The sequence below is a fragment of the Periplaneta americana genome, chromosome 10, assembly GCF_040183065.1.
Source record: "Periplaneta americana isolate PAMFEO1 chromosome 10, P.americana_PAMFEO1_priV1, whole genome shotgun sequence".
In the NCBI taxonomy this organism is placed as follows: domain Eukaryota; kingdom Metazoa; phylum Arthropoda; class Insecta; order Blattodea; family Blattidae; genus Periplaneta; species Periplaneta americana.
The window spans coordinates 8,413,454-8,924,624 of NC_091126.1; the positions used below are offsets into that span (position 1 = coordinate 8,413,454).

The 511,171-nt window shown below is 36.2% G+C and overlaps 7 protein-coding genes, 1 long non-coding RNA gene and 1 other non-coding gene across 30 annotated transcripts in view; 5 read left to right on the forward strand and 4 right to left on the reverse strand.

Moving 5' to 3' along the window:
* Positions 1 to 57,694, forward strand: part of por (Protein-serine O-palmitoleoyltransferase por) — a 58,953-nt gene extending 1,259 nt beyond the window's left edge. For 2 of the 3 annotated variants that reach the window (XM_069836803.1, XM_069836804.1), the window contains exons 2-7: positions 8,921 to 9,170; positions 11,113 to 11,314; positions 17,956 to 18,181; positions 20,497 to 20,603; positions 28,167 to 28,384; positions 35,083 to 37,668. In XM_069836803.1, coding sequence (XP_069692904.1) covers positions 8,939 to 9,170; positions 11,113 to 11,314; positions 17,956 to 18,181; positions 20,497 to 20,603; positions 28,167 to 28,384; positions 35,083 to 35,516 — 1,419 coding nt within the window. In that variant the 5' untranslated portion in view covers positions 8,921 to 8,938 and the 3' untranslated portion in view covers positions 35,517 to 37,668. Of the gene's footprint in view, positions 1 to 8,920; positions 9,171 to 11,112; positions 11,315 to 17,955; positions 18,182 to 20,496; positions 20,604 to 28,166; positions 28,385 to 35,082; positions 37,669 to 38,002 lie in introns of those variants that run through there. The other variant, XM_069836805.1, reaches the window with a different exon arrangement.
* On the reverse strand, positions 49,471 to 49,547 carry TRNAC-GCA (transfer RNA cysteine (anticodon GCA)). Its single transcript has one exon. It is a non-coding gene; the product is annotated as a tRNA-Cys (tRNA).
* Positions 57,695 to 69,617: 11,923 nt separating the features above from the next.
* Positions 69,618 to 74,791, reverse strand: LOC138707416 (RNA-binding protein squid-like). The gene has a single exon (XM_069836806.1). It carries the CDS (start codon positions 74,691 to 74,693, stop codon positions 73,854 to 73,856), a length of 840 nt encoding a protein of 279 aa, XP_069692907.1. The 5' UTR covers positions 74,694 to 74,791; the 3' UTR covers positions 69,618 to 73,853.
* An 899-nt stretch (positions 74,792 to 75,690) lies between these two features.
* Positions 75,691 to 255,645, forward strand: LOC138707417 (SRSF protein kinase 3-like). Of its 4 annotated transcripts, XM_069836809.1 has the most exons (13): positions 75,691 to 75,860; positions 75,949 to 76,054; positions 217,590 to 217,696; positions 218,143 to 218,251; positions 220,233 to 220,320; positions 225,034 to 225,228; positions 230,425 to 230,587; positions 232,204 to 232,710; positions 235,245 to 235,493; positions 242,919 to 243,043; positions 246,705 to 246,812; positions 248,464 to 248,626; positions 250,124 to 255,645. In XM_069836809.1, the coding sequence occupies exons 1-13, from the start codon at positions 75,824 to 75,826 to the stop codon at positions 250,306 to 250,308; spliced, it is 2,142 nt and encodes a 713-aa protein (XP_069692910.1). In that variant the 5' UTR covers positions 75,691 to 75,823; the 3' UTR covers positions 250,309 to 255,645. The 4 variants fall into 4 exon arrangements, with proteins under 4 accessions (XP_069692910.1, XP_069692911.1, XP_069692909.1 ...); XM_069836810.1 differs by lacking the exons at positions 75,691 to 75,860; positions 75,949 to 76,054 and adding an exon at positions 113,867 to 114,177; XM_069836808.1 differs by lacking the exons at positions 75,691 to 75,860; positions 75,949 to 76,054 and adding an exon at positions 167,902 to 168,088.
* Positions 80,856 to 102,662, forward strand: LOC138707418 (uncharacterized). The gene is made up of 2 exons (XR_011334228.1): positions 80,856 to 81,438; positions 101,756 to 102,662. It is a non-coding gene; the product is annotated as an uncharacterized lncRNA (long non-coding RNA).
* A 21,485-nt stretch (positions 255,646 to 277,130) lies between the features above and the next one.
* Positions 277,131 to 308,086, forward strand: LOC138707421 (protein phosphatase inhibitor 2-like). 4 transcript variants are annotated; one of them, XM_069836816.1, is made up of 6 exons: positions 277,131 to 277,282; positions 277,535 to 277,699; positions 285,545 to 285,639; positions 286,031 to 286,278; positions 291,826 to 291,897; positions 307,837 to 308,086. In XM_069836816.1, the coding sequence occupies exons 1-5, from the start codon at positions 277,197 to 277,199 to the stop codon at positions 291,847 to 291,849; spliced, it is 618 nt and encodes a 205-aa protein (XP_069692917.1). In that variant the 5' UTR covers positions 277,131 to 277,196; the 3' UTR covers positions 291,850 to 291,897; positions 307,837 to 308,086. The 4 variants fall into 4 exon arrangements, with proteins under 4 accessions (XP_069692917.1, XP_069692914.1, XP_069692916.1 ...); XM_069836813.1 differs by lacking the exon at positions 307,837 to 308,086 and adding an exon at positions 302,392 to 305,331; XM_069836815.1 differs by lacking the exon at positions 307,837 to 308,086 and adding an exon at positions 304,261 to 305,331.
* Positions 308,087 to 315,179: 7,093 nt separating this feature from the next.
* On the reverse strand, positions 315,180 to 344,639 carry LOC138707419 (uncharacterized). Of its 4 annotated transcripts, XR_011334230.1 has the most exons (4): positions 344,517 to 344,639; positions 338,660 to 338,917; positions 332,436 to 332,505; positions 332,301 to 332,345 (listed from the first exon to the last, which is right to left on the reverse strand). XR_011334230.1 is itself a non-coding variant. In XM_069836812.1 (3 exons), the coding sequence occupies exons 2-3, from the start codon at positions 338,663 to 338,665 to the stop codon at positions 324,593 to 324,595; spliced, it is 5,901 nt and encodes a 1,966-aa protein (XP_069692913.1). In that variant the 5' UTR covers positions 338,666 to 338,917; positions 344,517 to 344,639; the 3' UTR covers positions 315,180 to 324,592. The 4 variants fall into 4 exon arrangements, 2 of the variants coding, with proteins under 2 accessions (XP_069692913.1, XP_069692912.1); XM_069836812.1 differs by lacking the exons at positions 332,301 to 332,345; positions 332,436 to 332,505 and adding an exon at positions 315,180 to 330,487; XR_011334229.1 differs by lacking the exon at positions 332,436 to 332,505.
* Positions 344,640 to 359,062: 14,423 nt separating this feature from the next.
* Positions 359,063 to 397,085, forward strand: LOC138707424 (ninjurin-A-like). 8 transcript variants are annotated; one of them, XM_069836822.1, is made up of 5 exons: positions 365,910 to 366,205; positions 366,294 to 366,322; positions 379,504 to 379,823; positions 388,809 to 388,994; positions 391,184 to 397,085. In XM_069836822.1, exons 1-5 carry the CDS (start codon positions 366,201 to 366,203, stop codon positions 391,412 to 391,414), a joined length of 771 nt encoding a protein of 256 aa, XP_069692923.1. In that variant the 5' UTR covers positions 365,910 to 366,200; the 3' UTR covers positions 391,415 to 397,085. The 8 variants fall into 8 exon arrangements, 7 of the variants coding, with proteins under 7 accessions (XP_069692929.1, XP_069692923.1, XP_069692926.1 ...); XM_069836825.1 differs by having other exon boundaries at positions 365,916 to 366,180; XR_011334232.1 differs by lacking the exons at positions 365,910 to 366,205; positions 366,294 to 366,322 and adding an exon at positions 375,081 to 375,369 and having other exon boundaries at positions 391,184 to 392,490; positions 394,312 to 397,085.
* A 7,946-nt stretch (positions 397,086 to 405,031) lies between these two features.
* On the reverse strand, positions 405,032 to 445,189 carry LOC138707422 (uncharacterized). Of its 4 annotated transcripts, XM_069836820.1 has the most exons (7): positions 445,067 to 445,189; positions 432,375 to 432,540; positions 424,048 to 424,141; positions 412,771 to 413,046; positions 411,000 to 411,263; positions 409,132 to 409,460; positions 405,032 to 406,129 (listed from the first exon to the last, which is right to left on the reverse strand). In XM_069836820.1, the coding sequence occupies exons 4-7, from the start codon at positions 413,039 to 413,041 to the stop codon at positions 405,848 to 405,850; spliced, it is 1,146 nt and encodes a 381-aa protein (XP_069692921.1). In that variant the 5' UTR covers positions 413,042 to 413,046; positions 424,048 to 424,141; positions 432,375 to 432,540; positions 445,067 to 445,189; the 3' UTR covers positions 405,032 to 405,847. The 4 variants fall into 4 exon arrangements, with proteins under 4 accessions (XP_069692921.1, XP_069692920.1, XP_069692919.1 ...); XM_069836819.1 differs by lacking the exon at positions 424,048 to 424,141; XM_069836818.1 differs by lacking the exons at positions 424,048 to 424,141; positions 432,375 to 432,540; positions 445,067 to 445,189 and adding an exon at positions 419,874 to 420,024.
* Positions 445,190 to 511,171: the final 65,982 nt, after the last annotated feature.

Sequence of the window (511,171 nt, forward strand, 5' to 3'; positions counted from 1 at the left end):
ATGTCAATACATGTGTATACTGCTTGAAGTTCAGAATCCGACAGATAGTACTGGGCGCCTAGTACTGTGGAATATAAATTGTGTATTACAGAAGTAGCGTGAATTAAAAGTTGTTGTGCTTCGTTCTTTATAATTGTGTTTAGGACGGAAGGTAGTCTGAAAGATGACTTTCTAAAACGTGGAGGTTCAGAATAAGATTAACGTTTTCTGCTTTTCTATTAGCTCGTGACACTGAAACTTGCATATTTTTTTTTTAGTCCTACGTTGTGGGGATGCGTAATAGGTTAGTTTGTCTTTTGTATGCCTTGCATATATATGAATCTGTGACAGGTTAGGTTATAAAAGGATTTTGATATGCCCTGCATATACTAAGCAGAGTGAAATATGTATTTCGCGTTCATTTTAAAATGTTCTGCCATTTTATTTACTTACTTTACTTTTGAGGGTTTCTCCACTATTTAGCGGTTACCCTGTATTCCCATTCACCAATCTTCCCGGTCAAGCCATTCATCTCCTTCCAGGGACCTGTCACTCGTCAATCTATGGATATGTCCTCTCCAGGTTGTTCTTGGCCTACCCCGCTTCCTTCTACCATGAGGTGACCATTCCAAAAGAGTTTTAGGCCACCTACTTTCCTCCATTCTTCTGACATGTCCATACCATTGAAGAGTTCGTCTCTCAATTCTGTCCATCACTGTCTCCTCCATATCCATCATCCGTCTCACTTCTTCATTTCTCCTTCTTTCTAATCTGGGAACTCTGGCACTACGTCTTATTCCGTCCATTTCCACTGCCAAAATCTTAGATTTTTTACTTTCTACCAATGTCCACCCCTCTGCGCCATATGTCATTATACTTTCCACAACCGCCGTCAAAATCCTCTTCTTGGTGTCATTCAATATTGTCCTGCTCCACAGTACTCCATTCAGCATCCTTATGGGTTTTCTTGCTTGCACCAATCTACTATCTATTTTGGAGTTAAAACTCCCTAAATCATCAATATATGACCCCAAATATTTAAATTTTTGAACAGCTCTAATAGTTCCTTGGTGTAAGGAGATGTCTCTTCCGTTTCCACTTACTACAAGATATTCAGTTTTTTTCATATTTACTTGCAATCCACCTGCTTCAAATGAATCCAGGAGTTTTCTCATCATATATTTCACATCCTCACGAGATTGAGCCATTATCACTTGATCATCTGCAAATATTAATGAATGTATTGTGCCACCTTGAACTGGTATTCCCATTCCTCCACAAGACTGATTCCATTGTTCTAATATTTGTTGTATATATATTTTAAAAAGAGTAGGAGACATGCTACAACTTTGCCTCAGTCCTTTATTCGTTCTGAATGGTATAGACAATCTCTTCTCCACTTTAATAGATGCCTGACACTGCTGGTACATCCGTCGGATGAGAGAAATAATTGTTAAATCAATACCAATACTCTCCATTGCATCCCAAAGTTTGATAGTAGGCACTGAGTCATAGGCCTTTTCTAAATCAACAAATATTAAATGAATTTCTTGGCCCTTAGCATATGATTTTTCAGTTATCTGTCTCAGACTAAAAATGTGATCCATACATGATTTTCCTGTAGTGAAGCCTGCTTGATCCTCCGACATTTTCCCTTCTATAATGTGTTCAAGCCTGTTTGTAATAATACTACTAAAAACTCTACTAATAGACGACATAACACTAATTCCTCTGTAATTTCCAGGATCTTTACGGTTTCCTTTCTTATATATAGGTGTTATATATGACATACACCAATCCTTTGGTATCTCATCACCTTCCAAAATCTGATTAAACAATTTACAAATGAGTCTTTTCAGTAACGGGGGTCTATATTTCCACAATTCTGTCATTACTTCACAGGGACCACTGGCTTTACCATTCTTTGCTTTTTTTAATGCTTGATTCACTTCTTCCTGTAAAATAGGTTCCATATATGACGATGTATTATTAGTAAACCTAGAGACTTGCTGTTCCATTCTTCTCTCAATTAATAGATTTTCAAAATGTTTCTCCCATTGCTCCATACTGACAAGATTTAGGGCTGGTGATGGATTATTAGTTGTCCTCATCCTCCTTATAGCTCTCCATGCCTCTGCAGATATTCTGTATCCTAATGAATGATCAATTTCAGCACACACCTTTTCCCATGATTCTTCTTTACACTTTATTATAACCTTCTTTACTTGTTTCTTACACTCTCTATAGTTTTTTAAATCTTCTTCTCTCTTCGAGTTTAACCACTGATGATACAGTCTCTTTTTTTCCTTAATAATTTCCAGTGCTTCTATAGTCATCCATTCTGTCCTTCGTCCATTCTTTTCCTCCCTTCCCAAAACTTCCTCAGCTACTCCTTTAACACATTGTTTTAAAAAAGAATATAGATTTTCAGCATTCCAGTCCTCTTCTACTGCTTTTAGCCTATCGTTTATCCTTTCATGATTTAAATATCTTACACTGTCCTCCTGTAATAAATGTACCATATATCTGGTATCATTTACGGTATTCATTTCTTTATTTGTCTGAATTTCATTTGTAGTTTTAGCTTTTCTTGGAAACGCAATTTTAGAGACAACAATATGATGATCCGACCCACATTCTAACTTCCTTTGTACTCTAACATCTTGTACTTTAATTAACCGTTGCTGTCTAACTATAACATAGTCTATAATAGACTTCAAATTCCGGGAAGGGTTTATCCAGGTATATTTATGAATATCTTTATGCTTAAATTTTGTATTCATAATAACACATTCTTGTTCCTTACAGAATTCAATCAACCTTTTACCATTATCATTTTCTGTGTCCTCTCCCCAGTTTCCAACAATGTCATCATTAATTTTCCTGCCGACACGTCCATTAAAGTCTCCCATTAACAAGAGCTCATGTCCATCCAGGCATTCATCAACTACCTCCCTCAAATCATCATAAAAAGCTCTTTTCTCATCACCTGAAGCATCATTGTTAGGAGCATATACACCTATTACATCCACAATAGATTCATAAATGCGTATAGTTATGTGAATTATCCTGTCACTTATCTCTTTCCAATCAATTATTCCTGATTTCCATTTTTTCTTTATGAGGACAGCCACCCCAGATTTAGCCCTCTCCCATTTTGGTACACCACTCCAAAAATGGATGTAGTTCCCAATCAATTCTTGCCCTTTTTCTTTTTTCTTTGTCTCATTTAGGATTACAATATCCATTTCTAAAGAGTCTATCTCTTTAACTACTTCTACTAATTTTCCACTTATTCCTTGTACATTCCAAGTTCCACATGCCAAAGTCCGTTTACGTAGCCATAGTCTGTGCCTGTTAATCTGTCCGGGTATCATTCTCTTGGGAAACGTAATCATATATTTTAAGGTGAAGGGTGATTGGCCTCTTGCACCCGATTCTGGAATTAAAGCGTCCAGAACCGCCTCCCTGTTGTTCTGGGGATTAGTTAGGGTATTTCCCCCCTAATAAAAAACTGTTATGGTTATACCGCCAATACTCGGTCCCTGATGAGACTTAGTCACTGCAATGCAGGTCCACCCTCCGCGACGAGAACGCTCTCATCAGGAATTATCTAGGTGTGTAGAGTTACAGACTAGCCCCCTCTACACCCTAGACCATTTTATTTCACGCGTTAAATAATCACTTTCAGGTTACCTACACCGATCATTTCTTTCCAATTTTTAGCTATTATTTTCTAATATGTTTTGAAGTCAACTGACTTTCTATACGAATTCTTCACATTCCAAACTACATTCCCTATAAAAATTAGACAATTTTTCCATATTTTTTTTTGTCAAAAAACCTTAAGTGTCGCGTGCTATAGAAAACCCACAATTTATGGAAGAAAATTTCGCGGTTTCTCCCTACATTAATATCCCTTTGATTCATTGTTAGTAGGACAATCATTACTGTGAGCGACTGACTCTTCAATGCTAATGTTATTGACTCTTATCATAAAACGTTATGTACCTGATGTTATGAATTCATTAATAAGTAATTGACCAGATCAATATTTTGCAGTGCTCATTGACATTGGTAATTCACCAGAAATTATACACCAAAAACTTTCTTTTGCTTCATTGGCTTCTGTGAGATGTTTATAATATGATAGGCGTATATTTATTTTATAATGAAAGAGTAATGGAACAGAGAAAAATTCTCTCCGGCACCGGGATTTGAACCCGGGTTTTCAGCTCTACGTGCTGATGCTTTGTCCACGAAGCCACACCGGATACTCAACCCGATGTCGGACAGAATCTTCTCAGTTTAAGTTCCAACTCTTGGGTTCCCTCTAGTGACCACCCTCTGCACTACGTCATAGATGTCTATGAACGTAGGACTGAAGTCCACACATGTGCTGAGGTGCACTCGTTATGAGTGACTAGTTGGCCGGGATCCGACGGAATAAGTGCCGTCTTAAATCCTGGTGCCGGAGAGAATTTTTCTCTGTTCCATTACTCTTTCATCGTATGATGACGCAGAATATCTGCATGGAAATATCATATCTACTTCGGTATGTTAAAATAATATATATGTATATTTATTTGTCAGCCAACTTTGCCATTCATAGTTATGGCAGACCTTTACATTTCTGCTTTTCGATCCAGCATCACTTTAATATATATACCACTCCTCTGTATTCACATTCCTTTGCCAAGTATTTCCTGATTACTTCCTATTCTTCTGTTTTAGCCAAATTGCTATCCGACATTCCCTATGTGACCTCTTCCACTCTCTCTCTTACCTAGACTGTCTCCCTTCCATTTCGTGCTTCCCTATTAGATATTGTATACTGGTATTCCTTTCCTTTATTATTTGCATTATTTTTTATTCATTATTCTCACATCTGCCTACTCTTATTCCTTCTTTCCCAGCTATTTTCTCCTAAATTATTTATCTTTCCATTTTCTCTATTTAACAACACTTACATCACATATTATCTCTATACTCTTCTCAATTTCTTTACGTACTTATCTCTTTCATTTCACTCTTACTCGCATATTTCCTCTTCTATTTGCCTCGTCGCTTATACTTATATCTATAATACTCCTACAGATATAGTACCCCTGATACTACTCACAACACACAACATTGATCCACATTAATTATTCACTTCACTTAATTTCACTGCTCATTACGCTCTCTTCCACTTGTCATTAGTTCTGATGTTCGTTCACTTTAATTCATTGCTTCCATGTCTGTCTTACTGAACTCCTTACACTTTCTACTGACACTTGACACTTTCTTTTGTGTTCTTATTCTCTCATTTTTGCCACCCCTGACTTTTTTACACTCACTTTTTAGCACCTTTCTTCCTCACTAATTCCACTGCCCTTTCTGAATCATCCATTTTGCCACTTTCTTCTATCATCTTCTCAAAAGCACTATCTATTCTGTCCTGACACTCACTAATATCTGGTAATTGCTTCCTTCCTTTGTTCGTTCCTCCAATGTCTTTGCCGGTGGTGATTAATTATTTTCATATTTGTATTTATTTATTTTTAGAAATTAATTTTTATTGTATTTTATTATAAATAAATGAATTAAATACTATTATAGTCACAATCATGCCATGGTATGAAAGAAAAATTTCACAACCTCGAGCGGGAATCGAACCTGCGACTTCCTGTTCTCCGGTCAGGCGCTCTACCACTGAGCTATCGAGTTCGTCTCACGCCAAAGGCTCGGAATTACCCTTTCATACTGGCGACTCTGTTATAGAGAGTACTGTCCATAATGTCACATCAACAGACGTATATACGTCATCCAAACATCGTAAGATGAAGATTACATTTGTAAAGTTTCTTTCCACCCATAAGCAGTGCTGACTAAGATCGGACGCTATGGACAGTACTCTATAACAGAGTCGCCAGTATGAAAGGATAATTCCGAGCCTTTGGCGTGAGACAAACTCGATAGCTCAGTGGTAGAGCGCCTGACCGGAGAACAGGAAGTCACAGGTTCGATTCCCGCTCGAGGTTGTGAAATTTTTCTTTCATACCATGGCATTATTGTGACTATAATAGTATTTAATTCATTAATATATCACATCAACGGACGTATATACGTCATCCAATCATCGTAAGATGAAGATTACATTTATAAATAAATGCTTTTGAGTTGCTCATTGTTCTATATAATATTTAATTTTCAGTAACAAACTGAAATGAGTTTCAATTTTTGTTATAGTATTGTGACATTTCATTGCTTGTAAATGTGTTTTCCACCATGTCAAAATTATGTACCATTAAGGAGTTTGTCTTGAAATGGAACAGAGACAAATTTAAATTTACAGTAGCTAAGTGAGGGATATTTTTAAGGAGACTCAAGTACATAGCATAGTCGAGATAATTTTTCAGTTAAGAATTATTCAAGTGAGTATTGTTGAACCTCTCCATAAAGTGAAACGATACTCTGTTGCAGCCAAAGCTAGAGTCTGCAGTTACTTTGTTCAGTTCAAGTACATATGTCATAAATATGTTGTCAACCCTGAGCTAACATTGTAAAATGAGAATATCGTACATAATAAAATAAAAATCATTTGAGTGTGAAGAGTGTTTTTCTATTCAATAAGTATGAAAAGAGAACAGCTGGGAATCTAGCATAGAAATAATTATTTTCACGTTATAACTTAGGCAGAACATTGCAAAACCAACTGGACGTATAACTAAACTACTAAAGAATCGAACCCAGGTTTGCAGACAGCAGAATATTTTTGTAACCAAAACAGACTGCTGACAACTTCATAAAATGAGTACTGTAATATTTTGAATGCTTACATAATGTACTGCTATCTGCCCAGTGGGTCATTAGTGACCCATCAAAATGTATGCTGCTTTTGTGCCAAATTTATGAGTTTGTAATATTGAACAATTATGCAAAACTATCACTTATTCTTTCGTGATGATATTAACGCTAACACAATACAGTCAGTAAATAAAATTGAAAATAAAACTTTCATTTCTTCCTTACAATGCTACGCTTCATATTGCACAAAAGTACAGTAATCATTCAATCGACAATTTAGATCAAGACTGGACAACATATCATTCTAAAGAGAATTTGTGCCCAATATCTGGATGTTGAACTTGAGAATGTAATTGTTACCAATTTCAACAATGCATTCATTTATTAATTTGAAGTAATTTAAAAAAATCCTTTGAGTGGGTCGTTAACAATTCCATGAACTGATACGGGTTAAAGACGTAGATTTAAAAAAGAAGCCATGTTTATGGTAGCTTAATTTAAAACACGTGTTATTTCATTGCTTGATAACGTAAATTAAATCGTATTAAGATGTAGGAAAAATAACAGATAATTCACCTACTAAACTCAGTCCTGAAAAACAAAACTCTTTTTGTATGTTGAAACTTATTTACTTATGGCTTTTAAGAAACCCAGAGGTTCATTGCCGCCCTCACATAAGCCTGCCACAGGGTTCATTTTTAACTTATTATAACGGAAAGTTTTTGATTTTTAAACCACTATTAATCTTTGTTACAATATAAATGATTTGTCCTTTATTAGTGCATATCTAAAATGAAACTAAAAATATATAACCTTTTTGGAAATGTTCTCTTGTGAACTCAGCTCAGGCCTTCCGTAAGGTTCCCATTTTATTTTATTTCAAAACCAGGACATTAGAAAAATACCTTACTAAAAACATGGGACATTTTGTAAAAAAGTGGGAGACACAAAAAAGGAAAAAAATCTCATTAATTAATTAAAGTTTAATTATTAAAGTATTAAACTGAAGTACCTACTACTGAACTACGTACTTTTATTTTATTTTCATCACAGCATAGTAGGTCCTAATTTTTACGCACTTCTTTTTTCACTTACAGATGTTATGTTGAATGTATTACCATATTGGTATTTGTACAAAGAATCGATAATACAGTGATGCTCAGAGATAATCGCGATCGAACGCTGTAGTCTGTTTCTATTATTTGCTAGGATACTCACAAGTACTAGTCCTTTTTAATATTGAGAAAAAGCGGGACATTTTCCCATCTCGAAAAATGTTTTTGGGACGGAATTTTTTGTAAAAAAAAAAAGGGGGGACTGTTCCGGGTAAAATGGGATCCCTAGGCACTTCCCACGCATGTGCAAATCTGCTTTCCTGAGACTTAAACATTTCCAATTGGCGATTATTTTGGGGGGAGGGGAGAGGGGACCACTGTACAGAATCTGATTGCATTTCTATAATTAAGTCAATACCCAAGTTGTTTGTACAAAATTATGTGTTGACATGCAAACAGAAACATAGTGGTCATTTAATATACATCAGTCCTCTCCATGGAAGTAGATATTTAGAAATTTAAAAAAATTGTATATATTGTAAAATGCTCACAGTTATTACTCGTATGTATTGCTTGGTAGCAACATGAACTGTGGTTGCGTTTGGATGCACCTACACATAGTGCTAACAGTGCACTGCACAAGCAGAGTATTTTGCACTTGTGGGTCAGTGCATGCATGACACATTTATGTAAATATTTACCTAAGTTTGTGTGTGTGTTTCCTCTCACCTCCTTAATACCCCATATGTGCTAGGTATTTTTACCAGAGAGAGAAAATTAACATAAGTGACAGTAACTCTGTTCTAAACCGAAATTTGAATTTTGCGTCCATGTCATGACTAAACGTGATTTTTGACATAGTAATCTGACACTTGAAAATAAAGTACATTAATGCATGCATTGAAAAAGAAAAAGTGATAGACACAATCATATTGAAAGTGCACGTTGTGCTAATTGGAAAAAAAGTGAAGCAATAATTGGCAACAGACTCACAAGAAAGACTTATTCTAAGGTAATACATAGGTGTTCTTTTTTCGCGTTTATCTAAATAAAGATAATTTCATACAGCTCTTCATTAAAGAGAACTTTTCTTGTAGGTATAATAATGCAGCAACATGAATGACTTCGACTATGATTTGTTTGACGATATGGAGGAGATGTCTCCCATGTATGATGATGCATACGTGCCGGGTGCAAATTTGTGGTACGAGGAAGAAGACATAGATGAGGGTGTGAAGGTCGGTGAGCTGTTGGAACTCTGCATTGAGCCTACAGTTCGAGATGGCTTCAGTCATGTTGGAAAGCTGTTGCTGTGGTGTTTCTTATTCAGAGCTTCGACACAAATAGGTAATGTTTATACTGAACACGTTATATTTAATTCTTGGAAAAGTAAATTATGTTATGATATCTGGATCTGTGATGTAAAAGGGCAGTAATTTTTACATGTTTGTACAAATTTCGTCAAAGAAATTTGAAATATCAGCAGGGAGTTTAATTAGGATAATGAACTATATAAACTACTTCATGACGTGATTTTCTACAGGGAATTCTTTGCGATTTGCCATACCTTCAGGACTACTCTCTGCTAAGGAATGAGTCATCTGCCACAAAATTGTCTCCTGCTGTCACAAGTATTGCGAAACCTTGCATTCTTCACGTAAAATTTTAAGAATTTCTTTCTTGATATTCTTTTACGTTCGTGTAGGGGATGACGATTATTTCCTTAACACTTTCCAGATATATGGAAACTGCACAGATTCAAATCTGAATACTGTGCCATAAACCATGGCTCACAATGTAACCACCCAAGATTTGACAAACTTCAGTCTTTGCATGATGGCAGAGTGTAAATTGGCAATACCTTGCATAAGCTAAGCATAATTAAAGCAAAGAACCGACTTCTGACAGTTTTGTAATTCTTATTTTTGAACTCCCTTCTACCTGCTACCTTTCCCCGTGAATGGAATTCTGTACATCAGAAGATTAGGGGCTGCCAGACAATAACCACTTTCAAGAAAAGGCTAAACGATTTCTTACGGGCGCAGTCAAATTGAAGTTATAATTGTGATCGAGTTTAATAATTTAATTTAGGTATGACTATTATTATTATTATTATTATTATTATTATTATTTTATTGGTGTTGTGAAGATGAAAAGAATTGTCATTGTATTATATTAATTATGTATTATATTGTCTTGTATTGTAGTATTGTATTGCTTTGAATTATATTGTATTAATTATGTTATATTCAAAGCATTGTAGTAATTTTCTATCGTACTGGTTGAGTGGAAGAGAAAGCCGAATGGCCTTAACTCTGCCAGTTAAAATAAACCATTATTATTATTATTATTATTATTATTATTATTATTATTATTATTTTATTGGTTTTGTGAAGATGAAAAGAATTGTTATTGTATTATATTAATTATGTATTATATTGTCTTGTATTGTAGTATTGTATTGCTTTGAATTATATTGTATTAATTATGTTATATTCAAAGCATTGTAGTAATTTTCTATCGTATTGGTTGAGTGGAAGAGAAAGCCGAATGGCCTTAACTCTGCCAGTTAAAATAAACCATTATTATTATTATTATTATTATTATTAATATTATTATTATTATTATTATTACTTGGAACAGCCAGTAGAAATTAAATTCGTTACTCGTCTTTCCAGTGCCACAAGTCAAGTGATTACTGCATTGCGATAGAGTTGTCATAATTTAAACATTCCATGCTTAACCATATTGTCTGCCTATTCTCTGTCTCTCTGGCAGAATTATGCTAGCTTCAATGTCCTGCTCTCTTCCTATACCTCCTCCATGCTTACGAATAAAAGTTCCTCATTCAAGGCAATGTACTTAATATTCTCAAACTTACAAAACTACATACTGATTGTATGTCTTTCTACCATTATAACGCCTGCTGATGACCAAGGTCATGTTACAGATGATAAAATTGTAATTCCAGCACAGAGAGAGTCATTACAAAGGGACATTTTTCTCAAGTAGAGTGGCAACTGCTGCTTCAGTTTCCTTGTCACGTCACATTTTACCATTTATCATATTATTGTTACATTATTTCTAAATAGCTTGCGTATTTGAAAAGAAACCTTAAATAAAGTATCATTACTCATTCGACCTGCAAGATTATTTTGAAGCATCATATAATGTGTAATCATTATCCATTAGCTTTCCAATATCCAATTTACCATATGTAATAATGATGTATTTGTCTTTCTGACTAACCTTCAAGTATTTCTAAATTTGACGGTGTTATATGTTACAGTTACCATCCCAGCATTGGTGTGCCACATCGTCTCGTCTGGTACAGGCTTGCTGATATTGCATCACTTCTTTCGGTCCACCATGTACTACATAGTAGGTTTTGCAGTTGGGGCATACTTATGTCTGTTCCTAGTTTCTCGCCTCTTGAAAAAACACAGGGGCCCAATCATGGGAATGGCTTCGGTTGCTTTCCTCATTGTGTGGTGAGTAGTGTTATAATGAAGAAGCAGCCCTACTGTACCACACAGGCATCAGAAACACAACAGATACATGTGAGCTAATGTTGCAGAAATGTCAGTGTTCATGACAGTAAGATTTGCATAAAATATTAAGGTATGACGTGACTCTTAATGATGACCCTTAGAAATTTCACTGGCATATTTTTCAACATTTTACCACACAGAATATTCATAAAAACTAAGTTAACTACAGTGAAATAGATCAATTCTGTTAACAATGTATCCTGTAACAAAAGACAGTGGCGAATCCTCGTCCTTACACTCCAAATACCATCTCACTATCACCAATCCCATCGACAATAAATAACCTAGTAGTTGATACAGCATTGTTAAATAACCAACTAAAAAGTCATTGTTGGTATAGTGATTCTTTTAAACTACTCTAATTTTTGTTGCAACTATTATTCATTATACTTACTTATGGCTTTTAAAGAACCTGAAGGTTTATTTCCACCCTCACATAAGCACGCCATTGGTCCCTATCCTGAGCAAGATTAATCCAATGTCAGCAATCACATCCCACCTCCCTCAAATCCATTTTAATATCCTCCCATCGATGTCTTGGCCTCCCCAAAGGTTTTTCTCCCTTCTGGCCTCCCAACTAGCACTCTATATGCATTTCTGGATTCGCCCATGTATGCTACATGCCCTGCCCATCTCAAAGTCTGGATTTAATGTTCCTAATTATGTCAGGTGAAGAGTGCAATGCGTGTAGTTCTGCATTGTGTAACTTTCTCCATCCTCCTGTAACTTCATCCCTTTTAGCCCCAAATATTTTCCTAAGCACCTTAGTCTCAAAGACCCTAAACCTCTGTTTCTCTCTCAAAGTGAGAGTCCAAGTTTCACAACCATAAAGAACAACTGGTAATATAACTGTTTTATAAATTTCAACTTTCAGCTTCTTTTTTTAGAGCAGGCTGGATGATAAAAGCTTCTCAACTGAATAATAACAGGCATTTCCCACATTTATTGCGCGTTTAAGCTATTATTCATTTTTTTTTTGTAAATTGCTGAATTTAAGTTACTGCAGGGTCTGTAGTAAAATATCTTATATAACTTAGAGTAAGAAAACGCTTTAATTTTATTTAATGCTTAAAAAGTTGTGCATTATATTAATAATACTAATTCCTGTTAATTTTATAGCAAGTTAAGATTATGTTGTGAGAAGTACATGCCCCAGATGATAAATGTTTAATTTAAAAAAAAGAATCATGTTAACTACTTGTAGACCAATCACTGTTTAAATTTAGTAATGTATCGTAAAATCGATACTCCAGGAAATATGGGATGAAGTTTGAGCTACCTGGGCTTTTTAAGCAGCAGCATTGCACTAAAATATTTATTTCTCGAAAACTGTTTGTCAAACATGGAACAAAAAACACCATCTTAAACCTAAAGAATTAGAATACAAAATTACACTAATTTTAAAAATGACAAAATTAACCAATTTTGGCCATTGAAAGTGTCGAGTCATACCTTAAACTGTTACAGTAAGTTACATCATTTTATAACGAAGGTTCAAATGTCATGATCTTAGTCCATTGTCAGTTCCTACTACAGGTTTGAAATGCACTTATCCATAAGAGGCAGAATACACAGAGTGGCAGTAATATAACTTGGCAGATTTAATAGCTTATTCCTTTGATATAGTACAATAAAAAGTTCTAATACCACATTAATCCCCAATGAATAATTTCTCAGAAAAAAATTATTTTCCCCTAAATGTTAACACTGTTTTACTTGGTAAGTACCATACATACGATTCTGATACTCTTGTCATTAGAAAAATTGATAAGGAATAATTTATCCCTTTGCAGGTTTTCAATAAAATTGATGGTTTTCATGCAAATTAAATAAAAATTTAACATATCATTATTTCCTGCCATTAGGAAGTCTGACAACCCTGCTGCAGTGGCTAAGGGACAGAATGCTGCTATTCAGACCTGAGTCCGTGTGTGTATTTGTAGGTGAGCTGGTGATGCTTTTTACCATTACTAACCCCTGCCTACTTCCAGGGTCATGTCACATAAGATTGACAGACAGAGAGAGAGAGGGAGAGAGAATGTGTGTGTGTGTGTGTGTCCTTGCAAAGGGAGTAAAAAACGCATACCTAATAGGTTTTGTATTTATTTTAATGTATTTTATTGGCCTTTCAATCTGCACAGTTATATCACTTACACCCTGTATAGTACTAGAAAATCAGAAACGAAAACTCGTAGGTTCATGATTGCATGTTATCAATAGTAATGAGGTGGGTGTGCTAGTCACTATTTTATTAAATATGTCATAATGAAAGTGAAGTACTAAATACCTCAAAATATTTTATTTCCTCTGCCCATACAGGGCTTTATTTCTAAATCTTGATTGCTATGCAATGTTTTATTATGTAGTATTGTCTACTGCTCATCAGCATTCCCACAGTTCAGCTCCACTTGACAGTTCATGCATGAACCTGTTTTCTGATGGTCTCACGCAGAGTACAATCATTCAAGAAGATGGTTAAACAGTTGATTATAGAGCAACGTATTTTTCTGTGCAATTCTTATTTTAAATACAAATCAGCTTATTTTGTGTGTGCGTGTGTCATGGGTCATGGTCACACCTAAATGATTGTTTGAACACTCAGAACAGTCGTCATATTTTGATGTTTTGAAAATCCACGTATTCATGAAATCCCTATTATGATAGGAAAGATGGAACTTGGTGTGCTGTTAGCATGAGATGAATAATTGGTTCGATTCTTTATGATCAGACAGTAAATGAAGAGAGGTATCAAATTAAAATTTGAACCATGTTTGGAATGTGTGTTCCTGATACAGTGCCTGTTTAGCCGAGGGAGGACATTTACAGCATCGTCTATAAGTTAAGATTTTATACAAGTTCTAGGAAGTGCAGTTCATTCATTCATTCATTCATTTATTTTATTCCATAGATCTTACATGAGCAATGAAGCTTTAAGATGTGGAACATGTCAACATTTTACAATATTACAATTACAATTTTTACAAATTTTTATAGTTTTACAATTTAGTAATTTTCTACAATTTTTACAATTTTGTACAATTTTTTTACATTTTTTTACATTTTGGCGAGATGTAGTGAGATGAGGTGAGGTCCGAGGATTCGCCAAAATATTACCCGGCATTTGCTTTTTCGGTGGGGGAAACCTCGGAAAAACCCAACCAGGTAATCAAATCAAAGGGGGTAATCAAATCAAAGGGGTTGATGTCAAGGACTCGCCATAGACCATCCGGCTTCAGTCCCACGGCTGGGGAAAACCTCCGAAGAAACCAAAGTCCAAAGGGGGGTCCAACCCAAGCCCGAACGCAGCTCCGGATCAGCAGCCCAGCGAGTCTGTCGACTGACCAACATCGATGGCTCTACTAAAAGTATACAATACATAGCCAATCAGATTATTAAATTTACAAACGCAAACGATCATTCATAAGTTGAGCTATATTATAATACAAAACAATTTAATTAAATTTAAGGCATAAACAATTCAACCAGTTGTGATATACAGAAATTGATAATACATATCATGCAAACTACTTCAAATTACAAACACAAACAATTTATCAGTAGAGCTATATAGATTACTATTCAATTTAAAGCATATACAATTCATCGGCCAAATCTATACAAATATATACAATACAAAGTAGCATACTTTCATTAAGCTATACAAATTTGTGCAATTAATATCAAGTAGATTAATTCAATTTATAATCATAAACAATTCATCAGTTGAGCTATACATATTACCATTCAATTTACAGTAGGTCATCAGTAGAGCTACACTGACTAGTAATCATTTAAGAACATATACAATTCATCAGCCAAACTATACAAACATATACAATCAAATTAGTTCAATTTACAAACTTATTTTCGTTAAGCTATACAATTCATACGAAGTAGATTAATTCAATTTATAAGCTTAAACAATTCATCAGTTGACCTATACAGTATACTATTCAATTTACAGTACATACAATTCATCAGTTATGCTAAACAAAAAATATAATACATAGTAAACAGATTAAGTCAATATAAAAACATATTTTAGTTGAGCTATATAAAATTGTACATGTCATTTAAGTAGAATAATTCAATTCACAAGCATAAACAATTCATCAATTGTGTAGAAGGTATGAGTATGTAGAAATTTGGTTAATTCTTTTCTGAACCTTTTCTCGTTGTTCTTCAAATCTTTAAGATAATTAGGCAGTGCATTGAAGACTGTTATACATGAATAGCGAACTCCTTTTTTAAAACAGCTTAGACTAACAGAGGGTAGATGAAGATCTGATTTATGTCTTGTATTAAAATGATGAATGTCTTGATTAGTACTGAATTTATCTTGGTTCTTAATATACAGCATCATTAGGGAAAGAATGTATTCACAAGGTAAAGTCAAGATTTCTAAGTTTCGGAAAATATTTTTACATGAGGTCCTTTTATGCACACCGACCATTATTCTTATAGCTTTCTTTTGTAAAACAAAAACGTGTTTAGCTTCAGACGAGTTACCCCAGAGTATTAATCCATATTTCATTACAGAGTGAAAATATGCAAAGTATGACATTTTAAGTAAGTTTATATCACCAATAGTAGATAAGGATCTTAATGCATAACAGGCAGAGCTCAATTTACGAGTAATACATTCTATATGCGTTTTCCAGTTCAAGTGATTATCCAATTCTAAACCAAGAAACTTTGTGCTTATAGATTCTTTGAGATGAGTTCCATTTAATCGAATACTGTAGGAAACCTGAGCACTATTGTGTGTACTAAATTTGACTGCACTGGTTTTATCAACATTAAGTGCTAGTTTATTTGCATGGAACCATTCATTCATTAGATTCAGCACTGTATTAGAAGTGTTTATAAAATGATCGTATTGTTTGCTTGAAATAATTACACATGCAGTTGAAGCATGGGTGCTGCTAGCTGTGGAACTCTTAGTAGCTGAGATGAGTGGACAGGATTTATAAATTAAGCCCTGTAGAAGCCCTTATGAAGTCCTGATGTTTGTATAAAAATATTCACATTTATTTGTTCATCTTTAAGCAATAAAATCGCTTTTAAAAACAAGTTGGAAAGTTTATTAAAAACTGGGGACAGATTTTTGCTGGGAACGAAAGTATGAATTCTGCTTTAGGCTACACCTTTATGCCATATGATTCTTTTTTTTTTATATTTTTCTGACAGCATAACTGAAATTGTCAATTTTTTCAAATATATGCTATGAGTTATTTCAATTTACACAGAATATCTTGAGTCCATTGAAATAAGTACTTCTCGAACTGACTTGTAGGTGTTCCATCATAATATAAAATAGCTGTTCCATCATAATATAAAACAGCTGTTAACCATGAATCCCATTTGGTCAAAACAAGTTCAGGGGATAATGCAAATTTATGTGCCACAGTTATGAATAACTAAATTCTAATTCAGATTTCACGAATATTTCCTTTACCATGAATATTAAGGTAGGCTATCAACTGTAGAAAACAGTTTCTGAAATGCAATGGAAAGCATGAAGAAGGTATGATAATTGAAAATTGTCCAGTGTATGACAAAGTGAAGTTCAAATACAGTACAGCCAATTGTTTTCAGTCTCTTAATAAGCTGACTTGTCTTAATATCAGTTGACAAAAATAGTTAATTTTTATTTAATGTTGAAATATGGTGAGATTCGCTACTTACCATAACCTTTGTATGTGTGACTTGCTAACAACACCATTACCGGTACGTCATATGTTCATTCTTTTAAGCCTGTTTCTGTACAATGCCAGTATTTCACACTTTATTTCTTACGTTTTATGTGCAAATTTATGCATCATATTATGTCGTCAGTCATTCCAAGTGTCGTTATTTTCTTTGAATTCACTATTTTACTGACAACACTTTTTGTAATAGTTCTGGCCAAAGAAAATAATTTTACAATAATTTTTGTTTTCTTTTAGTGTCACTTCTATATCAAAATTGTTAAATGACCAATATATAAAATAAAACAAATTTTTATACAATGACATTATCCTTTATTAAACAAATTAGCATTTGTTGGCCACCTCATAATTATGTATAACTATTCTCAAGAAGACTTCCTAGTATCAAGAGTGAAATATATTGGTTAAACAAATTTAAATGACTTTATAATATTGTCACTAAACCGGCTCCCCTCTCTCTTACTCTTTCTTTTTCATTCCCCCTCTTCCTTTTTCCCCAAGTTAAAACGTTGCCTTAAAAAATTTAGTAAGAAGTTGTTGTTGAGTCTAAGTACCTTTTTGATCTGAAAGATCTTTTTTTGAGAATATCGTATCCAATTCAGCACAACTGAAGTTCAGTTGTCTATTATGCATGAAAAAACTGTAAAAAGTCAGTATTTTAGTTTAACTGTCGAGTAATTCTATAAAATATAAGCAAAACCTCTTAAGCAATATTACATTCTATTTCGACTATAAATCTGGCTACAAGATATGAAGTTTTTGAAGTCCAGGTAAGTGGCAGCTGTAGAGGGTTATTGAGCTACAACTGGTTTGTAGTCGAGCCTAGTTCACGTGTTCACATAGTGACGGTCTATCTTTTTCCTTTTTCAGTGAATTATGTTTTGTTAACAAAACAGAATGGCACAAAATTCGTGGTGCTCAAATGCTGGTGGCAATGAAAGTGATCTCAGTAGCTTTTGATACTGACTTCGGGGCCCTCCAGTGTCTACCTTCACCTGCTGAATTCACAGGTTATGTTTTGTGTGTGGGTACCTGTGTGTTTGGCCCTTGGGTTCCGTACAGGGACTACATATCCATCTTTAATAAACCCCTTTGGGTAGGTACAGTAGTGGTTTATAGTAGTAGTGTTTTTTTTTTTTTGTCTCAGTATTAATATTCTGAAAGTTTGTCAGTTACAAAGTACCATCATTTCCCATAACAATGGTCCTGGAACACAACTATGATCCACGGTACAACCATTCAAATTTTGTACTCCATAATGTAGTACCTCGTTTATCTATATTTTTGCTGTACCTACTGTAGTTTGAAGTCAAGTGACTGCAGCTACAGTAGCGTGCAAATTAATCCAAACAACGTAATTACTTATGCAAAAACACTCAAACGGGATAAAAAAAGGATCTAAGACATACCTCAGTAATCTATGTGGCCTCCCTTGTTCCTAATAACAGCTCTGAGACGATTTGGCATGGATTCCACTAATTTCCCACAAATATTCTTCATTTCTTCAATGCGAAACCATACACCAATGAGGGTAGAAATCATCTTCTCCTTTGTAGAACAATCCATTTTTTGCAAATTGACCACAAGTTCTCAATGGGGTTGATGTCGGGTGAGTTGCCTGGCCAGGGGAGTACCTGAATATTCTTCTTGTTGAAGAAGTCTGTAGTTTTTCGAGACGTATGGCATGGTTCCAGGTCTTGTTGGAACACACCTCTGCCATCCAGAAATGATTTTTGCAGTTGGAGTACGATTCTGGTTTCCAATAAGTGAGTATATTTGTCAGAATTCATCATTCCCTTGATAGGTATTAATGCTCCAGGCCCTTCATGTGTAAAACAACCCCAAAACATTACTTTAGGTGGGTATTTGGGTGCTAGTTGGAGATGAGCTGCTGTTACTTTTTCGGATCCTTTCCATATGTAAGAAACACGGTGGCCGTGGACCTCAAAATGAGGCTCATCAGAAAGAAGTACATTCTTCCAGTCATTCACTGTCCAGTGTTGATGTAATTTTGCCCACATTAAGCGTTTTTTGCACATAACAGGGGTTAGCAGTTGCTTCTTAATAGGCTTACGAGCCCTTTGTCCAGTTTCCAAAAGCCTATGCCGCACTGTCGTGACGTGAATATTCGCCCCAGTGGTAGCCATTAACTCGCGGGTTAAGTCGACAGCAGTTAGTATAGGATTTAATTTACTTTTCCTGGCAATTAAACGATCATCTGCAGGTGAAGTCTTCCTTTTCCGGCCACAGTTTCCTTTTTTTCTGGGGTGTGATGGATCCAGTCTCCCTGTATCGTTTTATGATCGAATTAACAGTAGCCAAACCGATGTGACATTCTGCAGCAATTTGCCTCTGTGTCATAGAAGAATGCTCTGCTAATGTTATAATTTTAGACCATTTTCGTGGAGTTGTATCCATTTGTGAAGACGACAGAATGTACACAGGATTGCATTATTAAGTCTTCAACACAACTGAAATGCTTATAAGTACAAAACGACAGGCAAAATGTCACATATTATAAAAAAAATAATGACAGACCTTCAACAATAGAATTACGCGTACTACAGATGTCAATTAAAGCGGTATGAGCAGCTGTGAGGCCAACAATGACAGAAAATGTAAAAATATGTCTTGTTCGGATTAATTTGCATGCTACTGTATCTATGAACGGTCTATGTTACTTCTACAATGTTCTTTGAATGGTTGTATCATGGACTATAGTTGTGTTCCAGGACCTTAGTTATGGGAAATGACGGTATATTTAAAGAATACAATAAGTTTTACAATTAATATTTTAAGTAAATAGTAGCAATTCCTTTCTTATTTAAAATTTGTTAAGGATGATACACGAAATAGGTATTTATTTTCTAAGCAACTAAAATAATTTCCGTAATTATTCTTATTAAGAGTGGCTTGGTGTAAAGCACGATAAATTGAACCTAATAAAAGTTTAATTTGTTGTCCAGATAATTACATTTTTGTATTTAGGAGGATGGGGGGATGCTACAGACTTAGAGAAATTTTTTATATATTTAAATGTATCATAACATACTTACCCATTTTATGAAATTGGTCTGTTTATATGTCTCCAAATAAGAAGAATTGAGACCTTCCTGCTCTCTGTATAGAGTTTCATGTCTGAGTTGGACTCATACTATAGTGATAGGATAAGAGTTAACTGTGATTCTTAGTAGAGTTTAAGAGTGGCACGGATGAGAAAGGCTTAATGTTGTTTGATATAATTATGATCTTTGACATGCCATAAATCTATGACATGGGATCCCAAGCTTTGTCTTTCTTATGAAGGAAGCCATACTACGGATTTTCATCAGTCTCTGAGCCAGATTTGAACCTATGCAAGCATGGTAATTACTGAAACTGTGAAATGCAGATAAATTAACTTTGTTGCAGAATACAAGATGGCTCTGGAGAATCTTCACAAGTGTTCTTCTGGCTTTTTTGTTTCTAACTGTATCAACATGTTGGATTCACTGGCTAATACCAGATGGAGCTTGGAGGTAATATTACTGCAATGGTGTGAATTTTTTATTCCACTGATTGATGTTGAAGTTGATTTCGAGATTTTCTTCAAATGATTTTCTAATATTTTTTACTTAACTTTTAACTGTTTGATGTAGTAGATTTATTGTTTTCGACGAGAATTTTTGAAAATGCATTAAAATCTCTGTCAGCCGAAATAAAGGGGGCTGGCCCCATTTCGGATAAGCGAAATTTTCGGATGTACCCAGGAAGATTTATGGTCCAGTTTTTGAAAATGGTGTATGGTGAATCTGAACTAATTTGGAGATTCAAAATATATACTCAGATATAGATATCATCACTGACATTAAACTCAAAAGATTATAATGCCTGGACCATGTGGTCAGGATGTAGGAAGTTAGAACATCAAAAACTACTTTGACGCTAAAATAATTGGATCAAGGAAAAAGACTGGAAGACCTAAACTGCGCTAGTTTGATGATGCCCAAAATGATATAAAGGAAATTGGGGTTAAAAGCTGGGGATTGAAAGCACAGGATCGGTTTGATTGCAAGGCTGTCATTAGGAAAGTCAAGGTTATGCTGAAAGGACCATATAGTACATAGAAGAAGAAGAAAATTTTCGAATAGTAAATGTACACACTTTTTAGAGTTAAAAGGTTAGAAACTGTCTTATAACTTGTGTAGGCCTGCATGGAAGCATCACATGTATTAAAAAAAACAGTTGGTACAATATGTACACTAGAAAGTGAAGTATTGCCAAATCTAAATGTTGATTTTTCACTATTTCTTTTAGTAAAAGTACGAAATTTTCTTTTGGGTTTTTTTTCCTCATCTTATTCTGGCAGCAATGTCATGCCTGCTTATTGCAAAGGGTTGATTAAGCTGGCTCGCATAAACAATAGGACGTGTTGCCCTCACATGCATTTCTCTGACAACAAAAGTCGACAACAAACACCATTTAAAGTCTACAGAAAACCCACAACAACAACAACACACATACACAACACATCCAATCACCCAACACAACACAAACAAGCTGCATTCCGAACAATGGTACACAGACTACTCAACATACCAATGAACCAACAGGATTACAAAGAAGAGCTAAACACAATCAAATACATAGCACAAGAAAACGGATACAACCCCAACATAATACGAAAGACAAAACATAAGAATACAACACAAACACAAGAACACAAAAAATACACCACACCAACATATGAAAACAAAAAAACACACAAGATTGCAACCTCATTCAAGAAATTAAATTACATCATCTCATACAGAACAAATAATACTCTACAAAAACATTTCAACACACAAACAAACAAATACAACCACACAGGCATATACAAATTTAAATGTAACACCTGCAACAACTTCTACATAGGACAGACAGGCAGATCATTTCAAACACGTTACAAAGAACACATCACAGCCATAACAAAATTACAAAAAACATCCACATATGCAGAACACGTTACAAATGCTAACCACACCTACAAAGACATCAACACAGACATGGAAATTCTACACATCAAACCAAAAAGCCAGAAACTAAACACACTAGAACAATACGAAATATACAGACACACAAAAACACATTCAAATGAAATTCTCAACACACAACTCAATTTCAGAACACACTCTTTGACTCCACATTACACTACACAAACACACCCCCACAGGAAACAAAACAAAAGGCACCAAGGCCAGCAACAACCAGTTCTGAAGAAGGCCCATGCAAAGCCAAAACATGTTAACCAGGTACGATAGAATTTAACACGAGAAAGACATATAATACACATTCCGAAATTCAGTTAGATTACTTGCACATTTCAGTTAAACTGGTTCTCAGTTAACATAAGTTTGTTTACAATCCAATAGTAGTTAAATGCGTGTGTCATTTTTAAAAAATGTAAGATGTGCAATTGCCACATTCAGAATTGTTTATGAGCATAATAATTGAATTGGTCTAACTGTGGCTCTGTGAACTGATGTCCTCTCACTAGGATTCATCCTGTGAGGTTTGTGGTGCTTGAAATTTTGTTTAGTATTGGTACCGATACTTTGGTTTGCATTGTCAATCTCCATAATTGTTTTCATAACTACTTGCTTCACACATTTTAAACAATTCGAACATGTGAGAAGCATCATTAAATAAAGCAATTAGTAAGATTTGTATGTTTAATAGGACAGGAAGGTATACATGATTTTAACAAGAAGGAGATTCATTTTATTGGAAACAGAAGTATGTTGTAATGTGGATATGATAAAGCAGCAAAGACTGTAGCTAACAACATGTTCTTTGGGTTTGTGAAAAGTGATTTGCACTGAGGAATGCAATTATTTGCTTTTAATTAATTATAGCATTTGCTATAAATTCATGCTGGAATTTTTCTATACATCTTTTTCAATCCCTTTTCTGTTTACATAAGAATAAATTGTTACAGTATTCACAGATTTGATGTACACTTTGCAGCAAAAAGAATGGTCCGCCAACAATTTATAAGTTCAAGATACATAATACTGCACGTGCTCATCTCATCAAGGCTGCTGTTCACCAGATAACACATTATTAAACCAGTTTGAAATATGTTATAGAATGGAATGGGGGAGGGGTGTGATTTTAGGCATATCAGAGCCTCTGAAGAGAGAAATAATAAAACAATTTATTAATAAATAAAAAATCAATCTAAGCGAATATGAACAGGAAAACCTTATTATGCCGATCTGGTACTATTAGTTTATTAGTTTCAAGAGTGTAGATCATTACAGCACGGTCTACAATGAGTGAATAGTACTAGTTCAAGGTTCAAGTCTCCAACAATTTTATTTTATTTTTTTTTAGTTACAAATTTCCCCATCATATGTATCGCAAAATTAGATTATGTGGTGATGTCTCTTACATTATATGCCTTAACTCTAGTAAATAAGAAACCCTTTCTCTCAAGCAGTACTCCAGTGTGTAAATAAAATGGTCTGTCTCAACGTTACTCTTGAATATGACAGAAACGCAATAATTCCGTCAACAGATCATTGCAGCTAGAATGATTGGAGTCCTGTTTCATAATCATGTGGACTCCATGCTTTGCAGAATGAGGGCAATTGATGCAGATGGTTTGTGGACGAGATATTTATATTTATTTATATTTAATGTACTTTCAGTTTTTGTAGGACGTGGAACAAATATTATTTTTGTTTGTGGAGACCAGATCTTCCTATTAATAGCCCACAATAAAACAGGCATAACGAAATTTATTAACAAATATTAATAAACCTTTAAAATAAATCAATTAAAAATAAAAAAAATAAAAAAATAATTGTACTGTACCAGGAGATGAAATCCTAACCTTTGACATGGAAAACAGACATCTTTCCCCTACACACCTCATAAGGTGGGCTACATTGTAGATGGACGACTTTCAATAAATAAACATCACAGCAATGCCTTGAAGTGCCATTCGTTTACATGTGTGAACTGCGCGATGGAACTTTGCATTTCTAACACCCAAGAGTCGGCTATTTTTTTTTTTGCCGCAAAATGTAATAGAAAGTACTCTTTGCAAAATTTGTCAAACTCAAACTCTTAGATACATACTGTGACACTGATTAATGCAGAATCCCTTCAGAAAAACCGAATGTATCAGATTAACTCTACTTAAGAAACTGTCTACTGAATCACAACAAACCCAAAATAGACCAGTAGCAGAACTATTCAGGAGACATCTTGAAAACATGTCCGTTTTTGGATGTAGAAACCCGTAGCATGATACACTAAAGAATTAATCATCAGCCTGCATATAGTTGACCCTACTGGATATGTTACAATCTCTCCCCATTGGTTTTTTGGTCTTCCGAAATTTCTCTGTCCTCTTCATATAGATGATACAACCTGTTAGGCACTAGGATGGGGTCCATTCTCTCAACATGCTTCTACCATTGCTGCCTGTACTTGTCTATGTATTGAACAATGGACTTAATTTTTTAGTTCTTTCAGAATGTAATTTCTTATATGTTCATTACTTGAACTAGTTCTTATAAACAAAATACCTAGCGATCTTTTTTTTTAATTTTGAAGACCTTGTTCTTCCAAATTTGGTAAAGTAGCATTTTGGAAGGTCTGTAATATTCACTGTTTTATTTATAAAAGATTTCTTCAACAAGCAGAAAGGACGTGAAATGTAATGTAGTTCTTTGCCATTGGAAGGTACTATTTCAGGCTTGAAGATGAGTTACTTGACAGAGCAGTGAACCACACCATACAGCAATGTTAACATTTGGCACATTGCGATCCTTATATTGTACCTTATTTTTCACTTGTTTCTTTACAGTCCTACAAATAGTCCCCCCCCCCCACATACTTCTTATGCTTCGTTTGCTGTCTTCCATACTTAATGTTTTTTAAATATGCTAAGGAAATAATTTATGGTCTCTTTGTGCCTCTATTTTTATAAAATTGTACAATTTATCAATATTTGTTGGCTCGAAACTAAGGTTGCAGTATGCTGCAGATTACTGGGTCTGTCCCTGATTTTATAATGTAAGCAGAGCGGGTAGAAGAGAAAGTGATGCAACTTCCTCTAGTTCAGTGGTTTGTCGCCGAGTGGCGCTAGATCTGTTGTCAGACCACAGTTTCAGGATCACTATTCGAGTGAATTCAGAAGGTTTTAAAAAATAACCCATTAGATAAGAATGTATTGTAGAGTACTTTGTCGCAATATTTTACTTATTTAAAAAATGTAATATCACTACATTAACAAATTGTAAGCTATATAATACACCCCTGAACAGTAAATATAATAACTAACCGAAAATTGGAACATTGTGCCAGCTTCAACCAGAAGTACACAAAAAAGAAGTACAGCTTCGCAAAAATGAACATTTTTATGGCATTATAAAGTACGCATTGCTATGAAATTATGTTTTTTATGCACGAGAAAGAATGTAATATAATAAAGGAGACACTTTATTTTCACCAATAGTTTTTATCTACTATTTACCCGTTAGTTGCAGTTTTATCTGGTTTATACGTAATTCAGGGGTACAAGAAATATGACTGCAATCCAGACTTACAAATTAAGCTTCGATATTATATCTATGATAATGCAAGTTTTGGTGTTTTGGAATATCTAGGTTATTTTGTGTTTTGTATAATTAAAACAATTTAGTAGCACTGTATTAAGTTGTTGTCTGCTACTTATTGGAGAATATTAAATAACAACTTTTCCATGAGACCAATTTACTTTCTCATATGCTTGATCAGAAATCTCTTATGATGTGGTAACGTAATAAACAAATGTAATAAAATTGTAAATGAGATTAACCTGTAGCCCACATACAAAGCAGCATTATGCTGTATTTTTGTTACTGAAATAACTTTTTCGTTAATTACGGCAGAAGTTCTGTTATTAAAAATAAAATAATGAATAATTAAAATGTACATTCAATGAAGTAGAAGCTAGGTGCTTGGGTTCAATTAGGGGTTCACAATTAGCACCTGAATACTGCACATTTTTTAACCGACACAGAGATTGAAAAATGTTCAGATGTAGAAAGTCTATGATGTTCATCACAAGATAATCATTTTATAATCCCGAAATGTTGCTCTAGAGGATCCTGGTTAAATTTTTTCTATCAGAAAAAATCTGCTATCCCACAAGAATGAATATATTTCGTGAGTGCTCTGAATTGTTACTCTAAATAATTCAAGAGTTCTTTCTTAGGCAAACATGTTCTTTGTGTTGCCAATTACGTGTAATATATTTTCTAAAATAGTGTAATGCTAGAATCCTTTGTACAGGGCAGAGGAGGGAGTCTTTGAGTTCATTGTGTCTGCAAGGCCATTCATTCACCTTGTGAATTCTTTTGTATTTTTACTTCCCTCAAACCCATCACAGTTTATGGCTCTAAAAAAATGTATCGATTTTGAAAAACTCTCACTAAACAGCTGAAATGCTGGTCTGGTGTTCATTCACTGGAAGACATTACGAGCTATCAGCGTAGCTCTGTCAGCTAAGGCGCTTGCCTGCCAATCTGGAGTTGCGTTCGGGCACGGGTTCAATTCTCGCTTGGGCTGATTACCTGGTTGGGTTTTTTTTTTTCGAGGTTTTCCCCAACTGTAAGGCAAATGTCAGGTAATCTATGTCGAATTCTCGGCCTCATCTCGCTATCACCAATCCCATCGACGCTAAATAACCTCGTAATTACTATAGCGTCGTTAAATAACCAAGTAAAAAAAAAAAGAGAGATTACGGTTAAAGTAACTAGACAATTTTGGACATCCAGGTGTGGAGTAATGGCACATCCATGCACACAAGCGCAAGATCAGCTAAGGTGTTCTGATTTTCGGGTATCACGTCCAATTCTTTTTTTACTTGGTTTTTTAATGATGCTGTATCAACTACTGGGTTATTTAGCATCGATGGAATTGGTCATAGCCAGATGGTATTTGGTAAGTGTGCATTGTTATGAGGGAGGATTGGGTAGAGATTTTCTCTTCTTTTAATTTTTTAAGGTATCAAGGCAAGTTCGGGAAAATATGTGGTATGGCATCCAGTTTTGGTCACTAGTTCTTCTGTGGAAGTCCTACCTCTTTACCATCAGTAATAAATTTATCGGCTCTTACTATCAAAACTGCAGAAAATGGATGTTACAGATATAAGAACAAGCATACAGTTTTCTGTCTCCGTGGAATTGCTCTACATCACTTCTGAAAAATAGCCTAGTCTTTGTGTGGAAAAAAGAAATGTCTTACTTACTTACAGATTATATAACCGGATTTACACCAAGAACAAAACAGTTAGGCATATTACTACTTGCTCACACAAATGGTACAATAAAAATCACCTGAACATCACAAGAAATATCTGTTTAATTCTATACCAGAGTAAGTTCTGTCTGTTCTGTCAACAGTATTAAGAGGAAAACTGCAGTCTAAAAATGATCGCCACACCAATGTTTTGCTCAGTTACCGTGGTGACACTAGAGGGCTTAAAAGTCCCATTAGACCCTTGCCAAGTTACCACACTTTCTATTCTAAACACACTGATATAAGAACAAAATCCGGGCCAAAAAGGTGGAAGGCTGCAATTTTGAATTTTGAATCTGAAAAATTGCAATAATTTGTGTTATAGTGTCGAAATGACACTCAAGTTGATGAAAAATAATACATCTTGGGTACTGAATTGAGAATTTTTGATCGAATGATCAAATTGAAATGTTTTCTATTAGAGAACAAAAAAGGAAATTTCTAAAAATACGCATCACACAAAATTTGGGTAAATTCTTATCATACCTGTGTTTCAAAAGAAAAAAGTCGATCTTTCTCGAGTTCGCCCCTAATATCCACAGCTGCTCATATGAGAAAGTAAAAAAAAAAAAAAAAAAACTCAATTTCGAAGTAAATCGCGGTTTTCTGCTTTTTGTTCCAGCATTTCAAAGTAATCTGACATTACGGTATTTTTATAGATAAAATATTCTCTTAGTAACATGTGTTTTTGTTTCTTGTAAATTAATTTGAAAGAATTTGCATACTGTTCTAACTGTTAAAACTTTGACATATTGATTCTGCAGGTGGTGGATAGCATATCGGGATGCTCTCTCATTTCGGTCAAGCCACTACTTCGTGTCCTTCTTGTCAGAAGCCTCAGCACTCATGTCTGGATTTGGTCACCATGAAGATGAGCCTTGGAGTCTGTCTGTTGCAAGACCACAGTTTATAGAGATACCACGATCTCTTGTCCAAGTTGTTGTCTATTGGAATGTACCAATGCACAATTGGCTAAAAAATTGTGAGTGTATAGAGAAGACTCAAATCTATTTCTGTATCTTAGTAATACATATTCCCAAATAAATTAGTTTATTCCCAAAATATAAAGATCATGCATTTTTCTCTACTTTGATACCAGAAATAGAAAACTGTCCCTTAGGCTAGAGTGAAGCCACCCAGAGTTGATCAGCATTGCCAGATTTTGCATGTAAAGCACATGGTTGTCTCTGTAACAAGAATTGAAATTAACTTCAACAGTTCTTGAAAGTTAAGATCCATCTTCAAGGGGTTATGGACACCTTCCACCATTAGAAATGCATATGTCTTATAAATTGTATTCCTCCATATCCCTTAGCCACATTTACATGAAATTTTGTGTTTGTTTGAAAATTCCTCTTCAATCTAAAAAGAGAAAAAAATGTTACCTACATAAAAAGTTTTTGAAATTGTGGATTTTCTAAATTTTTATTTTGCAGTTTGTATCAAACTATCCCCTAAAAAATTACTCCTGAGGTCTTTGATATATATTTTTCTTTATTTTTCTATATACACTTTTAACACATATATCACTGATTACATTTCCAACTTATTTACTGTGTTAATATTTAGGATTTACCTTGGCTGACTAGTTTCGAAGTCTTGTTCTTCATTGTCCAGAGCCTAGTGGAGATCCCGCGCTATCTTCTGGTGGGGTGTGTTCATGATTGTATCGAAAAGGATGTGTGTTTTGAAATTGAGTTGAGTGTTCAGGATGTGATGTGGGTGTGTTTTTGTATGTTTATAAATTTCATATTGTTCTAGGGGGTGTCAAGTTTCTTGCTTTTTGGCTGGATGTGTAGGATTTTCATGTCATTGTCTATGTTGCTGTAGCTGTGATTGGAGTCTGTGATGTGTTCTGCATAGGTTGAATTGTTGTGTAGTTTGGTTATGGCTGTGCTGTACATTAGAAACAGAAAACAACAACATCCATAAATTTCTTAGCCATCACAATAACAGAAACAGACAACAAACACATGTTCAAAATATAGGCCTACAGGAAACCTACCACCATGGTAAAAAAAAACACACACACACACACACACAAGTGACAGTGAAAGTAGCAAATCCCATATTACAAGCTATAAACAACAAAAGTGACACCAAATAAGAGTGATCTAGGGAGGAAAACTTAAAACAATTTGTAAATTTGGAATAGGCTTCATGCATATACTAGGGCTGGATAAAAAGTAATGGCAACAGTTCGATATTTCTGACATGGCTTTATTCACAGGGGTACAACATTTACATACCTTCTATATAGTCGCCCCACTTATTTATTACCTTTTGCTAAATGTTTGGAAGGCGTCGTACACCATCAGCACGTCCATCTTTGTTGATGTTCCATATTGACCGCCCTATAGCACGGATAAGTTCATCTCTGGTCCCTCGCAGTAGTTCTTTCACTTTGACGAAGAGACCGTAATCGCATGGACTCATATCAGGTGAGTACGGTGGATGTTCCAGAATCTTCCATTGCCAGCAGCGCAAAAGGTCCTTGAATGAAGAATTATGGGATTCTGTACCACCAAGTGTCGTCGTTTTCTCCTGAGGGCTGGAAGAAGGTGGTGGTGCAGGAACCTGCGGTAGTAGTCTCCGCGTTTGCCGTCTGCCTTGGAGGTACAGCATGGTGCAGTATTACCCCATCAATGTCATATGCCACAATGAACATCACCTTCACAGCACTTTGTGTAGGGCGCACTTTCTTTGGACGAGGAGAACCAGGATGCTTCCTTTAATTTGATTGACGTTTCAAGTTAGGTTGGTTCGTATGAGCGAGCCCAGGTTTCGTCCATAGAGACGATCGTCTATGAAAGTCGTCATCTTTCCTTTGGTACCAGTCCAACAAGGCCTGTGTGACTGCATAGCGGTGCCATTGTTAAACCTTGGAAATTTCATGGAGTATCCAACGCACTGCAATTTTGCGGTAACCAGAATGTCTTGCAGAATGTGGAGCACATTTTGTGACATACTCTAGCTTCCGTTGCTAACTCACGTGCAGTCCAACGGCGATCAGCATCCAACAGGGAAGCAAGGAGTTGAACTGTGTTGTCCTCCACGCGGGATCGTCATGTACGGAGGTTGTCCTGAACGGCATCCCTGCCTTCCCGGAACGCTTTAACCCATCGTGCCACTATGCGATATGGCAACGCTGCAATGGCACAAGCTTCACGCAGTCCCTGAAAACATTCTTGTGCACTACGACCTCGTGTCACTTCAATTTTGGTCCAGGAACGTTGCTCTAGTTTTGTAAACATGGTCTTAGGGCGCTCGCACTATCCCTATGAAAGTCAACATTCTACACACTGCAGTAGATTGACAGAGTACTGTCGCTGTTGGCTGCACTAACTCATCTAACAGTCCTTGTTCATGTCTCCATAGCTGGCAGCTCTCGAACGCACCATCGTCACGTGACAGCAGTGTTGCCATAACTTTTTATCCAACCTATGTAGTATTACATTCGTAATGGGGCATGCAGTTATACAGCAACTCATAAAAAAAACACACACACAGACACACAAAAAAGCAGCATTCCGATCCATGATACACAGACTCGTCAACATTCATATGAATCAACAAGACTATAACAAAGAAATACATTATACACTACTATCAAATACATAGCACAGGAAAATGAATACAAACACAACATAATAGACATCATAAGAAAGACTACACTCAAACAAGAAAAGTCATACAAACACAGGAAAGAAACAAATACATCACACTAAGATACAAGAACAGATACAAGATTGCATTATCATTCAAGAAACAAAAGTACAACATTACATACAGAACACACTACAGAAACATCTTAAAACACACAGACAAGACACACAAATACAACTTAACAGGAGTTTACAAACTATCATGCAACATTTGCAACGACTTCTACATTGGGCAGCCTGGAAGATCATTTCAAACACGTTTCAAAGAACATAGCACAGTGATGATAAACATTTCTCATACTGACATTCTTATAAAATATATAAATACGAAATTGTTACAGTACTTCAAAAATAAAGGCTGGTTGACTGCAGTTTTTAACTTCCTGATTACTGAGACATTTGTTGTTTTATTTTTAAAGATCAATATGATTCTACTCTTCAAGAAAATGTCACTGACATGAGGAAAAATGCTGAAAAAATTCTGCAGCTTACAGTTAGAGCACAAATGCAGGTATATTATACTATACTTTAGTCTGTGCACATTAGAGTTATGACTTGTTTGTAACCCCATGTTCCTGTATCATAAATCGAACTTTTGCTCATAAGTAATGAAAAAGGTATTAATTTGGTTGAGGTTCTGAAAAAGATCACCCCCCATCACCCCCCCCAAACCGAAAATTCTGTGTTAAAGTATATACTTGTAGGGTAAAAAAATCAAAATATTTAAAAAGCGTTATTTTTTAATTCTAATGATGTAATTGTATAGTATGTATTCAGTTTTTGAAGTACTGTTTATTGATAGCACAGTTTATTGGTATAGCATAGTATAAGGAATTAAAAAAAAAACATACATAATTACAAACTCACATATGAATTCCGCAAGTACGAATAGTTACAAAACAAAAAAAATCATTGTGGAGTATTTAGCATAATATACAGCTATTATGTTTCGTTAGATAAAATACAATCTAAGCTGAAGTTTCTACTTTTTACAGACGTCATAAAGATCTTGAAGGCACTTCATTGCCCGTTCTGCACACTGATTTGTTCTGGAATTTCCAGTCTCGATGGTTCTTGATTTCAAAACTTTTTCACAGACTTCAATGCCTTTTCATGAACCTGCAAGCTGCTACATAGCTCCTGATAATCAGCTGCATTGTACATTTGATCAGCAAACTAATGGTCCGCCCATCTGTAAGGGATGATGTATTTTGTAGAAAGCATATGTCACAAATACATAAAGATAAGTATTGAATAGAAAAAAATGTCAGTAGACAATTGAAAAGTATGTATTTATAATCCATTTATACGAAAATACATTTATTTAAACAGAGTTATCTTGCCTAAAAATAATTGAAAATTCTTCTGGATCAAAAGTAATTTGTAAGTCCAAGTATGTAATAATAAAACAAAAATATTCTGGACTCTGAGAAAAAAATCAGTATTTCGTTGCACACCCCCGAGCTTTGATCACAGCAGCACATCTGTTTGGCATTGAATCCACAAGATTTTGCAGTCGCTCAAGTGGAAGTTGTGACCATTCTTCCAATAAGGCAGCAAAGAACTGACCCTTATTTGAGTAACTTCTACGACGAACACGTCGATCCAGTTCATCCCAGATATGTTCAACAGGATTACGATCCAGACTCTGGCTTGGCCAATCCAAAAGTTCGACTATTTTATGTGCAAAGAATTTTTTAAATGGCCGGAAGTGTGTTTTGGATCATTTCCTGTTGAAAAATCCAATTACATGGCATATTCTTTCTCCCATGTGAAACCATATTCTTTTCTAAAATGACACTATACATGAAACGATCCATATTCACTTCTATTTGGACTAGAGGACCAACTCCACTTCTAGAAAAAACATCTCCATACCATGATGCTATTACCACCATGCTTAATTGTCTGTACCCGTTATTTTTTTTTTGTCTCTTTGGTTTTTTGGTCGACGTACATACTGCACACCATCAGAAGAAAATAATTTAAATTTACTCTCTTCACTCCATAACACCTTATACCAGTCTGTAGTGTTCCATGTTTGATACATTTTTGCAAACTCTAACCTGGTCTCCCCATTTTTTGGATTTATGAGTGGTTTTCGTGAGGTCGTCTACCATTTTAATCACCAGCTACTAGGCGATGTTTCGCAGTAGAGACATGTAGGTTCAGTCCATGGTGCTGCTCTAGATCATCCCTAATTTGTCGAGCTGATTTTCGTGGATCAGCAAACAAAATCATTCTGTCCTAGCTCACTGTTGTTTTTCGAGGACGACCAGACCTTGGCTTATTGTCTACTGACCCTTCTTGTTTTTGCCGTCAACTCCACACACTTATGAGTTGTGATATACCAAAATCTTTAGCAACGCTAGACTGCAATTTTCCCTTCTTCAAAGCATTTAAAACAGCTTGTCTCACATCCACAGAGTATTCCTTTTGTTTTGGCATGCTTGCAATGGTCTGTACATACAAACAAGCACTGTCTAAATACCTAAACGCCAATATTTAATGTGTACCATGCCACCAAATCAAATCACAAAATATTTATGACCTAATGGAATATACATTTATATTGTTATTCTATGAACTTGCCTGCTTCCTAAATACGTAACCACAGCAACGTGATGCTACTCACAGAATGACACAGCTGTGTGCTTTGCATGCAAACAGTACTGGCAACAAAAAACCTTAACTACAAAATACTTTTGAGTGCTACTGTACAAATTTCGAATAGTGAGTCTCTTCTCTCTGGTATAAGAATGAATGCCAAAAGAGCTAGTATTGTTCGGAAATTCCATGTTGCATTACTTAAATTAGTCATTTTCTGTAACTTCACTTGCGTAAGTCTTCCAGTTTCTTAAAAAAAAAAAACAGAAAACTCGAGTTAAATGAAATAGAAATTTCATATCATCACAACATCCTGCTTTTTCAGTAATCTTTTCTTTACCGTTTTTTATATTCATCTTGAGCTGTTCGTAGTTTGTTAAAAGTTCCGGGATAAATGAATATTCGATACTGGGCGATTTGTTGTTTCCTCCAAATTCATCATCCATTATTATGTGAACCACTTGATCAAGAACATGATGTTGACAACCTATGAATTGTGGTTCTTCCAGTTTCTTTTCAGTAAACAGTCTTTGTAAGTGAATGGCAATCCCCTTCTTTCTTCCTGTGTTCACATTTGTAGTGCCCGTAACAGTCATCTTCATATTCTTTCATAAATTGTATTTATCGAGAACAGCTGTTATTCCTTTGACAATAGTATCTGCTTTTCTGTTTGGTAAATCTATTACATTTAACTTACCTAACTTCTTCTTGTTCGTTCTTCAAAACTAGAACTTGATATTCTTGGCCTTCAATACGTTTACCATCAAAATACAATGCCCATCGATTTGTGATACAGGAAATTAATTATTTTGCAAAAAGTCATAACCCTAGTACACATGCATCTTACATCATAATCATGTATGAAGTATAGTATAGTATACTATCCTCTCAGGACTCAGGAGGTTAAGCTGTTCCCTTCTTCAACTGTAACTTGAATAAGAGTTTACCAGTATACACAAACAAAAAAAGGGGGGAAAAAAAAAGAGAGATTAAAGAAGGATTTTTCAGAAATGCTTGCTTTGGCATGCAAAAATAATATGTAGTGAGCAAATAACCAAACAAGTCCTATATACACAACTAATGGTAGAAGATCAAGGTCATTGAAGTTGATAGCGAGTCAGAATGGCCTAATACTTTCCGATGGTGGTAGATTAGGATATTATAGAAATGCCAACAAAAGAGAAAGTGAATATTGGTTGTTTGTGACCTGCACATGCTTTAAAACAGTGTACTAATGTATAAAATCAGATCATTTCTGGCTGGAACCAAAGCAAGCAAATACCACATTCTTCACGAAATCCTATAGAATCAGTATTTTAACCTTCTGAAAATGAAAGTCATTAATTAATTGATGGTTTTATGTTTCAATTGTAAAACTCCTTACGTATGTGTGTGTGTGTGTGTACAGATGTTTTTCGAACGACAAAGCCACTAGGCAGCTTTGCAGCCATCCTGTCCACATATGCCGTGAGCTCCCTGCTCCACGGACTGAACTTCCAGCTCGCTGCTGTGCTACTCTCTCTTGGAGCTTATACATATGTGGAGTATGTGTTGCGTCAGAAACTTGCGACTGTGTTTGGTGCCTGCATTCAGGTACGTCCTTGTCGAAGAGATTGTTCCCATCGCAATAAGGAGAAGAGGTTCACTGTGGTGCTTGGGAACATGGGCCTCGGTCTTGTCGCTATGTTTCACCTCTCTTACCTAGGAGTGATGTTCGACATGTCATCTAAACTCCAGGAGGAGGGCTACAATTATGCCCACACATTGGCCAAATGGTCAGTTCTTAGTTACGCTAGTCACTGGGTAGCTTTAGGCACATACATATTTTATCTACTTGTGTGAAGTTATTTGATTTAAAAAGTCGACTTCAAGATCTTTTTATCCCAGGAATCAAATGAACATTAGTTTCTTCGCCCATCAAGAGAATAGGGTTGTCTCTCTTATTCGAGACATTTAGTATTTAATTTGTCAGTAATCTAGAACAACTATTAATGAATTCTAAAGTAAGATATGAAGTATTCTATTCAACTATCATTGTAACAACTGCCGAACCATGAAATATAGCTATAATGTTTCAAGTTATTTTATATAAATATATTTATTGTACTTACGGTGAAGCAGGACTATAAAATGGGTCCCTTCTGAAAATATCATTGAAATGTTTGTAGTATCACTTGTTCCAAAGCTCAATCAAAATTTCATACAAAATATTATACTTACTTTAATCCATGCTACGTGTTATGCTCATTTGTGCCTATTTTTAGGATGTAACTTTCATTTATATTAAAAAAAAGGCTAATGTCATGAATAATGACAATCTAGACTGTGCCAAAAGAAAATCTTAGCTTGAAATGTGGCACAAAGTAAAAAGTAACCATGACTTTGTGGGCATATTCCATTGTCTGAAGTTTAAATTTGAAATGAAATTTCAGAAATCAGTTATCTTTCTGTGCTCAAGTGGAAAAAGAAATATAAAGGTAAACCTGTTCTGACGTGGATTTCAGGATAAGTATATCCCCTTCTTTTCCCATCCTACCAAATTTTTTAACAATGGCTAGTGCCCACGAAGTTAAAGGTTATTGATTTGAAAAATGTCCGAGGCTACATTACATATTGTTTCTGTGTTGCAGAGCTACGGCCATTTCATCTTCTAGTTTTGTGTAAGCCTTGTTTCATTCACAGCAGTTTAAAAGTAAAGCACATGGTTATTATTATTATTATTATTATTATTATTATTATTATTATTATTAATAATAATGCAATTATGAGAATTAATTTACAGTAACTGTAGATGTGAATAGATTTCGAATCTCTTGAGAAGTTATGGTGCCAGAATAGTATTAGAAGCAAATGTGATGCAGCTGTTGTGCATCATTATTGAAATTGGTACAGGGTACAGCCTTGTCATAAACTGAATTTTTAGTAGTGTATCAGAAAGATTTCTATTTGTTCCTTGAACATATAACTAAGAATCTAGAAGTTCTGTTCTTGCAGGCATTTTCTTTCCAATTCATCCCAATTTGGTTTCATGATGTGAGCCAGCATGTGCCAAGAATGTTAATACGTGGATAAACCTTACACTGTATGATGTTGCAGTGTTCTTCAACCAGTCTGACGTGCTTATTGTTTATATATTTTGCAAGGTGCTTACTAGGAGAGAGAATTAATTTAAATTTGAGTAGTATATTCCCTCTCTTTAGAAAAGTTAAGTATATACTTTCATTCCAAATGAACCCATACCAGTATTACATCTAGATATATACAAATCTCTTGAAACATACATCATATTTACTAACATTTTCTACTAAAAGTTAGATTAGTGCACACGTTGTAAGCTGAATGGCTTTCCATGCTGGAGATTGGATTCAAATCTCAGGAAGTTCACGTACAATTTGTGGTGGACAAAAATTATTGTGGCAGATCTTTTTTGGAGTACCGTCAACCGGGGTGAAATTGGACTAGCTTATTATTATTTTTTTTTAAGCTTTTCATGGGGTGCTGATGTTTTTGGTTTTGGAATATGGCATATCGCAGGGGGAAATTTTCAGGAGTATAGTGCACATAAAACTTTTTTTTTTGTAAATATGTAATTAAAAAATAATTATTGTCTGGTGTCACTCCATATGGTGGGGTGAATTGGGAAACTCATTAAGTATAAACTTCCGGCCAAAACTGTTGCATAGTGAAGTGAAGTTGGACAGTAAAAATTACTAAAAAAGAAAACATAACTTTCATTCAATTATTTCAACATAAAGGTCAATTAATATTTTCATGAAATCTTCAATATACACTGCTCAAAACAATTAGAGGAACACTGTTTCTTAAAGAGGTGTATAACGGAAAGTCATTTATTTAGAGTGATGAAATATAATGTGTCATGTAAACAACCTTTATTTGTAAGTAAGATAAATTTTTCATACTTTGTACATGAAACTTTAATGCTTTATGCAGCAGTATGTCACAGTACCTTAAAATAAAATGAAATCTCCTTGTAGTCTTTCCTTTTCAAGTTGAGACATTTCAATATCTTGTTTGGTCACCATATGTCTACATAACTGGTGCACATCTGCGAGATACACTTCTGCGTAGTCTGCAGATGTCTACTTGCGGTATATTCTGCTACTCGTCTACAAGAGTGACTGCAAGCTGTTCCAAAGTTCGAGGGCTATTTGACGCTCTGCAGTTCTTCTTTCTAGCTGATCCCATAAATGTTCAATGGGATTAAGGTCAGGGCTCATAGCAGGCCAGTACATTGTTTGAATATGCAGCCGCCTTAACACATCCATGGTGACCTTTGCATTATGTACATTTGCGTTGTCTTGTTGCAGAATGAACCCTGGCTCCATACCGAATGCTGTAGGCATTACATGATCCATTAGAATGTCAATGTACCTGGGAGTATTAAGACTGCCTCTGACGACAAGATCAGTTGTATTGTCCATAGTGATGCCACCCCATATCATGACTGACCCAAAGCCAAATCTATATCTTTCTTGTACAGCAGTATCTGGAAGATGCTCACCACACGCAAAAGTGTCCATCACAGTGAGTTAGCCGAAACAGAGATTCGTCTGTGAACAGTACCTTGCGCCAGTGACGAAGTTGGCAATGGCAATATGTATGTATTACCACTGCAATTGCGTATACACCCGGTGGCAGTGATATATAATATGCAATAACATTACAGTAAAAATTACAGCAATAAAATAACATAGGTAAAATAAACGTAAAATTAATTCTAACTGTAAATGAATAAATAAATGCAATAAACCTAGACTGTGCTATAAATAACGCCTACTATAAGCAAAAATAAACCAAACTTACAAGTAAACATATTTCTTTTAAACCCAACTATTGTAAACGTAAGTTATTACAAGTCACTTCAATGAATTACATATCAGCTTAATTAATTACATGTCACAACTCAGATAATTACACTACACCTACAATTAAATTTCAGCCTACTCTTCTTAACCTTTCCTTAAATGTATTGATTTTGAGAGGACCACCCTGAAAGATTGCCACAGGTAAGCTGTTCCAGTCTACTATTGTGTGGTTTACAGAGGAAAATTTTGCCACGCCTGTTCTTTGTTTTCTGCATTTAAACTTCATTATATGATCAGTCCTGTCTAATTATGATGGTGCCACTAATCTAGCATTGATGTCGATCCATGCTTTGTGTCCCATTTGTGCCTTAAACAGTGCACTCAGTCTGGCTTTTCATCACCTTAATTCGAGTAATTCCCATCCTAAGCATTTTATTACTTCTTTTCCATGTCCCTTCCCCATTTTGACATATTTTGCTGGCCTACATTGAACTTTTTCTATTGAATCAATTTGGGTTTGTTAGTAAGGATCCCAACCTAGTGCTCCATATTCCATTATTGGGCAAACAAGGGTTGTGTACGTTAATTCTTTTGACTTTCGGTTAGCTTTCTTAACAATACACATAGAGAAATGTAGTGCTTTCCGAGCTTTCCTTATAATATTAGTAACTTGTTCCTCCCAACCCAGTTTGTTACTTAAATACATACCTAGGTATTTACATTGTTTACTTTTGGCACCAGGTACCACTCAATTGGTATTTGAGACAAATTTATTTATGCGTTCTGCAGAAGGATATTGACTTACTCTCACTCACATTGATTTTCATTTTATTTTCTGTCCTCCAGGTTTGAATAAAATTAAGATTGTTTTACAAGGCGGCAATATCGGATTCATCACTAATTTTTCTACATATTGTGTATATATATATATATATATATATATAAAATTGGCTTGGAATGACAAGGTTCTAACCACCAAAATTAAAAAAACTGCTTTATGTGTAAATTGGCCTTAGATTTGAGTGATCTATATGTAACAATGTAGCTGCCATTTGTTGAATAGTGTGCAAAATAGAAGAATGTCAAGGTTGTATCTGTCATAGAAAGAATCCAGTAGTTGGAAAAAGGAGCATCTTCTGCGGACATCTGGAAAAAGAACTAAGGAAGAAACTAGTGAAGTGCTTGTGTGGAGTGTAGCATTGTGTGTGGCAGAAACATGACATTACGACAAAGTCAAGAGAAGCAACTAGAAGCATTTGAAATGTGGATATGAAGAAGAATGGAACTTGTGAAGTGGACATACAGAATAAGAAATGAAACTGTATTGGAAACAGTGGGTGAAGAAAGAATGATGCTGAAGCTGTTCAGGAAGAGGAAAAGGAATTGGTTGGGTCACTGGTTGAGAAGAAACTGCCTACAGAAGGATGCACTGGAAGGGATGGTAAACGGAAGAAAAGTTCGTGGCAGAAGAAGATACAGATGATAGATGACATATATGGGTCATATGAGACAAAGAGGAAGGCAGAAAATAGGAAAGATTGGAGAAAGCTGGGTTTGCAGTGAAAGACCTGACCTTGGGCAGAACCCTGAATGAATGAATTAAATTGTATTATTTATCATTAGCAAAAAAATTCACTTTTCATTTTCATAGTTTTCTGTCCAAGGGTAGGTCTTTCACTACAAACCAAGCATTTTCCATTTTCCTATTTTTCGCCTTCCTTTTTGGTCTCCACACACAATACATAAATCTTTAATATTACGTATCATCTGTTACCTTCTTCTGTTCCGAACTTTTCTCCTGTTCGCCATTCCTCCCAGTGCATACTTCAATTTAAAAACTCACCATTAACTCGAAAACCTTGAGCAATGGAAACATTTTGAAAACAAATTCGAAATCACCGTGGTTATTTCTATGAGAATCCACAGTTTTAACAGACAAAAGTTTAGTCTCTCTGCATACGAAAGTCCTTTGTTTAACTCCCCGAAACTCGAAAACCAGTAAGGATTTTGAGTAGCAACCACTTTTAAAAGTAATTTACATTCTTTCTAAATATTTCTCTTGCTTTGACCCCCATCTAAAGTGAAAAATATATAAGTTTTTCGCTTATGAACTTATGCTTATTTTGAACTGATCACTTCCAAGTCAGTTCTTTCTTTTTTCACTTCCCTAAAAAGATACTTGTTTCTATTTTTTTTCTATGCTTTTCTTAGGCATTTATATATGAATCGTAAAAATTACAGTGTGATTGATTGACTACCATAAGATCTACGACGTGATAATGCTCTCTGCTTGCTGAAGTCTTTACAGAACCCTAGATAGAATAATGACCTTCCATTGCGACAACCAACCAATCAGAGCGCAAGTTTCAGGCAGCTGTATCTTGAAAATCAAACCAGTTTGATTCCTGCTGAATGGCGAGATGTGTGGCGAGGTGAATAGTTTCAGCATATTTTTACTCATTATGTTTCATTTGTTTGTTTCTTAATTGCAACGCAGCAAGATGTGTGGCGAGGTGAACTACTCCAGCATGTTTTTACGCTAAGGCTGAGGTGCTTGCCTTTCGGGCTCTTAAAAAAAAAAAACTAAAGTATATTATACTGTACTGTACTTGACTAAATACTAGTGCAGCGGTCGGAAAATGTAGTACATTTAGTACAAGTCAAACGCGACTTCTCAACCCCCACCCTTTAGTTCACCTGCACTGGCAGGTTTAGCATACGAGGTGAATGAGCTCGGTAGGTTTGCTGCGACGACTGTAGAACAGCTGAAGGTGTAAGATGCCAATCACTGTATAGTGGAATTATTTTTTTAATTAGTTATTTTTACGATGCTTTATCAGCTGCTATTGTTATCTAACGTCTAAATAAGCTGAAGCAAAATGAGTTGAGGGTCTAGTGCCGAAAGTTAACCCAGCATTTGCTCTTGATGGGTTGAGGGAAAACCCCATAAAAACCTCAACCAGGTAACTTGGCCCAACCAGTTGCACTTGGGCCAGCTTGTTTCACTGTCAGGGATGCTAATCACGGTGGACCAAATTATTGTATAGTATGGAATGTGTCAGTGCATCCTCAGTCTATGAACATTGGTTATTTTTCTTGTATTAAAAAAATAACTTATCATTACATACGATTTCAATGTTGAAATCAAACTAACACAACAATATTCTTTGCAGTGACCACTAGCCACCTTCTGTTGCATGGCCACTCTTTCCTGTAGTGAGAGCCATCTGCTTGTAACTTGTAATTCACTTTCACGATTAAAAGTGACAGTATATGTACCTGTTATTTAAAATAAACTAGAAACGATTGAACATCATCGCCCTCTTCCTCTATGCATGCCTCACTCTTCAGAATATAGATACAATTTCTCTTTTGAATGACATGTTGTCCAGTCTTGGTCTAAATTGTCGATTGATTGTTGCTGTACCTTTGTTCACTACGAAGTGTAGCAGTCTAATGAGGAAATGAAAGTTTTATTTACTGACTATATATGTGTTAATATGATCACAAAAGAGTAATGGATAGTTATACATAATTGTCAAATATTACAAATTATTAGACTTAGCACAAAAGCTGCATACATTTTGATAACCCACTGGGCGGATAACATAACAGTATATTATATAAGCATTCAAAATATTACACTACTAATTTTATGAAGCTATCAGCAGTCTGTGTGGTTATAAAAATATTCTACTGTGCAAACCTGGGTTCGATTCTTTGGTAGTTTAGGTATATGACCAGTTGGTCATATACCTGTCTCAGTTATAACGTGAAAATAATTATTTCTATGCTAGATTTCCAGCTGTTCTCATCTCATATCTGTTGAATAGAAACACACTCAAATGATTTTTCTTTTATGTATGGTATCCCTTATTTTACAATGTTAGATCAGGTTTGAGCTGAACAAAGTAACTGCTTTGGCTGCAACAGAGTATCATTTCACTTTATGGAGAGGTTCAACACCATACTCTTTGGTAATAAATGTAACACCAGACTAGAAATCCCCAACCTGATGTAGTATGCAGATATAAGCTTTCATAGGCGGAATAGATCAACTAGACTCCAATATCGCTGTTTACAGGATATCAGTATGAGGCAAGAAATAGCATAACCTATGCATTGATATGCAATTCTTATCTCTTAGCAATATCGTACAATCCTAGCATCACTCCCTTTAATTAAAAAAAATAATAGGCCTATTGCCATTGCACTGCTCGTAAAGTGTGCAATGCCCCCAGTTCGACCAGAACCATCAACTAAGTCACTGGTAGATTTCTCATCCTCTGTTCGTCGACACCAAACAGGTCACAGGATTGGGTCAAGTAAGAAAAAGTTGTAAAGTGTCCAAAAGTAAGACTGGAAAGCCAGCAGGAAATGTCAAGTTCCTCTTTATGACAAATGTTTTGCTACTTTGCAAAATAGTTTTATGCTTATGACTGATATGATTGCTAGTTTTCATAGATAAATACAATTAGTTAATTAGTTAATTCCCGATAAATTAAAATTAATCCTTGTACAAACACTCGTGATGCCACACTTTGACTACTGCAATGTTATATTAAGTAACCTCAATGCAAATTTGAGCAGCAGCTACAACGTGTTAATAATGCGTGTGTCCGTTATATTTGCAATATTCGTAAGTATGATCATGTTTCCCTGTCTTTCCAAACTCTGTCTTGGCTAAGGCTAAGCGATTGATGAGCCCTGCATTCTCTTATTCCCTTATTTCAAATTCTGTGCACCACTACCCCAATCTATTTGGCTTCTCGTTTTCAAAATTTATCCGCATATCATCAGCTAAGTACAAGATCTCATCATAACAATTTACTCATTATACCGTACCACAAGACATCTTTATATTCTTCATCTTATACAGTTTCAGTTGCTAGAAATTGGAACTCGCTTCCGAGTGATGTAAGGGGTTGTTGGACAATAACTTCATTTAGGTCAAAATTACATAAATTCTTACTTAACAGATTAATTGCTGATTAATATTTGTTACTTATAATGAAACTAACATCTGTCCATTCTTATTATCATCATTAATTTCTCTAAATAGATTTACAAAACCTCTAATGGCAATTACATTAATATTCTCATTATAAAAATATATTTTAGATTTATATATATATATTTTTTTTTTCTCCCTGTAACATAGTTCTAGTAAGCTTATATTAAATTAATTTTCATCATTTTACTAGCTATCCCAAATATTAAATTAATTATAATTGATTGAATTAAATTAGCTCATAAATTAAGTTACTACTTTACCTTATAGGTTTATCTAAATTTAAATAAATATGTAGTCTACTAGTCGTTAAAATTGAAGAATATTGCTGGAGAACCTTTTAAGTGTAGTTTGTAATTTAAATATGTATTGTATTGATTAAGGCTGGTTGAGTGGAAGAGAAGGCCTTATGGCCTTAACTCTGCCAGTGAAAATAAAACATTATTATTATTATTATTATTATTATTATTATTATTATTATTATTATTATTATTATTATTATTGCTTAAGTGAACAATAACTATTTTGTGTTTGTTAAATAAATCATGCCCCATTTGAACAATTGCAACTCCAAAAATCGGTTTCATTTGTAATTATTCCCCACTTCAGTAGAGAATATTTTTAGCACTAGAGATATCACATCTGCCCAGTCGGTCGAATGACCACCTCAAAAGGTTACTTGTGCTTGAAATATAATTAAAATTCTCGTTTTTCATCACTTCTTAGGTCCTTATGATAAAGATATGTGAAATTTATAAAGAAACTTGAAGGAAAAAGTTCCGGACAGATATGGGTATAAACAATATACTTGGTCTGTTAACAAAATTATAAACAGCTTCGAAAGTCGGAGATGATATACATTTTTGCTATTAAATGGATAAAAGTACATATCTAAAACCAGAACCCATTTTCAGCTGTTCAGATTTCCATTTGAAGTAAGGGTCACCAATATTCTCAGTGTACAAAGTTACCATTTATAAGGAAATCATACATTACTGTGTAATGGGTAGGCTATACGAACCTGATTATTTCATAAAATAATTCTTAAAATCAACAGTCGTCATTAAGTCATAGGAACACTCTGTGATGTCACGAATATTTGTTGATGAAAAATTCTAATGACATTAAATTTAAAATTTGTGCCTGAACAAGTGGAATAGTACATTTTAATGTATCTACCATTAGCCGGTTACAACACTGCAGTGCAGGTTGACATTCAGACTTTTTGTCATGGAATTTATGGTGCACCAATGTTGAAGTCAGTGCTCTTATGTCATCTGCCACTATTTCATAACTTATTCATTTGTCATATTTATTATCATTAATGCAAAACAGATCCATTTCCACTTGGAAACCCAACTTCAAAGTGATCTTCATTTCGTTAAAGTATATGTTCACATAAGAAAATTTACAGTAATTTACCTTAAACTCATCTTGTTAAAAATGTTAAGTGATCTTCGCATCTTCATTGTAATAAGCATTCTTTAAAATAGGCCTATAGGCATATTGACCATTCATTGTACTTCTTTAACAAAACTGACATATCTAGCAGAAAGACCAATAAATTTTCAGCACTGTCTTCACTTCTAAAAAGCTACAGATATGTTAGCAGAGTTTGAAATTAAGTGGTCCAATTTATTTTTATAAATTTTCATGTCGATTATGTAACCATTTCTCTTCTAGAGTGGTCCATTACACATATAGGGTTGAAAAACACTGTTACATTTGGAAGCTCAGATTATAATTAATATGTTTTGTAATTTTGTATACTTTTTTACTACTTCGTGTTGAAATACAAAAATAAATTATCAAGCTACTGTAATTAATCTTCTTCTACTGATTTCAGCATCACATTTTCACTGTGCTTGATTATCCCAGAGACTGCAAAATGTTAAAAGTCTGTGTGTGCATACATATGTTACAATGGTGTGGTGTGATAGGTTTGGTGATCAAAAGTATTGGGAACATTTAATTCATATTTTTAAGTTTCTGGAATAGGAGTTTAAGTCTGACATTAAGAAACGTATTTCAAATTCTACAACATCGTTCAAATTACAATAACAGTAACTAGGTTTTTAACTTTTCTTAAATTTAATTTTGGTAGTATTATCTAATCCTCTCTCCCCATTTCAGAAATGTTTCAGTAAAATGTTGTGCAGTAATGATGAATACATGTGTGTTTTTCCTTCCCATGCGTATTATCAACAGTAATCTCACTAGAATTCCTCATGGGGGAAGAAATTTTCTCATGAAATTTCGGCCAGTGTATGGGACTGGTGCCCACCCAGCATCGTGATGCACTTGGGGAGCTACGATAGGTAACAAAATCCGGTTGCGAATACCAGCTATAACGGCTGGGGGGATCATCGTGCTAACCACACGATACCTCCATTCTTGTTGGATGATCGTCCACCTCTGCTTCGGCATGTGGGCGTGAGGCCAGCAGCCGGCTGGTCGGTCTAGGCCCTTCACAGGCTGTAGCGCCAAGGATTATTAATCTCACTAGAGGTTTTTATTTATCTAGAGAATTTACGTGGTGCATGCATGTCAACTTTTTATATTAATTACACTTGATAGTACTTATCATTCTTCATCAACTCTCCTTCAAGAGTAACAAATTTATTACTAACAACAAAACTTTCATATAAACATGGCTCTAAAAATAATTAGTTTCAGATTTAGTAAGGAGTTTGTCCTTACATTAACTCCTGAAGAGCAGTAAACTGAAATTGCTTTCATGTTGCAAATTTTTCTTTTTAACAGACCATGAGATTTGTTTTCCTTTGCTTGATTGTGATCTTATTGGTCCATATTTCTTATACATGACAGGAACCAGATATCAGCAGTTTCTCAGAACTGAATTGTACCATTTAATGGATGATGTACCTCTGGACATTATCTGCCAAATGCGGTACTTGCATGATAATGCTCCAGCTCTTTTCAATCTCAGAGTTCATTGTCATTTAAATGGCCTGTCCAGTCGCCAGATTTAAATCCAATGGATTTTTGTCTCTGGAAATATTTGAAGTCCATAGTTTATGCAACAACTCCTGTAGCTAATGTTGATATTCTAAGACAGTGTATCCTAAATGGGTTTGAACAAATACGAAACACTCCAGACGTTTTCAACAGAGTACAACAAAGCATGAAATGCAGGCTCAGGGGATTCATCTTTGCAGGAGGAGACCACTTTGAGCTCTTTTTGTTATATTTTGTAGTGAGTTGTTTTCTTTTATAATAAGTTGCTTAAGGTATGGTCACACGTCGCTACTTTTGCAGTGCTGCAGTACAAAAACTGCGCAACTCTCGTACTGCGACGTGTGAACAATGGTGCAACCCGAAAAGTAGCGACTGCCGAACCTGCTGCCCGCTACTTTTTCATGCTGCACGCAACTTAGAAGTAGCGACGTGTGAACAGGGTTCTCAGGGTTGCAGCCGCAGCATTTTTGATATCGGTTTTGTTGAAGCTTTTCCTGCGGTTGCGACCAGTGTTGCCACCCAAATGTGCCAATGGTACTTTTATTGTTTGGATATATTTTAATGTTAGATGTGATGAAAATAAATTATTTGTAACAGTTATTAAATGCACACCACAGTCTGAGCATATTTGCTGACGATATAATTCATTTTTTTTAATTTTCCGTAGCATAGTTTCAAACAGGAGGGTTGCCAACATTGATTACGTGAATATGCTGTTGGTTATCATTTAAGTATATAGGCGTTTTTAAAAGCTTTATAGTAAAAATAATGCCAATTTCTGAATACTAGCAGCACGCTACTTTTGGCTTATGTGTGAACACGACACGCAACTTTTGCAGCTGCAGTACAAAAGTTGCGCAGAAAAAGTAGCGACGTGTGACCGTACATTTAGTCTCACTTCTGCTATGAGTTTGTTTGTTACCAAGAAAGTAGTGTAACTCTGAAACTAATCATTCTCAGGATCATGTAATATGAAAATTTGTTGTTCGGAAAACATCCCCAAAATATTTTACACCAATTTGCATACATTGTGTGTGGGTGTGTGTGTTTGTGTTTTTTTTTTTTTCTGTTTAAAAGCATGATTAGCATTATTCATTCAACTAGAGCTGTTTTAACATTTAAGGAAATAGATATTGAAATTTGTACCAATGAAACTTGCAATTATTTTCGATTCTGTTGCATACAACAAAGAAGTCAGACTGAACTGTTCCTTGGTGAAGTTGAGTCAACCTGCCAGATTCAAACATTTATCAAAAGACAGAGACATATCCACTTTTGAAAAAAAAAATTGAAATTATTTTAAATTAAACTTAATGTAGCAGAAATACTACCTATAGTCATCATCGTTTATATAGTCATTTATGAATGATTTTGTAATTTCAGTGACGTATTTATTATTTTTATGTTGTTTTAATGGTAACAATTGTCATACACTTTCACAAGTCCATGAATACTGCATTGTAGTTATGTTAATATATTAGTAGGTACTATTTTCATACTGGAATTTTCTTTAATGACAAATAATCTTCGTTGTTCTTGACACTATTAGAAATGAAGTATTTCATCTGAGTTTCTTTTCCTTTTAGCCAATATTTTTTGCGGGATTTTACCAACCACACCATGGTCTCTAAGAATGCTGTAGTCATTGTGCCATAGCCTAAACACATCTCCCCTGTTTATGCCTTACAGAATGTTACTTAATTTTATATTACATTGTGAAAATGGCCGTCACTCTTCACACTTCAATATAAGCAGGAAGAAGGGAAAGATCACATCTGTGTCCACCATTTTCTGTGTATAAGTAATTCAGATTTCCTCAAGAAATGTAGTTTGTGTGGACAATATAAGTGACTTGTTCAAATCTTATCTAAATGACAAAATATTTAATTGAAGTTATACAGAATTCGAGGTACAGTACTAAGATCCTGACCTTTTCTTTTTACATAATATATAAAATGGTTCGTTTTATGTTATATTCATAAGTCGAAATACTAGTCTTGAGTTTTGATTTAACAATAAGATTTTGATCTTAGATTAATTGCAGATATCTTAATCACTTTCTTTATACTAAAGTGTTATAACGAAGTGTCAAATTCTTCATTTCTAAAAACAAACTGCAAATATTCGCAATATTTTGAATCAGTTTTAATGTTTTTTCTAGAAATATAATAATACTTGATCTATACTGCAAGTTAATTTCTATTATATATATACGCATTTACATCTACTCGTAAAGTCATTTTGTAATGCATTCAAGCCTGAGTTACACAGTTTTCAAAATTGTCAAATGGGAAAGAAGTCAGAATTAATTTGTAAACTTAAGGTTATAAACACACGTTGATTGAATTAATGTAAGGTATATGGTAAATGGAAAAGCTCATCTTTAATATGTAGCCTATGTACATGCGGGAGAAGCTTATACTGAAAGTGAAAATCATTCCCGACCTGCATTTCAACCCTTGCTCCCTTCTTCAAGAATTAGAGCAAACTATCTTTTTGTACTTCATCTGGCTTTATATATAGGTATACAATTTCTCTATGGCCAAAGTGAAGTAGAAATAAAAAATTAAATAAAAAGACTGAATAATGTAAAACTCAGTTTTCACTCATGAACTTCGACCTTTACATTAGCACTATATCCCTTGTTGCTTATTTCATCACATGCAAGATCATTCTGAGTTAATTAGGGTTGCCTAAAACAGGATTTAATAATTTTATTCCATAATTAGAAATTATGTAGGTCTACAACAGTTTCTAGGACATATTCAGCCCCAGCATCCTGTTGTAGTATGAATTATTGTAGAGTGTGGCTTCCCCGTAGACTTGCACCAAATGACTCCGTCACTATATTGCATAGTTAGGGTAATGTGATTGGGTATGCCAGTATTACTTACTTCATTGAGTGTACAGACAGTACTCACAGTATATGTGCTAAAGAACAGAGCTAAGTATTATTACCATTAAGTACGAGAAAAATTCGTACCGGCACCGGGAATCGAACCCAGGACCTCTCAGCTGTGCACGCTGAGTGCTCTTAACCAACTGAGCCATGCCGGGACACGATCCACGATCGTACTTAATGGTAATAAAACAAACTGACTAGTTCATACTAGTCATGTAATATGCAATGAGGTGGGCGAGACCTCATTCATATTTGATACATAGAGCTAAGTATTTTGAATCTGACTGTCCAAGAACCGAAGTCCTATGACAAGTATTTGTTATTATAGTCTTGGATCGAAGTAGGTACCATGATTAAGAATAGTGCTTGTGAAACACATATATATTAAAGGACCACAACATTAATTCCCTGCAGAAGCAAACACTTCTTTAAGGGTGAATATCTGGTCCACTGTACCTATTAGCAAATGAATACAGGATTTTCCCCCAGGGATAATAATTACAACTGGAGCGTGATTTTAATCAGTAATGTTCTCCTGCTTCCTGCATCAGCATGCCCACATGAGTTCATGGCGTGTATACAGAGAATTTTCAAGTAATCCTTTCTTAGCTCTCAATAGACTTGCATACAAGTTCCTGACATTTTCAAAATCTTGAAGTTGTATAAAATCTTAAATTTATAAATCAGTAGATTAAAACTATAACTATTAACTAAAAATAACGATTACAATTAAATTGACAGTAGCCTATATAAAATGACTAGTACTGGTACTGGTAATGATTTTAACAGCTGCATTTAGAGTGACATTATAAGAATGATTAATAATGGTGCTTTTAGTGATCTGTACATAGATTAACTGAGAACAATAATGATTTACAACGAATTACACATAAACTGATGATATATGGGATGACTGAAAATGGTAGGCCTAACAATTACCATGAACTGCACATAGATTGATAGTGTACAAAATGACAGAATAACTATTTACAATGAACTTGATATTATACAAGGATATGAGGATTATTACACGCCGGTATTTTGTTTGTTGGATCCTCTGATAACATGTGGTAAGGAGTATAGATTCTGGTGATGGAATTCTTCGTACTCAGGACGATGACACAATTTGCAGAAACACCATCCAATATCCAGGAAAACCATCCTTGAATTTAATCCCCATTTAAATATTCCTATAATGAATAATAATTTTCCCTGTGAAATTTTAATAACTACCACTACTCTTTTAATTTTCCTATTGTAGGTATTTCCTTAATGTGCTGGGGTAATCTGTTGTATAATTTGAAGCCAGTGTATTTAAAGCTTTTTTCATAGAGTGAAGTTTTATGTGTGAGAGAGGACAGGTCGTTTTTTGTTCCTTGTGTTGTGTGAATGTATGCTAGAGTTTTTCTGGAAGCTGGCCAGGTTTGTTTCCATGTAGATAAGATTTGCTAAGATATAAACACAAGGAAGAGTTGAAATATGTAATTCTATTTAAGAAATAAATTCACAAAAAATTGCATAAACAAGTAACAAAGAATGCTGCGGTCCCCATCACCGAAACTGGCACAGAAATCGTTATATATGTCTTTCCACGCTTGTTCTTTCTTCGCGTTCGTATTAGTAGACGTACATTTATTTTCTACAATTGCAATTCGTTTTTGGATAAACGTAAATAATAAACTTTTTTCTTCTGACGTCCAGTTGCCCCCATGCTTCCTTTTACTACATTCAATTTCCATTTTTCTTTTTCCTACCTCAACCACAACACAATTTGTATATTCCTTCAGAATTCGTAGTTTAATGGTGATTGCAGTAAACATTCGACAATCGTGTAAGTCCGCGGCCAGTCTGCGCATGCGCAGAAGCATTTTCAGCATTGTGTAGCATTGTCCAAAGGTAATACGCCGACCAACGTAGCCGTTGAATAATCAGCGTCTGTGAATTCTGTACAAGTAACCAGTCGATAGCCGGGGCTAGTTTAGCATGCTCATAGCGCGGGCTAGCGAAATGTCTATGAATAGGGCCCGTAATGATTAAGAACCAGATAGCAGCCCTGTTGTAGAGTGAATACTTTTGTGCAATATCTGTACAAGTTTGTAGGGGTATAATATTGTATACTTTTAACTATATATCTTGTAATACCCATTTGATACATCTGTGCCAACAAATAACAGCATTCGGTAGCCATAGAAACATACTGCTTGCATCCTCCTCAGAGAAAATTGCACTGTTATCAAATGACTTGATACAGATTGAAAGACATTAGCGTCGCAGTCATTTCCCTGTTCACTCGTTTACGTGTTTGCACATGGCTTTTGAATTGAATTTAATGGAGGGAGGCACTATGGCCCAGCACTGCGACCTCGTTCAGATCTATTGTGTTAGCCCTCTGGTGACGCATTCTCAAACCCACACCGGCCGACCACACTAAGGTTCTCTGGTCCAGGTTTCGAGCAGGCAACTCTACTCGTCCCTAGGCCAAACCCTTCCATGCGTCACCGGCTGACATTCAGGGAACGCTACAGGATTATGAAATGGAGAAATGGTGATGGAATGATGTAAATGCCTAATTTGGGGAAAAACAGAAACCCGGGAAAAACCCCAACTGCGACCTTGTCCGCCACAAGTGTCACTATGGATTTTTTCAATGAAAAATCCCAGACCTGACTGGGAATCGAACCCGGGCAATCTGACCATTCAGCCACTGCAGAGGTCTTGCACATGGTTACTCTCGGATATGTACACAAACTAGTTACAGAATACAATTTCATATCATTTCTTAAATGATTTTATTTTAATCTCTTGAGGTTCTTGAAAAAATTGTAATCAACCATTTCGACCTATATTCGTTTCAGCGTGAAATAAAAATTGTGTTATCATAACTTAGAATTTGAAAGACAAAAAAGAGAATATGTTTTCTGTGAAAATTAGTCATATCATGGGGAAATGTAAACTCGTCCAAAGGAAATCTGTAATTTAGGTCCATTATGTAAACTCATCCACATTCCAAAATAATGCCCTAATGACTGATGTAATTCAATTTATGATAATGACCAATGGAGTGAATGTTATAATAATGCATTACACAGGGTGTAAATGATATAAACTGCCAAAATTTTATAGGCAGTACATATCGGTCTACTGAACAAAATATCTAGTGGAATTTAACTATATCTTATAACTTTATTTTTAATTTATAAAATATTTGTTTTTAAGATTGATAGTAACTTCATTATTTATTTACATTTCGACTGAAGGTAAATGTTACTGCCAATGACCTTGCACCCAACACTCAGCACATACCAATTCACAACAGAATAATAAATGACTGCTTCAGCGTGCATACAGGGAAAATTGCCTAAATAATGACTGTCTATTCACTTTTCCAAAAATGTTAGACCCACAAAACGCATTTTTTTTTCTAGGAAGACCATGACGGTTAGAAAAACATTTGACTTTTTTCTTCTGTTATCTATGCTCTGCCAACATTATTTTTTGGCAGTTTGTATTATTTACACCCTGTTTAATGCTGTCAGAAATAGGCCTGTCATAAGAATAGAAAGGTTAAGATGGGCCGGACAAGTGATGAGAATGAATGAATGGCTGAATGGCATAGAAGAGGATTTGAGTAAGTTAGGATCTCACAATTAAAGAACAGTAGCACAAGACTGATCAGTATGGCATAAAATCTTTGTAAAGGTGAAGGTCCTATAGAGGACTGTAGCACTAGGATAGAAGAAGAACCTATGTAAACTCATCCGGATACAAGAGCAAACACTTTCCTTCTCATTTTATCCAGACCTAGGACCGTAACACACTACAGCGAGAAATACGTAATGCATTTGTCGAGCTATGGAAAATACTTTCCTTTAGCATGGAGTAACACTCGAAATAAGACATAGCTGACATTGGTCGGCTAGCGATTTTTTTGAAAACATAGCTACCACATCACCTGTATTTCCTCTCCCACAGATAACCTAACCTAATTGTAGCCTATAAAATTTATATTACATGCATGAAATTGAACAATTAATAGAAAGTCACATGTTCAAATTTATGTAACTTTAATTCTATCAGCGCATATCAGACTCAAAGGCCTTGAATAATAATATTATATACAAGGTCTTTGATCAAACTGCCTTCCTTGTGGCATAATAAAATTCGTGTTTTATCTATACAGAGATGGCTCTACTGTGTAGCACCATATTTCTCGCTGTAGTGTGAAGACATAAGCATTGCTAAGCTGTCTCCGCACATATTACATAGTTCATACTTCTCGGTGTAGTGAGTTACAGGCCTTAGGACTGGCTTGGTTAAAAATGTTTGTTCATGTAGGCCTTTGTTTTAATTTTACAGATCTTAGGCCGTTAACATTAAAATGATGAGAAGTAATTTCAATAAAATGTAACATGTATATATTTTCACCTTTACAATCATGAATGCCTTTTCATGTATAAAATTGCTTCTTCATGGTTGCCTGTTTTATTTGTTTTGGTTTTGTGATACTTTGAAGTTGGATTATATTTGTGTCTGGTAATCTTTTAAAATCCTGACAGAATCTTAAATATTAGAATGAGTAGCATTAAAATTCGTGTTGAAATTTGAATGAAAAGATTCACATGCATTAGTTGTGTGACAAGTGCTACCTGAGTTGGCCCAAGTGTAAGGAAGGAATGTAGCACCTTATGGCATTCTTTATCACTTCTACCCAGTCACTTGGCACATAAACCTCAAGGTTGTGCTTTTTATATCACAACAAAGCTTGACCACATTCATTAAAGCTGTGCTCAGGAAGAGAAAACTTTTGATCAATAATTCCCAGTGTTTGGGAATTTTTTGCGTTCGTATTTTGGTCCTCAGAGCTGTCACTGAACGAAGTCAAATGTAAAATTTCAACTTGGCTTGGTGTAAGCAGATTTCAGTTTCCGATTTACATTATAATAAACAGTGAACATTTTCTCCCTTCTGTGTTGATATCAGTCTTATTGCAATTTAATATACAATTATACGAATGATCCTTAAATACTCCTTTGGGAACAGCCTTTCCTTTATTGGTCACATATTCTTAATCTGTTTCCAGCTTTCTTAGTTTCTCCCTTTCTTTTTTATCCTCTGATAGCATCTGCAGTACTGTTGGCCTCCTAGTAGCATGGTAGCAGAAGTTCATAACAAATGCCAGTCGCTGCCACCTATTTGATGGCCATTACTCTCCATTTAGTGTATTAAAGAGTAAAAAAATAAATATCCATTGTTTACAGTAAACATTCGAGCGAAATGATAACCAGCACAAAAGCTCACATAATTTAGAATATTTTTCAAAACTGGAGATTTTCATGTGAAATGTTTGCCATTTCTATTATTTTGATCAGTTTTGTAGCTGATATGCTGAACTTTCCAACACACATAAGCTAAACAGCTCAGTGACGTTCGAGCACAAACATAATTTAGCATCAGTTCCTCCTGTCTCTTCTTAAATTCGGACATGCTGCTCTGTTTTTGGATTGGCTTGGGGTTAACATATTAATTTTGCATGTATTCGCCTATCAAGAGTAATTTATTTATTGAGACAACTTAGAAACTTATTGACTGAAGACTGTCTCAGAAATGTATATTTTACATTTTTAATAGTATCTTATGCTACAGAATTCACATCTGGGGTAATGGTGCCGATGTCAATTATGTTCTTGTCTTACAAAAGAAGGTTATTCGTATCTTCAATGGCTCTGATTATTGAAATATTAGTTGAGAATGAATAAAAATTTAAATGTATATGTGCGGATGTGCACCATTATGGCACAAGAACAAATTATATGTTCAAAAGCGATATGACTCCAGAACTTACTGTCAATATGTTCAATGAAGTTCCAGTTGAGGTCCAAACTATAGATATATCTTTATTTAGAAATGTTTATATAATTGGTTTAATAACCCTTTTTATAATTGAAGAGAATTTTTTATGCTAATGTTGTATCTTTTTAATTTTGTCAAATTTTTTCCTCTAATCAAACCATTTTGGACTTATTATATGTATATTGTATATTTGACGAAGTCTGTAGCAGTTATTACTCTGTTTATGACTTAATAAATTGAATTGAATATGAAACAGACAGATCGCACGAAATTTCGCACTAATCTATATATTACTGTTTTATCTGGAACTGTACAATCAAGAAATTTACTACGAAATTTTCTGCGATACTTTGTCCAAAACTATCACGTAATAAACCTCTCGTAAATAAAAATGTGTTGTTCTAGACCAGCCGTTTTCAACTGGTGTGCTGCAAGAGCATGAAAGTAGTAAGGGTTGTCGTAGGACAAATTGGAAAAATAAAAGTGAAAAGAGTAGTGAAAAAGTGAGTCCACAGGAGTCAACTTTCAGCAAACATGGCACAAGGTCAGTAAACACAGTGTAGGTGTGCAAGCGGCAGAGAAGAGAATGACTGACATGCAGTGAAGTTTGATTATTATTATCGTACCAACCTTAAAAAATATCGTATTTTGTTTGTCTTTAAAAAAATATCCTATATTAAATATCTGTAATAATATTGTATGTTTTCATATTTCCTAAATAAAAAATTAAGAAAATATGCATAATATCATAATTATCACACTGATACTGCTTTGTAATAATTATGTCATTAAATTTTGCATTTCTATCATAAACTTCAAATAAAGATACAAAAAAATATATCAGTTTTATTTGTGAATGTGTTATTTTGTTTCAGTGCTTCTCAACCTTTTTTGCCCCATGTGCCCTTTCACCATTTATCACACTGTCATTCCTCCCCATGTTCACTAAAAAATAATGCATATAAAATTTAAAATATTTTATTTTATATATTAATGCACATACATTAATCTAATTTATTTGCATTTTATAATCCTCATTCCCTCCTAAAGCCCTCAAAATTTCTTCTAGGTTGGGAACCACTGGTTTAGGTTATACGAGTGCGCTGCGGGATTTTAAATTACACCTTTAGTGCACCACATGTTCAAAAAGGTTGAAAAACGCTGTTCTAGATTACACTGCATTTTCGCAACATTAGAGCCTTTATATTTTGTGTGTACATTTGCTTCAATACAGCTTTATACACGTTCAAAGAAGATACTTATGACAATAGTTCTTTAAGTATAACTTCCAGTAAATCCAAGTAAAATTTTTGCTGTGGCAGGTTTTCTTGGAGTACTCTCAGCTTCCTAGCCATCATTTTACCATTTACCTCACGATAAAATACCTAGCATTGTACATATCCTTTAGTTAGTGCATAGGGACTTCATATCTGACCAGGCAGGTTAAAAAAGAAAGCTGTACTCCACTACAGAAACTTAAGATTGTAATATAACTCATAGTTACATTTTTGGCATTAGCACTTCATATTTCAAAATTTCAGTAGTTATCACCTCAGTATCGGGTTCTGTCAAGTGACAAAGAAGGATGGTATGTGATCTTTTAAAAACAACAACCTATGCATTTAATTATTTAGTTATATACTGATGTACAGAATACTATATGTATACTTGCACTAAGAAAGAAAATGTTACATCGTTTTATCAACACACATCAATACCTCTACTAGGTTGATGGTTAGATTTTTATAGTACTCTACTGCTCAAAAGTCCTTTTAAATACCTTAGTGTAAGGTACACACACGCTCTGCATTAACTCACATACATTCATTTATGTGTATTTAGTTTCTTAAAGTAATTGTGAAGATGGTGATAACATAGTTATTGAAGTACTGATTAAAGTCATTTAAGAGTATTAATTAAAACTAATTGTAACTTTGGCAATAATTTAATGCTATCCACATTGTCAATTTTTCCATTGTCTAGGATAGCCAGGATTTTGAAAAAGTGTAAATTTTAACTTGTTTGTTGGCAGAGGTTGTCAGCATTTAAGATGTTGGCAGTGTAGATTTAGAGACTGAAAACTGTTTTGTATAAATTGATCAAGTGATCATGAACTGAAGACAATGTAATACATATAATGGTGGCTGTAAATTTCTCTTATTGTTATCTTGTATTTTGTTCAAAGAAAATGCTTTATGAGTCATCTCATTGAAAGTTATTTTATTATTATTTGTAAAATATTTGCGATATTCTTTAAGGATGTTGAACATTATCATGCTTCTTCCATGATCTTCATAAATTTCTGCAGTTATTAATGTTTGAAATGTCTTTAGAACAAGATAAAAGTAATTCCCAGAAAGGCTGTGTATTCATAAGGATTCCCAGTAGGTTAGAATACAGATATATTGTAATTAATAATTGCAGTAACAATAAACACCAAGAATAGTAGTTGCTTGAATTTTGTCATTGTATTATCAACCTAACTCAATTCCACTTCTTGTCACCCCATATGTGTAACCTTGTAGACTTCGCAGTTCTCCGAGGCTGTTGCCAGTGAAAGTGTAAGATTTTAATTGAATGTGTGGCATGTGCCGCAATTTATTAGAAAGGCATAATAGCCTATATTATACTTTATTTCCTATTTGTTATGTACACTAATATATTACAAATTTTTTTCATGCTAAGTATTATAGTATTGTTGCTTATGTACAATTGTCAAAAAAAAAAAAAAAAAAAGAAAGAAAAAAAAGTGGCCGCACTCGTGAACAGTGAATATTTTGTAAGTCCACTTTGGGTCACGGCAATGTTACACGATGCATGTGCTTGTAGAAGCAGTTCCGGAACTATGGAATTATTCCATATCTGTCTCATAGACCAGCGGTAGAGTGCTTGGTTGATGATTTGAAGGTTGTTAGTTTGGGCCTCGTTCAAGATTTCATTTTATTTTTGAATCCTTCAGCAATATAAATAATATTCAAATTATAATTTATATTCTGTTAGCGTTCTTTAGCAATATAAATAATATTCAAGTTATCATTGGTATTCTGTTATCACTCTTTAATGATATAAATAATATTCACGTTATTTATATGTTGTTATTGTTTTTTCGTGATATAAATACTCCGTACTTTATATAAGTAATTATTATAATATAAATAACCATTTTCCTTTGTAAATGGGTTATTTTATTTAAATAATAATTAATTATATATTATATAATATCTTATATTAATTAAACAATCCGATATTTATCATTTATATTCTGTTTTCGTTCTTTAGTGATCCTGTATAAATAATATTGAAGTTATTTATATCCTGTTATCTTTCTTTAGCGATATAAATAATAATTCAAATTACCATTTATATTTGGTTATCGTTCTTTATCGATATAAATAATGAATATTCAAGTTATAATTCTTTGTATTCTGTTATCATTCTTTAGCGATATAAATGATATTAAAGTTATCATTTATATTCTGTTATCGTTCTTTACCAATATAAATAATATTCAAATTATAATTTATGTTCTGTTATCGTTCTTTAGCGATATAAATAATATTCAATTTATTATTTGTATTGTGTTATCGTTCTTTAGCAATATAAATAATATTCAAATTATCATTTGTATTATGTTATCGTTCTTTAACGATATAAATAATATTCACGTTATTTATATTCTGTTATTGTTCTTTTGTAATATAACTTAAATAATATTCATGTTATCATTTATATTCTGTTGTCGTTCTTTACCAATATAAATAATATTCAAGTTATCATTTATATTCTGTTTTCGTTCTTTCGCGATATAAATACTCTATATTTTATATAAGTAATTATTATAATATAAATAACCATTTTTCTTTGTAAAATAGGTTATTTTATTTAAATAATTATATATTATATAAAGTATTATATTAATTAAACAAACCAATATTTATCATTTATATTCTGTTATCGATCTTTAGTGATCCTGTGTAAATAATATTAAAGTTCTTTATAGAATAACTCTTCTCGGGTTCTCAGCCAGGTGAGTTGGAGATTTGCTTCCAAGCTTTCGACGGCTAGCTCTGCCATCTCTTTCAGGGAATGAAGTGATGTGGGACCATGTCTAGCCGGTATATATGCAATAGTAGGGCTTCCCGCTGCGGGCCAATGAGGAGCTAGTTCCTAGTCCCGTCCGCCAGGTGCATTCTGGTTGGTGGAAGTGGTAGCCAATCAGGAGCTAGTTGCTGGTCCAGACTGTCTGCCGTGTGCTGGTGGTCTAAGCGTATTGATGGCATGTTTCCATGCTGTATTGAGCTGTAGACCCCCGTCTCTGTTGATATTTAAAATTCAGCTAGATGGCAATAATTGAAGTCTTGTTTATTCATTTTTGTTTCATTTGGTCTCATGTTGCTGTGAGCTGAGAGAAGCATATTGCAGTGTATGTGACTGTTAATCCAGATACATCCTTAATTTTGTTAATTGTAAATAGTAGTGAACTTATCAAGCAAGTTATTAAATTCCATGGATTAGACTTACCATCGATTCTGTGAAATTTAATTTCCGACATTTTACATGCAAACGTATGTTTGACTATTTATGGTAACCCTAGCCTAGTTGCCTCATAAGTGATGCCTTCTTGGTATCACTTGTGAGGTTCAGGCCTGTCTTCATACAGTTGACTAAACAACAACATGTTCTTCTAGCATTAATAATTTACACAATGCAACCCACAAGATTTGTGCAGGTCGCTGTCTGGTCCACATAGCTATTTAGCAATTTGTTATGAAAAGATTCTATAGCCCATAAAGCAAGCAAGATAAAATTATTTCTTCAAATTGAAGGTGAATCAATATTACTGTGAAAATTGCAGCTTATTTGTGTTGAAGTCGAACCACACAGCAAATCTTGTTCTCAATATGTGCTTAAGCTGTGCTGTCTTACACAGATCTCTATATGTTGACATGTCTCTCCCACAATAATTGTCAGCTCTACCTTTTGTGCTCCTCTTACAAAACAGGAACAGTGTTCAGAAAATTCACTCTTAACCCATATATGCCCACAGGGTCGTTAACGACCCACGTAAGTATTTTAGTTCTGTTATTGTTTTATTACATAGGGCAAGCAGTAACCAATATGATTACATGAGATGGAGTCATGAATTGTATTCAGTAGAGGCGTAATAGTGTAAGAAATTTGGCATGGGTCGTTTTCGACCCTATGGGCATATAGGGAACCTTTCGTACATTTTGCTAAATTTTCTAATAATATTATTATTGATAATTATTGTGAGCAGATTTTCTTTACTTTCATATTCCCTATGAAAATTTACGATTTATAAATACGTGAAGTAATTTTTTAGGAAAACTAGTATCCCGCTAACACAGCTAACAAGCAAACATTCTGATGAGGGCAAATAAAAAAGTTAATTTTTTTTCTTCCACCATGTTAATAATGTCAAAAGAAGTGCTTATACAAATTTTGGCCACTCGACCACAATTACGAGGCCGTCCAGAAAGTGATTTTCCCTGAGGCCGTTTACAGAAAAAAGCACAATTGCATGGAAAGATTTATTGAAACAGATACAGCAATTGTTGCGCTATTTGTCAATATATCCCCAACTGGAATTGAGACATCTGTCACACCATGGGGTCAATTTCTCTATCTTTGTGTCGTAGAAGTCAGCCGCTTGGGATCGAAACCAGCGTTTGATAGCCATTTGCAAGTCTCTGTCGATCCCATGATATGACAAATATCTCAATTCCGGTGAGAGTATGTTGAAAAATAGCTCTACAATTTCTTTGTCTGTTCCAATAAATTTTTCCAATGAAATCGTGTTTTTTTTTGTTAACTTCCCCTGGCGAACTTATTTTTTACGGCCCTTGTAATTTCGGTTGAGTGGCCAAAATTTGTATAAGTACTTCTTTTGAGATTATTAACATGGTGAAAGAAATTAATTAACTTTTTTATATGCATCCATGAGAATGTTTTCTTGTAAGGTGTTTGTTTTCCCTTATTTTAGAGATAATTACGACAAATCTCACAAAAAGATTCTTACCACTTTCGAAATACTGGAAGAATTTGTGACAGTATTTTCTCAAGAAAATATTTCAAATATTGAGTGGTTCTACAACCTCCTGAAGATGACGGTAATGAAACTGGTGACAATTTGGTTGACGAAGATTGTAACAGTCTCTGTGCCATCGCCAACTTGAGGCTCCAGCTGAACTTTTTGTCAATAAGGCGTCTGTAGATTGCAATGAATTTGTTCATAACAAAGCTTGTGAAAGTGAAAACGTGGTAGAAATACAACTATCTTCCTGGGCCTCCTCTGTAGAAGCATCAGGGATAATTGGAGGGACTGGTGGATTGATGTAGCATTGTATGATAAGTGTTTCATACAGTTTCATGCGTAGTTTTTTTGTGATGCACATCCATTTCCATTCACTTCATTTGTAAATTCATGAAGGCAGCACTTATTTGGTTAGTGGTTACCGGTAATATTTTGTTTGGTTTAGGATGCTACAGTTGTGCAAAACTTTTTTTTTCATTGGCAGTAGTAGTTTTGTAAATTTATTGTTTTATAGGCCTATTTCTTTCTTTTCTTTTTTTTTTTTTTTGTAAAAACTGAATCCTTACAGTAATAAAAACATCTATTATATCAAACATGTAAAAAGTTGGCTAAATTATGTCCAACAACCTTAGTAAATACGCCCTATTACATAGCACCCACCTGGAATTTCTGAGTAACAGAGATAGTTTATATGCATAGTAGTTTTGTACATATGTCCCTTTGTATTTGTATACACAAAATATAAGTGTAATAATGAATTTTTGAGTTATATTAAGCAAAGGAGTCATTTTGTTATTAATTATGTCCAACAGATTTAGTAAATAATCGTTATGACGACTTTACTGTAATATGCATGAAAAGGTTGTTCATGTGCCCACAGGGTCGTTTTCGACCCACGGCTAAATGGGCACTAATAATTATGTAAGCGGAGATTTTGCATTGTCATTCTCTTACTATGACTAAAAGAAGCAACATTTGTGAAAATGAAGACTTTTTTCAAAAATAAAAGTTACGGGCATATATGGGTTAAAGAGTAATGTACCACATTGGGAACAAAATATATGCTAAAAATTTAGTAAAATAGTGCCATTTAACTCAAGATCAGTTAAGTCTAATAAATTTTTAAGAATAATAATTGTTACCCTAACTCAACATGTAATCCGTCCTCTAATAGATTTTAAAGAGCTATAAAATCCTTATACTGGTTTCCTCCATGTTATTTATCTTCAATTTCTCGCCGACATTACATTTTTATGCTGAATACCCTCTGCAGTTGGAAGCATCATTAAATAAAATAATACTGTCACCACACCATTCATTCCAATCTTTTGGAGTCCGACTTGTAACCTTTCAAATAAAAAATCTGCAGACACATTATTCTCGTTAAATGTTTTACTTTGGCCTAAACAAATTCAGCATATTCAGCTTGCACACATAAGGAGAAAACATCTAACGAAGGGAGTGATTCTTTGAGTGCATCACAGCTGAAACTCCTGCAATGTACTTCTCTTGCACTCCACCATTCTCTTCAACTTATAGCCCATCCCACATTCTCGCCAATACTCACGAGTCACTCATCACTGTTATAAAACTTCTACACATCTCGCCACTCACCTGCTTTGACTTGGGCACAGAGTGGAACACTTCTGTTTCAAGGTGTAGAGAGGTGAGGCAGTCACTCTCATGCTAGGGCTGCCTCGGGTTGACTCGAGTGTGGAGAGAGTTTTACATTGATGATCTTCTCTTAATTCCAAGCAGGAGCTTCAAGGTCCTCTTTGAGAGTTGCTAAACTCTAAATTGCACCATTTTGTAACTTCACTTTTGTGTCATTTTAAAAAGAAAATGAATAATTCAATTATTTGCACTGCATCTAGTGTTTATCCTATGTTCCCCATTAATGGCTTGGCATTTAGAGGGCTGGACTAAGGTTGCCACGTGTCCCGATATGGCGGGACATTCCTGATTTTTAGGAAAATGTTCTGTGTCCCACTCATACCTGTTGCGGGACACAGAATGTCGTGCTTTTTAAGATAGTACTCATTCCTATGCAAAATTGAAATTTGCGCATGATATGAAACAAATGCACTACGCACCATGTTCAAACTCGAGGGGTTAAGAAAATACTCTCCAGTTACTTTAAGTTGGTATTTTTATATATGTTAACCTAAATGCTACTTTTTTTTTTTTTCATATTAAATTGTCACAGTAAATGGGACATTATTGTAAATTATAACAAATATAATGATAAATATGCTTTAAAATGTTGAAAAAGTAGGCCTAATTATTTAATTATTCTCTATTTGCATAGGCTACATTTGTATTAATACATTATTATTAAATCTCTTATATATCAACTGCAGTAGAAGTCCCTCTTTGATATTTTTAAAATATGGCAACCATAAACTGGATCCGTGATGGGTAGGCATAGTTCGGTCCATTGCGAGCCTTATATATGCAATGAGTGTCCAAGTCTTACAGGTGACATTCGTGAATTCGACACTGACAGGTGGGCCATCCTGTCTTAGCCTCTGATAGAGCCAGATTCCATTCGCAGATTTGTAGCCTGATAAGCCCCAAGCACTACTGAATCAGCATCGTGAAACCAATGCTGACAGGTGGGAAATCCTCTCAGTTCCTGATAGAATCAGGCCCCATCTTCATACAAGTAGCCCGAAGCCCAATAAGTCCCAGGGGCTTGGTGATCTCTCTATATGTGCATTGGAAACCCGTACTACTCCCAACACTCCACCCCAGCCTATTTTTACTCTTGCAGATGATAGGTGAAATGAGGGGATGGGTGGAGTGTGTTGGTGGAATGATACAGGGCAATGGGAGTACCCAGAGGAAACTCTGCAACATTTGCTTTGTCCACCACAAATTCCATCATGACCTAGCTGGGGATCGAACCCGTGCCATCTAGATGAAAGACCAGTGCACTAACAATTAAGCCACAGACGCAGCTCGCCAGTAACATGCAGATGTTAGATAATGATTCAGGTACTATACCCCACAAAAGACAAAAAATAAATAACAGAAATACTGTACTCTAAATTGTTCTTCAGCAGTTCATTTGTTAATGTGTTAAGTACTTTCTCCAATCTATAACTAAGAGTTGCACAGGTGTGCATTTCGGTTTTTTAAATACCTATCAGCTACAAATGTGACTTCGAAAGCTGAAACTAATTCGTATTAACTTTAATTTTATAAGAAATTTTTGCTTATAATGAAATGTACATACTTTAAGTTTAATTATTTTTTTAGTTATTTGCCCTCAAATTTTCGGTAGTAACAATTGAAATAATACGAACAGTTGCCAGTTCATACTTTTAAATTTAAATTTATCCAAATCTCGAAATATAATAAGCATTTAATGATCGAGAATATTGGTATTAGAAGATACATAAACAACATTCAGCTGACCAAGCGTAAACTATCAGCTTTTTCCTGTTCCCCTGTAAAACTGACACTTGATTATGCTCTGAAATAATTTATATAATCAAAGAGTAGCTTCACAGTTGCATTTGTGTGGAATATTTAAATGGTTATACCTGTTTCTCCATATATTAAATAGAATTAATCTGAATGTAATTTGAAACTTACCTTACTATGAAGCATAGCTAGTAGCTTTCACTGCCTTGTGATATCAGTATGCATAACAATGATAAGAACTGTTACTTTGGTTATATTTTTTTGTGTGCGCTGAGGCTGTTATGACAATCATATGTGTTGTTGAAAGTTTAACTTCATACAAGGGATAATAACTGTATATAATGTGATAGAGCTCAAATTCTGTGAAATTCTTTGGCCAAAGTCATTGTAGTGTAAGCTAAATCTTCATTTCAAAATGCTGCCACATGTTTTCTTCTAGCAACTGCAAATTTTTAAGATATCGCTGCAACTCCTCTGAACACCCCTAATAATGAAGTGTTTTCCCGTTATTGTGCTGAGGACACAGAAATCACTCTATTAAGAAGCTAGGATAGGGAATTCTCGACTAATAAGGAAGACATAGAGAAAGAGAGTAAAAATAAGTATTCAATCAAAGACATTACTGTAAGATGGACAATACAGTTTATCAAAACATAATCAGAATGAATCACATTTACTGAACAAATTTTTTAACTGGATGGTCATGTTTTTGAAACAGGACCAACAGTCTCCTATTTTTTGTGGTGCATGTTTTAGGATATATTTCACCAACACAGAAAATATCATTGTTAACATACAAATATTTTCAGATTGCTGCAGGATATTGAGCACCCACGTGTACTATTGTGATTTAAGGAAGCATGAAAAGGAAAGTTTACATTAATTCACTGTTGAGTTTCTGTACCATAGACGCAAGTTGCATATCAATAAATCTAAGTGGAATTTATGACAGGCAAAGATGTTACCTGGACATGATTTCTTAAGTTATTCTCATTTGACCTGTCACCACTTATTCATAATTTTATAATTATTTTTAATGCTGGTGCAGGGAACAGTGGAAACTGCTTCACTGCACACATTCACGTAAGATAAAATCCACAAACCTCTAATGAAATTGTTCAATAAAGAAAGTAACCATGTCCAGTAATGTTACTGTGAGTGCTGTCTACATAGCAGGTTTCCTTTTTTTCTATGCAGTGGTTTCAAGCAAAACATATTTACAATTTGTTGTGAAGTATCTACTGCCTCACAAAGACCTGGAAATATCAAGGAGGATTGAGGAGATTTAAATCTGTTGATCCGAAGCGGGAAAGGCAAAAGAGTCATAGAAAAAAAGGGGTGGTCTTCAAATATGCTAAATGCACAGTACCAGCTATGGAAGTTTATCATAGATATTCTTAAAATTCTCTCCGATAGTTCATGCATATTTTGTTATCAAGTTGTTAAAGGCATCAGAAATACATTTGATGCAAATCAGGTAGTAATAAAATTTACATCGTGGAAGCTTCAAATCAATATGTGCCTCCTTATTTTCTTTGAGAGACAAGAAATATGCTGCAAAAAAACTGATTTCGAAATTTTGGTGGAAATGCACATTTTCAGCATCCATAATAAAGAAGTTCTGTCAATACCATTTATTATTAGCAAATATATTTTAGAAAAAAAAAACAATTTAATAAAAAATGTACAGCGTAAGGTTAAAGTACTACTCTTGTGGGCCTGTTTGGTGGAGTTTAAGCATGTTGCCATCATTAATAAAATCCAATTTCCGACACAATCGAGGAGAGATGCAGATCTGACCTGATAATTAAGCCAATTTCCTTCTAAATATTGTATTATTTCTTCTCCTTCGGAAATATTGTCACATAGAGTGGTTTGCTTAACATTTAGAAGACTAAAACATGAACTACAGTACATTAAATGTTCACCATACACATGGCCTTTCCCATCTCAGCTAACCAGCCAGGGATGGTTGAGAATTGGGCATGAGAGCATCATGGTCAGCTGCACTGTTTGTTCCTTCGAAAAGCACGTTCCAAATACCATTTTACTTCCCATTTTCAAAGCAAGTAAGGCCATTTAAAGAAATCTTACAATTAGGCCCCCCAATGAAGTGGAATTGAATTATCATTTAAAAACTGGACCAATACTTTTATGGACAATAAATTCACACTGGCACTTTAAAACAATTCTGAACTAGTTTTTCGAGAACTAAAAAAAAGAAGACTGTATTGTTGCTTACAGAAGGACTCAGCAACTTCCACATAACTCTCGAGTCCAAAGCCATAACAAGCGTGGTGTCTGATGGCCGTGATTACTGATAATGTGTGGACCTGTTGATCTGATCTAATGCCATGTGGCGTAGTTTGAAACACTACAGGTGTAAAACCCCATAGAGTGGAGGAATTAAAAAAACCAATATCCAGTGCCAGATTGAAACCATACCAGTGACTGAGCTTCAGTGAGTAAAAAATAATATTTTCAACAGATACCTCTGTTTGACATATCAAGGCAATATTTTCAACACCTTCTATAAAGATGAACACTATTAATTTAGCAGTATCAACATAACTCGCGTGTTACTGGTTGGCCAAGACTCCAAAAGCCATATGCATGGCAAACAGCTAAACTAGCTATAAGCTGAGAAATATTAGAAGATCACTTCTCTTTCTTTCTTGTGCAGACAGAGAAAATCTGTGCATATCTAAAATGTCTTGTTTTAACACAATTTGGTATTTGTGTAAGAATGAGATGCATAAAGTGTTTCAGAAGTTAACTTCAAAAAATTTTGTTCGACTGTTAGTTAAATGTAAACAAACTTTCGCAGATAAAAAATAGTAATGCTTCAAATTTGTCCTGTTTAGCATAAAAAAAAACATTTCGTTGAGTATGGCCTAATAAAAATGTTGAGACTGTAAGAACCCTATAAAAACCAAGAAAACAGTGTTTTCAGTAGTCAGAATCCACTGTTTAGGAACTTAAACATTTTCATTTCATTATTGTTGTTTGTTCATTTTTTATGTATAAATATCTTTGACCACATATGCAAATTACTTATTTCCACTTTTGAAGATATTCTGAAAATTTTACATGCGAATAACAAATGTAGACAAAACTGCAAGACTGAGGGGGGAAAAAGGCTCAAATGTTCTCGGACTTTTAGTTCACTTTCTCCTCAAATGAAAAGTATTGAAATAATTATCACCAAAAAAGTCATTACTGTACTATTAATGTTTGAAGAAAAAGTGTATTGTAAATTATGTCTTCAACTAGTCCAAATTATACGACACTGAGTAAAACAATGGTGTCACTCCAGAGTGCTGGATGTTTGTATTCTGAAGAAAATCTTAATGCATTTACTGAAAATAATTAGAAAATTCTTATAACGAGGCAAATTAAATGTGGTATATTTAAGCTACCTTTTTATTCATAATTATTTCTACAAAAAAGAATATTAATACACTACAATGGAACATTATATGTAAAGAATACTATATCAATTGATTCAGAATTCTGAAACGTCCTGCAGAGATAACTCACTATTGGCAAGGTATTACAGTGATGGAGACGTCTTCTACAAACATATTGGTAGTGCACGATATTAGTAGTAAAGTATTTTATACAATACAATTAGTATCCACAGATGAATGAATATGTCCGAAGTGTTAAAATCTTCAAACTGTATCCCTATTTCTTTCTAGTTAAATATGCACTGAAGGCCTGGTAGTCTTAAAATCTTACACGTGTTTTGCTGCCTGTGCTAATTACCTCTTCTGCTTTGTTGTATACTTAAAAACGACCTCCGAAATGTTGCTTAATATCAAGCTAAACACAGCTGAATACATCTCAGTTTATGCAGGGTAATTTCACTTCTTTTAGACCTCATTTTGTGTAATCTACATTTTCTTTTAATTCACTTCATCTCACGAACTATTACTCCAATTTTATTCTAATTCCTTCAGATTCAAGCTTTCTTAGTATAACTGAGAATAAATGTGCAATCAGGCATGCCAGAAAAGATCTGTGACATCAGTAACGTATCTGTGTTTCCTCAACCACTTGACATATTTTAAAATTTCCGATTTTCTGTTCATATGTGCATATTTTCTTCACATTAAAATTTGTATAAATTATTAATGCACCAATGGACTGTTAAAAACATTCTAAATGAAAATCATTAAAATTATATGCATCAACTTTAAAATTTTTTAAGTTTATAATATTTAATTTGATGAAAACTGGCAAAACATGACTGTGATTAAGAGTGTAATCACTTAAAAATTCTACTCATCTTGACTCCTTTTCAGATTGCTCTTATATTATTTCGCCTCCAATATTGTGCAGAATGTCCGTCTCTGATTGATATAAATTGAATCCTGCCCACCTCTATGTAAGATTTCAAAATCCGCCATGTCAGATGCTGAGAATGAAACTTTCAGATTTACTGTTACAATATCATCTTATGATCGTGTGAGTGTATATAATGCAGCCAATGCAACATACTGCAGTTAACGTATTATATTTGACAAGAAAATTGAACTTCCTCATAAATGTGTGCAATTAGATTCAACAGAATTTGAATTTTTGATTCTACTTGTGAAATGACAGTTTGATATAAAAAAGAGTTTTGAAATGCAAGAGGCACTGCTAAAATCTGCTGTTTCCATAATTAAAATATTCTTCAATTGTGCGTGTAATAACGCAATAAAGCTTATCTGCAGCACACTAGATGATAGCCATTTCCCCCTCCTGCCAGTGTATTGTGAATATCAACAATTGTGAGACTTCATAAAATATTCTGTGTTGAAACAGAATGTGCAAATACTGAAATGTGACAAAAGGAAAACATGAGAAGTATTCAATAGACAAGTTCGTGTTAAAAGTTATGTACTACATGGCCAAGAATATATTTAATTGCACAAACTGAAGATTATAAGTTAAAAAATACACTTCAAAATATTTTTAAAATACTGTTCATTCAATATTATTGCAAAAGTCTTCTTATCCAACCAATAATAATCATTTTAAATGCTTAACGAATGTGAGTAAAAAAACATACCCACAACACAATTCTAACGCAAGCACATCCTCAAACATTGGAACGTGTACACTGTTGCTATATTTTCTAAGTCTGTCACCCATTATTCCAAACAAAACATTAAATAATGGAAAATGGCGGGATTGGCACTTCATTGTTCGTATTTTATCGATTTTATGTAACATGAATTACCTATTCAGATGTTTTTGCAAAGTCTTCATCTATCTCTAAACAAATCTTCCTCCATAATCACTGAAAACACTTCGTCAATTCATTCAGCAACAGTGCAGCACATATTGAGAGGCCTTCTACAATCTTCTCTACTCCAGACCTTTCAGTTCCTTTAATACCATGATACACACCAACTCGTACAATGAGTCTATCACACAATGCCAGAACAGAATATTCTACAAGATGAATAATAGAAAAAATACACATAACTGACTCTTAAATGTTTGTCTGAAATAATAAAGTGTAAAATAACAGTGAAGACAGCAATTTTACAATCACAAAGAAACAGCACTCCAAAACTCAAAGAAAAATCTAAATAATTTTGATTATTAAAACCTACTTACTTCTCTCATTGAACTCATTTGTGTATCTCTGAAACTCGGCACTTAAGAACGGACTGAATCCAATACATTTTAAAGTAATATTTGTTATTAACACTACTCCTATATCCATGAAATTACACAATATTCCATTCAAATTTGTTTCGACAAAAATTCTACATGTAAATAATGTAACCTTCAAACCCTAACATCTGAGAGATGAGCGTTCCGACATAATATATGTACCCAGGTCTTACACATGAAAAGGAAAATGTTGATCTTCTCGATTAAAATTACTATAAATGCAAAATGGGAAGAAAATTTGTACTTCGTTTCTATTTCACATAAGAATACTAATTATGAATTGCCAGAAAGGGCTTAAAATATTCCGACACCACTAACTTGACCAAAGAAATATTATTCTTAAACAGTAACTTAGTAGTTTGGATGAGATGGAAGAATACCAACTGACAATGAAGCAAATGCATTCCTACACAGATCTCAACTAGATGTGAATACAACAAGGAGCTAGATGTTTTCAGTATTCTGTACCACACAGAACTGATTTCCATTATCTTGTAAGCTTCACTTAAAACAAAAAATGTAAAACTCTCTAGCAAAAACTGTCAGTTTTTTAAATCAAATAATATACAAAAAAAAAATCACAAAAGTGCTCTGAAAATCACTTTGTTTGTTGCCACCATTACCTGAGTTTATCATTCAACTGTCCAGTTAGTGGTGAAAGGAGAATATTTTTTTTTACTTCTCTTTTAGATTCACTACAAAACAAATGCGTGTTATAATCATGAGTGTGATAGTTTTGGAAGGAACACCAGAGGAAAAACTTGTATTGCATTGGGATTGTCCAAGAATCTCACTGCATAAAATTGAAATAACTGTTAACTTCTTGATAGACTTCACGATCGTTCAAATGATGCACTGGCCTCAAGTACATGTGGTTAGGCACTGACAGAAAATTTGTACAACACATTATAAAGAACATGTTTTTGGTTGTATTTTGCTACATAATGTATACAAAGGAAGAAAACTGGATGTGAGACTTCCAAATACACTTGAAATTATTGTGGTCTATATTGCTTTCACTCTCTTCTGCCTATCTCTTTACCAGAGGTCAAAACCAGTGTATGCTGTCCTTGCAGCTAAACAATTGTGAAGATACTCTTCATTAAAAATGCTAATATTTCCATTCTGTCATGTGGTTTGTGTAGTGTTCATATTATATGCCCGAACATATAGACATTCCACATACTAATTATTACAGGAGAAAAAGGATGTATAATGAAGTATGATATTACATGAGTGGTCGAGGTGCACTTTGAGGGTCTTGTACTTCAGGTTCACTTACTGTAAAATGTTTATATCTATACATACATGAGAGGCCTATACAAAAAGGTATTTAAACAGCCAAGAACCTATATCATAACAACTTTTGAAAAGTTAAATTAATTTTGTAGGCATCAACAGCGCTCTCCCAAAGTACAATTAACGTGGTATTTTTACCATATACAAAGAAAATGATTTTATATATAAGAATTACATGTTTTATTTCAGTGTTATTTGTCATATCTTAACAGCAGTAGAGCACTGCCAAAATTCTCACCTTTATTTTAAACAAGCGGCTGTTAACTCATACAACATAGATTGGTCCACAACAAAATTTGGATTAGATAAATCAACTTGTCGGTCTTCTGTAGAGTTGTAACTGCATTGTTATAACATCGGTATTTTGTTCACATGATTAACAAAAGCTTTTCCAATTTTTTTTCCTTCTCATTCTCATAACCACTCCTGCTGATAGCATAGACTGGAAGAAACACTTTAAAGTCGTTAACCTATATAAGCTGCTCCTTAATAAGAGACAAATTACTGCAGCTTCCATAATACCAAAGACAGTAACTACATACTTTGTAACAACTGCTAACTCTATGGAAATTAAATACCTGTCTGTAGCTGATGGAAAACCAGTCAATATTGGAAGAAGAAAAAAAAATAAAAAAAAAGGAAAAAGAAAAACAGTAATAGGCCGACCCATGACTCAACTTGTTGGTTGCAAATAATCACAAATTAACAGGAGAAAACAGTTTGCAACACTCAAACCTTATGACACATTCTTGTACAAATAAAGTTCTGCCTGTTATTTCACCGTGCATACTTCACATCGTATGTGGTGAGCTGTTTCATTTCATCAATGTTTTTGTTCATAAATCTTCAAAACTCTAGTCCCAGAACCTTCATCAGTAAATTCACTTGAATTACTTCGGTTAGACAAACTTTCATCAATTTACTAGTCAGAAACAAAACCTGCCATAATTCCAGTCACTGCCATCATTTTCTTAAAAAAAATAATAATACAAAATCCAATTAGGTGCGGCGAGTCACTAATCTGCCTTGAAGTTCTCTTTCCAGTACTGCAACTACATAGGTATTGTATTCTATGAAAAGTATTCAAATATTTATGAAAATTATTTCTCCCCCTCAACACAATTACAGGTTTATAAATGATTACTTGTCCAGTTATCCATGATTTTATGTATAAATCATATCCATTCACTATCAAAACAATAATTAGACATTAGTCTCTTCTGCACATTTAAACTACACATCTATTGGGGTCCATCCCCATTCCTCTCGCTTCCAAGATTAAATATATAATAGTCTAATTAGTCTTTGAATCTAAGGTCAATATATTTCAATGGGGGATGAAAATATACACTAGAAAAAAGTTTAACACTGAATGTCACAAAATCCATTACACTCATATGAAACACACAGACATACAAATATGTTAATAGCAATCGAAGCCGTTACTTGCGATGCATATCGCAACAGTTGCAAAATCCTCCAACTGAGGAACATTCTGCACTTTCAACAAATTTTCTGACAGTGTTTAAGTTACAGTAAATTTGAAAATGCATGAACACCTTGCATGTAGCGTTCACACTTTCGTAAGTTTCATGTGTACTCCTCTACCTGGTTGAAAATCAGGTAAGAAAGATATACCTGGAAAACTGACATTGTTATGGAATTTGTACCTTGCAAGTTATACACTTGTAAGAAAGTTATTCAATCGCACACAATGTAGTAATCACTACGGGCAAATGAATGTGACTCAACGTGTAGGCTGGCAGACAGACGGACAAAGCAAATTCAGTTAGCACTTTTGAAGTAAATTAATAAATCATTCGTACCAAACTTTCATTGCTTGAAAAATGTCATTGAAATAATTTTTTTTTTACTTGGTGATACGAGATTTCAATTTCTCACTCAAATTACACAAATTTCTTTCAATCAGTTGTTCAAGAATTTCCACACAACACTGCACTTGAGTCCACATAAAACATTGGTGATTGCTATATACCGGAATTAAAAACACTCAGTGAGAGGGTTATTGGTATTGTTACATTCAATACATTAACATTACTTAAAAAATGAAAACAGATGAAAGCTGATAATGTGCAACATAAAAAACATATATAGAGCAAAAACTGACATATGCCAAAGATCCCAATGTTCCTCTTCAGTATGGCTGGTGTCTCTGGAACTGACGGCTGCCTGCCCTTAGTTTGGTCCCGTATCCTTGACTGCCGCCAGAGTTGGTGTAGCCATAGCCAGAATAGTCATTGTACGGACCTCCATAGTCGTAGTTGTTGTAACCTGAGCTACCATACCCTGCACCATAATCATGGCCGTAACCGCCATATGCATATCCTGCTCCCCAACCTCGTGCATCACCCCTAAATGCACCTCGACCTCCTCCAATACCCATTGTTTCAGGGTTAATCTTGACCTTTTTCACATCAACCTCTTTGCCATTGATGTATTGTTTAGGGTTCTTCAAGAGCTGGTAAACAACATTTTTGGAATCAAAGGTAATAAAACAGAATCCCTTTCTTTGGTTTTTTACTTTGTCAAATGGAGCTTGCACTTCTACTATTGTTCCATACTGTGAAAAGTAACTGCGTATATCTCCATCTGAGATGTCTGGGGTCAAGCCACCCACAAATATTTTCCCATGCTGCGTCTTCTTAGATACCCGCTTGGGATCTACCTTCCTTTTGTTGATATAATGATCTCCCGATGTCAACAACTTATCAATAGTCTTCGGATTTGAAAATACAATGAAAGCAAAACCCCTTGACTGACCTGTGTATGGGTCAACTTTCACAGTGACGCTCTCAATCTCTCCGAATTTACCAAAATGCTCCTTGAGTTCTCTGTCTGTAGTTTGCCGACTGAGACCGCCAACAAATAACTTTCTGTCATCATCTCGTCCAGGTATTCCAGCAGTTCCACGGTTATCGTGGCCGTTTCCTGCAGCGATTCTTGGATCTTCGTGATAATCTTGATAATAATCCATACTTAATCTGCTTATTAAAATACAGGAATTGTCAACAAACTTTCAAGCTTTACCTTCGAGAAGAAGCCAAGACCATTTGAAAACAAATGCGATGCGTAATCACGGAATTCAATCAGGGGTGCCAACCTAAAATACCCGCGAAAACTGTTTGGCGTGGTTCAGAGAGACTCATACACTTCTTTGAATCTTTGCTTTAAGATATTTTCAAATTGCTGTTCCATTTCACTACGAATTTGTGTCCAGCTATGGACCTGATTCAGTGCTAGATTTGGAAAATATCAAATATTTAATTAATGATCACTTCTAATTATCAGAAAAATTTATTTTACTAACATTATTTATTCTCCCGATCTTGTATTTTATTAAAATTATTTATTTTCTGTTTATATAGTTTACGACCAAAGTTTAAAAATGGTACCTCTGCTGAATAATAAAAAGGAAGAAGAATCCTATTCAGTCTGGGGAGGGAGTCATGTGCCCTTCCCTAAACAAAAAAATATATATATTGCGGATGTTTTGCCGAGCATACAAGAAGCAGGAATTGCGGGTCCGGAACAGTGAGCTGTCTACACCTGTGGAGTAACGGTTAGCGCGTCTCGCCGCGAAACCAGGTGGCTCGGGTTCGATTCCCGGTCGGGGCAAGTTACCTCGTTGAGGTTTTTTTGGGGGTTTTTCCTCAACCCAATATGAGCAAATGCTGGGTAACTTTCGGTGCTGGACCCCGGACTCACTTCACCGGCATTATCACCTTCATCTCATTCAGACGCTAAATAACCTAAGATGTTGATAAAGCGTCGTAAGATAACCTACTTAAAAAAAAAACAGTGAGCTCTAAATGCCGAAATTGCAAATCTGCACCGCGGTTATTTAGTAGTCTTATGACAAAGGCAGTGAGCTGGACAAAGGTCATCTTCAACTATTCAAGGGACTGTGCTCGTCTGTCAGAGAGATCGTGCGCGGATTCATATCTTGTTCGAAATGTTGTGCTGTTATTCATGCTCTGTAGTTGAATGTTGCTAACTTCACGCGATGTACATAATATATGCCAGACAATATGAAGGTTGTGAAGGAGTGATGGTGTAGTGGCGAAGGTATATGTGTCTAAAATATTTAGGAATACTTTAGCAAATATGAACTCTGTTAAAAAAAATGACGTGAATCGGCGAGGTATGTAGCATTAAAAGGTTACGATTTTTCTATCACTTCCAGTCACATTATAGGAAACTTACATTTCTTACTTCATTTAATTTTACAGTTCTAGCAATTCAAGCAAAGAAGAAACGTCACCGAAATGCAAAAGGAAAGGGCAATAAAAACAGGGAAGCAGATGAATCTACGAGATCTCAGTCAAACAGAATGAGGTGAGTGGCAGGTTTTGTAATAATTGCTACTGATTTCTAATTCTTAATTGGATTGAATTTGTCTCACAAGTCCGCTTCTGTAAGTGTGTGATTGAAATGATTCTGATGTTATTGTATAGTTACTTTATTTTTGGCACACTAAATACGTATTTAACATTACAAGACTGCAATGTAGACCTACTCGATTTTGTGGAGAAATCTTTCCAGTGTTACATTACCCTAAAATTTTCATTGAGGTTATGTTAGTTGTGATGTTACTTTATACATTAACAGGTGTAGTAACATAATGTCACAGTTACATAATTTTATGAAAGTGGAGTAATGCAGTAGAGCTTTATTTAATGAATCATAATTGCTTACATTATTATACTTTAATAGAATTTGATTGCGGTACATTAAAGTGAAGTTTTACAATGTATAGCGAAGCCTTGTGGAATTTATATCGTTGACTTTTATAAGGGTGAAATATAATGTGTTTAATAAATAATAATTTCTTTTAGTACGAAATTTAACTCTGGTAATATTTGAGGACGTCCAAAAGTTAATTGTTACATGAATTATTGATAGAAGATACATATCCAGATAATTGTCTTTCCTAAAAGAGTTGTTTCGAATTAATTCAAGATGTGAATAATAATAATAATAATAATAATAATAATAATAATAATAATACTAATAATAATAATAATAATAATAATAATAATAATAATAATAATAATAATGGGTTGAAGTTACCTTTAAAAGCATTGCAGGGATTGTTTGTTACAGAAATTCTTCACGATTAGTTCTTAATTTATTACGGCATGTTTTTCCCCGTTTATGCACAATTCCTTTATTGTTATTACCTTGCTGCACATTAGTGTGCTGTTTACTGTGCTAGGACCCACTGTTGTGTGCTAAATTTTCATTTGTTTTTGTGACTTCTGTACTGTATACAAGAAACACAATTGAAGTCAACTTTTGGCACAGAGATGTAATCCATATCTTAATACTATCTAAAAATAACGTAGATAATTATTTACTTCTCTGCAAAAGTAAACGTTGGTCATGGCGGACATCATCGAGAATCAGTGACGGGTTAGGTTTGGTTTGTTTAGGTTTTTGGTTCGCCTTGCATACTATACGTTTTTTGGTAGGCATACCAAAAACCTGAACAAACCAAACCTAACCTGTCACTTATCCTCGATGTTATATGACATACTGACCGACGTTCAATCTGGCACAGAAGTAAATAAATTATCGTAACATATTTTACATAATCTTTTTAGTTTTGATGTTGTGATTTTTTGTTTGGTGTTATCACGTTGTTATTTGCACGAACTGAAGTATAGTTACTGTTTCTATGTTCCGTGTTGAAATATGTATCAGGTAATTATATGACGTAATGACATATTTGTTTTTCATAGACTTTTCAGACAAACGTAACAATTGTAGATTATATACTGTAGGTAATATTTCTTGGGAATGCATTTTCTCAAAAACAGATTATGTTGTGCCTCATAATGAAAAAAGAGAATTAAATGTTAAGAACAGGAACGCCTCTTCAGAGCACTTTGTAAAATCATTCAAATATCCAAGAAAATGAAAGGGAATAACTCTAATGAGCCATGGTAATACGAGGCATGTCCATAAAATAACTTTCCCACTCGTCCCACAGATAGCAAACCATATGTTGCCAAAGCGACTGTGTGTACGTGATAGAGTAATGTCCTGGCATGGCGCATACACTAGTGGAACTTCCCGAGTGCTCTCAGTAGCTTCGTTGATTTGGTTGAAGATGGACGTTCCTATTCCAGCTCCTGCCGTGTGTGAAGTGCTGTCAGTAATAAAGTTTTTGAATGCACAGGGCATAGCACCGATTGCAATTGATCGTCAGCTGTGCCAGGTCTATGAGCCTAACGTCATGAGCAAGCAGATGGTGCGTTGCTCCACAAGGTTGTCTGTGATGATGGTTGGCCTCCCACTGCGCTCGTCATGCACATTTTGGCGTCCTGCTGAAAATTGTCTACAGCAGCAACGCACCATCTAATTGCCCACGGACCTGGCACAGCTGATGATCAATTTCAATCGGCGCTATGCCCTGTGCATTCAAAAACTTTATCACTGACCGCACTTCACACACGGTAGGAGCTGGAATAGGAATGTCCATCTTCAACCAATGCAACAAAGCTACTGAGAGCACTCGGGATGTTCTGCTAGCGCATGCACCATGCCAGGACATTACTCTATCATGTACATGCAGTCGCTTCACTCAACATATGGTTTGCTAGCTGTGGGACGAGTGGGAAAGTTACTTTATTGAGGTGCCTTATGTATACTTAAACCATTTTACCACAGATTTGGTGCACGGAAAATACTAATTTTCACACCATATGTGTAGTATTTTTGATCCAGGGAAAATATATCACAAATGGATAACATTAGTATTTTATCGGGAAGCTCCCTGGATCTATTTCCTTTAATTTCCTGTATAGATTATCAGAGTGATTTTACTAACTGTTATGAAATTACGTTCCTGTGCTTATAATTTATGTGGTGTGCACGATATGTCAGGTATTCTATTTTTTGCTGGATGTTTAAGCCGGCATTGAAAAGAATGAACACAGGATAGTCTAATACATGTGTAACTATGCGATTATTCAATTCAATTACCTACATTAGATATACATCCGTAAGAAGGAAATAGAAGTTAAGATATAATTGTCAAGGTCATTTTGATATAACACTCCATTAATGCCAGTGGGAACTTCGGTAATTATAAGTACTGGTTTTGTTTTTTTTAATTAATGTTTTAAAACTTTTTGATTATTATTCCTAATTGAAAACACCTAAAAAAAAAGTGAACGGAAAGCAATTGTAGTTTTGTATGACTTGAGGCTTGTAGTTTTGATTTTATAATTTGATGTATTTACGGATATCAGCCAATTGGAAGTGGTGGACAGGTGTCATAACATCATTGTTGGTGAAAAACTGCTGCTATAGGTGAAAATAAGATTTTGATATCATTGGAATCAGCATAATGAGCCCTCTTGCTGTTCAAGAACTCTCTTGTGTAGAAGCAAAATTAAACTTTATTATTTAAGAAAATAACCTAAATAGTATGTGACAGTTCTCTCTGGTGCCATAAGAAATCTCTTTTTATGTTCAAAGTTAGCACATTGGAGGTTTTATGTCATTAAATTCGTATACACATATACGAAAGAAGTCACATGTAAGAGGTTTGTGTGACATTGTTTCATGGACAGTAGCACATAAAATATTTTCCGTGTTACTAATTTAATTAAAAGATTTAAAGATATTGATGCCTAACCAACATCTTTGGTAATTTCTATTGTTAATGTACCTGAGAAATAGAATCATGCATATTTGCAAGTACAGTCAGGTATTCTAGCAATGAAAATCCAACTTAACAGTGATTTTAAAATGCAATAAATGTTTTCCTATTCACAGGATACATTAAGAATTTTATTAGTTCGTCTATAAGCTCAATTCTAGTAACACCTTTATGTTTTCTCGTGTCAAAAGACACTACAGAATACTTCAAAAAAAATTTCTAGAAGAAGGTAAGTTAATACTGCCGAATATTATTATTATTATTATTATTATTATTATTATTATTATTCTGAGGCATGACAGCCAATGAAGGATCATGACCGACCAGCCAGCTGCTGGCCTTATGTCCACATGCCAAAGCAAAGGTGGACAATCATCCAACCAGAATGAAGGTATCGTGTGGTTAGCACGATGATCCCTCCAGCCATTATAGCTGGCTTTCGTAACCGGATTTTGCTACCTATCGTAGCTTCCCAAGTGCATCACATGCTGGGTGGGCACCGGTCCCATAAACTGGCCGAAATTTCATGAGAAAATTTCTTCCCCGATGAGGACTCGAACCAGCGCGCATTCTGTAATGCGAGTCCTAGGCAGGATGCCTTAGACCACAACATCACGGCACAGGACTATTATTATTATTTAGAAAAACTTCAGAAATATCTAATGAAACTGCAATAATTAATGTTGCCACTACAGCTCTAGAGAAACTAGAAATCACTTGTCCACTCATATGTATGTAATACAAAAAAGAAACTATTTTCATATCTTCTTAACATTATAATTAACTTCACTGTACTAATGTCAGAATTCAACATCAACTTCCTTTCTCAAACCAATGTTAGTAACATATATGTCGTCCACTACTGTGGAGTAATTGTTAGCATATCTGATTGTGAAACAAGTGGGCCCAGTTTTAAATCCTTGTTTGGGACATATTACCTGGTTGAGATTTTTTCCAGGGTTTTCCCTCAACCCAATGCTGGGTAACTTTCAGTACTGGACTCTAAACTCATTTTGCTGGCTTTATCACCTTCATTTCACTCAGATGCTAGATAACCATCACAGTTGGTGAAGCCTCGAACCAATTAAAACAAAAAATGGACAAAAAAATATTTGTCTCCTGAAAAAGAAATGTAACATTTTCCACGATTTTATACATGCGTACATGTGTAGTTTTTAAAATCGCGCATTGTTCTGAAACCTAAGTGTAAAAGAATACTTGTAGATAATGACTACTACATTGCAAGAGATTGTTTGCTTATTTTGCATTTTTATAGGAATAGAGAACATTCTCAACATTCCGCCCATTAACCAGAATGACATACAAGATCATGTAATTGAGCCAATTCAGTCACAGGATGGAGTACAGAGCGAAATATGAAGTAATGCAAAACTGTGAACACTTTGAAGAAAATTCCGTTTGTTATTACAGAACTTCATGTGTCCCAGACTTCAGTCTCTGGTAATGTATGTGTGTTCATACAAACTCGAGAAGAATCAGAGTGCAATGAGTTCTTAGAGAATAACAAAAACTTTGAAGTGAACTCTGATTTTAAATTAGACACCATTTGAGAATTTAATGAGATTCAAGAGTTCAGTTTCTGATAATGATTCTGGTCAGCAGCAATCCAATAATAAAAAAAAATGAATCATAAAGAGAAAGAGAAGGCAAAGCTGAAAAGAGTAAAAGAAAACCTTATTTATTTTTGAAGAAAGGGTCCTAAATCATAACAAAGGAATTAAGAAACATTAGAGGTGCAACCATAAGGAAATTGTTATCCATAGAATGCGACCTTTACTTACCTTCGTTCCTACACATAAACTGAATACATTGTGCCAGTGTCAAACAAATTTTGTGAAGCTACTATAGAAGTGTTCTTTCTGCAGTGAGTTCTTGACAACCTTGTCATCTCTTTCATTGGACGTGTTGTTCATATTCACGAAGGTCTTCTTTAAGGTACGGGAAAAGATTGAAATCACAGGGTTCAAAGTTTGAGCTGTATGGTGGGTGTGGCAGTGTAGCAAGATTGGTCTCCATTACTTCCATGATGGTATGCATTGTGTGTGTCATAGCATTGTCATGTTGCAGGAAATCATTGCTTTTTTAAAGCTCATAGTGTTAAATTAAACATTCTGAGTTGATTGTTGTCCCATGTTCCAGTAAATAACATAGATAACATCATCCGCATTTCAAAAATCTAAGTTATCCAACCAGAATCTGTGATTTTAATTTCTTTTTATGAGGCATCTCTTTGTGTTCATATTCCATGGATCGAGATTTCGATTTTGGTTCATTTTGTCTCCTGTCACTATGTAAAAAAGCTTCACCTTGAAAATGCAGTGTTCGTAATATTCTTAATTAAAATAGAGGGGATAATATTATAGGAGGATGTTGAAGAGAAACCTCTGCAATCTGTTCAGAACACTTACTTTTAATGCTTACAAATATATATTACAGTAAAATGTGCATAACTTCCAGAATTACAATTGACTGCATATTTTTCTAAGTTTCCTTCTGCAAATTTGTGTCTATTGCCTATGAAAATATTTCGTAACTGAGAGAATTGCCTGTCCACCTCACAGGATGTGAGTAGGCAATATTTGAAACATGCTAGCTACATTGGGCTTAATGCTGCTGGAGGTGAGGTACATTTGTCTTGTAGGACTCCTGCAATTGAATCATCTCCCTCCTAGCCAAGATTCCTATGCAACTTGGCCTCGACTGCCATGCTCACTTCTCCAGGAACCACTCTAACCTCCATTTGATGTACCAACCTCACTGCCTCGACAAATGAAATATCTCAAGCCTCCAGCCTCTCAGTTTTTGTCAGCTTGCCATAGTTATATCACAGTTTAGTATATACAGTTGCGAAGCTTGGGATGAATTTTTGCATTTCTCGCGGTAGTTGCTAGCCGCTTGGAGCGCTGTGAGTACTAGGAACAATAGACTGTGTCACTGGCATTGTGATCTAATACAGGCTGTAAGGCAGACCATGTAACTCGCTTAACCTGATCACGAAGGGCGGCGTTTCAACCATATAAATTAATTGGAATGAATAAAGAGTAACATATATTTCTCTAAAATCTAGTGTAATTGCATTAATAAAATTTAAAACAATGATTATGAGACACTTCAGACATAAATCACTTGCGAGTTAAGATGAAATATTATTTTTGGTGTGAAAATTACGTTGTTTGTATGTGTAATACTTGCCCTTATTTCGATTAAGTATTGCGAAATTCTTGTACATTCATTTATGCACGATTCAGTAATTTTCAGTTGCAACACACGGATATTTAGATATGTTGAAATTATAGGTTATGTTTACTGTACCAGTTGCCCCTTTCTGTCTAATTTTAGTGGTCTCCAATGCCATGCCATTCATATGGAAATATTATAGGTTATGTTTACTGTATCTTATATTCCTAAATTCACAATTATACATTATAATTAAGCACAATGTCATGTATGGTACTCCGCACATTCAATTTGTCTGTTTTTAATACTACAATTGAGTATTTAATTATTGTATTTATCTACTACCTAAGAGACGAAATAACAATCGTACGTACACTAATTTCATAGGAGTGGTATGATACATTTTCTGTCTTTATTAAGGAAGGTAGATGTACTATATTAAATCACAATATAAATTCTTTTATATAAAACCTCAAATAGCTTCCATTCTAAACTTAAAATGTTGATGCGAAAAGATTATGTTAACATGTAAAATTCTCTTCACATTAAAATAACACAGTTTTGTAATTACAGTAACATGCAAATTAATCCGAACAATGTAATTACTTATGCAAAAACACTCAAATGGGATAAAAAAAGGATCTAAGACATACCTCAGTAATCTATGTGGCCTCCCTTGTTCCTGATAACAGCTCTGAGACGATTTGGCATGGATTCCACTAATTTCCCACAAATATTCTTCATTTCTTCATCGCGAAACCATACACCAATGAGGGCAGAAATCATCTTCTCCTTTGTAGAACAATCCATTTTTTGCATTCTTCTTTTGCAAATTGACCACAAGTTGTCAATGGGGTTGATGTCGGATGAGTTGCCTGGCCAGGGGAGTACCTGAATATTCTTCTTGTTGAAGAATTCTGTAGTTTTTCGAGACGTATGGCATGGTGCCAGGTCTTGTTGGAACACACCTCTGCCATCCGGAAATGATTTTTGCAGCTGGGGTACGATTCTGGTTTCCAATAAGTGAATATATTTGTCAGAATTCATCATTCCCTTGGTAGGTATTAATGCTCCAGTCCCTTCATGTGTAAAACAACCCCAAAACATTACTTTAGGGGGGAATTTGGGTGCTTGTTGGAGATGAGCTGCTGTTACTTTTTCGGATCCTTTCCGTACATAAGAAACACGGTGGCCGTGGACCTCGAAATGAGACTCATCAGAAAAAAGTACATTCTTCCAGTCATTCACTGTCCAGTGTTGATGTAATTTTGCCCACATTAAGCGTTTTTTGCACATAACAGGGGTTAGCAGTTGCTTCTTAATAGGCTCACGAGCCCTTCGTCCAGCTTCCAAAAGCCTACGCTGCACTGTTGTGACGTGAATATTCGCCCCAGTGCACAGTGGGCCAGAATTCAAATCTAGCAGGAAAATATTAAATTTTTTAATGTTTTAAATAACGTTTTCTCGCTATATAATCTCGAAGTACTAAAACTGATCTTCATAAATCTGTATGCCATCAATTTATACCAAGCAAAATGCCAACAGGGCTGGCTGCTAAAAGTCGGTAAGTTTAAAAACTCGAGCGCCGAGCGCCAGACTGTTTACGGCAATAGTGATGTGAGGGTGATCTGTGGGTTGTTGATGTGGAGAAAAGTGTCTTTCTGTGATGGAAGTTTTAACAGAAGGTTCCTACTTCCTATTTCCATTATTCATACTTTAATTGTATACGTGAAATATTGCCAGGGATGGGTTAAACATAGCTTTAAAATATTGCAGAATTATGTCTTTACTTCATTTTAAATTAGAGATATAAAAAATGCTGCACCAGGTGTCACCTTAAAATCTACATCAGATTATAAAGCAATCCCTACAGTTTATTACAAAAGTTAAGATTTGCTTGTGTTTGCTTGCCTTTTTCTTATATTTGCGTTTTTATTTCAGGGGTAGATCCCCATAACCAGTCCACTGTGACTCGGATGGACTTAGACGAGGTGTTGACTACTAAAAAAAGGGTCTACTCAAACTCTCACTGATTTCGTAGTGACAAAATTAGAAATACAACATTGTTCCAAGGATATTATACGGTGTGTCGAAAAAGTTGTGCGCACATTTAGAAGTAATCTAGAAAAACGCTTGAAACAGTGCTCCAGGAAAAAGGACAGGTTTTTGCGTAAAGATTCGGAATGGTTAGTGAAATCAATGGACCACAGACATCCTCCTCCCTTCCCTCTACTTTTCCCACATGCCTGGCCGATTACTCCAGACTCTTTCTTCTCTCCATTAATAAATTATTGTCAATATTTTAGTAAAACCTGAAACTTTTAAAAGGGGAATTAAATACACTGTAAATTTACAGGGCTAACGGCTTCAAAGCTGGGTACCTGGTTCAAATAAAGTGCACTGGTACAAAATTTAACATGGAGGCATGAAATAATTACTCTGCTTGCCATTAAAATTTCACTTTAATTTATGTGTCCCCAATTTAAAAAAGGACATCAAATTTCCCCAAAGAGTTTTATAATAAATAAAAACTCGCCAAATGTCCAAGGATTTAATTCCATCCATTTCAGGAGTAGGTAGACCTCAAAAATTGTTTGAAAAAAGTGGCATGAAAACAAGAATTAAACATGTAGGTTACGGTCTCTGAAAGATCAGCGTTCTTAAAGTGAATTAGTTCTAGCTACTCAATTGTCTTCGCGGGGTTCAGGGAAAAGAGATTCAACATACGTTCTACAACAAATCACCACAAATTACTCCAACTTTACCAAGACCATGTACACCAGAGAGAGCATTACAATTTTTAATATATAACGTCACCAAACGTAAATACAATGTGCAGTGTTACCTATAGGTTTGTCCAAGAAGCCCAAGAAGCTAGACGTTAGAGCATTTGTGAAGATTATTCAAGAAAATTTTCACGAATTCAAACAATGTAGGATATCTTAAATCATCTTCTTGTAACGCCTGATCCTAACATATCAAGTATTTATCCGTTTTAAGAAAATAAGAAGAATTCCTTTCCCGCTGAAGTGCGACAAATGTTGAAGGAACTCCATACTTACAGTACAAGTGAAGACGTGCGTGTGACAAGAGGGAAGGATGATGAAGCGGACGAAGAGCAGCTGCAGCTGGAAGAGGAGGAGGAGGGGGAGGAGGAAGAGAAAGAGGAAGGAAGATAAGGAGTACGATGATGCAGACGATGACTCCTCCTATTAGAGAATATTGGAAACTATAAGTTCACGAAAAGAACAAGTGATATAATTAAGTACCCAGTAGGCTCCATGAAAATAGTTATTCAAACTCGGACTCATAGCTCATTACTACGGATAACAATTCCATACCGGCTTATTATTATTCCATAAGCTCTTAGAAATAATTATTTAGTAAAACAGAATCATTTAAAATTATATTCCATACTTATTTAATTTTTTCCCGCTAGATTTGAATTCTGGCCCACTGTGCAGTGGTAGCCATTAACTCGCGGGTTAAGTCGACAGCAGTTAGTCTAGGATTTAATTGACTTTTCCTGACAATTAAACAATCATCTTCAGGTGAAGTCTTCCTTTTCCAGCCACAGTTTCCTTTTTTCTGGGGTGTGATGGATCCAGTCTCCCTGTATCGTTTTATGATCGAATTAACAGTAGCCAAACCGATGTGACATTCTGCAGCAATTTGCCTCTGTGTCATAGAAGAATGCTCTGCTAATGTTATAATTTTAGACCGTTTTCGTGGAGTTGTATCCATTTGTGAAGACGACAGAATGTACACAGGATTGCAGTATTAAGTCTTCAACACAACTGAAATGCTGAAACTGAAAGTACAAAACGACAGGCAAAATGTCACATATTATAAAAAAAATAATAACAACAGACCTTCAACAATGGAATTACACGCACTACAGATGTCAGTTAAAGCGGTATGAGCAGCTGTGAGGCCAACAATGACAGAACATGTAAAAATATGTCGTGTTCGGATTAATTTGCACGCTACTGTATTTCTGCAACATAGGCTATTATGCAACAAGAAGTAAAGGGAACTTATGGACACATTACATGAATAAAACTTAGCTATGATACGCAATAAAGTTATAATATAATAATTCACTGAGCTCCATACACTGAAATAGAAAACCAAACATATATTACAGTTTGGTCTAGATCGAAAAGGCATTGACTGTGCCGTATTTCACATTGTTGTGAAAAGTTGTGTAAACTGTGAAATGTTCGTTATCAGTTGTAATAACTGTAAATGGCTAAAATACAATAATATGGGACAAGGAGACGTTTGTAGCACTATAAATTCTAAGAAAAAGAGGTCAGAGTTATCCTTCTTCCGAAAGATCCAGGAAGGTGAGTTTATAAAATATAATATATACTTATATGAAAATAAACCTTATGTGTTTCATATTTCAATAGTGGAAGGAAGGTGCTAATTTTTCAAAAGAACACGTTATCAAAAGTACAATACATTTTATCGTCTGCTAGGGAAAGAGTCTGTGATGAGGCGATAGTAGCGATCCTGGTGGCTATCAACTATCTATGGATACATATTTCAACTGTCTATGTTTGCATATTTAGTAAGTATTGAGCTTCGCAACTGTATATACTAAACTGTGGTGATATCTTATAAATGCAAGAATGGTGGGAACTCCATGATGCATTAGAACATCTTTGGCAGCTGAGACTCAAAGTGTGTCTTCCTCGAAGCTCTGAATTGCCTGTAAAAGTAACAATAAATATCCTTTAAATCATAAAAAGTGGGAAAACAATAGCTAACAAGATTTGTTAAGCATATTTATGAACAATTTGAAAATAACGTAGTGGGAAGAATCTTGTTGAAGGAAGTTGAAACTTTCTGGATTCCTAATTTGCATCCAATACATGTGAAGTAAAAGTTTTCGAAACTATTTACATTTCTAATTGCAGAGATGTTCTCAGCATAGAGTAACATAGCACTTAACCATGTGCCCTATTGTTTTAATACTTGTTGTGGCAGAATTGGCATTGTAGGTAGTATTTAGTTGAATGTAGCTATTCTTGATGGTACTTTTAAAAACAACTTTATTACGTGGGATATGCTTGCATTTACCTCTGCAAACTTGATCCCAATTTCTTCTGCAAGTTTATGCAGGGCATGTATACAGCTTTTCAGATCAAATAGCTCATGTTGTATGTAACAAAAAAGTGCAATACCATATTGGTGAAAAGTTCATAGTTTTCTCAGAAAAATATGTTTTTTCTCAAATATTTAACACACTCTTATTCAGTAACTATTCCAAATAGTATTGTGATTTTTGTCCATATCAATACAAAATCTAATAAAGAATAATTTATTCCTTTGGCGTATTTGCGTAGCTTGGATGGTTATCATGTAAATTTAATTTAAAACCTACCAATTTCAAGCCACTGAACATTGCGAAACAGATTGCAACACAGCAGTCATATAGAGTAGGTCAGTAGTACGAGATGGTTATGGCAATCGTTGCAGCTGTCTCTATAAAAAGTAATCTACTATGAACTACAGCTTTGGGATACTTACATTTATGTTACAATGTTATTACGTTAAATGTTAAATTTAAGATACTATACGTAATATCCAGAACTATGTGTACAATATGTTCATATTGAAATAGATTCATAGAAGCGGTTTACTCCAAAACTGTAATATTAAACATGCTTATTGTAAAATATGTAATTAGCTAATTACATAATGCATTATTCCTCCGCCCCTCATGTAATGAATAATGCATTCTAAACTATTGATATTTTTAATATTTTTAAGTATGGAAAACAGGTTTATAAACATTCGATTTTTAAAATCACTGAAATTACATTATCTCACACTTCAAATATTGCACAAGAAAATATCTACTTCGATCGTAAGTATTGTACAGCATGTAATTGTACATGAAAAAAAGACTTCCGATATTTACAAATTACCAATGTTTTACTTCTTGGTTCCACTAGAAAACTATATTATAGTACTGCAATAATGATTCACTTAAAAAAGAAAGTAAACTCAATCAACAGTAACACAAAAACAAAAAGAAAATTATATCTTCTGAAACAGACTACAGCCATTTCTTTTAGTACCGGTATGTTTACTATGACAAGAGACCAGCAACTTAACTTCGAGCAGTCCAACTCTCAGCTGAGCTGTCAGTCATCTGGCCACTGTAGAAAAGCCAAACCACAGCTATGGCAATTGCATCTATGGTTTACTTTGATATGCGTGACCTAGGGAGACAGATCTTAGTTCGTTGACCTCTTACGAGAAGAAAGATCATTGTGTTAGTGGCGATGTTGCCAGACTGCTGCAACTTCCAACTCAATTTTCTAATTACCTTGCATTTAATTACAAAACGTAATATGGGTTTTCTATTCATTTCAGTGTACCCTATCGTCTCTTTCAAGCTTCAAGGTTATTTCACTTCCACCCAGTGGCGATTCCTCGGGGGAGGGAAGGGAGGAATGTCCTCCTCACATTTTCTTCTTTTGAAAGTAAATACCAAATGAATTATAACTTATGCCTTAAAATTCGAGGAAGATTCGATAATTTTTAAGTTCACAGCTATAAGAAAACATCGGTTGATCGAGTTTTAAACGACGCGCAATCATGTGCTGCTAGAAAACTGTGAGAAGGATGCGAGATTGTTTGTGTGGAGGAAAGAAGCGGCCAGAGAAAGAAGCAGAGTTTTAAAGCAAGTAAATGAACTGATAGGGAGGAGATCCTCCTCTGAATTAGCGCATGGGCGGGAAATAGAAACCGACTGGTCTTGCAGCAAGCTCGCTATCGCTGCCATCTAATGATGCTGCATTCAACCAGACTATAACACATCTAGGAGGAGACACAATAGAAACAGTTTTAACGCAAAGCTATGAAAGACACCATATAAACTTTCTTAAAATTATAAATCAAAATATATTATCCATTGCACTTTATATAAGCTACTATTCATGGTTTGAAACTTTCGAGGATATCTGAAAGTTGAAGTTGGATTTATATAAAACAAAGAGGAAGTAGTTCTACGTTAGTATCGCAGATCTTTTTGGCCCCTGAAATTCACTTCCATTCATTGTCTACTAGACAGGACAACAGCCAAGTTGCCAGTTTTTACAAATATATTGAAATTGAAAGTACTGCAAACTACATTATTTTTAACATAAAAAAATTAATTGGCCACCGGCAGCTTTGAACAATAATGGTAGTATGACTTCACAAGAACTGACATTCTTCAAAAGCATGTGATACTGAACTTGTAAAATGTACATGTGGCAACACAGACCACGTGGGTGGGTGCAGTGTTCTCGCTTTCCTAACAGATTATTTCCCATTCCCATTTCTGTAAAACGGTTCCAGTTACGTGCTAGTAGCTGGTCTCTTCCAACACGTGTGATGCTGTAGTGTGCGTGAAAAATGCTGCGAAGTTGTGAATTTCTTTGTAATTGTTCAACAATGAATGGAAGTGAAAACATATTATATTTTGGACAATTTAGGAAACTCAGTTTACAAAAACTGCTATACAAAAGGGAAGGCCAACCCTAACACTACCTGCTCTTAGATACCATATATGCATGTAGGCTAATTTTTAGCATGTTTCTCTCAAGAGGTATCATTTTGAGCTGTTAACTTCTTTCCTCCTCTTAAGGAATATGCAGGAGCCGCCACTGCTTCCACCCTGCATTTGAATACACTCTCTTTGTATTCCCTGCTTTCAAATGTACAATGCACTGTATGTCAGCAGCATCAAAATATTTCCATGATACTTCTAAAAATAGAAAGTAAAAAAAGTTCTTAATCCTTATATAGTGAAAGTCACCCTTATAAGCAAAGTTGGGAAAGGTCATATTTGGGGCAAGAATCCTGTGGTGAACTACATTGAAGGGTTAAACCAGAATGTGTTGGTTAAATATTACATAGATTAAATTATTGCCTGCTTACCTCACCACTTGAGCAGTAGTAGAGTGGTTTGTACATGTGAAGTTGAAGTTGAAGTTGAAGTTGTGAAGTTGAAAAGCAGAAAGCTTTGAAACAAATCTCAGAATAGGATCCTCTGGCAGAAAGTACTGAAACAAATCTGAAAATAGGCTCTCTCTCTCTCTCTCTCTCTCTCTCTCTCTCACAGCAGAAGAACAAGATCAGATGCTCATTTAATAAGGCAATTTGGTATACCGTATTCACTTCGCTATTGTGCTTCCAGAAAATTACTTCAGGCCACTGAGAGATATTTTCCATGCTGTAGTAACTTGAAAGGGACTGAATGAAATTCTAATACAACATTATGCTGTAAAAAACCGACTCTATGATTAGTCTAAAAAATCGCGGTTTATTATGTATCATGTAACTATTCTCCAAGTTTCACATTGGAACCATACATTCAAGATCATAACTTCAAAATTGCTTACACTTTGTGTTAAATTGCATACTATTTAGTGCTCTCAATCAGTCAAGCTTCTAATATGCTTTCAATATGCTTGCTCTTGTATTATGATGCTTCATTGTAAATGAGTGGTCATTAAAGACAAAACTCTTTTTTCAGTAAATGTAAAATGCTGTATTCTTCATTTAGTTGCCATTTTTTATTTAATTTCAAGTTTTTTGTTACTGCTATTTTATATTTAAGAAGTACACAAGGTATATTGCTTCGTAATCAAGAGATCTGTAACCATGCAAGAAGTGTGTGTAGCTAACAGCATGTTTCAGCATACTGCATTTGTTCCAGTAAAATTGTCAGATTAATTATTTCAAATTAATTTTGTCTTTATCTGTAGTATGTAAGCAGACGTCTCTCCATGTTCCTAGATTTTTCTAAAATTTTCTTCAGTGGTACATTTTAGAGGCATTTCAAATGTCATGTAAGTAAAGTTTTGCATGTAATTTTCCTGACATGATTAAGTTGTATGACACCTTGAAAAAGAATTATACTCATTGTTGTGTTGACAATAACAGTAACGACGTATTGGTCATTTTGTGTATACATTGCATGGGATGTCTGTTCCATTGTAAGAGTGATTTCTTGAAATATTTCACACATAATTATAGCAGTGGTGATGTGAAATGAACACTGAGCCTTTTTGTGTGAGTTATGTACATTACTAAACATGTATAATATTGAAAATTACTGGCAAGAACACTGTTCTACAGTTTTAAATAATGAAAATTTTCCAGAAATTATTTCATTTTATCAGAGGTTGAAGTAGGTGTCCCAGAACAATAAAAGAGTTTTTTTTTATTAATATCAGACCCATGTGTGCTTTCAAAATTTGAGCAGGATAGTTGTAAGCAGTGACAGGTGTTATAGTTAATTGTGGTAGGAGCTTCTGTTACTACAGTAAAACTTCTTTTGTAAGTTTCACATTATACTTTTCCATGTTATTTAATTTAGTTTATACGTTTTTTTACACTTATACGATCGTATTTTTAACCCCAGGTAATAATAAACGACATTTATACATTCTAAATACATTTTTCTAGAAAAAAGTTCTGCCGTGAAAATGCAAGCATGCATAAATACAGTACATTCTCATTGTTAAGATGCGGCCCACTTTGAAATTCGTGAACATTCAAAGCTGCCCATGCTTGCTGCCAACAATCTTGTATCCTTTTATAATCATAACATACGATGATGTAACTGAACGAATTTTGGAACAGTTATCAAAATTTGAGGGCATGGTTTATTTCTTAGGAAGAAGCAGTCCTAATTAACTAACTTTTTTATAAAATAGTCACATGTTATTAAATTAAATTCATACAGTAAGAATAAGGTAAATCATTTTTATAAAATTTTCTACATTGGAGTTTGAAAAGTAATACAGCAGCTAGCTTTGGTTCTAAGGAGCTAATATTTCCTACAAATCTTACATTATTCAAGAATATATTTTATAAATTTGAGTACTGTATTATAAAGTCAAAAGTGACTTAACGGTGAAGTTATAAATTTCTCTTGTGAAAATTTTACAAAATTGACGTAACTCATTCTCCCCATATAGTCTTCAAATGCTATTTCAGATGTTATTAAATGCCACTAAAGTTGTAAGTTTTCCTCATGTGTTTTTTCTTGAGATCCCTATAAAAAAATATAAATTAAGTTCTGCTGTACTTCTAATATTGCCATCTTAGCCTCAACTCCACCAACATGTTCCTCATTCTTGAATAAAGAAACATTTTGTAACTTTATTCACGAAACTTGTCAATTAATGCATTATATTTCATATGAAAGGCTATTATGTAACTGACAAGCAGAAGTTTAATATATATTATATACCATGATTCCTCCTCCTTGACAGAAAAACTATGAAGAAAGAATAATGCTGGCCTTTTGTGTGGCATGTCTCTAATAAAATTGATGTATAAATTCGTTTTTGATCTAGCTAATTGTTCTGAGACATACTACTTGAGAATACATTTTAATTCACTTCCCTCTGATGCACGCACATTCACACATACACACACTCTCACACAGTACAGATATGTACAGGGATTCCAATCTTGAATACTTCCATGTTCTTGAAACTTCATATGGAAAAGTCATGAAGTTTCTGGTACTCAGGCAGTTATACTGAATCTGTAATTATTGCAAATTTCTCGTTTTCTGGGTGATCAACAGTATATTACAGTTAAGTAGGCCTTAAAACAAGAAGTGCAATGTGGAACAGTGTATTGTAATATGTCGTTAGTAAACATTTTTACTGAGTATAGATTGAATTGATAGTGTCAATGTAAATTTGTGAGAAAATTGTGTAATATAAATGCCCCAAGCTAGTCAATTATAAAGATATTTTGTTGTAAATTCGGTATTTGACAAAAAAGCAAACAGGAGGAGTAAGCCTACAGTTTTAACAGAAGAGAAAGTGAACGATATTGGAACAACATTAGAAAAAGTCCAAGAAAGTATCTGAATCGTCTGACAGCACATACAGCAAGGAAATTGCAGAAATTTTAGTCACGTGAAAGAATAGCTGTGATAGGAACATCAGAATTCAGTTTTGTAATTGGTTTCTGCAGTCTGTACATGACGAGATTTTGAATCCAGAACTAATATGTCTCTTACTGACAAAGCATGACTACATTTACTGGAATATGTAAATTCCCAGAACGATCTTTATTGGAGTTTAGATGCACCTCATCAGTTAAATGAGCATCTATTATGTGATATTAAGGTTAGGATGTGGTGTGCATTGACTGCGAAATGGCTAATTGGTTTCTTTTGTAATGAAATATTTTTCTCTACTAGATTAATTTAATATTTAAGCCATTCTTATAATAACTAACATATGTAGAAAACGGTTTCTTCATGTAGGACAATGCAACGGCTCATTCAGCCAGGGCTTGAATCTCGAGAGGTATTTGTTGATCAGTGGATACTTTTGATTTCTATTCTTGGGGAATGGTGAAAGACAAAGCATTTATCAACAATCCTCACATGGATGATGAGTTGAAGGAAGACATTCTTAATGTTCTTCAAAACATTAGGTAAGATGAACTGGGACTAGTGTTCAACAAGTTACACAAGAAGAACTGGGCTTTTTTTTTTCTTCTAAAGAGGGCCTGAAGGCGAGCACGTCAGCCTGAGGCTTATTGTCCAACCCCTTATATTGTGGGATGATTGTTGGAGTCTTCAGAATTGCATTCCTGTGAGTATGTGATTCACTGCTTGGTGCCATTTTATCGATTCAGCTAGAGCATCCAGTTTTAATGGAGTCTGCGTGAACAGGAATGACACACTGACTTCCTGTTGATGTTCTGTCACATCCTCAGATCGATGGCATCTCTTCGCAATTCATGTACTATATCCTGCTGCATCCTCTATTGACCTGAAGATCACGACTCTGTAGATATCGTGACTCACCAAGGCACCATCTGTCTGAGAAAGCTACACTCCCAGGACTGCCGTAGTCCAATGTGAAAGCACCTATGTCTCCCTGGGACCTGTGCAGCTCCCCCAGACAGATGACATCTGTAGCTGAATCATGGTACCACGTCTGCCTGATCTCCTTGTCAACCTGGAACTATTGAGTCCGAGGTCCAATGTCGAAAGTTACCCAGCACTTCTGCTTCAAGTGGTTGAGGGAGGAAACCTCGGAACTCAACTAGGTACAATAGTATGCAAATTAATCCAAACAAATCATACTGAGCATATTAAACTATAAGTACAGGATAAAATGGATGCTCAGTGTGCCTCAGTAATTTATGCGACCTCCCTTGTTTGCAGTTAATCATTGCTACGATTTGACATGGATTGGACTAAATTTCCACAAACCTTCTTAATTTCTTCATCGTGAAACCAAACTTGAATGAGGGAACAAATAATTTTTTTCTGTTTTAGAACAATATAGATTTGCAATTCTTCTTTTGCAGATTGACCACATGTTCTCAATCGGGTTGATAGCGGGTGTGTTGCCAGGCCAGGAGAGTACCTGGATATTATTCTGGTTGAAGAACTTGGTAGTCTTTCGAGATGTATGACATGTTGCCAGGTCATTTTGAAACACACCATTGCCATTCGGAAATTATTTCTGCAGCTGCGATAAGACTCTAGTTTCCAATATGCTAGTATACTTGTCACTATTCATCATTCCCTTGATAGGAAATAATGATGAATACTTTTGGGGGAGGTTTTCGGTGCTTGCTGGAGATGAGCTGATGACACCTTTTCAGATCCTTTATAGACTTAAGGAACACAGTGGTCATGAACCTCGAACTTGCGGGTTAAGTCGATAGCTTATAGTCTAGGATTTATTTAAATTTTCCTAACAATTAAACTGTCATCTTGCAGTGAAGTCTTCCTTTACTGGCCACATTTTCCTTTTTTTTCTGGGGCGTAATGGATCCAGTCTATCAGTATAATTTCAGGATCGAATTAACTGTAGTTAAACCGACACCACATTTTACAGCAATTTGCTTTTGTGTTGTGGACGTATGGTCTGCTAATGTTACAATTTTAGAGTGTTTTCGTGGAGTTTTATCAATTTCAGAAGTTGACAGCATGAACACAGCAATGCAGTAGTAAGTCTTCAATACAACTAAAATGCCTTTGAGGACGAAAATATGAGGAAATACTTAACACCTTGCAAAAAATAGAAACTCCAGACCTTCAACAATGAAAGTCTGCTATATTACAGAACTAAATTAAGAGAAATGTGCAGTAGATAGATCGAAAATCAAAGAAAACACTGAAAATTGTCATGTTCGGATTAATTTGCAGCTACTGTAACTTGTCCCAACTGGGATTTGAACTAGAGCACGCTCGTTTCGTGGTCAGCCATGCTAACCATTACTCCACAGCAGTGGACCCGAACTGGGCCTTATGTTCCATTTATTAAAGCTTGTCTGCTACCAGATGAATATCATTTCGAACACTTGTTGTAATTTGAGGTAAGATTAAGGGAGACTGTTGTACCTTTAAACACTTTTCACATTTTATTTTTTTTTTTAATTTTGGGAAATGAAATTATCTAAATGAAAAAATGCTTGAAATAATTTTTGAAGATTCCTTTACAACTTCCTGTATGTATTTTCCTGTTTTACAGATCTATTAAGGATGGAAAAAATAAAATGAAGGGAATTGTAATGTGTTCAAAGGTACAACACGATCATGTACCTTGGAACATACCCTCTTGTAAGTTGGAACACATGGAATGTAGGTGGGAATATAGCTGTAAAAACTGACAATTATATTTAAAATGTATTTTCAATCATAAACCAGAGCAGGCTTCTCTGATTTAGATTTTATTTCCTGGAGAAACAATAACTGCTTCAACAGCTTTCTTCAAGACATCCGAATCAATTGGGGACCTCTTTAATTCCAGACTTACTTCGTGACATGATCTTAAAATAAAACAAAAACAAAAACCGATAGTATTGTGTAATTTGGAACATGTTCCATGGTACAAGATGTTTTGTGTTCAAAGGTACAAGAGTGTGCACGTTTAAACAAATATGGCTCCGAAAACTAGAGAGTCAAATACATCATGGAAATTAAAATATGTTATTACTCACCAGATGATAGGGAACACACCGTACTTGAACGATAGTAACAAATGCAATCTGGTTTTGTGTTAGGAAACATATATCAATGAACGAAATGTTTACTTTCGGTACTAAAAAAACTTATTTTGTCCACGGAACTCACAATTTGCAATAAATCAAACTGAAACTACGACCAGAGCTACTTAGCGGCTTTCTCTACACAATACTTCAGTTTGAGTCCTCTAGGTAGCAGCAAAAATTAAAAAACAAAAAATGTTCAAAGGTGCACTATGCTAAAGGTACAACAGTCTCCCCTAAACAATTTGATAGCATTTAATTACACTTTTAATCCTGTAGTTTAAGTATAAGATTGAAAAGGATTCTTTGTATGCTTATTTCATGGGGAAAATGCATCCCAAGGTAGTGGTAGACAACAGGCTGGGGAATGGCCAGTACATACTTGGTGCATCTGAGATTGGAAATCCTGACACGCATGCGCACGCACACACACACACACACACACACACACACACACACACACACACACAGAGTGAATACTAAATGTCATCTTCGAAGACCAGGGCATGATGGATTATATTGTAGTGGTGCTATAAATACAAACATACAAAAATGTTCTGCCAAATGTCAGGTCTTTCACTGCAAACCCAGCATTCTTCAATCTTTCCTATTTTCCTCTTAGTTGCCGCATAAGTAATGATATTCGATATAAAAATTGTCATGGTATTATGATTAGTTATGAGGTAGACGTGATTATACCCTCAAGTCAAATGGGGTAATACTTTGATTCACAGTATATTGTAATTGGAGTTAAATTTAAAAAAGGTGCCATTGATTTGATATGTGTGACATGTACTTGTTCCTGAAACAGACTGAAATTCTTGGCTTCAGTAGATACATCACAAGAACTATAAAGAAAATGACTACTTACATTCATTTCTTAGTCCCATGCTGACTGCTACATTCCTTAAGATTTCGAAGTGGTTGCAATTAGTGGCTGTATGAAAATAGAAGATTCGACATGCCCTTCTTCACACACAGTGTCATTTCAGTAATTTTAATTTCCATTTAATATCATTCTGTAATGTACTACAGTACATTGAGCAAATTACTTACAATGAGTTATCCTGGGAGATGTTCAAAATTACCATCTTCCATCTTCAGACAGCCTAGCACCATGTACAGTGCTTTGCATTGTCTGGAGAAACTGATCATAGGTGATGTTTGTGGCGACCACATGTAGTCTAGCAGTGAGCACCTCTGCACTTTCTGGTTTCGCTCTATAAACCATTTCCTTCAAATGGCACAACGGGTCATCTATGCTGAAATTAGCAGGTCAGTTCTTGTGAAGCTATAGTGCTGAAATGTAGTGATGCCCCATAATATTCGTAACACATGCCTCATCTAATGATAAGAGGGACAATAATACTGGGAGCTCGTGACAGAGAAACAGGGTATAATTACATCTGTCAAGGCATTCCGGGAGAAGAAATGGCACCAGGCGTCTACTGTCATTGATCCTGGCCAACACATTGATCTGCCAATGTACCTGGTGACCTCGTTCATGCATGACATGCAGCTTTTGGTTTGTGTACATATGGCTGTTGTGCCCATTTCTGTTCACCAACCAGGAGAAAACTCACTGCAAGAATGTGCTGAGCATTACATCATCTACTGGAGTGAAAGATTAGCAGGAGAATAATAACAATTCAGAAACATGCCATCTCACTTCGAAGGTCTACTAGATTTATCTAAATATTAAGCAATCATTTATTACTAAATGGGCAGAAAGTTTATTATGTTCATGCTGTGTCATATTATGATGTTCTTGGGCCCTGTGTCAATTTGAATAATAAGTTTCCTGCATGCTTCAGACCAGTGAGACTTCCTCCTGCTTGGTGTTGAGTAAATACTCGCTCACAGATGAAAATTGACTCGTCAGGCCAAAGTATCCATTCCAGGAAGTCCAGAACTCTCAAGTTCACCAAGCAGCCACATAATACACTGTGCAGTGTGGGTGATCAGTAGGCAGAAGGTAGTGGAACCTAACGTAATGGCAGGTGTGCAAGTCATCGTGATAGAGGACATTAAATACGATGCTTTGGTAACCTACAAGCACCAGGCAATCTTTGAGGGCTAATGGTGGAATGTTCAGTAAGCATGGCTTCTTTCTAATTTTTGATTTCGAAAAGTTGGTGGGTATCCCTATTCTAAAATGGCAGGTAACAAACATTCCCATCTCGTACGTACATTTGTCGATCTAGTTGTTCAAAGGTGTATGAGTGGTGATGCTGTGGATAATATTCCATGTACTACCTAGCAGCAACAATGGAATGATTTTATTCTCTCTCAACACCAAGTGCATATCGCAGTATTTTCTGCTGTAAGTCACAGTTGGACTGTCTTGAAATACTGTATAGTAGTGGCAAAAAAACCGGACCGACCCTTGTAGCTGATTTCAGAGCCTTGTTCACTCCAGAGCACGATAGACTGGTAACTAAGACTTTCGTGGTTCGAATCCTGCCTGAGAAGGAAACTTTTTTTGTTCCTTATTCAAATTTATTCCCAATACTTTTCAATTGCAGTGATATTTTACTACTTAATTAACTTATTATTCCCAGAACATGAATTTTACCAGCAATCGAAAAGTATTGGGAATAAATTTGAATAAGGAGCAAAAAAAGTTTCCTTCCCAGGCAGGATTCGAACCACGAAAGTCTTAGTTACCAGTGTATCGTGGTTTGAAGTGAACAAGGCTCTGAAATCAGCCACAAGGGTCAGTCCGGTTTTTTTATGCCACTACTGTACAGTAAGTTCTCTGTGCAGTGTCACAGCTGAAACTGATGTTAGAATACGTATATATTTCAAATATTGTGAAGTAATGTAAATATGTGATGTTTACTTTACGTACATCAAGTAGGCACCAGTTGAATCAAAGCATGCTGTGTGGCTTACACATTGTTCAGCATTGAACTGTAATTCTAGAAAACCACGGTGCTTAGAGTGACAAAAGAGCAATTTAGAAGTGTAAATGTTTGATGAAGACATGTGGGAGTTGAAATCTGAGCTTAAGCCCACAGAAATAATACTTGTCCAATTTGATATTTGGGAAAAATTGGAAAATGGAGTACTGGTTCCTATCCTATTTATGCTTGCTTTGATGTAGTCTATTACTTTCTGGTCTTCAAAGACGACATCTAGTATTCACCCTATGTGCGTAGGAACGCATGCACACACACAGACACATTTTTTTTTTTTTACTCTACATAAAAAGAAAGATTGTAAGTTCCAAGTCTCTCGTATACTTACCACATTCAGTGTTATATAATTCAGAATCAAAATAAAATATAAAATTTAAGTTGAATTAATACAATGTGAATGGAAGTCAGAAAGTATCAGCTTTGCAATACACTTAGTATGATAGGACGAATTCATTTTGTAGTTCCTGTTTAGAACATACAGATTATTCCTTCACATATTTACCCACAATGCAGCAGATGCATGCCATAACAATTGCAATGTGGGAAATTGGCACATATATAACTTAGAATATTTTCTTCAATTATTTTTATAAGGTGTCTTCCACGTTTTAAAAAGAAAAGACATTTGAAATGCTTGTTACATTCTACACACTTTTGACAATATAAAGGTTCTCATCATTATTAGAACATATTAGCAAAAAATACCGAAATGTCATTAGCTTCAAATTCCTTTATTATTCTTTAAATACAAAATATCGTCAAAATTTGATGCATGATTTTCTGTTCTAGCAGTAAATACGAGGGCTATTCATAAAGTAACTTCCGTTTATTTTTTACAAACCTGTGAGTGACATTACAGAATTGGGTTACAATACGTTTGAAAGTATACACTCTAGTTTATTTTTCCACATAGTTTCCAGTCACATTGAGACTTGTCGTAGCATTTGACGAGCTTTGAAATTCCGCAATCATAGAATTCGGCCGCCTGCGACTGAAACCAACCTATGATGCTGGTTTTCAACTCTTCGTCATCGTCAAAGCGCTTTGAACCAAGCCACGTCTTCATGTGCATGAAGAGATGGTAATCGCTAGGTGCCAAATCTGGGCTATAGGCAGGGTGATCCAATAGTTCCCAGTTGAACTCTTGCAGTTTGGTTGCAGTACGACGAGCTGTATGCAGCCGGGGATTGTCATGCAGGAAAATCACCCCAGAGCTCAACATGCCACGACGTTTGTTTTGAATGGCCTTTTCAAGTTTGTTAGTGTGTTACAGTAACACTCAGTGTTAATTGTGGCATTCCTCTCCAAGAACTCCACTAGCAAAATTTCTTTTCTGTCCCAGAAGACAGTTGCCATGAGTTTCCTCGTCAAAAGTGTTTGACGACACTTTGTGGTTTTTTTTCGGGGAGTGAGTATAGCCCCACTGCTTTGATTGAAGCTTTGTTTCTGCATTCACATACCGCACACAAGTCTCATCTCCTGTCACAATCTGATCGAGAAAAGCATCAACTTCTCTTTCGTAATGCTCAAGAAAGGACAGTGCTGCTCCCATCCGCTGAGCCTTTTGTTCCTCAGAAAGGAGTTTATGCACCCATCTGGCAGAAAGTTTCCGGTAGCCCAAATCTTCGTTAATCTCTTTGTACAGAAGAGTATGACTAATCTGTGGAAAATCCTCACTAAGCTCCAACATGGTGAACCTGCGTTTTGCTCTAATCCTTTCGTTAACCAAACAAATCAGATCTGCATTCACGATACTCAGTCGACCACTTCTCTCTTCATCATGGACATTGGTTCACCCATTTTTGAACATATGGCACCATTGTCTTACACCACCTTCACTCATTACGTCTGGCCCATAAACTTCACAAAGATGGCGATGGATTTCACTAGCTTTACAGTTTTTGGCCACAAGAAATCTTATTACAGAACATACCTCACACCTGGTGGGACTTGCGATTGCAGCACAGATTTTGACAGCACGTGGCTCAGAGAAGAGCAAAGACATGACCTTGACTCTACTGCTGCTCGACGCATACTGCTTCAAGGTACACTTCACTGCAAGAGCGGCGCCACTGTCTCTGTTGTTACGCACGCTATATGAAAATGGAAGTTACTTTATGAATAGCCCTCGTAAGAAGGTACTGATCCTATAATGCTAAATAAACAACATATTCTTATTTTGACCACTAGTATTCTTTGCAGGTTTTCCAAGAGATATGTCTTCTCACCAGAGATTCCAGGCTACTTATTCTTCTCTGTGGAACACTGTGCACATTTCTTCTAAATTCTTGATCTTCAGTGGTTGAACTTGCCACTCTCTTTTTCAGTCTGATTTCCCATTTCCTTTTCAAAGTGTCATACTCAGTTTGCTGAACAGTGATCAGTTAGATCTGTATATGTAATTATTAATTAGATTAAATAGCGTTTTTATATATATCCGCTTTCTTTATTGTTAGTTTCTTTAATGAGAGGAAAATATTTTTAATCTGGGATCTGTAATATTACTGTTGGAAGTAAATTGCAGTGTATGTCAGTGGACACCTATGAAAATGTGTTTTATTCTATCATATGCTGCAATATGCATGATTGTTATTCATTGCCTTCAACAAGAAAAATAATTCTTCTACTATAATTGACATTGTCATCATGTGTGCATACATATATGTATTATATTTTACTACTGCACCAGTTATGCCTGGTGCCAAAATTCTAGAGTAATTTGTAATGTGTATTTATACTGGTATCACGAAAATTACGATTTTGAACATTAAGCAGAAATTCTCTGTTTAATTTAATGTAATGTTACACAACTCACTTCTGAGGATTACAATAAGTACCTGAAACTTTGCAGATATGTCGTATGTTACATAGCTTGTGATTTTGTGCTGTGTTAAATTGTGTTCATTGTCACAATAATTTAATGTAATTTAATTAGTAAGACGAGTTTTTTTGAAAAGTAATTTCCATGTGAATACAGCTTAAGTTTGAAATTACATAAGAGTTTTTTTTATGATTGAACAGTCACTTGGATACAGAAAGAATAATGTTTGAGTATTAAGATTTGTAACATGTTTTCAGAAAAATTAAATTGTCTTTAGATAACACGACATGGATTGTATAAGTTCATGCATATAAAGAGAACCTCCATGGTTACCAGTGAGATAGAAACATTGCTCATAAAAATAAAGAATTAATCATAAATACATAAGGATATGGTATACTGAAATTACAATAATCTCTCTCAAGCCACTACATTGTCTTTTCCACGTGAGTTGGAGATAGTGCTGAATTCAGATATTTTTCCCTAGGGAATTTATGTTATATACTGGGTTAGGGGGAGGTAGAATAGACAGAAATAGAAACAATAATTCAGATGCAAATCTAGTCTTTCAGGTAAAGCTGCCTGTAAAGCAGATTTGAATAATTTTAAGGGAAAAATTGTTCCGGGGCCGGGTATCGGTACGTTCAACCTGAGGTTCCGGGATCGATACCCGGCCCCGGAACAATTTTTCCCTTGAAATTATTCAGTAATTCATATCTTACCTAACAACAATAAATGCTGTCTGTGTAAAAGGGAACGTAGAAAAACAGATAAAGCTTTCATTCATTTACATTTTTTTAAATACTACTAAATGTTAATATAGGCATTAGGGGAGAGTCAGGTAGTATCGGACATCGGGTAATATCGGACATTGGGTAATATCGGACAGTGGGTTTCTTTCATCTACTACCATATGGTAGTACCTGAATGACATGGTTACATTTCTCTATGCGACATCACAGAAACGTAACCATGTCAATCAGGTACTAGCATCGTGTGGTAGATGAAAGAAACTCACTGTCCGATATTACCCGCTGTCCGATACTACCCGACTCTCCCCTAACTTAAAAATTGTAATATTGTTATGTAAAACATGGTGAATATGAACTATTTTTCTGTGTAAAATTGTCCCATAAAGCTGGTGTTAAATATCCTTTTTACACAAAACACCTAAATTTAGTTGGCTTGCAAGCAGTAATTATTCACCAATTAAATTAGAAGAATGCATCTTCCAGTAGTTTTCTAAACTTTTCAAATGGCACTGATATGAATACCTCTCCCGTTTTTTTTTAAGAGGTTCAATGTCAATTTTAAATGCATTTCACACAGTTCACAACATGCACTACCCCAAGTATGATCGAAATACAATCAAACATATTTAGTTCCCAACGTTTTTAAATTTGATTTTGCGTCCAACCGTTCTGTTCATTGACTCACAACTAACAACACTAGATGGAGGTAACACAGATGTAATAACCAGTTCACAGATTTCACTTTCACTTAAAGCCAATTGAGAATTTTCTTCATTACATAGAAAGGATGCACTTTCCATTGACTCATGTCTTCAATTCATGTTATGATTTTAAGAAAATTAAGCAGTCTCATGTTATATATGCTATAACTATTTTAGTAAAGTAGATTATTATATTTTCTTAACAAAATTGACACTGAAAACTACGCAAATAAAAGTACTGTACACCTGACTTCTTAACTAAAGAATGAAAATTCAGATAGTTCAAATTTCAACCAGTCAAGGTCTGCTGGCAGACCACCACCTTCAAGGAAACAACTGCCTGATAATCTACATAACAGAATTTGAAATTGAAATATAATCACAAAAGCAGTGAGAATTCTAGTAATGAACCGAAACCATGATCTATTTCATGCAGAAGCATCGAAAATATCCCAGGACAAAATTTGGAGAAATCTTAAAGAAACCTGGCAAGTGAACAAAACCAAATCTAGAAAAGAAGCAACAACAACCTTCTGACTGAACACATCTATATTGCATGAAAATTTATAACTCTGAACACTGCACCATCTGCAAGGACCAAAGCACTAAAATGAATGGATGAAGAACCTCTCAAAATTGTACTGGAATGCCAGAAGACTCATGGATTGAATCCTTACGTCTCGCCATTAGATAACAACTGAAATGTAAAATTGTATAAATTATGTTTCTTATAAAAGGAAGCCTGAAATCTCTGTTCGGGGGGAGGGGGATCCTGGAATCAGGGGAGAAAAGTCCCTCCCATGCCAGCGTCAGAATTCATCACTGGTTGAAAATGTTGCAGACCGTATGCAATGTTTATGAATATTAATGAAGTACACGAGAATTACTTACGAGTTAAAATGACACAGTATAATTTCTTGGTTTGGCACTGTTTGGTAAAAATAGAATGATAGGTTTGTGTAACAATGATGTCTGTTTGCTCCAGACTGGGGTGAAGGAAGTGAATAACCTTCGGTAGAGATGAAACTACATTCGTAACTTAAAAAGGAGAAATATCAGAGTGATCTCCTTTTACCATTCAAACGACATAATTTTTGCCTGATGTTCACTTTTTCCTGTTACCAAATTTTCAGCAAAATCAGTCATAGCATAAACGAGAGTTTCTGTGCTAATTTTCTGAATTAATTAATGAATAAATGTAATATATTTATTCTTATCACAATAACCATCACTAATTAATTACTATTTTATACTAATAGAAACAATAGTTAATGTATGTGTGCTATACAGTAGTTTTTTAAATTTTTAACACTCAGATGTACAACCATTCCATTGTTAGCGTGTGACATTGCACTCTTTTTTTTTTTAAGTGAAATTTAATCTAATATAAAATGTTTATTTTAGCACACCAGTTATTGGAATGTTTTCTTCTCAAGAAGAACAAACATCAACACCTAAAATAAATGAAAATCATGATAACAAATTAAGTATTCAACTTCAAACCTTGGTTACTGGTGTGAAATTTTCCTGGCATAGATTTGTGACAAACATTCCAATGAATAACTCTGTGAATTATGTTGAGAGTAGAAAAAAATAATGGGCGAATCCAGAAATGCATAAAGAGTGTTAGTTGAGAGGCCAGGGGGAAAAAGACCTTTGGGGAGGCAGAGACGTAGATGGGAGGATAATATTAAAATTAATTTGAGGGAGGTGGACTATGATGGTAGGGACTGGATTAATCTTGCTCAGGATAGAGACCGAGCAACAGGTGAAAAATTGTCACTTGATCATAGCTCTGATGAGCACTTTGAATTTCGTCCTGGAATGTGACTTCATAATTTTCTGCAAACTCCACCTGAATAGCAAGTTGATTTTCAACCTTTTTCTCTTCTTCAAAAAATTTTGATTGGACCTTGCTAACGAAGTAATGAACCTTAAGGTACGGTCACACGTCGCTACTTTTGCAGCGCTGCAGTACAAAAAACTGCGCAACTCTCGTACTGCGACGTGTGAACAACGGTGCAACCCGAAAAGTAGCGGCTGCCGAACCTGCTGCCCGCTACTTTTCCATGCTGGGCGCAGCTTAGAAGTAGCGACGTGTAAACAGGGTTCTCAGGGTTGCAGCCGCAGCGCTTTTGATATCAGTTTTGTTGAAACTTTTGCTGCGGTTGCGACCAGTGTTGCCACCAAATGTGCCAATGGTACTTTTATTGTTTGGATATATTTTAATGTTAGATGTGATGAAAATAAATTACTTGTAACAGTTATTAAATGCACAACACAGTCTGAGCATATTTGCTGACGATATAATTATTTTTTTTAATTTTCCGTAGCGTAGTTTCAAACAGGAGGGTTGCCAACATTGATTACATGAATATGCTGTTGGTTATCATTTAAGTATATAGGCGTTTTTAAAAGCTTTATAGTAAAAATAATGCCAATTTCTGAATACTAGTTAGGACAGAAAAGAAAATAATAGATAAGTAAGCTTTCGCATGAGTGTCTTAATAATGCGAACATAACCACAAAATGTACATTGAGAAGTCAACACGAAGATAGAAACCTGCAGCATGACTGCGGCTGCAAAAGTAGCGTCTTGTGTGTGAACAGACTCGCAACATTCAGTTGCAACTTTTGCAGCACTCGTGTTGCGCAGCACGAAAAGTAGCGTGCAGCGCGCTACTTTTGGCTTACGTGTGAACACGACACGCAACTTTTGCAGCTGCAGTACAAAAGTTGCGCAGCAAAAGTAGCGACGTGTGACCGTACCTTTAAAAGTTTGTCATTCAACTCACTGATAACACATTGTATGTCTATTCTCACATTATAGCTAGGAACTCATGAAAGAAGTCCTCTTCTCGGAGCTGTTGCATAACCGTAATTTGTCATGGTTTTAACTTAAGTGACTGTATAGGACCATAAGGCATACCCTTTTCTGCATAAGATGACAAAGCAATTTTTAAGTAAATTTTTCTGGTAATATGAAATGTCTTGCATCTTTTCATGTGTGTGTTGTACACACTTGTTTTTTGCTTCTTTCCTAACACATCCTATATCCGAAACTTTTTCCCTGGGTTATTGTTTGTTTTGTAAATTGGAATATTAATACCAGGTATTTTTTTCTCAAATTATTTTTGAAATTATAGGCCAAACTGATAGCACATGTGAGTATGACATGAACACTCTTTGAACAATGAAATATCTTTAGTGATTAAGCATGAATACAGCGAGGTGGACTGTGCTCTACCATGGATTCGAATTCGCTCTGACCAATTGCCTAGTTGGATTTTTTCAAAGTCTTCCCCAACTGGAAGGGAATATCAGAAAATCCCATGGCGAATTCTTAGACTCATCTCACCAATTATCATTGTGTTCTCTCTCTGTGGCTCTGAACTACAACTCTGGTCTTCAATCCCAGACTAGCTCGTGATGAGATTCGTGGTGGATAAAGCAGCTGTTGTATACTCCAAGACAAAAAATGGGAAGACTCTTGAAGTCAGATTTCGTCTAAGTCCTACTTGGCCGTGGGCCCAGTTCACAGTAAACTGAAGTCTACTCTTTGATATGTAGTTAGCCTGAATTGCGATGTAAGGTATGAACTCAGTGATATTGCTGCATGTTGCGTTGCGTACGAAGTGTTGATCACTAACGTGTGAAGAGTACGCAGATTGGAATCATCCTTGACGAGATTTTTATAACATTTTATTATTTAATTAAATAATGACTTTTAATTAACATTCTGTTTTCATCCTCATTGATTCATAGTATCAATTTATTTTCTAATACAAAATATAAATATATAATACTAGTGGCTTGTGCAGCAAATGCTGCAAACTAAGTTCATTAGACGTTCAAATAAACATTTTTCATATTTATTTTCAATGAAGAATACCAGACATTCGGAAATTTATTTGCTTCCATAACAATGAAAGATACTCTCTCTCGAGCCAATACTGAAGAGAACCACGCATATAAATATCTACACCACACCGCCATTAAATATATGAAAAAGACCCAACCCCACTTGATTAATAATTATAAAAATATTTTATTTTTAATAATATTATTATCTTACGTAAGTTTTATAGCTTTCAGTAACATATACTATATATACTATATAGCTGCCACTCTGTAAAATATAGAAATCAAAATCTAATTTAAGTTGTTCTCTACATCTACTTATATAACCCCAAAACGTTTCACTTTCATATCATCAATATAGCATTAATATGTATAATTAATGAAAAAGTCACATCATGGCATTAACTACAATAATATTTCATTTCTAATGGTAATAATATCATCAAACCACCTCAAGTTTTGTAGTTTTTAATATCCAATACACAGCTGTACCCAGAAAATTACACACCACAGAATCGAACCTGTAAATTATTTTTAGTAAGTTAAGTTTTTAATAACCAATTTAATTTGAGCTCTAAATATGTCAGCATTCTTGCAGATCATGGCCTTCGTGTAATATTGTTTACTGTAGTATGTGTTTTGTTTTATACTGAAATGCAACACGGCCGACTTGATGCTCGCTTCGCTTCTCCTTTACAAAAAGTGAAGGGTATATCAAGTCGGCCGTGAATGCTATTAGCTAGTTCTCAAAACTGACGACAGATGGATTTTGGAAAATAGGAAAATTATGTTTAAAAATTGACATTTCACTGAAAACTACTAGTTTTCCGAAAAACTTTGAGTTCCAAGCTTCGAAATGAGGGGTCATTTATTAAAATCCGTCCTGCCGTTTTCCCGTCATTTCCATTACCAGTTCAAATTATATATATAGATATTGCATTTCGGTCAGTTTTAGTTAATTGCAATATTGTTGGTAATCATGTATGTAGATGGTTGCTTGCGCATATCAGGAGAGGTACATTTTGTCTATCATCATAATAAGTTCTACCATAGCTGATCGCACACACAAGGACGTAAGCACAGGGAAATCACTCCTTACTCTTGTTAGTACTGCAGTTTACTCTATCTCCCAGACTGCAAGGAGGATCGGCATCCCTGTATCTACAGCAATTATCCAGGGAAGAAGTTAAACACTGTCGTCCAGATTCTGGAAGAAGATGCGTGTCCACTCCTGAGGAGAATGTAGTTCTGGTTGCAGAAGAAGTCAGGAATCCTCCAGTTTGCTTCTGCCATTAGAATTAATTCTCATTTCCTTGGATCTTCTCCAACAGCTCCGTGGTGTTTAAAAGATGCGGGACTCTTTGCGAAAAAGAATATCTAAGAGACGATCTTAAGCTATTTCGTCTCACGTTTGCAAAGGGAAATGCCATTCACAACTGGGATAGTCATATTCTCAGATGAGGTGACATTTTCTTCCACATGCTGGGAAGAAGTGATCGTCTACCATCTACGAGGAGCCCGATATGACAAAAGATACACTGTTAAGCAATTTCGTCGAGGCCGTGTATCTTTCTCTTGTTGGGGCTGGATGTCTCTTGATGGCCTGGGTGTTTTATGGATGCTCGACGAAACACTGAACAGGGAACAATACAAGGTTATCCTTGAACACGTCATAATTCCCTCTGAGGATGTATTATTCAGACGGAGTCATTGATTTTGTACAGGATAATCATCCTGTCCATACATCCAATGCGGTTTCATATTGGTTTGCCAAGAGGCAGAACATCACTGTGTTGGAATGGTCTCCCTCACCTGATTTCAATCCCATTGAAAATGTATGGAGAAAGGTGAAAAAAGAAGTGTAGTCGAATTGGCCTGCATATCAATGGAGGACAAAGGACGCCTTGTGGGCTCAAGTTCAAGAAGCCTGCGATAGGCCTACAGTATTAACACGTCATCGGTACTGTAGAAATTTGATTTCGTCAATGCCTCAAAGGTTGAGGCAAGTACTTCGCGCTGAAGGGCCACATACTCTATATTAGAAGTATTATTTTTAATACGAGAGTATTTATTTTCTTCGGGATTTGTTCCTTCATTATTTATTCTCATTGATCTTAGATGAAAGAAAAAAAAAAGTTTATTTTTCGTTTTTGTGTGTGCACATCAATGCCACAACTCATAAACGATTTAAATGCAAAAAACAGACTATAACTGAATTGCTAAACGTTTTATGTTAAACAAAAAATGAAAATAAGATTGAGGCAGGGTTTGATCCTGTGATCTTACAAGTAGTGCTCTAGCATTTTAAAGTGCTGATCCACAGTGAGATAGTAGGTCGAATATTTCTTTATGTGTGTTACGCATACTCTTGATGCATGACACCCACTGCAAAGTATAAAAGGAAAACATAAAAGGTTCTATCACGAATGCAGCTTTATACGAGTGCACCCGAGGTCTGCTGACCGCCACTTAGTTTCTCGAGTCTTCCCATTTTTTTGTCTTAGGGCAGTGGTCGTCAGCACTCGCCGAAATGTGCAAAGGGTAAAGGCTGGTTCACAATAAACCGGAAACGAAAACGACAACAAAAACGAGAACGGAAATAATGTTAAAATGAATGTATTTAAATGTGAGCATCCACACATTTAAATGCATTTATTTTAACAATATTTTCGTTCTCGTTGTCGTTTTTGTTCCCGGTTTATTGTGAACCAGCCTTAAGCGGTGCCATCCCGTGTGCGCTGTCGTGCAGCAGGAAGAGGTAGAGAGTATACCCGCTAGCAGCTACGAGTGCACCATGGTGCACTGTGTTCTTCGCGGGTAAGAGATGCTAGCCCCAGGGTGCTCTGTGCTGACGACCCCTGTCTTAGGGTGTACAGCGTTTTTTCTTGGGGTACTCCCATTTCCCTCGTTCATTCCACCTTCACTCATTTGCCCTATCATCAGCTATGTTTAAAAATATGTTGGAGTGTATTATTTAAACAAAATTTCAGATATAGTTGATAATATTTGTAGTGAGAATGAAAATTAATGTAATTTGGACTTAAACTGTGAAGATAATGTTCATTTTTAACGAGATGATTATAGACGATATTAGAAAATATTTTAGTCTGTTAATAATGTAAGGTAAGTCTGAGAATTTAAGAATATAAAAATCTAAAAACCTAACAAAATATTTTCTAATGATTTAAAAACCCAGATTATCTCATTCAGCCAACAGTATGTTGCATTATAGAATATTTGTTAACCAAGTAAGTAATAAACTTATAAACTTGGGAGTGTTCAGATAGGACAGTATTAGCTGTAAGGCGTATAATTCCGAATTTTTATTCGTTTATGGTCATCCTTGTAATGAAGATATTGTAACACATTTTTTGCATAGCTCGGTATGTTTTTTTTAATTACTCTATGCATGGAGGTATTTAGGCCTAGACAGACTAGGCAGCTGCCTAGGGTGGCAGATTTGAGGGGGCGGCTTTTAAGCTATTACTGTTAATTGTTTTATATTTTTTATGCTCGACCATGCCGAAATGTAGTAATTATACACCTGGTAGCAGTCCTTTAATGCATGTCATTAAAGTACACCTACTCATTAAAGTACAGGTGTTCAGCCAATGACAAGTCAGCTTTGTACCATTATAAAACCTCAGCCAATGACAAGTCAGCTTTGTACCGTTATAAAACCGCAAGTATCGATTATTCTCGGATATGCAATCGAAAGAGAATTAGCGAAAAGTCACGGAGGCTGGAAATCCAATACTGTCGCAGAAGTTTATGTTCTGTTACTATAATAATTAGCGTTAATTGTAAATAATATTCAAATAAATTCAATTTGTCATCTCGTTTTTCAATGTCCAATTTAATTTCAATGTTATATCAAAGTGAATATTTAGTTTACTCTGTAGGTTCTTATAGGCTATCAAGGTCAATGTGGACATCTGTTCCTCGGAAAAAAATCAATACTTTCGCGTCTGCGCACATCTCACAATTTACGAGGTATTGCTCAAGGTCAGTTAGATACAAATAAAATGAATAATTTCAAGTTAGAAATATGGTCGAGCATAAAAAGTCGTATGAAACTCGCCTATAATGGTAATTAAGAAGCTCGTATGAAAATTATGAAACGAGCGCAAGCGATCGTTTCATAAACATACTTGCGTCTTAATTACTACCATTATAGGCTCGTTGCATAATGTACTATTTTAAATTTTATTCATAACTCTTTAAAAGAGTACATGAATTTAAACGCACAATGAAAATGATAGGAATAACATTGGCAACAAACAGTTCAAATTTAATCAACGTTCTGCCAACAGAAAAAGGTCAGTTTTTCAATAATAGTGTCACAGTGCGATCATAGAACATTTTTTCAATGTTATGCCCTCTCACCGTGAGAGTCTCACGTGATAACATTAAAAGAACTTACTGGTATTATATTACGATACGTTAGGAAGGCAAATCTCGTTGCTCGCAGTCATAAGCTTTGTGATGCGAGACGCCGCTAACTCTGTCATAAGAGTAGCTAGTATCAATATTCAATTGATTTCTCCACCAGATTAATTGTTTACAGTGTTTTGATTAGTGTCCGAAAGGTCTGTCGTTTGGTAAGCTAATTACAGTTTAATTTCGGAATAAATACATAAACTTTCCCAAAAATTATTTCCGGCGCTGTGGTGTAACGAACTGGACGTGTGTATCTTGTAAGTGTGGTAATATTTGGACGTATAGTGTCCTCCATGACATTTCTCTCACACCGCAAGCCCAGCGGCATTTTGTTTTACGTCTCTCACAGTTACCGCGAAATCAGCCGCCTTTTCTACTGTAGTAACTTTAGTTCATAAATCCTGTGTAAACTTATCTGACCGGGAAACGAGCGGCCCCGGGTTCAGATCCTGGTTAGGACAAGTACGTGGTTGAGCTTTCTCTCAACCCATGAAGAGCAAATGCTGGGTAACTTTCGGTGTTGGACCATGGACTCATTTCGCTAACATTATCACCTTCATCTCACTCAGATGCTAGATAACCATAGAACTTTACTAACCAATTAAAAAAAACTGTTTTGCGTGGAAAATGTTTATAATCGTCTTAAAATGAATGCAAGTGCATCTTACTCGTGTCACTTTTAAAGTGTCATTCTTCTCCTGCAAAACATTTCTGACATCTTCCAAATGTGTTCTGAAATAAACTAACATGACTAATCTTGTCTTGCGAAATGTTCGAAGTTACTTATAGGATTTTTCTTTTGTTTCTTGCATAATTTAAAAATACAGAAACTCGCTGCAATATGATATACACTATTATTAGACAATTAGAAGTATTACAATAGCTTCCGCTACACTAAGCACGAGTGAGTAATCCCTTCAGTGTTCTCGAACAGTTAGAAGAAACAGAACAGCTTCCACTACATGACGCACTAACGAATAATTCCTTCAGTGTTCTCAAATAATTAACAGGACAGTAGTCATTACGCACGGATGAGTAACCCCTTCAGTAGCTCACAAGATTTAACGTGAACTGGACGCATGCAGTGCTCGACAAACTCCCTTGAACTTCGTGGCGTACGATGGCGTACGACAGACTCACTGAGGGAGACAACGATTGTGTACGTTCCGTGCCATGATATTATACGCAGAACTTTGTATTTTACTTATGGCAAGGTATTTTAGTGAGGACGGTTTAAATAAGCATGGGTCATAGAATGTTTATTCTGTTGCGTCCCTGTCTCGGAGTAAAGCACCGGCATGGTATGCTTGGTGTACAGTTAAGTAGGCGGTAGTGCTACTAATGATTAATATTGGCTCTACGAGAACATGTCCAAACAGTTTTATATATTACGAAGTCCACTTTGACTCGCCGGGGTTCGAAACCTAACCTCCCTTGTGAAAATCTAACGCTTCGACCGTTCGACTAATGGCCAGCGAAAAAAAGTTGAAGAAATGAAAATTAATTAAGACAAAAAATGTGCTTGTCTAATAAAGGTCCCCCTCTAATAACTTAGTGGTGTGATAGAGTGAAGTTTGAATGCATTACGTTAAGTATGTAAATAGAATTGATAGTTTTATATGTTTGCGCCGCGCCTGGCCTCGCCGTCTCGCTGCGCATGCGTCTCGCGCCTGCCTGTCCGCTTTTTTAGGGGTCGGTCGGATCAGATGACGGCAGCATGGGATGGGGGTTGGAGCAGTGCAGGGCTGGATGCCGCAGGGACGCCATGGTCACTCGGACAGACTCGAGTCGCGGCCCAGCAGCCCCGGGGTCCTCGGGGCTCGCCCCTTGCTGGAGTGCGGAGCGAATGTGAGGCCACGCCCCCTCGCCTCTGGTCCAGTCTTCGGCAGCAAGCTCCTCCACCCTGGCGCCGGCACCGGCACCGACACCCGCCGCCGCCGCCGCAGCCGCGGCCGCCTTCTCGCACTCGCAGTCTCTTTCGCTGTCCCTGTCCCCACCCACCTACCGGCGTCGTGGGATGCCGGCCTACAGGGGCGCCTATCTCAGTTTGTAAGTAGTGGACCCCCGATTTCGTCTTCGGTGCAATTAAAATCAATACAGAGTGCAACATCCTGCTGATCTCAGGATGTTCGTTACACCAGTTCGTCCGAGATATTTCGTTCTGAATATTCTGGATCGTTTACCTTTTACCGTATTGTGAAATGTTTTTCCTTCGTCATTTCTCAGTTATGTACCAGTTTCGTCTTCGGAGACGACTGGTGTTGCGCATTTAAAAAAAATCAGTTATTCACTAGATCAAAGTGACCTGCTCAGGCTCGCATAACCCAGCTAAAAAGCAAGTGAAAATAAATTCCTCGATATCAAAATTAGGTGACATCTATTTTTAGATTCCGTTATACCATAATCATGTTTCTTGCTATTTCACAGTGACGTAGAGTAGAATGCATATGGAATGGAAATTTTGCTTTATTTCGTTACAAGAACAAAAAGTCACAATTCACAAGTAAAAGGAACCCTCGGTGTGTGAACTATTTAATGACACCTGCAACTAATTATCAACGACTCTTACTGCAGAGGTCTGAGACGTTGCAGGTTGTCTTCTACTTTTGTCACTGCTGCCTCCTCATATCAAAAATCATTTAACACCAAATCCTATGATCTTCACACATTCCTGATGTCGTTTTTTTAAAAAATACTTTCGTTGTAAACGGTTACAATTTTTCATATTTCGTGTATTGCGACATTGTTGTGTAATACAGACAGTGTTTGCATCTCAGCTAGTGTCCAGAAGGTTGATGGAATTCTATCAAGTGGTTCGTATTTCAAGGATGGTTAAGTTTGATTTACAGTAATGGAAGACTGTCATTTTTTCGCTCAATCTATTGTGAAATAGCAAGTTAATATGTATGTATGTTTCTTTAATTAGAATTGTACAACTTAAACAAATGACGTCGCATGACTGTCATGTTAATTCACTGTTAGATACTCGGAGAGTTGGTTAGTGGGTGTTTTTCTATAAGTAAAGAGTTGGAATTGTTCGCTTGGAGATTTAAGGCTGGTTCACAATAAACCAAGAACGGAAACGAGAACGAGAACGAAAATAATGTTAAAATAAGTGAATTTTAATGTGAACGTTCACACTTAACTATTGTGAATGCTCACATTTGAATACATATATTTTAACAGTATTTCCGTTCTCGTTCTCGTTGTTTCCGTTCCCGGTTTATTGTGGACCAGCCTTTAGAGTGTCACATTTTAAATACTCATAATTATCAATTATATATTTTTCAAAAATTCCCTTGCAATATGTGATTATTAATTGCTTACAATTTTTTTTCATAGTACTCATTCAGAATTAGTTTGTTAATCAAAATGTATACATACATATCTGAACTACAACTTAACTCTCAAAAACCAAAAGTAAAATAGTCTGTTGTAATACCATTCAAACCGCCCTCACAAAACTATGTGTACTTAGTAAATTGTCCCTTAGACTTTATTAGTTTCCCCCAAATACCGAGGAAGTAAGATTTATTATGTTCGTAAATGCTGGTCTTCAATAATGTTTACTCTGAGTGTTGAAATTATGGTCTCATAACTTTCAGAATTATCAAATTATGCAGACGTTTACACTTTTCCTTGTTGATATTGCAATACTAGGTGTTCATTTCAAAGTGTGTCATGACGTCACTGTTGTGAGTCAGCGATTTGAAGCGAGTTTCAGCTTTTATGTCAGAGAAGTTGCCTATTAATCAAGGCGTTCAATCTGAACTTGAGAACGTGTACTGTATAACTTGAACGTCGTAGCAACAGATGGCGCTCTGTACGGTCTGTGTGCTACTATAACCTCTTTCGAACTGTGTTTTGCGCGGGCAAGTCGTACGCAGGGTATTTGTTATCATCGGTTGCGTACGGCAACATTCCACAATACAAATCAAATGCTCCGTGTCCATGTTGACCGTCGAAGTTAATGTCAACAAATACGTAAGTAATCGTCTTAACCCTCTCCACATATCCCGACAGTAAGGAAAAAAACTCACCTCAGTACGTGTTTCCAAACAGTTCACATTCCTGCCACCACAGGTGTTACCGTACGTATCGGTAAGTACTCTTCAGAATGAACGCCGTACTTGCTAGGCAACTTCTCTGGCACATAAGTAATACGCCTCTGTGGAAGCGTAGGAAGATTGAATTCTCTAGGCTCAACAACTAGCCACATGACGGCATACAGCGAGCCATGACACACTTTGAACTGAACACGCAGTAGATCGTATGTCAAAATTTAGAAGTTTTCAGGAGATCGGAAAAACTGTATTTTTTTCGTGCACCTTTGAAACCTCATACAATGGCTAATTTCGTCTATGGGAGTTTTATTTCAACTATTGGCCCAATACATACCACTTCTTACAGTAGGTTATTTTACGACGCTTTATCGACATCTTAGGTTATTTAGCGTCTAAATGGGATGAAGGTGATAATGCCGATGAAATGAGCCCGGGATCCAGCACCGATAGTTACCCAGCATTTCTTCATATTCGGTTCAGGGAAAACCCTGGAAAAAACCTCAACCAGGTAACTTGCCCCAACCGGGAATCGAACCCGGGCCATCTGGTTTCGCGGCCAGACGCGCTAGCCGCTACTCCACAGGTGTGGACGTGCTCTTGTCTTGCGACATTTAAATACACTAATACTTCAAGCGAATGGGAGAATTTGTTACATTTCTTATTTCACGACATTCCTCCCTAAATTTTCATTTTGTGCTTACAGATCTGTTAAAAATGACACTTTTTTGCAACTTATACCCAGAGAAGCATAAATAAAAGTATTACAAGAAATTTCGCGGATGTCGCTGTTATCAACAGGAAAAAAAATAGGGTCGGCCTCGGTAGTGTACTTGGTATGGCGCTAGCCTTCTATGCTCGAGGTTGCGGGTTCGATCCCGGCCCAGATCGATAGCATTTAGGGGAGAGTCGGGTAGTATCGGACAGTGCGTTTCTTTCATCTACCACCATATGGTAGTACCTGAATGACATGGTTACGTTTCACTAACCACGTCAATCAGGTACTATCATCGTGTGGTAGATGAAAGAAACTCACTGTCCGATATTACCCGATGTCCGATGCTACCCGACTCTCCCCTAAGGGTGTTTAAATGCGACAGGTTCATGTCAGTAGATTTACTGGCATGTGAAAGAATTCCTACGGGTCAAGATTCCGGCACACCGGCGACGCTGATATAACCTCTGCAGTTGCGAGTGTCATTAAATAAACCATAATTTAATTTTTAAGAAAAAAGTAGGGACCCTACCCATACTTAATGCTCATCACACACGAATATAATTTTGTATGCAAATGTTTGATTTTATTAATTTAATTTCGTAAGTACCACCATGTGTCCACCAGCTGCAATTGGTTAGTGAAGTAATATTGTTTATTTAATGATGGATAGATATTCTTTTAGAAGCTATAATCAAGACAGTAGAATTTAATTTGGTTCCAGATATCTTATTTCAACAATTTGGATCCCAGAGGCGCAGATACAAATTCCGAAGAGTTAAAGTGAAATTTGTGACGATAAAATATTGCTGATTTAAAAATTTTATTTTCTAATCCCATTCCCTCTGTAGTCATTTGTTCAATTCCCAATCACATTCTCAGACTTCGATTTACAAACAGATTAAGGAAGTAACATAGTAGTGGCATTGCTACAAATTTAAATAAATACCTTTCAAAATTGACGCATTTCACCGTAATATTATCAGGTGTACTTGATTAAATAAAAAGTGCTTGGCTTAGAAAAAAGAAAACGCTAGTTTGGAAGTATTTAGGTGATCAAAAAACAAGCTGGCCTTCTATGCCCAAGGTTGCGGGTTCGATCCCGGGCCAGGTCGATTGCATTTAAGTGTGCTTAAATGCGACAGGCTTATGTCAGTAGATTTACTGGCATGTAAAAGAACTCCTGCGGGACAAAATTCCGGCACATCCGGCGACGCTGATATAACGTCTGCAGTTGCGAGCGTCGTTAAATAAAACATAACAATAACAATCCAAAAACAATTGAGATAGGATTTTGTTCCATCTTTCATTTCCTCCATATAACTTTAACGGAGAAAGTGGAAGTGTAGCCTATTCGGAATATTAGATTATATCTTCTTTTCTGCCTGAGATGTTAAGGAATTGGGAAGGAGTTTGTCGACTACAGTTGTGGGAAGTACTACAGTTCTATTAAACAAAACCCTTCGCACAACATATTACTAAGTCCGGTAACATAATTTTCATCGTAAGAGGGAAATTATTTGTAGACGTTTTTCACAACCGTGCTTTAAATTTTTCGATATTGCAAAAGAACATATCCTTTATATGGTCGTTCTATTTTATAATGATTAACATGTAATATTTTCGTTCCTGTTTCAGAGTTAAAATGATTTTCACATCATCATCATCTCTCTCTCTCTCTCTCTCACACACACACACACACACACACACACACACACACACACACACACTCAATCTCGTGCCGTATACGAAGATTCAGGAATTGTTTCCCTTGGTTACTTGTTCCCAATCATTCCCTGAAACAATTTCCAGGGAGATATTTGTCTTTGCAAAAGATGCTACATCGGTGGTAAGGGAGATAGTGGATTTCGGAGAAATAATGGAATGATGGTAGGGATAGGGCAATACTCCAAGAAATTTCTGCCTCAACTTAGCCCCTCAAAAAAAGCTCCATCGGAAACCGCCGGAATCTGAAATCATTGTTCCGCTTGGAAAATTGACCGTCTAGCCGTTGGTCGTCTTTAAATCCTTCTGAACTACAGCGGCTGTTGCGTGATATGACAGTAATGAAGCTGTGAAAGAATGCGAATGCTAGGGAAAAATCGACGTACTCTGAAGAAACCTACCACATGCGTTGCTCACTACACTCCCACAGGACCGGACCAAACTTCGCTCGTCATCTGAAGTGTATTGTGATTGCGATGTTATTGATTCGTTCTGGGGCTTAAATTGAAGCAGTGTGTGCATTGCGGGAGGTTTGTGCTTGGGGTGCAATGACACTGTCTCGGTCTGGAACTTTGGAATTCGACTGTGCGAACTCCAGTCCCGCAGTATCGCTGCGATCCGAGAGAGGCCTATCGTTTATTCGAGATGTACCTGCCACCCTTTAAAATTTGTTTTGTGAATTTTATTTGTTCATATCCTTAAGCCCTATTTTGATGCATTTTATGATTGTCTGAAGATTTCTCTTCGATCTAAAGAAAATATTTGCCTCCAAATAGTTTCGGGATTGTGAATTTTAAAAATTTTCATTTTGCGATTTGTACCTAGCTACTATTAAAAATCACTCCCAAGATTTTAAATATATTTTAGTAATTATATATATATATTTTTTTTTTTTGCATTAAAGTGTATAGCGTTCGTGTTAACATGCCCTAGCTCAATGGTTAGAATATCTACACTGCAAGAGGAAGAAAAATACAGACAAGTTTTTTTTTTTTTAATTTTTACGGACGAGGGCCCCCGATGGTTTGTCCGCAGCCAGGGGTTTAATGTGCTACCACTCCTGCTATGTGAATGATATTTGTCGCCGAACGGTCGCTCTCTTGGACGTATACAGCACGTTGCACCGTGAACTTAACCCGGTCTATTGGACGTGAAGAAATTATGGCGAAATGAGTCCGCGGCCCAACGCCGAAAGTTACCCAGCAATTCTGCTTCAGTTGGTTGAGGGAAAACATTCGAAAAAACCCCAACCAATAACTTGTTCCAACCAGGCTTTGAACCCGGCCCGCTCGTTTTACGGTCAGACATGCTAACCGTTAACTCCACAGCGTTGAGCAATTGGAGACAAACAATTTATGGCTCTTTTTTGCTCTTTTGTAAAGAAAGAACATCTTCTGAATGTGGATATACTGCCACAGATTAGAAAACCATATTAAATTTAACAATGCTCTGTAAATAAAATAAGTGCTATCGAAATCAACATTTACTGTCACAAAGTTTACTTAAAATAATCAGAAGGATACTCGTAACTCGAAGGAACGTCTGGGACAGAGTGGCAAGCGAGCCACCCTTGACCAGTATTTTGTACTTGGCTTATTGTAAGTATTCCTGAATTCTACCAGTAAAGTTAACGGATTTCGATCTTGTAGTCAGATTAGCTATCGGAAAAATAGATCTTCATGCGGGAGAGTCTTCCACTAATGATTAGCTAACAGTTCGATTTCAAATTCGTACATTGTCTGTGAGAGATGAATTGGAGGAAACTGTGTTTAATCGTTTTTCTATTGCTGTGTTGTGTCATTGGGCCAGATGCACCCTACTTAGCTATCGGAGCATTAATTTTTGCCACCGGAATTATGCTCTAGGCACATTATGCCTGTTGCTCAGATCTTCTTAAGAGTTCTTCGGTTCCCTTATTTCGTATCACGATAGTATACGAAGAGCTTCTGTAATAAGAGACCGGTGTTAAATTAAGACACCAATCCACATCAACCTTTGATTGAGGTTCTGGCTGATATGTACACTTAACGGCAAAACAATGGGCCGCCGACAATTTCTAAGTTCCAGATCCATAACATTGCGCATGCTCGTCTCGTCAAAGCCGTAGTTCACCAGGTAACACAAACGATTTAAATTTGCTGTATTTTGTTTCAGAGCAAGATCGAATGGAGGGTTGATTTTAGATACATCAGGGCCTCTGAAGAGTGAAATGATAATAAAATTGATAAATACAAAATCAACCCAAGCGAATATGAACAGGAAAACCACGTATTGTGCCGAAAAGATATTAACAGTCTCAAAAGCGTAAGTCGTTACGGCTTTGATCTATTGAACGAGTTAATAGTAATAGCTCAAGGTTCGAATCTCCCACAATCTTCTTTCTTTAATTACAAATTTGCCATCATATATGTCTCGCAAAGCTATGTGGCGACATCTCTTAGAATATGCCCAAACTCAAATAATAAACCTCTCTCTCTTTCAAGCAATACTCCTGTGTTTTAATAAAACGTTCTGTCTCGTCATTACGCTTGAAGATGGCAGAGACAACAACTCCGCCAACAAGTCATTGCCCTGGCTTCGCGTAGGTTATTTTGCGTCGATGGCGGCCAGAGAGATTGGAGTGCCATTGTTAACTGCTAAGCGGGGGGGGGGGGGGGCTAAATTGTTTATCGAGAATGGTGAAGTTGTGAATCGTCCCATTCCTGGTCGGCCGCGCATCTCTACAAGGGAAGAGGACGCCATGTTATTGAGAGAAGTTAGAACCACCCATTTAGAACTGCCTTTCAACTCGAGATGGCGTCCAACTTTCCAGGTTCCCCACACAGCGTGAGGAGAGGTTTTAAAGAGCGTGGCATACGATGTCGTCGAGCTGTGAGGAGAGAATATTAGACGATGGAGCATGCCGTGGACCGTCTCCATAGGCCTTTTTTGTTAATATATTAACAAATTGTTTGTTTTTGTTTATTTAATTATTTATTTATGTTTGATATGCGTCCGGTTTTTTAGGATGTGAAACAAGTATTTTTGTTTATGCAGGCTAGGTCTCGCCTATTAATAGCCCACAGGTGATGGGCAGTAATATTTTTACAAGATAGGCATAACGAAGTTTATGAAGTTTTATTACCATTTCACATTTAAACTAATAAATGAATTAAAAACTAAAATAAAAGAAAGTAATAATACTTTACCGGGAGGCGGACTCACAACCTTTGGTACGGTTGTCAGACATCTTACCACTGGGCCATACACAGCTCCTAAGGTTGACTACATTGTAGACGGATGACTTTCAAGGAAGAGACACCACACCAATGCCGTGAAGTGCAGTACGTTTATACGAGTGAACTGCGTGATAGAACTTAGCATTTCTGTCGACCAAGAGTTGGCCCATTCTTCTTGCCGTTAAGTGTACATCTATTATGAAGCAATATATCTCACTTGAGGATAAGTGTCAGAGGAAGAACAATTGTTTGTTTGGAATGGAGGGTGAAAAGAACTGGCCTACTCCATTATCTCCTGGCTCAGTTACCTCATGAATGGTGCCTTAGTGCTGTCACTTGCGAGGTTCAAACTTGTCTTCGGACAGTTCACTAAACAACAAAACTCCACATCGTCGACAGAACCCAGAAGTACTCCCTTCCTACACGTGACCCGGAGCCGCTGACCTGCTTCGGAATCTCAAGCCTCTTTCCTTTAGATTGCGGTTCCTGCCCATCGGATCGATGGCGTGCGACACGTATTCCATTGTTGCCAGAGAGAGCACGTACTCCCGAGTTATATTACACTATACTTTTGTTTTAGTCATCTAGTGTACTTACACCGTCTTACAACTCATTACCAATTTATTTGCAAACTTTTCGTCGGTTTTATTTTCTCGTACGAAATTTTTGCGGAAGTAAACGTTTTCATCGATACAGAAAAAAAAGACTGGTTGAAGATATGCCCTCTATCCTTCCGTTTGTCTGCTAAACTGTTTGTCGGATTTTGTTTACACCAGTAGGCCTAGCTACGAGTTAATATATACGGAAGTGATACACACGAAGTAGAATAAACAATTTTAGTAAACTATTAATGAGTTTTAATTAAAATAAAAAGACACGCTGCTTATATTGTGGTTTGTACTATTACTTAGAATTAACTGAAAAATTAAACATGAGTTCGTATCAACCGTATAAGAAGAATTATGTTATTAGAGTAAAATTATTTTACAGTAAAATTCTCCTTGGAAATTTAGCGAAGACGTATACACACTTAGGACAGTGTGTTATTGCGATCCCTGCTCTAAAAGTTTAATTACTGAAGTAAGATATATTTTCCACATCTTTATCAGTTAAAATTTCGATTACAATACACGAGTAGGTAGCAGTATTATCCAAATTTGTGCAGAATTAATGATACGCAGTTATAAAGTATGTCTTCCGTCTACAGTGTATAATCTTCTCATTTTGTTTCGGTGTACAGTTGTCAAAAGAAAAAGTGCTGCTCTCTAGAAGCAAAGTTCCCTTCGGGTATCTTCGCTACAACTCGGAGACAGGCGATGTTACATGTTGGATCACGTTGCCTGATATCTACAGTTATATCTAAAGTATTCTGTGCGTTACTTGATGGCGTAATGGTAGCGTTCCGGCCTGGTATTCCTGAGGTCCCACGTTCGAATACAACATAGTGCTTTTTATGTTCTTTTTTGTTTTGCTTTTAAGAGAGAGAGATAAATATATATAATTGCTCCTTTCTCTTTTATGATTATTGTAGTAATTAACATCAGGTTTATGAATGTATTATGCCATGACTTTATTTATTATGCGTAGAGTCCGGATGTTAGGCAAAATGCCTTTTTTAAACTGAGTGTATGTATGAAAGATCTATTGGAGATAAACACGTTTCCACACATTTTGGGACGATAGGCCCAAATTTTATTTTGCCTTTTTGCCTAGTTTAGCTCCCGTTGCCTATTTTAAGGTTAAATGCATTTTTACGTCGTAATTGTACATTTTCTATATTTTTAATGCATTTAAAATAAACCGCAAATAAATTATATCAAAAAACAAAAAAGAACGGTTGTACAAATTAAAAATATATATTCATCTCACACAAATATTGGCTGAGAATTTTATTCTCCAGCAATACATACGTTTCCAAGAAGTCGTAAATTTTCCCCCCTACCGATTCCATCTTTTATGTCACTTAACAAAGATCTTTGAACAGCATAACCCTCAGTGCTCAGGTCACTTCGGGGTTTACCAGCGAAAGAAAGGGGCTGAGGGAAATATTAAAAGCAAGTCTCCAGGTCCCGTGACTGATGTCGCTTGTACACACAAATGATGCGTAATTTGAAGTTTCTAGTCCCTCCTCACACCCCTCTTTTTGATACAATACACAGTCTGTATTTCCCGATCTCTGAAAGAAAGTAGAGACAGCCCTTCTGAAATAAGCTGTTTTAAGTTTGCTCCAATCACTTCAGTAGAAGTAGAAAGATCTTTTTCCACCATGAAAAACGTTCTCTCTGACAGGCGGCTCACTATGGCAGTTGGCAACTTAAAAAAGCATCTTGTTGTGACATGTATCCAAGGAAAGTGAGTACCGTATGGGATAGTTTATTAAGTATTTGTCTATTTTTTGTGCTTCCATGAATAATAAATGCCTATATCACTGCCTATTTTTACTATGTTTAGTGCCTATATGCCTGCTTATTTTAACGAAAACAAATGCCTAAACATCCGGGCTCTAATTACGACATTATGGCTGCAAATGGAAAGAAAAAGAGATTTTATTTTCAACAAAAACATATTTCGTGGCATAAACAAAACAAACTTACTGGCGTCTGCCTTAGAACATTCAAACAATTAAGCGTTCAAAAAACAAAACAAAACAAAAAGCCACGATTCAATATCCAGTCTATCTTCTCCACATCTCGATCACATCTTGCAGTCGAGTGGACATGGACTCGACTAGAGTCTTTTCAAATAGCGACTGTTCTCAGCCACGACATTCCAAGCATCCTCCACATACATAAGTGTTCTGCCCATGGGCAGGTCTTTCATTGCAAACCCAGCTTTCTCCAATCCTTCCCATTTTCTGCCTTCCTCTTAGTCTCCGCACATGATCCACATATCTTAATGTCGTCTATTATTTGATATATTCTTCTGTCCCGAACTCTTCTCCCGTTCACCATTCCTTCCAGTGCATCCTTCAGTAGGCAGTTTCTTCTGAACCAGTGACACAACCAATTCCTTTTTCTCCTAATCAATTTTAGCATCATTCTTTCTTCATTCACTTTTTTCAACACAACTTCATTTCTTATTCTGTCTGTCCAATTCACATCCTCCATTCTTCTCCACATTCACATTTCAAATTCTTCTATTCGTTTCTCTTCATTTCGTCGTAATGTCCATGTTTCTTACCTACACAGTGTCACACTCCACACAAAGCACTTCACTAGTCTCTTCCTTAGTTCTTTTTCCAGAGGTCCTCAAAAGATGCTCCTGTCAAAAGCTTCCTTTGCTCATGTTTGCAGTTTTTCTTGGGAAGGATAAATGCGGTAACTTCCCGTTGCTTACCACACACTACTGTCTCTTTCGCATCTTAATAGATCCCAGGGGGCCCAAGCGTGGAGGTGAAGAGAGTGGATTTGACTAATTAGGTCCTCCGGACTTCACCGAAATTCGCCGCAAGGGTTAAATATTAGTTCTATCACGACTTTTGACCCAATGAAATACCGGGAAATCCCAATTAGTCTTTGTCCCCGCATCCTGGACGAGCTTCTACAAATCATCAGAAAATCTTTGAGGGGGTTTGGGCCAATTTTTTCTATACTTGTGCCTCGTAGTTCAGTCGGAAGAACGTCGGAATTTAGATGTCAACTTCTCAGGTTCAATTCCTCGTCACTCCTTTTTATTTTGTGTTTTAAGATAGTATGATGTAATAATATAAAAATTAAAAAATTAACACCAGTATTATGCAACTATTGTTCCAAATCTAATATTAAATTTATGTTATTTGTGTCACTAAAACCGATAACAGAATATAAATGATAACTTGAATATTATTTATATCGCTAAAGAACGATAACAGAATATAAATAACTTGAATATTATTTATACAGGATCACTAAAGTACCATGACAGAATACAAATGATAAATATAGGTTTGTTTAATAAACATATGATAGTATACAATATGTAATTAATTATTTGAATAAAATAGCATATTTTACAAAGAAAAATGGTTATTTATATTCTAATAATTACTTATATAAAATACAGAGTATTTATATCGCGAAAGAGCAATAACAGAATATAAATAACTTGAATATTATTTATAACGCTAAAGGACGAAAACAGAATATAAATGATAACTTGAATATTATTTATATCACAAAAGAACGATAGCAGAATAAAAATAACGTGAATATTATCTATATCGTTAAAGAACGATAACAATACAAATTATAATTTGAATATTATTTATGTAGCTAAAGAACGATAACAAAATACAAATGATAACTTGAATATTATTTATATCGTTAAAGAACGATAACAGAATATAAATTATAATTTGAATATTATTTATATCGCTAAAGAACGATAACAGAATATAAATGATGACTTGATTATTATTTATATCGCTAAAAACGATAGAAGAACATAAACAATTATGACTTGAATATTATTTATATCGATAAAGAACGATAACAGAATATGAATGGTAACTTGAATATTATATATTACGCTAGAAAACGATAACAGAATATAAATTATAATTTGAATATTATTTATGTCGCTAAAGAACGATTAGAAAATAAAGTGAAATCTTGAACAAGGCCCTAACTCACAACCTTCGAATCATTAAGCGAGCACTCTACCGCTGATCTACGAGACTCAGATATGGAATAATTCCATAGTTCCGGAACTGCTTCCACAAGGACATACGTTGTGTAACATCGCTGTGACCCAAAATGGACTTAGAAAATATTCGCTGTTCACGAGTGCGGACACTTTTTTTTTGACAACTGTACCTATATTATTTCTTTAATGTGTGCCTTCTGTTTTGTTATTAGAGATAATGAAGTACAAATAATGTCACTTGCAACCTGATAAAAGAACTCAAAATTTGCGGAAAACACGTAAAACGTATAATGGGGAAGTTTGTATGAACTTCGTCAACTTACATATATACTATACTTCGTTCCATAATGTCTGACAGAAGAAGTAAACAGGATGAGAGAAGTATAATTGCTATTCAACCAATGGTAGAGGTCTCATTCCACGCTTGACTTGAAGTTGGACGGTCTGAAGCCTTCTACAAGCGTGGAATGAGACCTCTGCCATTGGTTGAATAGCAATTATACTTCTCTTCTCCTTTGCCAGCAATGTTTACTTTTCCTGTCAGACATAATGGGGCGAAGTATGGTGGCTTGTTCAGAAAATGCTGCAAACTAAGTTCATTATAAGTTCAAATACAAATTGTTAAGATTTATTTTCGACATTCTGAAAGTTATTTGCTTTCACAATATTGAAACACACTCCACGGAAGATATAACATTTAAAGCAACGTAATAACGCAACATATGTTTAAAAAGACTTACCTCTTAATGATTTTTTATGCCAAATAGTTATCCTTGAGCACATCCACCTTCAGTTCTTTGAGTTTCAATGCGAAAACGCAAGTAACAATATCAGGTCGATCAGCTAGTTTTTCATCTGAGAGTAAAGCAGTAGCTATTTCAGGTCATTGCGGATTGCAGATGAGAGTTAAGAAAATATCAGGTTTGTCAGGCTTTCGAAAATATATGTAGGACCTTGGTATAGCTGCTACATGTTTCGTGAACTGCTATGAAATGTAGAGGGCAGAAAAACTATTTTTCCTGCAAAGATTATCTTGGTGAAGTGATCGGGAGCCTGCAAAATCTTATAGGCCTCTTGTTTGATCAGTAAGTAATTCCTTAGGAATTGTAATTTTTGCGCTTTCACCCGACAATGTTGATCTAGCAAATACTGGTCTGCTAAATATTGTTGGATTAACTTGTGTGACTAATGAATGTGTGAGAAATGGCTATGAAGAGCAATTCCAAATGAAACAAACTGAAGTAAAGTCATTCTTTTGAGCTTCTTTTGCTCTCATGGGGCACTTTGTTGCAATTGTGTCGTAAGGGAAGAGGAGGGGATATATCATCAGTTCACAGTGAGGACTTAATTTGGTCCTCCTTGTCTGTCATGCACAACATAACATGTATTTTGATGGCTTACCATCTTCGGAGACAAAAACACCCTCAATGTCCTCTGCAGTAACTTTATTGTATCGTCGTTAATCTACCCCAATATCATCAATGAAACATAACTCTACAGATCGCACGTTTTCTTCATTTCTATATTTATTATAGGAAATAGCTTAAAGATTATTAGCAACAATATATAATAATGTTTGGAGTGTATTGTGTACCTGTGAATGCCGGCCGTCGTTTTAGCCATGTAAAACGTTAGCGTTGAATGAATGACATATAATTGCTCATAAGGTCATAGTGAATTGTTAGTGGCGGAAGATCAGAGATGTAGGTTATTTGTGTATTACTCCATGAATTTTCTGCAGTAATATGCTGTTCACTTAAAATTATTAGTGTTAATATTATTATAATGATTTTGTTAAAATTTACTATCTTCACAAAGTATTGAAAAGTGAATTAATTATAAACATAATAATATTCATGAATTGAAGTGTTGGTCTGAAGAAGATGGGGCAAAGATGCAATCTTTGACTCACCAGAGTTGATTGACACGGTGCCATGACGTGCTGTTGACTAACAGACGATTTGATTAGTTCTGTTACTGTTATGTCAAGTGTTCAAATTATATATAATTGTTATAGTATTTTATTAGAAATAATGTGACTTACCACATTATAAATTTACGGCCTAGGTGTTATGGAATTGTGGCAGAGTTGATGGCCTAATATCGGGAAATGGGAGAACCCTAAGAAAACCTCCAACGGAGACGTTGTCCACTAGAGATGTCAGTATGGATTCGTGAGAGTTGAATTTCAGTAAATCATTTGGTGCAATTTTGGCGCAAGAACTTCAAATGAATGTCACTTTAGGATAAACATTTATTTTATTTCCATATATTCGGTATTAATTTAGTTATACATACTGTAGGTATTGGAGGGGATATATCATCACTAAAAGAAATGCTCAAAACCTCGATTATGTAGCTGCAGTGCAATGCTTTCCTTAACTTTGTATGGGAAAGTTAAAATTTGTTTACATAGGCCCACTTGACACGGTTGTTGAGGGAATGCTGCGTATTTGATACACGTATATGTTTCTTCAGGAATACAGTAACCTTATTTCTCTGGTGTGTCCATAAAAAGAGCTATTTGTTTTATTTGGGTTTATAGCTTTATTGTTTCATCATTGGAGCGTTCTTAACACTTGGCCTACTTTGAATTTCGTGAGGAAGAACTTGAAGTTGAAGCATATTGAATTTTATGAACTGTATCATTATTGGGATTGGTAATAACTACATTTTATTTCCGGGATTGTAAACATTGTTTAAGGATAAAAAAAATAATATTGCTTATCACCAAATTGGTTCGACTCTTGTGCATTGGATATTGTAGCTCTTAAGATTGTAACCCTAACCCCGTGTAACAATATCAGGCATGGGAAGTCCTACGTTAAAATGTGCATATTCATCGGCATCATTATCAATGTCACCAACAATATTACCATCTTCGTCGTAGTGTTAAGAATTATGTGCAATAAGATCATAAAATATGCATGTAAATTTGCTCTAAAGATATCAAAATTATACACTTATATATGCATTAAAATGAAATGCCTATCAGACAAAATTGTAAACCCTGGCTTTACAATTGGGAAATGTTAAAATTATAGGGTTTCAAGAACAAAATAATTAGTGTAATTTCTTACTAGGCGCCCATTCAATTAAAATCACTTTGCAGGAGAAAGTCTCGTATTCTTTTACTGGTTTGTAAAACTGTGGGAAACAATTATTTTCCTCCAAATTTATCCATCTAACATAATTATTTCATCAGTAAAATCTTATTTGTGCTTTGAGAAACATCTCCACACCACACAAATTGAGAGTGCTGAACTTGTTAGTCTGGTAAGACACTGGAATGAGGCTATGTCTACACAGGCGACAAATTGTTGAACTACATTTTTGTCGGTACGGTGTGTTCAATAGGTTTGAATGGACGTGTGTACACAGACAACGACGCAACAAAACTGTGTGTGAGCTGTTGCACGACCTCTTAGTTATTTCTCTACAGTTTCTTTTTTTGTTTCATAAATTATTTTCTTTGTGAGAGGGTAAGTGGAATTTTAGCAGCGCCTAGGGGCGGCACTGCTCACAAATCCCTTAGCATAATGCGATATTTTATTCAACAACTCTTAATAAATAATGATTATATAACTCAGTTCCAGAAAAAAAAGAATACACTTAATGTTTGTATTATGATGTTCAATATTGAATATAAAAGTTAACACAGCAAGTTAGTAAAATGTAGTGTGCTGACACATAACCCTGGAATATAATGTATTACTGTTTTTATTGTTATCTTTATTCTATGTAGTACAAAAATGATAATTCCGAAACAGTTTATACACATTTCTTTCCATAGTATCCTTACTTCTGTAAGTATTCGTCATATTGTTCTACGGCCTGGTTCTTTCTTTGTCCCAACGGTGCTATATTCAGTGTCTCAGCTTTCCACTTGCTTACTTCACTTCTGAGGTCCTATTTATTATATATCCACCTTACAGTAGGTTTGTGTGTAAACGTTAATTTCCTACAAGAAGTAAGTTCTGTTTTGGTGTTTCTCAGCAAGAGTTGTGTGCAATGAACCTCTCACTCGACGACAGAGCAATATCCATCATTGCAGAGAAATAAATTATAGATACATGTACACTTAACGCCAAAGGAAAACGGGCCGACTCTTGGTCGATAAAAACGCTAAGTTCTATCGCGCGGTTTACTAGTGTAAACGCACTGCACCTCAAGGCATTGCTGTGGTCTCTCTGAACTACAGAAACATCACCTACATCAGCGACTTTTATTTTAACTCTTCCTATACCTGCATCAGAAACAGTAACGTGCAGGTGTTCCAGGAATATGGTCAAGTATCCTCTAAGGCAGGGGTCATCAACACACTTCACCCTCGGGGTAGCGTCTCTTACCCGCGGATAAGAGACTGCACTATGGTGCATCCGTGACTGCTGGCGGGTATGCTCTCTTCCTCTTTGCCTGCTGCACGACGGTTCATCTTACGTTGCTCTGAATACCCTTTACCGATATCAGCGAGTGCTGACGACCACTGCTCTAAGGCTATTGTGGTCAACGCTCTATATTCGTCAAACTCGCTATAAAGTGAAATATACTCTTACTAATAAGCTACACCAGCACTACCACCACGGGCTCGACAACCCAGCGCTTCGTTAAAATTTGACCCACTCTGCCAGCCTGTCTCCTCTCCCCATCAATTAGAGTTTTCTGATCTATGCCATCTCTTGTTCTCCCTACTCTTCGTTTACCCTTTGGCTTGGCCTGGAACAAACGCTCTTTTAGTTGTTCACATCACATTATAGCCTTGACGAGTGTTTAACTGTTCAACTTCAAAGTACGCATTTATACTGAACCGACTTTCCATGCGTAATCGCAGACCGCCAGAATTGGCACATTTCTATCTCCTGAAGTAATAGTTAGCCTACAGTGACGCAAAAAAGACTTACACTTTATATCTTATAATATATGAATCTATTCTATATCAACTCGATAGAATGAACGTTGTTTCTCCAATGAGAATTCCAAATTATTGTAGCATATTCCACTTGCTTCTAACCAGGTGTAGCCCTAACCTAAAAACAGGTGGTTGCTTGAATAATTTCGAATTACAAATCCAAGCGATTTGTAAGCAGAATTAGTAATCGTTAAAATGTAGGGTCTGAAAGTTAAATTAATCTCAAATTCGATTACTTAAATTAATAAGCTATTAATTTAAACAAACCATAAACTATCCACAATTTCTACTTGCAAGTTGCTACAAGTTAGTATTCACACGCGAAAGTGGTGGAGTCAAGTTGATCACGTGACGGGAAAGTGGACACTAAAGTTGACGAGTCGGCAACTCAAATTCTGCTTGACCGCCATGTCACAACTTTACTGTCTCCACCATATCACACGGGGAAAGTCGAAGAAAAGTCGATTTGCTTCAAGCACTTGACTCCGGTAAACTATCCCCGGTGAATTGGCCTTTACCTCGTCTCTGTACAATCTCTTCCGAATTCTGCCACACTTAAACTATGCGGAAAGCATTGCTATCATACTACATTATGTGAGAACTTGGTCACTTGAACACATTTTGTTTTATGAGGGCTTGGGGATCACAAACATAATTTTACATATTCATGAGTCACACATTAGGGATACTGATCCACGATTAAATTTGTACAAAAATTACAAAACTGCTCCGCAATTTTCGGAAAACAAAGTGGCAAAGATTCCCTCAGATGAGATCTTTTTTTGACGCAACGGTTATTATTATTATTATTATTATTATTATTATTATTATTATTATTGTTGTTGTTGTTGTTTATAGGATTTTACAAAGCCTCAAAGTCTTGTGAAGTTCATGTCTCTGTCACATCTTCATTCGCAGCCTTTCAGCTGTAGTTATTTGCATTTGGCCGTACCGTTTTAGTAGCTGTGTCTTAATTATAATAGTATTATTCTCACGAAACAGGGTTGGCGTTCCTTTCCGGATTTGTGGTGGGCGAAACCCTTATGTCGTGCCGTGCCGTGCCGTGGCTTTTCTTCGAACATCTCAACAATTCTTTATTTCGTGCTCGTCGAATATTACAGTACGTTCATTTTAGACTGGTAATTAGCAGCAATATTGTGATGGTATTGATGACTGTTGTGACGTCGATGTATTTGCACTGTTGTGACGAATGGGATGGGGAAGAACGTCACTTAACGTGTGAGTTGAGCGTTTATCCTTCCGTGAGTGTCCTTTGATGTCGCTCGCGCCTTTGCGAGGTGCTGAGCACACCCCTCCACTGAAATGCACTATCGAGCGACGGGGTTTACAAAATGCAATTGCTCTGTTAAAGGAGACACACGAAGGTTTTCTTCAATTGGAGATGCAACATCCCATGCTGTGAATCAATACGGCGTCTATTTATGAACCAAAACGTTGCTCGTTGAAGCAGATGCGGAAAATCGAGACAGACGAAAGATGTATCGCATTCCACCTTGTCTGTTTTCCATTTCATTTGTTTCGTCCGTCTTCTGTCTAACCTGCGTCTCTTTCATCTCAAAATATGGCGTCGTTAAGTGCTGTAATACGCACTGTGAAACCCGGAGATTTGCGGTCGATATTGCCCACCGTACTACATAATTGCGTTGCACTTGGTATAATTCAAGCTCAGCAGCATTACGCATAATGAATTTGAGTAGGAAACATGCTCTTAATTGGGATCTGTATGCTTATAAATATTATCTGACCCCCAATCATTTGGCCAGGCTATTCATTCTTTATTTGATTGAATTTCGCCATAATTCATCCGCCCTCCTTTGCTTAATTAATACGAGGGTCGTTCAAAAAGTAATACTCCACATTTTTTCTCTGAAAATATTTAATGAAAATTGTTGCAGTTTGATGAAAATGTAAATTAATGTTTCTTCGCATATTTTCTACAAATTCTCCATCACGTTGTACGGCCTTACGCCCGGGTGGAACGAGTCCATATTTTCCTTGCCGCTACAGCTCTTGTGCTGTGTGCCACTCTCTCACTGCATCAATAACGCTGTTGTCACTTTAAAATGAGTTCCATGCAAAACATCTTTAAGAGACCCAAAGAGGTGGAACTCTGACGGTAACAGATCTGGACTGTAGGATAATTGGGCAGCACGGTCCAAGCCATTTTGATATGTTTCCGAGTTCGTAGATTTTGTGAGGGTGTGCATTGTCATGCTGGAGCAAGATTTCTGCTGGATTCTTGCCAGAACAAAGTCGCCGGAAATGTTTCTTAAGCTTGTTCGGGTTGTCGATTTTTATTTTATTTATTTTATTGGGTTATTTTACGACGCTGTATCAACATCTAGGTTATTTAGCGTCTGAATGATATGAAGGTGATAATGCCGGTGAAATGAGTCCGGGGTCCAGCACCGAAAGTTACCCAGCATTTGCTCGTATTGGGTTGAGGAAAAACCCCGGAAAAAAACCATGTGATGTACGATGTACTGATTGTCGATGTACGCGTCTGAGTTAATGGTTACTCCTCTTTGCATCACATCCACAAGAATGCCCCTTCACAATTCCAAAATACAGTAAGTATGGCTTATCTTGCAGAGGGGGTTGTCTTGAATTTCTTCTTTCTGGACCATTGAGGATAAATGCCGCTCCATTGACTGCCTTTTTGTCTCCAGCTAAAATGATACATACTAGTTTTGTCACTTATAACGATCATGCACAAAAAGGCCTTTTCTTCGGCTTCAAACAGTTCAGGAGAAATGACTTTCCTATGCAGCTTGTGGTTACAATGAGGCGTCGTGGAACGCAGTTTGAGCAGGCTTTTGAACTTTCGAGAGCTTCAATAATTTAACAAACATTTCTCATGATTACCGACAACTGTAGGGTCATTTTTGTCGTGTTGAGATGTGCCGAGCCGAACAATAACATCCGCGCATACATTATGTATATTATTTCCCTATTTGTCTCTTCTTCCTTTCACTCTGTATATTTTTCCCCATCTCCCTCTTCTCCCGTTCCCTCTGTATGTTCTTTCCCTATCTGTCTGTTCTTCCTTTCACTGTGTATATTCTTTTCCTATCTGTATGTTCTTCCGCTCACTCTGCATATTATTTTCCTATCTGTATGTTCTTCCGTTCACTCTGCATATTCTTTCCCTATCTGTAAGAGGTGTGATCATTAAATTCTGAGACCTGTCCCATAAATGGAAATAGAATTACCTGATTTAAATTTGGCTGCCATCCCATTCAAAGTAGTCCCCTTGGGCAGCTATACACTGATCCCAACATGTCTGCCATTTTTGGAATGCCTCCTGGAAGTCGCGTTCTTGAAGCCTATCAGGCACCTTCTCCGATTCGCGTTGGATCTCCTTCACTGTGCCAAAACGGCGTCCCTTTAGCTTCAATTTCATCTTCGGAAACAGAAAGTCGCAGGGGGCCAAATCTGGTGAATACGGGTGTGAGGAACGACTACCATCTTGTTAGGAGTGCAAAACTGGTATGTTGCGAGAGCTCTCTGAGCTGGCGCATTGTCGTCATGCAGCATCCATTTGTTTTCTGTCCAGAGTTGTCGTTCATGTTCAGAATGGACGTGAGGATCATCATGCACAATTTGTAGAAATTTTTCGACATTTTCGGCAGTGTTTCACGTGTTGACCTGGACTCTCGTCTTCCTATAGCGATGTTCTGCCATTTCTGAAACGCGAATGCCACTCGAAAAACTCGCCCGACTCACTCTTCATTCCTATAGGCTTGCTTCAACATTCCATGGGTTTCGATTTCCCAAAGAATTTGATGTTGGCTCTCTGCTCCAGTTTCGAGTCCATCGTGATTTCACAAATGCGTGGATGCTAAGAAAACCTTGTGTAACACAGGTCTCCATGAAGTTAACGCTTTGAAACTTTGTGTTGCGTCTTTTCAAGGTCGTCTAGTGTTACTGCTGCGCGCGCGTGTCAATCGTGTGATCCCTTCGCCCACAGTAGACACAGTCTCGGAATTTAATGATCACAACTCGTGTGTTCTTGCTTTCGTTCTATATATTCTTTTCCTATGTTTCTTCATACTTTCACCCTGTTTTTTTTTCCATCTGTCCTTTCGGCCTTTCCCTCTGTATAGTCTTTCGATATTTACCTCTTCTTCTTTTCTCTCTATATGTTATTTCCCTACCTATCTCTTCTTTCTTCCTGTATTTTTTCCATAAATGTCTTTTCTTCCTTTCCGTCTGTATACTCTTTCCTGTCTCTTATTCTTTCCCCTATGTTCCTTCTCTATCTTCCTTTCTATCTGTGTGTTCTTTCTTTCCCTATGCATATTCTCCCCGTATGTCTCTTCTTCCCTTCACTTTATATATTCCTTCCCTATCTGTCTATTCTTCCTTTCTCTCTGTACATTATTTCCTTATGTTTCTTTTTCCTTCCCTTCTGTATACTCTTTCGCTGTATGTCTCTTCCTTTCTCTCTGTATATTCTTTCCTTATCTGTCTCTTGTTCTTTTCCCTCGTATTTTTGTTCTCCTCTGTATATTCGTTTATTCTGTCTTCTTTCCCCACTCGTATTTTCTTCCTTTCTATCTGTATATGCTTTGCATCTAAGTATCTTCTTCTTTCCTTCTGTACGTTCTTTTCTCGTCTGTCTGTTATTCTTTGTTTCTGTCTCTTTCTTTCCTTTTTGTCTTCTTCACTGTTCATTTATTTATTTATTCAAAACATTATTTTAATGTTTAGCGTAAAACATAATTTAATTGTAGTGTATTGGTTTTCATGACGTAGATATTAGAAAATCTCACCATCTGTAAAGCTTTCAGAGCTAATTTAGGTTATGGGGAGAAAATTACCAGAAAATTAACAGTTGTGCTCAACTGAGCTTTGGGAGATACATATTACACAGCGTTTATTTTGACATAGTTCCATCAGAACCTGTACCATAAATGCGAAAGCAGTCGCCTAAACAATACAAGTTTTCAGTGTTATTTTAAAAATGATAAAATCTGCCTCAATAGAATGTTAGTTGGGAGGCCGGAGGGAAAAAAGATCTTTGGGGAGGCCGAGTTGTAGATGAGAGGACAATATTAAAATGGATTTGAGGAAGGTGGAATATGTTAGAAGCTGGATTAATCTTGCACAGGATAGGGGTCGATGGCGGGCTTATGTGAGGGCGTCAATGAACCTGCGGTTTCCTTAAAAGCCATAAGTAAGTAAATATCTGCCTCAAGCCAGGGACAGCAGATAAATTTTTATCTGAAGCGCAGAAATTTATTTTCTACTGTATCTTGTCGGATTTATTGCTCAGAAACAGTAGGGTAATGGTTTAATGACGCTTAATTAACTGCACGATTATTTAACGTCGACGGAATGGAGATTTATGAGATGATATTTGGTCCTCTTTGAAGTGCGTATTTCGAAAAAAAAAATCTAAATTGGTTTCTTACATCACTACAGTAGATACTTTGGCTATTATTGCATAATGAGAAAATAAAAAGTTGCTTTTAACTTAAAAGATTACCGTTATAAATGAAGCGGAACTTGACGAGAATCCTTGAGGATGATTTACGAAAGGATATGGCTCTTGCTTGTCGGGGCAGAATAATTTTGAAGGACATAATATAAACACTGGACCAGGAAATTAGTGCAGGATAGTTACCGGCTTCCTCTAGGGTGGATTATGACCAATAAAATTGTGTGAGATAATGAGTCGCCTAACAATCGTGGCACTTCGTCCACTGAGTCAGTCTGGTTCGAAAATTGAAAAGAAATTCTTAGATGAAGGAAAGTAGTGTTATTGGAGACGCTGTTTCGGAGCGATCGAAGATTTGCTCGGCGCTTGCCCTAATCCAACAATAGGGGACGTGATGTCCGAAACTGGTGTGGACGTCCCCGCCGCCGCCGCCAGCCCGGACATGCGCAGTGCCTGCGACGTCGTCAGACTCTGGCAATAACTCAGTGTGAGGGAGAGTTTGCCGGCCGGCCGCGGCGTGACCGACTGCGTCTACAGCGGGTATGATACTGACAGATGGCAACGACTCACGCTTTTCCTTCCTTCATTCGCACTTACATACCGTGTTGAATTGCTTGTTCTGTTTGTAAAACCTTCCCTCCTGTGTTACTTTAGCAATGTCGGGACTAGCACTCCATTCTGTGTGGGAGAGGTTTGGTACACATACTCGTATCCCACGGCACTGCACCCCTATGCTTGCCTCATTGTCATGTATCACCGTGGTCATAATTATGTAGATTTGTTTTTTTATGTTTGATTTTTCGGATTTCTGTAGAAATTATGTAAGAAACTTGGTGAAAAATGTTTTATAGCTCCATTTGGATTTGTATCAACGAATGTAGTGACGAGTCTCCTCTTACGAGAAATGGGTTCTATTTGGAAATGATTGGTATTGTATAGAATTGTTAGCGTTTCTGTAGAAGTGATGTGGTCAATTTAATGAGAGTTTTGTTTGATATAGTTTGAGTTTATACGAGAATTATTAAAATAACTAAGTGACTAGCTTAGAAATGATTAACGATAAGTCTTTTTGCTGTTCAAACGATTAATAGAACTTTGCAAAAAGTTTCTCTTATATAGTTGATTCCCATAAAATGATTCCAAACTAAGTGATCAGTCGTATATGATTCGAAACTGTTGCGGTGTTTGGGTTGTAGCTTGTTTGAACTATGTGCGGAAATAACTCTCAAAATTTAGGAGCAGCAGTAAGTAGTTCAGAAGTGTCGATGCATTAAAGTACACGGTTTAAGGGTTCAATACAACATTATAGCCTGTCTTGTTTTACCTCCTCTGTAATTGCAAATTTGTTAATTATTTTGACACATTTAGTCTACATCTGCTCATATTTGTTATGCTAAACAAAAACCTACTTAATGGATATGTTATACATCGTATTCTACCAAATACCTATCTCCATAATAAATGCCGAGCTCTATCACTAATCTGTATACTGTACATCCTTCGAACAATGCGAATACGTGATTACGAAGACCAAATGGGGATAAATGTGTCCTTTCCGAAACATTAAAAATGTGTTCAATCATTTTATCCGTAATATGTGTATGCGGCCGTTTTTAAAATGTCAACTATTTCAAATTCATATGGAAAACCAGATAACGTATTCAAAATTACGGAGAATTCTGTACAAAATAGCATATTATTGAACAAGACACGCATGATTATACATTATAGTTCAAATTTGTCAATTCTTTATTTAATTAAACTCATTTCGACAATAAAGCTTAGAAGATATATTTTATTCATTGTCCACGTGAACATGTCTTATCCGTTGTCCACCTGAACATGTCTTAGTCATTGCCCACGTGAACACGTTTTAGTAATCCACGTTAACATGCCTTAGCCATTGTCTACGAATGTACGTGAAGATGTCTCAGTCATTGTCTACGTGAACATGTCTTAGTAATCCATGTAAACATGTTGTAGCCATTGTCTACGACTGTACGTGAAGATATCTCAGTCATTGTCTACGTGAACATGTCTTAGTAATCCATGTAAACAAGTTGTAGCCATTGTCTACGAATGTACGTGAAGATGTCTCAGTCATTGTCTACGTGGACATGTCTTAGTAATCCATGTAAACATGTTGTAGCCATTGTCTACGACTGTACGTGAAGATGTCTCAGTCATTGTCTACGTGAACATATCTTAGTAATCCATGTAAACAAGTTGTAGCCATTGTCTACGAATGTACGTGAAGATGTCTCAGTCATTGTCTACGTGAACATGTCTTAGTAATCCATGTAAACATGTTGTAGCCATTGTCTACGACTGTACGTGAAGATGTCTTAGTTATTGTATACGTGAACATGTCTTAATGTACAATTAACGCATTCCTCAGAGTTTGAAATGTATACAATATGCATGGTTTAAATTACTTTGCTAGTATCACATTTAAAAATAATAGGAGCTAGTGAGCGTCTGTTTCTTGCCAGTTTGCACACGTAGAATAATTGTCACTGAAGCAAAAAGCTCTCTTGTGTGACACGCTGTCTCCCTCCCTTCACGAATACGAACACTGACGTGATGCCGCATATAAAATGTCTGTGTTACGAAATACACAGTTGCTTTGAAGGAGTAAAAAATCAATGGGAACTTGTGCTAGAGCTAGAGAGATTTAAATCGGACGTTTGCTATTGCTGATACTACACAGGGTTCAGCGTAGTTGACGGGAAGGCAAGTAATTTTTACCCACATGCGTAGAAGTGAACGATATAATGTCCCCTTTAAATAGACAACAGACCGTAGGTCTACATTGCATTGTACTCGTTGCTTACAAGGACATTTTAGTGCTTTTATGGCAAAGAGGCTTTGAACATTACTAAAAATGTATACAGTGGCGTTATTTCCAAGAATAATAATTGTACCTCATTATAAAACTTTCATGAGGATCAAGGAATTGGGTTTGATATCGAAGAGTCTTGCTGTTGTAGACGCCATTAGGAAAATGTCAGGAATGTTTGAGCGTGTCCACCAGTCTGTATTACAGTATGCTGATGGACTTCAACGTGAAGATTCAGGGTGTTTGCATGATTTTGTTACAGACTTTTAGGGCTAGTAAACAAGGTCAGAAGGAAGAATTTCTCGTGATGTTATAAGGAACCCATATCTGAAGTATAATTTAAACCAGTTGTATTGTATCATTTTTGCTAGCGTACCCTCAAAATACATTCTTTTACTTTCGTACTCTCAAAATGCATTGCAATTGAATCATTTATTTTGAAAAGGGGTTAAGTCACTAAATGACCAAATTGAGTTATATAGTTTAATGTAATGTACATCCCCAAATACAGCTTTTTGTATGAAAATAATTCAAGTCTTGCCACTCCCTATAGGAATTTTTGGTTAAAAATTTGTACTGACGCTTACCTCACAATGGTGATGAAGACCGTAAAAGCATTCATTTGTGTAACTCTCCGTTTGGTTGGTACTGGTCAATACACTGCTTTAAACATGTAGCCTACATAAGGATTCTCTACAAAATGCATGAAACAGCGTGGGGCAGAGCAATAAGCACAATACACAGAAACAACACCTGAACAATCTTCTGAACCACACTCCAGTGGTGAAAAATCAAATGCCACCTGAATTACATTTTTGAAGTCCGAGACTTGTTCACGATTCACGTAACCGGCTGACTGCCAGGAATACTGAAGCATAGGGCGGTATACTGGAGCAGATAACTGGTTATGAATAACAGAGTGCATTTTCATTATAAACACTCGATTTCCTAAGTTAAGTTCTGGATTCTCAGCAAGAGTCCTTGTGTAATCTGTTATCCTCCGAGCATATATTTTGTATTGTCTAAGGAAATAGATATTCAGAGGCTGGATATATTTAGTTTTTTTAGGTGGAATGATCATGCATTCCATGTCCTAGCCTTGGAATGATTCATTTATTAAGGTTGCGTCCTTGTGTGCATTGAATGACTCGCACAACAATGTACACGTTTGATTAGCTGCAATATTTTCAGACAGAACGTTGGAGAAAAATGTTCTTAAATGGGCTTTAGACATTTTACCGCTGGCACTAGCTTCTAGGCTAGGCTAGACTAGGCTTACGGGTAAGGTGTCCCATCCCCTTAACTTGTGCAGTGCTCTCCCCAACGTTCTCCTCAACTTGTACAGTGCTCTAACAGACAAACCACACATTACACAAACGAATGCTTTTGGGAGCTTTACAAAGATGTAAAGATGGGCCTGTATAAAAATTGTGGATACGAAATTCCTGTTCGAGCCGAAACCCTTCCCTTGTTAGTACAGTTACATGTTTATTTTGAAATAGGTTTAAGTTATTGAATTGTGTCCTTTTCAAAATAGAAACAAATTAGAATTACAGCTATGCCTCCAGAAATATGTGAACAAGTTGCTCAGCATATACTGTAGAATCGTTTGAGGTTAAGGTAGCACATATTCAAATGTGCCAATAAAGTACCATAAATGTAAAAATCATGCATACACTTTTCAATTGTCATATTGGTTCTATCATAACTGTTTTAAAGCAAGCTATTCCTAGAGATGTGGTAGGTCACAGGTAAGTGCGACGAGTTGAAAACAAAACTGAACAGTGACTCCCTAAATGGAAATGTGAAGAAAGCAACAGCTGCTAAACTGATGGTGCACAATCGAAGATACAAGAAGTTTTATAGTAATCTTAGTGAGATTAAGAAGAAATGCCAGAATGAAGAAAATGTAATGCGAATTTCAATAGACTTTATGCCAAACGTCTCATTACCTCGTATACCAGTACAGGAGGTGTTCTATTATAGGCAACTATGGGGTTTTGTTTTTAAAATTAATGATCTGAAAGCTCGAAATGCAAATCTTCACTTGTACAATGAAGGTATTGAGCGAAAGGGCCCGAATGAAGTGTGTTCTTTGATAAATGAATATATAAAAACCCATATTCCAGAAAATGTCAGGGAACTTAATATATTTCGAGATGGGTGTGCTGGCCAAATCCGCAATCACACACTTGTGCGTTTTTGTTGGCATTGACTTCGTTGAAGAGATTTGACAAAACACGTCATTACCTTCCAATAAGAGGTCACTCTTTCCTACAAAGTGATCGAGATTTCGGTGTGATAAAGAAAAAAATTACGTCGTCAGGATAGAATTTAGTCCTGAACAATGTAATAAACATGTTGCTGATGCCAGTTCACTCTTCAAATTTACTTCAACTTTACACACTTCTAACATTTCCATAGACAAGGTTGTGGCCTAGGCTCTATAAAAAAACATACCCTCCTACAGATTAATATGGAAAAGGAGTTCCTAAATAGATGAAGCTGTCATTTAAAATCTCCAACTATTATGTACATTTTTGAGTATGACAGCTCAGCACCAGGTGAGACTTCATTGATGGATTTACAGTGAATACGTTCAGACTCACCTCCTTAGCAGGAAGAGTACACATTGTCCAGTGAGAGATTCTACAGTGATGAACACCCAGTGGTCGTCAATGTAGAGAAGATTGACGACATTAGGAAGCTCCTATAGTATGTTCCTGATGAACACATGGCATTCTATGGCGACATTATTCAGTGGAAAACTGTTGCAACGTCGTAACACTCTGATGCAAATGAAGCATATTAATCTTTTTAAACAGAAAGTTTGTTAGTATTTTTGTCGGAAATTCATTGCAGTTGATAGACTTTATTTTGTCATGTCAATGTATTATTTTTGAAATGATTATGGTAAAACAAGTACTGTTTATTTTGAAAAGGTATCTCAATCAGATTTGTAAAATTACAAATTTATACTGTTTAAAATGTCAGTTATTAAAATTTGTATTAAAAATGTATTTATCAACGTGACGACAATGTTTTTCACTAAATTTTATAGTCTGTACTTCTTAATTGTTAGTCCTAAACAGTTTTTTCTGCTTCCTGAAAACTTTTCGTTTAATGACTTAACCCCCTTTCAAAATAAATGATTCAATTGAAGACCACAGGAGAATAACGTGATAAGTCCAAAATTGTCTATTTTCTGTTTTAGATGTCGTGTAATAGCTCAGTTATAGTAGATTTGTGTAGTTTAACTGTGGAAATAACAATCTTATAGGTCCAAAGAAATTTTAAGAATGATAAGCCAAAGACAATAGGACGTAATGGATCTTGAAACTTTCAACTTGCTCTCCTATAAAAACAGTAAATTGTCCTGTGTAGTCTTCAGTCATATTAGAAGTAACAAAAGGCTATGATTTATGATGTATGCAAAATAAATTATCATTATTATTATTATTATTATTATTATTATTATTATACATAGAGTACCTAGTCGTGCAACAATAATAGTCATGAATTATGTAAAATGTTACTGAAGCAAGGAAAAACAAGAGTTGATATAGTAAAATGAAATACGTAAATTGCAATAATTAACAAGTATAGAGGTACGCTTACCACAGATTGAATACCACTGATTTAGACGCTAGAAATCTATATAGGGTAAAGGTTGGTAATATTGTGATATGAGTAATATTGTGATAGTTCTTTTTGAGAATTTATTATAATTTTACTGAGCGAGAGGAAGATCGGTTTTTTTTTTTGCGTCAACGTATTAAGGGAATGTTCGTGGACAAGTTGCTGCACAAAACCGGTCCTTCTCTCGCTCAGCAAAATTGTAATAAATGATCAGCAAGAACTATTACAATAATACTCATATCACAATAGTACCAACCTTTGCCCTATGACTCGCGTCACCCTCCAAACTGGGCTATTCATTTAAAATGTGTGAATGTGCATAAAGCTACAGAAAGTGCCTCTGACACTAAAAAGAATCTCATGTTGAATTGTAATAAAGAAAGACAAACTTCCAGTATGAAAGTTTGATTACACAGTGATTTTTACTGCAATTCATTCTAACCTTTTTCCTTTACTCAACTTACAAAAAATATTTTCTTTATGAAACGGTGACAGAATTATTCAAGAAACGTGAAGTCTTAGACACAAAAATGACCGAGGTTCTGTAACGTGAATTTGTTAAAGTCCAGCTTCAGACAGCGTCTGGTTAACATGCGGAAAAGTCTGTGTCGTATTTATAACCATTATTACAGAGGATTTTTATGTTGCACGTAATTTAGTCCTTTTATATATGTATCTTTGTTATAGATTATTATAACACTTGCTCTATAAACAGACTGAAAACAAAAGTAAACTAGAGCGAAATGTAAATCTCGTAAGCTTTCGTTTACTGCGCAGACACGTTACCATGTATTCGAGGCAATATCATGTGAAACATTGACAACAAATTTTTGGATCTGTCCCGCTGCAAGGAATTTGTTCACCTGTAAATCTAAGCTCTCACGAAATCAAACAAAGTCTTTCAAAGAGGACTTAGTATAGCAGCCGGTAATTTTTTTTGTCTGAAATGATATCGTTACAATGTGACAGCAACGTCACACCATTGATTTTCGGGTCCTTTGAAAGATCTCGGTTGTAGCTCGAGGAACTTGAATCTAAAAATCGTAATGGCCAAAGAACAGGACCTCCACTTCCAGTTCGTATAGCCGGAAAACGGTCATTCAGGTGACGTAATGGATACCATTGTCTATAAATCTTCTCAGCGTCTCCAGTTGCCCCACACACAAAGTGCATGTCAACAAATTCTGATAAAGAGTTCTATGCCTTGTTATCAACAGATTCAAAGTTAACTGGCAAAGTCGAGTGCAAAAATACTTTGTAAAATAAAAGTGGCACATTAAATCTCATTCTGCTAGTCAAAAGCGCCTGAACGGTAAGCAACCCAATCAACAGATGTACCAAAAGGGTGTCCTATTGCAGGATAACGTGGATAAGTTTATTATCGGTAAGAACAGATGGAATCGACAGTGTCGATTTAAATTTGTAAGACAATTGATGTAAATATCCCAAAACGAGTCATTTATAAATAGATTCTGTTATAAATTTAGTGTTTGACAAGAAAGCAAACAGGAGTATTATTTTAACAGAGGAGAAATTGGACGAAAATGAATCAACAGAAAGGAGTCCAGCATCACAGTGTGCAGTTTCGCGTGAATCATCACATACAGCTAGGCCCGTTAGTCGCGTTACCTCTGTAATAATTTAATATTTTAATCAATCAATTGCAATTTTGCTGTCGTAGAAGCATTCAGGAATATAACAGAAGATTTTCTTCGCAAAACCTCTCGTCGTATTCAGTTATGTCATGATAACGACGGTGCACACACAGATCTTCTCGTATGTGTATGTAGCCTATATTTTTGGGTCGTTAGTTGTGAAACAAATTAAGTAGGGGGTAACGTGACTTATTGCCCACTCGGTAGGTACAGCAACAGAAGATCTGAAAATGTAATCATATAACATTTCAGTGGTTCAAACAATGAATAATCCTGATTGTCATACTAGAATTCAGATTTTTTTTTTCTTGGTTTCTGCAATATTTACGTGATGGTATTGTGGAGTTAGAACTGATAATTTTACTGACGAAGTGTGGCTACATTTATTTGGATATGCAAATTCTCAAAACAATAGTTATTGGAATTCGGATATTTGTTGTAATTTATGGTGAAGTTGATGTTGATAGCTTTAGTTACACTCTCAGTTCCGTAATTTAACGATAAGGCTGAAGAGCAATCGCGCTACGGCTGGAGAAGGCCTAGCAATATGCCGGGTACGGCCAGTACGTATTTGGGCGCCTGGGGTTGGAACCTATACTTCACGTGAATTAGTAGTCGGTCTAATTCTTAACAACGATTTCAAGTCACTATGGGTACTATGCATAGACATTTCGCTAGCCCGCGCTACGAGCGTGCTAAACTAGCCCCGACTATCGACTGATTACTTGTACAGGATTCATATCATATCATGTCGCTAACGCTGGTTTATGAATACGAAAAACGTTGGTTCCCTGATCATCCGCCGGAAGCCCACGCTGAGAATGTCTATGAATATGGCCCTACAAGATCATGCAGTCAGGCGACTATAAATAATTCCTCCATAGGTAATCAGCGTCGAAGTTCGATACGTCGACGAAAGGCGTAAATCTAGGGAACGAGCCTTCCAGCTTTAATTCCTTTCCGAAGATCTCATGCTAAGGATTACATCACTCGACCTGCTTTGATGCAATCCATGGTAAGCACTAGACTGTTTACTTACTTACAAATGGCTTTTAAGTAACCCGCAGGTTCATTGCCGCCCTCAGATAAGCCCGCCATCGGTCCTTATCCTGTGCAAGATCAATCCAGTCTCTATCATATCCTATCTCCCTCAAATCTATTTTAATATTATCCTCCCATCTACGTCTCGGCCTCCCCAAAGGTCTTTTTCCCTCCAGTCTCCCAACTAACACTCTATATTCATTTCTGGATTCGCTCATACGTGCTACATACCCTACCCATCTCAAACGTCTGGATTTAATGTTCCTAATTTGTCAGGTGAAGAAAACAATGCGTGCAGTTCTGCGTTGTGTAACTTTCTCCATTCTCCTGTAACTTCATCCCTCTTAGCCCCAAATATTTTCCTAAGAACATTATTCTCAAACACCCCTAATTTCTGTTCCTCTCTAAATGTGAGAGTCCAAGTTTCACAAACATACAGAACAACCGATAATATAACTGTTTTCTAAATTCTAACTTTCAGATTTTTTGACAGCAGACTAGACTGTTTACATGAAATATTATTCCTATCCTTTTAAATACTTTTCATCTATATGTACCTCCAGTGTTGAGTGGTCTTTATTTCATCAAGAGTAGAATTAGGGAATTCCGCACCGTAGCCGCATGTGCACCCAACATTGTGAGTGGCATGGCTTCTGCGATCACCCGATTTATTCACAAGTCGTAGGAAGATCTGGGCAATGGCGGAATGAGAGAGTGATTGTGCAAGTTCCTACAGCACACTATGAGAAGTAACAGTAAGGAAATCAATGATAGGGATCGCTGACCCCACGTGATGGCATGGCGTGAAATATCTCGAAAACGGATTGTCTAATCAAAACTGTATGTACTCTCTCCCATATACAAACACTAAAATTTCTTAATGGCATTCATTTAGGCCTACACTCTGTACAATGTACGATATCATCTGTAAAATCTGAGAATTGCTTCAAAACCTTAAGTGATGGGAAAGAAGCTAGCGGGTATGAACGCGTTAGAGTTTGTTTCTCGTTTCTTTATTTACGTTCTTTCTTTCTCATTCTTTTCACATTTCTTTCTATATTTGCTCAATCTCCAAGTCCTCGTTAGTCCCGTCCCTTTCTTTGTTTCCTTAGTACTTTATTTGTACCTTTTTAGTTCTGCATCCCTTTCTTCTTTTGTTTCATTTATTTCTCACGTACTTTTATATTTGCTCCCATCAGCTATAACATTTGGCAGTCTTTGTGTGTTTAGTTTTCTCCTAGTGCCGAGTAACTGCAATGTGCTGTAATTTTAATTCTCTCTATATAGTGTTTATTCTCCCTTATTTTGTTAATTTCCTAGTCATAACTCATTGTGCAAAAATTCGATATAATGTGTACGTCCGCTAATGGGAAACATACTTAGCAGGCTCAAAAGGAATTATTTTTAATACGTTGTGGCCGAGTGCATCAATCTCTATTAGAACATGTAAATAATACTGGGTGTTCAGTTCAAAGTGTGTCATGACGTCACTGTTGTGAGGCAGCAATTTGAAGCGATTTTCAGCTTTTATGTCAGAGAAGTTGCCTATTAATCAAGGCGTTCAATCTGAACTTGAGAACGTGTACGGTATAACTTGAACGTCGTAGCAACAGATGGCGGTCTGCACTGTCTGTGTGCTACCATAACCTCTTTCGAACTTCGTACGCAGGGTATTTATTATCATCGGTTGCGTACGGCAACATTCCACAATACAAATCAAATGCTCCGTGTCCATGTTGACCGTCGAAGTTAATGTCAACAAATACGTAAGAAATCGTCTTAACCCTCTCCCCATATCCTGACAGTAAGAAAAAAACCCACCTCAGTACATGTTTCCAAACAGTTCACATTCCTGCCACTACCGGCGATACCGTACATATCAGTAAGTACTCTTCAGAATGAACGCCGTACTTGCTATACAACTTCTCTGACACATAGGTAATACACCTCCGCGGAAGTGTAGGAAGATTGAATTCTCTAGGCTCATCGACTAGCCATATGACGGCATACAGCGAGCCATGACACACTTTGAACTGAACACCCAGTAGCTCTTAGTTAACCACGCAGTATGTTGTACGAGTGTCGTTCCGAAAATAAAGCCACCGGTTTTTTGTGTTAGGCTGTAACGTTTGAACCGGATGTTAATGGCGTTGTAGTAAAGGTTGAATCTTCACGCTAATGTCCTGTTAGTTTGATTGTCGTGCAGCAGATAGTGGCAGCAGGGCAATCTACTAAAATGGCATCTGACGTAGAGGTGCTTAAGAAACAGATGTTACTGAATTTCTCACTGTCGAACAAATTGCACCAATTGACATTCATCGGCGTTTGCTGAAGGCGTATGGAGACCATACAGTGTTAAGGCCGTGACTAGTGCGTTTCATCAGTGGCGAAAATGAGTCTTTTGGGAGAGGCAGGTTATGGTTCCTTTGGATGCCCTGGAGCCTGGAGAAACTATCAATTCTGCCTAAACTGAAAGCCTGAATTTACAGAGTAAGGCCAGAGAAGAAAACTTTTGCTTGGAACGCGATAAGGCCAGGCCCCACACCAGTTTCGCGAACACTGAGCACGTTGCAAAATTTGGCTGGACTGTCCTATCAGATTCACCGTATAGTCCGAACTTAGCGCCTTCAGACTTCCAACTCTTTCAGCCAAAGAAAGATGGACTGCGTGGGCAGCAACATTTTCCAGACAAAGATGTTATCATCGCAGCTGTATATAATTATGGTTTATTTAACGACGCTCGCAACTGCAGAGGTTATATCAGCGTCGCCGGTGTGCCGGAATTTTGTCCCGCAGGAATTTTTTTACATGCCAGTAAATCTACTGACATGAGCCTGTTGCATTTAAACACATAAGTGCCATCGACCTGGGCCGGGATCGAACCCGCAACCTAGAGCACAGATGGCCAGCATTTTATCAAGTATACTGTATTTTATTTCATGGAGTGCAGTTTCATAGAAAGGACTTTGCCGACACACTTTCTACTGCCCCCTACTAATTGGTTGTCATAAATAAATGTCTTCCTTACTGTGACAGAAATCTAGTCTTCTCCTGTCAGTAACCAATCACAACCCTCGTTCAGAAGAATTGACAGGCTCTCGTCAAATCCACGTGGAAGCAGAGTTGCCGCATCTTTTCCGAATTCCAAGAATCCCGTCAGTCTCACTGTCTCATTTCGAGGCTCACCAGGATTGTGGCAACTGTGCAATGTTGGGACGAGGGGACAGGATGGAATTGTCGGAGATGATTATGTAGGAAGTCATAAATCTGTAAGTGGGTGTTCAAAGGAACCACCGAACTGCACTCCTTGAAATAAAATAGAGTATACGCTACCGATACCGACTCGCAGCTGTCTCAGATTTTTACGAGCACGGCATGAGGATCTTGTTCACCGCTGGTAAAATGCATAACGAATGGTGGTGACTGTGAAAAAATAACTGTACGTAGCTGAAGCCTTGCTCTAATTAACTGTGTTATTAGGCTCTGTATATCTGTTGTAGTTTCCATGAAAATATATAGGTAGCATTACTTTCGGAATGACCCTCGTATTTTTGTCACCAAGCGCGATTACGGGTTAAATGACGCTATTAAACAACAAGCACCTGATTTTTTTTCTTAAATAAACTTCTGAAAATGTTATTGCTTACTATACGCAATGATTATTCTTAAATTTCTTTATACTGTGGTCAAGTTTCATTTCTTACTCGGCCGAGGTCAGTGGAGTCCTGCAGCCCGGAGCGCCAGTACGATTATTTAGTACTTACAGTCGCCGATAATGTGCGCCTGGGTCAGGGGAGTCCATTAAGTTACGCCAAGGGATGTTCAGGTTAGTCTGTCGCCTGCAGTCGGAGCGATCGGATGTCATGCATGCGGTATAGCGTTGTGTTTCGAGTACAGTTAAGCTGTACTTCATTCTTTTACCGACCTCTACTCCTGAACTCTCCCCACTACTCCTATTACTTCCCCTCTTTCGCGTCGCTGAGCTGTCAGGAATAATGATCGGTCTGTACTGCTCCTGCATTCGTATAGCGTCATCGCGATTGTTCACACTACGCTCTCGGTCGAGTAATTTATTATTAAAATACAAAGGTTTAAGATATTCTAATTTACAAGCGCTCTAGGCAGACCTTAAATAACTGAAAAAAGATGGGATTACGCAACCAATTAGTCACAATTAGCATTCTGTTTACGGTAGTGTAGGCTGGACAATTAAGGCTGGTCCACAATAAACAGGGAACGGAAACGAGAACGGAAATATTGTTAAAGTAAATGTATTTAAATGTGAGCATTCACAACTAACGAGAAGCTTACCGGAGTCCGGGAACGGAAACGTAAAAATTAATTGTGAATGCTCACATTTAAATACATTTATTTTAATATTTCCGTTCTCGTTATCGTTTTCGTTTCCGTTCCAGGTTTATTGTGAACCAGCCTTTACACGTGACAGCACGTAAACTTACTGGACCGTTGTATATCACGTTAAGCTGCAGTTACTGCAGATCAACCTAACACTTATATTTAGTGCTTACACCCAAAAACGGCGTTAGGACGTTGGAGTTCGCACATACTTTATGTAGCATCCAAGATATGTGCAATGTTCATAAGTTGTTAGCACGTTTTTCAGCGAGTCTGCTTATTCGTGAAAATTTCGGAAACTTCAGAACAAAAACTCGAGATTGGGGGGGGGGGGTTAAGTTACGTAATATGCACAAATGTGTTGTTTATAATATAGTTTAGATGAAACGGAAACAATTAAAATTGTACTGGAAATTGACTCTCTTCATATTCCTAAGAGTCCACACCTGTGGAGTAACAGTCAGCGCGTCTGGCCGCGAAACCAGGTGGCCCGGGTTCGAATCGCAGTCGGGGCAAGTTACCTGGTTGAGGTTTATTCCGGGGTTTTCCCTCAACTCAATACGAGCAAATGCTGGGTAACTTTCGGTGCTGGACTCATTTCACCGGCATTATCACCTTCATTTCATTCAGACGCTAAATAACCTAGATGTTGATACAGCGTCGTAAAATAACCCAATAAAATAAAAATAAAAATATTCCTAAGACAAAAAATAAAATTACTCGAGTGAAGAAGGAAATATTTAACTCTTTTCAAGTTTAAACACTGAGATAGTCTAAAATAAACAACTACACAATACTGTAGGTGAGAAGTGCATTAGAAACTGTATGGGACTACAGAACGCAATGGCATCATGTTATATTGCATCGGGGGAAGAGCTTGAACATGTTTTACACGCAGAAGGCGAAGCGGCTCGTGATATAGTAAAGATCAGCTTGGAGAGGACAAGTAATCTGCCTCTCGTTGATCTGATCACGGCTGGCCTCCTCCCGTGTTACGTGGTCGTTTTCTCGACCAGGATGACGGCGTTACTCGGGTAGATCAGGCATGTTCTCGAGTCCGATGCTTAAGTGTAAGCCAGTGGGGCTTCCTTACGTCATGTCTGCAGATTAGTTTACATTTCTTCAGCGTCTGCTCGTGCACTAGAAATGCGTATCCTCTTATCAAAAGAATGCTGATAGTTGGTGCTCAGCACTAACATTGTTATTTAACTGAAATTAGAGACCCTATATTACCAATGTTAAATCATCTGTAATTACCTTTGTCAGAAAGTATTTTAGATATCTCTATAAAAATTTTACTGTTGAATCTTTATTATCTTAAAATTGCTGAGCTCTTGTTTAGAATGTGTACTTACAAATGGCTTTTAGAGAACCCGGAGGTTCATTGCCGCCCTCACATTAGCTCGCCATCGGTCCCTATCCCGAACACGATTAATCCAGCCCCTACCATCATATCCCACGTCCCTCAAATCCATTTTAATATTATCCTCCCATCTACGTCTCCGTATCCCCAAAGGTCTTTTCCCTCCGACCTTCCAACTAACACTCTATATGCATTTCTGGGTTCGCCCATACGTGCTACATGCCCTGCCCATCTCAAAAGTCTGGATTTGATGTACCTAATTATTTCAGGCTTAGAAAGTGTACTTTTTAGAAGTAATAAGTTGTGATTTTCTTTGTAACTGACTACTTTTAAGAATAATGAAATAACATTAATATTCATGTTTAAAAGTTTTTCTCCAAATGACCTGAAACTACAGCTCAGCTGTATAGCCCAGTCACATTATTTTGTGGGATATGCTTTTGGATATAGATCTAATGTTACAGAAAAGAGCACATCCACCTTCGTGACATGCGTCGAAGTCTGAAACCTTAGATTTTAGATTATATAGGGCAAACACACTGTCCCACAGCTGCCTCAAATAAAACATATCGTGTACAGGAATAACTTGGAACGGCAAGTTACCCTCCCTTTCACTACGTTCGGAAATTTAATTAATTTTCACATAAAACGTTTTGGACTTCAAGCAGTGAACCATTATTTCTGATACTGCAGCTCGAATCACGAACAATATTTATTGTATAACAGCATTTTTCGTAATTTTCTTTCCTTCAGGAGCACTCGCTGAACTTGAAGAATCACAATCTGTTAACTTTCTGTATCGAAATCTCACTTTTACATGCGACAACAATAATTTTTTTTTAAATAACCTTAGGTAACAGGACACAGCAATACATCTCGCCGGTATACGAACTACAAGCCAGTTAGTGAAGAAAGGACACGAGTCAAAGACTCACGACTAGAGACTTGCGCATTATGAAGAAAATTTTACCAAAATGTGGCATTTATATCTGAAATATTTCAATTCTAAAATATCTTCGTTCCAAATCTATTTGTAGCAGCCTAATGACCTTAACTCCGCTCTAAAGGAATATGTAAATAAATAAATCACTATTTACAACTTTATAAATTAACAGATTTTTCTAAGTTCAATATGCTACCAAATATAATACAATAAATCTGCATGCTTCAACTGTTTGTCACTACCATAAAATCCGTGCCTGAATGCAAGAAATAAATAACTCAATGCTTACACTGCAGAGAAAAAATATATAGTTCTTATATTGGCACTGGCTAGGCTCAACATTGGCTACAGTAAAGCACAAGTAGCTTTTCTATATTTTCTAGCAGAAGATTACACATAGTGTCAGTTAATATTGTTTTGTATAATGAAGAGCTCACGAAGTTGCAAGAACAACAGATATTAAGTAGACAGGAAAATAAAATTGAAGGGTACACTGGAAAAACGAACAATGTCACAATTCTTTTAAGGGTGATGTCGTTATCTAATTCACTGTATTACAACAAACTTTAGTGTTATTTTTACCAAAAGTGGTAAAGGAGAATTAAAACCACGGATACACTCATCATTTTTTTTCTTCATTTCAAGTAGAAACACCAATAAATTTTGCAGTAATATATTGAAATAGATCATTATCTCAACCTTAATGGAAATGTGACATTGTTCGTTTTTCCTGTGTACCCTTCAATTGTTTGGAACCCGTCCAAAACATTAATTTTCACGTGTAAAGGTAGACATGGTTATAATGAGAAGACTTAACTGGATTGAAAAGAATGAGCAAAGGTGGAATAGGAACCACTTACTTTGTTTTTTCCTCTGAATTCATTGATGCTACGAGTTCAGTAACTCTAAAGGCGAATTTGGAGATTTGACTTGCACTTGGTTATCCCGGAATGTTGGCGGAGTGGGAGGCTTGGTTTTTTCAAGTATTTTCTAGAAAAATCTCAGCTTTTTCCCTTATGTCTGAAAAGTCTGGTTCAGTGTTAATTATACAAATATTAATGAACGGGAAAAAATCATGAAACATAAAAAAAAATAAATACTTAAAAGGTCAAAATACAACAATGTTCATAAGTGAAGATTAAAAATAATGGAGATAATTATTACAGTTGTCTGAACACTATTCTCAGACAACTGTAATAATTATCTCCATTATTTTTAATAAAAAAATGATATGAAAAATTTTATGAAATGTGAAAATTGACCCAAAATACTATGAATTATGAAACTTCTTCAATGACAAAAAATTCATGTTCCCATACCACTAGCAAGAATGGTCTAGAAACTCTAGAATATGAAATAAATTTTGCCTCTCTACACACATCTGCATGGATCCGATTATACTTCTGTTTGATAGCGTACTCAGATTTTCTTACACAGACCGATTGAGCTATCCTCTTCATCACCATTTTCAACGTATAACTCATTTTCGTACAAAATTTGACTCATACATGCCCTTTTCTGAATAGTCAGTTCAATTATGGCGCACAGTTAGCCGAACGACTAGATCTCCGGCTTTCCACGCTGGTAACCTGGGTTCGTGTTAGGTTTTTGCTAAGATTAGTATCTGGATAATACCTGAAAGGAATGGCCCGCGGACCTAATTCCTTCACTCTAAATTCATCCCCAATTATTATTATTATTATTATTATTATTATTATTATTATTATTATTAATTTTCCAAATTATTGGAATGCTTGCTGGTCTCTTCTTCGGGCTAACAACCGTCACCTATCTCACATTCTACAACTTCTCATGCAAATTACACATTATTAGCCTCTTAGAAGATGTCTAGTGAACTGTCACTGTTGGTATTCTGTGAAAAGCAATAGCCTGTAAGTTTCGAAAAAAGTAATTAATTAGTATATAAATCATATTAATCAGGTCACACAAAAGCTGAATAATACAGTGCAAACGGCCTCGGCAGCTGGATACTGTTTACAAAGAGCATTGTCAAAAGTATCAGCGTGGAAGCTTGAGATAATTATTTGTCGACCATATTTAAAATCTTACTGGCGCACTCTCCTTGGGTCAGTTGGATTGGATGTAACCCACTCGTTCGCATTCTCTGTAATTTCTTCCTCTGGGGTTACTTGAAAGCAAAAGTATTCCAACTGGAATTAAAAGTTCCTCGTTGATAAGCTACGATATGTATATCAAAGATCACCAACGATTTACTAGGAAATTGCATAAAATCCCAAAGGCTAAATGAGACGAGTGAAGTTTAGGGTAAGATTGCAAGAGTTTCTGCCAAATGTTACGGGACGTAATTGAAAACATTTTCATTACAACATAGAAGATTTTGGTAGGTAAACAAAATGCAAGTCCATTAATTTAGAAAGCGCCGAGTCCCTGTCCCGTAATGTTTATTGTCACTCTATTTAGAAATATGTAAAAATTCTGAACGCCGCTGAACTACCGGTACTCATGTCACATTTGGCTTCACATTCGCAGACGCCAAATAGCGTCAGCACGGAGATAAAATGCGCCGTCGCGTCGCGTCGCCGAGACGAGTGTAACGTGTCGTCCACGTGTATCGATTAGGAACTCATCCAGTCCTGCGTATCTATAATTCACAACTACTTTGCTATTCGATTTTTTTGACTTGCATTAGGAAAATATCGATAACATATTGGAAGATGCAGTTCTAAGGAGTTCCTTCTCTGACGTCTTTAACTCGCCTCAGGCATGTTGCTTGAGCGACAGTTATGCCCATCGATATATATTTTCCATTCCTTTCGATCTTATTTCATTACATGCTGTTTTTCATTTCGTTTCATTTTTCCTCACCCGTTTAATTGCACTCGTTGCATTCTATTTATTTTTAACGCGTTTATTGCATTTCATCCTGTTTTCTTCCTTCATTTTCTTTCGTATTTCATTTCATTTCATTACATTGTTAATTCCACCTCATTCCATTCCACATCTCTCAATTCTAACTGGTTACATCCGATTTTGTTCCATTTCATGCAATTCACTTATAATCCACCCCTTTGCCTTCCTTGTCACTCAGGCCTATATTCCACTCCATCCTGTTGTATTCTATGTAATTCAGATCTGTTCCATTCCGTCCGATTGTTTTCCGTGTAATTAAGTTCTGGTCCATTCAGTGCCATTCAGTTCTCTTCCATTCCCTCTCATTTTATCCCACTCATCTAATGGTATTCCATGCAATTCAGTTCTATTTCATCCTATCTGATCGTTTTCCGTGTAATTAAGTTCTGGGCCATTCAGTGCCATTCAGTTCTCTTCCATTCCATTCCATCTCATCTTATCCCACTCATCTAATGGTATTCCATGCAATTCAGTTCTATTTCATCCTATCTGATCGTTTTCCGTGTAATTAAGTTCTGGGCCATTCAGTGCCATTCAGTTCTCTTCCATTCCATTCCATCTCATCTTATCCCACTCATCTAATGGTATTCCATGCAATTCAGTTCTATTTCATCCTATCTGATCGTTTTCCGTGTAATTAAGTTCTGGGCCATTCAGTGCCATTCAGTTCTCTTCCATTCCATTCCATCTCATCTTATCCCACTCATCTAATGGTATTTCATGCAATTCAGTTCTATTTCATCCTATCTGATCGTTTTCCATGTAATTAAGTTCTGACTCATCCCATCCGTTTCTATTCCATTCCATCGTATTGTGTTTCATATCTTTCAGTTGTGTTCTGTTCCATCCATTTGCATTCCAGGCTATTCATTTCTGTTCCATCCCATTCCATCTGATTTTTTCATGTCACTCAATTCTGTTCCATCCCATCCTACCTGATTCCATTCAATTATATTCATTCTATTCCATATCATTTAGTTCTGTTTCATTCAACCAACCAATTTTATTCCATATCACTCAGTTTCTTTCATTCTGTCCCAATTGATTCCAGTTATTACATTCATCCTATTCTAAGTCGTTCAGTTCTATTACATCCCATATCAACCCATTCATCCGATTTCACTTCATTCAATTGTATTCCAGATACCGTTGAATTATATTCCATTCTGTTCCGTGCTATTTAGTTCTTTTCAGTCTCATCAGATTGCATTTAGTTCTGTTTCATTCCAACCTTCCTAATCCTTTCTATTGCATTTAATTCTATTCTACTGTCTCCTCTTCCATCTTTTTTAATCTGTTCTTTTTCGCTGGCTGCTTGTCGTTCAGTTCTTTTTCAATGTCCACGTTTCATATAATTCTTTTCCACTGTTTCCTGCTTAATTAAATTATTCTCCACTGCTTCCTGTTTAATTAAATTCTTCTCCATTCTCTCTTGTTTAAATTCTTCTCCACTACCTTCTGTTAAATTCTTCTCCATTAGTTCCTATTTAGTTAAATTATTCTCCACTTCTTCCTGTTTAATTAAATTCTTCTCCACTCTCTCTTGTTAAATTAAATTGTTCTCTACTACCTTCTGTTAAATTCTTCTCCATTACCTCCTATTTAGTTAAATTATTCTCCACTGCCTCCTGTTTAATTAAATTCTTCTCCACTGCCTCCTGTTTAAATTAAATTTTTTCCATTGTCTACTGTTTCATGCAGCTCTTTTCCACTGTGGTCTCCAGCTTAATTTTATTCTATTCCGCTGTCGTCTTCTGTTTAATGATATTATTTTCTACTGTTGTCTCTTATATAATTTTATTCTTCTCCACTGCCTCGAGTTTGATTTAACGCATTTCCTTCCATTGTTTTCTAATGTTTAATTTCATTCTTTTCCATTCTCGTCTTCCGTTTAATGTTATTCTTTTCTACTCTCTTCTTCTGTTCAGTTATATTCTTTTTCACTATCCTGTTTAATGTTATTATTTTCTACGCTCTTCTTCTGTTCAATTATATTCTTTTCTACTGTCGACTCCTGTTCAGTTATATTCTTTTTCACTATCCTGTTTAATGTTATTCTTTTCTACTCTCTTCTTCTGTTCAATTATACTCTTTTCCTCTGTAGACTCCTGTTCAATTATATTCTTTTCCATTCTTCTCTTTAATGTTATTCTTTTTTACTCCCTTCCCGTGTTTTGTTACATTCTTTTGCACTGTCATGTCCTGTTCAGTGATATTCTTTTGAACTGTCGCTTGTTTAGTGTTATTATTTTATACTCTGGTCTCTTTTTTTAATTTTATTCCTCTTCACTTTTGTCTCTTGTTTAATTTTTTTCCTTTTCACTGCTTCCTGTTTCATCTAATTCTTTTTCACTGTGGTTTCTTGTTTAATTAATTTTATTCTTTTGCACTGAATTCTGTTTAATTCAGCTCTTCTCCATTGCCTGCCGTTCCATTATATTTCTTCTTGGTCAGTTCTCTTTTCGTATTCTACTGTGTTCCGTCTCGTATTCTCTTGTTTGTTCCATTAATAACGATCTTTTTACTGACGTTTTTCGAAAGTACACAAAATTCCACTTTGAGTGGGAATACCGGTATAATTTGGGCATTAGGAATATGGGAGTTGAGGTCGAGAGGAATGTGCGGAGATGATCGAGGGCAGGGGAGCCCATGAATCTCGGAGGTAGTCAGCTTTCTCTCGGGGTTTTACTGCTACGAGCAAGTGTGGGGCGGGAGAGGTTCATTCTCATTGTATCCATGGCAACTCGTTCAGACGAGACGGTTGGAGTTCAATCCTCAGCAGGTGTAAGTCCCCTTCAGTAGAAAATCTTGGGCTCACCCAGTAGACAGTATGAAATAATTGATTTTAGCTTACGTACGTAAAAGTAAAATTGTGATCGTTTTATCATTCTGTATGAAATATATCTGTTCCTTCTCATCTTTCCCTTTATGGATAATTATCTATTGGATTAAACTTTATATCGTGCGAATCTTTCTTATCTTTGGGACTCTCATGAGTTGTGGTTGGTATACAGCAGCCGTGGCGAAAATGTGACTCACAAGCACATTGTAGTTCGCAATGATAGCTGTGCATTTCTCTTGCTTTCTACCTCCCACACCCCCCACCCTCTCACTCAATGGAGTCAAACTCCGTTCCATTTGTATTTGTCTCTGACCTGCGAGTGGCGTATCGTCGCAATATCTCCATGTACCTCAACAAAAACGAAAGTTTCATGTAGGATGGGAGGACGCATTTTTTTTGCTGCCAATATGATGAGAATATTAAATATATGATTTGTTCACAAGTATTACAAGGAAAGCGGTTGTATAACATAAAACGACATATTACATGTTACTCATGAAAGATTAAAAGGTTAAGTGTTATAATTATTAGACTATTATTATTATTATTATTATTATTATTATTATTATTATTATTATTATTATCATCATCATCATCATCATCATCTTTGTACGTCAATCCTTTTTCAGCAGATGTACGAATAATGCGGTTAGATCTTCAGTTTAAACTCACAGATTTATAATGTGATGTTAAATGGAAGCTAGATGTAAGGACTTGACAAATGTTGAACTTTTAAAATCTTTGTCAAAAAATAAATATCCGAAGCTTCGTTCTTTCTCTTGCTCTTTTGAAGCATGTTCGCTACAACTTACGTTTGTGAAAAATTATTTTCAACGATGAAAATAGTAGAAACCAAATTCAGATCACGACTGACAGACAAATGCCTTCGTGATCACCTACGAATGGCAGGGACATCATTCCTGACTTTGAAACTGTCGTAAAGACATTCTGAAGAGAGTTAATTTTAGGTTGTGATAATGTGTCCCATGTTTTCTTATTAATATCTTTCTTCGTTACACGTACTAACATTAGTTTGTAACCTTGTACTGTATAAAATTATATTTAAGTGCTTGACGTAAGGAAAATGAAAATCCGTTACTAAGACAGACAGTTGCTTCACTTCCCCTTCGGGTGTCCGTCTCCCTCCACAGATGCTATGCACGTTGCAGTTACACAGTGGCTCGGCGCACGATCACATTTTCGCCACGGCTGGTATACAGTATACACCACGTTGGCAGCGGAAGCGCACCGTTAAAAACATAAAAAGAAATGTTTGGTTTTCCATGTCATAGTCACATTCATGGTGAACAAGCTGATGTTTAGTTTTCTGAGGGCATCATCTCAATATAATTCGACTGTAATAGCCCAAAAAGGCGAAAGCTGTGTTCAAACATTGTGAAATTCATGACAATATTAGCAATATCGTTGAAAATTAGGATGTAACAAAATGAAAGAAAAAGAAAAATGTTGATGTAAAGAGATTTGGAACATGACCTTTTCGCATGCTGATGGTGCAAAGTTATCCGTCATACTACACCACTACAGTGATAATTTATAAGTGTTAAACAATCTACAACAGTTAGACTAATCAAAGTTGTCGGCACTGTTATGAGAAGTTAGATTTTGGGAAAATAGCTGATAGCCCAATAATAAACCTATTGTGTCTGACTGTCTCATTTTGGTATCCATTTTATGTCGCATTTCCATATCGCAACCTCCTTTCATTAGTCTCGCCGGAATTCGAATAAGAATCTCCAACATGGACATGAGAAACTGAATTTTTTACCAACGGGGTGACAAAAATACATATGACTTTCTTTCAGGATTATTCAGGGGTGTGACATACGAAGGTTTTTGATCACAGTAGCAGTAGCGTCTTTTGAAAGAAAATAATCTTGCAGAGAAAATGACCAAGGCTACTACGATTAACTTAAAAGCTCTTAAAAGTCTACATTACTATCAATCGTATTTTTATGGTAATTATTTTCTTAAAATTTCGCGTGTAGTTTTTAAGATTTTTTTTGGTGTTGAATAATTATCATTTTTGCGATAATGTCGCAATAAAATCATGTCTTTCATCGTGTAATAAACTTACAATATGTCTTCGACCAAATTTCTTGAACGTGAAAACCAATTTAAACCCTTACATAAATGCGTAACTCGTTAATTATATATTTGTATATTATTATTATTATTATTATTATTATTATTATTATTATTATTATTACTACCCAGTGGATTTAATGTAAGATTATTATATCTGATATATTATTTAGTTGAAGTGCATTATGGATGGTAAGATGTAGTAAATAATTGACATAGTTATTACTTAAACTTACTATTAGGTTCGTTAAGGACATCTCTACACGCTAAGGAAAAATGCTAATTTTGGAACCAATTTATACAATTTTATTCTACTTTTTTATTCTATCCCTAGTATGTATGGTTATGTTTTCCGTACATTTCATATATCTGGTGCCAATGTAATCATTTTACATCTCTGTATTTTCCAACACACTGAATACAAAGTTCTATAGTATTGTCTTCGTAGTAATGCCCATTGTATGCCTACGCGGCACAATAGGTTTTTTGGATTGTCCAGATGGTTTGATGAACTAGCTTTCTTCCCATACACGCCGAGCATTAGATGACTTCCATTTGCGGGAAAGCCTAACTTCTTGTTATTTAGTCTCCTTCGTCTATTTCCTATAGTTTTCAGACGTTATTAATCAGTCTTGTACTTTTCTTACTCTTTTGCCACAAGATGAAGTGTTAGCAGCGGAACTGGCGACAGTTCCTCAAAGGAAGTATCAGTAGGTGAGGAATTAGGAAAGCCTAAATGTTCTTGCGCAGATAGTGTCTGTGGTCTTGGGGAACGGTGATGTCTTATTCAACGCGAATTTCAAATCAATTTTGGGCTAGAACCAGATCGTACTCAAACATGTTATCTTGAAGCAAGCAAGGATGCCAATTTTCTTACGTCATTAATTGTTAATCCAAATAGCCTTTAAAATCAAGGCGAAGGATATGCCGGACCAGTTGGTTGAGGTTTTTTTCGAGGTTTTCCCTCAGCCAATCGAAGCACGATTGCTGGGTAACTTTCGGTGTTGAACCTCGGATTCATTTCGCTATCATAATTACACTTCCCTTTCATCATCATCATCATCATCATCATCATCATCATCATCATCATCATCATCATCATCATCATCATCTCCGTTTCGGGCTTGCTTCCATGTGGAATCTGCCGCCGAACTTGGAACCAAAGAGTTTGTAATATATAACAAGTAGTATAAGTATTACAAACTCTTTGCTTGGAACCCGTGGATTTATTGGTGGTAGCGCTATGCACTGTGAGCATTCCACTGGACTTACGGTAACTCGTGGGACCGCGGTGAGATCAAAGACGTTGTAGTTATATACAGTATCTAGACACACAACTGGCGCTGGTGTCGTGTACAAATTTGAAACCTCTCGCGCATGTTCGCGCGACGCCATGTTTGGGGAGCACGAATGATTTTTTTCTATAAAGCATTCGGAGGTTAGAAAATACCATTGGGTATATAGGCGTTTTCTCAGCGGACACCCCCTTCACTACAGTGTAACTAAACTTATTTACGTATTTTCTAACGTATAATATAAAATAACAGAAGTAAATATAAATACTGTAACTAAGCATTGCTTTAAATATAAACGCCTTACATTGCTCATAAATAGACTCATTAGTTTATTTCTATTTCCTATGACCGAATACATGGAATATTTTTACTTGCGCTATTTTATATACGTTAGAAAATACGCAAATAATTTTTTTAAAATTATATTACAAAGAGAGGGATGTCCGTTAAAAATGTCTATATACCCAATGGTATTTTCCAAACACTTAATGCACTGTAATAATAATCGTCAGTGTTTTGCGAATCAGAGGCGATATGACTCTTTAGAACTTTCAAATGCAGACATTGATGGCAATTCCCTCATTCTTACATCATTCTCAATGACAGAATATTGTGAAAATGTGATTGTATACATTGCTGGCTTAGTTGTTAAATCATTAAGAAAATATGGTGTAATAAATCTAAGGACTCAATTTATGGTAGGTACTAGGAGTAACCAAAATCTCTTTTATTTTGTTTTAACGAAAGAATAATGGGAGTCCTGTCATATCATCATCTGAGATTATAGAATTATGCCGCTTATGTGAAAGAGTGGTTATACACATGTTGACAGATTACTTATGTCCTGTGGTCTAGAAGTGCCGGTAATATAATTTTCGATTCTCTAAAACTTAACAACAGATCTATACTGATTATCACATATTTATTTCACTTAGGAGTTTGAATATGATAAGAACTTGTGTAATCAAGGTGCATATATTTGTCTTTTGATCTAAGAGTAATGCATGTTAATATAATTTTTGATTCTCTGAAACCTAACAATATGCTAATTGTCGTAAAATTATACATTCTGTAATGCGTATTGTATAGGTTTATTTGTGGATGTGTGAGCATGTTTTCTATAAATTGCTGCGTACGTATTTTCTTTCCTTTAATGCTCTGACGCATATCAATGGAACTTTCAATATGTTTATTTCGTCCTAATTTTACGTTAAACGTCGAAAATGGCCATAATCTGTCAATTTTAGATCATCACAGCGTTAAATTGCGTGATTTACGTACTGCTGTTATGCGTCTGCTCTCCATCAACATGGCTGCAAGCGCAGCGTTCAATTTTCCCCAGGTTCCTCGTTCTGCGCAGCCGAGACTGTGGGGCTTGGTTCTGCAGCGACATACGAAGTTGTTACTGAATATTTCCAGGAGCTGAAGGTAACTGTCGAAGATGTACAACCTCGAGCAATCGTTAATTAGGACGAAAGAAACTTAACGGATGATACTGGACCAAAGAAAATAATTTGTTGAAGAGGTACTAAACATCTACTGCGAATCGACACATCGCAGCAATCATATTCAGTCATGTTTTCAGGAACTGCTTCGGGTCAGTGGTTGCCTTCATATCAATTTCAGTGTTCAGGTTTAAAAACTTTGCAATTAGCCTGTTATTTTGACTGTAAATATATTATTTTAAGAACAATAATTGTGTGCAAAGTCACCCATGCTGAAACATTACTTTATATTTTAAGCAAAACAAAGCAGTGTCAAAAGTCACCCGAGCTGGCAAGTGGCTTTGGACAGAGAGGTCCTTTTTAAGAAAAAAAAAGAGCCAAATAAGAGTTGACAAATGTGATATTTTCTTCATGGAATTTTTTGTATGGGTTAAGACCAAAGTATTGAGACAAATTTGACACTTCCAACATTACACATACACTATTTAAAAGGACTTGAAGTTACGAACTGTCCAAAGTCACCTGCTGATTCGGAACTGGGGATTTCGATATTAGGATTTCATGTATGCTAAGTCTTTCGATTATTGTGACTGATCTGTAGTGGAGGAACCGAAAACATAACGTTATAACTTGTGCGTCTGGAATATTATAACTTGATATGAATTTTACAAAAACATCGCGTTTGTTGTTCTCGATTTGACATTTTCACTTATGATCAATCAATTCTTGCTTACGATGTCAAATTCAGTGCTGATGTTGAGAAATATTAAGGCGCATTTCATTTCTGGACCAAAAAAAGGTAGAGGAGTGTTTAGTCTTGACGTGGAATGAAAATGAGTAAGTATTCCACGAGACCTCGCAGTTAGGGCCAGGTTTTTAACGTGCATTTAAGTACAGACGTGGACAAATTATTAACAAAATTGACGATTCTTATGATAATTCTGTTTACAAAATTTGACTTTTCAATTTAAACTACAGTTGACAATTTTGCATATTTCCATCATTACAGTAGACAGAAATATGCAAAAATGTCAACTGTAGTTTAAATTGAAGAGTCAAGTTTTGTAAAAATATATAATAAAAATCTTCAATTTTGCTAATAATTTGTAAATTTGCAAAAATGTCAACTGCATTGAAGAGTCAAATTTTGTAAAAATGTAAAAAAAAATCTTCAGTTTTGCTAATAATTTGGAAATATCCAAAATGTTAACTGTACTCCAAATTGAAGAATCGAATTTTGTAAAAATATACAATAAAAACTTTCAGTTTTGCTAATAATTTGTCAATGTGCAAAAATATCCAATGTAGTCCAAATTGAGGAGTTAAATTTTGAAAAATATACAATACAAATCTTCAATTTGGCTAATTATTTGGAAATACACAAAAATGTCAACTGTAGTCTAAATTGAAAAATCATATTTTGTAAAAATATATAATAAAAATCTTCAATATTGCTAATAATTTGTCCACGTCTGTATTAGCTACGGAACCACTGGTCTGAATTCTCATCCATAATACGTGTGTTATTGCTCCTGAATGTTCATGATATAATTGATGGCATCGTACCGATGGACCTCCGAGGACGAGCACTGAACAACACGGTGAGCACTATTATAAATTCTAACATTAGCACTTTATAGAACATATAACGGCAGTAAGTTTAACTCCGAAATAATTATTCATGTTACCGCTTTATAGTTCTGTTTTGAATATGGAGTAATTAAGCAAGGTCTGAAGTCTAGTTATTTCCAGCTATGCTTAATGGGGTTCTATACGGAAGTTTATGTCTGCAAGTTGGTTAATTAAATGCACATGTTTCTTCTTTCGTTCTTGCCTTCGATTCTGTTTTTAAGAACTCAGTTTCGTATCTTAAAAACTTCCTTCTTTTTTTTCGGTGAATTTATTTCAGGATAACAGGCAGGGTTTGGAATTGAACGGGTTACATCAGCTTCTTGTCTATGCGGATGACGTGAATATGTTAGGAGAAAATACACAAACGATTAGGGAAAACACGGAAATTTTACTTGAAGCAAGTAAAGCGATCGGTTTGGAAGTAAATCCCGAAAAGACAAAGTATATGATTATGTCTCGTGACCAGAATATTGTACGAAATGGAAATATAAAAATTGGAGATTTATCCTTCGAAGAGGTGGAAAAATTCAAATATCTTGGAGCAACAGTAACAAATATAAATGACACTCGGGAGGAAATTAAACGCAGAATAAATATGGGAAATGCGTGTTATTATTCGGTTGAGAAGCTCTTATCATCCAGTCTGCTGTCCAAAAATCTGAAAGTTAGAATTTATAAAACAGTTATATTACCGGTTCTTCTGTATGGTTGTGAAACTTGGACTCTCACTCTGAGAGAGGAACATAGGTTCAGGGTGTTTGAGAATAAGGTGCTAAGGAAAATATTTGGGGCTAAGCGGGATGAAGTTACAGGAGAATGGAGAAAGTTACACAACACAGAACTGCACGCATTGTATTCTTCACCTGACATAATTAGGAACATAAAATCGAGACGTTTGAGATGGGCAGGGCATGTAGCACGTATGGGCGAATCCAGAAATGCATATACAGTGTTAGTTGGGAGACCGGAGGGAAAAAGACCTTTAGGGAGGCCGAGACGTAGAACGTAGATGGGAGGATAATATTAAAATGGATTTGAGGGAGGTGGGGTATGATGATAGAGACTGGATTAATCTTGCACAAGATAGGGACCGCTGGCGGGCTTATGTGAGGGCGGCAATGAACCTTCGGGTTCCTTAAAAGCCATTTGTAAGTAAGTAAGTAAGAATTTATATTAAGTACATATGAGGAAATAATTCTGATGCTAGAAGTAAACGTAGTTAGCATTCCTTGTAACGAATCAAATGCTATTTGTTTCCTTGAAGTGAGACAGGACTGTTCTTTTAGATTTCAATAATAAGTCAAAATTATACACCGACAAAGTGTATATTAACTACCTCTTTACATATCTCCAAATATTGGCGCACTTCTCCCGACGAGTGATTAGTCTGTCCATAACAGTTATGAAGCAGTCTGTATCCAAATCTAATAACCACCTTTGTATGGCCTGATGAATTTATCGATACAGATTATTACTGTGCAGCCTTGGATAAATTGTACTTCTTCATTTAGTGCACATGACCAGGACCCTAGCAAGTTGCGTGATGACCATGCACATTTATGCTACGGCCACGCCGAAAAAGGTTTGCTTATCGCCTAGTAGTTGGGTTTTTGGGGTTTTTAAGCTCCGTCCAGAAGACAATCAAATTATAATATTTCTAACAGTCTCTTTTCTTTTTTGATTGGAAAACTATCATTTGTCACCAAAAAGGAATTTTTCACACAATTTCTTTTCCATTACTGAATGGATATTCCCTTAATTTTAATATCAATGTGTCAACCAATGAAATATTTTCGTACTTTCCAAAAATATCGACGCGACGTAACCGTCATGTGATGTTAGAAAGTCGCTGAGAATGGGAAATGAATCGAAATCTCGATTGATAACTCAGCGAGACAAGTTTAATTTCTCTGCAGTTGCTTGAGTATTGTCCTGCACGGTGAACAGAGTTACAGCTGGATCCCAAAGATTAGAATTAAAGCACTAAAAATATTGGATAGAGTCCACACCTGTGGAGTAACGGTCAGCGTGTCTGGCCGCGAAACCAGGTGGCCCGGGTTCGATTCCCGGTCGGGGAAAGTTACCTGGTTGAGGTTTTTCCGGAGTTTTCCCTCAATCCAATATGAGCAAATGCTAGGTAACTTTCGGTGCTGGACCCCGGACTCATTTCACCGGCATTATCACCTTCACCTCATTCAGACGCTAAATAACGAAGTTGTTGATAAAGCGTCGTAAAATGACCTACTAAAAACAATATTGGATAGATACGAAAGATTTACAATCCAATACAGTCGCTCTGGCGAACCCATTCCAGTTGAACGCTGTGTCTCAAACGTTTGAAATACGAAATATTCCAGCAAACTAATAAATATCAGAGAACGCGATAAAGTTGAAACATCATTTGAAGAAAAACACTTCGGTTCCGTGGATCCCTCTCAAATCACTCGCCTTAGAGCTATTAAAATGTATAAAACTTTTAACACCAAAAAAACTATTGCAAACATTCAGTAAACTAATGCTGTCATAGGGAAGGAAGCAAACAGAACACTTTCGGCACAGTTATGCTTATGTCAACAATACTGCTTACCTGTACGAATTCCTGGGAGAGTAACAACGGTCGGAAAAGGCTCAAGTAAAATGTATCTATTGTATGTAGACTTAAATATGTATATTTTATTTCCATCCCACGCTTTTAGCTCATGCAGAACTACACCAAAAATCATACCTCACCGTAATAGTCTGCGTTCACGGCGAGCTTAGTTTTTTTGTTCCACTCTATGTATTAAATGTTTTTTTTTTCGGAAGCACGTATTACAGTTGCCAATGCCTGCCACATGTAGTTATGAGGACGCTCGGGTAGACTGTGTTAGCTTGCATGATGTGAATGAATGCTCGCCTGCCTGCTTGGTCTCCTCGCCATCGTCAGTATCGCCCGCCGAGCCGAGCTGAACTCAGTAACTTGTGCTGCCAGCGACAAGTGCGAGTGATGCCTACGGAGGAACACACACTACAGGGGTCGGGCTGTCCCGACCGAAGATGGGTATGAGGGCCGAGGAACGGGCGGCATGGGCCCCAAAACGCCGGTTGCCTTGCATCAATACTCGGACCAACTCGGGGTCGGCTCCGAGCCCCGTCCACAGAACGCCCGGCCTCGGGCGCGTCCGATCTCTCTGCCCGACCCCCCCCTCATGGACCCAGCGGTGAGACTGCCTGTCATTCCATTCTCATTATCTTTTCAATTGCCTTTATTTACTTTTTCTCAGTTTGCATTTTTCTTTCACATTCTTCTCTTCTCTACTGCTTGCAGTAACTTCACATTTTTTGGGGATGTTTATAGTTTTCTCTGTTTTTCTAATTGGTATGTCTCACTTTTCTTCATTTTCCATTTTCTTTCCTATATTCACTCTCACGTTTCCTAACTTTTCTGCTCCCTTCTCCATCCTCCTCACCTGTAATATTCTTTTCCCTTCCCTTCGCCTTCCCTATACGCTTCTTGTTTAGGGCTTGTCCATAGTGGGGCATTTTTAGTAATGTTGGACAAAATAATTCTTGAATTGAAGCTTTGTTTCTTATTATTAATTTTACTGTAGTAATCATGCAGTATTGTTCATAATTTTCATGTTGTGCACAATATAATTCATTTATTATGAGTTTGTGTACATGTCAGTGGTGTGACAAAATCTGGAACATTTAAACACAAGAATATGTTTGTATTTTATGGATCTCCGAACTAAAAAAAAAAAAGATAAACTACATCAATATCGAATGAAAAATCATTTCTTCTTCTACCTCACTGAATAATTACTTCTTGAAAATATGCAAGAATTCAAACAGAATTGCAAAAAATGTCAGTGGTGTGACTGCTGGTGTTCTTGATGTTATAGTTAGGAAAGTCACAAATAATTTGTAAATTCATGCACATCATTACAAGTATTGTTCTATATTCTTCAAGTTAAATTAATTTTGATTAGAGAAGCATGTTTAGGTTATGTGTAAATATTTTGGGCACTTTATCATGGACAAGCCCTTTACATCTTAACTCGCCGCAACTTATGCTTTTATTTCTTCTCTCAAGCTCCTTTCGATTTCCCGTATACTTATCCAATCTCCACAATTGAGGCTTTGTCCTCTATGAATATTGAGCCGAATGAAGTCTTTCATAATTGTGTAAGTGTATTTATAAGGATAAAATTTTACCGACGTAGTACAACGTTTTTGAGTGTTAAGTCTGACACGCTTCCGCTCTTTTGAATTTGAGTTGCTTCGTATATTTATGGCAAACATGCAATATGTCTTTTGCTTATGTGATAAATGCAGTCACACCCAAAGAAAGATATATTGAACCCTTATTGATTTTCCGTGGCACATGTTTTTCCCTGTTAATTAGGCGACCGGTTTCCAAGAATCAGCGTCTCCATGGCAGCACGCGAGCTGTGCTCAGATTCACCAGGTCGTGGCGCCGGCGTTGCTTGTGACGTGTACGAACCATATTAAGCCTAATATATTTACTGCTGAAGTGACACTCACAAATAACCACCACATCTGTGATTCTAAAACAAAACTATTTGCTTTGTTTTGAAACTGAGAACTGTGTGACTGCAAATGGAGACTAGTCCCAGGCAACAAAGCTAGTCACATCGACTACCTTTCTAGTGTGCAAGAAACAGAGACTTTTTTAAACTTAAGAATAACTATTTCTAAGGAGTCACTGTTATTTAAGTAAATAATGGAGTGGGAAAGGAACTGGCCACCCTATCCCATTATCTCCTGGCGTAGTTGCCTCATGAGCGATGCCTTGTTGGTGTCATTTGCGGGGTCCAAACCTTTCTTCGGACAGTTGACTAATCAATAACATGCTATATTCTAAATAAATGTGATTCGCCTTGGTATAAGGCAGGGATGTCAAAACGCCTGCACTGCGTGCTCTCAAGAACCTGCACAACATTTCCTTAAGAGCGGTGATTGTACATTATCTTCCTGATAAGTGAACATTGTTGGATTTGTATCGCTTGTAGTATGAGCACGTAATACAGGCGTTTTGGCATCCCTGATGTAAGGTAATCGTTTGAGACCAAATGATCCACTTTTGCAGAATTTGCGAAATGCTTACTTCCTAATCGAGGATATAAATAAGAAAGGTATACGAAACACATAGACATCGGGAATTTCTTTTATCCTCGATCAGAGAAAACAAAGGCAACAATTATCATGGTAAGGACCATGCTAGAGACAACTAGGACCAATGTAAGGATACGAAATGGACAAAGACAGACAACTATAAGAATCGCGACATGGACCACGATAAGGACCAAGGCCACGATAGGGACCATGACAAAAACAAGATCGAGAAAGGCCATTACAATGGAAACAAGCACTGTGATAAGGACCCCGACAAAGCAGAGAATAACCACAACAGAGACAACAATGACCACGATAAAGACTATTGCAAAGACATCAAGGACCACTATAAGGACCTCGATAAGGACAAGGACTACGATAAATATGACATGAACCACGACAATGATCGTAATAAGACACCATGGCTTGGACAACAATAATGACCACGACAAGTATTACGACAAAGAAACAACGACCATTATAGGACCACGAAATGGACGAACACAAAGACAAGAATAACAACGACCGCAGTAAGGCTCAGGACATGCAGTGCGATACGGATAACAATAAGGACTACGACATGGACACAACAAGGACCATGACGAGCATTACGACAGGCATCAAGGCCACGATTAGAACCATGACAAAGACAACAAGGACCATGATCAGAACTACAACAAAGACAACAAGATGACGATAAGTATCACGAGAAAAACAAGGACTACGACAATTATGACGACATGGACAATGGAAAGCACCACGACAAGGATTGCAACGACTACGATATAGTTAACGACTAGGAATACGAAAGAACCACGATAAGAACCAAAACCGCGATAAGTACCATGACAAATAGGCCTACAACAAGAATTGTTACAAGGACCACAACAAGGGCAAGAAGAAGGATCACGAAGAAGACAGCCACTTAAGGCCACGAATTCACAACATAGCTCAGGTCACAAAGTATCATTGCTTCTCTGTACCGAATGGCAAATGCCTGCTGTTGGATCTAAATTCTGCACTGCTGCTAATGTCACTGTCTTTTCTCGGTAGTTCATACGAGTACAGTAGCGTGTCGGTTCCACTGTATAACCGAAACGTCTCGTGTTTTTTTAACGCCTTATAGTATATAGTACATAAATATTATTGACAACTTAAACATTCAAGATTTGCAAAAGATACTGCAATTCGTTATTTAACAGATGCATTTATTAATTAGTATTAATATATCTAATTAGTTAATAACTGCAAGTGTTTTTTCATTCAATCATAACATGAATAAAATTGAGTGCACATTAAATGAAACACTATTGCAAACACGCAGATAAAATAGTTAAAATCAACTGAAGGGGTGAGAATGAAATAGTCCAAAGCCACACTTTTAACAAAAATTGTTTTGTGCGAGTGCATTTCTTATACATATGGGAAAGCTACTAATAAAATATTGTAATAATTACTCAACAAATGGCAGAGGCCTAAGGACTCTAAACCTGCGGAAAAGGAATTTTTTTTTAATTTCATTCTAATTCTTAGTTTTTAATACATATGCATTTACATGTTATGTGTGTATATATATGTGTATATATATATATATATATATATATATATATGGTGTAAATGCATTCATTAGATTAACGTTTATAATATTATAATTTGTAATTTTGTATTGCTTGCGATCATTAACGCTTAATCTCAGGATTTTGTAAAACTCTATTTCAACGTTATTTAGCTATTTCAAAGTTATTTAGACAAAAAGAATCGTTATGTAGACTAAGAATCGAACTCACACTTTTCTACACAACACACAGAATTCTTAGCGTCTGAGCTATTGAAACGACACGAAAGCTTTCCTTTCTGTGCAGAGTGTCGATCTAGTCATGAAGGTGCAATGTCGATTTAACTACACGATTTATCTATACATTTATCTATTATTTACGTCATATTACCGGTTTTTTTTTTTGCAGTTTTTGAAGTGAATTTCGGAATGATGTTAGTAACAAACCAAATAGCCTGAATTTAAGTAACTCAATATTCGTTATCTTGTGTATCAGTGCTCTGGTCTCCGATCATGCGCAGTGTCTTACATCTGAGATTTAGGAATATTCAATCGTCTCATTCTTTTCTTGGGAAACTGCACATTACGCTACTCAAGTAACTGGTGTGAGAGGCAGTCGTCTGGAACTGCTGGGAAGACATATCGTGGCAGATGGATTGGACGTAACGGACCTGTTTCAGGACCGGCACGTTCGCCCGACTGACACCCTGTGACTTTTGGTATGGGATCACGTGAAGAATTGTGTACTCCAACGTCACGCAATCCGTGAACACCTGTTGGATGAAATTTTGTAAAGGCGGGAAATAGGATCAGGAATACGCGAAGCATCTTCAAACGTACACGATTGTAATGACGCAAGAGGGCTTCATTGTGCCATGAGTGTGGTGGACACTTCCAACATCATCTTTGAAGTGAAATGTGCCACTATTCTCGTAAATAGCTTACGGTGTGAAATATTCTAGTTTTCACTGTCATTACCACTGTAACTCAGCGGTTCCATTTGTATGTTTATATGAAATGATGATTTGTTTTGTGTAGGCCTACTACTTTAATGTACATAATTACCGATCGCCTCGTATAACCGTGAACACCGGCAGTTCGGTAGCTTCGTTGATGGAGAAGGAACACATTTAAATCAGAATTGATTGTCCCCTGTAATAGGATATATGCGGTTCATGAATATTAGAATTTAATTTTAATGTGGGGAAGAAATGCCCGGTAGATTTCCGGCTGAGACCTCTAATTATTTACTTCATTTAAATGCACGATATGCATCACCCAAACTCGAAAACTTGTGCCATACTAAAGGCAATAGAAATCCAACAAAGCTCGCATATTAGCAAGATGAAGTACAATCACCGCTCGTAAGGAAATGTGCAATTTCTTGAGAGCACGCAGAGCAGGCGTTTTGACATCCTTGGCGTATCCTGTTAGGTTTATAACAGTAATCAGCGTGATGGGAAAACTTCACAATTTTAAGCAAGTTATTTCAATTCTTTGCTTTGTCTCAAGTCTGAGGGCAACATTGACGGTAGTTTATAAAATTAATTTTTCGTTTTATATTTTATATCTTTTATAACCTTCTTTGGATTCATTGTAAATTCTTATTTCATATTCCCTAGAAAACTTGATCGCACAAAGGATGACCACAATAGGAGATGAATTAGGCTACATAGGACGTTGGCCAATCTTAACAGAATAAGATATTCCTAAAGGGAATCTGTGATGCTGTTATCAACACTTGACTTCGGAGATGCATCTTAACCTCGCATACATTACAGCCGACTTGTTTGATATTATTATTATTATTATTATTATTATTATTATTATTATTATTATTATTATTATTATTACAGTAGAACATCGATTAACCATCACCCTATAAACTGATTGGGGGTTATTTATATTTCTATCTTTTTAGTTTTTATTTTATTAATCATATTCATACCCCTAATCATGAATTAGATGAAATTGAAATTAATATACCTCTTATTAGAGTTAATAATAAGAGGATAAATGTTATAGGGAATAAGGTCTATAATATATTTTTATAATTTTTATTGTATATGATTATTTTATCCGATTGTATTTTGCTCTTTTTATTTTTGCTATAGAAATACAGTATATAAAGTAATGTGACACCTATTAGTACGCATTTTTTTAGAGTGTTATTAACTATTAGTCATTAAAAGCCTTTACCCTTACACAGTATGATCTACTGTTAGAGTTGCCGTACTGTGTAACTTCTATATAAAATGTCTTCCAAGGATGTTAAAGGAAAACGTTTTGTACAAAATATCGAAAAAAGTGCAAATAATTTAGTGGTTCTGGAAAGAGAGTCTGTGGCTCATGACTAGAGACGATAATTTCATGCACTATAAAATTCCAAAATATGCATGCATTTATGCGCTATCAAGCTATGAAATATGCACGATCAAGCGAAAAATATATTAAAATATGCACTTTCATTTTGGTTCCAAATTTACTATTTCACTTCACTTTTTTTTTTTTTTTTGCACAGTTAACGACAAACAATATTTCTAAATTGGTTTCTGTGAGATTCCTGCACTTGTCAGTCAATTTTTTTTTTTTTTGTAGGCAGAGAATGACCTCTCTACATCGCAAGAAGTTATGGGTGCAAACTTTAATGAACATATGTGACAGTATCAGATCAAATTCTTCATTCAAGTTTTCGCCACAAATAACCTTCTTCGCTGAACAAAAGAATCCGTAGTCCGAGTTCGCATGTGACCCTGTCCAGTATGTCCACCCGCTTTCCCACGGCATAACTGAGGGATCAATGGAATTCTTTGCACATTCTTTCATTTTTTTTCATTCTTGCAATAAGTGAAGCAGATACGACATACTGGTCGACTTGAAATTTTTTAGTACATTTTATCCGAGTGGAAAAACCTTTAATTGGAAGCATATTAGAGCCACATTAACACACGCAAACAGAATAAACAAACACATTAACCACTTACGAGGTTCACACGTTGCAAAGACAGTTTAGCGAATGATTCCAATTTGAGAAAAATCTAAAATGCTACTACAGACGTGGACAAATGATTAACAAAATTGACGATTTTTATGGCAATTCTGTTTACAAAATTGGCTTTTCAATTTAGACTACATTTGACAATTTTGCATATTTCCATCATTACAGTAGACAGAAATATGCAAAAATGTCAACTGTAGTTTAAATTGAAGAGTCAAGCTTTGTAAAAATATATAATAAGTCTTCAATTTTGCTAATAATTTGTAGATTAGCAAAAATGTCAACTGCATTGAAGAGACAAATTTTGTAAAAATATAAAACAAAAATCTACAGTTTTGTTAATAGTTTGGAAATATCCAAAATGTCAACTGTAGTCCAAATTGAAGTATCTAATTTTGTAAAAATATAGAATAAAAACCTTCAGTTTTGCTAATAATTTGTAAATATGCAAAAATATGAAATGTAGTCCAAGTTGAAGAGTTAAATTTTGAAAAATACACAATACAAATCTTAAATTTGGCTAATTATTTGGAAATACACAAAAATGTCAACTGTAGCCTAAATTGAAGAATCATATTTTGTAAAAATATATAATAAAAATCTTCAATTTTGCTAATAATTTGTCCACGTCTGTAGTATTGGAAAAGGGAGAGAAACAACAACCTCTCTGAAAGATGGTGCTTTTGACCTAAATTATTTGTCGGCAGTTTCCTTGAACCCGCTATATTTCCTCTCTACTAATTTCAAAATGTCCAATGTAATAAATCCATTTATGACACGTAGTCTGTAGAGGTAAAATGTTGTAAAAGTGAACTTCCGTCCAGGGATCTACAGAAAAAACTTAAATCAACACATCTAGCATTACTTAAACACCATGGAATAAGACTAAATTTTCAAATTTAGTTTTGACTTGTGATAATGTTCTGTCATAAAGGATAGAGAGAAAAGCCGGTTTTGTAGAATTGTGAGAAATTGAAAACGCGATACTAGATAATTCGGAGTAGAATTTATGTATGTGAAATGCTTTCGAAAGCAGTTGAATATTAAATTGCTCACCGATACATACTACTACGAATTACACTTTCCGCCTGTTTAAAATTGTGTTAGGGAAGCGTACAATGCATTACTAAAGATGATGGGACTGCAACTGGCACAGTAGGCAATTAATCATGAGAAGTTGTCTCGACAGTAACGCAGATTGCTTTGTCATTAAACATAACGCCTTGCTGAAGCGGCAAACAGCGAAGCTACCCTGTCAGTGAAGTTGCCGCCCTCGTATTGAGGCGCATTGCACTACACCATTCTACAACGTATCTGATTTCTCGCTCGTTATAAATCAGGCCTGTACAAGGTTTGCGCTCTGCGAGCTGGCTCACAGCTCATGAGATATTAGCAGATATTAGCTGCGCTCTGTATAATGGTGAACTGGAAGAAGGGGCGATCTCGTACAAAATGTACACAAAAGGAAGTACTATTACGAGTGTTCATGAAATGAATTCCCGTTCAATGTTTACAAAACTATCTTGGACTATTATGAATTAATAAAGAAATATTTATTTTACACAAATAATAGAAATGCTATAGCTACTTAAATGTACAATATCATTTTGTTATATTTTTATTTATCAGAACATGAAAACGGACTTTTATGCTCTTGGCAGCTGAAAGGAACAGTACTGATCGTAATGAAACATCAGTTACAGATGTTCGATGCCTGCCTTTATTAAAGTTGATTATATAAAACAGTTGCTGACAAATATAAATGTTGAGCCAAGCATAGCAATCATTTTCACAGCCAGCCTGTGTAGTCGTGGATATTATTGCTAAGGTTTAGTATTGTAAAACTCAGTCAGGCTAGTAGTATTATTCAAACGGTCTTTAGCCCTTAGGTCACATTGAAAATCAATAAGTTCGAGCTGTAAATCGTTAAATGTTATGTTTTATTTAACGACGCTCGCAATTGCCGAGGTTATATCAGCGTCGCCCGTGTGCCGGAATTTTGTCCCGCAGAAGTTCTTTTACATGCCAGTAAATCTACTGACATGAGCCTGTCGCATTTAAGCACACTTAAGTGCCATCGACCTGGCCCGGAATCGAACCCGCAACCTCGGGCATAGGAGGCCAGCGCTATACCAACTGCGCCAACCAGGCCGACCTGTAAATTGTATGACACTGTTTCAACTGGTGTTGAAGGAATTTATTATAATAACTTTAAACTTCTTTCCAATTAAGGCAAGATCTTGGAACCTAGAATTAAATTCATTTTGAATTTCAATTAATATTTGCACAAACTCGTTTACCATGGCTTCATCACGAACAGTTTCTATCGTTGGAAAGTGAGCCATATTACCTTCACGAAACTGACTTACGAAAAGTGTAAGTTTACAACTGAATTCCCATAATTTATTCAACATATCAACAATGAGCTGGCCTTTTCCTTGAAAAGAGATATTTAAATTGTTGAAGACTAATAAATTCTAACGTACCCTACCTCATGTAATAATGCAGCTTTAAAATCCTGAACCATTTTACTGCGATCTTCGCCAACAAAACCATCATATCTCTATGTGTGGACTAGTAATGATGCATTATATTATGTTTTCCTCTTTCTTTCAAACTTTTGTGGCAGATAAGCATTGACTCCAGCTGCTGTGAAAAAATAAACATTTTCTCATGCAATATTGAAAGAATTTGCCTGATGATCACTTTTTCGTCTTTTAGATTCCACCATTATGTAGCCGTAGATAGACAAAGTGAAATAGCTACTGATAATACACACACCAGATAGCTGCATGGCCTATCCTCTACCTATAGCAGACCTACGTCATTCCGACGTACCTTTCTGCCGAGCTGTTAGACGGCTCTCCCGCTCCGAAAGAGCGGCCGCGCTCAATGAGCGCCGTTTGTGCAGGCCTGTTATAGACAGACCTTCGAATTTCTTTGCTATACCGCAGTGTACATAAACGCAAATCTAGCCGGACAAAATTAATAACTTCTCTGCATTCTAACGGATTGTTATGAAACTTTGTACAGACCTTATAGGTAGCACATATTTTTTATATACAAACTCTGATTACGTTTATATAAGAGAAAGTACCCCTTTATAGGAGGTGGTTTTAGACAAAATTAATAACTTCTCTCCTATCCAACAGATTTTTACGAAACATTGTACGGAAGTTACAGGTAGCACATATTTTTAGTGTACAAACTATACTTACGGTTCAATAAGAGGAACTAACCCTTTGTAGGAAGTGCATTTACACAAAATTAGCTTCTCTCTTACTTAATATATTTTTATGAAATTTGTACAGGAGTTACAGGTAGCATATATTTATTTTGTACAAACTCTGATTACATCTTTGTACGCTATCTGTAGACCTATTTGTTGTACAAAGTTCCATAAAAATATATTATACTATAAGGAAGAAATTATTAATAATGTCTAAATGCACCACTATAGAGAGGTAGTTGAGACTTTGTAGGCAATTAAATGTATTCTACCTGTAATTTCTATTATGAAGTTTCATAAAAATCTGTTAGATAGAGAAGTTATTAATTTTGTTTAAATGCACTTCCTATAAATGGTAGTTCCTCTTATGGAACCATAAATATAATTTGTACACAACAATATATGCCATCTGTAACTTCGTACAATTTTTCATATAAATCTGTTAGAAGAGAAGTTATTAATTCCGTCTAAATGCACCCGCTGTAAAAGGGTAGTTTTTCTTGTGAAAGCGTAATCAGAGTTTGCACACAAAACATATGTGCCACTTGTAAGGTCTGTACAAAGTTTCATAACAATTCGTTAGAATGCAGATATTATTAATTTTGTCCAACTACTATATTTGCGTTCTGATCTACCATTAGATAAAAATGTGTCCAATGTATTTTTAACCTGATGTTCGATGTCATGTGAATAATTTTGCAGGCCCGAAACACTGACAGAATGATAAAAAGCTTCCTTATTGCATGATTCTTTTTCTGCCGTTAAGCCAAACATATAACTGTGGTCGCCGCGTTACCGTATGCTCCACCACTGAAAAATATTAATTACTGATAAATGCGGAAGAACGTGCAAACTTTAAAACAAGAATTCAGCACTCTAAATGATGCTGTATTAAATGGTGAAAGAATTGTTGTAACCGGACGTGACCGACTATACTAAAACTCTCATTATACTGTACTTGAAGAATTGTAAAAGAAATAGTTTTTTTTTTCAATTTGTAATATTTGGCTCTTTTTCACCCATCCCCCTCTGTCTTCGACTGAACGGGAGCGGGAAGTGTTAGAAAGAACGCATTGTTTGTACCCTTCTAAAAATAGCCTGCACCTGATAAAACATTAAGAGCTATTCCTCACAACATTCTCTAGATGTTAAAGAACATGAATTTATATTCATCTTTGCCTAACTAAACAAGGCTAAATCTTGGTAATTTCGTGGTTCTAGCTTTTCAGACAGATTCCAGAACTCAGCTCAAAACGTACCAGAACTTTGTTCTTCCTGCCTGGTAACACAGGCACGTCATCTCTCCAGATCTAAATACATGTAGTGGTCGATACGTCGTCGATAAATAAATTACACTGTAAGAAAGGAATTAATACTTGGAGCAGGGCAATTCTGATGCTCGAAACAGACAGAGGGCAACTCATTGCTGTAGCGTACGTACGTCATACACGCACACACGCATGTTCAGCAGTTTACTGTGGATCAATATGAGCGGGCTAGCTCCTGTACAGTCTGCACCGGCACGATAGTCCCTCCCTCTGCCTTGATGCATAACGGAAGGGTATATATCTGGTGCGCTTGGTCCTCCCTCTGTCTTTCCAGCGTCGTACTTATTTCTATACTTTCATCTAAAGTATAGTTCACAGTCGACTTTCGATCAATCCCGCCTGAGATATTAAAACGTATGATACACAAATGAGATGGGTGAAAATTCAGTGTGTTTTATGTCTCGACTAGTGGTTACCATGTCATGTTTACAAGCACGGCCGAGGACGATGGGATAATGTCTTTTGCGCCAGACCTAGTCCGCTAGATTAAACATTGCTACTCTTTATTGCCAAACGACAAATGGTAAAGAAACAAGGATTGTGGAGTCATGTTGCGTAGATATAGATGGGAGGGAAGTGCCAGAACTTACCTGTTAAGTGGTGGGACTTCTACGTGTTATTCTATTTTAATAATGTTTATTAAACACGAATTTTCACAAATTTCAGCCATTTTTTATTCGTTCTGAAGACCTGGCTCGGGACCTAGCATAGTGAGAGTGATTGTGGTGAAAGGAAACGGAAGAATCTCGATAAAAAACCCCTCTCGTCCGCTTAGTCTATGATAAACTTTCGTGACCCAGAAAGGGATTGAACCCACGTTGTCACGGTGGAAAGCAGAAAGGCTAACCACTCAGCCACGGGGAGGTTATCGTCCCCTTTTTTCTAAGTGATTAACTTTATGTAATTTATATATATTTCATAACACAACTAGATTCTGCAGAAACTTCCTGTCTATTAGATATTCGTATGAAACGGACATTTCTGGAAACATCGTGGATATAGATTACTGTCGATAGGATTGGTGATAGCGAAGTGGTATTTGGCGAAACGAGGCCGGCAATTCGCCATAGATTACCTGGCATTCGTCTTACGGTTAGGGAAACCCTCAGAAATTTCTTATGTTAAAGCAAGAGACTCATTACATCTGAAAACTTTCCATATGTTCCGTTTTGACCTGTAATTACCTAAGTTGTTTCAAATAGTGCATCGTTGTTTGAAACTCTTAATGCGGAAAGCCGGGAGTACAACATTGGAAGCAGTGGCTACCAAAGGGAACATGAGGCAGACATGCTTGGAATAGGCCTACTCCAGTTTGAATTCTCATTAGAGGTCTGCACGGGCTCGAGTTGAAATTCACTTATGCTTGTCGGATTCGGGCCGAGTTCGGGCCTTTCATAAATACAAAATATATTTTTCCGCGAAACATATACTAATTAAAAATAATGCATACATAATTATTATAAGTCCACCCGACGCCCATCCAGAACAGTAGACTACCGGTTTTGTTTAGTTCGACTTCCTATTTCATAACGGCATTTGTCTCGCTTCTACTGTCATAGACAGGACATTGATTATTTGTTTTACATGTGAGACTCTTCGTCATGCTCCCACTGGAGTGATATCTATCGCAGATGTTACTGACCTCTGTGGTCTCTGGCCTCTGCTTTATCTGGGTCGGGTTCACATCGGGCCTGTGCAGACCTCTTATTTCTCATACATCTTTATCGTTAATGCGGAAAAAAATGGTAATTCTTACGCAGCATATGTGATTTCCAACGTATGTCGTGGGATCCTACGAAAGCGGTCATCAGCACAGAGCACCCTCGGGTTAGCGTCCCTTACCCGCGGATGAGTGACTGCACTATGGCGCATCCGTAGCTGCTTGCGGGTATGCTGTCTCCCTCTCTGCCTGCTGCACGACGGCGCATATGATGTTGCACCGAATACCCTATACCCTAGATCATATATGTAAAGATAGGTCGGCCTTATAGGCTTTGACGTTAACAACTTTTGTCAAGTTTACTACGCTGCCATCTAGTTGTTAAATAAGGAGTCGCGTCATAATTCCCATTTGAATTGCATTAGCAATTATATTGCCATCTCGTGTTCGTTTACGGCGGACGGGTGGCGATCCTGGCGGTTGTTCTCTTCAAAGTGCTGCCGAATTTAACATAGCGATGAGTTATCTGTTACATATATGATCTAGGCCTATACTCATTTCAGCGAGTGCTGACGACCAGTATCCTACGACAAATGTCGTAGTCTTTCGTTATAACCATAATCCTCAAACTATAAGAGATTGTAAATTTTATTACATCACATCTATTTCTTTGTTGGACGTTGTGCACACTTACCTTTTTTTTTCGTCGCCTTCAGTGATCATCGTGATTTTCATTTCGTCTCCGGTCGACTAATGGCTACCGTTCCTGCCTCTGGAGCCATGTATCGTGATCTCAATCCTGGAAAAGGACGAGGGATTTAAGAAAAAAAAAAACACCATATATTAAAACATGATATGTACAGCCTTAGACACAAAAAATGACCGCTCTCCTGCAGCTTGAATTTTATCCAAGTCCGCTTCGGAAAGCTCCTGGTTCACACGAATAGGGAAAGGATGTTTATTTTACATCTAATTTACTCCTTGAATATATCTTCTTTATAGATCATTCATAACATTTGACCTATAAACAAACACAAAAAGCAACAAACAAAGGATAAACGGAGCGGAGTCGTGCGTAAAGGGCCCCACACACGCTCAGTTTAACTGCGCAGAACAACTGACTAAGAGACTGTCCTACTTTGATGTCAAGATTCGAATCGGGAAAGTTTTGGGTGAAAGCATGGCCAAATCTATGAGGCACATGTCTCGGATTTTTTCCATATAGGCCTGGGTTCGAGAGAAAAAAATGGAAAATTACTAGTCAACTGTAGCGTAACTATTCATTGCTGCAACAAGAAATGATGTGACTGCGTGGCTTAGGCGGTAGCGCGTTAGACTCGAGTGTAGACAGTGCATAAAGTTCGGGTTCGAAACCCATTTCGTCATTTTTTCGTTTTATTTCAATACACATATTCGTAGCTTTCTAAGGTTATATCATTTTGCAATGCCTGCGAAAATTAATAGTTTGATGAATAAATTTCCATCTTATATTGCGTAGTATTACATTGCATTGGAACTGTAAATATAGTTTGTACACAAAAAATATATCCCACCTGTAACAATTTTTCATAAAAATCTGTTAGGAGAGAAGTTACTATGTTTGTCTAAAACCACCCCGTATAAAGGGGTAGTTCCTCTTACACAATCGTAGTTTTTTATTTTTTTTATTTTAGTAGGTTATTTTACGACGCTTTATCAACATCTTAGGATAGTTAGCGTCTGAATGAGATGAAGGTGATAATGTCGGTGAAATGAGTCCAGGGTTCAGCACCGAAAGTTACCCAGCATATGCTCATATTGGGTTGAGGGAAAACCCCGGAAAAAACCTCAACCAGGTAACTTGCCCCGACCGGGAATCGAACCCGGGCCACCTGGTTTCGCGGTCAGACGCGCTAACCCTTACTCCACAGGTGTGGACCACAATCGTAGTCAGAATTTGTACACAAAGAATATGTGCTATCTATAAGATCTGTACAAAGTTTCATAACAATCGGGTGGAATGCAGAGAAGTTATGAATTTTGTTCAGCTAGATTTGCGTTATTGCACACTGTACGTGGGCGCTAGGTGTGGGAAGGATGACTCCCCTGTGGTGGTTGTCACGCAGACGGTCCGGGTTCTAGTCCCGGTCATTGGTGGACAAGGTCGTAGTTGAGATTTTTCTTTGGATTCTCCCGTTTCCCCGTTTTAGGCATATTCATCATTCCGTCAAAATCTCCATTTCGTCGCATTCCTTAACATTCTCCGAACTCCGATTGTCGACGCACAGAGGGGGCTGGTCTAGGCAAGAGGGAGATTGCCTGCTCGAAACCTTGGTACGCAGCGAACCTCAGTGTAGTCAGCCTAGGTTGAGGGTTAGTGGAAAAATCGTAAAAGGTCGCAGTGCTGTATCATAGTGCCCCCTCTAGAAAATTCCATTCCATGAGAGGGATGTAAGAGATGCATTCTTCTAGTAATAATTTTAGTCTTAGAGAGGGGTTTATATAGAAGATTTGGGGGTTTGGAATTCCAGTGTAACAGTACAAAGAGAGGACTAGCAGGTAAGGTCTAGGAGATCTCAGGTAGGGGCACTGCAAACCATTAGTTCTTTCACTTAACATTTTCAGAAGATACACTCAAATATTATCAGTTCGTAAATAGCGAACTCTGAGAGGCAACATTTGTAAAATGCATTATTGAGCGATTTGACATAAAATATGCACAAGCATAAAAATGGCCGTAATGTGAAAGATAGACCTAAATATGCTGTATTAAATGTAAAATCTTAAAATCATCATTATGCATGAATTTATTCCTGAAAAGGTCAAAAGCATGCGAATGTACAGGGAAAGGTATATTTCGACTCACTAAGCCATGGAACGGATAATTACGAAGTTTGATAAGTGTAGCAAATTTATATAAAAAACATGCATTTGCATGGAAATCCTGTCTTTACTGGTCATGAACGGTAAACACGGGTAAAATTGAGCTCTAAATTATAAACAAAATATCGGGTACGTACGCAAGACTTGCAAGTTAAGAAAATTCCCTCAGGAGAACTCATTCCCGTTAAACAAAATTCTGACATAAACAAAGTGTATTCCAGCAAGCTGATGAAGTCCAGTGAACGTGATAAAGTTAAGCTTAATTGAAATGCCATTTGAATACACACCTTGGTTCCGCGGATCCCAGGGGTTCGGGTCCGCGGACCACAGGTTGGGAACTGCTTCTCTAAGGGATTCAGGTCAGGACTTCATGACAGGCCAATTCATTGTCCTGATTTGACGCTACGGTAGGAAACCTCTTGTAACATTCACAACACGCGGATAACTGTATAGGACGACCGCGTATAGCACGCATTAAGTAAGACACCCGGAAACGGCGATGAAATCAGTGCGACCATCCTCGAACCATCACGAAGTGCCTCATATCCTTTGTTGTACCACTGCTACAGTATACCGCGTATGTGCATACACAGGTGTCAGTCGTAGTCTGACAGAACCTCATTAGGAATGTCAACATAAGCAGCCATCCCAACATTGTTACGGCTCGTACAACTTCAGCTTCACTAATATCAAGCATAGCCTATGTGAAAATAAATTACTGTGTGATTTTGTTTATCTAGTTCAGCCACTATTTGCTTGCGTTAATAGATGATGCACCAGTATGGCGCACACGTTGAATTTTGTTGCCCGCTGACTTTATATTACACAACTGTTCTGCGAATGGGGTGGTGGAACCCCCGACTTCCTTGTTTTGTTTGCAGGCATAAGGCGTTGATGTGGATTGTGCGGTTAGCAGCTCCTGTGGAATCGCTATGACTGAGGCTCCAGGCCGGTTTTAAAATTTGTCCGCTCCCAAAATTGTTTTCAGTAGTGTATCTTCATTACAACCTCGATCGTGCCAAGTACAGCCTTTTGCCGATAGAGGAATTGACAGCGGCCCATAAGCCAGAAGTAGCGATGGTGTAATTCCTCATTTTTCAACTTTTCATTTCCTAGATAAGCGGACAATAATTTACTGAACATGCACAAGTGATGACCAATTACTTCAGGGGTAATATTGTCTAGTGAGATAAAGATACACCAGTAGGGAAGATACAGGTCTGCAGAAAGGCATTGGGACATTAAGCCAGGAAGATATTTAGAGACAGGTAATCTAGCAAACAGAATTAAGGAGAACTAGACACATCCGAAATATTAGGAATTTTGAATTGATCTGCTCGCAACATTACAATGCGTCCATACTTCAACATCGAAGAAGTAATGTTATTATTGTTTCGAAACATTATTTTCATTGTAAACTCTTCGGATTTGAAACGGTATTTGGCTACTTGTAATTGTGCCTTTAAAACATGAGGGAAACGAAAGTCCTGGGCGGAGAGACAACTTGTCAACGATTGCATAATTATTGATTATTCATTAAACAGGGCGAGGGTGCCAGCCATCCCGAAGCTGCATGGCGTGGCCGGCGTAGTTATTTATGAAGCTGCCTTAGTCCACAGATTTTCCGCAGTGGACAAGTCTTCAGTGTGACAACCGACATATGTAAATGAGAGGAGGCGAATGGTAACTGTTGAGGCAGAGTTTATTATTATTATTTTTTTAATTCATTTTATATTTTCAGATATGCCTAGTAATATAATAAAATAGAATAAAATAGGTATATATAAATTTCAATCATAAGACACATCTGTTTGCAAATGTTTATTTGCTATATGAATATGAAATATATTAACGTTTTCGCCTTATTGGGCATCATCAGCAAAGCTCGGAACTTGGGGACTTGTGTGTCGTGCTCTTGAGTAAGGTTACAGGTACAGCGTACACAAAGCTCAAGCTGCAAGAGCTCAGGGACAGTCGTGTGTACTAAGAAAGTGGTCACATCGAATGGCAAGAAGACGAACGAAGAAACTGTGTCATGTCGAAGCCAATGACATTAAGAGAATTACAGGTAAATGATCTGTCTGAGAAATGAGAAAATACGTGTTATTCGAATAGGTGTTATGGAAGTTTGAAAATGCATTTCTTAAATTTTAGGTACAGAATTTCATGGAGGAATTCTGAGGAGATACATTATTTTCTTCTAATGCAGAGTTTATATTTTGTAAGTTGTGCCACACATAAACTAGAGCTGGAAACGGGCATTCATTGAAAGACATTGCAGTCCTTTAAATTGATGGAAAATTTGTCCATAGCCATGGATCAAGTCGTAGAGGGACCTTCCCTAGTAGGGATACACTAATTGAAAACTATTTGCGAGAAAAATTTAGGATATACTTATCTTTCTCAGATACGAGATCTGCTGAAAATCGAACAGGAAACAGTGACAGTGAAAATATTCAGTATTTTATTTAGGCCCAAGACTTTATAATAAAATTTCAAACCATTTTCCAAATTTGAAATTTTTTAAAATTGAAACTTTTAAAAAAGAAATTTGTAAACTTATCCATGATATATAATAGTAACAAATGTACTTTTTTTACCTTTCATTTCTATCGACTATATTCATGTTTTTATTGAATATCACTGGCTTCTGTCGGATTGTCAATTTATATTAAACGTGTATTTTTCTCTCGTTTTCTCTTTCTTCTTTATTCTTGCTCTTGTGTTGTATTTATTGGTTTGAATTAAGTTACTTACTGTATTTAGTAAACTGTCCTTGTAAATTTTATGTTATATTATTCACAAAGACCACACCGTACACGAGCCTAACTCTTACGGTAGTGGCTAGAAACATTTTTATTTTATAAATGCAATTTGTAATCACTAGGTAGCTAGTTAAAATAAATAAAATAAAAAAATTAAAGTTTGCTCCCGTCACTTCATGTGACGTGGAAATAAGTTTCCTTCGTTTCAAATCATGTTTAACTAACAGACGAAGAATTTATGGGTTCGAAAATCTTCGAATGCATGTAGTCATATACTGTAATGAAATGCACAGAGCAGAACTGTAAATTTGATGTATTTTGCATGTTTATTTATATATATGCTATAAAATTACGTGTTTCAACCTATCATAATATTATCATTATGTTGTTCCAGCCAGGAACCACTTTTATAGCAGACCTGACAGTACCTCTGTGCTGGAAGCATGAGCTTGTTGACATTGAAGTCCGGTCGCTTAGCCGCGTGCAAAGACACAAGTCCCCAAGTTCCGAGCTTTGATCATCAGATATAATAAAATATGTAATCTGAACCTAGATCAAATTGAGCAAATAACAAATGAGCAATATATTATGCATGGTGTTGCATTTGCTTTTTAATAATTACTTAATAATTATCATATTTCTTCCCTCGTTCTTAAAACTGTTTAAACAGATTGAGATAAAATAGTAAAACCAACATTTTTATTTTTACAGAAATCATCTTTACATATACAGCCCCTGAAAAACTTCGATCACACACAGCAATCATCAATGATGATTATCTGTATGTTATTAATATCAGATAGAATATTTTAGATCTAAACGATCAATAACAACCACTATTTGCATCATTGTCAGATAACATTCAGATCACAAGCTAACGTATACGTAAGTAATCTTATAACAATTTAATACATTCATCTCTACAATAAATAACTTTACATCCTCTCTATTTTGACTATTAATTAATTCTTATATCAAGTATAACTATTACGAATTACAACTCTGATTCTCCCCACCTTTGTTTTTCAGTACACGATTGAAATTCTACATGTATAATTACAATCAATCGACAACATAAGATCCATCAATCAATATTGTATATTGTACCTTAAGACATTTCATTCTTCGAACAATGTGAATTTTAATTAATTCTTTTTAAGCTAATATATTCATTTCATTCATTTTTATTCATAATTTATTTTAACATTACTGATAATTCGTATAATTCTAATTGATTAATTTGTATTTTTACTGTAACATGAGTTATATGTATACACAATCAATTTTCAATTTCAATTTAAAAGTTTGCATCACATTGAAATTAATTATCCTCCAATTTTCTTTTGTACTTTTATACATAATGATCATGAAGATCCAACACCATGTATAATACATTGCTCATTTGTTATTTGCTCAATTTGATCGAGGTTCAGATTACATATTTTATTATATCTGATGATGCCCAATAAGGCGAAAACGTTAATATATTTCATATTCATATAGCAAATAAACATTTGCAAACAGATGTGTCTTATGATTGAAATTTATATATACTTATTTTATTCCATTTTATTATAGAGTTTATTATCTCTATACGCCTTAACTGGATTCTGTAATAATTTCAATTTTGCCTGTTTCTATCTTTCTACTAGCATGCAAAAATCTTCATCAAGCCACGATTTCTTTTTCTTAGTTTCATAATAACCTATGCTCTGTTCAGCTGCAATTTTGATATTATCTCGGATATTTTCCCACACGCTATTAACATCTAACTTCCTCAACTTCGTCTGAACTTGCTAATACGGCAAACCTATTTGAAATTTCGACCTGATAATGTTGCTTAGTTTCCTTGTCCTTTAATTTCGGAATATTGAATCTTCTAATATTAACTTGTTGCTCTACTCGCTTGGCCACTGATAGTCTTTCTCTAAGTTCTCAAATTACCAAATAATGGTCACAATTACAGTTCGCCCCCCTGAAAGTTCGAATGTCTACTATACTAGTATGTCTTCTTTTATCTATCAAGATGTGATCTATCTGCTTATGTGTAAATCCATCTGGAGAAGTCCAAGTTTATTTATCTTTTTATTTGTAATAATGGATAAAATTAAAACAAAACCAGTGTGTCATAATAGCTTCTGTGTTGGCTGTTGTGATACAACCAGAGGGCTATTCTGATACAATGCTATAAATCTGGCCATATTATACACAGCATTGAAGTAGGCTATTGTGATAAAGAGAGATACTTAATGTATCACCTGTAAAAGTGTGGTTGAAATCACATTAAAATTGACTAAGATTTAGCGACTTTTGTAGTGACCTCTTTTCCGATAAAAATTTATGTAGTTTATTGAAACTAACGCTCACTGTCATTGCTAGAAAATTGCTGTACATCCAAGTACTTTTAGTGTGCAATGAAATAGATTGAGAAATTTATGATGCAGTTTGAATTGCTGAAATAAATTAAAATGAGTTTTTAAATAATGATTACTATATTTTCAAAAGTTATGTTAAATGTTAACAATAAGAAGAAAGACTACTACGGTAAAATTGTTACGTAAATAAGTAACAGTAAGTTCATGTGTATTTTTTAAACTTAGAGTCTATTGTAGATGCCAACATGTCAATTTGTCAATTCAAACATCCCTCAAGAACTGAGAAATCATGAAATATTCTTCAAGAGGTGATACATTATTTTGTTTGAACATATATCAAAATGGTCAATTTCTTTCATTGTGAACATAATATCACAATAGCCCTAAAATGTGTATCACAATAGCCCTTCTCATTAACACACTAATTACTGCCAGACTGCTCAACATTCACAGCTTTTCTTTACACGAAAATGAAGCTGACACTATTCTGAGTGAAAGGAAAATTAAAAAATTATCCTATCATCATACGTTCAAGAACAATAACAAAAGTGGCCGAGTCGCTGGTAATGATTTTTTTAACTTTGTTCAGTATTGTTTCTTAAAGAGCATAAATGTACTTATATAATAGCAGTTTTAAACATTTTCAAATTGAGCCTTTGGTACATTTTAAAGTGTCTGTATCATATTAGCCCTACTTGGCCCTATTTTAAGAACCCTCTCAAATACAGAGATTGTTGAACGTCGAAAATTAACATGGACAAGAAATTGCCGAAAGTCTTGTCTGGAGCCCGCTATCAGGGACACGGTTCTTTGGCGTGCCGTAAACGTACGACACTGAACACATATTTACTTTCCTCCTGGAGAAAACAGTGCTAAGATTTTTATCCACCCTCTTTAGGATTGGTGTATCATTTACGTAGATGTTTGATGGAAATTGGGTTGATGTTCAGTTTTTGGATGCTTTTATCGATTTTTTATATTTTCACGAACGCATTTTCGTTGTCATATAACATTACACACATATGCTGTAAATACAATCTAATTAGCAAATATTTGCCTTTACACCTTCTATAGATTATAAGGAACATTTGTCATCGTATAAAAACCGGACCCTTCTGGGGATAAGATGCCAGAAGTCTCTAGAAGCTTGGAATGCCTAGTCGAGTACGAATTCCGGTCCCATTGTTAAGAGGCCGTAGCTGAAACTGTATGGATAGCCATTCCTTCCTTGTAAGTAGTAATAGATAAAAAGAGTTGGCCTGACATAAAATTATTATCGGAGACGTGCTATCGATCTTAGCAATCGTACTGCGTCAGCGCCATGCGCACACCTCGCGTCGATTGTTGCGTTGTGTTTCGGTTCTTGAGGAAAAGACGAAGGGTGGAGCCCTGTCAGTATCTCCACCATATCCTCGTGGTCAACGATTGCTCATAATTGACCCAAACGCCTCCTTCAGGAATAGACCTAATATCCTGAACATTTTGATCGATAAACAATTGAAGGTGCATTTACGTTACATAAGGATGATGACTAGTAGAGAATGGTGGAATGACGGCACAGGAAACGGGGCACCTTGCGAAAACTTGCCTCGATAGTCTCTATATTCCAGATATTTGATTTGGACTCGTTTAAGCTTGAAACATGATTTTTTTTTCGTAAAATCTCGAGTTTCATCATCATCATCCTTCCATGTTTGGGATCTTGTTGCCTCTTTAGAATTAATTTATTTCTGAAGCTCTTTTTCTTTATGACGTGCGGTTTACATGTGAACTCTGAATCCTGTTAGACGCAGTCAGGGATGTGTGTACAGTAGGGTGCAGATATACAGTTTGTAGCGTTATGGGAAGGTATATTTTTTCCGATGTTCTCTCCAGGTAGATTGTTGAAGTGGTGGTCTAGCGCAGACCATTCCAACACAGCGTTTGAGGGCTAGGGCGCCCTGACGCTGCCCTGTGTCTGCCCTGGGCGGACCCCCACTCCTCTCTGTCGCTGCGGCTGTGGTGGTGTACGAATGCATGCGATCATCAACTCTTCTCGTCTATTCTATGATATTCTGCAGGCATTGCTGGATTATGAGTTCCATCAGTCATTCATTCATCCATATGGTGTACTATCGTTTGTGCTTAACTGTTTGAATAAGAATGAAGAGAAGAGCGTCTATAGTCGGTTCAGGATTTAACAGCTCTTGGAAGGGCTTGTATCTTGTCTAATGTGACGACAACAATGTTCAATGTTTAATATGCCATATCAATGTACGGGCAAAAACGTACAGCATTAAGCGTCACTTTGAAGTTAAACATTCTGATAACCACGCTCATATTATCGGCGAAAAGAGGAAGGCATTAATAACGAAACTAAAGGTCGAAATGCAATCTTCTTACGACGAGCATTTCAAATAATTAAGCACTCTAAGGGCAATATGATTAAATTAATGGTTAGGTTATAAAGTAAAGGTATCCCCGTAACATGCCATGAAGGCACTTGGGTGGCATGGAGGTAGAGCCCCATGCTTTCCATGACCTCGGCACTAGAATGAGGTGGTGTGGTCGGCACCACGCTCTGACCGCCTTTTACCCCTGGGAAAGACCAGGTACTCAATTTTATAGGAGGCTGAGTGAATCTCGGGGCCGTTCTGAAAGTTTGGCAACGAGAAAAAATCCTGTCACCACCTGGGATCGAACCCCGGACCTATGGTTAGGTTATAGTAAGTTTATTTTGAACAGTTTTGAACATTTGTCAACAATGTATGGGAATTGTTACAAAACGTTTGTTAAACTGTTAAAGCATTTTTTGTCGTTTAACTATGTATTTTTTGTCTAGTGACGAAGTCATTAAAAATTAATTTTCCCTTTCTTTCGCAGCACATTGAGCAAAGTTCCGAAAGAGCTATCCGTGCTAGCTATATTGTTGCCCTAAATATCGCTATTTTCTGCACCATACACAGACGGCCTAGCGTCTGAGCTATTAAAACGACACGGAAGTTTTCTTTTCTGCGCGGAGTGTCGATCTAGTCATGAAGATTCAAATGTCGATTTCACTACACGATTTATGTATATATTTATCTGTTATTTACGTCATATTACCATTTTTTTTTTTTTTTTTTTTTTTTTGCAGTTTTGAATTGCATTTCGGAACTATACAACTATACTAGCAACAAACCAAATAGCCTGAATTTAAGGAGCTCAAATATTCTTTATCTTGTCTATCAGTGCTCTGGTCTCCGATCATGCGCAGTGTCTTACATGTGAGACTTAAGAATATTCCATCGTCTCATTCTTTTCTTGTGGAACTGTATATTAGTACGAAAACATCTCGACATGTGCAAACTCGCGGTATAGGCCCGCCATGTACTTGTGAGTGCTTCAAGGCATTATGTATGGAGAAAATACAACCTATATTTCGTAATTTCTGGGAGTTGGGTGATTATGACCTCCAGAATGCCTATATTTCTAAGCTCATAACCAGTGTTGATGTGAACAGATGTCGCATTAAGAACAGGCCGACCTCTCTTTGCTGGTTTTGCCAAGGAGGTATGTCACGCCAATAAAGCTCACTTCTGATAAAGTAAAGGATCTGAAAGCTCTCCTTATCTATGTGCCACAGAACGTTTCTGGATGACGTGATCGGCAAACAAAACGTGCAACTAGCAGTGCCCGACTCAGAGGAACATCTTCATGAAGATGATGTAATGGGTTATTAGCACCTCCGTTCCTAGAACAAGTGAGACCACTTTTGATAGCAAGGGTAATAACATGACAGGCATCTACTTATTTTCATTTATTAATAATGTCAGACACTTTGTGTCACATCACAGTGCGATTAAGTGTTTTTGTTTATTATTATTATTATTATTATTATTATTATTATTATTATTATTATTAATGTCTGTCACTATTGAGTTCATTCTACGCCCTTTGCTTTTCTAATATACTGTTTTTAAATTATTTCCATAATATTGATGAATTCATAATGTAGCCTAATCTGTGATCATTAGAGATCGGAATTTTAGGCCCTAAAAAGTGGCATTTTAGGCGCCTAAAATAGGCTTTTAAACTTCTTTATTTAGGTTCTATAAAATAAAAGTGTGCTTTTTTGTTAAAGAATGTCATTAATCTAAGATTCAATATTTATTTAATGCAACATTCTAGGATTAAAAGAAACTTCCACATATTTCACAAGGATACACACGCATACACAGAATGAAGACATTCTGTCTTTAAGTTAGTGTTTTTCATTCACCAATCGCATTTCCATAGTTTGCTTCACAATAGACGATCAGCACCTATTGTGGCTATGTGTCGCTCACTGCTGTACTTACAAATGGTGAGAAAAAAGGAAGGGGTACACCTGTCTTGGAATGTAAGAGAATGCTTATTTGGGTACAACCCAGGGAGTTTGTGTTAAATTTCTGACAGACAGAGGAAGATATAATAATAATAATAATAATAATAATAATAATAATAATAATAATAATAATTTGTCTCGTAGGAGTTCTTTTATATGTCACTAAATCTACTGACATGAGCCTGTCGCATTTAAGCATACTTAAATGCCATTGACCTGAGCCGGGATCGAACCCGGAACCTCGAGCACAGAAAGCCAGCGCTATACCGACTACGCTACCCAGGCCGACTGAAAGTTGGAATTTAGGATTGAAATATTGTAAGAATGAAAAGGGGTGGCCCGGAAGTATTTCTCTATTGTGTTGTTCACTGCTAGGAAGGAGTTGTTATCCGTCTTGGAATGTAAACGGTACAGGATGTTAAGAGAATCAGTAAACAGTTACGAAAAATGATGCAAAAATGGAAAAAAAAAAAAAAAAAAAAAACTTACAAATAGGCACTAGCGTCGAAATAGGTATTTTAGGAACTACAAAACCCCTTTATTTATACCTATATTTCCACGAAAAATATAAATATTAAATCTCAAGCCTGTATGTATCAAGGACAAAAATAGGTTTTTGCCTAAATTCCGCTCTCTAGTGATCACTATTAAGTTGGAATATGAAATTGGACATTTAATTGCAATTTTCAGTAAAGGTATTAGTTTTCCAGTGTACAAAGTGATTATCATTATTTACAGACATGTCCTTGGCGGCTTCGCCCTTATGTCGTTTACAGGTAAAATACTTTGAACAGCGATTATCTCCACAGGTACATTTGGCGGGTTCGCCCTTCTCTTACGGAACGCCTCATTTCTTCTGGCCATTGAGCCAGTTTAGTGGCAATTGGAACTGCATATATGTATTTATGTTGATACTAGCTATACATTTCTCTAACTTAGGTTTCGGTGTTTTTTCTTTTACGTTTTTCAATAATTAACTGTCTCCAATTATGTCAAAATTAAATTAAACGTCACTCTACCGTCAGGCACGAAAAATAGTTTCGAATGTGAACTTGATACGGTCACATGCTGGCGACATGAAATTGTATCTAAATTACTAGAATAAAGTTAAAAAGAGAGTATTCGAAGTTAAAGAATTGAATCTGAGAAGTCTCTTAGTTTATACTGTGTGATTTGTTTTCGATAATCTTTTTTCGTTCATTCTACTCGTATTACGCGATATTTGTACAATTGTTGACTTGTATCTATTTTATATTATATTGCAAGTATTTTGAGGTCCCGTCTTATTACTGCTCTCTTAACCGAGAATAGAATTTTCGTTTGTACCGCAGCTACTTTACTTGTGCCGATAACTGATTTAATATCATGGGTTTTGAAACCGCACTTCGGTGTTTCATAATTTTGAATTTAATTCCTTATGTTAACCTTTAATTCAATTTTCGCGTTGTTACGCCGACTCAGAAATGTTGATATATCGTAGTCGTAGTGGTGTGAACTATAGTGTGTCTACCTCGATCCAGTGCTTTGTCTCCTAACGCTATTTTTAATCTAATGGCCGTTTTCTGTTGTAACGTTATGGTTTAATTCTCTGCGCTTTGATAGAAAACGTACTTGCATGCTTTCACTCTCCGCTTCAAAGTGGAGTCTACGAGATACTGGCGCTTTGCTCTCAATGTGTCAGTGGCAGTACCTACATATAATCTACAGTTGCAGTCCATGAGAATGAAGATCTCAAAATAGCCCCTACGCTCCCATAATTCAAGGTCGTGATCCAAACATAACTTCAGCTGTCAGCGGCGGCTCGCACCTCCCAGGTCTCTGAACTATGTGTCTAACTTTTATACAAAATCTTTATAAACTTTCAAATCATTATTGCTACCGAAATAAATACACCATGATACAGTACTTGTTCTCTTTATACATAAAAATGGACCTTTTTTTTTTTTCTTTTTTAGACTCTTGCGCATTAAAACGACGAGATAGAAATATTGTGAGCTTGGTTGGTCTTCTCGGAGATTCACTCCGTCTGAAAGACATTGCCCCTAATTACAATACTTTAGCCAAAATTAGTAGGCCATATGTGGCCCACGTTGAATTAGGGTGCTGAATACTATCTGCAGTCGAAATATTCATAATTTATTGTTGCAGCTCGGCTTTGTGTCATGTTGTGACATACATATGTTGCATGGAAATATGCAGCGTTGAAGACGAGCGTATTCTCTCCCGAGCTGAAGAGGTGGCTATTCCGGAATGAACGATTCCGACAAAGAACGTCAGGTCTGAACACCTTGTTCCGAAATAAGAGTCAGAATTTCTGTTGATGGTTCCTCATGGAAACTCCACATACTCTTTCCGATCTCCTTGTCTGGAACGCTCCAGTTACTTTCCCAGAGACCACGACTGTTCCAGCCAAACCGTTTCTTCGCAGCTGGGCATGGTAGGGGAGCGCGGACTTTTCGAGTCCAATGAATTTGCAGGTCGCTTCTCAATAACTGAACAATCACTCTCAGCAATAAACTGAATTTATATTTTTTTCTATTCATATAGAAAAATTAACCAGCAACGTTTAAAATTGTAAAGTTATCGTATCAGTTATATTCCAAAGTCATTGTTAAACGACATATTCAATGAGGAAAAAAATAGAAAAATGATATATTTGATTAATTTATAAATTTTGTATAACGTAATAGTGCAGATGTAGCTAAACTAATCTCAATGTTTATTAATTATTACAAATAAAAATGAGACTTTAATAGATATGATTATCGCATAGTATTAATATCTTCTATTTAATACAATGGATGGTCGAACCAATCGATCGTTCCATAAATTACTGCACATACACGTAACAGAACTGTCATGGATTGAAGTGCATTATGGGCTGGGATTTTGAAAACTGAACAACATTTTGGTGATTATTATGTCGTGTCAGACGCTTGCTGTTATTGCGGAACTGTTCTTTGGAACTAATTCTTTGTTGGAATCGGAACACTCGGAAAAGTAATTAATTTTCTCAGCACTAGTATGGAACATGTCATAATCCAGCTGTCCTAATAGCTCGCACGATACAGGTGCGTTGTTTAACCTATATTCGGTGTTAAAAACTTAGGTATCCCATGTAATGCCTCAATTATAGCATCGATATTGATAATTGGTATGGATTGTAGTTTGGGAACTATATTACTGTCCGTCCGAGTGGTTACGTCGCAAGGTCGTCGAAACGGGTAAATCACGTGACAGGCCCTATTTACTTAACGGGGACCTTTTCTTTAAATTATTTTAAACAGTTTTATAATATTACGTGGATTTCTAATTCCTTACAGAAATTATTTTCAGAAAAGACCCTAACAGCCCAGCCACTGGCCTTGAAGAGGGCCAGCAGAAATGTTTGGGGGAAATCGGGATGCGAATAACCACTCGGACGGACAGTCGATAAGAAAATTAATGTTTTTGGGTTAAATTTTGTATAAAGAAGGAAATAGTGTCATGAAAAGTGTTTAATATTTCTACAAACGACGAAAACTAAGTTCAATTGGATAAAATAATTATAAAATAACGTAAGCAGATTAGGACTAAATTGAATGTGGCAGGAAATTGGTGCAATTAATATAAATTCAGTAGGTCAAATTACAAAGGAGTGGAGTAATGAGATAGCGATACAAGAAATGAATAATTTCGAGGGAAAAATTGTTCCGGAGCCGGGTATCGAACCCGGGACCTTTGGTTTGACGTACCAATACAAGAAATGTTCTGCAGTTCAAAAAGTCTAAAGTAATAAAAAGATTATAAGGAAATGAAAATCATATGGGTAGGGCCTAGCGTGGTGGAGATTGCGAATTTGGATGTTAAAAAATAGAAGAGGAGGAAATATATGAGCCGTTCAAAGCAATAGTGGTGTAAGTCAAAATTGGGTAATGAGGTTTAAAGTAAAAATTCTATAAAATGCAGCGCAAAGTAGCAATTAATATGTCATTCGTGCTATCCACTGACTACTAATAGTTTAAATAAATTGAATATTAATTGCTACTTTGCGTTATATTTTACAGAATGTTTACTTTAACCCTCATTACCCATTTTTGACTTAGACCACTTCTGCTCTGAACGGCTCATATGTCCTTTCTGCAATCAAAAAGACGACGCGATATACATTTTATTATTTTGCCCGGAAAATGAGAGAACAAGAGAAATATTTATTGAAGAACTATTACTGAAACGAAATGTAGAAATAGTGTATAGGAAGTTACGTTAAACAGTAAATGGAAGACAATTGAAGTAACTAGGAAAATTTTGTACATAATAATGAAAAAATTGTAAGGAAAAATAAGATATAAACATACGTATATTAAAGTAAATAAGGAAGAAGAGTATTTGTTAAGAAATAACTAGAATAATTGTACATATTGTAGGGTATTTAATAATACAGAGCGTTTATTATATGTACTGGCCGGTGGCGCGGTGTTTTGCTTCTCGGCGGCTGGGCATGTCGCAGCCGGCCGCACTCGTACGTTAAACCCGCTACTTAAAACGTGTATAAAATCATAACTTGTAGAAAATTCTGGAAATGTCGTCATTCCTCGGCTAAATAGGCGTTATATTACGAAAACAAATTTTGATTTACACGACCACCGTAATGTTTCTTATTTCATTTGCTCTACCTGTATATACGATATTTAACTTCACAATGACTAAAATGCCCAATTTAAAAACAATGAAGAGTAGACGAAGTGTGTTCTACCTATTATTCGTCTTGTGCTGTCAGCACCCAAACTCCAATGTACACGATGTGGATTTTCAGAACACCAGTGTTTACACGACCAGTGAGCTGCGAGTCTATTAAACCTTCAGTCACTGATGAAAATAACCTTTCACAATATCGCAGTCGTGCTACTGGATGCCTTGTTGTAAACATTGGACACGTGTACACTTGTAAGGCTTCAGCTTTAACATTTTTGTTATTTTATGTGCAAAAGACACTGAAACTCCTATTTCTTGTGCTAATTTCGGGAGTGATTTTGTTGGCGACCGTTCAAGATGTGCGCCAATTTGGTCCAATTTGTCCTCTGTTAGCACTGTACTGTTGTTGTTTTGCATTGAACCAAGTAGATTGAAATCTGTTCATAATATCATGAATTGCAGTTCTTGAGGGAGGTAATTGACCAGGGAAAATTTGAATAAATTCTGCACGAACACGACGAGCTGATTCGTATTTATAATAAACTTTACACACGAAAATGCGTTGCTCTAAAGTCAGCTGTCTAACCATCTTCGCGGACGAATGTATACTGCCCCGAGAGAACGGCATATTTATGCTGGGGGATTGATGCTTGCCGCGGCCGAGAGCAAAACACCGCTCCAGCGGTCTGTATATACAGTACATAGAAGCCCTGTAGTTAGTAGCAAAAATGTGGGTTTCTGGAAAGCAGGAATGTAACAAGACCACAGTCAATGGATGATACAGAAATTGTATACAATTCAATTGAAAAAAAACATACATACATACATACATTTGGTGTGTTTAATTTTTTATCATGTGTAACTTAATATGGCGACGCCGCGAAGAGTGCTTTCCGAACACACATTGACCAAGTGCTGCTTCATCTGTTAATGGTGTAATTTGTCTCGCGAGTGTACGTGTATGTAATGTATGTATGCTTATGTATTTACACTGCAAATGGGCAAATGCCCCGAGGCAGGGATTATTTTATTACAGACAATAATTACAATTAATATTAATAGTTAAATAACCTAATTAACAAATAAACCTAATTTCCCATTAGAACCTAACATCTATGTGTATATACATAAATATGACATGCACTTGTATATTATTTTGGTACTGATATTCTTTCGCTACTTTCACTTCACTGACACTTTAGAACACATTTCACTGACACTAACTTTTCCTTCTGAAAATCCTTGAACTGCTGATACCTCGATAACCTTTCCTCCTGTCCCATTCCTCTGTGTATTGCGATGGCTGGGAAATTTTGTTCGGTGAGAAGTTGAGCTGAGGCCATGCACCGTTGCACAGATTTAACGAAGATGACAACCTGATTGAACTCTAAAATGTCAAGCAACTCACAGAGTTTCATATTTCGGCTATATATAATTCTTTTACATGAGACTGCACAGAAACTTTTTCACATTATGTAGCATAACAACACTTTGTTTTCGCAATTTCCTACCTCTTCCAATCACACGAGCCCTTTTCTTTCACGCGATCGGACACAGAAAAGCATTGCATTCGGTACATAGAAAATAATGACAGCCTCATGGACTGATGGAAACGGGTGCGGCGTAGCTCAGGGTAAGGAGCTGATTCCCTAGTTCATTTTAGGTTTCCGAACTTACGGCAATACGCGTACAAGGTAGATCTTCTGTCTCATCTCGCAGTTACAAATTTCACGAGCGATGAATAACTCCGCAACTGATGGAGCATTGTTACAAATAAGAAATGACCGACACCAACTGAGACTTAAGGCTGGTTCACAATAAACCGGGAACGAGAACCAGAATGAAAACGAGAAGCAGAGGACGTCAATATGAAGATTTTTGATTCACAATAAACCGAGAACGTAGACGACTATGCATATCGATATGTATGTCAATAGCGATATCTAAGTCGATATTACCCATTCTGATGTTATTTGTGTATAATTGACCAATGGCGTTCTCTCATGAGTACAAGGCAGCGAAAATAAACACAGGTTAACCAACTTCGAAATTTCAACTGAAACATTTCATTACGTACGGTACTATAAATATGCCCATGCATCTTTATTATCACAACTTATTTCAAGTCTACCATAACGTAAAATAATTAGAGATGAAACGTTTGTAATAGAAAAAAAATGAACACAACAGTAGTTATTGAATTGAAGCATGAATATGTAGTGTGTAATACAACCAATACAGTAATAAAATATGATTCGCTTCCGATCGGTGTTCAAAGATGCAGCTATTGAAAGCCACATATTCTCCGTCATTTTCTCATTTTTATACGAGGCGCGCCGCTTATCGTAAACGTGAGGATTTTCCTCAATATTAGAATCTCATCATGCTCCATGATGCATAGCACAGAACAAAATAATGCATAGGTTATGTCACGGTCTTCTTGCTACAAAATATACGACAAAATAGCTTTTACATGGCAATAGAATGGATGTAGTGGACTGTGATCGGAAACGTGAACGCCAAAGTTGAAACTTGCCCAACTCTCCGTTCCCGATCCTGGGCTCCGGCAAGCTTTTCGTTAATTGTGAATCCTCACATTTAAATGTATACATTTTAGCAATTTTACCGTTTTCGTTTTCGTTCCGATTCTCGTTTCCGGTTTATTGTGAACCAGCCTTTATGGTCCCCATACCCTTACACTCCGCCTGCAGTTCAGGGATTGTCAATTCAGAACTGCAGATCAAAGCTGAAGCAGGCCACACATTATTCAGTCCGAGCCGACAGTTGAACTGACAGTCTGGTCGAACAGTCCCAGGACTGCAGTTGGACTGTCTGTTCACCACACAGTCTGGCAATCAGATAAGTCGAAAGTTTGATTTCAATTCCATTGTGAAAATGGTGCGCACCGTCACAAAAACCAGAATCCAGATTGAACACAAGACGAAATATTAATTCAACATTAGTAGAACCTAAATGTCTCACATCTGCTGGTCTAAAGCATAGCATAAATTTTGGCCCTCGGTTGTACAATGCTTTAACTAAATTACACCCAGAACTTCTAACATGTAATCCACTAACATATAACAAGAAAATTAGAAACGTGTTAATATCTTCAATTTGATTAAATAAATTTATAGCCTATGTGTATGAATTAATCAACCTATATTATATTTGTATTCTATAATTTTGAAATATATATTAGTCCTACTTTTCACGTGCGATATTATTCTTCTCTAGTGTTAATATTATATTATATAATTCCATTGCCGCTGTAATTATATTTTAGTTCCTATTTTATTTTACTTATTTATTTTTATTATTATTTTTTTTTATTTTAATATTATATCTGAACTGCGACCGAGCACGAGCGCTGCTCATTCGGTCTCAAATTTTGTTAATACTACTGTATTTTTTTATATTGCTTGTATTATTTTATTTCTATTTCTCTTGTTTGTTTTGTAATTATATTCTTTATTCTGTATATTTAAATTTAAATAAATTAATTAATTAAATTTAAATAAATAAATAAATAAATTGCTTCTAATGTTGCTGCTCTTAACGTCAGAAGAAAATCGAAAACGGCTGTTGACAAAAGAGTGGTTGTTAAATCGTGAAAATTTACCACACGTGAAGCTTTTGGAATGTCTGCAAAATACTACCACTGGAGATTGGGAAAATTTTTAAGAATGGATGAAGAATGTTTCGAAAAATTATTGAAAATGATCAAACCTTATATACAGAGAAAAAATACAAGTGTCTTCATTGTCTATGATCTTGCAATAGGTCACCAATTTTTCATATGTTGTAACTTTAGTTTTGTATTGCTATATGCTTTAAATCCGCTAATAAATGTGTGATCACTCATAGTAGAATTCATTGTTAAAAGCCAAAACTTTTACTCGATCTGCAGGCACAATCTGCGGATATACGGACATACACACACAGTTTCGCGTCAGTTTTACTAAACCTTTCGACGGCCTGTGTGTGTATGTCGCAATCTTAACTGAAGGCCAGATCTGTCACAGTTCGGACTATTACACGCAGGACCACGGCTTATACTGTCGGTGACTCAGGAGAAGACGAGAGCGGACTGAGGAGGAAGGGATGTGAACAGATAACGTATGACAACACATGCAATATAGTACTGCAGTAAGCGGAAACATTAGGTCTCCTTCTGTTCAACGTAGCTTTAATTTCCATACTCATTGTTACTCATGTTTCCTGCACGAGTAATAACCTGGCTACTGGGATGCTTATCTGAGCGATGTTTATAATAATCAACAGCGATAGTCAAGAAGGTCACATTCTTTCCGCTCGTCTTCTCCTGAGTAACGGACAGTATGTGGTGTCCCTGGACGAAAAATTGTGTGGAAGCCTCATTAAAGTCGTGTAAATGACATATTAACTTGTCTGAGGATAGGTAAAATTAACTAGGCCTGATTGTTTGACTTTACACAAATGTAATAATACGAGCTACATGAACATCCATTTGTCTTGCTTTCTCTGTAGCAAACATGTCACGTCATTGGAGTCCATTTCATTAAGTAGAGGTCTGTATCATTTTCCATGCTGAATAAAGAAAGGTATGCTATGGAGCCTGTGTTAATCTCAAGCTGGATCGCGAATCTGAACAGTTTAGTGACGGTATCATAAGAAGACAGCAATCAGACAACGATGAAAGTTTGTCGACTGCGGGATATGAAATCGCTCCTTTGTGTTAGCTGGATTTTTGGTAATTTGCCACAGCTACTGTATAAGATTAAGCCTTAACATTTTTGTTGGCTGGCATGTATTTCCTGAGCATTCTCTTTTGTTTCACCTATTTCCTTAGCCTTTTCCTCGTACTCTTCAAATAAATCTCTCTGGATTCTACAAATAATTTAAGACATCTAAGTGATGCTACTGCAGGACCAGTAACCATCACCAGGAAATTTCTTCGTAATCTTCCTCTTGTTGGCAGGATTTTTATTTATTTTAATTTAAGCTACGCACTCGTCAGTTTATTTCTAAATAATCATTGGATGCAGGAGAAAAATAACGGTAAAAAGAGGATGACATCCAAAATAGAAAATTAGCTCTAATGTCTTCTTCATTGTGGAGGTGTGTAGAGTCCCATTCTATGAGGACACTGGAGCAATCGCCCCGATCTCCTCCAGCTGAATCCGGCATTGCTAGTGTCGACGGCAATTCGGAAGGCGGTAGTCTGCTAGCCTTTGCTTCGAGAGAGACAGATAGAGAGAGCAAGGCAGCGTACGACATTGCCACATCGTACTTCACGCACACGTGCAATACAAATAGCGCAGGAGAGAATTTAAATGATCAAAAGACAATAATGATCTTAGCCGTTGATTACTGTATGACGACAAACAAACCCTCTTTCCTTCACTAACAATATTCTTTGCACGGTTCTCAATCCACACCACATGCTTCTGCAGTCGTTTCTTGTGCATTGGCAACGTTGCAGCCAGCATCAAGATGGCCGGCAGCGTTCTGCTCGTCAACGTTTTTAAAATAATTATACACCTTAAACACTAATTTTCCGCGCCTGCCTGTGCAATACTTGTCTTTTTACAGTCTCTTCTTCCATTTATTTATCTCACACACGCACAGAAAATGTTAGTTTTACTTATTCAATGTATTAAAACACTCACACGTGAACAAACGAACTCGGGAAGTACTTGTTATAGACTGATTCCCATTGGTTCTACTGTACAAGCTTGTGACGTCACATACCAGAAATGCTACGGCGCATATAGCAACTGACCGCCTTCCGAAATGCCGTCTAGTTCTAACGTCTTTAACTAAAGGCGTTTTTCTGAGACGATGAAATTAAATGAAGTGATAATGGAAGAACGGTGGATTGAAATTATCAGTGAAACCGAGAAAATCTTGTTGCAGTCACTGGGTCCGCAGTGTGACCCTGATTCGAGCCGAGGTTAAAATCAGTTGACCTACTAATTTCGTTAAATTTTTATGCATATTGTTGCCGAGGAAGTTAATAGATAAGGTGCCGCACTTCAATACTTCAATTTAAAGAACTGTTGATAAAAAACGCTAAAAAACCCCACACTATTATTCCTGCATATTTGTGAATGTTCACATACATAGGTATACACAAACGTGTACATAACACGTGCATATATTTCGTATGTTCGTACTTGTAACAGAGTTTTCGCATTTTATTCGAGTGCATATAGCATTCAGTATCGACAAAAGTATAGATTCCGTTTGAAATGCATAATATTGCAGATAGTGTCGAATCTGTATCTTGTTATATGGACATAGCTTCGAAAACAGTGTCGAATCTGTATCTTGTTATATGGACCTGTTTCTTGATTTTGTTATTTTCATTCCTTAGTGAAACAAGTAATAGTTACAAAGGTGCTGAAAATTCTGAAAGGTTGTGTACATCTAGATTCTTTTGTAATTCCATTATTTTGTACCTAGTTTCGTAAAGGTGCGTTTTCATTGGAAACGTTTATATAGAACTGTGCAAGACATTTTGTACCGCACAGATCTATTCCATACAAAATAAATGATAGTTTACATTGGGAATGTCGGCGCCACAAAATTGGTACGCACATTTAACATGTTCAAATTATAGAAACACTCTTGTTAAATTTACGGTTAAACAGACTTTAGATTTAACGGACACGTCTTTGCCCCCAATAGCTTGTTTACTGTACAGTGTCTGTGAGAATCCTAAACCAATCTCACATCTGTAGCAACGAGTGTGTGCCATCGCCATTATTATCGCAGCCACGGCCGCCACTGTGTCTGGGCAAGGCTGTTGGCCGCGAGCCCGAGCCCGAGAGAAGCGAACATTTCCGCAGTTGTGTGATGTCCGCGAGGAGGATGGCATGGCGTGCGAAGCCAAGCCCGCCGTGTTCGCGTACTCGATGCGCCTGGAGTGGCTGGACATCGACGGCCGGCCCCGCGTCAATACCTCGATGAGAGTGGAGTGGCGGGGCGTAGACTTCAGGGAGCGCCGAGCGCTGTGCGAGGCCGCCGGAGCGACGACGGCGACCGCCGCGACCGCCGCGGAGGCCAGGACGGCCGGCCCGCCCCTGGCGCACGCGGCGCGCTGCTTGCTGCACCTGGTGGCGCTGGCCGCGCTCGTGCTGGTGCTGGGCCGCGGCGCCGGCCTCCGCGTGCTGCGGGCCCCGCTCGAGCCGCACCGCTGGCAGCTGGACCCCCTCGTGTGCGACTGGTGGGCCGTGGACCCCCCCGAGTCCTGCCTGCGCCCTCGGAGATGCACTTCCGCGGGGGCGGTCCTGCAGGGGTGAGTGCGCTCGGTCGATCTTGCTACAAACACGTTGATCGCACATTCAATCCTGTAATCTTGTTTTATTTCACGACGCTTTATCAACTTCGATGGTTATCTAGCGGCTGAGTGAAATGAAGGTGATAATACTAGCGAAACGAGTCCAGGGTCCAGCGCCGAAAGCTACCAAGCGTTTGCTCATAATGGGTTGACGAAAATATCTTCAACCAGGATTTGAACCCTGGACCGCTGTTTTCACGATCAGACGTCTTAACCGTTACTACATAGCAGTGAACTTCTGTATTGTTGTAAGATGGTTTGTGACAAACAGGAGAGCAAGTATCACGAAGTTGATAGATATTTCCTCACAAATTTTACGCGTTTCGCAGGAATGTAGTGCATGTATTGTTTTATTACGAATAACACTGTCCTTCATAGTTTATTTCTTTCGAGACATCTATACTAATAATAAATCTGTAGCCGAAATTTTTCTGGTAATTTTCGATTTTCCAAAAATAATTGGTCCTAACATATATAATTAATCACCCTGAAACCGAAAATCGCTTTTTTGAAATTTTTGTTTGTATGTCTGCCTGCCTGCCTGCCTGTCTGTCTGTCTGTCTGTATGTTTGTTACCTTTTCACGCGATAATGGCTGAACGGATTTCGATGAAAATTGGAATATAAATTAAGTTCGTTGTAACTTAGATTTTAGGCTATATGGCATTCAAAATACCTTACTTAAAAGAGGGGTTATAAGGGGGCCTGAATTAAATAAATCGAAATATCTCGCTTATTATTGATTTTTGTGAAAAATGTTACATAACAAAAGTTTCTTTAAAAATAATTTCCGATAAGTTTTATTCCTTGAAAAATTTTGATAGGACTGATATTTAATGAGATAAATGAGTTTTAAAATTAAAATAACTGCCATCTAAGGCCGTGTAATGAATTAAAAAACAAATGACTTTGCCTATAAGGGGCCTTGGATAGCAACAATTGAAAGCTATGAAAGATAGCCTACAGATAATGTTTCTGTGTTTGTATGAAGTAATATCGGAAGCTAAATTAACCGATTTGTATAATTAATTATTAATTCACCATTGGAAAGTGTAGTTTCTTTAGATGGACATAATGTTATTACAGTAACTTCTGAGTGAATCGAGGACAGGTAAGATTAAAATAGCTTCTTATGCACAGAAAACTAGATAGGCTATTCTGTACATTCGTTTCCTGTATTTCGTAAAATAATTTTTATTACCAAATGATTATTCTCCTTTACCAGTTTTGATAACAAAAACACATAAATTTTGCAGTAATATATTGAATTAGATGTTATCACCTTTATGAGAATTGTGACTTCGCTTTTCCCCTGTACTCTTCATATACATATGCATATTGAAATTATTTATAATATTTTCATATTTAGGTACATAGTCGATATTTGAAAGTGAAATGAATCTTTTTTTTTATTTTTAGTTGGTTATTTAACGATGCTATATCAACTACGAGGTTATTTAGCGTCGATGAGATTGGTGATAGCGAGATGATATTTGGCGAGATAAGGCCGAGGATTTACCATAGATTACCTGGCATTCACCTTACGATTGGAGAAAACCTCGGAAAAAACCAACAAAGTAATCAGCCCAAGCGGGGATCGACCCGCGTCCGAGCTCAACTTCAGACCGGCAGGCAAGCGCCTTAACCGACTGAGCTACGCCGGTGGCTAAATGAATGTTAAAATACAGAGCGCGGCAAACAAGATTTGATCCATGGAACGTGCTCGCCTTCTAATCGCCGGCAATTGATAGCCAAGGACGCCTACTTACGCTAGTCTGCGGATATACACTGGATTTAAATTACCAAACTGTGGTTAGTTTCGTTGGTATTCTCACAAGAGGCCGTAGTCGTAAAAATAGCCATGATTAGTTACACTACTGAGCAACGAATATTCATTCTGAAGATCTCTTAGCGAAAAAGTGATGCGTGAAATATTTGCGCCAATTTCGGTTACGGTTTTCAGAAACTACCCGACCGTCTAAGCACTGAGCAATGTGTCCTTGAACTGTTAAGGAGTAGCGTGAAATGGGCTCCGTTTTAAACAGTGAAAAAGAAAATGTGCAAAGAGAGCCCTCACAGAAAATCTTGACGATATGTGCAAAAAAATTGTGACGCAACGATCTGTTTCAAGAGAGCTTAAAACGCTTAAGTTTTATCCGTATGAAATGTCAGTATTTCGTCCGCCAGAACAGAGTGACCGAGCATGTTACCAGGGTCAAGTCTTCTTTGCCGCGCTCTGTATATTACGCTTTTCCTTTTGGTTCACTCACGCATAACAAATATGTACTACACCAAGTACAGTATCTATCCACAAATTACCTCTGATTGAGGTTCTGACTGATATGTACTTGACGATATTTGTCAGAGGAAGAACAATTTATTGTACACATCTGAAGTCTTATTAGTATAATAATATGTTACTAGCCAGCGATGTATGCAATGGATCGTGAAAGGAACTGGCCACCCTACCCATTATCTCCTGGATTAGTTGCCTCATGAGTGATGTCTTATGAGGTTCAAATCTATCTAAACAACAAAAACTATCCACATACTTCCCCACAAGAAGAGCCCAGAAGAAAACGCAAGACTGTACTACAAGTTTGAAAATGATGCAAAGTCCCGCTGAAACTAGTCACTTGAAATACCACATATTTTCTATATTAAACACAATGAAGTTAACTGAGTTGTTAATTTAACAAGTGTAATAATATCATTAGTGATATACAAGTGTCAAATGTGTGTAAATCAAGAATGAATATTAATTTATTTACTAAAATTGTTATTTTCATCTGCATCATTCTCAGATAAACTGATTCGTACTGTAGATACGAATATGAAAAAAATGCGTCTAATAATATTGGCTCAATCGTGCATGGACGGACAGACAGAATGCCAAAATCTACATTCCTCGAAAACCTGGAAATCAGTTAGGCCTATTATAGCATGACAATAGTTATTTAATGACCTGGTGTGGATGTGGGTCAGTGTCGAAATTCAGCGTGAGTGAGAAGTGGACGACGAAGCCCTCGGTCTGGGACAAGATTCCTGTACGTGCCGTAAATTATTTTCCTGTAATATAATATCATGGAAATATATGTCTGCAAGTCTCTGTTCATATGCATTGTAATGTGAAGGTAACGGAAATCCCTTGCTTTGCTTACTTGTAAACATAAGTGATTCATTGGAAGAAGATAAGACACCAAAAATGATCACCGTATGCACATTGCTTGTATAGGTGTAAGACCACTTAGAACAGTGGGAGGTGTTGTACACCTGTGCAGCGCGTATGTATGAGTTCAGTTAGTTTGAGCTTCACAGTGGACCGAATTGAGTAGCAAAGTTTGGGAAATGAAAATTGCTCTAGAGTTTGCGCGCGCGCGCACGCACACACACACATACATACACACACACACTTATTTTGCACATTTCTAAACTACTTCGTCTCCTGTGCGCATCTTGAACGTTTCCTGTTTAAATATATTTATTTGTATCTGTTTCATATACAGGGTGATTTACGAAGTATGATCCGAGCTTTAGGAGTCAGGTCTATACGTAGGTCATATTGAGAAAAAAGTCATGTGAACTTTGGTTCATTTATCCTTTTTAAATTTATTTGTAAGACTCCACACGTCGTCGTACTGTGAACCAGGCTTACTTGTATCCGTCTTAATACAAAAAGTGGGGCCTGCACAAAAGGGAGTGAGGTTTTTCCGTGACGTGAAGTACGAGGAGAGGAGTATAATCGGTCAAATCTGGTGACATCAGCTGTCGATAATTATACCTGAATTCAGCATTTCGCAATCCTACATTGGAATATATTCCTTTAGAGACCAGGTGACATATTATGTATATTATCAACATAATGGTTCCTCCAGCACTTTTCTCATACAGTAGCAACTCACCTTGTGTACCAGACGAAAGTACAAACAAAACAATAATTTACTTCGTGTCCGTATTGTAAACGCTACTACACTCATCAGCTTTGCCGAGCTACGAAATGCTACGCGCTCGATTCACATCCGTGCGGCCAAGTACGTTGAAGTGGAAGAAGAAATATTTGGAAATCTGCTTTCAAATTGAGGTATACCTATTTTCTGTTTATTTTAATTGATTCCATTTAATTCTGCTGCAACCACCTCTGCATTCATAGGATTCAATAACTGCAGCTTCTTAAATATTGATCATCGGACCTATGTCCATATGGCATTTTTTGTTCACATTGACCTATAGAACTGAGTCCTGAAGTGTGGGTCACTCTTCACGAATTACCCTCTGTACTGATCCAGGAATTTGTGATTGAACAGTTTCGGCTATATTTTTTGTAGAGATTTTCCTTCCTTTTTCAAGTTCTCTCTTTGACCACGAATTTGTAATTAATTTCTGTTTTTCACACTTCACTAATCGCTTCATATTGTCATACAGCTAATTTCAGTCGCTATGAAGGCTAAACTGACTCAGCGCATGGAGGGCAAACTACCTCTTGTTATAAAGTAATCATTACACATACACGTTAAGTACGTTATGTGTGTGTGTGTGCGTGCATGCAGAGAACTTTTGGAGTCTCTCACCATCTTCTGCTCAATCGTTTAGGTCTATACGTAAATGAATGGAAGGATTTTCGCCGATACATAAACAATACTTAGTGTTTTCGATACCAGCAAATACTTTGTTATACTACAGGAAAGTAATTTAAGCAACACGCAGTGAGACTTTTTTAAGCATACGTGTATCAGCATGTTAAGCCCCAATTAGGTGAAGTATAGGGAAGGGGAAGTAGACTGTTATTGTTGATAGTTGTATCTTTACTGAAAAACACACACGGTATCTAATAGTTTGTTTTCTGAATTAGCGAGCATATTTTTTTAAATAGAATATCAATGAGATCCTTTCGCTACTCTAGCACGACGTGGCCAACTAGGATGCATTACCTTTTAGGCTACATTTAGCCGATCTTCGTCCCGCAATCTTATCTGTGCTATTTGTGACGAAAGTGTTCTGATACAGACCACGTCCTCTGGATCCACGAAATACTTAAGATTCTACTCACTTAGTTTATAAATTTTCTTGCCAAGAATTTGGAAGAGCTTGCCAAGAACAATGACCTGGTGTACACTGCGAGAAGAGAATGACTTCTTTCATTACTTTCTTTACTATGCCTTCGCAGCGCATTGTGCCTTTTTTGGTTTCATAAGTGCGTGGAAGTTCTCAGAGACCTGCTACAAGTTATCCATTTTCCAAGAGACCGTCGTTCGAAACGCAGACGGGAAAATATCTTCAATTCATCGACTCCCAATTCTACGCACATTGTTCCATTTACATTAGCCATAGACAGCCGTGTTTTTAATGTTTATATGGTGATAATTTTCCTAAAATTTTAATAACATTTTTAAAAATTAGATTTTCGGTGATAAAGAAAGTAGAACTATCAAATTTTCGCGATAATGTCGCAATAAAATAAGTGTCATTGGTGTAAATATTCAATTTAACATTTTGTGCACTTCCTTTGCCATATAATGATGTACTAATTTATATAGCATTAATACTAGTGCTGCTGATCGATTAAAATATTTAATCGATTAACTATTTGAATGTAATCTAGTAATCGATAGATTAATCGAGTTTGATCGATTTGAAAAAATGTTTTAATATCCTGAAATACACAATTATTGTTAAATTAACTTGTGTTCGGTGATATGCGTAAGTATTAAATGTTTTATATCAAAACAACTATTTTAATTGCTTTACTAACATATTTATTATGAAGCTTCTAATTTATTGTGTCAATTTCTCCGGAAATTTTTTAGACAAACATAAATAACAAAATGTATGAAGACACACCTAGTTAATACTGCTTCATCCATGATTTTAAACATGTGAGTGCATTCACATGCTCCAAATTAAGTGCCGCTCTACGTTTAGTAACAATGTTTCCTGCATCACTAAGCACGAAAAAACTTTTTTCTGTCAAGCACTTCTCCATGATCGTTCAATTTAAATCCAAACGTTTCACCGAGTTTACCCGACCAAGGCGAGTGGAGCCACGGGCATAATGTGAACTATCGTGATGCGGTATTACGAACTCAGGAGCAGTAGCACCAAGGCTCCGGGCTGCAGGACTCCACTGGCCTTGGTCGAATAATATCGTACAATTGGACTTACATGTACATTAAAATATCTGTTATTTTTCTAAAATAATACAACAATATTTTTTAATTAATTATTTTGGGGGCTATGATGGAACTAATTACATATACAGAGTGTAATTTTCATATTGTATGCGACCATTTCTCTCTTTTGGATAAATGCGATATCTGATCTTCCATAAGGTTGAGTCAATTATCGGTAATATCTAAGCATATGGTAACAGCTATATTAAGCAAAGTAAATAAGACTGGTTGCGAACTTGATTGTGGAAGAGTTTGAAATCCACTTCTTTCTAAGAATGATGTGGAATATTTATTTGATTTTAAAATGATCCACACAAATTTGATATTTATTAAATGGCATCAATTTAAAATTACACTGGATGAATTAAGTCTTGTTATAAGATACGGTAGCACAAAAGAAGAATACATACAAGTTGGTGATATTAAAGTAATCATACAGTTCTTGGCAGTGGAGTTATTTCTGCAGAAATTAAATGAATACACAATTTCTTCAAGAACTATGTGATATTGACAGTTCGTGTAATACTTCAGCATAAAATTCATAATTTTCTACTTTATAGAGTAGTGACACATATTAAAATATAATAGGCCTAAAGATAATAAACACTATTTTTATATGAATGTACATTTTCCTCATAGAGGTGGTATCTGATACAGTAGTGTTAGGTATCCATCAATATTAATAAATTCTTAAATATTATTAAATAAATATTAATAAACGGAAATATGTATGCGAAATTTAGTCATATTGACAAATGAATATGTAGAGACACCAAAAATTTAGAAACATGTTAGTTTGAAATTATTTCGTGGTCACATATATTGTAATGAGACTGTCATATTTTAAAATTAAAATAAAATTGTGAACATTTATGTAGTCTCAATTTGACATATTCAACTCCATTTACTGTGAGAGCCACATACAGCAGTTTGGGAAATATTCTTGGGTCCGAACTTGAGCTTGTGGTAACTGGTTCAGATAAAATTATGTTGGCCTGAACCATTGAAACTGCTGATTTCAGTTCTGACAGGCATTCACATTCTTAGGGATAAGTGTGTATTCAGACAATTTGACTCCTCTTTGTACATATTGTAGCAGGAAATATTTTCTAAAACAAATCATGTTCTGCAGTTCACTTTATTTATTACCATCCATACTGATATATTAAGAAGTAAACCCATAAGTTTATTAACAATGAAGTGTTGAATTAACTGTGTAAATAGTGTTTTCCTTAAGTGACATATTTTTCCTCACGAGAACTGGGTTCAGTTGTCGAGTTCAAGTGGAGTTTGTGGTGTACAATGATGGTGTATTAAGTCTCCTGGTTGTACTCTCTTTTCTTCTGTCATCATTTCACCTGTAGGACTTGGGGCTTTCCCGATTTTGGACATTGAATAATTCTTCTCGAGTTCTAAGCCAGGTGAGTTGGATTGTTGCCTCCAAGCTTTCGATGACTAGTTCTGCCATCTTCTTCAGGGATTGAAGTGCCATGACCATGTATAGTTGGTATATAAGCGGCCAGTAGGGCTTTCCACTGTGGGCCAACCAGGAACTAGTTCCTAGTCCCGATCACCTGCCGCATTCTGTTGGTCGAAGCATGTTGATTACAGGTTTCCACACCACTTTTTGTTTTGCTCAACTAACTATAGCCAATAATAATAATAATAATAATAATAATAATAATAATAATACCTGTATTAATATAAAAAAAACATGAAGAAGAAATCTTTGTGGGGAGAACGTGTCCTTGCAGTCTTTAAGGGATATGAACATTGAATTTGTTCAGTTTCAAATGTCTCGTAACAAGCATGACTAGAGAATGAATAGGGTAATATCATGTTCTATGACATTTTTAAACTCCTATTTTAACGATATCCCTGTCATATCTGTAATATTTGTTGTGGAAAAGCAGGTTTTTTCGTATTAGATAAGTTTCTTCTTCCATTCTCCATCACTTTCGTTATTCTATTGTCATCACGTGTTATTGTATCTTAAAAATTCATGAAAATGTTAGAAGGTAAAGATTATTATTTCCTATCTCATCTGTTTTCTGTATATGTAGAGATTGATTCATTGAATTTTGTGAGATTTTTCGCAGACAGTGTCATTCTCATTCCAGCTTTGTTTCATTATCATCATGTTATTTCATTTACAGTAGCGTGCAAATTAATCCGAACAACGTAATTACTTATGCAAAAACACTCAAATGGGATAAAAAAAAAGGATCTAAGACATACCTCAGTAATCTATGTGGCCTCCCTTGTTCCTAATAACAGCTCTGAGATGATTTGGCATGGATTCCACTAATTTCCCACAAATATTCTTCATTTCTTCATCGCGAAACCATACACCAATGAGGGCAGAAATCATCTTCTCCTTTGTAGAACAATCCATTTTTTGCATTCTTCTTTTGCAAATTGACCACAAGTTCTCAATGGGGTTGATGTCGGGTGAGTTGCCTGGCCAGGGGAGTTCCTGAATCTTCTTCTTGTTGAAGAATTCTGTAGTTTTTCGAGACGTATGGCATGGTGCCAGGTCTTGGAACACACCTCTGCCATCCGGAAATGATTTTTGCAGCTGGGGTACGATTCTGGTTTCCAATAAGTGAATATATTCTTTCAGAATTCATCATTCCCTTGATAGGTATTAATGCTCCAGGCCCTTCATGTGTAAAACAACCCCAAAACATTACTTTAGGGGGGGTTTTTGGGTGCTTGTTGGAGATGAGCTGCTGTTACTTTTTCGGATCCTTTCCATACGTAAGAAACACGGTGGCCATGGACCTCAAAATGAGACTCATTGGAAAAAAGTACATTCTTCCAGTCATTCACTGTCCAGTGTTGATGTAATTTTGCCCACATTAAGCGTTTTTTGCACATAACAGGGGTTAGCAGTTGCTTCTTAATAGGCTTACGAGCCCTTCGTCCAGCTTCCAAAAGCCTACACCGCACTGTTGTGACGTGAATATTCGCCCCAGTGGTAGCCATTAACTCGCGGGTTAAGTCGACAGCAGTTAGTCTAGGATTTAATTTACTTTTCCTGACAATTAAACGATCATCTGCAGGTGAAGTCTTCCTTTTCCGTCCACAGTTTCCTTCTTTCTGGGGTGTGATGGATCCAGTCTCCCTGTATCGTTTTATGATCGAATTAACAGTAGCCAAACTGATGCGACATTCTGCAGCAATTTGCCTCTGTGTCATAGAAGAATGCTCTGCTAATGTTATAATTTTAGACCGTTTTCGTGGAGTTGTATCCATTTGTGAAGACGACAGAATGTACACAGGATTGCAGTATTAAGTCTTCAATACAACTGAAATGCTTATAAGTACAAAATGACAGGCAAAATGTCACATATTATAAAAAAAATAATAACAGACCTTCAACAATGGAATTACACATACTACAGATGTCAATTAAAGCGGTATGAGCAGCTGTGAAGCCAACAATGACAGAAAATGTAAAAATATGTCGCATTCGGATTAATTTGCATGCTACTGTACTTGAATAGTCTCTTTGTTTTCAAGGAGTAATAAAATGGGGAAAATATGTATTGGTTCCATGTAACAAATAGAGCCTGTCACAGAACAGGTCAAGGGTAATGTACGTATTCTGTCAGTAGTCCTGTCACATTTATTCCATTATTACTTCATAATGTATTATTAGGTTGTTGTTTCTGAATAGATGCTGCATTTGAAAAGAAATGTTAAATAAGTAATTCCAAAGCCATCTCCTTCACCATCATCAGTGCCATCCTCCCTTATATTCAGAAAAACAGTTTCTGACCTGATGGAAAAAGTAAAATTCTGTGTGCATGTATGACCTTTATATCTTCGTGGAGAAATGTATATTGGTTAAGTGCAAATAGGCTTTCTTTGAATTTGAAAAAAACTGTGTACACGATTTTCACTAAACCTTCATTGTATTATATTATTCCGAAAGAATTCAAGTTTAATGATTCTGTAATACAAAAAGTTGCATCAGTTAAATTTTTAGGTTTGATTGTTGATGAACATGTAACATGGGATAAGCATATTTTGGCTGTGAGAAAATTGCTCCAATGTCTAATATTTTAAAAAGGCTTAAAAGATCTTTGCCTATATCTTGTCTTTTGAATGTATATTATGCTTTTATCCATTCCCATTTAATGTATATGTCATTTATTTGGGGACATAATAAGAAAACTGCTTTGAGACCTTTACAAATTATTCAAAATAGAGCTTTAAGAAATTTATTGGATTTTCATTATTTGACTCCAGTTAAATATCTATATCAATTTTCTTTCGTTCTACCAGTTGAATCAATTATCAAATTAGGTGCTGCTATTTTAATGTACAAAGTTATTAACAATTTAATACATAGTAATATTATATTTCAATTTAATAAAGATATACATACTTATTTAACAAGACAAAAAGGCAATATATTTTTTTCTCAGCATAGCTCAGTAACTTATGGAACAAAAGGACTTAACCATTTTTTAACAACAACTTTCAACCAAACTTCCTTTAGAATATAGACTTTTACCAAATTGCCGGTGTTTTAAGAATTGTTTAAAAATACGTTTTTGGGAAGATTATTTATTTTAATTCTCAGTTGATTTATTTATTTCATGATTTCAAACTTTTTCTTCTTTCTGCCCAAAACTGTATGTTATCTTACTATTTGTTCTTATTTTGCTTCCTTTCTTTCATAAATTCTTGTGATATTGTTTGTTTTTCACAGACTGTAGTTTCATGACTTTTTCAATTACATCGTATAACATACGTATGTGTTCTTGTATAGCTCCTACATATGAGTTATACTCATTGGGGCATACTCAATAAATTAAAAAGAAAACATGTCATTAAATCAGAACTACAGTGGGATATCTTGTAAAAATCAGCTTAAATAACGAGAAGAAATATTAAGTAATTTCCAGAATTAAATACAATACATAAACATGCAGTTAATTTAATAACAGGGAAACAAATGAGAAACTGGTAAATATAATTCATTTTACAGTTGTAGAAATTTTATACTGCTATTTTCTCAAAACTACTGTTAAAAAAATTAAAGCGTCCAAGGAAAGAACATGCTAAGTCACTTTTCTTAAATTTTTCGGAGGAGCATTTTTCAACTTTAATACACCCATAAGATGTTATGAATTTACATCTCATTTAGTTTAATTTACCATGTTACAATGCTGGCTTTTTTGTCATTTTGATTTACCAGAAAGGTAATTCACTTATGAGCTAGTAGGTGGGATAAAAAAAACAAAAATCAACGAAAAGTAACTTGGTATGTTCTTTCCATGGACCCTTCGTTTGTCAAGATAATCCACTGTAATTCTGATGTAATGATGTGTCAAATACTTGTGTTTTATTTTAAAAGGTACCATTTAAAATGGAAGTGATTTTGACTATATACTATGTTCATAAAAATGAATTCGATATTAAAATTGGCTCACTGAGTGAATTATAATACTTTTCACGTGATTTAGTTCATACGTCTCGTCTTCTTCATTGTTATAGTATTTTGTCTGGGTGCATGTAATATTTAACTTGCATGACAAATAGCAACAGACTCCTAACATTACAACTAGGCATTGTTGCTCAAGTATGAATGAATATTGTCCTGAGGTGCTAAAAAGCCTCTACCTCCATGAACTAAGTCACAATAAAAGGAATTAGCATTTGATCAGAGATTGAACTCCAGGTCTAATTGTGTTATTGGTTTTCTTGTTTTATCTTTTCTCACTACCACATTAATACTAAAAAGCCTAAAAATTTGATGTCTTAATGAAAAGACAGAAAAAAGTCGTTCCCATATTGATAGACTCTCGACTACGGTGAAACCTCAATAATTTCTTAGATATCATTTGCGCTAGTGTCGTGGTCTAAGGTGTTATGCCTTGGACTGGCATTGCAGAATGAGCGCTGGTTTGAGTCTTCATGTGGGAAGAAATTTTGTCGTGAAATTTTGGCCAGTGTAAGGAACCAGTGTCCACCCACCAACTTGATGAATTTGGAGAGCTACAGTAGGTAGCAAAATCCAGTTTCTCGAGTCAGCTATAACGGCAGATCATCGTGCTAACCACATAATACTCCCTTTACTTGTTGGATGATCATTCACCTCTGCTGAGGTATGTGGACATGAGGCCAGCAGTCAGCTGTTCAGCCTTGATCCTCTTTGGCCTGTTACCAAGCACAGGATGATGATTATTATTTATTTATTTATTTATTCATTTTGTGTGTTGGGAAATAATTTGTATTTACATCCATAACAAGACTAATAAACTTATTTATCCTTTGCTACTTTGCAGATCGGAACCACGTAATTCTTTTTCGAACGAACCGCCCGAAGGAGAAGAAGAAGAAATTTTGGGATCTGATGATGACGAGCAAGAGGATCCACGTGATTATTGTAGAGGTGATGACATTGTCATTTTTCTATAAGAACTACTTTTAAGAACTTTATTTTTCGTCGGAATCAGAATTGGTCATGCATGATATGTAGCAAGTAACGGTAGTACTGTATATTATTCTCTTGAATAACCTTGAAGTTTCTGATTAAGTCCACACTGGATTGTAAGGGGTTATACACCATGAAATACGAGAAGGCCTATCAGGTCACTACCATATTATAATGGATGGATAGGAACACTATTTTTTCCGGCTCGTGCAACAAACTACGAATTGAAAAAGGAACCTCAGGAGCCTTCGTGCTTGCGAGCACTTTTTTACTCACATGATAACACCAAATGTCATTAAAAGAGCCTGTTTAGAAATTATAATGTATCCCGCTTTTGCAAATGATTGTGTATGAATTGTGACGTCATTAAACAGTGATATAGCATTGTGTCTTCTTTATTTTAGGTGGATATCATCCTGTAAAAATTGGTGATTTATTTCACAATCGATACCATGTGGTTCGAAAGCTGGGCTGGGGACATTTTTCTACAGTTTGGCTCTGTTGGGATCTTGGGTAAGCCCTTATTTAATTTATTCTTAAAAATTTCTAGATTTATTGAATTATAAAACCTCCTATTTAAATTACTTTCAAGCTTGTTAGCAAATGGAAGGATATTTTGGTAGCATTACGAGTGCTTTGGGAAGTATATCTGCCTTTTTACTACCTCTCTGTTTTATTTCCTCTGGACCAGTCTAGCATGGAAATAGCTATCTGCTAACATAACTCTTGATGCCATGAGTAGGTCTACAGTCATATGTTCTTATTATGTTAATGTGAATATATCTTCGAAGAGAAGCATTTAATATATACGAGTTGATACAGCAACATACATAATACTAAAATGTGTAAGCACTTCTGGATAGTCGAAAAAGTTTCTAAGGACAAGGATAGGAAGATCTAGACCACTTGGATAAGTGACATTCTTTCAAGTTGGAACAGGCAAAATAGGGACTAACTTAAGTGTTTAGAAAGTTGGATCATGAACTTGTTCATTTAGAATAGCCAGTGTAATTTTTCATCTTTCGTCAGGTCTTGATAATTACACTTAAAATTCTTCTCTATTCCTTGTTCATATTTTTCTCTTGTTAAGTTAACACATGTTACAAAGATATTACAGAACAAATGTGTGTGCGTGCATGCGTGTAAATGCTAGAGCTGTTACGAGTTTCACCTGAACAGGGGTATAGTGCACATCACAATACTCACAAACGATGTATTCCAGTGTTCACCTTTTATTACATGAAGTTCTTTACTACTCATCTGACCAAATACTGGATTTTACTGATTTCATAATGACTACGGGGTTGTGCACATAGGTACATAATGTTGTTCACGAACTTCTTCTCGGTATCAATATGTGGTGCAACCGAATGATGAATTTTACTTCGTTGAAAATTCTACTTAATCAGTGCCATGATGGTGCAAGTGTTTTAAGAAGGAGGAACAAGTCTAATAAAATTATTGAGTATGCTATTTACCTGAAATTGCTTAGATAAAATGGATGTAGAAAAAACCTATTTGTGCTATATAATTTGTACAGTGCAAGGGTTTGGATCCGCCGCTGCCCACACTCCACTCTCAATGTACAGGCTTTAACATCTTCGGCAATCCTGGCCTGTTGCTGTTCTGTCATGCTTCACTCTCTCCCTCTTGTGGTAGTTATTAGATTACATATATTTTCGGCTTTTTCCCCTTCAACATTCTTCATTGTTCCTTCAATGGAATGGCGAAAATCTGATTGAGACAAGTGGCCAACCGGCTTGGAGCTCACATAGGCACTTTCTCTTAGCCCAAATTTCCCTTACTAAGATCGCATTTTCGCGTACCTTTCAAATGTTTCTCCTCCCATTTCCCCATTGATATTGACATGAAGGGAAAATATAGAGTTAGGAGTTAGGTTGTTATTCTTATTGTGCGTATTTTGACGTATTCTACAATGTCTTGTGGTTTTTCCATCATAAAAAAATATTACGAATGTTTGTATCTGGGGCGGAGATAAACAGTAATGCAAACATAGTGTATTTTGGTGATCAGAATTTAACATTACCTCCTTGTCAGTAAAATTAGCACGTGCACTTTATATTACTTGTGCTTCTCTGTGATACAATAATCCTGTGTTAGTTTCAGAATATTTCCCTTTAGTGCACTTCATAGTGGTTTATTTACAGTTTTATGCTGAATTGTTTGTTTGATGACTTTGTTACTTTTTAGGATTGTAATGTGTCGATACTTTTAAAATGGCGTCTAGATGTATTTCCTCTCATCTGCATACATATTTCTAGTTACTTTTCGTGATTAGAATGCTGTCATTCTTTCAACACATTGTTCTAAGTGCATGTGCACAGGAGTTTTATGTCCCCAAAATTTTATTGTTTTGGTACTCTCAAAACTCTTTTAAGAAAATATTCCCATTTCTTCACTATGCTGTTCCCTCTTTATTTGTGTTTAATGAGATTTTAAGCAGAGAAATTAGAAATGTTTGTTTATGTTGCAGGGCCAAGCGTTTTGTAGCCCTCAAAGTGGTGAAGAGTGCTGCACACTATACAGAGACAGCATTAGATGAAATCAAATTGCTCAAATGTGTAAGTGTTCTGCAAGTTTCATAAGAAAGTAGTAGTTTTTCTCTGCTACTTGAGCAGAGATGTGAAATGTTGACAGCATAATGTAGTGCCGTCCTTCTCTTGAGATTTACAATATATTTGATTGTTTTAAAGTTATGTCCAGTTTGTTAAAAAATAAGAAGTGGCCAACTCATTATCAAGCGAAGCCACTATGAAAGTTAGCAAAGATTATGAGATTTATTGCCTTACTGTGGTACATTTGTGTTATGGAATTTCGTCCTAAACAAATGTTCTAAAGTTTGTTTTAATCATTTTGTTCTTGATTTATGAAGAGTTTACTCACAATGCATTGTAAGTCTTTTACTAATGTAACTATTTGACCAATATTCATTATGGATTTGGATGGTGAAATTCTTTATTGCCACAGATTATGTTGAAGTAAAGTAGAAGATGCTTAATACGTGAAGATGGGAGATGAGATTTTCTTGTTTTTTTTTTTTTTTTTTTTCTTTCTAAAAGAGAAAACCATGGAGTATAAATTTAAACTTCAATGACCTTCAAACACAGACCTATATTGATACTTGAAGTTATAAATTTTCTCTCCATCTCATGTGTCATTCCATTTATTGCGTCCTATGTATTATCCTTGTCTTTGTGATCGGATTCCTACGGATCTCATGGATATCTTTTTTTTTCCTGAATTCTTCCTATTTGTCTTACAGTATATCTGATAAACCACTCATTTCGGAAAAACAAACACATAGTGCTCAACATTAACGCAAATACTGTAGCGACAACATTGACTGAAGCACAAATGGCTTGCAGGAGACACCTGGTCCTATGTAGTGAATTATTATGCACATACAGCAGTTTAAATTGCCTGATTTCTGTTTTCAACACAAATATCAATTTTTAAACAGCATTCTTGGATTTCTTCGAAACATGTTTTACACAAATTCAACACGCGTTTAAAATATTTTCATTAGACAATATGTATTATATTTTAAACGGATGATTTCGATTTTGAGGTTCGGAAATGTGGGGGGGAGGAAGATGCATTGTATTAAAGATAATCTTTTAGAATCCTAATGCCCATCGTCTCTTGTTATCCTCTTCCACTTTTCACTTCTCCTCCTCCTCCTCCTACTCACCTTCCCTCGATGATGAAAGCCAGAAATGAGGCTATTTTCATGTAAGTTAACTAGCTATACTAAGGGCTCTTAAAATGTCGTCTCATTTTCAGTTTATAATTTAGCATCCGATTTGCAGTTTGACACGAAATAAATAAATTGCATTTTGTTGTATAAATAAATGTTATTTGTAACCAAATTTATCTGCCATAAAATTGTAACATCAAAGCCTTGATGAAATGCTGTAGGAGCTGCCTTGAAACAAACTCTTCCAAGTCCCTGAGGTAAGAACTTCTGAAGCAGGGGACAAAGTGTTGAAAGTAAAGCCCTACATATTTACTCAAGTTTAGGAATTAATAGATGATGATTATACTGTAGACTTAATTTTGTAGTTGGATATTAAGGAAAGTACAGTAAATAATGAAGAAATTTATGCCAGATAAATTTTATTTTCATTGAGGCTTGGTCTCATCAGAATGACCACATAGCACAACATAGTGGATGGAAGCAAAAGTAGTAGTGTGGGGAAACGTGCCATTGGTTGGCCAACAGAAACGCACAGGGGAAGTTTGCTGTGACTCACTGTAGTTTCCATACACTTTCTTCCAATTTTTGTGATCTGTTATTGTGTGAATCTCTTTTCTCGGCAAATGACTCATTCTTTACTTTACTTCGAATAAGGTGTATTCCTTTTGTTGAAACTTGACACACTTGGAAAATCATCTTTTTACATTACCTAAATACGTATACCATAATTTTGTAAGAAATACTTGTAGTTATGTCACAGTCTACTATATACAGTCGCGAAGCTCAATATGTAGTAAAAATGCAAACATGGGTAGTTGCCCACCACTAGGATTGCTACTATCGCCTCATCATCACAGATCTCTCCTAGCAGACGACAAAATATGTTACACTTTCGTTGTCGGGTTCTTTTGTAAAAATTAACACCTTCCTTCCATTATTGAAATATTAAATGGATAAAGTTCATTTATTATTTTAATTAAGTATATTAAATTCCGCCATAAACTCGAAGATACCTGCAAGAAATAGGTTAATATTATTTTTGTTTGTGCAAAACGAACTGAAATGTACTATAATCGCTTCACTCATTCAAGATTATAGCGATAATGAATTATGAAACCAATAAATATTAATTTGCATTTCCCTTTACAACAATAATATAATAACATTAATAATGGAAATATGAATTAATGGGAGTAACTTACGTGTACCGGTACTTGTAGTGTAGGCTTACGTAGTTAACAAAGTGGGATGAGGTTAAGCAATAATAATCACACCAGAATTGGAAATAAAACGTGATCAATAAATTTTATTGTAACAGACTTACTTTTTCTAAGTCTCCAGTAAAGTAACAAATAAAAATAGCAACAAAATTAACAGCTATAATTAAAAACATATCCTTTGAAAAAAAAAAGTAGGCCTAAGTTATCTGAAAATGTACAATTATTCAAGGAATCAGCTGCAGGTAATAACAGAACAGGTTTATTTGAAACATCAAATAAAGTTCGAACTGCATTCCAGATTAATTTATTTTTGTTTTCATTCATAAATTGTGTGTTTTCGAAATGAAGAGAGCAAAACTTTATATTATTATAAAGATATACTTCATTCTTTGTCGTTAGATCTTCCCTCCTACTGTTTATTAACCACTTTTTGCATCTAGAAGTAAAATAAGAAATAGATGTTAGGATTTTTCTTCACAAGCATCAATGCGAAATATGCAACGACCTAGCACTCGATGGAAATACGACACAGTTGACTCTAAATCCAAAGTCGACAGTGGACAGTCTATTGTTTCTAGTTGCTAACTGCTTGGAGAGCTTTATCGCGAGATTTGCAAAAAATCACCTCAAGCTTCGCGACTGTATATAGTAGACTGTGATTATGTAGTCTCCACAGTTTAGGAATCTCCAGCACCTTTTCATGCCACTTGCTAATTCACCTGATTTGATTCCAGTATTGCAGGAAGTTTCAAAACTTTGCAGAAACACTTTCATTGCAACAATTTTCAACAAAGCTAATTTTTGTCCAGGAACAAATGCCCACAAAAGGAAGCATGCAGTTCACTGTGTGTCTTATGTCTCTTTCTTTCTGTTCATCCTGTTATCAATCTCTGGTCGCTTCTTACTTGTCATTCTTTCGTGCAGTACACACTTACAGTGCACAGTTAACCTTTACGCATGGACCACAGATTATTGACTGATACTGGGTTCGACTATATCTGTTTCAGTGAAGTGTGTGCCATACACTTCAGAATAAAGCAATCCAAAAAAAACTTTAATAAAATAAACATTTTAGCTTTTGCTACGATTTAAAACATACTCCCGAAATAAGAAACATAGACACATATGTGTCCTTCTGGAAAATTCCTCAATTATATCTAGACTAATGGCTTGTGCAGCAAATACTGCAAACTAAGTCCATAAGAAATTCAAATAAAAATTGTTCAGATTTATTTTCAATGAAGAATACCAGACATTTTGAAAGTTATTTGCTTCCATAATAGTGAAACATACTCCCTCTGAATGTTTTTTTTTTTTGCCAAATACTTATCCTTGAACCTATCCGTCTCCATTTCTTGAGTTTCAAGGCGAAATCGCAAGTAACAATGTCGGGACGATCAGCGAGTTTTTCATGTGGGAGTAATGGAGTAGCTATTTCAGATCATTGCGGATTGTAGGTGAGCGTTAAGAAAATGTAAGGTTTGTCATGCTTTGAACAAAAGACTTAGCATCTTGGCATAGCTGCTGCATGTTTCGTGAACTAACCTGAAATCACTTTTTCCCACTGAGGTGATCAAGAGACTACAAAATCTTGTAGGCCTCTTATTTTAGTAATACCTTTTGGTCTTTTCTTAGGAATTATAATATTTGCGCTTTCTCCAGACAATACTGATCTACCAAATACTGCTGGATTAATTTGTGTAACAATGAATGCTATCCCGTATATTTTCAATAATATACGCTGTTGTGAGGAATCTATTGCTGAGATGCGGAAAATGAAGCGAATGATATGTCAGAGTTGTAGAATCTTATATGTGCCCTAAATAAAATTGTCCATCGTAAATAGTAGGAAAATTGACATTTCACTGAAAACTACTATTTTTCTGAAAAACTTTGGATTCCAAGTTTCAAAATGAGGGGTCATTTATTAAAATCCATTTGGCCGTTTTCCCGTAATTTCCATTACCAGTTCAAATTATATATATATATATATATATATATATATATATATATAGATAACGTTTTAGGTGCTGAGCTATCAAAAAGTAATAATATCATAATGTAAGGGAACAGATCAGTCTTAGGTGCAAAATTTACATTTAGCCATCAGAATCATTCCCCACCCCTCAGGAAACATACCCATCCACCTCTTTTGCCAACTCTGTGAAGGCACTGAAGTTCATAATTTCTGTATTAATCATTCAGTAATAGGTGATATTGAGAATCACAGTGACACATTCCACTCAGTCATGTTCATCACAAGATATATTATCAAACCTTTGCTAGTGTTGGTGTCGGCATTTTGCTGGTATTGAAGGCTGTTGCCATATATCGTACAGGGTTATATTTATTTTCAGGTACGAGAAAGTGATGTGACAGACCAGAAGCGTGATAAGACCGTTCAGTTGCTGGATGACTTCAAGATCAGTGGAGTCAATGGGACTCATGTGTGTATGGTGTTTGAGGTTTTGGGTCACAATCTACTCAAATTGATCATACGAAGTAACTACCAGGGTATTCCATTGAAAAATGTGAAAGTCATCATAAAACAGGTATTTGACTAAATAGTTTTATTCGCTTCTGAGAAACAGTGTTGTCCCTTGAGTAATAAAAATTGTGCAACAGCATTGAATCCTAGTTGCCTATTTTACATCGAAATGTTGTTAATTAAGTAGTTCTGAAACCATAACAGTTTCAGAAACTTTATATCTATGATAGTGGTCTTCTGTAAGGTTAAATGCTGTAGTCTTTGATGGTCTCTGCAGTCTTGCAAGGTCATGTGCAATGTTAATAGAAATGTTAGTATGTCCACAAACCGAAGAAATTTGGTGGAAGAAGGAATAGCTTACTGATGATTTCTCCTACAGTGTTATCAGTGTAAACCACTCATGTCAGCATCAGCTCGCTATGAATAAGTCACCCACTATGTAGGCTAAATAGTCCAGCTCGTGGGCACTGATACTCTTCCCCTCTTATGCTGCAAGAGGGGGCGGCAGGGAAGAATAAGTACACAGGTAGCAGGAAAAATACGATTTCTTGGTTTACAGTACCTGCTGAAAATATGATGGCATGTGGTAGTGAGACCAAATAGAGTTTTATACACAATATTTATGTATTATGTTTGTTTGATTATTTCATTTCAATATGTATAATTTATTTTATTGGGTTTATGGGAAGAATTAATTAACTCTTTAATTAAATTTATTTATGGGAATGTGATGCATTTATTTTATTACGAAGTTAAATTACGTTATGGATAAGAGCGTAATTATTAAGACTATTAATTGGCATAAAGTTTTACTGTCGTTGTTGTTTATTTGTTTAAATTCCATCTCGCTTTCTGAAAATTCGTAAAGGCAGCAATATTTGGGAGTATTTATAATTGCGAACAGTTTTTCACAAATTAATCTCAACAAAATTAAGCAAAGTTCATGTTTGATAGATTCTCGCATAGAGTCCTTTCCGAGGATAGTTTTCAGCAAGACTGACATTGGAAGAATTATTTCTAGAAAACATCACAAAAATTTACAAGATTGAAACTTTCACAAATAAGGACAAACCTAGATGTTTGTATACATGTGCAAAAGCAAAAGATATTTGAGTTATTTTAGTTTTATTTAAACAAAATTCGTCACTATATAATAATTTTGACAAGGTTTCAGGATATACTGCGCATTTATTCATAAATGGGTAGTGTCATTCACAATATAGAATGCATTTAAGATTTCAAATTGTTTGTGTTATTATATGAAATAATTTTTGTTAAGAATTATTGTCAAGTATAGGCTACCTACGAATGAATAGTATTTAACATTATGGTCGAAACATAATATGCCCTAAATAAATGATAATAATAATAATAATAATAATAATAATAATATATTATTGTAGGTTATAGTAGAGCTAGGTATAGTCTAGTAGTCTAGTATTATCTTGTGTTGAATGTACATAACTATAGTAATTTACTCTCTGTACAACCTACACCCCTGACTGACAGTTTCTCTTACACTCCACACCACAATGCTCGCAAAGTTCAATCTGGTAAAGAGCAGTTCGTAACCTTGCCCAACTCCTCGACATACCTGGTGTAAACAAAAGCGCATGATCAGTCTGAGCAGTTGCGGCTGGTGGTTTTAAAATTGAGGAAGGCTCTAGGCTGAAATGGCAAATTTTCAAAGCCTCGAGCATGAGTATTTATTTATTTTTTATTTGTTTATTCGTGTATTTCCGTAGCTGGAAATTTTTAACAATAATTTATTATAATAATATATATAACGGGCAGTTGACTTACCTTAATTCATTTGCTTGTAGATGAAATTGGCCCTTCTCTCTTTCGATATATTACACACACAATTCATTGTTCTCAAATAAACATTCACAAATGGTTCTCACAATCAAAAGTTCACAATTGCATACAATACCGATACTGGTATTATGAAGGACAAGCCAAAACTAATTCGCACTTTAGAATTTCCGTTTTGTTGTTTCCCGTCCCTGACAGAGGTTTGAAAAACTTTCACTTTATGGGGTACTAGGGATGGCAATTGTGTCAACGAATAACTAAACGACTCCTTCATCTTATCATCACAATGCTATCCTAAAATGCCAGTTAGGCCTATGACCTACCGTAAAATGAAAGAGAGAGCAGACACATAACCTCAAGAATGGAGTGTCAGACATTGTTTCTTTTCTCTTCTCCAAGAGAGTTTTTTTAAAACTCAGAGCTAGAAAATGTTGGCAACGACTCAAGGCATAGATCTCTCTGACTTAGCTGTACCCTTATTAGCCAGACTCCACTAAGAAACCACTCTGTCCTGTTTCTATTGTCCAGAAGGAAAACTTAATGTTGAGCCTCTGTTATTACTAGGCTATGTAACCTATCTCAAATATTATCTGTCTGTACCAACAGTTCCAAATATATTGACCGTTATTAACGAACGAGTCGAGTAAAATTTCGATGTTTCTCCTCTATTGAAAATCTTTATTCTACTATTAAACACAAACAAATGTCAAGATTTTTGTAGGAGATTTTTATAGGGTCGGCTCTGCCTAAGAACCTTTAACTATGAGCCGCTACTGAGTCTGAGCTAGTTTTTCAATGAAGACTAGAAATAACTATTTTTTTTTCACCCATATTCACGTGTCCTTTGACAGTTGGTTCTATACTGTATATATGTTAATGGATTATACGAAATCACTTCATAGTTATAATTCTTTATGTAATTAAGCACATTTACAAAATGTTGTATTTTGTTTAAACATTGAATTCCTTTAAGGAAATTACACTTTTACTTTGAAATTTAATGTCATAATCATACTGAAATTAATGTTAATAATAATCTGTGCATAATGGAAACAACTTACAATGGTCTAATTATTATAAGAAGATATTCATGAGAGCAATTCGCCATTTTTTTTTGTATGAGAAATTAATTTGACTATCTTCCTGTTTAGCAGTCTCGTGTAACATTCAGAATTATCAAATTCTTTTTATGAGATATTGAGAAGGATTAAATACTTAGATCATTACATTGTATGAACACGACCTTACACTTGGGAATTATTACAATAAATGTTGTTAACTAAGGCTGAGTTCTTGGCAACAAAGCCATCATAGGAGATTAGTAAAAAGTATAACCGTATTAATGTAGGCACCATATGTTTATATAATGGCGGTTATATCACCTACATGCAACCCCCAAACTGTTTGAAGGACCATACCTGCCTTTGCTTAGTGGGTCCATATGACTTAGCCAGGAGGATTGCCAGACAATTCCACTGACCATATTCCCTCTTTACCACTTATAGGATGCTTATACATGCCATGGCAGGTCTGCATGCTGAAATGTCATTTCCCCCCCCCCTCCCCAATTCTAATGTAACAGTTATATCGCTGTGACTTTGTCTCTAGAGCCTTTTTTGTTGAATAGGTTTCACCACTGGAAACTTAGGATGCGATTTGAGTAGGAGAGGTTATGGAATGCACTTTACTACTTCTTGCAACCCCCAATATAAATAATGTACAGTAGCATAATTCTGCAATTAATTAACAATTTAGATTTTTTTTTTATTGTGCAGTGTGTTTTCAAATCCATTATGTTTATTTAAAACTCTGAGCTAGAAAATGTTGGCAACGACTCAAGGTGTAAGATCTCTATGACTAATATGTATACTAATGTGTTTATTTTTATTTTTACTGTGTACATTTTTTATTGAATTATCGGCTTCTGTTTTTATATGATTCGTATTTGATTCTAACAACATTAATATGTATTCCACTATGTTTATTTTTATTTTACGAGGTAAATTTTTATGTAACTACCTCTTTTGATCTCATTATGTACCTAAATTGTATTGGTATGTAATTACTTAAGTCAGTTGTATGTTCAACTATGTAAGCAAGTTTTAATCCTGGTTGAGTGTAAGAGAAGGTCTTACGTCCTTAACTCTGCCAGGTTAAATAAAGCCATTATTATTATTATTATTATTATTATTATTATTATTATTATTATTATTATTATTATTAGTTTGTTCTCACTCAACTTGCTGTACTTCCATATACAGTCAGTCTCCACTCACATTACGCAAACAAACTAGGTATAATCGTTTTTCTTATTTATCACATGATACTTATTTAATTAAAATCTCTCTTACTTCAATTCAGTTCATTCTAATGCTCTTGCTTCATCTTTATACTCGCATTTCCCATTTTAATTGTTATGATATTTACACACTTCACCTTCACTCTTTTCACAAATTCCTAATCACTTCTCTTATTTCTATACCTAATTTTCTTTCTACCATACTTGCCTCTGATACTACCACATTACTCTGGACATTTCTCTTTTCAGATTATTAAACTCCCTCACTAGACACTCCTTTACAGTAATCTATTAGTCCACCGGTACTGGTACTACTTAAGATGTTTCCTTCCTCTGTCTGAATCCTTCCTACTTCTGAGTAAACTCCCCTCACTCTCGATCTTTTTCTCTTTTGTTCTTCTTTTCCACTTTATGTCATATCACTATTCATTCTTACCTTTGTGCTTCTCACATTCCTCTCCTTGCTCCTATTTGTTACATCATTCCTCTTCTGTCTCCCTTGGCACCTACAGTTTACTTGCTTCGTCTGTCACTCCTTTCTCCCTGGTTGTTGATATGCTTACATGTGCTACTGACTTCAGATACCGCCCACTGTTGCATCAATCTTGCATCATTATTTTTCATTTCAAGCCTTCGACCACATTCTACACTTTGCCTTGAATTCAGCAGCTGCCTAGATTCTGCTGACGTTCTTACTCTCTCCCACAGACATCCTTCATTCCCTTTATTCACTATGTTACCCTTGGATAACTGCTGGATGACTTTCACCTCCCCTTGCATTTCTTCGTTGCTTAAGATACAATAGTACATTTAGTAATCGATATTGGTGGTGAAATTGTCACCATGTTTGTTATTTAACGGATTTTGAAGAATAATGAAAATTTTTAGTACGGCTTCCTTCTGAAGATAGATAAAACTGGGAGTCTCACATCACAGATTAACGCCACAGAAAACATAGATAACATCCTCATGACACTCGTCTCTTTTGCTTTAGATTTTATACTTGTAAAATTAGCTGGTTATCAAAAATGTCGTGGTTTTCTCAGTGATAAATTGTAGTGACTGTTAAAATTTCCGTCATGTTTATAGCAATACTTAGTTGGATTTGACGCTGTGTTTTTCTTTTGCCTTGTAATTTGTTTACAGGTATTGGAGGGACTTGATTATCTCCACAAAAAATGTAATATTATACACACAGACATAAAGCCAGAAAATATCCTCCTGTGTGTGGAGGAAAGCTATATCCGGAAACTGGCATCAGAAGCCACTCAGTGGCACAAAATGGGTTTAAAACTACCTGGATCTCTAGGTATGCAATATTGTTAAGTGGAAGATTGAGTTGTACTCAGATTATGAGTTTCTTTCCTTTTGAATAACAATTCTCTGTATGTAGGATTGCCATATTTTGAAATTCTGAAATGAGGACACCTCTGTCGACAATGAATGAGCCATGACACAACGTGACTTCAGTCTCGAAAGTGATAATTTTGCTTTCAGTCAACAAATTGCAGACAAATCAATGAATTTTCAAAATTGTTTCCGAATGGTCATTTTTCTGCTCAAAATGAGGACGTATGGCAACCCTATCAGTATATTTTTTGTTGTACTTGCATGACTGCTTACAATTGAGTTTAGTTTATGTTCGTAGTCGGAGATACGGGAGGTACAGTGAAACCTCCCCTTACAGATACCCCCAAGATACGGACACTCCTCATATACAGACAGATTTTTATGTCCCAACTGAAATAATATAGAAATAATGAGAAATTTAACTCTCGTTTATGGACACTATCAGACACGGACACGGACAGCTGTTTCACAGTCCTAAAGCATGGCATATTTTCGCATGAATTTAATTTGTTGCATCCGAATATAAAGCTATTTCTTTTTTTCAATGAGGTGTTTTTTATGAACATGCCTTAATATTATTGGGATTAGTCTGTAAGGTATTAAAATATGGTTATTCAGATTTACAATGGCGTCTGTTTAGTTTCGATGACACTTCATATAGGATATCTAGAATATTTTAAATGGTAGATAACATGCAACTGCCACCCATTTTTCAGTCATCCGTATGACTAAAATATTAATGATATGGCGGTCATAGTTGGCAGTTTAATTTATCTTAATAATAACATTATTATATTAGAAGCCCAAAAAAATTCATGACATCACTGGCATATTCTTAAAATTGTGTATGGAATGACCCAGCTACGACTCGACAAATGTTAAAAAAGTCGGAAAATGGTTATCTCATCCCTCTCTTTCTCTCGCACGAGATGTCACTCTCTCACACAGATCACTGACATTACAACACCTCAGTGATCTTTTATTGGTTCTTGTCATATGCAGGAGATTTGCCGCTGAGAATAGTATCATATTTCCAAAGAATTAATTCTACTTTATTTTTATTTATTCCTTAATTTACATATATTTTTTTGCAAAAATATATAATCTATGTTTTCACTCTTGCATCAGTTGCAGCCTAAGTGTCTTACCTAGTCGTATAATTTTTCAGTGTTTCCTGCTGTAATTATGGGAGGCTGTTGCAATCCTATAGGATGTTAGGAATGTCCCTGTCTAGCATTCTAGTAGGATTTTGGCCCACAGTGATATCTGTCATTGTAACAGAAAACTCTTAGACAAAAACTTGAAATTGAATTATTGAACTGTTTGTTAAAATTATTTTGATTACGCTCCTTCATATGTTCAATCTTCATGAGAGCCCATTTTTCAACACAAAGAGAATCTTTTACCATTACCTTACTTCAGACTCACATTTTGTGTTTTGATTGTCTCTTATTATAATTTTATTGAAAATATACATCTTAACATAAATTTTGTTGTGTACTCATCATTTTTGAGTTACGTATCTTCTCTTTAAATTCAGTTCTGTCTTAATGGATTAATCTTTCTAATTTCCAGTAAGCACAGCCCCAAAGGAGTACCAGGCTCCTGATCCTAATGCTAAAATGTCTAAAAATAAAAAAAAGAAATTAAAGAAGAAAGCAAAACGTCAAGCCGAGCTTCTAGAGAAGCAAATCCAGCAACTTGAAGAGTTGGAGGAGCTTCCAAATGACTCTTTAGCGCAAGACGTGGAAACAGAGGTGGACGGTGATGGAGATCGGGAAGCAGGAGAGGATGTTGATGGTGATGGTGATGGTGATGGTGAGAGTGAAGGACCAAGTGTTGGAGAAAGTGAAGGAGCAAAGATTACAGTGGCCACATGTGCACCACAACCCCGAATACCTTCCCGCCACTACAGCCCTGTGGTGGAACAATCCACTGGTCTCCCAAGCCTGGAACAGCCTACCACCTCCAAGACGGGCTCAAAAAGTGCCTCAATAGTGGATGCTAAAGCTCAAGAACAGGACACTGTTGTTGAAGTCAATCCTCTGCTCAATGGTGATAAAAAAGGGAAGCCTAAAAGTAGTGAGTATTTATTTCTGTGTAAATTATATCAACTTCGCACTTCTCTCTTTATGATCACTCTGTCTAATGACGTTGTAGTTTTCTGTTCATTATATTTTCAAAGTAGTACTAATATTCAAGAAATGTAAGGCATTATTTCATAGATATTAAAAATCAATGATGAACACAGTACTCAAGTCTTCTGTGATTATCTGGTCTGTGACCCAAATTATGTGCACATTTTCATCTTAAACATGACATCTTAAAGAGTAGGTACGTAAATTTTGTATTATCTGTTTTACTTATGGTGCCAGTGAAATGCATGCAGAATTTACGTCCTTAAAGATTGTATATTGGAAAAGTGTGGGCTACTTTATGTCCGTATTGCTATCTTAATTTAATTTACTCTACTTCATAGTTTCCCCATGTATTTTCTCTTTTTGCTATTTTCTTATGTATATAAGAAAGCAATTCAGTCCTTGAAATGTATAATTACATTGCATTAAATTAAATTGTGACATTGTTAGTATTACTTTACTTCGTCCTTATGGATCATTCAGCTTTCATCATCTGATGCTTTAGTGAAAACTAAAATGCAATTCTCTCCTCTAAATATGCACTTCATGGGCTTAGGGCTGTTGACATTTTAAGATAAATCATCTCCCCACTCATCAAAACATTGTTCTCTCAGTTTCATTTGCCTGAAGAATATCAATAATGAAAATTTCCTGTGACCGAATTACAAGCACTACATTGTGTAGTCTGGCACTGGGCCACGTTGTGCCTCCTGATTAGCTGTTTGATTTCATAATGCTCCCATCCTCTAAACATATTGTCTTCACTATAGCTCTCGAGTTGCATCTACTCATTGGGATTTGCTCTTGACTTTCTTTTCTCTTCTTTCCAGTTAGCAAGTTAGTAGAAACTAGCCATTCATAATACTTACTTACAAATGCCTTTTAAGGAACCCGGAGGTTCATTGTCACCCTCACATAAGCCCGCCATCGGTCCCTATCCTGTGCAAGATTAATCCAGTCTCTATCATCATACCCCACCTCCCTCAAATCCATTTTAATATTATCCTCCCATCTACGTCTCGGCCTCCCTAAAGGTCTTTTTCCCTCCGGTCTCCCAACTAACACTCTATATGCATTTCTGGATTCACTCATACGTGCTACATGCCCTGCCCATCTCAAACGTCTGGATTTTAAGTTCCTAATTATGTCAGGTGAAGAATACAATGTGTGCAGTTCTGTGTTGTGTAACTTTCCCCATTCTCCTGTAACTTCATCCCGCTTAGCCCCAAATATTTTCCTAAGCACCTTATTCTCAAACACCCTTAACCTGTGTTCCTCTCTCAGAGTGAGAGTCCAAGTTTCACAACCATACAGAACAACCGGTAATATAACTGTTTTATAAATTCTAACTTTCAGATTTTTGGACGGCAGACTGGATGATAAGAGCTTCTCAACCGAATAATAACACGCATTTCCCATATTTATTCTGCGTTTAATTTCCTCCCAAGTGTCGTTTATATTTGTTACTGTTGCTCCAAGATATTTGAATTTTTCCACCTCTTCGAAGGATAAATCTCCAATTTTTATATTTCCATTTCGTACAATATTCTGGTCACGAGACATAATCATATACTTTGTCTTTTCGGGATTTACTTCCAAACCGATTGCTTTACTTGCTTCAAGTAAAATTTCCGTGTTTTCCCTAACTGTTTGTATATTTTCTCCTAACATATTCACGTCATCTGCATAGACAAGAAGCTGATGTAACCCGTTCAATTCCAAACCCTGCCTGTTATCCTGAACTTTCCTAATGGCATATTCTAGAGCGAAGTTAAAAAGTAAAGGTGATAGTGCATCTCCCTGCTTTAGCCCGCAGTGAATTGGAAAAGCATCAGATAGAAACTTACCTATACGGACTCTGCTGTATGTTTTTACTGAGACACATTTTAATTAATCGAACTAGTTTCTTGGGAATACCAAATTCAATAAGAATATCATATAATACTTCCCTCTTAACTGAGTCACATGCCTTTTTGAAATCTATGAATAACTGATGTACTGTAACCTTATACTCCCATTTTTTCTCCATTATCTGTCGAATACAAAATCTGATCAATAGTCGATCTATTACGCCTAAAACCGCACTGATGATCTCCAATAATTTCATCTACGTACAGAGTTAATCTTCTCAAAAGAATATTGGACAAAATTTTGTACGACGTCAACAAAAGTGATATTCCTCGAAAGTTACCACAGTTGGTTTTGTCCCTCTTTTTAAAAATAGGTACAATTATGGACTCCTTCCATTGTTCTGGTACAATTTCCTTTTCCCATATAGCAAGTGCAAGTTTATAAATTTCGCTATATAATGCCCTTCCACCCTCTTGTATTAATTCTTCTGGAATTTGATCGAAGCCATTCATAATATGTAAGGGAAATACTAAATACTTCGAAAATAGTAGCAGTTCTTAAATCAAGTTCTCTTGCACTTGCACTAATGTTTCATCATCGTGATTTTTATGTGAATTTAATTTGCAGCACTGGAGAATCGGAAGAGTTTTGCAGAGATGGAGCATGCTGACGTGAAGCCAGCAGGCATGCACACGCTGCTCCAGATTCCTGACTCCGATTCCAGTAATTTGTTCTGCAACGGCCATGATTCCTCAACTGTACAAGGAGATGGTGACCGAGAGTGCGACCGGGACCAACGTGCCCCTCTGGGGCGCAGTGAGAGTCAAGCCATATCCAACATCAGGGAATCTTCTCAGGAGTGTGATGGGGAGAGGGGTGAGAAAATCTGATGTGATACATACAACAGGTTAACGTCTCATCTCTTTCATTCTCTTGAGATTCTGTTCCATTCCATGTCCTTACACATCAGTTTGTGTGCTCTGTGTGTTAACAACACTAATTTTGTTGCTTATGTCATTCTTCTGTCATTTGGTGACCATATGCAGGGATTTTCTTTGCAAACACCAGGGAACTTTAGAAATTGTATTTCTTGGAGAGGTCGGTTTCACTCTCTCTCTCTCTCTCTCTCTCTCTCTCTCTCTCTCTCTCTCTCTCTCTCTCTCTCTCTCTTATATGTATAAAAATCAGTGTCTAACTCCTCGATTTCATTAATTAAATATTAAATACAAATTTTGAAGACGATTGGTTATTATTATTTAGGGGTCTCTCGATATACTTGACCATTTTTGTACATTCATAATGAAAATGTACACCAGTATTTCAGATTAAAATTATGTGAAGTTATTTTACTGCATTCCCTGCACAATTGTCAGTTTGTTTGGATTTGGGTATTGTTGGTGTTCTTCCACTACTTGCAGAAGGTACTGCTTCTGTTCTTCTTAATTGGTTAGCACAGACATGAAATATTGTATCAGAGAAATACCACGTTCTCCTGCTAGTTTATAAATGTATATAAAAGGTGTCCCATCAGGAACGCCAGATTTAATCATGTGAATAAGTGCAACAAATATAGACAACAGTGCTGCCAACCCAACAACAAGACAATCTTGTTGTTAGTGGTTTAGTTGGATTGCAACGCACTAGAATGTCATTCTGGAAAAAAAAAAAAAAGTATTTATTTATTGAATAATTTCGAGGGAAAAATTGTTCCATGGCCGAAATTATTCAAATCAACTTTACAGGGAGTTGTACCTGAAATCTTGATTTGTATTTATTTATTGTCAAACAGTGATATTCCTATTAATGGTAACAGGCACAATCCAGTTCTTTGGGTCTGCCTTAACTTTACATACGCATATTATCTTACAATTTCATAGTTACTGAAGCAGGCCTATCAGTTACATTCTAACACATTACATATTACATGTTTTGGCGGTCTTGAACACAACCAGTTCACCGAATTATTTCTGAATAGATAACTTTACCTAACTTATATTATCCACTCTTTCAGTAATTCTTTATAAAGTTTCCCTTTTATTTTAAAACTATATGACTATAGATCCATACATGCTATTTCCACTACTAAAAATACTATTATTTACAATTTAATTCCTCACAAGTAGTGGCCTTTGCCTTTTTCTCCTATTTACCTTTTACTATAAATATAAATTTACGTAGTTATTAAAAAATGTTAATATTAAGACCATTAAAAATGTTATATATACCATATTAACTTATAGATTCAGAAACCTTCCATCGATCCATAATTTTCTCAAGTTCTCAGTCTCCGGACAGATTAAAACTGTATGTATCGCATCTTCCTTCTGTTTGTGTAGGGGTAGGTATCCCTTTCCATGTCTTCCCCTGTTCTTTAATATCTATATTGCCAATCTCGACCACGCCATGCCACTTCTCTCTTCTCTGGTAATTGTTCTTAGTAGGGCCAGGAAGTTCATGCATTTGCATATATTTTTCCATCGGCTCTAATTAATTTCTGATTAATTATCTTCACGAATCATCAACATTTAAGCTTCTGAAACCAAATTTTATGTTGCATATATTTGCATATTTTGGCTTTTTTTATATAAATACATAATATTTCGTGATATTTATATTATTGCGGCATACTTTCGCATTTAAGCTCATTAAAGCTGATTTTATGTTACATAAAAATGCATAGTTTGGATTTTTAAAAACATCATGTTCTATTTTTGAAAACTTGTATTGAGTAAAATTGTTATAATTATTTTTACCAGAAAAGCATTGAAAGCTTTGCAGCACACCTAGCAAATCTCATGACACAGTAGTGTGTCACTCTCAACAATAAATGTAAGTGTAATGTCTTCTAGTTTGACCTGTAATGTTATTTCACTTATTGATTTATTATTATTATTATTATTATCATTATTATTATTATTATTTCATTTGATTTAGTGTTCTGCCCAAGGGCAGGTCTTTCACTGCAAACCCAGCTTTCTCCAATCTTTCCTATTTTCTGCCTTCCTTTTCGTTTCCTAATATGATCCATACATGTTAATGTCGTCTATCATCTGATATCTTCTTCTACCCCAAACTATTCTCCCGTTCACCATTCCTTCCAGTGCATCCTTCAGTAGACAGTTTTTTCTCAGCCAGTGACCCAACCAATTCCTTTTTCTCTTCCTGATCAGTTTCAGCATCATTCTTTCTTCATATTATTATTTATTACTTATTTATTAGTGATATCAAGAAATATAGAATTCTATTAGTGTATGTTATTGGCATATTTTAAGGTTTATAAAGGCATACTTGCATGCATATTTTGTAGGTTTTTAGGGCATGAACTTCCAGACCCTAGTTCTCTTCCTGCTCCCATATAGTTTTTATATCTCTGCAATTCTCGCTTGTCTTGAAATTTGTTTACTCCTTTCGTTTGTGGTTTTACATAATATTATGTTTCTGTTCATTGTCCTGATTTCCTTCCATAGCCACTTAAGCTCTAGTCTACAAACATTGGTTTTCAATGCCCTTAGCCTAGCCAATTAGATTTCGAGTTAGCAGATAATAGAAAGTGTAGACATTTTTTCATAACGGTAACGTCTTCCTTCATCATAATATGTCCTAACAATTTAATTTTTCTCATTGAAAATAGAAATGTAGACCTTTGCATATCGGAAATATGAGGATGCCAAACTCGACACTCGATACGAGTTCTTTTAGTTATTGCTATAGAAGTAAAGTTGCCAATAAATATATATTTTTTCCAACTAGATCACCGTTTGTTGTTGTTGTTGGGATGGTGACACTGCTACCTGTTTTTGTTGCATTTATTCACATTATTAAATCCGGTGTTCTTGTTGAAGACCCTGTCTCAGTTTGAGACATATTCCCGCTAGTACTGTCCAAGTCCCTGGTTGTACGTGACTCCAGGTATTTTTTATGGTTTCTTTAGCCTTTCTCAATCTGTATTATGCTGCAGTGGACAACTTTATATGTCCAATTACAACCTACTTACAGAAGAGGTTGTGGCACCCATCTTCTCACTTGTTGAAGGCGAACTGATGTCACAAGCTCCCTTAGGAGGAATGCATGTTCTCTTAGTTGTCTCAGATTTTTCAGACAGCTTTTTCTCAACTACAGAGTCCCTGGCTCATAGAAGTGATGTCTTTGTTCTCGTTTTGCATTGATGTGCGATTATTTTGGAATTCAAATCCACTCAGCACATAGTCCCATATGCCCTGACGAATTGTTTAAGTCACTGGTATTTTACTACTCCATTACCATTCAGCCCTTAGTACATTACCTTATATCTTGGCTTGAATAGACCATAGCCTATTAAGAGTGGTCTTCCAATTGGAAGTCCTAGAACTTAATTTTCTAGCTGGTTGTATTTCTACAGGTTGTATTTCAAGATGTTGAGTTGTTACTTTGTGTTTTCAACAACCTCAGCAATTACTTGAACCTTCTCCCAACCATAGTGCGCCCAATGGCTGTCAAGGTGTACCATGCGGAATCAACATATATTAGGAAGTTGTTGGTGCTGTTCAAAAGACGAAATGAATGCAGTCAATTCTTAGTCATGTAGCGATGTGAAAATAAGTTATCCAGTCTTCGACAATGAATTTTTATTCGTGCAGTATTCATGCAGTTATCTTCGTGAAAAAAGGGCCGCAAAAATTCCAAAGAAAGTTTCCTGATGAGATTTTCAAAGACCCTTTTCATGTTGCATATCTGAGTACGTGGGAGATCAGTGCATATGTAATGAACCAAGAACCGAGGAAGAGATGTTACCTTTATGTTGATACAGCTTTTTGTCTAACATTTAATTATTTATTTGCAATCATTCAGTAATCGCAGTTCACAAAGTCATAGGTGTTTACTTGTTTAGTGATCTTTGTGATCTCATTAAGTACTCTTATTTGAATCCATGTGTATTTTATCTGTTGGGAGAGTGTGTAGAAGAACTTTTAATCTCTAAATGATTTTGAAAGAAATTAAGGTGAGGAATTCTTAACATACCATAAGAAATTCATTTGGTTTGATGTATGATTTTCTTATGTTGTATCTTTATAAAAATAATTGCTGGTAACTGGGAAAAAAATTGATTGACTGAGTCCAAAAAATTTTATATTTTTTATCTCTACTGATTTTTGAGCATTTGCTGTGAGTTGCAGGTATGTAACCTTTTAAAATTTATTGCTATAGAAAAAAGAAGCAGCCAGTGACATTTGCAAAGAACTTCTTCATATAGGAAAAGTAGAATTAAACAAATAATAATTCGTGGTGCTACACCCCGTGAAGGGCCTAGACCGATCAGCTGGCTGCTGGCCTCACGCCCACATGCCGAAGCAGAGGTGGACGATCATCCAACCAGAATGAAGGTATTGTGTGGTTAGCACGATGATTCTCCCAGCCGTTATAGCTGGCTTTCACAACCGGATTTCGCTACCTATTGTAGCTCCCCAAGTGCATCATGATGCTGGGTGAGCACCAGTCCCATACACTGGCCGAGAATTAAACAAAACGTGACTCATATCGACATGTACAAACAACCACTTTGTGACATCATAGCATATCGAATTCTACTGTCTCTAGTCTAATAGATTTTCCTCCAGTCACTCTCAGATCTCCACATCTTCTTGAGATGAGACACATATATGAAACATGTCAATTAGTAGTGCTCTTAATCAAAACTTAAAAAAGTTTTATTCATTATTCCATTTTTAAATACACGTTTCAGGAAGTAAACCAAATATCGACATGATATTGATTTTGCAAGCTATAAAATGTAGCATAGACTTATTATCAGCTGATGTTGCACAGAATTTTGTAACTTGTTAGCATGTTGTTAGTGGCTGAGGAAAGATGTGGTACAAAGTAATCGATTTTTATTGTAGACATGATTTGAAAAGCAAGACATAGGGGGCAGAGAAAGAGAAAAAAATTAAAAGAGAGAGAAATAAGAAGACGAGGATGAAGCTGAAGAGAAAAAGAAAATGAAAGGGAGGAGAAGACGTGACACAGGAGGGACAAGAGGAAGAAGATAAGGGACACAACAATTAATGAAATTGTGAGATTTTTTGCAGGGAGATTTTTCTCTGTTGATAACCCAGCAAAAACATGTCTGGTAGTCTGGCTTTATTATTTTACATGAGTTCATCGTTATATTGTACCTTGAGAAGAAACATTCAGTGACTTCAAGAGTGAAGCTTTGGTGAATCATGGCCTGTGGAGGAACTTCCGGGCTTATACCACGTTGTCTTTGTGCTAGTGGCTGGCGTTTCTACCGCTGTGTTGTGGTCATCTTCAGAGCAGTGGATCACAGAACAAATTTCATTAAATTTATCCACTACTTTAAATATTGCTTTTCGTGTTGTAACTGGGTGACTTTACAGTATCACTCTTACCTATTCTATTTAGTGGTAGAAGAAATTGATTAGTCAGGCCGTGGGTTCTCAGGGAAGAATTTACATTGGTCCTTAAATCCAAACTAAACAGTATTTTCTTATGAAGATCGTTTTTCATTACACTATATCGAGCACTTATTGTGGAAAGGTTCTGATCCACTGGGGAAATTTGAAGCCTCCTTTTTGCTCAAAGCACCAGTCACTGGTGATACCAGTGTGTCTAGCATTTCTTGAAGAATGGACTTTGATATATGTACCGAGCATGTTTCTTCATTCTTCCATAATAACAGTTAAATTGATAAATAATATCAATTAGCAATCATTATAAAATTGGAAAAGTAAATAGTCCTGATGGTACATAATTTTATAAAATTAGCTTAGCTTGCGACAGATTGGATAGGCAAAATTTGGTTCTGGACAGAGTGTAGAGATTTTTCTCTTTCCAGATCTCACAGTGTATTTCCAATGCTCACTTATCATAAGATATGTACTAAGGCTGATGACTGAGCAGAGAATGACTGACTTCTAGCATTGCATAATATTTCTTTATGAGTAGTATTTGTGCACTCCATTTTAAATTATTAATATTTATAACTTTTCATATGGTTTTATTATGTGAAAGAATATATTATTTATGATCAATTTTAATTTCATCGCAAATAATTAAAATTGCTACATTAAAATTTCCATAATTCTTTCAATGACAAGAAATGTACACATTTTTGCTGCCAGAATTTTGCTTGTGCACAATGGGAAGTAAATCAGCTTTGCGCTGGGATGATGATGATGATGATGATGATGATGATGATGATGATGATGATGATGATGATGATGATGATGAATGGAGCAATCGTGGAATTCCAGAAGGGAAAATGGGAATATCTTGCAAAAAACTGGTCGCCAAATACTTCTGTTCATTGAACACAAATTTTCTTGGTCTCATAGGAATTTGAACCTGTGTTTTTGGCTTGGAAAGCCAACGCTCTAGTTGCCCAGCAAACAGTGTGCCATATTTACTAAATAATAATTTGACAATTAAATTTTAATTAAAATGAAAATGATGCTAAAGCATTAAAACAAAGATTGTAATCTTCCTTTCAGGAATATATATATATATATATATATATATATATATATATATATATATATATATATATATATATATATAGACAGACAGACACACGCACGCACGCGCGCGCGCACACACACACACACACACACACACACATACAGTGTTCTACCAAATGGCAGGCCTTTCACTACAAACCCAGCATTCTCCAATCTTTCCTATTTTCTGCCTCTTTCTTAGTCTTCATATATGATCCAAATATCTTAATGTTGTCTATCATCTGATATCTTTTTCTGCTCCAAACTCTTCTCGTGTTCACCATTCCTTCCAGTGCATCCTTCAAGTAGGCAGTTTCTTCTCAGCCAATGACCCAACCAATTCCTTTTCCTCTTCCTGATCAGTTTCAGCATCATTCTTCACCCACTCTTTCCAACATAGTCTCATTTCTTATTCTGTCTGTCCATTTCACACACTCCATCTTTCTCCATATCCACATTTCTAGTTGCTTCTCTTCACTTCGTCGTATTGTCCATGTTTCTGCTACATACAATGCCACACTCCACACAAAGCACTTCGCAAGTCTCTTAGTTCTTTTTCCAGAGGTTCACAGAAAATGCTCCTTTTTTTTTTTATTAAAAGCTCTTTGAGGGATGTACTGCATAATTTCAAGAGGGTCCAAATTGTTTTTTTTTTTTCCCTACATTTTTCTTTTCTTCAGAAAGTAATTTCATTATTTATCCTTATTGGTTCATAAAGAAGTGTTGTCCAGTATTTTTGACTATAGGGACATAAAGGAGACAATAAGTTCTGTCTTGAAGAAATTTGAAGGTTAAATTTTCTTGTCAGGAAAACCATTCCGTCGAGTGGCATCATGTCCTGATGCCAAACAGCTGGTGAATCAGCCGGATCCAGTTCGTGAAGTCTGTGATATTAAAGTCAAGATAGCAGATCTTGGAAATGCGTGTTGGTCGGTAAGTATAGTTCAGATGTATGACCATCATCAACATCACAATCACCAATGAAGCAACTAGACCTGACTGTCATACTGACGAACTAGCCAACCTACTGATTTAACCAAACCCTACCCTAACCAAACCAAATCAAACAATCCGGGTAAGAACATACCCCGTTCATTAAGAATAACATTTTATTGTTTTTTTTTCTTAACCTTCATCATTCAAGATGAGTGTAGACTGTAAGTACTGTGTGGCTGTTGTGATAATTAGACAATTGAGAAAGAATATTATTTTATTTTTATTAAATCCTACATATTTTAATTTATTTCTAACGTAGTCACCCTGCAAAATGTGGGACTTGGAAAATCAGGGCACTAGTGTGAACATGCTTTATTCATAGAAATTGTCTACCTGCAATATGAGCCCCCTCTAATGATCTTCTTCACCTAATTATTATTGCTATAGAACCTCTGACTCCAAGAAATTTCTTGATGTGCAGGAGCATATGAAAATTGCGCAGTGCTATTTCTTTTCGTCGTTTCTAATTTTATTGTTTTCCACAGACATTACACAGCAGTTTAGCTTTGAAATTTCGAACAAGTAAAAAATTATACAAAAATATGCAATATGTAGTAAGATAAAAGGTATGAATATGGAGTAATTTTGTTCATTCTATTCTGAACTCATACTCTTGGTCATTCATAGCTTTGTGATTATTAGGAATTGCATTGAAGAGAATAGTAATCTCCTGTTTATTACAGGTGAGATTAGTAAAGGGTAGATGGAGATCTGATTTGTGTCTTGTGTCAAATTTATGAGTTTTCTGATTAGTAGGCTTACTAAAAGTATTTTGATTTTTATCATGAAACATCATCAGGAGTACTAAAAGCATTTTGATTATTAACAAAACATTATCAGGGAAAGAATGTATTCACAAGGTAACATCAAGATTTCTAAATTTTGGAAAGCCTTTTTACAAGATGACCTTTTATGCACACCTGTCATTATTCTAGAGCTTTCTTTGTAAAACAATAGTATGTAATATGTATAGTTTCAGATGTGTTAGTGCAAGGTGCTGATCCATATTTGATTATGGGAGAAAATTATACGAAATATACCATTTTAAGGGTGTTTATACTAACCGCAAAGAACATGATTTTTTCACGAATTTCTGATAATTGGGTCAGAGTTAAACTGTTTATTAGTATGAACAAAACTCGTTCTGTAGACATGTTTTATGATCGCGATTTACAGCGAATTGTGCTCCTTTTCCCGCTTTAAGAATACTGTACTCTTTTAAAGGTCCAAATACTCTACACTCTTTTCTATCTGAAAATATCTCCAATTATATTATTTTCTTTATTTTTTACAACTTTTCACGTATTTTCTAATTGAACGGCTTGCAGTTTTTAAATTTCGAATACATTGCACAAAATGTAGTTAAAAATTAATCATAATGTAATCTAAGTTTATTTAGGTGAATAGGTATGAGCCATTCAGTTAATTTTAACGTTAGACCTACTCGGTGCAATAAGATCAGAGAATCACTGTAGATATATTATTTAACATATGATAAGAAAACTGTACAGTTACGTAGCAAAACCACCAAATTTTTTTTTACATGTTACAGGTGCTCGATATGTGCCTCTCTAGTGACTCTGCACACATCAACTCTGTAATAAAGTTCGTCCTACACTCAACATAGCATGTTTGTCAATTTCAGCAAAAGCCTTAATAATGCGAGCTCGGAATTCAGGCAGATCATCCAGAAATGGTGGCACAAACCTTGAATCATTCACATACCTACACACAAAGGTCATAAGAGGCTAAGTTGGGAGAATGTGGAGGCCAAGATAGTAGTTTTTGATCATTATTCCCGATACTACCAATCCATCGGTTTTGCAATCTGGTGTTTATGAACATGAACGCAAAATTCGCCCATAGGCACTCAACTGTTTTTTCACTCACAGAAGGATGCCCCTTTGATTTCCCTTTACCAAGGCATAAAGTATACTCTTTTTTGTCAAGAAATTTCTGGTCACCCAACATTACTTTATTTTCAACAATGAAACATTCAAAATCAGTACGAAATAAATGGGTCTGTCTTTCATGTTCTATCATAGGGAAAGCATGGCTGCTCAGCTGTGAAAATTGAAAATTTGTGTCATGCAATCGCAATGCTTAGGTTCGTTACACAGTAACACCATAATAAGAAATGTGTAAAAGATTTTAACTCATTTTCAGTTAGAGTATGCAGTGAAGACTAAGGAATAATGTATTTTGAAAATTTGGCAGCCAAATGGCCTGTCATAATGTGCAATGAACATAGCCCTATTGTTTTTTATATTCGCGTGATACTTTTCTCCATCTAGAATGTAACAGGTCTTATTAATACTGGTTTGCTCGTCAAGGTTGGCATTTTTCCACCAGCGGAAATTCTCTCTGGATTAAATTTGATAAAATTAAATTACTGAAGTTACACTTAATGTGATGATCGATAGTGATTTCTGTGTTTTATTCTCTCTTGCAGTAAAAGTTTGTGTACATTTGTGTTTGGGGAGCTATCTTGCTGCCATTGCATTGGTTTTGTTTGGTTCGTGGTGTTGCATGGCAGACCTACATTTCACTGCCATTGAAAATCCTAAAAGATAAGCTTTCCTTCTTCATATCACTACAAAAATTGTAAGGTCACCCCAAGCATTTTGGGTACTTATCTTGAACACGGCATTTTTAAGTACAAATGCTCAGTCACTATTCCGTTCAAAGAAGATAGTAAATTATCAAAAAAACTGCAGTAACAATTCAAAAATTGTTAATCATACGACCAGTGAAATTTTCTCATCAACTTTCTGCAGCAAATGTATGTTGGCTTGGGACAAGCAGCCTCTGTCCTTTTAGTCATGAATGTTGTCTATTTTTTCATTACATAAACGTTCTAACCCATTCCCTCCGCGTACTTATCTTCACTTACACAATCGGACTACAAACTTCACAAACTGGACAGTGAATTTCATTCAGAAGGATATTTTTCGACTTCAAAATTCTCATCACTGATAGGTCAGTTTATTGTTTGAAAACATGATTACCGGTACGTAACGAAGCAGACTAGATATAAACAAACAACATTTCTGGGCCACTTCCTTCTTGAGGACAGGAGGAAAATACAGCTCTTGAGAGGACACACTTTTCAGGCCACTGTTTCGGATGCACGCTAATAATGTAAAAAATACAGCAGAGCCAAATTATACAATACTCAAAGATTTCTGAGGTATTGGCAGTGAAAGTTGCAGTCTGACACCTTTTTAGTTAATGTATTTAGTGAGCTCTCCCCCTCTGTTTCCAAATGGCTCTAGAAGCTCAGAGTTAAATTGCTGGGCTGGTAGTGAAGTGATTTCAAATTAAAGAACAGTCTCATTTGTGTTTGTTTTCTTTATATGGATTCTATGGATGTGGTTCTTGTATATCTAAACTTCTCTCCTTAATGTAATGCTTAATCTTCTAGTAGTGGTGATGGCAGCAGTGGTAGTATCAGGGATTTTGCAGCTCTTGCCACTTTTCCATTCGTAATCCCCACCTCTCTCGATCTAGAGCATCTTCCTCTGTAACTCTTCGATAATTTTTCGGTTACCTGCAAGTTAACATTATATATTCTTCATTATTTTTGTTCACATTTCAGTACCACCATTTTACTGAAGATATTCAAACCCGACAGTACCGCTGCCTCGAAGTGCTGTTGGGTGCAGGATATGGAACACCAGCAGACATTTGGAGCACTGCATGCATGGTAGGTTTATGCTCTATACATCATTTCAGAATTGTATAGTGAAAATTCGTTTAACGCTACTTTTGACAGGCTGGTGTTAGCTCAGAATGAATGTAATTTGAGAATGATTTTCCGGTGCTTCAAAAAGTAAGGTAACAAGAGCTCTCACAGGTGACATATTCCCCTCTTGTTCGAATTTTTCGCTATGGCCGCAACAGCAGAACACAGCTTTATCACACAGCCATTAGATGGCGCATATGTTGCGTCAGACCCTCTCAATATCAGTTGTAAGATGGCTGCGCACATGGAAGCATAGTCAAACGTGGAAGTGTGTAGTGTGATCCGGTTTTTGCGTCTGAAGGCACCTCACCAGCAGATATTCATCGTCAACTTGTTGAGGTGTAAAGTGCGAATGTTGTGTCACAGAAACAGGTGTTATGGCGACGGTTTTTTGGGACCTCAAGGGCGTGCTTTTGGCCAATTTCCTCACAGTGAATGCTGCCAGTTATTGTCATACACTAGGGCGTTTGCGAGGGGCAATTTGCAGAGAACCACCTGGACTTCTCTCAACAGGCATCATGTTGCTTCATGAAAACATCATGCTTGAATTGCTATGACACTTCCGGGAGGAGGTACAGAACCATCCTCTCCACTGCCCCAACATGGAATCCAGTGATTTCCATCTGTGGCTTCAGGGAATTGATGCAGATTTATTCTGTGCTGGCATTGATGCCTTGGTCTACCGTTGAAACAAGTGTTTGGAGAAGCATGGTGACTATGATGAAAAGTAATGCATACCAGTGCCCTACTACTGTGTTTCAGTATATCTGCCTGTGAAATAAAGTTTGTCCATGAGAGCTCTTACCTTACCTTTTGAAGCACCCTCGTATCTGTCATTGATTTTGATGAGTTATATCCAAAGTGGATTCCATTCGCTCTCCTGAATGTACATTCTCTCCTTCTGTTTCTGTCCTTGCTTTCTAGGTTTCTGAATTCCAGCTATAATTGATTGCCTCTTAAGGCATCATCATGATTTTTCTGTTTCTGGTCTTTTCTCCAATATAAATTTATTCCGAGTTACCATATTTGTTTATTAATTTTGAGTCTGCTCTTCTTTGGATTTGATTTTGATATTACTCAGTTCCTCTCTTAAGGGTCTGTTTCTTTTAACATAATAGAATGGAAGATACCTATTTCAGTTTGTTAGTTAGGCTCAGTTTAATGTAGTTTACGTACTTATGGAGGGTTTAAAGTAAAATAACACTCGCTGATTACAAACATAAGGGTTACTCACTGCTTTCATGGTCCCAGCTACCTCACTGTTCACACCTGAGAAATGAAAGTCTTCACGAAGACTTTTGCTAGGCTGGCAGTATGAATTATATTTCTGGTGTAAACATTTGTTAAGATGGAATTCGTTGTCCCTGATAATAGGATGATAAGCAAAAGATAATGAGCAGCAGAGCTAAATTTCGACATGCGTGGAGCTCCCTCATTCAGGGACTCGATTGTTTATCTATTTCCTCAGTGCTAGGAATTTATATTACTTGTTACAACTACCAGAATGTGTTATGAGAGTAATGTCCCTAGCTTCATTCTTAAGGCTTATGTTTATATTTTATTTTTTATAAACGTTAAGTAATGTAATGTGACTTTCTCCTTATATTTCCAGGCTTTTGAGTTAGCCACTGGGGATTATCTGTTTGAACCACACTCAGGAGAAGATTATTCACGTGACGAGGACCACCTGGCACATATAATTGAACTGCTTGGGAACATTCCTAGACACATAATGTTCTCTGGGAAGTATTCAAGAGAATTTTTCAATAAGAAAGGTAATGTGTTGCAATTATCTAAAAAAATATAAAAAAACACTGTCTGCGTGTACCATATATTCAATTCAGACATAGCAAAGTTTGATTTCATGTGTCTGATATGGAAAATTGATAGTCCAGGTATTTGGCAATCACTGATTTAATTTAATAGTCGGCCTCGGTAACGTAGTCAGTATAGCACTGGCCTTCTGTGGTCGAGGTTGCGAGTTTGATCCCGGTCCAGGTCGATGGTGTTTAAGTGAGTTTAAATGCGACAGGCTCATATCAGTAGATTTACTGGCATGTAAAAGAACTCCAGCGGGACAAAATTCTGGCACACCGGCGATGCTGATATAACCTTTGCAGTTGCGAGCGTCGTTAAATAAATCATAATTAATTGATTTAATAAACAATGCGGTATAAATTACACATAATCTTTCATTATGCATATAAGTTAGATTAAAGAATAAAATAATTATTAGTGTTGATGGGATGGCTGGGTGGCTCAGTTGGTAGAGCAACTGGCTACAGACTGGAAGGTCCAGGTTCGATCCCGGGTAGTGACGGAATTTTTCTCGTTGCCAATCTTCCAGAACGGCCCCGAGGTTCGCTCAGCCTCCTATAAAATTGAGTACCGGCTCTTTCCTGGGGGTTAAAGGTGGTCAGAGCGTGGTGCCGACCACACCACCTCATTCTAGTGCCAAGGTCAAGAAAGCATGGAGCTCTACCTCCTTGCCCCCCCAAATGCCTTCATGATATGAAGGCCTTTACCTTTATTAGTGTTGATGGAAATTGCTTGATAATATATGGTTCTTGGTTACTGGATAAGATGGCACAAGACAACTGCAAAAGACTCTGTAAACAAATTACCGAAGGAAATGAAAATATATAGTTGATACCAGTGATGATTATACCTTCATTTTGGTAAAAAGAGAATCGGTATCTTTGAAGCAATGATATCATTCCTTGATTTACTTTTCCCCCCATGGAAACATCATCTTAACATCTTATCATTTGTCTTTGTTTTTGTGTGACGCTGATTTGAGGCAAAATTTTATGCAGATTCTCATATTAATGTGTTCAATTGTGACACAAAGAAAGAATGTAACAAGCACAGTGTAAACAACAAGAAATATGGACTGCCTGTTAGTGACCGAGTTGCATATCGGACTGCTGAAATTCTGTTATTCATATAATGTTGAAGTCTGACAAATCCTACAAAATCTCACTCTCATATTACATTTTTGGAATAATAAAATAAAGTTGAGTATTTTTTGATCAGACCTCTTAAAATCATTCATCTCCTTCGTTGTAGTTTTCAAAAGAAAATTGTCTATAACTCCATATTTTTCTATATTTTTATTCACTATTTGACCCAATACTTTCTTCTTTTTGTAGTTTGACATTCTGTTTTCCATTTTGTGGTTAAAGCTGAGAAATTGTGCACCAGAAGGAGTGACATGTGACCATACTTTTAGTTGTGTTAAGTTATTTCTTACTTTGTAATTTACTTTGCAGGTGAACTTCGACACATAACAAAACTAAAACCATGGGGACTGCTGGAAGTTCTTACTGAAAAGTATGACTGGAACCGTGCAGATGCAGAAGCTTTTGCGAACTTTCTGAGCCCGATGTTAGCATTTGATCCCAACTTACGTGCTACAGCAGCCGAGTGTTTGGAACATCCATGGCTGAATTCATGAGAACAGCATGGCATGTTGAACCCCAGCTTCTCACTATTCTTTCCCGTACTCGTTGGTTCACTGTGGCATTTGTGCCAACCATCAGATCTGTTCTCTAGCCTGTCATATAGAGTCTTCAGAACTCTTTATATCACAGTCTCCTCCTACAAATGGAGATGATATCAAGTCCAACAGTGAAGATAATGAACTCTCCACTCCTCGTGAGAGAGGAGAGAGGAGTTGTGCTATATAAATGTAATATTTTTGTAGACATAATAATAATAATAATAATAATGCTGGCAAGTGACAAAAGGGGGGGAACGATATTTTGGTGCCGAATTGTGATATTTAGGAGACATTGTGTCTTGGTAATGAAAAATATTTGAAGTTCCATATAGCTTGTTACACATTAGTTATACAGACAGGGTACATTACAGTAGTGGTGGCATTAGTAATAAATAAATATTTGTTGTATGTACCATCTCATCCTATCAGAAAAATACATGTACCAAATCGGGTCAGTATTATGCAACAAGAACCAAAATACAGTTGAAAAATCATTAGACATCATTCATACAAATTTCCATGTATGTAAGTGTGTGTGTGCGTGCATGTGTGAGTGTGTAGGTTTGTAAGTGTTGTGTGTATGCGTGCATATGTGATAACTTTATAAGATATTTTTACAGTGGAGTTAAATTTGATGTCTTCAAAGTTATTGTTGACAAGAAACATTATTACCTGAATATTTTATCTTCATTCTTTTCAGGGACAAAGTTTATATTTAAAATATATTCCTTTCTGAAGTATTAATTTAAAACAAATAAACCTTGTTGTCTGATGATGGTCGTTAAATAAAAACTGTAGAATTATCATTATCGCCATCATCATCATCAACCTCGTCATTATCATCACGACCTTCATCGTCATCATCATAGTTGAAGGTTACGTGGTATTTTACAGTTTCACTCCATATTCTTACTAGTCTTTCTGTGCTTCTTCTTTTGGGCTAATATTTAAGATTTTTTTCAGTTTGTCTGCTTTCATTCCTCCATTGTCTTCTTTCCAGTTCAGTAATTTTGAAATTAGTTCATTTTCAGTTTGTATAAAATTATTGTTATTCCTTTTGTGATATAAGAGCACAAACCCAGCGGTTTTTCTCGTGAATTTAATTTCTGTTGATTGAAATATTTTTATTTGCCTTTTTGATTATCCAAGCCTCCCTTCCTTATACTTCCGAGTGCTCTGTAAATATTTGCTCTTGTATGTTGTTTACTGGTGACAGTTCGATAATTTTATTTATGGTTCCTTGGGTGTTAATTTTGAAAAATGTGATGATGCTTCGTTTTCATTTTTATATTAAAAGTGAAAATAAGTAATTAAAATGTTTGCTCAATTTAATAGTTTGCTATTCTTAGAGATTTTATTTTCAATGGAATTTTTTCACAAAAATATCATAATTTTAGTTTTTTCCGTAGATACTAACATCTGAAAATTCTGACAAGTTTTGTTTATATTGCACTAAAATTCCTATTCCGTTTTGGTGACAATTGTATGGTCATCTGCAAACAACAATGTTTCTAAAGTCAATTTCTCTTCATTGGTAGTATCCTTCTCTCCAGTGTTGGAAGGCCACAGTCTTGCCTAATTTGCTTTGGTGATTGTTAACTGAATTACAGTTCTCTTTTGTTTGGTAGCAGAATATTAATTAACCATGTGGAATCTTAATTTTATGTCATTATTTACATCTTAATGATTGTTACTTTTCTTTTCCATTTCCTTTTATTTTACTTGCTCATTATTTTAATATTTTGCTTTTATAAATTCTATGAAAATATTAATAATAATTGATCTGTATTATCAATTAGTGGTAAGGAAATAATCGGAATGACTGTCTTCATTTCTTACAATACCTTTCAATTGCTTTACACATTGTATATGTTTGTTCATTCGTGTATTCGACAGAGAGTAAATTTTGTTCCACTTTAAAAAATGTAGTATCTTCTGTTTCCAGATATAAAAAGTCATTCAGCACCACTTTTCTTGAATCTCAAAATGTTTTCTAATTCTATGATCATAGTAATTGTAGTAAATGAGTTACACCAATTCCTCCAAATATATTTTATGCTTTGAAATTGGGGTCTACATATTTGTACCATACCTCGAAAAGAGATATGAAGTGTACCATATATGCGATATATTTGCAAGGAGCTTGAATAGGGACGGAATTCCACAATTTATTCTGAGATATAGACGAGAGGGCAGAAGAAATCAAGGAAGTAATCGTCTCCAGGATGACTGAAGCCAGAATGATTCATATGGTACTCAGTTCCATGATAGTTTGATGATGATGATGATGATGATGATGATGATGATGATGATGATGATGATGATGATGATGATGATATGTTGTCTGTAATGTATATTATTATATCCATATTGAAATAATTCAACAGATTATCTACTGATTTTAAAATATACTTATTCAGAATTCTATATATTTGGCATGTCACATTTTATCAGTTTAGAGTGTAAACCTGCTAACTACCAAAAAGAAAATTTTACAAGGGAAGCAAAAAAACTTAGTTTAAATTAACTCTGAAGCTTTAGGACCAAATCCAAAGCACAGGTGGTATTTTTACCTGTACTTTAGATTTGGTTTTGAAGTTTCAGAGTTAATTTAAACTTCGTTTTTTGCTTGCCTTGTAAAATTTCCTTTTTTGGTAGTTAGCAGGTTTACACTCTAATACAATTTTCAGTAAACTTCTAAGATGAATTGTAACCGAAATTTCATATCTTAAGATGTACTGTAGGTCAAGTGAAGTTATTTGACTTGCTTGGTATTTACATATCTACATAATGATAATTGAAGGAATTACAATGTTGCCTCAGTTAAGATTTATTTTATATGTATTATATTATTTTGTTTTCACTTCGAAAAGAGTAATTCTCTGTTTTTTTACCGTACATTATGGCTACAGTACTGATGGACGAATGCATCTGTATACTTGCAATTTAGTGAGAATGATTGTCTTCAGCATTAATGTACATATTATTGTGTGATGACGTGGAGGTAGATGATGCAGTTGCCAGTAACTAATCACTATTTAGTAATATTCCATATATCAGTTAAAGGAGGACTAAACTTTGAAATGTCTAACATTACATACATTTTTAAGATCTCTGACATAATACACCATAGCATTATGGTTGTCCATATGACTATGTAACTTTCTTTACTGGAAGATTCTCAGTAATATTGACCTCTCTGTTTCACGTATTTTCAATTTCCTTCTGTTCTTCAGAGATTTAAATCATCAACATGAGAGCTGTTTTCTTATGTAGAATTTATTGATTAATTCTCTGTAAAGCCGAAACATTGCTGAGTTGCAACCTCGCATATAGGTGATCCTGTACTACTTCACACAGTAATATTGTATTTAATAGTAGTTAATTTTAGTTGTCTCAGATCTTCTTAACTAAAGGCATAAAAACCGTGTGCTTTGATTTGGGAAACGAAATATAAAGTAAAGTAAATGACAGGTCCAATATTGTAGAAAATTTCGTACATTTGGTGAAAACAAATTCATTCACATTTTTCACTGGAACATATAATGTGATGTCTTTCTTTAGTTCATTGTATGCAGCAATTTAACATGAAAATTTCTCGTAAGTAGCACATTCATAATCACAATCGTCATCATTACACTTCACAGAGTGTAGTTCCACTTATATTTGGTGCATTACAAGTAATATCTGAGATCTAAAGCTTTGGTACATAATACTCCTGGGGGGGGGGGGGAATGCGTAACTTAAATAACGTCATCGTCATCATCATCATCATCATCCGTCATTTTTACTGTCGTTTCTGTGCCTGTGTATACAGCAGAGACCTGCACAACTGCCCAGCCCATGGGATGGAATCAAAGCATCGAACCCAAGCCTCCTCTTCTATCAGTTACTTACTCATTGAGTTTTTGTGGGCTTGTGCTTGCGTGTACGATTCGATCAAAGATCAGCTACTGTTTCAAACATTTTTGTTTTTGATTTCTGTTTTTCAAGATGAGTTCAAATAATGGTGCATTGCAAAGAAAATACAGTCTCTGTGATGAAGGTTTCCCGGGCTGAGATGCCATGGTCTACTACTGGTAGACTGGTAGAATGGTAGACCACGGCATCTCAGCCCAGAAAACCTTCATCACAGACACCGGCTGTGAAAGCACACATTCTAAAATACAGTCTCTCTAGAGAAAAGGTAGTGAAGGATAAAATCGCTGTTAGATAGTTTAAAACAACAGAGTCAGATGGAAATTAAAAATGTACCATTGGGAGAGTTTTTAAATCTGTGTTCGACAGCAGTGGAAAATAATTTAATTTCGTATGTTGTCTGGTATGCGGGGAACTGTATGCTCACGCCACACACGAAGCGAAAGCACAACCAATGCACGCAAGCGGAAAAGCAGTAGAATTCAACCAACCGGTGATGTCAGGGCAGTGCTGAGCAGTGCGGTGGGCTTCAAAACCCAGTGTGATGGGCTATGAAGTGGCCGCGTCAAGCAATGTTGGTCTTGGGTGGGCTGGGCTGCTGATGCGTGTGGGCTAGCAGTGCTGAGCTGCGAGCTACTATGCATTACTCTGCTGTACAGACAGTCTCACACACACACACCACAGATATATATATCACATATTCCTTTGCTTATATATAGAAACAAAGGAATCATCTTTTGATGTTGAGATGGTGCCAGGATATTTGCACAAGATTACGACGATATTTTACAAACAGAAATTCTCCAGAAGTAGTGTATAATGACGTACATTTGATCAAATCGTGAAGCATATACATTGGTAAATATAAGAATCTTAAATACCTTGCCATCAAAGAAGAAGACTCTTGATTGGCTCATTTTCAAAAAAGATTTTATGGCAAGTAAATAGCTTATAAATAATATTTAAGTTCGTGTACTGCAGCGGAAAGAGCTGGTGATTTTGTAAGTTTTTCAAGCGTTAGTCCTCCTTTAAAAGTAGTTTCGTTTTCATTACTGGCCTTTGCTATTTTGTCAATTTTTTTCATATTTCATAACATTGCCACTTCTTTGAAAGATTTGCAATATAAGTTTTATACTTTAACAATAATGTTTAGGATACTTAATTAGAAGGTATGAGTATGGATGTAACATTAATAGAAAAAGGAAGCAATTTGTATCATTGTTACATTATAGAATAACACAGTCTCTGATCTCTGTGTAGATGTCAATGTTGCATATGACTCAATTTCCAAGTGATGATTCTTACATATCGTACAACTAATTAAATTGTAGGAAATAATTTATTCTTGGAATAATAAATAACTTGCAACAGCAAGACTTCCATTATTTGAAAGATCAGACAGACGTCTTTCTCTGAAACAGGGTGCCTGTTCAGTAAGTTGAATGAATCTGACGCATTATTCATTTCAGCTGGCATGAATTTTTCAGCATCTGGCAGAAGAAAGGTGTTACTCTTCTTCAGTCTGTATTGTAATAACTTTGATTTGATTAAGTTTTTCCTGTTTAAAAGTTTTCAGTACTCTCACAAGTCAAGTGTGTTACATTTTTCTGATGTGGTACTAGTCTCTTGCGTTGCCTTCTATTCACCATTCATTCCATTTTGCATAGATAAATCTCCGCCTATTTTTTTTTTTTTTTTTTTTTGTATACCAGTAACATCATCTTTTCATTTGCCATTTTCTTCAGGTCTTTGTACACATTTCAAGATGTCTAAAATGAGAATAAATCATATACAGGAATACATTCAAATTACAAGTGCCTTTAAAGAGTGCCATTATTTATGAAGATGGACCACTCATACACAATCACTTGATTTGCTTCATTAAATTTGTAGGCACTAGTGATGGTAACAACAAATATTTTTGGCATGACTTCTCTGGTAATCTCGAAATACTCCTTGCCTTTTGACTGTAACTCCAGTAGCTCAGAAATAGTGTCTGTGCGCAGAAATTAAGTAAAAAAATTGTTTGTGGTTCGAAACCTGAGGAAGTCGAAGATGTTTCTTTTTTTTTATTTTATTTTATTTTTAATAATGTATGTTGAAGTTAAGCTGCAAGTAAATTTTAATGTTTAAAAGTCGCGTTCTCTTTGGGTAAGTGTTGTCAAGCAGTGCTTGAACTCCAATTCAGTAGGGTATTGGTGATGAGTTCTAATGATTGGCACTAGCATTTCGGTAAGTTTTGAGCATATGATTGTTTTATATAGAAAATATCTCAAATATTGAATTACATCAGTAATGGCTATTACCATTTTCGTATAGCTCAGCAATCTCTGAAAAAGTGATAATTAGCATATTTTTTGCATTTGTAACTTGTTCAAATAAAATTATTGTAAGAAAAATTTCATGCACTCATTATGTTCCGGAATGCTGTACCACCAACTTTAATTAAGTAGACAAATTTTACTTATGCGGCCGGGTAGCTCAGTTGGTAGAGCAGCTGGCTACGGACTGTAAGGTCCGGGGTTCGATCCCAGGTGGTGACAGGACTTTTTCTCGTTGCCAAACTTTCAGAACGGCCCCGAGGTTCACTCAGCCTCCTATAAAATTGAGTACCGGGTCTTTCCCGGGGGTAAAAGGTGGTCAGAGCGTGGTGCCGACCACACCACCTCATTCTAGTGCCGAGGTCATGGAAAGCATGGGGCTCTACCTCCATGCCCCCCCAAGTGTCTTCATGGCATGTTACGGGGATACCTTTACCTTTTTTTTATATGAAAAAAATAATAAATCATTGTCGAAATTTAACACTTAGACCCTTATTCAGACTCACTATGAAAATTAAATTACAGAGAAACGTAACTTATGTAACCACATACAAAAAATCACAATACAGAATAGTAGTAACAAGAACAAATTGATATTTCAGTAACAAAAACAAAAAGCATATAAAAAGGAAAAAGAATATCGATCGGTCTTTGACCTTTTTTTGGAATATGAATGAACAAAGTAACACTATATTGTCAATTATAAATTCACTCAGACTTGTATGTCATCCTAGCATACCAGTACAAACTTAAATTTATACTGCCTGTATGTGAAAATATAGAACAGTAATAACAAAAACGAAAGGGATATCACAAGAAAAGAAGGAAAAAAAAGACGAATTTTTGGCTTTGAGCGTGTGTTAGAACAAACTTGAATTAAAACCTTTACATTTGAGAGTGACAGTGAATTCCTCCTGGTGCTAATAATTTGCCCAGCAGGTCCCTAAGTAGCCAGCACGCACACATAATAACCAGCATTCTGCTTGAGTGGGTACCATAAAACTTGCCTTTTTGAATGATGAGTCCAAACATGTCACCTAGGGTTATGACTTTTTCACGTTTTGCAAAATAATTGATTTCCTATACCATAAATTGATGAACTTTTGCTAAAAAATAATGGAAAAAGTTTTAATTCTGTTTAGTTATTAAAAAAAGTCACCCCAACACGAATTTTTCTAAAATCGTATATAAGTAATGTAAGCAAGTAGTAGCTCTGTGACACAGTTAAAGAATCTATTAAACTTACAGAAGAAATGAAGAAAACACTACACTTAGAAAGGTGGGCATTACATTTTGATGGTAAACGTATTGAAGGCCAAGAATTCTAGTGTTGAAGAATGAACAAAGGCAAATTAAGTTAAATGCACTAGATTTATCGAACAGAAAAGCGGATACTATTGTCAAAGAAATAACAGTTGTTCTCGATAAATACAAACTATGGAAGAATATAAAGATGATTGTTATGGACACTACGAATGTGAACACAGGAAGAGAGAAGTGGACTGTTGTTCAGTTACGAAGACTGTTTACTGAAAAGAAACTGGAAGAACCACAATTCATAGGTTGTCAACATCATGTTCTTGACCGAGTGGTTTGGATAATAATGGATGATGAATTTGGAAAAAACAGCAAATCGTCCAATATCGAATATCCATTCATCCCGGAAATTTCAGGGAACTACGAACAGCTCAAGATTAATTTCAAAAATGGTAAAGAAGAGATTACTGAAAAAGCAGAATAGTGTGATGATATGAAATTTCTATTTTGTTATCTCGAGTTTTCCGCCTTTTTGAAGAAAGTGGAAGACTTTCGCAAGTGAAGTTTTAGAAAATACCTAATTTAAGTAATGCAAGATGGAATTCCCGAGCAATACTAGCTCTTTTGGCATTTAATCTTGTACCAGATAAAAGAGACTTGCTACTTGAAATTTGTAGATTCATCTCTTACAGACAGGCGGACCATTGGTTTGCTGACCAAATGTACAGTGCAACTGATTATCAGAAGCTATGTAGCAGCTTGCAGGGTCATGAAAAGGCATTGAAATCTGTGAAAATGTTTCGGAATCAAGAACCATCGAGACTGGAAATTCCCAGAAAAAATCACTGCAGAATGGGCAATCAAGTGCTTTCAAGATCTTTATGACGTCTGTAAAAAAGAGGAACTTCAGTTTAGATTTATTTTGTCTAACAAAACATAATAATTGTATATTATGCTGTAATTATGGTAAATGCTGCACAATGTTTTTTTGTTATATAGCTATTCATATTTGTAGAATGCATATTATGTGAGTTTGTAATTTTGTATGTTTTTTAATTCCTTATGCTATGCTATAGCAATAAACAGTGCTTCAAAAACTGAATACATACTATACAATTACATCATTAGAGTTGAAAAATGACTCTTTTAAAATATTCTGATTTTCTTACCCTATAAGCATATACGGTAATATTGAATTTTCGGTTTGGGGTGACCTTTTTCAGAAACTCAACCAAATTAACACCTTTTTCATTACTTATAAGCAAAAGTTCGATTTATGATACAGGAACATGTGGTTACAAAAAAGTCGTAACCCTAATGTCACCCCTTCCACAGTGGACCAGGACTTGTTGGTGAAGAAGCATGAACGTACGGATTCCCCAAGAGCTGAAGAAATAGTTTGCCAAGTTCCGTGGTCATTTTTCTAGCCAAAACATTCTGTTTGAATCGTCAACCTGTGCACAAAGGAAATAATATGAGATGCTGCCACATATGATTGCCACAGTAACAGTAAATGATGCCATAATTTCAAATGCACCCTCTTCACCTGGAAGTGGTCATGTTGCATTGAATATTTCAGAGAGAACGATCACCAACTTGTTCTTATCGTCCAGCAAGTAGCATATCATCTTAAATTTGCTGTTCTACCTGGTGGGGACATGCTGCACGAGTTGCAGTAATTAATTGGCCTTTTAGCCTCTCGTTTGTGATATTACTTTGAAAAAAGTTACAATTTAAACTCCCATTCATCTAGCACCCACGGTATGTCTTCCTTCAAGCACTGATATATTCAGATAAGCTGGATTCAGATACATAATGTGCTGTGAATGTTATGTGATTTTCTTGTTCATTACAAGTAAAGCACTTAATTGTCAGCACAACACTTTTTACTTGCATCACTTTGGTTTTCATTTTTTCCCAGACATTTCGGTAAAGGTCGGTGAGAAATAACTTGAAGCCATGTACAAGAAGATAAACAAAATAGATCATCAGATAATAATTTTTGTAATACTTAAACTAAAATTATCTAAATAAAAACATTGCGTGCATTACAAAAGCAGGAATATTGACATTTGTTCTGACATAGTAACATGTATCTTGGTTTCAGAAATTTGACAGTCTTGGAACCCAGGATCTTGAAACACATGATTTAGTTACGAAGTTTACTAGTAATCGGTCTGATTCTGTCTATTTAGTACTGTTTTAACTGTAAATTGGTTGTTCTTGTTGCAATTCATTCAGATTACTTTCAGCGCATTGCAGCTCACTTGCTTGAATTAGCTTTAATGATCAGTAAATTTGAGATTCCGCCACTTTTTTTGTAAGTCAAACTGCACAGTTTGCACCATGCCACTTTGTCGTTATTTTCGAAAAACTTCCAGTTGTTTTTTTTTTATAGAAATTTATTGCAGTATAGTAACTTTAATATTTTCCAGTTTATGGTTACAACCAAAACACAGCAGTGTCAGATCCTTTGCTTCACATTACCTTCGTTTCTCCTCCATGCTCCTGTGGTAGTACTGGAAATCTCCAGTGGAGTGCTTCAGTCACAACTTCTGATAGCCAAGCAGCACAACTAGGCATTGAAATAACTACATTGATTGTAATCTGAATGTAAAATCTTTGCACGCCATTCCTTTGGCCCTTCTGTTAAGATTTCGATATCTCATGTAAATAATTTGAATGTAAAAATCACAGTTACTGCCAATATAAATTAATACTCAATCAGAATGAAACTTACGTGGATATATCAGTGTTCAGGAACTAACTGAAGTTTATTGGTTGAAAAATCACGTGAGAGTGTATGCATGGTAGCACTCTAAACTGGGCCACCTCCATTAATCATTACATAGTTTCAAGAATAGCAGTCCTGTTACAAATGAGCATAATTTTTTACTACTCCTCTTAACATAACTTGTTAACAACTTCATGTAGTCACATGACTTGAACAGTTTACAGTTTCCTATTAAAGGCACCTCATTGCAAGAATTGATTTTAATAGATTTTACGTAGGAGTAATTATTATAATGCCGAAATATTAATTAGACAGTTTACAAATTTATTTGGAAGCCAGTTGCAAGAATTTATCTTCATAAATTTCTCAGTCAGCAATATTGAATTAGCATTTGCATTATTGTGACAGTATAAAGTATTTAAACCAGTTACATTATAGTTTTATTAGCATTGAAGTGTAATTTTCAGTTGTATGTGTTGGGGTTTGTTTGCAGTACATTTCTCCAAATCTTTATGCCACTCTCTCAAAACTTCTTTTATGTACTGTTCCATTTGTCTCCGTAATTCTCGAGTTATTTACTTTGCTGTGTATTGAAAGTAGTTAGGTTGATTTAAGTTTAAATGTGCTCCCTCATTCCTGTCTTTTTCAATTATTTTGTATGTGTCGTAGGCAGAGATGTGTTATTTATTCTTGGGAGTTTCGTTAGAATCATATTTAGTATTTTGTGAGGTCCTCTTCTTATATTTTTTATTTACAGTTATTTCATTTTCGGCTAAATATGATTTCTCCACTGCACATTTATGTTTCATTGGTATTGGAATAGCTTAGCTTATATTTCGTTTTTTTTTTTTTAATTAAGATTGACACATGATTACCAGAGTTATGCCTTGTCGAGGCGTGTATAAATCTCTAAGGACGTTTTATTTTTGTCACATTCTTTCAACAGAATTCGCGAAGAATTCACTTGTGGAATTTCTCTCGATAGTATAAAAATTCAACCGGTTGATGCTTGTGGATCATGGTTATAAGTTGTATTCAAAGATATAAAAATTGCAGGTGGCAACTTGAAGTTGAGTCAAGATGAATAGAGGGCAGCTAGATTAATGTCATTCGAAAATTCATGCCAGTTTTGAAAGATATATTGCAAAAACATTAAGACTTGGAGATGAGTAAACGTTAAATTTAGGATGAAAGTGAAGTAGGTGAGAAGAAAGGATACTTTCTCAGTCTCTAACCGAACATGTCAAATATTGTAAAATTTACCTAAATTGATAGAAGAGCAGAGGTTAGTAACGTATAAATAAAAGTAATTGTCCTAAGTAATATATATTTTGGTATTTTGTATTTTACTATCCTGTTGCATTTACTGCCCAAGCAATACATACCATTGCACACTAGCCACCAAAGATAAAACAAGAAATGGAGTCGAATTATCTTCATATTCGGTAATATAAAATGAGAGCACATTTGATATCTTGCTTCCATATTACTTTAGTTATTGAAATGATCAACATCACGCTGCAGTGTGTATTTGACCTAATATTGTTTTCGTCTTTTGCATGTTCACTACCTGTGTTGTGATCTTGTGAGTAGCAGTGAACACATCCGTGCCAACTCGTAATTCTGAATAGGATAACATCAAATCAGTGACGATACATTTCCTGAATGAAACTTGTATGACAGTGTTTGGTGGGAAAGGATACAGTACAATGAGTACAGGGGTTTGCAACAGACAATGGAATTCTTAAAACTGAAATGCTATTTCCCTTGCAGTTGACAAATTTGTACTTTTCTTATATCAACTTGTGATTGCTTATCTACATGATGAAGCAAGTGAAGGCATTTATCTTATCTATGGACAAATTGGACAGTGACAGTAATGTAAATCATGTCCGATGTGCACACCTGCCCAAACCTGGTCACCAACTCCAAGCCGACATGTTCCAAGATGCATATTTATAGTCCAGAGAGAGTTGCATTCCCAGAGAGACATTTTTCATCCTATCTCTGTCTGCTCTTTGGTCTCTAAGTATTTGCTTGGATAATGTCTTTTTACAAATATTCAGGCTAAAAATAAATAGTGTTAATAAATGCACCATGCTAGTTATTTTTTTCCCTTGCTAATCTCCAAACTTTACATAATGTTCCTTGTCCACTCACACAACTTTCCTAAGATCTGTGTTGCAAAGGTTTAAAGAAGAAAGTTTTTATACAGTCATTTGACATATTTAAATTAGAGATTCCCTAAAGACAAATACAGCAGATAATAATTTTGCTGGAAAGAGTCGGTGAAGAAAGAATAATGCTGAAACTAACGAGGAAGAGAAAAAGTCATTGGCTGGGTCACTGGCTGAGAAGAAACTGCCTATTGAAGGATGCACTGGAAGGAATGGTGAACAAGAGAAAAGTTCGAGGCAGAAGAAGATGTCAGATGATAGACAACATTAAGATTTATCGATTGTATGCGGAGACTTAAAGGAAGGCAGAAAATAAGAAAGATTGGGGAATGCTGGGTTTGCAGTGAAAGACCTGCACTTGGGCAGGAAACTATGAATGAATGAATATAAATCAGATATAATATTGCATATTAACCAGTGTATTCAAGGAAATCTGCAAATAATTTGTAATTAATTGAAGTGATCAGGGTTTATAGTGGATATGAGTCCTTAGCATGAACTCATTTGTCTGTTCTAATGTGGTTAATTCGACGGCGTCTTGCACAGAAGGACAACCAATAAAAACTTAAAATATTTTACTTTATCTGTATTTCGAAATAATTTTCTCCTCTGAGTTGAACTTAATTTATGAGATATTTCGTATGTAAACTTGAAAGAATTTCTCTATCCTGTTGGAAAATTATATGATTTGGTTTCTTTTTCCAGAATGATTGTCTCAAATTCCATTCCATTGTGGCTATAGACTTCTATATTTGAGTCAAATTAGTGTTTATGTTACGTGCTTAGAAGGGATTATATGTTGGTAAAAAAGACTTTATGCTTTTATGCAGTTACATTGTTAAAATATCCACTGCAAAATTTATTCCTGCTATTCATTCCTGAAAACTTAACTTTTCAATTAATCAATTGACAAATTAAGAGGGTGCTTAAAAAAAATAAGGTAACAAGAGCTCTCATGGACAAACTTTATTTCAAGGCAGATATACTGATACACAATAGTAGGGCACTGGTACGCATTACTTTTCATCATAGTCACCATGCTTGTCCAAACACTTGTTCCAATGGTAGACCAAGACATTGATGCCAGCATAGAAGAAATCTGCATCAAGTCCCTGAAGCCACGTCATGATGGCTTGCTGAACACCCATATCGATGTTGAATTGCATACCACCCAGGTGCTTCTTCAATGGTCGAAAGGGATGGAAATCACTGGATTCCAGGTCGGGGCTGTAGGGAGGATGGACCAGTACCTCCCACTGAAAGCGCTGTAACAATTCACGCGTGTCTGTAGTGTCTAATGTTGTCATTGTCCTGTCTATAATATAAACTGAAAAGGAAGAAAATACTGCTCCTGATTAATGGTAGCATTACTTCTTGATATTTCAATATTGGCATTGTTGAAATTACAGTCAAGTGATATGAAATAAAACACTATGCCGACTTCAGCCTATCTGAGTACGAAACTAGTGGACCCAGGTTCGAGCCCTGCTTGTAACAAATTGCCTCAACCAATTCGAAGCAAATGCTGGGAAGTTTTCAGTGTTAGACCCCAGGGCTCATTTCGCTATCATTACTTCAATGAACCTACGAACTTAAACAATCATCCCTACCAAAAGAATAGTAAGCTGTCCCTTTCATGCCTCTACAAGACAAATTACTACTCAGCAACTCACTTAGTGTAGACTAAATACATTTTTGTTTGAAATAGTGTCACAATCCAATATTATTTTATAGTTTATACCATAATGTTGTTTTTACAACATAGATTTACAATATTTTAATTTCTTTGATCCCTATAATCTGGAGTTGTAACTAACATATTTTTTGAATAGTGATTAAAAAGTTAGTTTCACAAGGTTCTATGTGCACTTACACCTTTGTAACTTTCCTGAAGCGTCAAATTTAAAGTTACAAGGTTCTAACTGCATTTTCGCTCTCTCAGATTCTACAATTTAAAGAAGGATTTTTCAAAGAGAACTCATAAAAACTACTTTCCATTATTATCTTAGAAGGTATGTAAAATATTTTTGAAAAATATTCATAAATAAAAAAGTTACATTATAATGAAACTTTAAACTCAATTTTCCCAGAATAATGGTTTTTGCAGTTAGAACCTTGTCAAACCAAGCTAGCGATATCTCATTTGTGGAATGGAAGCACTATAATGTTTCTTTTGTAACAGTCTGTAGGCCCTACTCATGTGTTAAACGTCTGCAGTTGTTCAGGCCACCACTTGGAGATATACGTATGAATAACATACTACACAGCAATGCAGAAAAAAGAAGAGTGATCCCGGTATAATGCGTAAACTTAAAGACGAGATTAAATAAAATAATTAGAGTTTACATTTCATAATATATCTTCAGGAAGGTAAGCTCATATAAAAAAGTTTCTGTTAGCACTGTTACGTAGTTTTACTGATGAATGCATGTGTTTCTGTACCCATTTGCAATGTGAATAAATACCACTGTGGAGTAACAGGATTTCTGATGGTGAAACGAACGGGCCTGGGTTCGAGTCCTGGTTGGGACAAGTTACTTGGTTGAGATTTTTTTCGGGGTTTTCCCTCAACCCATTACGAGCAAATGCTGGGTAACTTTCTGTGCTGAACCCTGGACTCATTTTGCTGACATTATCACCTTCATTTCATTCTATATACCGGTAGCATTTGAAAAAGCGTCGTAAAATAACCGATTAAAAATATATTGTATTAAATATTGATCTAATACTAAAGGTACTCGTCCACGGAGCTAGTTTTCTGTCCATTGCAATGAATTTCCAGCGCAAGGTCGCTATTGCATCATGTAAACTGCACAGCAAGCTGCTAGATTGCAGAAGCTATGAGGAAAAAGCGCACAAATGAATTCTGGCATGCAATACGATCCTTGCGCCGTGTATATAGCGATAAGGAAAGTCTGGTGCTACCTCCTTCTGGCGTGATCAGGTTAGATATTATTACAGCTGGCGCAGCAAGTCTTCTGTACGGTGCTAGATATTCCATTGTTTTTATTGAAGAAAAACTGCAGAAGAAATAGAAAATATCGTAAGTATTGATATAAATGATAACATATATTGCAATATTTGGAACAACTGGATAATACGCACGGCAGACCAATATCGATAGTCGACTCTACTCGCTGGCCACTAGTCACCGGGCCGTACCGAGCCGTATCAAACAAAATATAATCGAAATGGTGGAAGTCAAATTCGCGACTATATTCTTAAATAATTCACTCCATTAGTCAAGTTCAAGGTTTTATGTAGTACAACGGCGGTTTTTTGAATGCATTAAAAGAAAATGAAGATGTAATAAGATAATAAACTAGGTTATCACAAGGAAATTAACAGGATAAAGGTGTGTTTCACGGAATACAATTAAAATGACGGAAAGTAAATTTCAGGTTAATGTTCGCCAAAGCGTAAAGTACGTAATTATGACGGCGTTGCTGTTTTATTTCTGGCCTATAGAAAAATACTTAGCCTTTTACGAAAAAAAATTTAAGGACCATGAAATTATTCACCGCTTTCATTATAGGCCTATTATTTTTTAACCAAAGCTAATCTAACCTAACCTAACCTATCCTAACTTAACCTATCCTAACCCAACCTAATTTATTCTAAACTAACCTAACCCAACCTAACCTATCCTAACCTAACCTATCCTAACCTAACCTATCCTAATCTAACCCAACCTATCCTATCCTAACCTATCCTAACCTAATCTATCCTAACCTAACCTATCCTAACCCAACCTAACCTATCCTAACCTAACCCAACCTAACCTATCCTATCCTAACCCAACCTAACCTATCCTAACCTAACCTTACCCAACCCAACCAAACTTAACCTAACCCAACCTAACCTAACCTTCTCCCATTCCTCGACCTCATATCACTTATCACATGCGGCTCGCGACAGGATATTGCCTGTCTGCGCATGCGCGGACTTGGCTAATAAAAACCTAAACTAACCAAACCTAACCTTCGTATATCCAAGGTCTGTAACCGGAACAAGAAGGGATCTCAATCATTTAATCTTCAATGTACACGCGAAAATAATTTCAAGGATCACGCTTCCACTGCATGAGAGGTCCGCGCATGCGCTACAGCAAAACTGTTTCTGTCGCGAGCCTCTCATCTAAGCCACTCGTCATAATTTACCCGCAATATTTGCGCAAATACACCTTGTACCTAACAGTGGTGCTTAACATTTAATAAAAAAAAACAAATATAGCAAAACTGTTTTGTCTCGAAACTCTCATCTAAGTCATGTAATAAGTTTCAAACAATTATAAAATACGATAATTTGGTCCAGGGAGCATCCGTTTTTGATGCAAAGATAATTCGTTTGGCTTGTTTCTTAAATGAAATTACGAAATGGCGTTCCTGTGCTTAAGTCACGTAATCTACTTGCAATATATTTGCGCAAATATACCTTGTAGCTAACAGTGGTGCTATCTCTCAGTAATGTTCAGAACGAAGGAGGCACAGAAAGAAAAGAAACAAATTTCTCTCTCTAATGAGGCCACACACCAACATCGTGTTCTTATGTTGGCGAGATTGTGTATTTAGTAAAATTTGGCGCTAAACGTAACGGCACGGTTCAATGATACCGTGGGAATTCTCCAGTATAGCGCAATATTTATATAATGTAGGACCTAAATCTTCATTTATTACAATATATATATATATATATATATATATATATATATATATATATATATATATATATATATATATATATATATATATATATATAAGTATAAGCACACACACACTGTGTGCTTTAAAAGTGTCGCATATTTTTATAGGAGGTGGTAGTATAGGTCGAAAATAGTAACAAAGTTTCTATAAACATGTGTCCGGAAGCAAATATCTGTTGAGATATCATTGCTGCCAATTCAAAATCTGCTATGTGGTTTTTCACAAATTTTACAGGAGAGACAAAAAACATTTTATTTAAAAAAAAATGAGAGTATTTCCTCTGTACATTTTTATTTATGTAAAGTAAGTTAATACACATCATATTACAAAAAATTATAAATCTAATATTATTTCCGTGGACACGATAGTTTTTTTTAATCTATTTTAATCCACATAGCAGATTTGGTTTGTCAGATCTGCCACATAGCAGGCGTATTTCGTGTATTGAATATTGCACTCAAGCATATATTAAAGCATTTATTTATTAATTTATGCATTTAAAATTAATTAAAACCAATTAATTATTACATATTTATTTTTTTAAATTATAACACGTTTATTTAATAATTTGAAATTGGAGTTTGGCAATAATTATTCATGTAATCGCATGATTGACTTGAATTTTTTTCTATGTGCATAAAAATAACATTGGTGTATATTAAAGGAAAGCTCTTCACAAAATTACGTCCATCTTTGCATAAATTCAAAAATCCAATTTTGCCTTTTCCCTTGTTTCGAACAATTAAAATGAAACTGGTCAGATTATTGTTCAGATCAGACCGACTACTCTAACAGAAGAGAATCGAAGAAAGGGTGATATTCTAATGGCATTGCGGACGTCTGTCTCTGTAGATGAGAATATCTATTTATCTTTGCTTATCCTTCGTGGATAAATCTACAGAGGTGATCTATTAGTCGCATATCCTTTGCTTGGTCTTTTCAATCATGAAGGTAGATATTACAAGGCACGAATATCTGTCATCAACTTTTTTACCAAATCTAATTGAAACAAAATTATTTCCCTGGCTCTCGTAATTCTAGAAAAATCGATGGTCTACTTATATTACATAATAAGGCTGTTTTTGTCGTGTTACTCTCATCCTACTGACATAATTTCCAGGACTGTAGATGGGATGTTTAAATACATCAAATATGGAATGTACACTGTCACCCTCCATCATTGTATGACCAGATTCCAGTACAAGTCGTTCAATTAAGGTTTTCTTCTTCACTGAAGGTTTGACAGCTCACTTGATAACAACTTGTTTGGATTCTGGTAGTTGCAGCCATCAGAAATTAACACTATTTCTTCATATTTTTAATCTAGGTTACTGATGAAATGAGTTATGCATGAAACAAACTCATTTGAGTCGACATCTCCTTCCCTCTCATGCCATACATACAAAAATACTTCCCAATGATTAAGAAAATTAATCGTAAAATCATGAGCCTGCATTTTCTGGGAATAATAAATTCTAGAAATTAATAGTTTTGGATAAAGAAGTACACTTTGGAGATTCATGGTAATAACCAATTTCTTGGCACTGGCATCACCTTTAGCTTTTTTTTTTTTTGTTTCTCTGGTTTCTCGACTTCTTCCTCTATATTGAAGATATTGTTTTTCACTTACAGCTCCTACTTTATACTAAAACATTTATCGCATTCATCTTTGCTTAGTTTGTGTATTGAGATCATCAAATTTTCACAAATGTATTCCTAGAAGCAATATTTCCTTCCTCATTTCCTTTACACCATTCATTATATAACTTGTGCGTGTGGAATTATGAAGAAAAGGTAGCTTCAATATAGATTCTGCTAGTATTACTTCTACAGTAATGACTTGATACTTTAAGTAGTACTTTCAACCATTTCAGAACTGACTCTGACTTTTCTTTATTCTTCTTCATTGTCACTATTCTTGCCTTGATGATCATCTTCATCTGCTTGCACCAGCACATCATTTATTATCCATCTTCTGGAAGTATCTCTACTCAGATCAAGAGTATTTAGAAAAAAAGATTCCTACAAAATGTCATCTTGATGCAATCTTTATTGTGCATAAAACAGTCGTGGGTTTTCCTACTTCAACATTATCGCCTTCCTCTATCTCCTTTTATAAGGCTGGCCCCATTACAGGTGCATGTTTTGCATCCCATGATTTCATACTCCTGAATTCTTCAAATTGTTTTTTTTCGAACTCGTCTTTCAAGCATTCTTCCGCTTGTACTCTTTTCTGCTTATAATTTTTTTCGGATAAAAATTCTGGACCATTCACTGGAAGTTCATTTTCTTTAGTAGAGATTTCTTCACTGGGTGATACCATTATTCTCATTGCCATTGTCTCCAATTATTAGATTATTCTCTGTCACGATGAATTTTCTTCATCTCTTGTATAATTGACATTTTCTTCATCAATGCTGAATTTAGAATCTCTATTTTCTCTCTCTTGCATTCCTGTTGCTTTCCGTTGCAGCCGGTTCATCAAGCGAAAAGCTATATAAATTTTAAATGGTTCTTGGCGACTCTTCCTCTTCGTTTACGTTATCTAATGCTATTTGGATTTCAGATTCTTCATTCATCCTTTCACTTCCAATTTGACCGCTAGAACTATCAGGTAGCATATCACTCTTTTCTTGATTTACTCTTTCTGTAATTAATGCACATTGTGAAAGCTTAGAAAGTGATTCCAAGAGAAAAGGAAAATCTATATTCCAGTCAGTAACAACAAATCTTGACTAATGACTCGAACGGCTGATGATGATGTTTCACTACGATTATCCTCGTTATATCTTACAGGTTGTCCTTCCGAAATATGGTAGAAATATTCCGAAATATGGTAGAAATACAGAGTACTCACTTTGATCTTTTACATAAAAGCGCTTTTATATTTGACGCTTTTGTTTTACACTAAAAGCACGATTTTAAGATCAGACGCTAAAAATGGATACTGTATAAAATTAAATAGGCTTTAATGTCTTTTATAAACAAATTAATAAGCATACTGGACTATATAATTCACCCTGTAAACTCTATTTCAGACACTTGTCCACCATGTATCTCGCTCTTGAAACATCCCTGTACATTATTTATTGATGCTCCTACAGGTTTAAGGAGTAATAGCTTACTATTACGGCAGACGTATTGGTTACTATTCATTATAATTTCTGTTGTATTATTTAACTGTATTCCTTACCTTTATGGAAAATTATTGTACATCCTACTCAGATATTTGGAACACAGTTACGGTCCTTCACAAGCAACAAGTATAAAAAAAGGATTTAATTTATGTGTCATTCTTGGTTAATATACGTTATGAGACGCAAAACACTTTAAACATAATTAATACAATTTTATATTAAAAGACCTGTCCCGAAAATCTCTATATTTGCACACTTTATTTTAAAAAATCTAGTTCCCACTTATGGGACTCTATGGGATTATTCCCTCAGTCTGGCAACATGCTCAATTATCGCTTTAACAGAGCAAAATGAAATTCTTGATCTCGCATAGCATCAAGAAATGTAATACAAATGTAGTAGGCAGAAAGAAAAATCTGCTATGTGGAAGGTCAATCCACATGGCAGATATGCGCTTTCAACAACTAGTGCATATACGAATATGCTATGTGGGCACTTTCACATAGCAGATTTTCTTTTACCTGCAAACACATAGCAGATGTGGGAATCGTGATTTACGCCCTTATGATCGACTTTAGGTACATAATTGATATGTGAAACGATGCAGGATTAAATAACCTGTTATGTGGTACCAAAATCTTAAAATCCACAATTTCTCCACATAGCAGGTTTTGACTTGACAGCGACGATATGCAAGACAAGACGGCATCGGTCGATTCCATTTTAGTCATGTTTCATTCATTTATGCTGCCATACAGGCCCAGCAGCTTGTGTGTGATCTGTGCCAATGACGTTATAGTTACCTACGGTCCAACGTCATTGGTATGGTCTGTGCAGCTATTGGTGTTTAGGCTTGTGTGCACCACAGTCTAATACATACAGTCGCGCAACTCATACGTATAAAATATGCGAACATTTGACAACTGGCGCGACAATAGCGCAGGCAAGTTAAATGTGTGTAGAGTACATATAACTCAGTAGAGAAGGGATACTGTGTAGTTTATTTGATACGAGGCGCATCCAGAAAGTAAGTTTCCCTATTTTTTTTTAATAAAAGAACACACACTTTCAGGAAAACATTTATTGGCAACAGGTACAGCAATGTTTCACCTATTTTTCAACATATCCACCATCAGAATTGAGACACTTGTCGTTCGTATCGTGGGATCAACTTTTGTATCCCTCTTTCGTAGAACTCTGCCGCCTGTGAATGGAACCAGCGTGTGACAGACGTCTTCAGCTCTTCGTCGTTGCCAAAATGCTCACCGGAGGACAGGAATTTCTTGAGGTGCAAGAAAACGTGAAAATCACTGGGAGCAAGATCATGACTGTAGGGTGGATGATTAAACAACTCCCAGCCAAATTCCGTCAAAACAGCTGCTGTGTGCCGAGCCATATGTGGACGAGCATTATCATGGAAGAGCACAACACCTGCAGTAAGCATTCCATGCCTCTTGTTTTGAATGGCACGTCGCAATTTTTGCAGTGTTTCACAGTAACGGTCAGCGTTCACTGTTTCACCTCTTGGAAGGAAGTCAATGAGCAGAATGCCCTTCCTGTCCCAGAACACCGTGCACATCACTTTCCGTACCGACAGCGTCTGTTTGAATTTTGTCCTGACCGGAGATCCGCTATGCCGCCAATGCATTGACTGCTGCTTGGTTTCCGGGGTGAAGTGCGAAATCCAAGTCTCATTGCCCGTGACGATCCTGTCGAGGAACTCGTCGCCGTCATCGTGATACAGTTGCAGAAATGTCAGTGCTGCTCCTAAACGTTGCATTTTGTGTTCGGGTGTCAGGTTTTTCGGCACCCACCTGGCACACACTTTTTTGAACAGCAGGTGCTTAGTGACAATCTCATGCAACAAGGATCGCGATATCTGCGGAAAATGGCTGCTCAGCTCCGTAATCGTGAAGCAACTGTTCTCCATGATGCACTGACGCACCAGCTCAACACGATCATCATTGATGAGGGACGGTCGCCCACTGCGCTCTTCATCATGGACACTTTGACGACCTTCGGAAAACTGCCTACACCAGCGACGCACCATCTCATGGTGTTCGGCCCATAGACCTGACAGAGCTGCTGATGAATTTCAATTGGCGCAATGCTTTGTGCATTAAAGAACTTTATCACCGACCGAACGTCACAGGCGGCGGGAGGAGGAATAAGAGCTTCCATTTCGGACAACTGCTGCCATGCTACTGGCACCAGGTGGGACCTGTCTGTCTGGCATAAGATTGATACGTCATAGATCTGTTACGCATGCGCAATTGACACGGCTAATTACGTTTACTTTCAAGGGGAAAAAATCGGGAAACTTACTTTCTGGATGCGCCTCGTATTTTTAAGCCATACAGTAACTGTATATGGATTGTATTAATTTTATTTTAGAAGCCTACAAGACATTTACATCCAGTAATTGGGATGCCAAGTAACGTAAGTGTAACATTCCACAGAAGTTTCTTGCTTTCAGCATCCATACACTCTTCAAAATGAAGTGAACACAATGTGATATTGTTGTAGGCCACAGCAACAGGAATTTTTTTAACATGTAAAATAACTGATCTCCGGCCTCTTCCCAGAGCGACACCCAGCTCTCCTGTTTTTTTTTTCTTCGAACTTCATCGTGTTCCTCAAGCTGGTGTGGAAAGAGGGCTTCTCTGTAGTCCTTTCATCCAGCTCCGGGAAGAGATGGTTGAAGAAATCGCTGTTGCTGTGGCAGACAATGCTGCACACAACCGCCTCTCATCAAGCAGTGCGCGAGATGTGTCATGGCACCTGAACATTCCGTAGTCCACTGTTCGGTAGGTGCTTCGAACCATTCTGAAATGGTATCCGTATAGGATTCACGTCTCACAGCAGCTGACATTACAGAACGCACAAGAACGTGTTGAGTTCTCTCTTCGCTTCCTCGCAAGGATTGAAGTTGACGAGACCTGGCCTTGGAATGTCCTGTGGAGCGACGAAGCACATTTTTATCTAACAGGTGAGGTGAACATACAGAATTGTCGAGTATGGTAATCTTCGCCTCCAGTCAATGTGTATGAAGTTCCTCTACATAGTGAACGTGTCACTGTGTGGTGTGGTTTCACGGCCAGTTTCATCATTGGTCCAGTGCTCTTTCAAGAGGTTGATGCTCAAGGTCTAAAAACGTGCAGTGTGACTGGTCAACGTTACTGCGATGTGCTTCTTCAGCAGGTGATACCCGCCCTGAAGGAGAGGAATGCGTTGGACATAACTGTTTTCAAGCAAGATCGGGTTTCACCACACATCGCTCGTCCAGTTCAACTTCTCCGCAACACATGTGCTAACGATCGAATTGTTAGCCAATCGTTTCCAAATGCTTGGCCCCCCCAAACACCCGATGTCAATCCCTAGTTTATCAGGGGAACGTTCGCACATGTTCAGATCTGAAGAGAAGCGTTTCAAGAGAGGTATCGGGTAGGCTATACCCATGGATATAAAGTACTTCGTGGTGCAGTCGTGCAAAAATGCTATTCTACGATTTCAAACTGTCCTGGACACTGATGGGCACTATTACGAGAACACTTTGCAGTCTGAAGGGCATCATGTCCACAAAAACTAGGCATAGTGTACGATACAACAATGAATGAAAAGTATTTAAAACAAATAGCTTATTCATTATTTCTCTTCCGCATGTCCTTGGCAATGTTCACATTAAGTTTCATGTTCTTGTGATCACTAATTTTTCACATAGAGACCTAGTAGGGAAAGTTTAATTATAACCACCCGGTATATGATAGGTAGGTGGTAAGTCTGTCTATAATAAAGACAGCATTGTTATAATTCGAACGTGCTGCAGCACCAAGCACAGGGATTATGTTGAAGTAGTAGGAGGACTATGCTTTATGTCGATGTAGATTTTGTTCTCTGACAGTGAAAAATTAAAGAAGGGAAAACGATTATGGATTTAAAATATACTCAAAATTTAAACATGTAATTTTTTAGTTCAAGGAGGGGATCAAACTCGATAACCCTCCCTTTGCATAGGCCTACACCCCTGCTGTAATTTATTTAGCTAATGACATGGAATGGAGCTCAGGAAACACTTTCTTGTGTTAAATTCTAACGTACCTTGTTTACATGTTTCGACCTATTTATGGGTCATCCTCAGAACTGGTCGCTGTTGGTCTTGGCGCCTCTTGTTTTGTTTAAGCATTCAATTAATGCATGCGAGAGTGAACGAAACGCATTCAGTTGTGTATGCCTTTTCCACAAAAAATAGGAATGCGTGCAACAATTGAAAGCTACCCTTCGCCGATGGGTATCTTCTGCGTTTTTCGTTCAACAGTAACATGTAGCGAGCAGCTGATTGTTCTAGAAGGCCCCAAATAAACTGAAAACTCTTTTGTTTGGCGATGGTGAAACTTTTAAGCTGAAAATGGCGGCAAGTACGACTAGCTTTATTGAAGATTATCGCAAATACGAGTGCCTATGGAGTGTTCGACCACAATTTTGAAAATCAAGTAGGTCTAACTATTGGATTCATATTTAATATTAAGTAATTAATATACATACATACATACATTCATTCATTCATACATACATACATACATACATACATACATACATATAGACGGACACAGGTGTGGCTCAGTCGGTTAAGGAGCTTGCCTGCCGGTCTGAAGTTGCGTTCGGGCGCAGGTTCGATTTTTTTTATTTTATTGGGTGATTTTACGACGCTGTGTCAACATCTAGGTTATTTAGCGTCTGAATGATATGAAGGTGATAATGCCGGTGAAGTGAGTCCGGGGTCCAGCACCGAAAGTTACCCAGTATTTGCTCGTATTGGGTTGAGGGAAAACCCCGGAAAAAACTTCAACCCGGACCACCTGGTTTCGCGGCCAGACGCGCTGACCGTTACTCCACAGGTGTGGACCGCGGGTTCGATCCCCGCTTGAGCTAATTACCTGGTTGGGTTTTTTCCGAGGTTTTCCCCAACCGTAATGTGAATGCAAAGTAATCTATGGCGAATCGTCGGCCTCATCTCGCCAAATATCATCTCGTTATCACCAATCTCATCGACGCTAAATAACCTAGTAGTTGATACAGCGTCGTTAAATATACGGTATATATTCAGGATTCTACAGCTACTGCAGTCTTCCTGTGCCAATCCTCCAAAGCCTTCTGTCTTGTGCGTCTTCAGTCCTCAACCCCCTCTTGTGCATGACCTCCATTACTTCGTTGTCCCAAGTTCTTTTTGGTCTACCTTTTCCTCTTCTTCCTGGAGGTTTCCACTGGTAAATTTGTTTAGGCAATCTATCTTCGTCCATTCTCATCAGATGACCGAACCACTTCAAACTCTTATTTTCTATTCTATTTAACATTGTCTTTTCAGCATCCATTCTATGCCTAATTTCTTCATTTTTAATGTGACCCAAGCGAGAGACTCTAGCACTTCGTCTCAAATAATCCGTTTCTACGGCCAAAATTCTTTTTCTATAATATGCATTCGTTACCTATATTTCACTTCCGTAGTTTAATGCAGATTCAACTAACATTTTGCCATTTTGTCGTTCAATAACCAACTAAAAAAATACATACATAGTGAAGATGACGTTCAACCCTACTATATATGAGCCGTTCAGAGCAGAAGTGGTGTAAGTAAAAAATTGGTAATGAGGGTTGAAGTAAACATTCTGTAAAATACAGCACAAAGTAGCAATTAATATTCACTTTATTTAAACTATTAGTAGTCAGTAGATAACAAGAACGACATATTAATTGCTACTTTGCGCTGTATTTTACAGAATTCTTACTTCAAACCTCATTATCCAATTTTGACTTACACCACTTTTGCTCTGAACGGCTCATATGATCTAGGGTTCAACACGGCACATCTTAATTGAACGTGTGTTTTCAACTTGATTAGTTGAATATTCTCCTCAGATTGAATGCGTACGCGCTTGGAAAATTGAACGGTGTAGATACAGGTAAATGGTGCATATTTGATCTTTGAATCTGTATTGAGAATACAAAGATAATTTAGAGCATGATGAAACTTTGGGATGTAGCTGTGACTCAATATCATAGCTACATCTATAGATTCAACCCTAGATCATATATGATCTAGAATTCAACATAAGTGTCACTGGTGTGCACCAGTGTTGCCAACTGGACGGACATTCCGTCAGAACTGAAGGAATTTCAACGTAACGGATGGGAAAAGAATGGCTTTGACGGGTGACGGACTTTTTTGGCGGAAATTATGATTTACAGTGTCTTTTTTTTTTTTTTTTTTTTTACTTTTTCAGCTGCTGTCATTTTATTTGTTTAATTTTTGGGGATTTTACTTTTTCATTGAACTGTGCCATACCTGGCCGTACCATGTTAAAGAATCCCCTGTTTCAGATTTCCTCGTAGTAATCAAGTTAGAGGTTGACGAATTAATATTTTAATCAAGATTGGTAAGTTAGTTGTGTTAAAAAATTTGCTTTTTATTTGTCTTACAGATACATTGAGTGGGTCTAATTTTTTTTTTTTTTTTTTAAGGACTGACGGATTTTCAGGTGTTATACTGACGGGGATACAATTTATGTGTTGGCAACACTGGTGTGCACTGTGCAGAAAACATGGCGGAGAATTTAGGTAAAAGACCGACTAAAGGAATATTGAAATCATCGACAAGTTTTGAGAGACCTGACTCTGCTTTAAAAAGGTAAGTTAACATGCAATTATGTTAATTTTTGATTTGTATAAGCATTTATTTTAAACTTATTAATAGAAGTTAAATGATGGATTTGCATGATGTGTGCCCGGCCCACCTCTCAGCACTTCTGACATGACTAACCAAACCTTCAAAAATGGTAATTGTATTTAAAATTGCGTATACATAATAGCAGTTGAAAATTAATATTGTTAATAATTATTATTATGTGACGTGTTCTTTCCTTTTGTTTTACATGTAAAGAAAGCAGAAGGAAACAAAATGGGATGAAATGAATATAATAGCCACACTGCACCCACCTGATAAAGACTACGGACATATGAAAATTGACGAGCCAAAAACTCCATACACATATGAAATAGGAGAAGAAGAGACTGATGGATTGGATGCAAATCTCTTGGCCGAAAAGTGAGCAGTGCACAATTTTATTTTATATATGTTGCAGACGAGAGAGAGAGGTGGTTGAAGAATTTCTAAACAAGTTGGAAGCATCCCTGGTGTCAGTATTAAATGGTAGTTATAGAGTGTTTAAGAAAACCTATTACATCGTTTGTCGTGCATACTGTATCTTGATCTATTTTATTTGTTGTGTAAATATTAATTTTTTTGTTAGTGATTTTCAGCAGTGTCGAGGAGATGGTAGATGCCTTCGTGATAATACTATAAAATCCTCTAAATTATTAGAAAACTGATCGCTATTAAACATTTAGGCCTACTGGGTTTACAAGTGTTAAATAAGTTTTTGAAACTACGGTAGCATGGAATATGCAGTTGTTGGTGTGGTGCAATTTTTAAGGTTGCAGTTTCTGTTTTTATACTTTCTCATTCATAGAAGAAGAGGAAAAGATGTGATTTATATTTTACGAGAAAACAAGCTGTTATCTTTCATAATCCATAAAACCTTTGCTATGCTCATCTGGCCGCCTGCCTCCTTCTTAGTTAATCTGTGTGCAAAATGGACGAACGTTTCATATTTAAATTTCACTTTTTATATTCCAATCGTAGTACTGTATTGAAGTACTGAAACACGCTGAAACGTGTGAAGATTGTCAACAGTGTGAACTTATATATTCATTCTTGGTTAAATTTAGGGTAGGCAGTTATTGACATTTAGAATTACAGTAGGTATATATTTTTATAGAGTAAATGAAGATTTGGATTCTGAAAGGAAGAACAATTACCTGCTGAAGTGCATTTTCGTCACTGAAATATAATTATGTATACGCACAAATACTTCCCATTACCGACAAGAGTTATTTTGTTTATTGTTCTTGCAAATCACAATTGAATTAGGAAATTAAGAAAGCCCACATGTACACTGAACCACATTTTTTCAGGAGAAACAAAAAACTGTACAGTTATTGTTGTATTGGGATAAGAATATTTATTTTTATGTATACTTACGGTGGGTAGGTACAGGATGAACCAGGCAGGTCTAGACTCCTAAGGGTAAAGCCACAGTATTTGTGTGTTACGTATGGGACATTTTGCAATACATTTTCTTGAATTGGAATATAATTTACAGTTTTTAAAAATACAGACTCTCATATAATTCAACAGAATGCTTTTCCTTACATTATACCAAAGTCAGGAATCCAAAATCTCATTTCAGTGCAAAAAAAAAAAAAAAAAAAAAGTAATACCTGTTTTGTATGGGTCAGTAGAAAATCAGCCTTTATTAACGGGTTTATTTCCACTTCACTTTTTTTTAAATTACTTATAGTTAAAAATGCTTTTTTGTGCTCAGCATTACTTTACAATATATACTTAACATGTGCTATCAGATCAAAGATTTTCCTTTACATGTTCCAGTCACAAAAATATAATTTCTGAGAAGTGTAAGTTACGTATGGGACAAGTGTTTGATTAGATATGGGAGACACAGTATTAAGTTATCCTATTCAAATTAACTTAATAATAACTAAAAGATTGTTTCAGAGTGTGCCTTACATACCCAAATTTTGAATTTTGGATTCAGTCATCTTAATTTCATCAGCTGGATGTGAAAATATTGACATTTATAATTTATTCAGTCCTTCCACAAGCATTTCCACGTTTTCATATGAGCACATGCATACGTTGTGAACTTTGCATGATGTTGGAAATGCTTCTGATGGTTTCAGTGTTTTAAACATGGATAATCCTATTTTAAAATCATGATCTTTTTTTAACAAACTGTATCCCTCTTGAAATTTCACGATTAAGATATGCTTTTGTATTCGTTTCCGCTTTCGAGATTCACGATTTTCACAGAAACATATTCTTTCTTTCCTGGTCTTATTCTGCTTATGTCATTCCTTCTGTAGAACTGTATCACTTCACACTTTTATTCTTCACTTAGTGCATCACCCCATTTCTTTCTTTCCTTTAGATCACTTATCAAATAGAGTTTAAGGTTTTCAGAAACTAATTTTTACCTTTGAAGGTGACAGATTTTGAATGTGTTGGAAAGAACATGAACTTGTTTTGTTGGAGATGTTGAAAAAAAAATAAGTTACGGTTTATTTAACGACGCTCGCAACTGCAGGGGTTATATCAGTTTCACTGTTTGCCAGAATTTTGTCCCGCAGGAGTTTTTTTAAATGCCAGTAAATCTACTGACATGAGATTGTCGCATTTAAACACACTTAAATGCCATCGACCTGGGACAGGATCGAACCTGCAACCTCGAGCATAGAAGCCAGCACTATACCAACTATGCTAACGAGGCCGACATGTTGGAAGATTACATTCAATCCACTTGAATGCCTTGCCTATTACTTGTGAAATCTTTGATGTTGATGCCTCTGTTATCTGAGGTTGACCAGCTTGTAACTTTTATCTCTCTTTTTGAACTCTCTTTCCCAAATTCTTTCTCGATCAATCTCTCTCTTATTCGTTTTACAGCTCTTAAGTATTTTTATATACAATCAATCTCTCTTCTTCTTTCTTTCTTTTTTTTTTCACTTTCCCGAAACTCTGGATTTTCTTTGTTTTTTTGCCTATGTTTTCTCACTCTTTCTGCAATTGTCATAGGAGCCTTACCTTACAAGTAGATAATAATGGCACAACATGGAGAGTATTACATCATATTGTATGCCTATATAACATTTACAATAAATGTTGTACAGTACCTAAATATTTTTGCTTCTTAACATAAAAATTATGTAACCAATATTTATGAATAAAAAAATAACTAATCAAACCAGTGAAACAAAAAAGTGTAATATCATATTGGCGGAAAGTTCATAGTTTTCTCAGAAAAAAAAGTTTCTTCCCAATTGTTTAAAATCTTCTTATTTGGTAACTATTGCGAGTAGGATCATGATTTTTGTCCATATCGGTAGAAAATCTAACAAAGAGTCATTTATTCCTCTGGTGTATTTCCAAACATGTACGAATTCGTGTAAATTTAATTCAAGGGGAGACTTGACTGAAAACCATGAAAATGTTTCAAAAAAATTTTATTGACTATTTCACATTTTTAGAATGTATATTTTCATACCACAAATGGATTTAGTTATGGAAAGAGGCAGGCAGTTTCGCAAATGATTTAGAGAATGGAGCAACGAAAATACTTTCCTACAGATGTGAGCCACTTAACTGTTCCAATTTAGATCTCTGTCCATTAATAATCCAAAATATTTTAGTGTCACTGTACTTAATAAAAGACCCATTTGTTGACAGTCGTGGTGTGGTTTTGTCGTTAATTGTACTGAGCAGATGTGGATGTCCCATTACAATTGCCTGTGATTTTTCTGTGTTCAAACTTAATCCAAACATTTGAGCTCATAGATAGAGTTTAAGTCTCCAGTCATTTTAGCTACTGCATCAGTTAATTCAACAGCACACAGTAGCTCACCGCGTTAGTGAAACAGAGCTACCCTCTAGCAGGAGGCCTTTGCCCTTCAAGGGACACATTAGGCTATTATTATTATCAGTTAATTCATCAGAACGAAAGTGTATATAGATCTGTAAATCATCACCAAACAAGTGGTATCTGCAGTGCTGTATGGTGTTTGTCACATCGTATATATAAATAGTAAAGTACCTGACACTGACTCTTGAGGAACTCCAGACTTCGTGATTCGTCATTCAAAAGAGAAATCACCAGCTAATGTACACTGCTGGCAGTCACGAAGGCAGGATTGAAAACAAGTGACAGCATTATCAGAGAGATTCAAGTTACTGTCATCCATACCTTGACATATGTCTCCATTGACTCTTAGTAATGCAGTTGTGGTACTGTGGCCAGTCCTAAATCCAGTAAGTTGTTATGGTTGAAGTGTGTTGTCAGTTGCCTGTGTACAATACATTCTAGGACTTGTGGTAATGCTGGTGGGGTACTAATAAGTATGTAATCATCCGGAAATTATGATGGAATTTTATTTTTGGGGAGAGGATGGATAAGGGCTTTTTTCCAGAGGTGTGAAAAGATTAAGGAACAGAACCTTGAAGTCCATAAGTATTTAAAACACGTCACTGTCATGAAAGCTGCTTTAAGTTCAAAAGTAACGCTGTCATGTTACTTTCTATGAGTGGATGATATTGTGGACTGCTCTCATCAAAATTACATTAATATAATCAGAGAAAGCATAAGTACTGTCCTGAAGAACTCTACAGAAAGTTAATAAATACTCCTACTTCACCGTTTTGCATTTGTCTTAAATAACACTTGTCAACACACATTTTAGTGCCTCCAATGTTAGATCTGTTCCTGAGTATATTCGACCCGCTGATTCCAAAAATGGCACCAGTTTTTCCCTATTGGCTCTAGTTCTTAAGATACAGCACGAATGCCATATACCTCTATTCACTCTGGTCGGTCGTCAAAATTCAATATATTTATTATACTGTTTTAATTAATCTCTTTGTAGCATGAAATAAACACATTTATAATTATAATAAAAGTGAAATATACTAAATCTGTTTATTTGAAACAAAAAGCACGAGTTTATAATATTAATTTTCCAGTCATTCAACAAAGAAGTGGCTCATTTTGTAATAAGATTTCCGAGAGTGGGATCTGCCAGGACAATTCCGCATAATTTTCCAACAGTAATCTGCCATCACATGTGCATTCACTCTTTCTTGGTATTTTACCTCTATTGTTTTTATGTGTTTGTGAAATGTGTTGCGATAAATTGATATCCAGGTGTAATAACATCTGTCCGCAAAGCCACAGAATGTGCCACAATAATTGGAAAGAAGTGTAATCAAAAAAATATTTACCAGTGGAAATGATCAGACTCCTATTCAACAAGAGTTTATGCCAAACTCAAATCAATAATGGTGCTTATTTATATTGTTTCACACTGAGAAAAGTAGGGGAGAGATACTGAATTCTGCAACATCCAATAAAAGAGAAATATCGTGAATTCACCAAAATGTATATTGCCTGATGGATGAGTCCTAGTGGTTTAAAAGGAAATGCTGGGTAACTTTTTGGCACTGGACCCAGGACTCATTATGCTATTACCTTCATCTCACTCAGACGTTAGATAACCAGAGCAGTTGATAAAGCGTCGTAAAATAACAAAAAAACAATTTTCTCGTGTGTTATCGTGTATACCAATCTATGAGACTCACAGTTTGTTATATGCGAGAAATGCAATAAGCGAATATAATAAAAATAATAATGGTAATAATAATAATAATAATATTTATTTATTTACTTATATACTTATTTGTTTATTTACTTATTTGTTATCAGATTTTACAATGTCTTAAGACATATTCCTCTACCCATTTAAAGGATTCTGTAGCCTTTATCCATTCTTCTCTATTCTCCCACACCCCATTTTCCAAGCCCCTTCATTATTCTAATTATTCTTTGTGTCCTGAAGTCGAAATTGCGATAAAAAATCTGAAAAAGTACAAGTCTCCCAGGTATTGATCAAATTCCAGCAGAATTAATACAAGAGGGTGGAAGGGCATTCTCTAGAGAAATTTATAAACTTCTACTTGCAATTTGGGAAAAGGAAATTGTACTAGAACAATGGAAGGAGTCCATAATCGTACCTATTTTTAAGAAGGGGGACAAGACTAACTGTAGTAACTTTCGAGGAATATCACTTTTGTTGACATCGTACAAAATTTTGTCGAATATCCTTTTGAGAAGATTAACTCCATATGTAGATGAAATTATTGGGGATCATCAGTGTGGTTTTAGGCGTAATAGATCGACTATTGATCAGATTTTTTGTATTCGACAGATATTGGAGAAAAAATGGGAGTATAAGGGTACAGTACATCAGTTATTCATAGATTTCAAAAAGGCGTATGACTCGGTTAAGAGAGAAGTTTTATATAATATTCTTATTGAATTTGGTATTCCCAAAAAACTAGTTCGATTAATTAAAATGTGTCTTAGTGAAATTTACAGCAGAGTCCGTATAGGCCAGTTTCAATCTGATGCTTTTCCAATTCACTGTGGGCTAAAGCAGGGAGATGCACTGTCACCAGTACTTTTTAACTTCGCTCTAGAATGTGCCATTAGGAAAGTTCAGGATAACACAGAGGGTTTGAAATTGAACGGGTTACATCAGCTTCTTGTCTATGCGGATGACGTGAATATGTTAGGAGAAAATCCACAAACAATTAGGGAAAACGCGGAAATTCTAGTTGAAGCAAGTAAAGCGATAGGGAAAGTAAATCCCGAAAAGACTAAGTATATGATTATGTCTCGTGACCAGAATATTCTACGAAATGGAACTATAAAAATTGGAGATTTATCCTTCGAAGAGGTGGAAAAATTCAAATATCTTGGAGCAACAGTAACAAATATAAATGACACTCGGGAGGAAATTAAACACAGAATAAATATGGGAAATGCGTGTTATTATTCTGTTGAGAAGCTTTTGTCATCTAGTCTTCTGTCAAAAAATCTGAAAGTTAGAATTTGTAAAACAGTTACATTACCGGTTGTTCTGTATGGTTGTGAAACTTGGACTCTCACTTTGAGAGAGGAACAGAGATTAAGGGTGTTTGAGAATAAGGTTCTTAGGAAAATATTTGGGACTAAGAGGGATGAAGTTACAGGAGAATGGAGAAAGTTACACAACGCAGAGCTGCACGCATTGTATACTTCACCTGACATAATTAGGACCATAAAATCCAGACGTTTGAGATGGGCAGGACATGTAGCACGTATGGGCGATTCCAGAAATGCATATAGAGTGTTAGTTGGGAGGCCGGAGGGAAAAAGACCTTTGGGGAGGCCGAGACGTAGGTGGGAAGATAATATTAAAATGGATTTGAGGGAGGTGGGATATGATGGTAGAGAGTGGATTAATCTTGCTCAGGATAGGGACCAATGGCGGGCTTATGTGAGGGTGGCAATGCACCTCCGGGTTCCTTAAAAGCCAGGAAGTAAGTAAGTATTCCTTGTGTCCATGTCAGTTTTGGTCTTCCCTCTTCCATTGATACACTTTCTTCGACCATCTTGTCATAAATTTAGGATATGATTTCTGAAGTCATTTTGAGTCAGAATTTTCATATAAACATGGGTCTGTTTTCTAACTTTACAGAGATATGACTGTGTGATTTCACATTTAGAGACAGATAACAAACAAATTTAAAGTTTACATTTTGATATTCATACATACTAGTACTCTAGACGTCGGGGTCGATGTTTCCACAGATTTTTAAAGGTACCTCCTTCTGCTTCAAGGTACTGTTGTGCTCAGGTGTGAATTGCGTAGGTTACTCTCAGTGAACTGATAGATGTATTGTATTATTGGCTGGATGCCGTGTCATCTCTGTTTACATTCCAAGTCACAATATGACTCCTGTGTTGTGTTATTTATTGAGCTCGGTGACCTAGTCTCATGTCAGCAGCATGTGATAACACTGATTTACAATAGAGTGAGAAGTTTTACCAAAAAGTGCATCTACCTCCGTAACCATTCGAAAATGGACAGATATTCATATGAACTTTTTGACTCAGAATGACTTCAGAAATCATATTATCCTGTAAGCATTTATGGCCTTTCTTCGTGAATCACCCAATATCCAGTAGTCAAGGAATGTGATGACTCCTCTGGCCTCTGTTTTAAACATGTGATTAAAATAAATGGCTGACTGTAATTACTTCGCAAATCCTAAAGCTATATGGAAAAAAACAAAACGAAAATTGCATGCACAAATGAAAACCACGTATGTTCAAAGTGCATATAAATATATTGAACATAAGAAACAACTACTTCCAAAGTTTGCAGTCTTTTAAAAACAAATGTTTCTGTTCTTATCTGTTTCTGTTTTTTTTTTTTATAGAATCAAACTAAGTGGCAATGAACCACCTAAAGCTTTTGCAAGGGGAAGTGGTAGTGAATCTGAATCGAGTGACGAAGAGACGTCTGAAGAACGAGGTAACTTGATTATGCTTTATCATTGTATTTGAATAAGACATTGAATAGATGAGCTCAGCAATGGCAGAATGTGACAAATTTATCAGCAAGGTGTTTAAGTTTCAGCTGTTTTCTGAACTGAGATATGCAATTTGAGTAGTATGGGGTTTCATGGCTTGCATACATGTAGTGAATGGTGAAATTAAACAGGTGACCACCATTTGTGAAGATAGAGGAAACTGCTGATGACATGCTCTGTTACATTCCATTGTCACCTTAATTGTCAGTTTTAGCTTTCCTAAGTGGCTAAGGGATTTCTTCAAAAGAGGTGAGAAGCAGTAGTTTGGATATGTTACAGTCTGATATCACATTTAGATTTTTTCTAATAATGTAATTGGTTACTGTTTGACAGCAAAGAGGAAAGTGTTCGAGAGCAAAAGGAAGGCTCATTACAACGAGTACTATGCCGTAAAACTGGCTCGCAAGTTAATGCACGACGAAGAAAACACTGATCCAGCCAAGGAAGGAAGCTCCAGTGGAAGAACCTCACCGGAATTAATTTTTTGTGGTGTGGAGGGTTGCCCAGGACATAAGAGTGGCCGGACGGAGAGATGTGAAATGCCATTCTCGAGCAGAGGAAAAGCTGGAGATAAGCATAAGGTGATGGGTAAAGACAACTTAATAATATGAATCATTATTTAAGAAAGTATGACTTAGGGTATATTTATGCTGGAACCTCGCTGCTTGTAGCTCAACTGCAAAAGATCGTGCACAGTCATCATCAAACTTCGAAAATCGAGGCTCATCTCATTTACCATCAACTTTACTGCCATATCCCAGTAACTACTTCGTTACCAACAATGTGCACAGACTGGTGGACATACATCATCACAGGGGAATCATTACTCTCTTTTTCAGAGCAACTCGTGATTGTTAGTGACGAACAGTTTTATTGCCTATTGCAAAATAGACATAGGGATAAGGAATTCATTTATGGCACTGCTATAAATCGATAATAAATCGCTGTCACTGTCATCAGATGACGAGGTCATCGCGAAAGTCTACAGTATACTAAACTACAGCCCTTAGTCTATACAAATTCCACATTTTCACCTTTTCCTTCTCGATTACATGTTGAACACATCCTTTGCATCTCTGGAGTCACTAGTTGGAGACCCTCTTCCAGAAAGACCTTTATATTATCCAAGTTAGACATCTTATTTTTGCGAGAAACATATCCTTTTACCTGGCTCCAAATGAGTTCAATTGGAGTGCAGTGATACAGGGCATAATAAGAACTTCTCTACCAGCAGCTGCAGCCATTTTGTCCATCCTCCCTACACATTGTATTCATCTTCTTATGGTGGAAGTATCAACTCTATAGATTTCGCCACCATCATATTTGATATTCTTCTCTTGCAGCCATTGTATTTTGCAATCCCTAGTTCAAGACCTCTTTGGAACTAGCTCTAGTCTTCTACTGTGATATTTTGCATTATCTGTTACAGTGACAAATTTAGGCTCTAGTTTCAGCAATATTTTCTGGAACCATGTTTCAAACATTGGTAATCAATTTCTTCATGATAGTCTCCTGTAGATTTCGAGTCATACACAAATTTTGTATCGGGAACAAAAACATCATCACTTCCTGTATGAAGATGATAAGCCTCTTTCCATTACCGGTGGGCTTCTTTAGACTGGTGGACAACCCTGAGAAAAAGGCTTGCATCGAAGATGTTATGGTATCGTCAATTAATACCCTTTGTACTGTATGTTCAGCAATCACCCAAGTCTCCTCTGAGTAATATATTTTCTTCTCTTGGTCCTGAATTCCATAATTAATCGAAGATAAATGGAGGCATTTCATATCGAATAAAGATATGGTGGATATTGGACCTGAAAATTTTCAAGGAAGTGATGTAACAGGGATACAATCATATTTACACCTTTTTAGCAAGGCATGCTTCGGGTATCACATACAGTACGAATTTGTTTAGTGGCTCACATGCAACACCGAACAGACTCACTTTGTACCCTGTAAGGAAGAAGAATGTACTCACTTGCCGGGGGTCGTATGGTAGGTATAGCTGTTGTACAAAATCAAAGCTGTGCATTATACCTTCACTGTAAGTGTACAGCTGTCAGGTCCCAAATTCATAGGAGGGTGTAGTTTCTGCATGGTGTTCTGGTACTTCTCAGTTGTATCCTTACAGGCAATATCCTTCTCTTTAACATGACTTTGATGATTGGTCGACTGTTGAATAAGTATTTTCTTTTCGTTTTCATCCATCATGGCAATCTTTCCTATAGCAGTTTGGTTTTGTGTGCAGACAGTGCATAGGTCTGTTTTTGGCTTCTGTGTTGCGATATTACTACAGAATGTTTGCCAAATAGAATACCATAATAAAAATATTATGGGGATTCGGCCTGAAGACTCTATCTTCTTGATACAAGGTATGAATATATATTTTTAAGTTATGTTAGTTATAGGCTGACCAGATGTCCCCAGTTTTAAGCTGCTGTCCCCAGAAGCTGTGATTTTTTTTCAGTAATATTTTATTGGATCTGCTGCAAATCATGCACATTTCTGAACGGTTCTCAGTATGAGATAGAAGAACCAGCACAATATGAGATATTATGCACTCTTTGAGATGAACATAGCATGTTTGTCTTTTGTCATCTTAGCATTCATGTTTCGCTGAAGCGTTAGAATTGCCGCAGCATTCATTTTTAAGTAGTTAAAAAAAAAGAGGAATTTTGTGACAAACCAACAAATGAAAAGTGGTATGATGTTTTTCAATGTTTAAAAACAGTTACATTCAATTTGAAAATCTTCTCAAAATAGTGTCATTAATCATGTGTCCTCCAGACAATAATTAATCTGCTGAAAGATTTTTCTTCACAATGAACTAAATCTGGTCTGATGAAAAGTCAAGATTGAAAGTTGAAACAGTTACAGCTTTGTTACAAGTGAAAACAAACTTTCATTTCTCATGTGAAGAACTTAGTGTGAAGCTGCATAGGAATGAACAGATCCTTAAAAAGATATATTCTTCAGAGAAGTACTTGCAAAATGTGTGTTAGAGTTCAGTATGTACAATATTATGTGAAAGACTACTATGCATGCGTCAGTACTGAAATTGAATTCTTAGTGGCTATAATTATATATAGGAGTTACGTGTGTTTATGCATTTAATTAAAAAAGTTAAAATACTCTAAAAATTTAGTGTGCAAAGTTGTATCATTGTATCTGCTGTTACATGTATTTTCTACATCATTTCAACGGAGAGTGACTAGGTAAGCGTTATTGGTTTTTCTTGAAATTGCCGATGTCCCCTGTTGGACCATAAAAAATCTGGTCACCCTAGTTAGTTGGGAGTAACATAAGGTCAGTCCTCCATTTTGTAAGATTATGTACAAGCATCCACATCTATGGAGGTTTAAAGAGGGCGTGTCGGCTACTATGGCTATTTGCGCCCTTTTCAGGACTGAATTTAGTAGGTAAATTATTGACTTACGTTTCCTACATTTTAATACAATTTAATTTGTCATTAAGCACCGAAGTAACATGTGTTTCTAAGCTACCATAGACATGATTTCATTTTGGAATTTATATTTTTAAACTCTTATGGTGGAGTAGCAGGGTTCATATCATAATAATGGAAAGGTGTTAACTGCAATGTGTTGTCTTAGCTCAAGCACAGAGTTCCCAGGTTGGTGTCAGTTGAATTTATGTTTTTTTTTAAGGTAAGTTAGTTAATGCATGTCGAAAAAATAAGTCATGCATTTTAGGCACTGACATAGAAAACTAAGAAAGAAAGTATTATTTTATGACAAAAACACAACTGTGGCACAAAATAAGACCATCATCTTCTATAATTGAAATAAAATAATTTAAAATTAGAAAAACACATTTTTAATAACAAGTTCATCTCTCATGCCATTGGATGACTTCCCGCAATCCCTGAGGCATGGACCATAACATAGGCCTATATGCAATTAAATCTGACCTTTCTCCTGGGACATCACAGGCATTCTAAATTAGCTATCATAATTCGTTGGCAGTTGCAGGGAATGTATGTCTTCCAAGACATTGAGGAGGACTCATTTTATTATATACAGACATTTCGGGAAATGGTCCTGCCTTTGAAAATATTTTACCAGTGTCTTAGTTCTAGGGTTTTTCTTTAAAAATCGTTTGGTGTGCCATACAACAAAAAATCGTATAAGCTTACAATCGGTAAATCAAAGGGAATGAAAAATTATACGAAGAAATCTTTTTCCTGCATTGGAGACCACTAGACCACACATGGTGTTACGAAGATACCAAGTGATGAACATTCCATTAATTCTCGAATGATTATTGATTAGGAGGCCACATACCCATCTTTCTTTGAAACAATCTGTTAACTCTACATTAAAACTTCGATTTTGACCCGAACAAGAGTCCGACCCAACCCCGGGCCATAAGCTTGAAACGGTATGGCCGTCAAATTACCCATAGTTCATCTCTTTTTCCGGTGTGTTTACCAGCTGTTTTGTTCATATTATTACGATTACAAATTGTTTCGTGTTGTGAATATTTCAAAAGTGTAGTCGAGTTCAGCAGGAGTTGTTTTTTATAAATAAGCTAATATCCTGTTCGGCTCAACTCCAGAATATGTCCGTTTATATGTCCCCCTATGCTTCAACATATGAAGGAATGCCAAAATCCTTCTTGATAAAAGAAAGAATGTAGAAATGAAGTGTTTAGTCCATGTCACAACCGTAACACTTTTAATAAATATACAGTGAAATATACATTGATATAATAATCTACTAGTAGTCCTGTTACCTCCAGATCCATTCTAATCCGTTTGCGTATGACCAAAACCGATAGTAGCAATTTAATATTTGGCAATTGGCGGTATTTCGCAGTGGATTATGGGGCGTAAAAGGTGTAGTTTGACGTCATATCCGTCGTACCGATTTCAGGCATATTTGGCTTGAAGTACTCCCTCCTTTTGTTTTTATCCTCTCAGGTCCGACGATTTTTTCTTGAGACAATTGTACTAGTGTGTTCATCGCACCAAGTATTAGCACAAACATGATGATTAATATGCTTTTTACAATAAGAATCAGCTTCTTGGCACTGTAGTCTTGAAGAAAAAGTAAAGTTCTCTGGAAAATGTCTGGTGCAGTTTCTTCTTTGTAGCTGCAACTCATATTTGTAAATTCCTTAACTTTTTTTGAAAAATCGGAAGCTGTTGGGGATGTTGTGCACAATACTTATCTCTAAATCAATAGGACTCTCCATAATCTCTTACAAATTGTCTTCAGATTCACTACAGTATATTTAGATGAAACTTTTTCACCAAGCAAAGGAACACTGAAATATTCTGACATTACATTGGCTGTTTCAGACAGTAAATCTGAATGTGAATATTTTTTTAGTGATTTGGAAATAAATTCGGATTTGGCACTGTCCTCTGTCATGTTGAAAAATAGTTGTGTGTGTCCTAAAAATACATCACAATAATTATAACATAATGATATAGGCCTCTACTTCTACTTAAAATTCCAAACTCAACAGTACCCTACTGCATAGACTAATGAATACAATAAAGCTGACTTAGATGTCCAGACAAGCATCCAATTACAACTATAGGCGACAACCTCACAATAACATCGTATGCTGATGTTTTCTACATCCTTAAACACTAGCACACAGCAGACCCATACTCATTGAGAAGCAGATAAAAGACGTAAATCATTATGCATCACTAAGTAGTCGCTTTTCTGCCTTTGTATAAACAGTGATTTGAACGTGATTCATTTGACGCACAACTTGAGCCATACAGTTGATTGTTTAGAATGTGATTGTAGCAAAGGTATCCTCCCATTGTTCTTTTAATATTATTTCGGAGACTAGAAGCTGCCAAGTGGTCCCTTTTTATATGTAACACTCTTTATGTAATAGAGTACTTTAACTGAACCATGATCCTTTCTAGTTATGCAGTAACACATGTAAGCAGAAACTGTGACACTGTACCCCAGTGACTTTTGTAATGAAATAACGTCTGTAGTTCTGTACTAAGTACTCGCTGACAGTACAAAACATCTGTCTCAGAGGAAAAAGACTATTATTCCTCCTATATTTAAGAAAACAATTTTTAAAATGTCTTTAAATAATTATTGAATTCAGGTTGACACTATTTCTACTTGCAGGATGGCGATGATGTGATTGACTAGAATATGTCTTTAAGCAAGTCAATGAAGAAGATGCTAAATTAAAAGGAGGTTAGATTTTTCATTTTATTACATTTGTCAGAAAAGACGGTGGTGGTGGTTATGGTGGTGGTGCTGATGGTGGTAGTTGTGGTGGTGGTGGTCGTGCTGGTGCTGGTGGCTGTCGGCTTTTGTGGTGGCAGCATCAGTGATGATGCTGGTAGTGATGAAAATGACAACATTAAATAAGAAGGCAATGAACTACAATGTGCTTATGTAATAATTATTGTTAAGTGTCAGTTTTGGTCTGAATTTTTTTTATTCATGCAGCTGTGGAGGTGAGGCGTATATATCTTAAATTTTAAAGTGACAACATTTGCAAACTTTATATATGGAATCAGGTGTTCCAAGCTTTATATTCCACATGAAAAGCAAGTTGACATACTGTTCAGTGGAACATTTGAAACTGGTTATTTACAAAATATGGTAGTTCTGGAATGTGCATTAAAAAAAAAGCTTGATAATATGAAGAGCAGGTAAACAAAATTCCGTCTGTTACTAGAGATAAGAATGATGCACTAATCACCACTTTCTGAACCGCTGGTAAATATTTCAGTGTTACTTTCACGTCCAAATTATTGTAACTGAAATCCAGTTATTCAGTGACGTAGATGACAAATTAGATTATGATATTTAGATTTGAAGGAAGGGAGGAGCCAAGGCTGGCTTTTCATTGGAAAGATGTCTTCTTGACACAAAAAAAAATATATATAATGGAATTTAAATCTACCTTCGTCATCAGGACTAATACAATAGAGTTTTCCCATTTTTGGTCCTTTCCGTTCACCTGAAGATGAAGATAGAGGTAGCCTTTGAAACGTCCAGTAAGAACAGAACAATGAATTACAAATTTTATAACAAAGGACAATGATCAAATTTCCTAATTTAAATGACGATCCAAATATGAGACATCCCAATATCTCAGGCCAGGGTAAGTAGCAGAAACATATGAATGAATGCCTCTGTAATACGTTTTTATAAAAAGTTTTCATTTTATGCACTTATCTGTAATTGTCATTTCCAGACATCATATCAACAAGTTATTTAATTTATCTTGATTGAAAAACGTTTGTAAGATCTATTAGAACAATTGATTGAATTGCACAACTTTGCATTAATTAAATCGAGTGTGATCTTTTTACTTTAAGGACATTTCAGAAAACACATTGTCTATGAATGCATTTGATGGTGGTATAGTTAAAACAAACATTTAGTAATTTGATACTATATTGTCCATAGTCTTGCCATCCATATACTACCGACATTTAAACCACTGAACTGTAAGTTTAAAAATTTGATGAAGTCAACATCCCGTGAATGGATTACAAAGAACAGAGAACATTTTTATTAAATATAGGACTGTGTCTTGAAATTAATTTGGGATGTCTGGCATCAGAATATTTTGAAGACAATTGTTGTGTTTGTGGTTTATTGCTCACAAGACGACATCACAATGATGAATTATGTATAGTGAAAGCTGATAGTAGTGACTGAAATAGTAACTTGTAGAATACAAAGTATAAATTAAATGTGGGAAATCAGTCACAAAATTAACTTTTTAAAGCCTATTATGCTGGTTGCAATAATTATAGGAAGAAAACCCTACATAATAATGACTTCTTGAAATGACTTGGAAGATAATTTTTGGATAAGAAATATGCAAAAAAAAAAAAAATAATAATAATAAAAGGCTTTTCAGTGTTGCAGGCTACTTTAAAATTAAACTTTTTTCAGCGAACAGGCAGCATGACATGCCATGAAGAGGAGACCAATGAGAATTTCAGCAAGATATTGAATGTGTTGATACTGCAAAAATACATTTCACTGCAATGGTATTGCAAATCATCCTTGGGAGAAGTCAAAAGAAGTCAAACTGTCGTCATTAGAACTGCTAATACTAATGGCTACTGCTGTTCCTGCTGCTAATATGACTAAAAACTACTGTGACTAAGATTATGATTACAACTACTGCTTTTGCTGCTGCTACTGCTACTACTACTACTACTACTACTACTACTACTACTACTATTCCTACTACTACTACTACTACTACTACTACTACTACAACTATTCCTACTGCTACTACTACTACTACTATTATTCCTACTACTACTATTCCTACTGCTACTACTACTATTCCTACTACTACTACTACTACTACTACTACTACTACTACTACTAATCCTACTGCTACTACTACTACTGCTACTACTACTACTACTACTACTACTATTCCTACTGCTACTACTACTACTACTATTATTCCTACTACTACTATTCCTACTGCTACTACTACTATTCCTACTGCTACTATTCCTACTGCTGCTGCTACTACTACTACTACTACTACTACTACTACTATTCCTACTGCTGCTACTACTACTACTACTACTACTACTACTATTCCTACTACTACTACTACTATTACTACTATTCCTACTGCTGCTACTACTACTATTCCTACTGCTACTACTGCTACTACTATTACTACTACTATTTGTACTACTACTACTACTATTCCTACTGCTACTACTACTACTACTACTACTACTATTCCTACTACTACTACTACTACTACTGTTATAACTAAAGCTATGACTATGTGGCACTACTTTTGGTGTGCAACATTTTTTACTGCAGCAGCAGAACTTGTGTGTCATGTTCACACATAACCAAAAGTATCATGCAGTACACAACTTTTCATGGTACATAACCTAAGAGCTGCAATAGTTGCATTAGGAGATTGCAAGTCTATTCACACACAAGACGCTACTTTTGCAGCAGCAATTCAGCTGCAGATTTGCATCTATGTTGATACTTCCTAGTGATTATGTTAAAGACAGATTTTCGTATGTTGGAATGCAAGAAAAAGCTTACTGTACTTATCAGCTGCTTCAATTATAAAACTGAGAAAAACAGCCAACTACGGAAATAGGAAGATGTTGGCTCAAAGAATGAATAAAAATAGAGAATAATATTAAGTTATTGTGTTACAACCAATCTCCTTCAAAAACTACAAAGAATGAAATGAATAATTTATTGTGGTCGCAGAGAAAGATGCAACTTTTGACATTTCTAGTAAAGCACATGAAATGTACAGAGCCAAAGTGCGATGTTGCAACAAAACAGCATTCCCCTTCCCTCACCCCAATGACAGTCAGCTGAAAGGCGGGTGGGTAGTTAGGCAGGCAGATAAATGTGGAAGGAACTTTACAGAATATATGTGTGACAAAGGTGTGTCCACTTCATGTGTGGCACTAGAAAGGCGAGTGATATATCCAATTCCCATTGGCTGAGGGATTCAGGGAGTGAATGAGATTTCAAAAATATACATTACAGAGTTGTCAAAAGTTGCTTCTTTCCTTGTGACCACAATAATATGAACTTTGTGCGTCTTAGCAAGCTTTATTTTATCTTTTGTTTTTGATTGTACTTTATTGTATTGGATCCAAAGAGAGTGTAAACAATGTTTAACATCGTCTTTCGAAATTTGCATTGCACTAGCAATTTTGCTAAAGCTAACACCTTCTCTATATTTTTTATTGTGGTAATTGACTCTTTGGAATTTCCAAATACACACTCTACATTCAATTATCTCTTATTTATTTTGGTCTCCCCATTATTATAGGAAATTGACATAAATCCATCAGAAAGACAACCATGTGCTTCAATAATAAGAAATAACACTATACTCCTAAACGGTTTTGGCAACTCTCGTGTTTGAAATTGTACTAGATGTACAAACCTGTCTTTGGACAGTTGACTAGCCAACAACAAAGTTAAAAAAAAAAAAGAGTATGTCATGACTAGGGGGCAGATGTTGACGAGCTAAAAATAGCTGGACCAATGAAATGCCCTAGAAATTAAAACAAATTACCTTAAAAGTTAACAAATGACTGCATATGGACAGATAATGAACACAAAATATTGGATAGTTTTGAAAAAAATCAGAATTACTATCGTCACTTGACTATGTTACAAACACTTCTAGTGTTGGTATAGGAGATGAGAAGGAACAATTTGTCACAGTTTACATGCTGGAAGTCCATACATGTGCTCACACCACCATGTAGTCTCTCTTACCCGTTTGCAATTTGTGAATGTTGTACAGGAGACTGGTCACACAATGATTGTTAGTATTCTACTTAAAACGAATATATTCTTTATCAAACAATGGCAGAAGTTATTCAAAGAACTTACATTATAGGAGGTGTTCGAAATGGTGTCCCTCGACCTCAATATAAAGAGTGTAATTCCGAAGTATTGACTGTCATGTCCTTCAGAAAATTCTAGTTATAACTTGGACCCTGTTGCAGGAAATCATCTCTGTTAACAGGTGTCTCGTAAATAATTTTTTGACATGGCCCCACAAGAAACAACCTAGTTGGCTTAAATCTGGGGATCACAGTGGCCAAATAACAGGACCTCCGTCTTCCAGTTCATCTTTTCAGAAAACAGTCTTTCATGTGACATTGTAACAAGTATCGTTGCCAATAAATCTGGTCAGCTTCTCTGCCACTACTTGCAGTTGAGCCATACTATAAAAAACATAAACTGAACTGGCGACCTCGAGGGCAAAGATACGTTCTATGTGAAAGTGACACCTTAGGTAACATAAGAGTTCAAGAAATATCAACCTGCTAGTCAAAAGCACCTAAACCAATGGAGGACATTGTGTCAAAAGGCTGTCCTATCGCCTATCATATAACACGGACACATTGTTTTATTAATTTTAATGACTTATGACAGTTAAATGGTATAATTCCTGACACCGGTTTCTTATGGCAAATTGTTCCTTCTGACTCCCTCTGCACTCACTGGAAGTTAATCATATAAGTTGTGGTGAATATGGGTATAAAACATGTCATCAAGCATGCTTTGCAATTTTAAATTAACCCATTAATGCCCAGCATATGATTAAAAATACGGGGTGAGAAATTTTTTTTCATTCATTTCCCTTTGACTTCAAGTTAACAATTTTTTTCACATAGGCAGTACATGGATGTGGTTTAAGATTCAGGCATTGTTGAATGCTCTGTGATCGTTTCTCTTGTTAGTATGAAGTTTCGAGTTTGGATTTTAAAGAAAAGAAAACATTGATTGGAATAAAGGTACTTATTTTCAATATAGATTATATCATGAATTATGAAACTAGTGATAATATTACTTGTTAGGTATTCGTGAATAATTCAGGCCATTTGGCGTACATGTATCTTTGTACCGAAGCATAGCAATTTCAGTTTCTAAATATGGTATGATATATCATACGCTGAGCAGTAACGATATCATTTTCTGTATATTCTGTTAGATGAATTTTCCTTGGAGCATGTGTGAAATGCACGGCAAAAAACCTACAAACTATAAGCCTAGAGTAGAGGTGTTTAACTCCAACCCCTGGAAAGAGGTCAAAGGGGTATTCTACGGAATACTGACGTATTATCCTTTCCGTGCAGGATGAGTGAGTAGGCTACTCGAGACAGTGGTGGCATTTAGCTTACTGTTGTGTATTACTCACACAATTCGAGAAACTGTAAAATATGCCGTAATGAAAGATTATCCATATATCATAGGATCTATGGAAGACATGTATCAATACCTTGGCATTTTATTTTTGTCTGGTTATCTCTAATTGCCTTCGCGAAGAATGTACTGGGAGATTCGTCCTAATAGCCATAACATTCTAGTTGCAATCTGTATCACCAGGAACAAATTTGAAACAATTCATAATTTCCTTCATTTCAATCACAATAACACAATTGACAAGAATGATAAAATATACCAACTTAGGCCCCTCTTCAATCGTCTAAATGAAATGTTCCAGAACATGGTTGACATTGTTCCAAATTCATATTCAGTTGACGAAGCATTGGAACCATATTTTTGTCATCATAGTATCCAGCAATTGATACGATGAGAAACAATCAGATCTGGGTATAAGCCTTTGTGCTTGACGATGCCTGCAGGGTACCTACCTTATAAAGTTCGAACCGTATACGGAGAGAGTCGAACAAGCACCAGGGATGACTCTAGGAAATGCTATTACATAGATGCTTTGTGTTGAATTGCTACCTGATGACAGTAACTATTTATAGACAATTATTTCACTTCCTTCGGGTTATTGTAAATATTTTCAGCAGTAAATATCACGTGCTTTGGAATTATAACAGCTGATAAAATTGAAAAGGCACCTCCAAAGGATCTGAAAAAATCTGCTAGAGGTACTTGCCATGCCATCAGAGATACATCTAGTAATCTGACGATGGAATGACAATGCTCAGTTCACTATAGCAACAAATGCAGCAACACTAGATGTAGTTTCTTTAGGCTCATGCTCATGGTGAAGCACTAAGGATGAGAGAAAAATCATTGTTCAACAACCGAAAGTTATAAAAATATATAATGCGTGTATAGGTGGTGTGGACATGTTTGGCAAATTGAGAGGACTCTATCGACTTTCACTATGGTTCAAGAAATGGTACTGGCCACTTATCAGATTTTGTATCAACGGATCAGTAGTCAACTTGTGGATGCCCTACAGACAATATCAGAAGGCAATATCTTTGCTGGAATTCACAAGACAAATTGTAAACACATTGCTTGGAACACCACTAATGGGCATTTCTAAGACTGTAACACCTAAAGGGAGAAACCAAGTTCTCAATGAAATACGTTATTATAGACTTGATCACCTAGTTGTCTGGTAAAGTACTCGGCGCAGATGTGCTTACCGTGGGAAATGTGCTAAATTATGTTGCGTTAAATGTAATGTTGATCTTCATCCTGATACTTGATGAATAGTGAATGAAGAATGAAGAAAACCGAAAAAAAAAATGTTGTTGAAGTATCTAAAATAATAATTAAAGTGATTAGACATGGATATATTGTTCAAATATTAGTTAAAAATTCCTTTCTTACATTGTAGGGGCCTATGAAGTATTTGTATGAAACTGACACTGTAACTGCCCAGCGTATGTTATATCATACAGGCCATATCTACGATACCGGAAGAGACAAAACTGAAATTTTTGTGTATTTGTACTCAGTAAGATGTAACAATTATAATATTATAAAATTATACGATTATGAATTCCTTTTTTTATCTGGGCATTAATGGGTTAATGACTCCAAAGTTATTAGTGTGTTTGTCATGAAAGAAGTGCCAGGGGCTTCCTTGAAGATTGTACAGAAATTCTAATGATATAACATTACTATTACTGATTCCTCATTAGTGTTACCATTCAGAGAACAACAAAAGTAGGGAAGGTGTTTAACAGCAGATTTTTTTTTCCTACATTTATTTTATTAAATTTTATTACTAGTTACACATAAGCTTAACTGACAGATTAAGTGTAGAGTTCAAGGGAAGATGTAGTCTCAAATACACTGTTATATGTAATTAATCAATGATCCCACAATTTTTAGCTCTCCATCTGAAATTTGGTACAGGTATTTACAATGACAGGCTCTATTATGATAGTTACAATACTTTACCATGTCAGGAAGCCTAATTACGAACCCACCTAACCTAACCTCATATCACAAAATATAAGGAACATTTTCTCACGATCTATTGAAGATGTGGTTCTAAAATTTTGTACACATTTGCTCTACATTATATGTAACAAATTCCTTCAGACAGAATTTAAAAAAATTAAATTGGTTTTTTCAAAATAAATTTAAAAGATGTAGTAGTATTTAAAATAAAATATATCATTGCTTTGCCAAAGTGAAGTTCTTTAAATATTCACAAAAACAAATTTTCTGCAGGGAAACTTGCATTATGCAATAATAAAGGAGTGTACAAAGTTTCATTACCTTATTTCAAGTAGTTTCTGAGAAAATGTTCCTTATTTATTGAAAATTGGGTACTGCGGATAGCAAGTCGTAAAGTTAGTGTTAACAGGAAAAACAAGGACATTATTTCGTCTCCCCCTGAACCCCGCAGTACCATTGTAATTCCATATGTCAAGGGTACGAGAGAGAAAGAGAGTGAGGGAGGGAGGGGGAGAGAGAGAGAGAGAGAGATATATATTTTTTTTTACTGTAACCACTGCTGCTGTTATCTTAAATTGAATGAATGTGAATTCGAGAACACAGTGGATTATGTGAAGGGTAAGGGGGAAAAAAGAGGGGAATGTCTATTTTCAGTGATTTTATGTTGTATAGCTCATTTTATTGTTGGCAACTGGGACTACAGAACTGTCCATTCACAAAGGGTTTAAATGTGAAAATGTTCATGTAAGGGAACGTTAAACATTTCATCCACTGGTTGAAAGTCACGAATGTCGGAGGTATTGAAACTTGAATTTCTCAGTAATGCTATTTTTCCTCCCTACCTTCATGTGAGAATGTGACTGTGGACAGTTTGCTTGATGCAAACTTTACATAAAATAGTAGCTTCTTCATTAGTTACGACTTGTGAATGTAAGTGTACCATTTATACAACACATCAAGACCTTGCAAGTGCACTGCCAATGTAGTTTGATCTCTTGTGTTTTCTCAAGTATTTGACAGTTGGTGGCTGTCATTCTTTCTGACTGCAGGGAATGCCCCCATTCTTTACCATAAAACTTAAAAGTTTTAGAGTGATTCGAACATTAGTTGGTGTAAATCAACCATGTGCAGTCACATGCCATGATATTAATAAGTATGCAACGTAAAAGGATAATCCAAATTTATAGGAGTAAAGACTCATATCTGCTTATGAGAAACATGAAGTGAATTAGACAGTTAATCCTGTATAACTTTACACATGAGCAATAAACTTCAACATCCCTCTCTGTGGCATCGCGGTCTAAGGCATCCTGCCTAGAACTCGCGTTACAGAATGCGCGCTGGTTCGAGTCGTCATGGGGGAAGAATTTTTATCATGAAATTTCGGCCAGTATGAGACCGGTGTCCACCCAGCATTGTGATGCACTTGGGGAGCTACGATAGCTAGCGAAATCCGGTTGCGAATGCCAGCTATAACGGCTGGGGGGATCATCGTGCTAACCACATGATACCTCCATTCTGGTTGGATGATCTTTCACCTCTCCTTCGATGTGTGGGAGTGAGACCAGCAGCTGGCTGGTCGGTCTGGACCCTTCACGGGCTGTCGCGCCACGGATTATTTAATAAACTTCCATGTGTCACATTTATCTTATCAATTATTTCACTGAGAAATTGAAATATTTGGAACTATCTTGAACTCATCTCATGGAAACAATCCCTGGCATAGCTTTCGTGACAGACATAAGTTAAAAGAGTGTTGGAAAAAGTTATGAGGAAAATATATAATGAATTGTACAATATACACTCGCTTTTACATAATATCACATAATTTGCACGCAGATACTGCTTAATTTTATTGTTATCTTTATTTCACCACTTTTAATACATTGGTTGTGTAATGTAAGTGCAAGTTTTCTTTTTTTTTTTTTATTTAAAGCGTAAATAAACACATGGAGGTATATATGAAGACAGCCCTAGTCATTTTAATGAAATTGAATTAAGGACACATTTATTACTATTTCAAATGTTTATAGATTCCAAAAACAATCCATGATAGGTGCAATAGCCACAAGCATATGGAATCAGTTGATGTGTTGTTCTTTTTATTTTTATTGTTCTCCTGAAAAATAGCAATTTTGACAATGGCTGTTTTTGTAATGTCTTCTTATGATACTGTATCTAAGCACATCACGTAGGTAGCTAGCATCCCACTTGCATGTACATACCGAAGCATTTTTTTTTTTTTACTTTACTCTGTGAAACTGATTTTCTTTCTGATTCAACAGTTAAATTCCTTAATTTATATATATTTTTTGTTGAATATCCCCTATTTTAAATACTACTTACAATAGGAAGTGCATGAATCTCTTCCATGCAGTAGGATGAAATGCAAGTTTTAAATAAGAAATTTAAATTTAGATTCTTAACAAACAATAAAATTTGCTAGAATTTTCTAAAAGAATGCATTTGGTTTAAATTAAAATATTAAAATGTATTGTCATTTCAATGCACTACTTTGTGTGTACCTGTTATGTTAGTTTACTAAATATTAAAATAGGCGCAAAAACATTTGGTAAAGTTACTGTAGTGGAAATGTACGTTTATACTCCCTCTCTTCTAAAAAAAAAAAAAAAAAAGACTTTGATACATTCTCCTACAACAGCAAGCTTCAGCCAAATGCTGACAGACAAACCAGTGATGACAGAAAAATGACATACAAGAAGACCCTTAAATAGTTTCCCTATACATGCCTGTGTTATTAATTTTAAGTATCAAAGCATACAGTAGTCAATTAAAATGATGTACCATGCTCCACATTCTGCAGTTAGTCAGCCATAGTCTGATCAGCATAATCATAGAGATTGAAAGAAATTGAGTAGGTGTCTTTGCAGGAAATATTGATATAGTGATAACTGAAGCTTATAGTTTTAGTGTACAAATGTGAACATTCATCTGAATGAAGTTTATGCATCATTTTAAATGGTTAATAGATACATATTGTGTTGTTCACAGTTTGGAATAGGGGTGGATCGCTTGTGAGACATGTTGCCATATGAGAACAAGTGTGAAAGGAATAACTACGATAAATAAAACTTCTGCGATTGTAGCAAAGTTCAGAAATTGAAAGGTATATTTGTTCAAATCTGTGATGTGTGAAGGCATGCTAAGCAGTGTTGCACATAATGTGTTCAGTTTGATATGCTTTGCTGCTGCAAAATTATTTGCAACTGTTGCTCTTCGATACTGATTAACTTGCCTTTTATGTGGAATGGCTTTTAGTAAGTCCTCCAATATGACTGGTTTGAAGATCAAAATTAATTTGTTTTGCATTACTTTAGCTTTCATACATAAATTCACTATGTACAAAGTCATTAGCAGAAAATGACATGCTATTGTTATACTTAATTATGTATTGCTGAGAGAAGTGTAATGTAACTTAACCCATTTTCATGGAGAATTACATTCTTATAAATCTGCAAACCAACTTGCCGATGAACATTTAAAGTAGTTGGTGAATTGGCTACATTTAAATACAATAGGACCTGAAATTGGAGCATTGTGATGAAGTCAGTATTTAAGTGCTGTCAGGTAGGCAGTGAGTAATTTAAATCATGAACTTGTTGATGAATGTCTAATGAAGTTGGTGATTTGTCTACAGTAAAAATACAGTAGAACCTTGCATTGTGATGAAGTAGAGTATTTAAGAGAAATCAGGAAGGCAGTGAGTAATTTAAATCATCAACTTGCTGCTGAAAGTCTAAGGGAATTGGTGAATTATCTGTAGTTAAATACAATAGAACGTGAAATTAAAGCATTGTGATGAAGTAGGGTATTCAAGAACAGTCAGGAAGCCAGTGAATAAGGATACTGTGTTATTTCAATTTTCAGCTGTAAAAATCAATTTGATTTGTGTTGAAGGAACAAGTATGAATGTGTATATCTTAGAACAGCTTATTTATTTGTTTACAGTGCTAAAATATTTTGTCTTATTTCTGAGCATGAGATTATAGTTTTTTATTGGCATTCTTAAAATTACTCTCAAGTGTGGTAATAGTAGAATTGAATTTGAGGAACTGATCGACACTGATGTGTGGTGGCATGTATCCATACAATGAGATACTGGGAGGCTCCGTGAAAGTTACAAAAATAAATTCACAACTTGAGTTGTGAAACACTTGCAGAAATATCAAAGAACTATTTATATGTATATATGAGGACTTTTTACATCAGATGAAAGTGGTGTAATGCAATTGATATTTTCCGAATATATTTATTAGTTAATGCTGAAGATGTGTTGGTGGGTTAGTAATGGAGCTGCATCTGTGTCTCTCTGTAGAAACCTGACGCTTAATATTTGGCCTACAGGTTGGCCAGTTTGATTGAAGCTCAATATTCTTCATATAGCTTGTATGTCTGGTGATCTGTGCATTTGTGTTTTCATGTGTCCATTTACCATCATCGACTCGTCCCCAATCTAGCTTTCATTGCCAAACCATAGGTCCCGTCCATTTAGATGTAGGTCGATATGGAACAGCAGGTCCCAGATCACTCAGATGCTAACTTTTTGTAAACTACACCACTTCATTTGTATAAAATTTGAAAACAAAGTATTTTAACGAGATATTTAATGTTTTTTAGAGATAAAGTGTGCAAGTGTGTTTGGTACATAATGTACATAGGTTATGTCTATTGGAGCATGGTCGTCAGTCTGACAGTGTTTCAGTGTTACCTTTCTTATCTTAAAAGAGGCCGAATCCATAATTGGATTAGAATAATATTCCATTTTCCTTGTATACTGATCTGTATGCAACTTGCATTCCCTATATCTTGTTACCCCTGACAGATGCATTGTTTTCTTTGATTTTGGTTCTCCATTTTCAGGCCAGAGAAATATGAAGGAATACAACTTACGAAACTGGAAAAAGATTAATTCTCTTCATTTCTTATTACGTATTAAACTAAATTATATACATTATTCAGTTTGATTAATTTAGGATTGCATAATAGATTTTATTTTGATAAATTATTTATTAGGAGTATTAAAAAATATGTATTTAAAGTTTAGTTTCATGTGACTACCTGTAAAAGTAAAGATAGGCGTCCATATTTATTTGGTAGATTCAGATGTGTAATTTTGCACAGATTATACTGCTATTGTTACGAATAGGTATGATACAAAGAGTTTACTCCTCTTGTCTACTTACAAAGTTAGACCAGTCTGAACTGTAAATATTGCACATGCAGTGCGTTCAATGATGTATATCTGTAAAATATTTGGGTATACTGATGCTTTATTGTTAATGCAGCCATGTTTATGTTTGTAAGTAGAAGAACTGTGATTAATATGATAATGTGAATTATACTTGAAGAGCCTAGTTTCCTTTGCAACGATATTTGTTTGAATGGAAATCGAGCCTTTTTAGTCAGCTCAGAGTGTGAAAAGAGAATTTACGAAGAGTAGTGTAATTTTATTGTAAGTAAATATGTATTATGAGAGGTATGCAGAGAGTTAGATTGGAGAATGTAGGCAGTTGCTCAGGAAATAAGGCTACAGAGTTTTTTCGAAGGTGCTCTCTTCAATTTCATATACATTTGTGTTACAAAATAATATCCTCCCTGTCCTCCCTCATTTGTCATCCTTTATTGTTGTCACTTGCAGCAGCTCCATTGCAGACCTGATGCTCCTCTATGTAATAAGACGAATTTCTGTGCTATTTTTAAAGATAGGATTAAATGAAAAATACAGTGTGTAAATGTATGTATATATTTTTTGTGAATTATTTTGCTTTTTACTTTCCTGGCACTGGATGCCATTTTAACTATGCAATATACAGCAGGGCTGCCAATTACCACTTGTTGTTCCCTCAACAGTGTAATGAACACATGACTACTGAAGATATTCCAGTAATAATTTCTTTAAGAATTGAATATTAAATTAAATTTAAATTTTAACTACATTAACAGATTAATTTTAGACTAAACCGAATTACTTTGATCAGTGAATGTTGTGAAGTTTACTACGACGAGTACCATGAAGATTAGGTGGAAGACAATAGAATGGTCCTTGAGGACACATTCATAACTTAAATCTCCACATTGCTGTATGGTTGGAAAATGACAACATTCACTAGATCTATGGTAATACATAAGAAACTGACAGTGGTTACTCAAGACAGTTTATACTACCTCTGTGCGCCTCTACATTTTTGTCCTCCTTCCTTATAGGATAATAGTGCACATACAGTTTCTTTTGTGTTTATGGATTGCTATCTGCTGAGTATGGAAGTGGTAAGTTCGTCCTGAAGCTCTTGATGATTATATCAGCACCAGACAGTTTGTTGCACACAATTTGCTGATAACACATATTTATAGCCAATGTATGCTCTTTCCAGTTTCTAACCTAAACTTGTTTCAATCCCAAACACTCCCTCAATATAAAAGAAATTCCGTGTGGGTTCTTTAAATATTGTCTTCCTTAATGTCAAGCAAAGCAACTTGATTTCAGGAGTCCTTTTATAAACCTTACTGATAAGAAATTGGCCTTCACATCAACTGCAAAACAATTAATTTATATTAAATAATTCTCTGTACACACACACAGATACACACACACACACACACATATATATATATATATATATATATATATATATATATATATATATATATATAACACACACACACACAGGGTAGTCGATACTGACCAAGTGCAAAAATAGCAGGATGTGAAAGGAAATCTCATAGGAAGTAAATTTGAGATAGGGACCAGATAGGTACGACCAACACATACTCAGATATTGTGAAAAGTTATCAGTAGTGAAATGGGGCAAATATGATTACCTAGAAAGAAACATTATGCAGAAGTCATGAGTTGTTATGTTGTGTAGGCTTTATAACAGATATTCGAAAATGCCTCCCTCTATCTGCATGACATAGTTGCTCATTGCTCATCGTCACTATGGCCTTGTGAAGTCTTGCAATGATTGTCTCAGGACTATCAACAGGTTCTCCTTACACAAGCTCTTACAGATAGCCCCACTGGAAGAAATCCAACGGATTTAAATCCAGAGGTCTTGTAGGCCAGTGCACTGGCAGTGCCTCCTAGTAATGGCCAGGAACTCCTTCATGCTGATACATCAAGTTTCTCTGAGTAATAAGAACATCTAAGAACTCGAAGACTGTCCCAAAGGAATGCTGTGTACAGAGCACCAGTAAGGGTTCCTGGAAACATGTACAGTCCCACAATTTTTGTACCAAGAATACCAGCCCGCAATAGCAAGCAAACTAAGAGTTGGATTTTCTTCAATCCACAATGGCTTGTAAAAACTCTTCTCCAGTTGCTGTGTGCATCAAAAGGGCACTTGACCAGCATTGGCAGAATGAACTGGGATCATGTGGCTTGTTCTCATCCAGTCATCTAATCTTCAGAACACCTCGCGGGTAGGGTGCCGTCTTCCTGGCTATTGCTCAGGATATTTCCAAACGGCAGCATTGAAGTTGTTATGACATTCCCCTAAGATGAGGTACATGTCGCAATACTCCCGTGAACTGAATGCAACCATTCTTATAGTATGTACATAATCTTGAAGTGAGGGAACATATCAGTAATCTGTTGCTTCTATAATGTTGTAGAGGACATACAAGTTGAGTACGAAGTAAGGGATGTAAACAGTTCGGGTTGGAAAAGTGTGAGTGCAATTCTAGGACATTTGTTTCCGAGCCTTAAACTGACAGATGAAAATGGCATTATGTGTGGAAAGGAGGAGAGTGATAGAAGCAAAAAGTGATTTATCATGTAAATACTCGTGTTTCATGTGACTTAAACACCAAAATGTTAAGTACCCAATTTAACTGAGGTGAAAAATTTGGAGATGAAGTATTGATTCCTATCTTAACCCAGATATTGCCGAAACTATTTTTTCTAAAAATTATAATAAAATTTCAAAAGATGATATAAAATGTCATATCGTAAGTAGTTTATTTTATAAAAGATTGTGTTGTCTACAATACATTCTTTGATAACAGTGTCCTTTTAAAAGGGCGATGGCAATTAAAGCTGCTGTATAATTTGAAATTACGTACTAAATGTAAAGAACTGAAATATTACATGAAATAGTCAATTGTTGATAATGAATAACTTTAGAAAGTATAACGAAAAGTGTAATTCATACTGTGTGTGTGGTAAATTACGAAACAGTCTTTCGGATGGAGTGAAACACAGCATTTCTTAGGTCTAAATATGAATTTGCACTTCTTGTGACACTGACAAAATTGCGTTTGTTTATCCTGATATAAAACAAGATGGTCAATTCCATAAAGTCTTGAATTGAATTTGAAGGAAAGGGGGAACTATGACCCAGTGCTGCGACCTTATTAGATCTATTGCACTGACTCTGAAGCTAGGCACATTCCCAAACTCTCGCAGTCTGACTACAGTAAGGTTTGTTGCGTACCCAGGTTTCGAGAAGGCAATCCCACTCGTCCCTAGGCCAGCCATCCCATGCGTCACCAGCCGGCATTTGGGGAATGCTGTGAAATGATGATGAAATGGAGAAATGTTGATGGAATAATGTAGATGCCTTATGAGATTGGGGAGACTGGAGAACCCCGAGAAAAACCCCAACTGCGATCTTCAGGAAGGACATAAACATTGTTTATTATTTATGCATTCTAACTTTTTGAACCACAGAAAAGGATAATACCACAGTCTAGTGGTACGAAGCTTGAGGTGATTTTTTTGCATTTCTCGCAATACAATGCTCCAAGCGGTTAGTAACTGAGAGGTTACTAGAAACAATAGACTGTGCGATAGTAGCGTCCTAGTGGCCAGCAACTAAAGTTCAACTGTCATTGGATGCATATTTCCTATGTATTGAGCTTCGTAACTGTATGTACTAGACTGATAATACTCTGTAAGATTATTATATTTTACTTATCTTGAAAGGATTTCTAAAAAAGTTATTAGATTTCGAGATTTTTCAATGTTTTAACATATTGTAACGTGAATAAAGAACTGATACGTGTTATTAATTAAAATTATGCTATTATTTTCTTACTATGTTTTTAAGATTTCAGATATTTTATTTAATATTAATATAAGACATTTTACTGAAGAATAACAAATAAAAGGAACTAATTAACAAAAAAAAAATACCTGTAGTAAAATTCTAATTTATGAAATTACATAATTGAAATTTCAGGTTTAACATCATCATCATCATCATCATCATCATCCTTCACGAATTAGGCCTCTGTAGACCTGTTTCGGCCCCATCTAGCAGTCTTCTTAACGGTCTTCCTGGTCGACGATGTCCTCTAGGTTTATATTGCATCATAATTTTTGGGATTCTTGAATTTTCCATTCTTCTTACATGATCTAGCCAATTGAATTTGTATCTGGTGATTTTTTCTTCTACTGACTCTACTTCTAATTGTTCTAAAATTTCTTCATTCCTTTTTCGGTCTAAAAGAGTATATCCTGCTGTTCTCCTGAAAAATTTCATTTCCGTTGCTTTGATTCTGTTCATGTCTTTTTTCTTTAATGTCCAAATCTCGCTTCCGTATAGAAGGGTGGGTAATGCTAGTGTATTATATATTTTTATTCTTGTAGATTTTTGTACTAATTTAGCTTTTAATGTATTGTTTATTATTCCTAGAATTTGTGTAAATTTGGTAATTTTCTTGTTCACATCTTTTTCATTTTGATAAGATATTTCACAACCCAGATAATTGAAATTTTGCACTTGTTCGAGGCATTGGTTATTGTGTATTATCTTACTTCTCACTGGGTCTTGTCCTAAAAATGCCATTACTTTTGATTTTTGTGCTGAAATTTCCATCCCAAAATCTTTTAATATTTCATTTAATGTATACAATCCTCTTTGTAAATTATCCTCTGAATTGGAAATTATGACTTGATCATCGGCATAGAGTAAGGTATTTAATGTTAGAGCACTGGTTATTTTGATTCCTGATGTGTAGATTTGGTTCCATTTTAAAATAATTTCATTTATATAAATATTAAATAAAGTTGGTGATAGTGGACAACCTTGTCGAACTCCATTATTAACTAATTTTCTTTCGGATATACAGTTATTTATTTTGACACATATTTTGCTGTCCGTGTAGATTTCTATTATATTTTGGAATAGCAAATTTGGAATATTTTTTTCTTGTAATATGTCGAATAAAAGGTCTCTTCGGACTTTATCAAAAGCTTTCACAAAATCAATAAAAGCTATATGGGTTTCTAAATTAAATTCTCTTCTTTTTTCCAACAATAGTTTGATACTAAATAATGGATCTACACATGATCTTCCTTTTCTAAAGCCATTTTGACACTCCAGAAGGAAAGTTTCAGCATGTTTTTTTTAATTTTTCATTTAAAATCCTACTAAATATCTTATAACATGTGTTGAGGATACTAATCCCTCTATAGTTTTCAACATTCTGTTTATCTCCTGTTTTATATATGGGAATAATTACACTATTTTTCCATTCTTCCATGAATATGCAAAATCACACCGTTTTATATTAACATTTTCTTATTTATTTTTTCAATGGTGAATACTTGACTTTGCTTCATAGACCCTAGCGTTCCTCCTTAGAGGAATGAGCCATACTTGTAGGTCGTTTCTGAAGAGCGTTGCCTTTGGTGCATCATAGATGATGATCTACATAGCACCAGTGTGATGAAAATGATGATTAATGTAGCAATAGTAGAATGCCAATAGGGGAAACGGGATTATCCCATGAAAACCTCCCATTCTAATACTGTCTTTCTACCGCAAATTCCACATGGGCTTGCCAGTATTTGAACCCAAGTTATCAATGTGGAAAGCAGACTCTCCAGCCATTCAGCTAACTGTGTGTCACGTATGCTGATATTATTTAATGTATAATTGTCTAAAAGTAAGAAATGACAAAATCAAAAATTATAATGTGGCAAATTGTCATAAAATGGCTGACAATAACTGATTTGAGTTCCTGTTAAGTGCTGGCACTTTGTGTTGTATTGGAACTGGGAGCATCATAGAGGTTCACAGGATAACTTTTTTTTAACTTTGACAGGAAGCACGTCTTGGTAAATACTGAAAATAAATGATGAAATGAGCGTTTGTATTGAATTTTCTCTTACAATACTTACGGCCTTACCTCATTCGTAGTGGCATCACTTTTTCTTCTGGGACAAACTGGATCATAACATTGAATTTGTTTTGTGGCATAGTTAAAGGATAAGTACTTGGTGTCATAAGGAAATGGATTTCTTCGTACTTGTTTGGTGAATTTTACAAAATCACTTGGGAGAATAATGCTTTAGCCTTTGTTCGATGCAGGCATGTACACTGTCACACTCCATTTGAATGTGTCTCTTCACGAGGCATTTTTGCATTATAGTGACATATTGAATTGAAGAATTAAAAAGAGCGTTTGATATCACGCAATTTTTGTTTTATTAAAACAATTACCACTGTATATTATGATTGGCAGTTTTAACTGTAAACAGTGGTCTTCGACATAATTTAATCGTCAAAACAGTTTGCAAATGCAGAAGTTAGCTTGCCTACGTCGGATTCGTTCCACCAATAGTTTCTGACTGATACATATCAGGATGCCTCTGATTGTGATTCTGGTCGATATGTACATCTATTATCAGACAATACATATCTCACTTGACGATATGTGTCAGAGGAAGAACAATTTTTTTTATACATCTGAAGTCTGATTAGTGGAATATGTAGCTAATCAGCGATGTATACAATGGAGGGGGAAAGGAACTGGCCACTCTACGTCATTATCTCCTGGCCTAGTTGCCTCATAAGTGGTGCAATGTTGGTATCACTTGTGTGATTCACACCTGTCTTTGGACAGTTGACTAAACTACAACATATCAGGATTATATAAGTAAAATTATGGCTTTGTCCTGTAATAAATAGCACCAGCTTGCACAAAGGGGTATATCTTTACTAACATAATTTTTTCTCATCATCTTTTTTATCCTTTTTTTTTTCTTTCTCTTATGTAATAGCTCTTTCGTTTTGCTCATAATGCTTTCTCCATTCTTCAAAAATAATATTTCCAACTTCATGGTGGCAACACACACAGTGCTTGCCCTTCCTCCATTGAAACACTTCATTAAAATATGAAATAAGTAACATTGAGGCAGTCTTTTCCTTAGCAATTTTTCAAAACACAAGTGGTATGTTCAGATGAAATATTCTGGAATTACATTGTTCTCATTTTTTCAGTGTCAGCTACATTCCTGCAAAGTTTGCAGGTTTGATCCATCATTCTAGCAGCTCATTTTGGTTTGCTAGTGGCTTTTCCGTCTTTGCTTCACTATACTAAAAGCCAGGTTATGAACCGACGAAACAGGAAGTAGTTGGATGGGCGAGAGGAAAGTGCGGGTTAGAGGGGTAGCCTGTGCAGTGATGACACGTTGAGTGTGGGGGATGGAGGGGAGAACGAGAACGGAGCTTTTCATTGGACCTCGCGTGAAAATGTCGTCTGCTAACGAAAATCTGGCAACGGAAACACGGAGACAGTGTAGCCAGTTCATTTGCAGTACCACGTGCATTATGAGTCGCATTTCGTACCAGCGTCATTAGCTCGTGCATTCTTAAAAACAGTAATTTGAATTACTAATATTGTAGATAGTGTTATCGAAAACTATATACAGTAGTTATTTTAAACATATCGGTGACAAACGCTGAACACACTTTGAATCTTGCGCCACTATGTGGCACCAGAGCTCAGAAAGAGACAAACAGAACGTTGCTTCCGCTTTAGTCGGTTCATAACCTGGCTTTTAGTATAGTAACCTTTCATAATCCTCACCTTTCATTCTCTACATTTTTACCTAATTTTTCTCTACATTACTTTTTATCTGTTTTCTTTCTTCTATGCCTCACCATAGTATCAGATTGTTGTTCAACATATACTGGGTGTTCATTTCAAAGTGTGTCATGACGTCACTGTTGTTGGGTCACCGATTTGAAGCGAGTTTCAGCTGATATGTTAGAGAAGTTGCCTATTATTTAAGGCGTTCTTCAATCTGAACTTGAGAACGTGTATGGTATAACTTGAACGTCATAGCAACAGATGGCGGTCTGTGTGCTACCATAACCTCTTTCGAACTGTGTTTTGCGCCGGCAAGTCGTACGCAGGGTATTTGTTATCATCGGTTGCGTACGGTAACATTCCACAACACAAATCAAATGCTCCGTGTTCATGTTGACCGTCAAAGTTAATGTCAACAAATACGTAAGTAATCGTCTTAACCCTCTCCCCATATCCCGACAGTACGTATTTCCAAACAGTTCACATTCCTGCCACTACTGGCGTTACCGTACGTATCGGCACGTACTCTTCAGAATGAACGCCGTACTTGCTAGCCAACTTCTCTGCCTCTTAGATTATACACCTGAGCTCGGAAGTGTAGGAAGATTGAATTCTCTAGGCTCATCAGCTAGCCACATGACGGCATACAGCGAGCCAAGACACATTTTGAACTGAACACCCAGTAGACTATTATTAATATATTCTAATGCACAATTGGGATCATCTGCATTATCTGAATCTCTCTACCAGAGTTGATATATTGTCTTAACTTCGTATTGGAAGCAAAATTGTCTGATTGTGGTTGGTAGGGCACCTATGTTAAACATAAATGGCAAGGACACTCTTCGATGATTAGTGTGGTTAATTATAGAAATGGTTGAAGCGTGCACGATTCTCTTTCAGTTGTGTCAAGAATAATATTGGTAGATTTATTAATAATATCGGATAGCATACATCCATCAGATCTGACTGGTTATATTTTCTTGTAAGATAACAGGATTTTAAGTCAACTGAGTGGAGTTTTCATATTGTGTAACTGCAGCTATTTCACCTCATTCCTCTATATTTGTGAGTTGTGTATCTACAAATTGCAAAAACTAAAATCTAAAATAGTTTTAAATAAAAGTAAAACAATTTTTTTACTTGCATAATTTGGAATCATTCTCTTGTTGTTCTGATCCTATAGAACTCCAAACCAACTCAACCATCCTTTCGCAAGTGAGACATTTTAGAAGAATATGAAGTCAGATACGTGGTATTAGCACACATTCTAATGGAGTAACTAATACGTGTTATTAGAAAACACATCATATTTGTTATTAGCAGCAGTAATTCCAAAACAATGTTACAAGTTATTGGAAAACTTAAATAGCTACTAATGTAATTTTTCTCATACGTGGTATTAGCACTATTGGATAGAGCATAAAAAACGCAGAAAACTCAAAACGTCGATTTCGTAAAATTGGAAGATACATGGTGCAGTGAAACCTGTTCAAGACGGAAGTGACATGGTCTTAATTTTTTTTCTGTTGTGGACAGGTTTCCGTATTATTCAGGTGTTACATTAAAATGGAATATTTTATCATTCATATACATGAAAAACAAAATGGCATGCCGCAAACTGCAAGAAGTACAAAATATTCCATTTAACACTACTCACATTAAATCAGCTTTCTGTCGCTTATTCCGTTGGTGAATCATCTCGATTAAAATCTCATTTTCTGTATAAATGTTATCGTGACTTGCTCATTAAACACTATTAAGTTTACTAATCTCATTCAGTTTAATATCTAACACTGTACTATAATACTGTGCTGTATATCGCTGCACATCATTATTTAATTGGACTAGGAGCCAGCCATTAGAAGCCTTGAATTCTGGTTTATTTAATTTCTTTCCCAGTTCAATGGCTTGCTTTGCAGAACAGATCCAGAAATTGGCTTGTTCTTTGAAAGGTCATGAAGAACCCACTCCCACAACAGTTCATTTATTTCCACATAAACAGTTGCTTTCTGGTTCCTTTTACAGTATGTCACCAATATTGGTGCCGCAAGCCACTCACTCAGTGTCACACCTGAATTTTCCACAACTGAACTTCAACATTATTTCACATACACTTCTTTTCTAATTTTCCTTTAACTCGATAACTTTTACTTCATCACTTAATGTTAATGCCACATTTTACGCAACTTTTTTTTTTTACCAGGAAATCACTACACTTGCGCTCTATCTAGCTATGACAGTTTACAGGTGTGAAGCACTGAAAATCTTTGAAGGGACTCATTTGCCTAGTCAACAGGATAATAAAATTTATGACCGACAGGCCAACATATCCTTGCACCCTATAAAATTTTGCAAAGAAAATTTGTTTTTATCTTAGTGACCTACATATTTCGTATATTCCTTGAAATTACACGCTGTTTCAAAATATAGTGTGTCCAAAATAATATTTCCATTTTGAACAGTAGCAGACAGTTTCCGTTTTATTCAGGGAAAAGTCCACACCTGTGGAGTAACGGTTAGCACGTCTAGCCGCGAAACTAGGTGGCCTGGGTTCAATTCACGGTTGGGGCAAGTTACCTGGTTGAGGTTTTTTTTCGGGGTTTTCCCTCAACCCAAAATGAGCAAATCCTGGGTAACTTTCGGTGTTGGACCCCGGATTCATTTCACCGGCATTATCACCAACTCATTCAGACGCTAAATAACCTGAGATGTTGATACAGCGTCGTAAAATAAACCACTAAAATTAAAAAATTCAGGGAAAATTACACATAATACATACGAATTTTGTTGGGACCAATAAACTGTTCCGAAATAGGCAGGATTCCGGATTATTCAGGTTCCGATTTGAACAGGTTTCACTGTATTAGATCTAGGCTGTCGATATGTATAAGACAAGAGCATCTTGTGAACTGGGTAGAGGAAGAAGGGGGATGGGGTCATAAAGCAAAGGTCTCGGATCATATTTAAGAATAAATTTATTATAATAAAATACTGTATAAACATAGTTACACTTTGCTTTACATGGCATAATCTGATTGTAATTACCATTACAGAGTTACATACATTGTGAATATTTTATACAAAATGAATTATTATTTAATCTCATAGCTTTCAGTACAATACATCTAGGCATGATGTGTAGGCCTACCTAGGGACACATTTATCATTTTAATTTTTCTTTTCTATTAATATCTAATAAATTTTATAGTTTCCCGTTATTTATATAACTCTTGGCTATGTATACAAACTTGTCACTTTCTGCATTCATTCTTTCACCAACATTCGTATAAATTGTTACCTGTGTACAAAGTGTGTCCAGATGCAAAGGGAGGTTGTAACATGAGATTTTAATTGTATCTGCGAGTGAAGTAAATTGAACACTGAGTCAAACAGATAGATTTTATTTTACTTATCCTTTTAATTAGTCATTCAATGACGCGTATCAACAGCGATGTTATGTAACATTGGTAAAATTTAAGATGTGATCCCAAAACGTGTTCGGTCCATTTTTATGAAAGGACTGAGTTAGTTTTTTTTTTTTTTTAATCTACTGGTCTACGGACTGAGCAAGTTTTCAAGTGACATGCACAATAACACAAACTTTTGGACAAGGATTGGCGTTGTTTTGAAGAAAACAAGCTTAAAATATAATGACAGAGTTCTCAAACATAAATTATATATATATATATATATATATATATATATATATATATAAAATAGAAAGCGAGTTTTGGGATCACACTCTTTAATTGGTGATACTGACGTGGTACTTCAGCATGATGAGATTACCTAACAGTAATCATACAATTGGAGAAAAAACTAGGTAGTCAGTCCAAGCAGGATTTGAACCCATGCCCAAGTACAGCCTCTAATCATGAGTCTTACGCTATCTCAGAGATGTTCTGGTGGTAGATTTTCTCAAAGAATAAAATGTATAAAAAATCATAAATAGGTAAGAGAAAATAGTCATATAACATGAGTTCACAATTGAATTCGTCCTTTCCAGATTCACTAAAAGACTTCAGAAACTGCAACAAGCATTATTTTGACACTTCACAAAAATTTGCTCTTCCCAAATAGAAGTTTTGACAGCAAATTCGCCTGGGGAAGACATTATAAATGCAGAACAATTCAAATAGACTGTTTAAACAAACAATTTGAACACAGACTACTTCAATTTGTAAATTTGTTTTGGGGTAGAGATATACCACACAAGAGCTTTCATAAAGTTATTATTATCCTTATTCACAAAAGGCTAAAATATGTATTAAAATTTATCGTAACTATAGGGGCATAAGCCTATTAAATTTAGAATACAAAAACGTTGTATACATTATCAAGAAAATATTAAATAAGTACAGAGGTATTACAAAGATAAAATAGGCAATGAACAACAGGAATTCAAGAAAAGGCATTCATGCAGTATTCTTTTGTGAGAAAATTTAAAGATCAGAGAATATAATGTGGAAATTCATACTCATTTGTTAATTTTCAGAAAGTCATCAAGTTAACATAAATAATATTCGAAATAATTGTAAAAGATTCGCCACGGTGGTCTAGTGGCTTGAGTGCTGCAATTGTTGCAGACTGCCAAGGACACACAGGATTGATTGGCATCTTCAGCTCGGTATACATTAGTACTACTCAGCATAGCATCCAGACCTGGCTCATTGAACACAGGAGAAACTGCCTTTAGGACATAGAAAAATCTGCAGTAGCCAAGCATGCTCTCCAGGATGGTGATCACAATATTTGCTTCAATACACTGATATCCTAAGCTAGACTCCACACTACTACTCCTGCCTACGTCATGAGACAGTAAAAATGTACGAACATCGAAATAATTTTAACCAGAAAGAAGAAGGCCTAAAACTTAACAAAACTTGGTATCCAGCTCTACGAGAGAGACACGCGTATGCACACACACACAACCCCCCCATTCACCACCAACAGTCTGCTACTATTGGTCAGAACATCGGAACTCTTGGTGCAGACTGAACAGGTAACAGCACTCTATTTCTCAATCCCTCAAATACTGACACTCATCCAGTTGTCGCACCAGTCACTACTGGCATGCCAAGGAGATCACTTTGCCCACATTTGCCTCCCCACTGAAGATATCTACCACAGTTGTAGACGAAATGTCTGGACCACCATTTCCTCTCAGCCTGGAGAATTTTTATTCTACTTCATGACGTTTCCATAAAGTTTGGATCAATTTTTGTTTCCGTGGGTATACATTAAACTGAGAACACTGAGAGGAAATCACAGGTAGGTGGTAATGTAGTTAATAACAAACACAGTTTTCAGTTACCAACACCAAGTAACAGCTCTTTTCTCAAAAAGTATTCAAGAAACATACAATAATTCTAACACATGTTCAAATTGCCGAGATGTAATAATATACCCTAATAAAAAAAAGTCACAGCCGGGAACTGAACACAGAACATTTCCTTAGCAGCTATGAAGGAGATATGGGATGCATGCGTATAACATTGAAGGCGATTGTCACATACCGGTACTAATATCTCTAGTATCTATTTTTCGATCAACAAGCATTTACGGATATAAATGTAGCTTCTAAAAGAATTTTATGTGCCCAGAACTGGAATTTTAAGAAAAGAGAATGGAGATCAAACTCATTCTTCTGTCAAGATAACAACCCTTTAGGCCTGGGTTCAAATCCTGGTTGGGACAAGCTGCCTCGAGGTTTTTTCAGGGTTTTCCCTCAACCCAGTAACTTTTGGTGCTGGACTCATTTTGCTGGTATTATTACCATCTCATTCAGATACTACATAACCATAGCAGTTGATAAAGCGTCGTAAAATAATCAATTAAAAAAAAGAACCTTTTAAAAACAACAGCAGGCCATGTTGTGTAGGCCTACTGTAGTACCATACTGTAATCCAGACACAGATTGCAAACAGGTGTTACATACATGACAATGCAGCAAGGTGCAAAGAAAAGTTCTAATATGTGAGTGTAAAAAAATCGATAGGCTTAATGATAGAAGTAAAGTTGATGTGCGCCATGAATTTGGTTTGGTTAAAGAAGAATTGAGAATGATTTACAGATGCAGTATTTTGCAAACTGAAGCAGAAAAAATTACATATTTCTTCAACCTATGTTCTCATTTGTGAGTAGTGCATCTTAGTTACTTTATATTACACAATTTACTACGTATTTCACCATTTTGTAAAGTCCAGTAAAGTATATTTTAAATAGTAAAAAAAAAAAAAAAAAAGCATAACATATATAAAGTTCTAATACTGTAGGCCTATATAAAATTATAGGTAATACGTTATCTTGTGAAAACAAATGCTTGTGTACGCTGTAGCATATAGTAAGAACCTTATGGTAGGGTAAGTGAGGTTGCTAGTATACAAGTAGAAGCGTAGTGAGGGAGAGAAGCTCGTCAGTGTACTTTCTTCTTCCCCTGACGTGCAGGTAGGTTTTATGAGATACCGTACCAAATGGCCTATACAAATTAAATTATAGCAGTATACAAAATACATAATATTGTTGTTAGCTAATTCTGAATATTTGGCAATGAAGCCATTAACTCTCTTGTTCTTCAATATACGAGAACATGATATTGTGAATCCATTTCTTCTTTGAATTTGTATATATTTATTTTTATAGCAACACTCGTTTATTGCGACATGATATCTTTAGTCCCTTCAATGACTATAACTGAGTTCAACTGTATGTTAGTTTACGCAGTCCTCTAAACTGTTATTGACCTTATCTGATGCATGGTGAACTTGATATACCTGCCAACATTTTTAAGTATACAGTAGTAGTAGGTTTACTAAATCACATTATGAGACCATCTCTTGCGCCTTTATAAAACTGGCCAGACAAACTCTATCCTATGGCAGTGACACATGAACTTTAAAACCACAGGATGTCTTCAGAATCACAGCACATTAAATGAAATATATGCACTGAACAGCAATCAAAACAAAATGGAGACGTGCTTAAGGAATTACAAATGCAAACAGTAATTGACTACATTTACTATTATCTGGACAACTGGAAACGCTGTCTCCAAAGGAAGACTGCTGCGAGGAATAATTAATTATTCATTACCAACCAAGAGAAAAACAATCTGTAAGACGTCCAATGAAGCAATGGAGGGAGGGATAATGCAAGATTAACCAGTCACATGCGCCCATTACCTGCTTGGATAATGATAATAATTATTGTAGCTTCTATACATTATTTATTGGAATTGAAATTTTCTTTCTTATTAGCACTTAACAGCATATTGAACATTTTATACAAAGCCTAACTGTAAGATTCTTAGAATTATGTTGTACCTATGTACATTATTGTGTGTCCGGGTACGTTGTCCCTAATTAAAATAATCCCATCGAAGTAATTAACAAAAAAAGTAGAACAGGTTTTATTTTAATAGTTCCCAAATGTATAAGAACAAAGCTGATTTAATACTTTATGAACTTGTAAATTCCTAACATTTTTTTTACATAAGGTAAAGGTAAGGGTAAAGGCATCCCTTTACATGCCGTAAAGGCGTTTGGGAGCAGAGAGATAGAGCTCCAGGCTTTGATGTCCTTGGCACTAGAAACGTTATAATGATCTAAAAAAATACTACACACCAATAAAAATCTCCAGTAAGTTCCAAAACAAATTTTTTATATAGAAACTGAAAAAAAAAAAAGGTTCAATTGTCGTTTACAAACAGCTGATAATTGAGCAGTATTACCATGTTAAAAATATTCAACAGGTTCTCCTACTTATTGTTCTCTCCAGCTAATTACTATTCACTTTTCAACACCTTAAATAAAATTAAGTAAATAAAAATGCACACGTGAGCTCTTCTACTGATTTGGATGAATATTTGGAGTTCATATTTTATATCACACTATAAAGCAATCAGAAGCATTTCGATCAAATTTCATCCCTTTATTGAGACAGTTACCTCTGATTGAGGTTCCGGTTGATATGTACATCTATTATCAGGCAGTACATCTCACTTGACAATATGTGTCAGAGGAAGAACAACTGTTTGTATACATCTGAAATCTCATTAGTGTAATATGTAGCTATTCGGCAATGTATGCAATGGAGGGGGAAAGGAACTGGCCACCCTACCCCATTATCTCCTGGCCTAGTTGCCTCATAAGTGGTTCCATGTTGATATCGCTTGTAAGGTTTGGACAGTTGACTGAACAATTGAGACAGTGTCAACTAAATGAATGAGCTATGATTGCGTCCTGGCATGAAGTTGACAAAGCAAAAAATAGTACATACCGTTAAATCATGTACATACCCAGAAATAAAATTTGGGCCACCTGAATTTTATTTCTGGGCATGTACAACACTACAAACTAGAAATTCACGTTAGGAAATGACAGCAGGTATGTTAAAATGAGGTGGTCAGGGAGCTCAGTTGGTAGAGCAACTGGCTATGAACTGGAATCCTAGATTGTGACGGGATTTTTCTCATTTCCAAAACTTCGATAACGGCTCTGGAGTCCACTCAGCCCCCTATCAAATTAAGTATCGGGTCTTTCCTGGGGGTAAAAGGTAGTTGGAACATGGTGCAGATCACACCACCTTATTCTAGTGCCGAAGGTCATGAATGCATGTCTTTCATGGCGTCCAAGGAGACTGTTACTTATTGTTCATTAAAAAATCACAGTAAAAGTGCAATATGTGGTGTGTAAAAGGTAATACAAGTACCGTCATTTCCCAAAACTATGGTCCATTCAAATTTTGTACCGTACTTTATAACGTAGTACCTCGTTTATATTTTTGCTGTACTGTAGTTTGAAGTCAAGTCACTGTAGCTATCTACGAATGGTCTATGTTACTTCTACAATGTTCTTTGAATGGTTGTATCGTGGACCATAGTTGTGTTCCAGGACCATAGTTATGGGATATGACGGTACCATAAGGGTTATGTAATATCAAATATTTCACATAAGAATACATGAACACTCAGCATTAAGTTGTCTATCATGTAGAGTGGAGGGAACAGCACATTGTAGAGGTCTGCATTCCAATAAAAACAATTGATCAAGTGTCATAATATTACGTGGGGTCAGTTGATGAATACTACATATGCAGCAGTATACATGAAAGCAAAACACCCAACTGAAGCATCATGGTTGACCGATCGTCTTGGTCATTTTAAGCATATCTTAAGTTGAAAACTGTCTTTGATCGATGTGTCCACAGTATGTGCTATGGAAGTGTTAAACTGCCTGATGTCCTATCATCTGATTAGTGAGCCTAGTATGTATCTGTCTATATCAGTTATTAGTTTTTATCGTCTAGTTCAATGGAACACTTGTAATATTTTATAACAGTATTGTATTCGTAATGCTGCAGGACAAAAGTAAATACATTAAAGAAATCAATAAGTACTTTCTACATAAGAGTGAACAAAAGATTATTAATTTTAAAACCGATTGGCGATTTTTCCATTGTTTCTTTTATTTTTGGAATAACTTCAGCACGAATTTTGTTTCCTCTATCCTTGACATTTCGTGATATGGTCGTTGGATGTGGAATAATACTTTGCATCCACCTTACCATAAGTAGCTTCAATGTCTGCAATTAAGCATTTCTTAATATACACTATTGTAAAAAAAAGTAAGTAAAATGAACATGTACACTTGGTTTATTTTTATTAAATACTGTGACTAAGATAGATTATGTCTGCTTTTTAAGAAATTTAGGACTCGTCACAAAATCTCTAGTCTTTTCATACAATAACATATTTACTGAGCTACATTTTCATTAGTGATACAATGAGTTTGAAAGGAAGAGTGTTGAATAACATTATTGATAATATAAAGCATTATTTCAATTAACAAAGTGTGTTATTTAAAATGTTTCCTTATTTAAATGTTCAAATACCTCCTGCTTTTCGTGCTATCAGAAATAAAAACAAAATTGTAACCTTGTTAGGTAGGTTGTTTTGAGTATCAGGCATTAAAAGGTAATGTAATTGTGCAACAACCTCAAGCACTCGTACCAACTCAGTAAAAGCTTCAACTCATCATTTGTAAGTACTTGACTCCAATATAGCGCTGGCCTTCTGTGCTCGTGGTTGCGGGTTCTATCCCGGCCCAGGTCGAAGACATATTTTAAGTGTGCTTAAATGCGACAGGTGCATGTCAGTAGATTTACTGGCATGTAAAAAATTCCTGCGGGACAAAATTCTGGCACACTGGTGATGCTGGTATAACCTCGGCAATTGCGAGCATCGTTAAATAAACCATAATTTAAACCATGTGCTAGAGTGAATCATTACCTAGCGGCCTTCTTCACAACCAAACACTGATTGGTGAGTTTTGGTCAGTTGTTTTCATGAGAATGCAGAGGTCTAGTACAGTGATGTATTTCATAGCAGGCAGTTGTGATTATGTATCAGCATAGCAGACAATGTGACTGAATCTCATTCCTCACATTTCAATTATTCTTTTCATTGTCAGACTGTAGTGTACAAAATATGGCATTAATTAAATGCATACACAGTGTTGGCTATAGTAAAAACTGTGTAGTTATATGAACTTAATCACACATCATGATAATTTTGGAAACTCCAACAGTAATAAGCCCTCCTGAAATATGTTCATACAGTTTCATGATATAATTTTATTATTGCAGTGTTCTGAGACTTTGAAAGTAAATCCCGAAAAGACAAAGTATATGATTATGTCTCGTGACGAGAATATTGTACGAAATGGAAATATAAAAATTGGAAATTTATCCTTTGAAGAGGTGGAAAAATTGAAATACCTGGGAGGAACAGTAATAAATATGAATGATACTCGGGAGGAAATTAAACACAGAATAAATATGGGAAATGCCTGTTATCATTCGGTTGAGAAGCTTTTATCATCCAGTCTGCTGTCAAAAAATCTGAAAGTTAAAATTTATAAAACAGTTATATTACCGGTTGTTCTGTATGGTTGTGAAACTTGGACTCTCACTTTGAGTGAGGAACATAGGTTAAGGGTGTTTGAGAATAAGGTAGCTTAGGAAAATATTTGGGGCAAGAGGGATGAAGTTACAGGAGAATGGAGAAAGTTACACAACACAGAACTGCACGCATTGTATTCTTCACCTGACATAATTAGGAACATTAAATCCAGACGTTTGAGATGGGCAGGACATGTAGCACATATGGGCGAATCCAGAAATGCATATAGTGTGTTAGTTGTGAGGCCGGAGGGAAAAAGACCTTTGGGGAGGCCAAGACATAGATGGGAACATAATATTAAAATGGATTAGAGGGAGGTGGGATATGATGGTAGAGACTGGATTAATCTTGCTCAGGATAGGGACCAATGGCGGGCTTATGTGAAGGTGGCAATGAACCTCCGGGTTCCTTAAAAGCCACTAAGTAGTAGTGTTCTGAGACAGGAGATGCAAATTAAAAAACAAACTGTAAAATAGCTATTACGTTAAGACTATGTGGTCTGATGACAATTCATTGCCAGATAGAATGAATGCGTTTAATTTCCTTTTACTGTTTATATCGAAATTGATATTTTGATGGATATTTTAATTTTTTTCTGGATTTAATAGAGGATGAAACAAACCAATTATATATTTTGGCTTAGTATTACCATTGTGAATGATGTGTAAACACAGTAGAACCATAATTATAAAAATATTAAGCTAGCAAAACAGTTTTATTCGATTATCAGAATATTGAAAGAAAAGACTTAGCGACTTTTAACAGTGACAGATTCAATTACGGATCTTCTGAACATTACAGTTAAGCTTAGTTCTTTGGAAGTATGTCGTCAGATATGTTTCAACGCGGAAAATGATAAATTGTTCTTATCAGTCGTGTAACAATGGGCATTTTCTCTCTACAAGGGAATTCCAAAGTGAGAAAAAGTTTTTTTTTTTTAACCAATCATTGAACTACTGTATTTTTAAGTATAAATACAGTATTTCAGAACCAAGATGTTCGTATTTGAAAACCTTGAAATTTTATAAATTGCAAGCTCCTTTCTTGTTCAATGCCATGACAACCTCAGGGCTCTTATTATTACATGACTGCTCTAATGTCTTGGTGTGGGTTTCCAACAGATAACTTTGTGTAAGAAAGTTAAGTCATAGTTTCATTGCCCTTGAAAGTTTTGAAACACTGGTTAATTAAAATTATTCACCTCAGAGGTTGTAAATTCAACTTACTGTCGTATCTGTTCATATTGCTTCAAGATTTCTATTTTCGTTTAATGATATTTAACAAAAGGATAAAATGTACAAGTTTATAGGAAACATAGTATAATTCTTTTGCTACCGGTACTGATGCAGTCATGTGTTCCTTGAATGTGTACATTAATGCAACCAGTTTTGTGGACATCTTCCTCTTATTCTAGAATAGCTTGTTTGTTTTGTCATGTAATGCTCTTCCTTTCTGCTTTGTAGTTCCTTTTGTCCTTTGTTTCAGTTTAGAATTTGAAGCACCACATATCTGATTCTTTTGTGAAGAATTTCCTCTCTCACGTATTTCTCCCTTGCCTTTAAAGGAAGCAGACTTAATTCTAGTTCTCTGTGCAGTTACAGACTTTAAATATTCTACAACCAGGTGATGTTGTTTCACTTTTGCCACATCAAGAGCTGTTTTCTTTACTCCATTCTTTATACGAAGAAGAGAAACATCTCCATGCCCGAGAAGACACTTGACTGCTTCCCTATGTCCTGATGAGGTGGCGCAGTGTAGGGCAGTGTTTCCCATTTTATCTTTGTGTTTCAGTCTGGCTCCATGAAGAACTAACAGATCGATCATACTGCAGTAACCACTGAAAGCGGCATATAGAAGAGGTGTTATACAATGTATGTCTTTCTTATTGACATCAGCTTTTCTCTGGAGCAGATATTCCGCGACATGGTACTCTCCAGATGCTGCTGCTTTGTGCAGAGCAGTGAGCCCATAGATATAGCACGCATTAACATCTGCACCCGCATTCACTAGTAGAGGAACCAAACCCCACTTGCCCTGCCACACTGCCATGTGCATTGCAGCGTTCATACTCTCATTGTTAGTTCTTGCCTTGAGCAGATAGCTCACAAGGTTTTCCACCATAGTCATCTCCTTTTCCAGACCTTTCAAGTGTTTTCCATTCCGAATGGTATTTGTTTCTTTTTTATCCTTAGAATTCAATGTCAGCGCTAGACACAGTGGTGTCAAGCATTGTCTGTCCTGTAAATTAACATCTGCTCCATTGTCAACTAAATGTTCAACTATGTCCAGTCTCCTATTAGCAACAGCAACATGCAGAGCGGTTCTGCCATCATTATTTTGCAGATTAATATTAATATCATACGTGACTTCATTGTTCATTGTTAGCTTAGATGGATTATTCAGTATGGTGGAATTTCTATCAGAGTTTGTAAGGTATTTTACCACATTTACTGATCCGTACTGACATGCAATATGAAGGGGTGTATTTCCAGTAATGGTTTTCAGATTTACATTGAATCTCTTCCTTAACAGCATGCTGACTATGTCGACATTGTTTTGTTCTGCTGCTATGTGTAAAAGTGTTATCCCATCTGGTCTCTTCGCATGTAAGTTTGCTTTATTCCTTCCTAGAAATTTTACAACTTCCCAGTTTTTATGCAGTGCAGCAGTTAGCAAGGGAGTTTCTCCATGTCCATTACTTCTATTAAGATATCTATATTTTTTCAACAGATATTTTACCAACTCCAAATTACCTGATTCAGCAGCACAATGAAGTGCATTATTTCCACTCCTGTTGCAGACAGATACCATCACTCCTGCTGTTTCAATCAAATAGTTTACAACTTCTGTATTTCCTTTCCTTGCTGCATAAAGCAAAGATGAATCACCATCCTTGTCTTGAGTATCAATATTGGAACACCTCTCCATCAAATAACGAATTACAGTCATATTCCCTTCTTCAGCCACCCTATGAAGAGGTGTAATACCTCTTTTGTTCTGAATATTAAAGTTTGCACGTTTTTCTGCAAAATAGTTTAGAATTTCCATCTTATTGCTGTCAGCAGCAAGGTGAAGTGCTGTTTCACCACGATTATTTTCTTTATAAATATTTGCACCAGCTTCCACCAAACATTTGATGACATCGACTGACTTGCCAAAGACCAGCGCATTGTGCAAGGCTGTGTTTCCTTTGTTATCTGCCACATCAACATGAATAGCTCTTTCAGCAAGAAATTTAACGTTATTATATCTACCATACGATGCTGCTATGTGTAGTGGTGTTTCTTGGATAATACAACTTCTGTTGCACACTTTGTGACCACCATTCTCGTATAAATATTTTACAATGTCCAAATTGTTCTGGTTAGCGGCTACATGCAGTGCAGTTCTTCCAGTTGCATCTTTATCCCCACTTATGATGGAAGCACCACTCTCTACTAGGCACTGTACGACCTCCAGCTTGCCACTTCTTGTTGCTACATGAAGAGGAGTGTCACGATTCTCATTTAATAAGTTAAAATCACTTTTGTTTTTTAACAGAAATGTTACAGCTTGTAATTTTCCTTCTTTGGCTGCAAGATGTAATGCTGTATTTCCTTCACAGTCTCTCATGTCAACATTAGCACCATTGTCAATTAATATGCGTGCCACTTCTAACTGTTCACATAGAATAGATTCATGAAATACAGTGCTGTATCGATTTGAGATGCGACAATTATCACAAGGAAGTTTCAAATTAACATCAAATCCAAACTCGATCATCCAAGTTATTAGTTCAATGTATCCTTGCTTTATTGCAACTTTAATATTTTCTTCGACATTATTTTTTATTAACATCATTTTTGATTTTGATATGTCTCTCGGATTGGCACCATATTGCAAAAGCATTCCTACTAGTCTGAAATTACCATTCAGCCTGTCAGTATACTGCAGAGGTGTCCAGCATAGCACTTTATCCTTGATGTTAACACTGGCATTTCTTTCCAACAGCAATTGTGTTATATGATGTTCACTTGTGGTTCCTTCTGTGTCTGTATATATGAAGCTGGAAAAAGATTCACTGTCTTCAGAATCTTTCTGTCCGTTCTTGAGACTTACAGCTAGATGTAAGGCAGTTCTGCCACCTTTGTCTAAAGTATTTATATTCTCAGTTGCATTTATAGCCTGCTCTACTCTGTCTCTGTCACTGTCCAAGACTGCCATGTGTAGAGCACTTCCACGTGCCAGAACACGGTCAAATATTATTTTTACAACATTATAACAAGGAGCAGAAATTATATCCATTACCATTTCTCTGTTCCGACTGTAGTGCTTAGAAAACCACCGTGCAGTAAAATATTCTGCGAAGGTTTTGTGTGTGAAGTGTGGTTTTCCATCAGTAATGTCATCAATAACACCGGTTTTCTCTGAACCATTCTCAACTTTCTTCAGGAAACTTTTGTCTGGGCTTTGAAAGCCTTGTAAATCTTTAAGTTTTTCTTTTGGAATTACAGAAACTATACCACATGCTGTATGATTCTCCATGAATATCTTCCGGAACATATCATAGACATCCTGCTCAAAACCATTTGTCAAGTCAGTTTTTTTCTTTTCCTTGTAGTAGATATCAATTTTTTTATTAATAAACTTTTTGTACAGCTGCAGAACATTTAGTGTCTTTGGTAATGGTATCTTACCAGTCTTGTAACAGTTGTACAGCTCAGGCTCAAACACTTCTGCCAACATATTTGTTTGTAATGGGATTCCAGTCAATTCCTTTTCCTTGTCACTGAGGGAGCTTGCTGTTATTTGCAGCAGTTCTGTTACAAAGTTCTTCAGTACATCCTGTCTAATGTCCGGGTACTTTTTCTTCCATACCTGTTGCAATAATGATATCTGGTCAGCACATCTAATTGGTTGAAAGGAAAATGGAATAGTTGATAATGTTTTCTCCAATCTTTTCCTCATCACCGGGCGGGTAGTTACCCATAATTTACCAACATTGAATTCCTGAAGTTTCTTTAGCATAATCGAAACGACTTCAGCATATGAAGGAGAAATTTCATCATATCCATCAAACATGATATACACTTTTCCCTCCTTCAAACTCTGTTCAAATAGCTTATGCTCAAATTCTGAACTGATACCATTCCCTAACTTCAGAACATCTTTCCACAGAAATTCGAGTATAATGTCGATGCATAATTCTGTATCTATGTTATTCTTAATACTGTACAAGAACTTGGAGTGATCATTTAAATCAACCCTCACTATCCAGCATGATGGATCACAGTCCTTCATTTCAGCAGCTAGATGTGTCAAGAGAGTTGTCTTTCCCATGCCAGGAGTTGCAACAATCACCACAACCTTGTCATCTATATCTGTCAACTTCTTTGGCTCATATTTTCGCCAAATAATAGTATCAATGTGTTCATAGACAGGAGTCATATCACCTTTTGATGCTTTCCATACAAGTCTTTCACCTTCCTTGTGGAACCAATGAATACATTCATATGACTCAGACAGTTTTTGAAAACTACCTTCTTTATCGTAATCCTTGAATTCAATTACATTACTATGGGTGGGGTCCAGTTTCTGGAAAAGGAAAGGCCACTCGACAACTGGAATAATTTTGTCATATGGCAACACTAAGTTTCGCAGTTCTGAATGGGACATTCCACTTATTGCAAATACATGGTCATGAGTTTGACATCTTGTCAGTTCCTTGTAGTTGTCCACATATATATAGCGTATCAAAGTTCTTTGTACATAAAAATCAATTTTCTCGGTTAGTGCCTTTCCAATTTCAATTTGTTGTTTCTTTATTAATTTACATACAAGGTCATTATTAATGGCCATTTTCAGATTGTCACCTGTATGCAAGAATGAGCCTAAGGAAACACTTTTACCTTGGAAATTAATTTCTGTCTTAAGAAGGAAATTCTGTGTCTCTTGGTTAAAATCATTGAAAGTGCAACTGTCTTGTAGAGGGACAACTTGCAAGGTGGTACCTGTAGCCAGTTCTGAAGCTACAGTACTGCTCTGAGGTGCCACTAAAACTATCTTCTTAGATGCACGTCTGTTCAGAACATCTATTACATTTTTACAGAGATTTCTTACATCACTACTCGTTTGTTGGCATTGCTCAATAATAAGATAAGTGCACCACTTTGTTTCCCAGCATTTTAAAATCTCTTCTTGTTTAGAGATCAAATTATCTAAGTCAGTGATGATGAATGTTTGCAACTGAGAAGACTTTACTGCTTGGTAAACTTTCAAAGTGCTCAAAATTGTTTCACTTCCCCTGGGACTAATATGAACTACTTGCCCACTTTCTACTGCTATTTGCATTGAAGACACAGCACTATCACTAAACACAATATTCAGTTCCTCAAATAATTCAACTTTAGATTCTGAAATTTTCTTAGCTGCAGAAAGGAAATCATCTCTGATTTTTCTCCAAAATATTGCTGATTCATTTAAATGAAAATTGCACTTTTCCCACCATTCTCTCATTGCAAAACGGCACTTCTCGTAAATTGTATCGACACCTGCACTAGAAGCTTCACAAGCAATTTCTATTTGTTCTTTTATTGATTTCTCTGTAATTACCTGCTTTGAATAAAGCTTCAATTTGTTCAGGTATTCTTCAAAAAATGAAAAATCCCCAAACTTTTCTTCCAAATCTTTCACATTCTTACTTTCTAGCTCTTGAATTATTTCTCTAACTGTAACTTTTTTCTTAAATTCACGTATTTTTTCAGGAATGTCCTCATCATTTACATCACGAAAGAATTCTTGAAATCGTTTCCATTCCTCAAATGTTTGGTGTACAATGTTCTTATTACTATGCTCATGAAATGAAATACTCGAACCAATGGAAGTCAGAGTTGCTTTCTCATCACAAGTAAACTGCTTATTCACTCCAGCATTTGTGAAAATTACAAATTCAAAATTATCAAAATCACCTAAAACTTTGAGGTCCTTGTGATCGACACAGTTTTTTCTTATGTCACAAAATGACTTAAAATATTTTAAGATACTAAATTCACCCTTACTTCCACTTAAGGTTTCAGGTCTGATTATATATCTACTGTTGTCCTTATGTTTGACCTGTATAAAATGTACTTTGGATCCATTACTGTCTATGTGTTTAAAAACAACATCGTCAAACTGTCCTGCTGCTTTCATGTTTGATGCCAGAATGAATGGGCGACCATCATTTATCCCTCGTAGGAAGAGGAACAGAGCTACATCCATCTCATACATAGGGGCATTGAGGTTGACATGCCCTGGAAGTTTACTGTAGGTGATACGTTCTAGTTGCTGTAATTACAAAATAACGATTCCTATTCACACTGTCATGAATATGCATACATCTAAAATTACAGATATTTTCTTCTACCAGCTACTTACCTGCCACCTCACAAGCAGCACTGACTGCTGTGTGGGTAGCAAGGAATATGGCAATAGCATGTCTCCTTTACTGGAACACATGATACACTAAAAATTATATTTAATTGATTGGTAAAATTTACTGAACAATTAAAATTCATGTGTGTGCGGCTGTGTGCGTGTATGAGTACAAAATATAAAATGTTACTTATACAAATGTAATTTCTAGTTTTCCCATAAAGTGATATAGTATACAAAAGCTGTTGGAAATAAATCAAGAATCTCGTAAGTCTTGAATCAATGAGGAAGACATAAATTAAAAGTTACAGGAGTGTGCATCCTTGCAATAATTCTTGGGACTCAACATTTACATGAGCTTATAGCCTAAAGGCCACTTATCTCACTTTGATCCCAGTCACATTTAAGTGACCTAAGTTAAATATGCAGGGTAAATAGCCTAAAGATAATTGTAACAATAGCAAACATTAAAGTGGGAATAGCCAGTGAAGCACATTATTATCTACAACTGCACACACAGCAACTTTCACTATATCCCGCGACAGCTACTATCCAGTAGAAAGAAGCTCCACCAAAACTGTCTCCATTGCCAAGCAAAAGTATATGAAATAAAGAAGACCTCCCTCAAAGAAGGTTGTATATCAACGGCTTTTGCATATGATACACAACGTTCTTTGAGGGAGGTCTTCATATACAGGTGGTTAATAGATCCATGGCCCATTGTGGAAAAAAATATTTACGTTTACAGGAGTGACAAAAACATATTACTTTTAAATGGCACTCTATATTAATTTTCAAATTTTTGGAATCACCATTACATTTTATGTAAGAAAAATAACAGTTTGCCATGTTGCATCAGTCCATCAATTTGGACTAATGGTTAGCATGTCTGACCGTGAAACTAGAGAGCCTGGGTTCAAAACTGATTGGGACAAGTTACCAAACTGAGTTTTTTTCCGAACTTTACCTTCAGCCCATTAACAAGGGATTGCTCATGCCTATTCTTGTCACGCAATAAGTCTCGTGTTAGATTTCTATCTAACACAGCGGTAATTGATTTTTCTGTGTATTAGTTTTCCATTAACAGATAAGTTACACAAACAAAGATTTTTTACGTTGTTGTATATATGTTTTTAATTACGTATATGCAATAAATACAATTTTTTAATGATTTTTTCATCAATAGAACTGTTTTATAAACAAAATACATAAAACTGAAATTTGTGTTTTTGCTGAAACAAATAATTATTTTAGAATTCAAGATATTTTTTCATAACTTACTTTACTGTTCTGAGTACATGTATAAGAGTTACATTTCTTAGTTTATAATAAAAATAACTGTTTTTATAAACAAATTATACAATATTGGTAATATCTCCATATATCGAAGTAAATTTAAAATTCTGAATACTTAGTTCTTTTCTAATCACATCATAGATGACGTAAAAATATTACATTCTGCATGAAGTACTAAGTACAAATAATTGAATTTCAAATATAGTGCCTCCAAACATTTTCAATGAATCCATGATTTGATTATCTACGATACCAATTTAGTGTTTAATATTAACGTATTTCCAATTTAGTCAGTCTGAGATTATCTAAGACAGTTTAATACAACCATTTCGATTAACAAGGCAATAGCCTACTTTTCCCCATTGGTGAGCCAAAATTATCTCATACAAGAATAAAAATCCTTTTATATCACGAAGTAATGGTCTTACGAGTTGACATGCCCTGGAAGTTTACTGTAGGTGATACGTTCTAGTTGCTGTAATTACAAAATAATGATTCCTATTCACACTGTCATGAATATGCATACATCTAAAATTACAGGTATTTTCTTCTACCAGCTACTTACCTGCCACCTCACAAGCAGCACTGACTGCTGTGTGGGTAGCAAGGAATATGGCAATAGCATGTCTCCTTTACTGGAACACATCATACACTAAAAATTATATTTAATTGTTTGGTAAAATTTACTGAACAATTACAATTTTGTTTGGGTGAATTCTCCGGTGTGTCCATTGTCCATGGGTCAAGTTTCACTTTTCCGTTGCACAGTCGACACTTTGGTGCAAAGGATCACTTTGGATGAAAGTGTACTTCCGACCACATTTTGAGCCGAAAGTGTCACTTTGTAGAAAAATGGCGGACGTCTTGGAAGTTGTCGATTTATTTATTAGAACGTGCAGAAGAGGTGGCACAATTAGTGGACAATGTACGAAAGTGCTAAAGATAATCCTGTCGAATTTTATAATGATATAGAATTTAAAAAACGGTTCCGATTTGATAAAGAAACTGTTATTGAGATTGCTCATCTTTTCGAGGACCGGTTGACAAAAACAAATAATAGAGGTTTGCCAGTGCCTCCAGTAATACAGTTATTGACTGCATTAAAATTCTGAGCTACAAATATGTACCCTACATTAATATTGAAATATTAGTGTAATAACACTTTTCACTGAAACAAATAATATTTTATAAATTCAAATATTTTCAGTTCTTATTTTATTGATGTGAGTACAAATAATATATTTAATATTTTACGGTTTTATCATAAACAGAATAATTTTGTTTTATATATAAAATTCAACAGGACTGAAAACAGAGTTTTTGAAATATACTTCAAGGAACACTTTTGATTGAAATAAACTAATTTCAAAGTTCAAAATGTTTTCAGTTCATATTTTACTAATCTGAATCAGAGTAATTTTCTTTTGAACTGCATTCACGGCAGATAAACACAGATCTTTCTGTGTGTTCTTTACATATTGGGCTAGAACAACTATTACAGCGACATTGTGTGAATCTGTTCTTTCTTTCTGTACAGTAGGCGCATCTTGGGTTTTCTTCTTTCACAGCTGGTCTTTCAGTTACTGGTATACCATCGATGCCCATGACATTCATTTTGTCCTTCAGACGAAGTGACAAAATTATTAGTGAATTCGTGTAATAATATGTGGTTCTGTGAGCAGCATACCAAGTTCAGCGAGGAATTTTCTTCGGGGTAGCAAGTCATTTGTATTTGTCTTGTAAACAATTTGGACATTTATTGCTCCAATGTTTAGGAGACTGAAGAAAATTGTAAGAGGACAGCGATTGCTTATTTTTGAAATGGAATATTCCGATTTAGACGATCCACAACATCCATGCCTCCCTCGGTGAGGTTGTAGAAAGTAAAATTCCGGTTTTTTTGCCTCACCAGAGTCTGGATCAGTGGTATCATCATAATGCATTGTAAATATCATCAGCACATTCTTCTTTTGTTTTTTCTTCGGCACATAAGAGCAGAGAAGGCAGTTGTTGGCTGGTTTCTCTGAATGCGAACATGCTACTATTGAGTTGCCTTTCTTTCATAACAGAAGTTCTGCAGGAATTTCTTTCTTATTCTTGCAGAGTGTTCCTACCAATGTCAACTAATGATTGGCATAGAGATCACTAACGACAGCTATGGAAGTGAAATAATTATCCATCGCCACCTTCTGTCCAGTGTTGTCAATCGATCGTATCATTTGCAGAATTGCATCATTAGAAACTGGATATGGCCCAGCTGGTTGTTTTCCTGCCTACACCTCCATATTTAGTGTGTAATATGTTCTGGCATCACAGAGTGCATATATTTTTACTCGGTATTTTGCAGGTTTATTTGCTATGTATTGCTAGTTAGTAAACAGCCATCAATGGGATTTCTATTCTTTCGTTTTTATGGGGGAAAACTATGAACGATTTGCAGCTTATAAATACATAAAGTGGCAACTGCGTATGAACATACTACACATGACTGCCCACAAACAGATTTTGATAAAATTTCAGCTTTTCTTGGCGTGTTCTACCTTTCTGGAGTGAAGAAATCTCAACATCTGCATACAGATGAACTATGGGCCACAGATGGGACTGCAACACACTACTGTAAATATTTTCTATTTGTATCATTAGTGTTATTTAGTTTTGGCTTACTCGCATCAATACTCCTGCATATTTTATACAAGCTTTCAAGTCAATAATATTTAAAAGAATATTTAGTAACATGAATTTAAAAAAAGTTTGTTTTCACCAGTAGCAGCCGGTGATCGAAATCCTCGGTGAGGCCAGATGCAACTAGTTTAAGTGCCTCCGATAGGAAATGTTTATTTATGGTTATTATTATTATTATTATTATTATTATTATTATTATTACTATTAATGAAAAATAATAAGTTCACTCACCAAATAAGCTGTTATGCTGTGAGTTTCAGTGATTGTTTCAGTGTGATGAAGCATCCCATATTATGTGTTGAAATTCCCCTTTCTTTCTTTTCTTTTTATTTTTTTCCCTTGACAGCAACGAACAAGGCCAACAGACAAGTTTATTTTGCACCACATTACCACTTAACCATTTATGTTGCCCATACCAGGATGCAATAGAAACTCGCGTTTTAAGATTATCTGTCAGAAAAATTGTCAGCGATGTCGTAGGTATCTCGATAGACTCTCTCTTTATTTAAAACTTCCTTTCTTTCAATATTATTTCTTCTCGAAAAAGGACACTCTAACAATGAATTAACTACACCAGCATTATTTCTCGCATTTGTTTCTGTTTATATTTTTCCGAAATACATAACAACATTGGCCCAGATTCACTACTGTACTACGAAGTACACTAGTATACAACACCCTCGCTTAAGTCATAAACAAAGACATAACGGGAGAGAATAGTGTGGGTCTCTGCCTGCCAAAGAGCTGGAATTTTTGTTATTTATGGCCTATTTAGGAAGACAAGTCACCACTGCTATTCCCACCCCACTCTACCCTTGAGGCCGGCCCATGAATGGGAGAAGTGAAACCTGACCAGGCCACGAGGCCAGACGAATTGTGCCTCAGCTGCAATGTTTTAAGCGCAAGCTCAAAGCCCGCGAAAATACAGGACATTCAGAACCAGACCCGGCACGAGCGATCCTGGCCTCAGGAACAAATTTTACTGCAAAACAGATCTATAAACATCACAAGCCAGACCCGGCACGAGCGATCCTGGCCTCAGGAGCAAATTTTACTGCAAAACAGATCTATATACATCACAAAGTTTTAAAATGCTTCTACAGCGATATATGCTACATTCAAATAACTAATACATTATATAAAAACACAAAATTTGATTTCAGTTAAGCCAAGTGACTGAGGCCCGACCTCACTTGCGTCAGTCAATCAGCCGCCACTGGTTTTCACATATAAAATATAATGCAGATTTCTAATATGTAAAAATTAATATAGAGTTAAAAAATGTCTTTGTCACACCTATCGACCTGTGTACCTAAATTTTTTGTAAAAAAGAAAGCATAATTTACTTCATTTACTTTGTTTTGATATAAATATAACATTTTATATTAAGACTAAAAAATAATAAATTTACAAGTATAACATTCCATAACTTATTTTACACTTGGTGTGTGTATGATCCCACATATCCGCGTCCATGTCCAATAATCTTCTGGGTACTCATCACACACCACACTCAATACTTTGCAATATCTAGAGAGACTTTCAATAAAACACTGAAATTGAACTACACTTCATTACTGAAGAAAATTAAGGTGGGTTAGACTAAACTGTTCTGGGCAATGCTGATACCATCTACAACAATTCATGTGACATTTTCTCGACAGAGATCGTTTAATACATCTCACAAATGATATATCTTTGTTAAACACTGCACCTTTTTGACAACGAATTCATGTGATTACATTAGTGATTTGTTCTGGCATTAGTCAACAACAAAAATTTTATAGTAGTCTGCCGTAGCTAATAATAAGAGTGGAATACTATGTGGGATAAGAAGTCTTGCCTGGAATCTCATATTTTTCAAATATTGTGATGAGTGGGGAGAGTGTTGTCATTCTAATTTTTTAACAACCAGTTCTCTCCACTAATAACTGCAAATTCCAAAATTATAATATCTAAAATATTAAATAAGATAATAATAAGTAGCTACGAATGAATAAAAATTGCAATGAAATATGCTACTGCAGAATTATATATAGAGTAATTTTAAAATTCGCAAATGTTGACTCGCTTCATGAAGAAGAGGGAGTACGGAATAATCACAACACCAACTAGCCAGCTTTGAATATCTTACCACACCGACAAATTGTTTGAAACATCCTAAGATGAATATGCACATGCACTTATATCCTCTGTATCAAGTTATTTAACAATAAATGTTCAACAAATCACAGCAACGCCATATTGTACTTTTGGTCCAGGAAAAATACAGCACGGCATTGCTACCAAGCAACAGGGGTGAGTGTTTCCGTAAAAGACTAGTACTGGTATTTTCTCTGAACCAAACACACAGTATGGCGCTGCTATGAAGTGGTGATGATGTACAGAACATTTATCAATTTAACTTTTCACATTCCGAAACATAAACAACTGTATCATTTATTTTTGTTAGACATAACATTACCACCACTACTAAAAAACTTGATCGAGTGTTTTAACACTTTATTGCACTACACCAATTGCTCTCCGCAAATCAGATTCAAACATAAGCGCAGCTGTTGTGATACCGAAAGGTACCAGCCCAATGAGCAATAATAATACATTTAGTATTGTCAGTACTCTTAATGAAAAAGAAAAAATCATACATGCAATAAAAAGTTGTAGTAGAAATATTAAAAGAGAAAATACAAATACAGTATATTATTGATGTCCTGAATATTGTATTTTGTTATTGAAAGTCCAGTAATTGAAGCCATGACTTTCATGTTATGTTTTATTTAACGACGCTCACAACTGCAGAGGTTATATCAGCGTCGCCGGATGTGCCGGAATTTTGTCCCGCAGGAGTTCTTTTACATGCACTAAATCTACTGACATGAGCCTGTCGCATTTAAGCACACTTAAATGCCATCGACTTGGCCTGGGATTGAACCCACAACCTTGAGCATATAAGGCCAGCGCTATACCTACTCGCCAACCAGGTCGACTCCATGACTTTCATAAGTGCACAAGTCCAGTCAAGTAAGTTTTGAGAAAATCAATAAAAACTTCATAACTTTTGAAAATGATGTGCCAATATTTTGATTTTTATAATAGACAAAGTTTGGCTCATTATACCTGTTATAATTATTCAACAATTAATTTACCTATGCTATTTTATTATAATTTTATTAATGAATTTGTTGGACTTGTGCTGTTATGAAACTCATTAGTCTGTGTCAATAGATTGGAATGATTACAATATCGAATGGATAGAGAAATCAACTGTTTTAAGGTGCAAGGAAGTCACTTATATTGAATATGAACAAAAAACCTCCGTATTCTCTATAGACACTTTATTTCGGTATTGAACACATGAAATAGGGTAGGTATTTATATTTTCTAAGTCTCAAAATTTGTTTTGTACTATCTGTACTATTAGGGTAGCCTGTATTCTCTCTTATTGCTATATTACTTCCTTTTTTGATGATGATGATGATGATGATAATGATGATGATGATGATAATAATAATAATAATAATAATAATGATAATAATAATAATAATAATAATAATAATAATTGGTTAGCACAGAAGTCAGTTAATGATCTACCAAGATTTTATACGTACATTTAAACTCGTAAAAATCAACATGACGTCATAAAAAGACTTTCATACTCCATCAGCAAGTCAATCGTGCTATCAAAAAGAAGTGCGTTATATGGCAGTAAAAATTTTTAATAGCCTCCCTATGGATATAAAAAATGAAACTCAAAACATAAGATTGTTTAGGGGCAAATTAAAGAAGTACCTAATTTCTCACGCCTTCTATTCTGTAGGAGAATTCATGACATTCAACAACACTTCATGAAATTGATACTAAAACTTTGTGTTGTACTAGTAGACCTCTCCTGTATATATTTCAACTAGACTGTGACTATAAATTAAGACTTTCTAGCAGTATTAAGTTTTTTTTTTTTTTTTACTTGTTCCATATTCTAGCTGTGAAACAGTGTACGAATACCGTGGAATGTTAATAAATACGGTACAATGCAATGACAAGATTCGTATTTCGCAAGCTTCATTGATGGCACATATGATCATGGAACAGTAAATTAACGTAACTCACCTCCATTGCAATGCAAAGTAGCAATATATGTTGAGCAGTTTATGCCTTTTGGTAGTCTGTCTCCATAAAGTTTATATGTATATCACAGCTTTGACTTCAATAAACATGCATATTTATTTAATTAAATATATTATTGAGCTGCACTTCACCATGCTTATGATCACTGCATAAAGTTCTTGGAAAGAAATACCGTAATTCTTCTTCAACACGATGCTTTAGGTGATATTAGCTATACTCTGGCACAATTCCATGTGGCACCTGCATCATAGAATTGAAATCATGTAAGAAACAGAAATACCATAATTGTTCTTCTACATATTACTCAGGTGATATTAGCTATACTCTGGCACAATTCCATGTGGCACCTGCATCATAGAATTGAAATCATGTAAGAAACAGAAATACCATAATTGTTCTTCTACATATTACTTAGGTGATATTAGCTATACTCTGGCACAGTTTCATGTGGCATCTGCACCATAGATTTGAAATCATGTAAGAAACAGTCAAGTAAATAATTAACAACACATTTTTGTACAGTATGTTTATAACTACGCCAAAGTTTTCACCATCATGTTACATCTGAATGTATTGGAAGCCATAGTATTCATATTGGAATTCTGCTACATTTTCGGTAGATATCTTAAAGTGACACATTAAGTGGAAAAAAATAAGGGTAAAGAAATTGAATGTGTTCCTCTTAAATTCGGGAAAGGTAAAAATGAAAGACATAGAGGGATGGAATATATATATAATATATAAGACAAAATCATGGGATAATGAAATTAATTCAGAAAGTACTTTCAGATTCATTCATAACTTCTCATTCAGTATTCACAGTCGAAATTCTATTATGTGGGAGACGAATGGTCGACAGATTTTTCCCTGGTGCTTTCTATCAAAAAATATTTATATGCTGTAAATCTGGTACATGGAACACACAGCTTTCTTGCACTCCTGGAGGAATTTAGGTATATTAAGTATGTTATCGCCAACTGCTGGGTTTGAACTCACAATCCGCAGCTCAAACAGCTAGTTCGGTAACCATTAGACCACCAAGAACAACTCAGTAATAATAAATACAAACTAAGAAAGCGATGTAATCATTTTAAAAGGAATAAATATTCATGATTATTATTTTATTTAAAAAAAGGCTTTAAATGTCTTCCCTCCAAACTTTCATAGATCTTCCAAATTGTGTGATTGGATGCACTGTTAATAATTTAACAGAAGCATTTCATATTTATTGTTTTTCAGTAATTTTTATTTAGTTCTGCTTCAGTTTATCTAACTCCTAAAATTCTAGCAGATTCTGATTTCTTGCAAAAACAAGCAACACTGGTGTACCGGTAGTGTACTTTCTTCTTTAGTCTGATTCGAACATCACAGAGGTCAACCAGAGAAGGTGAACCAAGAAAAGAAAAACATATGAGTCTGCAATTGCCTATTATACATTCAAATACGCAAGTTGTTTAACCTAACTCCATTATCATTACTATTTATGTGTAAGCTCTCTTTTCCAATAGTCGGTTTGAAGATATTCTCCTGTCCTACTTTAGCATTGAAATCCCCCAATAAAATTTTCATGTGATATCTAGATAACTGATCAAAAATTTGTTCCAATTCCTCATAGAAGCTACCCTTTACATGGTCGTCTTTCTCTTCTGTAGGGGCGTGAGCATTTCTACATAACTACGATATCACACCATCTACCCTTAGGTGCGGTTTCATTACGAGTTATGTGGAAAAGATAAGGGCCTAATATACTATAATAATGTTTAAAACATTGTAAAGAAGGTACTAATAATGTCAATGTTCAAAGTTAACGTGTTATTCTACATTATATTTACATTAGTTCACTTCCAAAGTACAGTATCTTCAGATATCATAACCCCAATTGCTGATGAGAGGTATCCATGTTTGTTTAGTGAAGAAGTCATCAATTATCCAAGCATTTTCGTTAATAATGGAGAAAAATTCGCTCCGGCGCCAGGGGTCGAACTCAGGACCCCCAGTGCGTGTGCTCTACTACTGAGCTATGCCGAAGCTCACCCAGTGCGTATAACTGGGGGTCCTGGGTTCGATCCCAGGCGCCAGAGCGAATTTTTCTCCGTTATTAACCATAACAGGTAATTCTGTAGGGCCAGAAAATTAATAATCTTTACATACAAGCATTTTCTGTTTATAAGTTACTAAGGGCTTGATTGCTGTGCACTATGTAGCTTTGGATCATGACTTCTGACGTCACATCCGGCTTCTTAGATAACTATCTAGTTCACTTCAGCTGAAATGTCGCTTTGAGACACGGCCTTAGAAGCACTTTCCACAACAATGACAACAAACAAACTACGTTACTTACTAGCAAGACCTGTTATAGGATTACCAATTTTATTATATCAGGTAAGCAGCAGTGAAAAATGAAGAAAAATATCGATGAAATAGAAAGTTGTGAGGTGTAAATGTATTTCGTGTTATATGCTACAGATAAATTTGTATATTACTACATAAAAGTGGTACCGGCACTTTGATTGTTTTAAAAGTTTGGGTTATTTTAGTTATTACACCATGTAAAGCAAGAAAGTTAAAGTATTTTGTTCCTTTATATTTCACACAATTTAAATATGAAATAAATTTGTTCCGAATTTTCATTTTTTATATATGGCAATCCTAATAGATGTCGCTACTGTCTCATAATTTCTGACCACAGTTTCCTTATTTTGTACTGGAAACCGCTCTTTGTTTCTTTTTGAGGACTCCCGACAACTCCCACCCGTTCCGCAATTTGGGCTTCATATTTATATTTAGTATTTCTTCATGTTGACATTAACATAATATTTATGTTAATTAGTGTAGCTTGAACTTTTTCCATTGGGTAGTTAACAATTCACAATATACCGAAGTGACACTTGTGGTCGACATGGTATTTAGTATTTATTTATTTAACCTGGTAGAGATAAGACCGTCAGTCCTTCTCTGCCCTTCTATCTCTACATGGTCGTAGTTGAGTTTTTCTCGGGGTTCTCCCTTTGCCCCATATTACGCACATCATTCCGTCAACACTTCTCCATTTCTTCATCATTCCACAGCATTCCCCGAATCCCGGCTGGCCTAGGGACGAGTGGGGTGGCTTTTTCGAAACCTGGATACACAGCGAACCTTGGTATAGTCGGCCGGTGTGAGTTTGGGAAAGCACCCAGCTTGAGGGTTAGCGCAATAGATCTTGAAAGGTCGCAGTGCTTGGTTATAGTGACCCTCTCTCGAAATTCCATTCCATTCCAAACGAAAGGGACAGGAGGGCGAGAAATGAATTTCGACAGCGGTTAAGGTATTAGATAACGGTGGGACCAGAGAGCTATATTATGTTGAGGTCACAGAGTACAAGACTTGCACTATGTATGCGCTACTACAATACTTAAATCTTTGAGAGCCTGTTGCGAGTCTAGCATTCCATATAAGGGCTTGACAAGTCGTAGGGACAGGAGGGCGAGAAGGGTATTCTGCTTGTTGAATGTTGATAAATGTAGGACACTATCTTACAGCTGGCCTACGCGGTTCGTTGCGAGTCTAGCATTACACGACTAGAAGGAGAGGATATGAGGAGGGGTGGCAAGCGGTATTTCCAAGAAGGCAGAAGGCATGGCTGATTGTGCAAACAAAAACTGAATGTTTTTTTTTTTTTGTTCAGGAACAAGACACATTCTACTACTGCAAATTACAGTACCTACATCTGTCGACAGTCACTCATCACTCAACATGTTATCACACATAGCTATTTATCCATTCGCGCTCCAAATTTCGCTGCTATTTTAACAAATTATTAAACTATTTATAACTAAAGAAGAACAGATTAATTTGCTAAACTTATATAAATACACACTGGCACAGTAGACAACTTGATATGTTTTTCTAATAATTTGTGGAGTCTGGTAGCCTTAACTCCACCAGAGTAAATAAATAAAAAAATGAAATGAGAACATTAACAAATAAGTAATAAATAAGTGATAACATTTACTCTAATTCCTCTATGCTATTCATAATGTACTCTACAAATGACTAATTCCATTGACTGCCCCTGGGGCAAACCCTAAATTCTACAATTATTTATACAAGAAAATAAAATATCTCCTATCGACAATTCTGTAGTTTAAGGCCTATTTAGTACATTACATAATGTCGAATAATTCTCATCTTTCTCGCTCTAATAGAACAGATTGGCAAGCTAGAAACGCAGGGACAGAGAACAAAAATTTATAAGAATCTGTATAATGGCACACCCGAATAAGCACAACATTACCTGTAGAACTACAGAAAATCGCATTAAGGAGAAAAACAGGGATTCAAAATTGGTCGAGCCGCAAAAGTAAATCATGAGAAAGAAATTTAAAATTTAAATGTGGAATGTGGGATCATTTAGGATTACTAAACGACGTAAGGACAAAACATAAATGTGGTATTGGGTTTGAGGTTAATGGTGTCTTTATACGGAAAATTTTGTGGATGAAGACTAGAGACTTCGATATTTCGAATTTCAAAAAACGAGAACAAGCTCGTCATGTCTCGGAATTTGCTGAAATTGACTTTGCGATAGATGTTTAAACATTAAATATTTCAAGAGAATTTTCAAAATGCGGAAACTTATAAAGATATTTTTGAAGTTGATACAGAAACAAAAATAATGTTATTACGTATGTATTTAAAAGCAGGGTTTTGTTCGCATTTCTGGTTACTATATCTAACGGTGATTTTTAAATATACGTAGTTTAAATAATACTGAACATTTTATTACATAAGTTTCTGCAAATAATTTTAATCTGATAATTTATTTTAGGCCTACTAATAATAAATCATAAGTAATATTTGTGTAAGAAATTGTCATCTACTTGTTCATTTTATTGTTTTTTTAAGTTACCTTAAAGTTAATTAGGCATTCTTTTGCATAATATATTTTGGCACATTCATTTTTGAGTTTCAGAATTGTTGTAAGTGGAAAGATTAGACTAAAACAAGTAAAATGTCTGAAAAGTATGTCAGATTATATTACATTAGATTACATCATTCGATTTAAAAATGTTTATGCTCTTAAGAAACAAAAATAAACTAAGAAGTTTCCCCCTTGTAATAACAATAGTGACGATAAAAATATCAGGGGCAGAATATTATTCCACACAGAAACAACGGAAAAGACACAGGAAAGAATTATCATTGTCTGCTCTCGAAATGCTCTATATTGAACGACAAACATTGTTATTGATGGTTAATTTCAAAGAAAGTTTCAAAGAATGGGCGAAGAATCTTGGCTAATAATAATAATAATAATAATAATAATAATAATAATAATAATAATAATAATAATAATAATAATAATAATAATATAGCAGCAGTAGCAATTAGTATCAGTAGGCCTAGTAATAAAGAGTAGATTGTTCTGACTTTATATTGTGTTACTATAATTATCAGAAAAATATGAAGGCTTCAGTTATCTCTGTTGAACACCCATGCCTTTGTTTCATTTGTATTGTCGGTAAGCTTAATGATGTTCGTTTACCGTGTGAGAGACATTATTAATTCCAAGTGCTCGTGTAAAGGAGTTACACCGGCTCACCACTGAGTTTCTATTAAAACTAGTTGGAACACTGTATAATATGCTTGCGTCTTAATATTCCATTACATTTAGAGCGAAATGAACGATCACTGGATGCAAATCTAGTCATTGTCAGAAATTTGATACAATTCGGTTAAAGGGAATTGCAGGCTGTGAGCTCGTAAAAAGACTTACTTATTTAATGTGGATTGATACTAACTGCAGGCTGTTGAGCTCGTAAAAAGGCTTACTTGTTTAATGTGGATTGATACTTGCCTCAGAGCTCGTCCTTCCTACCGTCGTTATAATAGCAGCTCAGCCGACTGGAAGTGTCAGGCTCGCAGCGGAAAAACGCAGTGGCGAGTACAATACTCTTGAAAAGTTAGGCGCAGTTAGAATACTTCCGATAGCGACGTTCGTGCATTCGCTGCAGTGTTTTGACATGTTTAAGCAGTGAAACGTTCATGAATGACTTGGTAGGTATGATACGGACTATGGATGGTAGTCAGGACAACTCACGTGTACGTATATCACTGATATGGGCTCACCGTGCCATTTTAGATTATTACTTGGACAACAAATGGTCTGGAAAATTTTTTTGGACTCCTCTTTCAGGTACGGAGTTTTTTTTACGTGTCGTAAATTCGCGGCATCGATCCCCAACTTTACGTCCCCTTTTCGCCCATAAAAATCCGTTGCCCTCAACCGAGTTTGAATCTGGAATTCAGTGTCAAGCATCAGTAGCCTATCACTAGACACCGAGAGTGACTGATAGTAGTAGGTGGTATTAGGGTGACCAGATTCACATCGATAAAAAAAGAGGACATGGTTCGAAAAGAGGACAACATATGTACTGTCGGTGACTCAGGAGAAGACGAGAGCGGACTGAGGAGGAAGGGATGTGAAAAGATAACGTACGACAACACGTGCAATATTTGTACTGCAGAAAGCGGAAACATTAGGTCTCCTTCTGTTCAACTTAGCTTTAATTTCCATACGCATTGTTACTCATGTTTCCTATACGAGTAATAACCTGCCTACTGGGATGCTTATCTGAGCGATGTTTATAATAATCAGCAGCGATAGTTAAGAAGGTCACATTCTTTCCGCTCGTCTTCTCCTCAGTAACGGACAGTACTTAGATTTAGACTTAGGCCTATATTATACTATAAATTTCGTCAATTTCTATTTTATTACAAAATATTTAAAGTACAGATTTAGGCTTATATCATACTTAAAAGTATGTTAATATTACAAAATAATTATGACTATTACACTTTTACTACGTCATACTACTTTTGACCAACAAAACGGTATGAAAGGACGTACAGTATTTCAACCAATCATGGCTGCTTATCGTACAATTTTATCGCGTCCCTAGCATTTGTTTAATTTTATCGCGTCACTAGCATTTGTTTAATTTTATCGCGTCCCTAGCATTTGTTTCTTTGTTTGCCAACATTTCAAACTGCACTGGTCTGGACGTCAAAAAAAAAACAACAACAACAAAAACAGAAATTACAAACCACTCCAGTCGATGCATAGCAGTTTCAAATATGACTCGCATAGGCATTCAAGAACAAGAATTAATAAAGATCACTGGTCATACCTATGCATATTCCCTGAAATCCCATTTACAAATAAATGAAGAGCACCATTCGGAGATCCTGAATAAGTTGAGGAATACACCATGTACATCAACGAGTTGCACTTCTTTTACGCACACGTGTAATGTAAAACAATAACACCAACTACTAAAACATTCAAATTTGAAAATTGTACTTTCAATAATTGTTTCTTTTAAAGTTATTCATGTTTATTTTTTTATGTCATCATCGTTAATTAAAACTTTTCTTGTTTATTTCATCATCCCTAATTAAAGCTTTTCTAACAGTTGTTTATATTATTTAGGTTATGTTATAGCTTCTGCTATATGATATTATGGATAGTCACGTATCAGAGATTGTTTAATACTAAGATTTATTGAAAATCATCTGTAAAGTGACGTTGATTACTGGGATCCGGATAATTGAAGTGGAATGCAACTGTTTTAATAAAAATGAAATTAAATCAACAAAGCCTTCTTGACTACTAACCGTCTACAGAGTTCAATGAAGATTCCATTGTTGGCACACCTGATAACAGGACAACAGCTAATCATAACACACCACTGCCATCTAGCATGCATCTAGCGTAATATTGAGATGGTACAATAATACATTTGAAGACAGTTGTATTTTCGTAAGTCAATTAATATTTTATTGTATTGGAGTACGTCGTTACTTCTAATCGTGTAATAGTCAATTAGATCCCACTCGAGTTTTGATTTTCTCTAGATAAATCAAAACCTCTAGTGAGATTACTGTTGATAAAACTTAATAATAATAATGATCTTACAGGCAGGTACGTATGAAAATCTAGGGAACTATAATTATTAAAGAGGACAGAAAATATATATTTAGATTTAGGCTCAGGTCTATATTGTACTTAAATTATGTCAATATCTATTTTATTACAGCATTACATGTGATAAAATTTAATAATATAAAATGGTTTTACAATTAACTACATATTAAAGAGTCAACCTGGTTGGCGAGTTGGTATAGCGCTGGCCTTCTATGCCCAAGGTTGAGGGTTCGATCCCGACCCACGTCGATGGAATTTAAGTGTGCTTAAATACGACAGGCTCATGTCAGTAGATTTACTGGCATGTAAAAGAACTTCTGCGGGACAAAATTCCGGCACATCCGGCTACGCTGATACAACTTCTGCAGTTGCGAGCGTCGTAAATGAAACATAACATTAACATATTAAAGCCAAGGGAACTACTGTATAGGCCTAATTGTTAAAAAATATATAAAGAGGCCGCACAAAGTGTGAATTTAATATTATTTTATACGAAAAGGTATTTATAATCGTTGGCAAAGAATATATTCCGTCGATGCTGCTGCCACCTACAGGAAAATTACTTGAAAAAGGCGTCAAATCAGATAATTTCAAAATATCAGGCATACGAGTTACGAAAAGGAGGACATTTCTCGATTTTTTTTAAATCCGCCCGGACCCCGGACAAAGGCCTAAAAAGGAGGACATGTCCGGATAAAAGAGGACGTCTGGTCACTCTAGGTGGTATGAATAATGAAAACTTAACAATACCCCCGAAGAATATTCTCAACAGTTTTGTTTCCGTTTCGTAAGAATCCTTCTTTATTTCTGTACAATATTCGCTCTACGACGGGGAGTAAAAAAAGAAAAACCGCTACTTACCACTTCGTAGCACTGCTGTGTAAGCAAAGCCATAAATATATATCACGACTTGATGACTGACATTTAATTGTGATACATTGTTATTGTTATTAAATCCAAGTGGTATTTTGTACATGAGTAGGCCTACTATTGCTGTTGTTCACCGACTTATACACTCTGTCTTATTCTCCTCTAAGAAATTGAATAAGTCAAGAAAATTGTATTTAAATTAAAACTTGTAAATTTGTTTTCTCCGATGTCCAAATTTTGTTCATTTTGGCAGAAACTCTTCCTACAGGAGCATTGGTTCCAGGTAGAGTAAAGCCAAATAGGCTAATTCTGAAATTTTAACAGTTTCTGAATGACAGTAGAAAAAATGTTCGAACGTTTCTGCCCATGTCATATGGACTTCCTCCTCTCTATTCCATTGAGTGACTAGCAAATTGCTTTACATAAATAAACTCACTGAACATGGCATTGCCATCAGTGTTAGAATCGCCAGAAAACGGGACGTGTGGTCACATTATCAAAGGACATCCTTCGAGAGGGAGGCGGAAACCATTAACACCAAGATAGCCATCACAATTTGTGGAGCGTGTACGATCTAGTTACAAAAGTAGAGTCAAAAGAACGAATAATTTAGCTAGAGTGATGTGTTCGTATGATGTTCGATTGCGTGAGAGGGTTCGATACTCGGTCCTTTCTTTCGTACTTTTTAATTTCGAACTTCGATTCCAGGTTATTCTATAACAGTCTAAATTGATACTACTTCCAAATGGAAATACGCAATCCATCGCAACATCATAATATGAACCGAAATGTTCCACAAAGCAATAACTATAGAAGCTCGAATTCTACTGTCAGCAACCATTCACGGTTCGAATCTCTGAAACAGCAAAAGTGAAAGATAGCGAGAGAAGGATTAAACATAAGCTGTTCCAGCAAACAAACTACTTCGACATCGTCCAACTCCATATGTATTGTTATCGATCTCGTATGTCTTAGGCTATATGATTTGTCACAGTTTGATTCCAATTTTTTTCTTGGTCTACCCAGGTTTTGACATTCTCGTGGTAGTATCACTAGGCGTGACATATTCAAAATATACTTACTTAATTACTTATGGCTTTTAAGGAACCCAGAGGTTCATTGCCGCCCTCGCATAAGCCCACCATCGGTCCCTATCCTGTGCAAGATTAATCCAGTCTCTATCTCATATCCTACCTTTCTCAAATCCATTTTAATAATATCCTCCCATCTACGTCTCGGCCTCCCCAAAGATATTTTTCTCTCCGACTTCCTAACTAACACCCTGTATGCATTTCTGGATTCGCCCATACGTACTACATGCCTTGTCCATCTCAAACGTCTGGATTTAATTTTCCTAATTATGTCAGGTGAAGAATACAATGCGTGCAGTTCTGCGTTGTGTAACTTTCTCCATTCTCCTCTAACTTCATCCCTCTTACCCCCCAAATATTTTCCTAAGCACCTTATTCTCAAACACGCTTAATCTCTGTTTCTCTCTCAAAGTGAGAGTCCAAGTTTCACACCCATACAGAACGGGTAATATAAGTGTTTTATAAATTCTAACTTTCAGATTTTTTGACAGCAGAATAGATGACAAAAGATTCTCAAGCGAATAACAGAAATTTTCCATATTTATTCTGCGTTTAATTTCCTCCCGAGTTCTTTGCTGTGGTCGTGCCAGAGAATCAGTCCCATTCCGAGCTTATTGTGTGGTTTCAAAATATATTGAAATAAATTAATAATACGCTGTCTGTTCTATAAAATACGTTGCGTATTGCGAATGAAACAAAATAAATAAATTTGAAAGATTGGATATAACTTGCGTATTAAGAAAACTATGTTGTAGGAACTATAAGAAGAGCAAATGACTCGATAAAACATTATCCAAAACTGGAATAAACGTTAGAGGCGAGAAAAAATTAACATAACAGATAGACAGCACGTGTTTGACATAAAATTATCATACGAAGACTGAAATGAGTAAAATTCACGTGATAATGTCAGTAAACGTTATACCCATCCTTAATTCCGCCTACGAAACCATTAAATACCTCCCACATGTCTCAACTGTTATTTGGGCTGCCTAAGGAAAAATGAACGGGTTAAGTCAAACACCCTGTACAAATATAGCACGCCGCACCGTGAACTCAACTCGGGCTATGGTATGGATGATGATGATGATGATGATGATGATAATAATTATGACCATATGTAAAGTAGTGAGAGAAATGAGTTCCGAATTTCAATGCCGAAAGTTACCCAGCAATTCTACTTCAATTGGTTGAGGGAAAACCCCGAAAAAACAACCAGGAGGTACAGGGCTTTTATTACATCTCTGCATCTGTGCAACGTCACAGTTTGCTGTAAGGTGGAAGAGATATAGCAGAAGATTGTAATTGCTTTTTAATGCTCTGACTCCCACGACCAAGAAAAGCCACTTAAAATGTAACGGCCACTCACCGACAGAGATATAATAAAAGATCTGTAACTTGTCCTAGCCAGGATTTGAACCCGGACCCACTCGTTTCACGGTCAGATGTGCCAACCGCTACTCCACAGCGGTGGACGACGGTGTGGATTAGTAGAACTACTAAGTCGCATTGAACTCTGGAACGGCTTCTAAGCGCTACTGGGTGAGGTCGACAGAAAAGTATGCAACCCGCACTAACAACGTATTGCTGTCTGTCTTCCACATAATTCCTACTGCGCTGATGGCGTTATGTGTGAATGAAATGGAATTTTAAAATTATTAACTTTGTTTAAAAGCCTGTAAACCTCTAACCTGATTTGTAATATGAGTTTTCGCTTTATATCGAAAGGAATTTTAAAGTCACTGACCCTCTTTTAACCTTCTACAGTCAAAAAGTATCTTATTACATATTGTATTATATATATATATATATATATATATATATATATATATATATATATATATATATATGATACTCATTTACAGGTTAATAGCTTCATTACCTTTCTAATGTTTCAGAGGGTAGGTCTATTTCAATCTCTATCATTTTCAATTTTTTCAAACCTTAATAAATAACTATTAATTTGAGAAAAATTCGTTCTGGCACCGGGAATTAAACCCGGGACTTCTCAGTTGTGTGCGCTGAGCGCTCTTTCCATCTGAGCCATGCCGGGACACGATTCACGGTGCCGGCCGATCTCCTCTCGTTGTATTGTATCATCAGTAGCCTACTACCTGCATTTAAGACATTCAAGCCATGTATGCAGGAGCGCATATTTAAATGTCTTTATGGCCATTTTCAACAACAGTTTATGAGTTACTGTTAGCATTGATATATACATATATATTCTTATATGAGGTCTCGCCATCTTCATTGAACAATCAATGACTATAAGTAGCCATACTGAAAATGGCTATAAAGTCATTTAAATGTGCGCTTCTGCTTACATGGCTTGAATGTTTTAAATGCAGGTAGTAGGCCATTGATAGTAATACAATACAGTGAGAGGAGTTCGGCCGGCACCGAGGATCGTGTCCCGCTGTGGCTCAGATGGAAAGAGCGCTCAGCGCGCACAGCTGAGAGGTCCCGGGTTCGATTCCCGGTGCCGGAACGAATTTTTCTCAAATTAATAGATATTTACAGTATGGCTACTTACAGTAATTGATTATTCAATGAGGATGGCGAGACCTCATATATGTATGCTTAATAAATAACTCTACCACATTGAGAAAAAAGTGTGATTTTACTATTTTTATTAGCATCCATTAATATGTTGTTTCAGTTGCTAATATATTTTAGTTTAAAGTGAAACTGATAGCAACCATGCCATGAACTTTTTTTTTAATTGATGACAAAAATGTAGGCTACTCAGAACATAATGTTTGTTTTTTTTACTTGGTTATATAATGACGCTCTATCAACTGCTGGGTTATTTAGCGTGGATGGAATTGGTGATAGGGAGATGGTATTTGGCGAGATGAGACCGAGGATTTTTTATTTATTTATTTAGCTAGTAGGCAAAGTGAGTACAAATTAAAATTATACAACAAAAATGTTTCTAAACACTACCGAAAGAGCCAGGCTCGTGTACTCTGTGGTCTTAGCCAATAATACAACATAATATTTACAAAGACAGTTTATTAAATACACTAATTAACTTAATTCAAACCGATAACTAACACACAACAGCAAAAAAGAAAGAATAAAGAGAAAAAGAGAGAAAAACACATTTAATATAAATTGACAATCAGATAGAAGTTAGTGACATTCAATAAAAACATGAATCTTATTCGACAGAAATAAAAAGGTAAAAAATACACACATTTGTTAATATTATACAACGTGAATAATTTTATAAATTTCTTTTTTAAAAGATGCAATTTTAAAATACTTTACATTTGGAAAATGGTTTATTATAAAGTCTTGACCGAAATTAGCACCATGTTTATGTGCTGCACTTGTATGACATTTAGGCTCAGTTAATGGGAAAGTAGACTTTTGTCTTCGAGTACGATATTCATGTCGATTAGATTTGTTTTATTTGATTTCTGTGGTAGTAAGTTAGTAATCTATATTTATAAATTTCTTCAATAGTTCATACTTTAAAATCTGTATAAATTAAATTTGTTGGATAATCCATACTTTTGGTTAGACAATTTTTTATTAATCTTCTGTGTAATAAAATTAATGGATTGAGTACAGATGATGCTACTCCACCCCAATTTATTATACCATACTGCATTAATGATTGTACTAAAGATAAAAGTATTATTCTCAATGGCTCCTTAGTGATAAAATGTCGAAGTATTATGAATTTATAAATTGTCTTTCTTATACTTGTACACATAAAATCAAGTTCCTTATCCCAACGTCTGATCTATAACAATTGCTAAATATTTGACTTGTATGGAAGGTGTTAGATTCGCCATATATTACCTGACATTAGCCTTACGGTTGAGGAAAGCCTCAGAAAATATTGAACCAGGTAATCAGCCCAAGTGGGAATCGACTGAACTCAACTCTGGATCAGTAGGCAAACACGGTACTACGCTGATGGATTTGTTGATATTTATTTGATAATATATAATATAAACTTATATTTACTGAAGATTATCTTAGAATGTCAAATAAACAAAATTGGACATGTTAAAGCACGAATGCTGTGCAGTAGGACTAATAAGCACAATGTAAGTTTCGATAGGCACTTAACTATTTACGTATCTAACAAGGAAGAGCACTGCACAAGGTTAGACAAGACACTGAATTTTGGCTTTTTCTTTACAGTGTAGGAACCTCAGAATTTTACAGTAGAACCGGTCCCCAACCCCTCGCGGTGGCAGGAGGGTAAGTAAGATAGCAGTGAAAAGAGGGAAAAGTGAGTGACCTTGGCATCCATAAATCCTTGTGGACGACTATACCTGTATCAAAGTAAGGTTGTGTATATTTTGTTAGGCAATTAGTGATTCATTTTACACATAATGTCACAACAATGTTCTGAAATATTAAATTCGATATTACAAATAATGTGTAGACCTTTAGGGCCGTATTCATAGACATTCTTAGCGCGGGCTTTCGGTGGATGATCAGCGAACTAACGTTTTTCGTATTCATAAACCAGTGTCAGCGATATGATATGATATGAATCCTGTTTAGCACGCTCGTAGCGCGGGCTAGCGAAATGTCTATGAATAGCGCCCATAGATGTTAAATATCAAAATGAACTCATCAATAAGTTTAAGTTACTGGGTGAATGACGAACAGTCAAGTATCCGCCATTAGTAAAAAGAATAAGTTTAAATTACTAGTGTATACTTGCGTGTGGAATTGTCGTTTAATGCTTTTATCTTGCAAGTTGTTACAACCAAATGCTATGCACGAAGTCACCATTTTTAAATTTTAAGTAGTTGACCTTCATTTAGCAGAAAAATAAACCGGAGAATGTAAATTTAAGGTCGCACAAGACCACACAAACAAACTTCATGAGACGACATGCTGCAGACAAAGACCGCGACATCTAGTTCAGGTCTGCTGTTCAGTGAACATATGAAAACAAAACAAAGATGGACGGTTCGAAATGAGTGCCCCAATAGAAGAATCTGGTAGCGAGCACGTCATTAGGAAAGAAGAAAATGTATCTCCTTCCTTGTCTGCTTCAGCCCCTGCCGTGTGTAAGACTGCTAGGGTGCTATTCATAGACATTTCGCTAGCCCGCGCTACGAGCGTGCTGAACTAGCCCCGGCTATCGACTGGTTACTTGTACAGGATTCATATCATATCGCTAACACTGGTTTATGAATACGAAAAACATTAGTTCGCTGATCATCCACCGGAAGCCCGCGCTAAGAATGTCTATGAATATGGCCCCTAGAGTTTTAATTGAAAAAGCAAAAGCGAAGAGAGGAAAAAAGTAATGAACCTGATCACGTGATCACTGGAAATATGTCATTGCTAATGCTAGACTTAGCACATTTCAGGTGGTAGAAATGAACAAGAACATTACAAGGATTTTTCCGGCCTGGAAATAACATGAAACGAAATCCCAGACTAAAAATAACACAAGTTATGTGGATTCAGGTTAACAATGATCTGTTCACTCATAACAATGTCAAGCCGGATCAATATGCTATAGTAAACAGAGTCCCTCCTGTTGTAGAACCAATAGATTAGAACCACAGTACAGAAGCGTTCTTCCCGCACTACACAAAAAAAATGATCTCCTTAATGTGTGTATCTGTCTATTACCCGAGCGTCATCCTTTTCAAAATCCCTATGCACTGAATAGATACAATGTGAATAGTATCGTGTTGCTACGAAGTGTTATGTTGGAAACACACGAAGTTATTGCATTCTCAAGTTTTATACTGTGTTTAATGTGATGGCCTAAATCTGCCTGTGCCGTACAACGTTCTTTTTATATTGTTTTATTTTACGACGTTTTATCAACTGCTACGATTATCTAACGTCTGAGTGAAATGAAGGTCACAATGCCTTTGAAATGAGTCCAGGGTCTAGCGCCGACAGTTACCCAGCATTTTCCCTTTATGAGTTGAGGGAGAACCTCGGAAGAACGTCTACCAGGTAACTTGTCCCAAGCAGGATTTGAACTCGGGCCCGCTCTTTTCACGGTCAGACATGCTAACCGTTACTCCACAGCGGTGGACTACAACGTTCTTTCATGAAATGTTTATTATAACCTTATTTTATTTTTACTTCTAGTTTAAAGAAATGCTTCATTTTTGTACTTATAACCGTCGGGTTCTATAAATTGTAATAGCACATTGCTTTAAAACCAAAATTTTAATGTTGTTACAGATTTTCTTACTTCCCTAAAATTTACTTTGTTCCTTACAATGCAATTCCGAGGGAGTCCTCAATTATGGATATGACTGTATGTCAGAATCTTCTTCGTTTCAACTTCTGTTTTTTTGAACGTCCAATGAATTTGTAATACATTATTATTATTATTATTATTATTATTATTATTATTATTATTATTATTATTATTATTTATTTATGAGATTCAAAGTTCGATTCATGGAAAAATCGTGAAAATTAATAAAATAATATTAATATGTTAATATTAACAATAAAGTTATATTGAGAACGAAAAGAATATGCGAAAGAAAATTCGAATTTACGATCACATGCATAATCTTATGTGACATTACCCATTCAAGCAGGTGAGCTGTAGACGTAGAAGATACAATAATGCTTAATCAGTAAACCTGATGAGTTGATGACACATACACAATTATAAAGTTTGCTTGGAAAAATGTCTGACCATCTGTCCCTATGAGCTAGGTGTATTTGGCATCTACTCTTCGGAGCTTTTCATCATTTAAATATCGCTATTCCAGACAGTGTCCTCCCTTTGTTAGCTTGTAACACGTGTTTATCGTGTGCACATGGACATAATGGTTAAAGCATGTACTTCATGTGGACATGTTTCAACGCAAGGCTGCAAGCATTAATGATTTGGTGTCAAAATAAGGAGGAAAACGGGAGTGCTTAAGAAAATTCCGCGGCATAGTTCTTCTAACTTTTATGCAATACCAACTCAATTGAAACACGGCCTTTATGTATCTGTAAATCTGTATAATTTTATTGAAGAATCCGGTCGATAGCTAAGGGGGCTGCAACGTTCTGACTGAGACTGTACGATCACTTTTCGCAGTAGCCAATAGCGAAGCGCCAAGTCATGTGCACGAGGAGTCCAACCACAGCCTGTCTGAATCACGAGACCCGCAGCTCCTCTCAAAACAATGTTTATTGGATGTAGTTTTGTATTTGTACTGTTTACATCATGCTCCACTAAAGCATGCCTGAAAAATGCCTTTTACCTAATAGCCTTATAGCCAGGTAACCACCGGCGTCGCTTAGTATGCTGAAGTGTTTGCCTGTTGATCCGGAGTTACACTCGGGCGTGGGTTCGATTCTCGCTTGGATTGATTACCTGGTTGTGTCTTTTCGGAGACTTCCCCAACCGTAAGGTGAATGGCAGGTAATTTATGGCGAATCCCCAGATTCATCTTCATCTTGCTATCTATAAGATGTTCTGATTCCATATATATGAAGATTATAAAATTGATGTCAGATAATTTTTCATTATACCTCTTGCTCGTTTCGCAATCGTTTACTTCTTTTATCATGTTCCGAATACACCATTATTCCCGTTTACAGTTTACTTTCTTAAACTATAATTTAAAAATATAGGCCTATGTATAAAAGAAATCATTCACTTTGGACCAAGGGATAAAGATAGACATTTGTTTTCTGGATTGCATACAAGAGGCACTTCATACTTATCTCATATACTGTAAGTGACATAACGGACTTCATTTAACAATTTTGCGATTTAAGTGAATATGTTATTGATTTTGCACAAAATAGCTATCATGCATTTCAAGCATTTTGTCATAGTAATTTCGAATATTATTTTTCTGTCTCTTTAATCAGTATTTAATCGTGATATGAAGATTTTAAAATGTTGGTGGTTTATAATGAGATTGTAACAAAAAGTATGTTCCTTTTTTAATCAAATGTCCACCTCTGTGGAATAGAGGTTAGCATGTCCGACCGTGAAACGAGCGGAACCGGGTTCAAATCCTGGTCGAGACAAATTATCTCTTCTTTTTCGGGATTTTCTCTCAACTCTTTAAAATCAAATGTTAAGCAACTTTCGGCGCTGGACCTTGGACTCATTTCGCTGACATCGCATTCATTTCACTCGGACGGTAGATAATCATCGCAGTTGATAAAGAGTCGTAAAATAAATGAACCAAGAACCTAGCAGTGCTGAGAAATGTGACTTATGGAAAGCTACTGCTATTAATTTGCATAAAATTGTGGAAATAGTCTTCATTATAGCTGGTGCAAACAAGGATCCTATGCCACACACTGCCGCAGAGCTGGTACCGTACCTGGGACTGGGAGCAAATTACTTGCATCTGACTAAAGTCCATTCGTAACTTGAGTTTTCTTCTGTCTTACTTACTTACTTACTTACTTACTTACTTACTTACTTACTTACTTACTTATTGGCTTTTAAGGAACCCGGAGGTTCATTGCCGCCCTCACATAAGCCCGCCATTGGTCCCCATCCTGAGCAAGATTAATCCACAGTCTATCATCATATCCCACCTCCATCAAATCCATTTTAATATTATCTTCCCATCTATGTCTCGGCCTTCCCAAAGGTATTTTTCCCTCCGGCCTCACAACTAACACTCTTATTCATTTCTGGATTCTCCCATACGTGCTACATGCCCTGCCCATGTCAAGCGTCTGGATTTAATGTTCCTAATTGTCAGGTGAAGAATACAATGCCTGCTGTTCTGTGTTGTGTAATTTTCTCCATTCTCCTGTAACTTCATCCCTCTTAGCCTCAAATATTTTCCTAAGCACCTTATTCTCAAACACCCTTAACCTATGTTCCTCTATCAAAGTGAGAGTCCAAGTTTCACAACCATAAAAAAACAACCGGTAATATAATTGTCTTATAAATTCTAAATTTCAGATTTTTTGACAGCAGACTGGATGATAAAAGCTTCTCAACCGAATAATAACACGCATTTCCCATATTTATTCTGCGTTTAATTTCCTGTTTTACTTTAAATTTTGTAATGACCAATTGTTGTAATTCTTGAATTCTTCTTATGTGCCATAAAATGTGCCATCCATATAATTATGTATCTCACTGGCTCACTCTACCCTTGCACGCGTGCAACCCTCTCAGCGATCGGTATTCCGTCTCTTTCCCACTCACTCGCTGTCTCTCTCCGGGGCCTGGCACGGCTCCAACGAACCCAAGGAAGCCGCGCGGCAACACGGGGGCTGCCCACTTGGAGTCTGCCCTAGAGGTTATCACGTCAGCTGTGCTTCTAGGTTCGCCACTTCAAACCCGGCCGAGGACGTCCATTTTTAAAGGCCAATAAATTCCTTAGTAAAGCTTCCTCCGGGAGGGAAGTAAAGATGTGAGGCCTGTGTCGTACATTTATGGCAAGTAAAAAACTCTGCACCTGATAGAGAGTTCCATTTCTTGCCCACTTCCAACTCTTACGTTGAATTCAGAATCTCTGTCCTTGCATTCATGATTAAATAAAATACTGTATAGGTCACTGGTACACCCCTGCGGTGGCTGAATGGTCAGACCTCCGGCCTGTCACGCAGAGCCGGGTTCGAGTCTCTGTAAGATCTGGTGTTTTTCATTGAAAAATCCATAGTGACACTTGTGGCGGACAAGGTCGCAGTTGTGATTTTCCTCGGGGATTCCCCGTTTTCCCCATATTAGGCACATACATCATTCCGTCAACATTCCAAAGCATTCCCCGATTGTCGGCTGGCGACTCATGGAGGGAGCTGGCCTAGGAACGAAGGGGTTGCCTGCTCGAAACCTAGATACGCAGCGCAATATATCGTAACAGGTCGCAGTGCTGGGCCATAGTGCCCCCTCCCGTAAATTCCTCTCGTGAAACCAAATGCTTGTTTGCGCCGTAGCTCAGAGTATGGTGGGGATAAATGAGCGAGCTACCTGCAAGTGGAAGTGTAGCGAGGGATGGAAGCTTCCAGTCCACTTCTTTTCCCTTACGCGCAGATACCGAATGGCCTGTACTAGGGCCTGTTACTATTACCAGCACTGTTGCTTGACAAGACGCATACAAATTGTAAGCATAACTGTAATGTGTGTAGAAGAAGGAACTTCACAAATTCCAGAACTAGCTGGAGCCATTCGCAAATACTTTTGATTCCTGAAGGCTCAAAGTTGATGCAACTAATCGATATGAGGCGGTTCATACTTCTCTATGAACTGCTTGTGATTGGATATACTGTACCTGTAGACCAATCAGTAGCCGTGAGAGTTTTAATATAATTGGCAGATTGCTCGATAATTAAAGCAGTACTGAAGAATCTAGAATTATCCCGTCCGCGAGCCTTGAATCCTTGTGTTTGTTGACACTTCGTATTGCGTTGACCTTGACATCCCTCGTATTCGCTGCATCCAAACCAATTCACCCGCAATTTTCCGTGTAGAAACGAGAAACAGTAAATATTCTCCTCCTTCATTCCTTCCTAGAAACGAGACGGTCTGCGCCAACGGAGGTCTGTCACGCTACACACCAATAATCCGTAATTCGTGAGCAATTTGCAGTGAAATCAAAACGAAGGAGTTCAGTTCTGGCGCCAGTGACTCTGTGACCATGGGAGCACAAGTTTCGCAGAAGTAAACACTACAGCTTCTCAGGCAAGTACCAATTTTCAACATGGATAAAAGATCCAGGATGATAATTATAATTATAACAGTTTGCTAATTAAAACAAAATTATGTTCCTTAAAATATCGTTAGATATAAAGTCTGTTTCATATTAAATAATTTTCGTGCTCGAAAGAACGTTATCAGTGTTTAGACTTCGAAGTTGAGGCACATAAACTCTGAAGTTACGTGCACACAGGATAAAGCAATGTTTACAGATCAGCTGCCAAGGTAGTCCTCTCCCATCATACACATACCTTATCAGTTCGAGATTTTGTAATATAGGCCGAGCAAATAAATAAATAAACTTTCGCCTGAAGGACAAATGTAAATATTATGTTGGCCAGAATAAAATATATTATCGTCTCTCAAGTGTAGAGACATAACATTTTCTTAGACCTATGAAGGTTTAAACAGATCAATACTGTTTAAAAGGATAATTTATTATTATTATTATTATTATTATTATTATTATTATTATTATTGTTGTTGTTGTTATTAGTCCACGCCTGTGGAGTAACGGTCAGCGCGTTTGGCCGCGAAACTTGGTGGCCTGGGTTCTAATCCCGGTCGGGGCAAGTTACCTGGTTGAGGTTTTTTCCAGGGTTTTCCCTCAACCCAATACGAGAAAATGCTGGGTAACTTTCGGTGCTGGACCCCGGACTCATTTCACCTAGATGTTGATACAGCGTCGTAAAATAACCCAATAAAATAAAAATTATTATTATTATTATTATTATTATTATTATTATTATTATTATTATTATTATTATTATTATCAGAACATATAACATTTTTAATTAAAAGAAACGATATAAATAAAGCAATTGTATAGTTTAAATACTGTAGCACAAATAAACTTGTCTTAAAATAATAACTTTACTATCAAAGACACAACATTTAGATATACATTTATAAAATAATATAATCTATTTGCTACAAATCTAAACTCGTGTTCAGAGGAAAATTGAGCATTATAGAACATACCTTAGCAAGTTATTAGGAAGAAAGACAGATAATATTATATTTAAAATTGTAATAACTCAAATATTGTTTTTAGTAAGAATTTAGTATTAGTAGGAAGTCAAAATGAAAGTTTTGTAGTTTAATTTGATAATAAACTGAGAGTGAAATTAATTATAATAAAGTATCACTAAATCACAAGATATTTATTTTTTTATTTAGCTCTATTGACGGGCTCTAGTTTTCACAAACTGCAGAAAGCAAAGACCATTTGACCAATTGGTGGTACGGTTGTTTTTCATCCATGAAGCCAACATATTCTCTTTCCTGGTTGGCTCTTTCAACAAACCCCTGATTCTGGCTGTGCTGTGGTCTCCGACAAATGATTTTTAACACTCTGGTCAGTATATAAATAGCTCCTCTAGAACAGAATTTGCAGTCTCCTTCATTATCAGTGTAAGATATAGGGAGCAACATATGTCAATTAGTTGAAAGATAATCTCTTCAGCTCTCTTGCTACGAAGCTCTCGCAGTAAGATGGTTTTGATACACCATAATGAACTCGAACTCCATGTTAGTTTGAGATTGCATGTCAATTAGCGGCTGTTCAGTTCGGAGTGAAGAATGGACTTAGAAACCAAGAAACCATGCCTTTCTTTTTTTTTTTTGTTGACATGTTTCGTACGTCGATAAGGAAAGTGTTGATCATTTCATTGTTGCGCGCTTTCAAAAACATTGAATATTTCCTCGACTGGTGAATAATACTTTACAGGTTCACCCGTGGAAATTAACTCCACCAATTTCAAGAACTTAAAATATTTTCATTCTTCGGTAATACAAAGACGTTTTCTTTATGGCAACGTTATCTTCTTCAACCTCCGCATAAAGCTTGCCATATGCATCTCTTTTTATTATGTTACAGTGGGTTTCTTTCTTTTCCAAAACTTAGTAATTTCTCGAGGCAACACAATTTCCAAGTACCCGATAAATAATCAGATTGCATTTCATCACTCGCTGTGGATGAACGTGATATACCTATTCACAATTTCATTATGCGAGTAGTTATATACATTCTTAGCGAGCGCACTTCGTCGTACTAGTCAACGGAAAATGAATAATAATTATCCAATCTTCATCTTACGATGTTTGGATGACGTATATGCGTCCGTTGATGTGACATAATAGTATTTAATTCAATAATTATCCTGTGCAAGATTAATCCAGTCTCTATCATCATATCCCATCTCCCTCAAATCCATTTTAATATTATCCTCCCATCTACGTCTCGGCCTCCCCAAAGGTATATTTCCCTCCGGCCTCCCAACTAACACTCTATATGCCTTTCTGGATACGCCCATACGTGCTACATGCCCTGCCCATGTCAAACGTCTGGATTTAATGCTCCTAATTATGTCAGGTGAAGAATATAATGCGTGCAACTTTCTCCATTCTCCTGTAACTTCATCCCTCTTAGCCCCAAATAATTTCCCTAAGAACCTTATTCGCGTTTTGACGGATTTCACGTTTTGACCATAACGTATACAAGGAGGAACATAAGTAACCGTATTCCTAAGAATTGGATAATGTTATCATTATTACAACTCGGGCATACTTGGAATACCAGTAGGTGACATTTCATGTGTAATGACAACAATAAAAAAAAGGTTAGTTGCAGTAAACTGGCTAAAAAATCACGCCAATTTAACAAAGAATTCATGGCAGGTACACATCAAAAAGAGTGTTGCATCACGTCTCTAAATATCGTTAGCATTCTCCTATATTGACTGCTTACGTGTACACATCAGTCCCTTGAACTATCTCTAAGCATAAACAAACCTGCACTGCACACTGCCTTTCGAAAACAAAACAACATGAAAGCATAAGGAGAATATCAGTTGAAGTCGTAACATTGGGAAGACTTGTTCTGATCACTGTGTGGACGTTACTCACTTACTGCTATGGCAAGAAGACAAATCCCGACATTTGACCGTGTCCGAATACTCACACTGTCAGAAAGGATTGTCGTCGAGGGAAGTTGCTAGACGTTTACTCGTGAATCAAAGCGATGTGGTACGGACTTGGAATCGTTATAGAAATACAGGTAGGCCTATTGGTGATGACTTGCTTCGCTCGGGTCGTCCACGGGCTACAATTGCAGCCGATGATCGTTATCTGAGAATTTTGACTCAAAGAAATCGCACGATCAAAGCTACAGGTTTGAATAATAATAATTTCTTGGAGGCCACAGGGCGTTGTGTATCTAACCAAACTGTAAGAAACAGATAGCATAATGCTGATCTTCATTCGAGACGACTATGGAGCAGTAGCGGCCGGTGATCGAAATCCTCGGTGAGGCCAGATGCAACTAGTTCAAGTGCCTCCGATAGGAAATGTTTACTTATGGTTATTATTATTATTATTATTATTATTATTATTATTATTATTATTATTAGTCTATTATTACTATTAATGGGAAATAATAAGTTCACTCACCAAATAAGCTGTTATGCTGTGAGTTTCAGTGATTGTTTCAGTGTGATGAAGCAACCCATATTATGTGTTGAAAATCCCCTTTCTTTCTTTTCTTTTTATTTTTTCCCTTGACAGCAACGAACAAGGCCAACAGAGAAGTTTATTTTGCACCACATTACCACTTAACCATTTATGTTCCCCATACCAGGATGCAATAGAAACTCGCGTTTTAAGATTATCTGTCAGAAAAATTGTCAGCAATGTCGTAGGTATCTCGATAGACTCTCTCTTTATTTAAAACTTCCTTTCTTTCAATATTATTTCTTCTCGAAAAAGGACACTCTAACAATGAATTAACTATACCAGCATTATTTCTCGCATTTGTTTCTGTTTATATTTTTCCGAAATACATAACAACATTGGCCCAGATTCACTACTGTACTACGAAGTACACTAGTATACAACACCCTCGCTTAAGTCATAAACAAAGACATAACGGGAGAGAATAGTGTGGGTCTCTGCCTGCCAAAGAGCTGGCATTTTTGTTATTTATGGCCTATTTAGGAAGACAAGTCACCACTGCTATTCCCACCCCACTCTACCCTTGAGGCCGGCCCATGAATGGGAGAAGTGAAACCTGACCAGGCCACGAGGCCAGACGAATTGTGCCTCAGATGCAATCTTTTAAGCGCAAGCTCAAAGCCCGCGAAAATACAGGACATTCAGAACCAGACCCGGCACGAGCGATCCTGGCCTCAGGAACAAATTTTACTGCAAAACAGATCTATAAACATCACAAGCCAGACCCGGCATGAGCGATCCTGGCCTCAGGAGCAAATTTTACTGCAAAACAGATCTATATACATCACAAAGTTTTAAAATGCTTCTACAGCGATATATGCTACATTCAAATAACTAATACATTATATATAAACACAAAATTTGATTTCAGTTAAGCCAAGTGGCTGAGGCCCGGCCTCACTTGCCTCAGTCAATCAGCCGCCACTGCTATGGAGTGCTCTGTTTCGTACATCTAGACATCATGGAGTACGTTACAGATGGACAATGGATCATGCAGAATGGACTGTTGAGAACTGGCGCAAAGTGCTGTTCACTACTGAAACTCGCACATGTCTTCTGCCTGACGATGGTCGGCAACGTGAATCAGGAAATGCTGCACGTCTGAGACACGCTGCACGAGTACAGGATGGAGGCTCAGTGATGTTTTGGGATGACATTACATGGGGTCACCACACGCCTCTCCTGATCATTGAGGGCAACCTCAATGCTCTACAATACAGGAACGACATTCTCCGCCCTATAGTGTTACCGTATCGGAAAAGACTTCCTCGTCATAGACGACAATTCTCACGTCCATCGTGCAGGCATTGTCAATGATGATATCGTCCGACTGGAATGGTCAGCTTGTTTCCCAGACATGAACTCTATTGATCATGTCTGAGATCGTTTAAAACAAGCTGTCTTGACCGACCACGCAATCGGAGAGATCTATGCAGAATTACCATTGAAGAATGGGACAATTTGGACCAACAGTGGCTTAATGAACTGATGGATGGTATGCCAAGAAGAATCCAAGCATGTCTCAATGCAAGGCGAGGAACTACTTAGTATTAAACTCATTGGATTGATTTGTTCAAGTTTACATTGAGAGAATAAAGTTCTGTTTTTTGTTTACATTACGATCTGTTTTCCATTTAATGAGAGATGTGTTCCATTTTCACATATCACTTCCAATTTTGTGACAAGTGCATTGTAAGTTTTAGTTCATAGGTGATGAAAAACTTTTTGATCTGTGTAGAGTAGTTGTTAGATTAAAGAGCGCCTAGTTGCGAGTGTTTTGGTGCACGAAAAATCGTACACAGACAGACAATACGACAAAATATGACGTAGTTCGGAGATTTTGTGTCACCTCCAAGAAAAACAGGACTATAGCCTGGGAAAAGCGAACGTTTAGTTTTGGCAGCGTCAAAAATCTATGGAAGTGGTTGACCAGTCAAGAGATTGATTTCATATGCTAGAGTTACCGAATCCATCGAATGATTACATCGTAAATCTACTTGAAAGCGAGCTTCAGAACTCTGAGTACCACGTTCAAGAATGCGTCGTCACACGGAGAAGGATTTATTGGTGAAGCATTACTAGCTGATTTAGTCAGTGGATTTAGTTGACATGAAGACGTAGGGAAGCATAATCTTTATTGCTTCAGCAGTTCTCTACCCTCGAAAAAATGTCAGCCTTACAGATGAATGTGCGATTTACCGCAGCATGAGCAAACGCAATGTTTTTTCTTTGAAAAGGAAAATTCACACTTCACGTTAGGGTTGGAACACAGTCACATGTGTGATTTGGTGATATTTTTAAGGGCCTGTTAGCGAAACTTCATATCTGGAAATACGTCGAACTTGGTTAATAAGCCTACACCGCCAATGACTGAAAACGGAGTTATGAATTGGATATGGTTTCAGCACGACGCGATGGTGTGCCGGTCCATTTCCGCTAACTTTTTGTGACTTCTTAAACGCAAGCTTCCCAGAAGGCGGATTGGCAGTGTACTGTATGTCCAACATCACCGTCACCATTACCATATCCTCCATGAAGTCTCGATTTGACACTCCAGACAATAACCTGTGGGAATATATCAAAGAGATAGTGGCTGCAAATTCAAAATGGTCCTACGTTTCAACAAAATATTATTATTATTATTATTATTATTATTATTATTATTATTATTATTATTATTATTATTATTATTGTTATTATTATTATTAAACTTCAAGGAACTCGAACTGTTTATTTCTTTAATTACTAAATCGTTTCAGAAAATGGTATACCTTGTAGCGTCATAATCTACACAAATGTAATATAGAATGCCATGAGGTTTGCTTCGTGAATTACAAAAGGAAATTATAGACGGTCTCGGGTATCGAGCCACAAACATTCTAAATTGGAGTCAACACGCTATTCCACGGTTAGCTCGATAGATCGTCATGATAAGAGGAAAAAGGAAAAATATTTCCTACCCTCTTTCTCTCTCTTTATTGAATCGAATCATTGATGACGATGCATATGAAGTGCGCGTACTGCCGTGTGGTGTTGATTCGGGCAATGTTTTTACGCAGGACGATAGAAGTTGCTCTGCACGCTAAAGAGCGTGTTGGTTGTATTTCTCTTATTGTTAGAAGGTCGCTGTCAGTGTCGCCAATAGTTGGAAAGTGTAGTGATTATAGTTTCACGTATCTTCACGTATTGCTCTTCTTACAACACACTTACTCTGCACCGAGTAAAATAAAGACTAATTCTTCTCAAATATCAAAAGTAATATAAAGTGTCACGGGAATAGCAACAGCTTTGTTTTCTGTGAATGCTTAGTTTTCAGGGTGGCACCATTTCGAGAGCTTGTGCATCGTGTTATGTCGACAATGACGAGTAACATTACGCACGTGTATTGAATGTGACGGACATCTAAAAATACCATCTGGTGCAGGCTGTAAATTCGTGTGACATATTATGGGGTATCAGTGTTGTTATTGATGAATTTCGATTCTTGATTATGTAATTTTTTAGTATTCTATGGTTGATAGTTCTCTTTCTTTCCCCCAGCGGCAGCAAGGAGGGGAGTGGAAAATTGGGTAAGTCTTGCAGTTCAGTCACAATGAAGAAAAGAACAAAGGAACTCTGAGTCACTGTTCTAAGTTTTATAAATAAATGAACTGTTTTAACTGCATAGAGCGTCCTGCAATTTCAGACTTACGTTAACAAGTGCTAGTCTCTAAAAGAGAAAGAGAGAGCTGCTGTCACTATATACCGCATGTAGCCAGATTACTTTTAATAACGGCTCGATAACTCCGAGGTCAAAACAGCGAAGATGTTTGGCTCGCATGAATAATGTACGAATGTGTGCTTCAAGCATTATAGTTGTATATGCAGTGTAGTTACATTCAACCTCCTGACATGCAATGCAACATTAAATAATAATACAATTTCCATTTTCTTCGAGTCTAAGAAGGTAAGAATAATGTTAGTGTTATCCAGTAGTTTTAATTTGCGTGAATTATTACAGGAATTGTGAATTCCTCAGAACATTCATTTGCGTAAAAACGTGAGGTGTAAACCATGTTCAATTTTGGAAATTTTCTTGCGGGAGGACATGAATCTATTGAAAATGTCAAATTCATAATGCATAAAATTAATATGTTGAAAAATTCTGCCACCAATATTATTAAAGTTCATTTTCAAACTGTGTGCTATTTTAAACCCTGGAATTATATGCTGAGAAAAATGTGCTCCACAACTCAATATCTGAGGGATCTATTGGGATAGCGAGCTAGCCTATATCGTTGTAAAATGTGACTGACAACTTTATACTGTGTTCCTAGATTTGTGTCGAGTGACTACTTGTAGAATATACATGTATTTTTCATTCTTATTTATTGTAAACTAAATGATTAACATTGAAAATGCGTATAAAATTTTCACCGTACCGATTAGGCCTATTTATTTCCTTACTACTAATGTATAATAAAGACTTTGTTCACTTCACCTTAGAAATACATTTTTATGAAATTATCCCATCGAAGAGAACAGATTTGAATTACTGTAAAAATAAAAGATGAGTCGAAGTTATCCATATACAAAAACTGAAGTTTTTATTTGTATGTACGCGCACACATACACTCGCAAACTATATCAGCATCATGTTCACGTAGTCTACACACGAATTTAGACCGACAGACTTTGAATGGCAACTTTTGTCCAAAATATTATTATTATTATTATTATTATTATTATTATTATTAGCATGGGGCCCCCGACAACTGCCCAATGTACTCATATGTTAAGACGGCACTGGACTGCCCCTCTTTGAAAGGAAGACACGCATCCTCTCTCTTCATTTGAACCGCGAAAACATTCAATACAAAAGTCAATCACTACAGCATATTATTTTAATAATAGCACAATCTACTACAAATTTGTCAAATTTTTAAATAACATTAATTCTCCATTATGATTGTCCATTATATGTAGTCTACTGTTTTTTTAAACAGCATATATATATATATATATATATATATATATATATATAAGATTTTTTGACAGCAGACTAGATGAAAAAGCTTCTCAACCGAATAATAACAGACATTTCCCATATTTATTCTGCGTTTAATTTCCTTCCTTGTGTCATTTATATTTGTTACTGTTACTCCAATATATCTAAATTTGTCCACCTCTTCGAAGGATATATCTCCAATATTTATATTTCCATTTCGTACAATATTCTGGTCACGAGACATAATCATATACTTTGTATTTTCGAGATTTACTCCAAAACCTATGTCTTTACTTGCTTCAAGTAAAATTCTCGTGTTTTCCCTAATCGTTTGTGGATTTTCTCCTAACATATTCACGTCATCCGCATAGACAAGAAGCTGATGTAACCCGTTCAATTCCAAACCCTCTCTGTTATCCTGAACTTTCCTAATGGCATATTCTAGAGCGAAGTTAAAAAAATAAAGGTGATAGTGCATCTCCTTTCTTTAGCCCGCAGTGAATTGGAAAAGTATGCATATACATATATATATCATGGTAAAATAGGATTCAATAAAGTTGAATACCTATTCAATAAAAAATGCTGGTCTGAAATGTAGACACTTCCACTTTTTTTTTATAAAAAAAACGATTATTTTACTCATTATTCATTCTGAGGCTCGAATACTTTAACACATATATGCCTAAAATTTTTCATTACAGACCTAAATCAGCAGTAAATATTACGTACTTTATACTTAACTGATAAGTTATATATTTCTTCAGTAGCTTATGAGTACATTTCTTTTTAAGAGGCGCAGGTGCTGTGTCCACAAATTAATATTAATATCGAAATCGACTTACATCTCACATCACTATTGACTTTCTTGTTCTATATTATTAAGATCGTTGTGAAAATTTATAAGCTTTTAATCGAGACATTATATAAGTAATCAAATTGTGAAGTTCCAAATGCTCGAAACGATATTGTAACCTAATTTTACATGAAGAAAAATTAACATGTATGTGATAAATTAATGGTACTATATATATTGAAATGTCTTACTTAGCGTACTACTTACAGTAGATCGAAACAGTGATAATTCGATATGAATAGGCCTACTCTTTTAGTAGGCTATTTTACGACGCTTTATCAACATCTTAGGTTATTTAGCGTCTGAATCAGATGAAGGTGATAATGCCGGTGAAATGAGTCCGGGGTCCAGTACCGATAATTAGCCAGCATTTACTCGTAGGAAAACCCCGGAAAAAACCTCAACCAAGCAACTTGCCGCGACCGGGAACCGAACCCGAGCCACCTGGTTTCGCGGCTAGACGCGCTAACCGTTACTCCACAGGTGTGGACGAATAGGCCTTCTTCAGAGAAACTTCTAAACTTCCTTGTGAACATTGGTGTCACCTAACCAATTTTCCAGAAATTCGCGTACATTATATTTAATTGCTTATATATTATATTTTAATGGAGAGGTGAGGGGAGAAACATTATCTTCCCGGGAATTAATCATTCCAATTATTCAGAGGGATGTAGAACTTCAGGACAGCAATACACCCAGATCTCTTGGTGATTCGTACACTTTGCGTTAGGAGTATATCGGACAAACGTGAACAATTTTACGTGACTTTTCTGTTACTAATGACAGATGAATTAATGCATGTCAATAATGTGCGACACACTAGGCATTCAGTTGACGTGAAAAATCTTAATTGTCTGTAGCATTGAATAACATAAACGGTGGCTCAATAATGAAATTATGGTGAACCTGGGTACTGAAAATGTGACAAATCAATACTGTGGTCGTTCGATAGCACTAGCAAGTTACAGGAGATATTTCGGTTGCACTTGCACACATAAACTTTCTGATAGTATGCATTTCCATTATCGGAAGCAGAACCTGCGCTTTGTGTTCCAAGAATTCTGTTTGTGTAGTGAAGTGTTGGACGGTAGAGGAAGAGTAAAGCTCGATTCACATTATAGGTCACATCAACGTCACGGACCATCACCGTCACCGTCATATCCAATTCAAACTCATTCATATTTAACTGCAAGTGACCGTCAGTTTGCCGCCATCAAGACTGTAGGAACTGTGCTCTCGAACGATGCCGATATTTAGCAAACATAAACTTGCGATGATTGCTGTTTTGTTGGACGGAGAAGAGGCCGCAAGAAGAAAACGAAACTGAATATGGATGAAAGAAATGCTCAGAAAGAGGAAGAATATAGGTGAAAATCATACACTATGCCGACAGTTGGAGGATGATGAAAGTTGCTGCTATAAGTATTTTAGAATGTCAAAATATTAGTTTTATATTTTGCTTCAAAAAATAGAAATACAAATACAAAAACAAAACAACATTTAGAGAAGAAATTTCAGCAAAAGAAAAGTTGATGGTTTGTTTAAAGTAAGTCCTTCTAGATTGTAGTCTAAACAATGAAATGGAAAAGCAATTATGTCAATTAAAACTAATTATTGTTTGCCATTCCTTGCATAAAATCACTCACAGGAAAACGTTAATCATTTCACAGGGGAAAATTGTTAATAGTAGGTTAGGACTTATGATATTCCTGACACGTGTGATGGTGTAGGCGACGGTGTTTGCATAGTTGTCAGATCATGTGACGTAGTTGAGGTCGTCCGATAAATAACCCGATCTGTTTGCAGCTGATTGTGTTGCAGGATGGGATGCTGATAGTGAGCTGATGGTGCTGATAATGAAGCTGAAGAAATCGAAGGCTGATCATTGCTTTGGGACTGGAACATCCTTTCTTGAATTTCTTCGTATTCAAGATTATAAATTATATTGAAAACTTTTGATTTTGCCAGATTTTGTCTTAATGGTGAAAATTGTTTCACTGTGGCAGCTATGCCGTTGAAAAATGCATCTATTGGGTCCGCACTGCAGGTAGACGTCAATAGCTTTTCTTTTTCATTGTTTTCTAATAAATATTTCATAACGAGAGATGACGCCGTTTCCTTCTCCTGCACCTTTTTTTTTTTGGACGCCTTTGTGACTCTGTAACTAGAGGATCAGACAGTGTTCTTGCTTCTGGCAGTACTGATTTTCTTAAGTCCTGTGGATGTGAAGCAGCAATCTCTGCAGTCTCTTCATCTGTATCATTGTTCAAACTTTCTTCTTCTCCTTGATTGTTCGAATCGTCACTGACTTGAGGTTCAACGTTTCCTATAGTTTCTCTTTCTTTAATAAACGGGATCAGAAATAACATATAATCTTCATATTTCCATACTTTTTTTCGGTGTTGGTTGCCTGTCCACTCTTAGTCTTCCTCTTTTTTAATGCATTTCTAAACTGATCCCTTAATGAAATCCACCTCACTTCGCATTCTGGACCTGAAAGATTGAAATGTATAACAAAAAATAGAAATAATTTCCTTTGAAGGATACTGAGATACTGTATATGTAAATTAATATTAAATTTATACATTTTGTCTCAAAATAATGTAATGATACATAGGTCATGTTATATATATATATATATATATATATATATATATATATATATATGTATGTGTGTGTGTGTGTGTGTGTGTGTGTGTGTGTGCGTGCGTGCGTGTGTGTGTGTGATGCTGTGCTGTGCTGTGCCGTGCCGCTGGGGAATTCACGCTAACAGTCCGTCCACGTCACATCAAAACATTCTCCTCGAAAATCCCAGACGGACCGTGCCGTTGATGGTCCGTGACGTTGCCTGTATATGTGAACGCTACCATACAAAACGCTTTGTACAATGTTTTGATGCAACGCTGCTGGTCCGTGACGCGACGTTGATGTGACGTATAATGTGAATCGAGCTTAAGAAAGTGAAGTGAAGAAAACCTAACTGCAGACTTATTACGTGTTAGTGAAATTCGTAAATGACCCTTTGAGCATAAATGAAACGTAATGTTTTGAGTGGATCACAGAAGTGAACACAAGGTGAGAGGCAGGATGATTGAGCGAGAAAATGGAGAATCTGGAAACTATCTTCCTCACGATTCGTTGGAATGGCGTTCTTGAAAGTGTGGACAAAACAAGTAAACAGTTAAGAGGATATAAACATATTTGTCGCCATGATTCTTTTTGAGTCTCTAAAAACCTATCTTCATGAAATTAGATAAAAATTTAGTGAATAGGAATTAAAAGGTGTTTAGATTCAGGCTATAGATGTGAAAAAACGGGATTGAAAGCGAAATGTCGTGATGACAGTCCTGTATGCAGGCAGCAAGGTTCGCAAGACTGTTCACAAGTAACATATATACAGGCGTTCTTGTTTGCTGCACATGCAAAATGCGTTGTATCTGGAACTAAGTAAAATTAGGCGGCCCGTTTATTTTTTATAAAACTGTCCGTCTTGCAAGACGTGACGGATCTGAACAGGTGCTTTTCAGTAAAAGTAAAAAGTTCAAAGTGGAAGCATTACTTTCTGTTCTGGACTCTCTAATTCCTGAACGGACAAAACATTCATTATAAATCTGTTTTCCTTCTTCAGTGAATTGAAAATATTAAGTTTTGATGAAAATCTGGCGTATATATATATATATATATATATTGATTATGTTGACGTTTTAAAGTGGTGTATTTCTAAACAAAAAAGTGTCCTGGCTCTGTGATTTCGGTAGTAGCGATAGCAGTCTTCGTCGTCTTCACCATCGTCATCATCATCATCATCATCATAATTTCCGCAGAAATACTTACGGAATGTCAAAAGAAAATATTTGAATTCGAATCTAGATATAGAGGTTGTTGGGTCAGCGGAGTATATATAACTCATTATGAAATTGTTTAACTATGAATAAAAGTATGACTTTTTATAAATGCAAAAGTTTAGATAGTAATGCAAGTTGAGTACCAATCAATTGTATTAAAATATTAAATTTAAAGATGGTCCTGTAGTACCTAATAATGTTACTGATACATGGCCAGCATTATTATATTGACTGTATTTGAAAATCGTGGAAGTGCTCTGGCGCCGCATTGCCTCGAAAAATAGTACCCTGACACCGCCAGATTTCAAATACATCCCTGTATTTAAATGAATGTGAGCATCGCAAGCAATACATCGTTCTTGATGAAACTTGTAATACTCTCCTTGCACTGTACAGAAAAATAATTTGGAAAAAACTCGACATTTGTGCAATGGCCGACTGTGAGTTAGAAAGTTGAGGAGGCCAAGACATGACTGATCAGATGTTGTAATTTAATTTAATCACAAAAAAACATAATACTACAACACAAACACAAGAACACAAAAAAATACATCACACTAACATACGAAAACAAAAACACACAAAATTGCAACCTCATTCAAGAAATTAAATTACAACGTCGCATATAGAACAAATAACACTCTACAAAAACATCTCAACACACACACACAAACAAATACAACCACACAGGCGTATAAAAACTCAAATGTAACACCTGCAACAACTTCTACATAGGACAGACAGGCAGATCATTTCAAACACGTTACAAAGAACACATCACAGCCATAACAAAATTACAAAACACCTCCACATATGCAGAACACATCACAAATGCTAGCCACACCCACAGAGACATCAACACAGACATGGAAATACTACACATCCAACTAAAAAGCCAGAAACTAAACACACTAGAACAATATGAAATATACAGACACACGAAAACACACCCCAACGAAATTCTCAACACACAACTCAATTTCAGAACACACACACCCTTTGACTCTACATTATACCAGACGAACACACCCTCACAGGAAACAAAACAAGAGGCGCCAAGACCAACAACGACCAATTCTGAGGATGAACCATAAAAAAGTCGAAACATGTAAACAAGGTACGTTAGAATTTAACACAAGAAAGTCTTATCATACATATTCCATTTTTATGTTCAAATTCTTGTTTTTTAAGTGCAAGATCCATGTTATATTGTCCTGACGATTGTATTGACTAATTTTTGCTGTACAAAACATTTTAATGTCAAAGCACTGATTTTGTTGAAGGTACGTATAAATACAAGTTTATTCTATAGATAAATTATATTTTACTCCTGTGAGTGGTGGTGTCGGCAGGGCCCGGGGACCTGTAATGCTGTTAAGACGGTCATGGGGCAGTCGAATAGCAAATAGGGAACCGTCTGGTCTTCTTCATCACATGCGCAATTTACACCAATGTGATTCCCCTGACTAAATATGGCTTGAATTTTCCATGACCAGAAATGAATTGAGTATCGATGAAGTTGGCGTGAAAGAATTTACATTTGATTCTGCTAGTTACGGTGAGAAAGAATAGGATTCTTCTTGTACTCGTACTTCCAGTGAAACTTGATCCATCTCATCTGTCGTTGAATTCTGGGTTTGAAATATGACGGAGATGTCAGGTTTTCTTTTAATTTTATTAGCAGCATGTTCCATTAGTTTGCAGTAATACTATGCTTGGAATAGGCATTTAAATCAGATTACAATCCATTTATGTACATTCTTCGCTAGCTCATTAGCTCGCTCAGAGTCACCTCGAGCCCAATATTAAAACTGTTTTATAATATGATATTATGATATTTCTGGTTTCCACGGCTAGGGTATCGTATGTAAATTGTAGTAGTAGTTTGTTTAACGACGCTGTCAACTGCAGAAATTATTCTCCTTTCAAATTTAACATGAGAAAGTAATGACTGATTAATCTTACCTGGAGTCCTTTGTCGGGGATAGGTTTCTATAACGTGCCGTTATCTACGTGATGGACTTCCCAGTTTGATTTTCCTCCCGGAAAAACCATGCTAAGAATTTTATCGCCCTTTAAAATCCATCGTCCTCTGCCAGGTTTAAACCGACGAACCTCGAAAATCCACTAAACAGATTATGACAGCATTTGAGAACATGAGCTTCCCTCATATAGAGCCTATCCTTCTCTAAAGAAGCAGTTTCTAATGCGAAAGGATGTGGTGTTTTTTACTGCATACCGTTTTATCAAAATGTGTAACGTAGCCTATTGTTAAAAAATCTTGACAGATAGGCTCTAATCCAATTGTGAACACACAAGAATAGTTGAAATATAGTACATTGCGATAGGACTGACAATTTACCCTCCCCCCGCCGGGTCATTCCTTACATTCATAACTAATTAGAACCGTTTCGAAATTTATGGAGGACAATGCAATAGAGATTCTTGTCTCCTTCCAGGGTCGAGCCTACGCCCTTATGATCTGAAACTGGCCGTCCGTCTACTGCTAGTATATGGCTCATTGTTTTATGTAGACCTAAGTTTATAATACATACAAGGAAATCGCTTTTACAAAAACCGGTTCAGTAAGTTTCCTTGCCGTTATCAAAGCATTCGTCTTAATGCAGTTCGCAGTTAAGTAGTGCATAGTATATGTGGCGTTAGTGCTAGTAATGGAATCGGAAGCAAACCGTATGTGCATATATTGACAGTGACAAAAGCAATCAAATTATTTTATTAGCGTAAGTGAAAGACTGGCCGAGGAATTACAGAGTAAGAACGATTCATGGACCAATTCAGTGTACGTGAAATGACTGTCGGCGATATGTAGGTCGGAGCTTGATGCTAGCAACATACCTACGTAGGCTACAGATCGTGAAAGGGGTAGGTAAATGATCTTGTGGGCTCCTAGTGTTGCAAGCAGGAGGGCAGGTAAATGTACCTCTTACTTACTTAATCCAATAACAGAGCCATGTTTTATGCTGGTAATTTTCTCCTTAATTTCACGTAAATAAAAATGTCATTTTTATGACTGTGTTAAATAAAGTATCATTTTTTGTGACACACGTAAAGGAGTAGAGGTCATTCCAAGTGTTGGTGAGGACCTGGGACTTTATGGCCTTACAGTAGGCTATATCCCGTTATAAACCATGCTAGCAGTTGGATACGACAATGCATTTTAAAAGACGATCAAATCTTTAGCGTGTCTTTTTTTCCGAGAGGGGAGTAAATCTGGGAGATAGTCCACTGCTGTGGAGTAACGGTTAGCGCGTCTGGCCGTGAAACGAGTGAGTCCGAGTTCAAATCCTGGTTGGGGTTTTCCGGGATTTACCCTCTACCAATTGAAGCAGAATTGCTGGGTAACTTCCGGCGTTGCAATTCGGACTCATTTCACCATCATTAATTCACATATCATCCATACACTAGTCCAGGTTAAGTTCACGGTACGATGTGCTGTACAAGAACGCGGCCGTTCGGCTACCCAATCATTCACAGAATAGGAGTGGTAAGCACAATAAGCCTTAAGGTACGGTCACACGTCGCTACTTTTGCTGCGCAACTTTTGTACTGCAGCTGCAAAAGTTGCGTGTCGTGTTCACACGTAAGCCAAAAGTAGCGCGCTGCACGCTACTTTTCGTGCTGCGCAACCCGAGTGCAGCAAAAGTTGCAATTGGAGGTTGCGAGTCTGTTCACACACAAGGCGCTACTTTTGCAGCCGCAGTCATGCTGCAGGTTTCCATCTCCGTGTTGACTTCTCAATATACATTTTGTGGTTATGTTCGCATTATTAAGACACTCATGCGAAAGCGTACTTATCTATTATTTGCTTTTCTGTCCCAACTAGTATTCAGAAATTGGCATTATTTTTACTATAAAGCTTTTAAAAATGCCTATATACTTAAATGATAAACAACAGCATATTCACGTAATCAATGTTGGCAACCCTCCTGTTTGAAACTACGCTACAGAAAATTAAAAAAGTGAATTATATCGTCAGCAAATATTCTCAGAATGTGTTGTGCATTTAATAACTGTTACAAATAATTTATTTTCATCACATCTAACATTAAAATACATCCAAACAATAAAAGTATCATTGGCACATTTGGGTGGCAACACTGTTCGCAACCGCAGCAAAAGTTTCAACAAAACCGATATCAAAAATGCTGCGGCTGCAACCGTGAGAACCCTGTTCACACGTCGCTACTTTTAAGCTGCGCGCAGCATGGAAAAGTAGCGAGCAGCAGGTTCGGCAGGCGCTACTTTTCGGGTTGCATCGTTGTTCACACGTCGCAGTACGAGAGTTGCGCAGTTTTTTGTACTGCATCGCTGCAAAAGTAGCGACGTGTGACCGTACCTTTAGGCTGCAGTGCAAGCCTTCGGGTCCCTCCTCCGTACAACTAAAAAAAAAAAAAAAACTAAAAAAAAAAGCTGGGAGATATGTGTCGTGCATTATTAGGGCACGTAAAAGAACCCTGTGTCTGATAGAGGACTGAAGGCAACAGTTATTGGTCATTTCTGTGTCTATGTTAATAAACTACAGTTGAAGGCGTCTTTAAATAAAGTACCTACTACTGCTATAATTTTATTGTGTTATGGATGCTTAAAACGTCTTATTTTTTTTTTTACAAATTTCGAAATCTGCAAAAACATTATTGACTCTGACTTTGTACGATGATAAAGTACGGAGTAGAGATGGGTAAAAAAAAGCTGGAACAGTTTATTTGAAACTGTTTCACAATTGAAACTGTTTCGTATCAAAACAGTTTCGTGATATAACCTGTTTCAACTGTTCCAAAGAGTGCTACACTGCTCCATTGATAACTTCGACGTTCCACATGGTTCGAACAGATAAAGAGTTCAGTTTCTAAACAGTTTCCCTCTTCTTTGTTGTCTGCAAAGGCCATGTGTAGCGCTATCATTGACCTCCAATCGAAAGTAGGTATAATATCCATGTTCTACACGGCCTTCGTGCAACAGTAACCTATGCAGGATCGCGCAATTTAATTGTACGAATCAAATTCCCTAATAAATCTCCTAATTATTAGCTATCAATTGATGGAGAATATGTTCATGGTGCCCTGACATAGTGTTAATTATTAATATATCGCGAAAAATATCATCGGCTAATGTCATCGTTATTAAACTCTCCTATCGTTATATGCGTTATTTCTTATTTTTAATAAAATCGATTTATTTTGAATTGTTATTTACAGTACCCTTAACAGTAACCTACGAAAACTAGCTTTCGTTGTCATAATACACCGAACAGGTGATTTAAAGACGATTCAAGGGTCTTGAAACATGTTCCCGAAGCAGATGAGAGGTTGAAACAGTTGGCACTGATGTTGTAAACATATTCTTATGAAACTGTTTCTTTGAAACTGTTATTTTGGAACAGTTTCGTTCATGAAACAGTACAGTCGAAACTATTTCTTAAAAAGAACAGTTTATCCCATCTCTAGTACAGAGGTCTGTCACTGCACTTTCAACAAACTATAGCCTGACTCAAATTGATGAGTCAAAGTAACTTGAGACTTGAGATACAGACTGCATTGCTGAGAGAAGCAGAGATAGTGCTGGAGAATTAGGAGAAGGTTGTAAAGGAAAATGACCTGTATGAAACTGAACTGGGAGTGGAGCGAGCCCACCAGTCGTGCTTGCCCTTTCATTCCTCAGCTAGTCTTTCATTTACGCTATTAAAAGTATTGTAGGGTGACCAGATTTAAAGTTGACATGAATCAACATTTTATCTAAACATTCAGTATTACTTGTGTTGTTTATATAATGTCAGTGAGCAATAAGGTCCAGTTTTATTTACTTTAAAGTAATAAATACGAGTACTACACTGTTTACAATAACTAGGCTATAATAATTATGCAAGCACATAACAAAGTAGCATGGATACTTGGCTTAAGTCATTTTTGACAATTTGTTATATTGCAACTAGTCTGGATTAAATAGGTTAACTTACCTGTTTAAAAATATTTCAGGTTAATTGGACTTTACATCATATCCATGTCACTGTATTCTCAACTGTTTGCTTGCACGTTGCGTGGCCTTTGTGATGTGTCTTTCGTGCCGAAGTCGTAGCGGATCAGTTTATGTTTCTACGGAATATTACAATCGAGGAGCATAGTTAGAGTTGTCAGATGTATGGTTTTACCCGGAACAATACGGTTTTAGCTCTTTTTATTCCGCGTAAGGTGCGAGTCTTGAACCTACGCTAAATGTTTCATTTTCAAATTCCAAATCCCGCGCGCTGTACCTACGTCACATTTGCAGTGTGGTTGGCGGCATAGTAGTACGATGACAGTACCAGAAAAATTTATGTATTTTATAGATTAAACTGGTGCAAAAAAAAAAAAAAACGAAAAATATTGTATTCGTATTAAAGTTCTTGCTGAGCTTTTCCCCATTTACGGCAATTATTATTTTCAGTAATGGCTACAAAATGGAAGGATGAAAAAAAAAATAGAATACTGCATTTTGAATCTTGCTTACACTACTTTTAACACTTGAATATAAGTAATTGATTAACTAGCGGACATACTCGTGTTAATTATGTAAGTCTGTGCGGCTTACAGTTGTTTCAGTGCTTCATCACACCATCCTCAGAGTTACATAATTAACATTCTAGTTAATCAATTACTTAGAATACTGCAAATGCGCCTCGCACCTCACATGCGTTGGTTTAGAAAAACAAAGCTTTAATCTGCCAGGTAAAATAAATACTAGGCTACTACTGTACTACTATTACTACTACTTATCCTACAAATACAGCATCAAACATATAGAGGATTACAAACATAATAGACCTTCCTTCCCTCCATATTATATCTTGTTCAAAACGACGATTTAAATTTATTTTGCTTTTTATCTTTGACATTATTGCAGAAATCAATGTAATTGAAAACTGCTGATATAATTCATGCCAATTGGATATCTTTGAAAATTCCTAACATAATTCATGCCAATTAATTCGAGAAAATAAAATCATTTCAGATGTAGCAACAATAGAAAGTCGACAGAATTTTGGGAATTCAGCTTGTCTTCATTTTGCAGGAGAACAGAGAGTCAAGCAGTACCAGGATCTGGAGGATAGCAGAGGCGTTAACAGCATGTCGTATCCCATGAGATCGTTGCCTCTGCGTGAAGACGATATAGAAAACAAGCCCAACAGTCCGCCATTAGCTGGTCCTGAGATCGATGATTTGGACCCGGCAGATTCTGGCATAGATGATGGTTTGCTGCCACCTAGAAGACCCGATGGTAGACCCGCCAGTCGGCCTGGTAGCAGACCAGGAAGTCGACGTCCATCCAATACTCCTTTTCCTATTTATCCAGGAAATGGCGAATTTCCGCGAGAGCCAGGATTGGAGCCAGTATGTATACCATTCTTGTCATATTCCATAGCTGGTACTAGTACTAACATTTGTCTTTAGAAACGAGATTTTATGCAAATACTCGTGTGAAATTTGATTAATTATATTAATGGTGGGCCTAGTGTTGGACTTGAACAAGTGATCAGTTTAGATTTTTCAGCTTTGCTTTCCACATCACTGTGATCTAATTTCGAACTACTCGTTATCTTAGGTTTCCCAATTTTGATCACATTCAGAAGGTGATATAATGTCATCAAACAACATAAGGAAACAGAACAAAACCAGATAACTGTCAAAACAACATGCTAAGAATTATAGACGGAGGAGTAAATTTTACTCCCATAATGTGATAATAGAATTAAGAACTACAACTGACAGAAGAACATACCGGTAACATTCAAATCATCCATGTACGTGAAAGTTGGAATTAAATAACAGAAACATCTATGGTATCGAATAAATAGAACAAAAGCACAAAATTTCAGGAAAGCAGAACTAAAACATTTCTACCAAGAGAAAAGTATTGTCCGAAAGTGCCTCAAATAAATGTCTCCAATTACATAGACGTTCAAACTGAAACCTCATTACCGGAAAACTTTTTTTAAATCAAATATACCGGTATCCCAGATCAGATTTCATAAACATCTGTATAAATATGTAATAAACAATGCCGTAAAGAATTGTGGTTGAGTGTATATAGAGGGAATCACTACTTAGCCACAGAGATGGAGCTGGGACTGGTGTCTATAGTGTGGACTTATTACAGAAGTCTGCTTGTCACTTGCTGTGGAATGAAACTCTCAAATAATGTCTGACATAACACAGATTTTAACATTCCCAAGCAATTAAAGAAAATATTTTGTTAATCAACTTCAATTCTGCAATATACGTAATAAATAACTCTAAAATAAAAGCCTATTCGATAGAAGAAATCAGAAATGCTATATTTTTACAAGCAGAAGGAAAAATCATCATATTCCTGTGATTCCATGATGGACTGAAGAGGCTGACTATAAGGTACAGTACCAGTATTAATGAATTAAGGAGAAATGATACTAAAGTGGCTAGAATGTTCGGGGAATTTAGAAGAGAAATTCAAAAGAATCATATTAGAGAGAATCTGTCAGCAAACAAATATGAACGCAGAGAAAAAGAAAATATAATACTAATGCTACAGACAAATCGAAAATCTGCCATATAACATTTTTAAACTGGAAACTAGTTACGTTTACCTTAATGAACGTCTAAACAGAATTTGACTTTTGAAAAATAAATTATGTATTAACCACAAGAAATGTAACCATGAATAAAATCACTTACTGCAGTACAGAAAATCTGCAGTCACTTCCAGTATTATTCTATTTACTGTAGTTTAATTTGATTTAAATGTTGAAGCACCAGTACTTATTTAGCCAGTCAGTTGGGTTGATCATTAGTCAGTCTGTTAGTTTTACTTGTGTGTTATTCGAATAGAATATAATTTAAAGTGTGACGTTAATTCACTGTGGGGTTTAGAAAGAAGTGTTTCTGTACTGTTGTGATCCCTTTGAGAAAGATGCCTCATTATTATTAAAATTTTAAGGCCTGTGCAAAATTGGACGTGTAAAGCAAAACTCTGCATTAAACATTATGGGTGCTATTCATAGACATTTAGCTAGCTTGCGCTACGAGCGTGCTAAACTAGCCCCGGCTATCGACTGGTTCCTTGTACGGGACTCATATCATATCATATCGCTAACACTGGTTTATGAATACGAAAAATGTTAGTTTGCTGATTGATCATCTACCGGAAGCCCGCGCTAAGAATGTCTAAGAATATGGCCCTACATGACTGACTAATTTACAGTTACAGAAAACAGCTGATAAGGGAAAAGTAAACACAACTAATACCATATATCAGAGTTAACCAGGAGTTTCACCAGGTGACTTCATCAATAGAAACTGAAATACAGAATATATAAATTAATCTCTCTATCATGTAAAAAGAAAAGGCTTATTTAGAAACCGTCGTATAAAATTTTAAGCTCTGAAAGTGAAGAAAATAAACCAAATACGGAAACGCAGACATTTGCTCGAACATAGCAAGAGTAATCTACATACATACGGTATGTAATCTTTTCTTCCTCTAAACGGATCCTATAAAATAAGTGAAATGAATGTAAAGTTAGCAACAGAGTAACAGCATGATTAGAAGGCAGAAGTTCTAGTGACTTCTCATTCAAAGCCAAGAGAAACACTGGAAGACTCAATTATTCAAAAAGTGAAACACTTTTTATAACAGTGGTTACGTTAGTTAAGTCATGCTAGATAAGAAGGATATTATGTCCTTGTAAATAGAAGATAACGTCAGTGTCCGTAGTCAGAAGTGACTGATTCTGAGTAGTCCGAAAGAAATATATGACCTGATAGAAAGTAACCCCCGCCCCCAGAAAAAAAATAGGATTTGAAAAGTAGTCTTCGTCTCTGTCTTGCCTCTGAAAGACTTTGTCTTGGCTGGTGAATATGATATACGGTATATTCTGTTCTTCACAGTTTTACAGAGATGATATTAGATGATCTCATTTCTTTTAATTAAAAATTATGCATAGTAGGAATACTTATGTCTGCCTCCAACTGCACGGTGTCGTTCAGATTAATGCATAAAGATAAAATATCTGGGTACTGATCAGTCAAAGAAGCAGATAATGTAAGAAACCGGACAAGGAAATGATAGGAAATATTACATTTGAATAATGGATGCCACTTAGTAGGTGTTATTTTGAAGCACTTACAGAAAGTATTGACTATGGCACTTCCTCTGAACAATGCATAACAGTAAAAGGTACATTCTTTAATTCTATAGCAATGGGCTTCTACAGTTATCTAAGGGTACATGAGGCTGTTATTGATTTGAAATATTAAGAAATCTACTCTTTTAGTATGCAGACGAAGGTGATCCTTTATATTGGAACAACAATAAAAGAAGTATATTCATTTGCAATCTGTTACAGAGATCAAGAAGTGCTCGAGCACATAAGTATTATTTTAATTTCTGAATGTTTGGGACATAATACCGTACCATAATTGTGCATTTGTTTCAAAGAAAACTGATCTGATTTCATTGCTCAAGAGCAATATTATGCCAAGGTTACTACTTTTCTGATGGGTCATCTGTACAATATCAGAACAGGAAAAATTTCTTCAGCCTGTCAGGAAGGCACTTGTGAATAGGGAGGCGCTAATCTCGACCTAGATGGAGGTGAGTGTTTATATGCACGCTGGTATTCTGCAGAAGTAAACCGATCTTTTATTATACCTTATTTTGAATTTACTTTCCTTTCCAAAATTCAGTTTGGCTGCAACCAGACTCATTATAATTTTAAACCAATAACAGTACGGTGCTATCTGTGATAATTAAAGACTTTTATATTTTCTATTCTTGCATACTAGGAAATGTGGCATGTAAGTATCATCTTTACATGTACAACTTAATGTTATTTTTCTTGTGTGTTTGATTGTTTTTTTTTTTTTCATTGTGTCACTGGTATCTAGTTAGTTCGACAAATTAAACTGTTGACTTGATTGAACATTTCTGTTGTCTGTTACAATGATATTTTTCAGACATGAAGATCATCCTCTTGAAATCTCTTAAGTGTTACTGTCATGTAGCACAAGAGGACAATTTAGAAAATAAATCGCTTTATGTCATATTTTTTGCCACAGTGAATCATATACAATATGTGAAGCTGGGTGTGAAGGGCAGTGGCGGCCAGTGAGGCATTCTGATGGTGGTTCCAAAAATGAAAAAAGATTGTACGCAAATTACCCTAGTGAAATTGATAATTGCAGCTCACGTTTACATTATGTTAAATAAAACATTAATTACACCAGCTATTTTACCAGGTGTACAGTTAATAATGCAGCTAGTAACAGTTACAATAACATTTCCGAAACTAATAACGAAATTTACAGATATAGATAATGCAAAACTTTCACAGTATTGTTAGTCAAATACAAATAACTTTTATAACTAGTAAAATTACTGGCAAAACACGAGAGAAACAGTGATATAGCTAGATAATAAACGAACACGTTTGCACTTTATTTAACAGGCCGATGAATCCAAGGCAGCGGCCTGAATAACACATGTTCATGTCCTGCACAGATCTCATGTATTGTTAACAGAAGCATCAATGCTATAGCAACAGTGTAGCGATATTTAGTTGCCGCAAAATAAAACGAATATTACACAACATTAACAAACAGTTTTACATAATATGAAAAAATATTTATCTTTCTAAAAAGAACCATGACTATCTCTGCATTAAATATGGTTAAATGGATAATACTTTACACATTCAAATCCAAGTTATGTGCTTTAGTTTTGAATTGGCAAATTACATTAACATTTGGCGCGGAACTTTAACTTGTGTTTTCGTGCAAGTCTGCTGTTGATGGTTCCTGCCTAACGTCTCCAACAACCCTGCCATCTAGCGAAATTTCTGCATTACTGTGCTCTAGCGGGCGGAATATTAACTACTGAGTCAAATCGAATTCGGCTCAGTGTCTGCCATAAGAAACGTATATAAACTAGAATCAGTAGCCTTTTGTACAGTGTTATATGGACGTAGGTAGTGCCACACTGAAGTGGCTCGAACGTTCAGAGAAACGCTGCAAGAGTGCGTCCTGATCTGTGTGCGTGCTCGTTCAGATGAAATACGAATAAAATGTGTAGAAATAAACTATTACAACTGCTTTTTAGGATATTATTTTTTGTTTCTTTCGTTGGTGGTGCCATGGCAGACTGGCACTACCCCAAAAGCCGCCCCTGGTGAAGGGTGTATGAGAGCTTGATCTGCTCTTCAGAGTAACAGTATTGTGAAGAATAGCCTTTTATTGGAAGCTCCTTAGAAAATCTATTGAACAGAGGGAAAACAGAATTCTTATTATGGAACATTCAGGAGTTTTATTTGAACTATTTTCTATTGCAGCAAATATGTCAGAAAAACACGACGTTACGAAGTTGGAACCTGGCATCGTAATCACAGCAAGAGAGAATTTGTTTTGGAGTCATTGATTCTTTCAGTTCACTCACCGGCTTTTAGACACATTTATTGTAATGGATGTAATTCAGAAAGTTACTCCACTTTTTTCATCCCTTTGAAATTAAGGATATATTCCATATAAAAATAATTTTAGACTTTCAAGTGTAGGTTAAGACATACCGGTGATACCTCCCACGTTCCTTAACTACTTCCTGGTTCTGTGATCAGTTTCTTAATGTCTAAGAGCCATGTACTCTGTTGACTAGCAAGAAATAACGGATCACGAGATAGGGGACTCTGAAAATGGAACCTATAAATAGTTCCGAAACATTGCAGATATTAAGTCTCAATACACAATTGGAAGTCAAAATTCTTCTTCAGAATACAGTAAAATCACCTGAAAAATCTCATTTAAAATTTAGATATTGTAAATTTGAGTTCACGTTCAATATTGTGTAAAAGGAATCTCAGTTTCTTAATTAATTGATTAACTAGCGGACTTACTCGTGTTAATTATGTAAGATTTATCCGGCTTACAGTGTTTCAGTGCTTCACGCACAATCCTCAGAGCCTACTAGATCTCGGCATCATCTCGAACTTCTCTGCCTGTTATGTGGGTGTGTTTGATTGTTGAAAGGTGTTGAAGAGTGGAGTCAAATAGTGTGTATACTGAAATTGATGTGTGTGTTGAGAATTTGATCGGGATGTGTTTTAGTCTCAGTTTCTTGTTGTCTATGTTAATTGGAAGTGATGAAATTTGATACTGTTGCTGGATTTTATTTGCTTTAGAATATGAAAATGAGAATATTGACCTTTGTGAAGTAGTCTATTACGTAGTGTTTGCCTAATGTGAATTGAAATGAAAGTGACAGCTACATTTAAACCTTGCCACAGTGGGGTGACAGTACGATAAAAGGCTTATTATGTGGAACACCAGTTGAAATAAAATGCAAAATATTTGTGAACTTCTTTAATCCTAAAGAAAGTGAAATATCTCTTTCAGCTACAATTAATAGGTAGTTGTGAAGAAATAGTGTAGTCTGGATTCCTCTAAGGAAGAGACAACCTATTTGCATTTCTAACTACGGTACTGAATGTAGAATGCGATAAAAGCTAATTCAGAGAAATCATGTAATTGTGTTTGTATTGCACGAATTGTATGGTTTTTAGTGCAAAAGCTAATTATAATAAATTGTTTCTTGGTATTTACATATGTTTTCATAAATAGGATTGTTTGGGAGTAATTTAATAACAAATCAGCATATTCTTGTCTTTCCTTAAATAAAGTGAGAATTACACGTGGAAACGTTCATTACTACTACTGCATTTCCAAACAACTTATTAGAAAGGGGAAGTAATTTTCTTGCAGTGGGAGAGATTAGAGAAGGAACTGTAACCACATCAGTATTAGGTATATTTGAGAATTATTTGTAGCATTTAATTCTCACGAAAAATGTAAGTTGTAGTTTAGTCACTGAATATTACAAAAGGGGTGTTGTAACTGTACACTAGATTCACGATCATCTCTTACCAGTAGGTCTACAAAGAATCTTGCTTAATTCCCTTACATCCTCCAAGTAAAATTCTCGTTGTGATTGCCTTCTTCAACTACGTTGGAGATAAGCCTATTTGATAAAATATTTGTACTACTAACTACTGTCTTCACCAGACAAATGAAACCTAGCGAGGAAACTATTAATGAGTCCATGTCGAAACTTCTCCTTAAACTGCCTTGTTAGATCTCCATAAAATTATAGAAAAATACAACAAAAAAAAAAGCTACCATACTAATTGCAAGATTGAAAAATTAAAGCTCCTGACCTCGAGTAGATAGTGCTTGCCCATCTAGTAAAGTCCACTGAGTGCTCGATCTTATCTCGCATGTCACCTGACGGAAGATGGAAACCTTCCAAGTATGCCCTGCTGCTTCTTAATGCAATATTTCGAGCAAGTTTTCATACCCTTATAATTAGTGTGGGGGTGTTTCCATATGAGCTTACTAACAGTTTCTTATAGATATAGACTTTCCCTTGGAATAATAACCATAGGTAGTTCGTACCAAAGCAGTAGAGTTCAGTTATGTACAGCGAGGAGTATAGAGGTCACCCGCGCCTCGCCCTGCTGCCACTCACTACAGACGATATGCAGTTTACATAAACAACGCATAATGGCATCCTGTGGATCTGTGTAGAGTCGTGAATAGTTTGAAGAATATTGTTAATTTATATTAATATTTTAAGTTCTGAAAGTCCAGGATAACAAAGAGGGTTTGAAATTGAACAGGGTTACATCAGTTGCTTGTCTATGCTGATGACGTGAATATATTAGAAGAAAATCCACAAACGATTAGAGAAAACACGGGAATTTTACTTGAAGCAAGTAAAGAAATAGGTTTGGAACTAAATCCCGAAAAGACAAAGTATATGATTATGTCTCGTGACGAGAATATTGTACGAAATGGAAATATAAAAATTTGGAAATTTATCTTTTGAAGAGGTGGAAAAATTCAAATACCTGGGAGCGACAGTGACAAATATAAATGATGCTCGGAAGGAAATTAAACACAGAATAAATATGGGAAATGCCTGTTATTATTCGGGTAAGAAGCTTTTATCATCCAGTCTCCTGTCAAAAAATCTGAAAGTTAGAATTTATAAAACAATTATATTACCGGTTGTTTTTTTACGGTTGTGAAACTTGGACTCTCACTTTGAGAGAGAAACATAGGTTAAGGGCATTTGAGACTAAGGTGCTTAGGAAAATATTTGGGGCTAAGAGGGATGAAGTTACAGGAGAATGGAGAAAGTTACACAACACAGAACTGCACGCATTGTATTCTTCACCTGACATAATTAGGAACATTAAATCCAGACATTTGCGATGGGCAGGGCATGTAGCACATATGGGCGAATCCAGAAATGCATATAGAGTGTTAGTTGGGAGACGGGAGGGAAAAAGACCTTTGGGGAGGCCGAGACGTAGATGGGAAGATAATATTAAAATGCATTTGAGGGAGGTGGGATATGATGATAGAGACTGGATTAATCTTGCTCAGGATAGGGACCAATGGCGAGCTTATGTGAGGGTGGCAGTGAACCTCCGGGTTCCTTAAAAGCCAGTAAGTAAGTGAGTGAGTGAGTGAGTGAGTGAGTGAGTGAGTGAGTGAGTATTTTAAGTTCTGAACAAAGTGAGCTATTTTGTTATTATTGTATTATTTACGTAATGTGAATATTATGCATGATTCCAAAAAAGTAAACTCATCTGTTATTAAATAATTATGCAAAAGGATTGTGTAACACGTTTATTCTTTCCCGGATTACTCTTCGTTAAATGTTGACTTCTCGTGCTGCTATGCATTCGGTTGCGTTACAGTCCAAGTTCAACATCAGAATTACAAAATGAACTTCCTATGTGCCACATACGAGATACACTATTAGATTCACAAAGTAGTTGTTCACCTGATGATAGTAAGATATACTGTATCATATTTCAAATTTGCTCCAGTAACGTCTTGTGACATAGAACGAATATTTTCAGAGTACAAATACTGTTTTTTTTTTCTGAACATAAAAGGAGTATTTCTTTTGATAAAATGAAAATGTTTATTGTTATTTATTATAATGAGGCTAGAATCATAATTGTATACTTTGTATGTTATTTTTATATGTATGAGTAAATTATTTTAGTTTTGGAGTAGCAAAATTTATAATTACAAATTATTGTTCTTTTGAATATTATTCATTTATTATTTCTTGTTCTAAGGCTGTGGACGATTGGAGCACATGTTTGGTTACCACCCGGCTGTACATGTTTATCATTCTGGTTCACTGACATTGAGAGCTGCATTATTACTTTTCATTTGGTAGAGATATAGTCCAAGCTCACACAACTTCACAGTTTTGATACCAACTTCCTAGCTCTGGTCATAACTATATGCATTGTGTTGTTTTGCTCTTTACAGACACCACCTCGACGCGGAGTTGATATTAACGTGTACCAGCACAAGAAAACACTTGCTCAGGGCATGATGGACTTGGCTCTTCTCTCTGCCAATGCCAATCAACTTCGTTATGTCTTGGAGAGCGGCGGAAACCATCCGTACTACTACCCAAGCCTCGTCATGATAGGCATGAGCCTTTTTCTGCAGGTAATACCTTGCATACATTCTTTCAAGTAGCTTTCTTAGAATGTAGTACTAATACCAGGGGCGGCTTTCGAAGAGGGGCTGCGGAGCTGCAGCACCCCCAGACATTTGTGGCTCTTGTCTCGTTCTATGTTGTGAAATACATTTATTATACAGTCTCTATTTAGCGGCTCGAATTTAAAACAAAAAATTCGCTCTCAATGACATGCACACAATCGTTAGTGAAGTCACTTCCTCCCCTGGTGCTGCCAGAGCAACAAGGACTATAGGGTGAAGCCACTTACTCCCCTGGAGCTGCCAGTCTCGTCTCGGATGCTTTGCGCGTTAGTTTTACTCCCCTTCCCTGCTGCCCCTTGTCGTGAATCCAGAGTTTCCAGGCGCTGCAAGATTTGCAGCAGTTTGTCAGTAGCGCGCAGTTTTAAATAGATTTTCTTTAATGTTGTGAGTATAACAAGTGCAAAAATGTTTAATTCTGTGCAATATTTACAGTCTATTCAGTTCAATACCTTAACAATTCAGGAGAAATGTGAAATTAAGTGCCCATCAGTTGAATCTCATAATGGAAAGAGCCGCTAAACAAAATACAAAGGCTCGCATATTTTTTGATAATTTATCCAGTATCCCTGCTTTCTTTTCTCGATTTCCACACAGTCTGTATTAGATTAATGTGTTTCAAAGACAATTCCATCAGCTGGGGCAACAAGATGGATTTAAAATAAGAACAGTAAATGTTGTTCATGAGAAGAAGGAGCCATTGCTAGAATATTTTCAAACCATAATGGAATCTGAAACATCTAACATCACAATAAATGAGGCAAGCGCCCTGGTGCGTACTCTTGAATATCCTGAATTCAATTTCTGGCTCAGTTATTTTTTTTAATTTACTGATGTATCATGTGTATATATATATATATATATTTTACAACCAACTACAACATCGCCAGTTAGATATTTCTAAGGTTCAAATCTGCATATAAAAAATTTAATTATGGTTTATTTAACGACATTTGCAACAGCAGAGGTTATATCAGCGTCGCCGGTGTGCCAGAATTTTGTCCGCAGGATTCTTTTAAATGCCAGTAAATCTACTAACATGAGCCTGTCTGATTTAAATACAACTTACAAGATAAGGCGCATGGAACTAATCTTTAAATAAAGTAAGTGGCTTGGTTTATTTTTGTATGCAGCCCCTCTTAGTTCAATACCCACGAGCCGCCACTGACTAATACTAATTTTTCTAATGCATTTGCTAAAAGCACTCCCGTTATTTCATTATAGACAAAAGAGGTACTGGTAATTTTACTGTTCTGTTCTTGATTAGCATACATTGAATCCAGAATTCCACTGAAAACTCCTCTTCCTGTCATACCCACCTTGCTTGCTGGTGTTCATTATTGAAAAAACGCAAAAAACTGTAATATTATTAACAGGGAATGACATAAAATGTTTACATTTTCCAATTAATTCGTAGCAGTGGCTTTGCGAAATAATTTCACCCATTTTTTGTCTGTCGGATTAGTGCTTAATACACTCTTCAGAAACTATACTAATAGCAATGGATAAAAACAATATTGTGGCTTCTTTTAACCAGTTATCAAGATGCTAACAACTTAATCAGTAACAAAGATGACACTTAGTGGATGGAGACTAACTTCGTAGTGAGAAAATATTTATAGCAAAACAGTTCTGCATTTCAAGTTGTAATTAGAATACAATAGTTCTTAGTAATAACTTGAGATAAGCAAAAATTCTTCTTAAGATTATAGAAATAAAATTATAACTATTTTTTTCTCTCTGTTTCTGTCTAAGATGATCTAGATCAGATGGGTCGATTTTTCTCATCCCAGGCTATACAAGAGATTCAAGTTATTATTTATTTTAACCCTAATCCATAACATTATGGCATTTTGCAATCTATAACGAACATTATCGGCATATGTATCAGTTTCCTTAAAACTGAAACACTTCTGAAAAAGTCAGCAACTCCTCCTAAACTCCGTATTTCCAAGTATCCTCGACCTCCTTTCCCTTCATATGGATCAATCAGCAAGATAATCATTTTATTTTTAACCTTCATTACTCACAAAAGGAATAATAGCATATTTATCCTGTTCTTAACCTCCTACCAAATATATTTCTTCGTTGTTGTTTCCAAAAATGTTAAAATTGACTTAAAGTGTTCCTTCGAACAGGTTGTTGTAGGAATTGGTCTCATTATCAATGGCCGTTACAACATTAAACAGGAAGGAGATGTCTGGAAAGCCGATCGAATCAATAACTTCACTGTCATTGGAATATTCCTCGTCACCGCTATCAATGTTTTCATCTCTGCATTTGGTGTTGCGGATTCCTCAACAGCCGTAGAACCACTGAAGATAGTGGAGGACTTGGATGTTGAAAATGTAACTATGGAGGACGCATAATATTTTGTTTTGTGACACATTAGGTCTGCTGCTGCTCTTTTATTTTGGGGCTTCTGTGTTGGCCGGGCTGAGATTACCACAGGCTGTGAGACTTAAGTCCTTGGGAGTGTGCAGGGTGACCAACTGTCCCTCAATTCAAGGTACTGGTATTTCAAAGCATCCCATGTGGGACAGTACTTACGCTACTTATTTTGTGTAGTATTCATTATTCCCCCCTTTTTGTGAGCATTGCCTGCATTTCATTTTCAGATAGTTTGATGCAAGTGCTAGTGCCTAGCATACAGTTTTAAGAATTATTCTCGCTCTCACATGTTGATAGTTTTTGACAGTTCAGTTCTATAGTCTGTTCTTGAAACATGTTAATCACTAGACTTCGTTGAATTTCCACACGCAGAATGCAATCAGGTTGCTGATGTATGGTAGTATAGAGGAGGTGAGCGACTGCCCGGTCTTGTAGTATAAGCAGTTCATGTTAAGAGTTGTGACCGGTCCAAATAGATAGAGCAGCTACAGCTAATGTATATCTATGTAAGCACTTGTTTTTGCATTACTGTGGTTGGAATAGTCAAAGCTTAACATTTGTTCAGTGCAGACAAGAATTCAAACATACTACAATGAGAGCATTGCTGTTCCAAATAATTGCCCTTGGAATACCCTTACCCCCGCAGCCAGTCTTTACCCGTTGGGGAACGTGGTTGGATGCTGTTAATTATTATGCAGAACATTACGGCAAAATAATGGAGGTAATTGATGCATTGGATAGCACAGACAGTTCTGCTGTTGCAGCTGTAAAATAACTGCCTTCTGAACAGCTATTGGAAGATAAGTGGATAAAGTATCACAAACCGTTATCCGAAATAACAATTCATTAATTTCAGAAAAAGTGAAGTTGAAAACATTATTGCTAAAAATTCTGCCTATTCACAACTTCGTATTATAAATGGTGTACCATCAGGTCACGACAAGACATCTGAAGTTGGTGTACTAAAAAGTAGTGACTTTCCGTTCTTCAAATATGTACGTATTACATCGTGTGATGTTGAATGTACATTTTCCCAAAATAAAAACTGTTTAAGGCTGGTATTCATAGTCGACACTTTATATCACCACTTTGCAAAGTGACACTTTTGACGAAAGTGGCTCTTTTATATTAGTGGTATTCATAGACGATTGAAGAAGTGCACTTCACAAAGTGTCACTTTACGCCAGCAAAGTGTAGAGTTAAAATTTGGTTGGTAATAGAAGTCCCACAATGCCTTTCAAAACAAGTGAACAAACAATAACAAATTAATGACGTATAACCTACAAATTGCAATGCTTGTGATTTGAATTGGGAGCCTATTGATTGCGCGAGGAAGAAAATATATATTTAAAGTTGTTTTATTTCAGTTTCTAGTTTTTGTTGCCGATAGTTCAGATTATTTCAGTCAGTTCAGATATATAACATTTTATTAAATAGTTAGTGATACTGCTGGTGAAATTAGGTTAGGTTTTGTACAGTACATAACTGATCCATTAATTTATATAGTTAGATTAGGTTCTGTACATATCTTTTTCATTGATTTATGTCGCTAAGTTAGATTATGTATGTATCCGTTCCACTGATTTATACAGTTCGGTTAGATTTTGTAGCCTACATATCTTCTATTAGTTTATATAGTTAGGTTAAGTTGGACTGAGTAGGTTAAGTTTATATATATATATATATATATATATATATATATATATATATATAATCATTAAATTTATATCGTTAGGTTAGGTTTTATACGTATCTGCTTCATTGATATATCGTGTTATTTCCGTTATTTTCATTTTTGTCTTTTTCGTGAATAGTGAATAGAAGTAAAAAAAGAATGAGATAAACACATTACTACTGCTATTATTATTATTATTATTATTATTATTATTATTATTATTATTATTACTATTTTCTCTCTCTCGTTTCCATTATTGCCTGCTCTTCAGGAATATTTTGAATGCCAAATGTTTCTATAATGCAAAACAAAATAGGCCTAATAGTATGAGATCTCTTTTCATGGTGAGGTTATGACTGCACATGAACTAGATACAGTAGATGTATTGCTTACCGGCGTGAAAATATATATTACCGGTATCAAAACAGTAATGATTATATCAACATCAAGATAAATCTTATCTCAAAATACATGTAGTCAACAAAAATCAAAATCATTTTAAACCCAATATAATTATGGAATCTGCTTAGAAGGCAGGCACGTGAGGTGTCTCAATGCTAATTTAATATAATTATGCCTACATTAGATTGAAGTTAGTTTAATATTATTTAAATTAAAAAATTCGTTTCAGTAATAAAAAGTAGGTTATATAGGCATATCTACCTACATATCACTTCATCGAATTGAGGTTATAAATATACGAATGTTACTACAGAAATACCTGAACTATAATATTATATATATATATAAATGTATGGTACATATCTGTAGCATAGAATTTTAATGCAGTCAATAACTGTATTATTGGAGGCACTGGCAAACGTCTATTATTCGTTTTTGTCAACCAGTCATCGAAAATATAAGCAATCTCAATAAGTTTCTTTATCAAATCGGAACCGTTTTTTTTTAATTCTATATCATTATAAAATTCCACGGGATTGTCTTTAGGCCTATCTCTAATTTGTACATTGTCCACTAATTGTGCCATCTCTTCCGCACGTTCTAATAATTCGACAACTTCCAAGACGTCCGCCATTTTTATACAAAGTGCCACTTTCGGCTCAAAGTGTGGTCGGAACTACACTTTCATCCAAAGTGTTCCTTTGCACCAAAGTGTCGACTGTGCAACGGAAAAGTGATACTTTGCGTCTTCCAAAGGACACTTTAATCGAAAGTGTCGACTATGAATACCAGCCTAAGTGACCATCGGAGGAGGTTAATTTGCAGTTGCTCAAAATGTACGTAACTCTTCACTGCAATGCACATATTCAAGGATGATGTGAGTAGCTTACATTAAATTTTAAGAGTTAATATATCTCACTATAAAATAATTTTGTATTTACATGTTTAGACATTTCCTACTTCAATGATCATTCATTATATTTCTTGAATGCAGGATACAGGTTTTATTGTAACCTCAGTATACTGCTCAGTGTTTACATTAGGGGCATAATCCATCCTTTGCACGCCCCCTTCCCATACAGTCTATACCGCGTGTGCAGTAAACCTTACGATTCTCGTGGCAATTCCACGAAGTCTACTAATCACTGTTGAGAGCATTGTTCAATTTAAATACTTTTTAAATCTGGATATGTGATTATTTACACTATAAATTAGTAACGCTATAGTTATCGTGTCATTTCGTGTAAGAAAACGTACAGCATCAGATAAGCTGTGTTGGTTGAGGTTTTTTTCTGAATCGGCTAATATCATTTTGAATGTGTATTTATCAATTGAAAGAGAGTTTTTTTAACAATGCTGAAAGGCACTAGCATTATGACATGTGCTAGGAGCTGCACAAGAAATAGAAATTCATTAAGAAAACACTTCTGCAAACAATAGGTAAAGGTGTGTACTACTAGTGGTTCAAATTAAAAAAAAAAATATATGTTAAGAGATGTAACAAGAACAAAAACTTGCCGCTAATTTTTAGCTTTTCTGTCCAGCTTCCTTTCCCCCGCAGTTGGTCACCCTAGCAGTGTGATATTGCCACACACCAAAGCTCTGCATAACCAGCTTTTAAGTGTCTGAGAGTCAGAAACGTGGTGTTCTGAACTTTTCCGTTTAATTTAATATTGAAGGGAGCTGTATCCGATGTAGTGCGATAAGGTGGTGGAGGATTGCAATTATACATACTGGTATTTTTTTACTTCTGTTGCCATGTAATATTATTTTTTTACTTGCCAGAATTTATATATCAATAAACTGGGAGAGATCTAGTCATCAAGAATGCTCATTACACTTTGAAGTACCAGTAGTGGAAAATGTTTGTCATTCATTGGACAGTCTTCCTTATTAATTATTTAAGTTGATATATTATAAGTTTTATGTTGCAATATTTTATTAGATTTTCTTACAGATGGACAAATAGTTTATAGTTATTTTTGCCAAACTATTAAAATTTTCCCTTTAAATTTATGTCAGAGATATTTTATAAAATTGATCTTCAGTTGTTTTATATATGGAATAGAAACACAAGGTGAAGATACCAAGAACTTATACCACAACACCGGTTCAGGATCTATTCTTCACTGACTTTCTATTTTAAGCCAGAACAAAAAATGGATTCATGCCTCAGGTTTCTTCAACCGAACAATGAATTAAAACTATTTTGGGTCAGCATTTGCATTTGAACCAATAGCTAAGACACAGTGGCATATCTATTGACTGATAACATCTGTATTCAATAGTTGGCACTACTCACCTACTTCATCATTATATAAAAAATAAAATTTTGTTATCTATTCATGGATTGGCTTTTGCCATATTCTAGTATTGCCATTGCTTTCTATTCTTGCCCATGGTTTATAGGCATAATAAATTCTATGAAATCGAACCTCAAATTACCAGTGCCTGAAATAGAAATGCTCTGGTATCTGACAACTTGTCAACTCTCGGTTCATATTTATTCTTCAGAAGCAGGAAAAGGTACGACCATAATAGCATGACACATGATTTACAGGATATCTAGTACCGGTACTAAGGAAAAATGAGTTTTAGATTAGTCCCAAAGCCTGATATGGCAGATCAATGAATGGAGAAAACTGAAAATTTCAACTCCAATATTGAAACCAAATATTAACTTCAAAATATTTCCAAAACCTCTTGCAACTTAGAAAAAGGGTAAGATAAAACTTTCATATACTCTATCTATAACACTTGATTTTAGAATCCAATAATAAGTGGCTTAAGACGAAGTTAGAATTCTGTTTACGGTACATTAATATTGCTGTACTATTGTACTGAAAGAGATTGCTACTCCACTGTGTAGCAATGAGTCTCTCTCTCCTGAACCAGATAAAAGGGAATAATTGTAGCTCTACCAACATTTTTGTATTAAGAGTTCGTTAGTGTCACAGACACATTTTGCATGGCCATATATTAGTTAGTCTATAATTTTAATTAAATGAAGGCTACTGGCTACATATAAGCTATTGACATCTTCACCTTAGTCAATGTCTTACCGTACTTAATAACGTGAAAATACTTGAACATTCATTTTTTACGAGTTACAAGATTTTTTAAATTATGTTCAGTTCTGAAATGATCAAAGAATGACCGATGAGGCTTTTTCTCAAATAATTAAAAATTCTCTTGATAAAAGATTTTATATAATTTTAGTCACGTAATCAGTAATATTAAGTGTTCCTGATTGATGAATGAGATGTTTGAAAGAATGTGTACAATACAAGGCATTTATGAACTAGGCTACAGTACAATTGCACTGTTAGTGAATGCTATCATAAGGTGTATGTGTGTAATACGGCAGTTAACTTGGCTGTCTCTGTACAGTCATACAGAACAATGTAGGTAATACTCTGAAAATACTCACCTAATTATGTAATCGTTAGAAATTAATTTGGGAATGATATAATTGACAACTTAACAAGTTTCTTTAACAGAAAATACATGTAAGTAACACCATTACCTGTCATATGTCACAAAATAAAGTTTCATTTAATACCACCTAGAAACGGATTAAATTTAATGCTATTGTAAAGATACCTTAGAACTATATTCGATTTTTCACTGTTCGTTATAAAATTGCAGTGAAAATGATGGTGATGACTGTATGTTCCGTATATCCGTGTTTGTGTGTGTTCATGTTTTTAAGTGTGTGTGTTTGTCTTTGGTTCACCTGCACCCTCTATTAAAAAATGACAATACTACAGTACATGCTTTTAAATTGCAATTTAGCAGATTACATTGATATATTTTCCAGTATTTACATTACTTACACATATTTAAATCCGAACAGCTATTCCACTATGTATAATATTTACAGCAAATTTAGGTCTATGTTTGTGTGCGTGCGTGCGTGCGGCTGAGGTTGATTTAACAGCAATTTTTACAGCTCGGGATTTCTGTGACATATCTAATGTTTTTTCTGGTTTTTTCTACGAACTTAAGTTAAATTAAACACATTTCTAGCCTTTTTGAACATGACCACAATTTTTATTGGTCATATAAATGCATATTTTACCGCATTTTAGCATTTTCGTATTTGATCGAAAAATGGTATAAGAGCATATTTTCGGTCATATTACAATTGAAGCCTCCAATTCCAAAACTGTCTACATCCATTCTTAAAAATTTTCCGGAAACGCCAAAAACTGATAATTTTTTTCCTAATTGTTTGCAGTGTTCGTCATATTTGTAGCTTATTTATGGAAGGAAAGAGGGAATTTAGGCACAACATTCATTAGAAAATTGCTAGAGACATTTAGGTAGATGACGAAACCGCCATTATCTCAACTAAAAAAAAAATGGATTTAGACGGTTTTGGAATTGGACGCTTCAATTGTTTTAACAGTTCTCCAAGTATTTTAACATGTTTTGTGTCAGTAATGGCAATGGATTGTGTGTTTATTTATTTCGGATTTCCTTTCCTTAGAAATATTTTGTGGTTAAATGAACTTTGAAGGTGATGGGATCCACCAGCAGCAAGTTTCCAAAACACAAAGAGCAAAAGAATGTTAGGAATATGGCCAGATTTTTGCTGGCCACTAACAATGTAACTGTGATCCAGAGTGTGATGGACTCCTTGAAATTATTATGGACATCTGAAATCAAATCGACCAACTACTTTTATTTGTTAGCGATGCAGGTACTCATATGGAAAAATTAGGACAAACACTGAAAGGTATTTTTCCCAACTTAATTAATATAGCTTGTGTGGCACATGCTCTTCAACGCATTGCTGAGACAATACGTAATTCTTTCCAATTGGTAGATAGATTTGTGGCCTCTACAAAGAGAATTTTTGTTAAATCTCCTTCAAGAGTCAAGTTGTTTAGATTAATATCCCACTTCCTCCTGCGCCAGTGTTAACTCGATGGGGAACATGGCTGGATGCAGCTTTGTATTATGCTCAGCACATAGAAATAGTCAAAGAGGCTGTTAATTCATTGGACTCGAATGATGTTACATCAATAGAAACAGTGCAAAATGTTGTTAGAAGAGAATCTTGTTTTCATATCTGCCCATTTTTCTTTCTTACCAACAGCCATAACGTAACTGGAAGCTGTAGGATCTCCCTTAAATGAATCACTTACTGTTTCTGAAAAAACAATATGCAATCTAAGTTCTCTTCCTGGTAGTATAGGACAAAAAGTGAAATAGAAAGTGAATTATGTAATTTCAAAAAAATCCTGGTCATAAACAGATCTGCGATATTCGAGACAACCTCGAAGGAAAACCGTCTGTCACACCAAGAGACTTGCCTCTCTCTGCGGAGCAGTAACATCATTTAAATATGCCCCAATAACATCTTGTGACATGGAGAGAAGTTTTTCACGTTACAAAAGTGTTTTGCGAGACAACAGACGAAGTTTTCAGTTGAAAATTTGTCTTGATAATCCATTTTGAATCTTGCATACGCTACTTTTAACACTTGAATATAATTAATTCATTAACTAGCGGACTTACTCGTGTTAATTATGTAAGTTTGTGCGACTTACAGCTGTTTCAGTGCTTCACGCACCATCCTCAGAGCCTACTAGATCTCGGCGTCATCTCGAACTTCTGTGCCTGTTATGTGGGTGTGTTTGATTGTTGAAAGGTGTTGAAGAGTGGAGTCAAATGAGGAGCATCGTTTCAAAACGTATTATGTGCCCCTTACAATTTTTTTACACGAACGACGAAAAACTGGATTATTCGTAAACTGGAAAAGTTTTCAAAACATTACACAAAACCATTTTTAAGTACTGGTTTCACAGTTTACAAATATGACGACTTGGAACCATCAGACTTCACAGCATGAAAGATAAATAAATAGAAAGTAACAAATTTAATTTCGTCCACTGGGGGACTTAATACGTTTTGAAACGATGCTCCTCAAATAGTGTGTGTGTGCTGAAATTGATCTGTGTGTTGAGAATTTGATCGGGGTGTGTTTTAGTATGTTTGTATATTTCGTATTGTTCTAGTGTGTTGAGTTTTATGTTCTTGGGTTGTATGTGTAGGATTTCCATGTCCATGTCCATGACACAATACATCTACATACGCCGATCACATAACCAATGCAAACCATACATACAATAACATAAATGCGGACATGGAAATCCTACACATACAACCCAAGAACCAAAAACTCAACACACTAGAACAATACGAAATATACAAACACACCAAAACACACCCCGACCAAATTCTCAACAAACAGATCAATTTCAGCACTCACTCACACACACACACACACACACACACACACACACACACACACACACACACACACACACACATTATTTGACTCCACTCTTCAACACCTTTCAACAATCAAACACACCCACATAACAGGCAGAGAAGTTCGAGATGACGCCGAGATCTAGTAGGCTCTGAGGATGGTGCGTGAAGCACTGAAACAGCTGTAAGCCGCACAAACTTATATAATTAACATGAGTAAGTCCGCTAGTTAATCAATTAATGAAAATTTGTGCTAAGTGATGGTTGTGAACTGCAATTCGTCAGTCAGCAATGGCAGCGGGACCCCTTCTGCTTCAACTTCCAAGGAATAATGTAAGTTTATTATTATTAATATTAACTCGTCTTGTCTACTGCCAAGGGACATTAATTCTTTTAATTTAATAGTGCATATTTATTGGCATATTTTCAAGTTTTAAGAGCATATTTGAATGCATATTTTATAGTTTTTTAGGGCATAAACTTCCAGGCCCTACATATACTACTTATATGAGCATCATCACACTTCTAGAAACAAATTTAAATTCCTGACTTCTCGCGTAATTCAGAAGTGCTTTTTTTATTATTTTTGCCGACCCCAGCCTTCTTATGTCTGGTGAAATGTTGTTTCCTGCAGCAAAATAATTTCTAATGGAAGACTTGAATTGGCTAACATTCCAAGTCCATTGAAGTAAATTTTTCAGGACCGCAAAGAAACTATATAGACTTGCATTATGAGTATTGAAATAAATATTTGTATGATCCAAAACACAAGCTTAGAGTCGGACTTAGGATATTCTTTTTTACAGAATGATAGCCTATGTAAAACACAACTTGCTAGGTAAAAAGTCGAATTCGGTAATTTTTGGACTTGGGATGTTTGTCAATTCAGGTATTTAATTGTAACTGTGTTGATATATTTTCTGGGTTTGATGATTAAGTATTACAAAACAAATCCAACTTGGGCTGGAGTAGATCAATATCTTTAAATCGTCTATGGAACTCTTCCCAGAGATTTTTTAAAACATTGCAGTATTTTACACTGCTGAACAGGAGTTCAGTGACTGAAGGCATTGAAATTATAAAAATTGTGCTGTGAAATTTGTGACATCCACAATGAAATCTTCATCTGAAAGCTTTTAATAATATCTGTCGAACAAATTAATTGATTCTTTTCTTGCGATATCAAGTTGAAAACGTTCAGATGCTCGAAAGTTAAGTTCCTCGATCCATGTAGAGCCAACTAGTTCTGGACTGTCCTATTTTTCTAATATGAATTCTGATAAATATTTACGCAATTCAAAATACATGGTCAGAATTTTTTCTTGGCTTAACCAAAGGATATCGTAATGGTAAGAAACATCGTCAAACTGAGAATTTATGTACGAAAATCTGGACAATTTATAGACACAACTCTTAACTGACATGTAACGAGTCTACGCCATTAGCAGCACACACTTTTGTTTGTACTTTATTCTGTAAACATAAATACAAAGCTGTGAGGAAGAAGAGCTACAATACATCTTCACATACATTTACTACTATTTAATGTCAATAAAAACAAACTAATTTGAATATCAATCTGTAGATGAACTAATAATTTCAGGCGTTTGACACTGCTTGTCTTTATAACTAAATGATTTCCAAAAATCAACAGAGAGTATCACCTCATCTTTCACTTAGATAAGAAGTCAAGAGTCTATATTTAATATGCGTTTGTATTAACAAAATAATAATTAGTATCAACTATAACCGATTAATTTTAATCGACTCGATTATTCGATTAAATATTTTTGATCAATTAATCTTACAGCAGGAATTGATCGAATAATTTTGGATGAAAAATTGTTCTGGGGCTGGGTATCGAGCCCAAGACCTTTTGTTAAACATGCCAACGCTCTACCAACTGAACTACCCAGGAACTCTACCAAACACCAATCCAATTTTTCCCTCTGTATCCACAGACCTCAAAGTGGGCTGACAACCGTCAATCATCCACAACCAACATTGAGTGCACACTAACTCTGTGTGACTTAAATTGTGGTTTTCTGTTGACGAACAGTGACGTGTATTATGCAAATGAAGCTTTCAGGTATAACTCCCTGTAAAGTTGATTTGAATAATTTCGAAGGTAAAATTGTTCCGGGCCCAGGTATCGAACCCGGGACTTTTGGTTAAACGTATCAACGCACTACCAACTGAGCTACCCGGGAACGTTTAACTAAAGGTCCCGGGTTCGATACCCGGCCCCAGAACAATTTTTCCTTCGAAATTATTCAAATTAACTTTACAGGGAGTTATACCTGAAAACTTTATTTGCAGAAATTGATCGATAATCGATTAAATCCCACAACACTAATGTTATAAACAAGCTTTACATGGATAATTTTTCATTTTCAAGAGACAGGTTCCTTATCACGTATCATTCCAACAATAATTGAGCAGCAGTTCACATGAAACGTGCAAAACACTGTCACAGTGTATTATTGATGCACTCTTTCACCTAAAGTTCTTGTAATGAGAGAATGGATATAGGCAAGTGGAGCAAGTTCCTATTTTGACTTTTTTATTGCAGTTGTAATATTCTCGATACCGAACCACATAGCTACTTGTTATCAGTTTGAATTCTGTTGATAAATATTTCACGAAAAATTAGTGCTAAACTGCTTGTTGCTCAAGTGCAAACATTACTAATAAAATGTTCTACGAGCATATCTTCGAAATTATTTTCTGCTTTTACATAACACTGAATATTCGTAACTGGCGCTTCTAAACATGCTGCATCATGGTGAAAGGAGATGTGGGTTATTTTAGTTTCATCTGTGATTCCGTGCACATATCTTTCTGTAAATGACGTGAAGTGTACTATTGAAAATGAAAACATCACATCTTAAGAAAAAATGTCTCCTACTGTCAAAATTGTGTAATGTTAGTTGATGGACTGTAAATGACATTATATAAAAATAAACAGAAGAAATTGAAGAAAATTTATGAAAAGAATGAAATTAATATTAGTTAGTGACGTTTTGATGTCTACTTTAAGAAAAATGATATTGTGCCAAAGTTTAATGGAGCAAAATATCAGGGCATTGAGAATTTCTTGCATAAGAAAAATTAGAAAGTGTAGAAAAGGGTCTCATCCAATAGTATATGAATGAAACTTGAATCCGTGGTCTCACACATCACATGGCAGAAGTGGTGATTCTCTTCACGGTCTCTTTGCTAAGGTTGCAAGAAGGAAATGGTTAATAATAATCCTTCAGTGCATGTATTCTTCATGAATTCCAGCAGAACAAAGGTGACCGTTATTCGATACGAATTTGAATGATTTTGAGAAATAGTTGACATGAACTAATTCCTCACTTTACATTTAACAGAGTGTTTTTGATAGATGGTGCTCCATAGCAAAAGTCAAGAAGCATGGTGGTATCTCTTCCTGTTCAGAAAAGTTACCCTACCACCAAAGAAATGTTTTATACCAATTAATGAAGTTGCACATTCCATGTATCAAATTCACAACCCTTTAAAAAACATGGTAACAGAGTGTTGTGTTTACCACTTTAGAATCTTGAGTTGTATGTATGTACGTATCTAAGTATGTATCTACAGGGACATCATTTTATTTCTTTTTACTTCAATTTTTATTGTACCTGAGATTTTGAATGTACTTCTCTCCCACCCCTTCTACCAGTAAGTCCACACCTGTGGAATAACGGTGAGCGCGTCTGGCCGCGAAACCAGGTGGCCCGGGTTCGAATCCCGGTCGGGGCAAGTTACCTGGTTGAGGTTTTTCCGGGGTTTTCCCTCAACCCAATACGAGCAAATGCTGGGTAACTTTCGCTGCTGGACCCCTGACTCATTTCACCGGTATTATCACCTTCATATCATTCAGACGCTAAATAACCTAGATGTTAATACAGCGTCGTAAAATAACCCAATAAAATAAATCTACCAGTAAACTTCCACCGTACTCGACACAGAACCAAGGCCGCGTGTGGAATCAAAGTCGTGTTACGGTCACAGTATACAGTACTGAGTGAGTATAGTACGTTCCAGAAATATGGTCGTATTTTCCAGTGAATAAAGTGCATTAATTATTGACTCATATTTTCGCTGTGTCCGTTTGGTTACGTCGTTCCTGGTTTCCCCCACACGTTTCTGCTGGCCTCTCTGCAAAGGCTAGTGGCTGGGTTGTCAGCTCTTTTCTGAAAATATTTGCTGTCAGGAATTGGACGTCTACGTAATATTATGCAACTGTTTAAAATAATGTAAATAAAAGGACCTCGTTAAGTAACTGTCACGTGATTTCCCTCCTTTCTACGACCCTGCGACATAATTACTTGGATGGACAGTAGATAGCAGTCTGAGTAAATTTATCTGTGCGAATCGTGCAGATTGAATTTACAATACGTTAGGCACTTTGTTATAGAAAAGGTACAAAATTATTTAAAGAGACACAGGATTATGGCCCCCGCCATGTCGACTGTTGCTTTGCATTATTTCTTTTGGGGTTACTGTAAAACGATTGCGTTTGTTAAACATCCTACAAGAATAGAAGAATTAAACAATTACATTCCAGAAACAATACATTCAGTTTGAGAAGATATGCTTAAAAACGTTTTCGGCAATATGTACACTAAAGAACTGAAGCCTGTATCGAAATGAACGGCCATCATTTTTAACAATTTGTTTAAATATCTAGATTTTAATTATTTTTCAATTTAAATGCACTCTCCATACTGTATGCTAATATTCTGTAGACAGTGTAATCTACACTGCATAATGAATAAGTTCACCAGGATAGTTCAGTTAGTGAGTAAAAACACTACTATACTGTATTTTGAGTAAATAAAAACCTAACGAAAATTATCAAACTGAAAATCGTAATAGTTCCTAGTTTACGTAAATGGATGCACTACTTTTCTTCCCTCCTATATCTAGTAAAGTGATTTGTTTGTATTTTACTCTAGTATCATCATTTACGGTCGTGGAAGGGGGTAACATAGCGTTTGCGTTTCTCAACCGTTAATCCAAAGGTACAGCCAGGTTAATATTAGAAATGTTAGTAAAGAAATGATAACCCGGTGCGTATGTATGTGTGTATATATGTACTCTGTAGCCTGTATTCTCGCTTAATATTCCATGCAGTCGCTCCTCCAGTATTCAATGGAGACTCGCCCCAATATTATAAATATTTATGCAGAAAGATAAAATTAATAAAGTATGCAGAAACAAAATGTTATGTAGCTTGCTTCTTGGAGTTTTATTACTTTCAAACCACCTTATCACATTCTAGACATACTTATGTAAGTAAATCATTAGACGTAGGTATGTTTAGAATCAATTACTGTTGAATTTACATGACATTAAAATACGTTATTTTATGGGCACAATAAACATTGACATTTTTTACTGGTAGGCCCTTCAAGATTTATTGTTAGCAGAGTGCTAACTCTTTTTTCTAATTCCAATTTTTACAAGATTCACGCAACTAAAACTTCGCTCATAATAATTTAGTATGCGATGGAATTATATAAATCAATTATAAGAAATTGTTTACTTAAGTTATATGAATTGGACCAACTCTTTGACATCAATTCTTGAACATTTATTGCTCAAATACCTTTTTGAACATTGCCCATGCCATTAGGATTTCATTCAAGTTCAGATTAGTTCAAACATCTCTGATTTCATTTTCTCTATTACCGTCTTCGTTTCTGAAGTCCAATGTGGTTGTCGCATTTTTGCACATTTACATTCAAAGTCTGTTGCATTTTTAGAAGTCGAGTAGCAAAATGCGACTGTAACTTAAACCCTGTGGCAGACTACAACAGAAATCACATGGACTCATTAAAAATCTTCATCGAGTAAAGAAGATTAGCATTTCGTAACGTAACTGCATTCAGTTCTTATAATGTCGCATTTTGAAAGTGTAGAGTTCCTTTCTGCTCACCCATACTTAACGTAATCTTCCGGAGAGGAACTTCATGTACAACTACACGTTGACAGTCCAAATAAATGTAACCTTAATGCCGGACGCCGGTTGTCGCCTGCCCTAATCGAGTAATCCATGTTCGTCAAAGATGGGCAGGAGTCGTTGCATCGTCGTCTTGTAGGACGGGCTGGAGAACATGACGCGCCCCGGGTTGCGGCCTGTTGCCAACGCCTCGCCTAAGTCGAATTCCCCGTCGAAGACCAAGATGGGCAAGTCCACGCAGACTGCGAACAATCCGTAAGCGAGTTTGGCGTCGAACTCCGAGCTCAGCTCTTCCAGTGAGAAGTCGTGTTGCGTGCATCCCAGAGCGCGCAAAGTGCCGCACAGCGTGGCGTGGTACTCCTGCAATACACAGATTTAATTTGCTTCAAACAACCGGTAGGACTTTGGATGTGATGATAATGATGAAGGTCGTGGTAATGGTAGTGGTGGTGATGATGATAATGATGATGATGATGCTGCAACACAATTAGCTTCTTTCCGTTTCGAATTCACATCACTATATTTTAGTAATCATGATCTATAAAGGGGAAGTATTATAGCGATGTAAATATTCTATTTCAGTATTTGCACAAAAATATAATATATTTTATGCTCGACCATGCCGAAATGTGGTAATTATACACCTGGTAGCAGACCTTTAATGCATGTCATTAAAGTACACCTACTCATTAAATGTTAGGTCTTTCAGCCAACGACGACTCAGGTTACAACTGTTCAGCCAATGACAGGTCAGCTTTCTACCGTTATAAAACCGCAAGTATCGATTATTCTCGGATATGCAATCGAAAGAGAATTAGCGAAAAGTCACGGAGGCTGGAAATCCAATACTGTCGCAGAAGGTTATGTTCTGTTACTATAATAATTAGCGTTAATTGTAAATAATATTCAAATAAATTCAATTTGTCATCTCGTTTTTCAATGTCTAATTTAATTTCAATGTTATCTCTGTAGGTTCTTATGGCCTAGCAAGGTCAATGTGAACATCTGTTCCTCGGAAAAAATCAATACTTTCGCGTCTGCGCACATCTCACAACATACGGGACATTGGCCAAGGTCAGATACAAAGAAAATTAATAATATCAAGTTAGAAATATGGTCGAGCATAAAAAGTCGTATGAAACTCGCCTATAATGGTAATTAAGAAGCTCGTATGAAAATTATGAAACTCGCTTGCGCTCGTTTCATAAATATCCATACTCGCTTCTTAATTACCTTCATTATAGGCTCGTTGCATAATGTACTATTGTCTGTATTCCCGATAGAGAAAAAGTTATTATCATTTCTCTGTCTGTGTGTACAACGAGTTCTGCTAAGCTATTGGGCGAATTTTATTCGTATTCGTTAATCGGCATTCAGTTTAACTGGGAATAATGTAAATTAAATACCTATACACTGCTCCGTCGATATAGGGGAAAGCCAATGTTTACCTACTTATCAGTGGCGTATGCTGAACCTGGAGTATGGGTGTTCTGTTATAAATATATATTTGGTCTATAGTCGCACGAGTTTAGTAGAAATTTCAAATTCGTATATAAAATAACAGAAGTAAATTTATTTTATTTATTCGATCATTGGAAATAAACACACATTAATATATTGTGACAGTCGGGAGTCGATCGCGTCCCACAGAGGTCGGGGGCGCATGAGAAAACGCGGTGAAGAAGGTTATGGCCTCTCGGGTCTGGAGGGGACAGACGTAAGAGGGGGCGCGAGGTGGAGGCGCGGACGTGACGAAGGGTGAGGGGGAAGTAAGCAGCTGGTGACTGAGCGGAGAAATCCAGAGAACTCTGAATAGGCGTTATCTTCTAGGCACCGGTCGATTGTTCGCGAGATCGTACTCTCCAGAAACTATGGTTTAGTTATAAATACAACACGCGAGTGAACTTGAGCAGTGTTGTTGTAGTCGTTGGACAGCAAGCCAGTCTTGTGTAGCAGTGAAGCCAGCTTCGAGACCTGAGTTGGAGTGCAGTGGATCGCAGTTGGGGGATCTGAGTTCGAAGTTCAGTGTACTGTCTCTGAAGGTCTGGGGTTCGAGATACTGTGAACTCGAGTGACTGAGCAAGAAGAAATTAGCCAAGGCAAACGAACTGTGAACTGAGAAATGACAGTTCTGTTTTGTAAATAGTGCTTTGTGAGCATTAGTTAAGATTAACAGTTCATTGTTGTTCTCAATAATCCAAGTAAATTGTCATTGTCGTCTGTGGAGTGCAATAACGAATACTGTGTTACTGTGTGGAGTGGAAATCCCATTGTTGACGGGAGTAGAATTAAATTGTAGAAAGTGATTATTATTGGTGTGAGAATAAAATTACATTCTTGTTTTGTGTGAATAAAGCTACAATATATCTACTTATAAGCTATGTAAAGCGTTTATATTTGAAGTAATTCTTAGTTACAGTAGCCTATTTAGATTAACTTCTCTTGTTTTGTATACGTTAGAAAAAAACGTAAATAATTTATTTAGATGATTCCACGTTAAGAAAAAAAGCATTGGTTTCATGGACCTTGCCTAGTGCATTGTTGAAGCTATGTGGTAGGTTGGCGTTTCTATGGAAACTGGTCATTTGATGGAATAGCCCCATATGCTCAATGCTTTTTTCTTAATGTGAAATAATCTATAGTATATCACAAAGAGGGGGATGTCTGTTAAGGCCGCCAGCATACTGCGTCGGACATTTTGTCTCGGACAGGACGGTTCTGCCTCGGACCGTTCGATGTGACGGTGATCACACGCATTCTTATGACTTATGACGAGGCTGCAGCATACTGCATCAGACGAATATCCCGGGACAAATGTCCAATGTAGTATGCAGCAGCCTCACCGTGTAATTCATTCATTCATTTATTTTATTCCATAGATCTTACATGAGCAATGAAGCTTTAAGATGTGGAACAAGTAAAAATTTTACAATATTACAATTACAATTTTTACAAATTTTTATAGTTGTACAATTGAGTAATTTTCTACAATTTTTACAATTTTGTGCAATGTTTTACAACATTTTGGCGAGATGTAGTGAGATGAGGTGAGGTCCGAGGATTCGCCAAAATATTACCCGGCATTTGCCTTTTGGTTTGGGGAAAACCTCGGAAAGACCCAACCAGGTAATCAAATCAAAGGGGGGTAATCTAATCGAAGGGGTTGATGCCAAGGACTCGCCATAGACCATCCGGCTTCAGTCCCACCGTCACATCGAACGGTCCGAGACAAAACCGTCCTGTCCGAGACAATGTCCGATGTAGTATGCTGCCGGCCTTAGAAGACAATGGTAATGGTATTTTATAAATTCTGAACGCTCTATAGTTAACCGCACAACGTTGCGAAACTGTGCCGCACTGACCTCCAAGAGAAGGTCGGTGTGGTTGACGCGCACATCTTCTTGCGGACTCGTGTTGAGGAAGTACTGTAGGTCCACAGCCGGAGACGTGAAGTGTACCATCTGGTAGTCGAGGAGTCTCACACCGGCCACCGCAGTCCCCTCGTACCGGAACATAACATTGTTGACCCACAGGTCACAGTGGTTGAGCACGTTGAATTTGTTGTTGTCCCGCTCAGATGCGGCGATGAGTTTGTCCAGCATTTTGTCGGCCACTCTGTGCAGCTTGTGCGCGTACTTCTCTCCGAAGCCGGGCCACGTCTCCACTTCGGATGCCAGACTGTGTGCCATCCCTGTACACGACAACGTAATCAATTTTTCCCATGCAGTGGGAGACAATCATGCGGACAGATATGTTACAATTTTTATTATAATTCTTTCCGTTGGTTTGCAATACTACTTTACGGTTTTCACGTGAATACGTCATAAAATAGGATCGACACGTGGGGTACCAGGACAGAAACTGCGATGTAACGTTTGCAGGGTGTTCCATTCTGAAAATATAACTTCGTGGTTAATAAAACCGTTGAAATAAACGTGGCCTCGTTCGATCGGGTATACGACAACGATACGAGCATTATCTTGATTTGGCACCATGCATGCGGGAGACGAGAGTGGGCCCCGTGGCGACTGGTGTCCATTTTAGGCGTGGACGAAAATTTCCAGGCAGTAACTTACATCTCTCAACTCCGATATGCTAGAACGCTGATTTGGGTGGCAAAAGAAACATATTGTCTAGATCTGTCGATTTAAGTCAGACGTATTCACGTAAAATCCACTGCCGTGTCCCGACATAGCCACATCCCGATTTTATGCATTGAGCAAAATGCATTTTAATATTAAAAATTCTGAAATGTGACTAAATATGCTATTTATTTTGAACTTTCATTTAAATATGGCGTAACGCAAAGAAGAACATTAAAATATGCAATTCTGTGACTATCAGAAACTGAGTAATAAATTTACTTACACATCTTGGCATAGATCAGAAGACCTTAATGTCATTGAATTCCGAGGCCTACTTTTTGTATTCCGATAATGGAAGCATACAGTATTGAGTTAACATTATGAATTAATAGAATATAATGTAACTTACCAAATTAAAGAGTGCAGAAGGAAAACCTGCTAAATCCAAATTGATCGATTTTCTGTTTTCGATGTTATTTCATAGCTCAGCGTGGTTTTGTACGGTTTAATAAAATTGTACAACATAAAATATGGTACACTAACTGGTCGAGGGAACTTTGAAGAATGATAACCAAATACAATAGAATATAGTGGGTCTTGAAATTTTTAACAGCAAAATATGACATCAGATACGTCCCCTGGAGTCTTCACTTGACCTCTGTAACAGTAATGACCCGAAAATTGCATCTTTTTGTATAGATCAAGGCGGCCGGGTAGTTGAGTTGGTAGAGCAGCTGGCTGTGGACTAGAAGTTCCGGTTTCGATCCCGGGTGGTTACGGAATTTTTTGTTGCCAAACTTCCAGAACGGCCCCCGAGGTTCACTCAGCCTCTTATCAAATTCAGTACCGGGTCTTTCCCGGGGGTAAAAGGCGGTCGGAGCGTGATGCCGACCACACCACCTCATTCTATTGCCGAAGTCAAGAAAGTATGGGGCTCTACCTTCATGTCCCCCAAGTGCCTTCATAGCATGTGAAGGAGCTACCTTTACATTTTGTTTATATCAACTTTGATAAAAGTAGGCCTGCGTTCTTGTGACCTTCATAAAATTAAACTCGTCAATATAAAATCTACTAAACATTGTTGTACTGGTTTTTGAATTGTTAATTTTGTATACTTTAGTTATAATTGTGGACCACTGTTTGACCTGAGAAAAATCTCATGATGCTCTCCCGAGACTTCGGATCGCTGAATACTCCCTTGTCGTACTGGTCCATGGATCCCGGTTCTCGCTCATGCAACGCCACGGACGCTGCGTGGAACCTTGCTATGGTGCTGATGACGAGCCGGCAGTGGTCCAGGTCCAAACCCGAATGCCGGTCCGCCATTCTGAAGCCCAATGGAGACAAATCTGCCATGATCAGGACGCCGGGTCTGGAGTATACGTGCCGAGGCGAGAATGGTTGCAGGTCTGCAACAAATTCGGAAGCAGGAAAATTGTCATGTTTCTTCGACGTAATAAGTAAACGGTTATGGAAAAGTTGCCATCTCCTTATAGATAGATAGGTAACTCCTGGCTAATTTTACTGTAGTTTTTCTATTGGTCTCGACACGTGAAACATCTGTGAGATGGAACTCGTTGCCGACTTCGTTACAACTATGATTGGCAAATTTTAACTTGTCCTTTCGCTCATTTTTCAAAGGCGGCTATATTAAAGAATTTGTTTCGAGATCCGTAGCTCTCAACTCGCGAACTTCGAACCAAACATAATATCCGGCCAACGAACAAACATTACTTTCAGGGTACAAGTGTCGCTCAGGGCCGAATACAGAGCAACCTATCGCCTAGTGTGTGTGCGGAAGGGGAAGGAAATTGTGTAGACTACACAATTGGGTCCTTTACAGGAGGTAGTGATGAGATGAGTGACTGATTCTACGGATTGCTTTTCAGTTCCAGACGCAAACAGACTACTCCCCGGTGTTTTCCTGGCAGATACCGTCTGGCATGATCATTTTACAAATACGAAAGAGGAATACAGTAAACGTCCTTAATCAAGAATACACATTGATCGTCCTTACACGAGGAATGGACTCAGCGTACCTCGCCAATACTGAATTAGTAATACCTATGATTCCGACAGCAGGATTCATGAACATTCAGAGAGAAGTAACTGGCCAGTCGTCTCCACTCGGCATCTCAGAAGATCGTACAGCTACTCTGAAATCATATTCTTTGTTGAAATGAAATTTAGGATGAACTGGCGACAGTTGGTGGAATGAATTTTGTGTTCCTAAGGGAAACGGCATAATCATGAGATAAACTCTGTCTTGTAAACCACAAGTACCACTCCAAAAGTTTGTATTTTCATAGTGTTGTGGGATTGAATCGATTAATCTAATCGATTAAACCATCAATTTCCGTTGTAAGATTAATCGATCAAAATATTTAACCGAAAAATCGAGTCGATTAAAATTAATCAGTTGTAGTTGATATTAATTATTATTTTGTTAATACAAACTCGTATTAAAATTCCGACAATATTTCTCTCTCGGAAATTGCTTACTTAAAAGCACAATAGTACTGTTATTTTCTAACTGCAAACTAGATAGCGAAGGGAAAATCTTTTCACAAACACTTCAGAAAGGGATGGAGATATGAGGACAGTGACCTAGTCTACCTCTATTGAAAGTTGGAACACAATGCGAAACCCTTATTAAGTTTTATGGTTTTCCAAGAAAACTTCCACCTTGTTGTCAGCACATCTTCCTAGCATATGAAATACATACTTTACTGGGATTCGTCCCCCTCATTTCTTATAAAATAGCCATGTCTACACTGTGTGCAAGTAAGAGCGTAACTACCTTCTTCTTTTTCTAAAATCTGGTAATTCGGATTGCAATTGGGGCCAGTCTTCTGTTTCGACCGCTGTACTTTTTAATGCACATAAATCCTTACCTACATTTCAGTACAGTCTCACCTGGCACGACGTCCCGGAGCAAGGCTTCCATCCGGGGCAGGGTGTCGCTATAGACCAAGTTCTCTCGCAGGTAAGACGCCGATTCGAGCAGCATGTCCGGCAACAACTTAATGACGATGTCGTAAGTCGCGGCGTCTTCCGTCTCCACATGTACGCGTAACAAGTTCCCCATGAAGTTTTCGCCTTGCGAAGACGCTTGCTGCACGTCGAAATGTGCCACACGTGTCTGCAGCGCATCTTCTAGCAGCTTCTTGTCCAGAGAGGGAGGCATCTTGTCTGAATGAGACACGACAAAGAGCAGAAAAGATTTCAGGATCAGCATTCTATTGAGCAAAAGCCCTGCCATTCCCAAGTTATGACATGGCAACATAAAAAGAGAACAACCACCAGAGCCTTCACTGTTGAAAAGACACTTTTTTGGTAATGACCTCTAGATGAAGTACAGTTGTTCTATGCAAATCCATAAGGGTTACAATGTGACTTCTTTTGCAGTCGCTAGATGGCAGCATAGTGAAATTGATAAAAATGTTTGTCTTGAAAGTGCATTAGTCTGATCAATCTGATATATGTGCAGGGATGGAAGGTTAACATTGCTAAGGAAATACAGCAATCACGACGCTTGAGGGGTAGAAAGAGAGGAAGGATTATCTTTAAAGGTAGGAATTAATACCACAACATGAGGATATTAGTTAGTTGTGCTTAGATTATTGTTACGTCATGAATGACGTGAAGCCTGACGTATGGCCAGGTTACAACTGAAATGTGTTGTGTATCGCAGCAATTGAATGGGGTTACGTTTCATCGTGCGTAGGGTTCAGTATTGTGCTTCGGCAATTGCTTTGTTTATATTGCACTGCACATAAAGCTACAATATCGCCCTCTTTATACTACGGCAGAGTTCCCTAACAGGTGCCCATGCACCTGCATTGCTAGCTACTCTCACTCTCCCTTTCAACAACGAACACTCTATGCATAACTAACCTTGTAGTCTTTGTGGGTAAATTCCTATCTTTAATTATCATAAGCTTTGGGGCCGTTGCGAATGAATAAATGTACTTGACTTTTTTAAACACAAAGTAACAGTAACCTGAAGAATAATATTGAAGACTGTAAGACTGTAAGACCCAAAAAGACAAACTGGAGAAAACAGAGATTTTTTGTGCGACTAGTAATGTAATATCATACATTTTGCACATCTATGAGAGAAGCTAGGGCCTAAATAAAATTACAATGGGACATCATTTTTCTTAGAGGACATAGACTCTTTTCTTTGGAAAAATAATTTTCAACGATACTGACACCTACAGCTTTTTTTTTTGTGTCCACTTTTCAATTTCGCATCATTAAGTGTGGATTGAGGTTTAATATCTCAGATGTTTCGGTGAAACTTACAGGTTTCATTTTCAGGGCCTTACTGTCCAAAACCTGAGAGTGTGTCAGACTGGGTCACTAGTGGCTTCTGACCACGTCTTATTACACTCTGAAATGTGCCCAGAGCATTTCACTCTCCAACCTGCAGTCCAGTACGCCAGGAGTTGTCGACATTCAACTCAAGAAATGGCTACGTTTAAGCCTGAACACTGGAACCGCGATGAATACTATATCTGAAATATTTAGGCACTTTAAGCACTAATGGGAGGATCTAAGTTTTAGTCCGGCGAAGCGCGAGAGTTCTTGGATGCAAGCAGTGGCTGTAGGGAGAAGGACCTGACGCTGGTTGGCCTACAGAAACACCGGCAACTTTCGCTGGGATTAACTGCACAAAACTGTGAGACATTTTGTTATAGAATCAGTCGTGTATAACTAAAAGGACTTTTTTTTTTCTGAATCGGGGTGAGCTGCTGCTCTCGCATGGAAGCACTGCCATCGTGATCTAATACAGGCCGTAAGGCAGACCACGTGACTCGCTTAACAGCTGATCGCGAAAGGCGGTCTTTCAACCATATGAATTAGTTGCAGTGCATGAAGAATAACATATATTTCTCTGAAATGCAGTGTAATTGCGTCAGTAAAATTTTAAACAGTGATTGTGAGACGCTTGAGACACAATTTACTTGCAATTTAAGGTATAATATTATTTTTGGTGTGAAAATTACGTTGTTGCAGGCAAAGTTCGTATGTGTAATACCTGCCTTTATTTCGATTAAATATTGCGCCCTTATGTGGTTAAGTGAAATTTTGGTCTTATAAACAGTAGGCTAAATATGTGTAATAATATATACGTGAAAGTGAAACATTGACTGGCATGTAAAGTAAGTTGTGATTAGGCCTAAGTGCAGCGTTACCAATGTTACTCTTGTCTAATCCATTATTGTTAGTTTACCGTATTTGTCTTATTAAATTTAAATTATTGCTCCCTTTTTATTTGTAAATAACCTACATTATACGAGTAAATAATACGACGTTTGATAATATACACAATTTGGACTAAAAACGAGATACATATAGTATATTACAAAAAATTATACCCTATAGTTTCCATTACTGTTACAGTATCTAGAATTGTAATTAGTTGAAATAAAGCACTCATGCTTCATTACGAAATTCTTGCACATTCATTTATGCACGTTTCAACAATTTTCAGTTGCATCGCACGCATATTTTAATGTGTTGAAGTTATAGGTTATGTTTATTCTATCAGTACTTGCCTTATTTCCATATTCGCAATTATGCATTATAATTAAGCATAACGCTACGTATAACTCATAAATGCAATTTGTCTACACTTCAATTGTATTTATTCGTTTCATACGGTACTCCAGTCTGAAGTCTGATTAGTGTAATATGTTACTAGGGCTAAACTAGCGCTGAGGTAGTTCCCTTCGTATTCATACATCTTGCATATACAAATTAGTTCGGTTCGTTCAGGATTTTAATATGCCTTGCTTATAGGATCAAATGCATCTCCACAAAAAATAAATTCAACTGTTTTCAGTTCAGAAATTACCGGAACTATACCTCAGCGCTACTAAGTAATATAACGTATGTACATTTCATAGGAGGGACTGTGGTGAATTTTCTACCTATAAGTAAGGACGGTAACCGTGTTCTGAAGTTTATCCTAAAAAATATATTCTTCTTTGTTAAATCTCAAAACCGTTTTCGTTCTCAACTTAAGCCTAAAATGTTGACGCAGATAGGTTATGTTAACATGGTAAATTCTCTTCACATAAAAATAACACAGTTTTATTTATTATTCCTGCCACATTATGCAACACATTAATGGAACTTATGCACATATTACATTGAATAAAAATTTAATTGTATTATTGATTTGTTCCCTACTATACTGGGTTGTAATGAATTGTATTTATCTAACCTACCAGATTAACACACAACTGTACATACACTAATTTCATAGGAGGGACTGTGGTAAATTTTGTACCTACAAGTAAGGAAGGTAGATGTGCTAAATTAAAATCACAATAAAAATAATTCTTCTTTATTAAATCTCAAAATAGCTTCCATTCCAAACTTAAAATGTTGATGCAACCAGGTTATGTTACCATGTAAAACTCCGTTCACATTAAAATAACACAGTTTTGTAATTATTTCTGCAACATATTATGCGATAAGAACTGTGAAGGGGTCTTATACACACATTACACTAAATAAAATTGAGCGCTGACACGCATTAAAGTAATATATTTCACTCAGCTCCGTATACTCAAATAGAAAAGCCCGACTCATCGAGTGACGTCACACAACCTGCATTACGGCCTGGTCTAGATCACGATGGCAGTGATGGAAGTCTTCCTGTGTCGGCATGTTGCGGCAATCTAGTTGTATTTCCCACCCACGACGGACGACGTCGCCAAGGCACGCTGTGTATCCAGGTGACATATGCTGATAAAATAATAATGAAATGGAGAAATGCTTACTGAATGATGTCAATGGTTATATTGGAGAACCACGAAACAAACAGCACGTCTACTCGCGGGCAGTGCCAGTGGGTGAACTATTACTCTTACCTCCAGCTAGGCGCTGTCTCACCATACAAGCTGTCTGTGTATCCAGGCTTAATGCAGCAACTCCCTCCGAACTTCTCCAACTGGTGATCGAAATAATTTGTCAATATTGTAATGGAATGGAGAGCGATGGCAGGGATATTGTTGACTCCTATGAGGAAACGAGAGATCCCCGAGGAAAACACCAACTGCAACCTTGTCCACCCTCCTCACCTGGACCGCCTGCGCCACAGTACGGATACAGGTTCCATAGTGCGTTTCACAAATAAAGAGGGTTGACCTCAATAGTTTTGACCATTTTTCTGGAAAACCTGCACGTTACTGTTTGTGGTTCAGGTGTAGGGAGGGTTGAAAAAAAGTGGCTGATGTTTCTATAGTTCCTAATGCATACAGATGCCACAGTCATAACCGTGGTCTTGTGAACAATGACGATCTTATGTGTAAGTTTTATGTTATGTCTTATTTAATTGGTAGACGAAGGAACCATATTCGTTCCGAAAATGAAGAGCTTACATGCCGGGTTCACGAATATTTTCTGTAAGAATATAACGATGCGAGGTGCGGTGAACCTATGATATCCGTGACTAAGTGTCTGAAAGAACTAATAAAGCGACTGGAATTAGTGAAAAGTAGAATTCTTGGAGAAACAAACAGACGAATTGAAAAGTCCAACGAAAAAAACGGCAGCGGGATTGTTCTCAAAGTGATATAGCTAATTTCGACAGTGATGCATTAAGAAGGACTCTTTCAAGTTTGTGCGGAGAAGGTTACATACCAAGTTTGAATGACGTGTTAAAAGAGCCAAAGAGAAGATGTGTTTCCCTGCGTCTCGACCATCTCTCTGGCGGATAATGAGGAACATTGGGTTCCGCTATGAGAAGAATAACATGCGCGGAAATATTTGATGGAACGTCAAAACATAGTTGCGATGCATAATCAGTTTCTTTGTGTAAATAAAGATGTACAGGGACATCATTTTATTTTTACTTCAATTTTTATTGTACCTGAGTTTCTGAATGTACTTCACTCCCACCCCTTCTACTAATGAAGTTCAACCGTCCTCCACACAGATCCAAGAACGCATATACAGTCATAGTAGCTTTACGGCCATAGTAAACAGTACGTTCCAAAAATATGTTCGCGTTTTCCAGTGACGAAAGAGCTTTCAATATAGAATCATTTTCGCACAGGTACTGTCGTCCATTTGCCTACGTCGTATCCCGGTTTCCCCCATCAGCTTTTATTCGCCAGCTAGTGGCTGGGCTGTCTTAGCTCTTTTCTGAGAACATTAATTTCTATCTACGTAATATTATACAACTGTTTAAAAAACTCAAATAAAAGGGCCTCATTAAGTAATTAACTGTCACGTGATTTCCTCCCTTTCTACGACCCTACGACATAACCACTTGGAGGGACAGTAAATAGCATGTCTGAGTAATTTTATCTTTTCGGATCGGGCAGAAGTGAAGATTGAATTTACAGTACGTAAGGCACTCTTTTATAGAGTAGGTACAGAATTATTTCAACATGAGTTACTAATACGAAGGACGAAACTGGTAATTGGAATTAGGTACAATAGTCTATAGTGCGATAATATGCACGAAAGAACTGAAGCCTGTATCGAAATGAACGGCCACCATTTTCAAAAATGTGTTTAAATATCCATATTATGATTATTTTTCAATTCAACTTCATTCTCTATATTGTACGCTAATGTGCTGTAGACAGTATAATATAACTTACACTGCATAATGAATACGTCCACATGGACAGCTCAGTTCGTGAGTAAAAACACTCATTGTTAATACTGTACTGTATTTTGATTAAAAAATAACTAATGAAAATGATCAAACTCAAAGGCGCAATATTTCCTAGTTTACGTAAATGGATGAACTACTTTTCTTCCCTCCTATACCTAGTAAAGTGATTTGTTTGTATATTGCGCCAGTATCATCGAACTCTAGTCGTGGAAAGAGGTAACAACGGCGTTGATCCAGAGGTATAGGCAAGTTAATATTAAAAATGTTAGTAAAAATAAAATAATGTCCCTGTATGATCAACCGAACGTCTCTCGACGAAACATTAATAAAAGTGAACATGACAAACTATGGACGACCTCCCATCTACGTCTCGGCCTCCCTAAAGGTCTTTTTCCCTCCGGTCTCCCAACTAACACTCTATATGCATTTCTGGTTTCGCCCATACGTGCTACATGCCCTGCCCATCTCAAACGTCTGGATTTAATGTTCCTAATTATGTCAGGTGAAGAATACAATGCGTGCAGTTCTGCGTTGTGTAACTTTCTCCATTCTCCTGTAACTTCATCCCGCTTAGCCCCAAATATTTTCCTAAGCACCTTATTCTCAAACAACCTTAACCTATGTTCCTCTCTCAGAGTGAGAGTCCAAGTTTCACAACTATACAGAACAACCGGTAATATAACTGTTTTATAAATTCTAACTTTCAGATTTTTGGACAGCAGACTGGATGATAAGGGCTTCTCAACCGAATAATAACAGACATTTCCCATATTTATTCTGCGTTTAATTACTTTAATTTCCTCCCGAGTGTCATTTATATTTGTTACTGTTACTTCAAGATATTTGAATTTTTCCACCTCTTCGAAGGATAAATCTCCAATTTTTATATTTCCATTTCGTACAATATTCTGGTCACGAGACAATCATATACTTTGTCTTTTCGGGATTTACTTCCAAACCTATCGCTTTACTTGCTTCAAGTAAAATTCCCGTGTTTTCCCTAATCGTTTGTGGATTTTCTCCTAACATATTCACGTCATCCGCATAGAAGTTTTAACCTAATATTCCACCTAATTATATGATTGTTATGGATAACGCAATACATGATAGCCTATACATACACGAGTGTTCTACCGGGTTTATGAAGTTTCTTTTGGAACGTTCGGTAGTCCTCTTGCCTTCCTGGAAAACTGACCTCCTGCTGATTTAAAAATCAGGCGAGGCAACCCTCTATATTTGTGAAACGCATTATATCTACATAGTGTCTGGTATTTAAGCTATTTGTGATTATAGAAAATGAAGTTGTTTATATTTACAGTGCACGGCGCTCATCCGCCGAGATTTGGTGGAAATTACGACAAAGTAGCATCCGAACCTTTTGTTTTTGCTCCCTCGGCGTATTCACAAAGCTACGTACTTGTGTACTTGTGGATTTCACTCTTGCTTGTCACCGACTGTTGTTGCAGCGAGGCGATAAAGAATCTTATCAAGCGCAAACGCAACATAAATGATAGCTGCTATTTACTTTAAGGTAAGAAACCACTTAGTAGAATCGACTAAGCAATCCTCAATGTTCTTGTCTCCGTCATCGTCAGTTGTAACGATGGTTACTCAGCAAAATTGTAACATTTTACCTAACATACTTCTTCAGAGTTCTTATAACAAACAGCAGAAACGATGTTTTATATCCACTTATAATTCTCTAAACTTCGACTAATTAATAAGAATAACTAGTTACAAGGATCGAAACGCATACTGTACGTTATTTCTTCTTGCCTAATGGATGTAGGCTAGCTTATAGGGCCTATGCAATTACCATAACATAAGAGACTGAAATAAAATTCCAGTTAAATTTAGATTTGAAGGCACAGGAGTTGAGAAATGTTCGTATTCTGTAGTCTTAACACTGTTGCGGACTTAATATTTGCAGAGGATATAGCCCGTGCCAGTAAATGATTGATGCACAATTAAGCTGTTATACCAAATTAAGTAGGCCTATTACGGCTATATAGTTGTTAATTTGTATTATTTGATAGAAAACAGTGAAAGTTTTACATAAGGCCTGGACACTAATAACTCAATCGAGATTTCCCCTTAATTCCCCACTCCACCTTCTCCGGCTGAGACGAGCAGGCAGGAAGGTAAGCATTGCTCAGTGACGGATTGTGTAAGGCAGGCATCATAGCTTTTACAAACTTTCGGCTCTCGTTGGTCACCCCTGAAATCCATTACTGATCCACAGTGTTTACTGTGCGTTTATTTATGTCAGTGTAAGTGAAAAGAATATGGGAGGAGGTTTCAGAGTTCGTTCCATTTCCCTGTTGTGCCCGGGTTGTTTTACATACTCTAGTGGTGCTCATTGTGAGCTCCATTTATCACCTTCATCTCATTCAGACGCTAAATAACCTAAGATGTTGGTACAGCGTCGTAAAATGACCTACTTAAATAAAAAAATAAGAACACTATTGACAAATAATACTAATTCTATTTTATATCCCTCCAGTTATATCTAGAAGAAACTTGTTATTTAATATCTCTAGATCGAGAAACATACGTATTTCATATGAAGTCACCATTATTTATATAAAATGTTGAGAAACTTCAATTTATTAAGTAAGAAAATTGATCTATATTTCGGTACAGAAAAGTTATTCAGAAACCAAATTTATATATAAAAAAATTATCATTGTCATTCATGTCATAAAACATTAAGTCTTTCTTGGTGTAATTACTAGTTATTTTTGCTTGTTTTGGTCCCGCTTTATTAAGGTCTCCTACAATTTTTTATTGTCGTGTCATTAAATTCCTGATTTTTGTCGAAACTGATTCACTATAAAGTCACATTTCTCTTTGTTTTCATTATATTTTATTTCTATTGTTAGTGAGTTCCATATTCCTACTTCATAAGTGCCGCTCATGTAAATCACTTTTGTGTCAATAATTACTACAAGTGTTCATTTAAATTTATGTGAAGAAGGTACTGTGATGGGCATGTAATCTGTGTTCTAAACTGAGTGAATAAAATAATGAATGAATGAATGATGAACGAACGGTCGGACGAACGAACAATATGAATAAGTAAGTATGTTTGTAGATAATTAAGCAAATATATAAATACGTAAATAAATAAACTGATAGATAAATAAATTACTCTGCAATGTTACTAGATTGCGAACATTAATTTTACAACACGAGTTCGAACTACATGTTTTTGGAAGTGTGAAATGTAAATGCAGGCTTACCTACTTCTGGGGAACAATGTGTGTGTATCCAATGCCTACTCACTTCACTTACGTGATTCGGGTTCTGCCTATTACAGATAGATGACAACTAGGCCTATGACCAATTTTCAAGTTGCACACCACTTCGGCGGGCCACGCTGTGCATTATGTGTATCTTCATATCTGTGGAGAGATTTGGGATTTAACCTAGGCATAATTGATGTACAATCTAATGATTACAAGTTCTGCATCACCACCTCTCCTAGTCCCGAGGTAGAAATTTTACACGAAAATCTATGATCCCCGGAATCGAACCCGGGCTGGCTAATCTGGAGGCAGACGCGCTACCACAGAGCTAATTCGGTGGACTTCTGGGGAACAGTTGATGTCTTATGGAGAACTGTGATACATTTAATGAGGAAATATATAACTAATTATTATATTTCCTTGGCATTACACTTTATAACTTGTTGTAATCAGATTTTAAAGGTCAAGAGACTCGCGAGTTCAGCAGAACTGAAGTGAGAATAAGATCCGCAATTAATATGATAAGTTACAACATTGGTGCCGTAGCAACACTCCCCCTGGCCTATATGATATTCTTTATCTTTACCGACCGCTGAACAAAGTATGTCCCAAATCTCGAAAACAGGAGTATAACAGTTGGGCGTAGAGAAGAGATAACTGTATTTTGACATGATAACGCCGTTTATCATTGTATGAAGGACAGCATCGGAATACACTAGATAAGACTGATATTAAGTTGTATGAACAAGTTTAATTGATTGTTAGCCTACAAGTTATAAGTAATGGTGCTAATTTTGCACAGCATAAGAATGACTAATTTGACATTAGAATCTATTTTAGCCTATTTTATTTAAATAATTAATAATATAACAGTTTCTGTTTTCTTGCTTTGTAAAGAACGAAAACCAACGCGCTTCATCTTGACCAGGGCTGGGCACATTACGTGATTCTGAGAAATGAGCGCTGTGTGCTTTAAAGAGCGTGTCTTGCGAGCGCTGTGACGTATGCATACTGTACGTCATTCAGTGTCGGTGCAGTGGTGACTCTGCAGTATGATGAACTTTGAAGACGGAGCTTCCGCTCATACACTAAACCGTCCCGCTATTCCCAATGCGTTTAATGTATCATCGGAAGAGGAGTTCTTTTTGGTAGAGAGCAGTGGATTAGCAAAGTGTTTAATTTGGCATAAAACACCCCAACTGATTAAGAGGTTCAATATCCAACGACATTATTCTTTACAACATGCTACTGAATATGACAAATATGTTGGTAATGAACGCCATAAATTAATACAACTTAAAGAAAATGTTTCTCAGATACATTATATTAGAGTATCTATTTGATATTTACATTGCATTATAGGTTATTATACATTTAGTAATATATAATTTTAAATTATACAGGTATTATGATATATCATAGTATAGTATATTACAGTTCATGACATATCATATATCATATTATATATCATGAACTGTAATATACTATACTATGATATGTCATAATATTTGTATAATTTAAAATTATATATTACTAAATGTACTATAATAACTTATAATGCAATATAAATATCGAATAAATACTGTAATATAATGTACCTGAGAAACATTTTCTTTAAGTTGTATTAATTTATAGTCATATTATATTATATTATATTATATTATATTATATTATATTATATTATATTATATTATATTATATTATATTATATTATATTATATTATATTATATATTAACAGAATGACAATAATGCACTTAGTGAATCGGCTATGAGAATTAGCTACAAAATTTGCCACGAAATTGCAAAGGAATTGAAAACGTTCAACGAACGTAATTTCATCAAGCGATGTTTAATTATATTGGCAGATGAATTCTGTCCACAGCAAGTAAGGGAAGTGGAAGCCATACGCCTGTCTCGTAGAACCGTGGTGAGGAGATTGCAATATGTGCGTATGGGTTATGCAAATAAGCCTAATGATTTGTGTGTGTGCATAGAGCGAAGTTTATTCCATTAAATTAATAAGAGTGTTATAAATTCTGTAATGTACAATAGATTGATGTAATATCCTTATAAACTATTATGTACTGACAGACTGAATGACTAGAACAACCGTGGCTCTTGTTATATTAATGCAGAGAAGGTAGCTGTAATGCGAGTCCGCCACTGCGTGAGCGTTCTGCTCTGGCTTGGAATTGAAGTGCCTTGCGGAGCGAGAGCAGCTCTGGCCGGCTATATGGAGCCGCTCTCATGCCCGGCCCTGATCTTGACGAAGTGGCATGCAATACCTGTTCCACACTTACCATCCACAGTGTTCAATTCTATCTATTATCCCCCTTTAGTGGAGGCTCACAAATGGGTCGATGCTTCGGTGTGTGTCCAGAGTCGTCCCCTCCCCTATAGAAAGAGAAGAGGATGTCGAAAAGAAAATGTGTTTATCAGTCGTAATAATTTATTAATATTTTTATCTTTTATAGCCACACTTCAGCCAGGTAATTTATATAATTTTTCAAAATTGTATCATTTATTTCACGCCCGATACTCTCGTTGTGCAAAATTAGTGTTTAAATTCGTTAAACCCTTCCATGTCCTCTAGTAGACTTTGTGAATTCCATGATATTCGTTCAAGAACATATCATGCAAAATTATAATTTGTAAAGTGGAGACCAGCTGATGAGCGTAGGATAACAAATTGATTCGTTGTGTACAGCGTCCCTGCGATCTGTTTGTGCTAATTGCGCTATGGGTTAGCCTATTCGCCGTGTATTTTATTACGCAATATCCCAGATATAAGTCTATTGTTGACAGTGATAGTAACTCTAAACTACGAGCACATACCTCACATACTTAAAAATACCTCTAAAGAGCTAATTTTAGAAAAAAAAAGTATTCAACATTTTTCTCCCTCTCTGGAAGAGCTGCTCAAAATATGATTTATAATTTTCGGAATTAATTTTGAGATATTTGTAGTGTTGCGAAACTTAGCTTTGGATAACATCGGTTAAAGACAGCGACATCAGTTAAACGAGATTAATTTCTTTAGTTACAGAACAGAGTTACATGGTATTATTTGGTTATTTAACGACACTGTATCAACTACTAGGTTATTTAGCGTCGATGAGATTGGTGATGATATTTGGCGAGATGAGGCCGAGGATTCGCCATAGATTACCTTGCATTCACATTACGGTTGGGGAAAACCTCGGAAAAAACTCAACCAGTTAATCAGCCCAAGCGGGGATCGAACCCGCGCCCGAACGCAACTTCAGACCGGCAGGCAAGCGCCTTAACCGACTAATATGATTATGGCTAATATGATTAATAACAATAATAACAAAATCAATAGTAATAACAATTATAATAATGATAATTTATTTTATTTTTATTTGTTTTATTTATTGATAACCATTATGTCTTATATGAATCTTAAATGTATAGTTTTGAATGTGGTTGCACGTAAAACTAAACTATAAGTCTTATGGATGTACCGCAGAAAAACTGCTGTGAATATTAATATACATTAATTTGAATACCTGTAAATATAATGAAGGGAAAAATCTTATTAAAGTGTGTAGTGAATTTCATTCATGTAGTCCCAGTGATAATTTAAGAAAATAAACTATAATGGTTAATATCTTTGCACATAATAAAAAAGAAAATTGTTGTGAGACCTGTAAAACATAATGGGATAGTTCGTGTAAATCGTGACAGTTTTTCTTTTCCTTTTTTTTTTCTTTTTTTGCAAATTTCAATGCTTGTTTTTGCATAAACATCCGGGCTCCATTGATGACGATGAAAATATCAGTTTGATAAACGCAAGTGTGATTTATATCATGGCTTGTATGATTGCGCACTGACCTCATACACAGAAGGTCGTTGGCGGGCATGTATGGGTCGTGAAGTTCTCGTAGCCGGAGGTCTTGGCGATCCTCTGCGTGTCTCTTGAAATAAATCGAGGAGAACCTTCATCTGTTACAGAGTTTACGTTTCATTTGACCTTTGGCCTTTCACCGCGTTAACACGATTTCAGGTACAGTACGTAATATTCCTTTTTCAGTGGAAATTCCCTCTGTGAAGGTCGTGTCGAGGAAGTGTCCTTGAGCCGATCCGCGGCTAGCTTCGGATGTGGTTACTTGTACTGTCGCGAGAACGCATCGTTGTGACCGAACGCTACGTTGGCAGAGATGGGATGTCGCTTTCCCTTTCCACGGTCAAGTCCGTCGATGTCAACCGTGGCACATTTATGCTACAACATGACAGAATTTGCTATTATTCGTAGTATAATTAAAAAGTTAGCATTAGTTGCATCTCGCTTTAAAAAACTGAATCCAGATAAAGTTTTTATGAACTATTATTGCTTTCTATCAGGAACAGAGTTCTATTACGTGCCGTAAATCGAAGATATGAGATCCACAGTTTTCTTCTCTCTAAGAACGAAGCTTAGGGTGATAACCACTAGACCAGTGGTAATCAATTTTTTTTTGCTAGCGTACCCCAAAAATATACAGTATTTGTACACACAAACTGCATTGCAATTATGTAAGTATTAACAAAAGACTACGATTGATGTACTAAAATAAATTATTATTATTATTATTATTATTATTATTATTATTATTATTATTATTATTATTATTATATAGTATTTATTGATGCAATATTAATACTAATGATTAGGGAGCGGATTTTTATGTACTAAAAATTTAAATATATTTATTTTATTATGTGCTAAAAAGTACAAAAATATTTGCCAAAAATAAAAAATATATATATATATATATATTTTTTTTTTAATATGACAAAAATACCTTACTTAGCTTGGAAAAAAAATGTGTACTCACCAACCACACTTGAGTGCTAGTTTATTTATTTTATTTTATTAGGTTATTTTACGACGCTGTATCAACATCTAGGTTATTTAGCGTCTGAATGATATGGAGGTGATAATGTCGGTGAAATGAGTCCGGGGTCCAGCACCGAAAGTTACCCAGCATTTGCTCGTATTGGGTTGAGGGAAAACCCCGGAAAAAACCTCAACCAGGTAACTTGCCCCAACCGAGATTCGAACCCGGGCCACCTGTTTTCGCAGCCAGACGCGCTGACCGTTACTCCACAAGTGTGAACTTGAGTGCTAGTAGTTGGCCGAGAATTGCAGTGAACAACAAAGGTCATCTCTAAATTCTCCATCACAAATGCATGCCTATTATCTCTGAACAACGACTTATACTGTGAAAACGATCTTTCCACAGCACAGGACGTCAGACGTGCATATTTAAAAAGAGGAATGTCACAAACACAAACACAGTCAGTTTCACCTACAGGCACACCCTCCAATACTTGAGCAACTTCACACATTTTTTTTTATATCCACTGTTTTTCCCAAACACATTCTGGAATTTGTCCCTTAGTACTTGTACTTCTGAACCTGGTAGCGAGTCTAGTTTAATTTCCACGGCACGCACCTCCCTGTTTCAGACAACAGGCTTTTGGATGTTTCGAGTTCTTTTTATGGTGTCACACAAAAAGCTTAGATTTGCTAATAGGAAAGCCAACTCGTTTTTTAAATAACCATCTTTCAGTATATCTTGACGAAGCCCGATAACAGGGAATCACAACAAGACGTATTGCCTTACTTGATGGACATGAGCGAGAGAGGAGAGATTTGTTTAAATTAAATAATATTCATTTCTGAGCTCTTATCTGTTGTGTTTCACAAACAAAGCGTGGAATGAAATCATCTTCAGCAACAGCAATCTTCCTAATTATGTGTTGCAAAATCTCTCCTCCTTGTCCATGTTAATTTATTCTCTAATAATAACACTGATATGCTGCCTAGCAGTTCTCAGAACTTGAGGCGATACTATTACAAAAATGGATCACGGATTCACCACACAGCGCTTAGAAACACGAAGCAACCAAGAATTCTTAAAAAGATAACGTACTTTTGAGTGACATAATTGATTTAGTTTTAAAATTTTTAAAAGTTCTTGTAAAAAAAAATATTGAAGTAAAAAAAAAACTCCAAGATTTATGTGTTTATAATAGATTTCCTGAAAATATGTATTTACATAATTTTTTTTGTGAAAATATGTGTTTTTATGTGAAATAAAATTCGCGTTTTAAACTTGAAACTTCATGCAAATCTAGTCTTTCAGGTGAAGCTCCCTGTAAAGCAGATTTGAATAATTTCAAGGGAAAAATTGTTCCGGGACCGGGTATCGATCCCGGGACCTCTGGTTGAACGTACCAGCGCTCTACCAGAGGCGGGTAGCTCAGTGGTAGAGCGCTGGTACGTTCAACCAGAGGTCCCGGGATCGATACCCGGTCCCGGAACAATTTTTCCCTTGAAATTATTGAAACTTCATGTTCGGAATTTTTAACTTTGTTAATCATGTTTTATCGCACGCAAAAATAATGTTTAATTACATAGAAATCCGCTCCTTACTAATGATTTACGTAAAATATTATTCAAGCAAGGAAAAACAAGAGTTGATATTGCAAAAGAAACTATAATATCATGCAATAATTATCAACAAGTATAATAAAATAAATGTCAGCATTTTTACATACATCATCAGTGGGATGCGTACCCCTGGACGATCCCCAGTCATGTAACATACTTCAAGAAAATGAAGTACAACTTATATTATGTGGAAACACAATAAAGAGTTGAAGTATTATGGGGAAACGCATAAAACGAGTAGTCTACGTGTCTTCAAACACATTTTACTGTACCATTATTCCGTCTCTCTCACGACGAACCACTGTCCCACTATTCGTATTTCTTAAATGTTCGTTCAATCCATTTTTCAAGCTGAGATTAGACGTGAATTATCTTACCCGGAAGGAGTATCAACATGTAAAAGTTGTATGATTTTGTGAATATGGGTGATTCTACAATTAGGGGACAGTTTCATGTCTCAACACCGTGAAACTGTTCACTGTGCTGGCAGAGAAATTTAAAACAATTTTCCATAAAGAAGGCCTACACCCCTTCACTTTCCCTAAAGTTGTCTTGGAAAATTACTATAAAATAGGAAGGAAAAAAAAATACTATACAAGGTATAAGTGCCGTCCTTTTCACAGTCGTCGGGGACAGTCTACAGGATAAAAAAATATCCATACAGCATAGGGTCAAAACTTGATAGTTTTCCCAGAAAAAAATTTTCCTTATTTTATTTGCGTTATACTGGGTATATCGTTAGTAATATTACGAAAACAATGACATCAGTAGGTACATCTAGCAAAGAGTTAATATTAGTTTAAATAAATATTTATTGTGTTCTATTACGTTTTCGTGAAATTAAACAAAAATACATGCTTAAATTTGTTAATATTCTGGCGTGAGAGACGTAGCAACGTTCAGCAGGCAGTACTTTGCGCAGACGTAGGCTACGTACAGTACATGTCAGCCGAGTTCAAGCTCCCTGTCCATAGGTCTACTGCCGAGCGGATGACAGTTCAGTACCAGGTATTCGATAAACAATTTATAATGCCATTCACAGTTTAGGAATATCATGTTATTAATTTATGGAGAAAGTCGTCGTAATTCAAGTGCGGCAAGAAGAATGTACTGTCAACGTTTTCCTCAAAGAAGGTTACCTAATCGGCGAACTTTTGTAGCAGTTTCTCAACGATTATTAGAAACTAGGAGTCTCTTAACCTGTTTCGAAAATCACACAACCAGAAATTTGTTAAAAAATGATACTGCTTTACGGAAGCGGGATAGATTAAAATGTTGCATTAGAAAAAATTCGTGTGATTTTGTGCAGTAAACCATTATTGTTTATTTTTTAGACGTACGATAAAAAAATGGAGCAATATTGTTACATAAAATGGAAATTTACAAAAGTATAATGTTCTATTAATGAGATTGAAAGTTTGTAGCCTATTTGCTGCTCGTTTTATGTAAACAACAGTATTGTCATGGTCCGTTCCTGCATTAGAAGAGGACATCTGTCTTATACCGGTATGTGTGTACCCCCTTGAGCTGTACGTAAACAAACTCCCTCCTCCCCATCCAGCAACGTTGCAAAACGTCTAATACTCTAAACTTTAATAATTAGTTAAATATTGCAACTATAAAAAAATTGTAAGGACATTTTTTCTTCCTTATGACATGAATAATCATCAGTTAAAATAATTGCACTTATACCCCTTACACCCTGTATATGCAATTTGTCATGTCATTAGCATGGATGTCCATCATATGGTCTGTTGAAAATCAATGAAATATTTTCCCAAATGTCATTTTATTTCTCTGAAGTATAGGTATGTTTACTGCAATACAGGTATAATAATTAATATTCCTTATAAAGAGTAATTTGTCCATCATTGTAATTATATCTTAATATACTATTACTTTATCGCATTCCGTGCGGTAAAGCAGTTTCTGGCACGAGTTTTCAACTTTTTCTCTATTTATTTATTTAACGGGATCCAGAAATGGCTTCCGTCACCCACTATAAACTGTTTGAAAGAGACCTAACTTAATTTATAGTATTATAAAAAGAACACGGTTATAGACTATTGTAAATCATTAATGTATTTGCTGTTATATTGTTCGTTAGTTGTTTCACTCGCGATAAAACGAAAAGCAAGTTGGAGTTCTACTTCAATGCAGTTCTAGACAACAAAGTTATCCTCCTGAAGATTTTAAGGAGACAATGTTGCTGTCAACGCTGAAGAAAAGTAATGCCAAGAAATGTAACTAGTTCAGGACTATCAGCCTGATATCGCACTCGGCGAGGATTCTCCAGCGAATACTGAATCGACGTTTATATTCTAAGATGAAAGGACAGTTTGAAGAAGAGCAGTTTGCTTCAGGAAGGGAAAAGGTACGAGGGATGCAATTGGACTACTACGAAAAATCGGCAGAAGATACTTCGAGAAGAATAAAGAAGTGTATGAGTATTTGTGGACCTAGAAAAGGCGTTTGACAGAGTGGATTGGAATAAGCTGATGGGGATCCCAAAGAAAATATGTGTGGATTGGAAAGAAAGGAGGTTGTTCAGTAATCTTTATATGAAACAACGAGTCAAAGTCAGAATAGGAAAAAAAAAATGTCTGAAGGAACTGAAATATGGAGAGGTGTACGACAAGGATGTCCTTTATCACCTACCCAGTTCAACATCTACTTAGAGGATTGAATGAAGAACTGTTTTCAGAAATTGGTAGAGGTGATAGTAGGATAAAGAATAATAAAGTGCATAAAATTTGCTAATTATATGGCGTTGTTAGCACAAGAGAAGACGATACTAAGGGACATGCTACTGGAGCTAAATAGCACCTGGAGAAGTATGGAATGAAGATAAATGCAAACAAGTCGCAAGACCATGGTTATCTGAAGAAAGATGAAGAAGGTAAATGTGCTAATTCGAAATGAGGCAGTAGAGCAAGTGGACAGCTTTAAATCTTGTTGTGTATTATAAACAGTAACATGAGCTGCTGCCAGGAAGTCCAAAGAAGGATAGCAATGGTAAAGAAAGCTCTTAATAAAAAACGGAGCAATTTCTGTCGACTTCTGGAAAAGGAAGGAAAATACTAGTGAACTGCTTTGTGTGAAGTGTAACATTATATGGGGCAGAAACATGGGCATTACGACGAAGTGAAGAGAAGCGACTAGAAGCATTTAAAATGTGGATATGGAAAAGAATGAAGAGTGTGAAATGGACAGAGAGAGTAAGAAATGAAGCTGTGCTAGAAAAGGTGGGTGAAGAAAGAATGTTGCTGAAGCTGATCAGGAAGAGAAAAAGGAATTGGTTGGTTCAATGGCTGAGAAGAAACTGTCTACTGAAGGATGCACTGGAAGGAATGGTGAACGGGAGAAGAGTTCGCGGCAGAAGAAGATATCAGATGATAGACGACATTAAGATATATGGATCATATGCGGAGACTAAGAGGAAGGCAGAAAATACGGAAGATTGAAGAATACTTGATCTGCAGCGAAAGATCTGCCCTTGGGCAGAACTTATGCACCCCTGAAAACAACTGAGTAACGAATTTGTGTTCATTGTGACTCACTAGCACGCTGATAGTTTGAAGGTCATTTGCGTGACACAGATGACGTAAGTTTTAAATAGTAAATCGTGTGTAATTGACATGGCACTGTTTACTACGCTCATACAATATTTTTCGCGTTAGCGGTGCTGTCATCTTAGCGTTCTCTGCATTGCATGTGAAAACACTCGAACAGTCCGAGTGGAAAATGAGGATGTCGGTATTTTGTCACATCAGAAGATTCTGCTACTGTCATAACGTGTTCTGGAATGTGCATTTAAGCACCATCTACCGTCAACTGCGCGACCGTCGTCAGCGGTGTGTAATTAAACCTCCCACAACTCCTCTGGAAAGCAGAGATGAGTGCGTTATGGTTCTACTTTAGTAAGGGAATTTTCGTGGTAAATGTTCAAACGCTGTGTCTGCATATTTTGCCTTCTTGGTTAAAATTTACAATGATAAACGCATACAAACTCCGCTGGTTCAAGTTTAAATCCCAGATTCCAAACAAAAATATTTCTTCTGTTTTAATTAATTACCGGTATGCCTTTCTTCACCAGACGAAAGCTTGGAAAATTTAACAAGACACGTTTCGGGGACTGACATCAGAAGCCACGTCAATCTCGCTTACCTACAGGTCACTCGTGCGTTCCTCTTGCCAGCGCACAGCGTCTCGGTGACGTAGGACTGCTTATCACTGCAAGTCGAGAACTTCTACACGCTGCAGGCCTGTGGTGCTGACGTGCGCAGCGACCGACCGGACTTCCCACCAAGAGGACAGGCTGCTGCTCCGAAATCTGTGGTAGACAAGACGGTTTTCAGGCATATTTTCTCCGAAGATTTGTTTCATTTTGCATTTCTTTATAGTTCGAGTGGCTGTGAGCCAGTTTCACAGTTGTTTGGTATAAATTCTTTAACACTACATATCAACATTTTACTACTTTCTTTCAAATTCACGAATGGGGAAAATATGTACTATAAAGCTACACGTAGTCATGAGGAATTTATATCAGCTCGCTCAACAGACGATGTGGTCAAAACGTCTTTACCGGGGTACGACCACCATACCGGAAGGCCCTCTTTAACTTTAGTCAACCAATCATGTTTGTGAGTATTATTATGTTTATTAAAATCACTTGTCTGTTATGTTACGTTATCCTCAAGGGAAATACACGGTGAATCGCACTGACATGGCGTCATTTTGGTCCCTTAAATTCGTGCTTCTAGATAAAACCCTCATTCTGGCATGGGAAAGGAAAATTCTGAGAAGAATTATATGGGCCTAAAATGTAGAATGGAGAATGGCAAATTGGAGATAACAAGGAACTTCAAGAGGTATATGGTGAACCGCGTATAATGGGAGTAATTAGAAGCACAAGGTTTAGATGGGCCGGCCATGTTGAAAGACGTGAAGAGGGATCATTACTGAAAAAGATTTATAGAGGGAAGCCGGATGATAGAAGATGTGTTGGGAGACCTAGGAAGAAATGGGTTGTAGGCTTGAAGAAGATATAAAGCAGATGGGTATGAGAGCATGGAGAAGAGAATGGGCTTCTATTGCTAGGCAGGCTCTGTTCCTTCAAGGAACGTAATCGCCATGGAGTAAGTAAGTAAGTAAGATAAAACCCTCAGCAGAACACTAAAACTAGTCACCCTAGAATCCTGCATTTACCCAGTAGGCCTATTGCGCTATGTAAGTCAGACATGGTCACTAACACCTAAACAGACGAAAGCGATACAAATATGCCAACGGAAGATGATACGCAAAATTCTAGGCTTATCCTTAAGAGACAGATCACCAAAGAAGGACTGCTTCAAACGACATCATCTACAGATATCGCACATCTAGCTTTCAAAAGTAAGTGGAGCTGAATAGTCCACGTCGCAAGAATGGAGGACGACCGATGGACCTACAAGTCTAAACGGCTAAGTTATTCACATTTTTAACATGTCTTAACAGAAAAATTCTAGTCTACGTGCGGTCCGTCTAGAAGCAATAATTTCATATCCACGTGTTATATTTTTATCAGCCCTTCAGAAGAGCATAGCATTGTTTGGTACAGAAACATTACTAGAGAACCTGCCTGTATGAAATTTGTGTCATTTAACCCTTTCTTACCTATAGATACCATATGGTAATAATTAACTTTATAGCATTTATATACTTGTGTGTTACATATGAAGGTAAATTTTGCCGGATAACTTCTATTTCAATACATTTTCATCAATATAGTTTTGTTTCAAATGTTGCCACTCCCGTAACTTGGTCACTGAATTGGTCCTAATACAGCTATTTGTTTCAACATGGATTGCTTGTAAATTTAATTTGGGTTAGAAAGGGTTAACATCTTACTAAGATACAAATAATAATAATCTTGCTTAGTAAAGGTTTCGATTTTAAAAGGAAATATAGACTAAGCCCACATTTATTAATAATTTTTGTCAAAATTAATCTCATTCATATTTTATTCTAATTTAGTGTTTTAGGAACCTTTATATTAGCTAGTAAAAGAAAGAGTGGTTCCAATAAGCATAAATTGGCCTATTAATTGTTTTCATTAACCCTTACGAAGTCGCGCAGTTCCTCCTAACATTAGTACTTATCCACCGCTGTGGACAGTGAAACTAGCGGGTCCGGGATCAAATCCTGTTTGGGACAAATTACCTGGTTGAGGTTATTTCCGGGGCTTTTCTTCAACACATCAAGAGCAAAATGCTCATCTCACCCAGATGTTAGATAACCATGTCAGCTGATAAAGCGTTGTAAAATAACCAATTAAAAACATTAGTACTTGATTGGGGTGTTACTACACCTCAATTAGGGGAGAGTTGGGTAGTATCGGACATCGTGTAATATCGGACAGTGCGTTTCTTTCATCTACCACCAGATGGTAGTACCTGAATAACATGGTTACGTTTCTGTGTGCGACATCACAGAAACGTAACCATGTCATTCAGGTACTATCATCTGGTGGTAGATGAAAGAAACTCACTGTCCGATATTACCCGATGTCCGATACTACCCAACTCTCCCCTAATAATCAATGCTTTGTAATTAATATTTTTATTTCATTGTCTAGATAGGCCTATTGTTAAAATGGCCATCTTGTAATTAATTTTCAAATTTTAAATATGATGTTATAGGATAAATTTAAAAAAAATAGACACTTAGCAGGCACTACCCCAACAAGTCACCTTCACTGCCCGTGCACACTTAGAGAATGCACTTACACATAAACAGGATAATTGTATTAATTACACTTGAAAATAAGATGTATCAAAAGTAAGTCGTGTTAATTCACTGTGTCACTGTTATGCCCTTCCGAACTTTCGAAGCATTCCTCACACGCCGACAAGTATGCCTGTTGTATTAAAACATATTACGAAACGTCAATCGAACTATTTTCCTGCGTGTAATTCCATTGTATTCACCTATAACCTTATCGCTGTTAAAGATAATATTCGGATGTGCTGATTTGTATTCTGTGTTAATTATGACTACACTTTAGTTTTCCTTTAGACATAAGTTACACTTCTCAAGGGAAATTTGTCGATTGATGGTGAGGTACGGGTGTTGAAATAAAAATGCTGATTGCTTCAAGTTCACTTCCATGATGATTATTATTATTATTATTATTATTATTATTATTATTATTATTATTATTATTATTATTATTATACTTTTGGCATTTTGGATAGATAGATAGATCATTGTTGTCTTCAACTAAGATCAGACATGGATTCGAGAAGATAGGCCTACTTCAAGGAATTTCCCAAGAAATCAAGGCATAATTTGGCACAATGGTAATGTATCTTTTTATGTAAGTAAGCTAATTTAACACATTTATAAATTTATTATATAAAATAGTTTATTGCTACAAACTTTCTCTATTAAAAGGTTGCCACAAGGACAAAGTGTTATAAACAATTTTATATTAAAGTATAGATTTGTTTCTAGCCTAATTATTTAAGTCGTCCTGAATTTTAAATTACCTAAAATCAAGAAATCAAGTGGATTTCCTATGTATTCTGAATAAAACCGGCATAATAAGTGAAACAAGCGATATTAATTAAGTTAAGTGTGATTAGTGAAATTAACCAAACCAGTAAAGTGTTAAAATAAGTGAAAACAAAGTGAAGTCAGTCTTTTTCATTGCTAGATATAATTATGGTTTCAGAAATCCTTATTATTATGATTATGGTTATTGCCGGAAGTCGAACGCAGGAGCAAACCGTAGTACAAGTCATTCGACGTAACTGTAGAACATAAAATAGTGTCAGAAATAAAACATAGCACAACTGTTGTCCAGTAGTAGAAACGCACACGATACTTAGGAATATATACTGAGAAAAAAAAGTACAAACGTACATTTTCTTAATGTTGTAATGCAAGAAATGAAAGAACATCTTCATCCGACGAGGAGTATAACAGAGACTGCGATTACTGACGCTTCGGTTAAAATGCAAATTTCGTTGCCGCTGCATACGCGAAATTTTCTTCGCCGCCACCACTGCGAATCTTTCGCGTTGGTGTGGGGAGGCCTTTATATGGGTCTCCGAAGCTGATACAGGGACATCATTTTATTTTTACTTCTATTTTTATTGTACCTGAGTTTTTGAATGTACTTCACTCCCACCCCTTCTACTAATGAAGTTCAACCGTCCTCCACACAGATCCATGACCGCATATACAGTCATAGTAGCCTTACGTCATAGTGAACAGTACGTTCCAAAAATATGTTCGCGTTTTCCAGTGACGAAAGAGCTTTCAATATTGTATCATTTTCCATTTGTCTACGTCGCATCCCGGTTTCCCCCGCCTGCTTCTATTCGCCTCTCTGTAAATGCTACTGGCTGGGCTGTCTTAGCTCTTTTCTGGGAACATTAATTTCTGTTAGGAATTGGACGTCTACGTAATATTATACCCATACAATTGTTTAAAATAACTTAAATAAAAGGGCCTCGTTAAGTAATTAACTGTCACATAATTTCCTCCCTTTCTACGACGCTGCGACGTAACCACTTGGACGGAGAGTAGATAGCATGTCTGAGTAATTTTATCTTTTCGGATCGGGCAGAAGTGAAAATTGAATTTACGTAAGGCCTCTTTTATAGAGTAGGTACAGAATTATTTCAACATGAGTTACTAGTACGAAGTACGAACCTGGTAATTGGAATTAGGTACAATAGTCTATAGTGCGATAATATGCACATTAGAACTGAAGCCTGTATCGAAATGAACTGCCACCATTTTCAAAAATGTATTTAAATATCCATATTACAGTATGATTATTTTTCAATTTAACTTCTTTCTCTATAGTGTACGCTGATGTGCTGTAGACAGTATAATATACACTGCATAATGAATACGTACGCATGGAAAGCTCAGTTCGTGAGTAAAAACACTCATTGTTAATACTGTACTGTATTTTGATTAAACAAAAACCTAATGAAAATTATCAAACTCAAAATCGCGATATTTTCTAGTTTACGTAAATGGATGAACTACTTTTCTTCCCTCCTATACGTAGTAAAGTGATTTGTTTGTATATTACGCCAGTATCATCGAACTCCAGTCGTGGAAGGAGGTAGCAAACGGTGTTTCCGGTTCTTAATTGTTGATTTAAAGGTATAGCCAGGTTAATATTAGAAATGTTAGTAAAAATAAAATGATGTCCCTGTATAACATTTGAGATGTCGGGGCTTATGAGACACATTTTTAGGAATGGGATCTTGCTGTCAGGGCTGAAGCAGGATTATATATAATCTCATATAATATCCAGAGTAATGTCATTAATTTCAGGGGGTTATTCTTTGTGATATTTCAAACAAAATAATTAAATGCGATTTTTCTCGTTTCTGCTTCTTTTTCTAGTTCAAAATTGTTTTATATGAAGCATTTCATAGCGCGTTCTTGGAAAGCCATTGATTTAATTCCCAAAATTCTCAGTCAATTTAAGAGAGCGGTGTATTTTGATAATAAACTACTGAAAGAATTTTTGTTGTGTTCTTTAAATGTACATAAATTTCATTGGAAAAAATATAACTGTTCGTTCTGCAAAGAACCCTGTCCCTGAGAAGAATGCGGGCATTTACAAGATGCTGAACAGCTGCTGCAGTTGAACGCATCTACCACTTGCACAACTCAGACCAGCCATGAGTCACAAATAGGTAGTATAGATTGCAGCCATATTCTGGAATACTGTTTACTAGCTTATTCAAAAGTCTCATTTGCTAGCAAAAGATAATGATAAAAATTATGTCGTCTCTTTCGTCCCTTACAGTAATGTTCCTCTCTATGAACATTCAACGCAAAAGAAACGAGGACCTGAAAGAAAACCTGAGAAAATAGGCCTATACGTTTTGTTAACCCACCTGTTCCATCTCCATCATGAACTAGAAAACAGAGGGCAATCTTTCTGTCCAGGCCGTGATGAAGACTATAGTGAACCTATTACCGAGTATTGAATGCATTGCAATTTATTGTGAACAGTCATGATACGGACAATATTCAAGTTAAGAAAGCTTCAGAAAACTTGTACGTGGCATATTCTGATACGAAACTTTGAATTTATTTATTTATTTTATTGGGTTATTTTACGACGCTGTATCAACATCTAGGTTATTTAGCGTCTGAATGAAATGAAGGTGATAATGCCGGTGAAATGAGTCCGAGGTCCAGCACCGAAAGTTACCCAGCATTTGCTCGTATTGGGTTGAGGGAAAACCCCGGAAAAAACCTCAACCAGGTAACTTGCCCCGACCGGGATTCGAACCCGGGCCACCTGGTTTCCCGGCCAGACGCGCTGACCGTTACTCCACAGGTGTGGACGAAACTTTGAAAGACGCGGATATTTAATTTGGTTTTTAAGGTTTCACATGTTATATTTTTGCACGTAATTGTGCCTTTTACCTTCTTCCAATAATATTGTATTATTTGATATTTAGTATGTGTTATTCACTCAGTTTTTTCATGAATGTAGTAGTAGTAGTAATAGTAGTAGTAGTAGTAGTAGTAGTAGTAGTAGCAGCACAGTGTAATATATACAGTCGCGAAGCTCAATACGTAGTAAATATGCAAACAATAGGTAGTTGCTCACCACTAGGATCGCTAATATCACCTCATTACAGGCAATGCAAAATAGTACCGTCACAGTCTATTGTTTCTAGCACCCTCAAAACTCAAGCTTCGTGACTGTATATAGTAGACTGTGGTAGTAGTAGTAGTAGTAGTAGTAGTAGTAGTAGTAGTAGACGTGTCAGATTCTTGTACGTCAATAGTTGTAGAACCAGTTAATCAAAATCGGTTTCTAAGCTATTTTGGAAGCTGCTTTTGTACCTTACGGTTGAATTTGGAATATATTTTTGTATTTAACCTTCCCATCACATTGCAACTGAAAGTGAATTTCAACTTAAGGATTTTGTAAGATTTCTTTGCCAGTGTTAAATTCGAAAATTTTCCACTGCCGCAGAAACTGCTGTGTACATCGACCTGTATTTTCTTCGGTTCAGTAGCGAGAGTTAACCAGTTAGTAAAGGGCATTAATAAAATCGTAAGGAGCGGGACTTCGACCCGGATTTCGGACATGGAAAGATGATTCTCTAACCATTTGACTACCATTGCATGCAGAAAAATATAATTTGAAAAAAAAAATGTTAACCGCATAAGAGGATGTGGAAGAAGTCTGTACAACGTGGTTGAAATGAAATAATCGGTCTTGATTGGGCCCAGCCGGACGCGGGCCCACACGCACATGTGGGAGGCAATTGTGTTCAATTGAAGCGACCTAGTGACCACATATCAATTATAAATTCTTAAGAAAGTGTCGACACTTATATTTTATTTATGAAGCCTGCAGAGGCGATGTCAGCCGATTTTGTAATTTGCACTACATATCTCTTAACCTCGTCTGTCCTTCGGTATCATATATGACAGCTTAGAAATTTATTCATGTCATTCATTATGCGCTTCTATAGGTCCGTGGCCAGAGGTATCTTATACTATGCCATCTGCGCTTTCTGGTTATCATTCAGTTTCTTCTATTTACTTGTCACTAGAAGCCTCCAGTTGCTTGAATTTATCATTCCGTCTAGTCAGCAGCATGGCGGAGAAAAGCAAATATAATTGCCGATTTGTTATATGTTAAATGAAATAATATTAACTGTTGATACATTCTTACACATTACCTATTCACGTAATAATAACAGAAACATTGTTTGGGTTCTCATACAGGCGTACAACACTACATTGACGATACCTTTGGTCACTATCATGACGTATCATAAATCACATTACTATAGTTTTCTATAATAATATTGTATAAACCTGATAGCTGTTATTTCATGCTCGCAAAATTTTCATATAACCAAAAAAAATCTTTACAATATAATACACTTCACTGAAAAGTGGCACTGATATGAAGAATAAAGGTAGGGATAGTTACGAGTAAGTGGTGAGAAATGACAACAAACTAGCTCTACTAAAGTAGTTTGAAAATACGTCCATTTTTGTGTCGTCAACTGAATTCAGTGTGGAACTAGTAGAAGACTGTAAGTGCGGGTCAAAAAAAAAAAAAAAAGGATACTGTGCCTGTGTACTGCATAATACTCAAATAGATAGAGAGTTTAGTAAAAAATTGTGGGCAGAAACAATTCGTATACTAAGTCAATGCCTGTAATAGGGAGTATGTAAAGCTGCCAATCAGATTTGATCAGTGCACCCGTGTATTGTATAATACTCCAATAGATGGACAGTTTAGTAAAAAATTGTGGGCAGAAACAATTCATATACTAAGTCAATGCCTGTAATAGGGAGTGTGTAAAGCTGCCAATCAGATTTGATCAGTGCACCCGTGTATTGTATAATACTCCAATAGATGGACAGTTTAGTAAAAAATTGTGGGCAGAAACAATTCGTATACTAAGTCAATGCCTGTAATAGGGAGTGTGTAAAGCTGCCAATCAGATTTGATCAGTGCACCCGTGTATTGTATAATACTCCAATAAATGGACAGTTTAGTAAAAATTTTCTGGGCAGAAACAATTCGTATACTAAGTCAATGCCTGTAATAGGGAGTGTGTAAAGCTGCCAATCAGATTTGATCAGTGCGCCCGTGTATTGTATAATACTCCAATAAATGGACAGTTTAGTAAAAAATTGTGGGCAGAAACAATTCGTATACTAAGTCAATGCCTGTAATAGGGAGTGTGTAAAGCTGCCAATCAGATTTGATCAGTGCACCCGTGTATTGTATAATACTCCAATAAATGGACAGTTTAGTAAAAATTTTCTGGGCAGAAACAATTCGTATACTAAGTCAATGCCTGTAATAGGGAGTGTGTAAAGCTGCCAATCAGATTTGATCAGTGCACCCGTGTATTGTATAATACTCCAATAAATGGACAGTTTATTAAAAATGTGTGGGCAGAAACAAATCGTATACTAAGTCAATGGCTGGGATAGGGAGTGTGTGTGAAACTGCCAATCAGATTTGATCACTGTACACGTGTATTGTATAATACTCCAATAGATGGACAGTTTAGTAAAAAATTGTGGGCAGAAACAATTCGTATACTAAGTCAATGCCTGTAATAGGGAGTGTGTAAAGCTGCCAATCAGATTTGATCAGTGCACCCGTGTATTGTATAATACTCCAATAAATGGACAGTTTAGTAAAAAATTGTGGGCAGAAACAATTCGTATACTAAGTCAATGCCTGTAATAGGGAGTGTGTAAAGCTGCCAATCAGATTTGATCAGTGCACCCGTGTATTGTATAATACTCCAATAAATGGACAGTTTAGTAAAAATTTTCTGGGCAGAAACAATTCGTATACTAAGTCAATGCCTGTAATAGGGAGTGTGTAAAGCTGCCAATCAGATTTGATCAGTGCACCCGTGTATTGTATAATACTCCAATAAATGGACAGTTTATTAAAAATGTGTGGGCAGAAACAAATCGTATACTAAGTCAATGGCTGGGATAGGGAGTGTGTGTGAAACTGCCAATCAGATTTGATCACTGTACACGTGTATTGTATAATACTCCAATAGATGGACAGTTTAGTAAAAAATTGTGGGCAGATGGATGTTTACGCGGTCTTCCACCAATGCGCCGGAGACGAAGAGACCCATCGTCTCGAAGGCGCTGACAAAGTCCAACAAACATTGTGTGGTGAGGGTGATTTCTGTTTTGAAACTGTTGTTGGTACATGTGGAGAGCTCTTCTTGCGTTTCCGCGAGCCTCCCTTAACACATTACGATGTCGGCTAAGTCGGGAAATGTGTAGACATCTATTCTCAATTGATGATTACACTGAACTGAAAGTAAAAGGATTAAACGTTAAACGTAAACAAACAACAACAACCCTTCTCGTCTCTTACAAAGATCTCAACAAACAAACAAACAAACAAACAGGGGTGCACACATTCGCATACATTGACGTACGCCCGCGCAAAAACATTTTCAACGGTAACTTCGAAACGACGCGTCAAAAGGCATAGATTGTTTAACAAAAAGGTTCCTTATTGTTAGATCTATCACTCCTCAGAGTTTGTCTCAGAGGTTTTGAATCACCCTATATATATATATATATATATATATATATATATATATATATATATATATATCACGTAGTGTTGTTGCTGTTATTCTCTTATTCTTCTTCAGATGCTTTTTTTTTACCGGTAGTGTAGTTCCAGGTACAGAGCATCTTTACAGATCATCTTTTCTCCCACGAAGGAAATGTATTTTCTATATAATGTATATATTTAATGGAAGTATTATATTTGTCATGATTTCTAAGCGTAGTGTTGCTACTGGAATACAGATACTTACATTTCATTATTTGTAAGTAATTGTATGCATTTTTGAAAAACAAATAAAACTGAATGGATATCAAATTAAGTCCCGATAGAATCCCAAGGTATCACATATGATACGTAGCATAAAACAAGAATTGAGGTTATGATAAAAATTTTGATTGATTAGTGTTTGTCTTTGTATTGCCAATTATCCAATAAATAATATTTTAATATTTTTTTTTTACTTTAAATTTGTCTCGGGACAGAAGAGGTTAAGTACCATGCATTTTTTTTTCTGCTTCAGATGAACTGCAGCTTGAAGGATTATTGTGCTTGTCTGTGGAATTAGTGGTAGCCAGATGGTATTTGCCAACACGAATGCCATGGTATTGCCAGATATTCGCTTTAGAGTTGGGAAATTCTCGAAAGAAATCTGACCAGGTAATCGGTCAAGAATAATTCAAGAGTAGGCTCAGATCTTGAGCCTAGGCTACGCCGGTTAACAAAAAGTAAAATTGATTCAAGGATTTCTGCCATTATATTTGCAAGTTCCTGAATGTTTAGCCCTCTTCCACTTTCTCTCCGCACTTTTCTCTATTTGATTATATAAATTATATCGTACGCAGCTTGTAAACTTCCGATCTCTGACAAGTGGTAGAGCATAGTTCTTTGAACAAAACTTTTAATGAAGTTAGCTTCTCTCTTGTACTTCCATGTTAATGCACTAAACTATTATGTTTATAGAATGGATAGTTGCCTCTGGACCATCTTAATAATAAATTTTGGGCAGGAGAAAGAAATGTTGAACGTGCAGGAATCCGACCCTGTGAAAACCGTGCTTAATAAAATCGAATTGCTGCCTTTCCGGCACACCTCGCCTCTCCATAAATTGTAATTGCTCCGAAGTGAAGTGTGAAACCTTAGCGTTAACTCTATAACAATGAACTTGTATACTAACCCTAAACTGAGGAACTTCTATGAGAATGAACATTTCGTAGTTAAACTTCCCCGACTCAAGCGCGGTTTCGAGCTATTTGTAGAAAATTTCCCTTCTTTCTCACAGCTACCATTTTATTAAATCTTTCATTTACAGTTCCGTACATCCTAGTGTGCAGTGTTTCAATATTAATTCAGACCTGATGGTTTTGAAGTGTTCTCTTGTAAGAAGTGGTGGCTCGTAATAAAATATTATGTGTGTTCACAATTTTGTGTTCCAAAATCGAAGAGAATTTGAAATTGCATGTTTTAAGCCTAATATGAAATGTCATGATTCCAATGTTTCGCTGTCAAAAAAACCGTATATAAATTCAAACAACATAATAATAATAATAATAATAATAATAATAATAATAATAATAATGAAACCTAGTCTTTTTATTTCCAATTTTTCCTGGTAAGCCAGTTTACCCAGTTCTTTACTCTTCAAAATTACTTGAACAGAGTTCATTGTTTACGTTTGTTAAAAATTAATACATAACACAATTTACAAAAGCGTGTGTTCAGTAATATATTTTGATTCACAACACACTGATACACTATAGCCTATACCAGTACTCTAATCCCAATCGCATAGATTGATTACTATAAATACATGCCAGTAAATATTATTCTTAAATAATATATACCACCATACAGATATTTAAATTCATACCATCATCACATTCAGCCAGCACGTCTTTGAAAGTCAAACTATGCTATATGCCGACACTGAAGTATAGTAATTCACAAACTACACTCTCGAAGCAGCACTGTACACACATCCACATAAAGTAAACGTTCCGACAGTGAGATGCTGACACCTGCAGGCTAAAATACAGACTAATTAAATTTCCATCTCGAGATATAGCACGTAAACGATAGGCATCGATGCACCTGACATCTGTAGGATAGATTCGCTGTTCACTTAACGCTTTGTGCTCTTGACGAGTCATAAGCGGCCAGCGAAAGACAATTTTCTGCCGCGCATGCGTGAAATTTCTGTAACCTTCTTGAAAAGAGCACGGCTTGTACGTGAACGGATGTTGCCAAGTTTACATAAGAAGTTTATGCAAGATGCGGGAAGTTTAAAATACCCGATCCTGATATTATACATCCCCACTACGTCAATACGGTATTAAATAATAAAACTAGTCGTGCATTAATGGAAACAAGGTGTTCAAGTGCTCTTATGCTCTTATTGACGCACCGCCACTGCTTGTAAGTGAATAGTGCATAAATCAGAGTAAAATTAATGTTTGTATTTATATTTCAGAAACTGGTTGCCTACAGCAATTACCAATTACCGCGTGCTTTCCCAGCTCCACTTTGTCTCCTTTCTTTAATCCGTCCGTCATGTTGGCTGAAACAGCTTTTAGTAGCTGTGTAGAAGTAATAATTTCATGCCTTGTAATGTACAAAAATCGATTTCGATATTGAATTAACAGCCGCAACTGAACATGCAATTGAGATTTGATAGAACTTTGATGTCCGTGGTTACTAATATGGTGGTTGAATACCTGTTGCTTGAAGATAATAATCTTACCTGAAGACCGCGGCATGATCCTCCGATCCAGGCCGTGGGTCCACAACACACGACAGAGAGCTTGACGGGCCAGTTCCAGCTGGCTGAGGGCCCGCCGACCCACAATAACTTAATAACTGCGAGGGTGCAACAGCTATAACGGCGAGGCCTGGAGGTCCGGTGATCGCTCCGGATCCTTCCATGGCTTCCTACACGTCAAATCAAACGCCTCCAAGAAGACTATTCTTCTGTGGCTGAGTTTAAACAATACAGAAAGTGATACTCGGCGCCTAATTGTCCCATCCTATCTCAAGAACAATGCTTAAGAATTATCATATTATCAAGAGCCCAGAATTTCCAGGAACATAGGAGCCTTGCAGCTAAATGGTTTTTTGAATGGTTACTCTACGACGTTTTTTCAACTACTATGGTTATATAGCGTCTGAGTGAGATGAAGGCGAAATGATTCCAGGGTCCGGCGCCAAAAGACACCCGGCATTTGATCTTAATGGGTTGAGGGAAATTCCCGGGAAAACCTCAACCAGAATGTGAAACTGGGTCCGCTCGTCTCACGGTCAGACATGTGTGTGTATTTATGTGTGTATTTATTTACACTGCAAGTGGGCAAGCACCCGGTGGCAGTGGTATATACAATATTAACAATACACAATAAAATGATAACCAATACACAATACAATTTTACAACACATATACAATTTTACACACAATACAATAATAATACACAATACAAACAATAATAATACACAATACAATTTAACACAATAATAATAAAACATAAAATAAAATACCTAATTTTACAATACAACCTACATAATTATCTATAGGTCCTACATAAGTTTCAATAGTCTTTCACTTTACTCTCATCTCATTCCCTGTAGTGGCACTATGACGCATTTCACTGACACTTTAGCACACATTTCACTGACACTCTGTAACACATTTCACTGACACTATAGAACACATTTCATTGACGCTATAAATTATCACTGATCGGAACTGTTCACTGCACTGTAAAACCATAACTTCACTGACTCACCTCGCTTCACTGATACAACAGTTCAAATAAGTCAAATAATTACATCCTTATACATACTTATAAACAGAACTACATTTAAACTAAACATTTCTAGTCTAAGGCCCTCTTACACGCTAGTTTTAAATAATTTACAATTCAAACCAAGGAAGTAAACTCGTCAGTCTAGATAAATACATGTCACCTTAAAAAAATTAAATGTTGAATGTCACCTTAATTTTAATTTTCACTTTATATACAACTTTTTAAATTATTCTTGAATCTCCTTAAGGAAGGACAGCCCTCAAAGACCGCTGCAGGTAGGTCATTCCAATCATTTATAGTTCTATTTAAAAATGAGAATTTACCTACATCCGTTTTCTGTTTCCTACATTTGCTGACAGTTTCTCCATAGCGGTGGACTGCAGCTTTTCTGTCTCTCTCTCATTCGACTGAATTTGGAGTTACCAGTAGCGATGTAAACGTTCTGAAGTCAGAGATGATTGTTTACAACGATAATGACGATTCGACTGCACGTTCAAGCGGATAAATTTAATTAATTCGTCCTCTACCACTTCCCCACAAGTGCACGGTGAACCAGATGCTCAATCTAGCAGGAAAAACTCAATTTACCGGCCATCACAACATCGACCATTTCTATGTTTGTAATTTGGATAAACATCTCTATATGTCAACATCCTTCGAGGAAATACAGATTGCGATAGGACACAGCGGCGTGCAGGGACCTCGAAGTGGGCTTACACATAGGGATGCGTCCACTGCGCACCAGACATCGTGATTTTGCGTGTGAAGCTTGGATGCTTTGTGAAAGCTATTCAAGTGCTATATTGTATTACTTTGAAATGCGTATTTTATCCACGGGTATGTACTTCAGATTCACACAATTTTTTGTTAAATTTAAGGAAGCATAAAACAGTGAAATCCGGCCACGTATATATAGCCTTGTTAATAATATAAACGAAATCGAATGTACCAATTTCAAATAGTACCCTAGACTCTCTCTGTAAGTGCTTCTTTAAGGGTCGTCTTCGGTGATTTAGCATTTACCATGCTGACTTGAATTTAAGCTTCGCGAGTCCACACTCCACAGAGGTCGGTGGATTTTAAAGAGCAATAAAGTCCTTAACAAGGCTTTTTCCGGGAAGGAAGTAAGCCTTGGTGGTCCGATTCGTAAATTTGTGACGCGTGGAGGAATTCTGTTCCTAATAGAGGGTTCCAGGAAATTCATCTGCATGAAGCACTCCAATTCGCACGTCGTCGGGACCTTATCTTTCTTTGAAGAAAACAAAGCACGTGCTTGTGTTACTAACAGAGAAGTAACATTGACTTCTTGATGTCACTCAATTACAACCGATAGAAAAAGAATTTAACTTTCATCAAAGAGGGTCTAACAGGGACAATTTCTGATATACATTTTTTTCTGTTTTCTGCACTGATATAGGTGGAAGTTTTATATTTGTACCTAAGGTCCTTTCAAGAGAGGAGTACACATTTAACACCAGTGCCTGTTTTGTGTTATACTTTAATCTTTCCAATATATATATATACAAGGTGTAACAACTTTAATGTTTAGAATTTCTGGAACATGTTCCCTGACACATTCTACGTTGATTAAACCTAACATACTTATATCCGAAATTGATACCGTTTATACAAGGCATATTTTATGGCATTACTAAGTAGAGATACATAAGATACATTTGAAAAGCAGTGAATGAAGGAAATTTTACTTTTAAGAGAAATTAAATTAAAATTGTTTAGGTTGCTAAGGAAACGAAACAGACAACAGTTTAAAATAACAGTTGTGAGAAAAATAAACCGTATTGTTACTAGTCTTTTTATTGAGTTTTGACCATTAAAACACGCCTTTTGTGTACACACATCAGAAATACGCCGACATAGTTTATGTGTATGGACTGTGTGATGGCAATGCAACAGCAGCTGTTTTGGCATATCAAGCACGGTTCCCAAATCGTAGGATTCCTAGTGCACAGGTATTTTCACGTGCCTATTGGCAAATTTCAAGAAGTACAGTGTTTGGAATCTTAAGGACATTTTTTTTTCAACTTTGCACTGCTTCTTTCATACTCACAAGTAGTTGATATTAAAATGTAATATGGTACTAATAAAAATAATGACATAGACATGTCACTTTCGGAAATTGGTGTTACTTCTTTCAGTATTCAGCGATAAAATTAAACTAAAAAATTTAACTTTGGGGTACAAATACTCCAAACCTACAGAACTTTGGATATAGGTATGTTAGGTTTAATCGACGTAGAACGTGTCAGGGAACATGTTCCAGAAATTCTAAACATTAAAGTTGTTACACTCTGTATATATATATTTTATTGGGTTATTTTACGACGCTGTATCAACATCTAGGTTATTTAGCGTCTGAATGATATGAAGGTGATAATGCCGGTGAAATGAGTCCGGGGTCCAACACCGAAAGTTACCCAGCATTTGCTCGTATTGGGTTGAGGGAAAACCCCGGAAAAAACCTCAACCAGATAACTTGTCCCGACCGGGATTCGAACCCGGGCCACCTGGTTTCGCGGCCAGACGCGCTGACCGTTACTCCACAGGTGTGGACTACCAATATATATATATACATATATATATATTCATGTAGTAGGACTGGTTGACGCAGTTGGTATAGCGCTGGCCTTCTATGTCCGAGGTTCCGGGTTCGATCCCGATCCAGGTCGATGGCATTTAAGTGTGCTTAAATGGGACAGGCTCATGTGAGTAGATTTACTGGCATGTAAAAGAACTCCTGCGGGACAAAATTCCGGCACACCGGCGACGCTGATACAGAGCGTTCGCCTACGGGTGGGGCCAGGAAAGCGGCCTGACTGCGGTGTCGCTTGCGGGAATCGTCTATCCGTAAGCTTCCGCTTTCTATACTATACTCTGTAGGGTTTTAATTTTAAAAGTTTAGCAGCAGTAAAGACATGTTTTTGAAACAATAACTTCCTGTGAAACACGTCTTAGACATTTAATAGGAGAGCGTGTAAATTGCACTGATTTCATCAATTTTTTCTCCCGTCAATACTCTTTGTTTTCGCTTAGGAATTGTAGCATTTATCGACCCTGTTGTCCTTAATTTGTTAACAAGATCTCTAACAGTTTCTCTACCCTGAATTGGAGCACCCGAATATTTCACTTCACATTGCCTACGCACCTCTCTACATGAGTCTGTTTTCACATATGCATCATACATAAAAACTCTCTGTTCAAGCGTGAATTTTGCGTTTTGCATTGTTAACAAATTTTACACAACGCTGAATATTTAAGCAACTGTATCAAGAAACTGCACTGTACATGTTAAATACTGCAACATCTGGCTCACAACTGATAACTTGTCGACCTTGATGTCCTTGATTGTCGAGCGTGTCTGAACAAGTGCGCGCACAAAGCGGCGTATCAATACATGCCGCTTTCCTGGCCCCACCCGTAGGCGAACGCTCAGTATAACCTCGGCAGTTGAGCGTCGTTAAAGTTAAATGAAACATAACATTTATATTCGTGTAAAGTACAGTAGATATGAGGATAATGAAAACAAGCTTCTATGCTAAAAGCTCTAATTAAGCACAGGTCAGAAAGTACATAGTGAGCACTTAAAATACAGCAGACTTTTGTTTGAAGTCCAGTCCGAATGAACTCAGAGAAAGAAATCTGTTTTAGTTAGCCATGTAGCGACACCGAGCACTGTATCCATTGTCGATGATACTTGGCGACGTGAATCCGGCGATTTGTCTTGGGATTACCAGGTATTCGTCTTACATTTTGAGAAATCCTAGAAAAAATACAAGTAATCATTCCAAGTGGCATTAGGATGAAACACGATCCAGCAACTGTTCCAGTGGCTAAAGGATATATTTAGTCGAGATGACGTGAACTAAGAATAATTTAACTTATTCTATTTACTTGGAACCAATTTTTAAATAATTTTATTGTATAAGTTAATATTAAAATGGATTTGAGGGAGGTGGGATATGATGATAGAGAATGGATTAATCTTGCTCAGGATAGGGACCAATGGCGGGCTTTGTGAGGGCAGCAATGAACCTCCGGGTTCCTTAAAAGCCAGTAAGTAAGTAAGTAAGTAAGTAAGTAAGTAAGTAAGTAAGTAAGTAAGTAAGTAAGTAAGGCCTTTATCTAATGTTTAGGATTTCACAATAAACTCATTCTCCTTATTTATTTCCTAATTTAATAATAAGATATTTCAGAATGTTAACCAGTTTTTCGACGCAGAACATAGAAACAAATCGAGCGTACAATCCTTCTCCTTGAAAAATAACAAATCGCAAATTGATTTACACAAATTATTTTAAATTCTGTACAGATCAATATATTAAAATTCCACGAGTGTTCATAACATGTCTTCCCTCTTCATCGGCAGAATAGAGACAGTGTTATCAACTCATCCTTAAAAATTGTGCTAGACGAGTGGGGATATGAGCTTTTCGTCTAAAAACAGGTAGCTGGATTACAAAATTAAATCGAACTCAAAATACACGTCTAAAATTTGAGAATATGCCAAAAAGTTGGATCTGTGCAAAAACGACCTCTTCTAAATCCATGTTGCTCCTTAATCAAGAATTGCTCTGAATATGTTTGGAGTTTGAAAATAAGTATTTTTGAGTAGATTTTGTAGCAACTATTCAAAATACTTATTCCTGGATATATATTTTTTTGCATTTCTTCTATCAACTTTTTTGTAAAGAGGTATGACAATTGCATTTCGCCATTCGTTAGGAATCTGGTGATCTGTGTATAGGCCTACTTTGCTTTAAAATGTCAATAATCTAATTTTGAACTCTTCCGAAGCATATTTGTATAATTCTGCACAAATTTTGTCTTCGTCTGCTCTTTTGTCATTTTTTATGAGTTTGAAGGCTCTGTTTAATTCTTCCATAGCTATAGTATCTTCAATATTATTGTCTGAATGCTCATAACATTTGGGTGTGTTTTGATCATTTTATAATAGAAAATACGCTATATTTAAAGTTGTAAGTATTTCTTGAATTTCTATGGTTAAGTGTCACTTTAATGGCGAAGTGTATCAACATCGGTTAAAAACGCAGTAATCGTAGATTATGAAACGACGGTTAAACAGTAACAGTGGTTAAAATGTAATTTGTGTGCACCATTCATAATCACAGATTACTTAAACATGGCTAGCTGACACCTCATTTAACCAGAGTAAAGTCTATGCTGGTGTACTGTTTCTGCAAAATGACTAAAGGAAACCATCCATACCGCTGCAAAGATAATAGTCAACGTCTAAAAATGACTGCGCTCACTCCGTTCTACATCGAAATGAACGTGTCCTACATTTTCGCTTTGCATTTGTTTGCCTTTGGGCGCTGTTATATTTGCGAGTTGCATTTCTTTGCTGTTAGGTTAAAATCGTACAAAATAGAAAATTGAATGCAAAAATGATTATATCCCATTGTGTGGTTGAAGTGTCGCTAGACTTAATTACTAGACTTTAAATATATTATATAAAAAGATGGAATATCTATAAAGGAAAAGGATGCAGATGATTAATAGGAATGTGTATACGGTCAAGGACCTCATTTACACGAGGGAACTGTTCATTATCCTAAGATCCACAAATAACCTCTCTTTGTTCAGCCAGTGACATAGAGAAAGAGATATTCGAGTATTCCCTCTTAAAATACAGAAAATAACAGTTACATAGAATCGTAATATAAGCAGCCGAACCATAGGAGAAATATGACTTTTTGTGTTATTTCAAGTGATCCATTTGTAGATTTTGATAAACGAAATCCCTCCTGAAATTTTCTGTCACCTAATTCGTCGTAAGAATTCTCTCTTTCCACTAAAGAAACTTCACGCTCACGCTCTATCCAAGTAATTCAAGTACTGTATAATAATAATCGTCTTCGAAATAAACATCTGTGGCTCTGGCCGCCATTTTGCTTTACTTGCTCTACTAATCACTGGTTATCTCTTTAACAGGTCGAATATGGCCGGTTAGAGATTACTGTGGTTAACCTCCTATTTAAGTCGTAACCGAGGTCGATCCACTGTAAAAAATGCTTAACCAGGGGTTAGGTGACAATTTTAACCGGTGGTTACACTAACCGACGTTGATGCACGTGGGCATAAATATGTTATAGATTTAGCCATAAAATGGTTAAGTTAGCAACACTGAATAGAGAAAACAAAGAAGCTATCCGCTTAACGTCACAACGTCCTTCCCCTGGAGCGCCAAGTGGCGCCAGAGGAATTCAGGGTCAAGGTCTGGGTGGCTGCTTTACTTCCTATAAATAGCTCAGTTCACAGGTTCGTGGCTAAAGATAGCAGCGCTTTTTGTATCGGAGTCGGCAGAGCATTCCTCCCTATGGAGCCGGGGAGGCGGAGTTTGGCTCTCCATCTCTGGAAGACATTGACATCTGCGGTATCAATATGTCTACAGCTACAACTGACTAAACTAATCTAATTATGTAGATAGAAATTACACGTTACGCAATTGAGACTACTGTATTCTTCCTTCCGTGACAGTAACGTAAGGTTTTGAGCACCTGAAACAAACACTGTAGTCGTACAATTTGCAGAGGACATAGGGACTTTGTCTTCCCAGTCAGAATTCCGGACGTTACACTCTATAAACTTTGTCATTACTTACTTACTTACAAATGGCTTTTAAGGAACCCGAAGGTTCATTGCCGTCCTCACATAAGCCCACCAGCGGTCCCTATCCTGTGCAAGATTAATCCAGTCTCTATCATCATACCCCACCTCCCTCAAATCCATTTTAATATTATCCTCCCATCTACGTCTCGGCCTCCCTAAATGTCTTTTTCCCTCCGGTCTCCCAACTAATACTCTATATGCATTTCTGGATTCGCCCATACGTGCTACATGCCCTGCCCATCTCAAACGTCTGGATTTAATGTTCCTAATTATGCCAGGTGAAGAATACAATGCGTGCAGTTCTGTGTTGTGTAACTTTCTCCATTCTCCTGTAACTTCATCCCTCTTAGCCCCAGATATTTTCCTAAGCACCTTATTCTCAAACACCCTTAACCTATGTTCCTCTCCCAGAGTGAGAGTCCAAGTTTCACAACCATACAGAAGAACCGGTAATATAACTGTTTTATAAATTCTAACTTTCAGATTTTTGGACAGCAGACTGAATGATAAGAGCTTCTCAACCGAATAATAACACGCATTTCCCATATTTATTCTGCGTTTAATTTCCTCCCGAGTGTCATTTATATTTGTTACTATTGCTCCAAGATATTTGAATTTTTCCACCTCTTCGAAGGATAAATCTCCAATTTTTATATTTCCATTTCGTACAATATTCTGGTCACGAGACATAATCATATACTTTGTCTTTTCGGGATTTACTTCCAAACCGATCGCTTTACTTGCTTCAAGTAAAATTTCCGTGTTTTCCCTAATCGTTTGTGTATTTTCTCCTAACATATTCACGTCATCTGCATAGACAAGAAGCTGATGTAACCCGTTCAATTTCAAACCCTCTGTATAACCCTGAACTTTCCTAATGGCATATTCTAGAGCGAAGTTAAAAAGTAAAAGTGATAGTGCATCTCCCTGCTTTAGCCCGCAGTGAATTGGAAAAGCATCAGATAGAAACTGACCTATACGGACTCTGCTGTATGTTTCACTGAGACACATTTTAATTAATCGAACTAGTTTCTTGGGAATACCAAATTCAATAAGAATATCATCTAATACTTCCCTCTTAACCGAGTCATATGCCTTTTTGAAATCTATGAATAACTGATGTACTGTACCCTTATACTCCTATTTTTTCTCCATTATCTGTCGAATACAAAAAATCTGATCAATAGTCGATCTATTACGCCGAACACAGCACTGATGATCCCCAATAATTTCATCTACGTACGTAGTTAATCTTCTCAAAAGAATATTGGACAACATTTTGTACGACGTCAACAAAAGTGATATTCCTCGAAAGTTACCACAGTTGGTTTTGTCCCCCTTTTTAAAAATAGGTACAATTATGGACTCCTTCCATTGTTCTGGTACAATTTCCTTTTCCCAAATAGCAAGTACAAGTTTATAAATTTCGCTATATAATGCACTTCCACCCTCTTGTATTAATTCTGCTGGAATTTGATCGATACCTGGAGACTTGTACTTTTTCAGATTTTCTATCGCAATTTCGACTTCTGAAAGCGTGGGTTCGGGTATAAATGGCTCAGCAGTTTGTATTTCAATTTCGTCCCCATCATTTCTATTTGGCCTATGTACATTTAGTAGTTGCGCAAAATAGTTTTTCCATCTGTTTAGGATTGATGGAGAGTCTGCAAGTAAGTCACCATTCTCATCCTTGGTCACGTTTACCCTTGGCTGATATCTGTTCTTAAATTCCTTTACACCCTTATATAAATCTCGAATGTTTTTATTCTTACTATTTGTTTCTACCTCATTCAGTCATAAGGAGTTATATTTAATTTCATTTAATTTAGACTTTTATGATTAAATTTCGAAATGATCTGAAATAGAAGCAATTATTGATGACATCGAGAATGTAACAATAATGAGATTGGATACGCTTGGAGAATAAACAAAAACATAACGCCTAACATAATAACACTTAACAACACATTTTAACTTTTTGTCATGCCTCGAAAGAGACATAAGCGGTTCTCACTAATTAGCATGTCATGAATCACAATTTGAAACTTAAAATATTTCATCACAGTTGTTCGGGGAAATTATACTACATTGTTTTCTAAAATAATATATTACATTTTTTTACATTTTCACCTCCGAAAAAAATTGCTAAATCACGCATTCTAAATGGTAGCTATATTTTCATTCGAATTTATGTACAGAACACAAAACAATACTTCATAGAATTTGAGTGACTATAATTAATTGTTGTTGCATTTATATTACAAAGAAATTTGTAATTCTACTTAGTTTTAAAATTATGTTCTGGAATAAGGAAGACTTTCGTTTGTAGCTGATCTCAGGACTATCTTTAAGAAGGAATAGGACTTAGTAAACATTCTGGATAACATGCTACTGTATTCAGCCTTTCAGTTTGAGATATAATATCTCCCCGTGGTCGTCACTTTCGGTAGAAGAAATCGAGACGGAATTGCAGGAAACTGATTTTTAGGGTACATTGCAGCCCATATTTTCCTCCGGCTCAATATAGTTATCTGCTTTAAAATTTCCAAGGAAATTTGAGTGAGTATAAATATTTGAACGCACGCCACAAATGTTCCTTTATGTGGATTTGAGGTCCGATGAAAACGCCCTCTCTTAACTTGGACATAAAACTATTAACAGTCGGGATAAGAATTATTAAACAGTCGAACAATGGCGTTTGGAAAAAAGTTTAGTGCAAGGAGGAAAAAGTGTGAAGTATCATTTATTTCCACTTCGTAACAAAACTTCCGTATGAACTTATGGTTAATAAAATGTTTGTTAAAAAATCGACAAAATGGGAGTGAATTTCAGTATTTAAGAGACAAAACCTGAATTGCAGAAAACGGGGTTTAAAGATCAAGATGCGTAGCATTTTGTTGGCAGGAAAGTTACGAAATAGTAATATACGTTACAAGAGCGGTATGTTGACGTTTTCATGGTCGAGGAAAAGATTGAAAAAGCGAAACGTAGTTGAGCTTTTTTAATTTCCGAGAACATGAAAACAAACATACCGCTCGTGTATCGTACATTATTTTGTGCGAGTATCGTTTATTACATACCTGAAAGACGAATTTCTAATTAGCTGCAATGAAATCTCCATGTTGGTTCCTGTTTAATGACGCCAACTTCGGAACACCAAAATATCTTTCTTCAATATTGTTGCTGTAAAATGTTTTCTGTGTTTACTATACTCCAGCAGGCCGTGATATACGTCTGTCTTTTTTTTTCCCCAGTCTATAAATGCGAACTTAAAACAAACGGTAAGGTTATGTAATGATTTATTTTTCATTTTAATATTTTAACAATATTATTTATATAACATATTGCAGTAACAACATCGGCATCTGGAATCTCGTTGATTTTTTCACGGCTTCCTTAATGTTACTTGTATCAGGAATGCAATAAGTTTCGTGGAGTAGTAGACTTTACTTAATTTTTGCAAATATTTAAAAACAATAATTAACATTGCAATTTAGGTGAAATTGCAGTGGTAAGTTTCCAATTTATAATTATTACTATGTTAAACGTCTCTAAAAATAATATGTTAAAAGCCTAAAGCAGTAAAATGAATGTCGCGCCTAAGCGGTAAGAAGAGGGAAATTGTTATGTGTGTTACGTTGGGAATACTGAATGTGGTATTTCACACTTACCGCGTATTGGTTCTGTGCGGAAAACAAGCAAATACGCACGATCTCGCACAAAATACAATTACATGGTACTGTTATGTTTATAAACAAGTATTTATTACACACTTCAACAAAAGTTTACATTGCCGTATTTGGCTGTATTTAAAAAAAAAACGTTGGAGATAGAACCTTTGGGAAAATAACTTGAAGACGTCTTCATTATTAGGTTTATCTCCAAAGAAACATTTATGTGTAATTGATAGTAGTCTTCCAACACATTTTTGTAAAATTGTACATCAACTGTATGGACACATTCATTGGCCCTAGGTCTTTTACTTTTGCAGAAGTAATGATCATAATTCCACACCTGTGGAGTAACGGTTAGCGCGTCTGTCCGCGAAGTTAGGTGCCCGGGTTCGAATCCCGGTCGGGGCAAGTTACCTGGTTGAGGTTTTTTCCAGTGTTTTCCCTCAACCAAATATGAGTGAATGCTGCGTAACTATCGGTGCTGGACCATGGATACATTTCACCGGCATTATCACCTTCATTCCATTCAGACGCTAAATAACCTGAGACGTTGAAACGGAGTCGTAAAATAACTCACTAAAAATGATCATATGATTGTTTAAAAGAGAAGTCTGACATTGTTAAAGAAATACCACTGAGTTACCTTCATATATCGCTTGCTCCGTTGTTTTCCTTTCTTTGAGAAATTTTACAGCAACAAACTCACTATTGTAATTTAACATACCGGTATACTTTTTCTGGAACATATATTCATTTGTGTAAAGAAGATAATTAACTTCAGAGTGAGGTTCTGCAGAGATATTAATGCCTTTGGATACTGAATGTTTCAGTATTTTTCTCCAGTTACACTAGTAAGTCTTACTGTACAACATCAATCTCCTGTACAAGACTGCAGCCAGGCTCTAAGCTCTTTATATGCTTGTTAGTGCTCAGAAATTGTTAAATGGCAACTGACATAATAATACTGTTTTGTTGTGCAGAACACATTAATCAGACCTCAGGTTAATTCGTCACAATTGACTATGAATTAACTGCATGGATAAATATATAATAGAATGCGAAACTGCGGTCAGCACCATCTGGCGGCGGGGGGCTGAAATAAGATGATCAGCGCCCAACGTCGTAGGTGGTGAACATTAGAACTACGTACTGGGTACATTACCCAGAGTTCTCTATTTATCCGTTCGAGATATTGCTCGAAGAGACAAGATGGCAGACAGAAACTTGCTAATAAGTGAACATTGAGTGATACTACGTGTGTATAAGCAGTGTATGTTAAACAGTGATGTTTATGAACGTTGTAAAAATAGTGTTGTTAAATGTATTGTAAAGTAATAGTAATATAATAAATTGAACTATCTAAGTAGTTCTTGCAGACTTTTCCATTGCGCTGTACAATAAATACCCAAAGAATACAATCCCAATTATCTAACCTTTTGCTTTATTTTTTTGTCTCTGTCTGGTTATATTTTAATTGGGTAGTGTAAAATAGATCGTCTCTTTTATCTTCCTGTTGGCTCCGGTAAGAATTTTCAGTAGAAGATGCTGTGAGGAATAAAAATGTAAATGTTTTATTTTAAAGTAGGTTAGTTTTGAATATCGATGAGGTGGGAGGGAATACTTTCTGCACAGTTTAACATTTTCGTCACCAGGTGCGCTGTTAAATGTATGGAGTAATTAGTTACTCTTTTCGCTACTTGGTGCGCTGCTAGATGTAATAACGCCCCTCCTCCCAACAGGTGGCAGCAAGATCAATTTCTACAACAGCGCCTCTAGTATGTGTTACGGGCAACTCAGTAAGTTTCGCATCCTACTATATATTCATCCATGTTAACTGTCTTTGCTCTGACAGGATCTTTTGCGTAGATTTGAACTTGGACGTACCGCGACAGGTCGTCTTCTGTATGATCCTTCCTATTTTCAAATTTCCCTTTCCGTCCACACATTCAGTTCCTTGCTCTCGTCTGATATTCTTTGTTTCCGCACGCTGACTTGGATCCCGTACACTTTTTCGAGAACGGAATATTCGTTGCCTATATGAAAAGCAAGAACAGTCGGTCTATACTATTAGCTATGCATTAAATTATTTAAAAAAGAGTACCATTTTGCATGAAAGTGATGAGCTACTAGGCCTATGTCTTACACATTCGTTTCAAGAAAATCATTCACATCTTCCCTTTGTAACGTATCGGCTTCGTTCTCTTAACTATGCGGGGTGTTGGTAGACGTAACTGCGTGTTCTTTCTCATTCTGAATTTCATAAGAACCATAAATGTGAAGAATGATTCTAACTTGAATTATATTCAGTCAATGGCATTTAGACAGCTTCTTAAACAACACCAAAATTGGTATTATTTAATGAGTTTTAATACTCACCAACTAGCAGTAATATCACTATCATTCATCACTGTATGCTTCCCCCTATTTTCCACTGTCGCCATGCTTCGTTACGTGATCACGTGACCGGACGTAGCAATATGATTCGCTTCTGGAGAAAGAACCAGTAAGAAAGAGAATATGTGTTACTTTCGAACTTAGGGCTAAAAATAACTACGAATTTCAAATATCATTACATTGATTTTTTGTAATTTTATGATCAATTTATATTCTTTAGGTCTATAATAGTACATTATGCAACGAGCCTATAATGATAGTCATTAAGACGCGAGCATGTTTGTTTATGAAACTCGCTTGCGCTCGTTTCATAATTTTCATACGAGCATCTTAATTACCATTATAGGCAAGTTTCATACGACTTTTTATGCTCGACCATATTTCTAACTTGAAATTATTCAGAAGTATCCATTTTATTCGCATCTCACTGAAGAGCAGAAGTGACCTTGTGCAAGCTCGTAAATTGTGAGATGTGCGCAGACGCGAAAGTATTGATTTTTTCCGAGGAACAATAATGTCATTGATGTTGATATAATTTAGAAATAACATGAACTAATTTTGATATAACCTGCAAATGGGTTTAGAATTGAAAAACGAGATGACGAATTGAATTTATTTGAATATTATTTACAATTAACGCTAATTATTATAGTAACAGAACATAACCTTCTGTGACAGTATTGAATTTCCAGCCTCCGTGACGTTTCCCTCGTTGTCTTTCGATTGCATATCCGAGAATAATCGGAAACCTGAACTTTAATGAATAGGTGTACTTTAATGACATGCATTAAAGGACTGCTACCAGGTGTATAATTACTACATTTCGGCGTGGTCGAGCATAAAATTTATATGTAAACATTAACTCAATTTTGTAAAAAAAAAATGGAGTTAGAACCATTAAGAACGCAGGCGAGGATATAACAAATAGTATTGCAGCCTTGTTGCCATGATTTTCAGTGGTCGCCACATATTTGCTATTCATGTTCAGAATTTTCCATTGTTAAGATTCCGCTTTGCTATATCTGGATTACTTCCGAATCAGAATTTAAATCGGTGAACCCAACAGCATGTCTTTTCCTCTCCCAATGAGATGGCCCGTTCTCAAGGATTACTGCGATTTTGTGGAAGCGCCGACGCCCGATTTATTCATTCCAGCGCTCTTTGTATTCACTCTTGTCACATTCAGAACTGTTACATAATAAACAAACACACTTACACTATTTGAACAATGTCAGCCGATTGGAATTTTATGGTATATGCTACAACAGACTATCCTTGTGTCCATTGTTCTGGAACTTACAATGAAGTAGTTTCATGCTGCTTAAATTGGTGCGGAAATGATCCTCGAATGGAAGGCGGAAGCGCGAGGGCGTTTCCAGCAATTACGTCTCTCTTTTCAGCCGTGTGACAGTTCTGCACCGCTGTGTGCGCCGTAACGTTATTCTAGCGCTTAAAAACGTGTATTATGTATTTTAACTAGTGTTGTGGGATTTAATCGATTAATCTAATCGATTAATAGATCAATTTGTGTTGTAAGATTAATCGATCAAAATATTTAATCGAATAATCGAGTCGATTAAAATTAATCGGTTGTAGTGTATATTAATTATTATTTTATTAATACAAACTCATACTAAAAATTCCGACAATATTTCTCTCTCTGAAATTGCTTACTTAAAAGTATAATAGTACTGTTATTTTCTAATTGTAAACCAGGTAGCGTAGAGAAAATCTTTGCACATACACTTCAGAAAGAGATGGAGATATGAGGACAGTGACCTAGTCTACCTCTATTGAAAGTTGAAACACAATGCGAAACCCTTATTAAGTTTTATGGTTTTCCAAGAAAATTTGTACCTTGTCAGCTCATCTTCCTAGCATATGAAATACATACTTTTCTGGGATTCCTCCCCTTCATCCTTATAAAATAGCCATGTCTACACCGTGTGCGCGTGAGAGGGTAACTACCTTCTTCTCTTTCTAAAATCTGGTAATTCGATTACAATAGGGGCCATTCTTCTGTTTCGACCACTGTACTTTTGCAGGTACTTGCAGTTTCTGTACTGAGTTTGTATATGAAGGTTGTGTGTTTAGTTTGATAAAGAAAAAAAATCAGTTTTCTCTGGTATGTGAAAAGTATAAACTCCATTATGTCATACGAGAATTTGAGAGATAAACTCGGTGAAACGTTTGGATTTAAATTGAACGATCGTGGAGAAGTGCTTGACAGAAAAACGTTTTTTTTTTCGTGTTTAGTGATGCAGAAAACATTGTTACTAAACGAAGAGCGGCACTTAATCACCAATCAATACCTTCAAAACTAGATTTTACAATTGGTTATTAAATAATCCTTTTTATTCTGTTGCTGAGTTTTTCAACACAAATTTGTATGAAATTGTATTTTAATAAATAAGTTTATTTGTAATTTACTTAGTTTTCTTTAATTTAAAATTTTCAAATTGTTTCATGTTTTCATTGTATTATTTAAATTTTACTGTTTCTTTTATTAGTGGTTTTTTATGTATTTATATGTTTTTGAATGTATTCTGACGAAGCTTAAAACTGTATATTGTCTAATGGCCAAATAAATTGAATTGAATTGAATTAACTCGGAGCATGTGAATGCACTCACATGTTTAAAACCATGGATGAAGCAGTATTAACTAAGTGAGTCTTCATACTTTTTGTTCTTTATGTTTGTCTCAAAGGAAAGTTAGAATTTATAAAACAGTTATATCACCGGTTGTTCTGTATGGTTGTGAAACTTGGACTCTCACTCTGGGAGAGGAACATAGGTTAAGGGTGTTTGAGAATAAGGTGCTTAGGAAAATATTTGGGGCTAAGCGGGATGAAGTTACAGGAGAATGGAGAAAGTTACACAACGCAGAACTGCACGCATTGTATTCTTCACCTGACATAATTAGGAACATTAAATCCAGACGTTTGAGATGGGCGGGACATGTAGCACGTATGGGCGAATCCAGAAATGCATATAGAGTGTTAGTTGGGAGACCGGAGGGAAAAAGACCTTTGGGGAGGCCGAGACATAGATGGGAGGATAATATTAAAATGGATTTGAGGGAGGTGGGGTATGATGATAGAGACTGGATTAATCTTGCACAGGATAGGGACTGATGGCGGGCTTATGTGAGGGCGGCAATGAACCTTTGGGTTCCTTAAAAGCCATTTGTAAGCAAGTATGTTTGTCTCAAAGATTCTCGGAGAAATTATCACAATAAATTATAAGCCTCATAATAAATATTTTAGTAAGTAATTAAAATAGTTGTTTTGCAATATAACGATACAATATACACAGATATACAACATTTAATACTTATGCTTATCACTAGACGGAGGGCTTGGGCTACCTTTACGGCGGCAATAGGTTGATGCACAGCGGAGCTTAGGCATGTGACCTTACTCTCGTAGATACATTTTTTTTAAGAACTCAAAATGACCCGTCAGCCGTCCGGTTGCGCGCTGTAGGAACCGAACCTAAGCCAGCAGAGAACTGTGCGCAGTCATAGTGAACAGTTGTCTGACGTTATTGTCGAGGTTGTTCGTCACAGTGTTTACGTGTAAGTAGAGCGTCTCGTTTAGACACAGTGAAAACGTAAACAAAGTGCAGGTAACGTGTGGGGAGGTCGAGCCGTACGATAAACACGAGGGATGCACAAGGTTTTAGTTACAATTAATTATATTAATTAACATTATATTTTCCAAAAACACACAAAATATAAAAACACAAATTGCATAACATTATCATATACACATTTTAACAAACAAGGAATTGTAACGTTGAAATAATTTAATCTAACAAATCAAATTTTGCTACTTAGTCTATATGGGCTATTCCATATGAAATCGATCAGTAAAAAACCTCGCATTTTTTATACTCTAATTTTTTCCCTGCTTACACTGGTGGCCATAATTCTGGAAACTTTTTGTTTTTGTACAGTACTGAATTATTATAACATTTGTATTAATTCACAGGTTTATACAATTGAAAATGTTATTCGTGACTGACCCGTTACTTATGAGGTTGTAATAAAGGTATTATATTAAATCCTGAATATTTTAACAATAAATGATCATTACTATGTGGGAAATTATGTTCTTGTCGTTTAAGATCTAAATATTAATTTCAGATTCCATTATAATTTCCCATTATTTACTGTAATAAAAACTGGTCCATTGTTGAGTTTAAGATTATTGTTGATCAGTAGAAGTATTGTTGAGCACTGGTAGCAAAAAATACTAAGTCAATTGCTGTGTAGAACTTCCTATATCTCTTTAGAAGATTTCCTTCGATCTTTCAATGCTAATCGACAAATCTGCCTCACATCTCTTGGACTTACTTCAGGTTTTCTACCAGTCCTAAGTGTTGTTTTACAAGATTTTGTGGATTTGTACTTCTGCCATACCTTCTGGGCGCCAGACAATGTAGCACCATTACCAAGTTTTCTTGCAATTTCCTTGATTGTGTAGCCTTCTTCTCGAAGTGTGACTTCCCTAGAAGGTGTTCAGTTCTTTCATGGATCCATTGCGATAAAATGATCAATAAAGTTTATTGTAAAGCAATCAGGTGTTCATCTAACGAAATCTTAAGTCAGACTAATGATAGAAACAAATTAATAATGTCAATATTTATGCTACCAATGCTCAACAATGCTTCTACCGATCAATAATAATCTTAAAATCAACAATGTACTAGTTTTTATAACAGTATAATATTGGGAAATTATAATGAAATCTGAAATTAATATTTAGATCTTAAACGACAAGAACATAATTTCCCACATAGCAATGGTTATTTATTGTTAAAATATTCAAGATTTAATATAATACCTTTATTATAACCCCATAATTAATGAATCAGTCATGAGTAACATTTTCAATTGTATAAATCTGTGAATCAATGCAGATTTTATAATAATTCAGTACAAAAACAAAAAGTTTCCAGAATTATGGCCACCAGTGTATACAAGGTGCTGAGGGGAGTGCATTTTCAAAAATATACTATCGAAAGTCAAACGGTTTTAGTATTATTGAGCGACAAATTTAGCGTATTTTATAAAAACAAGCCTCTTTCAGCGCTCAGAACTCTGGAACCATTTACTGCAGAACATTGAACGAGAGCTTATTTTGAAGCTGACATTTGGTAGGTTATGTTAAGAAGTAATCCTTATTTTTATTGTGGTCCACACCTGTGGAGTAACGGTCAGCGTGTTTGGCCGCGAAACCAGGTGGCCCGGGTTCGAATCCTGGAAGGGGCAAGTTACCTGGTTGAGGTTTTTCCGAGGTTTTCCCTCAACCCAATACGAGCAAATGCTGGGTAACTTTCGGTGCTGGACCCCGGACTCATTTCACCGGCATTATCACCTTCATTCCATTCAGACGCTAAATAACCTAGATGTTGATACAGCGTCGTAAAATAACCCAATAAAATAAAATAAATACATTTTTATTGTGCACAGAGAGACAGATAACCTGTTTTACTTGCTTTTAGGCTCCTTGGCCATTTGTAAAATTGTAAAAAAGTATTGAGAAAAAACCGTGCATTATTAAGAGGGACTTCGGCATTGTTTGCTTAGTGGCTCGGCAATAAGTTTCGAGGGTATTAACTAGATTATTTTCACACGCCTAGACTTGAACGGCGCAGTACCGCAAGCTGAAGATAAGCGAGCGCTGGGCGTCATTTTACTCCTGTGTTTATGAAAACCTGTGATAAAGCTAGCACAGCCATGACTGCTAGACGACACATCACCTGTTTATGTCTACTGGCCTTGCTTCCCTCGGCTATCTCCCGCCTCACAGTCAGCTGGTTAGTTCACGCGCGTACTATTTATTTTCTTTATTTGATATTTTCAATACTTTATCAACGTCCCACCAGTAAAAATATTTGTTTATTTGTACTTTCAATGCGGAATCTAACCATATATTTTTAAAATATTTTTTCGTGGCAAATTGTTTACATGTTAATATAAACTTTAACTTAATCAGCATCAAAATAAACCACAATTTTGATCATTGGGTGAAAGGGTTTCGGAGCCACAACAGTTTAAAGTTGCTAATTTTATGAAAATACGATAAATTTAAATATTATTAATTTAAACACTATTAAGTTCTAATGCCTCAAACTTTGCACAAAGCATTATATCACAATTGTCTACGGACAGAAAAAGTTTCATTGTATTTAAAAATTGCAAGGTAAATTTTCTCTAACTTATATTTCGATCGATTTGAGATGGAGTAGCCCATATGATGTTTTTAAGCAGCATTTTTACGGACATGAATTTCATTCTCTGTATGACTAACATAATATCACCGTCTTCTGTACTGTACCTGAATAAATTGAACTTTGAGAAGGGATAATTATTATGTTTAGGAAATAGTGTTGTCACTTTAGACCAATATACTGTAGTTTTGTTAATTCGACCACAGAAGACGGTGATATTATGTAGTCATATAGAGAATGAAATTTATGACCGTAAAAATGCTGCTTGAAAGCAACATCACATAAATAGCAAAATTTGAAAATGCAGTCATATGAAGAATTATTTATATTTTTCGTAGCGAAATTTTCAAAGCCCAATAGCTCCCAGATCTAGTCACGTGAATGTGCTGTAGGCCTATAGTCACATATTTTACTGTCTGATGTTTTATGAATGATCTGTCAGCTTAGACTACACGCAAGTCTTTCGATCACTGTACTCCAGAAAAATTGGGATACAGGATCTCTTCGTCCTCGAATCGAGGATCGTGGACCGCAGTGTGACATTGTTTCATTGCGTCATGCAGCACAACTTAAAAAAATATATATACACTAGTTAATATAATATTAAATTGTGTTAAAATTGAGAGATTATTTGATTTCGTATGCTCCTTTTATTACAATAAGAACGATTTTTATATGTGAATATTTATAGTCTCGTCGCTCTAATTTCCGGCAGCCAATCACGTTGCAGATCGGCTACATTTAAACGTGTGCGTCTTGTAATTCGCTGATGAAGACGTCAAGCATTTCCTAAGGCTCGATAAATACTTAATATAAACGCCCGCCATTTTGGCCCTTTCGTTGGCGTTTGCAGAAAGCACACGAGGACGTTATTTGCCGCTCAATTATTTTCTGAATTACAGTGCGTTTGATTTGTTATCATAGGAGCTACGACATGATAATATTTAATGGTGTGGCAAATAGATCCCTCGTCTGGCAGCTCGGCAATGAAAGAACAAAAATGGCGAACGATATTACCTACCTAGACTTTATAGAGCCTTGACTTCCTAAGATGTAAGCAAAGTGGAGTCACGCCAGGAATAACAGCGTCGCGACTATAGTAATTACTTCGTAATAGTTTGGAATTAATGCCACATCGTTTATAAAGCCTTCTTTATTTGGATAATTTAGATAACATTAATTTCAAGACTTTTACTGTATTGCAGTCTAACATCATTACAGGAATAAAAATGTAGGTTGTGTCCGAATTTTGAACGTATTGTAATACAAAATGAATAATGAATTAATCCCATGTGTTAATGTGAGAAGTTATCAGAAAACGTGTTTGTGTTTGGATACAAGTTAAATTATTTGGTTATTGTTACGATACAAAAATACCTTAATGTTAAGGCTGGACAAAAGACAACCCCCACAAGCCTGGATGTCTGCGTAACTATCCAGACGTTCACAGAGAAAACAAATCGCCTGAAAATATTAACGAACTTAAAAACATGCGTATTTCTTCATGTCTAAACATAACTTGGAAGATTGAGAAATATTTTTATATAATATGATTCAGCGTATCTCTAATTGAGATTCTGGCTGATATGTACAGTTCATCTACCCAGGCAGCATATCTCACTTGACGATATGTGTCAGAGGAAGAACAATTGTTTGTATGCATCTGAAGTCTGATTAGTGGAATATGTAGCTAATCGGCGATGTATGCAATGGAGGGGGAAAGGAACTGGCCACCCTATCGCATTATCTTCTGGCCTAGTTGCCTCATAAATGGTGCCATGTTGGTACCACTTGTGGGGTTCAGACCTGTCTTCGGACAGTTGACTAAACAACAACATAATATTATATCCGATTACCTCTAAAAATATTTGTACGTATACCTCTGAGACCCTGTATATTTAACAGTGACTTTGTTATAAATTTATACCACTTTTTTATATGACGTAACAAAATGTCATAGTGCATGCACTATTGTTTTTTTTTTAGTTGGTAATTTTACGACGCTTTATCAACATCTAGGTTATTTAGCGTCTGAATGAGATGAAGGTGATAATGTTGGTGAAATGAGTCCGAGGTCGTACACCGAAAGTTACCCAGCATTTGCTCATATTGGGTTGAGGGAAAACCCCGGAAAAACCTCAACCAGGTAACTTTCGCCAACCGGGAATCGAACCCAGGCCACCTGGTTTCGCGGCCAGACGCTCTAGCCGTTACTCCACAGGTGTCGACTGCACCATTGTTATTCTCTGGATTGTACACTAGTTGCCAGAAAGAGGAAAGGAGGATTGACAATCTGACATTCGAAAAATGAACCTCTGAGAAATGTGACTCAATCACATTGCCTGTCATGGAATTTCAGGGTTTTAAAATGAACTTCACGGCAGTAGTCTATAACAAGAAGATAAATGAATTCCATCATTACATATTTACGAAAATGTTTGCAATTTCCCCGAATTCTGAAAATTTCCCTCGTGTCCATCGTTTTCCAGCGAGGAAATATCCTCAGTGACGGCAACTCTGGCTACGTCCCTCGTGGGCGATCCCCTCCACAGACCATCTCAGAGACGCGCTCGTTTCTCGTGGCTTTGTCCGCCACCTGCAGGGAGATCCGGGTTGGGTTTGTCGACAGCAGACCGCAACAGACGAACTGATGACGTGGTTGGTCTATATAGGTCAAGGTTGAAATACCTCCAATATACAAATACAGTCAAAACTTTGATGACGCACGTCTCCGGGAAAGCCTCTAAGATACAGAGTACGGTGTGGCAGGCAATTCATGTTGTTTTGTCCTGCCCTAGAGCTGGTTTTATTTGCCTTATATTAAAATATTATGTTATTGTTGTTTTCAAATTATGTGCAGGATTGTTCGAATTGCGCTGCATTTGCACAGACGTCATATCCACGGAAACAAAGTTATTTCTTCTTTCGTTTCTTAGATGCGCAACTGGATTCTTAACGTTTCGATTTTCTTTACAATAGCCATTATTATAAACTCAATACCAACTCTCCGATCCAGCAAGCCGTGATGTCATCATGTGCTGTGGCACACTGCCTGGAATTTCTTGAAACGAAATGTTTGCTTACGTTTCAAAATTGTGACGAAGAATGTGGCAAACAACTCCATGCTCAACACAGTTCAGAAATCTATCTCCACACGTGCAAGGAGAAGATAAGCGTACGGAACTGAATCTGAAAGAAGTGAAGGTAAAGCACATGTGTACATAGTTTATTAGCTACGGAAGTATGAAGACACACACGACTTTAATTACAGTGGAATGAATTAGGTGAGTTTCGAATTCTACTGAATTTAAATGAAAGGAAGATCGATAATAGGAATTTTCGAAGAAGCATTACTTCACAAGAAACACTATAACATTTATTTCTTTACGGGGACACTATACTGAAATTATTAACTTCCATATTTTTTAAGTTGAATTCACAAAACTTTTATCACTGGTATATCTGGTTAATAACACATGCACAAAATTTCATCCCTCTATGACAGTGGTGGGCAAAATGAACGCAACCCGCAAGACAGGATTTAAATGGCAACTAGGGGTTGCACTCTACAGTGCAGTGACGGATTTACGGACAGTTGCGCCACTACACTCCTACCTACCATATGTAATTAGAAGAGTTCATTCACGTGATATTTAATTAATAATTTTTCAAAGCAATTTCTTCGAAATTGGGATTTATATCTGTGCATGCTATTTTCAGTTGCGCAAGGAGATGAGCATCGCTTAAGCGGGACCTGTGGCTGGACTTTATACATTTCATTTTAGAAAACAACTGTTCGCACTGTTAGGTTGATGAATACATACCGTCATTTCCCATGGAACACAACTGTGGTTCAGGATACAACCATTCAAAGATCATTGTAGAAGTAACATAGACCGTTCGTAGATAGCTGCAGTGACTTGACTTCAAACTACAGTACAGCAAAAATATAGATAAACGAGGTACTACGTTATGGAATACAAAATTTGATTAGTTGTATCGTGGACAATAGTTATGGGAAATGACGGTACTCATTTTTTTAAGCAAACTGTCTAAGCAGTGGATATGTAGTACTGGACATCTTTTAAAAGATTTTAACCCCCAGCAGACCTTCACATTCTGCTTTCAAGAGGCTATCATTTTGCAAATCCAGTACCTCTAACTGCAATTCTGGGATAACATTTTGAATTTAAACATGAAAAGGAGTGGCAAAAATATTAAAATCTTTCTCCATCCTTTGAAAATCACTGAATCTGTGTTCTTTGAACTCGTATAATAGGTGATTTATTTTAAGAATGTACATATTTAAGTTCGCGTCCTGAATATTTGTAACTGATCCTAAACATGAGAAATGAAAGAACCGCCTTTCTTGTAAGTGTGATATCCCCTCGATTCATATGATTCTGCGAAAGACATTGTATCACTAATGAATCTCCGAAGTACAGCAATCCAGTATAATCCGCCACGTACACGCGCAGTATTTTCATGGCGTGGGGGAAGGGGAAGGTAGGGGTACGTTTGATGCTTCGCTGAGGTCTGACATCACTGCGGCAATGCCGCAGGAATGCCCGCCTTTGCACTATGATAAGTGGTATGCATTTTATTAATATCTTAATAAATTATTGTACAAAAATCACTTGCGCCACAATTTGTTTTATTTTTAACTGATATTCACTTATGATATATCATTCTTTAGGCTATACTCCCTCTGTTCCAAAATATGGTATAGAAAGATGTCATTTATTCCGTTCCAAAATATGGTGTAGATTTGTTAAACTTCTCAGTAATATAATGTAACGTTAATACATCTTCTAGAGATACTTATTTGTTTGCTAAATTAACATAAGAAAAACTAATTAAATAGAGTACATTTCATTCTGTGTGATGTGTATTCAAATATTATATAAATGTACAATTTTTTAGGTCTCACGGAACTAGCTGTGAAGTTATTCGTGTACTGGGGAATTTAACGTTTCTCTAGGAAAACATTAAGAAAATTGAATAATTGAAGGCCTTGAAATTACCTACCGCAACTGGCGGCTATTTTCAGTGCATCGTCGCTCTGTAAAGAAAGAACAGTTGTAACTGGTCATCTTCTCGACAGGTTGTCGTGAGTTGCGTAGGCTATTTCGAGCCACCGTGCGTCATAACGTTTATTCCTGACGTATTAGGGCTTATTTACCTCACACCAAACGTCATTCTTTACGTCTATTTCCAAAAATGACGCTTGTTGTAGGTACTACAAAATTGCTTGGGATTATTTTCAGACTTCAGAGAAAAAAATATACGCACTCGACACTATATAGGTACCATATAATTATCAGCATATGCCTCGAAACTAGCAACCACAATGCAACAGGATGTCATTTTCAATAAGCATGTCCTTCCCGTTTCCCGAATTGAGACACTCATCCTGCTTGTGGAGTGTCACGGGTTTTGAGGTGATTTCTAAATTTGAAAAATGGTCACTTCGAACATGGAGTTTCTGCCCTCACAGAATTCGCACGGATCTCTTATATAGCTATGGTTCCACCACAGTCTAATATATACAGTCACGAAGCTCAAGTCCACACCTGTGGAGTAACGGTCAGCGCGTCTGGCCGCGAAACCAGGTGGCCCGGGTTCGATTCCCGGTCGGGGCAAGTTACCTGGTTGAGGTTTTTTCCGGGGGTTTCCCTCAACCCTAAGATGAGCAAATGCTGGGTAACTTTCGGTGCTGGACCCCGGGCTCATTTCACCGGCATTATCACCTTCATCTCATTCAGACGCTAAATAACCTAAGCTGTTGATAAAGCTTCGTAAAATAACCTACTAAAATAAAAAAACGAAGCTCAATACTTACTAAATATGCGAACATAGTTGCTCACCACCAGGATCGCTACTATCGCCTCATCACAGACTCTTTCCCCAGCAGACGATAAAATGTATTGTACTTTCGATATCGTGTTCTTTTGAAAAAATTAAGACCTTCCTTCCACTATTGAAATATGAAATACATCAAGTTTATATATTATTTTCATAATATATATGTTATATTCTATAAACTCACCTTCCTGGATCTTTCGGAAGAAGGATAACTCTAACCTATTTTTCTTACAATTTATAGTACTACAAACGTCTCCTTGTCCCATATTATTATTCAAATTATTGTATTTTAGCCATTTACAGTTATTACAACCGATAACGAACATTTCACAGTTTACATAGCTTCTCACAAAAATGCGAAATACGTCACAGTCAATGTCTTTTCGATTTAGACCAGGTCGTAATGTTTGTTCGTGTTTTCTATTTCAGTGTATGGAGCTCAGTGAAATATTATATTATAACTTTATTGCTTATCATTGCTAAGCTTTATTTAGTGTAATGTGTCCATAAGTTCCGTTTACTTCTTGTTGCATAATACAGTATGTTGCAGAAATAATTACAAAACTGTGTTATTTTAATGTGAAGAGAATTTTACATGTTAACATAATCTGTTCGCGTCAACATTTTAAGTTTAGAATGGAAGCTATTTTGAGGTTTAATAAAAAAGAATTCATATTGTGATTTCAATTTAGCACATCTACCTTCCTTAATTTTAGACAAAACATTTACCATACCACTCCTATGAAATTAGTGTACGTACTATTGTGTTACTTCGTGTCTTAAGTAGTAGATAAATACAATAATTCAATACTCAATTGTAGTAGGTATTAAAATACAGACAAATTAATTATAATGTATGATTGCGAATTTAGGAATATAAGTTAAATATAATAAACATACCCTATAATTTTCATATGAATGGCAAGGCATTGGAGATCACTAAATTTAGACAGAAAAGGGCAAATGGTACAGCAAACATAACCTATAATTTCAACATATCTAAATATTCGTGCGGTGAAAATGAAAATTATTGAATCGTGCATAAATGAATGTACAAGAATTTCGCAATATTTAATCGAAATAAAGGCAGGTATTACACATACGAACAACGTAATTTTCACACCAAAAATAATATTACACCTTAATTCGCAAGGTATTATGTCTTAAATTTTATTAATGCAATTACACTACATTTTACAGAAATATATGTTACTCTTTATGCATTCCAATTAATTTATATGGTTGAAACGCCTCCCTTCGTGATCGGGTTATCGAGTCACATGGGCTGCCTTACGGCCTGTATTAGATCACGATGGCAGTGACACAGTCTATTGTTCCTAGTACTCACAGCACTCCAAGCGGCTGGCAACTATCGCGAGAAATGCAACTGGTTGACAAAAAATCATCCCAAGCTTCGTGATTGTATGTACTAGACTGTGGTTCCACTTCAAACTCAGAGAGTTACCGATCTCGTAGTTCCGCGTTCGATTCCTAGGACTTGTGAGAAGTTTAGCTGCCCATCGCGGTCGAGATCTTCGAGCAGACCCGACTCAGATGCGGTCACGTGACCCCACATTTTGATAGACTTAAGAGCTGATGTCTTCTTTTCGGCCATTTTCTAAATTCCCTCTGTGTAACAGAGACCTTCGGAATGAGGACAACAGGCCTGGAGCACACCATTGCCCCATGACCTCTTGCACCATTCCTCTTCGTTTCTACGTAGTTCATTGCTAAAGCCAGGGTTTATCATTCGGGAACTCTGTTCCATCCCTGGCGTTAAATGAAGTGATAACTGAGGTGGACAATATCGGAGGACTGATGTCTTTGAATGCCTCATTTTAAATGTAGGTTATTTTACGACGCTTTATCAACATCATAGGTTATTTAGCGTCTGAGTGAGATGAAGGTGATAGGAGAGAGTTGGGTAGTATCGGACATCGGGTATTATCGGACAGTGCTTTTCTTTCATCTACCACAGATGGTAGTACCTGAATGACGTGGTTAAGTAACTGTATGCGACATCACAGAAACGCAGCCAAGTCATTCAGGTACTATCATCTGGTTGTAGATGAAAGAAACTCACTGTCCGATATTACCCGATGTCCGATACTACCCAACTCTCCCCTAATGCCGGTGAAATGAGTCCGGGGTCCAGCACCGAAAGTTACACAGCATTTGCTCATATTGGATTGAGGGAAAACGTCGGAAAAAACCTCAACCAGGTAACTTGCCCCGACCGGGAATCGAACCCAGGTCACCTGATTTCGTTGTCAGACCCGCTAACCGTTACTCCACAGGTGTGGACGCCTTATTTTCAATAGGACAGTTAGTATAGGGAGGTCGCAAAACATCGTCTCCGACAGATTAAAAAATTAATGTCACAATAATAGCAGTTATTACCTCAATGTAGGCTAGGCTTTACAATTTTGGCAAAATAGACCTACTGTTTCTTTATTATGTTGCGGAAGATATTATTGCTTAGAGTTTATTTTTAAGTATTATTCTAAAGACATAACTAAATTAAATCATTTATTGTAGGCCTACATCCTTACGTGAAATAGCTCAATGTGTACTATAGTCCAATAAAATTTCTAATACTATGGTGTCTATTATTTCCATTTACGAAATTACGCATTTGAAAGTTATACACTGGTTGAGGTTTTCCGTGGTTTTCCCTCAACCCATTAAGAGTAAATGCTGGGTAACTTTCGGCGCTGGATCCTTGATTCATCTCGCTTGCATTATGATCTTCAACTCATTCAGACGCTAGATAACTAGAACAGTTCATAAAACGTCGTAAAATATCCAACTAAAAAAAAGTGGTATGAAAGTAAACACATTTTAGTGGTGCAATATATTCAGACATTCATTTTAATTTTAACAGCTGAAATTGTCGCTTCAGTAGTTCACATAGTCTACATGTAACAAATATGTTTGCAAGAGATGCCGAATCCGTGGACAAAAGCGGCTTTTTCTGTCCTGCTCTGTCTCTGTCTTTCTGCTTTCAAAACTTAAAATATCCTCAGAGAAAGGTGGAAGTAATTCCTTAGAATATAATTCTTACCTCTGATTGAGGTTCTGGCTGACATGTACAGGGACATCATTTTATTTTTACTTCAATTTTTATTGTACCTGAGTTTTGGAAAGTACTTCACTCCCACCCCTTCTACTAGTAAACTTCCAACCGTTCACGACACAGAGCCGAGGGCGCGTAAGCAGTACTGAGTTACTGAGTATAGTACGTTTCAGAAATATGTTCACGTTTTCCAGTGACGAAAGAGCTTTCAATATTGAATCATATTTTCGTACGGGTACTGTCGTCCGTTTCCCTATGTCGCATCCCGGTTTCCCCCACCTGCTTCTGTTCGCCCCTCTGTTAAGTCTAGTAGCTGGGCTATCTTAGCTCTTTTCTGAAAACATTAATTTCTGTTAGGAATTAGACGTCTACGTAATATTATAGACCTACAAGCGTTTAAAATAACTTAAATAAAAGGGCCTCCTTAAGTAATTAACTGAAAAGTGATTTCTTCCTTTCTACGACCCTACGATATAACCACTTGGACGGACAGTAGATAGTATGTCTGAGTAATTTTATCTTTTCGGATCGAGCAGAAGTGAAGATTGAATTTACAGTACGTAAGGTACTCTTTTATAGAGTAGGTACAGATTTTTTCTTTATTTTAGTAGGTTATTTTACGACGCTTTATCAACAGCTTAGGTTATTTAGCGTCTGAATGAGATGAAGGTGACAGTGCCGGTGAAATGAGTCCGGGGTCCAACACCGAAAGTTACCCAGCATTTGCTCATATTGGGTTGAGGGAAAACCCAGGAAAAAACCTCAATCAGGTAACTTGCTCCGACCGAGAATCGAACCCGGGCCACCTGGTTTCACAGCCAGACTTGCTAACCGTTACTCCACACGTGTGGACGGTACAGAATTATTTCAACATGAGTTACTAGTACGAAGAACGAAACTGTTAATTGGGATTAGGTACAATAGTCTATAGCGATAATATGCACATTATAACTGAAGCCTGTATCGAAATGAACGGCCACCATTTTAAAAATGTGTTTAAATATCCATATTATAATTATTTTTCAATTTAACTTCATTCTTTATATTTTACGCTAAGGTGCTGTAGACAGTATAATATACACTGCATAATGAACACGTCCACATGGGCAGCTCAGTTCGTGAGTAAAAACACTCATTGTTAATACTGTACTGTATTTTGATTAAACAAAAACCTAATGAAAATGATCAAACTCAAAAGCGCGATATCTCCTAGTTTACGTAAATGGATGAACTACTTTTCTTCCCTCCTATATCTAGCAAAGTGATTTGTTTGCATATTACGCCAGTATCATCGAACTCCAGTCGTGGAAGGGGTAGCAAACGGTGTTGATCCAAAGGTATAGCCATGTTAATATTAAAAATGTTAGTAAAAATAAAATGATGTCCCTGTACATCTATTATCAGGCAGTACATCTCACTTGACGATATGTGTCAGAGGAAGAACAATTGTTTGTATGCATCTGAAATCTGATTAGTGGAATATGTAGGGGGAAGGAACTGGCCACCCTACCCCATTATCTGCTGGCCTGTTTGCCTCACGAGTGATGCCTTATTGGTGTTACTTATGAGGTTCAAACCTGCCTTCGGACAGTTGACTAAACAATAACAGTATAATTCTCTTCTCTTCTATCGATAACATGTGATTCGTCTTATTTAACGATTTATTCTACGTAATACAAAACTCACAAGAAAATCACTCGATGATTATTGAAGTGGGTCATCATTATGCAGTTTTATTATAATTGTTACATTTCTTGTGAATTTACTCGGCGTCCAATAATTCGGGAGAAATCGCCCTACATGAACGGACTGATAGACACCATGCTCAACACCACTTTTCTCGCTGTCAGGGGTGCCGAAAAAGTTTCTTGCAGCGAAAAAAATCAAAATCGGTTTTTATAATATCAAAGTACCTACTTTCTTTCGAAAATAAAATGAGACATAAACCGAAAATAATTAATTTATTACACATTTCAAACGCTCATGCTCTCTGGACAGGTGTACTTTTTTATATACAAAGTGATTAAAAAAGGATGGTGCTAATTTATCCGTAACTGAACTAAATTAACACAATCGTGTAGGACTATTTTCAAAAAACCACAAATAATGCCCATGGCTTGTCAGTATATCTTTTCATTAATAATCTTCCTCTTATGTAATCGTGAAAACTTTGTAACTAATTCAACAGTTCATAGCATAAATACACGTCAAAAATGACTTTCATACTCCATCGGCAAGTCTATCGTGCTATCAAAAAGGAGTGCGTTATATGGCAGTAAAAATTTTTAATAGCCTCCCTATCGATATAAAAAATGAAACTCAAAACATAAAATTATTTAGGGCCAAATTAAAGAAGTACCTAATTTCTCACGCCTTCTATTCTGTAGGTGAATCTATGACATTCAATAACACTTCATGAAATTGATACTAAAACTTTGAAACTTTGTGTTGTACTAGTAGACTATATTGTAAATCTCGTCTGTATGTATTTCATCTAGACTGTGACTATAAATTAAGATTTTATAACAGTATTAAGTTTTTTGACTTGTTCCATATTCTAGCTGTAAGCATGTATGAATACCATGGAATGTTAATAAATACAATACAATGCAATACAATATAATACAATACAATACAATACAATACAACTGTATTAACATGGAAAGACGCATTAACTTCTAGCTTTAACCTGTGCACTACAAAGCTCGATTTGAGCCCCGTTCTTGACATGACAGATGGGATGGTACACCAGCTCTGTCCAGACTCATGCCAGTATGTCCTCTGCAACACAATTGGGACTCAGCTCGTTCCAGAACAGATGAATAAAGGAGCCTACTTGGGCTAGGGAAGTTTCTTGTCACGCTCGATAATACCAATAGAGGAAGTGTTACAAATATACGAGGCGCATCCAGAAAGTAAGTTTCCCAATTTTTCCCCTTGAAAGTAAACGTAATTAGCCGTGTCAATTGCGCATGCGTAACAGATCTATCGCGTATCAATCATATGCCAGCCGGACAGGTCCCGCCTGGTGCCAGTAGCGTGGCAGCAGTGGTCCGAAATGGAAGCTCTTATTCCTTCTCCCGCCGCCTGCGAGGTTCGGTCGGTGATAAAGTTCTTTAATGCACAAAGCAATGCGCCAATTGAAATTCATCGGCAGCTCTGTCAGGTATATGGGCCGAACATCATGAGTAAGCAGATGGTGCGTCGCTGGTGTAGGCAGTTTTCCGAAAGTCGTCAAAGTGTCCATGATGAAGAGCGCAGTGGGCGACCGTCCCTCATCAATGATGATCGTGTTGAGCTGGTGCGGCAGTGCATCATGGAGAACCGTCGCTTCACGATTACGGAGCTGAGCAGTCATTTTCCGCAGATATCGCAATCCTTGTTGCATGAGATTGTCACTAAACACCTGCTGTTCAAAAAAGTGTGTGCCAGGTGGGTGCCGAAAAACCTGACACCCGAACACAAAATGCAACGTTTAGGAGCAGCACTGACATTTCTGCAACGGTATCACGATGACGGCGACGAGTTCCTCGACAGGATCGTCACGGGCGATGAGACTTGGATTTCGCACTTCACCCCGGAAACCAAGCAGCAGTCAATGCATTGGCGGCATAGTGGATCTCCGGTCAGGACGAAATTCAAACAGACGCTGTCGGTACGGAAAGTGATGTGCACGGTGTTCTGGGACAGGAAGGGCATTCTGCTCATTGACTTCCTTCCAAGAGGTGAAACAGTGAACGCTGACCGTTATTGTGAAACACTGCGAAAATTGCGACGTGCCATTCAAAACAAGAGGCGTGAAATGCTTACTGCAGGTGTTGTGCTCCTCCATGACAATGCTCGTCCACATACGGCTCGGCACACAGCAGTTGTTTTGACGGAATTTGGCTGGGAGTTGTTTAATCAACCACCCTACAGTCCTGATCTTGCTCCCAGCGATTTTCACGTTTTCTTGCACCTCAAGAAATTCCTGTCCTCCGGTGAGCGTTTTGGCAACGACGAAGAGCTGAAGACGTCTGTCACACGCCGGTTCCATTCACAGGCGGCAGAGTTCTACGACAGAGGGATACAAAAGTTGATTCCACGATACGACAAGTATCTCAATTCTGATGGTGGCTATGTTGAAAAATAGCTGAAACATTGCTGTACCTGTTGCCAATAAATGTTTTCCTGAAAGTTTGTGTTCTTCTTTTCAAAAAAAAAAAAAAAAAGGAAACTTACTTTCTGGATCGCCTCGTAGAATATCATTTTGTTTTTTTCGTTTTGGAACCTACATGTTTTGAATACCGAACGTAAAGTATCGTCCTGTTTATTGCTGAATGTCCCTGTGGATGGTACGCTGGACTTAAGACGTTCGTAACATGTTATAAAATGTAAAAAAAAAATAAAATAAAATAATAATAATAATAATAATAATAATAATAATAATAATATCCTCAAAATCTAACATATTTCCTTCATAAAAATGGAGTTACAAATATGGAATTCTGTTTAACAAGTTACAAGATTAACAAAATTGCAAAGTCAAAATGGCGTCTACTAAGAAAAACAGAGAACAAGCATTCAGCATTTTCATTAGAAGTGTTTTTCTTTAAATATATATATATATATATATATATATATATATATATATATATATATATACATATCATTAATATGAGGAATAACAATGTATATTCAAGATAAGAATTTACCGCCAAAATTTTAACTTTCCTCGAAAACGCAATAACAACTACAAACTAACACATTCTCGCGAAAGAGGGGATCAGTGCGTAGTAATTTGGAAGGCTTCCGCTAGAATACAACACGCATCACATCGTATATCACATTATTTCATATTTGTAACACTTCCTCTACTAGTACCAACCTGAAGAGGTCCTGGTCAAGAGCTCCACGTTCAAATGAGTAGGCCTAACTTCTACACCTGAAAGCGTCCAGCCACTACCAAAGTCAGTGACGTCAATTATTTTATTGCTGCAATTTTCTAATTGTTGTAATATATACGACTACTACAGGTTTGACCAGTGAAACCTCTGACCCCAGGAGGTGCATGTGCTTCTCAAGAGTAACCCACTTTCCCTTCCATCTCCGTCAAGCGCTGGCTGCTTGCTGCGCCCTAGTCCCATTTTTCTCGATTCTTCTTTTGGTGTGTTCGTTTATTTATTACTTTTAACGTTTCATTTTTTTGTTGCGGTAGTGTGTGTTTCTTTGTTAGCGATTTCTTTTATTGTTTGTTTCCGTGCTTCTACATTAATTTGTATAGCCAATCATATGACCGTTCGTCTTCTCTAGTTGACTTGTTCCGTTGGTTTTAATTTCTCATTATAGGAATTAAAAGAGAAACTTCTGTGATGCTGCAAAAATCGGTTTCTAGATTATTGCGAATGTACAAGTTTTCAGCATTAGATACAAAACTTGACTTGGGGTTGCGCCTCTCAGTCTGTCTGTTCGTATGCAGAAATTTCTCTCGAACCATTGGATGGATTTTGTTCATCTGAATCTACGTGTTAGCTTATACAGGGACATCATTTTATTTTTACTAACATTTTTAATATTAACTTGCCTATACCTCTGGATCAACGCCGTTTGCTACCTTCTTCCACGACTGGAGTTCTATGATACTGGGGTAATAATACAAACAAATCACTTTACTAGGTATAGGAGGGAAGAAAAGTAGTTCGTCTATTTACGTAAACTAGGACATATTGCGCTTTTGAGTTTGATCATTTTCATTAGGTTTTTGTTTAATCAAAATACAGTACAGTATTAACAATGAGTGTTTTTACTCACAAACTGAGCTGTCCATGTGGACGTATTCATTATGCAGTATAAGTTATATTATACTGTCTACAGCACATTAGCGTACAATATAGAGAATGAAGTTGAATTGAAAAATAATCATAATATGGATATTTAAACACATTTTTGAAAATGGTGGCCGTTCATTTCGATACAGGCTTCAGTTCTTTCGTGCATATTATCGCACTATAGACTATTGTACCTAATTCCAATTACCAGTTTCGTCCTTCGTACTAGTAACTCATGTTGAAATAATTCTGTACCTACTCTATAAAAGAGTACCTTACGTACTGTAAATTCAATCTTCACTTCTGCCCGATCCGAAAAGATAAAATTACTGTCATGCTATCTACTGTCCGTCCAAGTGATTATTTCGTAGAAAGGGAGGAAATCACGTGACAGTTAATTACTTAACGAGGCCCTTTTATTTAAGTTATTTTAAACAGTTGTATAATATTACGTAGACGTCCAATTTCTAACAGAAATTAATGTTCTCAGAAAAAAGCTAAGACAGCCCAGCCACTAGCTGGCGAATAAAAGCTGGTGGGGGAAACTGGGATACGACGTAGGCAAATGGACGACAGTACCTGTGAGAAAATGATTCAATATTGAAAGCTCTTACGTCACTGGAAAACGCGAACATATTTTTGGAACGTACTGTTTACTATGACCGTAAGGCTAATATGACTGTATATGCGGTCTTGGATCTGTGTGGAGGACGGTTAAATTTCATTAGTAGAAGGGGTGGGAGTGAAGTATATTCAAAAACTCAGGTACAATAAAAATTGAAGTAAAAATAAAATGATGTCCCTGTACATGATGCACATGGAAGACATGACTTGGTGCGAAAGTAATTCCAAATCTTTTTTGTTTTTCTTTAAAACCTGAAGAACCATAATGTTGTGACAAGATGATTCTAGTTTCACAATGCGTGTCATATGAAAGCGAAACAATAGCTGTTCAAAATGGTAGATGTTTCCGATGTACGTATGAAAAAAAAAAAAGGCTGTGATTGAATTCCTCTCTGTGGATAAAATTACTCCAATTGAGATCCATACTCGTCTAAGAAATGCGTATCGTGATCGTACTGTCGTGTAGACATCAGTGCAGTTAGACCCTAAGTGAGGCATTTCAGAGTGGAGAAACGAACAACGTTGACAAGCCTCGAAGCGGCCGGCAGCAACGGCAGTGACAGAATGCAAGATGGTTCGAATCGACACACTCATGAAAGAAAACCGCCTTATCACAAGGGAACTGTGAGAATAATTATTATTCCTCTTTTAATACATTTTTAAATTTGTTCTGTGTCGTTACCTTTTCCTGCTTCTTATTTGCCTGTGTGTTCTGTGTTCCTATTCCTCGTTTACTTGTGCTCTTGTATGCCCATTAAGGCCGTTCGGCTGGTCTGCTGCTCAGTGGTGTTTCTGTAGTATAGCTATCGTGGCAATTTCTGTTATTACCTACCTATGTCGCGATTTCTTCGTTCTTTGTTTTTTATGATGACTTGTAATGCTCGCATGTACTAATGAGTAATAGTACACAACCTGGCTGAGCTATGTTCATCTGTTTTGTTCTGCGTGACACCTGATCTCTGTGATTGCGTCACATGCGGAAGAGGCCGACGCGATTTAATTTACGTGCCATCATCAGGAAGAGTTTGATGTCGAAGTTCTTGCGTGCGGAAGATACACATTACACACTTCTAAGGTCTCCTGCAACTAACTGTGATTTCAGTGCCAAGTGAAATAAAAAATCGACATTTTTCTCATTCCCGTCCCTTCGACGAACTGCGATACAGTTATCGAAAACCATAGCAATGTCGATGTTGTTCATCGTCTGCAGTTTAGTCAGGCTTCGCTGGTTGTGCCCATTAATCCTTAAAAGACTTCCTCGATGCTTTCACTACACTGATCCGATGTCTGAGTGGAGTTAAATGCTGTCGAATGTCCAGTTCTTCCTTCGATCGATGAGCGACAGGAGCTCACGGAAAGCCTACGTTTTGTACAGGTGAAACATAAAAGTGAGACACCACATGTCTTGAATGCTCACAGTTAATATCGAGATGACATTTTAAATATAACAGCTTATCTTTTCGATGTTGGCTTCGCGAAAATTAATTTTTGAGAACATACTCTTCATCAGTTGTGTAATTGACATAATGTTACAGTTATTAATTTCGACGGACCAGTCCAAAAGGAAAATAATTCAAAATGCAAAGTTTTGAGATAATTGAACTTTAAGGGAACCAGGTAGTGATTAGGGGTCAAAAATCCGATTTTTTATTTTGTGTTTTAAAATAAATTACAAAACTGGTCTTTAAAACAATATAGATATTGTGGAGGGTATTTCTGCAGATAAACCTTTCAAATGACCTCTTTAAATTTGGCGGTGCATGTAATTCATACACTCTTTTTTTTTATACAGTTTTCCAGAAGTTGACATTTTCAAACTTAAGTGCATTTTTCTCTGAAATTACTGAATCAATTTACATGAAATTTTTACAGTGTTTTCTGCAGCCTGTCTTCTACATTGTAGACCTACGGTTTTAAGAATGTCACACACATAACACGAAAAAAAATGTATATGCATTGAAAAAGTTGTAAAAAATTTTGAACAAAAATCAATATTTTTTTCTGTTTCACTAGGGGTGAAATATTTAACTAAATTTTGCTTTGGAATTTACAATACACAATACTGGATAACTTAAAAAAATACAAGGTATATGAGTGAAGATAGTAGCAAGTATTGTGCACCTGAAGAATGAGGCACACCTAGCAAAGTTGGAAAACAGGTTATCAGTTAGGGCCTTTCTTTTGCACTTGGATACGAAGCTAATTAGTTGTCTTTTATACCACTGAATTCAGAATGATTGATTGCATAAACCTGGAAATTTTTATTCCTTTCTGAGCACTAGAAGCCTAGAAATATTCAACTAAACTTTTGTATTGAAATTTTTTTAATCGCACAGTATCACTACCCAGTTCCCTTAAAGATTCGTGTTGCTGTGAAAAGTCCAAGGATCATTGAAATTACTCCAAATTCAGTTAATGATGTTTCTTATATTCTGTAAGTTACAGTTAGAATGACGTTAATTGGATTTTTCACTGCAATAGGAAACTTTAAAATGCAGTCATCTCAAAATTTTGCATTTTGAGTTGTTTCCCTTTTGAAATGGGCCGTCCATTTAAATTTTAAATGTGGGTATATCATAACTTGAAGCGGTTATTTGAAAAAATCGTGTCAGCCACAAATTTTTCATTTTTGAAGAAAATAAGATAAGAATTTACTTTTTATGTTACAGTTGTGCAACTTTTAAAGGAGAAATACGAATGATTCATTACAGAAAAATCAAATTGTGTGAATTTATTTCTTCATGTAGGGTTTTCATTGCCAAAGTCATATTGTTTTAACAAGAACTAATGAAAAGTTATATGCACATTGCTCTCTGAAAGCAATCCTTCTTAATATGCATTTACTCTCGGACCCATGTTGTTCTAATAAGAATCAGAGCTTTCATTGGTGTTTGCGGTGAGATTCTTATTTCTCAGTGCAGAAGTAAATATCGTGTACTATTTGAATTAATTATTTTAGAGTACCTTCTCGAACTCATGTTTGAACAAGCATAAATATGAAAGGTTACTTAGCACTGTGTTACTTTTACAGGAAAGACACGAATTTCTTATATCACACAAGCAATTTATCTCTATTATCTTACCCATTTCATTTTTAGATTACATTTTCTTATTCCCAGCATCATGTTGCTTTAACTGAAATCAATAAGAACGTCCGCTGGCACTCTGTAACTCTTAGAGAACCTCAAATTTCTCTCATCATAGAAGAAATATAATCTGTATTATTTTAATTCATTTCTTCGCAGTAATTTTATTCTCAAATCATCAATGTGAAAGAATTCCTCAGCAAGGAGAAACTTTAACAGTAGAAATGTGTGTACCTCATGTCAGAGAAGTAGTTCTCGTGTATTTTTTGTTGTGGTTTATTTATCGACGCTGTATCAACTGCTATGGTTGTCTAGCATCTGAACGATATGGAGGTAATAATGCCAGCGAAATGAGTCCGGGGTCCGGCGCCGAAAGCTTCCCAGCATTTATTTTGCTCTTAATGGTTTGAGGGAAAACCCCGGAAAAACCTCAATCAAGTAACTTGTCCCAACCAGGATTTGAACCCGGGTCAGCTTGTTTCACTGTCAGCCATGCTAACCGTTATTCCATAGCGGTGGACTCGTGTGTATTACCTGAATTAATTTCCATATCTTATTAGTCCAGTTGGTTTAACAAGCATCAAAAAAGCAATTTTACCTATGATTTCAGGACTGATGTGGTTTTGAAAGAAAGTCAACATTTAATTTTCGACGTTCATACAAGAAATGCAAACTACTCGTATGTAATATATAAAGAATTTACTTTATGATATTATAATTGATAAGTCATTGACGAAAATCTAACTTAACTATAGACTTATCTGAACATCTCCAATATAACTGTAGATTTATCTGAACATATCCAATATGAATTGTATTGTCGGACCATCGGATCTGTGCCCCCGTAAGATATGCGAACTGAACCCCAATTCCTTCTCAGCCTCGGTAATTCATTTCCCTCCCTGCATTCCTATCTCTCTCTTTTCTATCTCTCTCCCTTTCTCTCCTCCACTACTCACAATTTTGGCCTTCTTGCGGGACAGTTTACAATATTTGCACTTGCAGTCCAGTGTTGTCAACTCAACATGGATATTGTGGCACGAAGTGGCGAAAGAAATATTATTAAGTAAGTATGTAATAGCATTTTGCGAGGAAGAGAAACAAACAAGTCAATATCTGTTTCCTATAAATCAGGCAACGAAAAGAGCAGCTGCTATCACAGGTGAGGCTTATTTAATTTCAATTGATTACGTATTAAAATTACTTACTTAACAAATACTAATAATACAACATTTTATGTAATTTATATAGACAGGTCAGAGCTCCTAATAAAGAAAATCAGGAGAGAGGGAGTCTGTGCAGGAGATGAAAAGCTAGAATCACCAGGAAAGAATAGAGCAAGGGAACTTTTAATTCTTGTAGATGATATGAACCGATGTATTTTAAGAAGAAAGATACAAGAATTTTATACCGTGCAGAAAGAAGTTCCAACTTTGAAGAAATTACTGAAGGTTGCGAGAGAAGCAATAATTTCCAAGGTTGGAGAGAAACCCTACGGAAAGTGATTCGAGACATGGGTTTAGGTTTAAAAATGTAAAAATACAAGATGTATTTTGATTGAAAGAAATGATATTGTAGCATGGAGGACCAGTTATTTATGACACCGTTTGACTGAAGTTTGGCAACATCCCTATTCGGGAAGGTTCATGGCTTGCTGTTTAACGTGGTGGGAGGAAAGCGTGTGGAATGGAGTGAGTACAGGCGTTAACTTTTCCAAGAACGACGACAGCGCTAAAGGGGCACAGATCCGATGGTCCGACAATAAATATCTACAAGCCAGTCAGGCAAAAATTTATATGATGCCACAAAGATTGGCGAAAACGTTCATACAAGAAATGCAAACTATGTAATATAATAAAGCATTTTACTTTATGATGTTATAATTGATAAGTCATTGATGGAAATCTAACAAAACATTTATTCGAATACATTTAAAAAGTAACCGAGTTTGATGAAGTCGGTTTTAACACGCTTTTATGATATTATCTTGAAATAAAGTGTAAGTTTCTGAAAATAATGTTACGTGTTGGATCTGTTCAGTGCCATATTCATAATCAGCACATACAAATTATGAACAAATAGTTAGTCTTAGCCATTTAATAAAAATCTCGTTGACTATTGTAATCAAATCCAGCGCCACCTCGGAGCACGAGTACCGCTCATTACTCCTAAAGCACTTCCAGAAAACAGTCATTCTGTTTTTTATTTCCGAATTCATTTTTATTATGAGTATTATTCATATGCATTATTTCCGGTTGAATTGACTCGTAGGTAATGAATGTAGATAAAAACTTCATAAAATCGTAGTTGAGATACAAGTTAGTTCGTGCATTACAGACGTTGTGCTCGGTTCAAGTTTGTCGCGTATGGCGAAGTTCTGTGTTCGCTCTGCAGAAGGCGACCTGTCGTGTTCGTCCCACCTCATTATCACACTATTGACTGTCCTCCACTCCCACTCCATCATATTTTAACCCTTAAGAATTTTAGCACAGATCTATTAGTTCTTTAGAATGCCAAAATCTACTTTTCTTCAACATGAGCAATGAAAGCAGCTATTTCTCTCAAAATGTATTTTATTTTTCCTGCGTCACAAAATGTTGTACATATGGGCTATTCCATATGAAATCGATCAGTAAAAAACCTCGCATTTTTTATACTCTAATTTTTCCCTATTTATACAAGGTGCTGAGGAGAGTGCATTTTAAAAAATATACTATCGAAAGTCAAACGGTTTTCGTATCGTTGAGCGACAAATTTAGCGTATTTTATAAAAACAAGCCTCTTTCAGCGCTCAGAACTCTGGAACCATTTACTGCAGAACATTGAACGAGAGCTTATTTTGAAGCTGACATTTGGTAGGTTATGTTAAGAAGTAATCCTTATTTTTATTTTAGACAGAGAGACAGATAATCTGATTTTACTTACTTTTAGGCTTTTTGCTAATTTGTAAAAATGTAAAAAAAAAAAACATTGAGAAAAAACCTTGCATTATTAAGAGGGATTCGGCATTGTTTGCTTAGTGGTATGGCAATAAGTTTCGAGGGTATTAACTAGATTATTTTCACACGCCTGGACTTGAACGGCGCAGTACCGCACGCACTGGCCGAGAGCTGAAGATAAGCGAGCGTTGGGCGTCATTTTACTCCTGTGTTTATGAAAACTTGTGATAAAGCTAGCCCAGTTATGCGCTACTAGACGAAACATCACGTGTTTGTCTCCTGGCCTTTCTTGTCTCGGCTAGCTCCCGTCTCACAGTCAGGTGGTTAGTTCACGTGCGTACTATTTATTTTCTTTATTTGATATCTTCAATACTTTCTTATCAACATACCATCAGTAAAAAATATGTGTTTATTTGTACTTTCAATGCGGAATCTAACTATATATTTTTAAAATATTTTTTCCTGGGCAAAGGCGTCTTAATGAGGAAAAATCTAAATTTCTCCATTTCCATAAAAAGTAAGAAAATCTTTTTATATGTCAATATAAACTTTAATTTCTCAGCATCAAAATAAACCATGATTTTGATCATTGGGTGAAAGGGTTTCGGAGCTACAACAGTTTAAATTTGCTAATTTTATGAAAATACGATAAATTTAAATATTTTTAATTTAAACACTATGAAGTTCTGATGCCTCAAACTTTGCACAAAGCATTGTATCACAGTTCTCTACGTACAAAAAAAGTTTCATTGTATTTAGAAATTGTAAGGTCAATTTTCTCTATATTTCGGTCGATCTGAGATGGAATAACTCATATGGACTACAACATATAATAGAGAAATAAGAAATAAATATGCATTGAGTTTCAGATTCTACTGCAGCGGTAGGAGTGCAGAGGACAACATGAACTACAGTAGATCTGGTTTCCCATCGTTGCACCGAGAATAGAATCTGCAGAGTGTTAGGAGGAAGCGTCTCTTGGCGCAGAAGATACCAAAATTCCGAAAACATGATTTCCGTATTTTCTAAATCGATTTTGTGCAGTACCACAACACTTCATCTATACTGCATATAATGAGAAAGTGAAAGTGTTTTCATCCTTGGACTGTCACACGCATGCGTCCGCACCAAGATCCAAGATCCGTCGTGCGTCATTATTGTAAACAATACTAAAGGCGTTATCCTCGTACTTAATTTGCGCTGCGAGGAGAAGTTCCGCGCATCCACAGCCTAAAGGATGCGCCGAGTCCGAGGGCGTCCCTGTCCCCGTTATGGGCCGCGTTTCCATGAACTGTCAGCAGATGTCACAGCAATCATATGCAGATGTGATAAACATCTTGTTCATTATATTTGTGAGTGTAGCAAATTAACACTTTTCCTCATGATGTCACGACTTTGCCGTCTCGGTCTTCCTTCGATCCAAAAACAGATCGTGTTCGCATTTTGGGTTGATCATGGACATATTCGACTGGTGATAGGCCAAAGTGCGTGGTTGTCGCTCGATGACTTGGCTGGCTCGCTGCTGCCTTGCTGTGCGCCATATATATGCGGTCCATGGCGGTTGGCAGCGGGAATCCGAACATAACAGGTAGGCCATCCTGCCTCAGCCCTGACAGGGGCAGGTCCTATCCCGGACAGGTGCCTGTTAACCCCCAGGGTCTGGAGCCCCGAGCACTACCTACATCTGCATCGAAAAATTTACCCCCAACACTTCACCCCAGCCATTTTTAAATGTTGCAGATGATAGATCAACCATGGGGAAAAATGGCTCCGAAGGGCCACTGCACTCAAAGCATCCTTACCTCACTCCACCGACCATCTCCTCCGCCTGGTGCTTCGTAGACACGCTTCATTCAGTGGCGGGTATGGCTTCGATCTCGGGACGATAGTTTCAGGAAGAGTGGCAGAAAGAATTTTTTATTACTTACAAAAAGAGAAATGTCTGCTGTTTAATATATGGGTTTAAAATTGCGCATATAAAACGCTTCAATAATAAGCGCCACTTTGATCGGAAGCATAAAGCGGACTTTGGTGATCTTAAAAGTATTTATTTACAATTTTAAAAGCTATTTTCGTAATATTTGTGAAAAGATACAAATCAAGATATGTTTATGGTATTTTCAGAATTTAGTTCCCTATTATTTTATTAATTACCTATCTGGAACTGAACTTACATATTTAAAACTTTGAGTGCATATTAGGCCTACTTGATGCGTTCTCTTTCCAAGAAAGATCTTCAGAAGTAACCGCAATGGACAAGGAGATGTGTCTGTTCAATAATCAATTTTGTATTTGGTGTTACCCAAGCAGCAGAGCCACTATAGAGATGCAAAAGAGCACGCCAGTAAAGTGTTTAGAAAAAAATGTATTAGATCTCTTTAAATACCTACCAGAGAAGCAATTCCATAATCTGCGTACATTTGCAATGTGTATTGTATTTATGTTTGGCTCAACTTACTGTTGTGAGTAGTTTTTCTTTTCAAAATGAATATGACCAAAAGTATCTCCAGATCTAGGATCACAGACATGCATTAATTTCAGTATTACGGTTGAGTTGTACTTTAGAGCCAAATATATACTTTTTAGTTAATAACAAGAAACTCCGATGGCCATAAAAAATAAAATAAAAACTAGCAGTATAGGCCTATTTCGTTTCATTCAGATCTCACATATTTTGTTTAATATGTTTTCAAGTTAAATGACAATGGAGCTTAGTTACTTTCTTTAGTGTTTTTAAAAAGAAATAATTGATTATGTTGATTATTATATTGTGTTTAATATGTTTTCAAGTTAAATGACAATGGAGCTTAGTTACTTTATTGGTTTTAAAGAGAAACAATTTATTATGTTGATTATTATATTGTTTAATATATTGTACAGTTAAATGACAATGGAGCTTTGCTTTTTTCTTTATTGTTTTTAAAAAAGAAGCAATTTATTATGTCGATCTCAAGGCAGTTCAAGAATTTTTTTGCACATGATAAAGGAATGGTTATACAATTGAAGAAGATATAATTTGCCTAATGACAGTAGGTGGCTGTAATAATTATTGTATGACACAAGTACTTCATATAAACAAAAGACTATAAAGGTTTTGAAACAAGAAATAACAGCGGAGAAATTACTGATGCGCAAGGTGTGTTGAATCCACCACTGCACTTGACTTAGCAAAACAACTGCGTTACTCCTCGCCTGCCAATCAAACGAATGTGGGGTGAGTAGGAACGTTCCCTCCCTACTTTGCTGACAGTCCCCATAGCTGTGATAGATAAAATGAGGGGAAGGTGGAGCGTATTGGTAACTGCTCGGACACGTTGGCTCGGCACACAACAGATCTTCTGCAGGAGCTCCGCTGGGAGGTTTTTCAACATTCACCCTGCAGCCTGGATCTCGCTCCTAGCGATTACCATCTTTTCTTACATCTCAAGAAATTTCTTTCCGGTCAGCATTTTCACAGCGACAGAGAGGTGCAGACGGCTGTCACACACTGGTTCCGATCCCAGGCGGCTGACTTCTACGACACAGGATACAAAATTGATCCCATGGTATGACAAAATATGTCTCAATTCCCGTGGGAGATATGTTGAAAAATAGCTTAAAAAATTGCTGTATCTTTACCAATAAATCTTCCCATGAAATTCTGTTTTGATTCTCTGAACGGCCCCAAGGAAACTTAATTAAAAGTAAACCTAATGGTTTTATCTGAATCCAAACACACACAATGGCGATTCACTCCAAAACGACTCACTCCGTGACTCTTGCATTACATCGAATAAACTAACAAATAATATAGCAAAGAATAATTTCAAGGGAAAAATTGTTCCGGGGCCGGGTATCGATCCCGGGACTCCTGGTTGAACGTACCAGTGCTCTGCCAACTGAGCTACCCGGGAACTCCACCCGACACCGTCTCAACTTTTCCCTTTATATCCACACAACTCGCGAGGGCTGACGAAACGCAAGAGACCCACATCGAGTGCACACAATCTCTGTGTGACTTGGAATTGTGGTTTTCTGTTAACATACACAGTGACGTATATATTATGCAAAGCTTGTATCAATGGAAAAATTACGGTATCTCACTAGTTCTAAGCCGCCCTTGTTTTTGCGTGGAACAATGGCATTTGTTGCTTGCAATGGACCACTGGTATATTTTAACACTTGAAACAATTACCACCATAGCTCAGGAACAGAACAGAATTTTTGTTTCGAAGGTTGAATCTCGTTGAGGTTGATTGGCTGGTTGGGTACTTTTTTTAGATTTTCTTCACAATTTATTACTCCCCTCCATTTTTATAATTTTTCGAATTTCTCCAATGCCGTGGTTCTCCATCATGGCAGCTCAGGTTGTATTTTCCGGGGGTGATAACTTACACAGATACGTGTTAGGTCTATCGTATAATGGTACGTAAGTAGTGATGAATAATTATTTACGATTGGGAAGGAAATGAATCTTAGGCCGTCGCTTCACTTGGAAAGACTTGAAAGACCTGCAGTAAGTCAATGTAGTCGGCCGCTGTGATCGAACACCGAACATAATCTTGAGAAAGGCTAGCCCCAAATCGAGGGAAATAGCATATCTAACGTTAGTGCGACCGTTAATGGAATACGGAACTACATGTTGGGATCCCTATAGAATATATCAGATAAATTCCTTAGAAAGAATCCAGTATAGGGCAGCTAAATTTGTTAAACGTAAAAGAGAAGATGGAAACGATACGATAAAAGAACTTAAATGGGAAACTTTGGAAAACAGACGTAGGAAAACTAGAATATAGAATCATTGTATAGAGCCCATCTAGGTCAGAAAGCATGGGTAGACATAACGGCTCGGTTAGAAAAGCCAACGTACTATGGTAGGAACGATCATGATTTTAAAATCAAATGTAGGAAACAGAAAACGGATGTAGGTAAATTCTCATTTTTAAATAGAACTATAAATGATTGGAATGACCTACCTGCAGCGGTCTTTGAGGGCTGTCCTTCCTTAAGGAGAATCAAGAATAACTTAAAAAGTTGTGTATAAAGTGTAAATTAAAATTAAGGTGGCATTCAACATTTAATTTTTTAAGGTGACGTGTATTTATCTAGCCTGACGAGTTTACTTCCTTGATTTGAATTGTAAATTATTTAAACATTGCGTGTAAGAGGGCCTTAGACTAGAAATGTTTAGTTTAAATGTAATTCTGTTTATAAGTATGCATAAGGGTGTAATTATTTGACTTATTTGAACTGTTGTATCGGTGAAGCGAGGTGAGTCAGTGAAGTTACGGTTTCACATTGCAGTGAACAGTTCCGATCAGTGATAATTTATAGCGTCAATGAAATGTGTTCTATAGTGTCAGTGAAATGTGTTACAGAGTGTCAGTGAAATGTGTGCTAAAGTGTCAGTGAAATGCACTACAGGGAATGAGATGAGAGTAAAGTGAAAGACTATTGAAACTTATGTAGGACCTACTATATACATAATTATGTAGGTTGTATTGTAAAATTAGGTATTTTATTTGTGTTTTATTATTATTGTGTTAAATTGTGTTGTGTATAAAATTGTATATGTGTTGTAAAATTGTATTGTGTATTGTAAATTTTATTGTGTATTGCTTATTTGTTTATATTGTATATACCACTGCCGCCGGGTGCTTGCACACTTGCAGTGTAAATAAATACATCACAATAAATATTACAGGACGGGCTCGCTTTTATTATTATTATTATTATTATTATTATTATTATTATTATTATTATTATTACTGTTTAAATACAAAGTATCGAGGAATAGACTATGTTCATTTTCTTTTCTGAATTCCATAAGTGCGAATTTCCATGGAAATGTAATTAAGACGACACGAAGCACTGTTTATTGAACGCAGGTAAAACATAAGGCAAGGGATACATAGTCCCTGCGGTAGAAAAGTTTTCAATTCGCTGTCGAGAATCGAACTGAGTTTACTGACCTTCGAGCTCTGAATGCTACCATTTGATTCACGTCTGAGAACTAAAACAGTCCGAAAACTTTTTGTGCTAACGGTGCTCTTCGAGAAGGTCTTCTGCATCGACTTCCTGCTGCGCGGACGGTGCGACACAAGCACCGCCGCTTGACCCGCAGTAACACGGCGCGGGAAAGGAAGGCCGCTGGCCACTGCGCTGTCCTTCCTTGACCCATCCACGTCTCTCAAGGTTTCCCAACTGTGTCGCGACCTCTGCCAGCTTCACGCTCCGGCCGAACATTCCTAGCAGTGTTACAGTTCCATTCGGATGCAGGTAACAGAAATAAAACTGGACAAAACTACTAAAATACGGAGGAGCGAAGCTATGGCGGAAGAATGAAAGAATGTAAGAATTGCTGCGAGACGAAATTGGCCAGATTTCCTCGTGGCAGTCTCGTTTCGAATTTCTCGGCATTCCTTTAATAATCTTGTTTTTTAAATCTAATTTTTTCTTAAAGCTAACACTACATATTGTGCAGTGAAGCAATAATAATGCCTTACTTTAATTTGTTCATTTGAAAATAAAAAGAATAATTTCTTCAATGTTCGCACATTAATAAAAAATAGTAATATAAGTTACAAGAGCGGTATGTTGACGTTTTCATGTTCGAGGAAAAGATTGAAAAAGAGAAACGTAGTTGAGCTTTTTTAATTTCCGAGAACATGAAAACAAACATACCGCTCGTGTATCGTACATTATTTTGTGCGAAGATCGTTTATTACATACCTGAAAGACGAATTTCTAATTAGTTGCAATGAAATCTCCATGTCGCCACCGGCGTGGCTCAGTCGGTTAAGGCGCTCTGCCGGTCTGAAGTTGCGTTCGGGCGCGGGTTCGATTCCCGCTCGGGCTGATTACCTGGTTGGGTTTTTCCGAGGTTTTCCCCAGCCGTAATGTGAATACAAGGTAATCTATGGCGAATCCTCGGCCTCATCTCGCTATCACCAATCTCATCGACGCTAAATAACCTAGTAGTTGATACAGAGTCGTTAAATAACCAACTAAAATAAAAAATCTCCATGTTGGTTTCTGTTTAATGACGGCAACTTCGGAAAACGAAAATATCTTTCTTCAACATTGTTGCTATAAAATGTTTTCTGTGTTTACTATACTCCAGTAGGCCGTGATATACGTCTGTCTTTTTTTCCCCCCAGTCTATAAATGCGAACTTAAAACAAACGGTAAGGTTATGTAACGATTTATTTTTCATTTTACTATTTTAACAATATTATTTATATAACATATTGCAGTAATAACATCGGCATCTGGAATCTTCTTGATTTTTTCACGGCTTCCTTAATGTTACTTGCATTACAAATGCAGTAACTTTTGTGGTGTTGTAGAGTTTACTTAATTTTTGCAAATATTTAAAAACAATAATTAACAGTGCAATTTAGGTGAAATTGCAGTGGTAAGTTTCCAATTTATAATTATTACTATGTTAAACGTCTCTAAAAATAATATGTTAAAAGCCTAAAGCAGTAAAATGAATGTCGCGCTTAAGCGGTAAGAAGAGAGAAATTGTTATGTGTGTTACGTTGGGAATACTGAATGTGGTATTTCAGACTTACCGCGTATTGGTTCTGTGCGGAAAACAAGCAAATACGCACGATCTCGCACAAAATAATATTACTTTATGTATAATTCTCTAGCGGTAAATTATGCTGAATACAGCCAATCAAATGCTTCATTTCACAACAGAGATATTAATGAATAACTATGCCATGTTTCATCACTCTATACTGTTTTCGCTGTAAGAAAAATCCTAATGTAAACATAAGCACGTTGCTGTCATAACGTGATTGGCTCCCAGTCGAAACACTCACATGACGCAGGAAAATATAGTTCGTATTTGGGAACCATAATCTTGCATTATTTGAAAATAAAAAATTGAATTCTAGTTGTTAAATACGATGAAACATTTAACTTCACTCATGTGTAAAACGCTATGTAAAAGAAAAGCTACTTTTATATTTTGTTAGGTACTATGATCGCGGATTAATACCAACAGTAATACCGAGGTAGTCTGGTCTTGTAACAAACTGGCGTCACTTGAGCTTGTAGTTGTTCACGTAAGCTAGTATTGAAGTATGGCTTCTGTATCCTCAACTGTCCATTGTGAAGACATAAGACTTAAAAAATAATTTAATTGTAGTGATTATAAAGTAAATGTTTCCTAAGCAAATGAATGCATAGTAGTGAGGTTAGGCCTACTTGACGAGTAACGGGAAATGTTTAACATGAAACAGAATGTACAACAGCAGGTGGGAACACGTACTGAGAATCTATGGCGCCAAACAGTGGCCAATGAAGCCTCACTTCAGTCACGTGCTATTGTTTACATTAGGATTTTTCTTACAGCGAAAAGATATAGCATTAACCACTTACTTACTTACAAATGGCTGTCAGTTGGGTCATCCTCCCTCAGATCCCATCCGCTTCACCCCAGCCACAGACGCGGCAGAGTTGGGGCTACTCGCACTCCACCATAAGAATGTCGTGCACCCTAGCAACAAATAGCCTATACCAGTGGCGACTCCTGCGTATTTCTTAAGAGGAGGAAAGAAGATAACAGGACGAAATGACACCTTCTTGAATGAAATATGCTACAAATTAGCCAACATGCATACATGTAAGACCAGGTAGTGTTGGGGTTGGCCTTCCCTTCTGTATAGCAATAATCTGTTCTTGTAAACTGAGTTTCATAAATTGTCCAAAATATATAATGTTTTCACTTCCATTCATTGTATGAATAATTGCACAAATTAACAATTACAAGGAAATTCACCTCGCAGCATTTTTCGAGCACACTACAGCATCACACGTGTTGGAAGAGACTATAGCTACTAACACGTAATCGAAACCGCAGAAATGGGAATGGGAAATAATCTGTTAGGAAAGTGAGAATACTGCACCCACCCACGTGGTCTGTGTTGCCACATGTACATTTTACAAGTTCAGTATCACATACTTTTGAAGAATGTCAATTCTTGTAAAGTCATACTACCATTATTGTTCAAAGTTGCCGGTGGCCAGTTAATTTTTTATGTTAAAAATAATGCAGTTTGAAGTACCTATTTCCAATTTCAAATATATTTGTACAAAACTGACAACTTGGCTTTTGCCCTGTCTAGTACACAATGAATGGAAGTGAATTTCAGGGGCCAAAAAAGATCTGCGATACAAACAAGAACTACTTCCTCTTTGTTTTATATAAATCCGACTTTAACTTTCAAATATCCTTCAAAGTTTCAAACCGTGGATAGTAGCTTATATAAAGTGCAATGAATAATATTTTTGATTTATAATTTAAAAAAAAAAGTTTATATGGTGTCTTTCATAGCGTTGCGTTAAAACTGTTTTTATTGTGCCTCCTCCTAGATGTATTATAGTCTGGTTGAATGCAAGATCGTTAGATGGCAGCGGTAGCGAGCTTGCTGCACGACCAGTCGGTTTCTATTTCGCGCCTATGCGCTGATTCAGAGGAGGATCTCCTCCCTCTCCGTTCATTTACCCACTTTAAAACTCTGCTTCTTTCTCTGGCCGCTAGCGCGCTGTTGTCTATGTGTGCTAACTGCAGTAAAGGAGGAATGGATTGGCTTTCCTCCACACAAACAATCTCGCATCTTTCTCACAGTTTTCTAGCAGCACATGAGCGCGCATCGTTTAAAACTCGATCAACCGAGGTTTTCTTAGAGCTGTGAACTTAAAAATTATCGAATCTTCCCTGAATTTCAAGGCACATATTTCATTTGGTTATTTACTTTTAAAAGAAGAAAATGTGAGGAGGACGTTCCTCCCTTCCCTCCCCCGAGGAACCGCCACTGGCCTATACGTTGACTGTCCGCGAGCACGACGATGCGATGCGGCGTTTGTAGCTCAAACCCTACATTTCCATCTAGGTGACCTGAGTTCGATTCTGGCGACGTCGTAGTGGGTAAAACATTGCAGATGGTTTTTCTAAGGGTACAACTGTTTCCCTCTGTTCCCTCTATTATTTTATCAATACCCTCCATCTTCCCTTCATTTCATCTCTCATCTGTAGCCTAACTGTTAAAAATAGGCTGGGATGAAGTCTTTAGGGTAATAAGGTTTTTCCGAGGATCATACAGCAAGGGCTTGAAGCTTCGAGCTCTGCTGGTTATCTGGTTACTCGTCTGAGGATGAGGCAGGATGGCATCGGAGAGCCACCTGTTGGACTTAGGATGATTGTCGCGTAAATATTGTAGAACACACAATGGACCAAAGCGACCTTAAATGCAAAGACCGTGGTCCAGCCCTCAAATGTCCAGGCCATGCCAAATCAACGGGGATGGTCTCAAGGTCACATCCCTGTACGGAAGGTTCTTCCACCGAAATGGAATCATGTAAGAAGGGACAGTCTTAATTCACTGATCAACAAAATGTCGTCATTCTCTCCCAAGCGTTCCTCGAATAGACATAACAGTAACCACTCTGCGATTCCTTAGAAAGATGACAGATTGGCAGTGGACAATTCTTGTAATCTCTTTGATGAATGAGGTCTCAGTAAACAAATTTTCCGAAAGGCTATTTTTCCGGAAAGTCAAAATTTCCTAAATCCAGTTTAGGCCTATACGGAATGCAAATTTCCCGAAAGTCATTTTTCCCGAAAATCATTAAAACCGAATTTATTTGAAAATAATTTCATTACATTGGCCTATATATGAATGCGTATGTATTTGTATTAATTGTAGACCTGGTTGAGTGGAAGAGAAGGCCTCAAGGCCTTAATTCTGCCAGGTAAAATAAAATATATTATTATTATTATTATTATTATTATTATTATTATTATTATTATTATTATTATTATTATTATTATTATTTATTACAGAGTTATAAAGTGACTGAACAATAACAACTCATGAGAAAATGTTATAGTCTGAACTTGTGGACTAGTTAGCGCAGGTAATCTTCTCTGTAGGCTGTGTACTCAAAACAATACTACTTACCCTTTTCTGAATAGTTATTTCCATTTGTTTCTCGGCATTGCTTTGGTTGTTCACCCCATTCAGAACCTTTTTTATCATAGCTTCACAATCGGCCTGTTCTTTTTGCAATTACGGCAGAGCAGAGTAGAAGTTTTGGTGGTCTCCCCACCACTTGTTGAAATCTATCATGCAAACCTTCACTTACGTTGTTGGTCCTGTTTGTTATGAAGCGTCGCCTGATACTGCTTGCATAAGTGCGGTGGATAGCGCGGTGATATTGCATGAATTCTGCCCTTAGCTGTTATGCCTCTAATGTATTGAGTTAACGAGAAGTACCGTATCAGAAATCTATTAGCGTTTTGTTTTGAATTCTATGGAAAGGGAATTTCCCTTGCAACCCGGAAACTTCAGGTGGGAAAAACACATACACATGAGAATATGAAAAAAGTTTGCTGCTATAGTATCTCATTCACAAAATTATCTTGCAGAACACTTTGGCTATAGACTGCTGATGAAGCTCATAGCAAGAATGAGGCTTCAATGGAGAGGACTGCTGCTACTGCTGCTGCTACTACTTATCAATTAATAGTACATTATGCAACGAGCCTATAATGGTAATAATTAAGACGCGAGTATGTTTATGAAACGAGCCCAAGCGAGTTTCATAATTTTCATACGAGCGTCTTAATTACCATTATGGGCAAGTTTCATACGACTTTATATGCTCGACCATATTTCTAACTTGAAATTATTCATAAGTATTCATGTTATTCTTATCTGATTGGGGAGCGTTACTGACCTTGTGCAATATCTCGTAAATTATGAGATGTGCGCAGACGCGAAAGTATTGATTTTTTCCGAGAAACAAATGTCATTGACCTTGATATAATCTAGAGAGTAAAATAAACATTAATCTTGATATAACCTTGAAATTGATTTAGACATCGAAAAACGAGATGACAAATTGAATTTATTTGAATATTATTTACAATTAACGCTAATTATTATAGTAACAGAACATAACTTTCTGCGACAGTATTGGATTTCCAGCCTCCGTGACGTTTCGCTAGTTGTCTTTCGATTGCATATCCGAGAATAATCGATACTTGCGCTTTCATATTGCTACAATGGTGTTTTCTGATTGGTGGAACACCTGAACTTTAATGAATAGATGTACTTTAATGAGGTCCATTAAAGGGCTGCTACCAGGTGTATAATTACTACATTTCAGCATGGTCGAGCATAAAAATATAAATTCTTGCAGATATTAGGTCCTTTCTAATATCAGCAGGGTGGAGCAGTTGGCTTCTCGGAAACAATTTGATGTTGTCTTGTATGCAATAAGTTATTACATAAATTTCTGGAGCGTCAACATCACATATTTACTTAGATTTAGAGATTATAGAGTGGCACACTTAATTTTAGGTAGGTCTATTACGATGCAATTAAATAAACACTGCAATGCAATCACCGGCCATAATTTATGGAGACCACATGGTTTTCTGGACTTTTCAACTAACTTACTGCAACTTTTGTCACAGAAATTTAGAAACTACATAATAAAGCGCATACCAAATCTAAACAAACGGGCTGGTGCAGGAGCACCAAAATTCGATGGTGTTCGGGTAAAGGGGGCTGTCATTTTTTGTGCAAATAGTGCCTCGTTCTCCAGGGGAATACCCAAGTTACATTCTAGAAGTAGGTGTGTGAATATTAGCATTTGATGTGATTTATTTATGTAGAAAATTATATTCAATAAGAGTCGGACGATTAATTTTCATTTAACTAAAAACTCATTTTTATGACTTATCTTCCTTTAGCCAAACACAACATTGGATTAAAGAGTGAAATTTTAAAACGCACTTTTGTACACATTTTCATTTTCTTTTTAAGAAAAATGTAAGAAAAAGACACTGACTCCAAACCAAATTCATTCCTTTAAAACTACATTTTTGACGCGAAAATCGTAGATATCATACAGAGGCTTACATAAAAAATACTCTGTTTGTCCATTTCACACGTTCCATCCGTTTCCACATTCACATTTCAAATGCTTCTAGTCGTTTCTCTTCACTTAGTCGTAATGTCCATGTTTCTGCCCCATACAATACTACACGCCATACAAAGCACTTCACTAGTCTTTTCCTTAATTCTTTCTCCAGTGGTCTGCAGAAGATGCTCCTTTTTCTATTAAAACTTCCTTGGCCATTGCTATCCTCCTTTTGACTTCTTGTACTGCTTATAGTACACCCCAAGTATTTGAAGCTGTCCACTTGCTCTACTGCCTCATTTAGAATTCGCAAGTTTACCTTCTTTACTTTTCTTTCTATGACCATGGTCTTCGTCTTGTTGGCATTTATCTTCATTCTACACTGCTCACAGCTGTCATTTAGCTCTAGTAGCATTTCCCTTAGTATCATCTCCTCTTCAAACAACGCCATATCATCAGCAAATCTTTTACACTTTATTCTTCTTCCTCCTACTATCACTCCTCCCACGTTCTGAAAACAGTTCTTCACTAAATCCTCCAACTAGGTGTTGAAGAAGGTAGGTGATAAAGGGCATCCTTGTCGTACTATTCTCCCTATTTCACTTCCTTCTGTCATTTCTTCTCATATACAGGGACATCATTTTATTTTTACTAACATTTTTAATATTAACCTGTCTATACCTTTAGAGAACCGGAAACACCGCTTGCTCCCCCCTCCAAGACTGGAGTTCGATGATACTGGCGTAAAACACAAATCACTCTACTAGGTATAGGAAGGAAGAAAAGTAGTTCATCCATTTACGTAAACTAGGAAATATCGCGATTTTGAGTTTGATAATTTTCATTAGGTTTTTCTTTAATCAAAGTACAGTACTGTATTAAGAATAAGTGTTTTTACTCACGAAGTGAGTTATCCATGCGAACGTATTCATTATGCAGTGTATATTATACTGTCTACAGCACATTAGCGTACAATATAGAGAAAGAAGTTAAATTGAAAAATAATCATAATATGAATATTTAAACACAATTTTGAAAATGGTGTCCGTTCATTTCGATACAGGCATATTATCGCACTATAGACTATTGCATCTAATTCCAATTGCCAGTTTCGTCCTTCGTACTAGTAACTCATGTTGAAATGATTCTGTACCTACTCTACGTACTGTAAATTCAATCTTCACTTCTGCCCGACCCGAAAATATAAAATTACTCAGACATGCTATCTGCTGTCCGTCCAAGTGGTTATGCCGCAGGATTGTAGAAAGGGAGGAAATCACGTGACAGTTAATTACTTAACGAGGCCCTTTTATTTAAGTTAAATTAAACAGCTGTATAATATTACGTAAACTTCCAATTCCTAAGAGAAATTAATGTTTTCAGAAAAGAGCTAAGACAGCCCAGCTATTACAGAGGGGCGAGCAGAAGCAGGTGGGGGAAATCGGGATGCGACGTAGGCAAACGGACAGTACCTGTGCGAAAATATGATTCAGTATTGAAAGCTCTTTCGTCACTGGAAAACGCGAACATATTTCTGGAACGTACTCAGTACTGCTTACTAACTGCGGTCTTGGTTCTGTGTGGAGTTGGAACTTCCTTAGTAGAAGGGGTGGGAGTGAAGTACATTCAAAAACTCAGGTACAATAAAAATTGAAGTAAAAATAAAATGATGTCCCTGTATAAATATGTGTGTGTGTGTGTGTGTCTGTGTGCGCGCGCGTGTGTGTGTAAATTTTCGTAAATAGAAACGTAATACTAAAATGGCTGTAATATACAAATTCCTAATATATGTGCATTTATACCAAATTAATAAAATATATTTACTTAAACAGTAACACTTGCGAATAAATTCAGATATTTATTTTTATTGTGAAATTTGCTTTTCGCATGCATTTCAGTAAACGATGAACTGTGAACTCACATTATCCTATAGAACAATACAAAATTTACTGTCCCATGGAGCTGGAGAGGCCGTAGCTCCCAGTGAACGCGAATCCTGCGTGCAGTAGGTCACGGTCAAGTTCACTTCGTCCAAGAAAGCAGTGCGGCCCACTTCGAGCAGCAAAGTGAAACTTGCTTATCATAATTCGGTGGTGGGTTGGATCGTTCCCACACGAGCTGGATGTTTGAGTCGAGATCTCATGATCTGTATACAACTGGGGGTTGTCGGTAACATGTCAGGGGACCCGCGGATTAAATGGGAACAATAAATAAGTACCGTAAATTAAAAAAAAAAAATACAATTTATTATAATGCAAAAACCATTAATGTCGTTTGCCTCTAACCGGAAAAGCAGTTGAAACAAATGCATTTCTACTGTGGATCGTTTGAATCCAGAATTTTGGCCATTTGTTCATTCTTGGCGATGTTATCAATTTCAGAGTCTCTTTAAATTAATTTGCAATTCATTTTGAGAGCGTTCAGATAAGTCTCTAAGTAATATCAAATAAATGTTTTATTATATATCCGTCATTGACTTATCGTATAATGAGTGAAACATACGGACACTATAAATCGCGTTACAAATACACTCACAACTAAATTAAATTTAAAACTAAACTCAAACTAATTCTACCTTCATCAACAACAAAATATCTACGAAAACAATAGCAACGACAGAACACCAATAATTGCTGTAACACAGTAACGAAGATTCAACACTTCCGTACAAAGCAACTTGTTACCACGTGCTCGCTGCGAAAGTCGGCAACGTCGGCCTGTTGTCATGGTCTCTGATCGGCTAGTTTGAGCGGTTGCCATGGTTACGCTTTGAACTGTCAATACCTTTCCTGTTTTGTATAGACTGTAAGCATTTTAAATGTATGTCTCCCTTGTGTTGTCCATGCCGAGCTTCTAGTAACAAGAGAAGGGAACCGGCCATAACATTATTATTATTATTATTATTATTATTATTATTATTATTATTATTATTATTATTATTATTAGTTTTTTCACACTTTTTTAATCACAAATTAATTCTCATTAATAATTTTTATCTCTCATTTCAAGGTAATAATCAGGCTTCGAGACTTTGGACCCGATACAATACGTTTACTGTGCATGCACTATAGGTTGCTGACTCGCTGCAGGTAGGTAGAGATCAGTAGCGGCCGGTGATCAAAATCCTCGGTGAGGCCAGATGCATCTAGTTCAAGTGCCTCCGACAGGAAATGTTTGTTTATGATATTAATTATTGTTATTATATTATTAATATCATTATTACTGTATTATTATTATTACAATTATTAGTCTATTCTTATTACTATCAATGAAAAATAATAATTTCACTCACCAAATAAGCTGTTATGCTCTGAGTTTCAGTGATTGTTTCAGTGTGATGAAGCATCCCATATTATGTGTTAAAATTCCCCTTTCTTTCTTTTATTTTTATTTTTTTCCTTTGACAGCAACAAACAAGGCCAAGAGAAGTTTATTTTGCATCACATTACTACTGAACCATTTATGTTGTCCATACCAGGATGCAATAGAAACTCGCGTTTTAAGATTATGTGTCAGAAAAATTATCAGCGATGTCGTAGGTATATCTCGGTAGTCTCTCTCTTTATTTAAAACTTCCTTTCTTTTAGTATTATTTCTTCTCGAAAAAGGACACTCTAACAATGAATTAACTGCACCAACATTATTTCTCTCATTTGTTTCTGTTTATATTTTCCCGAAATACATAACAACATTGGCCCAGATTCACTACTGTACTACGAAGTAGGCTACAATAGTAGAACACCCTCGCTTAAGTCATAAACTAAGACATAAAGGGGAGACAATAGTGTGGGTCTCTGCCTGCCAAAGAGTTGGAATTTTGTTATTTATGGCCTAGTTAGGAAGACAAGTCACCACTGCTATTCCCACCTCACTCTACCCTTGAGGCCGGCCCATGGATGGTACGAGTGAAACCTGACCAGGCCAGCCGAATTGTGCCTCAGCTACAACGTTTTAAGCGTAAGCTCAAAGCCCGCGAAAGGACATGAAATGCATTAAGCCAAACCCGGCACGAACGATTCTGGCCTCAGGAACAAATTTTACTGCAAAACAAGTCTATATACATCACAAGCCAGCCCCGGCACGAGCGATCCCGGCCTCAGGAACAAATTTTACTGCAAAACAGGTCTATATACATCAAAGTTTTCAAATGCTTCTACAGCGATATATGCTTCATTCAAATAACTAATACATTATATAAAAACACAAAATTTGATTTCAGTTAAGCCAAGTGACTGAGGCCCGGCCTCACTTGCCTCAGTCAATCAGCCGTCACTGGTAGAGATGTGTTGAGGTAACAACGTTGCTATTTATAGTAGAGTACGGTAATATGGGGAAATACACACACATGTACATTCTGAAAGCAAATATACATTACACAATGGCAATTTCAAAATAATGTGAAAAGCATTTATTCTCCTGTCTTTTATAAGCATTTGTGTTTAATTATATACAGTGTTAATGGTGGAAATAAGCATGTAGCAATTTTAATTTTTTTTTTTTTTTCATTTATCCTATTGGCCGTCTTTAGGAAGTGCAGTTACAGTTCCGAATTGCAATGTATCTACTACAAGATACATTCTCAGTGTCTCAAACGTAAATCTTTTTCGGTTATCTGCCAAAGTTTGTACTGTAGAACGCTGCGCTCTACGTCGCATGACTTTATAGGAGCAAAACGAAAAAACCTAACATCATTGCAGTCTCTAAGAGACAGTCCTTTATTCTAGGGTGACTCTACGTCCACTAATTTGCTGTTTATGTTACACAATGTTCCATATCCTTTATTTTACATAAAATTGATTTTCACCTTTGTTTTACATGTTCAGTAACCGGTGTACTTGGTGTCTCATTAATTCTGTGTCATTTCCTCAATTAATTTGAGGGCTTCCGACATCTCTTGCTCTGACTTTTCTAACCGTGTTATAGTTTCAGACACAGTTTGAAAATGGGTTTGTATTAAAACCAAATTATTCGTCAGAACCTTCAAATCCAGAGCGTTTTTCTTTGCGTATTTGTTGTCATTCATTCTACAGTACCCCCACCCACTGCACGACTAACCACTATACTCAGTACGTCGTTATGCGGATTTCCCACTGAACTGCTCTATTGGGTCCGAAGTCTCGAAGCCTGGCAATAATATATTTAAAATAACTTAAATGTTTGTATGAGAACATGTTTCTGAGAGTATTTCAGAAATGTGGACTGGAAAAGAGTGGTGTATCAATTAAAAAAAAAAACAAGAACAAAAAAAAAAAAACAAAAACAGAAAATTGTAAAAGAAAAACTTTGGTGAAGGACATTACGGGTTATTTCCAGCTATGGGGATATCTAAGAGACGTCAATGGCAGATCCACAACGGTCACCAGATGTCACACACCGCTTCCAGAACACGAAAAGGACGTCTCTCAAGCAGTCCCCTTCCGGCATTGTGGAGTTGGGTAGATAACGAGGGACACAGCTAATATTCCTTGTTATAGGGTCGACGCCAATCGTCAGCAGTAGGCTGGATGGCTTTTTACCCCAGATGTAAACCAGCAAGACTACTTAATTTTATATTGGGTGCTGAATCCGCCAGCACGCGTCCCGTATCAGGACTCAGTCTTGAACAGTGGTGAGTTCAGGGGTGGCCTTGGGGGAGGGAATATCTCAGCCCGGATTCCAGGATTTTCCCCCGGAGATTTCAGATTTTTTATCTAATAATCAGTGGCGGCTCCTGCATATTTCTTAAGAGGAGGAAAGAAGTTAACAGCGCAAAATGACACATTCTTGAGAGAAACATACTACAAATTAGTCTACATGCATACATGTAAGACCAGGTAGTGTTAGAGTTGGCCTTCTCTTTTGTATAGCAATAATATGTTCTTGTAAACTGAGTTTCCTAAATTGTCCAAAATATGTTTTCACTTCTATTCATTGTTGGATAATTGCACCAATTAACAATTACAAGGTAATTCACAAACTCGCAGCATTTTTCACGCACACTAAAGCATCACACGTGTTGGAAGAGACTAGCTACTAACACATAAACAGAACCGTTTTACGGAAGTGGGAATGGGAAATAATCTGTTAGGGAAGCGAGAACACTGCACCCACTCACGTGGTCTGTATTGCCACATGTATATTTTACAAGTTCAGTATCACAAGCTTTTGAAGAATGTCAGTTCTTGTAAAGTCATACCACTCTGGTCATACTATCATTACTGTTCAAAGCTGCAGGTGACCGATTAATTTTTATGTTAGAAATAATGTAGTTTGGAGTACTTTCAATTTCAAATATATTTGTACAAAACTGACAACTTGGCTGTTGTCCTGTCTAGTAGACAATGAATGGAAGTGAATTTCAAGGGCCAAAAAGCTCTGCGATGCTAACGTAGAACTCTTTGTTTTATATAAATCTAACTTCAACTTTCAGATATCCTCGAAAGTTCCAAACCGTGAATTAGTAGCTTATATAAAGTGCAATGAATAATATATTTTGTTTTATAATTAAAAAAAAATTATATAGTATCTTTCATAGCTTTGCGGTAAAACTGTTTTTATTATGCCTTCTCCTAGATGTGTTATAGTCTGGTTGAATGCAGCATCGTTAGATGGCAGCGGTAGCGAGCTTACTGCACGACCAGTCGGTTTCTATATTTCCCGCCCATGCGCTGATTCAGAGGAGGATCTCCTCCCTCTTCGTTCATGTACTTGCTTTAAAACTCTGCTTCTATCTCTCGCCGCTAGTGCGCTGTTGTCTATGTGTGTTAACTGCAGTAAAGGAGGAAAGGATTGACTTTCCTCCACACAAACAATCTCGCATCTTTCTCATAGTTTTCTACAGCACATGAGCGCGCGTCGTTTAAAACTCGATCAACCGAGATTTTCTTATAGCTGTGAACTTAAAAATTATCGAATCTTCCTCGAATTTCAAGGCATGTATTTCATTTAGCATTTACTTTCAAAAGAAGAAAAATGTGAGGAGGACGTTCCTCCCTTCCCTCCCCCGAGAAACCGCCACTGCTAATAATATAATTTACTCAAAAGAACACGTGACACTTAACACCGGCTTTATTTATGTGATACTTTTACACAGAAGGATAGTTACCTATCCATATTTATAATATTTTACTTAATATAATTAACATTTTAAATTTAATGCTTATAGGCCTGTTAATGTTTAGTTGTATTTAAAACAATTATTATAAATGACTGTTAAATTGTCCTCATTTTCTATGTTCCATTTTACATAGATTGCCTATGGTTTTGTTGGTCCGGTCTGAGTTACTGTTTCTTTTGCTGATGGTTCCACTCCCTGGTATACAGTAGTATAAATCTGCCCCTTGTGATAAGGTCTGATTTCAACAGTGGTCCCGAGTATTCACAGAGACAAAATTACTGGCCGACAGTATTCATTCCTTATCACCGAAGCTCGTACAACTTCCATGACAGCATGTTTTAAAATAAAACGAAGCAAAAAGAATGGTGAAATGGCGAGTGTTGTTGAAATGAAATTTTTATTGTTGAGGGAAACTTGAGAATTTTCAGACAACCCTTCATCCTCCGAGCAGCAGCGGGAATAATGTGAGTTCCATCACTGTTCGTAGCGTCACATCATGCCTGAAGTGTAAACAAAAGCACGGGAAGAGTTGACTCGCAAAGTATCTGTAACACGATATTTGACTCCGTGTCGGTAAAAGTGTTTCCCAAGGACTCAACAACCAAGGTTCACGAACTTTGCAGTACTTAAAAGTGTTTCTTTATGAAATATTGTGTAAATATTTTGCGTGGCATTAGGAATATGGCACGAACAAGCCAGCGAGCGACTGGGTCGCACCTGCGAAGGACGGAAACAGAAAATGCTTAGCGCATGTTTTGTAACTTGACTTCCGGTATTTACATTTCAGTGTTCCTCAGGTTAAGACCGCAGAGAATGTTGCGACGATGTTACAGTAATTAAGTTAAATTGCAAATGATCATGTAAACAGTATACAGTCTAAAAGCGTGAAATAGCCAATATTTTTTTGGGAAAATTTTCATGATTTTGAGTGGAGTCTCCCCTGAAGCTGGAATAAGAAGGTGATTCTAATAATTCTTACAGACCCACTTTTTTCTTGGTGGACAAACTGTTATCTGTCAACAAGAAGACATACAATTGTTTTCTCCATTGCAGAAAGGATAATATCCCTTAATTTTAATGACAATTAATTAATGTTTTTTTATTCTTTCAAAGATATCGGACGAGAGTTCATCATGTTGTGTTGCTAGAAATTCACTGAGAGTGTGAAATAGATAGAATTCTCTATTGATAATTCAGCGAGACCACAACATTATTTTATGTTGCTTCGGCCTTATTCTGAACTGTGAACATAGTCAAAGTTTGATCTTAAAAATTATAATTTAAAAAATAAAAAATTTCCGGGGAGGTGCGAAAGATTTGTAAACCAAGAGAAATCCCTCAGGTGAACTCATTCCTGATAAATTATGTGTCTGAAAAACCTGAGACAAACAAAGAATGTTCCAGCAATCTCATAAAAATCAGAGAAAATGATTAAGTTAAACTTAATTAAAATATATTTTTGAGAAAAAACACCTCGGTTCAGCGGATCTCCAGGGGTAACTGGACCATAGGTTGGGAACCGCTGACTTTGAGGATCATTAGAGAATCTGGATTTAGACGACTTACCAGTACCGACAGTACTCCGGGTATGCAAGCAATCAGCTTCGTAGAAGAACCACGTCTTTTATTTTCGTGAAGATACCGAATCCGCCCTCCAGTAGACTATTACACCTCCTCTCTCTTTCGTATAGCTCATTAGAAGGCTGATATATATATATATATATATATATATATATATATGTTTTTTCAAATTTAAAGTGAAACTCACGCTTTCATGTCCTTGTTCAAAATTCTAGTAGCGTTGTTGGCTGTAGCCTGAGAAGGAGAGTGGTGTCGAGTTTGGCTGCGGAAGTCATTTCATTACTTTCTTTCTCGTTAACGTTAGTCTGTATGCAGAAAACACTGTCACAATCAACCAGCCTGTCGGCTTCATATTTTGAAATCATTCCCTGACTTGTTCAAGTCGTTGTAGCCCGAAAGGAATCACTAGTATTCAAACTAAGGAGTCAATCTGGACGGCTATCATATTTATTAATTAGTATGAACACCACAAACACAAGAGAGAGCCACCCGACTCTAAAAATATTCTTGAAGGATGTCGAGCCCGATCTGCAAATCAAATCCAAGACAGTTCCACTTCGCTAGACTTAACATCTGTTATCCTAGCTGTATCGGAAGAAATTTGAGAATTGACTCATGATTTGGACGTCTACTTCAGCTGTAGGCTACTGTATTTGTTTCCTATCTAGATAATTTTTTATTTCTCCAAAACAATTTTAGGATGATACGGAGCGTATGGTTTTATATTAGATCAGTTCATTCCATATAGTAATAAAAAATATATTCGTCTGAATCCTTTATAATTAAGGCTCTGTTTTGTGTTAGCGTTTCTTAATTGCAAACCCGGTAAATCTGTAGTAAATGTGATTATATTTCATGAGCATAATTTCCAAATATTTTACTAATTGAAGACCTAACATTCTAATGTGCTAAGTGCCAGTTTTTTTTAATTAATTTCATTCAATCTAAGGGAGGAACATCCATATGAGAACCTCATACTAAATTGACTTTGTCGTAGCTCACCTGTAAGTGACACATTCATGCGCCAAAAGACGGTGTTGTAGGTATCTCAACAGGCATTTCACGAAGTGTTTTTCATCAATATCTCAGAAAGTTGTTTTTGGCACTTAGCACATTTAGAATGTTAGGTCCTCAATTACAGGTACTAAATATAATTAAAATTCTCCAGTGGATCAGCAGTACAACGATAAATGATTAGATAGTGGAAATGTCAAAAACTAGCTTTGCCTCACCAGGATTGTGAAAACACAGTTCAGTAAAAATCTTGAAAATCGATTTTGCAACATAATTCTTTCTCAATTGATTTAGTTAAGGCAATTCGATATGCTCAGAGATTTTATTATGGTATTTAATTGCTGTGACTATTAAAAGGATTTTCAAATCGAACGTAAGATCAAATACTAATAAACGAGCAATTCTTGTATATTTACAAAGTGTATCTTGAAAACGGGCATAAAACTCCAGGAAAATTCGTTGGAAACTTCTCTCCTATATAGTTAAGTTATAATGTCTAAAAACTTAAGATTATGCCAATTCCTTATATTTTAGACAGTTGAAAAATCTATGGTTGTTACCTAGTTACCTAGTTGTTGATCTATAATTATGAAATCCATATCTTTTTTCTAAGAGGGAGAGGAAAGACTGAATGTTACCGGTGTGACAAAATTTTCCATTGGCATTGCGCATTCATGTAGTTCATTCAGTAACTCTGCTAATTGGTGAGTTTAGAATGAATAGGTCTTTTGTTTTTCTGTATCTGTAAGAGTTTTAGAAGAAGATTACCTTTTTAAACTTGGATTTGCGTTTGACCAAGGACATACAAATATTTATAACATGTTACGGGTGTGACAGAAGAGTTAAAATATAAAATTTAAATTATTTTATTATTTCCTCCAAGCATCTGAAAATACAACTAATTAAAGATATGAAGGAAAACTATAATGCAATCACAAAGTTTTACTTTATGAATTTGCTGTGAAAATTAATGTTTTTTCAAACAAAAACAAACTGTCCACGCTTATTTATAACTCTTGGATGTTTCACTTTTTAAAATAAAACAGAAGCTTTCTCCATAGATACATCTTCCTTCTTTGGCCAGATCCATGAACTTCCACTATAGCCAACATAGAAACTATACCTGGTAAGGTTTATCTTGTCTCAGTAGCAATAAAACCAAGTCCCTTCAAATGAGGGTGGAGATTATAGGAAGGTTGTAAATTTTCAGGATTCCTTTCAAAATCTTGTTATTGTACAGGCCGCCGGAACTCAGTTTCTTGAAAGACAAGCTCAGTGATGGAACTATACAGTACGAAGAGAGATATTTTGTTATTTTATTTTGCGCTATAGAATGTATCAACTAGTCTCTTCCGCCACTGGATGGATGGACGGCATCGCTCCACTCCCCCCATCGCCATAACAACACAGACGAAGTAAGACATATCTCCTTTCTCTCTCTTTTCACAATGAGACAAGATACATCACACAGCCTTTAAACCACAATTGAAATTATAAATCAATTAACAAAGTTAACTGTGATGTTTATGGTAACATGTAGATTTTTATTTTAAAATTCTATATATTCATGTCTTCTGGAATATGTTGCGTATTTTAACATGCAGAAATAGAAATTTTATCGATTTTTTTTAAGATACAAGACCCGAACAGTTGATATGGAATGACCCCACTGCATCTGAAAACTTCCTTAAATGATATGCTACTGCAGGGGAACCTTTTAAACTAGCATTCTAATGGGAATTAAAAAAATTTAAATATCCGAAATTCGAATTAACCAGAAAATTATTATTATTTTTTTTAGGAAACCCATATCAATAAAAGAATTACACACTCGTGCATGGTAATGAGTAATAGATTATTTATTCCAATTGTCCAATAATTCGGCTAATCAAATGTTCAATTATTCAATCTCTGCTATATTTACGCTCTTTTTACCGTGAAAAGAATGTGCTTACTATTGCCTTATCTATTGGAACGAAGTAGATAAATAATATTACCGTTATAACGCCAGTTTAAAAACCATGCGCTCTCCTGCATATGTTATTTCCTGTATGAAGAGATTAAAAGACCAGGAGATTA

Excerpts from the sequence above, each read along its gene's own strand:
- LOC138707416 (XM_069836806.1), bottom strand. The coding sequence starts at position 74,693 with ATGGATTATTATCAAGATTATCACGAAGATCCAAGAATCGCTGCAGGA.
- LOC138707417 (XM_069836807.1), top strand. The coding sequence starts at position 204,658 with ATGGCGTGCGAAGCCAAGCCCGCCGTGTTCGCGTACTCGATGCGCCTG. Across the intron at positions 220,321-225,033 it reads AAATCAAATTGCTCAAATGT|GTACGAGAAAGTGATGTGAC; the intron begins GTAAGTGTTCTG and ends ATTTATTTTCAG. Across the intron at positions 246,813-248,463 it reads TTTGGAGCACTGCATGCATG|GCTTTTGAGTTAGCCACTGG; the intron begins GTAGGTTTATGC and ends TTATATTTCCAG.
- LOC138707421 (XM_069836816.1), top strand. The coding sequence starts at position 277,197 with ATGGCGGAGAATTTAGGTAAAAGACCGACTAAAGGAATATTGAAATCA. Across the intron at positions 285,640-286,030 it reads AGAGACGTCTGAAGAACGAG|CAAAGAGGAAAGTGTTCGAG; the intron begins GTAACTTGATTA and ends ACTGTTTGACAG. Across the intron at positions 286,279-291,825 it reads AAGCTGGAGATAAGCATAAG|GATGGCGATGATGTGATTGA; the intron begins GTGATGGGTAAA and ends TTCTACTTGCAG.
- LOC138707419 (XM_069836811.1), bottom strand. The coding sequence starts at position 330,658 with ATGTGTTCCAGTAAAGGAGACATGCTATTGCCATATTCCTTGCTACCC. Across the intron at positions 330,488-330,577 it reads TGCTGCTTGTGAGGTGGCAG|CAACTAGAACGTATCACCTA; the intron begins GTAAGTAGCTGG and ends TTGTAATTACAG.
- LOC138707424 (XM_069836821.1), top strand. The coding sequence starts at position 375,330 with ATGATCTTGTGGGCTCCTAGTGTTGCAAGCAGGAGGGCAG. Across the intron at positions 375,370-379,503 it reads TGTTGCAAGCAGGAGGGCAG|GAGAACAGAGAGTCAAGCAG; the intron begins GTAAATGTACCT and ends TTCATTTTGCAG. Across the intron at positions 388,995-391,183 it reads GCATGAGCCTTTTTCTGCAG|GTTGTTGTAGGAATTGGTCT; the intron begins GTAATACCTTGC and ends TCCTTCGAACAG.
- LOC138707422 (XM_069836817.1), bottom strand. Across the intron at positions 411,264-412,770 it reads GCTCCGGGACGTCGTGCCAG|ACCTGCAACCATTCTCGCCT; the intron begins GTGAGACTGTAC and ends AATTTGTTGCAG. Across the intron at positions 409,461-410,999 it reads CATCATGAGATTTTTCTCAG|GGATGGCACACAGTCTGGCA; the intron begins GTCAAACAGTGG and ends TGTCGTGTACAG.